General features: G+C 45.2%; 3 protein-coding genes and 1 long non-coding RNA gene across 7 annotated transcripts; 3 read left to right on the top strand and 1 right to left on the bottom strand.

The window, feature by feature from the left end:
* Nucleotides 1-11,843: 11,843 nt before the first annotated feature.
* Nucleotides 11,844-71,506, bottom strand: RELL1 (RELT like 1). The gene is made up of 7 exons (XM_024573898.3): nucleotides 71,310-71,506; nucleotides 40,594-40,818; nucleotides 38,196-38,267; nucleotides 31,762-31,819; nucleotides 28,984-29,220; nucleotides 26,093-26,231; nucleotides 11,844-13,782 (listed from the first exon to the last, which is right to left on the bottom strand). The coding sequence occupies exons 1-7, from the start codon at nucleotides 71,395-71,397 to the stop codon at nucleotides 13,777-13,779; spliced, it is 825 nt and encodes a 274-aa protein (XP_024429666.1). The 5' UTR covers nucleotides 71,398-71,506; the 3' UTR covers nucleotides 11,844-13,776.
* Nucleotides 71,507-149,565: 78,059 nt separating this feature from the next.
* PGM2 (phosphoglucomutase 2) lies at nucleotides 149,566-179,490 on the top strand. Its single transcript, XM_053922899.1, has 14 exons — nucleotides 149,566-149,712; nucleotides 153,590-153,757; nucleotides 157,744-157,850; nucleotides 161,010-161,094; nucleotides 163,034-163,117; nucleotides 163,248-163,441; nucleotides 164,837-165,026; nucleotides 165,734-165,831; nucleotides 166,958-167,138; nucleotides 167,228-167,321; nucleotides 168,833-168,962; nucleotides 169,672-169,861; nucleotides 174,276-174,409; nucleotides 178,322-179,490. Exons 1-14 carry the CDS (start codon nucleotides 149,629-149,631, stop codon nucleotides 178,422-178,424), a joined length of 1,842 nt encoding a protein of 613 aa, XP_053778874.1. The 5' UTR covers nucleotides 149,566-149,628; the 3' UTR covers nucleotides 178,425-179,490.
* Nucleotides 179,491-193,135: 13,645 nt separating this feature from the next.
* TBC1D1 (TBC1 domain family member 1) lies at nucleotides 193,136-401,903 on the top strand. Of its 4 annotated transcripts, XM_053922307.2 has the most exons (22): nucleotides 193,136-193,551; nucleotides 203,652-204,157; nucleotides 294,243-294,761; nucleotides 296,817-296,906; nucleotides 298,665-298,769; nucleotides 299,262-299,391; nucleotides 305,070-305,161; nucleotides 312,066-312,176; nucleotides 316,534-316,662; nucleotides 317,968-318,054; nucleotides 320,965-321,245; nucleotides 323,061-323,219; nucleotides 323,995-324,114; nucleotides 325,219-325,358; nucleotides 358,867-359,052; nucleotides 368,227-368,388; nucleotides 374,112-374,270; nucleotides 381,651-381,895; nucleotides 384,325-384,484; nucleotides 390,672-390,841; nucleotides 397,434-397,607; nucleotides 401,442-401,903. In XM_053922307.2, the coding sequence occupies exons 2-22, from the start codon at nucleotides 203,741-203,743 to the stop codon at nucleotides 401,640-401,642; spliced, it is 3,837 nt and encodes a 1,278-aa protein (XP_053778282.1). In that variant the 5' UTR covers nucleotides 193,136-193,551; nucleotides 203,652-203,740; the 3' UTR covers nucleotides 401,643-401,903. The 4 variants fall into 4 exon arrangements, with proteins under 4 accessions (XP_053778282.1, XP_053778283.1, XP_053778284.1 ...); XM_053922308.2 differs by lacking the exon at nucleotides 323,995-324,114 and having other exon boundaries at nucleotides 193,139-193,551; XM_053922310.1 differs by lacking the exons at nucleotides 193,136-193,551; nucleotides 203,652-204,157 and adding an exon at nucleotides 263,948-264,166.
* A 37,602-nt stretch (nucleotides 401,904-439,505) lies between these two features.
* LOC123478035 (uncharacterized) lies at nucleotides 439,506-442,488 on the top strand. The gene is made up of 3 exons (XR_006653136.2): nucleotides 439,506-439,815; nucleotides 439,914-439,972; nucleotides 441,818-442,488. It is a non-coding gene; the product is annotated as an uncharacterized lncRNA (long non-coding RNA).
* Nucleotides 442,489-459,582: the final 17,094 nt, after the last annotated feature.

The following is a 459,582-nucleotide window of genomic DNA, read 5'->3' as shown; positions in this document are numbered from 1 at the left end:
ACAGCCATTCTGTCATGAATCAATGGAGAATTTATGGGACTGTCAAGACTACCTAGAGAAATATAAACGTGGAAGATGCATTAGTGTGGTGTTTCGTAACCGGTTCTGAAACCTGGTTGACCTTGGTTTGATTTCCAGGTTTGCCATGTGACCTTGGGCAAGTAATGGATCCCTTCTATCTGCCCACCTGTTAATTAAGAATAATAACAGCGTGTACTTGTAAAGATTAAATGAGAATGTGCAAGTGTAGAGCACAATGCCTGTCACATAGTAGGCACTCAGTAAAATAAGTCTTCTTAGTTAAAAACACCCTTTAAGTAAATTTTTACATCCTCACAACTGAAGATGCTAATACTGTGAAATATATATAATGTCACCAGGCATTTTAGTAATTATTCAACATAAAACATGATTTCTGAGCCTTCCAGCAGGATGATACCCTAAGAAATGCTTAGCTGACATACATTACCCTGGGTTTGTCTGGTGACAAGTCACCTCTACATACAAGGTTACTCAGAATCATTAAAAGGTAAACTGTTGGCGTTATTAATTGCAATGGAGATGTGTTTGCTATTGTATTTGGTACACCACGTGCTTAGTATTTCAGAGCAGTTCCTTCAACAATTTCCCAAGTGTATCTGCTGGGATTAGGTCCCAGCTGCATGTGATAAATGGCTCATAAAAATAGAGATTTGCTTGTCTCTTATGTAGAAAAGTCTAAAGGATGCATTTGGGGCTGGTAGAGCATTCCATGGCACGAGTGACACATGCTCCTTCTATAATTTTGGCATCCTTCTCAAGTTCACCATGTAGTCCATAGCACCTGCCGGGGCTCCAGTTGTTACATTTGCTTTCCATGTAGGAAAAAGAATAAAAGGTCAGAAGATGTCACTCCCTCTCTATGAAGGACCTCCCAGAAGTATAATTCAGCTCTTCTGCATATACCTCATTTCTCATTTGGTCAGTATTTGGTCACTTGGTCACATCTAACTGCAAGAAAGACTAAGAAAACTTATCTTTCTAGCTGTGTGCATAGCTTTCCAAATAAATTCAGGATTCAATTACTGAGAAGGGGAAATGGACATCACACGTTAAGGTGGGCAGCTTATAGTCTTTGCACATCAGGTCTTCAACACACAAGAGCCTGGGAAAGAACCAGTTTGCAAGGGGTTGAAATTGTATCTGTATTTAGTGTAACACAGAAGGGGTTTAAACCTTTGGTCCGGGGGAAGGAGAACTGGACAGCTGCAGCCTTCTCAAGTCCCCACTGACATCTCCAAAACAGAAGGATTAAAGAAGGAAGTGCAGACAAGAGAGGGGTAAGGTGAGTTCTTAGAACAGACAAATCTCTTTCCCTCACCCAGAACCACTTCTGCATTTACACACACACATAGTTTCACATTCGAGGACTGCTGCAAACATTTCACCCTGACTAACAACTCTCCCAAGTTTTAAAGATTCTTTTTTGTGCAAATAACTGCTTCTAAAGGTCAACAGATGACCAAGAATTTCAAGTTTGGTTTTTTTTTTTAAATAATCCTGGCCCCTTCTGTCTTTATCCCAATGTCCAGACTCCACCAAAGAATGTCAGAGGAAAGTCAAAATCTTGAGGCTGAAAAGAAACTCCAGCCCTAGCTGCATCCACGAGGTTGTCTGGCAGCTGCCCTGCTCTGCACAGACCCTGCTCTTGAGCACCCTGCTCTGCACAGTGCCTTCTTTCCGGAGCCTGCTGCCACCTCTTACCAGAAGAGTGTGCTGACAGTAGTGAGCCTTCCCGAAACATTCTGGAGACTTGGAAAGCTCAGATGCACTCTCGGTGTAAGGCACTGGCCGTGATTAGGGGTGGACGTCACACGCAGTTCACCATCTTAGCAACTTGCACCAAGTGGGAGTTTACCAAGTCAAATCTTGATCTTAAGGCTTTTTTCTATATTATATATAGGTTTCTTGACCTAAGAAGTTAGATTTCATTTTTTACTAGAGGAAGTTGAATTATTACAATAATATGAAAGTAAATCTTTTTCCCTGGTTTTCAAGGTAGATAGTAACAAATTGTTGTAGCTGTCAGACCAGATCCCCAGAAGAATGAAGGGAACTTGAGGTTTCCTAGTGTGCGCCTGTTTGTGTATGCTGACAGTTGTTGGCCATTCGCTTTCCCTCTTTCCGCCTCTCACTGCCTTTGGTCTGAAGGGTAAGAGTCTCTGCCCTGGCCAGGGGGCTCAGTCTGTTGGAGTGACCTCCCATACACAAAAGGTTGTGGGTTCGATTCCTGATCGGGGTGTGTATGGGAGCAACTGATGGATGTTTCTCTCTCTCCCTCTCTCTCTCCTCTCCTCTCCTTTCCTCTCTTTCTCTCCTCTCTCTCTCTCTCAAACCAATTTTAAAAAACACATCCTCAGGTATGGATTTTAAAAAAAAACAACAAAGGGTAAGATTCTCTCTTCTCTTCCTAACTCTTCTATCAGTATCTCCAAGCAGGAGGGGCCCGGGAAGAATGAGCGAGGCACCAGCTGCAAGTGAGTGAGCAGAGATCTCCCGACGGCCCTCGTTCTGTCCTCGGCGTGCAGACATAGGCACGTGGCCTCCAGTCGTCCACTCGGACTTTATTTTTCACCCAGGGACTCCTATTTGCATAAATCTTTGTGATAAAAATGTAGAAGTTCTTCCTTTCTGTTTATTTTTGTCCCTTAAGAGTAAACCTCATTCATTGTATCTTCTGTTACTTTTAAAACAGAGTAAAATCCTCTGTTTTAGAAGTAGAGACAATTAAACAGACAAGCTGAACGTTGTTCTTCATGGTAAATGCTCTGCCTGCTAATTTATGAGGAAAGTTCCTCCTTTATTTACTAACTTTGTAAGCTTCCCCAATGCATCAGGTCTTAGTAGACAAACCGAAACAGTCCGACTGTTGCAGCATCTTCAGCTACTTTAAGAAACAACAGTTTAGACAAACCGACTAACCGTGCTGGTAACACATGATTCTTAGCCACACACTGAAGTCGGTCGCTTGGAGTTGACTGTTAGCAATTTTTGTTTTGTGTTTTTTTTATTGAATGTATTAGGGTTACATTGATTAATAAAGTTATACAGGTAGCAGGGGTACAATTCTGTACACTGTATTGTGTGTTCACCACCCCAAGTCACGTCTCCTTCCATCACCATCTGTCACTGTTTTCCTGGCAACTTTTTTTTTCACTGAAGTGACTATAATAAGCAGGTGCCTTTGCCTAGATCCAGGGTGGTGTATGGCACAAGGGGGAACTCGATGTCACTTGCTGAGTGAAAGAACAAAAGCTGTTCACAGTATAATTGGAGAAACATCGTGTAACTAAGATTCTGAATACTAATTATGGGATTGTGATATGTTGTCATAAAGGCATGATGCAAGCCTGCTAGAGCACAAGTCTGTATAACTTCGAGAGAAATTACATGTATTATTCATGGCCCACATTCTCAAACGTCCTTGCTCCATTTGAACAATGAGGCTTGGGGGCTTGGGGGGGGGGAGGGCAGCGGTCTGTAGACAGAGAATAGGATTTGAGCATCCTGAAGGTTTGGTCTCTACCATTAGACCATATTACCTTGAGGACCCTAACCCCAAACTGAGACAGAAGCCTTAAGAAAATCAGGTTTGAGGCCAAGCGGTGGGAAGCTTTGCTGACCATATTTTCCAGTCATCTTGAAATCAATCTTTAAAATCCTGGGAGAGAAAGAACAAAAGGATGAGTATTGAGTAATGAGACACAGAAGTTGCTTTTCTCTTGGTTCCTAATGGTAGATTGCCTCTATAGTAACACCTGCATGCATCATAAATATGCCATATACTTTATAGAGCAATATTAAGATGAGAGAATTAAATATTAGAGTTTTAACATTTTCCTTCCACATCCTGGGTGTGGAACCTTTGAAAACCACTAATTTAGAAGCTCACATACACTATCTGCAGAAGTGCCTCGTAAACAGGCAAAACTAGACTCATATTTTTGACACACAGCATCCGTTTGCGTGTGAGCCCAGCACTCAGAACACAAGCAAACGTGGAAATGCCCCCTCCCCCGCCCCGTGCGGCTCATCTGTTGACCCCACGTCACCCTCTGAGCCTGATTTTTCGGAGACTCTTGCATTTTCTGTTTTTAAGCATTTTTGCAATAGTTAATATAAAACTAGGGTAAAATATGACCAAGAGTCAGGAAAGTAGCCGAAGAATTTTACCTACCTCCCTTATCAAAACGGCACATTCCCAACTCACCTAAGTGAGGCAGTTGGTGGACAAGCTCATTAGAATATTTGTTTAGATCTTGCTATTTTAAAAGCAAAACTATAAAACTTTCTTTTGACATCAGTTAACCAACCTTTAAAAAAGCCCACAAAAATAATTGCATTCCCAAGATGAAAAAACATTACATCCTTTTCCATTTTCCAAAATAGTGCTAAGGCTATTTGTGAGAATGACACGTGTAAAGCTCCGTACTTGTATAAACAAGGGACATCTAGCAGGTCAAAGGGGGTGGAGGTCTCGTTTACTAACAAGCTCTCTATGTCTTAAATGTTGCTGCTTAGAACGAAATTAAAAGTTTTGAGTTACCCATTCACGAGTCCCTAATAGTGTAGGCTCTAAGATTTCTGTGACATCAGCCACTATCCAGGGGACAAACTAAGGGCTGTTAGAGAATTTAAAATACAAGTTTACGGGGAAGAAAATGATAACAAGAAAAATATCTGCAAAGCCACTATATCAAAATAATTTGCCAAATAATACACTTGCTGCTATAGAAATCTTATTCAGTAATAATTTCTGGGAGCTACTAAGTTATCGTTTTTGGCTTTTTTGCAAATGTAGCTTCACCTTTTTTAAACTTAAAGTCGTTTAAACTTTTAAAAACTTTTTTGTTAAGCATTGAGTACAGTGCATCATCTCACGTAGGTCCACCACCATGCCCCTGTGGGCTAGGGTATGATCGTCCCATTTCACAGATGGGGAAATGGAGGCTCAAAGACTGTATACCTCATTTACAGTAATGCAACCAGCCAGCAGCAGAATCTCGGCTGAGCCCAGGTTGAACAACAAAGGGGTCCTTTTATGGAATACGTAATCCAGCCTCTCTGTGGAGAGCCACGCTGCCCTCAGACAAAAAGAGGGGCTGAATCAAATGTGAAATGTCTGAGAAGCCTCTGGTCTTCGTTACCTCGGGGGAAGCAACCATCACAATAGAGTGAATTCTGAGATCCGAAAGGTGAGGGGACTTAAAACAGGAGATCGGGCGATTCAGTTTTGGAAAAGCGAAGTTACTTCTCAGTTGGGGAAGAAAGATTTTGTTGGTTTGTTTTCCTTTTTCTGGCTCTGAGGGAGATTTTAATGAAGATTTGAAAAGTTACAGTCAAGAACTCACCTGTAAAATCCCTGAAACGGTTCCTATCGGTAACGATGGCTAAGTTTCTACGATGATCATGGGACCATGAATTTCTTATCCTGCAAAGCACGAGGCAGGCCCATGGGCCATACCTGTTTGCCACGTGAACAGCTGGTACGATGCCCCTTGATATTTTTCCCCTCGGTTTTGTCACCTGTAAAGCACAAGTGATGGCTTTGCCTCCGTCCAGGCTCTCATGAGACTTATCTGAGATACGGAGTGTAATGTGGTTAGCACATACCCAGCAGGAGGTAAATAATTATCCTTAGGTGTCCTTTTGTTACCCAGTGAAAATCATCTCACATTGGACCACTTTTTATGAGTAGCACTCAACAGTTTTTTGGATAACTAAATTTTGATTGCTGTGACCACCAAAGCTCTCAGAACCACTTCTAATAATATTAAACAATTTCTAAACTGGATGAGTCCTTTTCTACCTACATCATTAATAATCACCTCAAGGCAAAAATCTTGGGGGAGCTTTACATTTATTTAAAAATTCTCACTGTTATTTATTTTATTATTTTAGTCATGTAACCACTGTTGGACACACAGTCATTTATGTTTAGTCATACTGCATTTGAAATGAATATTTACGTGGTCTACTTCTTTTATCCTCCTGGCCCCAAATAAAGTTTTATAAAATAAAATGCGTTTCTAATGCCAGACAGAAAGAACCCTTGGATTTGGCAGGCTCGGTGTATTTCAGAGGGGTGGTTTTGTTTGGTGTCTGTTTGTGTTGGTCAACATGAAGATATTCATCCATAATAAGTAAGCCCATCATGTTACAATTCCAAGAGCATTTTAACCAAGTTTCTGAGCTAGATTAATTTGCAGATAAAAAGTAATCAAGTTCTTTTTAAACTCACTGAGATGACTACACTAAATTCATGTCTTATCATAAGATGATAAGAAAATGACAGCCCGAACAAAGGACTTGCCCCTGCCTTGTGATCTGGGTCCACTCAACATCAGGACAATGAGGTCCTTCTCTCAAGTTATGTGACCTGGCACCAGGAGAACCTCAGGCTCAGTAGGTATCACAGTTCCCTTTCTACTGGTTTCCTCCTCCACTCCTATTCCCCACCCCCACCCCCCACCCCAGGTCCATCTTCAAACATGCAGCAATGTGAACGTGGCAGAACCATCAAGACTCCCCTCATTCTATCACTTGTTTTGCCAAAGAGGCTCTGAACTTGGCAGTGCTGAGGCAGGTCACTGAATGAACGCTGAGCGTACCCGGCCGTAGCTGGCCCTGTGCTCAGTGCGCACTGTGCCCGAGCTCATGTGCCCGAGCTCATGTAATTGTTACAACCACCCTAAAAGGCACGTCATCTTCATGCTATAGTTAGAAGATTGAGATCCAAAGAATTTAGGGTCACAGGTGGCCAAAAAACATCTGAATGTCAAAGCTGTGCTCTTATGGGAGATACAAGCATGAGCCCCATCAAGGGAAGACGGAGGGCAGTGAAGGAGAGAGGGTTTGTACGCGTGATGCAGGAGATAGTCAAGAGGAGGAAACTCCGGAGGTACCCCAGGGCTAAGATAAAGGACAGGGATACAGGACAGAGACCCTGTTCTAAGACCGGTTGTTTCCGCTTTCTGGAAAAGCACTGAATCATGGCGAGTCATGAATGCACCTGCGGAGAAGATGCTACATGACCCCTGATTCATTATAATAGCGTTAAAATAAATTAACATTGTGTGATCACCTTCCCCGGTGGCTGACCAAGGAAAATCATGGGAGATCACATGCGCAGTAGCTTTAAAGTAATATAACTACTTGTACACATGTAATTAAAGCCCGCCAAAACTAGGCAGGATATAACCGCCCTGTAACAATAGAATCCCTCCGGCCCCTGAGGTCAATCTCGCTGCTTGGAGTTGGCCTGCTCCCATGTTCTGTGGAGTGTACTATTGCTTAATATACCTGCTCTCTCTGTGTGTTTGGTTCAATTCTTTGTCCTCAGTCACCAAGAACCTGGTTACCTGTGCCCACCCGTGACAGGAGCACTTCCGAGCAGAAACCACACCATGGCCAGGCCCCCTGGCTGCAGGTCCAAGGCAGCTCCAGGCGATGCCAGGGCTTCACTACCCAGGTGGCCCTGTACTGCCTCATGTATCTCCTTTTCTCTGAGTCATCGCATTCATCATGGGTGGTGGTGTTGTTGTTGTTGTTGCAAGTGATAGAAACCCAACCCAAACTAGGTAAGACAGAGAGAAATGTCCTTGGAACATTTATAAAACTCAGAAGGGCGGCTGGGCCTGAGGGACAACTGAGCCCAGGGCTTGAAAGCAACCTGGACTGCCTCTCTTCCCTCTGTGGGTCCCCTTCCTTTCTCCAGACCAGCCTCCAGCCACTTAACGGGAAATGTGGCCTCCACCAGCCACTGAGTCTGCAGCTCTAGCCTCCAGAGAAATAAAACCCTTTCTCCAGCTCCAGCTGGCAGACTTCCTAAGGAGGGGCTGCACCAGGCAGGCCACGGGAGGGTCACGTGCCCACCTCAGCTGTGAGCTGCTGCAGTCAGGGGAGAAAGGCACCTGCTGGGCTCTAAGAGGGAGGAAGAGTTCTCCAAAGGAAGTAGGCGTCATTTCCGGAAGGGACAGATGCTGGGCTGACGGGCTGTCAGATGCCCCCTGCATGCACTCGGTCTTCATCCTCAGATATTTTTTTCTCTCTTTTCCTACTTTTTAAATTTTTTTCAATTACACTTTACACTCAGTATTATTTTGTATTGGTTTCAGGTGTGGAGCAGAGTGGTGAGTCAATCATGTTTCCAGTATCACCTGACACCACACACCTTTACCAGTATTATTCACTGTGTACCTATGCTGTACTTTACAAGTTCTTTTTTTCTTACCCTTGTACTTCTTCCTCCTCAAAACTTGAACCCTCCTCTACTCTGTGGCGCTTCTGTGAAGCTTATGAACCCGAGGTTCATCTTCAGAACAAAAGGCTTTCTGGCTCATCTCCACCCTTGGATAAAGCCCTGTGTGCTGGCCCACGTCGCAGGCCACCTTGATCCGCCACGGTGGGACAGATGCACGACCTTCACCACGGAGACACCAAGCCCAGCTGCTGACGACAGCAGTGCCCTCGGGTGGGGGTGAAGGAGGCGCAGGTCACCGCAAGCTCGTAACCTTGCGTGCAGTTTTCTCATCCTTAAAACCCCTGCGAGGTAGGTCATCTTACAGGTGAGCAACCTGCGGCTCAGGAAGGTGACATAATGTTCCCAGCACCGCACAGCGGTGAGTGGCAGAGCCAGTTCAAACTCAACAGCAAAGGGCGGCTCCTTCTCAAAGATCATACTGCGTCCCTTAGTCACACCACTTCTGCGACAGGCTCCAGGGCATGAGGTTTCCTCCAAAACGGGGCTCAGTCCTTCCTACCCGCATCCCAGGTAACACCGGCAGGGACGCAAGCTCCCAGGTAAGAAACTGGGGTTTCTGATGAGAAAGGCTATAGAGACAAACTGCTAGGGTCAGAAAATGGGTTAGGAGAAACCCAAACTTGAATTTTTACTTCCATAAAATAGCTAATTATACTCCTTCGTTTTTAAAGGTAGATTTTGTTTATTTATTCCGAAAATAATCACGAGCACTTTCGGAGCGCCAGGTCCCTAGAAAGCACACAACGGACAAGAAGCCATGCAGTTCTCACATTCTGCCAGCAGAGGGAGGCAGCGCCAGCTCTGCAAAGCACAGGACCTCCAGCTCGGTCGCCAGCGGAATGCAGAATCCAGCGGAGTGCAGGACACAAAGAAGTCCCAGGTGTCCTTACAGGTGTTTGAAGCCACACTGAGGGACCCCCCAGGAGAATCCAAGAACAGTCCTGAAGAACAATCCCGGAAAGATGAGGAATGAACAAAGGAAGCCCTGGGTAGAACCAATCTGCCCCACAGACAAAAAGTCCAAGACCAGGCGAAGACCTCAGGTGCAGAACACACTTCACTTCGACCACAGCCAAGCCCTTGGCAACCAGAACTGAATCTTGGGACCCCACTTCCTAGCCCCAACATTCCACTGTGCTCAGTGGGAAGGAACAAAGGGTTCCTCCAAGTCACGGCTATATAGGGGTGGAGGAAGCTTACATATCGAGATAGATTTGGGAAGAAGGTCCAGGAGCATACAAGGCCATGGACAGTCCCCCTGGCAAGTTCACCCAAGACCTGCTGGTGACCTGCTGGTGTCGAGAGCGGAATAATCGCTCAAGCGGGCATTGCGAGGCTGGCGTTCTGTCTCCACATGGGACGGAACGGCCGCAGGTGCTGCGTGACCAACTGCTCGCTACCCACCTCACAAGCTGAGAAAGGCATGAAAGCACAGCAGTGACCCAGCCCCACCCACCCTGCATCACCCCTGTGCTGGAGATGTCAAAAGACTGATGAAGAATGAAAGCTGTCAACCCACTTGACTATAAACTGGGGGGTTGGGGGAAATTTCTAACATCCGCTCTGGTACGTGCATTCTGGGTATCTTCATTTTCATAAGCTGAAAATTATAAAAATTAGTTTTTCCACTTCCTTAGCATAAGCTGGTATTAATAATCTTGTTTTCAAGGCAAAAATAGTAAAACAATAAAATGAAAACTCAAAGTCAAAAATCCAATGAGGCAATACAAGGAGTGAAGTTTGCTGTACATACATTTTAAAATTTTTAACCAGGATATGAATGAAAGACGGAATGCAGTTGGTGACAAACGAGCGTGTTAAAACGGGATCATATAACCACGCCAAAGGAGCCGACCTCAGTACCACTGGCGAACAGCCTTTCGACTGGATATACTAAGGCTAAAAACTAAAAGAACAGAGCACGTTGTGCTCTGGTTGGCAAATTTGTTTCTCCGAAGGGCGTATTTATATTTCAGCTGTTTTGTATCTATGCTGGGGGTGAACGAATATATAAAAAATTATAGAGAAGAGCCAGGTTTCTTCACAGTAGGATAGAAGTTACAAAGAAGTGGGAAGTTAGAATGAGCCCTCTGCAGCTGAACTGGAGTCAGAGGTATCAGTCTGGACCCATGCTTCCATTTTAAAGATAGATACAGAAATAAATAAAAATACATGTATGCACAGGGGTTAGTGGTGTGTGTGTATTTACACATTATCAATGAGTACACCTAGTGCCCTGACCTTTATTTCTAAATATCATTCATTCTTCAAAAAGAACAACCAGGGCTCCTTGATTAGTAGGAAAACCCCTTGCCCTAAAACGAAACGCTGACATCCTAACTCCAGGTTCCTATGAATGTGACCTTATTTGGGAGTAGTGTCCTTGCAAACGTAATCACGTTGAAATGAGGTCATGCGAGATTGCAGTGGGCCCTGCACCCACCGACAGGCGCCCTTATGAGAAGAGGAGCAGACAGAGGCACACACACGGGGGTGGGGGGAGTCCGTGTGAAGGCAGAGGCAGCCACTGGAGTGAAGCAGCCACAAAGCAAGGACCACCAAGGGTGGCCAGCGACCACCAGCAGCTGGCAGAGGCATGGACAGATTCTCTCATGGGGACTCCGGAAGGAACCAACTCTGCAGACACCTCCATTCCAGACTCTGACTTCCGAAACAGTGAAAGAATAAGTTTTGGGGTAATTTGTTACAGGAGCCCTAAGAAACCATACAGATAGTAAAATTAATGGGTGAAAGTTTAAGCAGAAATAGAATATTTGCCTAATCTCAAAGTATCTCACCTTACAAAAGGAAAATGATGACATCACCCAAATGAAACTTGGTGGCCACCACCTCAGCCAACCATCAAGGCTGACATGGCCAGTCTATGCATTTACATCACACTCCCCAGATGCGATGCAACAAGGAAGGCCCATCGCCTCGACAGATCCCTTCCATAACGCAAAACCTTGATATAAGCAGATGGCCTGGCAAACTTCAGTTGAAGGGCATTTTACGAAATAACTGTCCAGTCCACTCTCAAGTGCCAAGATCATGAAACAGAAGAAAAGAGAGAAGGGGAACCACACGCCAGAGACTAAGGAGACCAACCACCAAATGCAGTGGGGGGTCCTGGAACAGGGAAAGGATCTTAGTGGGACAACTGGCGAGATGAGAATAAAATCGTGGCTTCACGAGTAACGATATAGCTATGGTAAATGTCTCAGTTTTGATCATCGTTCTGTGGTCATATGTTAACACAAGGGGGAACGGGGTAAAGGGCATACAAGAACACTTTGTGCTGCTTTTGCGATTCTTCTATGTATATCCACAATTACCTTCAAATTTAAAAAATCATTATGGCGGGGCTGAGCAATGGTGTTCCTACAGGGGGAAACTCCAACGAGGAGAGCCAGCCAAGTGACTACTTGCCAAATCGGACATAAGAAACTGGGCTCTGTGAGACTAAGCCCATAAATTACACGAGCACAGAGTACTCCCAGCACACAAGGCCCCCACAACTGCATCATTCAACACCAGCACGCTGCATTGGACATTTTTATTGTAACTCTGCTTTGGTAGTACAAAAGTCGTAAAAGTACAAACCAGACAGTTAAAAACACACTTGACACTCAAATGGGTGAAAAATTTCCTTTACAAATTTTTACATGGAGGTGGCAGCCAACTCATTCATTACACCTGGAGTCAGCCCATCATTAGTGTTCGGGAGAGCACATCTGTTGTGGGTCCCCGACCCTTCGGAAGGAGGAGGGAGAACACAAGGCGTGTAAACATCAGTTGCTTTGGGAACGCTTAGGAGTATTTATTAGATAATAGAAACCAGTAGAAAGCTTATGTGTTGAAAATATTGAATGCTTAACATTTGGCATATTTGGAAGACAGACAAAAACTGCTCAAGTATTAGAAAATATTTTAAACGTACTATTGGTATAAATACAACTTTAAATATTTTCGAGTATTCTCTCGCCTGTTGTATTGCTATTTAAAAAGTGCTCTGACCTGAATAAAGTTAAAAAATACTTAAAGCTGAAGAATATCTTACATATTATCCCTCACCATTTTGAGGGCATATTCTTTAAACAACAAAATAGGTGTTCTTTTTTTAAAACTGAAAATATTGGTCTAGACTGCACATATATTATTTACATTAATTCACATCCCCCAAGTTCCTATACTGCTACTTTTTGGACCTCAGAGATATTTGCGTCCGTACTGACTTCCTCTAGTCCACCGTGCAGACACGAACTAAACCTACCATTCATTTAAAAGGTTAGAAACGTTTAGTTTGACGCCAGAAACAGAATGGGATGAGCACATTTACAGTAAATTCCACTTCCAAATACATTTTAACGGACATCGTCTTCCTGGAGTCAAATGAGAAATGTGCCTTTTCTCTCTGAAGCAAAAGGAGCATTCAGCAGGCAGGTCTTGGAGATTTCCCTGCAAGTGGACCCCCCAGCCTTCGGCCCGACCTGCCACAGTGTCCTCTGAGCTCTGCCAGGAGTTTCATAAACTCTAAGGCTAAAAAAGAGTAGGGTTTCCAAGCCCAAAGGGGAAGTAACCACCAAGGTTCTTGTAAATAACGAGCATTAGTTACAAGATGCAAAACGGCAAGTGCACCGGGGAAAACAAGCCAGAGTAAGGTGCGGGCCCACCTGGCAGAAGCAGTGGAGAATTTTTGTTTTGTTTTGACCTTGGGTTGTCAAAACAAGAGTTTTTTGTTTTTGTGACTTTAACCTATTTTCCCCTTTCTTGAGTGGACTAAATAAGAATTGCTTAGCTCAAGTTAAAAAACAAAAAGAACTCTCAATATTTTATAAGTGACCTAAGAGAACGGCAGGGTGGATCCTTGGTCCACGAGCTCGTTCCATCCGACTCCGTGACCTGTCGAGAGCTCAGTTTCTCAGGGCTAGACTGGGTTATCTTCAAGGGCCTTTCACCACCAAAGAGTCAGCTTTATCTTTTGTAACAGTTAAACTGTAAGATCTTCTTACAACCAGTAGTAACATTGGAAGTAAGGGTTGGGGGAACAGAAGCACTTGCACACATACACACACACATATGTGTACTCTCTCTCACACACACACACAGAGCAACAGCTCAGACTGTACATGAATAATTCCACTGTACACAGTGATCATTCTGGAAAAAGGGTATACACACTAAGGCCATGGATGGAGGATTGGAAGGGGCAGTGGCTGAAGGTAGTTGGGAAGATGAAAAATCAGTTCTTCTCTTCCCTGCAAATGTAATAAATTTTCATCAGATTTTTTTAAACCAAAACTTGTTTCAAAGCCAGCTGAATTCTGTATCCAGAACAGCAAAAATATGTCCTTTTAGCTTTTTCCATGGGCCTGCAGACTCCATGATAGCAGTCACGAAAAAGATAAAAAATATTTCTTGGGCAACTTCATATCTTGTTACATTTTCAGTCTCTTAGAACTCTTCAAATAAAGTCATTCCTGAAAGAGAAATCAAGAAACGTAAAATTTTATAAAAGGTAAGTATAGTATCACACACTAATCTGCCTGAATATTTAAAAACACAGAAATTGAAATCCATCCTTACCCTGTCCCACCCCCTCCTTCTCCCATTGCACAGTTCTTCTAGAAGGCAGGCTAAAGAAATGTAAGCACCACAGTTTCAAAAAGGCCTCATTATCAAGGTTGTAGAAATGAAGAAAGACGAGAATTTGAGAACCACAGTGGATGCAGGGTATAGTCTGCTTTAACACAAGTTTCTCAGGCCAGCCTTCCCCCTGTGCGTCCTGTGTCACTCCTTGGCCCTGTTCTTTAACTCCTCAGCCACACCGTCACGTGGGCAGGCTCAGTCCCGAGGAGCCTTAGATATCCGGTGTCTAAGCCCCACCAAATAGAGGTAACTCAGAGTACACACGGCAGCTGGGCTGGGATTTCCCTAGCAAATAAGAGCACAGGATGAAAGCTCCGTCCTGCACCTCCAGGGCTCCGTGTTGTGTTAGTAAGCTCCGCTATCAACTCTTCCAAGGTGTGACTGCATTTACATTGCAAACGAAGTCCCCTGTAAACTTTGTAACACAGTGTTCTATTTCCCAAAGGGTATCTTTTTTTCCCCAAGGTCTCTTCTAAGTGACAGATAGTTATGCACCCCTTGCTTTCCCTGTTTTCGAGACTGGGCTAACCTAGGATGGGGCTGTGAATGCTGGAACACGCACATCAGGCAGGCTAAGGAGAAAAAGGTTCACTCGTCTGCCGAAAGTGTGTTTGCCTGTAGCGCTAAACAAAGCCAGAGACGACCCCGACCTGCAAACACACAGAGAAATAGCAAAAAGTCGATACAGATGTCTCAATTTAAGCATTACTTCATACTTATTTCTAATTCACCCTAAAAATATAGTCTATTATCATCCGAAGGTTCCTTTTCGGTCCCTCTCTAATTTACAATTGGCATAGTGGTTATCAGAGAGAGAGAGAGAAGCAGACAGACGGGGAGACAGAAAGCGACAAAGGTAAACATCGATTTACTAAACTACATAGGTTGATGAAGGGCCCTTATCCCCTTAGCTGAAAAGGAAATAAAACATCGTCCCTAAAACTGCACACACTGAATTATTAATCATAAACAAAATAATTCCCTGCACTTTGTTGCTGCAACCTAGCACAGCGAAACCATGGCTTCGAACCCTAAAACTGAACAAAGCCAAGTCTGGGAAGATTTTCAGCTGAGAATTGATTAATACGGTAAAGGCGAGCAAGAAAAAAATGTAGAAAGGCCAGAGGTGGAGACATAGAAAAATGGTCCTAAAAGGACAAAAAGAGAGTGAGAGAATTTTCCCAGTAAAACTTCAAACTAAGCCATTATCTAGAAAATTGGTATTCGACTATTTTTATTACTCCTTTTACCATCTGCTCCCTTTGAACTAGACTTTTCTGCATCAAGGAAAACAGGGTGAAGGGTGAAGGATATAAGGCATAGAATGTAACGTTTCATCACAGCAAGAGCTTTCGTTCCAACGTAGAAGCAATTCCCATTTCGAGGTCTTTGCGCAGATGGGACCCACGCTAGGGAGTGGGCGTGCGTGGCGGAGGGCGGGGCTGGAAACGAGGGGTCTACGGCCTGACACCTGTGACCTGCTCCGGCGCTGGCGCACTCCCTCGAGGTCTGGCAGTGGGGTTTCACACAGGATGAAGTTCGTGCAATGCTGAAGACAGAGCTGAGCGGTCAGCGTACTCGCCGGAAGGGGCGCTCTTAGGGTCAGTACCATCATGCCTTCTCCGCCCTCAATGACGGCATTGGCTACCAGCGGCCCTCTGTGGGCCTGCAATTATCCATTCGATACCAAAGGACCATGGTTGGTGAGGGCTTCATTGAAACCGTGGAAAGTAAAACTTCAAATAATGGGAGGGGGGAGGGGAACCACTGTATCTTTTTAGATGTGATTAAGACATGTAGGTCCCTGGTTAAAAAGGGTTCACTAGAAAAAAGGATCTGGTCCCTTTAAAAATTACACACATGATTTCAAATGTTAAGTATAAAGGCCTCAAAGGACAGGTGTCAAGGAAGGAAAGGGCTACCTGATCAATAACAGGAGCTGGCATTTACAGAGTGCCTCCTCTGTGCCAGGAGCTGCCCTGCTGAGCACTCGAGGTTCAGTGACTCACTCTTCCCAATGGTCCCACGAGTCAGCGACAATGGCCATCTTCATAGGAGGAAGCCAAGGCTCACAGGTTCGATAACACACCCAAGGTCACACAATATTAGTGTTAAAGTCACCCCACATGGCACTGTCACACCAGTGACCCCAGACACACTGTGGCACACTGTAAGATCTGCCAGTTCCCTCACTTCTCTGTTCCCCACCTGTGTGGGGCAACAGAGAGGAAGTGCAGGGCCTAGAACCGCAGGCAGGGCCACCCCCGGGGAAAGTCGCTGTGGCTGTACAGCAGTAGCTAAACTAAAGGGTACTGAAGACCTACCCCCGAAGAGGGACCCAGACCGAAAGTGCACCTGTGTGACAGTGAGTAGGCACACAAGCCTACAGAATCACACAGCTGGCTTCAGAATTATCTAGAGCACTTTTAAATAAAACAAATGGGAAAAGTTATTTATAGAAACAGTTAAAATTGCAAGAGTAATATTTGCACTCTAGTCCTACAGCTACAGGTATGTGATCTTTCACCAATAACCTCTAGCCCTTCAAGACCAAACTTCCTAGTTAGTCAACACTCCGTTTACGTGCTGGCCACTTCTAGTGGAAAACACGTAACCACGTGACAATACGATCTTGCAACAGTACTGCCTGCATAGATTGGCACCTTGCCGGGTGTAGATTAACGGGAAGATACCAGAAGGCGCTTGGTGTCTCTAGTCCTTTACCTCTTGTTCTGGTCTAAATTCTGTGGTAAAGTTTATAAATTAACATGAATACCTCTGTACTTTAACGAAGGCTCTATGTTTACTTAGAAAGCACAGCAGATGCATGCTGGTCTGGGCCAATCCATGCAGAATCTTTAAGTCAGCATTCTCGGATTAATCAGTAGCACATGCTTGAGAACTGGCTCAGGTATCATTGAAAACGGCAGGTTCTCTGGGCCAGACCCACGACCTAATAAATCAGAATCTATGGAGCTGGAGCCCAGGACTTTGCTTAGGAGGTGCCCAGGGGGTTGTGCACGAATAAGGTTTGAGTCAGAAGGGAAAAGCTGCGCTGTTTGTCACCGGGTCACAACCGGAAGAACTAAATTTAGCCCCGAAAGGCAAACCCTGCAAACGCAACACTGCGAAGTCAGCCGAGGTCAAAAAATAGATCAAAGAAATGCAAGAGGAACAGGTAGGACAGAAGCATTTAAGGATTGAAATATAAATTAAAAATTTAGCAATTCAATCTGAACTACAAAATTTTTGAATTCTAGAATGTTTTTAAATTTATTTCAGAAGAGTTTGGAACTAAAATTCAGCTAATCTGCAGAGGGCTGTTTTAACGAGCAGATGCATGAGCCATCATCACACCTGTTGTAAGGCATCACTGGGGGACAACTATATACAAAGCACCACCTGAAGGCACAGTCTTATCTTCAAAGAGCCTGGAGCTTGTAGAGAGAGAACTTAAATAACCAGCTTCGAGCTAAGACAAAATGCAACCCAAAACAAAACTGGGTATTTCAAAACTTGCTTTTTCATCCCGTAATACGTAGTAGACGCTCTGTGTCTCTACGTATAGCTCTCCTCACTAGCGTGGCCACCCTGCTCAGACGTGTGACGATGCCCATCTCCCTTCACCCTCTTCAACATGGCATAACCCAGGAGACATGGAACCTGGCTGCCTGTGGGGTCTCGCTTTACCTAAGTTTATTCTACGATTAAATAAGGATAATATTTATAGTGTTCCCTTTGACTCGCAGAAGAGTCTCCCTTTGGATGTAAGTTACATCGTCACGCTAGTGTTAACATTCATCTTCGCCAGCAGAAAGGCAAACGGTGATCTCATTTCACCCTGCATTTATTTGCCCATCGGTACGGCTGGGCACTTTCCGTGTTTACTGAACATCGAGTCTCCCATGCAGTGATTGTACAGGTTCTGCACCCGATCCGGCATGTGTGTGTGACTGGGGGGGGGGGGGGGGGGAGGGACACACAGGACAGCAAGTTCCAGCGCTCCGATCACGTGGTTGGCTGGCTGGCTCCCCTGGCAACCAGCTCCCAACCTTCGGTTACTAGGGGCTTTACAAGTGACCTCGGCAGCACAACAAAAGACATCACATCGTTGGCTCTCACCACTTGGGAAATGTCAAGCGTTCTATTAGCTCTGTGCCAGAACTGGGTATGAAGACCAAGTATATATTTCTTATTATAAAACACAATATCACAGATTGCCACATGATAGCCCCTACTTTGGGAAGGGGTTTCATAATTAAAAGTTTAGTTTTTTTTTTTTTAATTAAAATGTTTCTGGGTATTTTTTTCCATCCCACATGGAAACAGCTTTTTAAAGTCGCATTGGGATAAATGGATATTCCTGCAAATTATATTGCCTTCTTCATGGAATGATGCCACGGTCAGATTTTGCGCTCTCAGAGTTTGACCCTTCCGACATTAGGTTTGGGCCCTACTGGGGCGTCTAAAGGTTGCCCTTTACTGAGTTACAGCCTCACAGCAACTTAAACGTGCCCATATATTTAGCAAAAATGGGTTTCCTGAGTGACAGTGAGTGGACACTTGTGACTTACTAGCCCTTCGACAGTGGGAGTCAGGGCACTGTATTCCAAGTAAAATGTAATTGGCACAGGAAAGACTGATCGTTCTGTATCCAGAGAAACAGGGTTCGCCTAGGAAATATTTAAATGCAGTTCATCAGTATCCATCTCAGCAAAGCTGGGACTCAATGTCTACATTAAGCTACAGGTAGAATAACTAGTCTCTCTGAGTAGCACCATGTCTTTCTGATGAGGAAAAGCAAACAAGTTAGAAATTGCCTCTCAGTGACTTGTGAGCCGGAGCGCCCCGACCAGCCCCAGTAAGCCTCTCCCGCTCGCCCGAGCATCAAACGAGTGACACTGCACCACCCTATAGCTTGTGCAAACTTGACCTCTCCGAGGGGCAGAAAAATTAAGAAATACAGACACGACATTAATTGTTCACAGCTTACTTGCTAAATGTACACATAGGGCTTGATATAACATCTAGAATTTGCCTACTTAGCACTAAGTGCCAAGGAACAACATCCCTAAGAGGTCGTTGATATTACTATTATCCCCACTTTTCAGATGGACATGGAGTTAGAAATTAAAAAAATTAAAATCCTAGTTATAACTATTGATTCCTTCTTCTTTCTAGTCCTGGGCAGAAATGTCACCACAAACACTCCACTGGCTGCCTCCCTCGAGCCCCTGCAGGCCTGTTTTAGGTCCTGCCAAGTCTCCACGAGCATCTAGACTGCAGCCTCTCTGGTGAAGAGGGCAGATGTCACGGCCTCTCTTTCTGACGTTCTGATCAAATGACAGGGCTCTCGAGGGAGCAGAGAAAAGCTCTGCAAGGGGTCAGTGGGTCGATCTCTGGTCAACACTAGGGCGGGGCCCTGCAGCACACCCTGCCTAGGGAGACGTGCGTAGAGAGGAGATGGCTTGCTTTGGTGGTGATTCAAAACAAAACAAAACAAAAACCTCTGGTTCTCATGCTGTCTAAATTCTGGGAATACTGACAATACGTTTTAGTCTCTTCTGTTCACAGAACGAGGAAAAATAACTTAGAACATCGTAGTGATGACAGCAAAGTATGTTTTGAGGTCCACTCAAAACTCTCAGATTTTGTCCATAAATGTTCTGGAGCTGTTCCCAACAACGAAGAACAAACAGGGCACAGGACTTTGAAACTCACCCAGCGTTTTCACTATTCACGGCTCAAGCAATCCGGGAGAGTGAAAACTGAACGGTCCAAGGAACCTGTTGTTACCAGCTTCAACAAAGACAGGGAAATTTATATATACACACGTATGATGTATAAGCACGCATTGACACAGAGAATAACCCTGAAAGGATACAGAGGACACCAGGATCTGCAGTCACCTCTTGGAAAGGGGACTGGGAGATGATATGTGTGGGCTGGGGAAGGAAGGGCAGACAGGGTGAAGACTTGCATTTTTAAAGACTTACTCAATTATTGTGTGGACTTTCAACATCCAAGACCTTGGAGGCAGTGAAGGGACTGAACACCGGGAAGGCCCAGTCCAGGCTCTGGAACTATCAGCATGACCTTCAACAACAGACACACCTTCCTGGGGCCTCCCTACTCTACTACGAGGGAGCTGGGGGCCTGGGGAGAAAGCCTGCTATAAACACTAGAACAGAAACTCCATGGGAGTGTGGCCCTCGTCTGTCCATCTTCCACAATGCCACATCCCTGAGGCCAGGCACAGTGCCTGACGCATAGCAGGGGTGCAATAAATACTTTTAATAGGCATACTTATACCTGACTTGGCCTGAACTAGCAATCACCGCCCCCCTGAGATCTCATAGTCTACGATCTTAGTCTACCTGTGAGAAAAGAGGATGGCTCACAAACCCGGACCTGACCCAGGCCCGGTGCAAACAGACAAGCGGCATCAGGAGGCCCTGCCTGGTGAAGGCTGGTAACGTTGACGTGATCGTTACTGTGAGCTCCTCGGCGAAGCTGAGTAAGGGTTTTTTCCCTCTTGTCAGAGAAAGCAAAGCTCCCTGGCACTTCAAAGCCACTGAGCACCTGAGCTCCAAAGTGTGGGTTTCTCCCCATCCAAGCCCTCTCACCGCCTTGCCCAGGACACTGGGAAAAACTAATCCCTCCCTCTGAGCCTGGGTCCTCATCTGTAATGTAGAAAGATTATCACCCACAACTCACACGAGTACAGTTTCTCTTTATAAATTTATATACCACGGCCCCTTTTAACACCAGCGAATGGAATAAAGGAGCTTCCATCAAACCTGAGATCCTTTTGTTTTTTTTAAAAAATGTTACTCTGAAAAAATTATATGCTATGGAGAAAAATGTGCACTGATTAGTGGCACCTGAAGTTTCCCATCCTCGCCTTCCCTGGGGAATGAACAAAGGAAGCGCGACTGCAAATAAAGCAACAGGACTTCAGGAAGCCTCCGCAGGGACCCTGCACCACAAGTCGCGGCACAGAGTTCAAAGGAAAGGAGACATGCTAGTCTTTCCCCGCTGTTAGAGGAGAGAGGAAGGCACCAAAGGTCAAAAAAGCTGACCTTGTGATTGGCCACCATGCTCTGGAGGGAGGGAGCGTGCCCATGACACTGTCTTGGCAAAAAGGAGTGGAGTAGAGCCCAGCAGAGCCGCACTGTTAGGTGCAGAGAACTTCCCAGCTCTCACTATCATCCTCTGATGTTTATCATAAAAGGAACTTAAGTTAGCAAAGCCTTTCCACTGCCAGCCCTGGCGAGGTAGCTCAGTTGGTTAGAGCAATGGCCCGATACACCAAGTTGCTGATTTGATCCCCAGTCAGGGCACATACAAGAATCAACCACTGAATGCATAAATAGGTGGAACAACAAATGCGTAAATAAGTGGAACGCATGCTTTCTCCCCCTCTCCCATCCTCTCTCTCAAATCCATCAATTTTAAAAAATCTTCAAAACACTTTTCTATCACCTTGTAACTAAATCTGATTCTACCTCCAGAAAGAGAGGAATGGTTATTTCTAAGGTCCTCTTAACACAAACAAGACAATAGCCCAAATTCCTAAGAGACTTGCCAAATTTCCATGTTGGGATGTCATAAAAGTCCAAAAATCTAATGTTCCTAAGAAGGGAAAAGGGATGCCCTGGCCGGTGTAGCTCAGTGGTTGAGTGCTGGCCTGCAAATCAAAGGGTTGTCGGCTCAATTCCCAGTCAGGGCAAATGCCTGGGTCGTGGGCCAGGTCCCCAGTAGAGTATGCGTGAGAGGCAACCACACACTGATGTTTCTCTCATTCTCTTCCTCCCTCCATTCCCCTCTCTAAAAATAAATTTTAAAAATCTTTTTAAAAAAAGAAAAAGGGATTCACAGAACCTGAAGATGATGAAGAATCGGTTAATAAATAACTAAGGCCACCAAGAACGGGATGGAAAGTATTAATAAGAGTGAATATTTAATACACACTAATTCCAAGATCTGATTGCAGAACTCTCCATACACATTACGACATTTAAGTCCAGCAACAAGCCCATTTTAAAGATGGAGAACCTGAGTTTTGGAGAGGTTAAATGATCTGTTTAAAATCATTGGTAGTTAGTGGCGGAATTAAAATTAAACCTAACCCATTTAAACCTTGGCTTTTACTCACTGAAATAAACTACTGAAGCCACAATGAATAGAAGAGTTTCAATAATAAAACAATTAAAATAAAGAGATGTCTACTATTACAAATTTGTGAATCGATGTTTTCAACAAAACCCTACACCAACGGGAAAGAGCACATACTTCAGAAACGTGCAACACAGAATGCCCGCGACAGCGTCATCCTGAAAAGGGAAGGACCAGTGACAATGCACACAGGCAGTGGCATCTGTAGGCTGAAAGCAATTTGATTTAACTTTGAAGAACAAAAGCTTATTCATCTAGGAAGAAATCAAAACACATTTTCTGTGGAAAAAAGAAACCATTTTAACTGCATTGCCAAAATAAATCAGGCAGAGGGCACGTTACTCTAGCTGCCCGGGGCCAAGGAGACAGGGTGGAAAGAACACGGTGAGGAGGGGGTGCCAGTGAATTGATTTTGTTTGTTAAAAAGAGAAGGAAAGAGGGAGAAGCCTGCCCCAGCCTCGTAGCGTTGTGTTTAGAATGCTAAGTCTAGTTTCTCGTATCAACCACCTCAGGGAAAAGCCTAACCAATGAGTAGATATATTCTGAGTATCTGCATCAATTCTACAGTAAAACAAGGTACTACAGTAAAAAAAATTTGGCCAAAAATCCAAATGTAAACCAAGATATTTTTCAGCAAAAAAGACAACTCTAAACACTGTATTAGACGGTACAAGAAACACATAATTCTCCTGTCCTGCTGCATTAGTCATATGTTAGGGCAAATTTTCGGTTCAGTCCAGAACCAGAGGTTTGGGCCTAGGCGGGAAAGTTTCAGGATCTCTCTACTTGGAAAATCAAGTCATGTTAAATATCCTAAATATACTCTTTCTGGGGATGAGAAATAAATATATTTTTTTAAAAAAGCAAAAAAAATGTTGATGAATACATACACTTTTTTAAAGATCAATCATTGTCCCTTCCCCCCCTTTTTCAGAGTCTGTTCTCCATGGGGGTCACCAGACATGGTACCTCGGCAGGTCCCCCACCCCAGCAGACTAACCACGGGACCTGCTTTCCCTGGACCAGGCTGAGTGGCGAAGTCTGTGGCTCCAGAAGCCAGGCTGCCTGGGTTGGAGTCTAAACCCCACCACAGCCTTGCTGGTAACTCTAAACAAGTTCTTTTACCGCTCTTCATCTGCAAAATGGGCACCAATAGTACCTACCTGTTGGCTTTGTGAGGATGAAATCCTTTAATGTGTGGAAAGTGCCTTTCAAAGCACGCCAGGTATATGGTAAATACTTAGTAAGTGGTAAGTATTATAATTAAATCACTCCATGACTCACGAGTATTCATAGTATTCTCTCTACTTTTGCCTTTGTTTGAAGATTTCCATAATAAAAATTTTTCATTTTAATTCCAAAGTTAATTCCAAGTTGAAGGCTAGGAAAACACATCCCCTTCCTGAGTCATCCGTGGGCCGACCGGGACTGCACAGCACAGTACGACTACACTGTACTGAGAGCCAGCTGCATACCAGACACTCTCCGGGTACGTGCCTTAATCAATAAATTTCACATTCAAGGAAACAGGGAAGAGGGCAGCTAAGCACAATTGCCACACAGGGAAGCTAGGATGTGAGCATATGTCTTCTGATCAAATTCAATGCCCTCCTACAAAATCCTGGTGGTTTGCAGGAAATATCAAATTTAAAACAGTTAAATGTGGTCAGAACTTCAGAGGATTAGATCAAATTCCTGCAGTCAGATACAGGCAGAATTTGGACCAAGAAAACCAGCTGAGCTATCCTAATTCTGTTAATCTCCCCAAATCTCAAGCCCCTACTCCAGGCAGCAGTGCACTGCAGCGAGGCTCTGATCAGGCTGAAGCGCATTTTCGCACGGTCTGCTCCACCTTTCAGCACACCGCCAGGCTGAAGACTCCCGTGCAGACTCTCACTGCAACCCATGCTTACTTTGCGGCCAAACTGGCTGGACCTTAGACTTGAATGGCCAGACGCCTCTCTTCCCAGCCAGGTAAGTCCTCGTGACTTCAATCAGAATGCTTCTCTGATTCACCGGAGTCACTCGGGATTTCCAGTCTGACATCTAAGCTGCCATCCCCTCTGTCCGATAAAACTTTCTGCAATGACGGAACTATTCCACGTCTGCACTGCCCTATATGGCACACCCTGAATTGTTAATTTTAATTAACTTGAATGTAAGTAGCCACAGCCCAGGAGGTGTCTAGATCACTAGTGGAAACACTCCGCATTCAGGGGTCTAGGGCCACGTCTTCGTGGGTACCCTAGGGTGGCAGGGCAGTTGGGCTTGTAACCAGAGACCCAGGTTCACATCAGCTCCTCTTTCCAGCTACGTGACCCTGAACACGTAGCTTATCACTTCTGTTCATTGGTTTCTTGTCTAGAGAACTGAGATGCTAGTATCCACCCCATTAGGAGATGTTTATAATGGAAACATGTGAGATACATAGCACATGTCTAGAAGACAAGAATACTGAACTGACATTAGTTCCTCCCATTACTATCTTCATCATCCTCTTCTCCTTCCTAAATTCCTCCTGGTTGCTTTCCCAAGGTACCAGTAACTGGCTGAGAAGCCAAAGACAGATTTCTGCACTGATTCTCGTCTTTAAAGGAGGTCCCCATTCAGCTCCTAAACGCAGGAGAAGGTGCAGATCTCCCCCAAGGCAAGACTGTAAGAACCCGCACTGGGAAGGTCTCAGGGGCCCTACGTGTACAGAACTCAGGAGCACACCCTTCCAGGTTACTTCCGGGCCATCCCCAACCCCTCGGAGCCTGGGCAGATTATCAGAGGAGCTTCACTCAAAAGCCACGTCCTTCCCCTCCTCAGCCACACAAACCAAAAGTGAATGAACAAATAATAATCATAGCCCTGCCTGAGCATTTCCTATGCGCCGGGCCCTGGGCCTCACGTGTTATTTCACAGAAATCTCACTGCCACCCTGAGGCAGGTAACATCATTTCCACTCTCCAGTGCGGTAAGTGAGGCATAAAGAGCCAAAGTACCTTGCCCAGGTGCCAGTGCTAGTGAGTGGAAAACTTGGAAAACTGGAATTTGAACCTGCCTGCCTGACTCCATTGGTCCACTTCCCCATGTCCCACCTGCCCTCCCTTTGCCTTAATTTTCAGGCTTAAGTCACAGCTTCTGGACCATGATCTCACCTGAGTCCTCACAGTCACCCTTTCATGTAGAATAAGGAACACAAAAATAATGAATGCTACTCAATCCAGAACAGAAAGGAAAGAGTAAGTGAAAGCTAAGCCAATATCAAATTATCACAGGCATTTTTTTTAAAGCAATAGCTTCCAAATTAAAATTGCCAAACCAAGAAGCCTTTACTTTTGCTTTTAAATTGCTTCAAAATATTTGGTGGAAGGAGTGGTATTCCTACTTGGAGCATTTTAGAACAATGACACATTAAAAAAAACTGGTTTCCAACTCAATTAATGGAAGAAGCTTCCCCTAGCCTTTTACAAATCATGGTTTACCTAGAAATGATGAAAAGATTATACTTCATTTGGTCTGCTTCATTTTTTTTAAAGGAAATTGAATATGCTGTTAATGTTTAAAAACCTGCAGTGATTTCACATTTAATAAGTCCAGTTCCCACCTTCCCTTTTTTGCATAAGATCTAGCAACATTAAGTGCTTTCTGCCTTGTGGCAATGCAAACTCATAGATGGGTTTGTGATTTCTGGTTTGCTGCAAGCCCCACCACTCCAGATTGCCTCATAAGTAATCCTCTCTCCTCTGCATCATGCAGGCCAATCCCCTGGAGGCAACCAAGTTGGCAGCCTCTTTATAAGAAACTCTGGACAGACAAGAAATCACGTTCAGTCCTCTCCAGTCCAACCAGCTGCCAGGAAGCATCCTCACCTCCCTGCCCAGTCATTCCTTTCTCCCCCATGCCCCGGAGAGGCTCTCAGTACCCTCTCCCCACCATGCACCACCCCTCCCCCAATGTCACCAAATGACAACTCACCTGCTCCTCGGTGCCACTCCGATCTCTCTTCACAGGTGTCACAGGCACCTCCCCATTCAGGCTTTCAGTCCCACTCACCAACATCAAACTCCTCCGCTCCTTTTGGTTTGACTTGTGCTCCACTTTTGTAACTCTAAACCTGAGGGGGTAAGGAGGAGATTTGAAGAGTTTTGCTTTTCCAGTGAACAAGAATGAGGAGTGAATCAAAAGTCACCCATGTAGAGGATCCCAAATGAATTCAGCCAAAAGTTAGGATGTCAACAGAAAACCCCAAGGCAACAGGAGGGGCTCCTGCCAGCAAATGCCCTGGCCCTGCCAAACTTCCCAGCTGATTTTCACTCAACATGTCACAGGCTATGCCAGGTACTTCGCAGAGCGTGGGAAAGGTATTAAACCCGTGGTACTCAACTGCTACCCAGCCGCAGAGTTGCGGTTTCTAACAATGGCGTGGGCTTTAACATCGGACTGGGCAAAAGCATAACCAGACTAATGGAATGACGTGACCAAAACGCTCACTCAGACTCCGCTTCATCAAAGATACAGCTGTCAGAGGGTCCGCACACACAGCCGGGGGGCCTGACTATGTATTTCATCAGTATCAGTTGGTAGTAGGGTTTTTTTGTGTCTAGTTTTTGTCTGTTATTTTGGAAAGCAAATTTGGGTTAATTTTCATTAAGAATTAAGGAAAAATAAGGAAATTTAGGAAGAGATTTTCATTAAGGTGAAGAGAGAAGTTAAAGAAATTTACTCAATGTGACTGTTTTTCTAGTCCATCCTCACCAAACCCTGAAGTCTTTCATAACAGTGTCTCTCTAGTTCTCGCCTGAAAGTCCTTTAAAAGTATCTCAAATAAATTCTTCTTTGTCCAAAATGAGATCACCCACCACCATGAAGGCGGAGACTGAGGAAGTGAAAGGAGGATCCGGGAAAAGTTGTCACCAGAAAGCTGTTCTGTCGGACTATAACCCTCTTTAAGTAACACGTGCTGGAAAGCAGCCCGCAGTGATGACATACTCCTTGTCCCCTACATCCGAGAAAGAGGGTGGCATCTGGGGCATTCGAAAGAGCCATGTTGAATGTGAGCTGAAAATTTCAGCCCATTTTCCTTTAAAGCAAACAAAACACGCTTTGTTTAAAGAAGCTACAGGTTCTCATTACATTCCACATTCATAAATTCCCATGACTCTGCTTCTTAATAAAGCAGTGCGGTCATGAGATGTGCCGTTTCGCTGGAAGTGGCACACAGCCCAGCGGTCTTCTCTTCCCGGCTTGTGTAACACATGGAGAAGTTCAACCGAATTAAAATAACAACAGCCAATTTTTCCTGAGTGCATTATAAATGCCAAAAACGGGCCTGTGTCTGTTACGGGAATCATCTTATATAGTCTTCACAGCAACTCAGTGAGGTGTTATTGTCATCCCCCTTTTATGAAGGGGGAGACTGAGGCACAGAGTTTGGAAGTAGCGGCACCAAGACTCAAGCAAAGGAGGCACAGTGAGTCCAGGCTGCCCTTCCCAGAGTTTGTCGGCACAGAAAGGAGGGTCGTGGACGCACTGCTGCCCGGTGCTCGGTGCTTGCCCAGTCTGGTCCAGCACGCGTGCTCGTAACAAATGCAGCGTTAGCGATGCAGTTCCTGCCTGAGACTCAACCGCCCAAACAGCAGACACTGTAAAAATGCTCTACATGGAGCCAAACTGATTCCTGACTTGAACTGCAAGATCTCCACATCACATGTGGGTCACAGGTAAATGGTACTTTGGACGGGGATACCCAGGATGCGGGTGAGGTGAGCTAAAAGAAGGCAGCCACAGGAACCCATGGGGAGCTGACATGCTAAGACTGGACGGCAGTGGACCAGCTCCACCGCTTTTCTCCCTGGCACGTGGCTGGACATTTCCCAGGGGCCTGGCAGTTAGGTGTGGCCCAGGGATTGAGCCCCAGACAGCGGACCGTGAGTGAAATGAACTGTGCCACTTCCGGACCCACCGCATGGCAACCTCCCGTGAACAGCCCTCCGGGTGCTCCACTCTCCCCTTCAGCGAGCTCGCCTGGCAGAGCTGCCAGCGGAAAGAGCCTGGGCCACTGAGGACCACTTGAAGAGCCACCCACTGACCTTTCCATCTCCACACACGAAATGTAAACTTCTACTGCCTAAACAACTGAGATTTGGGCTTCAGCTGTTACAGCAAGTGTGGTGGTCAGGGTTACACGCCAGCTTGACTGGTAAAACATTGTTTCTGGGCATGTCTGTGAGGGTGTTTCCGGAAGAGATTAGCATTTGAACCTGTAGTCTGAGTGAGAGACAGCCCCCCCACCAACGCAGGTGGGCAGCATCCTGCCCCTTGAGGGCCTGAGTACAACAGAAAGGCAGAGGAAGGGTGAATTTGCCCTTTTTGCTGGAACTGGGACATATGTCTTCTCCTGCCCTCAGGCCTCAGACTGGACTTACACCATCAGCTCCCCTGGTTCTCAGGCCTTTGGACTCGGACTGAACTACACACACACCACCAGCTTTCCTGGGCCCCCGGCTCACAGCCGGCTGATCACGGGAGCGCTTGGCCTCCACAATCGCAGGAGCAATTCTTACAATAAATCTCCTCTTACGTGTTTCTATATCTACCTACCTTGTCGGCTCTGCTTCTCTGGAGAACCCTAATACAGCAAGTAATTAATATTTTACCTCAGTTCATACATTTGACATCTGATCTGGCAATAGCCACCTCTGGGGATTCCTCTGCTGTTGGAAAAAGGTACCACTCAGACCAGAAAGTCCAGAGACATGACCTGAACCAAGCTACCGAGAACAAACTTGACATTTAACGGGTCAGTACCAACGCCCCCAGCACAGTAACCACATGACACAAACCCAAAGCATCCCCAGGACTCTTACCTGCCCACAGAGAGGACGGTGACCTCCCCTTGACGCCTTGGGCGGCCTTCTTTGGACTTGTTGGCGGGTTTTATGAAGTGCCACCGCTTGTGCCTACACCGATTACACACATCCCTCTCGACAGGACCGCCCACTGTGTGCAGATGGTGGCCACAGATGTGCTTCCCTGGGGTGCCACCTGGTGACAAGGGCCCAGGGCTCACAGGTGGGCTCCCAGGAGTGCTGGGGGTCACGGGGCTAAGGTGGGAAGGAAAAAAGGTAGAACTGGTTACTTAAAAGAAACACAAGCTAGGGCAATCTCTCCCCCTGCCACAAAAGAGGCAGGTTTAAATAAAAAAAAAAAAAAAGCCTCTTCCAATTAAACCAATGGGCTTTGTGAACCGGCCTTAGGCAGCAATTACTCAGCTCTTAGGACTATGCAAGGAGAGCTCATTTTAAACAGCAATAATGTGATTAATCACTTCTACAGTGGAACTAACTGGATGGATATAAACCGCTGCTTCTAATGATGATGCACTGTTTGTCTTTGAAGTATCAGGTTTCTTTTGAAACAACAGCTCTTCATTCTCATGCGATCATACGAATTTCTCACACATAGCAAAGTGCCTACCTAGATTTCTAAGCAAGGAGATGCCCTGGAGGATTGATAAACTTAAATACCAATCAAATCATCCAATGACTTAGGCACAATATTTGATCCAATTGACTATTGCATCAAAAAAAGAAAGCTTTTAGGTTGAGATATGCAAAGGGATGCTCAGTGCTGATAGAGTTGATAATAGTAATAATAGAAATAGTTAACATAGTATTTTAAGCATTTGACATGTGTTAATTTAACTCAGTTTACAGAACCTTATGAGGTAGGCATCAATTTCCTCATTTAAAAAATTTGAGACTCAGAGAATTTTAATAAATTACCCAAGGTCACACAGCTAATAAGTCATGGTTCTGTGGTACAAATCTAAGAAGTCTAATTCTAGAAACCCTGATCTTAATCATCACATAATACATCAAAAACAGGGGCACCACTTTGATAATCTGGAATAAATCCAGTTAAGACCATCCAAAAATATTAAAAAGTGAAGTATACAGGCCAGGAACTAGCTACTTTCAAAAGGCACATGTCAAGGCACTGGTCCACTAGAAAAGGAGGAATTAAAACCGGACAAGGACAGCCTGACAGGGAATCAGCCCCCTGACCTGGGATAAGTGGGTGCAGGTGGGTACAGGTGAGGCAACACGTCACAGCAGAGCCTGACACCCGGGGCTGTGCCAAGAGCCCCAAAGGTGCATGGGTAGCCTCACGACTGCATAAACCATGCCCTACGCTGTGGAACCAGCCCGCTGCATGTTAAACAGAAGTGTAGCCCATGGCTGAAAAGATATTCTCAGATATCACAGACAACCAATAGCTTCCTGGTACTCTTTAGGGATGCTCTTTACATCATTCAAATAAAAACTCACAGCCGCAGCTTTCTGGGGCAAAACCATTTCAAATTAACACTACATAGTACAAGGCTGAATTCAAAAGTTCAACAACATTCATTCAACAAACATCTATCGAGTATCCACTGGGTGTAAAACCTGGTGAAGATGCTACGTGTTGCCTAAAGATGACAGCGGCAAACACACCACAAGCTAACCCATCCCCGACCCCAGATGTCTGTGCTCAGGGCTGCAACGTGGCAGCAATCACAGCTCATGTGTCTCTATGAACTACACCCCCTGAGCTTCCTAAGCTGACCTTCATGCACTGAGTTCCCTCGTTAAAGTGCAAAGCTAACGTGGCCAGTTTGACAAGCACTTACTACATATTTACACTATGCTGGGTGCACCACCCACAGAGTAAGCAGAAGAAGGTCCATACCCCTTGCCACGTCACTCAGTCCCAGCTTGTCTTGCTGGCCCTTCTCACTGCTGTTCACAACGCATTCCCTGGCCTCCCCAGACTCAACGTTCTCTGCCTACAAGCAACCCCTGCCTCTTGCCTCTGCTTGTCATACACCCGACTCAGATGGCACTGCTCAGATGGAAACTGTCGGCCTCCTGCTGGCCCCAGGGAGCCCCTAGGGCACCTGGTCTTTACTTCTCCTACGGCACTCACATGCTGTCCCCGTGAGGGCTCACACTAGACCAAGCATGTGAACACCCCCTGCCAGCACAGAGCTCAGCACACGGCAGGCACTCAGTCAATGCTCCTTGCTGGAGAAATGAGAATGTATATAGAAATAAAGTTCTGTAATTAATTAGGAAGGACCAGGATGCTCGACAACCATAACTAAAAACTGTTAATACAAAAATAGAACCAGCAGGTGCCCACAAACTAGTCCATTTTTCACTCATCATCCTCGTGAACAGAGGTCTTTCAATGCCCAAGGCATTTTGTATTCTTTGTAATAACCCAGTGAAGTTGGTACAGTGGTTACCTCCTTCTTGTTAAGAGATGGAACTTGAGCTCAGAGTGTAAGTTAACGTCCCCAAGAAGAGACACTCAATAAATATTGGAACTAAGACTCAACCCAGGTCCCCCTATGCAAAGCTGTTACTTTCTGCCATCACCGTTCCCTAACACAGCAGTTCTGGGACAGGGGTGACTGTGCCTCCAGGGCACACTGACACCCAACGGGGCCAGGGAGCTTGTTAAACACTCCAATGCATGGGACAGTTCCCCACAGCAAATAATTATCTGGCCCAAATGTCAACAGTGACAAAGCTGGGAAACCTGCTCTAGCAGACCATTAAAAAAAAGTCCCATTAAATGGGGAGAAGAGCACTCACCTTTCAGGATCAGACACGGTGTTATCTGCTACCATTGCCTTTAAAACATCAGCATTTGCTAAGGGGAAAAAAAAAGTAAAGGATTAAAATAGCATGAGAAAGATGAGTATTCATAGAATTATCACATCAGAGAAGCTGTTGGAAAAAACACCTGATTGCATTCCTTCAGTTCATAGGTGAGGCCCTGGGGTCCCGGAGAAAGGAGGGTCTTTCCCAAGGTAGCCTCATGGTATGGCGCCAGCTGCCAATAACTTGCACCACGCAGGAGTTGAGTATGGAGTGGCAGAGAATCTGCACAGAGGAAAGCAGATCCAACACGGAGATCTGCTTCCTACACTTGATTACAACGTAACAGAGGAGACATTTCTCCCTCTTCTCACATGCTCCAAGGCATTCAGCTCACTTGACTAAGAATGTAATAAAAGATAGGTCTTCAGAGACTTGGACGCCAATGATTTCTGTGTGCCCAAATAATAACTTCTAAACTCTGGATACCCATGTAGTATCAAGTTCACCCCACATGTAATATTCCATTTGGCTATTTGGCTTCCCTCTGCTTCCTGACCACACGGGACCTTAACTCAGGCCAGATGATTTAAAACTCCAAGGGTCGGTCACACATACAAGTTACCTAATATGGACCAAGTTAAATTATACTCCTAATGTTATTTTTTTTAATGTATTTTGTATATGGCTGTCAACAAAAGCAAACTGAATCTAAACTTCTGGGGTCCCCACCTCAGCCACACTCACAGGCATACTGCTCTCTTGCCTCTTCGAGAGTGAGTGGCCAAGCTCCCACGGATAAAAGACTGAAGGGGACATTCAGGTTTCTCTTGGATACTCAACGGGCAAGGCCATGAGGCATTGCTGAGTCCTAACCTTTCTGCTGATTTTAAAGCACTGTTCTCATGACGAGCCACAACAAATGCTCCAGGGGTAAAAGAATAAGAAGTCACCATTCACCACGTGAGCTAACGATGCCAACACTTAACATCTCAAATGACCCCCCATTGAAGGAAAAGTTACTCTGGTTCTACTGCTGCTTTTACACATGAACAGTGAAGGGTTTACACGGTGTTTCTCAACTTTTTTTTTTCACTATTGCTCCACCTGGGAATGTTTTTTGACATTTTTTTCCTGGTCATCTTCCCATGAAATTATAGCACTGCAGATATACCTTTTAATGTACTATATGTATATCTTTGTTTTATATACAAATATTAAGCTTCTTGCCCATACATCTCTTTTTCACCCCATCAGAACCCTTGCAAATGCATGGGTTTAAATATACATACATATATATATATGTATGTATTAATACAACACACCATTCTTTACTAAAAGAAACATTTTTTTTGCCCTTCCTGACTACCTGTGAGGACGTCCTAATGCATTCCCAAATGCGGTTTTGCTCTAAATAAGCCTCTTGTCCTGACAAAAAAGTCCTAAACTAGATCATCAGTATCTTCTCCCACATGACAAAGATGACACGTCACCCTCTGAAGAGACAAATTTAAGGATATTTTAGTGATGTCACTCATTTTACCCCTTGACTAGTATTAAAGATTCAGAAAAATAATTTGCTTTCAAATACGGAGTTTAGTGAATACGCTATAATTTGCCAGGTGACACGTCTACTCCGCCATGATTTACCAAACTTAAAACTACAAACAGAAAAGAGGAAAAACCACCACAAAAAAAGGTATGAAGACAAAAATAGCACTAATAGCACTCACTTACAAGAATGAGGTCTTCAAAACAAAAGTTCAAACAGTTGCCTGAGAAAATGAATCACCTGCATAATGACAACCTTCTTTAAAAACATGAAATTACAAAATGCTCCCAGCAAGGTTATTGAAATATATTAAAATCACCACTAAGACTTATTTTTTTATAGACTTGTGTTGTTTCTCATGTGCTCATGTGCTCATGTACTCCAGTACTTCACCCTTAACTCCTAGAAATAATTCGTAAACAGCCTCTTTGTTTACTATGAGTGATACCTTTCAGAGTACACACAGCTTCTGTGCAAAATCATCCACACCCAGCCTGTCTGAGGAGGTTTGGTGTGTGAGATGAATACACACACACTCTCTCCCTCTCCCTCTCTCTCTCTCTCTCTCTCTCTCTCTCTCTCTCTCTCTCTCTGTCTCGTATCTAGTCTAACTTCTAGTCTATACCAGGCAGTAAACTTCAGCAATCTGCACCTTGGGAACATTTTTGGTTTCCTGTGATGAGGAAACTTTCTAATTCCACCATTAGGACTTGCACACATGATTTAATTAGGTTGTAAAATTACTGTGAAAGAGCAATAATCTCATTAAATTCCATTGAATAGACCTTTCCTCCTTGCGCAGTACTCCAAACTCCAAGCTGTAAAGGATGGTTTCTCCTAGACTTGTCAACATTCTGTCTGTCAACGCAGCCCCCCTTCACGGGCTTCCAGAGAGCAGGGGGAGTGAGTTACCGGGAAGAGAAAGCCAGTCAAGAACACAGGAAATTTTCTCACGGACAGTAATTTCCAGGAACATCTCCCTCTCTCCTTTCCTGACTTTCTGCCTGATCATATGCATAAAGCAATCAAAATCAGGCAAAAGAAACAAAAGCCCTGTTTTCTCTCCTACCACTATTCTCTACAAAGTTTTCCCTTACAATCAAGGCAGATTTCCCAAACAAGAACTACTATCGCCATCAGCAAAGTCAGAGTGCCTGGATGTGCCAGGCACTGGCTAAAAGCTTTCCTTACCACATTGGACAATGCTAGCAGTATGTAGGATTATGACCCCCGTTTTATAAATACAGACACTGAAGCCTAAAGATTATAATTGGCTGGCCAGAGTCACACAGGTAGTGACAGATGGAGTCCCAGGTAGTGGACTAAAGGAGTCCCTTTTGCCATAACATACATTGCAGTAAGAACTCCGCACAGAGATCCCTCTGCCTGGTGTGAATCATCAGGGACACCTGGAGAACACCGCGATGCTCCTATCACTACAGCAGACAGTTGAAGGGTCTGGAAGGGAAGCTCAGCTATGGAGGTGCAGGTATTTTCCAAACTCCATACAATGCAAAAAAACCAAAACAAACAAACAAACAAAAAAGCAATGACCTTGCAAACACTCATCAATTCAACTTCACTTAGAAAGAAAAATTAAAGGTGGCACTGTAGTTAATCCAAGACTTGAGATTAGGAGGAGAATAATCAGTGCTCGGGTCAGCTGAGAAATTCATCCTCCAGAGATACTTATCGAAACTAACCTGATTTGCAACACTCAAGACAGGTTATGTTTAAACCATAAACATAGACGGTTGCCATGAGTACAGGTGAAATATGACCCCGTTAGCCAAATTAAAAATGCAAAGCAGAAGACTAGTCATACATCACAATTGCAAATGTTCTAAAATATGTAAATATAGACAAAGAAAACCTAAATAAACATGGGAAAATGGTAATGCATGAGTTGTCCTTAATTTTATTCCTTTTTTTCCCATACCATTATACTATGGTATGCTTATAATTAAAAAGAATTATAACATTAAATTAACCAACAGGGAGGTCTAAATTGATAGTAAGTTCAGCGTCTCTTAATGACAGAGAAAGACACAATTATTAGATTTGTTCTGTAGAATATTTAGATCTCAAGCTAGGTTATAAAGCTAGGGGAAAAAGCTAGGTTATAACTGGTAAGAGACCCAGATATGTAACTAATCTACCCAGCTGTGGTTTGGGCACAGGCTGGGTGCTAGAGAGGGCCACAGCTGGAAAAGGTATGTGCGGGGATCAGATGTCTCCTGGTGGCCAAGGAGGACCAAGGGCTACACAAAGGATCAGAATCCCCACCCTTGCTCACAGGTCCCCGGGCAAATCCCAGGCAGACAGACGAAGGCATGGACAGGAGAAGAGGGTAAAGAATCAGACAGAAAGGAGCAGAGGAGAAAGAGTGGACACAGCACTTCGGGTATCGCCCTAACAGGCCTACTGGGAGTCAACACAGCTGAAACACAAAGGCTACTCTCCAACAGGCAAAGGACATGATTAAAAAAAGAAAAGAACAGGCCTCTTTGCCCGTGAGTGTGGGAGGTGCAGAAATTATATAGGATGCTTGCTTCAGGGACCCAAGTGCTCCCTGGCTGTGCTGGCACCATCCTGCCACACACTGGCCATGAGACCTTGGGCAAGTTTCTTACCCTCTGGGCCTCGGCTGCCCCATCTGCAAAATGGGGTGGCAATAGGGCCTGCCTCATAAGGCAGTTCTGAGAATTTAATGCGTTAATGTTTCTAGAGTTTTATAAACTACCCCAGCAGTATACTTGAACCCTCTGAAAGGAGGAAGTTTACCATCCCTCTCTCCTGCTCCACAAAAGAGGCGGTAACTGCAGGTAGTGAAGTGCAGGCTCTGGAGTCAGACGCTAGAGCCCCTGTCTCAGCTCCGCCTCTTCCCGGCAAGTTAGTTAAACAGTGTGGGCCTCAGTCTCTCAACTGTAAAATGGGAAGAAGGTATCTGAATCATAGGGTTGTAAGTCCCTGCAAAGTCCTTAGAACAGGCCCGACACCCAGCAAACACTCAGTGTGCACCAGGAACTCATACCTAAGCATTCAGCCCCTGGCAAAGCTCCCACAGGTGACCCCCTTTGGCCAATTCAGCCCCTCATCCAGCTCTCTCTAACTTAGTTGCTGCTCAGCTCTCAGAAGCCCAGGTCCCAAAGGCCACCAAGCTCCCCAGAGCCATGGGAGGCAGCTGGGAATGCACAGGCAGGGGAGCAATGAATGGCCGTCCCCACCTCACTCTGTGCACTTCTGTGCCGAGCATATATTTGTGAACTGCTTCGGCAAATTAAAAACCACTTTTCTCCGTGAAAGAGTAAGCTCAAGAAGAGCATTGCCAAATATGTTCCCTGAAGGAGGATCCCTGGAAGACAGATCAAAATCCAAGTTTTCTGGTCTTTTTTGTTCTTATTTTAAAACCCGCTCAATTAAATTTGGTTATCTGGTTTCACATCCTGTAGAAACTGAAAGTTACAAGAAGAAAGCTGAGGCAACGTTGTACGTTTGACAGCGGCCCAGATGGCCCAGATAGAACGAGGCTGCTCACCAACCATGTGACCTCAGCACTGGAGCCTTCATTTCTTCCTCTCCCAAATGGAGATAATACCAGCTTTAGAGATATTTTGAGGATTAAATGAAATTACACACACAACGCATCTAGGTCTCTGCCAAATACAGAAAGCACACTCCGTAAAGAACAATAAAAATCATCCCGAACCCTATGAAGTGGCTTTCTCCGAGTCAGAAAAATGGACCAACAGCCTGGGCCAGGCAGGCACTCTTGTTGACAGTGAGGGTAAGGGGGTGGCAGACGCCCAGGGAAGGGCTGGGGCAGAAGAGCAGGTATTTACCGAGCAGTACCGAGGTATTTCAGCTTCTGGACAGATGGCTCCGTCGCCTCGGTGCACACCACGTGATTAAGCACTGACAAGCCAAGACAGTGCCCAGGGAAAACATTCTCTTTTCAATTCTCGTGAGAACTCGAAGTATCTGCAGCTATTGGGTATGTGGGCCAGGAGCTGCACAAACCTCAAAAGTCACTGCGGGCATGAAATCACCCTATGGTGACAATAACCGGGGTCAGAGCAATCACCCTGATGCATCTAATTGAGACTAAATGAACCCTCCATTAAGAAGATGGGGGTTTAGAATACATTTTAGAGGGGGGAAATGCTTAAATCGACAAAGGTTAAACTTTTTAAAAGTTTCTACACGTAACAACGGATCATGGAACAGACAACTCCATGGAGACAGAAAGCAGAGTAGTGGAGGCCAGCGGATGGACAGGGGAGGGGGTGGAGAACGGGGAGCGACTGCTTACTGGGTACAGAGTCAGTCTAGGATGACGAAAAAGCTCTAGAGCCTTTTGTCTAGGTGACAGTCGCGCAGCACCGGGAGAGTACCGCGGGCAGTGAGTTAGGCACGTTACAATGGGTACGACAGGAAATCCCGCGGTTTGCGCATGTTACAACTCTTTTAAAGCACAGAAAAGGAGCAGATGATAGTTGAGAGCTATCATACTAAGCACTTTATGTTCGGTATGCCACAACAATGCGATGGGGTAGATGTGACTATCCCCTTAGTCTCACAGACGAGGAACTGAAGTAATGTGACTTTCCCCAAATCGAGGCGAGGCCAGGATTCGAAGGCAAGCCGTCAGCTCCAGGGCCGACTCCACACCCCTCACACTGACAGCTCCTTAGAAAACTCACTGATTGGAAACACTCACGGGTGGGACAACGCTGGAGGCGGAGTTAGGTAAAAGGTGCTGCCAACGACTTCAGAAAATCAACAGCAGAGTCCATACACATCCCAGCTCTTCCAAGCAGGTTGCTAATAAAACCTATGAATAGCGAATTGTTCTGGAACACTAAAACAGCCGTACCTTCATTTTTCATGATGTAGTGGACAATTTGCCCAACGGTGTCACTGTTTTCATTTATACTGTCATTCAACTCTGAAAGAGAAAGGGCAGGGGACGAGGGGTTACATCTGGTCGCCTGCATCGAGTCAATGAGACATTAGTTTCAGAGCCCAAGACCTCACTGAACAGTGTCCAGACACCTCACCAATCACCCCTCATTCTAAGAAACCCGGCTTCCTTCCTTCAGCCCCAAACTGCCTGGTGCACAGCCCGCGTGACTTCCTCGCCCCAGCAGACATAAAAAGTGCCCGACCTGTCCATCAGTCTCTTCTCAAGTCCCAACACCGCCCACTCTCCAGGACTCAGTCCATACCACTATCTCTCCCAGCACTTCCTGAGTCCTTTGGGGGTAATGGAAGAAAGCTAATTGAAAGAAAAAATTCTTCTTGGACTATTTTAATTGCAGATGAACTATATAAACGTAGGGTATTACTTTCTTTTTTAAATTGGGTAACATAGTACTCATCCACTTTTTAAAAGACTCTCTTTTAAATACCTCTCCAAATGATCTAATTTTGGCCATGGTTATTTGCTCACAAAGTCAGTTTACTTTGGGAGACTGTATATGTGGTAGTCTTTGAAAAAAAAAATTATACCTGTCCTCTGAAACCTGTCTGTATAATTTATTTCAGTCAAACAAGAAGAGCCCTGACTGGTATGGCTAAAGTGGGTTGGGAGTCATCTTGCAACCCCAAAGGTCACAGGTTCAACTCCTGGTCAGGACACATGCCTGGGTTGTGGGCCAGGTCCCTGGCTGGGGGTGTGCAAGAGGCAGCCAATCAATGTTTCTCTCAAACATCAATGTTTCTCTTCCTCTCTTTCTTCCTCCCTTCCCCTCTCTCATAAATAAGTAAATTAAAAAATTGTTTTTATTAAGAAAAAAAGAATAAGAAAGAGGGAGGGTTGAAACACTCTGTCCTACTTCACAGAGAAGGAATTAAGGTGTGTGATGTTCTACCTGTGTACCTGGAAAAGTGTCTTCTCCGTCACAGATGTTTCCTCCTCCGTGAACATGCATGTTTGCTCGGACTGTGCAAATGCTGACTGCTAAGCCAACCTACAGAGTCTAGAAAGGAGAGGGGGAGGCCCCGCTTTCTGTTGACAAACACTCAGCCTTGGTTTGCTCATAAGCTGCACGTGACTCATCATGACTCACCCTGCACCCGTGTTCTCTCTCTGCCTCAAAGGTCAGTGGGGGTAGGAAAAGCCAACAGGCCAAAAACCTGGCGAGAAATGAGGAAGCTCCCCCCACTCCACCCCTGGAGTTGGCTTGAAGGGTGACCTACTTATGCCAAATGTCACCTTCTGCAAAAACTGCCCTTTGAGAAGCTGAAAGGGATATGGAGAGGTACCTACAACTCCCCCAAACCCAAGTCAGGAAGGTTATAAAGAACATGTGTGGAGGAAACAGAGTGTCATCTCTCAGGTTTTTCTAAACACTATCCAGCAACCTCATGTTACGAGTAAAAGTGAGTCATCCTGAAGTTATTGCTACGGCAGTTCCTTGCCATTCTTAGACTGCACTGCTCACAAATCATTAATTTAAACAACACAAACTCCAGTCTCACAGATCTAAGGAGAACTCCCTTAGCAAAAGCTATAGCCTCAAAATGGTGAGATCTATTGACTTTTCCCATCATTTTAATTAGAATCTAATTCAGTAACAGTAGTAAAAATTGATATTTACTGAGTGACCATCTACACCAAACATTACATGTATCCTCTCTCTAAATTTCACAGTAATCTGATGAGGCAGAGATTACTAAACTCATATAAATGAAATAAACATTTAATTAAATCAGCATTAAATTAATTAAAATTAAATTTCAGTTAAATTATACATAGCAGAGATTCAAAGTGCATGTAACGTGCCTGGGGCCCCAAGGCAAGTAAGAGTAATTACCTGGTAGGTGTTTAATAAATGACCGACAGGTTTCAAACACCAGGTGTGTTACTGTGCAATCCATACTGACACTATTCCACACCACCTGCTGTTAACATGGATCACTTTGCTTCACAGAGGTGGAAAATATATATACACAACTGGTTTCTTATTAAAAAATCGTCCCCACTCACACTCTCATAAAAAGAATCCAGCCCTGGCTGGTATGGCTCAGTGGTCTGAGTGCTGGCCTGTGCACCAAAAGGTTGACAATTCAATTCTCAGGCAGGGCACAGGCCTGGGTTGCAGGCCAGGTCCCCAGTAGGGGGCATGTGAGAGGCAACGACACAATGATGTTTCCCTCCCTCTCTTTCTCCCTCCCTTCCCCTCTCTCTAAAAATAAATAAATAAAATCTTAAATAATAATAAAAAAGTGGACATAAGACCCTTTAAAAAAAAAGAATCCAGATTATTCACCTATCTTCTCAACCTTTTCCTCCTCCACATCTTGCTCGGCTTCTGTTGTACAACGATAGCCTTTCTTCTTAAGCAGGTGGCAGATGAGGACACCAAAGAGACCCATGATGAAGAACACAGGGACAAGCGCATAGGCAATATATTCGGGGTGTCCGCTCTTAGCATTGTCAGTGGGCGACGCTGTTGTCTCTGTTCTGGAGTGCAGTGTGCGGCTGCCAGCATTGTCTGGAAAAACACACACGGCTGCATTAGATGTCTGCAGGGAGCACGGAAAACCCAAGGACCTGGGGGAATGTTCACATTAAATCCCAGTCTGCTCCCCAAACCACGGGCCACGCAGACGCTGGTGGGTCCGGAGTTCAGGCCCACAGGGTGAAGGCCCAGGTTTGTTCGGGCTAACACAGTGCCATCCTGTCCCTGCTACTCATTAACTGTGTCCCAATCTGGATAATTTTTTTTAAACCTCTCCAAAGCCATCTTCTGCTCCTTCGGCATGGAATAAAAGTAGTAAAGCGTCCAGTGCAGAGTAAACACATAATCCTTGAGTAGCATTATTAGCACAGACTCAGAAGGCATGGATTCAAGTTCTGACCCCACCTCTTAGCAGCTGTGTGACACTGAACAATGACAAAGACGAGGCCTCGGTTTCAGTGTGAAATGGGCATACTAAGAGCACCTACCCACCCTGCCAGGGTTGTTACGAAGATTAAATAAATTGATACACGTAAAACATTTAGAACCATTTCTGTAACAAAGTAAATGCAAAGCACCATTGGAGGCATTTGTGATACGTCACTGGGCAAGAAGAACAAAGAACCTTGTCTCAGGGAGCTTCCTAGAAGGATTTAGTCAACTGGTAGATGAAGAGTAAGAAAAAGGGGAAAGTCCAGGATGGCATTAAGATTTTGGTCCAGGGTTGCAAAGGCATAACTATGAAAGCATATGCATTTGTTTATTCATTCAGTGATCCAAATTAACATTTATGGCATGCCCTTTATGTGAAAAGCTCCATGCTGGGAGCTGTAGAAAGACAGTGATAAATAACATAACCTGGGCAGTGCCATCTTGGAACTTGTCGGGTAGCATTGGAAATAGCCACTAAACAAGTCCCCATGTGGGCAGATCATAACAGAGTGGGAGAAATGCTGTGGAAGATATGCATGGGACACCACAAGGAAAAATGACAGTGGGGACCTATATAGTGACTTCAGAAAAGGGCAGCTGAGAAGGGGGCATCCTTTGGAGAAAAGAATACATTTGCTTTTAGACATGTCAAAGTATGACATGGCCATACACCGAGGCAGTTGGATATCTGGGCAGGTCAATGGGATGCAAGTTAGGCTCCTACCTAGGAAACTAAGTAACCTAATTAAGATATGGCCAATTAAGATAACAAAGAAAGAGTCCTGGCTGGTGTGGCTCAGTGGATTGAGTGCTGGCCTGAGAACCAAAGGGTGGCCAGTTTGATTCCCAGTCAGGGCACATGTCTGAGTTGTGGGCCAGGTCCCCTGTAGGGGGTGTGTAAGAGGCAACCACACATTGATGTTTCTTTCCCTCTCTTCCTCTCACTCTAAAAATAAATAAATAAATCCTGTGGAATGACCACATTTCATCACTGCAGCAAACAGTATCGAACAGCAGCCTAATTTGCAAACCAGGGGGCACAGATCAAAGGGCTATCCCTCTCTCACATAGAAATATCCATTATCTTTGAACTTTAACATGAAAGGAAATGGCTGGTTTCCTAGGTTTGTATATAGCTGCATTCATTATCAGGCAACCTGTAGAATTTTAGATAACCAATATATTTTTAACTTGTATTTTCAACCTACATTTTTTTTCTGATTTCTCTTCTAAGAATCAAAAGCATTATAATTCTAAAGAAGTTTTATGTGTGGATTCCTTTTCACTAACACTCATTCCATACACTAGGAGTGGGTGAAGCAGGCAGCATGCTAAAACTGGGAGGATTTTATTCCAGATCATACTCTGTTTCAATCTGGAAGTGATAGCAAACTCTCTTTGGGAGCAGGAGGAAGCAGGGATGAAAGCAGGGGCGCTGAGGAGTGGAGCCAAACAGCTCCTCCTGAACCAGGGGGTTGAGAATGGGTCTTCATCATTCATTCGTCACCTAGCGAACCCTTGCAGATACCACATATCTACAGTGCTTGTGACAAACATGTATCAGTCATAATACCAAAATTATTCCACCATAAAAATAAATCTAAATGAGTGAAACATGAATTACAGAGAGATGCAATAGAGTCACCGAGGTTAAAAGATCAAGACTGCTTGGCATAAATAACAGCTTGGCCACTGACTGGGCTTGTCATCTCGGTCAAGTTATTTAAATGCTCTGTGTTCTATTTCCTTGTATGTAAAATGGAATCAAAATGACTGTACCTTTCTATGATTTTATTTATTTTTTTAAAGATTTTATTCATTTATTTTTAGAGAGGGGGAAGGGAGGAAGAAAGAGGAGAGAAACATTGATGTGCGAGAGAAGCAAAGATCAGTTGCCTCTCACACTCCCCCAGTTGGGGACCTGGCCTGCAACCTAGGCATGTGCCCTGACCAGGAATTGAACCAGCGACCTTTTGGTTCACAGGTCCGCGCTCAGTCCAGAGCCAAACCAGTCAGGGCCTTTCTATGATGATTTTAAAACATGGCTCCAATTGTTAGCTACAGCTCCCATGGAGATGTAGGGTCTGTATCTCTTCCCCTTGAATATATACTCTGTGTGGTGCCTGACCAATAGAGTATGTTGGAAGTGATCCTTGTCAGTTTCAGTCTTCAATTTGCCAACCATGTACCTAAGCCATTTTAGAAGGAGATCCTATAGCCCCAGCTGATGCTCCATGGAACAAAGATAAGCTGTTTCTGATGAAACCTGCCCAAATTATTGATTCCTAAGCAAAATAAGTGATTGCCATTGTTTTAAGCCACTAAGCTGAAGGGTAATTTGTTGTATAACACTAGTAACTGGAAGACTACCTCGTGGAGTCATGTGAGGATTAAATATATTAATAAGGTAAGCACTTAGAATGCTGTCTAGGAAAAGGTAAAGCACTATAAAAGTGTTTAGTCATCATCTTTATAGGAAGGCACTACCCAATATGGTAACCACCGGCCACAAATAGCTACTTAAACTTAATTAAACTTAAATGAAATTAAAAATGCAGTTTCCTTGGTCGCACTAACCACATTTCAAGTGTTTGATAGTCATATGTGGCTAATTGGCTACCATGGGGACAGATCAGATAAAGAATATTTCCATCCACCCAAAGTTCTACCAGACAGCCCATTACAGATGGTATATAAAGAATCACTAAAAAGCAAAGCATTCACGAGAGAGCTACTGTGATCTACCACAGCAATGCAATGAAGAATAAATTTTAAATTTCAAAGTATCCATATTTTGCCACGTATAATGTACACTTTTTGCCCAAATTTTTGAGGGAAAAATAACTACCCATGCACATTATACATGGGTAGTTATGATATATAATAGGTACTATATATGGGCCAAAAGTGTGGGTACACATTATACATAGCAAAACACAGTAACTAGTCACAGATAATGCCTAAGTCATTTGTTAACTTAGGTAAGTTTAGTTTCCCTTCAATTTATACTAATAATTTGCTTAAAGATACTGTGTCTACCTTTCTCCTTCACCCCCAGCTGAATCGTATCTGAACCATGAACAGATTCATTGAGTACAAATTAGTATCAAAGGTTGTTACAGCATTATTTATAAAAGTCAAAAATGGCAGTACCTGCATGTTTGACAATGGAGTAATAACACCATGAAAGGCAATCACAGTCTACCTTTTGATGAAATAAAATGCACCATTTAAACCTATTTACGAAGGTGGTGTGAAGATATGGGAAAACACGTGAGATCGAATGTTGAATTCTATGAGTTAGATTCAAAATCTTACATAGAGTATGACCCAACTAGGAAAAAAATGCATAAAGGCATAAAATATACAATAAAATAATCAAAATATTAAGTGATTCTGGGTAACTAGATAATAGGATAATTTTAAATTTTAATTGTATACTTTTCTGTAATTTTCTATAATTTGTACAAATGTATTTATTACTTTTGTACCAAGGTGGTTGACACTTAAAAAAAAAGATAAAGAGAAGCAGTTGTCAGACATTTAGGAGTCATAGAAGTTTTTGTAAACCTGTTGGAGGCTCTGGTTCCTATTCCAAAATTCTGCTTCCAATTTTTGTGAGCTCTGAGCCCCGGTTAATGTGAGGGCACAGCGATAAAGATGACGCCCACATTTCTGCCTGAGCAGCACGGTGGACATCGGACACGGTGGACATCCCATTCATGAGATGAGAAACATCTGAAAAAAAGTTTGCTTGGTGTCATGGGCTGAATTTTGCCTCCCTCCCAATTCATACGTTTAAGTCCTAACCCCAAGTATCTTGGCATGTGACCTCATTAGGAGATAGGATCTTTATCATGGTAATCAAGTTAAAATGAGGTCACTACAGTGGACCCTAATTCCATATGATTGGTGTCATTATAAAAAGGAGAAATTTGAGACAGACAAACACACAGGGGAAAACACCACACGAACATAAAGGCAGAAATCAGGGCTATACTTCTACAAGCCAAGAAATGCCAAAGGTTGCCCGCAAAGCACGAGAGGCTCGGAGAGAGGCATGAAAGAGATCCCTCCTCACGGCCCTCACAGGGAAACAACTCTGCCAGCCCTGGTCTTGGACTTCTAGCCTCCAGAACTGAGACAATGCATCCCTCTATTTGAAGCCACCCACTCTCCAGTACTTTGTTACAGCAGCTCCGGCAAACTAATATGCTTGGCATGGAGAAGACAGTATCACGAGTTCAGTTTGGGGCATGTGGAGACAGAGGTGAACAGGCGGACATTCAGATGGAAATATCTATTGAGCAACTGGATCTACTGCGCGAGGAAGCAGAAGAAGCGAAGCCAGGGTGCTACCCTAGGACACAAAGGAAGGACTTTCCAGAAGGAATGAGCAGTCAGCTAGGTCAAATGCTGCAAGAGAGAACAACTAAATTAGGAAGGAAATGTCAAATGGTGCAGCCACGATGGAAAAAAAGCATGAAGGTTCCTCAAAAATTAAAAAAAGAACGCCCACATGATCTAACAGCCCCATGTCTGGGTAGTTATCCAAAAGAACTGAAATCGGGACACCTCCAAAGACATCCGCACTCCCACGTCCCGTGGAGCATTATTCAAGGCAGTCAAGTTACGGAAAGAGCCTAAATGCTCATCGGTGAATAAATGGATTCAAACAACGTGGTGTACGCATACAATCAAGTCCTACTATGCCAAGGAAAGAAAGAAATACTGTCACAGGCGACAGCAGGCTGAACCTGGAGGACACTGTGCTGAGTGAAATACGCCAGTCACAGGAGGACACGCCCCGCCTGACTCCACTTCCATGAGGAAGTAAAATGGGCAGGCTTTTAGAAGCAGAGGGTATCATACTGGCTGCCAGGTGCAGGGGAGAAGGAAACGGGAAGCTGTCGTTCCTATGGGCATAAAGTTCCTGTTATGCCAGACGAGGAAGGTCTAGGGACCCGCTGTACAACACTGTCTGCAGCTAACCGTACCGTGCTTTGAGCTTCAAAATTTGGGAAGAGGGTAAATCCCACGTCAGGTGTTCTTACCACAATGAAAAGGAAAAAGAAAGAACCTAAGAAGTACCTTTCTAGAAAAAGAATGGAGAGCTCAGACAAAGGAGGCCACCGAGATGATTCTCAGAACACATGAGAAACCTGTGGTTTCTCACTTAAAATGCAGCTTGTAAATTTTTTAACTTTCCCCTTGCTGTGTTTTACTCCCTATCTGTTTCTCTGTCATTTTTTGAAGTAAACTTGAAATCCTAAAATAAATACGTACATACATATGTAAAATGAATAAACAAATTTTACAAATAAAATAGGAAGGAAAAACAATTCACGGGAGATCCTTGCGGCCTCGGAGGGAGCAGTTTTCAGTACAAGGGAAGGCAAGACTGGAGTCCCTGGGTTCGGGAAGGGACACTGGGCTCAGTCCACTCTTTTCTGGAAGTCACGTAGGAGCACAGAGGGTAGAGGGGCTCACCCTCGGATTGGGGGAAAGAATCTCGTTTGGAGCTTTGTTGTTGTTGTCGTTGTTGAAGTGACTGAAACCGAAGTATTTCTATGAAGAAAGAGCAAAGGGGAGTATCTGAGAGGAAATAGGGAGTGATAATAGCCCTGAGAAAGCCAGAGGAGATGATTATGGATGAAACACTTACTAGAAAAAAAAAAAAAAAAGACACTTGTTCCCAAAGCAGGGGCGATGATTTAGAGTTCTTTGTAGTGGACAGAAGGAGGGTGAGGGAAGAGGGACCCATATGTTCTATTTTCTCTTAACCTATAAGAAGGGATGGACTCTGCTGAGAACTAGGGCAGCCAGGGCAGAAGAGGGCTTGTGGACCCAGTGAGGCTACACAGAGACTGAAGGAATGGGAGAGGCCAGTGAAAGGACTGTGCAAAGGCACTGGGGCACAGCGGAGCTGTGCGCCCCAAGTCTCCAATTGAGCTAACCCATACAGGGAGGGCCATGGAAGCTGGAAAGCCCAGGACAATAAGGGATCAATTATAAGAATCAGATGAAAGCAGGCCAAGCCAGTGTTAAGAAAGGGAACAGTTTGGGGTGAGGTGGTTCCAGAAGCGAGTCAAGTATGGTGTGAGAGTTTATTACTCTTGTTGCTATTCACGATAACTATCGTGTTTATGGAGCATTCATGGACCAGCACTATATCAAGCACTGAATCTTCACAATAAACCTATGACATGGTGGTATTATCCCCATGTTACAGACAGGGAATAGGAGACACAGAGAGGTAAAGCAAGCGTCCCAAGGCAGCCATGCGTGGGTTCACACCAGGCAGTCTGGGTTCTGCCTGCTCGTACACCACTTCCTCCTACCTTCTCAAAGCCTAGGTGTCTGCATATTGCCAAGAACAATTCTGCAACGTCCTCAATTAAATTATAGCAGGAGGGCTGGAGGAAGAGTTAAGGCAAGTTAATGAATTAATAGAGCCATAGGCTTAACCCAAGGAAAAGCTAGCCACATTCCTGAATGTATGTTGAACCTCTGAATCAACTTCCAGGCAACTATTTCGGTTCTCATCTAAAATGCACAGTTGCCACCAGATGCCACCACATCTTGCTTAGGCATGAACTTTCCAGACTGTTGCCAACAGCAAGTCCATAAGCATTAAACACTTCTTTTGAAACCAGAAACATCAGCATTCGTGCTGCCCGTCACTACCAGAGCCAACAAGTAGAGACAGGGACTGAATCTTTATGGACGCTTTATCCAGACGCCAGCAATCTGAGAAGATGGTGGGTTATGCACCCTCAAAAACGTCTTAACACTTCATCTCAAGCCGACTTTTTTTTAAGAAGAAAGGGTAGATGAGAGGTTTGGAGAAAAGGTTAATTGGGTAAGAGTTGCAGTCCACTGTGATTTCCCCAGTACTTCTTCATCTGTTGCTCAGTGATTCTCTATTGCAGGAGGTTCCCTCCCTGGAACACAATGGCTCAGACACCATCTCCATCCCGTGCAGACCTCCTGGGGCACAAGGCTGAATTGCTTGTCAACCTCCTGGAATCTAGTGGTCAAACATTCCTGTACCTGGAATAACAGCTTTCCACATGCATTACTCACTTAAACCTATCAACTATGACTGACGCTAAAATCTTTAACTCTTGCATTCCCCTACCACTTCCTTGTGTTCCCCTACCACTTCATCTGTCCCAGAAACTTCTCTGCTTCACCTTCTCCCACCTACCCACCCCTCAATCTATAGCCAATGGAAATTCTTTTAAAACAACCTACATATTTCTTCCCCAAACTCATTGATAAATGAGTCAACCTCAGAACGCTGGACACATTTGTCTTCTCCACTTAGCCCTGCTGCTGAGGGTTTAGATTGCATGCCCCTGGACCTGGTCCTTTTTCTGGCTCATTAAACCCTTTTTTTAAGAAAAACTTTCAGCTATGAAGGTTTTTGTTTCACAATATGTAAAACAATGCTTGCAACACAACACTACCCAACTACAAATGCCTGTTTAAGGTATATTTCAATTATTTTTTTCCAACAATACCTCAACATTTAGCTACTTTTCTATTAAAATGTAATGTTTGTTTATTCTCTATTTCACAGCTTCAATGATCTCAAACTTCAAAACAATGGGTTCCAATTAGAAGAGTAAGAAGTAGAATATGTTTTGAAAATGCCCGATACCAGAATCCAAAGCCGTATATGGGATGAACTAAAAACTCTACCATTTGTCCACCATCTCTGACCTCCCTCCCAACTCCCGAACCACAGCTCACCTACGCAGACCAGCCTGGGCCACCTCGGCCTCTTCGAACATAAGCCCATCGCCTCATCTCCAGTACCCTGTGCATGCAGCAAGAGCCTTGGCAACAGCAGTTCTCAGCTCTCACCGACGAGGATTCCCTTCCACAACCTTACTAGGGAAAAAACATGTCCAACAAAAGCCAGCGTTTATCAAAAGCCATTGGGTTTTTCCTTGCCCCAGCCAGGCTTCTTTATTTAATCACCTGCACTAGGTTTAGTTAATTAATTCACTGTATTTTGAGGACTCACTACATATGTGAGGTTTGCCAAGGTGCCGTTGAGATGGTCACAAAAGGAGACGTGAGATTAAAAATATTGAAGACAGCAAAGAGCTGAGGAAGAAGTATAAGGAATGGCTAAAAGTCATCCCCCCAAAATCAAAAGCCGTTTTCTAGCTTGATTCCAAGTATTACTTGTATTTCCAACCGACTCCAATGGTGAGAGTGTAACAGAGCGAAAGGTTCAGTCTCCCTGACTCCATCTTATTCAAGCCTGCATTTTTCCCATGACCTTCAGGCAAATAACTCTTGCTATAGATATGCTAATTACTGGAGGAATTCTGCTTGACGCTTGAGTTTTTTGAAAAACAGCCAGGCCCTTGCCAGACAGAAGGTGCCTCTCCTGAAGAGTTGGGGTTATAGGTACGAAATAATGATTGTTTATCAAAAATTTTCAGGACCCTCAGGACCAGATGCACATCAGCAGGGGTCAATGGACCACGAACAAAGAGATGTAAAGATTGCTCCCTCTTCCTTGGATACTGCTGGCACCCGGATGACTGAGTTCATCTGTCACCTCTTGCCCCTCCCATTCCCCTTGCCCTTGACATAAAAGAAACCTGAATTCTGTACTCTCTGACGATGGAATTGAGGAACCTCTAAGGCCCCCATCTTCTCAACTGGGTATCTTCTCAATCAATAAACTTTTCCTTACTCCAAACTCGGACATTTTGAATATTGGCCTTTTGAAGCAGTGGGCACATGGGCTTTGGACTGGTAACAAGAGGAGCTGAGACGAAATGCTGCAGAAATGGCATTCCTCAAACCCAGTGTGCATCGCTTGAGGGTTACTAAAATAACGGGGAAAACGATGGCAATAACCAGAGACTCCAGATAAGGAGACCTTGTGACTTCTCCCAAGCAGCTCTGTTCCAACCAAGGCCAAGAGCACTTTGATGATTCTGATAGCCTTTCTTCCCTTTTTATCTGCAAAGGGTTTGCATTCAGAAGCTAGGGTTTCCCAGCAGAGCGACCCAACAACTCTATGATGGGAAAGGAGCTTGCTTAGTAAGTTGATAACACCCATCAAGTTCGGTTGGAAAAGAACTTTTAGACACAAACATATACACACCCTTTTTTTCTTTTCTTTTCTTTTTTTTTTTTTCTTAGTAAACATTCAAATCACAGTACCCAAGGGCAGTCTATTTTTGGTCTAGATGACTAAGATCACTCAACATGCATTCTCTAAAAGGCTTTTTTCTTTATCCAGCTTTGCTACCTACTACCTCCACATTACTAAACAAGTCACTTTACCTGTCTGGGTTACAATTTGCTCAGCTGAAAATTATGAGCTAGTACTGATGTCCTTTGTGGTTCTCAAAATGCCACAACTTTCCCAACTGTCTACGGCCCCATCCACAGTTCCCTCTGGGTTGATGGGACTGGAGACAAAAACAGAAGCCCACCCTCCGGTGTCCACAAGGCAAGATCCAAAGCTACCTAAAAACAAACTCATTTTCATAGCAAAACTGTAACAAAGTGAAATGCACAGGCTCTCTGACTCCACCTTGTCCAGGACTGCATTGTTCCCATGGCCTTTGGGCTAATACCTCCTGCTTTAAACATGCTAATCTCTCCAGGAATTCCTCTTGGGGCTGGAGATTTTTTGTAAACAGCCCCTCCCATTTTCCCTTCCCTTGGCATAAAAGAAGCCTGAACTCGTGCTTTCTTAAGGTGGATTTGAGGAAGCTCTAAGGCATACACCCTCTCTATGCATAAACCTTTCCTTACTCCAGACTCTGACATTTCCAGTTTCGGCATTTTCGAAGCATTGGGCACATGGTCTTTGGACCGGTAACAAAACCAAATCTGACAGACTCATTGGCAGCAGCGCCAGTCCTGACCCAATGTGAGACTGTTTACAACCTCTGTCCCGCTGAGTTTACTGCATAAACATTGAATATATTTGCCTAGACCCCCTCAGGATTTAGAACACAACCATAAGGGTTTCAGACGGTTACAGCTATGGGTGGCTACTATCGTTGTAGACAACAGGAAATGGAAGTTCAGGAGGGTGTCCATCTGCCCAGGGTCACGCAGTTACAAGCTGTAGAGCCAGGATGAAAATTCAGGCAGACCTTGTTTCAGGACATTACTCACAACCAGACCCACCAGTTCCTGCAGAACGACCTCCTTCATGAGGTTAGCATTTAAATCAATCACCTACACTAACAAAAGAAGAGAAACCAAAGCAAATTCTACAAAAAAACCTTACCCAAATTATTCCTATTTTTCACCGCAGAGATTACCCAAGTCATGGAGCTTTTAGGATCATCCCCCACAGGGCCAGTTACTGAGACACAGTATTTGCCCAGATAAATTTAAAAAGCTTAAAATATATGAAGAGAACAAATGAACTCCTATAAAAATTGGAAAATAATGTAATTCAGCATATAAGTAAGTACTAAATTTTATAGTGAAACTTCAGGCAGCTGCCAACTTCCAAACCCCTCTCAGATAAACAACTGCTAGAGCCCCGCCCTCCCCCACTCCACCACTGTACCCAGGCAGGGAGGGGGCACCCGGGCAGGGCCTGCCTGCTCTACCCACCCCTGACACAGAAGCCCTCCCAATGCATATGGCCATTTACCTTTACGTTGTCACAGTCCTTGAAATGCAACCACAATCCAGGAGCACAGAACTCAGATTCTGGGCAGCCAAGATCACTTTGGGAAGAGATGGAGGCCTAAATAGCTGTCCCAGCAAAACATACGTAAATCAGCAATGCCTGGCCCTGAACCCTGGACTGACAGAGGCATCTGGCTCAGAGGCCCCGTGAAAAAATGCAGCTGTCTGAGGTTTCTGCCAACACCTGGATAAGTTCAGCTGCACCTTGAGTGGTGCCAAAATGGAGAGCTCAGCGCACAAGGAGCACCCCTGGATCTGGAGACGGGCCTTAAGAGTGAGACAGGAAAACTGGGACGTAGCAAGTAGCTAAAGATATCAAAATACTGCCTGTGCCCAGGACAGTTCCTTCCCTTCCCCCATAAATGTGCATTCAACCAGCTTTTGTTAGAACTAATATAACCAAATGCAGTAAGTAAACTTTGATCAGAGCCTGGTTCAAAATTTTAAACAATAATAAAAATCCTAAGCAGCTACAAAGGATATTGAGGACAATCAAGGAAACGAGGTTAGGCAGAATCAAAGACTTGTTTATTTTCTTAGGTATAATAATGGCATTGTGGTGATGCAGAGGAAGGCAATCCCACGAGATGCACAGTAAATGTACTTACGGGTGAAATGCCTGCAACTTGATTTGAACTAGTTCAGCAAAGAAAGTAGGTAGACAGACAAACGGGTAGGGTGAGAAAGCAAATATGGCAAAATGCTGAACTCTAAGTGGTTAACATACAGGTGTCTATTTACTATTCCTTCAACTTTTCTGTCATGAAAGTTCACAAAGTCTTACCTTATCATTCTTTTTCAATACCCTTTGTGGGAGCCTTATAATCATTTTTAATGGGAAAATGCATTTTAATTTCCAAACCAATTACTCAATAAGGAATGTTTGAAGCACAACCCATACTTAAGCTGCGGTTTCTTTGTGTTCCTTTGGAGTTCAGAAGGGAAGTAACTAATGTGATCACGGGAAAAAAAGGAACTTCACATTAGGTCTCAAAAGAAAAGTTGAAATTTTTTTTGTTGTTGTAGTTCTCAAGAGAACAAGCATTCTTTACAGACAGGAAATTGGAGAACAACTGGAACCACTCCTGATAACTACCAGAACAAAGGAATGAAATTAGGGTGATGTCAAAGATACTTAAAAATAATGATGGAAACTTTAAATATTTACCATCATAGGTGGGTCAAACCAACGTTGCAGAGTCAGAGAAAGTTCCCAGCATTCTCCACAACTGTCCCAGATTCAGCATTTGAAGTGATGCCTTACGACCACAGCTCCCTGACCAAACACCATCCCCTGTGGACACCGAAGGACTACACACAGACAGAAGCTACTGCCCCACAGCTGCTCCTTGGGAGGGGATGATTAACTTTCGGATCCCTGTGTTCTGAGAAGCCAAGGATCTCAACTTCTGGACCCGTCCTGAACCTTCCAGAGGATCTCAAACGATGGTTTCCTTTCAGAAGACAAGAGAAGGTTCATCTGACTGGCCTCACCCCAGACCAGAGAAAGGTCAGCTCACCAGTATCTGCACTGGGACACAGCCAGGGAGCCACCAACCACACCTCTAAGGCAAAAAAGGCTGAGGAGCCCCCCAGTAGAGCCCAAGCAGGAAGATACATCATGGGGTCCGCAGAGAGGGGTGTGAGCCAGGGGCTGCAGGGACCAGGAGAGCTGAGAACCCACCTGAATCTCCCCCTTTCTCTTTTCCCGTTCTCCTTCCCCTTCCTCCCCACCTCTCCCTTCTCTCGTCATTTTTAGTGTGGACCATTTGAGGAATTTTTTTTTTTTTAATCTTTACTTACTGACCACACTAAGTCTCTAGGGAAGGGGCTGGGTAGCTGGAGAACAGACGTGGAGTGAGACTTTAACTGTGGATCTTTCTGTACCGTGCAAATTGTTAAGTTATGGCTATTCAAGAAAGAAATGGGAGTTTCAAAAAGTCATTTGTTTGAAATGACCTTAAAGCAACAAAACTTCAGAAATCTAATATTCACTTTAGATTCTTTTCAAAAGGTGGTATGTTGTGAAGAATGAGTTGCTACATTAAAATAATTGTACAGCAGAATTTACCCAGTGTTTGCAGTGTGGCAGGCACTGTTCTGGCTCCTTCATGTATAATCTCATTTCACTTCCACAACATCCGCAGCCTAGGTCCTCTCGTTACCCCCACCTGCAGACGAGGAAAACGAAGCACCCGGGATGCAGTGACAAGCCCTAACGTGAGGCAAAGTAACCCCAAGCCTCGCGCTCTTAGCCACGTTATCTAAACAGTGACTGTAGGAGCAGAGGTGGCCTGCTCCCCTTCGATCTAGTGAGTGGCACATGCCTCACGGTAAACAGGGGGGTTAAACCAGCACCAACTGGCCACAGGGCTGGGCTGGAGCCCAGGTCCACATCTACCCACTCTAGTGCCTTTAAACCCTAAAAAGCTGCCTCTCTTCATATGGCCCTAATGTGTATGATAAACACTGGAATCTGCATGCATTCTTAACGTAAAAATCATCATGAAAAATGATTCAAGTCAGGTAGAGCAAGATGAACTTTGTATTGACTTTATTTTAAAAAATAAAAAACCTCAGCAGGATAAATTTTCCCATTATTAATTTAACTACTAAAGCAAAAGGTCACTCTAAAGTATAACTTTATTTAACCCCTCCAGAATTATTATGAAGATAAAAGGAAGACACTTTTCTGTCTATGGAAAAAGCATCTCACCCACAAGTATATGTTTTCACATTATTACTCACAAGTGCGGTACTTGGGAGCAATTCAATAGAAGCCACAAACATAATTTGTACTAATCATGTTAACTACATAATATCTGAATATCTTTCAGAAGGAAGGAAAGACAAGGAAAGGGAGGAAAAACAGGAGGAAAATGTTCAATCACACCATTAGCTAGAGACACCATGCAAGATATGAAAGTTCCCACCTAGATGCCACTCAATACTTTCACATTCATTATTTTGTCTGAAACCTCTCAATCCCAAGGAAGTAGCCAAGAGGGTGGATGAGATCTCACTTTTTGCAAATAAATCAGTGGCCAGGCAGAAGAACCAAAACTCAGAGCTGCCGACCTCTTCCCCACCAATGTCTCTACAACACACGTCACTCGGGCATTCTGCGGGCAACTAAATGCAGCCCGGAATTCACAGGAAAGTCCCCGCTCATGCCAAACTTGCCCGTTTCCCCAAGCACAGGGGAGGATGTCCTGTGTTTGTGCCTCTAATCTCTATCACAGTTCCGGGAACACACCGGGAGCACCTCAGACGTTTGCTACTTTGACCCTGTGAAAGCGGATGCCAACCTGCAGGAAGGGCCTCCAGTTATTGACCAGGCGTCCACTCTCACTGTGACTTGATGAGCAGTTTTAAGATACTGTTTGGTAGGACAGAACGTCCAATGTACTTACATGCCCATATGCCAAATGCCAACAGTTTTTAAAAACACAAATTATTTTTCAAAGCTGATAAACCCCACACGCTTGTCGGGTAAGCCCTTCCCAAAAGATGTAAGTGTACCGACAAGCCCCTGTGCTCATCCAAATCAACAGCAGATTTCAGTTAGCAAAGGTGCGTGTGAAGACCACAAATAGCAGCACATTCTTAAAACCAGCTTTGGGAACGGCCCTCCGCTGGATTTCCACAGGACACCATCACATTCCAAAAATCTGCCAAGTCCTACAGGAACGAAGTTGACCTACCCTCACCAAAGGCACTGCCCTCTTTCCACGGGGTTGATTCCTAACATCTGTTCATGCACATTCCTCGCAAGAAGAGGTCATGTAGGGAGTAGGTTAGAAATTATTTAAACTATGGGAAGAAGCTAAACAGCAGGTGCCAGAATAAAACCACCAAGTGGGAAGGGGTCAGGCCCAGATGGCCTGTTTCAGGTAGAAACAGCAAAACCGGGTGCCAAAGTTGCAGGGTTCCCTTAGAAACCAGTGACTCTCTGGAGCGTCACAGAGAGAGAGCTGGCGCAGAGGACCTGACCTCAGGGAGCTAGGTCCCTAGTTTCTGGGTACAACTCACCCCCGCTGGAGTTGGAGTCCAGCCAAGTAATTTCCACAGGACATTAGACAACACAAATCAACCACATGGGACCAAGATGGGGTGTTACTGAGCCCGCTAGAGCTCAGCAAGGCCTTCGGCATTGGCCCCAAAGGGTTAACCCTTCCTACATCCAAGGCCTCTGCGAAGTTCAGCTCACTACTGTACCACCAACTGCTAATAGCAGCGAAACTGCACTGAGTGCTTATTTACGTGCCTGGCATTTTTACTGGAGTTATCTTTTTTAAAATCACCACAACTCTTAGATAGGTGCTATTACTAAACCCATTTTAAAAATGGGGACATCAAAGAACAAAGTACTGAAGCCAAGGTCGCTCATCTGGGAAACAGCCAGCAATTGAACCGAGGTCTGTTGCAATCAGGGCTCAAGCTCTGAACCCAAGCTGCACCCTAGAAAGGAGAGGAGGCCAAAGCGAAAGCCATCTTTCTTTTGGCGGCGCTGTTCATTTAACTCAGTTCCCAGCTGTGAGACTTCCGGCAGGTCAGTGAACTGCCCTGTACCTCAGTTTCCTCACCTCGAAAATGAAGATAACAGTGGAATTCTTTCTGAGTCTGAAGTCAGAGGACCTGGGGTCAGTCTACCCGAGTGTCTAGCACAGAGTGGGTGCTCAGTAAATGTTGGCTGTGATTGTCACCATGGTCCATGACCGCTGTCAGCAGTACAAGTGCCAACACTGATCTCACAGAGCAAACAGCTCAGCTGAGGATGCCACACCAACAAGCAAAGGACGGTGAGCCCCGTGAGCCACACTGGAGGGGGCAGTGTGAACTATAGAGGACAGAATAATTCCATCAGCCTGGAGGTGGGGGGCAGCTGCCACAACCATGCTCCCACACAGGGACTCAAGCCCAGCAGTTTCTCTTTCTTCCAGGAACAGGAAGGGGATGCGGATTAAACAAAACCTGCGAAAGTCCTAAACACAGGGCTTCCCCGTTAGTCACAGGTGAAGTCAGGCAGGACTCCTGCAAGACAGGCACGAGGTGCGCCTTCTGGGAATATGGGAACTGGAAAACAATGATGACTAAGTGTGGAGTTCCCTGGTTCTCCCACCCCCGTGAGGTCCGCTATCGCCAAGCTTCCACTAGCACTGTTAGAGAAAGCGCAAAGTAAAGGAGCGGCTGGGACAGAAAATAAGGAACCCTTCAGAAACGGCAAGCAAAGGAACGATTAAACAGAATAGGAAAACCCTAGACGTAGAGAGGTTGATTTTAAGGGGAAGAAATGAACGTGGAAGTCACTGGCATAAAATTCAGCTAACAGTTTTGACATTCAGTCAAGTTCCACGAAGTGGGATTAGCTACAGCTCATCTCTAGTTGAGTTACAGTCTTGAGTAGAAAATCTATGGGTATCACTGCTCATCTAATTCACTACTAAATCTAGAATGACAGAATGGTTTTTCCCAGTGAGTCAATTATTGGGAAGAGAAGGTGCATTTAAGTTATCTTCTCTCCAAGTCTATTTATCTTTTTTTTTTTGGCAATTTTAAAAAAGAAAATCTCACTAGCATTTAATAAGGAGCAAAATCAAAAGGCCATCCTGATTTGCATTTAACACTGTTGAAACTGTTCATTACTTCTTGGAAATCTCGAACTTCCCTTTGGCTTAAAAAAAATAGAAACAATATGTATGAAGGAATCAGATTTGCCATATCCCTTTGTCCAAAATGATCTCACTTGTTAATGAAAAATGTTAAGTGAATAGATAAATATAAAACAGGAATTTGAGCTACCATGATCTCAGTTTTATTGGAGAAAAAGATACCAAAATGATTACACTAGCTATCTCTGAGTGGTAAGGTTATAAATTGCAGTTCAACCTAATAGTAATATTAACGCTGTTGGCACAAACCAGAATACTGGAAATCCCTTAGTAAGGAGACTGCCTATGACTGCAATCCACAGTATTTGCATACCAGATACGTGCACTGACGGGAGGCAGAGTCGATGCTATGAAATCTTGGGTGCACACCACAGAAGACAAGAGTCAAAGAAAACCACAGAGTGATAAACTTCTACTTTATTACACTGCACAACACAATGTAAACACATAGACAATAGGCCACTAACCTGACAATTTCTTTTCTTTCCCACTACATTTTTTAAATGCCTTTGAGTCTTTATCTAAATAGTAAAACACTACAATTTCAAAGAGATTATTCCAGGCACAAGTTTCAATGTTGTGAGTTGCTTTTTTTCCCCAATAGGAAACACTTGACTGTTTCATTTTTCCAAGAACCAATTCTCTATCACCAACTGGGTGTCCTCCAGTTCAATTCAATTCTGACACTAACTACCAGGACGGACCCCACAGGTTGAAGGAATCAGCCCCAGAAGACTGCCCCCCTCCAGATGCCAGCTGCAAAGAGAGCCCCAGATCTCCCTCAGGTTGGACCCTCTGCTATAATGACTCACAGAACCCAGGGAAGTGCTATACTTAGGAGAACTTACAAGTCAAGAGAGGCCAAATAGAAGAGATGCATACGGCGAAGTAAGGGGGAGGCACAGAGCCTCCATGCTCTCTCTAGACACACTGCCCTCCCAGCACACCCACGTGTTCACCAATCCAGCTCCCTCCACATCCTTGTTCCAGAGTTTGCATGGAAGTTTCATTAGGCAGGCAAGCTTGACTAAGTCATTGGTCATTATGAGCAATTAGTCCAGTCTCCAGCCCCTCTCCCCTTCCCAAGTATCAGGGCTGAGCTGAAAGTTCCAACCCTCTAATCCAGCAACAGGCCCCATCCTGAAGCTATCTGGAGGCCCACCCAGGGTCATCCATTAGCATGAACTCAGCCATGGTCTAAACAGGCTCCCTATGAATAACATATAACCCTACCACTCAGGAAACACTAAGGGCTTCTGCAGTTCTGTTCCAGGAACCACGGACAAAGACAAAATACGTATACTTTTTATTATACCACATGGACTCAAAGTCAAGAGTCTTTACTAATTTACATGTCAAGATGCAATGCTGAACAGTGTGGGGAAGATCAGCTGTTATCACAGGGTTCAAGCAAAAGAGTTCTCTTTCCCTCCTTTAAATCTCCCCCTCCAGGCCTGCCCCCTGCCCCCTCACACAGACACAAAAACACGCCGAATCTACTTTCTGTGTAATTATTTCCATAATATGTAGGAACCTAACGTATACCAAATTATTTTCAAGGGGGTTATTTCTCCTCCGTCAAATAGGGTCACATTATAAGAAATGGAGGGACTAAGAAAACAAACCTGCCCGAAATGACAGAGATGGAGCCCTTACCCAAGCAGGGTTTTGTAAGTTGCCCCAGTGCTGATTTGCATGTTTTATTTAAAAACACTGCACTGGACATTGATAGTGTCAGGGTTCACAGCCAGTCACCCCAAGATGTACTTCCACTGTATGTGGATTGTTCTGAGCCAAGCGCAACTTTAGCAAAGGGCTCAGGAGAAACTTCTGCCTCTCCTTTGACTACCTGGAAAAACTTGAATTAGGGGCCTTGTCCATAATAAGAGATTATCAGAAATAACTTCTTCTGACCTGTCTGTAGGGCAAAGCAAACTTCTGTTTACTAAACATCTGCCCTTCTCAACATTCTGCAGGAACCCTTTGAAGCCTCCGAGGTGCATCCACACTCCCCTCATTCAGGATGTCTAATATACCGCCACCCCCCTTTCTAATTCTGAACCCCTCGTGCATGTGGGATCTCTGGCTCTCTCATGTATGGGAGTTCCCATACATGTGTATGTATTAAATTTGGTTATTTTTCTGTAGTTAATCTGTCTCATGTCTATTTGATTATGAGACCAGCCAAAAGAACCTTGAGGGCAGGGGAAAATTTTCTTCCTCTCCCACAATGGCCAACACTGCCCTTGTGGACGAAAGAGAAAGGGATTCTATGAAGAATAGCCTCTCAAGCTGGTCTGATCATAAACTCCTAACTGGGCGGGGCATGGTGGGTAGTCAGGCTCCAGGTCTACAACTTCTCTAATGGAAGGTTCTAAGCCAGCCCTGTCTACTGTTGTGCATCCAGGTTGACACACTTTGGAAATGATAGCAGTAATACCCCTCCAAAGGAGTATTAATCCTCGAGAGAGCACATAATCTTGTTAACCATCCTGTGATTCAATCCTCACTTTGCTTTCTCCAATCATCCTTACATCCATCCCCGCTTTGATTTCAAATGCATAAAATAAACTGAAAAACTGTTATTCTCCCAAGCATTTGAGATCTTGCTCCCCAGCACATGTCCTCAGTTTAGCTCAAGTAAGCTCATAAAAATTCTCTGCAGATTTGAACCCTTCTTACATCAACACCCTGCTCACCAGCAGAGGGTAGAACTTGAACAATAAGGCTAAAAAATGGAAATATATAAGTTTGCTAAAAATAAATGTTTACCGATGAATTCAGGAATAAAGTTGATTTGAACAATTCCAAAGAATTTACTCTAACATAAGAAAAATAAGGAGTTAGCCAGCTTTTCCCATTAATGAACACTTCTTGGCCTTCACACCATCAAGATTATACACTACACTTACTTCATGATTCCAATTTCCCAGCATTTCTTAAACTTTGAAAAATTATTTCTAGCTACATACTACAGGTGTTATATTAAGCCTATACACTTACACAGTTCAGATTTGTATTACTTACAAAGGGTTATATTATTTGTTTGATCCTCCAAACAACTGAAGTGTTATAAAGAACAGCTCTTATCTTCCTTCTTGCTCTCTCCAGAGGAGAAAATAGGAAGAGTATAGTATCTCAACTGCCTTGATGAAATTATGAGGCCAGGTCTCAAACTCAGGTCTTTCCAAGCTCACATCAGAGGCTTCCATTACATCACAAAGCCTGAGTACCCCTTCTGCCCCCCCATTTACTCCACCCCATCCTTGGTCCCCACACCCACACAGTAAAGTGCATAGTTCCAGGAGCTCCCCAGCGGAGCCTCAGCCTCTGCTCTGCAGTCTACACTTGGTCTGCAATGACTTTGCCTTTTTTACCTCCCTTAACACCTTTGCGTAGGCTGTTCCCTTTCCCTACACTGCCTTTAAGGTCCATTTAAAATGCCGAGTCTCCCCAGTCAGGGGTGTCCAACCCGCGGCCCATGGGCCGTATGCAGCTCAGGATGGCTATGGAGGCAGCCCAGCACAAAATCGTAAGTTTATTTAAAACATTATGAGATTGTTTTTGGTTTTCGTTAGTATTTGTGTATTTAATGTGAGGCCCAAGACAACCCTTCTTCCAGTGAGGCCCAGAGACGCCAAAAGGTTGAACAACCGTGGGGGTTATTAAGGCTTTAGTGTCTCCTCTGGGATCCCATGCAGCACTTTGCCTGTACGTCCCTGATAATACCAAACACACTCTCCATTATTCCATAATGGTCTGTATTCCTAGTTTACCTTCCCTTCGCAATCACAAGTTTGTGAGGACAGAAACCACGTCTGTTGTTCATTTTACATACCCTCTGCAACACCCAGCAGTGTTGGCTCAGTGAGGGCTCAAGTAAGGCCCTCAGTTTTAAATACACTACACACTGTGTGTGAGAAATACCAATACGTTTTATCTGCGAAGACTCCTATGACACCGACTCGGCGTTTATGCACGGGAAATGAGCTTCCCCTTCCAAACCCGGCTTCTTGGCTCTATCGCCTAGCTATAAGCAATGCCCAAGGCCTCTTTTTTCCTGCCAGTGGTTGTTTTGTGTCTTGCCTTTAATAGAGGGGGGAGGAGGATGGAAAGAATTAAGGAAGCAGCAAAAACATTCAGGCCGTACAAGCATATAGCACAAACATGCAAAGAAAAGTGAAGGAACGCCTGTTCATTAACCATCTGCCACTTCACCAATGCCAGGAAATTCCGGGCTGCTGTTTTTTATAATGTGAATAATTCACATGATTGTGTTGGAGACTTCCAGCTACGAAGAGCTGTTGGGACATTTGAAAATTATTGTTGCTGAGTTCTACTGTGAGACAGAAAGCCCAGTGAATTCTTCAAATCTCCACCCCCGGCAGGAATCTCAGAAAATCACTTTCTGTTTGAATACATGCATGGGGAAGAAGCCCTGGTATGTTACGGGTACTGGAAAGAATCTCTTTGTTTTTAACCTTACCTATCTGACACTTAACCTTTCCTATGTGACACTTTATGTACAGGTCCTTTACAAATCTTCTAGAGATTTACACTCGGCTAAACTCACCTGGCCAGTCAAGAAGAGTACTATCATACGCTGTCTTATTTGTGTCTGTTCAAGAAACTGGAATCTGTTTTCCCCTAATATCTACCTTATGCCACACTTTTACAGAACTCATTTATAAAGCTAATGCCATGTAAATTGAATTACTCCCTTCAAATATTTACTCTAAAAGCAAATAAACAGCCCATGAAGAATTCCTTGGACAACCGACCATTTTCTACTTAAAACAAAATCTACATTCCATTTATAAGATGCCTTGCTTTTCTCCGTAGGTAGGTGGACCTATAATTGTTTTTAAATTTTTTAAAAAAGTAAGATAATAATACAAAACTTCCCTTTTGCTGGCGGCACCGAGCACGGATTACATGCAATTTCACATAACATAAAGAATACTTGAGAGCCGTGACCATATGCCTGGCTTTGGCTCCTCCTCGTCTGCAACTTGAGTGAGACAAACTTCTCTTCATCTTGGCTATTTTCCTATAAGTCTCAGTTTCCTCATCTCTACAGAGAATATGGCAACCTGCTCCTCACAGTGGCTGCAAGAAGTAAATCTGATCAAGCAATCAAATATCTGAGCATGTCTTCTGTGTGTGGGGTGTGGCCTCAGGAGCTCTAGTTGGACCCAACACAGTGGAAACAATTGCCTACAATTATGTTAAATGACATGGAATGGATGCAACATGCATCCATGGACTCCAAGGGGGATAAAATCAGTGAAAATACCTAGGAAAGGTTTACTGGAAGTGTTACCCTCAATTTCAGCTTGAAGGATGGTGGAGAACAGAATGTGGATAGCCCACAAGGAGGGCAGGGATTTCCAGATTAAAATAACCCTCCTACTTTCTCCATCTCTTATCTCCCCTACTCACCTCATCCTTAGGCAGCATCACCTGGGCCTGTACCAGACCAAAGTAAATATTCCAGTCCCTTCTCAGACCTAATGACTCAAACACACTTGGGTGGGGCCCAGTGACCTGAGTTTTAACTGCCCTCTAGTTAATTCTGAAGCACGCTCAAGGCTGGGAACCACTGCTAGAGTTTTGCTTGCTCTCATGTCCTCTCTTCTGTGACCTCTGGTTCGCTTCAGCTGACTAACAACAACATTTTTACAAGTTTAAACTTCATTTCCTCCAGAAAGTCTTGCTCAACTGGACTCTCATCCCGCCCCCAGCTGCAGGTGAGGTACTCTGGCCCTGGGCCACACTTTCCTAATTGAGGTGCCAGTGACACTTTATCACGATTGTTTGTCTAATCATCTTCCCCAATAACCTGTTAACTCCTTAAAGGCAGGACTGAGTCTGTTTGGTTCACATCCCTTTTCCACAAGGTCTTGCCCACAGTTAGGCAGTTTACTAATATTTGCTGAATTAATAAATAAATCAGAAACTTAGCCCATGAAACAAAGGTATAAAAGAAAGGTATAAAATATGAAATATGATATATACACAATTAATAGGTACCGGTTGTAGAAACACAACTGAATTTAGTTTGTCTATGGAAAGAGCTTCACGAATGAATACAGGTTTTGAACACCTTTGCACTGAAAATTTTTACTAACACTTCCAAACGTATCAATGTCCCACCACACTCACCCGATAAAGGCAGTACTCGCTTGTTTTTTATCGTCATTCTTTTATCTCTGTGACCAGATTTTCCACCTCGAGTTTGGAGCAATATGGCCCCCAGGCTGGCAGACAAGGCAGCCTCTCATCAAGTTGGGAAGTGGGGCGGAGAGGAGACCGCAGCTAAGATTCATGGGTGAACGTTGGAAAGCCTAACTCTTTGCTTCATTATAAAGAAAAAGCCTCGGGCCGAGTCAGAACACCTGGATTCCAGCTTTTGCTTCCTTCCTTCCTTCCAGCATTTAAATATCTGGTCTGTTCTGGGTCCTGTGCTTGGATCTGAGCCTTGGACAGTGACCAAAACGCATTATGTGGCCCTCCCCCACCCCAAACATAACGGTCTGCTTCACTGCTTCTGCTGCTGCAGACGATGGCTTCGCCCACCTTCCCAGGCCACTGATCCTCTCAGGTTCAGTTTCCCCATCTGGAAAGACAGGGATTAACTACAAATTGACCCCCAACTCCCCTCTAACTCTAAAAGTATACAATTAAAAACAACTAGTCTCAGAAATTAGTCAGCCAAAGTCATTCTTCTCAGGGCCTGCACGCCCCAGATCCAGAGTTGAGAAAGCGGACCCTGGAGCACAGGGACCAAGGGCAAACCTAGACATAAGAGCTTTGCCAGAAAGCTGGGTTCACTTCAAAGAAGGGTCAGCTCGGACACAAAGGGAAGAGTCCTAGGCAGAGTAAGGAAACCCGCTGGAATCTAGGATTTGCTAACTCAGCTTTCTCCCCAAGGGAATAAGAAGCTTTGGAGAGATTATGTAGGTCCCTTCCAGCCCTAAGGCTACAGGATTCTATTTCGCATTCTAATTTCTGTTTTTTTCGAGCACCACCAACAATGAACTCTGCCACTATCTATAGGGAGACAGCATCAGACACCCAGGTTAAGGGCTTCGATCCACAAGGCTGCCTCCCATCCCACACACTTCAGATGCCACCTGTGCTTCTGACCAATGGGCTATAGATCGCAAGCTCCAAAGACCCCCTCTTCGGGTTTGATTAATTTGCTAGAGGGCCTCACAGAACCCAGAGAAACATCTCACATATTAAACTGCTGGTTCATTATAAAACTCCATAACTCAGGAACAGCCAGATGGAAGAGATGCATAGGTATGAGAAAAGGGCAAGGAGCTTCTACACTCTCCTGGGCACAGGCACCGCTCTCCCTCAGCTCCACGTGTTCACCGTCCTGGGAGCACATCATATCTTGTCCAAGAGTTCTTCCAGAGCTTGCTCTGCAGCCTCAGGCCCCTCCCTCTCCCGCCCCCCCCCCCCCCGCCCGCCATGCAGAAGTGGGCGGGGCGGGACGGGGGCGTGGCTGAAAGGGCCCACTTTCACTTTCAGGTACCACCCTTAAGTCACTCCTTAGCATAATCAAAAATCATGCCAATAAGGTAATTACATCAAACCTTATGGGAAAACTGTCAAAATTGTGTGGCTAAACCTATAGATGAACTGGCTAGAGATACACGAATCGGTGAAGATTCCAAAATTCTTCCCCCAAAAAGTGTCCCATGAAGGTAATGGTTCCTTTCTTTTTTTCTTTCTCTCCTTCCTTGCCCAATTTCAGTATCTAAATGGCTCAGTCCTACATATCCCCTGCATCCCAAGAGAGTTCCCTGCCGAGCCCACTGGTCCCTATTCCTCCCCTTCCCCTGGGGCCTGGGGCAACTACCCAACAAAGCCTTCTGAAAGCCCTGTGCCCAGTACACACCACCTTTAGCATCCAGGGCTCAAGAGGAAAATCCCATCCGACAGCTGTGGCAGGTTCGTAAATGGTTAGTTAGTATTTGGCTAAGGACAGAATGCTAATAATATACTTTTTTTAACACTTACTACATGCCAAACATTGTGCTTTGCATGTTTTATCTCCATCCAAGTACTAACCAGGCCCAACCCCGCTTAACTTCTGAGATCGGGCAAGATCAGGCACATCCAGGGCAGTATGGCAGTAGACCTTGCATATGGTTATCTCAAAACAACAATCCATGAGGCAACTCTGCCATATTTCTCCATAATATAGATAAAGAAAGTGATTTAAAGATTCTTTTTTCCCTCTGTATCATAGGCGGTTCTGCACAGAGGTGTGTGAACAAAATAGGAGAGTCAGGGAGAGCTGGCAGCTGCTTGGGATCCTGGGATGAGCGAAGACAAGAGAGCGGGCCTTGGGACATCTCAAAGGGGTTATAGAGAACCAGTTCCCCAAGTTCAAACAGTTTGGCAAAAGGATCCTCACGGTGAGATGACTGGGCACAGAAACTCAGTTTGCCTGGGGTATCTGCCACCCTCTACCCATTCCTCCCTCCCCAAAAAGTCCCTTGGGTGGATTCCACTTCTTTTCTCCCTCACAAAGAGAACTGTGTCAATAACCGGCAGAAGAGAAATCTGGCCAAATTCCTCCATCGAGTGTCTATGACAATGGCCACCCATCCCTAAAGCCACCAAGAATAAACAGAACTTCAGCTTTTCCCACATAGCTTATCTTATTAGATTCCACACTATGATACCAAAACAGTGCTTCTTTTTGTGAAGCGCCACTCATTTACGGAGTCCTTTTGTCCATAGGGTACTTCACTATTTTGGGCAGTTTTACATTTGGCTGCCCACAGAGAAGAAAATATGAGTCATGAAAGAGGAAACTCGGGACCATGATCCCTTATCTGAAAACCTGGGGTTCAGACGTGCCTCGAAATTCCGACTGTGATTCTAGAAAAGTAACGCAATGTATTTAGCACACATTATGTAACACTCGGAAATCAAACTCATTAATATAACTGCAACAAACATTAGCAATATTCATACAGAGATAAATATATACTATGGAATCTCACATTGGTTCAGATTAGGGTTTACCACCAACAGAACATGCAAAAAGCCTCAAAACAATTTTTGAATTTTCAGATTTCAGAATTGTCCATGAAGGATTATAGACATAGGCAAATGCTCAGGTATTTTTTTTTTTAAATAGTCATCACACTACTAATCAAAACCATACAAGTTAAAACAATCAGGGTACCGATTTTTACACTAGAAGTTAGCAAGTACATTTTTCAGAGAAAATGCCAACGTGTTAACAGTGAGTCATTTAACTGTTGCTTTGAGAGCGTAAACTGGGACACCCTGCAGGTCACTAACACCGATGTCCTCAGTGCCTCAATACCATGAAGACCTTTGACCCCCAAAATGCCGTTTCAGGAACTCCTTTCCTGGGAAGTCATTGATATCTAGACAAAGCTTTGTGCATAGATGGCCACTGAAATAATGAGTTTTAAAATTCATTTGGAAATAATTAGCAACAACTGAAATATCCTAAAATGGGGGCACAATGAGGTAAAATGCAGTGAATCCATAAGATAGAATATGATGAAGCTCAAAAAATATCAAATTTTTTGAGCATAGGAAAATGGAGAAACCTTCATGTAGAACATTAAGTGAAAAATGCAAGACACAAAATTATATTTGCATGGTCCTATCCCAATAAAATAGAGAGAGAGAGACACTAGACCAGAATGAAACAGACTAACAGTGGCGAGTACCTTGGAGTAACGAGATCCGCTTTTCCCCAAACTTTAAATCTTGTGGGGAATTTTCCAAAAATGCCAAGAGCACTGTATTTTAGCTGAGGGAAAATGGGAAAAGAAGATTTGGTGGCTTACCTCCCAGGCGATGGCAGCAAACTTCTGAATCTGAGGTGTCACTCTGGGCTTTTAAATATTCACAATGAACCGACCATTCAAGACCATCACGACCTCCAGAATGAAAACCTTATAGTATTAGTGGTATGCATTTACTAGAGAGTTTGGTTCACATTATAATGTCATCCCAGCCTGATGGCCACTTTGGGGAGGAAATACAAAAGAAAAAAATACACAGGATAAAAGATACATGCCACTTTGCCATTTGCGAAGACCTTTCAGTGACAATAGCTCGTTTGATCCCGACTAGCAGCCAGTAAGGCAGGCGAAGACGGGAGTTGGCACATGCCCGTTTCACAGGGAAGAGAGTGGAGGCAGACAGCCGCACTCCCGAAAGTGGCAGGGGCTCTTCTTGACCTTTGACTTCAAGTCCAGGACTCTGAATGTGATGCTCTTTCTGCTATATCTTGCCATTACCCTTTGTGATTCTTTATAAATATCTTAGAATAAAAAGAAATTTCTCACTCAAAAGAAAAAAGAGTGATTCAGTAATATAATAAAAACAGGCTTTAGAATTGAATAGATCTGACCAAGGTCAAAATCCAAATTTGAGTGACCTTTTCTTTTTTCTTTTTTTTTAATTTTATTTTTAAAGTAAAGTTTACCTTCAATATTATTTTGTATTAGTTTGATGTGTACAGCAAAGGAAATAGACAACTATATATTTTATTGAGTGACTTTTTCAAGCTAACTTCTCAGAAACTCAATTTTTTCATCTATTAGGAAAAAAGAATATTGAAATTATTCCAGTATGTATTACAGGACAGATTGGGATAAGAATTAAATGACCTGAGTACATGACCAGAGCCAGCCACAAAGCAGGTATAATACACATTGCATTCCTTTCTTCAAAAAGAGTAGAGTATCTATTATGAACTCACTCCAAATCCCAGCTATAGTCCTTGGTGGCCACACCACACTCCTTATTCCACCTGCTTCCCGCAGGCCATCCAATCTTTACCAGTTACTGAAGTAAGTGCCCTAAAATAATTAGAAACCACTCAACGTAACAGTTTTAAACAATGACAATTTAAACTATTTTGTCAGTTTTAAATAATTTCTCAATATATAATTAAACTTCAACTTCAGAGCCAAACAATTCTTTAAAAAGTAACAATAAATTTTTTTGCTCCTATCACCCCGGGCCTTTTGAGCCTCTCATTCAAATTCAACTACTGAAACTCCCAAATAGACTGTTTGATTAATGTCTTTGGGGTGGGGTGGGGGTGGGGGGAAAGAGAGGGAATGACAAACACTTCTCAAATTTTTCATTTCCTCTTTAAATTAAACTTGGACTTGGAAGTCCAAGCTTCAAGGGGTGCCTTCTCAAAATTCTGTCTACTGATTACGTTTGATGTGGATGTACATCTGGGTAGCTATCTGGCCAAAGGAGAACCAGAATTTAATAAAGCTTATCTTTGGCATCTAAATGAGGAGTCAGGAGGTTGGATGGCAGCCCACAGAGCCCAGGGAGAGAGCACTTCTTATTCACCAGCCCCTGGACCTTTGCCGCCCATCCCTTACTAGAAGGCTGTGCCCACTGTCACATAGAGAAACAAATAAGCCCAGGGGTTGAGTAACCAGAGAACTTAAGGACACACATAAGCCAAGAGGTGAAAAATCATCCCTTCTGCTGCTTGTGGGATAGAGTTTCAAATGCTGTACTGAGAGACAGAAATTTAATGAGATTCTCCTATTAGGCAGGAAGTGAGAGACATGGCCACTACCCACTATGAAGTTATCTGTTCTACTTTCTCCTGCTTCCCATCTTCTCATAACCTCATGCTTACAATTTTTTGTCTTAAACTCTCTGTCTTAGAATCTCAACAGGACTGCCCAGGCTGATTTCTGCTCTGTTTTCTCACTCGGGAGCAGTGGGTACAGTGGAAAGAGAATGAATGAACTTTGGAATTAAGCGGGCTAGGTTATCAAAGATAAAGATACTTGTAAAGATACACATACACACAAGTACACACACACACACACACCCCTCCTAGTGGTTCTGCTTCTCTGATTAAATGCAGGCTGATAGACCAGCTACGTGATGTTAGACCCATTGTTTAACCACTCCGGGCCTCAGCTGCCTCACTGGAAGTCAGAACTTCCTAGGATTATGAGAAATAAGTGTAAAGATGCATATGAAGTACCCAACTCGAAACTCGGCACATAGCAGGTACTCAACATTACTTCCCACTTCTTTCTCCCTACCTCCCTAACACTCTCTACAAACATTAACACTGTCTTAGATTCCATTGGGTAACCGGTGTTGACAGGTCTCAAGTCACCCTGACATGTTTATACTCTGGATTCTTTCCTTTTGAGACACCTTATTCTTCTAAAGTGTTCCATTTCATTAAAAGAGAGAGAGAGAGATTACCATGCAGTTAGATGAGAGTTTTCTTCATTCTAGTCCCGAGAGCTGGTGCGGCTCAGAGACCCAAGGGAACACAAACTTACTCTAGGGACAGTTTTCTCTGGTTGATGGAGGATTACATGCAGCATGTGCTGAATTTTACTCCCAGGTTAAGCTCTTCAAATTCTGGAGCAACTGACTTTGTATCTCTAACTACTGTCTACAGCCTCGGGTCCAGTTTGAACCTGGTAACGCACTGACATGTCTCAGCAATGAAGCACAGGCTGAAACCCAAAATCTCCCACCCAATAATCATGTCACTAGCTGCCATCTCCCCGGGGAGGATGGCTGGAGGAAATACGTGTCTGCTAATAAAGGCTCAGGAGATATATGTGTCATTCTGTTTCCTTCCTAACATGTTCTGTTTTCTATGAAAAAGTGAAAGCCAAAGTGAAGAATGGTGTATGTTTTTATGGGGGAGATAGCCACAGTTGGAAGACTTGCAGACGCTTATTATTTGGACCTGAAGAGGAGCTGCTCAGGCTTAGGATGGCTTGCTGACCTAAAATTCCAGGTTGTGGTGACCCCAACTGGCCAAGAAGGTATATATTTACTATTTTTTTTTAACTACTCGGTAAGGTGGCAGTTAAGAGGGGGAATGGTGGTAAGGAATCCCTGGTGCCTACAGTTATAAAAACAAGAGTTTGAGACAGGACTTCCATAAAATTTACACACCCTCTTTGATTTCAATGAAAAATTCCTGCTCTAAATTCATCATTGGAGATGACACTTTATCAACTCAGCTGGTGGCTTCCTGCTCAGACCACATTAGGTTCCTTTTGTGGTGACAGGACTCGACTAAGAAAAAAAATGCAAGTTTACAAACAAGCCTTCCCTTTTTCCAAGCCTGATTCACACAGGATATGCGAGAAGAAATCTGAAATTCCCAACCTGTTACAAGACTCCATTCACCACTAAAATAAATTAAAACTTGGAAAGTAAAGAAATTGAAATTCCCCAAGGTTTTAAACTATAAAGCCGGGGGGGGGGGGGGGGGCGGTTGCGGCGACAGCGCCAGTGCACCCGGTCCCCTGTGTCACGATCTTCCGCTCGCCGGGCCTTTGAGGACAAGGGCCGCACAAAAGGGGTTGGCAGGGCTCCGAGGTGCCGAGCGGAAGCGCACCTGAGGCTGCAAGACCTGGCTGGATCCCCACACCCCGGACAGCTCAGAGGTGGGGGCGGGGGTAACAGGTCCTCCGAGAAGCCAGCGAGCACAGTGAAGGCGGGAGCCCCGCAGGCGGGAAGGGAGGGATCAGAGCCGTCGCGAAGCTCCGCGAACTCCCGGGCCACCCCTGGACAGCTCGCAGTTCAGAGCCCGCATCCCGCCACTGGCCTGGGACCACAGCTGTGCGGGGCGCAGTGGGGCTGCAGTCTCTATACCTAGCCTTCTCCTACGAGCCCCGGCGCTAACGGGGAACTCACCCGGGGCCACGAGCGGCAAACTCACGGCGCCTCCCACAAAGACAGCAGCGGTGAGGACGGCGGATCCCGGGAGTCCCCGCGAAGCCATCGCCAGGTCCCTTCGCCCTCCTCCCCGCCCCGGGCCGCCGCGTCCAGAGCTCTGGCAGACGACACAGCTCTGGAGGTGGCGGGAGGACAGAGTGGTTAAGCTCTGCCCCAGCGCGCGGCAACCCCGCCCCGCTGCGAACCCCACCCCACCCCGGACCCTCCCCTACAGTCCCACCCACCTCGGCTCCGCCCCGCCTCTCGGCGCCAAGCCCCGGGCTCCTCCTGACTTCGCGAAAGGCCCACTTGGCCCTGCCCCTGGGCCGCCCACCCCCGCCTGGCCCCGCCCCCCCTCCCCGCCGGCTTTCTTTCCCAGTCCGGGCACAGCTTCAACCGCCGGGATTGGGCCAGGGCCCCGCCCCTCATTCCCCGCCCACACAGGCCCGGCCCCGCCTCTTCTCGACGAGCGGCTTCCCTTCCGAGTCCGGCTTCACCGGCTGCTGGGAGTGTTGCCCCGGGGCGGGAGCACAGTGGGCTTGTCTACCCTGGCCTTAGTACCGAACGGACGTGGAAACAGGAAAGCAACGGGGCAGGAAGCTCTGTGTGCAGACCTGCCAGCATCGGCGTGGGCACTGTCTTTTTTCTCCAGTGCTATCGCTTTTCGGCTGGCACTCCCCCCTGTGACTGGTCCGCGAGGGGCGCTGCGCTCGCTGGATGTCAAGTTCCACTGTTTGAAAATTGAGAGAAGGCAAATCATTTAAATTTCGTCCTATCTCTGCTTCCATTTAAGCTACTCCTATTAGGGGAAAGAAACCTCTACATACCTCCAGGAATACATCGCTTTTTCAAAAAAAACATGTGCCTACATGACACCTTGCCAATACTTTCACCCCGAAGTAGCTCTTCAAGTGCCTAGTCACTGGTTATCTCCTTATATCCTTACATCAGCTCTGCGACCTGAAGAGTATCCACATTTCATAGGCTGGGGAGTAAACTCAGAATGGCCGCAATAAATTGGAATTAGCTCATCTTCAGTGTTTGCTTCTGGCTGTGCCCTCGGCGCCTGGCTAATGAAATGACAGCTCACACTAAGGAATCAGAAGCGATTTTTGAAGTTAAATCGTCATTCCAAGCACTGATTGAACTCAGAGCCTTTCTCTGAGTAGTTACCTCTTTACTTCACTTTAGAGACCCCGAAAGCAGGGTGGGTGGTCAGGCTTTGAGAAAATACTAACACCAATAAGACTAGGGGGTGGTGTTCAGAGAATGGAGCTCTTCCTTGGCCTGGCTGACAGCCTCCAATTTTCAAAGGAGGATTACTTTTTGCTGAGTCCTCCATACAATCTAGATTCTTGCAAACATTTGCACTAATGTGGGCATTGCCACTGACAGAAGCTCCACCCCTACAGATGGCTGGGCTGAGTGATGGAGCCTCTGCCCTTTGAAGTCCAGGCAGGCACTGCATGTCCTGTGCACAGTTGTCCACCCATCCTGCAGTCTGGGTGGTGAAGCAGTTTTATACCAACATAAAAAACCAGAACGGCTGCAGAGGAAAGAGGTCAGTGTAGGTTTCTAACTAAAAAAAGGAAAGAGTCCTGAGCCTAGAAATTACAATGTAAACTGTAAGCTGCAGCCAGATCTAGCTGTGTAATTTGCAGAGCCCAGTGTAAACCCAAAATGCTGCCCCTTTTGTTCAGACATTAAGAATTTCAAGGCGGCAATAGCAGAGCATTAAGTTAATTGTGGAGTCCTTCTAAGTGTGCAGTCCTGCGCAACTGCGGCCAAAAATGTAGTTTGGGAACATAAACTGGCAAAATGCTTGGACGAAAAGATCCATTCAAAATTTAAAATATCATTTTAAAATCCGATGATGTTTCTCTCTTTTCTCGCAGATTGTATTTTCTATTAAAAAGATGAGATCTGCCATGATCAGTGTGACTCAGCTGGTTGGGCGTCGTCATCCTGCAAAGAAGAAGTTCACCAGTTAGGCACACCTGGGTTTCAAGTTTGGTCCCTGGCTGGGGGATGTACAAGAGGAGGCAGATAGATGTTTCTCTCTCACATCAATGCTTCTCTCCCTCTCTTTCTCCCTCCCTTCGCCAATCTCTAAGATAAATAAAATCTTTAAAACATAATGACAAGACCATTTTACACAACATACTTGAATTGGATGTCTGTTGTGACTCTCCAAAAATAAAAATACAATCTAGTAACTAAAGCTGGAGGAAACCATAGTAATCATCTACCTAGCCCCTTACTTTACAGATGAGAGATAGTTCAGAAACTTGCCTGATATCTCATACCTAGTAGGAGGCAGGGTTGGAACCAAAGTTTCTGAAATTTTCCTTCTCAGACTTTTCCATAAAACATAAATGCTTGACACTCTCTCTATAGATATCTTATACGGTCACACAACCCCATATATGTGCATTTGCACATCTCGTTAAAGGGAGGAATAAAGGAAAGAATGGAGGAAGAAAGGAAAGAAGGAAGGAAGGAAGGAAGGAAGGAAGGAAGGAAGGAAGGAAGGAAGGAAGGTAGGTCAAGATTAAATCATTTTCCAGATACTTACAACTACAGACTTGTTCACACAATTTAAAAGCCCCACATGTGCATATGTAAAACAAATTGCTTATTGTTTTATTTTAAATTGGATAAGGAGAGCTGGTTGGCTAATCATTAAATGTGAAGATTCCAATGCGATGGAAGTTGTCTTCTGTATTACAAAGGGGATGTCATATTTCTTCTGAGGAAATAAAAATTGACGCCACAAAACTAAGTGATCTTCCCATTTTGTCAGAAGTGAAATTAAAGTACAGTGGGTAGAAAGCATTGCAACAACTGATCTAATTTATTGATGGCTTGGATTTAGCCTGAATCCGTGGTGAGCACTTTTCCTGTGTCCCTTCATCGAGCCCTCCCAATTTCATATTTTGGGAAGTAGTGTTACAGATCCTCACACTGAAGCTGTGGAGACTAGGATCTGAGGGATTAAGGCACTTACCCAAGTCACACAGCTGCTCTGCAGCGCTGCCAGGACTCAAATCCAGGATCATCTTGCTCCAGCACTGCACTTGAACTTCTCCTTATACTGTTCTGCCTCTAAAGTGCAGAATGCCAGCCAGTCAGCTCTCCTTTTTGAAGTCTGTCAACAAATGCTTACATATCTTTTTCTCCAAGGAGAATAATTATTTATTTATGGAAATGGGTTATAAATAAGGTTCTGTATTTTGTTGATTTTTTGTTTGTTTGTTTTGGGGGTATTGTCCAGTTTCTCTCTAAGAATTCAGTTAATTATTCCCCTTAGTAAAAACCTTTCCTGTTTTCCTCTGTGCTGCTAAGGTGGTAATTTTCACCACCATCATTTGAATGTATAAGACTCAGTTGGCTGGTACTTACTCTAATTAATGTGGAAGATACTTCTGCAGAAGATCTCCAGAGAATTTCTTCTTTCTGTGATTTAGATGTAGTCATCTTTCTTTTTGAGAGGTTATATCCAGGAGAAAAGCTCACAGTTCTTTAAGGAAATACATTTGCATGGAAATAAAATGATATTTTATACAACTTAGAGTTATTTTGACCTGACAAGTATGTACTGTGTTCTTAGTGACTGACTAAGGGTTGGAGGGGAGCGTCACTGCACATTTAATAAAAGATCCCACCCTTGCTTAGAGAAATTTTTTAAACCTTCCCAGGAGAAAGGAAACAGCAGCATAACGAAACGGAACTAGTCAGAGGCTCAGGGGCCAGGGGATAAAGCCCAGCCAAAGGTGCTCTCAGTGACTTTTGGCAGCTTCTCTTTGGTCAGTCTTCATACCCACAAAACGTAGGGGGCAACGACTGATTCCTTAGGTTCCCCATCCAGCCCTTAGAGTTCACACCGTAAGGAGTAATCTCATGATCAGGTTCATGGTGCCAAAGTCAAGCTAGACTGTAGGCTTTCTCAACACTATTGACATTGTTGGGTGACTATTCGTTGCATTGCAGGATGTTTAGCAACATCCTTCGCCTCCACCAACTAAATGACAGTAGCACGCTCCCCGCAGTTGTGACAACCCAAAACGTCTCCAGACATCACCGAATGTTCCCCGAGGGACAAAACTGACTCTAGGTGAGTATTTCTGGGCTAACGGAATTCCAAGAAGGTTGTAAGGTTTGCAACTGAAGGCTCTGAGCAAGGCTTGGTGGAAAAGGTGCAATTTGAGCTGAGTCTAAAGGAAGTACAGGGATTAACGGAGAGGTGAGGGAAGTGTACGAGCTTAAAATGAAAGAATCTGCACGGGGTGGGCTGCACAATGATGAGTGTGCGTGAAGGAAAGAAGAGAAATTGGGTCAGCAGTAACTGTGGTCCGTAGCTGGGCATAATAGTTTCAGAGAGCTGAGAATTTCAAGTGCTCGTGAACTATCATAAATGATAATAAAGGATTCTATCACCAAAACAGATTTTTTTAAGGATGATGAGAAAAATGGTCATTAGTCAATTAGATATTTTTCTTCATAAATCAGGAAGCCACCCATAGAGCGGTCTGATTCTGCTGGCTTGTTCAATAGACTCCAGAGGAATTTGATCCTTAGGTTCGCTGCAGCATCCAAAATCTCTCCCTCAGGTCCTGAGCCACCACGTTGGGTTTTGTTTCACGGGCATATGTTCTCCTGAAAATTTCACTAATGGAACTGAGACCGTTTGCTGGCAGGGCCTCAAAATCAGGTGTCTATATGCACATTGATATAGTTGTCCTCAGTAAAGAGCAAAAGAGGATTACAGTGAAGAACCTTGTGGTTCTGGCCCAATGCAACCACGAATGCACGTTTAGGAGGACAGACTACAAAGTTCAAGGTGTCTGTCTTAGACAATCTTCCTTTGCATTATAATGAACAGAAACCTAATAGCTCGATATGCAGTAAATTTATTGTAGGGATAAAACACTCTCATAGATACAAAAGGGGCCAGGCCTCAAGCCCTCAAGCAGAACGGGAAGCAGTAAATAGTGCATATGGGAAGTGAGGCTTCTCTACCCATTTCTTAGGCTGACACATTGTTCCCACTTCTACCTCTTAGCAAGCATGTGCTTTCTCTCTGTTTCTTGGCATGTTTCCTTCTATCTCTCTGCCTCTGTTTCTCTATCTCTATTTGCTCTCTCTCTCTCTCTCATTTCTCTCTCTCTGTGCCATCTTCTGTTTATTTGTTGCTTATTTGTCTCAGCCAGGGCTTCCCATGACTGCTTTCTTCCCAGGCCTTGCTCAGCATGATGTCCACAGACTGGCTGTAGGTAGGTTTTCCTGTGTCTCAGAACATGGGGCTGCCCAGACAGGGACTCTGCGGGTCGCTACTCCTCCCAGACAGGAGCATGGGACACGGTCCTCACATGACTGACAGGTTCTGTATAGCGAGGTGGCATGGAAGCGAACAAAGGCAAGAGTTTCCTGCAGAAAGAAGTGATCATCAGTGTAAAACGTGCAGAGTAGTCCAGTAAATTAAGGACTGAAAAGTTACTCAGCCACTCAGGCAACATGGAGGTTCCTGAGGACCCTCGTGGAGGGACATTAAGGAGAGTCCCCGGGGGAAGGCCAGAGTGGAGTAGTGAAGAAGTGAAAATGTTTGCAGAGAGCTCTCTTTCCGGAAGCTTGGCTGAGAGAGAAGAAGACTAGTAGAGGGGAACTACGGAGTCAAGAGAAGGCTTATATGGAATGGACCTGACGTTATAGGACGACTGGAAGGAAGCTCGAAGGGGGGTAACTAATGCAGACATGTGCAGAGGAGACCCTGGCAGGATCCAGAGCATAGTAGGTGTTGGCTTTGCACAAAAGGCAGACATCTCATGCTCTGAAATTGAAGAGCAAAGGCAGAAGAAAACCACACATAATTACACATGGGAAACAGAAAAGTGAGGAAGTTACACGGACAGAGGCAAAGCCATCACCTGACAGTGGAAGGGATGGAATGATGCAGGGTTTCGAGGAGACCATGGTCAGAGCCATCAGTACAGGTGTCCGTGCCGTGTACTACACAAGGGCATCATGTATTCATTTATCTCAGGATGTGAAGGCAAGAGACTCTGGCCCCCTGATTAAATCTTGGAAAAGCAGAGGAGAGCTTCCTCCTGCATAGAAGCCCAGGAACACACCTGGAAGAGTATACGTGTACACTCTCAATGGTGCTCTCTCTCTCTCTCTCTCCCTCTCTCTCTCTCTCTCTCTCTCTCTCTCTCTCTCTCTATCTCTCTCTCTCACACACACACACACACACACACACACACTTGTGTCCAATGTCCATCATGCTCTGAGCATCCCTTGAAATTTCTTCTCTCACCCACAGAAGCCCGATTTGTGCCAACCAGACTCCAACCCAGCTTCTTTTTCCCTGGGAATGGGGGCAGAGAAAGCATAAAATGCGCAGGGACACCCAAAGTTAGGGGGGTTGCACAGGTGGTAAGAATTTGGGCACAAATATATGTGCAGCCAGGGATGCTTCCCCTTGGGACGCTGGCAATACTTTTTTCCCCGCCCCTGGGCGGAGCTCTCCAGATGGTGCAATAACATCAGGATGAGCTAACTGGAGGAAGGGGCACTCGGGCTGATTTGCAGAGGTTCTGAGAGTGGGAGAGGCGTGCGTGGTCACCAGAGGGGACTGGAGAGCTGCCCAGTGTGCATCGCTGTGCGTCACGAGGCTGGAGCTGGGGTTGGAGCCCATGAATTTTTCATGGGCCAGTCTGCATGATTGAGCGATGCTCTTTAACTGTGCCGAGCAGCACAGGGATAGAAATGAAGAAGGTAGCTTAGGGGATGGATCCGGCTTTAAGGTCTTTACATCTTTATTTTCAGTAACCTTGAAGTAAAATTTAGCACTTTCTTCAACTGTGAATGTAGGTGACAAACCACAGTGCCCGCAACACTGCCACCAATAGAAATCAAAGATATTTTCATGTTAATTATAGATGTGCAGGTATTTGAAATGTTACTTATGACATTATTACTTTGAACTTACTTTGAAAATTAAAATTACACATTAAATGACAAGATTTTTATTTTTACTTATTTTTTTAAGATTTTATTTATTAATTTTAGAGGGAGGGGAAGGTAAGGAGAAAGACAGGGAGAGAAACATCGATGTGTGAAAGAAACATCAATCAGTCACCTCTTGCATGTGCCCCAACTGGGGACCAGGCCTGAAACCCAGGCACATGCTCTGATCAGGAATCAAACCAGCACCCTTTCACTTTGCAGGACGATGACCAACCAATTGACCTATGGTGGCCAGGGCAAGATTTTTATTTTAAATTTTGTCATTTAATGTGTAAAGCAGTACACATATCACAATTCTAAAAATGTTTCTGTAACAAACAGTATTTCAATATCATTGGTTTTTCTTGTAAGAGTATTTGACATATTTGAAAACAGGACTCAGACAAGAGTCACGGCCAGGCCAGGCTGCCAGGCGCTTCCGAGGCCCTACACCCACACAAACCTGGAGCCGCCGCTCCAGGGCCTGCCTTTGCGGGAGAACACCCTTGGAGGAATTTCCTGCTGCAAAGGTTATCTTTCCCAAGGCTGCTTTTCTAAAAACAGCTGCAGTTATAACCAAGGCTTGGCGGATGTAAGGAAGTTTAGCTGGATACACATTTCTATAAGTTTATTCTTTGGGGATATTTCTTTCCTTGCCCATGGAAGAAAAATAGAGCAAGCCCCATGATTTCCCTACTACCTTTAAGATAATAAAAGCTACTCTAGACTCTAATTACAGTCGCCTCAAACGATTAAAAACTCCTCCCTCTCCCCGGCTCACGCTCCTGCAGACAGGAGCTGCTCTGGAAAGGTGGTGTCATCTGTGTAGTGACACTGGGAGGAGCCATCCGAGGGCAGGCCTCGTTGTCCCCTGGCTGCTGGAGGACTGGCCCTCGAGCTGCTCAACCTAGTGGCTTTCTGGAAAGTGTCCTCAGCAAAAGGGAGCTGCCTCAAGGCCATGCCACCCCCCCAGGGAGAGTGTAGAGCGCACTCTTCCAAGAAAGAACATCTGCTCAGCTGTCACTTCTCTTCTTCCTTAGGCATCAATGGTACCTCGAACTTCTTTGGCCTGAGGACTGCTTGCCTCCCTAGAACATCCTTGTAGGCAGGACCTAAGCCCCCCTCACAGGCTCATGCTATAGGAACACACTCTTTGCTCAGAAAAACTAGGGGAATCACAGCCCCTCCTTTCCCCACTGAAGCCACTTCTCCTTTGCTCTTCTGTCAAATCAGCTGACCGAGCTAGTCCTCACCATTTAGACTTTTCAGGACATACATTAAGCTGAGTGATGTTGCCAAACGCCCCCACCCGCCCCCCCGCCCCGGTCTCAAAGTAAATGAGGAAGCCTTCCCTTCCCTCTCCTCCTTGGTGGTGGGGGTGTTGGGCTTCCCCAACACGGCTGCTTGCTTTATGAAAGTGAGAAAACTAAGTAGGCAACAGAGAGACTCTATATCAAGATGACAATGACACAAATGGGCCACCCTGGTGGGGAATGTTGATAATGGGAAGGCTATGCCTGTGTAGGGGTAGGAGGTATATGGGAGATCTCTGTACCTTCTGTTCAACTCAGCTGTGAACTTAAAACTGCTCTAAAAAATAGAGGCTATTAAAAAAATGGAAGTTACATTCTTATGGATGTAATCAGGAAATGATCAGGAAAGTGACATCCAATTACCATTGTCATTGCATTGGTTAGAAGTAAGTCACCGGTCCCACCCACACTCAAAGGGAGGGAATTACGCCAGTGGATAAATGCCAGGAGGCGGAAGTCACTGGCAGCCCTCTCAGAGCCCACCCACCAGATTGAGAAAGATTGGGATAGGCTGCAAAGAGAAGAGAGAATTTGGGCTGGCGTAACAGGCATAACAATAGCCTCGCAACGGTGTCCATGTCCTGATCTCTGGAACCTGTGAATGTGTTGGGTACATGGCAAAGAGGAATTAAAGTTGCAGATGGAATTAAGTTTGCTAATCAACTGACTTTAAAACAGGGAAATTATCCTGGATTATCTGGGTAGACTCGATGTGGTCAGAAGGGGACTTAAAAGTGAAAGAGGACGCCCAAACAATGACGTTAATCCGAGAGATATGTGACTATGGAAGGAAGTCACGCAAGAGAGCCCACATTGCTGGCTTTGAACATAGAGGAAGGAGGCCATGAGCCAAGGAATCTGGGAGGCCTCTACCAGCTAGAAAGGGCCACGAGTCACAGTCTCTCCTGGAGCCTCCAGAAAGACATGCAGCCTTGTTCAGGCTTTCCTTTAGCCCCACTGACACCCATTTCCTATTTCTACCAGGCAAAACTGTAAGGTAATAAATTAGTGTTGTTTAAGTTGCTAAATTTGAGGCGACTTGTCATCCCAGCAGCAACGAGAAAGTAACACAGCTGGGTAACTCAACCTCTACGATGATGGTTCTTGGAGGGTTAGTGGAGAGAGGAGAGACTGAAAACCTCTTGAACCCAGCCCTATGGGTCCTGCTCTGTAAATAATGTCTGGGTGTGTAAGCGTGACTTGAGAGCTATTACCTGTGAACAACACTGATGTGTGCTGGCATCCAGACCTTCAAGGGCTCATAAGAGTGCTGGAAAAGCATCCACAACTTTCAAAGAGTCCAGTCATCGTGAGTAGTGATGCAGAGACCAAAGCAAAGATATAGGGGCACTGACCAGACCCTCTGTCCCCCATTCTCTCTCTCTCTCAAGGAATTAGAAGATGGTCCCCATGTTGTGTCATCCAATTTATTGGAAAAATAGCGTACGGTTACCAATGCTGAAGCTGGCTTTATCTGTCACTGCAGTCCTGGACAGTGCCGTGGACTCGTTATGCACCCAAAGAATGTGTTGACACGTGTCTCAGACATCCTTTGTGATGTGAATCAATTCAACAGAATCTGTGATATGCCACGTGATTTTAAACAACAGTCTAAGCCCCGATCATTATGCCAGGTTCCAGGGAATCAAAGAAGAGATGAATGATGGGGTTTTTTCTACTGAATCTTCTATTGTCTGAGTTGGAAGCATAATGAAAAATTAGTTCTAATATTCCTAACACCTTCACTCTGCTGATTAGAGCTTTATATTCAAAATTGACATTTGAAAATGTAGTGCAGTTCAGTTTTTATTCTCTCTCTTGGAGTTGAAGACTGTCCGAAGAGATAAACAATCTGGCCGTGGCCATGAAGGAGCCAAAGAGGAGATTGAAATGCCGCTTGGAGAACTCTGATCCTGGACTTCTCTTAATCAGTTGGCAGCTAAATTGGAGATGGTGGGGGACAAGGGGGGCACTGGAACGCTGTTTAGCTGGAACAAACTGTGAAATGCAACAAATATCTCCACAGGGAGATTAAAATAACATCAATTATTTAATCATCAAATGGGCTGAAGGTGACTTGGCGGGCTCTCCAGTGTCTGGCATACTCCATGCAGCCGAGCACGGAGCTCCAGCGCAAGACGGCTTTGAGGGTCATGGCAGGGAATTGCACTCCCCGTGGTCGGGGGACCCTGCAGAATGGATGAGATTGGCTTGTAGGGCCTTCACAAATTATTTACTTCACTCTCTCCCAGCCATTCCTCAGCTATCCTCCGGTAGTGTCTCAAATCATGCCTTCCCCACATTTAACTCAAAAGCCAAGGCTACTGGTCCCAGTCAGATAAAAGGCGACTCATTGATTGACTGTCAGTTCTCCCAATAAGTGTTCTTGTTCCCACTGGGAGTTTAGCCTTTAAACCAGGCTCTTCATTAATCATGTTTGCAACTGCCTACTTTTTTACATTCTCTAGGTAACTACAAAATGTCCATATGTGTGATATAGGCATTGGAAAGAAAAGGTTGGACAAAACTATACAAAGCTTGATTTATGATAATAGTAGCATTAAAGTACCTATACAGGTACATGTCTCATTTGTCTTTATAGAAATCATATACATGGGAATGTATATTATAAATAAATCTAAAATGTGGAGTGTGTGAGATCATTTATACAACTGCTAACATTTCAACAAGGCCGAATCACCTGCGAAATGATAGGTAAGAACTGCCCGAGCATTGAGAAAGGGCTTGAAAAAGCTGATGGGGCCAAAATCACTTGTAAAAAAGTTGAGATCTAAATCTTAAAATCATCAAAATTAAATAAAGAAAATGGTTTCCTAAATGACTTGATTGTTTTTAATTCAATAAAGGCGAGGTTTGGAACTAACTTCCTTTTTATGCTGTGACACTTTGATTTCCCTGTGACTGGCACTGTTCTCTTATTCTGCCCGCAGATGGCCTGGTGTGTGGCTATTTGCTTTAGTATCACCTTCCCCAGGGCCGCCAGCCCACACAATTGTTATCTGAACCACACGTATTAGATCCCTGATGGGTAACAAGAATGAACGCTGCCTGAAGTCAGATCCTAGACCTGGACATTCCTGTCAAAATGCTTTTAATGTCACCGACCTTTCCCTTCCCTGCTGACACAGGAAAGGAGTTCGCCCTTGAGGGCTTTGTGCTTCAGACTGTATTCATCTACCTGCTCCAAGCCTCAAATATTTGTACTTTAAAAAAAAATTTTCTAGCAACTAAATAGTTCATGCTTATTAAAACAAATATGGAAAAGTCTTAAAAAGCACAATAAACCAATTGCTGAGAAATTACCATGTTGAGTACAATTTGGTATCATAATGTATTAATAGGATTTTTAAAAATTAATATTATTAGCATTTTCTCATGTCATTAAATAGCCTCTAAAAACACGATGTTAGTACCTATAATCCATTAACTCTTACTGCAGACATCTATATTAATTCCTATAATAATGGCATGACAAATGGCTCACTAACCATTAGCTGTTTACCTACATTTTTTTTAATCCTCTCCCAAAGGCCTGCTTATTAGAGAGAGAGAAAGAGAGGAAGAAAGAGAGGGAGAGAAACTTCAGTGTGGGAGAGAAGCATCTACCGGTTGTCTCTCACATGCGCCCTGACCAGGGACCAAATCTGCAACCCAGGTGTGTGCCCTGACCAGAATCAAACCCTTGACCTTTCGGTTTATGGGACAACACTCCAACCAACTGAGCCGTTTTCAAGGATGTATTTCTCAAAGTAACTTTAAGTGTTCCTCATGTCCCTCTAGAAACAAAAACAAAGGAAACCCCAATTCATCCAGGCTTATGCAAGGAAGCTTTTCCGTTCTTTGTGCTGACTAGCTCGCCCAAAGGAACTTCTGGCTGCAAGAGTATTCCATATCCGTACTGAGTAATATGGAGCCACTCGGCACATGTGGCCATTGAACCCTTGAACTGTGGCTGGGAGAATGAGGAACTGAACGTTAAATTTTATTTGGTTTAAATTAATTTAAATTAAATTTAAATGGTTAGTGAGAACCACTTGGGACAGCACAATGGGGAAAAGCAGATTATATTGATTGTACCTGGAGTTTACAAGTGATATCTTTTACATTTTGCTTCGCATGCAAAATCCCCATTCTCTGTGATTACTATCCTTTGAAACCCTAATTTTTAAGCTGCTGCACCTCTCCTTTTCCTCTTCTTGAGTTAATAACAGGCTTCGATGGATGGTAATACACAAACGACATGTAACAGCCTAGACAGTTTGTGCCTCTACAGAAGCTGTGCTGATGTTAATTGCCACAAAAGATCTAAAGACGCTTACAAAATTATGTTTGGCAAAGACCAATTATGTCATTCAGATTTTCAGAAGTAGCTTGAGATGTCATAAAACATGTCATGATTCAGAACACTTTGAGATTTGAAAGACAACTTGCCCCAGAGTTTTGCCAAGTGTTCCATGTTCTGGAAAAGGAAACACACAAATAAGCCCAATTGGTGGTTGTTCGTTCACACCTAAAAATAAATTAAATACGATTTTTGGCTCTTGTTTATGTTTGGGAGAAAATTTACCTAGTTATTTATTTGCCGAGTGATACATTGTCAGGAAAACACTGTCTCTAAGAAATGATCTTACTTCACGCCCACTTACTTCAGTCCTATCACAGGCTCCTTCACTGCTGAGTCGGCCAACACCAGTGAAGCCTCAGCATCATCTTATATTTTCCTACTCTGAACATTCTCCCTGCCTCCTACCGCCTCTGTTTTAAAGACAACTGCTACTCATCATTCGATCCCATGGAATTACTATGCACTATCTGTCTTCACCTCTACACTAGAAACTCCTTGAGCCTGGGGACCATGGATCATACTGTCATCTTCACTGCTATATCTGCAGGGTCTTTTACATACAATCTAGGTGCTCCATAAATATCTGATGAATGCATGAATGAATTGAATATTCACAACCACCGTGTGAGGAGTGGTTTTCATCCCCACGATGGGTGAGGAAAGTGAAGTTCAGGAACAGCTAAGAGATGGGAGAAGCGGGATTTGAAGTCAGGTCCCTGACTCCAAGTCCATGGTTCTTTTGATTACACAAGAGCTGCCGTCTCGTTTTCCTTCTCTAGGACGGCATTGAACATCATCTCTCTGTTTAGCCTAAGAGATATATGAGCAGTGAGAGCAATTCCAGTAAGGACAAGACTGCAATGAAAACAACCGTGGCCGCAGGAGAGATAAATGCAAAAATGAAGCGATCTCGAGAGCCAAATGCTCTTCTCATTCAGTGTGAATTACCACTCTCTCCAATATGAAAAACTAAGACCACAGGCTGCAGCTCCCTTCCTTTGTAATAGTTTGTAATGTAACAGCTCAATTTAATCACCATAAAAAAATCCATGTAGGGTGCTGTGAAACTTCAGTAATCACCATCAACTTACTATAGATACTATCCCATGGATTCTGCTTCAGCTAACCAAATTATGTAGCTCTTTATATAACAACGTATTTTGTTGAATTACAGTGAGAATGGATTTTAGATACACTCCCTTCTCCTGCCATATCTTTTTTAAAGAAGGAGCACTTTATCTGCCCTTCCATTGTACATGATAGCTTTGCTGGATAGAGTAGTTTTGGAGGTAGGTCCTTGCCTTTCATGACTTTAACTACTTCTTGCCAGCTCGTTCTTGCCTGTAAGGTGTCTTTTGAGAAATCAGCTGATAATCTTATGCAAACTCCTTTGTAGGTAACTGTCTTCTTTTCTCGTGATACTTTTAAGATTATCTCCTTATCTTTAATCTTGGCTAATGTAATTGTGATGTGCCTTGGTGTGTGCTTCCTTGTGTCCAACTTTTTTGGGCCTCTCTGTGCTTCCTGGACTTACTGGAAGTCTATTTCCTTTGCCAGATTAGGGAAGTTCTCCTTCATATTTTTTCAAATAAGTTTTCAATTTTTTGTTCTTCCTCTTCTCCTTCTGGCACCCCTATGATTCAAGTGTTGGAATGTTTAAAGATGTCCTGGAGGTTCCTGAGCCTCTCCTCATTTTTTTGAGTTCTTGTTTCTTCATTCTGTTCTGGGTGAATGTGTATTTCTTCCTTCTGGTCCAAACCGTTGATTTCAGTCCAAGTTTCCTTCCTGTCACTGTTGGTTCCCTGTATATTTTTCTTTATTTCACTTTGCATAGCCTTCACTTTTTCCTCTATTTTGCGATCATATTCAACCAATTCTGTGAGCATCCTGGTTACCAGTGTTTTGAACTCTGCATCTGGCAGGTTGGCTATCTCTTCATCACTTAGTTGTATTTTTTCTGGAGCTTTGATCTGTTCTGTCATTTCGGACATTTTTTTTTTTTTGTCTTGGCGCACCTGTTACGTAGTAAGGGGCGGAGCCTTAGGTGTTCACCGGGGCAGGGCAACCCACGTGGCCGCGTTGTGACGCTATATGTCGGGGAGGGGCCCGGGAGGGAACAGTGCCGCTTGCTCCGCTCTCTGCTGGCTTTCAGTCACTTTGCTGCTACCCATAAGCAAAGTGGGCCCTTCTGGTGCTGACTCCCAGGTAGGTGGGTTTGTGTACATTCTAGAACCCTCTGGATCTCTCCAACAAACTCTCCTGTGAGGCTGGGAGTTTCTCCTGCAGCCTCAACCCCCACAGGTGTTTTCAGTCAGAGGTTTGAGGATTTATTTCCCTGCGCTGGAGCCCTGGGTTACTTGGTCTGTCCTACTACCCAGTTATCCCTCCGGGTTTATCTGCACGCAAATGTGGAACCGCCCACTCCACAATCTGCCACCTCACCCAGTCCGCCAGCCACCACTTTGCCGTGAGTCCTCTCCACCCCGGCTGCCCATCTCTGCTCCTCCTACAGGTCTGGATGAATGTTTCTTCTTCAACTCCCTGGTTGTCGGACTTCCATACAGTTCAATTTTCTGGCAGTTCTGGTTGTTTTTCGTTTTTAAATTTGTTGTTGTCCTTCTTCTGGTTGTGTGAGGAGGCACAGTGTGTCCACTTACACCTCCATCTTGTCCAGAAGTCAAATTTATCTTTTAAAGTACAAAATTCAGTTGTTTCTACTACATCCAAAAATTGTGCAACCATCATCATAATCTAATCCCAGAACATCTTCATCACCTCCAAAAGAAATCCAAATGCCCATCAGCAGGCATTTCCATCACCCCCCTGGTTACGCCAGCTCCCAAAACCACTAATCTACTGTCTGTCTCTATTGATTTGTCTCTTCTGAACCTTCATTTCATATCAATGGCATCATGTGTGTCTGACTTCTTTTATATTGTTTAATGTTTTCAAGTTCATCCATGTTACACCATGTAGCCGTGCTTCACTTGTCTTTATGACTGAATAATATTTGACCATATGGATATACCACTCATTATTCATCTGTTCTTCAGTGGCTGTACATTTGGGTTGTTTCCACTTTTTAGCAATTATGAATAACGCTGCTATGCACATTTCTCTATGTGTTTGTGTAGGCGTATGTTTTCAGTTCTCTTGGGTATGTACTTATATGTTTTTTCACCCTAATCATCCAGCACAGTTCAAGGCTTATGGTAGATATCAATTGATTGATTGCATGTTAAAAGTAACCCTGGCCGCTAAAACGGCTAGCCTCTCTGACATCAGAGAATCACTGGGACACTTAGAGAACTGTAGCTCTCCTGCATCTGAATCACATTGTTTCTTTACATTCGTCCTTCCTAGTAGTCCTTCATCATCATCAGCTTTTCCACGTCAGTGTTAGGGCAGGAAGCAGCACTCTGCTCGTGGGCTCAGAAAACCTCTCTGGAATCACAATGAAAGCCCATGTGCTTTAAGTAACAAAGTGAAATATTTTGGAAAGTGCTTTATGAGATCATGGTAAATCACTTTCCAAAATGGCTATACTATTTTTTGCCACTAGTATGTTAGGAGTTCCCTCTGTTTATATTCTTCCAGTGTCTACCCTTCTTTTTACTATTTTTCTTTATTTTAATCAATTCATTATTGTTTCCTTGTGGTTTTGGTGTATGTGTATGCTTTTTTATATTTCATGTATCACATCTTTTCCCATTTCAAATTATTAGAATACTTTCTGATATTCTCTTTAATATTTTTAAAATTTTACTTGTGACATTTGGTTTATTAACTATTGGGAATTAATTTTTGCATCTGATCTGAAATAGAGATTCAACTTCCATTTTTTCCCCCATGGAAAAACACCGTATCCTGGCACATTTGTGGAAGGCACTCCCTGTTTCCCACTCATCTGACTTGCTAGTGGTCACACATCCCACTTCACCTTTGTTTTATCTGTGCCCGGGCTTTCCATTCTGTTCCTTTGATCTCTTGTCAACCCCTGTGCCAGCAACATACCCTCAAAATTGTAGCTTTATATAAGTTTTAGTATCTATTATAGCAACTTTCTATACTTTATTCTTCTTTGGAATATCTTGACTATTCCTGGTAATTTGGTGGGGTGTTTTGGGGGGGCAATATTTTTTTTCATTTAACTTTTAGGGTCAGGTTGACAAGGTCCATGAAAAGCCTATTGTAATTTGGAGTTTATTATAGATCAAACTTGGGGAAATATCTTCCTCGCCACTAATATGATGCATCTCTACCTTTATTTAGGCCTTACTTTATGGTTTTCGATAAATTTTTATAATTTTATTTCTAAAAGGTTTTGTTCAACTGTGTTAGATTTATTCACAGTCATCTTAATTTTTTCTTCTTTTGGTTACCTCTGGACACAGACTCTGAGACAACTGGTTCGATTGGGAGCTCATCCCAGGAAACTCTGATGGGAGAATAGGGAAGTGAGACAGGAAGTCAATCAAAGATATGTGTCCAAGCAATTTTCTCCTGTGTGCTGTTGGACTTCAGTCCCACTGGAGACTCTGGGGGACAGTGAAAAGCATATCTGCTAAGGGAGTTGGGCTCGGTATCCACCATCTCCCATCGGCCACTGCTTGGGGACAATGAGCGTGTGGGAGTGGTGATGGGGTGATGCTGATGGTGGTGGTTAGTTCTCCAGCCCCTCTGGATCCTCAAGGAAGCCCTTAGCTACAGGGGTGTCCAACCTGTGGCCCACAGGCCACATGCAGCCCAGGATGGCTGTGAATGTGGCCCATCACAAAATTGTAAATTTACTTAAAACATTATGAGATTTTTTTGTGATTATGTGTCGCAATGTATTTAATGCATGGCCCAAGACAACTCTCCTTCCAGTGTGGTGCAGAGATGCCAAAAGGTGGACACCCCTGCTAGGGCTTGGACAAAGAGTTGCGAGTTCTGGCAGTTGAAAGTGTGGTAAGAAATCAATGCTGCAAGGGAATAGGAGTGGAGCTACATATACATCGACCATAACCAAGATACTGTCTAGTTCTGAGGTTCAATCCAAGTTTTCTAAGTTAAAAAATAGAAGGACCTTCTCACCAGATGTGGTTGAAGTCTTGCCTTCCTTCCCCTTTTCAGCACCGTATGATACATTATTTGCCAACTTCTTTTGGAGTCTCATTGCCATTCGGGTGCCACTTGCCTTGGGGTGGTAACACATTGTGTCACCTTGTAATGGCAATGTGTAGAATGTCTCTCCGTCTGCAGTGCTGCAGCGTCTCCACTGGCCAGGTCTAAGGAGGATTATTTTCCTCTGATGAACGCTCTATCTGGAAGGCCTGCACATACCATTTTGCCCACTGTCATTTGACTTGAGTTGCTCTTGGAGTGGCCTCAAGAACAAAGTTATTACCCCCATCCTGATTTAGGGGAGGGAGAGAGCAGCTTTGGGAGTGGGTAAGATTTGGAACTGGCTCCTCCCTGTCTCAAGAAGTGGTTGGTTCTCAGACCTTTCTGCTCTGGCACTAAAAACCATCCATCTTCCCCTGCTTTAGAACCAGAAGGTTTTCCTGTTTAACTGTTTCAGGGTTTCAGCCATAGGTAAGCTGTCTCTAGGTTGATATTTTTAATTATCTGTTTTAACATTTAATCCTATACTGTATAGAAATGTGGTATGAGATTCTGAGAGCAGACTCTGCCATCCAACCCCACGGGTTAAAATTCTGGATTTCCACACCTCCCTGTGCTTCATTTTCCATATCTGTAGACAACAGGAGGTGATCATACCTCACTCACAGAGCCCTCCTGGGAATTGAACCAGTTAACACTGTAAGGCACTGAGAAAACTGCCTGGCACAGAGCACTGAATAAATATTAGCCATGTTTCCATTTGGTTCTGATCAGAGCTTTTATTTTCTTTTGATGTCAGGATTTTTTTTTTAGTGTGCCATTAAGCAACCAGAGAGTAAATAAAATTATTCTATTATATAATGTTGTCACTTTAAGTAAAGCCAGAAGTTAGAAGAAGTGACGTTGGGTTTGTCACGGGCCATTCCTAATCCAGGACTAAAATGGTTCTGAATCAGCAAAGAATGGTTATCTTATAAATCATCATCCTACCTCTCACCTCTTACCTATATTGACAGGAAACCTGAAAAATGAGCCAGCACAGTGCTGAGTTGCCTCTTCCCTCTGCCAATGAGTCACGTACATTACCCAGCAGCTCACCTGAGGAGAGGAGCGACTGCGAAATGCTGGCAGGCTTCCAATGCCTGGTGACATACCCGAGACAAAAATAGAGGTGTTCGTGTGTGATGGCATTACTAATATCACAAAGTTTTCCTAAAATATGCTCTGGCTTGTGAGTGGCTTTGTTCTCCACTCGGCCCATGGGCCTGCCTCCAGGCAGAGGTTTTCTGCTCCTCATGTGTGTGAAGAAGTGTCACAGTCACGCTCTTAGAACTGACTTCTGTCCATTCGCTCATCTGATACTCACCACAGTTTGGTCAAGCACATGTAACAGGTAGTTGTGTACTCATACCTTACACACCTGTTCGTTGTTAGGGTTAAGCTCATACAGCCATTTATATTCAATCCTAAAAATAGGACCCACTTATAGGGCCATTTGGGCTAGAACCACACATGCAGTTCACCTAAACCAAACCAAACAACAATAACAGCAAAAATACAAGAGAAGACAAAAGCCCTTTGAGTGGTACCTAATTTCAGTCTGATTCATCCAAGAAGCTGCCTTCTCCTTTATGGCTTCTTACAAAATCATCTAGGAACTTGAGTTTGCTTTCCAAGGACTGTTTGTTCCAGAAGCGTGGAAGGAAAATATAGATAAGCAAACAGGCTTCCGGAAGAAGAGTTGGCTCTGAGATGGTCTTAGGATGCCAGGCCTGATCAGAATGGGTTAAGCAAGAATAGAGGTTCACTCTACGTGTTAGGGCAAGAGACAAAAACATGAACTTTGACACTGGGCCTTGAGCAAGGTTTTAACTGTCTGTGCTTCAGTTTTTTCCTTCTGTAAAAACTGAGGCCCGTAATATATTGTACCATGAGTACCTACCTTATATGATAGTGAAGAAGACTAAGCACAATCATGTAACTTTAATATAGGCAAAGCTTCCTTAGCTACTGCACACAAGGAATTAGCCATAAAAGAAAGATTGACACATTGTACTTCATTGGAATGAAGAACTTTTATTAATTGTAAGATACCACTAGCACAGAAAAAACAAAAAAAAGCATGCCACCTTGCATTTTCCAGAAATGTCTGTGATATTTCCGACCTCATGTGCTCATGCAGAGCCTTGCCACTGTCCCATCAAGGTTTGTGCCCCAGGTTTATGTCCCTCCCTCCCTTGAACCTAGGTGGACCTTTGTGACTTTATAGCAGAAGCAATGCCAAGGGGCTTCCTAGGCTAGATCATAAAAACCCACAGTTCCCACCTCTCTTGGACCATTCACCACTGGAACCCACCCACCATATTTTGAGGGAATATAAGCCATACAGAGAAGCCCATATAGAGAGAAACCAGGACATATAGTCCGCGTCAACTTGCCAGCCCTGCGAGTGAGCAACTTGGGAGCAAATGTTCCTGCCCATTTGAGCTGCCCCAGCTGATGCTGATGGAGCAGAGAAAAGCCTCGCCTGTGGAGCCTTGCCCAAACTGTGATGGCATGTAATTAGGAGCATCATCCAGCGCCATGAGACTTCCATCAGGCCTGAGCAGGAGTTGTGCTGCCGGCTGTGGGTCTGTGGAGTTACTGTGGAGTTAGTCTGGGCTCAGTAGGTCACAATGCCTGCCTGCCACGTGCCAGTGCTCTTTCCCTAATTCTCCATTCTAAGGAGGCATGCTCTTTCAAAATTCAGGACTCAAAATGTTACCCAGGGGACCTCTGGTGCCCCTGGTGGTATAGTAGTTCCTGGCTCCAAGGCCTGTAACTCTATCATGAAATGGGTAGAAGAGGATCATCCACGCATCCCAGTCAATCTCTCCCCTTTCTAGTGTCAATTATTGATGAGAGGCTCTTGGGAACAAGGTCACACTGATAGAACAACCAGCAATGATGGGGACATGCTGAGCTACTGAATTTACTGTACTTGAGTCAGAAAAATACACGATTCAAAAGTGCACTTGGCGTGTCTCCAAAGTGCCTGATCAAGGGCACTTTTCAGTGTTATTAACAAGACTCTTCTTACGCGCTCTAAAAACACGCATTATTTGAGGGCAGACACGAAATCATGTTCCCACAGAATCTGTGCACACTGTGATCTCACCATACACTTCATTTCCTAGCATTGCCGTGAGCCACTCTAAGGTTTACAAGATAAGAAAAACAACTTCAGATAATTTTAGTATATACTGGAGATTTGTTCAGAATCAGATGAATCTATGTTTGACTATTATCTTCTCAAATTAAACAATATGTGGAAATTATTTTTACCTACTTATATTCTGGTTTTCCATGGTAAATTTGAATATAAACTGTTCAACTCAGCAAAAACAAAGGTTTCCCAGGGACTTGAAACATAAAAATTATAATTACCATCAAGTTAAAGATACTTAAACAAAAGATACTCAAACAAATGAGTCCTTAGTTTCCTTGCTATATCATACATAGAAATCAAATTTGGATCTAATATGTTTTAAATGTTAAGATCATAGGACACTTGAAATTTTAACACAGGACATCTCTGTTAGAGATACTGATTTAGTAATACATTGCAACCTGGATATTGGGTTGGCCAAAATGTCCATCACATTTTTCCATAAAATAAAAGACACATTTTTCATTTTCACCAGTAATTTTGATTTGGACCTTTTGAGTATGTCAGCCATCTCCTACTATTGGCTTCTAGTGGGTAGAGGCCAGGGTGCTGCTAAACATCTTCCAGTGCATAAGACAGCCCCACAGCAAAGAATTATTTGGCCAAAATGTCAATAGTACCAAGAAACATTTCAAATCACTTTTGACATGTTCGATCGGTCACCATACCTTCTCCATACACTGCACAAATCTTTTTTTTTTTTGCATTTCAGTTGTGTTACCTTTCTTGAAATAATACAGCATAATATGCCGAAAATGTGTGTCTTTTCTTCCATCTTCATTATTAAAATGGCTGCACAAAAATTCAATTTTAATAAGTTTTTTAAAACTAACGCTGATATGACAGCTGTCACCATACAATCTAACCAAATTGTTTCAAATGAAGTTGAAGACAATTAAGCCCTGCTAGAGTCACCCCATGGAAAAAACGTAATGGTTCTTTGGCCAGCCCAAGCAATGGGACTTGGCACTGTACGAACCACAAATAAATTGGTGGGTTTTCCAATAAATAAATGTAATTATATGTTAAAAGTGAGAAAAATATTTTTGAACAACTCTTTTCACTTGCATTTGAGTTTCAACCATTTCCCTGTAAAAGTCACACATTTTATTGCAAATGTCAGTATTTGTTGACTGGTTGTCTCTGAGTCACCACTGTACACTGACGCTGCCATTCTGGACACCAGGTCCAGACATCTGCTTATTCTACTAAAACTTGGGGCTTCTTGGGACTTGTCCCAGCTTCAGTATTCTCTGCTGAGCCCTGGATGAATCACTGCTGATCCCCAGAGCCACATTTTTCAGTCTATCAAGTAGAATAAAATCTGCCAGCCTTTCCATCTTCTGTTCTGTATAGCACTCAGTGCTGGAAAAAATATCATCTAGGATTCTTATAAGGTCTAAATAGATGACATTGAAGTTCCTCAGAAGAAAGATGCTGTGTCGATAGATGTAAGGCACTTATTATGATGTAATTGAAAATCCCTGTAAGAGTAATGTAAACAAGACAGAATATGTAACTGCCCACCTAAAGGCTGAATGTTCACCATAGCATCACTTTTTCTGATTGCAAAATTAATACATGTTGGGTTTGGAAAAGACAAAAAACATAAAGAAGGTAACAAAATAACATGCCTATAAATAGATAAAAATATAGCAAAAGTTTAAGATTACCCTCTTTTCCCTGTGAGAATGATACTCTAAATAACTTACTGGTTGTCAAAAGAGCATCTTTGTTAAATTAAATGCATCAATATAAATATTTATAGTGTTTTTCCTCCCTGTATCTTATAAGAAATGCATTTTTAAAAAATTACATCAGCCTTCCAGTTAAGCTTAATCATACTCTCTGTTAACTCTTTGCTCACTCCAGACTCTTCCTTCCATGTCCTCCCAACCAGGACTCCAGTCTCTCTTTTCACTGACCCTCTGAGCTCTATGCCCACTCCAACGTAAGCAGCTTCTAAAAATCCACCAGCAATTCAGTTTTTGTCCTCTGCCTGCACAGTCCACTCAACAGAACAAATCCCCGTATTTAATCAACAGTGATCAAACCTTGTTCCTCAGCATGACGTTTGGATGGATGAGCTCTCCCACCATGTTCTGTTCAGGGAGACGTTCTAACATGGATTCATTCTGACTCAGTGTGTGGTTTCCAGAGAAATTCCAAAACAACTTCTAACATAAGAAATGGCTGCGGGAGAAGCTCCTAAACCTGACCTCAGACAGAGAGACAATGTCCAAAAGCCTACAGGATTGGAAGAGATTTTATGAAGCTCTGTTATAATGACCATCAAAATTACAGACTCAGAAAAGAAGACTCTAAGGGCAGGTGCTTAACAAGCTGAGGGGCAACATTGGTGCCAAGAGAACACACAAAAGCAAAGCCAAGGGAAAGGTTCCCGTTGAATTCTGGGCTCGCCACTGCCGATTCTCTCCTGATGACAGATGCTGGTTTCCCAGGGGCTGAGTCTGTCCTCAGATGTGGCCATGGTTTGTGCAGACTTGCCCCATCAATTTCCTGATTCTTCTGGCTAAACAATAGTCCCCTGAAAAGCAGCCAAGCCTGGCCAGGAGTGCCCAAGGTGACCAGGAGGCAGCAGTGTCAAATGCCTGTGACCTTCTCCACATTCCCAGTGTCCTCTCCCCACAGTGAGCTCAGTGGGCAGAGAGGGAAATACCTTAACTCTTTGAAACTACTCAGTCTTTTAATAAACCACAACAGAAATGTCCTTTCACGGTTAACTAGCTAGCAGTCTAAGTCAGGAAGATGAAAAATAACAGAGTGACTGGCGTTCTTATGGAAAGAACTATTATACAATATTTGAAGGTATATGAGTGTGCACATGCAAAATGATAACACTCTACACTTAAAGTCTTCAGTGTCTTCAAGCTACCTTTGTTTAAAGAAACAAACACATCACTTTACTTGGTGCTAACCTTATCGTAAATGCTATCTATAGCAGTCTCTACTTACATCATCATTCTTTGCATTTACATGCAAATCTCTACAGCTTACCTGTGCTTTCTGGCCTCCTGTTATTGTGGCCAGAAGAAAATGGACAGCCTGGACTGAAGGTGGAGAAGGAGTCAGAGCAGTAGCCAAGAAGGCTTTCGGATCAGGAAATATATAATGGGGGGAGGCAAGGAGAGGCTGGAACAGACATACCCAAGAATCACTATGAGCCAAGGATCTTAGGGACCAGACCTAAATCTTTAAGTCCCAAATTTTTACGTTGCCCATCTCAGAAATTCAAATAATTTATTCTATTACTCCTCCTCCTCCTCCATCATTACTCAAGTAGTAAATGGCAGACTTCTGGAGGCTTTATGGTATTGATGCATTCCTCTCTTCAAAGGCTCATCAGAGATTTTTTTGATGGAAGAAGTGTCTCAAATTTGAGACCATGTTTTAAAACTGTCACAGTGGCTTTTGATAACAGCTCTGAGCTGCCAGCAAGAAGTTTGACTACACTGAGGTTGACGTGCCCTAAGGAAGCCCAACGCACGTGGGGAGACGTTGTGTAAACAGTCCAGGAACAATCCTAGCTGGCCCGGTGCTTTAGGCAGCCCCGCCCAGGCATCAGATGTGTGAGGGTGCTGTCTTGGAAGTGGATCCTTCAGTCCCAGCTATTCCAACCTCCACCCATTTGATTTACCCCCAGACATTCCAGTCACTCCAAATGAGACTCCAGACACTGTGGAGAATGGAAGAGTTGTTCCCGCTGTGCTTTTTTGAATTCCTGGCCCACAGAATCCATGAGCTTAATGAAAAGGCTGTTGTACACCACAAAGTCTGGTGTGGTTTGTTGCTGAGCAATAGACAACTGGAGCAAGTACTCTCCATTAAGCACTTACTTTGTACTAACATTCTACATGTGGGCCGTTTTATAGCAATGAGAAATCTGATGTTGAGAGAAGCGAAGAATCTATTACAGATCACAGCTCTGGGAGAGATGGTAGCACATTAAAGGCCTTGTTCATTCAAATCCAAAGCCAAAGCTCTTAACCCTTCCCGGGGGCCACAGGAAATCCCTGTGACCCGAAGGAAGAGAGAGGTGGAGAAGAGGTGGAGGTGTCTCACCCGCTCTCCCATCTGTGTTGATTCCTCCACATTAACATACGAACATTTAGTGCTTCATTCTTTTGAACATTTACCTTCTTAATTCTAAATTTTCCCAAGCATGAGAGATATCTCTGTTGTTCCTCACAATTTGCAAGGGAAGAATGGTTATCTTTTAAAATTTTTTTGTTTTCCCATTAGAGTTCACATTCAATATTATATTAGTTTCGGGTGTACAGCATAGTGGTTAGATGATCTTACACTTTACAAAGTGCCCTCTCCTCTGTAAGTCTAGCACCATACATAGTAACTACAACACTATTGACCATATTCCCTGTGCTGTACTTTGCATCCCTGGGACTATTTTGTAACTACCAATTTGTACTTTATCCCTTCTACCTTTTTCACCCTGCTGCCCACCTCTTCCCTCTGGCAGCCAACAGTATGCTCTCTGTATCTATGAGCCCGTTGAGAGTGATTATACCTAATTTTTGAAGTTGCTTTCTCGTTTGCTTGATGTTAGGAAATGGCACAACTTGTCTGTTGAATGGGTTTTTGTTGGTGACTTAGGTGGAACATTCATTTTCTCTCTCTTTCTGTCTCTTTTCTTTTCCAGAACCTGTTTGAAGTTTCTCGGCCTATGACTCCTCAAACTTCAAGGTAGGAAAAGTGTTACATGGTTCACTTGGCTGGAATCCGTTTATACATCACCTAATCCTGCTTTCTACTCCCAAAAGTCTGCAACCACCCCCCATAACCCCCCCACACACCTGCTCACAGCAATCAGAGCCAAAAAGAGTTACAAAGGAAAGAATAATTCCTCCTGTTAAATACCTTGTGCAAGGGACAAACATTTTGAACAAACACGCATATGCATGTATTTAAAGTTTTCAATGGGAAAGATAAGCTACTTTTTTCTTGTTAATTTAGCTAATATATAGGTTAGATCAGTGGAAGCACTGCTTACTAAGGATAAGCCTAAAGCACTTCTGTATTGTGTCTTACCAACACTCATAACAGACACAGCAGTGGCACCGCATGTTGACAGAAATGGACTAGAGATGTCAAAGCAGTTTGAACACACTCAGGTATTTACTAACTCTTATCCAAAATAATTCATCTTCAGTCCTTCATTAGCAGCCAGTTTTAATAACCTCTATATCTAAGAATTTCCTATATATAAATACTAAAATTTAAAATTTTCTATTAAACTTCAAAATTATCTGAGGACAAGTTTCACAGATGTGAAGTATCTATGTATCACCTACTTCACTGATAACTAGTGTTAAGGGAAATGTCATCACTTATAAAAACTCTGTTATCCCACATTTCTAACCTGGATCTACACTACACCTTCATCTGAAGATCTAAAAAGCTGTATTCTGAGCATCGCATTCATTGTTGTAATACAGATATGCATTTTATACACAGTCATCATCAGCCACCAAGGCAACATACCAAACAATTACTTTTCTACACAACCGATCGCCAGCGTCACATTGAGCAGAAATCCGGTCATTGCTGCTGTGTGGGAGATGGGACCTACAAACCCACAGGCTTAACTTGCCATTTCAGTTCAGGTCCACACAAAGCCATTGAACTCTTGCTAAGTGCTAGGTGTTGCATTAGATACTGGGGACCCCAAAACAAAAGGAACAAATACAATTCCTACCGTTAAGATGGAAAACGCTGGGTGTGTTTGAGAACAGAGCCTAGTGTAGGCAGAATGCCAAGGTTCTCACTAACACGTGAGAGTTCTCAAAATGAGAGATTTTGGAGATTTACTGGTGGAGGGTTTGCAGGGTTGGCAGTGTTTCCGTCTGGGTGTTACCCTGGTGACGGACTACAATACACTCTTCTAACTTTCAACTGTGGCTTCACAATAGAGATCGTTATTAATGTGCTTCCAACGTTTAAGCCCTGAACATATACATCTAACTTCAGAGGCAGATGTTAGAAATGGGTTTTTGGAACTTACTTTGTAGAACCCTTGCTGACAGATGAGCCCCTCAGTGGCAGAGGAACTACATAGGAAGTCACCGACAGATGGCAAGAACAGAAGCTCTAGGGAGCACATAATGATATTCCATATGGCATATGGCATGGGGCTGATAAAAGCGGTTCTAATACCCAGAAATGAATTAACCAGCAGTCACAGAGGAATTAGATCTTCTCTTTCAAAACAGCACACAATGCAGCAAGAGTAAGTGTGACAGCGGACCAGCCAACAAACACAAAGTTAAAGCGAAACGCGATGCAAATGAAGCCATCGGCAACAGAACCACAAAGCTTCGGTCGGCCAGTAGAACTAGCCCACAGTGCCAGCTACTGTTCAGAGGGGTGTTGTGATTTTACATGAATGGAGTTGGAATTTTAACATGGGAGCACTATTCTAACTTTGGGGTGAGCATATCACAGCCTGCAGGCGAAATGGGGCTTGCTGCCTATTTCTGTCTAGAATGCAAGTTAGAAGTTTAGAAAAAAATTAAAAGAAAAATAATATTTCATGACACATATCAATTATATGACATACAAAGTTCCATTGGAACCTACAGTAGACTTGGAAAGCTCCCAGTGGTTTTATGGGCCCACAGTCATGCTCATTTGCTTAGGGATTGGCTATGGCTGCTTCGTGCTGCAACAGAGTAGAGTAGTTTTGACAGAGACCGGCTGGCCTGCAAGGCCAAGAATGTTTACTGTTTGCCCTTTACAGAAAAAGTGTGTGCACCCCTGTCGTAGCTCAACACCAACAATTTAAAAATGAGGCACTGAGGCCTGCTATGTAAGGGTTTTGCCATAAAAAAGAACTTCTTTACACTAGGATTATGCACTCAGAGCAAGGATTTGCTGTCTTCACTTGGTTAGGGCTCCAGAGCCCACAGAGCCACTGCCACATTTGTCTAATTGCCCTCTCGTTTTGATTATAAACTGTCTGGGTAGCGGGAGGGTCTGCCACATTTATTTCAGTATCTATCCTACTATCTTGATGCTCATATATATTTGTTGAATTAAATGATCTTCATGACCTGACTGGTGTGGCTCAGCAGATTGAGCACAGGCCTGTGAACCAAAAGGTTACTGGTTCGATTCCCAGTCAGGGCACATACCTGGGTTGTGGGCCAGCTCCCTGGTTGGGGATGTACAAGAGGCAGCCAATTGATATATCTCTCCTTCTCTTTCTCCCTCCCTTCCCCTCTCTCTAAAGATAAATAAATAAAATCTTTTTAAAAATGATCTTCAAAGTCCTCTTTTCTACTGCCCGTGTTATCCTTCTAATATTAATAATGGTTTTCATAGGATAATGTGCATTTTTACATTGATAAATAATAGTTTGACATGGTACAAACTTAGAAATGCTCAAAAAGGTATACGGTAAACAGTGACTTTCCCTCTTATTCATTCCCCAACCACTCAATTGGTCTCCCCAAAGACGAACAATGCGATTGGTTTCTAGTGTCCCCTTCCACAGGAATTCTTATGGAAATAAGCATACAAATATTCCTCATTTTACCCAGTGCCAGTGCGCTGTACACTCATTGGTACCTTTTTTTTTTTTTTCATTTAGAGCCCCATTTTCGAGCTTGCCTTATTATACCAAAGTATAGGTGGCCATCAAGCCTAGAAACATAATGAAAATGTTTTTTAAGATAGAGCTTGCACTGTGTGGCTCAGTGGGTTGGGCATCATCCTGCAAAGCAAAAGGTCACCAGCTCGATTCCCAATCAGGACACATGCCTGGGTTGTGGGTTCAGTCCCTGGTTGGGGCAACTGATCGATGTTTCTTTCTCATATCACTGTTTCTTTCCCTCTTTTTCTCCCTCCCTTTCCTTCTTTCTGAAAATAAATAATAAATTAAATCTTTAAAAATACATATAGCTTATTAATATAAAATACAGGATAAAATAATGTGTCCAGATTTTATAGACTGGCAGCATATACATATCAGGATAAAAATCTTTATAAGCTTCTTGAAATTCCCTCAGCAGGCTCCTCCTTTCTCTCCTGGCCAGTCCTCCTCACAAGCCTGGCTGCCCCATTGCTCTGGGACCTGGATGAAACACCACACTGCAAGCATCAGTCACAGCTTTGTGTGTGTTATTAAGGGCCAAGGGATACAACCAAGAAGAGTGAAGCTCCACCACTTGAAAAGCAGAGCCAGGAGGAGCCCAGCAGTTGACTTCTTCCTCATTTTTCTCCTCTGTGGACTGCTCTGAGATGATGGTTCCTACTTAGAACCCATCTGAAACTGTGTTCACAATTCATTGATCTAATCAGTGTGGTAACACATGGCATCGTATCACACTTCTCTCAATTCACTTCTGCCTCACCCTCACCATGATGGGCTTGTACCTCCCCAGTAAATTACTAGTTTTGCTTTCTAGAGAACCTGATCAAGGACACTATAAATCTGCCTCATTCTTTTGTAATGGCTGCATCATTTCTCTCTTATGTACATACAAAATTTATTTAACTGATCCTCTATTGGTGGGCATTAGGTCATCTCCAATAATTTGCAGGAATGAATATTTAAAATATGAATTGCTTTTGGTTTTCTATGCTTCCATATCATCTCTTCTTGGGTGATATAACATTGGTACATAATTAGTATTTTTATCCTTAAAAAATAATGGAAGCTATTCCCCCTAACATCAGGCACAAGACAAGGATGTCCACTTTCACCACTTCTATTCAAAATAGTATTGGTAGTTCTAGCCACAGCGATCAGACAAGAAAAGAAACAAAATGCATCCAAATTGGAAAGGAGGAAGTAAATCTGTCACTGTTTGCAGGTGACAGTATAGTGTACATAGAAAACTCCACAGACTCCACCAAAAGACTACTTGACCTAATAAATGAATTCAGCAAAATGGTGGGATATGAAGTTAACATTCATACATCAAGGACATTTTTGTATACCAACAGTGAAATATCAGAAACAGAAATTAGGAAAAATATCCCATTTACTATAGCAACAAGAAAAAGAAAATGCTAAAGAATAAACTTAACCAAGGAGGTAAAAAATCTGTACTCAGAAAACTACATGACATTGAAGAAAGAAATTAAGGAAGACACAAATAAATGGAAGCCTATACTGTGTTCATTGATTGGAAGAATTAACATTATTAAAATGTCCATACTACCCAAAGCAATCTATAGGTTCAATGCAATACCCATCAAAATACCAAAGACATATTTCACAGATATAGAACAAATATTTCAAAAATGTATATGGAACCATAATGACCCCAAATAGCCCCAGCAATTTAGAGAAAGCAGAACAAAGTAGGAGGGATGACAATCCCTGACATCAAACAATATTACAAGGGCATTGCAATCAAAACAGTCTGGTACTGGCATAAGAACAGACACATAGACCAATAGAAAAGAATAGAGAGCCCAGCAATAAACCCATGTCAATACGGTCAGTTAATATTTGACAAAAGGGGCAGGAACATAAAATGGAGTAAAAATAACCTCTTCAATAAATGGTGTTGGGAGATCTGGACAAGTACATGCAAAAAAAATGAAACTAGACCACCAACTTACACCATACACCAAAATAAACTCAAGATGGATAAAAAACTTGGATATAAGTCATGACACCATAAAAGTCCTAGAGGAGAACATAGGCAGGAAATTTTCAGATAACCCAAGTGGCAATATTTTCACTGATACATCCCCTAGGGCAAGGGAAATAAAGGAAAGAATAAACAAATGAGACCTCATCAAACTAAAAAGCTTCTGCATGGCTAAAGAAAACATCACCAAAATTAAAAAGGAACCAACCGTATGGGAAAACATATTTGCCAGTGATACCTTGGACAAGGGTTTGATCTTCAAAATATAAAGAACTCACATGAATCCACTCCAGGAAGACAAACAATCCAATTCAAAAATGGGCAAAGGACCTGAATAGACACTTCTCTAAGGAGGACATACAGAGGGCCTATAGACACATGAAAAGATACTCAGGATCACTAGCCATTAGAGAGATGCAAATTAAAACCACAATGAGATACCACTTCACACCAGTCAGAATGGCCATCATTAATAAATCAACAAACAACAAGTGCGGGAGAGGATGTGGAGAAAAGGGAACCCTAGTCCACTGTTGGTGGTAATGCAAACTGGTGCAGCCACTGTGGAAAACAGTGTGGAATTTCCTCAAAAAACTAAAAATGCAACTGCCTTTGGACCCAGCAATCCCACTGCTAGGACTGTCCACTAAGAATCCTGAATCGCCAATTCAGAAGGACCTGTGCTCCCCAATGTTCATGGCAGCATTATTTATAATAGCCAAGTGTTGGAAACAGCCTAAGTGCCCATCAGGAAATGAGTGGATCAAAAACCTGTGGTATATTTACACAATGGAATACTACTCAGCAGAAAGAAAGAAGGAGATCCTACCTTCTGCAAGAGCATGGATGGAACTAGAGAGCATTATGCCAAGTGAAATAAGCCAGGCAGTGAAAAACAAATACGATATGATCTCACCTATAAGTGGAACCTAATCAACAAAAGAAACAAGTGAGCAAAATAGAACCAGAAACATGGAAATAAAGAACAAACTGACAGTGACCAGAGGGGAAGGGGCAGGGGGATAACAAGGAAAGAAGGGGAAGGGGCAAGCAAAGGAAGAGGAATAGAGGACTCATGGGCACGGACAATTGAGAGGGATTGACTGTGGGAGTGGAGAGGGGACAGGGTTGTGGTGAGCAAGGAGGATAAAGGCAGGACAACTGTAACTGAACAACAATAAATTTTTTAAAAACATAAAATAAAAAAGAAAGAAAGCTAAATACTTAGAGAGATTGGGCATTTACTTTCCCCTGGGGACTCATTTCCTGCCACTCTTGTCTTTAAATTCTATAAACCATCAATATTGAAAGACTACTTGTAATCCCCAGAGCTCTCTTCTACTCCCTGCCTTTCCACAGGCTGCCCTCTCTGGAGTGCCCTCCCACAGACTAGCTGCCTGGCAGACTCCTGTTTGTCCTTAAGCTGGTGTCTTGTGCCAAAATTATCTCCAATCCTCTTTCTCTAATCCCCTTCCAGGTAGGAACATCTTTTTCCATGATCTACCTTTATTTTGAATATGTGACCATTGAAGTTCTCATCATGCTGAACACTAATCACTTCTTTGCATTTCTGTTTCTCAACTCATCTCTAATTCTCTGAGGACAGTAATTCCATTTTTTACCTTTGGAACTCCAAGGCTGTAAATGATCAACAACATTTATCAAAAAAAGCTATACCATATTTGTCTCTAAGGACATCAACAGCAATCCAGCTTAAGTGGACTGGTGTTCTTTTTTTATAAACACCTAACACTTTTATCTATGTACCAACTATTTTGTCCTATGAATCTATCAAAAAAAAAAAAAAAGCAAGCATGTATTCTTAAGAAAAGCGTGACTCTTGAGACAAGTTTGAGTTAGATTTGCTGCTCACTAACTTGTTATCCTGCACAAGTCACTCCAACTTTCTGAGCTCCGGTTTCCTCATTGGTCAAGTGACTATAGTAACACTTATTTGTGGGGCTGATTGTAAGGATTAAATGTAATGACACGTGTGTATAGTATCTTTCCTACACCTGGAATAGATAGGGAGGATGATCTAAAAGTGTTAGTTCTCTTACCCTTCCCTTCTTTCCACTGCTCTCTCTTTAGCAGGCTGTCCTTGGGTAAATTGTGTGATCTCTCTTAATTTCAACAGTTTTGAAATCTATAATAACAAAAACTTTATATGGAGTTCACTATGAGTCAAGCAGTATTTTGTATGCTTTATATATGTTGACTTAGCTACCGAAGTTGATTAGCATCTTGCCTTGACAATGTGACCCTTTGATGGTTTGAATTAACTCTGCGATGGTAAACTACTTTTTTAATATTATCTTGGGTTCCAAGCATGACATACAAGGCTAGAGAATTCCCATGAATAATGCTGTTTTATCTAAAATACAGAGCAAGCATGTCCTTTAGGGTACCAGAAAAGTTATAGTTGCCAAAAACATGCGTGTGTGTGTGTTTGTTTTTGAAAAAGTTGATACTGTTTAAAAACAAACAAACAAAACCATTGAAGCGAGTGGTAGTCATGGGGGAAACTTTGGTAGATATGGGTTGGACTTTGTGTTTAATTTGAATTATTTAGGGTGGGGTGAAAGAAGAAAGAAGAGCCACAAAATCTGGGTTAACTGTCATTCACCCTTGACGGGAATTTCTCAAAAAGCATTTGAAGAGCTGAGAGTGAATCCCAGGCAAGGCCTTCAACCCAGAACCTAGAAGATGCCTTCAGAGTACAGGAAAAATGCATTTCTAATGAGGTTCCAGCAGCCTCAGCCAGAGCTGCATTAATAGGCATCGCTTGAGCTCCTTTATTGCAAAACCCAGACATTTGTAGTTTCCTGAGTCCTATCGCTCATCTTCTTCCTCTTTTCAGCCATATCATTTCTTGCTTGTTGCAGACAGTTTGCTGTCTACCAACAACCAGTCACCCCACTTCTTCCCTGCTAACAACATAGCACCCAGTGGAAATCTATTCATCTCAAAAAGGGAGGCACCTATTCCATTCACAGGCAATTAATCATGTTTGGTCTAAACCATCATGCTGCCCCTTTGAAAGGGCTGGGTTAGAGGTGGACATCTGAGCCATTCTGGACAAAGAGAAGTAGGGGGAATTGGCTGGGAAGTTCCCATCTCAGTTAAAATGATCTAACCTCAGAGGGATAAAGTCTTTATGTACTACCCCCCACTTTCACTCTATCTTGGAAAGGTGATGTGAAGCCAAACTACCTAATGCTGCAGCAGCCATCTTATGACCATGAGGTAAGGAAAATAAGAATGAGAAGCCAATAGCTGAGAATGTCCTTTGGGCAGGGTTTTTGATGACATCAAAAAGAAGGCTCAGAACACAACCTGGATTTACATCCAGATTTCCTGTTAAGTAAAATTAAATGCTCTTTGAGTTTAGCTGCCATAAACTGGTTTTGCTGCTATTTTCTGCCAAAAACATTTCTAACTGATATACTTGGCCTCCCTATAGAAGTTTCTATGTTGTTATTTGTAAAAAATAGAACAGGAACATTAGTATGATGAGATTTTGAGATTATTTTTTATTTTCTTTTCTCTGTTTTCCCTGTTACATGGATAAGAGAAAATTGTGATGCCTTCATAAAAATCTTCAGAACTAATTTAATTCTCTTTGTTGTCACGAGTTCTACTTCTAAATATTTGTTCAAAACATTATTCCCAAAAATATAGCCAAAGCTATAGGAACAGGAATTTTCTAAAAATGGAAGCCTATCCCTTTTGGGGGCTAAAAAATCGCACATCTCAGCTTCTCTCCAGACACGGGCTCAGCCGTCCTGCAGACCTCTTCCCCTGCATGTGCTCTGGCTCTTCCTCCCCTCAAACTCCAACTGGCACGTGACACTGAATTACTATAATGCCAATTCCAGCTCTAATTCTACAATCCTTTTTGGCTCCAGAGTGCAGCAACGACTAATCAGACTCATCTGTGCCCCTTCCCTTGCTCTCTTAAGAAAAATTGTAATGAGGTGTGAGGTGTTGACAAGCCAATTCACTGACTCCCCATGGGTCACAGGGCCACACCTGGTCACATCTGCTGTGGGCTGTGCACAAGGATCATGTGACACAAACATGTGTGCCTAAGCCTGGCCCTTCAACACAGCAGCAGGGAAGGGACCATTTTGTAGGACAAATAATGAAGCAAGACCTGTAAGAGGTTTCAGTTAGTTGACATCATGTTAATAGAACATTAAGAGTCTCATGTATTCATAGGATATCGATTGACATAAATCTACAATTACATTTTGTATCTTGCCCAGAGAGACATGCTATTGAGGGGGTGGTAGACAAAATAATAGCCTCCAAAAGATGTCCACATTTTAAGGCCCAGAACCTGCAAACCTGTCACGTTATACTGCAAAGGGAAATGAAAATTCTAAGCAGCTATTTTACAGTAAGAAGATTATCTCGGGTTATCTGGATGGGCCCAGTGCAATCAGCAGCGTCTTTAAACGTGGACGAGAGAGGCAGAAGAGTCCGAGTCATGCAAAGTGAGAAGATCCCTGGCCATTGCTGGCCTTGAAGAAGAAAGGGGACACAAGCCACGGAGTGCAGATGGCTTCCAGAAGCCAGAAAGTGCAAGAAAGCATGCTCCCCGAGAGCCTCCAGAAAGGAATGTAGCCCTGCCAACATCTTGGATTTTAGCCCAGTGAAGCCCTTGCGGATTCCTGGCCACCAGAACTGTAACATAATAAACTTGTGAGGCTTTAAGCCACTAAATTTGTGGTAACTTGGTACAGTAGCCATAGGAGACTAGGACAGGGATAAGGTGGGTACTAACTTTTATGTGCTAGCTCATATATTCTCATTCAATGCAGACAATAAAACTGTGAGTTGGCACTACTAGTCCTGTTTTCCCAATAAGGAAATTCAGGAGAGGAGACTACCCAGGTAGCTAGTGGCAAAACTGTTCCATTCCCTCGTCCATGTTCTTTCAAGCAAACCACAGCTGCCTCTTTGGAAGGCAGGCGCTGGTTCCAGAACTTCTCTGTAAAACGGAATCACCTGGCATCTTTAAAAATCCTGACACCTGGTTCCCATGCCCAGACATTCCCATTTAATTGGCATGGGGTGTAACCTGGCCTTTAGTTTCAAAGTGCAGCAAAGTTTGGCAATCACCCTTCTGGAGGAAGGTCTTCAGAGCATGTCCTCAAATACCTTCATTTCGTTCAATGTCATTTCATTACAGTGTTGATGAGATACCATGGGAACTTAACTTGTGTTTATATCCATTGGACTATGGTAAAATTGGTTTTTCAAAGAACCTGTTGACATTTAGTGAGCACTTAATGTAGTATCTTATGTTAAATGGTGACATTGCAATTATTTTTCCTTTTCAAAGTGACTTCTTTTTCAGTGATCCCCACCAAGATTGCCCAACACACTCCTCTGGAAAGCTTTTAGAATATACTTCGGCTTGGTCTCACCCTCAGCAATTCTGATCCAAATGGTCTGGAGGAGGGCCAGGCAAGCTGAAAGCTCCCCAGATGACTCGAATGGATAGTTAGGGTTGAAACCCTCGTATCAGGAGAACACATTGGTGTGTGTGCTGGCTGGAAGCCTATCTCCATTGTGAATAATTGTGAAAACTCTGCGTGCTGGAGGAAGGGAAAGGAGGCTTTCGTAGCAGAGTGGATTCCTCCGCTACCCCATGGGATGTTTAAGGGCACATGTTCCCAGCTCTCCCTGACAGGAAGTGGGTATACATATTTGCGGAACTGCTCTACCAGCATTGAGCAAGAACTCACTGTTTTTGACGAGCCAAATGAACACTTGCAACCTAGAATTTATAAGTACAAATTTTTTAAAAGTCTGTTGAAGGTATCTTAGAGATGGCTCTGTGAAGCCGTCCTGAGTCGCTCTCAAGCACGCAGGGTAGATAAAGCTGTTGTCTTTGTGGACCAAACAATTCAGCGAAAGACTGCTGCTGCCAGGCTGTGTGCAGGGGCTAGTTTAGCTCCTCATGATATCTAACCGTGAAGGAGAAAAATAGCATTTCAATGGAAAGTTCCAGCAGTTAACACCCTAGCCTAGCGTTCACATTTAGTGTCAGTCATAGAAGGACGCCCTGACACGATGTGCCTCCTGATGAGATGCAATGTGAAGTTCACAGGGCCGTCTATGCAGCAGTCATGCTAAGTGTCACGTGAGTCGTGTCAAACCTCTGGACCTACCTTCCGGCTGTCAGGGAGTATCTGGACAAAAAGAACAAGGTGAATGGCATCATGGGAAAACAAGCAGGTGAATCCAGACTCTGAAACATTCTACAAGACAGCTGGCCTGTTCTCTTCAAAAGAGCAATGTTTAAAAAAAAAAAAAAACAGGACAAAAGTACACAATTTTTTAAAGCAATATATATATATTTAAAATATAAAGATATATATTTCTTAAAAATATATATATAAACACACCCATACAAATTGAAATGTCAAAATGTTAGTAGTTGTTGAATAAAGGTAAAGGTAGTGGGTATATGCTGGCTGTACTCTTCTTTCAACTCTTTTGAATGTTTTCAATGGTTTCCATAACATTTGGCGAAATATCTCCATTCTTAATCTCTCCGTGCTAGAAAATGCCTCTTCAAGAGTTGGTCTCCAGGAGTAGGAGAGGTGGAAGTCATTCCTGCCACTTGTTCTCCGACTTTCTTCTGGAAGTGTTCAGCCAAGTGCAGGCCACATCAATGGGCCATTTCTTTCTCAATCTTGACCTTGTGTTTCTGGAGTTAAATAGTCTCTCTCAGGCTCATCTGTAGAGGCGACTCATTTTCCAGACACCGGCTAGAGTGACCAGACTCCCTAATGCAAATGCCGTGATGTCTTGCCTCTGTTAGATACAGACTTAAAAGAAAGAATAATAAGGTGTGAGCAAACTGTGCTGTGACTGGCCTTTCTGGAAATCAGTACACTGTAGCTGATGTCCTCTTCGAAAGCATACCTGGCACAAACAGGTTTGGAAGTTCGCCTTTGAGAATCACCTTCAGAGCCCACTTTACATTCTCATTGGCCACATATCTTTGTCCCTTAAGGGTGGATTTCATTTGTGTGAACAGCTAAATATCCTTGAGAGGCACAGGAAGTAAATGAAGTAATTAAGCAAACACAGGAATGCCTTTCTGGCCAAACACAATGCGTGATTATATGCAGTAATATTTCTTTTCTGAAATAAACTGGCTTTAGGAATACTTCTTTTTAAATGCAGTTCAAAAATGTTTAGGTATGTTAGCATTATTTGCAAAACATTACAAGCTGAGCTTTTTGGATGGTCCATCACCCCCTTGAATGTGTAAGTTTTGAATCCTGACCCTGAAATCACTAGCCAAGAAACCTTCCTGTAACTCAGTTTTCCCATCTGTAAAACAGAAGTAACAATGCCTGCCTCAAACAGCTGTAAGGCCTAAGTGAGGTGACACATGCAAAGCACTTGACACAGTGCCTGGCATCTAGTAAATCTCAATAAATGGTGTCTCTACTCTAAGTAGAGTTACTACTCTCTACCGAACATTCAGTCATATCATTTTCCAGTTACTTTTATGTATAGAACCTTGAGTAAGGTGGTTCTTTCTGTTCCAAGTAAGAGAAACTCAGGTCAAACTAGCTCCAGTAAAATAATACAGAATAGGATCATCTAGCTGGAAAGTTCAAGTGCTATGGAAGCTTCGGGTATGGCTCAATCCAGGATTAAAACAATGATGTTAAGGCTCTGTGACTCCTCTCCATCTCTCAGCTCTGCTTCTTTTTCACCAATGGGCTGTGGCAGCCTCTCTCCATGAGGTGGGCAAGTACTATATTTTGCCATGTATAATGCATATCCACATTTTTATATGCATTATATATGGGATTATTATTCCCATTATTATACCCACGGTATGTAATCATTATACCCATGTATAATGCTCATCCTTATTTTTCACTCAAAAATTTGGGTGAAAAAGTGCACATTATACATGGCAAAATATGGTACACGTCATCATTCAAAGGTGACTCCAAGTGGCCCTTGTTGGTCCTAGCCCACCTCTGTGCAGATCGCTGTAGTCAGACATGAAGCACCAAGATTGGCTAGTGTGGGTGCCAAGGCCACCCCTGGGGCAGGAGCTTGAGAGGAAATCTAGGCCCCCAGGGAGTTGGGGAGGGGAGGGCTACCAAATGAAGTAGGGAAAAGCCACGGCTGCTCTCTCAGAAGTGAAGAGCCTGCTTCAACTCATTCCACATTTATTTATCGTTTTTTGTCTGACAGGTTTTTTATTTTGATCCCTTACTGTATGTTAGGAACTTTACATAAACGTGAAATGTAATAATAGCTACAATTGACTGAGTGGTTTACATGTGCCACACTCTGGTTTATGTGTTCCAGATGTATTATCTTATTTAATCTTTCTAGTGAACTAAGCACTATTATTCTTCCCAGCTGAGGAAGGTGAGACTCAGAGAATTTAGAAACCCACCCGAAGCCACACCCCTTAATAAAACAGTTAGGGTTTGGACCCAATGCAATCTGACAACCAAGACGTTCCTTTACATGTCCTGTCACTTGGTCCCCATAAAAATACTGAGCTGATGCCTTGTTAAAACCACTGTATTACACAGGAAGAAACAAGACTCAAAGAGGTGAAGTAAATTTCTCAAGGGCTGCTGTGTGTGGTTGCCCAGCCTGAGCACCTGGCCCATTCAGGGAAGAGGAGGACAGGGGATGAAATTCAGCCAGAGTCCTGCTCACAATTTATGGCCTTGACCCTGCTATACCCCCAATGCCTTCTTCTACTGACTAAGCTGTGTCTACGAGGCTGCAGCTAACCAGAGGGGGAAGCATTTTACTAGCTGAGCAAACACTGCAGATGGTTCAACAGGAAACTGGACCCCAAACCTCAAAGGCAGCCTGAGAAACAGACAGTTACAATGGAGCATGGTAGTACTGAGGAAGAGGCTTCGGCAGAGAGCTGAGTGACACAGAGAAGGGGCAATTTGGCTGCTCACTCTGCCCCATTCAGACTTGCATCAGCCCAGTAGCCCATCTGTTCTGGCCTGAGGACTCGCAGGGCTGCCAAGCAAATGAGTTCTATCCGAGTGGCAGTGCAGGGCCCATTCAACCCTTGCTCTCTGATTCACTCTCCAACCAGCAGACCTGTGACCACTCCAGCAGTCTCAGCCTGACACAGTATCATCAGTGTCTCAAAACAATTGCAAAATGTAAGAAAGATGTCTTCAAGAGTGTGGGAACAGCTAGCTACTCATTAATTGGAACGTAGAAAACCAGACTTGGCTAAAGACACGAGGGGTGGTCACAGTTACTTGCCCACTCAACAATGTCTCCCATTTCCCTAGCTATCAGAGCCCTGATGTTCTGTGATGTTGGGCGCTCATATGTTACACAGGTCTCTCCCCAGACCAGGTAAACAATAATTAATCTAAGGTGACAATTATACTTTGGGTTCCTTCCAGAGTAAGGAACAAGGATTTGGGAGGTGATCCCAGAATCTGCTTAGAAACACAGTTTAAGAGATCAAAGAGAATGTATGTAGGGCACCAATCCCAAAGCCCTCATCATGGTTGGCACTGATACAGGATAGTCATCAGTATTACCTTGATGTAACTCCTTTCTGGCTTAGCGTACAGGTCTGGAAGTCCAGGTAGGACCTGAGTGATCTGTGTGCTGGAATCGATGGTTTCCTGATGCCTAAGCATTCAGTGGTGGGCTTGTGTTCAACACATGCTAGAGTATGCTGTGCCTGGCGCCAACCAGCATGTTTGAAACCCATAGCAATGATGTTCGAATCCTAGCAACAGTGAATCAGTGTGCCAAGGAAGAAAGCAGTTAATGACAGGACTGGACTTGCTCTGTAAGCGGGGAGCAACGGCCTCTTTGGGGGTGAGGAAGAAGCATGGAGACTCTGCTCTGTGTAAGCAGCCTCCTGCACTTAAAGGAAACTTTAAATCCTAACTGTACCTCTAAAGGGTGGGAAAATGAGAAAGGAGTTTGGTGGAGCACTAAAATTCCACACCATAAGGAGGAATTACTCCACCAAAATCTTTTCTCACTTTCTTGAATCCTGTAATAAAGTTTTGGCTCTGACAGCTAGACTACATTTCCCAGCATCCCTTGCAGCTTGGCATGGCCATGTGACCATGTTCTCAACAGTGCAGGGTGGAATACACATAATCCACCTATTTTGTTTAGGGGACATTACTATCTTGGACCATTTCTTTTCCCCTTCTGGAAGCTGAAACTTCTCTTGACTCAGCTTTGACCATGCAACAACTATTAATTTGGAAAACCGCACCCCTCTGAAGGTAAAACCCAGAGGTTCAGGGTGTCGAAGGGCAGTCAACACCAAAGAAAAGCTACTGATCACTCACACACACAATTAATGCCGTATTTACATTTGTTTACTCCAACAAGACAAGCCGGGAGAGAGTTGGTGGGAATGGGTGATAGGCACGCACAAGCTTATTGTCAGTCTGATGAGCCTTTCCTTGCCTCCTCCACTGCTGACCTCCAGGTGGTGTGTCAGTGACCTTGGCTAGCAAGATTTCTTCCTCTTACCTACAGGATGAGGTCAGAATCTCTTCCAGACCCAGTTCAGCATTCTCCAGAGAGACACGTGACATTGATGCTCAACGTCCAGCGCAGGCAGGCTGGGCATCCACGCAGAAGCCTTCCACTAGGGGACTAGAGGTTGGAGCCTGAGGAGTATTAGCTTGAATACTCACCAGTTCCTCCATGGGCTTTCTGTCCAACGCGAACAACTAGTTTACACTGCTTGCTTTGGGGGCAGAAACATGTTTTCCTTTGTTAAACTTTTCTCAAAAACAACACATGCAGTAACAAATTTTATATAAACATTATTATGACCTCTCTTAATTTCAACATGTTTGTAGTTTGTCCCAGTGGGGTATAAGCACTGTCAAAAGAGGTTCCCTTTTGTAGAAAGGATGAGTGAGGCAGCCTTTATGTATTTATATATGCAAACCACACACATCACAGGGCCAGAGTCTGGGGCATGGAGGGGCAGCAAGATTGCCGAGTGACCATCTATACCCCAGCTGTCCCGCCAACCTGGCCCACCCGGACTGTGACCATGAGTAGCATAGGCTCCTTTCTTTCTCAAGCCATTGCATTTGTAATGTCTTTGTTGTGGCTGCTTACCTTTGTCCTGGCAAGCACACCGAGTAAGACAGAGTAAGGAGACAATCAACGCTCACTGAATAGGTGAATGAGCGCGTGAGTGAGGTACAAGAGAGGACACGTTTCCTCATACATCTAGAATAATGCAGTGTTCCGTATTGTGCTGTTTTGTCTGTTTCTGGGGCAGTGTGGCTCCAAAGACAGTTCAAACCTGAAGAGGGCCACCCGGAGTCACGTGGTGTCTGGAAGGGGGTGCCCGTTGCAGAGAGGGGGGAAAGGTCCACCGCAGCATCATGCAGCTGCTGGTGAGCCAGTGAGAAACAGGGGCAGGAGCTCTGATCTCCAGGTGCTCTGGGGAATGAGCAGAACAGCATCTAACCAGAGGCAGAAATGCTCATTGTCAGAGATTTTTGAGTGAAAAATTAGGGAACAGATGGCAAAATAAGGACTCTCTACAAAGGTGAAGAGAGTCTGTGCTTTCTCTATATGCACATTACATTTTTTGTGTGCACAATCAACGTTGATGCCACTTTTTCTGGATGATGAGTTCATTTTGCCAGCTCTACTTACAGCTAATAACAACCAACAGTCACAACTATCGACGTTCTCTTCGCTGCCACCTCCCACCACATGCACATTTATTGTCGACTCTAATGCACAGGAAAGAAAATTGTTGCAGAGAGATACCAAACCAGGCCTCTGCATAAAAAGAGTCTCTTTTTGACTATAATAACTTTGATAGAACCACTGCAATTTCTAGAAAGAATCCATTGCTAAGATGAAGGGGGAAGGGAGCCAGCAGCCTGTGGGATATACCAGTGAGAAATGTTTACAGGTTCTAGATTCCTGAGAGCCCAGACGATGTTTAAATAGTGTCTTAGGTCCAGAGCTCATGTAAATGAGCCCCATCTTCTGTGCATGATAAAGCGGCTGGCTCCTGACTACCTTAACAAGAGAAGGCACAGGCAAGATACTCTGAGAGCAGAGGTCCTCTTCATCTGCTCCAAAACAGTGACTGCTGGTAGCTCTAAATTGTAAACTTGTATCTTCTTTAAACCACTACAGTTTTTGTTTCTTTGTGTCAACAGCTTAGCTTTTATCTTAACAAATACACTCGGCAAGACAGATGAAGATTTCAACTATGTGTGAAGCACACGTGTGGGCAAGCCCAGTGCCTTGATGAATTCTCTGGTGTCATGTGGCGTCCATGAGGGAGAAGTATCAGAGAGGATATTTCTAGAATGGCAAAGGGAACGGAGGGTAAAAATAGGCCTGGGGCCTGGGATTGGAAGGAGAGAGAACTGGGGACCCTGTTTCTTCCCGGTAGCTGGGTTTGCAGCTCCGCGACAGTCATGCTGACTCACACTCACATGGTTGTTACTACAACTGGGAACCATTCCAGCTTGTACGTGTGCTAAATTGTTGCATCCTCATGAGAACCTTTGAAACAGGCATAGCTATTCTCCCCAAGTTGCAGGTAATGAGCCCATGTCGCAAAGAGGGTAAGTCAGTTGCCTGAGGTCACATGATCTGAACCCAGAGGCTGCAATCTCACCCACCCTGCCACAGTGCCAAGGCCCAGGAGGCAGGCAGGGAGGGGAATGCAACCAGCATTTGGCCTTGACATGGAACTATACCTATGCCAGGGAAGGGGTGCCTTTTTTAATTGGCTCAAAGAGACTTCTGATGGCCAAGGTTGCATCTCTCCAGAGGGGACACTTTTTTCTATTGTCATGAAGGTGAGGTATAGCCTTGTAGCCACCTGTGACCCGCCTGTCATTAGTATAGCAGGAACGAGCTACCACAAGCAGGCGCGCAGAGCTGTGATCTGGCCACCCACCAGCACCTGTGAGTGGAAAGAGGAGAACTTTCTGTTGCCTGCCACATGGCATGTGGCAGGAACTGAGCAGCTCTTTGAGAACGGTTGTGGGCACTCAGAACAAAATCAAGGACCACACCCAAAGTTGAAAGCTCCACCACAGAAGACTCTTGTATTATAAGAAGAAAAAAAAAACCAAGCAAATGCTCTGTTTTATTTTTGAAAATAAATAGCAAGAAATTCACGTTGTAATCTACCAACAATGAAACGCACACTGCGGCTCTATGCCGTGGCAGGTGTGGGGCCAGAAGACACGGGCCAGAGTCACAACTCAGTCACCGCCTCGTACATGGACGTGGTAAATTGCCTCCACTCTCTGCATCTCACTTTGCCTATCTGTGACATAGTAACAAATACATATTTGTCTCTGCCACAGAGTTCCTATCACCTGAGTGACAGGGTACTAGGAGCACCTTTTGTTCTGATATTAGGTCTTCCCTGGTTCTTGACACTGAGCTCCTAAATCCTTTGTAATTTCCTGAGTGATGGGTGTGAGAGGGGTATCTCACACAGAGCTGCAAAATCCCTTAAAGTTTCCTCCTTTGTTGTAATGAGGTGACTCTTGGTGGCTGCTAGGTAGCTTCAGGATGGTCACAAGAAAGGCCAAGCCATGATTTGAAGCTTAGAATTTTCATCCCCACCCACTAACCTCCAGGGAGTAGAGAGAGGCTAGAGCTTGAGTTAATGAATCAGTCATGCCTGTGTGATGAGGCTTCATAAAAATCCCTAAACTATGGGATTCAGAGAGCTTCTGTGTTGGTAAACACATGTGTGCTGGGAGGGTGGGGCACCCCAACTCCACAGGGGCGGGAGCTCTGTGCTCAGACGTCAGCCTGTGTACCTCTTCATCTGTTTGTTCATTTGTGTCCTTTATTTTATCCTTTTTAATAAACCAGTAAATGTGTTTCCCTGAGTTCTGTGAGCCATTGTAGCAAATCATTTAGCCTGATGTGGGGTTGTGGGAGCCCCCGATTTATAGCCAAGTAAGACAGAAATGTGGGTAACTTGGAGACTCATGAGTTGCGACTGGTATCTGAAGTGGGAGTCAGTTTTGTGGGATTGAACCCTCAACTTGTGGGGTCTGCTCTAACTCTGGGTAGTTAGTGTCAGAATTGATTTGGTGTCCAGAGAGTTGAAGAATTGGTGTGGGAAAAATTCCCACCTGTTTGGTGGCAGGAGTGTTGTAAATAGAGGAAGAAACAAATTTTTCTCTGCCATCAAAATGGAGAACTAAATCTGTCCCACAAGGTTGTTGTGATAAATAAATGTGACAGTATGTGTGGGGATGCATGGAAAAGTGATTGATCCAGAGGAGGCACTCAAGCAAGGCTTGCTGAGCGCAAAAAGCTGGGAAAGCTGGGAGATTAGGAAAGAGAGAGGAAAACTAGCATCGGTATGAGTCAGGTGTTTTCTTAAAAGATCGGCTCATATGTTTTGCAAGCTCCCCTTAGATCATTGACACTATACCTGTTCTAATAAATAAGGTATTTCAAATTCAGAGGGGCCAAGTGATGGGACCAATGGCGCAAAATTTGGAAGCGACTGAGCCAAAGTTTAAAAATCAGGTCTGTAGCGCAGCGAGTCTCATTCTATTTCTTAACACAAAGAGGAAGGAAAGGAATGGGGGAGAGTGTAGGGGTGGTGCAGGCGCACAACAGGTGAGAATGGGAATGAGAGACTCCAAGAAAGGTGATGAGGTCAAGTTAACCAACCTGATGCTTTACCCGTTAGGGGTCACTGGGATGGAACTCAGGCAAATGTCCTATCAACTCATCACTCGCCTTCGCTACGTTTCTAACTCTTCAGTAGTTACTACCTGCAACTATACAGCTTTCCCAATGTTCAAGTTTCTCCTTCTTGGAAATTCCTCTTTCCTTCCCTAGGTGCCTGTGATAGCCTGAATAATGTCTGCCCAAAGATGGCCACGTTCTAATTCCTGAAACTTTTGAGCACATTACCTTATCTGGGAAAAGCAAATAAACAAACAATCAACTATTTGCAAAGGTGATTACGTTAAGGATCTTGAGATGGAGAGTTTATCCCGAATTATCCAGGTGGGCCCAATGTAATCTCAGGCATCTTGAAAAGAGGGAGGTAGTAGAGTCAGAGCCAGAGAGAGAGAGAAGTCACAAGGATAGGAGCAGAGGCCAGAGAGGAAAAAGATGCTCTGATTCTGGCTTTGAAGATGGATGAGAAGGCTATGGCAGGAAAAGGCCAGGAAAAGCCTCCTTCTCTAGAGCTTCCAGAAGGAACTAACCCAACTGACACCTTGACTTTGGCCCAGTGAAACCGATTTCTGACTTCTGACCTCCAGAACTGTGAGAGTGTAACTTTTTGTTGTCCATGGTAATTTCTTTTTTTATTTTATTTTTCTTTTTTTAATTTTTATTGTTATTCAATTACAGTTGTATGCCTTTTCTCCCCATCCCTCCACCCCACCCCAGCCGAATCCTCCTCCCTCCCCGACCTCCACCCTCCCCCTTCATTTTGTCCATGTGTCCTTTATAGTAGTTCCTGTAATCCCCTCTCCCCACTGTCCCCTCCCCACTCCCCCCTGGCTATTGTTAGATTGTTCTTAACTTCAATATCTCTGTTTATATTTTGTTTGCTTTTTTCTTCTGTTGATTATGTTCCAGTTAAAGGTGAGATCATATGGTATTTGTCCCTCACCGTCTGGCTTATTTCACTTAGCATAATGCTCTCCAGTTCCATCCATGCTGTCGCAAAGGGTATAAGCTCCTTCTTTCTCTCTGCTGCGTAGAATTCCATTGTGTAAATATACCATAGTTTTTGGATCCACTCATTTGCTGATGGGCACTTAGGTTGCTTCCAGTACTTGGCTATTGTAAATTATGCTGCTAGTTCATGGTAATTTCTTATAGCAGCAACAAGAAACTAACATAATGCCTCACCCCTATGCTTTGTGTATTTTTACCTTTATAACTCCATACTGTTAGGCCTTAGTCAGAATTATTGCAAAATTAATAAGGGCCACTTGCACAGCGCTTCAAGCTGTGCAAAGAGAATCTAATAACACCTGAGCATTCAGCCTGTGCCAGGTGGGTGTAAGTGCTCTACCTGCACTGGCCATCGGTTCGCACAAACATCCCATTGCATGTCTGTGGGCATACTGAGCCACGCTGCAAACCCGCGTGTGTCTAACCTCACAACCCACACTGTCGACAGACTCTCAACTGCTTCTTTATAGTATGCATTCAATATCTTGTTTGATCCTTATGTGAAGCCTTTAAGGGAGTTGTTCTTTAAATTAGCCTTCATTTGTAGGTGAGGAAGTTGAGGCTCAAAGCCTTTAAGTGGTTTTGCCATGATCGTTCATTCAGTAGGAGTCAAAGCCAGCCCTCAAATAGATCAGCAGCTTCCTTCTCTCTGACGCATTCATGAGAAAGAATTGCCCCTCCCTTGAGCCCCATAGGACTTTGTGAATACCTCTGTCACAGCAGTGCACTCCAACTATGCTTGTGTGTAACGTGAGCCTCAGGAATGCCCAAGCCTTGAGGTCCAGTCTTGCTGTGATGTCATGATTACAGAGGCACAGGCGGCCAAAACCATTCAGAAAGGAAATCTTTACTCCTTAACTTATCTCTCAAAAATACAGTGGGGCAGAATGTCCAATTCAAAATGTCCAGGTACATTTTTATACCCCCTCCTCCCTTTTCCCCAGTTCTCTTACCCACCCAGCCCCCCAGCTCCAGAGCCTAACATTCATCAGCCCTCCTTCTATTCCTCCTGCTCCCTGGCCTCCAGAGGCACTTTTCTTTCGGTTCTCATCAACGCTCTCTCTGAATTCCCCGTCATTAGATCTGCTTAGCCTCTCCTCTAAGTCTTTCACCTCCTCCTATCAGCTACTTTTATTCCTGCATCACAATCTGCTTCACCTCAAAGAAGGTTCCTCTGTTCCTTTGTTCCACACCCACTGGCAAGGAGCCCAAGACAGCAGTCTCTTCGTGCAGGACAGGACAAGGGGGCAATCAAGAGACAGCCGGCAAACATTTTCACTCAGTAATCTTATACCAGTCACACTAGGAATGACAGCAAGCCATTGTGTGAGTACCACTTTCATTCAAGAAGCTCTTCTGGTCAACTTATTGATGCTGTTTCTAATTTCCCAACAACCCTGAGAAGCAGGAATTTCATCTGAAGAAACCAATTCAGAGATTATGTGGTTTACCCAGGGTTCCACAGGACTCCCCCCAAAAGCCTTCTTTCTTGCCCATCCCACACTACTTCTTACCAAGTCTTCTAACAAAACTATGAATTCCTCAAGTTTTGGATACTATATCTTACTCATCATTTTATTTCCAAAGCCTTATATGGAGCTGGACACATAAAAAGGGTCTGAACAAAATGCAATGCTCTCATCACACCTTTAGTAGAACTCTGCAAGGAGTCACCCCTGGCACCTTCCCACCCTCGCCCGCAAAATAGTCATTTCTTTGCCTTCTGTTACTGAAGCCTCGGTGTTCACACTTATTTGGATCCTTGGAATCCTCACACATGGCGTTGGGTGGACTTTTGCATACATCTCATCCAAATTTTTTATTTTATCCCCAAGGAAACTGCCCAGGGAGGTCGCGCATCTGGTAGATGGCCATATCCGGCGTGGTTTGTCCTTGCTGAAGGGTAATTGCAAATACAAAGCTGGCATTTGGCACTGGCATTCTTTGGGTGGTTTTCTAGGTGCCAGTCCAGACCTGTTCCCAGCAAGCTACATGGCAAACAGGTTATCTTTTTACATGATTTTCCAGGAAGTTTTATGTTCTATTACTGGACTCAGAATAGGTTGAACAAAAATTCTCCTCCATTTCTGGGAAAGCCATTTGACCACCTCATGGTTTTATTTGCTCATTTTTAAAAAGATGGGGTTGGCAGGAAGAGTACTGACCTGAGAATAAAGAAGGAGATTTGGGTTCTAGTTCTGATTCTGATATTCAGTCTTGGTCAATTTCCAAAACATCTGACAGCTGACTTTGCCCGAAGGGTTCCCTGGTGGCCCCTCACAGATGGCGTGAAACCCCAGGATACTTCTACCCACCCCCCTTTTCTCTCTCCTTTATTCATGGTCTGATGACTCTCCTACCTTGCCTCGACCCCTCTCCATTTTATCTCAGGTGTTTCCCTTGATAAATTCCTTGCACGTTGCATCTCATCTAGGCATCTGCTTCTTGGCGGGTGCCAGCCTACCTTTTCAAACACATTCCTTCATTATTCAAGTTGGCCTTCTTAGAATCCCTCAGTCATGCGACTATCCCCATTTCCAGACCCAGAATTCATTTTCATTCAACCAATATTGACAGAAATAATAAGCTTTTTTTTTTAGATTCTACATATAAGTGATACCATACAGTATTTGCCTTTCTCTGTCTGGCTTATTTCACTTAACATAATGTTCTCCTGATTCATCCATATTGTCATAAATGACAGAACTTTTTTCTTTTTTTTGATTTTTAATACACCTTACATACCTTTTGTTCTTACTAATATTCTCCAGTTAATAATATTTCTTTCTTTTAGTTTGAATGGAATTTTTATTTTATTTTCCCTTTTCTTTCTTAAGCCTATAATTTATAAAATATGTCTATCTGTATTGATTTTTCTTAGCTCATATGTCCCTTATTTGATTTCCCTCAGATTTATTTCTTACATGTGGTCACCCTTCTTTCATATCTAAATTATCATAATTCAAACATTGTTTTTCTGTTCTATTTGCTGTTTACATTATGGGTTTTTTCTAACCTCACCTTTTTTGCAATAACTCTTTCCTGCAGAAGTAGAAACATTCTTGGACAGAGTTAGCCTATCTTACTTTCAATCAATTGATAAAGCCCATGAAATAATAATAATGTTACTTTAAGTTTCCAAAGTATGTTTGTGTACTGAATATCAAGTCATTTCATTTAAATAAACTTGAGCTATAGGACAGACTCTTTTTGAGTTCCGTGTACAAAACACAATGTCATACAGTAAGGTCACTGAAATAACACAGTGGTTTCCTGGAAATAGATTCTAAGCAATGACATCATTGGTCACAAGAAAGAAAGGTCAGAAAGGTAAACTTGAAAGTAATTGATAAGCAGCACCTTCATCTCCTGCTTTTTACTCTGTAACCTCTCAATGTATTTGGGCTTTATTCTAAGGCAATGTTTACATAAATTAATTAGATTAATAAAGGGGAAATCAATTAGATTTTGAGCTTACTATTTTCAAGAGAATATTTTAACTAATACGAGAAAATTTAAATTACTTTTCTGTTACAGGTAGATCTATGTATGCACTGTCCTAAAGCTTCAATAGTGGATGTAGTCAAAATATTGAATACTATTTAATCCCCCAATATAATAAATACTTTCGTATACCTTTAATGTTTTAGTAGTCACAGGATATGGATTGTGCTTTTTTGTTTCAAACAGTAACAAAAGTAACAATAACAGATTAATGATACTCATCTAAGCATCAATTTAACAGCACACATGGACAACCTGTGTGGCCATGGACAGTGTAGGGGGAGGCTAACTGCTATAACAAGCAGCCCCGGCATGTTAGTGCTTGACACCAAAAGTTCATTTTCACTCATGAAAGAGTTCGAAGTGGACGTCCTGGTCAGGCAGCTGTCTTCCAGACAAGGACTCAAGACCCAGGCCTTTCAACCTTGTGTCTCCACCATCCCCTAAGGTGTTTGAGTCCTCTGACTTTCAACTTCCCAGAAAAGGAGAAGCCTAAGAATGGATCGTGTGTGAGGGTAGTTACTAGACCATCTACCCAAGGGGGAGACTGGGAAGTGTAGGTTGGCTCTGTACCCCGGAGGAAAAGGAAAAAGAGTCAGGTCCCCTCTGTACTGCTTACCAGCCTAACTCTCCTCCTCGCTTTCCATAGCTGTACCATGGGGATAACAACAGCACTAGTCTCATCAAGTTGTGAGGACTTAATGGGTTTTGTTTGCTCCGAATAGGATGTAAGAACTAAGGTGGTGTGTGTGTGTGTGTGTATTTTACTCTTCAATTCATTTGCATGCTCCAGGGGGCAGCAGCCCCGCCCTGGATCTCTCTGTGCATTTCTATAATGGCTAGCACTGTGCCAAGAACATGGCGGGCACTTATTAACATGAATTCCTCCCCCTCTTTCTCCGGAGAATACACACTCAGCATGCCAGGACCTCTTTACTCCTACAGTGATAAGCACCAGGCTGGGCTCGATGGTAAATGTGTGTTGATGGGTTGGCTGGACTGTAATTCATTGCTTCCAGCAGCCATGCTTTTCCAATGTGCCCCAACCCCGGATGGAGCTTCACTGACCCATTCAAAGAGTTGTGACAATCCTGGTCACCATCCTGCCTGTAGATTGTGTGAGCAGTGATGATGAGCTCTTCCGAAATGGGAAATAACAGGCTCATACTAGCAATTTTAAATAACTCTCTATTCTCAGTAGCAAAAAGCTAGAATTAGAGTGAACTACAATGCTTATAAAGAAAATCATAGCTGAACTCTATTTAAAATGTGCCTTACATTTGAGGGTCCGCAAGTCTAAACGACTACAATGAACACAATAAACAAAAGAGTAAAGCGAACAATTGCCACTGCCAGAAAAGAGAAGGCTGCCCTGTTCTATACTTTCTTGAAATACATTTCGTGGACGTTTAGTGATGAATTAAAGCCTCACAGAAACCTGGTTAGGGGAGTCAGGTAGGAGGGAAGGATTGTTTGAACCATGGCAGAATGTGTGTGGTCCTTCGTGGCCTTCATTTGTAATTTCCTAAAGCAAGTTTTCTATGCCATGCACTGGCGCCACAGAACTGCTTTGTCCTCTCTGGACTCCTATATGGCCCGACCAATGGGGAAGCAAGCTCTCACTCAGAGAACAATTCTGCACAATGCAAATGCGGTGATTTTACCTGCAAAGGGAAGATATTTTGTTAGGCTGAATGAAAACAAAACACAACAAAAGCCTGCACCAAAGCTCATACATTCAGACATTAAAGTAAACTCTAGACCTTTATGGTCTCTTCAATGGGCCGACCATCCCTTACGTACTTGAAAATTATCCTCTGAAAGAGAAGAGTAGAATTCCAACCCTCCACCATTTGGATGGATCTTAAGGTGATCTTGAGCTTTTGCTCCTCCCCACAATTTTGTGGTGGCTCCTGAGGAGACGAAGCCAGGGAAGAAAGATAAAGGCAAAGAAGGATATAAAAATTAATGACCTGCTTTTCACTGTGTCCCCTTTCTCGGTAGAATGTGCACACTTCCTGCAAAGGTCCTTTTGTGACTGTGTCTAGACTTTCAAAGCTGTCTAAGCTGAGCCACGGGGTAAAGAGCAGGAAGGGGCTGGGCTGAGACCACAGCAAGCTCCTGGGGAGAGAGCGGCCCTGGGTGGCCCATTGATCTTCATTGTTTCCTGCTGGACAAATAGACTGCTCAGCCTCGAATAAAACTGAGCACAACAAAGGCCTGTTTGGGAGGATGCTTTGAATATATTTCTTTAGCCTTTAAAAAATATTACCTGCGGTTTCTGAGCATATGTGCCAAGATGAAAGGGCTTTGCAAGCACAGAGATGGGGCATCTTGGTTCCACACCCTAAAGAGCCATGAAAAAGGCTCTGAAAAAATCTGGGAACACAAACCCATTTGCATTCTAGCTGAACAGCACAGAGTAGCTAAACTGATTGAGTTTCCACATACTTTTTAAAAGAGAGCATTACTGATTGGTCCTGCCAAATTCTTAGCACGATAAATCTAAGCCAAATTCTCTTATTACACAAAGTACTTTCTCTTATGAATCAATTAAGCATGGGAAAATTTGGAATTCTTAGCTCTGTGACAGCAACCAAACCACACAGTTAGCAAATACCAGGATTGTGCATAGTAAAGGAATCACAAAACTGGTAATCCGTGGAACAAAGGTGGTGTGGGAGTTTATAACCTAGCACTGTTGTAACCCATTTTGCGTAGTGTGTTGACAGGTTTGTCCCTAAATATGGCTGAATTGATGTAACCCCAACACTGTCACCCTATCGGAAATAACCATGGAAGACCCTTGCTGGTACCTGCCTTGAAGTGAAAGAGAGCAGATCTGTGGGCCCTGGAGCTGACTCAGGGTGGTGTCAGCTTCTAGAATCGCCCTGGTAGCTGTTCTAACAGCCTCTACCTTCAAACTGCTGGGACGCTCTTGGGGGAAATGTGAAAAGAGTGTTGATGAACATTCACCCTTTGATTATTTTTAAATAACTTTGTCTGAACCATAGAGATGGAGATCACATGGAAGGTTGTCAATAGGGGAGTGGGAGGGGGAGAGGGGGGGAAAGGTACAGAGAATAAGTAGCATAGATGATAGGTGGAAAATAGACAGGGGGAGGGTAAAAATAGTGTAGGAAATGTAGACGCCAAAGAACCTATAAGTATGACCCATGGACATGAACTATAGGGGGGGAATGTGGGAGGGAGGGGGTGGGCAGGATGGAGTGGAGTGAGGGGGGGAAATGGGACAACTGTAATAGCATAATGAATAAATATATTAAAAAATAACTTTGTCTGATTAGAAGAGTACTATGGCTTCATTGTAGAAAAATTAGAAACTATTTTCTAGATGAAAATAAAGTAAAATGTTTTCACAATCCTATTATCAAAAATAAATAACTATCAACTTTCTCATACACATTATATCCATTTGAACCTTTTTTTATTTTTACTTTCTATTTATTTTTTAGAGAGAAGAGAAGGGAGGGGATGAGAGAGGGAAAGAAATACTGACTGGATGCCTCTTGCACGCCCCCAACTGGGCACTGGCCCGCAACCCAGACATGTGCCCTGACTGGGAATCAAACGGGTGTCCTACTGATTCACAGGCTGGCACTCAACCCACTGAACCACACCGGCCAGGGCTGAACTTTTTTTTAATGTAAATACAGTGAAGTAGCAAGTGATTCAAGGTTTAATTCTCTGGTCAGTGAATACAGTGAAGTAACTTGCAAACTATGCCTCAACTGTCCTCAAGTCACCTGTAAGGCGCAGTCTACATGGTTTTGTGTTCGCAACCCTGCAAAGTGCTTCTTAAGCTTCTGAGCAGTTCAGCTAGACTAAAAGAGAAACAAAAGCAATGGATTAAAATAACCCAGAGAGGGGGGTGGAGAATTCTACAGTTGTCCTGCCTGCTGGGCAGTATCTACTCTGTTATATTTTAGTCTTAAACAGCTGTGACCTTGATACATACTAATAGATTGGTTTATTGTGTAGATTAAACATGATAATGAAGCAACATCTTCCTGGAGATTAAATTTTAGACCTGATGCCTAAGGTACACAAATGATGCAGTGTGTGTGTGTGTGTGTGTGCGTATGTATAAAAACTCAGATCACACATGCTGTTTTGGAGCCCATTTCTTCCATTTAGCCAGATATGTTAAGCATTTTCCCAAGATAATCAAATATTCTAAAACATTTTCTAATAATGGCTATCATTCAACACTTGCTTTAATGTAATTGTATTTCTGTTGCTTGCTACAGAGAAAGGTAACATACCTGTTTAAGCTATACAAATAATTTTCACCTCAAATTATTGGTGTGGGCCTTCTGTGTACCCAGGAATCCAGAGGCTCTTGGGGCTGCTCTGCCAGGACTGTGAAACAGAGGGAGCTCTCAGGGGCAGAAAAGGGGACCACGACCCCGCCTCAGGGTGGACCCTTCTGCTGTTAATTTCTTACCAGCATCTGAGACATTCTGTTTTCTAGCTGTTCACTCTTTATGCTATTTCTCCCTAAAAACAATTTTGCAGCTGTCTCAGTACAGGAAACAGCTAGCCACCAACAAGCTGTATGAGGCTGGACTAGGAGAAAAACACTGAAGGCAGTGAAAGAAAGCGATGAAGGAAATTTCAGGAATGGCACAGGAAGTGTTAGCAATGATGTTAAAGAAAAAGGGACTATGTGAAAGTGGCAAATGGGAAGGCCACAAAGAAGAATAATTACTAGAAACTGGTGGTCAGCAAGAGATGACTATAACCCAGACAGGAGATCTGATTGTCGAGATTACCCGACCCCTCAAATCCATAGCCTGGGGAGGCCCAAAGTCTCCCCTCGATTTCTGCTCCTTCTGAAGGGCTGCATGCTCCAGGCCTCCCTGCTCTATGACCCCTGACCGTCCTGTGAACTGCTTGCAGTCACACCAGATCAATGTGCAACACGAAACCCATCACCCTCTTTCACGCCCCACACCAGCTCACACACAGCCAACGTGGACAAGTTCAGTAGATGCAGCAGCCCCAGCACCGTGCCTTCTCCCTTACTTGACTCTATGAAAGAAGGTATAAAGGCTAATTACTTCCCTCCACCCCTGGAGTTCAAGGAAACCATGTGATATAATTAGAAACTTGCTGGGAGTGTTTCTGAGAAAGATTTTACTTTGTTAAAAGAACACTGTTATCGGTAGCTTTTTCCTCCACTTCCTTGTTCCTGCCGTGAATTTGGATGTCACGTGTGAGACCACAGCAGCTACCTAAGACTGTAAGGTGGCAGACGTGAGCACAAAAGCCAACAGAATGAGGCTGAGAAAGTGGGAACGCAGAGAGCGCCTGGGTTCCCGGTGGCATCATTGAGTAGCTAAATTCATGCCGACAACTACATAACTCTGATTCTAAATATAGCCCCATTTGTCTAAGCCACCAGGAGGCTCGTATTCTATTACTTGCTGCCTGCAATGTCCCTAACAGAGAAAGCAGATTTTGCTGAGATATTTTGGGGGCCCCAGGGAGGGTGAAAATTATATGAACTTTACCATCTTGCTTGTCCCTGACTCTCTCCATTTTTCTTCCCCCTTCCCTCCTTCACTTCACCATCTCCCCCGAAAGGCACAGCAGAATTACCCCCTTATTTTATGTAGACCGTTTGTCATCAGAATGACCGTTTTCACATAAAGGTAACTTAGACATCTCTTCCCCCATTCCATGTATTCACCAATTTTTTCCCCAATAGAGTCAGTGCTCTTCTCAAAAGGAATTCTGGTGCCAGATGGTCAGATAAAAATATCCTCTTAATAAGATAGTAATGCTTACCGCCCCAGAGCTGGAGAAGAGGACAGCATTGCCCGCGCTGATGAGGTAATTCTGCACAGCGGCAGGAATCGATCACAGTTGGGCTCCATCTGAAGGGAGAGCACTGCTGGGCGAACACTGAGCCACTTGGCTTGCTCTCTCCAGACAGGGACAGTCATTCCACAGGATTCAGGCAACAGAGCAGGCTCCCCACATCTTGCTCATCTACTTTGAGATGGCCTTGTAAACCCGGGGGGAAAAGCCATCTGCCTCAACCAGCTTCGCCTACCACCCCTCCCAGCTGGTTGCTCAGTCACGGGATGCTCGCCAGATGACAACCTGGAGCCTGCACCAGACTGGCCTCAGAAAGCTCCTGTACCCAGCCAGCACAGGTCAGCTGCCCAGAACACCCAAGCCTCCAGGAGCTCAAGGCAGCTGGTGGCTTTTTCAGATATATTATTTTGTGTGTTTTCTATCAGAAGTAATTGAGACTGCTAGAAATAAATGAGAGTGCACTTTCTTGCACAAATGTTTTTCAAATGTCTTTTTTTTTTCTTTTCTTTCTGTGCTAAGCCCGCACTCTACCCTTATACATGTAATCTTGTTAAACCTATTCAGGACTACTTTAAAAAAATGCACTCATTGTCTAAACCAGTGGTTCTCAACGGGAGTGACTTTTCCCCACCCTCCATGGGACATTTGGCAATGTCTGTAGACATCTTTGGTTATCACAGCTGGGGGGTTGTCACAGCTGGGGATGGAAAAGGATGCTCTTGTAGGTAGAAGACAGGCATGCTGCTAGGCATCCTTCAATGCACCAGAAAGCCCCAAACAGCCAGCACTATCCTGCCCAAAACATCAATAGTGCCGTGGTTGAGCAACCCCAATCAGACTCAAGGGCCACTAAAAATGAGGGAGAACGCGCACACTTTAAGTCTTCTTAGTCATGTTGAATTTGTTAAAAGAACATGGTTGTCATTGAATTTTTAATTTATTTGCTTTGTCATTTGTTGTCATTGCCTCGGGATACATCCATTGCATCCTAACATACTAAATATATTTTTACTATTTAGAAACAGTACCTGGATATTTAGAATCATTTGCCAATACTGGTTTTCTTTACTACTTTTTTTTGTATTACATTTTTCTTTTTTTAGTCTTGAAGCCAAACAATCTCTTACCATCCTTTCTAAAGTAAAATCATTTACCCAATTTTGTTTTGTTTTTTCCTACATCACAATCTGAGCGTTTTGCCTAGCAAAGATTTCACACAATTAATTAGGGCACAGAATTGTTTGGCCACGACAGTTAGAGGGCCCACTAAGGTGCCGCCACAACTAAACTATTTCCTTGGGGCTTACGTATTTGCCAACCCCGTGTCTCCCAGAGAAATCAAGTTCAAAGGGATACGGAACAAATCCCTGGAAGCTTTGCTCATATCAGTTCCTCCACTGATGCTTGTTATTTCAAATTCCATCCAATCTCATTTCCTTTTCCCTTTTAAAAGCTTCTCTAATTGTCTTCAATCAGCTTTCTCCACTCAAATAATGTTTAATCAAATACATTTTTGAGATGGCTCTCACATTTTGGTCTGAGAGTTATTAAACATGAATTTCTCTCCAACAAGACAAGCTCTTGGGGGCAAGAACCATGTCTCACTTTTCATCCAATCCCTGGATACCAGCTATGGCCCAAACAAAAAGCCATCCGATAAACAGTAAATTCACGGATAAAGCATAGGTCATGAATGTATATGTTTAAGACAATGTAGACATACTGTGTTAAATCCTCAGACCCTTCATTTGGCTGAGCTGACAAAAGAGCATCTCATCCTCTGAGGAAATCTCTCCTACAGTAAGTGGTAGTTAAGCTTGGCCCGAGTTCACATGACTAAGTCATGACCAAGAAGAAACTGGACCGGTCACCTTCAGTGACATGTCCAACACAGAAAATGTGAACAGGCTTAATGATTAGTGCTGGTTGTTAAAAATTAAATCATTAGAAAATCTACTTATGTGAATACTAAGTCTGCACATACCTGGAGGAAATAAGTGATATCCTTCTGTCCAAATTTCTGTTTCTAATATTTTTTTTCTAATGGCCTTCAAACCAAATAGAGCAACTAAGCCCACCAGAGAAATGACCAGAAACACATTTTCCATATAACTATCGTGTACTTTCCTTTCAGATATGATCCTCAGACAAAAGACTTGTCCAAAATGAATTGACTTCAAATATATGGAAACCTCATTTGTATGAAGTTTCATAATAAAACTATATCTACTATTTATACAGTATGAGTATTTCTCCTTTGCCAATAAATGCATATTCTATGTACTGCAGCCCTGAAGTAGAGCTGAGTAATCATGCACTATTCATCTCTAAATTATTTCTCTGAACACCAAATGAAAAAACTTTCATGTGGAACAGGACACCATTAAAGACAGAAGTCCAGTGGACTGTCCAGTACGTCCCTCCTGCAACAGATGAGAGCTGCTGTCCTGCCCTGAGGTGAGATGTCCTGAAATAAGCATTGCTTCACTGTTGTACCCTCTCTTTTAGCCGGTACCTCGAACAGTCTCTTTATCCACTGGCTGGCAAAACTTGAGTGAGGGATAGTGCTGGACCTGCAGCAAAAGGAAGAAGATCAGCCTGGATGTTCCAATGCAGATTTTGGTGCAAACGCGAGCAAGGGAGAAGGTCAAGGAAATCTAGGGTGAGGAGAGACGGGCAGCTGGGCATTGAAGGATGCCTCTGCCTTCATGAAGGGCTTCAGAAGCGGCTCTACGGCCTGGGAAGGCCGGAGGACACCGTGGCCACAGACAAGGAGTGGTCTCAGGGGAGAAGAGCGCCTGCTAGTGTCTGATGAAGGGGGGTCTCAAGGACCGGGATGCCATGGGCTCATGAAGCACTGAGCGCCCTGATCCACTTAGAGCCCTCATTTCCAGGAGGGATTTCATCGTTTCCGGGGCAAATTCGGGATATGGGAACATTATATATTTTTCTTCAAATTAAGCACAAGTGTCTTTATTTTCCACATTCAGTTGTTCAGCCCAAATCCATTAAGTGTCCTTTGCTGAGCACTGAGAATGCAAAGACAGTAAGACAAAGACTATAAGAAGCTCATAGTCCCCTAGGGCCAGAGTACTGGACATTCTCCTTTGCTTCTCTGGATCTACACCCCACCTTTCTCCAGCCTGCCCCGTGCCCCTTGTCCTCTGGCTTCGTTTGGATTGGGCTCAGTCAGTGGAGGCACAGCAGGAGACGAAGGGAGAGAGAAGAGATGGGTGAAGCCTTCCATTGCCCTGCCCTGCTGAGGTTTGACACAGGCTGCACCCCCATCCCCCCACCAACAGATAGCAAGGATCAGCCTTCTGCCAGAGCCTCAAGGGCTCCCTGATTCCATACACCATCCCTTCCCATTGCTCCTTCAAGCCCAGGCCTCACAGTGGCTTCCCGCTGCTGTATCCTGGGAGTGCTTCATTACCCCTTCTCGGTCCTCCGTGACCTGTAAACGTCAGCTGTCATTAAATTTTCTTTCATTCATTTCCAGTATGCTGATTCGGGGGGCAAGTAAATGTCATACAGTGTCAAACGTCAATGGGGACTTGAAGGAAGGAGTCATTAGTCCTAACGGAGGGGAGGGGGGTGTCAGGTGAGGCTGTGGTTTCTAAAGTCCTGCTTCAATTTACCTTTTTTAATTGCACATTAAAGTTTCCCTAGGAACATGGAATCAGCCACGTTGTTTTCCCACAACCTTGGTGGAAAAATCTAATGACAACACCAGGAAGAAAGTTCAATGGCCATGTAATTAACTATATAATGAAGTTCCATTTATCTGTGAAAATGGTACTTACACTGTACTTACACTGATGCGTCTTGGGGTTATGTGAAATACACATAGAATAAGAAGCTATTTTTAAGATCTAATCCCCTTTCTAGATAACTAGTAACAAAATGGCTAGCAGTTATTGAATTCTTGCTAATTATGCACAATACAGTATAATACAGTCATTACTTAAGGAATTACACATATAGATATATAGCAGTTCTTCACCACATCACTATGGGACTGTGCTATTATTATTCCCATTTTACAGCAGAGGAACCTGAGGCTTGGCGAGAGTTAGTAGCCCACTCAAAGTCAGACAGCTAGTAAGTGGCAGAGTGGGGATTCCAAGCTCACCCACCTCCATTCTTAATGCCTACGGGCCCTAATAAAAAACTTCTCAAGTTACGTATTAGGTAAGGCTGCATAAATGTCATAACAAGCAAGCTCCCAAACCTCAGTGACTATCTTTCGTAGAACTTGACCTCTCACTCATCTCCCGTTCATCCCACAGCCACCTGGCAGTTGTCTGTGAGAAAGGGGTCTGCACCCGGCCGACAGTCAGCGCGGAGCCAGTGGAGGCCCTGACCTCTTTGCTCTCCACTCCCAGAGTCGCCCTGAATGTTGACATCCAGTCTGCAGAAATGGGAAGAGAGAGACGGGAGGTTTTTATGCATCAGGCCCAGAAATGCCAGACATGTCTTCTGTCCGTGTTCCATTTGCCAGCACCCCCTTGTGTGGCTGGGAAGCAGAGTCCAGCTGAGAGTCTGAGAGGGCAGAGAAAGGATTCAAGGGACAGCTAGGCACACTCTGCCGCAGATGATAGCTCCCCACTTGAGTAGCGAGTTCTCAGGTCACAGGAAGCTCTGTCTGAATCTGATGACCTCTTGTCAGGAGAACAGAAAACACATTAGGTCTTTCTGGCAATGAGAGTTTAATACAATGAATTTATAAAAGAACTTGAGTAACCAAATAGGGGACTGTGAGCCTACCCAGAGATTGATAGTATTGGAAGCCACTACTACCCCCAAGAGGAGAAGGTCAATAGCACGAGATAGCATTATCAGAGCTCCAAAGCTGGGTAGGGCTTTCCAGGGAGAGATGCCTGGGAAGAGAGAGGTGCTGAAGGACGGAGGTGGAGACACAGCTGCCATGGGAGACTCCACCAGAGACAGAGATTGAGAAACAGAGGGAGGAAGGGGGGAAGAGTCAGAGAGAGTCTGAGGTGGGGAGGAATGCACAGGCACAGAGAGAGAAATCTCTGGTTTCTCTCCTGTTCCTTACCCTGAATTTCCCTTTAGTGCCTCATTTTAGCTGAACTTATCAAGAAGCCAGTTGACAAGGGAGCCCGAGAAGCGTAGGTCCCTGCACTACAGAGCAGAGTAGGGAGAGAATGGAGAAAGCATCTAAGAGCAAGCAGGCAAGAGGTCAGCAACAATATCTGACCCCCTCCAAAGTTACCCTTTAAACTAACTTCAAACAGATGCTCGAAAATTGTTTAGCTTATATCCATGCAAATAAAGCAACACAAATACCTAGTAATGGGAGGAGAAAGCTAAAAAGGCTGGGTTTTATTATCATATCATATCATATCATATCATATCATATCATATCTTGAAGACATGCAGAAAATCAGTTTAAGTCATTATCAACACAAATATTAAGTACAACTTTCTGCCTTCTTTAGTAAATCAGAAATATAGAAACTTCTACAGAAGGAAAGGACTTACACAGTATTCATTCACTTATCCATTCAGTGCCAGGCTTTCTGCTATGAGCTGGGATAAGGCTAAGACATGGAGCATGACCTCTTCTCCATTCCTGTCATTCCACATTTTCCTCTGGTTGTCTTTGATACATAATTGCAATTGTTTCCATGCCTAGAAATCTTGTGAGTCCCAACTTTGAAATCTTAAACTCCAAGATCTTGCTTTCTGACAGTCTCCTAGCTTTCCATCATTCTCATTCTTGACATTAAAAAAAATGCATCAAACTCTGGCTGGTGTGGCTCAGTGGATTGAGTGCTGGCCTGGGAACCAAAGGGTCTCTGGTTTGATTCCCAGTCTAGGGCACATGTCTGGGTTGCAGGCCAGGTCCCCAGTAAGGGGCACATAAGAGGCAACCACACATTGATGTTTCTCTCTTTCTCCCTTCCCTCCCCTCTCTAAAAATAAATAAATAAAATCTTTTTTAAAAAGCGTCAAAACTTCCGGTCAGTATCCCTCCCTTTTCTACCAGCTTTTTAACTACCATTTTCCCACTTTTCCTATAATCCCAGAACCAGTGGTTTAACACTCAACCACTTTCTGAGTACAGTGAATAAGAGGGTTTTACTGTTGCCCGTTTATTTGCCTCTTCAGTGTCTGAACCCTTTTCCTAGTTGGAAGAATCCCTATGTTGAGTCTGCTGGGAGGTAGAGATTCATGCCCAGTATGGAAGCTGAAGGGGCCAAATATTTCTCTCTTCCTCCCGAAAGTTAAGGTTGGACATATGACCAAGGGTTAGTCAATCAGATGCTCCCACCTGAGGCTCCAATACTTAACACCTGGGGTCAAATGGACAGTTCAGTAAGTAGCATTCATGGTCACAGAATCCAGAAAAGAAGGGACTAGAAATGGCAAGAGGGAGGCCCGGTTGTCGTGGGGACCCCTTGGCAACAGTGGCAGCCACTATAGCAGCTGTCCTGGTCATTCATTTCTCTGTTGGTTCCCATCTGTTTTTTTAAGCCTGATTCTGTAACCTTTTCTTTGATCGATGAGCTATTCATTCTTTACTTAGGGTAATGGTTCCTTTCTATAACTTTCAACAAATGACATATGAGGTCTGTCCAGAAAAAGTCCAGCCATTGTTAATATAATGAGGATGGTTTGTGCAACATCAATGTAACTTGGCAGCCAAGGAGAGTGGACTGGAATGTGCACGTATGAACAAGGACAACTTCACTGTACTAGTCAGAGGGGGCAGTAGACACCATTGAGTGAGCATGTGTACTGTGTGGCCCTCACATTCAAAATGACTGAGCAAGTAGAGCAATTAATCTGCATCAATTTTGTGTCAAGCTTGAACATTCTTCTGCAGAAACTATTTGGGTGATTCAGAAGGCCGCAGCTATGGGCAACTGGTGATTGGCAGCTTCCTCATGACAACATGCCTGCTCATGCATCACGTCTCGTGCAGAGATTTTTGGTAAAACATCAAATCAGCCAGGTAACTCAGCCCCACTACAGCCCAGATTTGGTGCCCTGTAGCTTCTGGCTTTTCCCAAAACTAAAATCACCTTTGAAAGGGGAGAGATTTCAGACCATCAATGAGATTCAGGAAAATACAATGGGGCAGCTGATGGGGATTGGGAGAACTGTGTGAGGTCCCAAGGTGCCTACTTTGAAGGGGACTGAGGCATCATTGTCCTATGTCCAGTGTTTCTTGTATCTTCTTCAGTAAATGTCTCTATTTTTCATAGTACACAGCTGGATACTTTCTGGACAGACCTATACTTACCAATACTTCAATTCCCTTGTTCCTTTGCCATCCTTTTCACCTCTCTGCAAGCACTAACTTCTGTTTATTGACTCTATCCCAAATTTTGCTTCTATGTTCTGACTTTGGATCAGTGCCAGGAAAAAAAAATTACTCTTTAAACTGCAACAAGTTTACTCTCTGTAACCTCAGCCATAGGCCTTCTAAGAATGTTTGGCTCCTTAACCCATTCCCCAAAGCAGCTACTTCAATTCTTAGCTTCAAGTTCCCACCCCATCATCTCTTACCTTCCTCCTTCCTCAGTGCTACTTTCAACAAACAACTTAGTCATCTGCTTCACAGAGGAAGTAGAGAGCAGGAGACATAAACTCTACTAAATAAACAATCATTACATGAATGGGTACAGGTACAATCAACAGGAACTACTACCTTGTGCTTCTCTTTTTCACCTTAAGATTATTTTTGTAAAAGCAACTCAAGTCTTTACACAGACCATGTAAACTTCTCCTGCCTCGAGAAGGAGAAGTCACCGGGTCACCGGGTGTGGGGGGTATGTGCATGGGTGTCCCATAGTGTTTCTTTTGGTTGAAATAAACTCTTTCCTTTTCTGTTTATTTACTTTGTATTATAAATAGAACAGCTATATCTGTGCTTCTACAACAGATGTTTCCTTTAGGTTTATTTCCTTAGGGTATATTTCCATAATAGAATTAGTGGGCTAAAGGGCTACAAATAGCTTTTAAAGAGCCTGCTACATCGTGGAAACTTATTCTCCAGAGACACGTGCCCCTTCTGCAGTGAGAAGGCACGTTTTGTTTTCCCATGGTGACCGCGTAGCCCTGGCTCCACTGAACAGTATACTTGTTACTAGTTTGTGTTGCTTCATTTTGAGTTCCTTCTTTCTGTTGGTTCATAGACTCTTTCCATGAGACAATGCACCATCTCCTTTCCTGGATCACCTTTCATGCCTACTGACTGAATTCTACCTGTTGGCATTTATGTTGCTGTGCTTGCCATATTCGAATAGTAATGCTCTTAGCAGGTGCTACTGTCACATTTGTCTCCTCTGTCCTGTTAGTGTCCTTCAATATTTATTTCATTGCATTGTGTGTGCGCAAGTTTTAGTTTGACTTCGCATGTTGGACCATATGTACTGCATCTCTGCTTGCAGCCTACACTTTTCAAGCATCAAATATTTATCTCTGTTCCACAGCTGGATTAGATTTGACATTTCATTTTTCTAAAGATTTTTCTCCTTTAGTAGATCAGCATTAAATATTTAACTCTTTGACCCGTCTGAAGTTTATTTCAATAAATAATATGAGGTCCAGATCCAAGTTAATCCAAATCAATTTTTATCCATATTCTTCTGCCTGCCTGTCAACATTTATTAAACAGACCTATCCCCCACTCCCACCACTGCTGTCTTTAACTCCTGACGATGATTTTCAATCCAGTATTTTTCACTGGGCACTCAGGGGAATTAATTATTTTGGATGCTGATATAGATTGTTTGAACCTGAAAACCCTCTGAGAATCAGCAGTTTGGGACTTCAAAAAACCAGCTGGTGAGCACATGGAAAGTTAGAGCTAAAAGGGATTTTAAAACTGTTTGGTTTAACCCCTCTTCCTAATACAAATGAGGAAACTGAGGCACCAATGAATTAGATATAGTACAGGTTACCTGCTAGGGGCTGTGGGAAAATAGAAAAAAATTAAGGCACATAACTAGACACTAGTAAGATGGATTTCAGGTGAAAAATGAATGCAGGCACTAAAAATATGGCTAATAAAAACACAGCTAAATAATGCATAAGAATATATAGCTAATAATGTAAATATACATCAAATGAAAATACACAGTTTGTAATAACAGTGACTACTATTCATTAAAGATCCATTGTGTTCCAAGCTCTGTTCATCTTTTTTCAGAGATGAGCAACCCTGTAACCTGTGACAACCCTGTAAGGTACATGTAATTTTTCCCATTTAGATCCCTAGTAATTCGCTCAAGGTCTGCCACCAAGTGGCAGGAGCTCCCAGCTCCTTCTGTGCTGCCAAAGTTTTTCCCACTTCCCAGCACTGCCTCCCACCTACCCAATGGTAAAAGCCTGGGCAAGCCACGTGCTCACGAAAGAACCTATCCCACTAAAATGAAAACCACCCTGTGGCTTCTGTTCATTTGAAACTGGCTTAAAGAGTTATTGGGTGATTTGGGACCAATCAAGGGACTGCTTTAGCACCCAGTTTATTCAGCTGAGGGCAGCTGCCTCAGTAGGACGTGACAGAAAAGGCCATCTCTACAACAGCTCCCAGTTTTAAAATTCTAGGATTCTAGTTCCTGTTCTCCACTCTTTTATCTTCCACACATAATTAAAGTAGTATGAATTTTTAAAAGCAATACAATTCATTTTTTACTCAATTAATATGTTTTTCTATAAAATAGCTTCAGGGCCAATAAAACCTTTCATGCAAATTAAGTTTATGCTAGCCATGAAAAAAACCAAAAATAATAAATTAACAAATAATTTGAAACATTGTCAAACTGGTATGCAATTTTAAAAAAGGGTTTTTTATAAAAGATCATTTTTAATACAATGGTACTCTATGATCTGAAAGAATATATACTATGTTTAAGGTTATAATAATAATAATCATAAATGTCAGTTGAGTGAGTTAACAATGGAATGAATTTTACTTAACTAAATTGTAATGGCTGGTCAAAAATAGACTTATTAATTCCAAGCTACTAATGCTACAACTTCAACTATATTTTTAGTAATTACTAAGTGCCAGTTTTTGTCTAGATTCTTTCCATAGATGATAGTATAAATATACATATTAAATGGAGCCATGTGTTAAATATTCTGACAATCCAGAGTAGTTCCCACAGATCGAGGATCTGGATAGATTTTCCTCTCTGAGTAAAAATAGAATTCTGAAATACTTGCAAGAATGTACAAGCAATTGCCAATGACAAGAGGGTCTGCCATTCCTGCCTCCTGTTGTTAACACAGGCTGAAGGGGGCATCTCCCGATAAGCATTGCTGCAGTTGTGCCTTAAATCTTCCAGGAAAAGATTCTAAGGGATTTCATACAGTGTAAGAAGTAGAAATTTGGGCCAGGGGAAGGGAATGAGGCTTTTAAAAACTAACTAAACTAAGTCATTACTATTAAGTGAAAATAGAAAAAAAGTGCTTTCCCAGAGATTCCTAAAGATCAAACACTTTGGGCTGGTTAAGAATACACACAGAAACCTCATGAAGTGCCATTAAATCATGGGATTCTATGAGTTTCTGGTAGCTTTCAGTCCACATTTCCTATTCAAAATCTTCACCAACTTCAGACATATGGCCTGAAGAGGGCACCCTTTCCTAGAAAACCAAGCTCCGTGGGCAAAACCCGTAATTTGTAAACCTGTGAAAAAAAGCACCCTACTGACTTCAAGTAAAGCAGTACACCTACACCATCAGTGATGACTTTCTCTTTTTTTAATGTTTTTTTAAATTCAGTTACAATTGTCTGCATTTTCTCCCCATCCCTCCACCCCACCCCAGCCAATCCCACCTCCCTCCCCCGCCTCTACCCTCCCCCTTGATTTTGTCCTTGTGTCCTTTATAGTAGCTCCTGTAGACCCCTCTCCCCACTGTCCCCTCCCCATTCCCCCCTGGCTATTGTTAGATTGTTTTTAACTTCAATATCTCTGTTTATATTTTGTTTGCTTTTTTCTTCTCTTGATTATGTTCCAGTTAAAGGTGAGATCATATGGTATTTGTCCCTCACCGCCTGGCTCATTTCACTTAGCATAATGCTCTCCAGTTCCATCCATGCCTTTGCAAAGGGTATAAGTTCCTTCTTTCTCTCTGCTGCGTAGAATTCCATTCTGTCCTCAGAAAACTAAAAATGGAACTGCCCTTTGGCCCAGCAATTCTGCTGCTGGGATTATACCCTAATAACCCTGAAACACCAATCCAAAAGAACCTATGCAACCTATGCTAATTGTTCATAGCAGCACAATTTACAATAGCCAAGTACTGGAATCAACCTAAGTGCCCATCAGCAAATGAATGGATCAAAAAACTATGGTACATTTACACAATGATGGCTCCTTCTTAAAGATTAGGTCATACATTCATATATACACTTTGTAGCTTAAGGTATGAGAAGGGAAGGAACTCCTACATGAGTTCCTGTATCCTTTTCCCAACAAACCTTCATCTCTCCTCGTCCCTATGGGAACCACTTTCTTGAGTTATGAATTTATCATTCCCTTGCCTTTTTTCATAGTTTTATCAGCTATGAATTGTTTAATTTTGTCCTCCCCCCTTCTTTTGGACCCTTAATGTTAATGGTTTGGGATCCATCCTTGCTGGTACAAGTAGCTGCAGCTCATCCGTCTTCAGTGCTATGCTGTGTTCCATCCAATGAGTTTGTTGCAACCTCCTGCTCACTCTCATGCCTTTGGGGTAGACTTTTCATTTTGTCGCTGTTACAAGCAACACCGCAGGAAACTCCTTGCATGAGTCTCTCCCTACACATACAACGGTTTCTCTAGGGCAGTCTGCTGACTGTTTTTCTGTGATCCACAAGCTAAGAATAACTTTTACATTTTAAATAGTTGAAAAAACAAAGAAAGAGAAGATTATTTTTGTGACATGTGAAAATCATATGAAATTTGAATTTTGGTGTCTCCAAATAAAGGCTTATTGGAACATAAACATGTCCATTTGGTTCCCTGTAGTCTATGGCTGCTTTCCAAGTAGAGCAGCAGAATTGAGTAGCCGTGACAGGGATCTTCTGGCCCTCAAAACCCCAATACGTGTTATCAGGCTCTTTACAGCGAAATTGGTAGGCCCTTGCTCTAGGTTATGTACCAAGGATGGAAGTGCTGAAGCAAAGAATATGAACCAGTTTCACTTGTTTTTCAAGGCAGCTCGACCAATACACAACGTCATTACCAGTGTACAAGCATTAGCGTCTCATGGTGAGGACAAGAAAAATAAATAGGCTACAGAAATACAAAAGCTATGTTTCTGTGGACGTACGAGTTGTGCTAGTAATTTGCAACACTTTTGCTATAACTGCAATAATCTATTAGTAATAATTTCGATTGCATCTTTGCTCACCTTGGATAGCCTTTCTTAGTTTACGCTGGTCTGGAGACAAGATTCTGGGAGGTTGATAACTTCTAGACCACATCTTCCCATCGTATCTTGACCAAGACCTTGCACTGGGGTTCCCAGCTCCTCCATCTGCAGGGATTACATCTGGCTGAGACCACTCACGGACCCCCTCCAAAACCTGATGGAATTCAACGCTATGGGTTGAGTGTAATGGGCATAACTGCCACGTGCGTGTGCGATCATCCTGCAATTGTTTCTTGTGAGATCTTGAGTAAGCTCTAAAGGACCCTGGTCCCAGAAGGCCTTATCGTCACGGCGCGCCTTCCTTCATGCAGCAAGTCAGCTAATGTGGGGCTGCAGGGTACCTGAGATGAGGCCGGTCCAAACTGAGATGCCAAGTCTGTGTAATACACCCATCAGGTTCCAATGGCTTAATATAATAAAAAGAATGTAAAACATTGGTTGTTTTTAGCTGCTAACCTCCGATAACTTGTTATCCAGCAACAGAAAACTAATACAGTAGAAAAAAGAGGAAAATGAAATATTTTAACATATCTCTTTTGTTATTTTATTAATATGCTTCTAATATTTGTGTTAGTTTTAGTCAGCTTACTCAATACTTAATTTTTTAATTGATAGTAAGCATGTAAAACAACTATCTTTAGACATTTTAAAAAGAGTTGTTTCAGTCCTGGAGATGAATGGTGGTGATAGCAAAATAACATGAATGTATTTAAAGCCACAGAACTGTGCACTTAAAGATGGTTAAAATGGCAAATAGCATGATATATTTTACCACAATAAGACCTTTTTAAATAGTTACTTCCACTTTCAGAGAATAATATTTCTAGGTCGCATAATAAAAATAAGTAACCATTAATGCAAGAAACAGTATTATTTATTTTAACTGCTATAGAAAGCCAGTATGGCTTAAAAATGGCTGCAGGATTAATAACTGAATCATAAACTGTATTTTTTGTTTGTTGTTTACAAAAGCCACGGAAAAAACAGTTTTGCCTCTCTATGTCAATGCCTGACACTTTCATTAAAAGGAAACGGCCTTGTCTGGATATATTTGGATCACAAGTGTGCTTATGTGTGAGAATAGGCATCACCTGTGATGTGAAACTCTAGAAGAAAAATCCCTTACAATGAAAGCAAAATGAATATTTTAAAAGAGGACGCTCAGACCCACACTAGATAAGAAGCTGATACCAATGCAAGCTTCAGGCAATAAGTTGTTGGGGACGATGTATCTGAAGTTTGAGAAGGGACTTGTAGGTGAGGCCAATGCCCAGCTACCAGCTATTGTTTTGGATAAAATCTAGCCAGGTCAAGCCTGCTGACCACCAGAACCAGAACCGCGACTTCATGAAAGTGTGATGGGTTTGATTTTTATATCAAATCATCGGGCATGGAGAAATACCTTTTGGGAGTGTTAAAATACATGTTCCTACTGTATTTAAAAAAAAAGAAATGCAAATTCCTAACTCCCACCCATAATACACAGGTCTGATTATAGTTCAGGTTTTGAGTGTGTGTGTGTGTGTGTGTGAGTGAGAATGGGAGAGCTTTCTGTTTAAGGTCCCCAGGTAATTTTGGTTTGGGAGTCACTGAACTCAGAGGCTAATGGCTTCTTTCTGTAGGTTGGGAATCTCAAGCAAACCCCTGAAATCTGGGTTTTCTGTATTCCAGTGGTAATTTCTGAAATTCCCTTTCTCCTCAGCCGCAGTTCGTGAAAGCTGAGCAGTCCTCCTTGAGACACTGGCCTCACATGGCTTCCAGGACTCTACACCCCTGGTTTTCCTCTCACTCTCCTGGCTTTACCTTCTTGGGTGACTCTGAAGATCGGGGACCCCCAGGGCCCAGTCCTTGAAAGGAAAGTTTACAGGTTCATATTTTTTCTCTTGAGTTAAACACAGTGGTACTTTAAGGAATTTAAAGCTGGTTTAATCCACCTTAAATTATGATTTATGGGTTATTTTTGCAATATAATTTTATTGGGGCTAGTATTTGTTTTAGCAGTACATTATTCCTCTCTTTTCCAATATTGTTCACTCCAAGTACACACTAAATTCCCTACAGTGCAGAGAGAACCAGAAGTGACTGAGGCGAGAAGCAGTAGGCCAGCATCATCCTGAGAAACTCAGTCGCCAGGCAGCTTCCTCTGTAGCTCAGGAACTTACCCAGCAGCCACCCAAACAGAAACTGGATTTTCTGGGCTCTGACTTAAAATGCAAGACTGAATATTCAGTTGCCAAAACAGCGGTGTTTCACAAACATCAGGAATTTGGGGGTGCTTAGAAAAAAATAATCTTCTGCTTCCTGTTAAGTCTCTTAACTCTTTGTAGTGCACTTTTTAAAATACAGGGTTGGTCCTAAGCTGGGATGAATATGTACTCACACTTAGAGGGCTTTGAAGTTCTCATACATGTATCTCTTGAGAGTTTTGTCCTCACACATTCTGACGATGTGATCAGGAAATCTCTTGTGACTCGGACAGAAACCAAGGCACATAGCTCTTCAATGACAGCACACCCTTAAGTGCACCCGCTCATTAGCGCCTGGTCAAATGCCCAGATACCTCAGGCAAAAGTTCACAGTCATGCCTAACTGGTCACCAACCACGCCATGAGAGCGGATGACTCACTCCCTGAGATCTGGTTGTGACAGGTGAGAAGGGGAGGTGAGGGGTGGAGGAAGGTGTGCTAGACACCTGGGCACCATGAACAAAGAACAGAGAAGTGGAAGGAGGAAGCTGGAAAAAAGGAACCCAATCAGCCCTGGTGTTCAATTTTTAATGATCAGAAGGCTTTGTGGGAGTTCAAGTGCAAAGAACTATTAAAATGAATGATGAGAGAAAACTAGCCAATTATATGAACTTATGCAATGAAAATAGACATAAATAATAGATATCTAAGTTTTTTCACTGAGAAAGAACATTAAACTCCAGCTGATCTACAGAAATGTTTGCTGTTGGTGTACTTTGTGTTTATGGCCATTAGTGAGCAAATTGATAAAGTTCGTTGACACATTATTTACTCTTTCTCTCAGCCTGGAAATTGCCGCTAGAGAATAGTGATGAACAGTTCATTTTTCTTGTTCGAATTCAGAAATGCTGGCTTGTTTGGGAGAAAATGTTTGCGTGTTGTACCTGTATTTAGTACAGGCATACCTTGTTTTACTGCACTTTATTCAGCTTTGCAAATGTTTCATATTTTACAAATTGAAGGCAAAACTCACTTTATTGTAGTGGTCTGGAACCAGACCCACAATATCTCCGAGGTAGGCCTGTATAATTATTATAATTATTATTATTATTATTATTATTATTATTATTATTACTATTAGGTTGGCCAAAAAGTCCATTTAGTTTTTTTAAAATAAAAGACACTTTTTCATTTTCATCAATAAGTTTATTGATGTGGATATTTTGAGTATGTCAGCTCTCTCCCATGTAGTATAATGTTGATTGTTCTCAATTAATGTCTCAATTCGATTGCTATCAACTTCAACTGTCCACCCAACTGTGGAGCATCGTCAGAGAGAAATCGCCAGCACAAAACTTCACAAACCACTTTTTCCACATTAGATCAGTCACAGCACCTTCTCCATACATGGCACACATCTTTTTTTGCGTTTCAGTTGCATTTTTACCTTCCTTGAAATAATAAAGTATTATATGCTGAAAATGTTGCATATTTTCTTCCATCTTTACTATTAAAATGGCTGCACAAAAATTCACCAATTTTGATAAGTTTTTTTAAGTGCGTGCTCACATGACAGCTGTCACAATGCAATCTCATGAACTTGTTTTGAATGAAGTTGAAGACAATTAAGTGCTACTAAAACCATTGTACAGAAAAAACCAAACACATTGTTGGTCAACCCAATACGTTCCATCTTCCTTTTTCCATCCTTCTTCATGGGAGCCATTGACTCTTTCCTTGACAAATTCTTGTTGAACTTATGAAGCAAGCATGGTTCTAGATGCTGGGGACTCAGTCAGAATAAAGAGTTTACACTATAGCAGTGTAGTAGTTGAAAATCAAAGTTGTGGTATCACAGAAGGTACTGATAAACACTTTGAAGAAAATTAACATGAGGTTAGAAGGTGGTGCAGACCCCACCTCAGGAGAGGCAATAGTGTGTTGGAGACAGTTCCTCAGAGCTGCCGGTTAAATTTTTGCTTTGCAAGTAAATGCCTTATAGTAAAAGCAAAGGTAACCGCTCGTCATTTTCTGATTATGTTACTACACGCCACTATTACCTGGGCCCTTTGAGTCATTCACATCCAGTGTATCTGTGCATTGAACTATTGCATAACGGCGTGTGCCTGCGCATCTCCGTCCAACTCCGTGTTCAGTGACGTCACATTGGTAGCTTAAAGTCAGCCATGGGCAATGTCTTTACTCCGAGGAAACTGACAGATACTAAAAATCAGGGCTTTTTATCCCAGAGAGCTAGTTGTTAAGCATTTACCACCATGTACAGAAGAGAGTCTCCTGAAGAGGTGATACTTGAGCAGAAGCCTGCATTAAATGTGGACGGTTTTCATTGGGATATCAGGGGGACAGCGATGGCCGTGGGCCTCATGCCAGCCCTTGTTTGACACCTTCAAGAAGCTGCACAGCAGGGCTGATCACTGTGAGTGAAGAAAGTGGCAGGAAGTCAGGGCCGGGGACATATAAGTTGGACTTTGAAGCCCATAGTAAAAGACAGAGTTTTTATTCCAATACATTGAGAAGTCAGTCAGAGGACTGGGAACACGAGGCACATGATCTGATTTCTATTACAAAGGGCCACTCCAGTATCCGAAGAACAGAGTGTTGTATCAGGTGGTGGCTCTGTGTTTCAACTGAGCGGTTTCTAAGAATTACTCCTTGCTTGTTAGAAACATACCAGAACCACTGATATTTGCAATCATTATTCTAAAGTTTAATCACAGGCAACACAGAACACGTGGCCGTGATTAAGGGCTCATGCCTATCATATTCTCTTCCTCCTGGGCACACGGGTGGTCTACATGTCCCAGGACTCTTGCAGTTACGTCGGTTCCTGTGATCGGAGTTCTAGCTAATGAAGTATGAGCAGAGGTGGTGTGTGCCACTCCCAGGCAGAGACGGTTAAGAGCTATCGTGTGACCTCTGTACTTTCCTCGTGCCCTTCCCTGGTAAGCCATCTGACCCCGAGGGACTGCATGGCACATAGCATTCACTGGCTTACCCTGGACAGGTCACATGAGCAGAAAAAAAAAATCTTTGTTTCACTAAATCCTGAGATTTAGGATTCATTTACTTCAGCTGAGTCTAGCCCATGTGGACTAGTACAAAATGTCAATCTAGTGGAATTTGCATAAAAATAGCTAACATTTATTGAGTGCTTACTCCATGCTAGGAAGTAACGCTGTGTTTTACACTTATTTCCTCATTTAAGCCCTACATCATACCTAGGAGGTGAACAATATTTCTGGTTCCATTCTAGAAATATGGGGACTGAGCCCGAGAGGTTGAGTGACTTGGGCAACATCCAATCCCGACTCTAGAACCTTCAATTTTCCCACATGAGTAAAGAACACACAGCCTCCCAACTTCACGTACTGCTTTACCCGTTTATTTTGCACTTGCAGGGCTAGGCTCTGGGTTAGCACAGGTAAGTGAAACACCACCGCTGCCTTCAAGGAGCTCATGGTCTGGTGGGGGGAGACCATGAAGAGAGGGTTATGGTAAAATGAATGCATGGGCAATACCAGAGACAAAGACACATGCGAACAGGCGCCATGGCGATGCAGTTAGTGAAAGCCAGGCTGCGGGGACCCACAGGGCAAATGACTTAGTGTCTTCAACAGAGAATTTGTGGGAAAATGGAAGCAGAACCTACAGATTAAAAGAAATTTATCAACCAGTGGCAGAACTCTTTGGCTTCTGATTCAAGAAAATTATAGGAAAAAAAGATACTTCCTAGATATTTGAAAATTTGAACACTAAATGAACATTTAATTATATTTAGGAATTATTAACCTCAACTTAAAAAATTCTAGGTGATATAATGCTTTGTGGATATTTTTAAAGCATCTTTACCTTTCAGATATACATGCTAGAATGTTTATCGATGAAATGCTATAATGTCTGGAATCTTCTTCCAAGTATACAAGAGTGGGAAGCGGGTTGATAAAACAACAATGACCATGGACAATCACAGTTGACCCGGGTGGTAATTACATGGGGATCAATTTTAGTAAATATTTAAAATGTTCCAAATAAATGTTTTAGAAAAACTGTTCTGGGCTAGATACAAAGGAATGGGTAGGGTCGCCAACAAGGTGTCTGGCGCAGCTGGGAGAGCTCCCAGGAAAATGAAAGAGTTCTTGGGGAGCAGGGGAGCACGCACAAACAAATCAGATAAATGTGAGCATCATCTGTCGTTATTCATGCCAGAGGTGGTCCATATTTGTTTCTCATCAAGAGTCGGCTGCTATCACATGGAAACAGGTCACCAGAGTCCATGGAAATCTCTTCCATGGACGTGTGTAGAAATGTGCTGAGTGGAACAGGAGATTGCATGCTGGATTTGAAAGTCAGGAGGCAGGGAGTGAGAATGCTGCCTCTGTCACCGACCAGCGGTGTATCTTGGAGAAGGGCTCCGAAATTCTGTGTCTCGGTTCCTTCATCTACAAAACAAGGAGGTCTGAATTGTTCCCAGAGAACCCTTCCAACGTTCTGTTCTTCTACACGGGCTTCTGCAGACATGAAATGTTAATTGGGGGTTATGTGTGGGAATCAGGTCCCTTCAGGTCACTGTGGCATCATTGTCAGAGCCCAAAAGACCTCCAGTGGTAGAATCTTAGCTACAGGAGACCCTAGAGAGGTCTCCTGCATATAAGACCCCCTGATGAACCTTAGAGAGGCCAGTTTCTACCTCACAGGAGAAGCAGAAGGGAGTGACAGAAAGCACCAGGCCTTGTTTTCAGCACAGTACCTGAGATCTGGTGCCCTTTGCAGGTCAAGGGAGGAGAATTTATTCACAACATGGCAGTTCCTTATGAAAAGTTTCTCCCAGCTTGAAAAATCCTACTTGCTTTATTCCCTTGAATATTGAATATCAAGAAACCTGCCCCTTGGTGTCCCAAATGGAGCTTAAAATAGTTCTGATGGGATGTCACCAGGGGCCTGTAGTTTCTGTGCAGAGGAAAGCAATGCAAGTGTCAAAATGCCACCCCACTCCCCACACCTCGAACTAGAACAAATACTCAGCTACACACACCCATCCATCATGGAGGGAGAGAGAGGAACTCTGAGCCCCTACCTCCCCACCCACACCCCACCCTCACCCCACCCTCACCCTGGCAGAAGGCTGGCAGCCACACAGGCCCATCTGGGAGAGCGCTGGCATGGAAACAAAAGCAAGCAAGACCAGCCTGACCTCTGGCTCTCTGGGTCCTGCAATTTCTGGCCTAGTGAGCCTGAAAAGAAAGTTGGTGTGGTGCAGAGAAAGGAGACAACTCTGAGTGTGGCAGACCTAAGACAGCCTGACAGATGAGGAAACCAAGGCTGCCCATCCTTCTCTTCTTAGAAGGACCCACTTGTGGTGCTTTATATCTGGAAAGCAGTTTTCAGACCTCGCCCAGTCTTAACAGCAGCTGGCATCCTTCCCTGGCGTCCATCTCCACACAAGCTTCAAGTGGTCAGGGACGCTCGCCACACCAGGACAGCCCCTAACGGGCACCCTGGTGGAACCTCCTGGCTTCCCTTCCAACATTTTCATCAGTTTGTAATTCTGTATGAACTGGTTTGGTGATTATGTGATTAATATGCCTGCTTAATACGTAAGCAGATATCACAGATCCTGGATATATATTGTTTTCTTTTTTTAAATTGAAATAGAATACACAGAAAACACACAATTAGAAGTGCAGCCCAGTAAATTATTACAAAGTGGACACATCTGAGCAACTACTACCCAGGTCAAGAAATAGAACGGTCCCGGCCTCCCAGAAGGAGAACTGGGGCTTCTCCTTACCCAAAGTACTACTCTCCTGATGTCCATATATTAGTTTCACCTCCTTTTAAAGTTTTAAATCTTAAGACTTAAAAAAATTGAAATATGCTTTACATGCGAGGTCTGTCAGGAAAAAGTCCAGCCATTGTTACTATAACGAGGACGGTTTGCGCAGCATAGATGTAACCTGGCAGCCAAGGAGAGTGGGCTGGAATGTGCCGTCAGCGGGGTCAGTACGCACAGTTGAGTGAGCACAGGTACTATGTGGCCATCCCATTCAAAATGACTGAGCGAGGAGAGCAATGAATCTGTTACAAATTTTGCGTTAAGCTGGAACATTTCTCCATGGAAAGTATTTGGACGATTCAGAAGGCTTTCAGGGGTGATGCAGTGAGTGCAGTGCAAATAAAAGTGTGGCACCAATGTTTCAAAGATGGTCAAGAATCTGTTGAAAGCGACCCAGGTTCGGGAAGGCCTGCAACAAGCAGAACACCTGAGAATGTAGAACGCGTACGGGCTGCCATCATCCAAGATCAGCGACTGACAGTGCGAGAACTAGAAGCTGATCCGGGGATTCCCAAGACCACTTTGTCTGAGATTTTGACACAGGATCTCAGCACCAATCATGTCATGGCAAAATCTGTTCTTCGGTTTCTACTACCAGAGCAGAAGGAACATCGTGCTGCAGTTGCTAATGACTTGATTCAAAAGTATGCTTACTTTGAAGGCTCATACTATCGAGGTGCATAGTTTGAAGGGGATTGAGGCATCATTGTCCTATGTACAGTGTTTCTTGTAGCGTCTTCAATAAATGTCTCTGTTTTTCATATTGCACGGCTGGATACTTTGTGGACAGTGAAATTCAGGTCCATGCGTTTTGATAAACACGGCTGTGTTTGCCACAGTGGCAATGGAAATACAAAACAGTTCCGTCACCCACAAAATTCCCTTACGCCCTTTGTAGTCAACCCATCTCCCCGACCCCCAGTTCTTAAAACTGATGTTTTCCCCCCTATGTTTCCATGTATTCTAGACTTTTGTGTACATGGGATGATCCAGTACTTGAATGGGTGTGGGTGGGACGGAAGGAAGGGCCAGCTGCTTTCACTCAACATAATGTTTGTGCGGTTGATCTATTGTGACAACAGTTTGTTGTATCGCTGTATGAATAGTCCGTAATTTGTTTATATCACCGTATGAATATACCACAATGTATTTGTCCATTGTATTGTTAATGGGCATTTGGGTTGTTTCTAATTTGGGGCTGGTACAAATGACCTTGCTAGAAACATTTTCACACATGACTTTTCATGCCCCCTGCATGCATCCCCTTGAAGGCTTAGTGATGCCAAAGTCATGAAGATGGACTCCTGTCCTAGTTTCTAGAAGTTTCATTTTAGCTTTCACACTTAGATCTACAACTAACTGGGAATGCATCTGTGATATGATCTAGGGGCTCGTTTATTTTTTTCTTTTTCCTATATGGGTATACAGTCGACCCTGTACCATTCATGGGGGGGGGGTAGGCCTGTCCCCTTGCTCTGAAATAAGTAAGCTGTCCACATAAGTGCAGTCTTTGGACCATCCTCTCTCTTCATCCTCCCTCTTTTGTTCTTTTTTAAAAGATTTTATTTATTTACTTTTAGAGAGAGGGGAGGGAGGGAGAAAAGGAGAGAGAATCATCTATGAGTGAGAGATACATCAATCAGTTGCCTCTCGCATGCCCCAGACTGGGGACCTGGCCTGCAGCCCAGGCATGTGCCCTGACTGGGAATCGAACCACAGCCAGAGCCTCTTCCTTTTTTTATAAGCATTTTCTCGGTTATTGTTGACCCTCAGAATTTCTACTTAACTTTTAGGGTCCTGAGTTTACCCATCCTTGGATTCCAGCACCTGACCCGGTGCCTGGCGCACAGCAGGAACTCAGTGAATAGCTGTTGTATGAATGGGGGTGACCTAGGAACCTTCTCACTGATGATAGGCAGGACCCAGCAACCCACCTCCCTTTCACCCTTCTACCTGGGCCGCCGCCCCCAGAGGCGCGCGGGTGAACTGCAAGGGGCGTGCTCAGCGGCAGGGCGTCAGTTTCCTGCGGGCCGGGTTGGTTCTGCAGCGCAGCTCCCGGTCCCCGCCCCGCGGGACCGCCCGAGCGACACCCGCACCTCTTGAGCCTGGTGGTGGCAGCGTGGGGATGGCGGCGGCTCAGGGAGGCTGTGGCTCGGGCGCGGACACCCGGCTGGACCAGGAGACAGCCAGGTGGCTTCGGTGGGACAAGGTGAGGGGCGACCGGAGGCTCGGGGCGCCGGGAGGAGGCGCGAGGTCCTCTGCTTGCTCCCCCCGGCGCCGCGCCGCCTTTCCTGCGGCGAGCGGCGCGGCCCGCGCTTCCTTCCTTGCCTCCCCTCCCACGGGAAGACGGGCGCGGCGGCCAGGCCTCTCCGGCCCCGCCGGCGTGGGGCACATTCCGAGTTTGTCCGGGAAAGGTTGCCCCGGGACACAACCAGCCCGCAGACCGGCCGGGGCTGCAAGTTCCGGAATCGGGGAGACAGCCGGCTGGCCCTAACCTGGCCGGGCGCAGGGGTTTTGCTCGTTGGGGACCAGGTGCGTTCGTCTGGTCCTCAGCAGTCTCAAGTACAACCCCCACCCCTACCCCCGCCGCAAATCGCGCCGTCTGCCTCTTCCTTCGGCTCCTTAGGGCAGCATTCCCACCCACAGCTCCCAGGGGCAGGGTTGCAAACACGGGTCCTCCCGGTTGCGCTCCCCTGACTTCAAGCTTCTTTCTCAATTCTCTGACTTTGCTGAGATGGGAGGAAACCCCTTGGACCCTGCACCCCTAGCTCTGTTCACCCGCTTAGATGCTGCAGCAAAGAGAGAATCGGGAAGCCAGCTGCAGACTTGCCTCCCTCTCTCCTCTGTAACTTGGAGTCTCCGGCTTCCTCCTTGTTCTTTTCTGCTTGCTGTTTGTTTTCTTGGAATGTTCTCTGCTCTCCTCTGCTGAACTTGTTTCTCATGGTGGGGGGGGGGGGGGCGTGTTTGTTGGCTTATTTGTTTAATATCTGTCTCCAGCGCTGACTTGAAAGGCATGCGATCCCTTGGGGGTTGCACAGGACCCCTTCTAGAAGGGCCCAGCACTTGGTTAAGTACTCCGCTCCTGTCTTGAAATTCTTAACAATTGTTGAGTGAGGGGTCCCGTTTTTTGCTTTGTACTGGGCTCCAGCAAGTCAGGTAGCAGGGCCTGACCACGCCTTCGCAAACTCTCACGGTTTATGCAGTGGGGACACACAGTAGACACAGGGTCCCTCCGTGATCTGAAGGTAGAACGTTCCCATGTAGAACGTTCCCATGATGAACCTTGGTAAGCTCAAAGGGCGGAAAGCAAGGAAGCAATTACCATTAATTTATATGGAAAATATTTTCAGCACTCCCTGACCCAAAAAATAACCTACCAAGTGATACCATATAACACATAAAGCATAAAATAATCCTAAAATATAGTAAAAGCAGGAGTGATGTGATAAATACACACCATGCTTTGTATACCATCAGGCCACTCTAGCAACAGACTTTCCATCTTCTTCATTATTGGAGAGACCACTTGATAGACTGGCAGAACCAATAGTAACCTGGGCAGCTTTCAAGGTTCTTTCTCTGAGTGTAGCTAGCATGGTGGTGGATGCAGGCAAGTTCAGCACACACACAACGTCGTTATTTCATTCATCATGATCAAAACAATTACGTCCAGTTTTATACTAACACCCTATGAGCTCATAGGCTTCTCAATCCCTTAGGACACATCTTGCTAAAAGATGCACGGAATGAGCCGAGATAAAGCACAGGTCCCAGCTCACAGACACAGTTCCCGGCTCTGGTGGCCTGATGCTGAGATGCTGCGTGTGGATCCCGGGCGGGAGCTTGCAGGGCCATTGCTGCTGGGGGTGCCGCTGCTTCTATCATGGCTGCTGCCAAACACAGGCTGACTGCGGTTTTCACGTCTCACTTTTTTTGGTAAAGGCAAAAATCCTCTTTCGATTTCTTTCTTTCAGTTAGCACAGACTGGCACTAGCAGGTCTTTTGTAATACAAAGTTTTGAAAAGGTGGGGGGAGCTCCCTGTGCCTGAAGTAGTTGTTGAGTAAATGAAGAAGATTGCAGATCCTGCCACCAGGGCGGGGCCTCCTGTCTCCTCCCTCTTTACCTTCTGGCCCCTGTAGAGGAAAAGCACCTCCTGTTTCTGGATGCTGTTGGCAACATTTCTGCTTTCTTGAAAAGACAGCCTTGTAATTCTCTAGGGAAGGAAAGTGCTTCCATCTCTGATAACTTAGTAACTCGCAGTGTGTAGAAAACTTTTAGGTGGTAATGAATTGTTCCTAAAACTTTCTCTTTGGAGAAATAAACACCTAATTTCCACAGTGTTGTATCTGTCCACTCCCTGGGCAGAGATGAGGGGTTGTTGTCCTTCTTACTTTTTAATATCTACCACTTCTCTTCTTTCCTCTCCCAATTTCCTCTTTGGTTTGAGACAGGCAGCAAGAGGAAACTTCCTGCTAGCTGAAAGCTTTACAGCCCCTGGGTCTGAGCCCCCCGGGCGACAAAGCACCCTGCATTTCCACTGAGACTTCACTTTTGTCTTTAGCTGCTGTCAGCTTTGGTCACTCCCTTGCGTTGATTCTCACTCCTACTGCCCACTGGACTTTCCTTTCTTATCACTTCTCCTTTGGTTTCTCTCAAGCTATTGGCCTTTTATAGACACGAAGGCCAATTATTTTGTTTTTTTGGTAGAGACCAAAGGCCAATTAGAATTTTTCACATCAATACTGAGAATCACCAGATGTTGGGTGTGGTGTCAAAGTTTTGGTTTTCTCATTCTCTCAGCAAATATTATTTGGAATTCTTTTTTGTTCCAGACCTGAGCCCTTCATTGGGGGCACCTGCCAATCTGATTGGTCAGCTTGTGCTCTGTGATCGGGGTCTTTTGCTTTTAACCAAAGGGGCAGGCTTTCACTTAATTCCTCTTGATTCTGGAGCAATCAGGAAATGTGGGCTTAATTCCAGGAGGCCAAGGTTTTATTGTAAGAGCATTTCAAAGTTTAATTATGTAGCCATATCACGCCTGCGTGTTCATCTAGTGAGATGATGACTGTAAAGTAGAAATAAAGTAATTCCTCTATTCTAGTTCTTAATTTAAAATGTCCAATAGGGAATTGGCATGATTGCCATTTTTCTCCTTCTGAACATTTTCTGCAGCTGTTGCACAAAGAAAAAAGGGCAGCGTAAAGTGAACTTAAATGATTCATGTGAACGTCTGTTTGAAGCCGTGAGTATGAGAGAAAAGGCACAGAGTTCACACCTACCATGTAGTTTAGACAAGTCTCTTACTCTCTGAGGAGCCTCCATCTGTAAAACGGGGTTCTTGTTACTTGTCTGCCCCTTGAAGTCATTACAAGATTCAAGTTTGACCAGGTATGTGAAATCGTTGTACAAGTTATAAAACACTACAGAAAAAAAGTTTTGATTTAAATTGTATAATCTTTTGCTCTCTGGGAAAATTTGAAAACATTAAGGAGGAAAATTTGATTACAACTAAGTACCAGGCAGACAAAGATGTTTTACGTTAATCTAATGTAAACCACCTCAAAACCATCTTGTAAGGAACATTCTAGACTTGTTTGCACAAGTGAATAGCGTTGGTGAGTGGTGATGTGGCCGAGATTTCATTCTGGTATTAAACCCCACAACCTCTAAGTTCATTCCATTTTTCCAAATTGCTTGCCTTGGTAGGAAAGAAAATAATAATACATTATAAAGGGAAAGACTAAATACAGATGCAGGCAAAAGTAGGTTTACACTTCACGTGGAAAAAGACATGCAGGTTTGGGTTATTCCAGTAGCTTTAGTAACTCTGTTCCACATACTCACGACCCTAAACCTACTTTTGCCCACCCCTGTATATACCTATTCTAAACTATTCTAAAACTAAATATATTTCTTATTTATCACAATATCATTCATTATAATTCAAAAATCACTTTATATTTGAAATATAAAAAGCATCAAAATATTGAAATATTGAAAAGCTTAGATGGAGTCTCCCTGCCCCAGGTGGAATCATTCTGTTATCTACCTAGCTGTATCTGGTACACACCTTTGTGTTTTGCAGAATCCCTTAACTTTGGAGTCCGTGAAACAACTGATTGCAGAAGGCGATAAAGCAGAACTCCAGAAATGTTTCGGGGCTCGCATGGAGTTTGGGACAGCTGGCCTCCGAGCTGCCATGGGAGTGGGAGTGTCTCGTATGAATGACTTGACCATCATCCAGACTACACAGGTACCACGTGTGTTTGTGACTCAGTTATTCTTAACACGTACCCGCTGTTACAAGATAAACTGAGGCATATTAAAAACTTGAAGGGTTTATCTGAGCAAAAAATCTATTTGAATCAGGCAGCACCAAACTGGAAATGGTTCGAAGCCCTACTCTGACCAGAGCTGGGCGAAAGACTTTTCTTGAGAAGAGGCAGAAGCAAAGCAAGGAGACTAATAGATGGGCTATAGCTCAAGCGGTTACTTACCTGGGAAAGCTCAGGTGTATTTGTAGTTGGTGTCCTTAGGTTTGATCTCTTAACCTTGAGGCATTTACAAGCGTTGATTTTGATTTGTCTCACAGGTTTTGGTTTGCTCACTTAGGCTGCTCAGGCATTAACGCCACCTCAGTCTCATGGCCTCTTTGTGTGATTAGTTGAACCCCAGGCTCCCTTTGTGGTCGACAGGCCTCACTTGTTTTCATTACGGCCCGGTCTCGTGGGTTGTCCCGGCACAGGGAGTCTACTCCATAAAGTAAGGCTTGGGCAGTTGGCTGAAGCAGCGCTTGTTTCAAACTCACGCAACCATTCATTCATTCATGTAACAGAGATTTATTGAATGCGTACCATGCGCCAGACATTGGGAATATAATAATGACGGACACAGACGCATGGATCTTTCATTCCAGAGCAAGTTCATTTTTGTTGCAGTTGCACAGATGCAAGCATTGCAAAGCTTTTCTAACCGCCCGAGTAACCACGAGCCAGTTCTCTTTGGGGTGAAGGTAGAGCCCGGGTGGAGATTGTTGCTGAGTGCCCTGGCCTTCATTTGTGAGTTTTACTCACAAATGTCAGGGTCTAGGCCCAACTTTAGGAAACAGAGATGAAGCCTTTGACAAGACAGAAGGGCTGCCACTGAGTATGGAGAGGTCTGTTTATGAGGGAAATGAAGGCAAACAGATTCTCCAGGCTCTTTAACAACTTAGACCTGTGACAAATGAAGGCCACCTTAATTCTGGGAAAGAAAAGGCTGGTCAAACTGACTGGTGAGCACATGTACCTTACACGCATCTCCCAGCATAAAAGGCAGTTGGGCATGTTGTAGCAAAACCCTAATAAGATGCATTACTAGGGCTATAGAATAAATCACCCAAAACAGTGATTTTAAACAGTCTATTTTCCTCACAAATCTGTAAAGTGAGTAGAGCTTAGTGGAGACAGCTAATCTCTGTTACACGTGGCATCACCTGGGCCAGCGAGGAGCCTGGAGCCCCCTGGAAGCTCCCTCACTCACAGGTCTGCAGTTGGTGCTGGCTGCTGGCTGAGATCCGAGCCGGGGCTGGACCACTGCTTGAGGCCTGGCTTCCTCACAACGTGGGGCTGGGGAACCATCCAGAGAGAGTGTGGGTGCCAGGTGGGGGCTCTATTGACTTTTCTAACCTGGCCTTGAAAGTCACCCCAAGTCAGTTACTCCCACCATATTATGCTTGTTAAAAGCAAGTCAGTAAGGCTGTTCATATTTAAGAAGAGGGTATGTTGACACCCACCTGTCATTGAAGGAACCTCATGTCACAGGAGAGGATCCTGTGGGATGGGATGTATTGGCATGACCATCTTTGGAAAATTAGTTGGCCCAACTGTAGGGGATTCAGTGGCTTCTCAGTGAATGCCGGGTCTTTCTCCTGCATTCATCCACATCTAGTTCCTAGGAACGATGCAGCCTATCCCCAGGAAGGTCTTAGTACCTACCTCAAACCTCCTCCTCCCTAGAGGAGTCGGTCTCTTCTGGGACTGCACACTGCAATGCTGAGACGCCTACAAAACTAAGATGAGCCCTTGAAGGTCATCTCGTACAGTCGGCTACCTCTTGGGATAATTTCCCCACAATCCCAGCACTCCGAAGTGGTCACCCAGCCTGCACTGGCGCGCTTCCAGCAGGAGGAGGCATGTTCAGAGTTAGGAGAGTTGTGAGAGCAGCAGGGCGTTTTGAAGCCTTAGGAGCGGTTTCCACATCAGAGGAAAAGGGTTCCCAGGAGAAACGCCCCAGGCTTCCCCTCCCAGCCTCGGGGAGGGGTGACCTGAAGGAATGTGCTGGCTTCCACCGTGACCTCGGCCCCCTGCCCGCTGGTCTCTGCGGTGGACGCTCCTAAAGGTGTCCCCAAGTTCATCTGGTTGGATTTAAGAAGCAGATGTATGTGAGTCAAGAACACCCAGAAGGGAAACAGGACGGAGACTAGAGGGACATTTTTTTGTATTGTTTGCCTCATTCGTAGAGGTCACGATTTCCTCTTGGGTTACTTAGCCGTGTCACGAGACGTCAGGGATGGAGAACTTGCCATCTTCCGAAATAGCCATCCCGCCCTTGCACTGCTGTCGTTAAAGAATGGTTTCACTGTTTGGGGTCGACATCTCTCTTTCTGTAGCTTTTACACATGGATCATAGTTTGACCCTTTGAAGCCATCCAAAGTTTATTTCTTGTGTCCTAGGATAACATTTCAGTTCAGAGAACCTCCCGTAGCATCCTGCCCTGGGTCTTTTCTGGGCCCTTCTCTTGGGTCCTTAGACTCAGGCAGCCCCACGGTCTTTTCAGACAGTGTGGAGATGGGAGGATTTGGGACCAAGGCTAAATGCTTTTTGTCCCCTTGAACTTAGGGGCCACAACAGGAATCAGCCAGGGATGGGAAGAGGGTACCATCACTCTTGTAAGCCCTAGCAGGTGAGCACGTCATCTCCTTCAGGGGAACCCACAAAACCAATACACATGTGTCCTTATTTCTTTGTATCACTCAGCCTCAGGAGATAGGCCTGAAGCTGTGTGTGTGTGTGTGTGTGTGTCTGTGTGTCTAGGAAAAACAAACGGCATTCTAAACAGGCCCTGCCCTGGCAACAAAGCCGTGAGGTACCCTCCCTGCCAAAATGATTTCCTTCAGCCAGAATGAAATGAGTAATATGAACCATCATCATTACCCAATCAACCTTTGTTCTCTTTGTTCTGTGGTATATCCGGTTTTATCCAGTACCCTAAACTGATTGAATTCAAAGTTCCCTGTTTTCCAGTCTTTCGCACTTCAGGTGGAGGTGATGTTATCGCTCCCACTGCAGTACAGGAGTGGTGCGTTCTTCGTTTCTAGCGGGCGCGCTGGCCCAGATTGTGTGGACTCTTACTGCGTAGAATTGGCTGTATCGTGTTGTCAGACTGGCATCACCTCCTGAAGCCCTCCACCTGCTGAAAACCAGTATCACAAACAGAGAAACACAGAACGTGTCCGATCAGTCAGTTGTCAAAACCTTATCAAACGTATTGAGTTTCGTTGACCTCTGACGGTACGGAGCAGGCAGAAATATGTGAAACAAGCCCCTGTCCTCAGGCCCCTGGAACTCGTGTTAAAGAAGGAGTGCAGGCTTTGAAGGAAAGTAACAAGAACAACAGTGCTCCTAACAGCAACATGTAGTGCTTCTCTGGTGTTAGATTCTCGGCACTTGGCATATTTCACTCATTTAATCCTTACAAAGCCTGCTGAGGTAGGTACTGTGTCATTCCTGTTTCACAGAAGAGGAAACTGAGGCGCCAGGAAATTAAGGAACTCGTTATTTGCTCAGAGGTGGCAGAGCGGAGCCCAAACCCACTGACACTGTGCTTTAACCCCCCCACTGAACCACCTCTAACCAGACCTGGGGGACAAATCCAGGCTCTGCCACTCATGTGTCTGGACAGGTCACTGAGCCTCTCTGGGTCTTAGTTTCCTCATTGATAAAATGGGGCTTCTTGGCAAAGTGGACCAGGGGTTAGTGATTTTAGATATTAAGTGTCTGATATAGTACCTGATACATATAGATCAACAATAAAGTTTTTGTTTTCCTGTTCGTTCACCTTGTTTAATTGCTGAAGGATTTCTCCCCTTTCTGCAACAATGTCTCCTGTGGAAGTAGAGAAAAATTTACCAACTTACCATATACATTTGAAGTGTTAAAACATACATACTCTTTTAATCCATGGGGTATTCTTTTTAGGGATTTTGCAGATACCTTGGAAAACAATTCAGTGACCTTAAGCAAAGAGGTGTCGTGATCAGCTTTGATGCTCGAGCTCACCCAGCGAGTGGAGGCAGCAGCAGAAGGTATTTGAAGACACTCTTTTTCTTTGTAGTGTGTTTTGTAGTGTGTTTTGTCGCTATTTCAATGGCTAGCCTTTGAAAACCATTTGTCAGCCTCATTGCTTAACTACAACAAATGAAAGGTAAATTCTGTTTGCAACTTTTAAAAATTCTGGTTTTACATTAGGGCTAAGACAGTGGAATTATTTTGACAATTTAGAATTTAATACATACCTAAATGAAAGAAAGTTTGTTAAGAATTTCTTCTCACATGTGTCTTCTCACTTTCTTCCTTTAATGTACTTTTTTTTCTCCCAGTACTCATAAGCCTCATGAGCTCCTTCCCGTTCTTGAAGGCCCATTCCAAGCTGCATTCTCGTCACATTCACAGACCAGTGGGGCTCTCTCTCATGAAGCTGTAGGGAGACGATGATAGTCACGATGACGGCGATGTTAGAATAGCAGTCATTTGAGTGCTTAGTGTGAGCTAGGCCCTTACGTATTTAGTCATTGAACCCTATAAGGCATGTACTTTTTTCTCTGCTCTAAGATCATAAAGGGAAAGAAGGAGCCACAATTTAAGCCTAAAGAGGCTAGTGCCACAAGTTGGCCAGCTTTTTCTCTAAAAGGCAAGTAATAAACACCTTACATGTTGTAGATCAAACACTCTGTCACAACTGCTGGTTCTGCCACATGGCGCACAACCAGCCGAGGGCAGTCTGTAACGGAGCAGGCGGGGCCGTGCTCCAATAAAACCCTATTTACAAAATGAGTGCAGTTTGCCAATCCCTGCTCTTAATCGTGGAGTGGGGCCTTTTTTTTTTTTTACATGAATACTTACCTATTATGAATTTTTTTATTGCTTCAGAGTGTAAGCATTAGTAGTCTCTTAGATTAGAACATACAAATGTTTAACATTAATGAAGTTCTCATTACCTTGAGAGTGGTGGACGAGTTCACTGAGGCCTAATCTTTGCCTTTCAGGAGCTTGCGGTCTAAGAGAAAAGCATTAATGGGAACAGATGTGCAGCTGTGAGGAAGGGACCATGGTCCAGGCCAAGGACTGGGTGATGTCACTCCCCACATTGAACTCAGGGTGACCTAAGATTTCTGGTCTTCAGCTGCAGGCTCAAAAATGTGATTTTTTTTCAACAAAGCAAGAGAGAAGCTGTAGCTCTCAGGGATGGACACACATGAACACCTTTACAAGAGAGTGATGCTATAGGAACCCGAGTATCGGTTTGTCAGTTTTCAGTTCATGAACTTACAGTTAGAATTAGGTTACGGGCGTGCTTTACTGCCCCGGGGCGGGGTGGGGTGGGGCAGGACAGGACAGGCCAGGCTCTCTAGCGGTAGCACAGACCGTGTGTCTGTGTGGCGAACTCTCTTCAGCTTCTCAGATTTTTTCTCTTTAGGCTGACTTCCCTGTTCCTGGTTGCCACTCAGTGTTTACCTATGTTAACGTTGTCAGTTGAGGTACAGATACTTCTTGCTCTAGCCTTGGAGCCACATTGTTTCCCAAAAGTAGCTGATGTTATTAATTCTACTGAAGTTATGGTTCAGGTGTCAGAGTTGGGTGGGAGGGGCTGGGGTGGGGTGGCGCTCAGGACTGCTGTCACCACCACGCGCAAGCTGTTGGAGACTGTAACCTAAGTACTAAGCATGGCAAAGCAAGTGTGATCAGTGAAGAAGATCAATGGAATCTTCTTCAAGAGCCGGATACTCTTGTAGTCTCAGAGTTTTACCTAAGGAAATGGCTATTTGTTCTTTAATCTTCCAACTTCATATACCGAGTGGGGAGCATGAGAGGCAACCATGAAGCATACACAGAGGGCACATTGAATTGTTTTGTGCACACTTGTAGCTCAGAACGTTCATATGTATATCATCGAACACACAAGCTGGAGCAAAAGTAGGTTTACAGTCGTTCCCATGGGAAATGACACAGTAACTAATGAGTAATTCCACAGGAACAAGCCCCTGTTCTGTGTGCTCACAGCAGGAACCTGCTTTCGCCCCACCCTGCGTGTTGAGTGGCTCCTTTGCCAACGTTAAGGTCAGCCTGGCATGTGATCAGTGTTCACGAGGGTGGAAGTGACTCCATGCCGTTCATTCTAGCAAATATAGTTTCATTCAGATTTTTATTAAGCTTGTTTTTGATGAATTTTGCTATTTTTGTGACTTTGCCCTATGGAGACTCCTTTTTTCTTTTCTGTCAAAATTTTTTCTTGTATTAATGACTCTGGGTTGTAGGGATTTTGAATTGTTAAAGTGCAGAGCTCTCTTGTGGCACAGCCAGCTCCCAGATTTGGGGAGAGAATGAATGACCGGGTTAATTCTGTAATGGCCTAATGTTGTTCTTTGGAAGGAAAGCGCTCACTTGCTGTGGGCAAGCGTTGCACTCCAAGCATGAAGAAAGGCTTGGTGCCATGTGCCCTGCCCGAAGCCGGCTGCTGTCGAACTTAACAGAAATGCCAGGGACGAAGATTTAAGCCTTTTTTAAGAGCTGAATGGAGCCAAGATATAAATATGTCAAATGTGTGTGTGTTGCTTATGCATACATGACACACACACACACGGACATGCCAACATGATACCATGTAATGAAATGCTAGTCTGCGTGGTCTCCACTGGGTTGCGACAGCTTTGGGCTCGAGTTCCTCACCCTCTGCACTACGGACATGGGGCTTCACACGGGCCAGCAAACTCTTTGCTGCAAAGGACGGCCCTGGGCATCGTAGGCTGTTCAGTGGCATCCCTGACTCACACCCACTAACTCCCAGCGGGACCTTACCCCACTTCCAAAGACAACCAGAAGGGTCTCCAGACACTTCAATGTCCCATGGGGCAGAATCCCTCTTGGTCGGGTACCACTGAGAGAGACAGGGAGTTGAAAGACTTGGGACTGGGCCTGGTCTGCTGCGAAGTGACTGCTGGACATGGGACCCATTATCTGGCCTCTCTCGGCTGTAGTCCTATTTCTGTAAAACAAAGGGGTAGAATAAGGTGCCTACTAAGGTTTATCCAGCTTCATGGTTCTATACCAATGGCCACAAAATGAACGTTCCCCTGCTCTACTGAACCTAAAGAAGTGGCTGGGCAGGGCAGTCATTTCCTTCTTTACTGTCACCCGTGGTCCTGACACCTCTGCTCTCCTTTCTCCCTGTCACACGGCATTTCCAGGTTTGCCCGGCTTGCTGCCACCACGTTTATCACTCAGGGGGTTCCTGTGTACCTGTTTTCTGACATAACCCCCACCCCTTTTGTGGTAAGTAACAGGTTCATTTTATAATTTCCTGTCATGGGGTTGGGGAGGGGACAGGGCTGAATGTTACAAGCTTGAGGGCTGTCGGGAGTCAGGTGTTGAAGGGCAGAAGAGCTCCTGGGCATTTATTGGGCATCCTGTCTTCTCTCCAGGAATCTTTCTCCTACATCCTCAGAGTATTTCTCTGGTGTTCAGCTTTTGATTCATCAGAATTGACTTTTTTTAAGTGCAATTTTCCTTTTGCTTGCATTCGAAGGATATTTTAGCTGGTTAGCAAAATGTCTTTTGTTTGTGTATTTTTCTTTGTTTGGTTTGTAGTTCTGTTTCCCAGTTATCACAGTAGGAAACTTCTTGTGTCTGAATCTGAATTCACCTGCAGTCATGTCTTGCCATGAATGTTTTTGACAGGTTGGTGCACCAGCTTTTTATACAAATGTACGTTCTAAGCAGTATTCATGGCCAGTACAGAAAGCATGCTTGGCATGTTTTAGTGAGATTTTAATCAAATAATTCATGTAGCAGAATCTAAAGAAAAGGACTGTAGGGACCATGGCAGCTGTTGTTTTTAAGAAGATAGAACTTTTCAGAGTGGGGCCAGATGCTACGGATATATTTTTTAGAAATTAAGCCAACAGTGTGATTTGAGTGCCGTTGGTTACATCAAGTAGAAATGATGGTGCACTGATAAAGGAGCAGCGATGCCCACTGGTATTGCGTTTACTGTCTCTGGGGCACGACAGACAGATACGCCTCCTTCGAGGCTGTAAAATAAATAAGCCAGTGCACACTCAATATCCCATTCAAAGGTGGTTCACGTTTCATTGTTTGATGGAAAAATGCAGTGTTTTCGAGCGTCCTTGGTCTCCTGTACTGTGTTAATAGCTATTATTTTTATATCAGACATGAATTAAGAGTGTCTCGTGATCATTTCCCTCTCCACGGCGTGGCTGTCCCTTTTCTTTGCTCTGGGACACATGGGGGTGTGAAATAACTCCTAAGGGGACAAAGAGCCACTCGATTCTTAATGGGGTGGTGGAGGGGACCGGTGGCTGGAGTTTCGGGTTGCCCGTGTGTGGGAAATCTCACGTGCACCCAGAGGGGGACAAGCCTCCCCCCTCCCCATTGTGAGAAATAGTCTCGTAAAGATGGGAGCCGAGCAGAAATACAAGAGAGGGAGATTTTATTCTGGAGTGGAAGACAAATGAGCCAGACATAAGAGCCCTCGTTATTCAACCTTTTTCTTAAAAACAAGGCGGGGCAGTGGGGGTGGGGGTGGGGAGAAGAGAAAGCACTTGGAGGAAATAAATGAATCCATAAGTTCTGTCCCAAGAAGACTTAAAAGAATGTGAAATGGAAGCTTAGACCATCTTACAGTTTGGAGAGTTTTCTAGCTCTACCTAGTAGAAGACAGTAAGAAGAAGGCACCTAGGAAAATATTCTCCTTTGTTAACAGGGTACATATCCCAGAATTTTGAGCAGTGAGCCAGTTCTAAGGGTAATGAGAGTACACTGCTTGGGCCCTGGCCGGGTGGCTCAGTGGGCTGGAGCATTGTCCTGTACACCAAAAGGTCGTGTGTTTGATTCCCAGTCAGGGCACGCACCTAGGTTTCAGGTTCTATCCTGGGCAAGGCTCATAAGGGAGGCAACTCATCAATATTTCTCTCTTACAATCAGTGTTTCTCTCTCTTTCTCCCTCGCTCCCCCCACCCTCCTTTCTTCTCTCTCTAAAATCAATAAACATAACCTCAGGTGGGGATTAAATGTCACCTTTAAAAAAAGAAAGAATATACTCCTTGGGTACGGCATGAAATGACACAGTATGATATTTACATATTATGTTTATTAAGCGGGAACAAGTTGGTACAGACAGACAATAAACGATAGACATGTTAAGTATACCTAGTGTCTGTGTTTAAAACTCGCTTGTGTCCTGCTACGACAGCCCTACACAGTGTCGCGTTTGAAACTTTGTGCTGGACTCATGATCACCGCCTCGCACAATCCGAAGCAGGATAATGGTTATAAGGTACTTTTATTTTTGTTTCCACGTGTGTGTCCTTCCGTGTGGAGCGTAAGCCTTTACAGTTTGGGTGCACAGGGTATGGATGCTTTCCCATTATCCCTAAACTGTCTGGGTGTGTCCCTGCATTCTCCAGGTCTATTGGGATAACGGAGCTCAGATCATCTCTCCTCATGATAAAGGGATTTCACAAGCTATTGAAGAGAATCTAGAGCCGTGGCCTCAAGCTTGGGATGACTCTGTAATCGATAGCAGTCCACTTCTTCACGACCCAAGTGCTTCCATCAATAAGGACTACTATGAAGACCTTAACAAATACTGTTTTCACAGGTAAATGGATTGTACACACACCTCACGACAAAACACATCTGCATGCCTTCCCTCCGTCCTCTGATTGGACTTCACAAAGACTCAGGGTTTCCATGTTGGGGCTACTCCAAGGAGCTCTTGAGCAGTTACGGGAATACTTGTGTGTGTGTGTGTGTGTGTGTGTATGCCTGAGGATACACATTTTCATGGAACGTGTATCCTTAGGTACATTTCTGGCATCAGAATTGTATGTGCATTTACAAAGTTGATAAGGGTTTACAAATTGCTCTCCAAAAATGTTGTACTATTTGACTCTCCCAACAATAGTGTATGATCCACACACTCTTACCTACACTGAGTGTTATCACATTTTTCATGTTTCCCAATTTGCTAGATGAAGTAATATCTCACTTTATTTGCATGCTTATAAATAAGCTATTTTTCATGTTTATTTAACCTATACTTTTCTGTGTATTTGTTCATTTTTCATTTGTGAAACCACTTTGTTTATATAGAAAAATAGACTTCATTATTTTCAAATATTATTTTCCTTTCCATTGTTATCTTGGGAATTTTTTCCTGAACTTTTAAGAAAATTTGATAATGTTTATCAGGTTTTTTTTTAAAGACTTTATTTATTTATTTCTAGAGAAGGGGAAGGGAGGGAGAGAAACATCAATGTGTAGTTGCTTCTTAAGCCTGCAACTGGGGACCTGGCCCGCAACCCAGGCATGTACCATAGACTAGGAATTGAACCGGCGACCCTTTGGTTCGCAGGCCAGCACTCAATCCACTGAGCTACACCAGCCAGGGCTGTTTATCAGTTTTTGGATGTTTATATTTTGTAATGTTAAATCTTTTATGTATTGGTGGTTTTTACTTTTGTATGAGTTGTGAAGTAGGAAAACAAATTAGATTTCTTTAAAAAGATTGGCCGTTGTACCAACATATTAAGTTGAAGAGTACATCCTTCTTTGACCAATTGTAAATACTACTTTTATCAAGTTCTAATACCAGTCGAGTGTTTACTGTGCATCAGGTAGTGGCTGCGGGCTGGAACCTGAGCCCGGGGCTGGAACCTGAGCCCGGGGCTCGCTCTTTTACCCTGCCTAGGTGGGAGTGCCGCGTCATAAAACAGACTCTGAAAGCAATCAGAGTTGCTGAAAGTAACTACAGCATACAGTTTAAAACCTGAATATGTTGGGAGAGAGCTCTTGTACTTGGGAGACAGTAGGTACATTCTATTTCATTTTTTTAAACAATGGAATTAGAATGATCCTTTGGGGTCTCGTACATCTGTATTACCTTCATGTCCTACGTTCTGAGGGATCCGGGTCCTTGACATGTTGCGAACCTTCCAGTGTTGAGAGTCATGTTTGTGCATTTCATCATTTTCCATGGCGTGTCTGATCCTAGGAGCGTGAACAGGGAGACCAAGTTGAAGTTTGTGCACACCGCTGTCCACGGCGTGGGCCACCGCTTTGTGCAGTCGGCTTTCAGGGCTTTCGACTTCGTGCCCCCTGAGGCTGTTCCCGAACAGAAAGACCCCGATCCGGAGTTCCCAACCGTGAGATACCCGAATCCCGAAGAGGGTAAAGGTGTCTTGGTAACCTAATATTTTTAATTATAAAATTTACCTCTTATATTCAAAACTAGGACTGTCAAGTAAAATATGTTTTTATGTGCTTTTGTCATACTGAACAAAAATAATTTCATCATTGGAAATATTGACATTTATTAATCTCTCATCCATTTCTTAAAGGAACTTTCCAATTAGATTATCTTAGCATCAGGATATGAGGGCTGAAATTTAAATGCTTTAAATTTAATTTAATTAATTAAATGTAAGTTATGCTGCATCCTTAATGCCAAAAAAGAAGCAGTAATAGAATGGGAGTTCATCCCATGATTTTTATTCCTTAATGGTCATTTTTGCTGCTATGAAGCAGTGCTATTTAAATTATGGTACCTTCAACCTTTTTAAAGGGTAGAGTAACAGTGATATTCAGTGAGTCAGTTTATTTCGGTTTGTTTGTGAGGCTGGTCACAGGCGAGGCCTGGAAATACCAATCCGACCACACCCACCCTGTCAGATGTGCAGTGGACCCCAAGGGCAGGCTTGGGTCACAGGCTGATGCTCCCAGGACCTCACCTGACTGAGGAAGGAACATGTGACTAGCCAAGACCAGCTCCAGAAATACCAGCCTTAGTTTGGAGGAAGTTCCCTTTTAGTTCTGAAATAACTGAACGTTTTCAAAGACTGCAGTCTGCCTGATTCTTGATCGAAGTCCTCCTTTTTCTGCTCTCTTTCAGACTTTATCTTTTGCTTTGGCTGACAAAATCAAGGCCAAAATCATTTTAGCAAATGACCCAGATGCTGATAGACTTGCTGTGGCAGAAAAGCAAGACAGGTACAAATTAATTATGATTACCTACACAATAGAAAATATAAAGGGTGACCTCCTCGGCAGTCGCATGCTTCTGGGGAGTCTGGACCTATTTGGAAATACTTCCCGTTTACTTTGCAAATGGTCACCTTACTGAATTTCTGTCAAGTTCCCCAACACAGAGCAAGGTGCTGCCCCAGGGCCACACGACTGCCGTGCAAGCATAATGCCGATTAAACCCACCCCGTATGAGTAATTGTAGTATGAGTAATGACTCTGTGCCTAATGAGCACAGAATACTTGGCTTACTTCCAGCTTTATAGTTCTGTACTTGCTGGTGCATTTGGTAAGAAGGTGGGCCTTCAAGGAAATGTTGAATTTATGTTGCGCAGACCAGAGAGGAATAGCTGCGGAGTACTTGCACAGCGTCTAAGGCGGGTTTGGCTGTAGAGTGTCTGGAGAGGAGTGGTAGGTAGGAAGGTGGGGGGTGGCATTGAAAGGTCAGCAGGGTTCAAGGAGTTTCCGGTATCAAAGGGCATATGTAATGTTTGGGGGATAGTGGCGTGTTACCAAAGGGTCAGTTAGGGCTTTAGATTATGATCAAACGGGTTCACTTCTGTATCAGTTTTTAGAAAATTAAGCTAAGGGGATGCATGCTGAAATGGGAGCTGTACTTCTAGCCACGGGACCCACAGAGAGGAAGACGAGTCGCACCAATGTCTCTGGCACTCTCCCTGCTGTAGCACAGAGCCCGGTCTTAAGGGGGGGAAGCTGCTGCCCTCTCAGAACCAGCGATGTGACCCCAAGTTAAGATACACACACTATTGTTATCATAGGGGGATCAGCGTAGTTCTGTTATGTTTAAAAACAGCCGCTGCTGAAGACTAAGAGAAAACGAATTATATATCATCACTGACATACTTGTTTTATATGCCCTTCAAAGACTGGGCATTTGTCTAGGTAAACCGGCTGAGACGTGGTAGCTGCTCAGATGTTTGTGAAGTGACAGGTTTCTGGCCAGTTGTTTAAATACGAGTAACGAGAACAGTTCCCCCAGAAACTACTTGGAGCCGTGTTTGGCTAATCGTGTCAGAGGCTCCTAGTGCCCCTCCAAAGATCTCAGCGGGGTATGGCTTGCTTTGTCTTGCAGTGGTGAATGGAGAGTGTTCTCAGGCAACGAATTGGGGGCCCTGTTGGGCTGGTGGCTCTTTACTTCTTGGAAAGAAAAGAATCAAGATCACAGTGCCCTCAAAGATACATACATGTTGTCCAGCACCGTCTCCTCCAAAATCTTGCGGGCCATCGCCTTAAAGGAGGGTTTTCACTTTGAGGTAAGGCGTCTGAAGACGTGGGCTTTCCCCTTTCTTTCGCTCTGTAGGAGGTCTAAGGCACGTCTCTCTCTTTTGGATTATCCCTTCAGGAAACACTAACTGGCTTTAAGTGGATGGGAAACCGAGCCAAACAGCTAATAGACCAGGGGAAAAACGTCTTATTTGCATTTGAAGAAGCTATCGGTAAGGAGCAGTACGATGAGTGATGAGCTTAGACTTCGTTATAACATATAGAATGCAAATACATGGGGAAAGGGTGGATTTGGGTTCAAAAAGTCAGCGTGGAACAGGAGCGCACAGTTTGCTTTGCTTCTGTGGCATTCAGAGAGCCTTGAACTGTCCTACCTTTAAATTGGCATCTCAGGGTTTTTTTTTTTTTCCCAGCTAAAAAGAGTATCTTGCAAGTAACCAATCCACTAATGTAAGCAAGTGCATCCTTTCCCCAGGTGACTTAAAACAGTGGTGTTCTGCACATGGCTGCTGGTTGATCAAGAATCCGTATATTTGGGGAGTTGTGGTGTTTCCTCAACTGTGGTATTGACATCCAGGCCTAACGTACTTTGTTCCGCCTCTGAAAGTGCTCTGCAGATCTGTCCAGAGGAAAGGAGAATGTTCCTTCATCCAAGTGATTGTCTCCTGAAAGGATGACCCCAAGCCCAGGCAGAATGACTGAAAAAACACATCTTAAACTGTCAGTAGGAAAAAGCAGAAATGAGAATGAGCTATAGAAACCCGAAATTCAGGTGGTTGTGCTGAGGATGTTTTAGCTATTCATTTAGTAAAAGCTATGACATGTTATACTTACTCTATAGTATGTATTCTTGTGATGCACCCGTCTTATTTCCTGCAGTACACATAATATTCAACTAATGTATCAAATGAAATGCAGGGGCTCAGCTTTGCTCTCTTGTTGTTACAATTGGCAGTCTTGTCTTCCTACAGATTTTTAGTTTTAAAACACGTTTACGTTGGTTTATTGAAAATGTATTGCATATCAACTACACAGTGATCCTGAAAGATATGGACACTGACCTTAGCCTACAGCACCTTCGAAGGATCTAGTTAAATAACCACACAAAAGAGGATAGGCCAGGTATCGAGATGAATAATAGAACTCCCAAGAACTCCGGGGATTCAGAGAAGACAGAATAAGCCCTGACCAGAACAATGGGGAAGGATTTTGTGGGAGCTGGAGGAATTTGGGCTGCACCTAGGAGAGAGCACATTTGTCTAGGAGGAGGACTCTCCTTACAGGCCAATCAACAAACACGTCTTGAAGGCCTGGTATGCGCTAGGCACTGGGCTGGATTCTTAAATATAGTAATGGCGAATGAGAAGAACCCACATACTCATACTGTACAACATCTTAGGCAATAGGATGCATATAGATACCTGCACGCACAGTGTTATGAAGCAGTGGTTCCCAACCTTTTTGGCACCTGAGATCAGTTTCGTGGAAGATGATTTTTCCACGGGTTGGGGGTTGGGAGGGTGGGGATAAAATGGAGCTCAGGCGGTAATGTGAGCGAGTGATGGGGAACAGGATGAACCTTCTCTCGCTCGCCCGCCGCTCACCTCCTGCTGTAGAGCCTGTTTCCTCATGGGCCACAGACCGGTATGGGGGGGGTCGGGGACCCCTGCTATAATAAAGGAACCCACTCCTAAGCATATGCATCTGACACGTGTTTCTGCAGGATATATGTGCTGCCCTTTTGTTTTGGACAAAGATGGAGTGAGTGCGGCTGTCATAAGCGCAGAGCTGGCCAGCTTTCTAGCTACCAAAAATTTGTCTTTGTCTCAGCAGCTGAAGGCCATCTATGTTGAGTAAGTGTCTACTGACTCTGTTTAATTGAAATAATGTGTTTTGATTAGTTGCAGGTGTACAACCTAATAATTTGATACATGTATGTATTGTGACCTGACCACCACAGTAAGTCTAGATAACATGCATCACCACACGTGGTCATATCTTAAATGTATCATGTTCTTGCGTATGAGATACTAATAGTCTTTCTAATGCTCTTCCTTTGGTTATCAATGCTGTTGCTTATGAAAGTGAAATAAGAGATTATCTTTTCCTTTTGATACTTAACCACGTAATAGTAATTACCATTTGTGATGGCATTAATCTTTACTAAATGAGAACATTAGTTGCAGAATGTGATTGTAAGTGATGCCCCAAAAGATTAAATGTGTTCATGAAGCATCTACTCAGTCTTTATGGAAGTCACTCAGCTCTGCCTTTCTGGCACAAAAGCAGCCAGACCCAGAGCATAGTGAAATGGGCCTGGCCTGGCCGTGTTCCGGCCAAGTTGTTCCCTACACACAGAGGCTGAGAGCAGGGCAGCCGTTTGGTGGTCCCTGCGGTGAACTGCTGTACCTCTTGTTTAATGCTAAATTTAGTGCTTTGGAGCCAGTCGTGGTCATTCATTGCAGTAAATATTTCGGAATATACTGGTTGCTGCCTGTTCTGGATCCACTGTGTGGAATCGCGTGTTCCTCATTTTGCCTGTGTTTGCATTTGTTTTGATAGGTACGGTTACCATATTACCAAAGCTTCATATTTCATCTGCCATGATCAAAACACCATTAAAAAATTATTTGAAAACCTTAGAAACTATGATGGGAAGAATAATTATCCAAAAACTTGTGGCAAATTTGAAATTTCTGGCATTAGGGACCTTACCACTGGCTATGATGATAGCCAGCCTGATAAAAAAGCTGTAAGTAATGTCCACTTTCATCAAACTCTTCTATTTACCTTCTGTTACACTGTAAAAAGCTTACCATATATCATTGCGATACTGTGACTTACTTATTTTTTTTTAATACTTTATTTACTTTGAGAGAGAGGGGAAGGGAGGGAGAAAGATAGGGAGAGAAACATCAATGTGTGAGAGATACATTGATCAGTTGCCTGTCACACACCCCCAACTGGGGACCTGTCCCACAACCCAGGCATGTGCCCTGACTGGGAATTGAACCAGTGACCGTTTGGTTCGCAGGCTGGCAGTCAATCCACTGAGCCACACGAGCCAGGGCAGAGAAAAATGATAACTGTTTTATAGTAAGAAGTACATATTTGGTCTTCATCTATTTTTCTGGCACAGAGCTCCTAAAACCCTTAGAATTTCGTTAAGTCATGAGAGCATAAAGGTGTCTTAACGTTGATAAGGTGACTTGCGGAAAGCACCTAAGGATGGGAGCTGGTTGCCAGGAAAACCAACCAGGTGATTAGAGAGTCAGAACTTTCAGCCCCACCCAGACTTCCGGGGAGCGGAAAGGGGATGGAGATTGATTTTAATTGCCAATGGCCAGTGATTTAATCCACCATGCATACGTAACAAAGCCTCCATAAAAATCCAAAAGGACGGGGTTTGGAGAGCTGCTACCCTGGTGAGCAGGTGCAGATTTGGGAGGACTTGGAAGCTCATAGAGGGCAGAGGGCATGGTAGCTCCCCGCTCTTTTCCCATACGTTGCCCTGGGTATCTCTTTATCTGGCTGTTCCTGAGTTATACCATTTTATAGTAAATTAGTGAACTGGTACATAATATGTTTGTTTGAGTTTAGTGGGCTGCTGTAGCAAATTAATCAAACCCAAGGAGGAGGTCTTTGGAACCTCTGATGCAAAGCCAGTTAGAAGCACAGGTGACAACCTGGACTTGTGACTGGTATCTGAAGCGGGAGGGGAGCTTTTGCAGGACTGAGCCATTGACCCGTGGAACCTGGTTCTGTCTCAGGTAGATAGTGTCAAAATTGAGTTTACCTGTAGGACACTGGGTGGTATGGTTGTGTGGACAACCAAGCAGTCCTCCCATCCTATCCATAGTTGGAATTGGGTGCAGAACCACTTTAACTATGTAATTATTGAAGCTGAATTTAGGACATTTAGGCATTATTATAAACAAGCTATCTCAAGTTAAAAATCATAGCCTAGACCTAAAAGGGTTCTCACTAGTCATCTCAGCCAACTTTGTCATTGAACTCATAAGGAAATCAATATTCAGAGGTGCAGGGTCTGCCTGAGGTCACACAGCTCCTTGGTGATGGTTGGGGTACCATCTGGGTCTTCTGATTCCAGTTGTCCCGCTTTTCCTCTGTCTCAGTCGTTCTGTCCTGAAACAAGGAACAGAGTCACCTGGCCCCCTGGTTAAAACACCAAGCACTGCAGCCCAACCTCGGTGTCTGAAGTGGGGACCAAAAATGTGTCTTTCGTACAAGTTCCTGGCTGATGCTGGTGCTACTGGTCCACCCTTGAGAACCACTGTTTGCTTCCTGCTTAGTTTCCCCTGTTCTCTGAATGTCTGGTAGCTGTTGGCTGTGAAGCGTGAGACCACACCCTTCACACCATGCGCATCCCCAGTAGAGGCAGAGGAAGGCCAAAAGGTCTAGCCGAGGCAGGAGGTAGGGGAGAATGTCCTTCTCAGATGGTAGACATTTTCTCTGATGTTTACCCTCTGATATATTTTTCGTTCTCATCACCACAGTATATTTGTAAAAGATACATAGTATTAAGCATTGCAGTGAAACGTGGCAGCTCCGGCCACTGCCATCTCTTTGTCACACTGCTGACAGCCGCCTTCCCTCTCGGTTTTCCTTCTGGCCTTTACCACCTGGTTTCTAAATAACGTGCTGATAGGGTGATGTTCTGACTTACCCGCTATCAGACTTTATTAATTTTCTGTCATGGAGATCAGGGTTTGGGTCTTGCCCTTGCAGCATTCACCATCCCCCTTTCTCCCCTGTCCTTGAAAGACACTTGTACCGTAACTTCGGGTGACATCGGCTTCTGCGCGTGAATCATTGTGACTAGTCACTGCTGTTTCCTGCTTAGCTAGGTGTTGTACTTTGATTAGGTTCCCCCCATTTGTGTGAAGAATTGTCTTTCCTGTCATTAATTGTTCCTCCGCTCTTTCCACTGCTTGGATTTCCATGTAACTATCACCAGTCCTTCCCTCGTCTTTCACGTGCCCCTCAGCAGGGTGTCCGCAGGGTCCAGTCATTCGGCCTGTCTGTTGGTTCTGTTTTGTTTCCAGCGGCCTCCCTCCTGGTCCCGTCCCCACTCACCAGGGTTGGGTCCCTGGCTGTGGGACCCCATGACCTCCTCCTTCTGCATTCATTTTCCTAAATCACGTCCTCTAGGAGCTTCCTAAGAGAAAGGGCATGGGAGGTAAACTTGAGACATGTAGACCTGAAAATGTCTTATTCTGCCCTCGGACTTCATTGCCTCAGTTTTGAAAGCCTTGGTCCCTGATTGGCTGGCGTCCCGTGTTGCTGCTGAGCATACATTCATTCGCTCGTTCGCTCATTCAGGAACAAGCTGAGGCCTACTGCGTGCTGCACACGGGGGTGCCGATGCCATCTGTGTTCAGTCCTTCACATGCCTTGTTTATTTCTCTGTGGGAAGGCTTAGGAACTTGGGATTCTAAAATTTCAGGGACGTACTTTACTGTGGGTCTCTTCTTATTCCTTCTTCTAAATACTTAGTGGGTCTTTGTTGGTCTGTAGAGTCATTTCTCTTAGTTTTGAGAAATTTTCTTGATTTTTGCATCAGAGAAGGAAGCTGGATGGCTGGATGGTTGTTTTTCAAATAGCCTCTTCCCCTGCGTTTTCTGTTCTCCCTTTATCAACAAGTTTTTCGTTAGATGCTAGCTCTCCAGGGCCAATCTCTACTTCTTGTGTTTCTTTCCTGCCTATTGCCCATCTGTATTTTCTTGTCCTACTTTTTGGGAGATTTTTTCAACATTAACTTTCCATGCTTCTGTTGACTATGGATTTCAGCTCTTATGATCTAATTTGTTAATAATGACATCTTATTCTCCTTTCATGTATATAATATCTTAATACTTTTAAGGATAGTAATTATGGCTTTTTTTTAAATGTAGATCTTTTTTTGCTCTGTATTGTCTTTATTCTTTATTTCCTCCAAGTTCTTTTTTTAAATTTGTTTGTTTTGGACTTTGTCTTTTATTTGTTGTCTTCTCCAAAGCCTAGTAAACTTTAATTGTCCTTTGGGCACTAAAAAGCTGATTGGAATCTCTGAGTGTAGGCACAAGCCTTGTCATGTGGCAGACTTCACTCTGAGGAGGTAGGATAGCAAATTAACATTTGTATGGGGGCCCCATCTGGGGAAGCCTAGCTTTCATCCTGGTCTCTTGCTTGAGGACTATCCATTGGATGCTGAGGCCCTTTAAGTGGTGGAGAGGTCCTGGGGGCATGGGGAGAGGGGGGCTAGCATTCATTGTGGACTCTATAACCTAATTTCTGTTTGCACCACACCCTGCCCTCCAGGGTGCCTGGTGTCCCCAGCTCCTGAGACTCTCTGGTTCTGTTATACCAGACAATTAAACCATCTTCTATGAGCTGGATGCCTGACTGTGTGGGCAGAGGGTGAGGATCTGAGAGGGCCTGATAACTACTGTTAAATACTGCCTTCGCCTCTCCCCTTCCCTTGGCATTACCCAGTGCCTCCAGGCAGTGAGCTTGGCCAGGGTTCTGCGGGACACCTTGACTCAGTTCTTGTCTGTCGCCTGTAGGTGTTCAGCTGCCATCCTGTGCTCCGTGGGGTCAGGTCTGCTCCTTCATCTGTCTTCTGACTTCCTGGATGGGCTGGCAGCCCCGTGCACTGCCGCTTCCTGTTTTCCTCTCCCCTCGCGTTGGTTTTGTTTTTATGCCTCTGTCATTTTGGTAGGGCTCTGAGAGCAGTGAGCAGGAATGCATCTGCCAGAAGCTTTATCTTTTGTTTGTTTGTGGACCTATTTTGCAAAGTTAAAGAAGATCTAGTGTTGTTGTTTTTCTATTTTTGGAATGCAGTATTAATCTATTTGAATCAATTTCTTGAGGAATGATGTATTTCAATTTTAGTAAAGCTTTAGTAGTTTCAATGAACAGAACAAAGGAGGTTAAAAAGCCTAGTAAACAAAATTACTTAATTTTCACAAATTTCCTTATTGTCATTATCTAGTATGTCATTTCCATGGAGTATCTTTTCAGATTTTTCTCAAAGATGTTCTTCTTTCTGAGCCAGTGAATTTGTTTGGCATTTATTTTCGTGCTCACCCAGGGGAAACTATGACTTAACGCCAGAAGAGTTCCTGTTACTATTTAAATTTAGAACATGTGTAATTCATTCCTAGGTTCTTCCGACTAGTAAAAGCAGCCAAATGATCACCTTTACCTTTGTGAACGGCTGTGTGGCCACCATGCGGACCAGTGGGACGGAGCCCAAAATCAAGTACTATACGGAACTGTGTGCCCCGCCTGGAAACAGGTAAGAGGGGGATGGCAGCTGCTGCGGTTTTCAGTCCCTCGACTTCCTAATTGGTTCTTTTCAAATGCTAAGTGAAACATTTCATCTTTCCAGTGTGTTGTATAATCAGGAAGGTTGTTTCAGGACCTGCAGCAATATTGTGACTTCAATAGCTGCTTGAAGCCTCCAGGGACAAGAGTGTTCTTGGGGCTCACATCTTTGTAACGTGGGAAAGGGCTGAGTTGGTCACTGTCCAGCAACTGTGACATTTTCAACTTTAACAGCTGTGGTGTGTGTATCAGTTAGCATGTGTAAATGCGCTGCTTCATACCTACTTAACCCGCAGCTAACTAGCATTTCTCTCTTTGGATTACAGTTAAGAATTGGGGAGGGGGAGTTTTAAGGTGAAGTTGACTCTGTCCAATAGACATAAAATGTGAGCCACATATGCAATTGAAATTTTCTATTAGTGAATAGAAACAGGTAAAAGTAATTGTAATAATATATGTTATTTAACTTAGTATATTTAAATGTTGTCATTACAATATGTAATCCATAACAAAAATTATTAATGATATATTTTACATTTTTGTCACATGAAGTCTTCAAAATCCATTCAGTGACTTACAACTTACCACGTATCTCAGTTCAAATGCCAATTTTTTAAAAACACTTGATCTATATTTAGATTTCATAAAATCTCCAGTTGAAAAAGTAGATTTTGGAAAAAGAAAAAGTAGATTTTGATACCCCAGTTGTTCCAATCATACTTACGTTTTCCAACAACTGAATCAAGTTTTTAAATTTGAATTTCGATCAGTCAGATTTAAGTGAAATTAAAAAGTCAGTGTCTTGGCTGTGCCAGGCACATTTCAAGTGCTCTCCAGCCCCATGTGGCTAATGGCTTCTGTAGCAGACAGCCTAAGCCCAGGTAGTCGTTACGACATATGTATGCCGAAGTTTTGCTTGTACAAGGGTTTTTCTGGCTTTGAATCAAATTTGCACTATGTGGAAATAGAGGCAGAGGAAATTTACTGAGCAACTTAAATTGCAAGGCAGTAGCAACTAAAAGGTAGCAAATTAGGGGGGTAGGGAAACAATTGTTAGGGTTAGACTCTCCTTAGACTGGAGGAAGTGAGTGCTGATAGCAAAGCAAAAAATACTAAAGCAAAACAAAACTAGAAACCTGGAAACAAGAACTCAGAATGTTACCGCTCTGGGAGTCTATTGTAAGTGAAGAGCATTGGGCACCCGGTGGTCCTGAGTCGTCAGAGTAGGAACTCCGGAGCAAAGTCCTGATATGGGCCTCAAACATCAGGATGCTCAAATATATTTACTAAGTCGTGGGACTGTGTAATATATTTTGTTCCAGATTCCATTCAAAGCCTTTTTGTGCTTAAAGGGCAAAAACTCAACTATTTAGCAACTTAAACAGATAAAACAGCTAGTTGGCTAAGCGCTTTGCATTACCAGTGTCTTATTGAATACTATGCAAAAATCAGTGTTTCCAGATGTGTTAAATAACAAGCTGTTTGCTAGTATATCGAGTGTGATTTTCTATTGACTTCTTTGTAATTCTTATTCTCACTTAGTGGTTTCATGTCTGTGTCCTACTCTTTTGAAAACAAATCGACATTAGTCCAATGTATAGAGGTTTTCTATATGTATTTGTCTTTTCCTTTTCATTGGCCTGTGAAAATGCGCCTAACATTTCAGAAAACTTTCCTTTCTAATAACAATACTATTTAATGTTTAAGGATCTATGGTATTTAAGACCCTGGCTTGCTTTTATTAATGTTAAATGCACCATTAAGCACAAAGTCATCGGTGGATGCGCTGTCGGGGCCGAAGCCAGGCGCCAGCGTACCTGACGTGCAGCAGCCGTAAGGCCATGGCTGAGGTTTCTGTTTCCGATAACCTGAGACAGCATATAGTCGTATCATGAATTTCATTTATTCATAGAATTTCACGACCCGAATCCTTTAGAATGCAAACCCTATTTATTTATTTATTTATTTAATATTTTAAAGCCTGCTTTTTAAAAACTATTTTTGTTGGTGTTGATGTCTCTAGTTTTTATTTTGGAAAATTTCAAACCTACAGAAATGTTGAAACAATGTAGTGAATATCACACACCCGTACTTCTACCCGGGGTTGGCAAGCTCCACCTATAAGGAGCTAGACAGTAAATATTTTAGGGTTTACAGGCCATATGGTCTCTGCAACGACTCAGCTCTGCTGCTGTAGAGAGACAGCAGCCATATCCATGAAGGAGTGGGTGTGGCTGTGTGCCAATAAAACTGTATTTACCCTAGCAGGCTGTAAGCCCTAATTTGCCTACCCCAACCCCTAGAATTAGCATTTTATGATATTTGCTCTTTCTCACCATATATATGTATATATATTTGTCCTGAGCCATTTGAAAGTAAGTCACGGACTTCAATATGCATTCCTAAGAACAAGGACATTCTCTTACTATGTAAGGTCTAGATAATAATTGTATCAGGCAGGGTTCAAACAAACAAAACCAGTAGGAGCTATATATAGATACATATCTCTATAGACATACAGATATATGTCTGTAGAGATAGTAAATTCACTGTCAGGTTTTAGTTTTAGGTATATGGTTAAAAAACCCACAGTGATTATAAGTTATGTGCTTTTGAGAATTGCTTTTTTTCTTCAACACATATTTGTGGGGGGGGGGGGGAAGACCTGTGTGATTCCTATGTACTTATGAAGCATAATTACTTCATATGTTACCAGTAGGGGTGCAGATAATTATAATGAGAGCTCCATTTATTGAGGTTTTTGGGCCAGGTTCTGTCCTAATTGTTTTACGTAATTTATCTCAGTCTATACAACAACCTGGGAAGGTCGAATCTTGATCCCAGTTTTACAAAGCAGGAATCTGGGCCTTCCAGAGGCTAAGCCACTTGCCCAAGGGCACTCCCTAGTAACCAGTAGAACCAGAATTAATAAAGTGGATTAATTAAGTGTAATAAACAGATCATTTTTGTTGTATGGCTTAACTTTCACAGTGTAAAAATGGCCTTAACCAATTACAAGAATTGCCATGTCCATTAAAATAAAGTTTGCGTGTATTAAATATGGTCAAATAGGAAGTAATGAAATTTTGAATTGAAGGGTTTAGTTTTTTACATCAGCTTTTTGGTTTAAAGTTCTTACAGTAACTCACACTGCTGGTGGCCTGACACAGGAGCTGCTGGAAACTTGTCTAATTACAAGTCCTTTTTATCTGTCCTATGTCTTCCAGTCACTTACATATGAATGAGTGTTTTGAAAACTTGATTTCCTTGGAGGGATCTAGCTCCCTAGATTCTCAGTTGAATTTCAGCTGTGCCCCCTTTGTTCTGCAGGTAGGATAATACAGAAAAATCTGGGGGTCTTGAGTTCCTGGTATGTGCTGAGCGGGCCTGCTAGCAGGCTCTCCATTTCTGTCCGTGCTGGGAAGGCCTTACAGCAGCCTCTGCCGCTTACCTTCCAGCAGTATGAGGGGGAGCAGGGTCAGGAACATTCTTATCCTGGGAGCCCGAGGACAGGACGGATGTCGTCTGGGAGGTCCAGCAGGAGTTAAGGACAACCAGAACCATGAAAGTTTTCTCTGCACTGTTGGGTGCAGACATTGCAGAGGGAATGCTAGGCCAAAAACTGTGTTTCTTAAAAATTCTTCTGAGGACTGCGAAGGGGTGATTTCGTTTATGGTTGAGACTTTGGGAAAGCCTTTAGGGAAAATAATGGATATTGTCTCATGGGAATTTTTTTTTTTTTGGTCTATGTCAACAGAGGCTGAAGTCACCGGAGTTCCGTTTTGTCTGAGTTAGCCCTCTTAAGGTTGTGTTTCCCTGTTACTTGGTTAAAATATGCTTTGGAGTAATCTACTAATCTGGGATTTCCCCCCTTATTTTGCAGTGATCCTGAGCAGCTGAAGAAAGAGCTAAATGAACTAGTCGCTGCTCTTGAAGAATATTTTTTCCAGCCACAAAAATATAACCTCCAAGCAAAGGCAGAGTAAAATATTCCAGCATTGGGCTCGATTACATTTACCTACAATTAAGAGGAACTTGATTTGTTAAGCATTATTTGTGAGGGCCAAATAATTTGAACTGTCACTACAAGTATTTACGCTTTTTTAATAGATCTACATTCCTCATTGTTTTATGTTTGAGCTTTAACGTAAAAGCAGAAAAGATGGGCAAGCCTAACAAACCAACATTCCTATGAAAAAGGTTGACACTTGGCATTATCAGAGTTTTAAAAAAATGAAGATATAAAAAATATATTATGAATATACTTTAATTAGAATAAAAAACAAATATATTTTTCTCTATAATTCTTTTTATGAATAACTGAAATAGCCAGGATGTCTGCACAGTTAGTTGATATGTGGGTGCTCTTGGGTTGAACACCTGCCTTCTGACTTGTGCAGGTGTACCTCGTTTTACTGTGCTTCGCTTCATTGAGTTCACAAGTGTTGTGTGTTTTACAAACCGAAGGCAAGACCCTCCACCAGCGAAAAGATCACAACTCACTTTATTGGGGTGGTCTGGAACTGAACTTGTGCTATCTCTGGGGTATTCGTCTATATAACTGGGGTGGGCAAAAGTAGGTTGACAGTTAGCAGTTGTTTGTAGGGAACATAACACAATGAGTAATAACTAATAATCCAAGAATAGACTTAGTGTTTCGTGTACTCACCACTGTAAACCTACTTTGGACCATTTCTATCACATTGCTTATAAAGTAAAATAAATGAACAGGTCGAATGTTGTGTTTATGTTTAGGGAAAATATAATTTATAGAAACCTGTAAAAAGGAGCAAAGATACTTTAAAAAGATAAGGGTTTTTTTATCCAAATCCTTTTAGTTATAATACATTGTTATACATTGTACATGTACTAGGAAAAATCAGCTTAAGCATCTTTGTTCAAATGCATTAACATTCATTTTCTCTCTTTAAGTCTTGAATCAAATAGTTGGTTATTTGAAACTTGCAGAGTACTTCATTGTACGATTTTTAGCTCTCTCATAGTTTGTTTCTTGTTCCTGAGGCAGCAAGGATAATAAATAACTATACCTGACTTTGATATTTTCTGCCTTGTTTGTACATAATCAAAATCTAAAGCCAGACTTTTCTATAATAGATTTTCTTTTTCAGGTTTATTATTTTAGCCTGTGCCTTCTACCCTACTCATAACTGTTGGCCTCACAACCTTCCAAAATGACTCCCATTGAATGAGCACTCGTGAGGCAGGGCCACACTGTTCTTTCTGTACTTTATGTATTTCATGTGATTTTCTATTTTTAAAGCAAATGATTGCCCATTATTATTCTTATTGTTAACTGAAATGGTTATGAAGTGTTTCAGAAAAATAAAAAATTATAATATTGTTGACAATCATTTTTCTAAAGGAAAGGAAAAAATGGCTTTATATGTTAGTCATACATAGCTTGTGCCCTACCAGAACTCTTAAATCTACAATATTCAATGTATTCTGTCAGCTGCTTCATTGCAGAAGCTCTATGTACTTCAGGTTATAATGTCTTCAACTAGCAAGCTGTATTCTGGAAAAAAAGAAACAGTAGATTGTGTCCTCTCTGGTTTGTTGAGCATGTAAACTGTATCCCATCACAGAGTTCGTTCAGAAAATACAGAAGCGATTGAGATCCAGTTCTGCTGTTGTGGAGCTGCCGGTCTAATTGGAGGGCTAGTAATAATGGTCACACTTACAAATTCTATAGGAGGATTTTGCAAAGTACTCAGAGGTCAGACGTGTGAGAGTCATTCTGCGCAGCGAAAGCCTCCCAGAAGAGGTGATGAGAGAGCTGCTTCACCTTTGGAGGTGAGTAACCTCTGAAGATGGAGTAGAAGGTCTTCCAGGCACAGAAGCACAGCATTAGCAAAGGTGTACAGGTGCTGGGATGTGTATGTGTATTTGGGGGAGGGGCGGGGGAATGGGACCCAGATGTAAACCTCAGGACAAACCCCACTCCTCTGCTGCTCAGGTGAGCCGTCGAACCTAGAGGAGATTCCCCCGACTTATTTCTCACTTGTATTTCCAAGAAATAGCACACCATGGATGCTCACGCAGTATTTCGTGACTTTTTGTTACGGGATTCAGGGTGGCATAATTCGTGGTGCATACAGCTTGCAGCGTAAGGCCCCTGGGTTCTAACCTTGGTCTGCTGTAAATCAGCTCTGTGACCTTGGTCAAGTCACTTTATCTCAAATTATATTATTTTTTTAAACTTGTTTTTAGAGCATTTGCAGGTTCACAGAAACTTTGAGAGGAAGGCACAGAGATCTCCCCTATGCATGCACAGCCTCCCCTGTTACCACCCTCCCCCACAAGAGTGGTCGTTCATCACTAGCGATGCCCCTGCCGACACTGACACATCGCCCCTGAACTGCACGGACAGTGCAGAGATCACTGGTGGCCAGGGATTAGTGAGGGGAGAGGAATGCATAAGCAGAGCACGGAGAATTCTTAAGGCAGTAAAAAGAAAGTTCTCTGTATGATTTTATAATAGTGAATGCATGTCTTTATACCTTGGTCCAACTCCACAGAATGTACGACACCAAGAGCGAACCCTAATGTAAACTGTGGACTCTGGGTGACCATTTTTTTAAGATGTAACGCTGTTACTAAATGTCCTCTGAGGTCAATTCATGCTGCAGGTCCTTACATTCAGTGGGAATCCAGTAAGAGCACTATCAGCAACAATAAATCACTGGCAATTCTCTTTGACAGAATGCCTAACCAGCCCTCTGAGGTGGGGACAGACACTTTGTACCAAAGAGCGACCTTGTGTTCGTACCCTGCCTTACCTTGCAGCCTGAAGGGGTGGGCGCTGCAACTGGGGACCAGCAGGGTGGACCACGGGACCTGCGGGTGCCTGGAAACGAGTTTTTGCAGGGGAGTGAGGCATGACCAGGAGGGAGTGCTGTGTAGCGGCCCCCTGTGCATTCTGGTAGCTGAACCTGCTCCAGGAGGAACTCCCAGTTGGAGTGGTGAGCTGGCGGCCCATTTCCTCTTGATGCCGGGAAAGACCAAATCCCAAGTTAGGACTATGGGACTGACTTGCAAGAGGAAATGCAGGCCAACGTTTTTCTCTCTGTGGTCTATGAAATAACAACTGTTCCTCTTTAAGAAACACTGGAAGTACCTCTCATTTATTTACCTCATTGATTTTCCTCAGACAGGCAATTATGGGAAAGTATTGTCATTTCATGACATTGGTGACTCAGGGCATTATGGGATCAAATGCATGTGTCTGTGCTCACTCATATGTCCACTGACTGAATCTTGTTTGGAAATGGCTGTGAGCCAGGCACTTGTCTGGACACCGGTAAGTCCCGACCTCAGACTCAGGGGAAGGACCCCTGAGAACAGCCCCTCGCTATAGAGGGCACTGCACTGCACGAGGAAGGTGTGAGCAAGCAGTTCTGGAACACCCCGTTTAGACTCTTTCCTCCGAGACTCCAGTTCAAATTCCTAACGTTTTTGTTTAAAACAATTTGGGAGGCTGTTTGCAAGTCATTTCCCTGCATCATCCCTTTGTTCCACTCTTGTGTAGGGGTTCAGAACAGGCCTCCCCCAAATGTCTCACTTTGGTATGTGAATTATTTTGAGCTGAGTGTAATCAAGACCTTGCAGGCTCACAAGAAACTTCTGGCTCCTTCCTTCACTGCCTAGAAGAATATGAATGAGGGCCTTGCCCATGATAAGCAATTATCAGATATAACCTTTATTTGACCTCTCTATATGGCAGGGCTAACTGCTAAATACTGAGCACCTGCTCTTCTTAGTGTCCTGCAATGACCCTCTAAAGCCCCAAGGCTCAGAACGTCACATATCTTGTTTTCCTTGTCTCTGAACCTCTCATGTATGTGGATTTCCATATGTATGTATGAAATTAAATTTGATTATTTTCTCTTGTTAATTTGTCTTATGTAAATTTAATCATTAGACCAGTCAAAAGAATGTTGAGTAGAGGAAAGTTGCTTTCTCTCCCACACTTGCTGCAAGCATAAGGAGGAGGACCCAAAAACCCTGGAATTATGTTCTGGAGAGCTTCCTCCCCTAGGTGAGTGTTCTAGGAACCCATCTGTATTAGTGTACCAGCTGGCATTGTTGTAAGGGGCTGTGTTCGGCTTCGGTGATTTTTTTTTTTTTTGAAGACTCAACACATTTGCCCATTTCATGATGGGTGACTTACAAGCACACCTGCCCATACTGTACTGAGTGTTCAGCAGTTTTTGGAAGGCAGCTCACCACTATGCCACCAATGCAAGTGTTCAGCAGTTTTTGACCCAAAACAGCATGACCCCCCGTGTCCCACCTTCCCTAGTCACCTGATCTTGCTCCAAGTGACTTTTTGTTGTTGTTCTTTCCCTTGATAAAAAAAAAAAAATTCCTTAAGGGGAAATATTTTGCTGATACGGAAGAGGGGAAACGGGAAAGGGCAGAAGCACTACACGGCAATCGGTGAGTTCAGAAACTTTTGAGCAGTAGAAAACATGTCGATTGGTGTATTGCATCAAATGGACAGTACCTTGAAGATGACTGAAGATTAAACGTAAGAATACACAATTTTTTATAAATAAACCAGGTTTGGGGGGGGCCACCTTGTATTTGTGTAGAATAAGTATGCCATCAAGATATCACAGTCCTATGCAGATGAGAATCAAAATCTACAATAATAGGCCTTCTTCTGTAGACTTCCCCATGCGAGCAGAGTGTAGAGGCTGCTCAGATTCACGGACGAGAACCACCGTGAAGAGGTGAGTGCCTCCAACAGGAATGCATGGCCACCAGGACGGAGAGTGGTGCTGGGCATGGCTTCTGGATCTGGCTCCCTTGTGCAGACCCTTGAAAAGAAAATGTGGGCAACAGCTGTCAGCCACCTCCCACTTGGGTCCAGTGAAAGCCACTTTGGTGTTTGGCCCAAACCTGGGGCAGAATGGAGTCCAGCACTCAGGATAAAGAGCCGGCTCCAGGTCTAAAGAGCTTCTGAAATCATTTCAAAATAACACTGCAACTTCCAAGGGGAAGTCAGGGTGCCATTTACAGGGATGACGAGCCTGATCGTATCCTTAAAATGCATAGTTCTGAATTAGTTCACCTTATCTGGAAGAAAAACCTTTAAAAATCTCTAGGTGGCTAGAATGAAAAGTAGCTCCACAGTTGGTGTGTTCCTGTCATTTAACAAAGCAAAAGTGGACGTTAGATGGAGACATGGACTAATTATTTCCTTTGCTGGTTCTGCAGACTTTGTTTTACTTACATGTTTCTTTCTGAGCCCTACCTCGGTTCGTTCCCTGAGGTGCAGTCGCTGACTCTGCCCTCTGGGAGCTGCTCTGTGCTCCCGGCTGTGATTGTCCTGAGAGGACCACGGACTTCTCTCCCACGTTCCGATCCTGTATGGCCACTTGCCTGTTGCCACTCAGACATCCTCAGCTTGCTGTCAGGGCAGCCGACCCCAGACAGTTTTCCCGCTCCACTCCAGCTGCCCTGATTCCAACCTCACTCTGGGCACCACCATCTCAAAACGCTGGCCGGCCCAGTACCTTTGGTGATTTCAATGGCTGACATTCACCTGCCTTTTTCTCTTTAAACTTATTATGGAGAATTTCAAAGGGATGCAAATAATAAAGTGGACCTCCCAGTACCCATCACTCAGCTGTGACTAACCCTCAATTCATGCCCAATCTCGCTACTACAGGACAATTGTGAAGTAAGTCCAGACCTGTCATTGCATCTGTACATATTTCAGTTTACCCTGTATACTCATCACTACTCAGAATCATGGTAGTGATTAGACCCATCTTGTTACTAATGTGTTGATGAAAAGTACATATTAACCCCTTACCAGATCGATGCTTTGCAGATGTTCTCTCCCGTTCCCACCGGCTACCTTTCACTTTGTTGATGGTGTCCTCTTTTGTGCAGAAGATTTTCAGTTAGATGTAGTAGTTTTGACATTTTTAAATGATTGAATAAATAAATAATATTTTATACCATGTATAAAATTATGCAACTCAAATTTGTGTCCACATTCACTATTGACAGACGTACTTATTTGTCTACATACTGCTTATTGCTATTGTGCACTACAGTGGTGGAGTTAAAAGTTGGGACGGACACTGAATGTCTGCAAAGGCTAAAATATTTACTAAATGGGCCTTTGTTAAAAGTTTGTTGAACCCGAATTAGAAGAGTATAAGTAAGGGTCCTGAGGACAGGGGCGATGTCTCCCATTTCTTTGCATCACTTCAGTGTCTAGTTCAAGTCCATAGAAGAGTCAACAAATCTCTCTCGGTTGAAAGACTACTGAGCCCTTTGTGGTACACTCCTGCCACTCTGGGGACCTTAGTAAATTCTACTTCCCTCTTAATTTTTCTCCCGAAGCTTCACTCAAGGACTCACATTCCTTTCCCTTGAATAATGGAACTTCATCTTCCATTTTATATTTAGCAACAGGAAAATGAGAAGAGGGGAGAATGTCTCCAGCTCAGCTTTACTGTTAAAGGAAATTACTAAGTAATGAGGCAAGCTCCCGCTACAATGCTGTTGCACAATATGAATCATTATGTAATAGAAAACGTGATCAAAAGGAGACTAGCCTAAAGCACATTTTTCCAATATGTGCTGATTGAGGGAACCTTGACCAGTTCAAAGGATGCTCCCTGAGCTGAAGGGTCACAAAGCCCCAGCCAAGGCTCAGCCTTGCCACAGAACACCTTGCAAAAAGGAAGTTTATCTTGAAGGTGAAGGAAATGACCAGACTCCTTGTGTCTAAGAAAACGACAACACAACTCTATATGGTGGCATGCTCAAAAACAGTAGCTTTAAAAGGCAGTAATATGGTAGAGAGGAAAAGAATCACGCTTGGGAGTAGAACATACATCTAAGTTGAAATCCCAATTTGTCCTTTATAGGTTTCTGCCTTACGAAAACTCAGCCTCAATTTCTCCATGTATGTAGCAAGGAAAAGGGGGGAAGTAACATCTCTCAGGGCTGCGGAGAGGATGAAGACGAGACACGTAAGTTATAAAGCACTGCACACTTGCAGGCAATGTTCGAGGTGATGAGTAAGAGCGTTTCGTGCACTGTGCAGCTAGTGGCCCCGCCCCGCAAACGTTCACACATTCACGTATTCAACCACTCATCCATTCAGTCCGTCACATTCCAGAAATGATGCTCAAATGCACAGAGCAACAACATTTTAAAAATAAGCGAATAAGCCAATGGGACTAACGGAAGAGAAGTCAGTGAGGTTGAATAAAGTGAGGAGTAAAGCAATAGCCAGCGCTTCCTAGAAGCGGCGCATGTATATGTGGAATCTTGTCAGCCATGAAAAAGAATGAAGTCTCGGCATTCGGGACAGCAAGGACGCACCTAGAGGGTGTTACACTGATGGAAATGAGCCACAGAACGACAAATACTGTACGATGTTACTTCCATGCAGAATCCAAAGACCGAAATAACCAATCAAACAACACAGAAACAGACTCAGAGATACAGAGAACACACTGCTGGCTGCCAGACGGGAGGAGCCTTGGGAAGGCTGGGGGGAAACGGTGAAGGGGTTAGAAGTACCAATTGGTAGTGACAGGGGACAATGAGGACATCTGTAATAGTATCAATAATAAAAATAAAAGAAAAAAAGGACAAGTGGGTAGTTACAAAGTGGTCCTGGGGATGTAAAGTACAGCATAAGAATATAGTCAATAATGTTGTAATAACTACGTATGGTACCACGGGAAATACCAAGAGGAAACTTTGTAAAGTATATGGTTGTAACCAAATGCTGTACACCTAAAGCTAATACAAAATAATATTTAATATACAATTTAATTGAAAAAAAAAGTAACCAGTGCTTCCTAGACTTCGGATTTTCTGAGCCAGTGAAATTGCCCAAACACTGAGAACAGACAGAAGCATGTTCTCATGTTCTTTGCCAGGTAAGGACATTAAAAAATGAAAATAAAACATGCCAACCAAGGCCCCTACTATTAACTTTTACCATCATCTCATTAGAAAAAACTTTTGATAACACCTACAAAGTGGAAAAAACATAATCTCAGAACCCAGGATAGTCCAGTTTAGCTTTAAGAAATTACACATTGTTATTCGTATTCATTTTGATCAGATCGATGAGAACTGGCACAAGCTGGCAGTGGCTTAGAAAGGGCATCATTTGTGAATCAATGACTTAATACACATGACTTTGGTACTTGCCCAGCAACGGGTCCCAAATCTGGCCCTTGAGCCCATTAGTCAGAGCAAGGATGGAAATACCACCAGTTCCACACGGAAGAAAAAGTTATTCCTGGCAGAGCCCTGAGAGAACTTTTTCCTGATTCTCCTTAAAAGGACATTGTGTAAGGTATTAAACAATATCCCCAGACTGAATAGGGCATTTTTACAAAATGTGTTCTCCCAATAGAGGCAAATGGGACAAGGTCAAAGTGCAATTCGATAAAAGAAGCTTTTCCTGATCTAGTCCAGGCAACTGCTCCTCACTTGGGTTGAGGTGATACAGGAGCTGATTGTAGAGGGTCCAGCGTCTGGAGGACCAGGTGGACTGTACATCTTTCAGGCAGTTCTCCAAAAGGATATTTTTCTCAACCGAGCTTTTGACAGACATTGAGTGTGGGTGAATCTCAGTGTTCCATGATCTTACAACCCTTTTCCAGGTTATCTGGAAATCCAGTCCTGTGTTGATGGCTAAACAAGTAGTCACATGCATGACCACCCAGCTCACCGGTGGGGAAGGACTGACACATCTCTTAGGACATTTGAGAAACCTGATGAGGGCACAAGGGGTGAGCAGAGGGAAACCTAGAAAGTTTTTAATCTAAGGGGCCTACCATATACACATTCCATGAACTCACAAATACATCATCTTACAAATTATACTCATTCATTCATTCCATATTTACTGAGTGCCCACCGTATGCTAGGCTCTATTCTTATGCATGAGATACAGCAATGAACAAAACAGAAAAAAAATATTTCCTCATGGAACAGGGGCAAAGAAACAGATGACAAATGACAGGCAAGTAACTAATATGGCATATTAGACTGTGGTAAGTGCTATGGATAAATACAACTTTTCAAAGGTTGATCAGAATCCTCAGAGGAAGGTGATCTTTAGAAAAAGACCTAAAGAAATTGAAGTAGGGGCAATGTGGGGTCTGAGGGAAGAGTGAGCTTGGCAGAGGGAACAGTGAGTGCAGTGGCCCAGGCAGGAGTCTGCCTGGCAGGTCTGCGTCACAGCGAGCAAGGCCAGGGTGGTTGGAGCAGTGAGAGCCCCATGGCTGTTGCCTGAGGTCCAGGGGTGGGGTGGGGTGCGGGTGATGAAGGGGGAGATCCCACGGGGCTCCATAAACCGTTATAAGGACTCTGGCTTTCAATCTGGGAAATCAGAAGCCATGGCAGGGTTCTAAGCAGAATAGTGGCATATCCCAACCAGTGTTTTAACACATTCACTTGGCCTCTGCATTAAATGTAGACAGCAGGGTGGTGAGGGTAAAGGCAGGGAGACCAGGTAGTCAGCTACTGCATTTTTCTAGGTGAGATTACACATTATGTACCAGCAATGTAGCAAAGGCATCTGGGATAAAACGAACTGGGGGTCTTGCAGTGGTGGAAGCTTAGTCATCTTACCAGTCTGGACAAAATCCCTGAGATCCCTAACTCTGACAATTACAAAGAAATTCTCACAGACCTTAGACAACTTTCAGTATCACATCTCAGGGTGGTGTGCTAGTTAGCACTTGCTCAGCTTTGCTCTTGATGTCTAAACCCACAAAACCCGCTCGGGTGGGAAGTGGGGCCCCCAAGTGGAGGCTGCATACTATCAGAGAGCTGCTGGTAACAGTGGCTAGTGCAGAGCGGCGATTTACCAAACAGAACAGGGAACTGAAAAGGGAAGTGGAACCAGAGCCCAGAGTTTTATCTGCTTTGTCCATAAAAGGAGGTCAGACACTTCACAGAAACTGGCCCTGGGGCCAAAGATACAGTCCACTTGTCCCCACACAGCCCAGGTTTATGTGGTCTCACCCCTGTAAGCACGAGTTCTCTCGCAGTAATAATTTTGTTTACTTAAACTGCCGAAGTTCCGAAATCTGCACTGGGTTATCTGCTCATTTTATTTATTTCTTATGACTCCACTGTGTTTTCTCATTCTTATGCCTTTCAGAAAGCAATTCCAGGGGCCTAGCATTGCAGGCAAGGCAATGAAATGGACTCTGATCTTGACTTCCACCCATTTACTTGTCATGCAGAATATTTCTTATAGCTAATTAAGACACTTGGGCATGACTTCATGTACTTTTTAGATGCGAATGGTTATGCCTCGGGTTGGCATGGCTGGCAAGTCACCCAGCACTGGTGCTATGATACGGCCTCCTCCTGTGCTGGAGGCCGGTGCTGCTTCTCAGTCTCGAACCCCTTCCCACTGAGCTTCCACTCGCTTCTGAAACCTTCTCCTGACATCCCAGGTGTCACCGGCAGTCCCGGGGTCCAGAAAGTCACTGCCACCTAATGGGAACCAGCACCCCCACCGAACCGCCCTAGGATTCTATCCAGGATTATTTTAACTTCTTGCCTTTATTTACACCAATTTTGGAAGACCCACTAGTCAAGAACTCTGACCTTATTATGTATATTTGGAAGTTAGGTGAAAACATATCATAGCAATAAAGTTTGGATTTCTAACTGTTATAAACATTCAGTAACTAACCGATAGAGCTAACGATAATGAGTAATTTTATTAAAAGTCTCTTTTCTACTTAAACGAAGACTTTTCATTCTAGATTATCCATGCTTCTCTTCACTTTTTAAAAGTCAAGTGGCCTCTGGTTTTTTGTTTTGGTTTTTCAGCGTCTGGGCTTCTCACTTGCTTTAATGCATCAACGGATCACAGTTTTCTAGAACTCTGCAGCCATTTTCAAGTTGATATTGGGTTGGCCACGAAGTTTGGGTTTTGTTTTTTTTTTGTAAGGAGGCTCTAGTAGTGTTTAGTTGTCCTTAATTTCATTTGAAACAGTTTTGTTAGATTGTATTCTGACAATTGTCATATCAGCATGCATTTAAAAAGAAAACACCAAAATTGGTGGATTTTCGTGCAGCTACTTTAATATTGAAAATGGAAGAAAACATGCAACATTTTTGGCATATTATGCTTAATTATTTCAAGAAAGGTAAAAATGCAACTGAAATGCAAAAAATGATTTTTGCAGTGTATGGAGAAGGTGTTGTAACTGGTGGAATGTGTCAAAAGTGGTTTGCGAAGTTTTATGCTGGAGGTTTCTTGCTGGACGATGCTCCACAGTCGGGTAGATCAGTTGAAGTTGATAGTGAACAAATAGAGACATTAATTGAGAACTATCAATGTTATACCACACAGAAGATAGTCGACATACTCAAAATATCCAAATCAATAAAGTTAGTGGTGAAAATGAAAAATGTGTCTTTTATTTTATGGAAAAAAACTGCACAGACTTTTTAGCCAACCCAATATTAATGTCCATAGCCTTTGGCAATGAACAATTAATTATGCTGCAAATGACAACTCTGGCACAGAATCTATAGGGAAAGCCCCAGAAGAATGACGCTTGGCAGGGTTTCAGGAGGAGCGGGAGGTGCAGAAGTTGTCCACGCAAGGCCATGGCAGCAGCCAAGACTGTGGAAGCCTTCCTGTCTGGGGTTTTCACTCACTGAGCCAAAGGGTCAGGAACTGGTGTTGGCTCAATGCCTTGTGCCTTGTGTGGTCCTGGGTAACACCAGTCATAAGAATCAGGGGCTAAGGCCGAGTCACAGAAGAGTTTGGCCCCATTCCCTACTTACTTTTGTTACTGGTGACTTAACTATCATCAGAACACCTTCGCGGCCCCCTGGGGCTCTGTATGGCTCCAGCCTTGGGTATGGCCATACACCAGCCCTGCTCTGAGTCACATATCAGCAGGACAAGGGGAAGGAGCTACTTCTTTCCTGGAGCAAAGGCACCTGCAGGTGAGACCTGGGTGGTTAGCTCTTACCTTTCCACTCTGCACTGGGACAACTTGATGTCCCCTCTTGGTTTGATACCCTTCATCCTGCCATCAGTCCCCAAGTCCTCTTTATTCTTTCTTCCAGAACTGCTAGAAATGAGTGCAAATGAGGCTGAGGGGGCTGTATCCTACTCTCTGAGATGTGTATTCTGTATTATAAATCCCTCGTTATCATTCCTAGGCCATTACCTCACCCTGGAAACTGGAAAAATGATGCAGAAATCGCTGCTGTGTACAAGGCCATGACCCATCCCTAACCTAGGTTAGGGATCTGGGCAAATGGTCATTTGCCACTAAGTTATAAATCACTGAGCTGCAACTTGCTAGTTTTTAGCAGTGGAGTGTGGGGCAGGCATGTTTTCCCCCTCCACTGCCTAGGCCTGCCTCTGCCCACCCCCGACTCCTCCCACTTCCTACCTCTGTGACCTGATTAGGCACCCATCTGACAGCCTACCTGCACCCTGGAATTGGGGGTGAGGGTGGAGTGGGAGTGAGGGGGTAAGGGAGGGAAAGAAAAGGGAACAGAGTGGCAGAATGATAGGCAGTTGTGGCCAAAATGTTCTGTTAGCAGAGCCCAGCCTTGGACTAACCCTTCTCCCAGGGGCAGGGGCTAGCAGGCGGGGCTGTTAGGTTATAGTTTCAACCATCACCTGCCAGGTCACGCATGTAAGGCAGTGTAGGGGTGGCAATGGAATTGATGACAGTGTACTTGTCTTGACATCTGAGTACTCAACGTCAGTCTGCTCAGCAGGCCGCTCCAGGGAGGGAGTGTGAACTGTCAAACTGAGGCGAAAATACAGATGTGGAATGATGATGGTGTGACCCAGGTGACAATAAGGCTTAACTGGTTTACCTGGTCTTGGAACCAATGAACATTCCAGTCCTCAGAGTATTCATGTCTGTGTTTATTCCTCACCGCTTTTTAAAAAAAGATCTGAGGCTAAGTATACAAGCAATTGTGTTATAACAAAGAATGAGCTAAGTGCTATAAAAGAGTTACACAGAGGCCAGAAAGAATGTTATAAGGGGCTTCGGATTTTGGGGGTTCCAGCACCTGCTAGCTTTCCCAGAGGCCCTAACTTAGTTTCCTCGTTAGTCCAGTGGATTTAATTCACCTCTGCCCCGCAGAGCTCTGTGAGAACTAGTGACAATACATGTAAAGTCCCTATCACAATGTCCCAAATAGACTAGCCCCTCAATGGACAGTAGCTACCACTACTACTAGAGTTTTAAATCAAGCTGTGAATAAAACTTTTGTGTCCACTCAAACATACCTCCCCTGGATCTAAGGAAGCATCCAGGGGAATGGGCTCAGGGAATCTCATAAAGGAATCCTAATCAAACAGGATCCTGCTCTACGGGAGGCAGGGGTGAGGAGACAGTCACCTCGAACCCCTATTTGCCTCCTGGGGAACAATAGCTGCTGCCATTAGTTGAGGCCCTTGTACTTACCACGAAGCACTTTACATTCCCTTCCCCATTGTGTCCTCACCATGGGCCTATAAAGTATGAATTGGTTCCATTCTACAGGTAAGAGAATGGAGGTCCAGCAGCTGGCCTAGACCACACCAGTGGTAGAGTTGGGATTTGGGTTCAAGTTCAGCCCTGAAGCCCAAACTCTCTGCCACTTTCCTAACGTGGGTCTCCAGCTACACTAAGCAAAATAACTCCAAAGATGCCTCTCCAAGGCTGCCCCTTCTACCCCTCACCTCCACGTCCCTCTTCTCTCTCTCCCCTCTCCTGCTCACTCGTCTCTGGAGTTGTGCTCTGGACCCTACTTTCTTCAGATCCCACATCCTTCGCACGAAAGTGAAATGGGTGGGACAGGGATTTGGGAGGGTTCCTGTTTTCTGCTCATCGCCATCCCCTAACCCTAGAAGACCACGTTCCCGGGCATCTTACAAATCCCTAGAGTGCCTCCTCCCACTCTACAAGGCCGCTTGGGAACTTCCCCAAACCTAAGCACGCCGTGGGGGGGGGGGGGGGGTACGCGTGCACGCGCGAGTAAGCTCCCGATCCAGGCCCTGTGCCCCCACTGCAGTTGTTCAGAAACCAGCTCCCTGATGTTTCCTAGGGGAGGGCACTTCAGCCTTCGCCCCTTCCCTGAGTTCTCGATCTTCTTGCCTTGCTGCCAGCGCCCCATAGGCTGTCGTGGCCTCACTTCACTCCCTGCCATTATCTAACGTAGGCCTGGGAGAGGGGTGAGGTGGGGGGAGCCAGGTGGCTCGGTCGCCTTCCCGTGTTCGGTGCAGCGTTCACCAGATCCGTGACGGAGGAAGAAGTGCAGATGAGGCCACGCCACCGCGGGGGCGAGAAGAGCAGGCTGGCAGTGCCACCTGCTGAGAGCCCCGCAGGCACGGCCACCTGCTATAAATAGGCTGCTGAGGACCGCGTGTGCGACCGCGCACCTCCCCACGAGGGCCTTAATCACGCGCGGCCCCGCCGCCCCTGCGCACCAGGAGTCCGGCGGGCCAGGACCCTACGCTGGGACGGTACCCCAGAAACCCTCCCCACGCCCTCCTCCAGGCAGGGCTGGAGCCTCGGGCTGGCCCAGGATGGACCGGCAGGAAGGGGTGAAGCGGGGCGGGGAGGGAGGCGGCTGCGGACCCGCAGTGCAGCAGCTGTTGGCCGCGTGTGACTCGCCTGTCCCGGCCACACTGCTCGCGCAGTCACACGGCGCAGTGGCGAGGGGGGGCGCCGCTTGCCTCCCCGAGGCCCCGGGGGACCGAATCGGGAGATCCCTACTCCTGCCCTCCCCTAGCCTCGCCCGCGCTAGCCCTGCCCGGGAGGAGGAAACGCGAGCTGCGCGCAGACACCTCCTCCTCCTCTGCCTCCGCCTCCGCCACCACCACCGCCTCCGCTGTGCCTGTTGCTGCCGCCACCGCCTTGGGGTCTCTGGTATCCTCAGCTTGGAGGAGAAGAGGCAAGAGCCGAGGGTCCCCCTCCCGGCTTCCTGCGGCTGGAAGCCCGCAGCCTCGGGCGAGATGGACGTCCCGCGCGCCCACGCCGGCCCTGAGCTGCCCCCTAGCACCTGCGCGCCCCCGCCCGACCCCGCGCAGTGAGCGCGCCACCCGCACAGGTAGGCGCCTTCTCCCCCGCTGGGTCCCAGCCCCACGGCGGGTTCCTCCCGGGCATCCCAGTCGCTCCCCGCCACAGCGCCCCGGGTCCCGCAGAGAAGCCGGATTCGGGCAGCTCCGGGGCGTTTCTGCTGTCTTCGCGGCCCGGGTGTGAGTGTAGAAGGGAGGCTCTGGGGGAGGAAGTTCATCGCCACCTCTTTGATCCCCTGCTTGGATGAAAGCGAAACCTTCTAGCTGTTAAAGACCCAGGAGCTCCAGCAAGCCCGTTGCCCTCCCCACCCCTGCACTCGGGTCCTCGTATCTCCCTCCGCCCCCTCCTGCCAAATATCTCCAGGGCTAGAGTGTGTGTAAGGCGACCAGACTGAGGCGAGGGAGGTCAGAGAAATCCATGCGCCCTTTGGAAGTTCAGGGTACTTTGCAGTAGTAACTTTAGCAGCGGCACTAGCGCATGAAACATTTCTTTCTACGGGCACATCCTGTACCAGTCATTTCGAAACCCTGCTTAATTGTTTCTAGCAGCTTCGAGGTTATGGGACCTCTCAAACTTCGACACATGCTGTTGTTTTCATTTTTAAAAAAGAGGTGTCGTTTTGTTTGACATCCACCTCGAGGCGGCTTTACTCGTGATTTCTTTAAAATAGCTTCTTCTCTGGAAGTTGCTTAAAAAGGAAAAGAAATTGAAAGTGATGACTGTGACCTCCACCAAACAGTCTTCTGAGTGCCCTACATTCACGGACAAGTATTCACTTCATATAGGTCTCAATCCTCCTTTTCGATGATTGAATGATTTCATTTATTAATATAGTAAGACTTTGAAAGAGCATTTAAAAATGACCTGGTTTAAATGGGTCACACCCAAGAAACTCAGCTATTTCTGCAAGTCCAAACTTCTAAACTTTTTGCACTGTACTTACGCTGAACTGCAGAGGCCTCGCTAAAAAGCTCCCTTTTTCAGGAAAGCAGAAATGCATTCTCTTCCCCAGATTCCAAACGGGATTGGTTGGAGTTGGAGAATGGTCACCGTGGGTTTTGTTGTGTTTTGTGAGCCTGCTCTGTGTGGGAGCCGTTGTGCTGAAGAATGAATGGGGAGGGGTCCGGGAGGCGGGGAATCCCACCTTGCAGAAGTACCCTTCCTGTTTGTGAACACTTCTGATCCGTCACTCCCTTGGGTTAGGGATCCGGGAAGCAGGTGAGTCCTAGAGTTGAGACGGCTTCTCTGGGTTGGGGAGGAGTTCCTTCCTGGGAACCCTGAAGACTTTCAGGAATAAGGACATTGCATGCAAACGCTGGTATAGAAATGAGTTGACTGCTTTTGTAAACAGGTGTTTTACGTCTGTTGGAAATGGAATGCTATCACAGTATCAAATACATGTATTTTTCTAACCAAGTGATAGGGAAATGACTCTGAAAAGTGCTTTCTCTCCAGCCGTATCTATAAGTAATCATTGACAGTAATCATCCACAAGCTACTGGAGAGTGAGCAGAGCTGTGATTAAAGGGTGAAATGTTGAGGGGGCGTTTTCCGAAGTAACCACAGTGGAGTATCCTAAGACTGTTAACTGAGCACAGGAGATATAAAAGGGACTAAAAGTGGCTCAAAGCAGTACACTCAATCATCAAGTGGTAATTAAAATAGATGCCTTTATGTGGATCTTTCCAGCTGTTGGCAAGCCTGTGAAATAGGAGGGGAGCTCAATGAGGTTATAAATTATTATCAGATAGGACTGGGCCACAGTCTTCCGTTATCCTTCCCCAGAGCGCTCTGGGGATTTCCCCTGCACTGTGAACACATTCCTGCTTGGGTGCAGACAAGTCCGCGTCGACCTTTTCTCCCAATAGGGCACTGTTTGTCACAGTACCAGGGGGTGGGAGAAAGAAATGGATAACTCTGAAGAAACCCAGCTGGCCCCCTCGCCCTCATCACCCAGCTGTTGACAATCTCTGTCTCCTTCTTCCCTAGAGGCAGCCTTCACCAGAAGGGCTGCAGTGGCAATCCGCTGCACCCCTGTGGGGAGCCAGTTGTGGGTGGTCCACTCCTTTCCTAGCCAGATCTTCTAGCATTTTCTAGGATGTGCCTCTGGGAAGCAGCGAGGAGTGCTGCACTCAGCACCTGCTCCTCATTCACACCAACACCTCTGATCATTAAAGTGCCCAGAGACTGGCTGCCTGCTTGAGAGGATTGGGTCTGTGAATACGCTTTTAATTTTATGTCATGATATGACAGCTCCCTCAAACGCCTTTGTCTTCCTTCACACCTTTCTCTGAAGGTCCCCAGTTTCTGCTCTTCAGGTTCCCCGGGTGACCTAAAATGTGTATCAGCTCATTTGGGGACTTATGTCTGTGGGGGGGGGGGTGCTTTTTCCTGCCTTTTCCTTGCCCTTTTCCCTGCCTCCTCAAGTTTAATGGCTACATTACTGCCAATATGTGGTATGTTTCTCAGCCCTTTTCTTGATCATTAAACGCTGGAGAAGCAGACTCTGTTCATTTAAAAAGGACTGCGAGTCCGCTGAGCAGACAAGGAATGTTGGCGGTGGCCAGGGATTGTCTTACAATACCCTTTAGTGACCTTTATCTTCACTTCTTTCTTTCCAACCCCTCATTCTGATAGAAATATTTTTAAACTAAATCATTCGTTAAAGACAGGAATGTTTCCATGTTTCAAGGTTTTGACATTTTCAAGTCATTGGATGTATTCTTAGATTTAAGGACAGTGTGTCCCTTTTCGGGTTTCAAATATTTAGAAAAAGATTCATCATGTGTGGGCCACGTGAAACACTCTCGCCTCTTAGGTTCAGTGAAGCTGTGCAGAATGCAGGAGTATGTTTGAGCACCTACACGGAGGCATTTAATTTTGAGTGTGCCTGTTTCTTTTCTGACAAGCAGCAGCTATTTTTCTCTTAAAATGGAATGTATGTATTTAACAATACATTATTTATGACCAGTGACTCTGCACCTCCAAAGTAGGTAGTAAGCACTTACGGGTTTATTGTCAAACTTAATTTATCTCGGTGGAGTTCTTAGAACAGTGCCTGATACATAGTGAGCTCTCAAATATTACTTTATTATTTGTTTGTTTGTACTTTTAAAGTATGACTTTGACATTTGATTCGGATTACTGAGACCCAGAAAGCTTTAGGCGGACAGACAACCTGACTAGTCCACTAGAAAGACATTTTAGAGTTACCCCCTCTAAAGATAGTCTTATATCCCAAAGAATAGACATTTGGGCATAAGGCAGGTCTAGATTCAAGTCCAGGCTTTACTATTTACTAGCCAGGGGACCCTTAGGTAAAATAAGGGTGCTAAAACATACTTCTCAAAGTTGTAAGAATACAGAAGCTCTTATATGTAATGTCCAAGAAGAGGCAGTTAATCGATAGGAATTTCTCTAGCAAAGTGGTTAAGAGCAAGAATAAACTCTGTGGAAGGACCTGGTTTAAAAACCTAGTTGTGCTGCTTGTTACTAGGATGGCCTTGAGCAAGTAACTTCAGTTCTCTGTGCAGCAACTTCCTTCTTACTTCCCATCTTGAAATGGGAGTGATAATGATAATAGTTCATAAGAGTCCCTATTCCAATATGATAATAGTCCTTATTGTCCAGGCTGGTTGTGAGAGTTAAGTCAGTTAACAGACACAAAAGTACTATTATGTGTTAACAATTATTACTAATAGACAAATGGATACAGATGAGGTACAATGGAATATTACTCAGCCATAAAAAATGAAATCTTGCCATTTGTGACAACATGGGTAGACCTAGAAGGTATTATGCTAAGTGAAATAGAGAGAAAGACCAATACCATATGATTTCACGTACATGTGGAGTCTAAAAGAATGAACAAACAAACAAAATAGAAATGAATGCATTGATACAGAGAACATTTTGATGGTGGCCAGATGAGAGGGGGTGGGGGATGATGGGTGAAGAAGGTGAAGGGATTGAAACTACAAATTGGTAGTTGTAAAATAGTCATGGGGATGTAAAGTACAGCATAGGGAATATAGTCAATGATATTGTAATAACTTACTGGGATGCTTACTAAGTAAGTTATATAAAATGCCTAATCACTATGTTGTATACCTGAAGCTAGTATAATATTGTATGTCAACTATAATTGAAAGATAAAAAGTTATTAAATAATATATATCTAGCTATTACTCTTAGGAGAATAACTTAAAGCAGCTATGCTAGGAGGGAGGGTTAAACATAACCCCTGAAAGCCACTGGGCCCCCCCCCACCACCCCTTTATCCTGTGCAATACAGTAGAAGAGTTTACAAGAAGTGACAGTGTAAGGACTAGCCTTAAACCGGCTCTGATTTACACAGGGAGGAAATCATTCAGAACATCATTACTTTACATGTCAAATTAGGTGCACGCTGGTGCACGAGCATCTTTGGTGATGAAGGTTAGAAGCTCTGGCCCCAGGAGCTCTGTGTGTTGGTGACGACTGCTCCAAAGGGAGCTGTGGGTGATCCCTGGGTGAGCAGCACACTGGATGGCGTTCTATACAAAAACAGACAAATAATTTAGCCAATCCGGTGGTCTTACTACATGATGAGACTAGAGTATTCAGGTGGCAGAATAATTCTCTTCAGCTGCATGCCCACTCTTGGTTAAAGAATAGAAAAATTAACCATTGATATGGCATTAGGGGTGGAGGGAAGTGGCCACCTGGGGACTCCCTGCCCTTCTTGGAGGTCCCCAGTAGCTGATAGATATGGGCTGCTTCCTAACCTGGCCTGGAGCTAGAAGCTTCCAACACGCCTCCTTTTATCCTTCTTTCTTTTCTTCCTCCCACCAGTTCTGAGAAGGTGAAGGTGGAACCTGCAGAGGCTGCAGTGTCATTAGCCTCTGGAAAGCCCCCCTCCTACTCCCTGTGGTTTGCTGGCAGGGTGTGAGGGGGCTGGGAAGAGGGGGTTCCCAATGGCAGCCTCCTCCTACGGCCCACGGCCCACTGTCAGTGCTCTGCTCACTTCCTGATCAGTCAACGCCCTCCTTTCTTCGGTCCCTCCTCCACATCTATATTCTTGACAGGAAGATGAGAGCAGCTTCCTGTCCCCACACAATGTCAGGGACATTTGGTTTCATACATTATGAAAATTAGATTCACCAGATTTTAAAGCTAGAAGAAAACTTGGGGATGATCCTGTTCCATTCTCATCGAGTAAACTTGAAATTTGGAGAAGTTAAATAACTTGCTTTCATAACTTCCCACTTGAACATGTTTTCAGGAGGAAACTGAGGTTCTCTGCAGCCCTTGGATGGGAGTCAGGGGCTTGGATTGTCCTAATTCTGTCACCAAAGTTGGACAAACCACTTAACTTCTCCAGAACCTAGTTTCCTCACTTCAAATGTGAGGGAAATTTCTACATGGCTTTAAAGGACCTTTTCTAGCTTTAAAATGTCACGATCCTAAGTGCAGCCTTCTAGGAATATGTTTAGCAGGACTCACTGAAAAGATGATTGCAGCTGTTTTGGGTACCGCTGTGGCTATGGACTGTGGGAGGCAGGAGTTGTGCAGAATGCGGACGGGCTCTGTAAGTGACCGGGCTGCACGCACAAGAACATAACCGAAGCTCACTGGAATAGCAGGTCACACTGCATCTTACCGAGGGGATGAGGCACAGGGGCCTCTCGGAATAGGTCGTTCAGCCTGGGCTTGAAGGTAAAGTTGTGTGCAAATAATGTGGATTGAGATGGCTTAAAAAATAATCTAATTCTTTGTTAGTATTATTTGAATAGTTCATCTGTTTAATGGACCGTTTTACTGAAAAGTAATGCAAACAGTTACCTAGTCTGTTATTATGAATCTTATATCAGCAGAATCTGAATTGCTTACAAATAATCGTGGCTATGTCTGAGATAGAACTTATTTTTTGATAGTTCATAAATAGTATTATGGTCCAATCTACTTTTTACAGAGGTACTAAAAGTGAAAACTTTAGTTTTGTCAATGAAATGGCAGAACTTATTTGATGACTAATTTTTACCAAATTATTGAAATGACTAAATTGTATTTTTTTGGCATTATGTATATAATCCCTTACAAGAAAACTAAAAGTAATTCTGTGATGCTGTTTTGCCATCATATTAATAATGGTTTCATCTATAATGTGAGGCCCAGGATGGCTATGAATGTGGCCCAACATAAAATCGTAAATTTACTTAAAACCTTTTTTTCTCATCATTTTTCACTGCTGTTTATTTATTTAATGTGTGGCCCAAGACAACTATTCTTCTTCCAGTGTGGCCCAAAGATGCCAAAAGGTTGGACACCCCTGAATTCTACACTGATTGAGAGATATCGGGTCTACCCTTTGTCATAATTCTAGTACTTCTTTAAACATGTCTTAGGATTAGCAGCTGTCAACGGTTACATCTGAAACAGATTCAGTTACAGGAGTGGGGGTTAGCTCAGACATTTAATGCCACTTTCACCTGTAGGTGAGAGAGAGGGAAAAAATGAGACCATTATTTATGGGGTTATATGAACTTCAAGTCTGTTCCCATCATCAAGGAAAGCTGTACTTCAAAGGCAAAGAGGCAGGCAATACACTTGCATGAAATGTGCTGGTGCTCTAAATAAAGTAGAGGTTTATCTGAACTTTTGAACATTTAAAAGAAAAAATTAGCTCTAAGCTATGTTCAAATTACATTATAAAATTCACTCAACATATATGCATATATATCATATAGAAAAACAAGAGTCAAAAGAAGAGACTTCTGTTTCAGAAAAAGTTTAGAATTTCAACACTGGTTTTAGAAGTCCCAAACTCCCGGGTAAGAAGCTTACAGTCTTGTTGACGGACACCTCTTCAAACCCTAACGTAATCGTGAGGATCAGGTGCAAAGTGCAGAGGCGTGGTGGTGGATGCCCTGACCCCCCTTGCGAGAAGGAGGTGGGAGTGGCTTGGCCTGCACGTTAAACGTGCGCTGGAATTATTTAGAGGACGAGAGTGGGAATCAGTGGGAGATGATTCTGCCTGGGTCTCCCATGTTTCCACACATCTTGTGAGTAGCAGCACGGACTGCCTTTGTTTTGAACCTCCTTTTCTTCAAACTAGCAAACAGCCACGGAAGCCAGAAATAGTGTCTCCCTCTGGAGAAAGGGCAGATCAGCTTACTCCCCATTATAAAATAGTTGGGCTCCCGAAGCTCAGGTGTCTGTCCTGTAACTCAGTGTGGATTCGGGTTTCACCTGGCCTAGGGGAATCGGGGGTCTGGGAACTGATGCAAATGCTGCCTCTCTGGCTGCTGTTGTTGCTCTGAGTCATACGCCGTCCTTTGTTCACACCCAGGTACCTCGTGTCTCCCACTAGCAGGCTAACTGTGGCAGGCTGACCTGGTAAAATCTCAGAGCCTTTACAGTCTGTGACCGGTGTTGCTGGGAGAGAGGAACAGGATGCTCCATGGCACAGAAACCTGAGAAATCACATCTCACGTGGGAAACCCGCACTAGGTGCATGAAGGCGGGCATCTGAGGGGAGCATAGAGTGGGACCAGATTCCGAAGAGACCTTATGTACCATGTAGAAGACTTTAGATTTTATGCGGGCAGTTTTTAAGGAATTTTTAGCAGAGGAGTAAGGATCAATTTTGTGTGTCTGTTAAATTACTCTAGGACATATGTGAAGGGCGGATTGAAGGTTGGGACATTTTTTTCTCCAGTTGAGAAAAGATATGTTAAGATGTAGAGTCAGTTTAGAAGTGATGGTAAGATGAAGAAGGAATCTGAATGAATTATTAGTTTATTCAGGCCGCATTATGGCATATAATACACTGAGCAGTTTATAAACAACAGACGATGGCTGAGAAGTTCAAGATCAAGGTGCTTGCAGATTCCATATCCGGTGATGGCCCACTTCCTCATTCACAGACTGTCGTCTTTTTTCTGTGTCCTCACTTGGTGGAAGGGGTAAGGGAGCTGGCTGGGCTTCTTTGATCAGGGCACTAATTCCATCCATGAGGATTCTACCCTCATGACCTAATCACCCTGAAAGGCCCAACCTCCTAATATCATCACATTGAAAATTAGGATTTTAGCATACGAATTTGAGGAGGGGAACACAGACCTCCAGTCTATAGCAATGCCTCCTTGGCTCGTGGCTTAGCCAATAAAATAAGTATTGTTGCTGGTCATGGAGATATAGCTTATAGGTAGGAAGAGAAGTTTGGGGAAGGGGAAAGGGGAGAAGTGAGACTGAGTTAGTTTTAAAATCAGTAAATGAAGACTGAGGTGCCTGTAGGCTATCCAGATAGACATATTTCATGGCTTGTGCTGATCTGGAATTCTCTGAGGTTCAACGGGAGACGAACACCTGAGAATCATCAGGGTGTACGTGGTAGACACATTCTTGGGCAGCGCTCAAGAGTACAGGTTGAAAATGAGGTGTAGACTCTTAAGTCACCTGTGGCAACTGACTCAAGCTCTCTAGGCCTCAGTTTCCTAGGTCATAAAAGTGGCAGTAATCATAGTTTCTAACTGGCACTACGGTTAGAGATGAAGGTTGTTATGAAGATGAAATGAGATAACACGTGCAGAGTACCTGGTACTTAATTAAACTCTTAGCAGCAGCAGCAGCAGCAGCGGCAGAATTGGAATGTGGTGGTTGACACCCAGAGATTAGGTGAGATTTTCCAAAGAAAGCAAGTGGAATGAGGGGAGCAGGGAAAGAAAGCCATGGAAGAGCCTGGAAAGAAGTAACCCAGAGAGGTAAGATGAGAACCAGAAGTTTTAAGCAGGAAGGGGAATGGTCAACATTGAGAAATTCACCAGAAAGGGCTAGACAGTTAAGAACGCAAAAGCCCCCTTTGGGTTTCAGAAGCCCTGTGGTGCTTCTAGTCTGAGTCCAGATTGTGGATGGACAGTTGGCAGTGGAGACAGTGGAGACTTTATCCTGAAGGAATCTGTGTAGAAAAGGAAGAGTTGTGGCTGGAGGAGGTTTGGAATCTATTGGAAATACCTTTAGTTTTAGGCTAGGAGAGTCTTCATTCACTCCTTTGAAATATTTATGGGAGCCTATTCTGAGGCAGGCACTGTGCCAGGCACCAGGGATGAGTGGTGAATCAGGCAGGTGTGGCCCTGGTCCGTGTCCTCAGCATGTGCGTACGTGCTCAGGAAATACATAAGAGAATGCATATGAAGGGAGCAAATGAGCAGAGAATAGGGCTTGAGGTGCTGTCAGCAACTCAGCCCTGAACAGGAGGGTTTCGTCATCCAGTGGAACAAGAAGGTGTTAGGATACATTGAATATGGTTGTCGAAAGTGAGACATACAGAGGGGAAGGCAGATGAGAGAGTTTGGGTCTAGTAGAAGCAACATCCTCTAGCAAGGTGTTGGGAAGATGGCATAGGTGAATGAAACAAACCAATGTTTATGACAGTGTTTGGAACATAATAGGCACGGAGGACCTGTTAATGGAATTTGAATGTGTGATTCAGAACCTCTGAACTATGTCAGGGACAGGCTTTTAAAAGCTAAGTGGTGTCACAAGCAGTAGATAAGGTGTTAAAACTGGTGTAGTTCAGTAGACTATGATGGTGGGTAGCTGATATTTTTTCTGTGAGATTACTGTTTTTTTTGGGGGGGGGGGAGAATTACCAGTACTGAATTTGATTATCTTAAAGTCCTTGAAACATAGGTGAAATAATCTAACAGTGTTTCAAGCTGTCGGAGTAGTGTTACATTGTTTTCTATAGAGCTTGCCTTTGTGGGCCCTATGAAGCTTAAGTTTAACAAGAATTTGCCCAGGAGATCTTTGTAACCCGTTTGTAAGTGTGACATTTATGGCATATTTGGGTTTTATATGAAATTCAATTTCAGGAAAGCTCTTTCTTGGCTTATTTGAACAAATCTCCATTTCTCCCTATGTTTGGGTTTCAGACTTTTTTTAATTGAATGTATTGGGGTGATATTGGTTAATAAAATTTTATAGGTTTCAGGTATACAACCCTATAATACATCAACTGTATATTGTATTGCATGCTTACTACCCCAAGTTGGATTTCAGACTTGTAAGTTCTCCTGAACTATTAACCCTTTGAAAGTAGCTCTTGCTGTGACTGCATCAAATTCTGATGCCTCTGTGTTTCTCCCCAAGGATTCTGCACCAGAAGCACGTAAAATAGATTGCTTGGTCTAAAAGAGAAGAGTGGCAACATTTCACTGAGTTTCCAGACCTCGCGCAGGATGGAACCCATAACATTCACAGCGAAGAAACATCCGCTCCCGGCGGAGGTCTGGGTGGACTTCGGGCTCCAGCTGGTGGGCTCCTTGCCGGTGCACTCTCTGACCACCATGCCCATGCTGCCGTGGGTGGTGGCCGAAGTGCGACGGCGCAGCGCACAGGCCTCCAACAAGGAGCCTGCTACCAAGCAAGTCCGGCTTTGCGTCTCGCCCTCCGGACTGAGATGTGAACCCGAGCCAGGGAGAACTCAGCAGTGGGATCCCCTGATCTGTTCCAGCGTCTTCGAGTGTAAGCCCCAGCACGTGCACAAACTGATCCACAACAGTCACGACCCGAGTTACTTCGCTTGTCTGATCAAGGACGATGCGGCCAACAGGCGGAGTATCTGCTACGTGTTCAAAGCTGATGATCAAACAAGAGTAAGTGGAGGCTGGGATAAAACAATTAGGGTGCGGCTGCATGGTTTGTACTGCAGGGGGCCCAGACATTTATTTTACGTACGCCGGGATGAATAAGAGGTAATTCTGCAGTCACATGCAGATTATTTCCCTGGACTTTGGGCTTATGGGGATGGTTTCTCTACAGCCTTAAAGAACACTTGATATCAGATATTAGAAATTGTAAGTTTATGAAGTCAAAATTCAAAAGAGAAATCTGTCCAAATGTATAAATAAGAGCTGAGCTTTTGGGATTTAGGTCATTTGCGGAGTGTGTTCTGAAGCGGTGCATCCCGAACAGAAATGTGCACAGGAATCGCCTGGCGACCCTGTTGAAACGCACGTCCCGCTCCAGTGGGGCTGGGGCGGAGCTCGGGACTCCGCGTGTCTAATGCGCTGCCGGTGACGCTGATGCGGCCTCTCTGCAGAGCGGCCTCTCTTCGAGTAGCCTGGTTCTAGGTCAGTGAACTCCCCATTTTTGATACTGTTAATAAAAAATACACTTATTTACAAACTGTGTAAGAATGCAATTAGCCAGTTTTCCAAGGCAGGACGTTCACTTAGGCAAGGACTATATTCACAAGAGCAGTGGATAGAATTCTGAGTTGATACTTGCAGAGTGCTTTGTTGTTGTCGTTATTGCTCTGTGTGTGTGTGTGTGTGTTGCCAGCTTCATGCCAGATCTGATTAGCTTGTTACTGTTACATCTCATGATGTGGCTGAGAAAAATAGTATATGAGAAATACATGTCATATATTTCTCATATAAAAATGCCATCAGCTATGCTATTTTCCTGTTCACTTGTGCTCACATCGCCCTTGGCTTTTCTTTTTTTTCAATTCTGTGTGAGACTCATTTCAAGCCCATTCTGGGATGGTTAGTTCAGATAAAATCGACCATATAAGCCCTACAGCCACTTTCTCAGGTGGGCCCGTGTAAACTACAGTTTGGTACAGACTATGGAAAGCAAACAGGTGAGGGCGCCACTGCTCACCTGGTGCCCTGAGGAATGCCCAGGCTAGGCCCCCTGTGCGGCCTCTGTCTGCCCGCCCGTGCAACCGTGAGGATGCCAGAGTTCGTCCACGTGGTGAATGTCAGCAGAGACTCGCTGATGTTTTCTTCCTGCATCCCACTGGGTGTTTTACATCCTTTCCAGGGTGCAGCAAGCTCATTTGTAAATTAATCTTCTCGGAGACTAAGTAGGTTTGTGGAAGTGCACTTCCGTTTGTTCACTCCTTGGTTCTTTTACTCATTCATTCAGTGACTCCTGCTCCAGGTGCTGTGCAGGAAGATACCAGCACAGGCTAGGAGGAAGGCAGAAGCGTCAGCAGGCAAACACTGTGTGGTTGTGGTTTGATGGGGAGGATGGAGAACAGAACCTAACACCCCGGAGTGTAAGGAAGTCTCTTTAAAATAAAGGCTAATCTGGGGCTTAAAACCACTATTTTCCCCACAGAAGTTGGTATCTTCTTAATGTAAATCATTTAAGGTTAGCGTCCACCCATCTCAAATAGATCGGGTGGCATCCTGGTTTAGGAGTTCAGGGGAACTAACTTCCTGGGTTCTAGTTTTCCACCGAGAGTAAATGAATCAGGAGGCTTTGGCTAGAAATAAATGATAAAGATTTTTTCAAAGGTCTTAGAGCTTGTTAACCAGAAACACCACCAAGCAATACCTACCTACAGTGTTCTGAAGAAGAAAAGCTAGGGTTTCTTACAACAGAAAGTATATTCTGGAGCAGAGTCAGTCCTGCATTCCTAGCCTCTGCCTTGATCTGAGAAGGTAATCCTCTAGATCAGGGTCCCCAACATCCGGGCCACGGACCAGTACCCGTCCGGTACTGATAGGAACTGGGCCACACTGCAGGAGGTGAGCTTGAATGTATTGTGCTTGAATCATCCTGAAGCCAGCCCCCCACCCCGGTCTGTAGAAAAATCGTCTTCCACAAAACCAGTCCCTGGTGCCCAAACTGTTGGGGACCACTGCTCTAGGTGATTGGCGGTGTAAATAACGGATGCCAGGTGGTGTGGACACATGATCATTCTTTCCTTGGGCCTTCAGGGGGTAATCAGGCATATTGGGAGGTTCGTATATCCAGGCATTGACAGACACAGGACTGAAGAGTTCAAGTGTTAGTTCCTAGGCTAGTTAAAACAAGGATAGTAACTTAGCAGCTCTACTCTAGTGACTCCATTTTGTCACTCTGTTCTTCAGTCTTATCTGCCACGTGTAAACTGCGTGGCCGCAGGCCACACTGAGCCTGCCCCTTCCTCTGTGAAATGGGGGTAATTATTGTCTCTCTCTCATCGAGTTGCTGGGAGGACTAAGTGAGTAGACTAGCACCTGAAACTTACTAAGCATTTATGGCGATAAAAAAATTTCATCCAGGAAAGTTTTACTGGAAGCCAATTTTATGTTAATTTAATTGAACATAATTTATGTTAATTTCATCTTCAGTTAAAAAAAAGAGAGTTCAAGGTGAGTGTCTTCAGCCTTCAAGATGAGACCCTGGTCCTCTTTTAAAAATTAAGCAACATTTTATAAACTAGGCACTTACAAAACTGCATAAATAAACTTAATGTTTTCTATTATTTGGGCAAATTCCAGAATGGAAATTAGTGGATTGGACAGCCTGTACTCCAGGCCAGCTCTGTATAAGCACTGAGTTTCCTTGGGGAGAGTCTTTGCACAGAATACTTGTTCAGCACTTTGCACTTTTGACTGTTTCCCCAAATCTTTTACAGCCATCTGAGAGTAGGCTTCTGGCCAGTCATTCAGATACCAGACAGGAAGAAGAGATTTATAACTAAATTTTGTAATTGGGGCTTCCAGTCTTGCCAAAAGTAGAGAATTGGCCTTACTCTATATTCTCAAAAGCATGGTAGAAATATGAATTAGTTCTTAAATTATTTTTGGCTTGCATACAAATTTTGCAAATACGAATTGTCAGTACTCAGCGTAATAAATTGCTGTCGTCCTGCTCATTTTATAAAAGAGCAATTTGTAACATAGGAGCTTCAGTCAGTGAATCAGCTGTTGTTGGAGATGGAATGATACACCGCACTGGCCATGATTCTAACTGGCGGGCTGTCTTTTATGTTCTGGGACATCCCTGGCACTGTATCCCATAACAGAGGATCATCTGCTGTCGGGGCATGTTAACCTGTGTCATCATTTGTCCTGACTGTTTGTAACATTTGCTCCGCGCAATAATTCTCGAGATTCTGAAGACCTCTTCCAAATAGAAGAGACCAGCATCCGCTGTGTTTGCCAGAGGAGATATCTGCATTCACTGCCAGGGGCATCAGTACAAAACTACTGTTTGAGAGGAAACCCACTGATCACGATATAAGTGAATTTACTGAGGAAAGTCTAGGGACAAGAGGCACATGAAAGAATAATTTCATAAGCACGGCATGAGACTGTGTTTCCAGTTGTACGTTCCACAGGATGTACCCGAGGCGTCCCACAACAAAGTGTATTAGCGCGGCATCTCGGCCTTTTGGATTTGAGCACCTTTCCACTCTGAAAAATCACTGAGGGTCCCAAAGAGCATCAGTTTTTGTGGGTTCCATCTACTATACCATATTAGACATTACAACTGAGAAATTAGACAGGTCTTAATTTATTTAAAATTTACTTCATTATTTAAATTTTATTTTAACTATTATGTATAATTAAGAAAGTCTTTAATCATTTAATTATTAAAATAACTTATTTTAAAATAAGGTCTTAATATGTTAGCATAAGTAATATTTTTGGGAAAAGATAGCCATATTTTTGAAAAACAATTTAGTGATGAGAGGTCCAGGGTTGCTGGTGGTGATCACGGCTCCAAGGTGTCAGACTGTTGGAGGGACCGGACTTCAGTCCAGCAACCTCCTCACTTGAGTTCCAGCTAAGAAAGAACTCAGAGCCAAGACTCGGACTGTAAGAGAAAGTTTCTTTAGAAAGTCACAGAGGTAGGAGAACTGAGCTGTAGAAGAAATGGGCTCAGGAAACAAGTTACAGAGGCAAAAAAAAAAAAAAAAAAGCGGGGGGCCTTGGAGCCTAGGAGACAGAGGGTAAAGGCAGTGTGCTTGGGGGAGGAAGAGGCACTGGAGTGCTCCTGAGAGGGGAGTGTGCTGAGTCCTCCATCCTTAGGGCCTTTAAGGGCGGGGATTTTAGGAGGGGGCTTCAGGGGAGGATCTCAATAGAATATTCATCAGCTTTTCAGCTATGTTCTTTCAGGGTCATGGTCTCCACTGATTGGTCAGGGCCAGGGCAGGGATCATTAGTCAATGTAGCTGGTCCTGAGGTCAGCCATGGCATTGCTTGTTTGGTTGTGCTGCTTTTCCAGGCCTGGAGCTGACACACAACTGAGGCCTAGATGTTATCCCTAAGGACTGATGCTTAAGGAAGTGGTTGTACAAGGGCCTGCGTGGGGGTCACACGAGGCCACTCTTTGGCCCCCTTGTTCCTTCTCCAAGGGGGTCTACCCATGACTAGCGACATGCCAGGGGAGGAAAGGTCAGGGGAGGGTCCAAACCGTATGACCAGTGACATGAAGTCAGGGAGTCCAAACTACAGGCAGGGAAGGACAGGTCACCCTGGGGGCGAGGCCCTTATTTTTCCAGTTTTGCCCATTGCTAGGGCAAATGGAAAAACCCTGGGCTTTCCACCCCGATGACCTTCTGTACCTGGCCCACTGTCCTTGTGTTGCTCGTGAAAATAGGATTCTTCCATAGAGCCACAAGGAAAACATTTCAGGGACCCACACATAAGAGGATGTGAGCAATTCCCGTAAGGTTTTTTGGAGCAAAAACAAAGTACTGCCCCCAGGTGCCCAATGTCTCATCCACAACCAGGCAGCTCAGCTCCATCTCGCTGCAGGAGAAGTCCAGCCTCTGGGGCTGCCGGGCCACACTTGTCCCCACCAAGCCCAGGGGGACCAGGGCCCACAGATGCTGTGCCATTACCCAGGCATCCGAAGTGCTAGTAGTATAGCTCAGTCTCTCCCCCATCCAGCTAGCTTAGAGCCTGTTCCTTCCTGCTCTGTGATTGGTCCTGTACTTGGGCCCATGTGGCTGCCATACCCAGGCCTGCACAGCTGCCACAGAAAGAGAATGCGCGAACGAACAAACGGACCTTGGGCCTTTGTTAAGCTTTGATTACATCTTTTTGGGTGTGGGAAAGGATAAGCACTCTTTCAAACTAACCAATCTCTCTTCTGGTTCTTCGCAGGCTGGGCCTTCTCCCTGTGCCATCTTGGCTTCTATTGTGCCTGTGCCCAGCAAAGGAATTTCCCCTGCTCTTTTATCCCTCCTAATGTACTCCCTCCCCACGGTCACTGTGGAGGATGCGGCTGTCCCCTGGGGAGTCCATCAATGCTACAGCTTCCTAGTAAATCAAGCTTAATGTCTGACTCAGCTCCCCAGTTCATTATGCTTAATGTCTGATTCTACTTCCTTCCTTTATTAATAAGTGACTACCGACCTGCACTAACACTTGCTCTGCTCGTGTCTGTTTAACTGCCTACCAAAGTTTTGCTTTTGGGGACACATTTCTTTAATGTACAGATTAATAGACAGCTACTGGATTCTTAGCTGTTCTACGGTCTTTGCAATGTGTTGTTTTGGTTGAGTGTATGAAAAAAGTTTGGTATTACACAGATAAGTAATAGGAAAATGGGGGAATATTTTATAGTCTTTCTGAAAATTTTTCTTTAACACTGGACCAAAACTCAACAAGTGGTAGTTTCTTAAAGGTTTGTTACAATGGGAAATCATATCAAAGTGTTACCGGAGGAAATAGGTTTTTAGCAGAAGCACTCTTTATAGTTTGTTATAATAAAACTCGTCAGTCTGTCTTGAACTTCAATGAATCTTTTAAGCATATGAAGGAAACAAAAGTTTTGTCAACCTGAAGCTACCTTTTTGGGATATCTGTTTTAAGCTATATATTAAGAAACACTCGGAAAGAACCTTGGATCCTCCCCCCACTTTCCTGCCCAAGAGATTCAGACAGAAAACCCTGCTCCAGGAAGGAGAGCTTAGGATGTCCCCTTAGCCTCATTTGAATTAAGTGTGGTAACTAGGAGGGCTTCAGGCGGGAGCCTGTTAGCAGGATAGCCCTGTGTACCACTGTTTCCGAGTAGCCTGGCAAGGATTTTCATATATATATTTTACTCTTCCTCAACACCTGTAAATCATCCCTTGTCACTTCTGGTACACCACACCCCTCTTCCTCCTTTGTCCAAAAATGTCTTATATCCCAGTGATGCCTCACTGTCTTTGGAATTCTCATGCTTATGTGAATTCCCCATGTGCACGTATTAAACACTTAATTTTTTTCCTGTTAACCTGTCTTTGTTAATTTGATTAGTAGCCCAGCTGGAAGAATTCAGAAGGTAGAGAGAAAAATATTATTTTTTTTAGCCCCCACTGTCATGAATTGATTATTGGAAAATATTGGTTCACTAAATTATGCAGACCACACTCTGAGAACTGCTGTGTTAGGAAAACACTATCTTTTCTATTCCACTCTTGAGTTATACATTAATCCATTAAATCCTCAGATTTATTGGGCCATAGATTATAATTTCTCATAAAACCCAAGAACATCCCTCAGAACACATGGGAACACAGGGCGTAAAATTCTGCATTGAGGCATAGTTTTGAGCTTAGGTTCATGCAGGAAGTGATGGCATCTGCTCTGGAAAACCCATGGCTGCATGGATGACCCAGACTAGGTCTTCACCCCGTTACATCACAAAGCAACCAAGAGTGCTGTCTGGGCCCAGCCCTGGAAAAAACAAAAAGTCTAAGAAAATTATCTCAAGGTTCTTCCCTTATCCAGTTTTTCAGCTTTGCCTAGTCAATGAGAATCTGAACTCAGAGGAACATCGGATGTGCCACCACTTTAGATCACTCCTGGAATTTACATTTTAATTCTTCGTCTAAGGAGTAAAACGTTCTGCTTCCTTTAAAGAGATCTAGCCACACGAAGTTGCAGGGAGCAGAAGCATTGGGGCTGGGGCTTCTGACATTGCTATGTGTTGCTGTTTAATGTCATTAAAAAGAGTGGTTTTCCAATGGGGAACGGCTGGGATTATTGAGATGGTAATACATGGAGGGGAAGTGTGGGCTGGTGTGCAGGTGAGGGGAGGGCACAGTGTGTGGTGTGGGTCAGAGATGGGGTCCACGGGAGTAGTTTTGCTATAAGTGCACACAGCTTTTTAAATGACTTTCCTTTTCACACCTGAAATAGGTCCTGGCTTTTCACACATTGTTCTGACTTTATTCAGATTCGCATTTTCTGGATTTGGCATCCAGCCTGGGCACAGCGTGGGTGTCTCATAACTGTGATGGGACAGACATCATTAATGCAGGAGTGCTCAGGGGCTTCCCCTTCTCCATCCTGCCTCAGAGGTTCTGGTATCTGCTAGAATCTTGCTAGCTTATCCCCCTCTCCTCTAGAGAGGACGTGTTCTTTCTTGCTGGGGGAGAAGCTCAACTGATCTCCACAGTAGAGCTAAAACCTTAGGGATGAGGAGGGGTGAGGGAAAGTGTGGGAAGGGAGGCTGGGGTGGGCTAGAGGAGCTGCAGTAACTGCGCGGGAAGTAGAAATCTACTTGAAGAAAGGGATTTTAGTAAATTTGCAGAGGAAGATGTATTTGAGAAAACATCAACATCCCTTGAGTGAATGGGTTTCCTTTTGCACGATTTTTGGCAATTAAACTGTGTTTCTTGAAGGTGCCGTATATCTGAGACTAAACCTGGTGGGTTTCCTGCTAGTTTTGAAACTACTTAACTATTTGCAGACCTAAGAGCAAGAGACGCTTCCTTTTACAATTTCCAGTATAGAGCCAGTGTATTCTTGCTCTTGTAAGGGCCTGCAAGTGTGTCATCTTTCTCAGCAATTGCATGGCCTCTCTGGATTCGATTACGTTGTATATGAAACCAAAAGGTGGCCTAAAGTTATTTTCCTGTGGTTAGCAAAATACTTCAGTCTCCTATATATTAAAAGCCAGAGTTGCCTTGGTTGAGTTTTATTATTTAATTTAAATATTTTTGGAATTTAGATTGTAGCTTTGTTTCAGTTGCATCTTACCCATTACTAATTTGTCTTAATAATTCTCCATCTGCTTGGAATTTTAAGTTAGTGACTTAAAATATGCTCCACTTATTTTAGGGTTTTCAATATAGTCTGCCTTCAGTTGGGTCTCTTGCTCGGCTGTTATATTTGCCAGCTCATTACTTTCCTTTGCTTTCCTCACTCCATCCTTCCCTCCCTCCCTCCCTCCCTTTCAGAGATTTTATTTATCCCCTTTTAGAGAGAGGGAAAGGGAGGGAGAAAGAGAGGGCGAGAAACATCCATCAGTTGCCTCTCACAAGTCCCCAACTTGGGACCTGGATCACAACCCAGGCATGTGCCCTGACCGGGAACTGAACCAGCGACCTTTCGTTTGTGGAACTACGCTCAACCCAGCAAGCCACACCAGCCAGGGCTCATTACTTTCTTTGCTGAAATACAGATCAAAATTATAACACTGAGCAGGGTAATTTGTTCCTGAGGATGACGATTCTGAAGAACGTAGTATTATTTTAGATATTTTTATCTATTGCCCTTTCGGCATTTGGTCATAATTTCTAAATATCAGACATTATTATTATTATCATTTGGTACTCGGACAATGGTTGGAGAAGGTTTGCTGTGCTGGTTTTGGAGGACTTTTAAATCCGTGTTAAATTCCCACTGGACACCTTCAATCCCACTCTGGTTTATTATGTTTTATTTGGGGTCCCACCAGCAGTTGTGACTCGGTGCCCGGTTGCACAGAGCAGTGTATTCGCACCAGCTAATCATCACTTGACCGTGTATCATGCTACACAGAAGCCAGTCGCCGGCTGCAGGAGTTGGCAGGCGCTCCTTTTCATCTATAAAAAGAATGTCCTGGACTGCATGAACTCTGCAGTATTTGCTGGAAGGTTTGGGTTCATGGCACTGGGTGGCTTACATAATTTACGGTTGACTTTGAAAAATGAGTCTGAGGGCTTCAGAAGCATCCACCTTCCAACAGCTGCTTAGGAAACATGTTTAAAGTCTATTTCTTTATTGCCTATCACGTTAAATAGCTTTGCACTTTTTACCAAATGCTTTGAGTTTGATAATTATTTTTTAATATGAGTCTGATCCTAAGAATAGATTTTACGAGTATCTGGAAACTAGAGTTGACTTGTACCTTAAAAGGATTTATTTGTGGCCTAGACCTTGCCATGGTGGCTGGTCTGAATTGAGATGGGCTGTAAATGCCAAAACAGTGGGTGGAGAGGTCTTAGTTTGGAAAAACAAAACAAAACTGTAAAATATCTCCATAGTTTGTATTGATTGCATGTTGCAATGATAGGCTTTTGGATAGACTGGATTAAGTAAAATTTAACACTAAAATTAACTCCTCCTCTTTCACGTTTCTGTCTCTGATGTGCTGAGTGGAAAGTTTCAAACTGCGTAGGTTGTGTGCGTCTTCTTTTTGCTGGTCGGCACTGGACGAGACTAGTTACCGAGGAAGTGTTTCTGGGGATATTCCGAACATTCATCTGAGTGACTCCAGGTTGCCTCCTTTTCTTTGCTAGCTTCTATTTGTTAATGATAGGATTTTGCTCTCAGTTCTCCTGAAAAGGTCACGTACAATACTACAAGCTGTTTTAATTCGAGATGTGTAATGCAGTGGACGAGAGCCTCGAGGGCTACTGGTTTAGGATATACTAAAGCAGATAAATTCCTTGTTTCTACTTTTTCTCCTTATAAAATACTTTTCCTCCCTTTAGATGCTTAGGCATCCAACCCCACTAATTATGCCTGAGCCTGAACCAAGCTGGGGTGTCTAACCTGCAGCCCACGGGCCATGTGTGGCTCAGGTTGGCTATGAATGAGGCCCAACACAAAATCGTAAATTTATTTAAATCCCTGAGATTTTTTTGTGATTATGTGTCGCAATGTATTTAATGCATGGCCCAAGACAACACTTCTTCTTCCAGTGTGGTGTAGAGGCGCCAAAGTGGTGGACACCCCGATACAGCAGGCCAAGCCTCAGAAGAGGCTGGACTGGGGTAGGGCGTCGAGGAAGAGCCCGATGCCGGACACCCAAAGAAAGAGGTGGACTTGAGTGTGATAGCTGCTGTGCTACTGAGTCTGAGTTAGCACCTTAAACGTGACTTCAGGGCAGCCGGTCCTGCAGCAGCACTCTGCTGTCTGCTTTAGTTCCGGTGGTGCATCGGGAGTCATCGTTTCTGCTGGTCGAGTGATGTAGGTATTTGTAACGTTGCTGTTTTTACGTGAATTCATTTGTTGGAATGCTACCAATGTGTCATGTACAGGGCTGGGCACTAGGGTACAACATCAAATAAGGCATCCTTGCCCCTCAAGAAGAGTTACGATGTTTTACGTGCCAAATATAGGTTCTGAGTACTGCAGTGCAGGACTTAGCAAACATCTGTAAGCTATGGAAGAGGAAATTTGGAGGAGTGGGAGGAGGACTCGAGTAATAATGCTGCAGTTTTCTGAAAAGCTACCATGTACAAAAAGTAATGGACAAGCTCTGATCAGTATGGCCCAGTTGCTTGGGCATCGTCCCACAAAGCGAAAAAGATTGCTCGTTCGATTCCTGGCTGGGGCACATGCCTAGGTTGCAGGTGCGGTCGGTGGTTGGGGGGGGGGGGCAACCAAACCATGTTTCTCTCGTTCTCTTTCTCCCTCCTTTCCCTCTCTCTAAAAACAAATAAATACAACCTTTAAAAAAAGTAATGGAAAAACTATGAAATACTCCAGAGAGCAGAACTGGGAACAATATGAACAGGTAGAAAGACAGATTTTTGGCTTTTTCCTAGCAATGATAGCCATTTGATAATGCTATGGATTATATTGAACAATGGGCATGGACAGGTGTAGTCTCAATGTGGGTTTACCTGGAAAGTCATTCTTCTTCCTTGTTTCCACATCTCCCACCATGAAGAACGTGCTTCCTGTCAATGCTCCACCTTTGTCTCAGATGTCTCAGTTGCTCTTAAATCTAATTTACATCAGAGTGAAGTTGTTCCCTGGAATGTCTAGCCTTTTGTCATAAATCTCTCCTCTGTAGGGACTGACCCAGAGTAAATGTAATGTATTTTCCGTGGGACATCTGAGTGGGTTTCAAAGCCGGGCGATGAGTTTTCCAGGCCAATGAGTTGGGTGCAGATCGAATGGACATTTTAAGTAGAGGAGATAGCATGTGCGAAGCCATAGCAGGACAAGGGGATGTCCACTGTGGCTTCGGATGCTGTGATTAGTGTTTGCAAATGCATGGTCAGAGAGAAGACAGGAAAAAAAGGCTGGGGCCAGAGTTTACAGGGCCTTGCCTATCTAAGGGGGTAGGATATTCTCCTTAAGAAGCTTGCATTTAGAAGCATTGATTAGGGAAGTGAAATAATTGGATTTGTTTTTAGATTTTGGAGTGGAGGATGGAGTAGGAGAATGAGAGACAGATGAGGCAGACCAGGTAGGAGGCTGTAGAAGTCGTCAGGGTGAAAACTCAAGAAGCGTCTTGATTCCAAGTGTAATATGAAGTCACTTGTTCTCACTGACCCCACGTGATGTCTTCCGATCACTTCCAGATAGTCGGTTGGTCTCTAAGGGAAGGGAAGGTCAGTCAGATTTCAATTTCCTGTCCTATTGATACTGATCTGCTTGGTTCCTAAGGAATGATGAGAAAAATAACATAGAAACAAAATTCTTAATCTGATTCTGCTTGGTGTCCTAAAAAATATATCCTGGTATCTCCCATCTTAAAAACAAACCCTTCCCTGACCCCATTTCCCACTCCAGCTTCCTTCTGTTACTGGACCAACTTTCTGCTCTATTTTTCAAGCGTTGCCATGGTGGTGACCTTCACTTCCACTCATCCATTTTCTCCTTGGTTTACCAATTGAGCTTTTCTGTCCTGATTGTTCCTTTAAAATGGCTCCCATATCAGCAGCCACCTCCAGCTTGTGAGATCCGGTGATCCCTTCACTGCATTTCTCCTATGCAATTTCTTAGTAGCTTTCAGCATCTGTGGAGAAAAGTAGGTCATTTATCTTGAAACTCTCCCTTCTCTTAGCTTTTGGGAAACCACGCCCTCCTGTTTTTTCCACTCGACTTCAACAGTGGTTTCTACCCAGTCTCCTTTGCTCTTCTTCTTCTCAATTCTGAGTTGTAAGTCCCTCAAAACTTGGTCTTCCACATTTCTCTTTGAGGCACCCTTTCCAGAGGGACTCATATTGTTAAATATCACCTATTTGAAGGTGCCTCTGGAGAGTTAATCTGTTGCTGCGAACTCACTGAGGATTTCCAGACTTATGTATCCAAGTGCCAGCCTGACTTTCGAAGTGTTTGTTAAATGGGCATCTCAAACTCAGTGTGGTTAAAACAGAACCCTTGGGTTCACTCCCCACCCCCCTGTTAGCCTTCTCAGTCTTTTGTAGCTCTTATATGGCAATAAGAGCTACAGTTGCTGCAGCCAAAATCCAGGAGTCATCTTTGATTTTCCACTTTCCTTCACACTTTCATCCAAATTATTAAGACCCATCGCAAATCTGCCACTTCTCTCATTCTACTGTTAATCCTGAGCCCAAGGCCCCACCTCTCCTGGACAGTTTAAGTACCTCCTGTTCTCCCTGTTTTCGTTCTCGTTTTTTTCTCTCTACCAAGAAAGCATCCAGACCCAGCTTTAGAAAACCTATCAATCATGCCATTCCCCTGCTTGAAACCTTTCCAGTGACTTCTCCCGTTCTTAGATTAAATTTATGTGTCTTTGCTGGGGCTTACCACGTGGGCCTCGTTTCCCCACACTCTCTCCAGTGCCCTGTGGACCCTGGCTGCCCCCGTGTTTATGTTACTGCAACACGACAACCTCATTCTTCACACAGGGACTTTGCATTTATTGCTGCCTCTGCCTAGAAGGCTCTGCTCCCAGCTCTCCATGTGGCTCTTTCCTTGGATCATCATCTTCTGGCCACCCAGTTAAAAGTATCCTCACACCAATCACTGTCGCTTCATCTGGTTTTTAATGTCTTCAGAATACGCACCGCTATCTGAAGTTATCTTGTTTGTTGAAGGTAACTTTGTGTGAAGTTATCTTGTTTACCATCTCCCCACCTGCCTAAGTAACAGGAGAACAGCCATTGCCTGCCAGACCTTGGTACCCAGAACAGTGCCTGGTACCTAGCGGGTGCTTCATGAATGAATGGATGAATGAACAAATGTTACTTTTTTGTATTCATTCTTAGGTATGTGTTCCTCCCCCCTCCCCAGCCTCCAATCTCATCAGGAAACTCCCTGTGCAGCCCTATTAGTTTATTTCCTTGCTTGTCCTTTCCTTCCTCATCAGGACAGATTTCTCTTGCTCAGTCAGGATTTTATTTTTAGATAACACCCCTCCTCTTCCATTCTTCTTGAGCTTCTTTTCCTTTAGAGTCTTTGTTCATATGATAATACGCATTGGCTCTCATCCCTTTGAAATCTACACACTTCTCCTTGGTTTTTATGAACAAAAGGTTCTCCTGGCATTTGGTGGTGGGGTGGGGAAAGGCTTCCTGAATGCCCGAGCAGCCTTCACTGGTGAGAATCTCACACGTGTATGAGTTAAATTCTTTCAGCTGCTACTTGAGCCCATTTTCTTGCATCATTTTTTTTCCAAAATAAATATTTTCTCTGATTATAGAAACATTTATGCCAAACGTAAAAAAAATTTAGTACAAAATTGTTAAAATTAGAAGTTTTGCCTTAATTCTACCTCCTAGAGAGAAACTAACATTAACAGAATGGTATATATTCCTTACAGATTGTATTCTTTTGTTATATAAACAAATGGTTCCATAAGTAGTCAATTCACATATTTATTTCTACCATTTCTGTTTTAACTCAGCCCTCTCAAAATTAAAATATATTAATTAGAATTAATATTGACATAGAGCATGTTAAATATATTAATGTAATAAATATATCTCTACATATTTATAAAATAGAAATATACACATACATAGCTATAGCTATGGTTGCAGATATATTTTATTTATTTATTTATTTATTTTTAATATATTTATTGATTATGCTATTATAGTTGTCCCATTCCCCCCCCCACTCCACTCCATCCTGCCCACCCCCTCCCTCCCACATTCCCCCCTATAGTTCATGTCCATGGGTCATATATTTTAGATGTGCTCTGTGTCGTTGAGGCGCATCCTTTTGAGTGATTGCAGTTACGCGCAGCGGGGAGAAGGGAAGGGCCGATGTCACAACTGCAGGGGAGGGGCTCCCGGCGGCAGCACCATCTCTGTTGAGCTTCCATGAGCCATTTTGGTTAGGAAAAGAGAACAGGGCCAGGGTGGGCTGAAAGTGACTCCGGGGTGTCTAATCTGCCTAGCATAAGAAACAAATGGGATTTTTGAGAAACAAAACCAAAAATAAACATGTGGGACTACGTCAAACTAAAAAGCTTCTGCACATCCTAGAAAACCATCAATAAAATAAAAAGGCAACCTATGCAATGGGAGAAAATACTTGTAAATCATGGATCTGTTAAGGGGTTCACATATAAAATTTATAAAGAGCTTATGCAACTCAATAGCCAAAAAACATTTTGACTTAAAAAATGGGCAGAGGAACTAAACATTTTTCCAAAGACATGAGACAGATGGCCAACAGGTACATGCAAAGGTGCTTAACATCATTGATCATCAGGGAAATGCAAGTCAAAACACAAGATATCACTTCATACCTGTTAGAATAGCTATTCTCAAAAAGATTAGGTGTAACAAGTGTTGGAGAGGATGTGGAGAAAAGGGAACCCTTGTGCACTGTCGGTAGCAATGTAAATTAGTACAACCACTATGGAAAACAGTATGGCGGTTTCTCAAAAAAAATTATGAACAGAACTACCTTATGACCCAACCATCCCATTTCTGGGTATATATCCAAAGCAAGTGAAAACAAGATCTTATTTTTATTCTCACCAGAGGACATGCCATAGATTTTTAGAGTGAGGGGAAGGCAGGTAGAGAGAGAGGGAGAGAAACAAAGATAGGTTGCCTCTTACATGCGCCCTGACCGGGATCTGAACCTACAACCCAGGCATGTGCTCTGCCCAGAAATTGAACCCATGACCTTTCAGTTTACGGGGTGATGCTCAACCAACTGAGTCACAAGATAATGGAAACAACCCAAGTATCCATTACCAGATGAATGGACAAAGAAGAAGTGGTGTGTGTATACAATGGAATATTACTCAACCATAAGAAAGAAGGAAGTTCTGCAGGTTGTGACAGCATGGATGGACCTTGAAGCCATGATGCTAAGTGAGCTAAGTCAGACCCAGAAAGACAAATACCATATGGTGTCACTTTTATATGGATGTAAAAAGCGAAAACCACAGAAACAGAGAGTTGCATGGCAGTTACCAGGGGCTGGGTGTGGGAGAAATGAGGAGAGGTTGGTCGAAGAGCATACATTTCCAATTATAAGACGAATAAGTCCTGGGGACCTAGTATGCAGCATGGGGATTAGAGTTAATAATACTGTGTTAAATACTTGGAAGTTGCTGAAGAGTGGGTTGTAAATGTTCTTACCACAATGAGAGCAATGGTAATTATAGATGAGATGGGCGTATGAACTACCAGTAAGGTGGTAATCATTTTGCAATGTATAATTATATCAAGTCAACACCTCGTGCACCTTAAACTTACACAATGTTATATGTTAATTACATCTCAGTAAAGCTGGAAAAAAGATTCACAAGAACAATAAAAAAATAAACAAATAAAATAACAACAACAAAAAATATTTTGGAGAAAGCCAGGCTTCAACAGTATGGGATGTGGAGGACAAAGTGAAATTCCTATTCTTGACGGAAAATGAGGGAAGGACTAAGGTCTCAGAATGGGAGGCCTAACATTTGTTTTTAGCTAGCTGCAGTGTTGTATTATGTTGCGGTAAAATAGCTCACTCTGCCTCCCACCAGGGCCTCCCCTTGCTAATATTCCCAAATAGCTGTTGCAGTCTCCTACACCTAAGAGGTTGTGTGAATACTGCTTGTAGACAACAAAGAAGTGGGTCTGTGTGGTGTGTCTGCACACAGTGGACAGAGAAGGGACAAGTAAGAAGAGTGATGGGAGGCAGGACAGGGAAGAGAGCCAGTACTCACTAGGGGCCAGACACTGGAGGCAGAGGGGACAGGAGGAGCCATGACTCCCAAGAACCCCTGGAGAATTTGGGATGGATGCTGAACTTCTCTTTTCCCATGAGAAGAGAGAAATGATTTTCTCATAATTTTGATCCATTTTTTTTCATCTCTCAAATTACAGAAGGACCCCAGCTGCTATCTGGACTATATATGGATGTACCAGAATTTACCCAGCCCTATTAATGGTCACTGAGATTTTCCCCTCTTTATTATACTTGTCTCTGCAATGAGGGTCTTGCATTGCTTTGTATCTACTATGATGCTGGCCCCTCAAAAGCAGACGAAGAATATTTTGAAGCTGATTCCCTTAGCAGCAGGTGTGGCTTGGAGCCCGTGCTGGCCCTATGCTAATTCCATGATGCTAATTTCAAACCAGAGATTACAATTTAATTATGAGGGCATGCCTTAATGGAATTCACAGCTTAAAAAAACAACTGGACTCAAGTTGTACATGCAAGGGAATAAATATCATTTCCGTGTGATTTCCATTCTCAAAGCTTGATTTATAACACGTGGGCTTCTAAAATCTGTTCCTACCATTCTCCTTCCATGAGATTGTGGATTCTCCCAGGAGTGCTCATAATAAATGAGGTGACTTCCACCGCTTTTACAATGGAGAAAACAAAAAGAAAGATGGTTTTATCTGGAAAGCTGTGATAGCATTTGTGCTTTATGAAGAAAACAAAATGACACTAAATTAAGATTTTGGGTTTTTCTGTTTTGGCTTTCCTGTTTTAAATAGTGGCATTTTTGATCAGTATCCAAAACTGGATGTACAAATGTACACTTCATCTGTCAACTAAAAACAAATTATGATATTTTAAAATACATATATAACATAATATTTGAAAATTTTCTTATTGCATTTCTGGTATATGTAACATTTTATAAATGTCAATTAGCATCATTCAATGTAATTGTTGAATAACTTTGACTTTAAGGTTTTGGATGATATTTTACTTCTTACAAGAGAATGTCGATCACAGGGAAAGGAAGATGACTCCTGTCTGGAGGCTTGGAGACTTATTCCCTCCCCTTTTTAAAAAATTGGAAACCTGCATCTTGGAACTGGAAGGTTCAAAAGAAGAAATAACCTGAAGAATTTTAAGGTTACAGATTTTTAATTGATCATACAGTTTCTATGCAGCTAACTACTGGGAAAAGAGCAATTACTTGTATTTAAGACTCATACTACGATCACTGATTAAAAAATGCAAGTGCATATTTCTCCAGATAGATTACGCTAACATAAATTCAGAATCTGCTGTGTCATCTGTTTCATAGTTGTTTTTTTAAAAGGTTTTTAAAATGGATTTTTCAATTATAACCGACATATAATGTTACATCAGCTTCAGGTGTACGACATAGTGATCAGATATTTGTATACCTTATGAACTGATCACCCCAACAAAGTTTTGTGGTTTAGATGTTTGAAGTTCCCCTTCTTTCGGCTTGGTCAGTGGTGAGTGATTACATTAAATTATCTATGTTGGCTCTTCAAAGTTAAACTATTTTTTGTGGTCACAAGCAGAATGTTCTCAGTTAGGTTCCTATCACTGGTGGAAATTGGTTTAGCTCAGTAAGCACTGACTGAACGTCTGCTCTGTACTGTGCACTGTGCTAGGCGTGAGGGAGATGAACCCCAACAAACAGCCTGAGGAGCTCAGGCGTCCAGGGGCCACGAGAGTTGGGGGGAGGTTGGAGCACAGTGGCACACAGATGCTTATAATCTGGCGAGAGAGAAGGAGGTGCAGTTATGTCAGGGCACGAGGTGAGCTCTGCTGCATCTGCGGGTTCCAGGAAGCCGTCTTTGAGGAGCATGTGTGAGCTGAATCTTTAAGGAGGAATGAAAATCAGGTGAAGAGAAAAGGCACAGAGCTATGAAAGCTGTGAGGTGGGGAGGTGGAGAGGGGCAGGGAAGAGGAGGGGTGATGAGTGAGCCCTTACTGGGCTGCCTGAGTTGGGGAGTGGAAGAAATAAGGAGTGGACTTGAGGGAGAGAGCTGATGACTTCCATTTGGGGCTTGTGGGGTACTGGAGTCATTTGGGGGACGTCCCATGAGCTGAATCTCAGGATGGTTGAGGCTGGAGGTATGCAGATGGAGCATATACATGGTGGTCAGAACCATGAGGGTGGTTGACAATATCCAAGGAGAAAGGAACGTGAGTATTTTAGGAGGGGGGTAGGGGGCGGGGCGTCCGAAGGAATATTAAGATGGAAGGAGACCCACAAGATGCAGTGTCACGGGATCCAAGAATCAGGACAAGGACAGCACTGCCAAGAGCAGCAGTGGAGTCTGTAAAATCTAGCTGACAAATGTTCCGCCACATTTGGCCCTGTGGGTGGTCCTCGCAAGGGGACCTTTGTTCCAGGGCAGCGGTGGGGGGGTGGATGCCAGATGTCAGTGCAGAGGGAATGATCCGCAAAGACGCCATTGTGCCGTCTACCCGCCCCCACGTATTTATACACATACATATATAGATAGATAACGTTTCATTACGCTTGACCTAGTTATTTTCTTCCTTTTCCTATTTTTATCTCTACTCAAGCCCATCCACATTTTGTTTTTGCCGCCTCTGCTTTTTGACCTTAAGAACAATAACAGCAACTAATTTGCATGGCCCTTTGTGATTTACAGAATGCTCTCACATGTGGCACTGCATGTAGTATGCTCGCCCACCCACCCTTTGGTATTGTAACTAATGGACAGTTGTTTAGGATCGAGGCTCCGACACATAGGGTCCCAGATGCCTTGTAATGTAATCTTCCTTTGATACTGAGAAAGCCGAGGCTCAGGGCGACTTAGTGTCTTAATGTCGAATCTCGCTGCTATTCGGTGGCCTGTGTGGGGCCTGGTCACCCTTCACACGTGGTGTCCTGTCTTCCCCATTTGCACCGCAGGGCTTTGTTCTGGCCCCATCGGTGACCAGTTCTGTCAGCCTTTCAGAGCATGTACAGCTGCTTTCTTGCGTGAATCCAATCCTGTCTGTAGATGGAGCGAACAAAGAAACAAGCTAAAAGAGATTATATGTGTCTTCTGATTATAAAAATGACATACAACCATTGCAGGCAGTTTGGAAAAGTATAGAAACATACACCTAAAGAAATGGAAACCACCCCATAATTATGCCATTGGAAGAGAGTTGTTTTTAATGAAAGCTTATAATAAGTTAATACAATGCTATATTATCCTCTATTAGAAAAGATCAAAGTAGTTTGGTGTCAATTTAGTCTGTAAAACAAAAGGGAGAAATTGGCCTTAAAAGTCTCTCCATCTACCTCTGATATGTTTAAATTACTCGATTCAATTACTGCATATTTATGTCTTTCTGTTTGGAGGACATTTATCCTACAGAATTTGCCAGCTGGTGCCCTGCGATGGCTCTGTGATTATCCATCATCATTAGAAGGAAATGCTCTATCATCTGTCTGCATTAACTTTAAATTACTTGGAAGGAATGTCTGTGCTTTGGAAGAAAGGTACCATGTGAGGAAAACGTGCAGGGAGACCTCTCTAGGGAAGATGGTGAATTCTAGCAGGAAACGTTGTTATCTAAATTCTACCGCCTGAGGCAGAGATGATGTAAGTAACAGGAGGATCTCAGGATACCGATTCTCTCCCTTTGTGCCTCCAAAGAGCACTCTCTTCTTCCCATCTCTGTAGGTCAGGCTGGCTTCTTTGTGAGTTAGCATTGCTTTCCAGGACTGCTGAAGCCGTTCAACACTTTCGTCTAAATTAGAAGGTACCCCCTTCTTCCTCTGGGTGGAGGCCCTGCTCTACAACTTGGCCAGCAGAGTGGTGGGGGGGAAGGTGGGGGAGGGAGGTGAGTTAGTTCATTCTGCACTTGCTTCCTTGGCCAAGCACCCTTGTTCAGGGAACAACACATAAAACTCTACGTAATGGTATGGCTCTGGCTTTTCGAGGCTCACCTTTCTCTGGGGATGTGGAGGCCATAGATATTGTAGATCTAGGTGATGCCACCCCAATTCTAGGTTGACATGAGCCCTGATAGACACAGTCCTCAATTCAATACGTGTTTATTGGGCTCTTACTGTCCAAACCTAGTCCCCATGGCAAGCTACCTGGACTAGGCCCCAGTCCCAGCTTCTCCTTGGCCACAGCCACCACCACCTTTGCTTTTCAGAGGCTAGGGCTTTCAACCAAGTCCTGTAAGTCTCAGGTGAATTTATTAGAAGTAGTGTTGTCTATGGGTCCTCGAAATATCACTATGTCATCATTAGCAGTTATTCAAATTAATCCTCTCGTAACACAGTCAGGGACACACATAGTGAGGGATGTATCTGTTAGATCTTGCAAAGCTCTGTGGCCCCATCAGAAACTCTCCTCATTTCTAATTTCTCTTTTCATTGGAAGCTAGAGGCTCCTCTTCTGCTAAAACAAATTCTATTTCTTCTGTGAGTCTTGGTTTTTAAACTTACCAGGGTTACTTGGTCTCAAGCATTTCCCTCTCTCAAGCTACTCCTGAAGAGTCTCCCTCTTGTTACTATGGATACTTAACTCATATTTTCTTTGGTCTGGTTCCAGCTGTACTAGGCATCCTTAGTCTTTGCTTTACTATGATGATGTTTTATAAGCAAAACCAGCAATTACATTGTCTTAGACGTGGTAGATGGATTTTTCATGTAGAAGCAATCGTGCAAATGGAATGTAATTTTGTGGAAAATGGGGGATGCAGCCTGAAGCTGAGCTGCTTCAATACAAACTCTTATGTTTTTATTTTGTTAAGGTATTCTCAAAAATATTGTGGGTTGAGATTCAGGTCATTATTTTGTCTTCACTGAAACAAAAATGGTGGATAGGTGGCAAATGGGATTAGAGGCTGTACTCTGGAGCGAGTGATTTACTGGTTGAAGGACCTTGGGAAGAGTTCTGACTTTCTCCAGGCCTTTGTTTCCTCATCCGGAAAATGGGGGTATTACTAGTACCATTATCCTGGGTTGTTGCAAGGATTAAGTAAGTCAAATGTGCAAAGTCCTTAGCATAGGGCCTGGCACATAGTAGAAGCTACTAGTATATGAATGTTAGTTAGCTAGTACATGAAAAATACCGTATGATTATCTTTGGGAAGTCAGACACACTTTAGGTGTGCGTTTTTATAAAGTAGTACCGCTTTTTAGTGCTTTGGCCAAGCTCATTGTGAGTCAGTCCAACAGTGACAAATACCAAATATTTGAATGTTTTAAGACGCAGTGGTGTTTTTGTTTTGTTTTGCAAACTTTTGATAATGAATCACCCTAGGAGTTTTCTCTCTTACATGGGATAGATCTGTTGTCAGTGCGGGTAAGCTCGATACGCAGAACCTTAGTTTTTCTTCTTGCAGACCTGGTTGTTGAGTCTCTGAGTCTGTTACCCTCTCCTAACCCGAGAGTCAGGATCCTCTGCTCTGGTTTGCTTTTTGCCATTTGGTGGGAGTCTGTTCTCTCCCTTTCTTACTCAGTGCAGGAAGGCAGCCAGCCCTCCCAGTGGGTCTGCTTTTGAAAAAGTAGCTTGTCTGTGCACAATGAACAGCCAACCTGTGCCAGGGTTTCTTCTAGGCTCTTTTTGGCTGAGGAATGACAGCTGGCAGCTCTGGCCAGGGATGCCGTGTGCTCGCTCCTCCGCGGGTGGCCAGAATCGGAGCTAAAATACAAGAAATCTAACCTTAAGCTCTCCCATCTTTTCTGTTGCAGAAATAGATGTCCTTCTAACTAAGAAGTTTAGGATGGCAAGTTAATTTCCCTTTTTATACCACAGTAGTTACTTTCACGGGTAACTATTTGAAATTCAAGGTTATAAGAACTGTAGGCAGAATTATCTGAAGCAAGCCCTTCCTGAAAAGCTTCTAGGGGTGGTTTAGGAACTGGGGGGGAGGAAACAAAGAGTCTACTTCTGGATCGCTAATGGAGCCCATCATCACCTCTCCTTATTGGTGCTATAAATTTGTCACAATGAAACTATAAGATGGCTCAATGTAAGCAGCATTCAGTTATTGTATCTATTTAATCTCTTACAAATTCTATTAAAGCACAATTGGCATACAATAGTGTGTTAGTTTCTGATGGACAACATAGTGATTCCATATTTACATACTTTACAATGTGATCACCACGCAAAGTCTACTACCCACCTGTCACAGTGCAGTTTTTACGATATTGTTGACTATATTCCCTGTGCTGTACACTACACCCCTGAGGCTTATCTTTTATAGCTGGAAGTTTGTAGCTCTTATGTCTGTTTTTGATAGTATCATGACTGAGTAGTAGTGTCTGTGGTTAAGGGATGCTAGAGCAACCTTTTCTTTCTATAGGTCGAGTCTATTATTTATCTGTTTATTTGTCTACCAGTCCAGATCTTGGACCAGAAACAATCATGGGGCATTTACAAGTATACACAAAATGCAATGACCATCTGTGGGTTAAAAATTGGGTGACAGAGGGAAGAAGCATAATGATAAGGACATTATATTGAGTTAGAAAGTTAAAATGCAATTACATGCAATGCAGTTACATGCAATATCATGTAGCATGACACCAGCATTTTTGAAATTCAGCACGCATTGGCCTCGCAGGGGTATTTGTTGAAATTTCAGGATCCTCGGCCTCACCAGGAGCCCGGGGAACCTGCACCGTTAACACGTGCCCCCAGGGGCTCGGATGCCCTGGTATGGGACTGTGCTCCAGATGCACTGACCTGTTTCCTTGTTGCGCGTGGGTAAAGCCAGCTCTCTGGCAGTCGACATGAAAAGGGAAGGCTGTCTGTTCTTGGTGTGCAGAGATAACATCTTTGACACGAGGTTTAAATGAAGATTTAACTATACTTATATCAACTTTAATAGCTGAATAAGACTTTGACTTGCATAGGAATTCAGAAAGGGAATGTATTCTATTTTCCTCCCTAACAGGAAGTCTGTCATTGAGACTGTTTTACTCAATTAAATGGCATTAACTGATCCTTTTTGTGTGTGTGCCAAAGTCTCTTAGGGAGAAAGGAAAAGAAGAAAAACAGCAGAGCGGGTGGGGGCGGTGGTGGGAAAATACAAAAAAGGAGGAGGAATGAGAGAATAAAAATAATATCGGCTACTGTTTTTGGACAACAGTTTGCTGTCATCTGCAAAAGGTGACTGCATTGCATAACCCATGACTCATCAGCTCCATTCCTCAGCGTGTCCCCTATGGAATGTGTGCCGCTAATGCCAGGAAACATGAACAGAAAGTTTATAGCAGCTGGTTTGTAACAGAATATTGGAAAAAACTCAAATGTCTATTAACAGTAGAAGGGATAAATTGTGGAATACTAAACAGCCACAGAAATGAATGAACTACAGTTGTGTGCAATAATATGGTTGCATTTTTAAAACATACTGCTGATCAGAGGAAGCCAGATGGAAGAAAATATATACAGCATGATCCCATTCACATAAACTTCAAAGTGGGTGAAAAGAGAACTGATACATTTTTAGGGTTGCATGTTTAGAAGTTGGGAGTCACAGGGGAGGAAAGGGCTGAGATCATGAAGCGGCAGGTAGAGACTCCGGGATGACGACCATCATTCATTTCATTACTTGGCTGGTAGTTAGCTATGTGTCTGTTTTAATATAATTTTATAGGTTGTTGCACTTTTCTGTATGTATGTTATTTTTCACAATAAAGATGTTTTTTTAAGTGTAGAGCGACTGTTACCAACAGGTTCATGGATAAACTAATGGTGCTTTATCCACACAATGGAAAATTACTTTGCAACAAAAAGGAATAGACTATGGATACATGCAACAGAGGAATGACGCCCCGAATCATTATGCTGAGTAAGCCACTCCAAAAAGGATCTACTGTATGATTCCATTTATGTTGTGGAGTGACAGAAAGTGGCTCAGTGATGCCCTGACTGGTTGGCTCAGTTGGTTGACGGCCGTGCTGTAAAGCGAGAGGTCACTGGTTTGGTTTCCAGTCAGGGCGCACGCCTGGGCGGAGGGTTTCATCCCTGGATGTGGAGCTCATGAGAGGCAACTGATCGGTGTTTCTCTCTCACATCGGTGCTTCACTTCCTCTCTTTCTCCCTTCTTTCCCCTCTTTCTAAAAATAAATAAATAAAATTTGTTAAAAAACAGGAAGAAAAGTAGCTCGGTGGCTGCCTGGGAATTGGGCAGGGTAGACGAGGGAGGGAGGAAGATTGACAAAGGCCACGAGGAAACCTTTGTGAGTAATGGAGATCTTCGTTACCTTAGTTCTGGTGATAATGTTGCAGGTGTATCAAATGTCAACATTTACCAAACTGTGTTCCTTAAATATGTGCTGATTATTGTATGTTAGTTATATTTCAATAAAGCTGTTTAAAAAAGTGTTGGGGGCAGGGGGAAGAAAGTGTTAGAAATGTCAAAGAAATGGCACTATCCTAGCCTTTGCAAGATTAAGGGTAGAAACCGTGCCGAGAGTGAGCGAGAGGTGCTATGGACTTGGATGTGCCGAGTGGGCCGGTCCCTCCTTTACGTGATGAGGGACAGCTGTTCATTGAGTCGCGGTACCTTCATGTCTCCATTTGTAAATTGGACACAGATGCCTCTCTTCTCACCATCTTTTGTTGCATAAGGGGGACACAGAAGAAACCTCACATTGGCCAGTTCAGTTGCTCACTCACAGCTGGTTCAGACCTGTAGGCCCTGAAGGGGAATTGAATAAAGTCTCAGCATTTACCCGTCTTCCACGTTCTTCTTCTCTTAGTGTAAATCACTCTGAGATGGCAACAGGGTTTGGCTGTAGCTGTTAGACAAAAGACATGTTCTCCTGATGTGTACATTTTTTCAAAATAAAAATTTCCAGGCGGCATATTACATTTCTGAGTTAAATTTTAGAAATGCACTAATAAAATCTGTTTGGAAGGCAGATTTATCTGCGATGTAGCATGAATATGTTCATGAGCTCAACACACTTGGTTGCAAGGTGTGCTGGCTCCCCACCTGTGCTTAGCTATGATTGTTACTCAGATAAATGTAAGTTATATCATTTCTTGGAGTCATCTAACTAAAAAATAAAGTGAAATGCAAGGCTAAATGCCAACTAAATAGCAAGGCTAAATTTAAACAGTGAACTAGATAGAGATTTGGAATAATTAAAAGTTTTAAAGGTGGGATAAACTTAAGTTATTCAACTTTTCCTTAAAACGCCGAGTTCTGTGGTTACAGGTTTCTAGAAAGACAAGTTATACTTTTAAGCAAATCTACTTCAGTCGTCTGAAGATTTTGTATTGAATGAAATAAGTACTGCCCATATTTTTGTTTTTCTAGAGGAGTATTTGCGAGATATTAAAATAATAAATAATAAAACTGTGAATTAATGAAAAGGTGAAGAATTAGGCACGTTCCCAAGATGCAGATTTTAGGGAAAGCAGAGAAAATCATGCTGGATTATACTTTGCATGCTCTTTCTTTTGTATGGAGAAAAATGGATTAGGAAGACTTTTTGATAGCAGACTTTTATAAGAATAAAGATGACTATTATCATTTCTTACATGCCTACATAGCATGAACCATTTGTCACTTATATATTTTAATTGCAATCTTCACAATTCCTGAGAATGAAGTAGTTGTCCCTAACATCCCCTACCCTTTCCCCTGGTCCCTCATTCCCATCTATTCAAACCCATCCACTGCAGATGTTTTGCAAATTTGTCCTGCAGCGGAGAAAACATTTTACGCTTCCTCATGCCTCACGTCTAGTTTACTTGGCTCCTCATGCTGGTGACTGAACAGGATCGAGACGCATGGTACATTTTGGAATCATGAGTCAGATCTCAAATCCCTGCCTCTGTCCCCGTTTTTTTGCATCAGCTTCAGTCAGTAGGATCTGGACTAACAAATTTGGAATCATCTGAGAAAATCTTAAAATCATCTGTCATTGTTTTTCCCCCCAGTGGCAGCTAAACACTGCATTCGAGGGCTTTCGCCAGAGTAAACAGTCTGAGCGCTAGGGAGATCTCTGAAACCTAACTCCCGGTCCTTTCTGAAGCATGTGTCGAGTCCCGGCTCGGAGGCTGCCCTTTACTCAAATAGCTCGGTCAGTTCTCTGTCACTGATTCCTTCCCCAGTGCATTGTCCAGCCCACGGAATGTACAGGGAATGTACGATCTTTTTCATTTCTGAGCTTTTAAAGGAGGCGTGAAACTAGAAATTATGCACTAATGTCCTATAATTGTTCTGTTTTAATGCGTTCACTAGACTGGAGGTCATATAAAATCAGCTTTTATTTTTCTCACTGATATTTGGGAAAATCATTTTCCAAGGCCTTACAGGATGGAAACAGGTACTAGAAAATCGAAAGTGTCAATACCAGTGACCCTTACGAGCAAGCATTAATCTGCTTTAAATATGAGCTGTTATTTCAAGAGGGATTTGACTTTGACATTTTAGGGCTTCTGAGTTGTGGTATTTCAGAGCAGGAGTGGCCCCAATGAGACATCAGGTCAAACTCCTTCACTTTACAGAGACGAAAGGCGGTTTTGAGCGGGTACATGTGGGTGGGCGGGCCACAGCGGGGCTGGGGCTGGGGCCGGGCTCCTGGCCTCCTGCTCTCACTGAGCGTTTTCTAAGTGACTTCCACATAAAATCTAACTTTAAAAGTTTACTTAATAAACTTAAAAATTATTAATAAGCATTTTAAAACTTCTATTGGGATATTGTATTGTATTTGGGGTGATACCAGGTGGTTCAAACATGATATATTACCTACTTTCTAACCTAAGATCAGAACATTTTTACACTTAATAGTTGTACACACATGTCCATATATCCACATATGCTAACAAACATATATACACACACATCTATATATACATATATATGTGCACAGATATTTATCTGTCTACCTGTCTATATATACACACACACCATATGTAACACAAATATATATATGGCAGAATAGTAGAAAGTAAGGGCTCTGGAATCAGGGAAACCTATAACCCTACTGGTACTGGCTGTATTTCCTCGGGTAATTATGTGAACGTTTAAAACCTAAGTTTCAGCACTTATAAAATGAGGAAAATACTACTAGTCTTAGTCTGACTATGAAAAACAAAATAGATAATATGTGTGTTTAACATATTATCTGCCACCTAATATGCTTTTGATAAGTGTTAATAGAGTAGCTAACTTTGTGAACAATACATACAAGGTGTGAATGAGTAGACTGAAGAAGGGACAGGTGTGCTTCCCTGTCTTGCCCTTCGTGCTGAGCGTAATCATTAGCATGTCTGGTTTGAGGACTGGGCCCAAACCTAGGGGAGTGTCACCTCTGGTTTGGAGACTGGGCCTAAATCAAGGGAAGTGGCATGTTTGGAGAAAAAGACTTTGAAACAGGGGGTGACAGTGTCAGGATGGATCCATGGTGGAAGGGGAAAAGCACTCAGGGACCTGTGAAGTTGGGGAGCCAGGCAGCCTGTTGAAGAGCCTTGCCCTGGTTGATGGTGACCAGAAGCCACCCTGGCTGCATGTGTTCTGTGTAAGTAACGACACTGACATATGTCAGTTTCTACAGGATGAACCAGAGATTCATCTCTGGACCAACTGGGAGGAAGCTGGTGGGTGAGAAGTTTTGGCCTCAGGCATCCAGGGTGTTGCAGTCTGAATTCTGAGGCTGGGGGTGGGGGTGGGGAGTGAGTGTGAAGGAGGCGGCGCCAGATGGATGGGAATCTGGAAAGGTCAAATGGGCCTGCAGCTGTTGTCTGGGGCGTAGCTAGGAGCTACGGCCAGAAGCTCAGATGAGTCAGAACGGGCATGGGTACCACAGGTGCAGGGTGTCCCAGAGGCTGTGCCAGGGCCAAATGTACTCAGGCTGTCCAGACAGCCCAGGCACCTGGGGGTTCCAAGACCTAGACCAAGGTTAGCCAGCAATGAATCCAAGGAATTGGTTGAGACCTGAAGGGAGTGAAGAGAGGAAGTCACAGGTTGGACCAAGGCAAGGAAAGATTGGAGGGAGGGGATGAAGGTGTGTGGCTTCAACTGTCATCTGTCCCTATTTGTTCCCAGTGGAGACTTTGTGCCCCAAGACCTGAAAGTTGATGCAGTGGCTTCTGACCAAAGGGAAGGGAGCAGAGTGAAAGAGTTTGCTTTTGTTAGGAGAGGAACCTGAGGCAGCCTGCAGACAGGAGTCCCACAAAGGCTAACTTATAGAGATTTCGTGAATTGGGCTGGGGCTGCAGCGGGCTTTCTTTGTGGGTGCCCCTTTATCTGCTGACCTGTACTTAATCTTGCTTTTCCTCAGGGTTCTGTCACAGACTGGCTTCTCTTCCCACCTGAGTCAGAGTAGGCTTGGTTTTGCTGCAGTAACAAATGACTCCCAAATCTCAGTGGCTTATAACAATAAACAGTTATTTCTTGCTCTAGCTATGTGTTCATTATGAATTGGCTTCCACTCAGTTGCTTATAATCTTTAATCTGAGGCCCAGGCTGACTGAGGAATCTCTGGAATGCTGCTGCTTGTCACAGCAGATGGTGAGGAGACCATGGAGAAACTTGACCTGAGCTCAAAGCTTCTGCACAGAAGGGAGGTGGCATATGTCATTTCTATTCACATTTCATTAGTCAAAACATGTCTTGTAGCCAAGCCTGTCATCAATAGTGTGGCAAATGGAATCCTTCCTTTCCCCGGGATGGGGCAATGAATCTTTGTAACAATAACACAGTTCACCCCATGAGTGTTCCGACCCCAGGGGCATCTCAGTAGTCCTGTGCCTCGGTAGCTGTCCTTATGATGCAGGGTCTGGTCCTCTAGCTCAGATATCTGCACTGAAATCCTGGGCCACCTATGCAGATGCCAATCAGGCCATTTTCCTTGGTTGCTTTGAATTGTGCAGGACCAAACTAAACTCTTTTCCTCTTCAGCAATTTTTTTTTTTTATTGATGGCCCACCTGGTTACCCAAATCAGACACCTCAGTGTTATCTTTCACTTCTCCTCCTTATTCACCCCATAGCCAACCATCAATCAGAAAGTTCTCTTGACTGTACTCAGTATATGTCTCGTGAAAATTTCTGCTTCTTTTTGTCTCTCCTACCGCTGCAAATTCAGGACATTGTCTTTCTATTCTGGATGACTTGGGTGAGCTTTCAAACAACCTTGATGCCTCCACATTTCCCCTTGTCAACTCACTCCACCTGGCGTCCAGAGTGATCATTCCGATTGCAGATCTGAGGATACACCCTCCTGTTGCCACCTCTGCTTCTGCTCTTGCATGGCTTCTGATGGTTCTGAGAATAAAGCTGAGGAATGCTAGTGAGATTCTTCATCTGTCTGTCCAGTCTCACCTTAGCCTTTACCCTACCCCTCACAATGGTTGACGGTTCATGCCCCCACCATACCGAACCCCTTCCATTTGCTCTAACATGCTATGCTCTCTGTTACTCCTAGAACACTGTGTGTGTTGTTCCTTCTAACTGTTACGCTCTATGTCCTCTTCAGCTGGCTCACATTTCTTTTAAAAAACTACACTTATTGGGGTGACATTAGTTAATAAGATTATATGTTTCAAGTGTACAGTTCTATACTGTAGCATCTGTATGTTGCATCGTGTGCTCACTGCCCGCAGTCTAGTCTTCCTTTGTCTCCATATATTTGACCCCCTTTACCCTCTTCAACTTCCCCTCAACCCCCTTCCTCTCTGGAAACCACCCTTCTGTTGTCTGTGTCTGTAAGTTTGTCTCGGTTGTTCATCTCTTGTTTTCTGTTTGATATCCCACATATGAGTGAAATCACATGGTTCTTGTTCTTGTCCTTGTCCATTTGACTTATCTCACTTAGCGTGATACCCTCCAGATCCATCCGTGTTATTGCAAGTGGTAGTAATTCATCCTTTCTGATGGCTGAGTTACTAAAGCTGTGGTGCATATATACCCATTGTATATATGCACCACAGCTTTATCCAGTCGTCCATCGAAGGGCCCTTGGGTTGTTTCCATGGCTAGGCCACCATGGATAATTCAGTGACTAACTTTAACCCACCTCTCAGATGTCAGCTTAAACCTCACTTCTCCCAAGAAGCTCTCTCTGGCTCCTTCCCGAACCACGTGTTCTTATTGTGTGGCTTGGGGCACCGTGCTTCCTCTTCTGTGGCACAGGCTGCCCTTTAGAGCTTACTTAAATGTCTCTTCTCTGTTTTGCTGCTACACTGAAATCTCTTTGAGGGCAGTGACTACTTTAATATTATGTTTCCAGCTCCTAGCAGAGTTCCTCACATAGTCTAGGTGCTAAGTCGGTATTTATGGAATGATGACGCATGACTATATCTGGTGTCAAACAGTAGGGTTTGGCCTGAACTCAAGAGTAAGGCCAATGACATGAAAAGGTCCTTGCTTCCCTAATGTCAAGGGAAGCCGAGAAAGACTAGCTTCACTTTCAACTAGAAAGATAGTATCAAAATAAAACAGATTTCTTGACAAAGTAATATATATATTATTAATATATTATATGTATATATATATGACAAAGGAAAGACAGGGTTGAGTAAAAACTGAGATCCATTATAATACAAGCTTCTGGAGAGAATGGATTTTTTTGTTCATTGTACGATCCTCTTGCCTGGAACAGCCCAGTGCCTGTCAGGCCCTTTATGAACACTTTACTGAGTGAATGAACATGCAGGCTGTGGGTCACAGTTCTTGGCTCCTAGAACCAACCCTGGCTGTCACAAGCAGAAAAAAGGATAATAAACCCTTTTAATTAATCCTTAATAAATCCAATAAGGAAGGATATAGGGTAGTTCAGAGAATCAATGGAAAGACCAGAGAATCAAGCCTTGCAAATGAACAGTGACCAAGGGCAGCTGGGCAGGTGGAACCATGGCCAAGGTTGCATCACAGGGACACCTTGCTAAGGACACTGCTGTTGGCACCGCTGCTGCCAGACGCTGAGGCCCCTGGCACCGCCACCACTGTCATTAGCTGTGGCACCACTGGACTCGAGCACCATTGCCCTCGTTGTGGGGTAGGGCTCACTGACCCTGTGACCTGACTCACTCCTCCAAGATTCAAAGTCCCAGACAGGAATCCCTGACTGGCTGAACCAAGGTCGCTTGCCTGCCCACTAGTTGCCAGAAGGTGGAAGAGAGAGAATGTCTGTCCCTATCGGCAGAGGGGACCATGCTGCCACCTGTTTTATCTCTTTAAATAAAATGGTCATTCAGGCCGGGCAGCCTGAAAACTCTAAATGTCACTATGGGAGGACCAGACAAAACAATTCAGAGCCGAGGAAAGTATTTTCTCATTTAAAATATTTTATCATAAATGCTCACTATTGAAACACAGTCAATTCAGAAATTTGTCAGATATAAAACGTAAACCCACCCCTTACTTCCCAATCCCTATTCCACCCCAAGCAACAACCACAGTTTTCAGCTGCGAATGTGTTTTTACACACTCTTTTGGAACGCTTTTTGGGTATGAATTGTTTCTTAAACTGCACAGGGCTGGGCTTGCTGGGGGCTTATAATATAATGTACACATAAAGTGTGTTGCTTATACCTTTTACTTGGCAATTAAGTGGCTGCTTGGAGTCCCAAGATGATGTCATGGCATGTCATTTTGATGGGTGGGCACAACTGGGTTCTGTGGGAGGGAAGTTACCCACTCCACCTTTGCCCTAAAGTGATTTGAGTTGCTGAGGTGCCAGCCTCCTGTTTGAGAGTTCTGTTCATTAAAAGAAAAAACACCAAAATTATCTGAAATAATATTTTGCTGAGATTTTAAAGAAATAAAGCTCTGGTAGGAACTCATTCTTAACTGACCACGGAAGTTATTCTGGGTGTGTAGCTATTAATTTTCCTTGTCTTGGCCCTATGCTGGTCTGTAGTGCCCCAGGAAGCAGCGCTCAAGCGCCCCACAGTGGTTGGGCAGTGTAAGTGCAGTACTTTTTTATTTGAGTTGGTTTTGCTTGAACAGCTGAGTTCTTGCTCCTATAAGCGATTTGAATGTTAACAAAGTAGAACTAGTTGTTAAAAGTCTTATTTGTAAGAAATATATGAAAAACCTTATGTTAAAGTAGTAAACTGAACAATATACTTAAGTGAGATTGGATAAATGCATCTGAGGTTGCTATGTGGCTGACCCAAACCCATCACTGAGATTGGCCCCAAAATAAGGCCTTGGACTGGAATCCAGTGTGGCTTCTCAAGAGCCAAAAGCAAAAGCCGGCGCTTCATTTCAGTCTGCTCTGCTCTGCATTGTCCTGTGCCCACGTGTATGTCAATGAAAGATGTTACATTTGTAGTTTTTGAACAATGTGCTCCTTCTTTACCATATACTCAGTCCCCAGTATTTCTGCACAGAAGGGGACAGATTGAATAAGATACTCTGTGACACCCAGGATTCCCACACAAAACCTTTATGTCTGAAATCAAAGCCATATTTGTACCTAAACTGGTAGCAATTCTGTTTTATGCTTGTGAATGGGATTCATTTTAGGCCTTTCTGATAGAATCTTACCAACAGGTATGGGTTGAACATTTAAAATGTGGATTAATTGAGATGATTCCATTTTGGAATCACAGCCAAAATAAAAGTCAGAGCCGTGATTCATTTGAAACTATGTGGGCATTTTTGAGTGTTGATAACAGAGAAGGGTCTTCACTAAAAATATTATTTTACAACATGTATTTATAGCAAACGTGTAATGAATGTGACAGAAGGTACCAGTTAAAGTGGCAACATTTAAAAAGATGAAAGCAATATACTCCGATGTCTTAATTTGCATTTAATTTGCTCCTGCCTTGGTGTCTTGACCGTTACACAAACCGTCCTCAGTAGGGTGAGGATGTTGGAAGACCCAGTGTCATCCGGGTCTGTTAGAACAACACCCTCACTTTGTCTGAGCAGGAAGTGAGCGATTCTATGTTGTCCGAAGGACAGGCTAGACCATGACTGGGGCATTGAAAGGTCAGCAGTGGCCCAAGGAAAGGTCTTGGAGGTGTCGGCTGCAGAAAGAGGAAGCTGAGTTGCGATGGCCACTGGGAGCAGAGGTGGGAGCCATGGCAAGAGTGGGAGGGACCAGCCTTGTCTGGAAGGGGCGTGGTGGCAGTGCTGAGGCTGGTTGTCTTTTCAGCCCAAGGGCCACGAGCCAGGCGCTCTCCTAGGTTCTACAGCCGTAGGATTCTACATGGAAATGAAAATACATGTCTAGCCCTGGCTGGTGTGTCTCTGTGGACTGAGTGTCGGCCTGCAAATCAAAGGGTCTCCTGTTGAATTCCCTGACATGCCTGGGTTGAGGCTGGGTCCCCAGTTGGGGACATGCGAGAGGCAACCACACACTGATGTTTTTCTCCCTCTCTCTCTCCCTCCCTTCCTCTCTCTTTAAAAGTAAATAAATAAAATTTAAAAAGAAAAAAGAAAATACATGTCTACACGAGTCTTGTACACCAATGCTCCTAGCAACTTTATACGTAATAGCCAAAAATGGAAAGCAGCCCAGAAACTGAAACCAACCCGGGTGTCCATCTCTAGGTGGCAAGTTAGAATGCCAGTCCCCAGTAAAAAGAATGCAGTGCACACAGCAGTGTGGACAATCTCAACATCATTAGGCTGAATGAAATGGGCCCTCTCCCCAAGAAAAAGAGGACATGTTGTATGACTCCAGGACATGTTATATAATTCCACTTACATAAAACTCCAGAAAGTGCAAACTGATCTATAATGAAGAAAACAGGTTGGTGGTTGCTTGGGGATGGGTAGAGGGAGGGGAGGTTTGCAAGGTGGTACATGAACTTTCCCAAAATAAGAATTTGGGGTAAGTTGTATTGATTTTGCAGCTACGTTCATATGTCAAAGCACATCAAACTGTACACTTTAAATATGTACTGTTTACTATAAAAAATGCTAAACAACAACAAAAAACCTCCAAAAAAGAGAACAGGGCTGCACAGTAAATGCACAATAAATGTTAGTTAATAATGATAGTAACAACAATACGAGGAGGCACTATTATCATCTGTTTCCCAGATGAGGAAACAGGCCCGAGAGCTCATGTAACTTGCTCAAGGTCACCCAGTGGCATGATGAGAATGCAGCCTGACTCTAGGATCTGAACCCCACAGTAGGAAAATGAGTGTGGAGACAGAGCTCGAAGAATGAGCCCACCCTGAAAGAGGGGTATAAGGGTCCCCATGCCAGGGAGGCAGCCAGTATGGACCAGAAAACAGTGGGCAAGGGGAGAGCATCCACTGAGAACGTTTTGTGGCCATTCTTTAAGCATAGGAACTTGCCTTTTCTCTTTCTGTTTTTAATTCACATGTTATAAAATCTACCCATTTAAAGCCCACAATTCAGTGTCTTTGAGTATGTTCATAGGGCTGTGCAGCCATCACCACAATCTAATTCCGTAACCTCTGGCGCACCCTGCAGAGAAACATGGCATCTATCAGCTGTCACTCTCTATCCTTCCGTCTTCCTCCCCTTCTTCCTACTTAACCCCAGAGCCCTAGAAAACCAGGAATCTGTTTTTTTTTGTCTCTATAGATGTAACTCTTTTGGACATTTCATATAAATGGAATAATATAATATGTGGCCTTTTGTGTCTGGCTTGCTACAAAGTTTTCAGGGTTTATCCATGTTGTCACATATATTAGTCCTTCTTTCCATTTTACGGCTGAATGATATTCATTGCACGGATACACCTCATTTTGTCTATCCAGTCATCGGGTGACGGAGACTTGAGTGGTTTCTCCATCTTGTCTGTTGTGAATAGTGCTGCTCTTCTCAATCAGTTTTGTTTAAACCGATGGTTATTGTAATTGGTAGGGAGAGAGGCAGGTATCGATCACAGGCACAAACACCACGCAAGCAGAAGGCTCTGCATTTATTTGCAGGCCTTCTGGTTTATTTTGAATTTAACAAGATATGTGGGGACTCCTGAAATATTTTCCTCCGAGGTAAAGAAATTAGACTTAGGCTATGGGTAGCAGTAATTCTCTTTCCTAAAACTAGTGTTTAGGAAAGTCATTTGCCAAATAACTGGCAACATTTATCGAGCACTCCCTATCTGCTTGGCAGCTCCTACGAGGTTGGGAGGTATTTTCCAATGTAATTTTTACACTAATCTCTGTGCTAAATGTGGTTATTGTTCCTCTTATGGAAGAGGCTTCTCAGACCTAGAGAGGTCGTTTGCAGTGCGTGCTGTGGTGCCTGGCTGGCTCTCTGACCCGCCTCTGGGTTCCCTGCAGCTGTGGGCAGACAGCTCCTCATTTTAACCATCACGCCTCTGTGCCCCTCAGCCTGAGGCTTGCTCAGGAGTCACAGGGCTCTTGCTCAGACTGCTGGGAGGACCGTGTGGCAGTGCCAAGAATCCAATGACCCCGGGGCAACCCTAAGCTAACGAGGTAAATAAATACTCAGCTTCCCTCTTTCCTTCCAGATGTTCTACATCAGGAGTCGGCAACTTTTCTCTTAAGATCCAGATAGTGACTATTTTCAGCTTCGCAGGCCATACGGTCTCTGTCGCAACTGTTCAGCTGAGTGAGTGAGCCTGGCTGTGTCCCAATAAATCTTTATTTACAAAAAGAGGTGGTGGGTTGGATTTGACCTGCCAGCTGTGGTTTGCTGACCCCTATTCTTCAATTCCTCAGAAGATTGCCTAGGGCAGTGGAACCCCAGTTGCCGCCACAGGTGGCGCTTTTATTGCTTTTCTTACTTTCCTGGATCGGTGTTGGCACACCCTCCTCACTTGAGCTTCTTGGGATCTCTAACAAGACAAACTACCTGTCCCCAATTCCTTTGCACAGGACCTGTTTCAGGGGGAACCAAGATGCGAAAGCAGGACAATGCTATTTAATACATATTATGGCAGGCCGATGACATCGAGAGGTCCAGGCTTGGTGTGAGTCTCAAATGCTGTTCTGCTCCTCCGTGGTAAATGACTTTGCCCCTTTGTGCCTCGTTTCCTTCACCAGTAACATAGGCGTTAATTATCACAGAACCTACTGCAAAGTGTTGTCATGAACATCTTATGCTAATCTTTGTAAAAGTGTGGAGTGCCTGGTACCGTGCATGTCGATATTATAAAACACGGAGACGTCTGCATCGTTGATGATGTTTTTCCTCCAATGGTGGAAAAGTGTCTTCACGCCCTCACTGCAGGAAAACTTCATACTGGATTGATGGATTTTTGTTACTTACTGTAAGTGAGAGATATAAATGGCTGACCAATACTCTATATTTTCCCCCAGTTTGGGCCTTGATTTGCAAATCTATTGCCTTTCGTAGTTAAACAGCACAAAGTGCAAAGAGTTCAGGACTTTTAGAGCTATATACTAAAGTATTTATAAATGAAGTAATATGTTGAGGATCGTCTTTCAAATTATTTGTGGCAAAGAGGTGAGAGTGGATGTAAATGAAACAAGATTGGTCTTGAGTTAACAACTGTTGAAGTTGGGTGGTAGAACCTGGGAGTTCATTATAATATTTTCTCTACTTTTCTATTTGAAAATTTCCATAATTAAAAGTAAAAAAAAACCCCACAGCTTCAAAATTTGTAGACAAAAGCCTGCTGTTATAAGGACTGCATTATAGGAAGGAAGGGAAAAGTGATCTCAAGTGATCTCCAGCTAGAGGACGGGGACCACTGCCACTTCATTCCTTCATTTATCGAGAGGACAGGCTCTTTTTTATTCCTGAATGTACCTAAGACCCCCTGCAAGATTTATCTTATGTCCTCAGCATTGGGGGAATGACATTCAGCTAAGGAAGCCAAGATAAGGTGGCACCTGGCAAAATGGGAAAGTGGACATTATGGCCATAAATTGGCAAACTTCAAAAAGAACAAACACTTGAAAGCAATCAGAGTATCTGTTCAGTAAAACATTTGGGATCTATAACGTGGCTGTAGTGTTTGTCCAAGAGGATAAAACTCTGAAGATCTAGAAGGAGGTCACAGTGTTTGCCCAGAGGAGTAGGCCATTAAGCTGAGAGCTGTAGCTTGTGGAGTATTCCCGTGAAGTTCATTGATAATGGACGTGCTCTTTGCCATGCTCCCCCCCCCCCCCCCGTGAGTATACAAATCGATACTTTAGTACCTAAGAGTCCTCAGGCTATGAGTAAGTGTTTCCCTGGCTTTGCCCGTCATTTCCCCGCATTGCTCTTCATTACTATAAGGGACCTTAGAAAGGAATGAGGGAGAAGCTGGAGAAGGTCTACCTGGAAGGCAACAGCGAGCTGCCAGGGTTGGCAAGGCCGAGACTGTCACCAAGCCTCTGGTGAGCTCACACCAGTCCATACTAGTGGCCCTGAGTTTCTTTACACTGTGACTTCATACTGTTCTCTGAGTTTTCTGTTGTGTTCGTCACTCAATCAGTTGTGAATGTTACAGGGTAGTTTTAGGTTTTGCTCTTATAGTACGTAACTTAAAAGTTCTGTCGAGTTTGTGGGAAACTGGTATTCTTGTGCAAAGTCATTGGAAGGATCTTAATTACAGCCTCCATCTCCGGAGCCCTGGATATTCAGTCCCTTCAGTCCTTGTTGTTTGCACAAATGTGATGGTTTTCGGTTGAGTGGGGCTGCAGATAAATTGGGCTAATTTTCAGTGGAAGTCAAGGCAAATCAGCGTGTGTGGGTGAGGAGCTACAGTCATCATCAGCTGCTGATTGACACTCAAGGTCTGCGAGGCTCCAGCTCACCCACACTCCTCGCCTCCTTTCCTTCCCCACTCCGGCACTCGGGCGCATCTGGCATTCGGATCGAGTATCTGATGCCCCTTCTGGCAGATTGGAACTGAAAAGTGTAAATGTTAAATTTTGTCATAGTATTAGAAAATTACAGGGGAATACAGTCTGGTTTGAAAAGCATGTTGTTAATTAATGAGATAGAATCAGGTAGGAATTTTTGGATAGATAAGAGAGGGAAGGTGTTTTTAATATGGGAGTGATCATGAATAATTCTTCTGAACTCAGTTTTAAGTTGATACATATTAATAACAGACTGAATTTAAAAAGGTGTCAAAGTGTCATTTGCAGTTGAGGCTTAATCCAGGAGAGGCACATGCATGTCACTACTGCCAATAGAACACTATTTAGGTAGCTTTTAATTCCCCCATTGCTGAAATGGAATTCAATAATTTTGCAATTAAGATCGAGGTCTTTCAAAATCATTTTGCCTATTAAAAATATCACCATAATTGTTTAATAATGACTTGAATAAAAGACTGTAGAGAAACATATTTGGAAGGAAGTGCAAATAAGGTTAATGAGGGAGAGAAGTGACCAGCGCTGGTGTGCAGAGTAGTGGTAAGGTCTACTGCAGAAGCTCCTTCCAGGGAGTGGTGGGCACGAGCCAAACCCAGGAGGCTGTTTGTATACTGTGAACTCTGTGTTTGTATATTGTATACTCTATGTTGTGAAGTTTGGAAGGTTAGTGTGGTTCACGTGGTATGTGGGGAGGGACAGTGGCCAGTAAGGACGGGTTCAGCTCCAAGTAATAGAATGCCCAATTTATAGCGGCTTCTATCCTCATTCCTCAGCATGTGGTCCTTGGACAGCAATGTCACCTGGGAGCCTGTGATTAATGTAGAGCCTTGGGCTCCCCCTCAGACTTTCCGAGTCAGAATCTTCTCTTTGGTGGAATTTCCAAGGGACTCTTAGGCATATTAAAGTCCTGTTGAGGCGGTAACGATGTTCGGCATCTCGTTTAATGAGGACTTGAAAGTAAGCGGTTTCAGAATGGCTGTATCTACATGATTAATGTCACAGACTTTTATGTCAGGATTTAGAGGGGAGCAGTTCAGGTGGCTGAATCCACATCATCAGTTACACAAGCTGTCATCTCATCACACTCTGGCATCTTTAGCATGCTGATTGGGCCTTGCGGTTTGTGGACTCGTGGTCCCTAGAGGATGCTGCAGCTCCTTGCGCAAGTGAGGTCCAAGCAGGAGGGATGGGCACACTCTTCTAATATCTCATTGGCCACGACTGGGTCACATGCTGACGTGTAGACTAATCACTTGGGAAGAGGAATGGTGTAAACGTGACTAATTTATACCACTCACTAATTTCATTTTTAAAAATGGATTGCCTACTATGTGCCAACTCTTGAGCATCCATGGGATAAAGCCTGGGATCATGTGTCTTTGCTCATTAATTGAACAAGATTAGGGTTCTGGTGGCAAAGAGGAAAGGGGGCAATGGTTATGAGGCAGGAACCATTGTCCACCACAGGCGGGTGAGTCCAGGTTTGAAGGAGTCTGGGGAGCCATGCCAAGCCTGGACTTGGTCCAGCTGTCGTCGCAGAATTGAGAGAGGGACATACTCAGATGTGTGTTTTGAGAAGTAAGTCTAGCCTGTGGAGTAGAGACTGAGACCAGTAAGGGGAGACTTACGCAATGGTCCCAGTGGGAGGTGGTGAGGGCGCCCCAGGATGGTGGGATGGAAAGAAGGGGATACGTTTGGAAGGCTGCTCTGAGACAGAAGTGTTACTTCGTGATGCCGTATGTGGGTGGTGAGGAGGGGCGAGGACTCCGAGGTGGTTCCCTGGGACTTTGGTGGGATAGCCCTCTCAGCTGCCTAACACTAGCTGACATGTTAAAAAGTCTATATATCTTATACACATAGGATCACGGGGTACAAAGCCCTGTAACCTAGAGTTTGCTCTTCATTTATCACAAACTGATTTCTATGTCAGTACATATAGACTATCTCATCCTTCTTTAGCTCCATTTTTATTCTTCATTTGGCAATTATAAAACATAAGCCAGTTAAAAACCATTTGTAATCTGATAAATGTAAGAAATTATAAAAAAGCAGAAAAGGAATTGCCCTGTCCATCCTGCTTGTGGAACGTGTGCCTCACCCAATTTGTCTCCTAAGTATTGTAGACACATCGCGAGGTTCTGGTCCCTGAACACACCTCTCTCCTTGGTCTCCCTCACAGGCACGCTGTTCATATTAGTCTGCAGCGTGCAGCTTCCACTGTTGCTCTTTCCCCCCCAAATCTTTGCCCTTTGTTTGTCACGAGCTGCCCGTGCTCCAGGAATAACTGTGTTCACTGTAACAGGACTTTACCTAAAAGTTTACACCTTCTTTTTTCCTATTTATGTATGTATGTAATTTTTTAAAGATTTTATTTATTTGCTTTTAGAAAGAGGGGAAGGAGAGAAAGGGAAGGAGAGAAACATCGATCAGTTGCCTCTTGCACACCGCAAACCAGGGACCTGGCCCGCAACCCAGGCATGTGCCCTGACTGGGAATTGAACTGGAGACCTTTCAGTTTGCAGGACGATGCCCAACCCAGTGAACCACAGCAGTCAGGGCTATTTATGTATTTAGATTACAATCTATGCAGTCTGCCTCTAACAAACTTCTAGCACACTGTGGCATTAAAACTGTGTTTATTGGCTGTCTGTCTCTCTTCACTAGTAAGTATGTTTCGTGAGGGCAGAGATTTTTGTTTGTTTTGTTAACAGATGTATCCTTACAGCCTACACAGTATCTGGGCCCAAATGGGTGTTCAATAAATATTTGTGGACAAATGAACAAATCTGCAGCTGATTATCCTCATACTTTTCTTTAGGACATTTAAATCTCCAAATGGTTTTTCCCTGTACAGCCATTCTGTGTCTTTCCCCCTTGACCTCATATGGTGTCAACTAATTGTAATATTAATCTAAAGAAAAGGGGGGACAGGAATGCATTCCCCCAGAGAAGTCACTCGACGCATGCCACAGTGAAACGTAAGGATTATTGTTACCTGGCCTTTGGGGTTATCTGCGCCCCCTGCTTCCCTCCCCGTGTGTGAAGCCCCAGGCTGACTGCATCCACGTTCAGACTCCCTTCATGGCTGAAGCAGCCGAGGAGTTGGTATAATGCCCATAGCCACACTAGAGCAATGTGGCAGGGATGCCCCTCCTTTCCAAAGGAAGGAAAGAACTCAGTAAAGGTGAGGCGTGGTTTTATGCAGTGCTTTTATTCTTCGCAACCATTAAAGTAATAAGTATTATCACCCTATGTGAGATAAGCAAAATGATCTCATCACAAGAATATCTAGTAAAGGGAGACAGCTGATATTCTAACGTAGACTTTGACTCCAAATTCTACTTGTTTTTTAGCTTCCATCGCTTTCTCATGAAAGTTCAAAGAGATTAATGTTTTTCTTTTCCTTCATTATTACTTTTAAAAGGTCAACATTTGATTTACGTTTCCTGACAAGCTGCATAGCCGTGTCCTCCCTCCCGCCTTCCTCCTTTCTCCTTCTTTCCATTTACAATCCAGCAGATGATAGCGTTTTGTGATGGCCTGGAGATGGTGTGTTTTCTTGAAAATTCCAGACAAATAAAATTATAAGCAGTCACTGGTGGAAGCTTTCAGTGGAAAATATGATTTTCAGCCTTTTTTTTTTTCTTCTGCTCATCTCTTCTCAGAGCCCCACAAACAGATGGCCACATTTGCTGGATTCGCTGCTAGTTTTTATGCCCCTTTTCTCATGTACGTTCATGGTAACTAAGTTTACCTTTAAACACATATGCTAAGAATAATGACATGATTTTTTAAAGGCGAAAGATTTATACAGTCTGAAGAGAAACCAGAGTATAATGACATGATTTTTTAGATGGAAGTTCTCTAGGAAAAAATGATGCTTCAGAAAGAATCTGTGAGATCAACGTGTGAGATCTGTCTCTTAGAAAACCCATTCTCTAATTCGGCCATTTAAAGTGCACCTTCCGACTCCAACCAGTAAATGCCAAACTCCTTAGCTTGGCCGTCAAGGGCCTTGACCATTTGGCCACAGATGATTTTTTATACTCTTTCCTCTAAGTCCAGAATTTTGTATCCTGTTCTCCAACGCAATGGGACTGTTTATTTTTCCAAAATAGCCAAGCTTTCTCCTTTTTTGCCCATTCTGTTTCTGTTATCTGGAGAGGTTTTTCTCTTCTTTTACTTAACGAGAGCATTTCATCTCTCCCAGGTCACAGGCCGCCTCCTCCAGAAAGCTTCCCCAGACTGGATTTGCTTTCACACCGCTAGCCCTCACCAGTCTTTGTTTATTCCTTCTTTAGGATGCTTATACTATATCTTTCACTTTATTTCTGCCCCAATTCAGAGAACCATTTTAAGGCTATTCATTTAGAAAAGGAATGCATCAAAATGCTTTGAAAGATGCTAATGGTATATTGGGGCAAAGTTGCAGAAAAGCAGTTCACTTTGAATGCCTGCAGCTTGGCATGCGCAGTTTGTTTTACCCGTCTGCCCACCCCCCCACCCTCATTGTCTTCCAGTTGCCATTCACATACTTACGTGTGCTGCCTGAGTCCTCGTGGCCCTTGAGTTCACGAACTCCATGGAGCAGTTCAGTTAATCACTTGATACACCAGGTTCAAGTTAAGGCTCTGTCACAGACCAGCCGGCTGTCTCAGCTTAGGAGTCAGCGTTCTAAGGATACCTCTGAATGGCCTTTTGTATTTGAGATGGGCCTTATGCAAATAAACAGATTTGCTTTTGGGTTTGTTGGGTTTTGCCTATGAACTCAAATACAGACAAACAGATGGCCATGTGTCAGAGATTCCTGGAATGAATTGGAGAACAAGCATATTTTTCTTCGAACTGAAAGGACTCCCTGCAAAACTGCCTCCAGCTTATCTTGAGGCCTTAGAAACAGAAGTGTCACTTTGCTGTTGTCCATCAAGAGACTAGGCTGGAGTACAGTTGGCAACTGTGCACAGTCCTTGCAGCACTCCCGTGCCCTGTGCCCACGGCAGACACCAGGGCAATCACAGAACCCGGGATGTGCGCCCTGAGCCCAGATGGGGCCTCCTGACTCGACCCATCACTGTGGCTAGACTTCTACTTCTAATAGATCCGAGGTGGCAAAAGAGAGATGTCATGGGAGGACATGGTTGGCATCTTGTAACTAGGGGAACTTTGGGGCGCTGCTTTAGTCAAAAATGGCAGCCTTGCATTTACTGAAGGTTAGTAGGATGTGAAATCCTACATGCAAAAGGACATTATAAACTAGGAAATGCTATAAAGGCAGCTGCTCTTTCTTAATGGTGCCCTTTACCTAAATGGTTTTTGATCATTTCAAAGTGCCTGAGAGATGGGTGTCACCTCCATTTTATGGGTGTGGAAATAGAGCTTGGAAATATTGTAAGTTTGCCCGAGTCTCCCAGCTCACAGTAAGTGGTGCGCTGGGACGTCCACCAGCTCCGCCTGACCTCGGGTCTCTGCTCTTTGCACGAGGTCACGCTGGCTCCCAGATCACAGCCTAGGCATGTAAGTTACTCCTTACAACAACAATGTCTACTATAATTAACATTCTGTTTCAGTATAGAGTGGGTTGTGTCCCTTCTTATTCTCCCTGGTTCCACATTCCTTCCAACCCAAGGCTCCCACTTCTGGGGATGTGTGAACAAGATTTGCTCCTGCAGAGAAAACAGGAGACAGGAAATAGCAAAGGATAAAGGAGGAAAGGCCAGGGTCAGGTCAAGAGCTTCCCACATCTTCTCATACCAGCCTGGCATCAACCAAACAGAAGCCTTAGGGAGGTCCTAGAAACCAGAGGCCATCATCAAAAGATGGGAAGATAAGTGGAATACTGAAAACACAAGACACATACTTGCAGCTCGGACTAACATTGATTAGCCTAAAATGTCTGCACAATCAAATGATATGCATGAATTTTAATTTTGCTTCTAACATCTTATGACTTAAAGCAGCTTTATGTTCATGTCTTGGATTCTGTACAAAGCTTTGACAGAGTCACAGATTTCTGATGTCAGTCTGCACCATTTGTGAGTCTCGAGGAGTTCCTCTGTGGTTTCTGGATTCCAGGATTTAGTGAGTATTTACCACACGTTAGCAGTTTTGCTGCTGCTACTGAAAGTAGGTGGTAGTTATATCTCTGAATATCTTCTTCCATAAGAAGCCAACTGGATATGGTGGTTAGAGAACCATGTGAGGCAGCTAGATGCCAAGGGTTCCAGATTCCTTCCCAATCAAAGGATGCTGAGAACTGACCTCCAGAAAAGATACAAAGTCTCGGTCCTATGATGCCATCCTATGCCTTATAGAAGAGTCACTATTTCGTGACCTTCTGTTCCCCTCACACTTCTCCCTGGAGATGGTTCATGTTAGCAAATTCAAGGCAAATCATAAAATGTTTCAGAAGTTATTGTAGATGGTTTCTTATTCATATTTTTGAACTTAAAGAGCATTCTTGATTCTTCTCTCTCACTTACATCCTAGTTTTCCTCCAATGGCAAGTCCTGTTGGTTCTATTTCCAAACTATATCTTGAACCCATCAGCTTCTATCTAATTCTCACTGCCAACCACCATCCTCATCCAAGCCACCATCACAGTAGAAACCAATTCTAACAGGAGAACTGGTTTCTTGCTTCCATCCTGCCCCTCAATATTCCATTCTCCATGGTCAGAGTGACTGAGTAAAGAATTAAAGCATGGAATTCCTTTCCTCCAACCCACCAAGAGTCCCTATTACTTTTCGGGTACAGTCCACCTCCTTAGCACAGCCTTCAAGGCCTTGGGTTCTCTGTCTTTTGCTTTTATCCTCAGCATTATCTCCAGCCACTTGGTACCTCAGTCTTCGGTACCCACAGAAACAGTTTCCTCCTTCTACTCACAGAGCCTTTGCGCACGATGTTCTCCTAACTTACGACAGGCCTAGCTCATCAGGTCTCAGTTTTAGGACTAACAGAGACCTATTGACTAGACATTCTAACGTGGGTCCCTGGCCCACAAGCCGTCCTCCCTCACTACCTTGTTCTCTTCCTTCATAGCATTTGCCTCACTGTGTGATTGTATATTTCACTCGTATTCCAACTTGCTTATCACCTGTTCCTCCAGCAGACTGTGAGCCCCGCGAGGGCAGGGACCACGCCTGCCCTGTTCACCACGATGTCCAAGTGCAGGCACGCCTCGGAGGTTCTGCGGGTTTGGTTCCAGGCCGCCCACAGCAAAGTGAATATCACAGTAAAGCGAGTCACATGAATTTTTTGATTTCCCAGTTCATATAAAAGTTCTGTTTACACTATAATGTAGTCTACTAAGTGTGCAATAGCATTATGTCTAAAAAAGCCATGTTCATACCTCAATTATAAAATGCTCTGTTGCTTAAAAAATGTTAAGCATCATTTGAGCCTTCAGCCAGTTTAAATGTTTTTGGCTGGTGGAGGGTCCTACCTTCAGTTTGTAAGGGAATTTGTAAGGTTTCCACAATAACAGAGGGGGAAAGATACACCTAGTGCAATGTGGTTACCCCTGGGCATGCGGGGAGACCGCTATAGGTAATATTTTACTTTAAAAATACATATATGTACATATGTGCAAAATATTTATTTTTTAAAATTTTTACTTATTTATTTTCAGAGAGAGGGGAAGGGAGGGAGAAAGTGAGGGAGAGAGACATCAATTGATTGCCTCTTGCACGCCCCCGAAGGGGGATCTGGCCTGCATACCAGGCATGTGCTCTGACTGGGAATAGAACCAGTGACCTTTCTATTTGCAGGCCAATGCTCAGTCCACTGAGCCACACCAGCCAGGCTGTGCAAAATATTTAAAACTGTTACAACTGGGTAGTAGCTACATAGATATTGGTCCTATTATTCCATTTACTTTTTTTGAAATATTTTATTAAAAATATCTTTAGAAAACAAGAATGCTGAATGTAATAAAAGTCCAGTAACAGAGTCTACTGCTTTGTAGATGAGGAATAATCTGGCCTTTCTTTTAACCTCTAGCGGCTAATTTCTACTTGGCCTTTGTGTGAGTCACCTCATTAAGCCTCACTTCCTCCAGGCATCTTATTGGCCCCCAGGGTTGAGTTCAAGGCCTCTGTACCCTTTCATAGCATTCTCCCTTTTCCTTCTCGAAGCACTTCTCCCCTGGTCACGTAGCTTCCTGTTTACTGGCTGTATGTGCCCACTGGACCCTGAGATGTTACTCTAGGGGCAGGTGGCTTCTTTGCTGTAGCATCCCCAGAGACTGGTGTGCAGCCATGCACAATAGATACTTATTAAGTGGCCAAATGTGTTAACGGATACTTCAATGGCTTAAGTTCACTGCTATGCACACAGTGGACCACAGTTGGGTACTTGAAATCACCAGTTATATTTGCTACGTATCAAGTATGAATTGAAACAATAAAGCAACACTTCTTGGCCCAAAGGGGCTGTATGCCCCTTTCTGGGACCTGGCCAGCCTGTGGCTCTTGCACCACAGTGTTACAGTGGGAGAAGAGGAGCAGGGTGATGTGCTTCTTGTAAGGAGATGTTATCCTAGACCCACTGACTCATCTAACCCAGGAACAGGTTCCATGAAGCTTTGGCAGGGCCATACCCCGCTCAACCAAACTTCCTGGGCACTGGGCGGTCAGGGACCTGCAGTCCCTCAGCCAGGCCAGTTTTTCACACAGGGAGGAACACTGGGCCTGCCTCCCCGACCCCCAGCAGCCCAGCCCCTGCTTTGTGTCAGGTTCAGGGTGTGGCTGGCTAGCTGGCCCCCAGTGGCTCATTAGCCTCAAGAAGGGCCCTGCTGCCTCAGACTCAGAGACCTTGCTTCCTTTCCCTTTCCTTCCTCACCCGTTGATTATTTTTTAGAACCTGCTGGCCCTGGCCCCACAAGAGAGGCAGAACTTTTCCCCTGACAAAGCCAGCTGTTGGCTGGAAGCTGGTGTTTGTCTCTCTGGACCTCTCTTGACCAGACCCACTCCCTGAAATCTTAGAGCAGGCAGGCCAGTGTTGAGAGCAGTTAGGACCGTTTGCTTCCCTGACGTTGTACCTCAGCTTTCCCAGGTGCAACCTTGGGCAAATTATATTACCTTCCTGAACCTCGGCTTCTCTGTCTGTAAAACAGAATAAAAAATGCCTTGCAGTAGAGTGTTGAGATAATACCTAGGCGCTGTGTAGTAAAGTGGGTAGGTTGACAGTGCTTATGCCCAAATCCTGGTTCTGGCCCTTCAGGTTCCCCATCAGAAACAGGGCGATCCTGGTCCCTACCTCACACATTGTCAATGCCGTATGTCTGGCCCATAAAGAGCATCATCCAAAGGTGCACTGGTTTCAGTAGTGTCGGCAAGGTAGTAAGCACTCAGTACACATTATGTTCTGTTACAATGATTATTGCTTGTTTTGGTCCATTCAGGTTGCTATAACAAAAACACCATAGATTGAGTGGCTTATAAAGTACAGAAGTTTGTTCCTCACATTTCTGGAGGCTAGGAAGTCCAAGATCAATGTGCTGGCAGACTAGGTTTCTGGTGAAAGCCCATTGCCTGCTTCACAGATGGCCATCCGCTTGCTTCACCTGGTGGGAGGGGCAAAAGATCTCCCCAGTGCCTTTTTTAAATAAGGGCACTAATCTCCCCCCAAAGGCCCCACTTCCAAATGCCATCTCATTAGGGAGTAGGTTTCACATAGGAATTTGAGGAGGATACAAACATTCAGTCTGTAACATTCTGCTGTTCCTGGTCCCCCAGAAGCCATGTCTTTCTCACATGCAAAATACATTTAAGTCCCAGTAGCCCCTAAAGTCTTCACTTGTTCCAGCATCAACTCAAAAGTCTAGAGCCCAAAGTCTCATCTAAGTATCATCTAAATCAGATGTGGGTGAGACTCCAGACGTGATTCATCCTGAAGCAGATTCCTCTCCAGCTGTGAACCTGAGGAACCAGACGAGATGTGTGCTTCCCAAATACTACAGTGGGACAAGCATGGGATAGACATTCCCATTCTAAAAAAAAGTCCAAAGTACAGGGCAAACCCAATGGGATCTTCGAACTTGAGAATAATCCTCTTTGGCTTGATTCTCTGTCCTCCAGGCTCACTGGGGCAGGGGCTCCACCTTCTGGACACACTGGGACAGAGGTCCTGCCCCTGCAGCTTTGTAGGGCAGGGGTGGAGCCTCCAAGATTTTGTGGTTGTTGCGAGGATCAATGAGATAACACAAGGTCTGTCCGGAAAAAGTCTAGTCATTGTTAACATAAGGAGAACTGTTTGCATGACATCGATGTAACCTGGCAGCCAAGGAAAGTGGACTGGAATGCTCATGCATGAACAATGACGACTTCACTGTACTAGTCAGTGGGGGCAGTAGACACCATTGAGTGTGCATGTGTACTGTGTGGTCATCACATTAAAAATGGCTGAGTGAGTAGAGCAACGAATCTGCATCAGATTTTGCATTAAGCTTGAACATTCCTCCTCAGAAACTATTTGGACAATTCAGAAGGCTGCAGCTATGGGCAACTGGTGATTGGCAGCTTCATCATGACAATGCATTCACTCATACATCACATCTTAATGCAGAGTTTTTTGGCAAAACATCAAATCACACAGGTGACTCAGCCCCCCTACAGCCCAGATTTGGTGCCCTGAGACTTCTAGCTTTCCCCCAAACTAAAATCACCTTTGAAAGGGAAAAGATTTCAGACTATTGATGAGATTCTGGAAAATACGACAGCAGATGGCACTGGGGAGAACTGTGTGAGGTTCCAAGGTGCCTACTTTGAAGAAGACTGAGGTCTCATTGTCCTATGTACAGTGTTTCTTGTATCCTGTATTTTCTTCAATAAATGTCTCTTTTTCATATTATGTGGCTGGATATGTTCTGGACAGACCTTGTATACAAAAATATTTGGCATGCATAAGTGCTCAATGGATATGGTCCTGAGCCTTCCTTCCAGACCCTTGACCTTGGCAAAGGGGTACCTCAGACAAGAGGCAGGTGACTGTTGCCACTGAGTTGCAGGCATTCATTCTTGCCATCGCCCCAATGGTAAGGAATCTATTCTAGATTCCTGGAAAAGTTCCAACAGCTTTGGTGCCCTTGTGACATTATGATTTTGAGACTGATGAGCAGGTATGATTAGTTTTACCCTGACCCTGAGCCAAGGCTTGCCAAACATAAACCCGTCATTGGCATTTAATTGAGCACATATTCCTGAGAGAAGCTGGGAAGGGACCTTGGAGATCATGAGTCTAAACTCCAAAATTTACAAGGTGTAACACAAGCTGCCTGAGATCACATAGCCAGTTGTGAGCAGGTAGAAGCCGGGGCACACACCTGCATGCCCAGCCCCATGTTCCTCCGGGGCTGCCTTTGAAGACATCCCCCTCCGCAGAGAGAAAGACTCCAAAGGGCTGTGTGCCAATCAGTCAGACCACTCCTGGATGAATTCTGACCCTCCTCTGAAAGCCAATTTATCTTCACCTTGGGCGAGCACAACCTGTGTCTGCTTGAAAAATTCCAAGTGAGAAAAGTAATGTCTCAGACACTTCCCCCCACCACTTGTGAGCATTAGAGAAATTGAAGGAGAGTGCAACACAAAGGGAAAAGAAAAGCTATTTCCTCCTTACATCTTCTCGGCCCTCACATTTCCATCAAAGCCAACCGAAGTAGTTCCCATTTCTGTATCTTGTTTGACTGTCTATGGAGACCAGGATGCTGATGATGGCTTATTTTATTTTCTTTAAAGATTTTATTAATTTATTTTTAGAGGGAGAGGAAGGGAGGGAGAACAAGAGGGAGAGAAACATCGATCTGTTGCTTCTCCTACATGCCCCAGCTGGGGACTGAACCTGCAACCCAGGCATGGGTTCTCACTGGGAACAGGAACAGCGACCTTTTGCTTTGCAGGACAGCGCCCAACCAGCTGAGCCACACCGGTCAGGCTGATGGTTTATTTTATGGTCCATGCGTTCCTTTGCTAAGCAGTGACTCCAGAGACACCTTTTATTTTAAAGTTTTTAGAGAGGCTTTACCATGGAACATGGCACTCGGATCTTAGCTTCTGGAAAGTGTGCTTGTTCTGTGCACCTGAAAGTTGTGCTGAGCTAACCAGGTACACTCCTCTTGGTGGAATGCAAGTGTGCACGGTGTGGTGGACTTTTGTAGGAACCTCAAGCCGCAGCAAGGAAAGAGATAGGAATTGCTTTGTGCGACTGCAGAGGTGTGTGGCTCCCTGACAGGGGCAAGCAACCCGCGGAGAGGACTCACCGTTCTGCTCGTGTGGTCACGCGCGGTGCGGTTCTGACTCAGAACACGGACACACACACACGTAGGCTTTGAAAAGTGTGAGGACATTGACAGAGAGTTTCAATTGTGTTTAAAGCCTGCGCACTTTTTAAGACAATTTGTTAAAGAGGAGTTTTAGGTTCACGGCAGAATTGAGCAGTAGACACAGATTGCCCTTAGCCCCGCCCTCGAATGAAAGTAGCCTCTCCCTTCATCAAAATGCCCCACCAAGAGTGACCACCTGTTAGAGCTGATGAACCTGCGCCGACACGTCACTATCACCCAAAGTCCGTTGTTCACATCACAGTTCCCTTTGGTGCCGTGCGTCGTGTAGGTTTGGACAAATGTCCGATGACACGTAGCCGTCATTACAGTGTCATACAGAGTATTTTCTCCCCCCTAGAGGTCCTCTGTGCTCTGCCTACTCACCCCTTCCCCAGCCCCACCCTCCGCAACAATTGATCTTTTACTGTCTCCATAGTTTTGCCTTTTTCAGAATGTCATATAGTTGGAATCAAATAGCATGTGGCCTTTTCAGATTGGCTTCTTTCACTTGGTGATATGTAATTAAGTTTCCTATGTGCCTTTCTATGGTTTGATCATCCGTTTCTTTTCAGCAACGAATACTATTCCATTGTCTGGATATGCCCCTGTTTATTTATCCATTCATCTACTAAATGGCATCTTGGATGCTTCCAAGTTGTCGTAATTATGAACAAAGCTGCTATAAACATTTTACTTACTTTGGGTAAATATCAAGGAGTGAGATTGCTGGATTGAAAGTTACCATTTTAAGGAGCTAAATGAAGGTGAACAGATAGAGCTTGTTTTAGAAGTGGGAAATAATTCTTATTAAAAGTAAACTAAACTATCTTTTAATAAAAAAGGAAATTATGATTTATTATAGGAAGAAAAGGAAGTGTGGTCTGATTTTTATTCACTGATAGGTTTGTTCAGGAGGTAGGAATTGATATTTGTCAGTCTAATTTTTAAGGAGAAACACACCTTCCAGTTTAGAAAAAAGGTTATTTTTTGGTGAAATTTGCTATACAAGTGGTGCTTTTTCTGTTCCCATTATAAATTATAATTAAAATGTCTGAGTTTAAAGTTGAGCATCTATATTTAGTTATAACACAGGGAGAGGATGTCAAAATCTTTGACTCTAAATTTTCAGTGTGTTTTCTTTTATGAGCTCATCGCCGCTGGGTTTTTCCATGAATTTGAAACATGTGTGTGCAGTACTTTGGAAAGAAGATTATTTGCTTAAACTTTATAGGATGAGCTAAAAATAGAAAACCACTGTTTCTATTTTTGGAATGTCTTTCCAGCTAAAAAGTGAACATGATCACTGTATATATAAAGCAAAAATATTGAAAAGGGACCAGATATTTAAATGGCAAAATATGTTAACTTAGCTGGTTTAGAAATGTCACAAGCATTTTAATGAAGAGACAAATTTGTGTCAAAAAGTAAATTTCTGTTTCCACAAGACTGTTGAGTGCAGAGAGAAAAAAGGCATCCTGGAAGTGCTGTGAACTTTCATCTTTAGGAGGTTTGTTCCTGTCTGGTTCCCTCCGGAGTTACAAGTTCAACGGCTCTCTTTCTTACCCTGCAGAGTCTTAGTAGTTCCAGTTGGGTTGCAGCCAGCTTTAGCTTTGCAAGGCTTTTGGATAAATGTAAAAAGTGAAGGTGGCTGGAGCCCCTAAAAATGTTCTTATTAAACCTGCTTGCTATTATTTTGACTTATAAGAAACTACAACTGACACACCATTGTGGGGGCTAAAAACGTTAACACTTTCCCTTCCACCTTTTAAGTTCTTGGAGGCTGGGCTCATAATCAGAACAGAGAGATTAACAGGAGAGAATCAAAGTTTTGATACATGTGTAGGGAATTCACATAGGCCTGAAAATTCCAGAGACAGTGAGGCAACATAGGGTATATATGACACTTTGGACAAAGGAGAAAAGGGGGGGAAGAATGGGGTATTCGATTTCAGAAGTGAGAATGGACGATTCACAGGTAGTGGGGGAAGAGCAGAACGTACATGGCAGGGAAATCCTTGCTAGGGAAGTCCGAAACAATGAGACACAGGCTGTCCTGCTAACAGACACCTGCCTGGTGCCCTCTTAGTTACCACGCTTAATTCAAATCCGGCTAAGGTGACCATCCTAAGATCTCCTTCCTGGAGCAGGTGTCCCTGTCTGAATCTCTTGGACAGGAAAGTAGGGGGAAGGTCAAATGTTCTTTCCGAGTCTTTTGTTTCTTAATAAACAGCTTAAAAATCAATATCCCACAAAGGCAACTTCGGGGTGGCAGCATTTTGGTTCACTTTCCAATCAAAATATAAAATTAGAGACTTTAATTTAAACGTTGACACGGCTGTATTAAAGTACAGTGCTCTGTAGCTCTCCCCTGAACTTATTGTCTACCTCCAGGTAAGCCTTCACCTAATTTATTCGTTCACTTCCCCTGTGTTTTCTTTCACTCATTCACCAGTTTACTGAGCACATTTGCTTGGAGGCCAATCTCCAAAGCACTCAGTCTTGTCACTCAGAGACTCTGCTTTTGAAGTTTGCGTGATTTAAAATGTGAGCACGTGTGTGCTTGAGAGAAAGAGCGATGTGGGCAGGTAGGGAGGCACAGGATTGTGGGAAAGTGAGGAAGGGGAGTAATGAGTAAGTGGGGGGCGTGAGTGGACAGAATCAGTGGCTTGGGGAGGAATTTCTGAACTGTCTCAAAGTGTGCGTGGCTGGTACGCTCATGAACCCCAAGTCTCTGCCCAGCTAGAACGATAGGGATTTACCAGAGAACCGTGGGGAACTCACCGTGTGGCTTATAAAGTAACAAATGGAGCACAGTCGTGCTGCTAGATGCAGTGACTCATGGAAAGGGAGAGGAAATATTGAGAGACATCCGGGGGTCCAACCAAGCCTGGCATTAGTTTTCGCTAACACGCAGTCCCCTCTTTGACCTCAACTGTTTGTCCTGTCTATAAACCCAGGCAAGATCTTGATACCGCCAGCCCACCACTTCTGTGTTATTTCTACATTGATAATATATTGTATTGCTCAGGGTTCTCCAGAGGAACAGAACAAATTATTTATATATATTCAAAGCCCATCTATGTCTTAGCACGTATTACTTTTTATGACCAACTAATACTCCATTGTACAGGTACACTACATTTTGTTCATTCACATGAGGGAGAGAGGGAGGGAGTGTAGAGATTTACTACAGGAATTGGCTCGTGTGGTACGGAGGCCAAGAAGTCCCAGGGTCTGCCATCTGAAGGATGGAGAACTCGGGAAGCTGAAGGTGTAACTCCGCACAAGTCCGAGGGCCTGAGGATTGGGGAGCCGATGGTGCAAGTCCTGCTCTGAGTCCTAAGGCACGCTGATGTTCAAGGGCAGGAGAAGATGGACGTCTCAGCTCGAGCAGAGGGCAAATCTGTCCTTCCGCCTTTTTGTTCTATTCAGGCCAAAGACTGGGTGATGTCCACCAACATTGGTGAGGGCAATCTTTACCGATTCAAACGCTAACTTCTATCCAGAGGCAACCTCACAGGTACACCCTGAAATAATGTTCACCAGTTTTCTGAGCATGCCTTGTCCAGTCCAGTCGACACATAAAATTAACCATCACACGTACCCATTATTAACCAGCAGCAATCACTGCTACTACTACTATTACCACAACAGCACACAGCTGAGCCCCGCTGTGTGCAGGGACTTAGGCTGAGTGTTTTATGTGCATCTCATTGAATCCTGAAACTAACCCTTTGAAGTGTGGGCTCCATTATTATAAAGCCTCAGGAAATTAATTAATCTAAGGTCATTCAACTGTCATCGCATAGAGGAATTTTAAAAATTAAGATGTAATCCACATAGCATGAAATTTGGATTTTCAGTGTATTCACTTCACCACTATCTAATTCCAAAATAATTTCATCTCCCCCAAAGAAACTCATTAGCCATCAGTCCTAATCTATCCCTCCCTGACAGTGTCTGGAAACTATGAATCTACTTCCTGTCTCTCTGTTGCTTATTCTGGATATTTCTTATAAGTGAAATCACACTATATATAGTCGTTTGGGTCTGGCTTCTTTCACTTAGCATAATGTTTTCAAAGCCCATTTATGTCTTAGCATGTATTACTTTTCATGACCAACTAATATTCCATCATGTGGGTACACTACATTTTGTTCACTCATTCTTCAGCTGCTGAACATTTAGGTTGTATCCACTTTTTAGCCATTATGAATAATACTACCGTGAACAGTCACGTACAAGTTTTCTCATGGACATATGTTTCCTGTGCACACAGAGGGATTTTTTTCATGATTTTTCTGGACTTGATAGTATTCTCAGCAAGAATTTTTTCTGGAAGCAAAGTTCTATGCCGCTGGGAGATGACTGCGTAGCATCCTCTGTGCCTTTCTTTGTCCAGCCGGGGTCCTCCGCCCCGGGAAGCCCACTCTCCCATCACCATCTGCAGAAGTCCTGAAGTCTTCCAGCCAGGGGGCTGGTTCTTCCTCTGCAGCCTGATCTTACCTTGTTTCTCTGGGAAGTCCACGGAGTTCCTGCTAGATTCTCCTGCTAGATCTTCTCTGGTAGATCCTCCAGCTACCCTCTCTGCTCCTTGAGGTCAAGCTTCATGTCTGACCACTTTTGCCATTTCTTATAAGGACAGATGTTGCTTTATACAGTGGGTGCTAATGGATGTTCATGAATTGAATAAACTTCTGATCAGCTGCTGTGATATTATGATTTATAATAAGAAAAATATATTTGGTCTTTTCCCCCCTTCCTGGCAGAGAGCTCCTAAAATCCTTGGGTTTTCCCATGAAGAGAATGAGAAAGGTGTCTTTTGTTATGTTAATGAGGTGGGTTTTCGGTTAAACCCCTAAGTCAGCAAAGGTTGGAGGTTGGTTGCCAGGGGAACCAACCACGTGATTAAAGGGTGAAGTTTCCAGTCAGGCTCCCGAACGTCTGGGGAGGGGAGAGAGGCTGGAGATCGAGTTCAGTCACCTATTGCCAATGATCTAATTAATTATGTTTATATAATGGAACCTCCATAAAGACTCAAATGATGGGGTTCAGGGAGCTTCCTGGCCACGTGTACATGCAGAAAGAGCGTTGCTCCGGGAGGGCGTGGAAGCTCTGTGCCCTCTCCCCATACGCTGCCCTGTTCATCTCTTCCATCTGGCTCTTTGTGAGCTATAACCATTAAACTCGGAAGTAAAATGTTTCCCTGACTTCTGTTAGCCGTTCTATAAATTAATTGAACCCAAGAAGGGGGTTGTGAAAGCCTGTGATCTATAGCCAGTTAGCCAGATGCGCAACCTGGACTTCGATTGACATCTGAAATGGGGGAAGAGGACAGTGTTGTAGGATTGAGCCCTTAACCTGTGGGATCCGACAATATCTCCAGGTGGATAGTGTCAGAATTGAGTTGAATTGTAGGAATTCTAGGCTGCTGTCAGAGTAGTGCTTGGTGGTGTGGAAAGAAAACACACACTGTAATTGGTGTCGATTGTAGTTGCCAAGTGGTTCTGATTCATTTGAAGTTGAGTTTCCTTTTGTTAGTACTGCAGTGGCTTTTTAAAACCAGGTCTTGCAGGGAAGTGGGGGGAACGGGTTGGTAGGGTGAGGTCATTCTTTTGCATCTTCCCCCCATTTGAGTGGGAGAGCAGCCTGTCTGAAAATCCCTCCCAACCGCAGAAGCTTTTGCTGTCCTTGCTTGTTGCTCCTCCTCCTCGAAGGAGGAAATTGGCAGAAGAGTAGGGCAGGGGTGTCAGGGTTTGTTTTGGGTGGGGGGTGTTAGGGTCAGGCTTAGTAGGGGGGCAGTTCTTCCAGTTCTTGCCTGTCTCCCCTTTCTCAGGTCCTTCCTTAATATCTCAGAAAAGCTGAGAGGGTGAGAGATTAGATCATACTTTTGAAGTTACTTAGAAAGGCAGCAGTCCTGGATTTTCGGTAGGTCCTGTTTGTTTAGATCTCTGCAGTCCTATCTGGATAGCCTATTGCTCTGCACAGAGCAGACATCTCTCTCTCTCTCTCTCTCTCTTTTTAATAAGGGATCTAGAACTATGGAAGTGGTTGTCATTCCCAGCCAACAAACAAAATCACCTTAGGGTAAAAATACACACACACACTTCTGGGAGCTTAAATAAACCTCGACGTCAACACCAATATTAACCTCTCTGACTGAATTCATGTGGCCGACACAGTTTGCTTGGCTGGGTGGAGTTTTAATAATTGAGCATGCCTTCTCCAAGATGCCACAGTTAATTCATTCCTTATTGTCTCACACATGGCCCGCTTCACACATTTATATGGCCTGCCTGCCCTCTGAGGTCTCTGAGAATTCCACCCTGCCCAAGCAGCCAAATCAGCAGCCTTCCTTCCCCGTGTGCTCCCCTTGACACTACAAGTCTGACAGACAATCAGGTCTCAGAACCACCAGCATCTCTGAGTAGTGACCATTCATTCTGTCTGTAGAGGTTCTCAGTTCTGGCTGAAAGAGAATCACAGGGAGGTGTTAAAAATCACTGATGCCTGGCCTACATTACAGTTCCTCCCTGGGGTCTCAGGGAAGGGTACATTTTTCAGATGGGAGGGAGTGTGGTGTTTTAAGGAAACTTCGTTTTGAGTGTGGGATCAGTTAGATTGGCGTTAACAGTTTCCCTTTAATGAAATTTAAGATTATGAACTTCTTTGTACAATGTGACTGACAAGCTACGTGTTGGCAGTGAATTAAAATAAGGTTTTTCATGTATATTTCTTAAACTATTTGGTGTCAGAGCCCCACACCTTACTGTCTGTCAAGTCTACCCGGCGGAAAGGTCCTTGGGTTCCTGTGAAGTGAGTGATTCTGTCCAGTGCTGGGCCAGGGAGACCTGGAGCAGAGAGACACCTGTGTGAGTCTAAAAGAGATGTAACCTTTAGGCAAGTTCAGGCCAAGATCTGCAAGAGCCTCCACCGTGATGTGTATATATGGAGGCTTGGATTCCGGTTTAAACAAATGAAGTTTTGATGTCCCTATTTCTCCTGCACCCTATCCCATTGTAACTGTGCTACATTTTGTCTGACTTCATTTTTTTTTCATAAGAAGTACAATTTTTATTCTCTTAAATTTAGTGTAATTTTTTTTCTTTGCCATTCCACCTCCTGCCCCAGTGGCAGAAAATTTCTCTCAGTCAGTTGGAGCTAATGCAGGTTTCTTTAGTCAATTTCGGGCTCCCCTTATTCTCTCCTCAGTGTTGCTTCTAAGTTGTGGGCATTCTCATAGAGCTCAGTGTGGGGGTGGAGGGACGGAGTAGGAGGATGCTTGTCATCGGTCTCACTTGCCCCGCCTGGTGCTCAGCTGCCCATCCACTCCCATCAAAATTATGTTGTTGCCTAGGCACTTTCGAGATTTCCCTGCAGTTCACACCATTCCAGGGATCCAGGACAATTTTAACTGCTTTCTTAGGGGGCTGTTTGTCAGTGCCGCACGACTACTGTTAGACCGAGGTCAACGTATATGGTCCGTATACGAGGTCAACGGACCTCATATACTAGTGCATTCTCAAACTTCTCATGTGCATACAGCTACCTGGAGACGTGGTGAAACAAGGCCCTGACTCGTTAGGTGTGGATTAGGGCAGGGCCTTCGTTCTAACAAGTCGTCAAGTGACACCGAGGCTGATCTGTGGACCACACTTTGAGGAGGGAGGCTGGAAGTCAGAAGGGCTCTGACTTCAATGGAGCTCTCAGCCTGCATCTCTTCCACTTGCTTGGGGAAGTGCTGTGGTCACAGGGAAAGATTCGGTTACAAATGGCTACAAATGCACTTCCGTTTTCTACCTCTTAATTTCTTCAGGGAACATCTCTGCTTAAGAGAATAAAAGAAAAGCACTTCTCTAAACTGCTTCTAGGGCAGGTTTCAATTACCCAGGTATGCTCTTTTTGCCTTTATCACTTATCTTCCCATGCTCCCTAAGGGGAGGAGAACAAAAGAGATGCCACCCCCACATCTCCTGTGATCCTCCTCTTGGTGCTCAGGCCTTAAGTGTGGCCTAGACTTACTTCCCTACTTTTAGCAAATAGAGCACCGCCGAAGTCTTGGGATGTAACTCCTGAGATTAGTTTAGACCAGCGATTTTCAACCAGTGTCCTGCAAGAATTTTTAAAACATGCAATACCTGATTATTTAGTCAGGGGCACTGACATTTTCCCCTTAGATTGTCAAATAAGAAAATGACAACAGCTAACCCAATAGCCGTCCTGTGTGAATGAATCAAAATTATACCTATTTTTTTGTCAGATCGGCAAAAAATATATTTGTTGGTGGGCTGCAGAACTTTAGCCGTAAGTTTGTGTGTGCCATGGGATGAGAAGGGCTGCAAATCGCTGGTTTAGACAACAGCTGACTTCCTTCTTGGAATCGCGCTCCCACTGAGGTCCCTGGTGCTGGGCTGCAAGCTGCCATTCTGTGAGCAGCCCTGGGGAGGGGCCCACCATGGTGTAGCAAGAAACGGACTCCCGGAGACCAACAGCCTGCGAGGAAGGAATCCTGAAAATAGCTGGATGAGTGATCTGGAAAGGGGATCCTTCAGCCCAAGTCTAGTTTGGGGATGGACTGCAGTCCTAGCTCACAGCAATCTCAAGAGAGACCTCGAGCCAGAGGCGTTCAGCTAAGATGCTTCTGGATTTCTCACCTTCAGAAACTGTTCATTTAAGCTTCTCAGATTTGGGGTAATCTGTTACTCAGCAATGCCAGGCATTTGGGGAACATTATTAGAATGTCTGACTAACCTATTATGAAGATAATGCACAATTATTATGACAAAAGGAAAGAGAAGCAACATTCTTGGGCTCGGGTGGCTATTTGGAGCTCCGCACGACACGCCTTCACATGTCGGTTATTAGACCTTTGGCCTTTTTTATTTTTATTTTGTTCAACGTGGAACTCTCGGGTGTCTGAGTTTGAAACTCAATTTTAACCTTTGTAGCTATAAACCGACTACACTTGTACTTATCATCTGGCTTTGGAAGAGAACCGGTGAAATCAACATTTCTCACCTTGCTAAACCCTCCAGGGCTGGCAGGAGCAGGAGGTGCCTTTCCTCCGCCCCTTTTCCAGTCTCAATAGCCGAGTTGTCTGACTCGGAGAAAACCACCTTCGATTACATAAAGGTTATTAGGGGCCAGGGAAACACTAGTCCTTTTGTTACCAGCAATCTCCAGCTTAGGGATGGGGGTAACCCCTAGAAAGTTGGGCGGGCTTTTGTGTTCTCTCCAACTCTGGGGCTTTGATCAAACCTCAGAGACAGGAATTTCTAGTTTTCCGAAAGTTGGGCGAAACGGACCCCGCAGGCCTAGAAAGCCGCGTCCCCAGCCTAGTCGTCAGGGTTTGGACTCCTCCCCTCCGCGCTGCGCCGCTCGGGGCAGCCGGAGCAGGGAGATGCCGGCGCCTCCCAACACCCCGCGTGGGGGTGGGCGGGGCGGCCCGCGCTCCCTCCCCGCCCCTCCCCTCCCCTCTCCCGCGCCGTCCCCACCCATTTCCCTTTCAAAGTCGGGCTGTCGGGCGGACGCGACCTCTCCGGGCAGTGACGCGCGGGGAGGAGCTCGCCGCCGCCTCCGCCGGGCGAGTAGCCATGCCCGCGCCCGGCCGCTCCAGGAGCCCGCTCCGGGCTGTCTGCGGTTCCGCGGGCCGGCGACGGGAGTGAGCGGGAGCAGCGGGCGAGGAGCCGCCGCTCGGCCCGCGATGTCACCATTGTTCAGCTGGGTGGCCAAGGTAGGCGGCGTCGGGCGGGCGCCCGTTACCACCGCGGACCGCCCTGGGAGCCGGCGTCCCGGCGGGCGCGGTTCTGGGAGCTTTTGTAACTGTCGGGGGTCCGGGGCACGGGGAGCGCGGGCGGCGGGGGTGGTTCGACTGAGCCCTGGCCGCCCGCGGCAGGGGGCGCCCCGCAGCCCCGGGACCGCGGCGAGAGAGCGGCCACTGCGCCCCGGGTCGTTGTCCTAGTGGTTCTCATTCATTCGTAGCCATGCCTTTGGGGCAAACGGGCAAGTAGTGTCACTCCCATTTCACAGGTGGGCAGAGTGAGGCTGACGCGGGGACCCAGGGGTTCGCGCCTGGCGATCAGCTTCTCTCGCCCCGCAGTCCCCCACGCGGGGTGGATTCAGGGCTTGGTGTTTTCTCGGCTGGGACCTGTGTGTCGTCCTCCTTGATGTACGTTTGTAATTGGTTGTCTGGGATAGGACACTGAGGACGTCCAAAATGCTGATGAACTTAGTGCACCTAGGAAGTGTCTGTCTTGTTTTTAACTCCCTGGCTTCAAAGGCAGGTTTTGAAATCTGAGTTTGAAATGTAAGTTATTTGCTATTTCCTTAAAGTTTTATTTTCAGAACATTGGTGCCTTCGGAATAACTGAGCGTGACAAATCCAGGCCAGTGTCAACTGTTGCAAAAAGGAAGGGATCGGAGTAGATTTCCAGAGTTCCCACTAGCGTGAAAACACAGTAATAGGATAATACCCCACCCCCTGCGTGTTTGTGCGTTTTGAATGATGCATCCCTCACAGCCTCTAGGGTCAGCGGGGCAATAGGGCATTTTTCTCGCTCCCTACGGATCCCCTCCCTTTGCTAGCTCCTTGGCAGTGCTCGATCCTGGGGTCTGGCATGGTGAGCAATAAGCTCACATTGAGAGAACCCGTTAGCCATTCCGTGACTTTTTACGTATACTAATTAGGTGGTGGTTAGAGCTCTAGTTATGATGCAACGCTTTTAGAGTGTTGTTTTAGAGTACGTTTTTATGAATACCTGTTTATGAGACATCTAAGCCTTTGCCTATCATTAAAGAGATAATAAAATGGAGACACAGAGACCAAATAAAATCAGTTGTTAGGTGCCGTGTCCTATTCCATCACCGACTCCTCCCTAGAACCGTCACTTCCTAAAACGGAGCTGGTGGGCAAATGAAATGACAAAAAAGTTTCAAATTGTAATTTTTTGCTGAAAAAAATGGATAATACCCAGATTTTCTGGCTTGAAGTGATAGCTAATTGGCTTTTATAAATAATGCTACATTTTTAAAATGGTGTTATGTAGTTTGAAAAGTAACTCAGGGTATGTGGTCTGGTTATATTTTACTTACCCCATTCTAGATTGAGGATTTGACTGTAGTAAGGCCAAAATGAGGGAAAAAAACCCAAAACCCAAAAACAAATAGAAACTTATGGTTTTTAATTACAAAATCAATAAGAAGTTAATCTAAACCCCCCAATTTATTACCAGTACTGTTTTATAGTTTTATTTACTTTTTCAAAATGTATTTAATAGAGTGCTTTCCACACGGATGTGAGATGGACTTTTGGCCCACACTGCTGACAGTAAAAACACCAGACCAAAGCCTTATTATTTTTTTTTAAATGACTTTCACAAGGATAGTCAGCCAACTAGCAATACTTTTGAAAAGTTTATGTAAATGAACTGTATGTTAATAATTTGATCTAAATTCTGAACCATGTTATTCCAAAGTTATTTAAACTGCAGAACAACAATGAACTACAATATTTGTGGAGCAAATTTGTCAGTTGTCAGCATAATTTTAAAAAGTATTGTTACTTTATTTCTTCTAGGTGGTGTGCTATTATGAATTGCATCCTGAAATTGATTTTCATACACAATATGTTATTCTCTGAGAGCTTTTAGAATATGAAAGTTCATTTCTTGGGGTAATAGATTATAAGAGTGACTTTCTATGGAACCTATTTGTTTTTCAGTTGAGACAAGTCATTAACACACTTTGCATTATAGACTAGGGAGTGTTTTAAAGGAAGACGCCAGAGGCACAAATAATGCACCCAATGTGCAGAGTCCCAAAGTGCATTTGTATTTGATTTTAGAATGACCCTTCAAGAACACACAAATGCACCACACACCAACATGCAATTTCCTTTTCAATTGTGACCCTTGCAAGCTGCAGCTCAACAGCTGGTAGGGAAGGAGAAAGGGGAGTGGGCGTGGCTTGAAGCAGATGGGTACCTGAACATGAATTTGTTTTTCTTGGGTGATGCATTAATCTTGTATGACTGTTTACAGTGAGCAATTTTATGCTGTAAAAGTAAAGTCAAAACGGAAGAATTTTATTTCAAAGAGATTATCTGTTAAAAAAATATAATATGGACTTTTTGTTTGTTTGTTTTATATTGGGCAGGACCTGGAACATTAAAGCAGGTGTGCATTGTACCACAAGTGGGGCCAGGTTATATAGAGGTGTGATTTTTTGATTAGTCTCTCATTGAGAACACTTGAGTTTTACGTAGACTATAAGTAACAACAAACTCTCAAGCTTTGCGACTTTCATACCAAACCCAGAGACATCCCCAATAACCTGGCAGTTCTGAGTATTTCTCCGCCTCCATGTATCAGTTGGTGAAGACTAAACTGCGGCGGAAGCGCCAGGTAAGTTTCTGAATTTGCTGGAATTTGCACCTGGTTATAAAGATAATGGGTAAGATTATTGCTAGCATCTCAGATTAGTGGATTATAAATATATGTGTTCATTTATCAGGTAACATGGAAACTGGGACCTAAATATAGTCAAATTTCCTGTGTTCTCAAATCCAAGTGCCCTTTCATATAGTTTAGGCCTTGTATTAAGTTATTTTCCAGTGCTCATGTATTTATTCAGTAGGTGTTTATTGGGTGTCTTCTCTGTATCAGGCACTGTTCATGCCCTGGAGGAGTTTGTTTACTTTGCCAAATAGGTTTAACCTTTGAAAAGTGCACACTGAAGCTTTATAAGCCAAATAAAGTCTATTAAAAATGTATTGGGGAAGGAATGAATCTTCTATAAAGCAAGTAATTGATTACTAATTGATATTTTATGTAATACCAGGTTTCTCACGTTTTGGCTTTGCGTAAAACATAGGTTTATAGCCGTTATTCATTTACTGAGTTATTCAATAAAATGTTTTTGATGCAGATATTTTTTGAGCAGGTACTGTTTGAGGAACTGGAGATTAAGCAGTGAAAAAGGCAGCCCAGGTTCATGTTTTTATGGAGCTCGAATTGTAAACAGGTGAGACAGCTAGTAGATGGGAGAAGTAGGCAAATAGATGAGGCAGGTAGTTTCAGGTGGTGGTGAGTGCTGGGAAGAAGAGTAAACAGGGTGGTTTGGTAGAGTGACTGGAGCCTGGGCTGGTAAGGAGGTGACATTTCATCAGAGTGGTAAGAGGGCACCAAACATGGTCTGGGCAGAGGGAACCGCAGGGACCAAGGCCTGGAGGTGGCCCCAGGAGGGCCTGGTGAAGCAGCAGGACGAAGGCAGGTGTGATGGGTGGGGGGGTGGGGGGATCGACCCTGAGTCTGGAGGGGTTATCTGGGCCAGGATGTTGAAGGCTCTGTAGGCACAGTATGGGTTTAGGTTTGCTTTAGAGAGCAGTGGAGGCCTTTAGAAGGTGTGAAAGAGTGGCGTGCCGTCAGCTCAGCTTGTGTACACCGTGGGTGGAAGCCGAGGGGCCACTCGGGCCGCTGTGGTTTGGGCAGGAGGTGAGAGTGGTAGCTTGGACTTGGGTAGGAAGCGGGGAGCACCAATGGATACATGGTGGTTCTTTGTCTTGTGAAATGATGTGGCCCAGTGGCTTTGCTGTCTCGTTTGTCTGAGGTTGGTGCAAATGACCAGGTAAGTAATTGCTGCTTCTACGTTGAGTACAAGTGCAGCGTTTCCTTTGTTCGGCTGCGTCTAACCTTGGCTTTCGGGCGCAGCTGTGCCCGGACTCTGGGTGTGTTTATTTACCTTTGAAATTTTCTGCAGACTGGATCAGTCCACCTTGGGTGCTGTAGATCAGTTGAACGTGCCTTTCTGTTTATGCAGAACACAGCAGCCTTCATGTAAGGTGTCAGTCTGACTAGCTGGTGTTCAGGCAGCAGACCTTCTGCCGCTGTCTTGCTTAAAGTCAGTCCAGTGTTGGTGTGTCCTAGCTTAATGTGAGGGCTTATTTAAAAATATATCTTACAAGTTTTTTTCTCTCCCCTAGACTTACATGACTTTTTATTAGTGGGTATTTGAGTTTAATAAAGAGGAAAAACTTATTGTCATCGTCAAACCATCCCTTGAATTTGAAAAATCTGCTGACTCTGCTGAGCAGAGCTAGGGTATCCCTGAACAAGATTTCGGCAGAGAGCCCGCGGGGCATTTTTGTCTGGCGGTGGCAGTGGCTTCTCTGGGCCTTGGGAACTCCAGTTGCTCAGAGTGACAGTAATTTGGGCCAGGTAGGTTTTACTAAGAGAGAATGAAGAAAAGCAGGGCTAGAAACCCCACCTAATCCATGAGCCCAGAGCAGATCTTCTAAAGAGAAAAAAACAAATGACAGTTTTCCACCACATTCCCTAAACTGATCTTAGCCTATATGAGCCTCTGCCCTGATCTCCCATTTATATTAAACCCTCCTCATTTTCCACCCCTTCCCTGAACCATTTCTGATATTCATGCATTCGTTCGATGCATTGTGCTAAACAGGGTAGAAAACAACCCCGAGAGCATTTTCTTTGTCCTGTGGGAGTTTCCCTGCCAGGGGACGTTAGACCACTAGCCAGCTGGGCGGTGGCAGGGGACTAAAGGGGGTGGCTGTACCCCTGTCTGAAGGTGACCTAAGAGGGGTCGTCGGCAGAGGGCGGCAGGCTGGTGGAATAATGTGTGCAGAAAGGCCTGGAAGCACGCTGGAGAATCTGCTCTAGGGAGTAGCAGAGGGTGAGACTAGCCACGTGAGCCGGGGCCAGGAGGCACATGGCACAGATCCCTTCAGAGGAGCTGACATTTTATCCTGGGGCAATGGGGACCCCTGTAGGGACTAAAGCCTATTTTTGTCTACATTCTTGTCACATAGTCCATTCTGTGTGAGGCCTTGAGTTAGTTAGTGATCTCCTCCCCTACCTGTAAAGTCCGTGAAAATAGGAGTGGTGTTGTGTTATATGCCAGTGCATAGAAATCACTTGGGGACCTTGTTCAAATGTAATTCTGCTTTAGAAGGTCTGGGATGGAATGCAAGATCCTGCATTTGCAACGAGTACCCTGGTGGTGCTGCTGCTGCTGGTCTGGGGACCACATTTTGAGTAGCAGAGGTCTCAATGTAGTATGTTTTGGTTACATCTACCTTTAGACATACGAGTTGCTCATATGTTTTTGGAACAGATGCCGTGATTTCCGGTTAGCTCCTTGTATCTGCTGGAAAGATAACAGTAGAAATTAATGAAATAAAACTTTAAAAACTTAATATCACAACAACATTGAAATTGGATGTCTGGGGTACAGGAGTAGAAGAAAGATTTACTCTTGCACCTCCCCCACCTTTTATTTTTAGAGAGAGAGCAGAAGGTTCCGAGATTTCCCACAGATCCTCTGTTCCCATACATGCCTAGCCTCCCCCATCATCAATATCCCCAACCAGTGTGGTCCATTTGCTCCAGGTGACAAAACTACGTTGGCATACTGTTATCACTACCCGAAGTCTTCAGTTTGTACAAACTGTGGCTCGTTCTTGGTGGTGTATGTTCTGTGTGTTTGGACGAATGTATAACGGCATGAATCTGTAGTATCATGCCAAATAGTTTCAGTGTCCTCAGAATCCTCCATGCTCGGCCCCTTCTTCGTTCCCCCCTCACCCGCGGCAACCACTAGTCTCTATAGTGTTGCCTTTTCCAGAATGTCATATGGCTGGAACCATAAAGTATATGCCCTTTTCCGATTGGCTGCTTTCACTTAGTAATGTACATTCAAGTTTCTTCTGTGTCTTTCCATGGCTCGATTTTTCACCTTTTAGTACTGAGCAATATTCCATGGTCGGATTGACCAAGTTTATCTCTTCATCTCTAGGAGCACATCTGAGTTGCTTCCAAGTTTTGACAATTATGAATAAAGCTGCTATAAACATCCGAGTGCAGATTTTTGTGCGGACATGAGTTTTTACTGCCTTTGGGTAAATATCCAGGGGCACAGTTTCTGGATCATACGGAAGGCTAGTTTAATTTTGCAAGAAGCTGCCAAACCGTCTTCCAAAGCGGCTGTGACATTTTGCTTCCCACCAGCAGTGAGCGAGAGTTCCTGTTGCTCCACGTCCTCACCAGCATTCGGTCTTGTCGGGGCTCCAGATTGTGGCCATTCTAATAGGTGTGCAGTGCCAACTCATTATCGCTTTAATTGGCGGCTCCCCAGTGACACATGCTGTGGGGTACCCCCTCTTTTGATTGCTAACTTCTAGTGAGTAAAAATAGTAAATCAGTCCTTAATACATTATATTTGTGACTCTAAACTTAAGCATCCCTCATTTTTCCATTATTTCTATTATTTCTGATTTTACTATTGGAAATGTGATGAACCAGCAGGCTATTGCACTATTAGATTTATAAGAAAGACAAAATGGAAGAGTGTTTTTAGTGTTTATGTACTTTGTTACTTTTTCTGCAAATTGTTTTTGTATCTGGCATGTGTTATAATGGAATTAAAGTCACAGGCTTTGTTCACTTGCTTTAGTTGAGCTTTGCTAAGTTAACTTTGCTGAGCCTGCTTTCTCATCCACAAGTCAATTTAATATATTCTATATTTATCTTTTTTAAAATATAGATCCTATCTTAAAATTGAATAATGTCAAAATGTGCTTAGGAAATTGCAAAGAACATGGTTGAGCTTGTGGTCTGAGTCGGTGGCTCTTGTGCATGTGTGGAGCTGGGCCCTGTGGCTCCAGAGGAGAGTAGGCCAAGGGTCCAGCCTCCAACAGCTCGTACGCAGTCTGGCAGGCCGAGGAGCGCCCGCGAAAACAATTGAATGTGATAATGCAGATACGCACACAGGGAATCACTCAGCTGGGGCTTTGACCTTTGAAGGAGATGAGGTCCAAGCTAAGTCTTCAAAGGAAAGATGATTGAGTTGATGCGGTAGGCTGTGTGGATTGTGGAAAAGAACAGGAAATATTAGTGTTAGTTTCTAGCATGTTTTGGAATTATTCAGGGTTGCTTTCCAACTGTGTTTGCCTTGTTTTTGAGGCCACTGATTTTTAACCTTGGGGAAGGCACATCAGGTTAAATAAACCACCCAGAAATAGGGACATTCAGAGTTAAGAAGGGCCCTTGCTTTCACTCCAGCACACCCATCAGTAACTGTGGCCAGCCTGGTCGTGGTCTCTTTGGTGTAACCACAATGTAATCATTAGTGTAATTCTACTGGCTCTTTTCTACATAAGGAAACTGATACCCAGAGCACTGAAGTAATTTAATTTGAACAGCGTCACATAGCTGGTTTGTGGCAGACAGAGCTTCAACCCAAGTTCTTGGACCCCTGCGTTTTGCATCTTTTTCCTGTTGCTCCACGTCCTCACCAGCATCCGGTCTTGTCAGGGCTCCAGATTGTGACCATTCTAATAGGCATGCAATGCCAGCTATTGTCGCTTTAATTGGCAATTCCCTAGTGACACATGTTTGTTAATGTTGCCCTGCTCCTTTGTTTGAGTTTTGTCTTTAAAGTATTTTACTAAAATCAAAAGTATGTGCGTGTATTGAACTGTAGCTTGCATTTCAGAATACGTGATTTAGTCACCTGAGTGTATACATGTGCACTTCAGAGTGGGCCACGGTGCCTGCAAGGAAGAGGGCAAAGAAAGGAAGCCTGATGTTGAGCATCCGTTGGGGAAATGGATGGAGGTCCTCTGAAACGTGAAGGTGTCATAAAGGTCCAAGAGCCTGGGAGGCCTAACTAGCTGTGTAAACTGTGTGCAGGAAGAAACCAGGACCCAAGTATTTGAAGAGGGTGGAAGTTGCCAGCGTCCAGTGTGGCTCCCTAGTACTGGGCTGCAGTGACCTGCTGATTTCACTTAGCGCTCCCATTTCCAGGGGGTGTGCTGTGGGAAATGGGGCAGGGGTGAATAATGTGTCTCTCTCTTCTAACTTGGGAGATTGAGTTTGCTCAGAAAAACATCACCTGCAAAGAGGATTTAACAGGAAAAATTGTATTAGCAGTAATACAACCACGGAGAGGAAGATATAACTGCGTTTTTGAGCACGTAATACGTCCCAGCCATTATGTTGGAAGTAGTCAACTCCCAACTAACTGTGGAAGCAATGGTACTATTCCTGCCTCCTGTACTTTTTGGAGGAGGAGTATGAGGAAACTGAAATTTAGAGGTTAGGAGCAGTTGTGACAGAAGGAGGTCAGTTTTGAGATGATGATAAGCCTGCATTTTCTGTTTTCTTGTTGACCTGAACTGTGGGCTTTAGAGAGTGTTCACTTACTCTTTTCAAAGCACCACGAGACCATGCTTCATAGTTACTCAGCTTCTGTGGAAAATTTTCCTAATGTTAAGAGTCTACCCTGAATAGGCTCTCCAGAGAATCCTGCCCCAGTGGGTGTTTTCTCCATTCTGTGGCAGAGCACCAGCCAGGGAGTTACAGGCATGGGCTGGAGGCCCAGCCTGCCCTGAATTTGCCGTTTGACCTTGGCCAGAAGCCATGGGAACGATGACCATGGCCCTGCTGTCCATCAGGAGGCCCTGTTTGGGTGTCACGTGAGGTGACATGAGTGTGAACTGTCAGGTACTCTTTAGGAAGAGCTTGTCTAGTCATCATGGGAGGTGTAGCCATTCATTTCCAGGAAATTTCTTGACTTCCACTCAAGTTATACTTCCTTGAGCCTCAGGACTTGATATGTAAGATGAGGGCATTGTGTCGAATGATTGCTTATTCTTTTCAATTTGGAATCTAAGCCTATATTACTGCAAGTCAGGCCAATCATCTTAGAGTGTCCACCTCTGATAAGGAAGACCAGGCTCCTGGAGCCATTGGTCTGGGATACACCTTCTCTCCACCTGTTACCAGTGGAGATAGGACCTCCAACAAGTCACTTCTCTCTAAGCATGAACGTGCTCGTCCACAAGGTGGGGATCATAGCATCACCCAGGCGGGGGAGGATTTATCCACGTGGCATACTTCGAACAATGCCTGGCTCAGAGTAAGCACTCAGTGAGGGGGAGCCATCACTATAATTGCCACCACCACTATCACCATCATCATCATCATAGAATTTGGGTGGAGAGAAGACCTTTACAGTTGCTTAGTTCTATACTCTTTCTTAAAAGATTTAAAAAAAAAATGGAACCCTCCAGAGGTGAGGTCACTTTCCCAAAGTCATAGATAAGATTAAGGTGTTCTGACTCTTAGTCCTGAGCTCTTTGTATCACTTGATACTCGCTATGATGGTTAGAGTTTTTCTGTTTTTTTTTTTTTTATCACATTCTGCATGCATTAAACATAAGCCCTGCTTCAGTAGTACAGAACAAGAGCAAACTGCTTTGGTCAGGCCCCAAGTAATTTAGATCAGATAAGGAGAAAATGGGGCAGAGAGAGCTCCAAGGGCCTCTGCCACAGCAGCCTGTGTGACCGTGCCCAAGGTTACACTCTGCCTCGATTTCCCCTTCCCTAAAAGAGAGCAGCTGCTCAACCAGCTCTGACGTCCTCTTATCTCTCAGAATACTATGAAAAATTTCTTCACTTCTACGGCTGTTGCAGTCCAGGAAGTAGTGTGCCAACGAAAGATGTAGGTACTCTAATTTTGGAAAACTTTAAAAATAGGAAGGAAGTTTATTTGTTTAGCAGAAAGCACAATTGTATTGTAGGCTGCTGAAGACAGAGAATGGCATTTTGCAGAAGTTCTTTTCACAGGGTGGACCCAAAGGAAATCAGTCATTAGGTGAAAATACACTGCAAGGTCTTTGAGGTGATACTTGCTTAGATACATTTGCGCATGTCTATTGTGATGGTTTCCATTGTGTCAGGCTTTTTGTTTTTTTCGTACATGTAAATTGCCAAAGTTAGAAAGCTAATTGTAAAATTTCACTTCAGAAACACAAACCAAAAGCCCACTGTGCACTGATTTTTAATAAATTAACTGTATAATGGGCATAAAATAGTGCTAATACATTTACTGTGGTCACGACCTTGTAGTTCCAGAAACTTCCATGTTACTGAGTTTCTAGGTGAGTGGAAGCTGTGGATTCTCTTCCCATGTTTGAAAATACTGGGCTGGCCAAAAAGTCCGTTACATTTTTTCCATACGATGGCTCTAGCAGTGCTTAGTTGTCTTTAACTTCATTCGAAACAATTTTGTTAGATTGTATTGTGATAGCTGTCATATCAGCGTGCATTTAAAAAAACTTACCAAAGTTGGTGAATTTTTGTGCAGCCATTTTAATATTGAAGATGAAAGAAAAGAGGCAACATTTTCAGCATATTATGTGTTATCTCAAGAAAGGTAAAAACACAACTGAAATGCAAAAGAGAGATTTGTGCGGTGTATGAAGAAAGGTGCTGTGACTGCTCTAACGTGTCAAAAGTGGTTGGTGAAGGTTCTTGGTACTGTTGGCATTTTGACCAAATAATTCTTTGCTCTGGGCTGTCTTATGCACTGGAAGATGTTTGGCAGCACCCCTGGCCTCTATGCACTAGAAGCCAACAGCAGGAGATAGCCGACATACTCAAAATACCCAAAGCAATAGTTATCGGTGAAAATGAAAAATGTCTTTTAAGGAAAAAACTAAATGGACTTTTTGGCCAACCCAATGCATGGGCAAAGACATGGAAGTGGATATTCAAATGAGCAGAAGCCCAGATTTTTTTTGAGTGGAGTTGAGTGAGTGGCCCAGCCACACGCCCCAGTTGGTGAATAGGAAACTCACAGGGAGGAGAAGATTGGGGGCGAGGGTTCTGAAGGTCGGGCTAGGTCAGTGTTTTGGTAGAGCTGAGAGAGAAGCCTCAGGGTTGGGAATGGTAGGCTGCCACCCTCAGAGCCGTGTTTCCGGGAGACGAGACTGTCAGTGGAGAGAGGGGTGGGAGGTGGACGCACTGGGAGAGGCCAGAGGCAGGGCCGCCGGTCAGGGGACTTGCTGCGACTTGGCTGAATTAGTGCAGGCCTAGACCACACTTCAGGGTTGGGACTCATTGCGAGAGAGCTGATGGAAAGATGGAGTAAGGAGAGAAGAGTAGAAGCCCCCTTCCAGGTTTCAAAATGAGTTACCTAGAAGGCATTTGGGAGACAAGCAGGAAGGAGAAAGGCCTGTTTTAGGGCAAAGACAATGAGCTTGATTTGGATGTTTTAAGGTCAGGGTGCCTGAAGTGTGGGTGATGCTTAAAGAGGTGACTGAGAATCTGAGTCGAGTTTAGGAGAGAATTCAGAGCTAAAGATGTATTATAAATTAAGAAATTATCGGAAGGAGACTGGACTTCGGATGGTGAGCATGCAAGGCAGTGTGCAGATGATGTATTGTAGAATTGTATACTTGAAGCCCACATAATTAGTGACCACTGTAACCCCAATAAATTCAATTAACAAAGAAAAGAGTAGAAAAGAAAGAAGAAAAAGGATCTTTTTTTGGCCTTGGGGTAGTGGCTGAGATCCCTGGAGAGAGACAGAAGAAGCAGAACACCAAAGAATCTTCTCCACGATGTCGGAACAGAGTGCATTTACTAGATACATCCTGAATGCGGTAGTTACAGTATTCAGATTGCCTTGCCCCATTCCTCCCTTTAGGGCTTCTCTTTGTTTTATTTTTTCCTCTTATCCTTGTAAATCAAGATGAACTTTCACTTTTGAAAACAGCAGGAGTCAGAGACCACAGGTCCCACCTGGTCGGTGGACTTCTTGTTCCTTGACTGCAGGACTGATGGAGGGTAGACCAGGGGTGAGTGTCAGGGAGTCACTGAAGCTTCTGGACACACAGGAGCCATTCCCTTTGCCTGGGAAACAACAAAGGTTTGCACTCCCAGTGGCAGGTCTGGGCTGGCACAGCCCGCCTTTAAACCATGTCAGCCTTGGTTTCAGTGTTGGTTCTCTAGGAATGTTCCTGATTTAAAATATCTGGTCTTGTGAAGATGAAGCCCCCGCCCCCGGAAGAGCAGCCGGCAGGGCAGGGCGAGGCGGAGCTGTGCAGGCCAAGTGCTGCACTTCTCAGTGTCTGTCTTCACGGGAGCCCTAGACGTGGGCAACTGAAAGTCCGGCTTTGAGCCGTGTGGACGCGCTCCGTGCATCCCGTTCCCCTGCCTCCTCAAGGAGGTGCCCCGTGTTCCGCAAGAAGTCCACACCCCTTTACAGAGCTCTAATGGAAAGGAGGGTTTTTATCCTGTAAGCAGAAGTCTTTCTCACTTTGTCTCACCTTCTTTCTTTCACATTTATGAGAGAGCTGTGCTCCTGCCCCTTCCCTGTGACAGATTTGCGGAGGCAGTGACGTTTGTCCTGTCTTCCCTTCCCAAGCTGGAAGCCCAGAGCGCCCTCCCCCAGTCTCCCCCGTTCGTGGAATTGCAGGCACCTTGGGACTCGCACCGCTGCCGCCTTTAAAGTCTCCCTTGACCAAACGTGAAACTCCCACCGTGGCCGGATTTGCAGGAGGGACTGGTCAGGCCGTGACCCCTCTCTTAACTTAAGGGTGGCGCTTCTCCTAATGCAGCAGGCTTTTCATTCTTTTAGCACCCAGGTCGTTTTGCTAGCTTACCCGAGACTTACAGTCAACGAAATCCTCCAGTCGTTTTCACGCGAACTTGTGGCAGACTGTGTCTATCCCGTGGGTACTTGCCCAGCTGAGGCTTTTTGTTGTTGTTGTTCTTTTGCAACTTCTATATAATACTTTACATCTATCGCCATGTTCCTGATGTGGGGGTTTTTAGGTTTGTTTTTCACTCTATTAGCTAATTTTTATAAATGGTAGTGATATGAAGAGTGCTGTAGTTCAGTCCGTAATATTGTAATCACCGTGTATGGTACCAGGTGGGTACTTGAAATATCTGGGGGTGGAGGATCACTTTATAAAGTATACGATTGTCTAACCACTATGCTGTGTACCTGAAACTAATACAAAATAACACACAATGGGCCCTGGCCGGGTAGCAAAGTTGGTTAGAGCGTTGTCCTGATGGGCCAAGGTTGTGGATTTGATCCCAGGTCAGGGCACGTACAAGACGCAACCAATGAATGCGTGAATGGGTGAAACAACAAATCCATGTTTCTCTCTCTCTCTGTCCCCAATCAATCAGTAAAAAATAAAAATATTCAATGTAAACTAACTGAAAAATAAAATTAAAAAAAGAATGCTATAGTTCATGCCCTTCAGTGTGACAATGGCCTTGGAGCAGGTGGCCAGGGAGGGGAGCTTGGGTAAGATCAAATACTGTTTCCTACGCACTGGGGGCATAGGCAGGGCCGGGAGGAGGAGTGTTAACTGAGGGCTGGCCCTGGCTATGCATTTGGACTTGGACAACTTCGTTCTCTGTGCAGTTTTGTACTGTTCCGTTTCTGTCTTGTGTATGACTTTGATTGGTTCCTTTCTCTAAAATCAGAGAGCAAACACTTGCCACTTAATTCTGGTTTTGAGGTGTCATATGCTAGGATACAATGAGTTCTGTAAACATTTATCAAAGTTATCTAACATTTATCACTTCTGAGGGGCAGCAAATAATATTGTTATTGCTATACTTGGTATTACATAAAGTATAAAATGTTAAGTAGAAAATAGATTAGACCAGTTCTAACTAATATTCTGTACTGGCCAAAGTTCTGATTTGCTTGTTGATCAAGATTAAAGAAAAAGGAATGGCTACTTGGTAAGAATAGTTTATTTCAAGAAAAGCACTAAAATGATAAGAGATAAAGGCCTGTTTCTACCAATCTGAATGAAGTTCAGGATTGTTGACACATGTGACAGGTTTTATTCAGGAATGCAGCCAATGCTGTAAAAGCTAGGGCGGCATACTTAAAAGCTGTAAGTGATTGGTATACAGTTGACTCTTAAACAATGTGGTTTTAGCGGCCCCGACCCCCTGTGTAGTCGAAAATCGGAATAGGATATTTGACTCCCCCCACACTCAAGTTGTCCCTCGGGCCCCACTGGGGATTGGCTCTAGGACCCCGTGCACGTAACAAAAGCCCTGGACGTTCAGGTTCCCGTATAAAACGGTGTAGACCGATGCACACAGTGTGCTCTCAGCGCCGTGGACGCCCAGCTGCTGGTGGGAAACAGTACCCGGGGCAGCTGGGTTTGTAAGACATACCAGAGCTCACTCTGACAGGCATGCACAGTAACTTCGAATCTTTGGCATTGGCTTGGAAACGGTCACCGACCTCACAGATGTTGGTGCCAGGGCTGTGACTGGGCTGCTCTGCGTGTTTGCGCAGGTTGCATAGGGCACCCGGCCAACGGCAAAAGTAGGGGCTGAGATGCAGCCCGTGCTCGGCTTACTGAAGTCTGCCACCCAGGGTTTTTGTCTGTGAGGTGCAGGCAGACAGAGCTTTGGCTTTTAATAATCTGAACAAAAGCACCACGTATGTGGGGGGTAGCTCTGTGCTAGAAATGACTTTGTGCTTAAAAAATTAACATTGCTGTTGTCAACATGATTCCCTACTGTGCCCACAAATGTAATATTTTGAATCACATTTGCTTTACTGCATTTTCTAGGAAGGGATAGGAATATTTATCTGATTAACGGGGCTAATGGTTTCTCTAAACTCATGTTTGAATTGTTCATAAAAGAGATCAGTTCTCACTACTACCACAATTTTGATTTAAGCTACAGATTTTTGTCTTAAGTATGTATGCATATACAAGGACACTTTTAAATACTGCTTTTAGAGTGTCATCTAAATTTTTTGGTTTCTGTAGATGTTGAAGTTTATTTTTCGGATTGTTTTTCATGATCTAAAGACTTTTGTATGTTTTGTAGTGAAGCATTTGGGGCATGTGGAAATGTATGCTATTTCATGTACACATTGAAATAATTTATCATCATATATTTCAAATGATTTCCTCTCTCCAAATAATTTTGCCCCTGGAAGAAGTCCTCACCTAATTAACAGTACACAGTAACCTCTAAAATGTCTTGAAATTTAAGAACAATGTACCTTTTTAAAAATTAAAAATAACCTTTTTTAAGATTGCAGAAGCAATATGTGATAATTGTAGAAAACAACATACCGATTAGCAAAAATAACAAACCCTATCACATTCCTGCTATCCTGAGATGAACCCAGGTAGCCTCTCCCAGATCTTTCTTATTGATAAGCACTGATTTAAGTTATATCTCTTTTGCTGAAAATAAGCAGAAGAAATAACAGCTCTCTTCAAAGATGCTCACTTTTTTCCCCATCTGTCATGATTTTTGGCTAGAATGCCCAAGTGGACTGGGAAGAGCTGGTGAGAGGAATGATTCCCTGAGCACACCCTGATTTCACTGTCTGCACAGTTTCCATTTTCTGTTCAGGAATAAAATGTTGAATTCATGGATAACTATTGAATTGTAATTTGTGTTCAGATTTCTGGATTTTTTTGGGGGGGGGTCTCAGCTTTTCCATCCATCCAGCTTACCAGTTCTCGCCAGGTGCACCTTCCAGATTGTTCTTTATTTTTAACTCTCCTCTCTGTCTGGCTTACCACTGCCCTTGTGAGGTGGTTGTTTCTTCCCTCCCAGTTGCTCGTATGTTCCTTCATCATTCATTTCCTCGGTCTGAGTGTGAGAAACTGGCACTGGGAGACAAGGCCCCTGCCTCCAGGGACTGATCATGAAGGCAGGTAACTAAGGTGTTTCCACTCAGCATCCTTCTGCCTGTCATCCTTCCTTGGCTCTTTTGTCTGGCACACCCGGCCTCTCCACAGCAGCCACGTGACCTGTTGGACATGTGAAGTGGCCCTGCCGCACCTGTCTCAGTCCCTGGGTTTGCTGGCAGCCTGGGGTAGGGGTGCTGGGCCTGGCACCTCCCTCCTCACCTCCCTGACAGACGTCTCCTGGAAGGCAGCCCGGGGCTCCCTCCTTTGGGCAGGGCTCTGTGACGCCTCTCCTCCTGTCCTGCCCCCGCTCGGCGCAGGGGCCCGGCCTCTGTTCTCTGGCTGAGCTGAGGCTCACCTTGCGTCCTCCTCCATCTGCACGCGGTGCCACATTCACCTGCAGCCCCAGTGCCCAGCGCTGGTCTGGAAGGGTCTGCGTTTCTGTAAAACGGGAATATTGCCGTCTTCCTCAGAGGGCTGGTGTGAGGATTCAGTGAGATAACCCACGGAAAGCACAGTGTCTGGCATTGATAAGTGATGATCAGGGCCTGAGATACAGGTTAACTAGATTCAAGTGGGGGTGTCAGAAGCTGAGCTTTTCCCTCCACCAATGTATATATGAAATATTGGGGTCACACTTCCTCTACCTAATATTAGGTAAGGTTAGAAAACGAAATCATTTTGTTTCCTTCATTGTAATCTCTAGAGTTTACTTACAGTACTTTGGTGTATTTTCAAGTAAATATATTTAAGTTGAGGTGAATTAGCATTACATTATTCACTTGGCACTTTAAGGTGGAGAAACAGAAAATTGCCATTTATTTGCCTCGTACATTAAAGTGTCTGTGTTCAGTGAACACTCGGACACAGGCCTGCAGGTCCACAGGACCGGACCCAGCGGCACCCCACCCCCAGCCGAAGTGTGGTGTGGGTGACAGACTCTGGGCTGTGACCTGTGTGGCCGGAGGGCCAGGGCCTGGGAACCCGGGGAAGGGGGCAGAGGAGGTGTTTGGACTGGATCTGGAGAACCAGATGATAGTGGAGAGTCAGGAGGAACATTCTAGAGTCAAGGCTGCCCTGCTCGCCTACAGTTGTCAAGTGCGAGCTGCGACCCGAATGACAGTTTCTCCAAACGAAGATTCAAAGATTGTTATGTTGTCATGTTTTTTCTGTTCCCCACTGGCGGGCATAATAGCAAGTTGATTGAAAATAATTTTCATCTGTATATTAGACTAAATTATCATATGCAAGGACTAGCTAGGCCCCAAAAACCATATCAGAATTGAGTACTTGTAACATTGGAAAAGAGTTGTAATGTCTTTATATTAATGAAGCTCTTATATTATGTAGAAATTAATTCCATAACTCTAACTAATGGACACTTGAGTTTTACCCAATAGAATTTTCTTTCCTTATTGACTGCGTCATGCCATTTTAATTTCTCTTTGTAGATTTTGATGGCTGTAGCTTCTGGTGCAGCTTTCTCATTTTCGGTTGGCTTTACATTTGCCTTGGAATGGGGGGATGACATCGTTTCATTAATCATCTATGCAATATATGCCCACTGTGGTCCCCCCCAGAGAGATGACTGCTGGTGGTGTCGATCTGTCTTACCCTTGAATTAGTTATAATTTGTTCTCCCAGCTCCCTGGGCTTCCTTTAGTCCTGGGATCTGAGGATGGAAGTCAGGGGTTGGGGCCCATGAACTTGGATAGGGGGAAAAAATGCATCTTCATTTTTAGTATCTTCTTACTAAAATTTAACATTGTCTTCAATTATGAACGTAGTCATCCAACCCAGAAGGATAAGCAGCTCCGGTGATAGCAACATCAATCAAATCAGTTATTTTTATGTTGCTTTGTAGATGTTACACGTTTCTAAAAAATGCCATCTGTGCCCATCATCACTTTGGATCACAGCAGTTATTTGACTTGTGTCTAGGTCTTGTTAAATGTGGTGATAAACACATAATACTATGTCATACTTATTTGGGTGATTCCCTTTTAGTATAATTCAGTTCTGTTGTATTCCCTTGTGTTCTGGTTTTTGCATTAAAAAACCTTATTTTGAGATGAGGCCATAGGGTCAGTCAGAGGGGTGGGTGACGCAATGTTTAGGAGCCTCTGCTTTGGTCCCCAGGGTGCACTGGAGAGAGGACGTGTCAACATTTGCTTGGGGAGGATGGTGGGAATGTGGGATATGTAATTAAAAGCTAAAATACTGTCTCTCCACCTAAGAGGCCTGCTGCCCCATACAGTCTTGCCTGTTGCCCCAGACCCACAGCAGCACAGTTTAACACAACTTCAGCAGCTCTGCAGTCATGGTGTAATGTGTGCCCACCGCACACAAAAGGGTTAAACTACAATCTCTGTAGCAAGTGTCCCCAACCTCAGGCCATTACCCGTCCAGGCCTGTTAGGAACTGGGCCACACAGAAGGAGGCGCGCTTGAATGTAATGCGCTGGAATCATCCCCAAACCACCCCCCCACCCCCGGCCTCTGCCCTGCTCTGTGGAAAAATTGTCTTCCAGGAAACTGGTCCCTGGTGCCAAAAGGTTGGGGACTGCTGCGCTATATAGCCTTTGAAAAAATACATGATCTGGTTCCCACCCAAACTTGGTTAAAATAAAAATAGGTTAGGCGCTTAGACGGGTCAGACTTCAGCTGTCTGGAAAAATCTTCTCATCCAAAATGCCTTGGTCCCCGTGTTTCTGGTCTCTTGCTTTCACCGCACTCATTCCTTCTGCACGTGTGTGTTGCATGCATACTGTGTGCAGGCGTCGTCTTGGGGTATCACAGATTCATCATGATTCTCTTCTAGAGCCTACTCGAGGTATTTCTTTCTCATCACCGACAAACCTGGAATTCACTGAAGTTTTATTTTCAGTTGCAACCGTTCACACATTGAACAAACTTACTGAGTTCTTGCTGTGTGCCAGGCACTGTCCTAGACACCTTGGGCTACGTTAGTGAGCAAAGCAGACAATGATTCTCTCTCTTGGAGCTGACAGTCAAACACTGACGTGTTTCATGCGCCGGCGTTGGTAGGGCTGTCCCAAATACGCCACCAAAGCTGCTCGCCACGCCTAGACCTGTGAGTGCTTCCCTCTCCGTCCCGCGGGCCTTGTGTTCTGCTTCTTCCGCTCTGGTTTAATCAGAGCCCCTACTCTTAAATATTTGGGGTTGCTGGAAAGTGGGGGTGGGAGAGGTAGGGGAGAGCCCTGTTGCCTACAGGATGCTTGGAAATGTGGGAAAATCTTCCAGTGATTGGCATTATCTGCTGCTGGCTAATATAGACTAAACCTTTGTCATTTATTAGCAATTCTGTCTGAAAGGTATTTGGACTAATAACAAGCTCACTGCCTTTAGGTACTGTTACTTTATTATTTTATTTTATTTTTTTTAGCAGTTCAGTAGAACCATTTATTTTGCCTGTGGTTTTGTGGGTAAGGGATTTGGGGAGGGCTCTACCCAGCAGTTTGTCCGTCTGGCTTCATGTGGGGCAGCAAGGTCTAGATGACTCACTTCCAAGGTGGCATCTTTGCTCACGTGTCTGACGTCTCAGTGCTCCTGGGCTTTTCTTGCTGTCCGCCTGGGGCCTCAGACCGCAGGGCTTCTTCCATGACTTGGGCTTCTCAGGTACTGTTACTTGTACGGAATTTTGGCCTTTTCTTACTTTGCAAAAATGAAGGTAACAGCTAGCATTTATTGGGAGTTAATATACGCTAGGCTGTCTTCCAACAACTTCCACATTCATTGTTGAATATTACCCTGTAAACAACCTGCAGGGTGGCCAGTAATACCCCATTTTGACGGGTGAGGATGCTGAGGATGCTGAGGTTCTAAGCGGCTGCGTCCCTAGCCCAGGCTTGCACGTGAAGCCCGCTGCAGAGTCTGGACCTCATTTCAGCATGCCAGTTGTAGAATTCCCCCATAGGATCTGTCAGCGGGCGGGGAGATTCATGGCCTCAGCTGGGGCAGGATTTGGGCCTGACTTTCTCCTAACAGTTGTGACTAGCAGCAGCGAGAGTTCATCTCCGTCTTTTTAAAGGTTTTTCTGTTTCAGTTTCTGCTCCCAGATGTCCCTGCTAATGGAATATTTTTCTCCAGTCTAGTAAGCAATTCTGAGTTCACTCTCACAATTTCTCCTGCTTCCCACAACACGCACACAAACATCTTACGTACTCTGAAATGTAACTGGGGATCCAGACTATTTGTGCAAAGGTTGGGATGCTTATCACACATTTTCCAAGATGGCTTATTATTCAGCAGAGTCTATGACATGTAGTGTGAAGTAAATTGGAATTGGATCCTGAGTAGGTTTAAACATTTTTTTAAGGTATCCCCATTGTGTACGGTGCTTGCAGTGAATGAAATTGATACTGTGGTTCTCAGAAAGGAATGGGATGGTTCTGTATGGGACCACACGTCAGTGCTTTGTGCCCACGATGATAAGAGTAAGTTTCAGGGCACTGGCCCCCCCTTTTTTGGTAAAGGAAATGGCTGTTAGTATACACAAAGAACCACATGCAAGAAAAACCAAACTGTTAACTGGGTAATTTCTGGGCTGGGATTATGGGTGACTTTATATGTTTTTGTTTTTCTTAATGATTTTATTTATTTATTTTTAGAGGGGAAGAGGAGAAAGAGAGGGAGAAAAACATTAATTTGTGGTGCCTCTTATGCGCCCCCAACTAGGGGACCCGGCCTGCAACCCAGGCATGTGCCCTGACCAGGAATCGAACTGATGACACTTTGGTTCGTAGGCCAGTGCTCAATCCACTGAGCCACACCAGCCAGCGCCTATATGTTTTCCTTTCTTAGACGACACATGATTGTATATCAAGCTTATCATTGGAAGTAAAAGATGACTAACGAATGCATTCTGCTGCGGTATTGTAAAAGGCAGCTGGAGTATTGAGAAGTGGTCATATAATCAGTACTTGTTTTTTCTTGGTTCTTGAGGTTGGCCCTGTCACGCCAAGGCAAGATGCCACAGCCCAGCCTGCCTGACCACCCCGGGGCTCCTGGAAAGCAGTCAGAGGCAGGGCTCAAGGCGTTCCTCTTTTCCATCCCTTCGGCCCAGGAGCAGCCTGCTGGCAAAAGGTCTTGGTCATAAAACAACTGACCTTTCATTTTAGCCCAGAGATCTCAGCCCCTTTGGCCTAGAGGCATGTTTGCTGGAGGTGACTTGGGAGCCCAAGCCCCAGGGAGTGGGGGAGCAGAGTGAACATACCAGGAGGGGAAAATTGTAGCTACATTTTCCTCTTAAAACAAAGGGATAGAAAGAAAGAATTCGAGAGCAAAGCGTACATTTTCCAGTAGCTGCCTCAGTGCTGGTAAACTGAGTCCCTTCAGTATGTTCTAAGTACACAGAGTGAAACTAGGGAGCTCTCTGAGGCCAGTTGCACGTGAGTCTCGGGTCTTTGCACATTATACTGGGAAGTAAAGTCTGACCTGTGGGACTGGCAGTGAGTATGCCCCCTCCCAAGTCTGTGTCTGGCCCGCGTGGTGCTGATCCCAGCCTCAGGCTGAGTTCCCTGGATTCTGAGGCTCAGCACAGCCTCCGCAGGGACAACTCTGTTTCTCGCGCTGAGGCTCAGAATCCTGCACTTGGCCCAGGGAGCTCTCTCCCACTCAATTCCTTCCCGGGGAAGCAAAGCCTTACCTTTTACCAAAGAAACAAGGCCTGCCCTAGGAGGTCTGGCTGAAACCCAGAGAATCCCTTTGCTGTGTTTTCCATTGAGGTGGATTCTGCTGACAGGTAAGCAAAGGAGGGATGTGAACCCGGAAAGAGGGCACGGCCACACGCCACTCCAGAGGCCCGTCGCTGAGGACTGGCACTAGTCCCACTTCAGACATGGGCCCTGGTGCAGGGGGAGGAGAATCGCCTCTAAGGGGCACATTTAGTTAGACCTGTGAGTGGGGTACCACGTAGACACTTTGCAAATAACCCGAGATTTGGGTCCTGTCGTTCAGTCCTTTTGTGTCACATGAGATTACAAACTTTCCTCATTCTACACAGCAGGGAGCACAGGGGGCCTGGGAATCCTGTGTAACAAGTCATTCAAACGTGAATTCCACTTCGGCCCCTTCTGAGCATTTTTTGATAATCTAAAATTTCATACATTTCCTTTTATAGAGGGAAAAAGTTGAGTGCATTCAGACTCCCTGGGGTCTTCGGTGGCTGGTTTTATTCTAAGAAAGACAGAGTTTGTTACATATATAAATCACCCTGTTTGCTCATAATAATTTATTCGAGATGTACTCCGTATTTCTGTCTTAACCTGCTGAACACCCCTACTCCTGCAGCACTTAGCTTTCACTTTGGTTAGTCATTTGGGTATTTGTTTATTCCCTCTGTGGGGTCCCTGAAGGAGATCTATGTGTCATTTCTCTTTGTATTCCCAGTAGAATTTGGTATGAAGTTTTATGTGTAGTAGGAGTGTTAACAGGACTCTTACTTTCAAGTGACAGGCACCTAGTGTAAAATGACATTATCAAAAAGATTTATTGACATAAGAGTCGCAGTTTACTGGCTTCAGGTGTAGCTGGATCCAGGTCCTGAACTGTATCAGAACCACCATTTTCACCCTCGCTTCCATTCTTTCCCTCCCTGTCTTTGCTTCACCTCCTCCGGAAGACTCTGGCATGCATTTACGTGCAATGATACCTGCCATTCCAGGCTCATATCCTCGAACTCTAAGTCCAAAAGCCAGATTTCTCAGCCTGGACACTACTGACATTCTGGGCCAGAAAATTCTGCCGTCCAGACTCTCCTGTGCATTGTGGGACGTGCGGCAGCATTTCTCACCCTTCAGTTGCAACAACCCAGAAAGTCCCCAGACATTGCCAAATATCCGCCTGGGGAGCAGACTTGCCCCTGCTTGAGAATGACCTTGAAGCACAGGGGCTGGGAAGCCTTCTGAATTGAGAGCGAAGTCTTGGTGCGCTAGAAAGAGGATGTGGTAGGAAGCCAGGCTCTCCCTCGCTCTTCTGCTTATTAGCTGGGTAACTTGAGGTTAGTTTTCCCCACACTTCTCACTCAAATTAGACCATGCCTTTGAAAATATTTATTTCTTTCTGTGAAGTTTTTATTGCAGTGTAACCCACGAACAATTATACCTGTCGTGTACTAAGTGACTTCACAGCGTGAATAATCGTGCATAGCCAGCACCCAGAGGCCCCTCCCAGTCTGTCATCCTCCAGCAATAAACACTGTCCCGCCTCCTGCCATCATAGTTTAGTTTTGCCTTTTTCGAGCTTTTGCAAAAATGGAACTAAACCTTGTGAATCTTACTTACACCTGTTTTTATTCATCATGTTTGAGCATTTACACATGTTCTTGCGCATCCTCTCGCCCCTGTTTGCAGTTGTGTGACTGTGCCACGTACTTTTCAGTTCTGCTGATGGGCAGTGGGTCGTCTCTGGTTCTCGACTGTTGGTGGTGCTGTGCTGTCCTTGTACGCAGCTGTCGGTGGGCCCGGGCGCATCTCTGCTGTGAGCCCCGGGCTGGAATCGCTGGCACCCGCACCAGGGTTTTGTTGGGTTGACCAAAAAGTCTGTTTAGTTTTTTCCATAAAACAAAAGACACATTTTTCGTTTTGACCAGTAACTTCATCGATTTGGATATTTTGAGGATGTCGGCTATCTCCTGCTATTGGCTTCTAGTGGGTAGAGGCCAGGCTGCTAAACATCTTCCAATGCATAAGACAGCCCACAGCAAAGAATTATTTGGCCAAAATGTCAACAGTACCACGAAACTTCGCAAACCACTTTTGAAATGTTTGATCAGTCACAGCACCTTCTCCATACACGGCACAAATCTTTTCTGTGATTGAGTTGCATTTTTACTTTGCTTGAAATAATAAAGCATAATATGCCAAAAATGTTGTGTATTTTCTTCCATCTTCAGTGTTAAAATGACTGCACAAAAATTCATCAATTTTGATCATTTTTTTTTTTAAAAGTACACTAATATGACAGTTCTCACAATACAATCTAACCAAATTGTTTCGAATGAAGTTAAAGACAAATAAGCACTACTAGAGCCATTGTATGGAAAAACATAATGGACTTTTTGGCCACCCCGATAGAAAAGGGACCCCAGTTTCCCTTTTCAGACATTTTGTAACATATGTAACTAATACGGGGTGATTGCTATTATTAAGTACTAGTTCGTTATATATGTGTTTCTTAATCTTTGAGAGATTATTTTGAAGTAAATTTTGATCAAAATCATAAAATAGTTTTTTTTTTTTTTAATAAGACATTCACTCTTATGTGTATTATTGGCTGAGACCTCCGAAATGCAGTGAATCTATTTGCCAGATTTGCCCGGAAGTGGTGTAAATAGCTCATCAGTATCTGGGTAGTGACTCTTTCCATCTTCACTAGTTCATCTCGCTGAAAGCATGGTCTGTGCAGTCGGGCTGCGTCTGTGCTGGTGACGCCTACTAACCAATCGTTTGGGGTACGTGGTGTAGAGGACAGGGTGAGGAGGTGGCCTTCCTTACGTCGGGGCATGACAAAGGGCAGAGGATAAGTCTGGGGTTCTGCCCATTGGAACTATGGGGGCTTCTGGAAACTGCAGGTGCCAGAGCCTCACCAACAAAGCAGACCGACTGCGTCCTCTGCACTGGGGCAGGGCTAGACGCTGCTTTTTTAAATACTGGCGATTCTAGTGTGCAGCCACACTTGAGTTGTGCGTGAGTGCACTGAATGAAGAGGGCTGGACGGTGAGGACCCATGTTCCCAGGTTGAACATGCAATGATTCATTCCAGGATTTCTGTCAATATTTATACTAACCAATCAAAATATTTTGACTTTTAAAACTTGTTTTAGAAAACTTACAAAATAATTTCATAATCTTTCAGTGATATCTTCTACTCTTTCATTTCCTTTCTTCCCTTCTGCCTCTCCCTTTTGTTCACTCTTGCAGCTATTAAATCACTTCTTAGGTTGGATTTTAGCCTCACTGTTTTAGAGGTTTGTAGAAATGTGTTGGTTTAATCAAAAGGTTGTGGTGAACCTTTCAAAGGATTATTTTGGAGTATGATGCTGAGTTTGTGTTTGCCTAGATTCTTTCCATGTGGTTTGAAAGCCATGTGTATCCAGTTTGCCATTTCAGAGCTAGGGAAGCTGAATACTACTACTGTTTAACATGACGAAAGATGAATGGGTGCGGGCGTGTGGCCCCGTTTTAGGGACTAGCAGTCCTTAGCATTTCACATATGCCAGACGCCTCCTCAGCCAGCTAATGAGCCCATCTGATCTCTCTAGTGGGAAGACGTAACTCATTAGTCTGACCGTGTGGCTAATTGTAAGCACAAAGCCGGAGTTGAGACCTCTCTGCGCAGGACAAGCCGTCCCGGGCACACATTCTGTGCCTCGCTCGCATTTGTGTTCTCGCATCTGGCACAGCACATTGAAAACCCCATGTTAAGACGTGTCTCTTCCCTCCTGCGTGGCAAGCCTCATAGGTGAGGAGGAGTCACGCCTTACTCACTCACTGTACGAGGTGCTCTCACATCTGTGTCGAATCTGATCTCAGCAGGCCGAACTGCTGGATAAAAATGCTCACATGTGTCCTGCCCAGTTACTGTCAGGTGCTTTATTCTCTTTAAATCATTTAGGATAGAGTGAGGAAATAGGAAAGACTTGATTTCATTTGGTTTTCTCCCCCTGTTTACCTTGTTTATCACCCCCAAATAAAAGAAAACCCACAAATACTTAATTGCCACCGAAAACAAAGCTGTGCCTTCTGGAGATACTTAGGCTGAATTATCATTTTCTGTTCCAAGTGCTTGCTTTTGCCCCCTTGCAGTGAGCAGTCATTCCATCCAAGGGACAGAGGACAGTGCGGCCTGTCCTGTTTTTGCAATTTTGGAATGTTTTCATGTAAATAACAGGAAAAATGCCAGAATTTTAAATACACATACAGGTTTCTTTAGATTCATTTAATATTTATTTGTTACTAGTTGGCAGAAAAGCAAATGTGTAAGTGTGAAGTAAAATGACTTTCCATTCTAAATTTTGTTTCAGGAGCTCTTCCCTAAGTTCTTGTGAATAAAATTATACTTTGCAGTGTGTTTATAATCCTTTAAAATCCCTAAACCCTTTAAAAGAAAGTTGACCCAAATGTTTAATAAGAGCTTTATTTACAGAATGAACATTTCTGACTCTCTTAGAGTATCATTTTCCGGCTACTTAATGAGAACAACGTTCACGTAAGCTTGCTGCAGAGATGTCATACCGTACTGTGCACTGGCTACTACATGAATGCGAAAGACACTTGTTTTGGTTGTGAAATAAGTGCAGATTTACTTTAAAACTGAGCTTTAGTACAAACTCAGACAGGTCAACAGAAGCGCAGTCCAGTAGCATTGCGTGCCTGGGCCTCTTTATTATTGAAAATTCCTGTTCGTTGTGATTCCTAACGTAAAAGGAAATCAAACCAAACCTTAAACCCTGTGGAATTTATTCCAGTAAAATGTTTTTCAGATTCTTGTTTTTGCTTTGGTTAATTTTGATTTACTTTATCTGCTTATCTGCAGTCAGCAGTGACGTAGATATTATTGCTGAGACTAAACTAAAAAAAGATTTTTGTTAAAAGTACCCAGATCATATCAGTGGGAATGAATTCCACTGGCCTCAGCGTATCTGCCCTAAAAGGGTCTGTGTATTTGTAAATATTGTAACTGGAAGTGTATGTTCTCCTAGAGACTAAAGTTGACCTTGAGACATTTTCCAGTTAAGTTTGCTTGTTTTGGGGGTTAGTATTGGCATCCCCCTTTATTTTTATGTACCTCAATAATCTGCCAGCTCCCGCAGACCAGTCTCGGCCCTTGGTTTACTCCAGTCATCTCCTCTCCCTTTCTGGAAGCGGGAGTGCTGGCTTCCCCTGCACCTCTGACATTGTCCTTGCCTGCCTGTCTTCCTGCTTCTCTGCCCGAAATGTTGGTCTCATCTTCGCTCCCTTCCTGTACTTTCCCTTTTTCTCTTTCCAAGGTGTTTACATCCAAATCTAGATCTCCTGTCATAGGGATCAGGCCCCTTTGTCCGTCTGCCCACTAGATGCCTTTATTTTCAGGTCGTCCCGGTCTTACTCCACATGTACTAAAGCAGAACTCATTGTAGTATCTCCCCCGACTTGCTTCTTTTCTTTATTTCTGACTGGGGCTAATAGCACAAGCATCTGCCAGGAAGCCTAAGCCAGAGCTCTGCAAGTCCTGTGCAGTCTTCAATACCCTCCCCTCCTCCTTCCAGGTAGTTGCCAAGTCCTTTGGATTCTGTCTTCCAGGTTCTTTTTTTTTCTTAGATTTTATTGATTGATTGATTTTAGAGAGAGGGGACGAAAGGGAGAAAGAGAGAGAGAGAAACATCAATGTGTGGTTGCCTCTCGCACACCCTTTGCTGGGGCCCTGACCTGCAACCCAGGCATGTGCCCTGACTGGGAATTGACCCGTGACCCTTTGGTTCGCAGGCCTGTGCTCAATCCACTGAGCCATACCAGCCAGGTGTCTTCCAGATTCTTTTATTCATCCTTTCTCTCCATCTTCGGTGCTGGCTCTCTTAGCTCAGCTCCCAGCAGGCCCCATGCCAATTTTTCAGTACTCCATTCCCTTCCCAAGCAGGGCTGGCTCGCATTCATCTCTCATTTCTGAGTCCCTGCTTCCTGGCATTGAGTCATGCCTGGAAAAATGTTTGGAAATAAATGAAGTGAAGGATCCAGCTCTCTCATGTAACAAGTAACAGTGTAGGTGAGTCCAGGACAGAGTTATAAAGAATGGGGATTCAGGATTTCCTCCCAAGGGGCCATTATGCCCTCGTCTTTCAGAAAGCAGTGCCCAGGTCCGTTCTGGTAATGGAACTAAACAATCAGTAGAGGTTTACACAGTTACACACATTTGGAGCCCATTCTTTATTTAAATAGTCTGCTAGTATACTTGAATGATTTATAGTAATCTTTAAACATTAGGTTCTTAACTGTCTATGATTTATTGTTGAAACTACACTTGGCAGTATGCCTTCAAATATTCTGAAATTGTTATATTCTGGTCAGGATCCCAGTGATTTTTTTTAACCCCAATTATCTCCTTTATACCCACATCGCACATAACTCACCAGAGCAGGGAGAGGCAGGCACTGATCTTTGATGACAATAAGTCACTTTACGACTCTGATTAAAGTATGGAAGACATTGGTGGTTGGAAAAGTGACCACAGCTCGCGCTGACCAAGGTACAGTGTACTCTTTATACCTCTTCTGACCCTGCGATGCAAGGACACAGATACGTCCTCTGCTTTGTGTCTTACCTGAGTCTGTGCCATTTATTACTGAGCCACCTGTAAGTGCCTGCAACTTCACACACTTTCTCCTGCCTTTGATATACAGCGAAAGACACCATTACTCACTTCAGATGTAGTGGGTGGCCCGGTGTACAGAAATGCCCGTGATTTTACCAAACCTCAAAAGACCAAGCAACCTTTGAGTTTTCCGTTCAGAGAGTGGTTAATCATTGGGAAGACTCATGTGACTCGTGATCAAATAATTTCGCATGCTTGCTCAGAAAAGCGACAAGGTTCCTTACTTGCATAAATTGGCTGTTTTTCTTTGCAAAACAACATTATTCTTTACCTCACGGAAACAGCTTTTAACTGAAAAATCTTAATCATTTTTTTTTCTGTCAAAGAGAGGAACAGAGGCTGCTGTTGCCCACGTCCTGGGGTGACTTGTTGGCAAAGGTGTGAATGAACCCTAGACTTCCTGCCTCTTTCTTCTCCTTTTCCTGTCTTTCTTCATGCCGATGAACAATGTTTAGGCCCCCACGCGACGCACGACTGTTTGGCGGTAGAGGAACGAGCGGTGCCGCAGCATTAGCAAGGGGTTCAGATGGGCGCTTGATGTCTGCCGACAGCTCTCCTTATTTAGTATCGCTTAGGTTTTACGCTTCAGTGATCAATTTTAAAATACAAAACATCCCTAAAGGTATTTTGACTCTTTCTGTGATGAAATACCTTGAAAGGATGTAGCATAACCTCCTATGGCAGAGAGGCACTTGATAGAAAATCTCAGAGAGGAAAATCGTTCGAGTCATTGGGTTTTGGGGATGTCATGAACCCAGAACATTAGTATACTTTTAACATCTATTAAAACCACCTCCCTTCACTGTATACATTGATCTGTGACCTGAGTTGAAAAGGTTTCTTTTTTTTCTTCCCTATAATGTTGTTAAAAAGGCATTGGGCCTAGGGATATGGGGCTTTAAATCAAATTTTCTTACGTAGGACAAAGACAAAAATAGCTCTGCGTGTCAGGTCATGGCGATCACTAAGCACTGCCTTGTGAAGACTGAACCCGTGTGGTCTCGTCCTAGTGCTGCGGCTGTACGTACCGCGTCCAGATGATGGTGCAGACGCTGCTCCTGGGTGACAGATTCACCTTCTTGTCTGCTGCTGCTCCGGGGGGTCCTGTCCCAAGCTGATGATGAGAGGGTGGAGCAGTCGAGACGACCATAGCACAGGAGAGCGTTTTGTTCATTTTCTCAATTGTGACTTTACTTTGAACCCAAAGGCTTTGGAGTCTCTCTGGGTAGAAGCCCAGTGTGTTGCTATAATAACAACACTGTGTGGTTGCTTACTCTTTGACTGAAACCTCCAAGCTTTGCAATTAATACTATTCAACTATTAGGAAATATAGGACTCCGCATTGAAGAAAATAATGACGTTGTGATTTGAAAACATGTTTTATAAGATTTTTTCAGTCATCTTCCTCCCAACCATTTATTGTGGAAGACTTTCCAAGGTACACTGCCATGAAATCTAGAGTAACTGCATAGTATTGGTGAGCACCTTGGAGACAGAACTCTGGGAGGTGATGCCTTCCACAAAGAGGACCTTTGGCTTTGGAGTGGGACCAGCCTGCATTTGAATGCAAGGCTTGCACGCTGGTTGGGTGTCTGTGGGACAGTTGACGGCCTTGTGGGGTGTAGCGGGCATGCGAGTCCTCTAGTGTAGCCCCTTGTCTGTAAGAGGTGCTTAGTAAATACGGTTCTTCCTCTCTCCTCTGTGCAATTTGTGTGTTTTCTGCCCATGGGAGGGCAGACTTCTTTTTCTAGAAGTCCGGTAAACTGACAAATGCTGGAGAAGGAACGCACAGAGTCCCTGTCGAGCCCTCCTCTGCCTGGTACCCTGTGATGGAGTGTGCGGTGGAACCAGGAGGGAGCGTGGTTTTGGCTCACTGTGCGCGTGAGTACAGGCTACTGCGTGGTCCAAAGTAACACTCCGTCCTCTCTCCGCAGGTGCCTGAGATCATCAGCTCCATCCGCCAGGCCGGGAAGATTGCCCGCCAGGAGGAGCTCCATTGCCCGTCGGAGTTCGACGACACTTTCGCCAAGAAGTTCGAGGTGCTCTTCTGTGGCCGGGTGACCGTTGCGCACAAGAGGGCCCCGCCAGCCCTGATCGACGAGTGCATCGAGAAGTTCAATCACATCAGCGGCAGCAGGAGGGCCGAATGTGACCCTGGCTCCCGGAACTCCGAGACCGCCAGTCTGGCCGGGGGCTTTTCCTTCACCGACAAGTTTCGATCTGTGCTGCAGCCCGCGGGGAGCGCGGAGCAGGGCCGCTGGCCCATGCGCAAGTCCTTCTCGCAGCCTGGCCTGCGCTCTTTGGCCTATAAGCGGGAATTTCAAGATGGAAGCCTTCGAAGCCACAGTTTCTTCAGCTCTTTTGAGGAAGGCGACATCGAGAACCACCTCATCAGTGGACACAATATTGTGCAGCCAACAGATATCGAGGAAAATCGAACTATGCTCTTTACGGTAAAATAGTCACCAAGCCTCGTGCTCATTCCCAGTCTGAGAGAACATACTCAAAAGAAAATGTGCTTTGTTGAGCGAAGATGCTTAGTAAATTGCTTTGGGGTTTATGAGTGAATCCATGTATTTTTATACCTAATAATTCTCTTCCCAGGATAAAATCCCTGCTTTAGTCCTAAGCTTTTGAAGTCATCAAGGGGAATGATAAAGAGAATCCCTTTCCTTGTGTAATTTTTGTCTCCCTGCACCAGGGTTGTGAAGATGCCTCTTCAGTGTGGAAAGAACTTAGTTAGTGTAAAAGAGGCCCAAAAGGGATATTAAAACATGTATGTTAATTTCAAGTAATCTATTTCAACAAACTCTTTTTCGAAAACACTCCTTCCTTACTGTTTTTATTAATTTTTAAAGATTTACCCTTTGTTAATAAGGATAATTGGAATTGGAGATGATGAGATTTTTGAAATTTATACCCAAATGAAATATTAGTTTAGCCAACTGCCTATTCACTTTTTTCCCTGCAAGTTTGATAAACTGAAAATGGATCAAATGTCAGAAAAGGCATGGACAGGGAGGCTGTCCCTGGCAGTTGGGGTTCGTGGGTCCCATGCTGCCCTGGACCTTGCTGGCTGGGCTTGGCCCCCCTGGGAGTCCCCTGGGTGTGAGCTGATGGGTTTGGAGCTCTCCCAGCAGTGAACCAGCCTCTGAAGGTGCACGGAACTGACTGTGCTCGACTGACCCCCCTTCTCTGTTTTCCCTTTGGCTTAAGGCCGAGCAACATCCTAGAGAAGGCAAAGTAACTTAAATGTCCTATCTTGCTTTTGCGCCTCCCTCAGGGCAGCGAGCGAGATGGCTGAGGGGTAAGGAAGCTGGCTACTTAGGTTAACGCTTGTGGCTGCAGCAGCTTTAAGATGGAGAGAGTGAGTCAGGGTAAAGCGGGCTGATTTCCTCCTCTTTTCATCTAGACCTAGTCAGCCTTCTGCTTTAATCTGTATTTTTTAAAAATCCCTCTTGGTGTCACTGGGAAAGCTGCTTGGTGCATTTATTTTCAAGTACTTACTGTGTGACTGCTGCGTGCAGGGTTCCTTGCAATAGATACACACTAGAAATACAGCAGTGAGCGAGACACATGGTTTGTGCCCACGTGGAATTTAGATTCCGGTAGGAGAGATCCACAGCTGATTGCAAGTAATGATCTCATTGCCATAGAAATAAATGCTGCAAAGGATAAGTAGAGGTTCCTGCAAGAGCATGTTCTAGAACCAGAGAAGACTTCTTTGAGGACACGATTCTCACTGAGCAGAGGGTTCAGAGTAGACAGCAAGAAGAGCACGCAGAGCTCTCAGGAGATGCTGACACATTGGCATTTGGGACAATGCCTTATCTGTATGAAGGTGCCTCTTCGCTGGTACTTTCAAAACAAGTGGAGCTGTTAATATTTACTAAAAAGAACTCTTAAGAAACTTTGAAGCAGCAGGAGAGAAGGCCCTGGGGAAGGGTGGAGCACAGGTGACGGTGGCCGTCGCAGCTCGGTGCTATAAGGAAGTCTGTTACGCTGACCCACGCCAGTAAGACAACGTTGATTTATGCTAACACGCCAACTTTCAAAAGCCAAGGAAGTCGTACAGGAATGCCTGACACACAGTATGTGCTCCACAAATGGCAGGGTTATTTTAGCAATAATGTAAAAAGACTTTTCAGTAAAAAATCATTAGGAAAGTGTCTGGGAAGTTTTAAAAAAGAGCCTCTGTTTTCTGGAACATTCCTCCTGGGAGGGGGCATGGTGGGAGCTGAGGCTTTGTTGCTGACTTTTGGTCCCTCCGTCTCAAAGAAGGGCTCTGTCTCACGTAGGTGAATGCACTAAGTTGTCCTGGGCTACGCAAATCCGTAGGATGAGCTACAGCCTTTGAAGTGATTTTCTGCAGTGAGGTAGTCAGAATTTTATAGGACTTGCCCCTTTTATTCTTTATTTTCATAGGTCATGAAATGAGAAAGTGTGTGTGATAAATTTGTATTCAACTTTGATAAGAAGCTGGTTGCTTTTTTTGTTTGTCTTTTAAGATTGGTCAATCTGAAGTTTACCTCATCAGCCCTGACACCAAAAAAATAGCACTGGAGAGAAATTTTAAGGAGATTTCCTTTTGTTCTCAGGTAAATGGAGACGGGTTATTGGCTCAATGGCAGTTGAATTTTTAATGAATTATTTTAATATGTGTCCTTCAGCAGAAGGGCTAGTGGTCACAAGATGTATGCGCTCTACGTGCTTGATTCGTGTGCTTGCATTTCTTTCTTCTTGGCTTTGGGGTTTAAGGCAAAATATAAATAGAATTAAGAATTTTGTTTTTAGAAGCAGTAACCTGGAGAAAACGGGTCTGCTCTTTATTTTTTTACATTATTGGTGGTAATGTTTCCCAGTGATGATTTCCAGGTGTGTGTGTGCACATCTCTGTGGGTGTTTTACAGACATATTTATATATACACATGTATTCATACTTTTAAGTAGATACTTATTTCTCCTTTACAAAAATTCATAACTTTTTTGGGTACCAGTCATGTTGTTTCTTTTTCCTTAAAATATACTAGATAGTGATTATTTTTGAGGATGTTTTATTCAGAATACTGTCTACTTGAGTTCCTTCTTGATAATCTCCTGGTGTGTTTCTTAGATTTTGGAGAATCTTATCAGTTATAAATGAGCAATGCCAGTTTTATTCAGGATCTTCCTAACAAATATGAGGTCACTTAACACTATTGTTTCACTATTTTTTAAACTCTGACTTCTCATTAATTAATAAGATGTTGAAATTCTCATTGTTTGTTGATTTATAACATGATCTACCTAAGAATTCAAATGGGAATTTTTCCCCCCAAAATGTGAAAGTAAGGAATATTCCTGAATAGATCAAATAGGGAACCATTTACAAAGGAGAAGTTTCTCCAGATCCTGTTCCCCGAGATGTAAGCTCTCGCGGACGCCTAACTTGGCCGTGGGAGAACGCAGGTTGAGATGCCAACTCACGTCAGTGGTTGTCGTTTACTGGAAAATGTTTGACCTGAGAGTGAGATTTTCCACAGAATGTTTATGTTGGTTTGCTGCTCTTCCTATTGAAATGTTAATGTTAAGTGTTTGCCTTTTCATGGGATGGCTTTATGATTTCCTAAAGAGTGCACTTCTCAAGTTTACCTTACACTGAACTTCAGCTAGCGGCCTCTGCACGCCGGGTCTCAGCAGCGGTGCTCTCAGGAGATGCTGACACATTGGCTTTTGGGGATGATGCCTTATCTGTATGAAGGTGCCTCTTCGCTGGTGCTTTCAAAACAAGTGGAGCTATTAACATTTATTAAAAAGAACTCTTAAGAAACTATGACAGAGGCCTGGCCTTGATATCTTATTTTTAAAAGCATCTCTGTTCTTTGTGATTATAGTTTTTGACTCAATCTTCGTACCAGTTTACTTCAGTGTTTACCCATGTATTTTAGAAGTACACATTTTATATCCTTTAACCTTTGTGTCTGTGTGTGTTTGCACACACATGTGTGTGTATGTGTGTAAAATTGAGTTTTTTCATTAACCTCTGGTCTGCTTTTGATTTTCCAAGTAGCTTTTTATTCTTTAGTACCTAAGAGAAGTTCTTGTTTTTCTGTGTCAGCTTTTCTACACTTCTTTTAGTACTAAAATTAACATTAAAACTCCAGTTTTCAAATCTTATTTCTCTTACTGTGGGAATAACCAGAGTAACATTTTAGAAGAGCAGTGTTAATTATCCTATTTGAGAGATGTTTTTACTTAAAATATCAGAAAAAAAAATCTTCTGGTGCTCTGTCTCCACGTTTTCACTTGCTGTTCTGGCAGTGATGCCGCTTTCAGATTCAGCTCAACGTTCCTTCCTCTCCCCCTGCCTCCAACAGGGCATCAGACACGTGGACCACTTCGGGTTCATCTGCCGAGAGTGCTCCGGGGGCGGAGGCTTCCATTTCGTCTGCTACGTGTTCCAGTGCACAAACGAAGCTCTGGTAAGCCGGACGAGCACGTCCCACCTGGGAGCCTGAGCTGCGAGGAATCTCAGCCTCACTCATTGTTCTTAGCAAAACCAGTCTCACTGACATATGGTTATTTGGATTTAATTATTCTTTCATGCCTATCACATATCTAATTGGCACACGTCTGAGACTTATTTGGTGGTGCATTTTCCATTTTCACTATTTTCAAAGAACCGGATCACTTGCACCCTCTGGTTTAGCAGTTTTAAAAATGTCATTTTGAACTTTTGATCACAGGAGTTGGCCTTTTCACTTGATATTTAATTTGTTTTTCACTTTTTTCTGCATCTCCTTTAAGAGCCTTGAGCATCTAGGTGGTATTTCTCAAATGGTAATCCAAGCAGCTATGACTGTTACCCACCACCCTCTGACTAAGAGTCCAGAAAACTCTTGAAGTACTAAGTCCTTGCACAGAGTTCCGAGTGCTCAGCCCAGCTCACTTTACACGGCCTTCTCTCTGGTCAGGTGGATGAAATCATGATGACCCTGAAGCAGGCGTTCACGGTGGCTGCCGTGCAGCAGACGAAGGCGCCGGCCCAGCTGTGCGAGGGCTGCCCGCTGCAGGGCCTGCACAAGCTCTGTGAGCGCGTGGAGGGTGAGTAGGGGCCCGTGCACGCTTCAATGTAGTGGGAGTGAGGTGCCCGGAAAACCAGACGATCCGCATTCATCGAAAGGTTCTGCCCAACAGAGCCTTGTATCGGTTACTGGGATTGTTGGTGAACTCTCAGTGTATGGTGAATGTGTTCTGTCCGCCAGGCGGCGTGCTAGGTGCTCATGCTATGAAGACAGAAATCCATGCCCCCTCTGCCATTTCCCCGGCAGGGGCTCTGAGGGTAGTGGTGGCGCTACCACTGGTGGCATTAGGGGGAAAGGTTACAGAACCAGCCCAGTTGTTCATCAAGGTTGTGTGAGTGGTCAGTCCTATTGGCTGCTATGGAGAGATCTAGTAAGATAAGATCCAAAGAAATTCCACCGGGTGTCTCAATTAGAAGGCCATGGGTAACCTCTGCCGGAGCAGTCTTAATGGAGTGAGTGCAGGGGACAGAATACAGGGCGCACTGGAGGAGCAAATGGGAAAGAGTAAAGGCAGTAGTAACGGAGTACGGACTACTATTTCTAGAAATTTGACTTAAGGAGAAGCCATAATGTTACAATTTGCAGCTATTATTTATTGAGAATGCAAGCCGTGCCAGGCACTGCGCACAGTGCTTTCCTCCACATGTTCGGGTCCATTTCGTGCTCACCACATCGCGGGAGAAGAAGGGCCTACGTGTTTGCACATTGTAGGGATCAGCTGGGGATGAAAGAAGTCCAAGAGTAAACCAGTGTAAGTAGGAATAAACCAGTCCAGCAGTCGGACCCAGGTGGGTAAGCGCCAGCCGTCACCTGCCACCAAAGCTGTCCTCCTCTTGCAGTGAAGAACCGGCTGACATTTTACAATTGGAAGGGTTTGAGCAAATTCAGAGCCTGATGGACCACATGAGTCAGAATGGAATGGGGACATCCCTCCCCAACAAGGGTGGAAGTCGGCCTCAGGCAGGGAGCAGCTCTGCCTCTCAGACTGCAGGGGCCCAGGGCCAAAGGTGAGGATGAAGTGGGCACCCTGATGCTTGTGGGGGGAACCCCAAAGTTGAGGGGTCCATTCCTCTCTGTCCTTAATTTTGCATTTTGTTCCATTTATGGGAGGATTTCTAAAACTTTTGTGTGTGTGGTTTTGAGGGGAATCACAGATTTAAGCAACCCATGTTATTGTAAAAATTAAACAAAGATTTGACTGTTTCTCTCTAATACTTATACGCTCTACTGGCGTAAAGAAAAATGACCTTATTATTTAAATCTGACTTCCCGTTTTTATAATTGTAGTAAAAACATACATAACATAAAATTTATCATTTTAACCTCTTTGAAGTGCACAGTTCGGTGTCCTTAGGTGCATTCACGCTGTGGCTGCGTCACCACCATCCATCTCCAGAACTTCGTCATCTTTTCTCACTGACACTTAGGAAACGTCAACTCTCATTTTCCCTCTTCCCAGCCCCTGACAGCCACCATTCATTCTGTCTCGATGAGCGCGACTGCCTTAGGTGATTCACACAGGGTGGACTCACAGGCTTTGTCCTTCCGTGCCTGCCTTAGTTATCTAGCATAACGTCTTCTAGGTTCATTCATGTCGTAGTGTGTGTCAGAATTTCACTTCTTTGTGAGGCTGAATAACATTCCATTGTGCGTACACGGCATTTTGTGTATCCATTCACCTCTTGGTGAACATGTGGACAGTTGCCACCTTTTGGCTACAGTGAGTGATGCTGCTGTAGATGGTAGTATGCAAACACCTGTTCAAGTACCTGCTTTCCAGTCTTTTGGGAACACACCCAGAACTGGAATTGTCTAAGTTTTTGAGAAACCGCCGTTATATTTTTTACAGTGGCTGCACCATTTTGCATCCCCCTCAGCAGTCCCTCTACACCTCGCCAGCGCTCGTTGCATTCTGGGCTTTTCTGGTGGAAACCACCCTCAAGGGTGTAAGATGGTATTGATTTCCCTTTTTGAGTGAGATAAACTGACAATTTTCTTCTTAAGGTTTTTGAAAGTTCATTTTCTGGCATTATAACGTCCTTTAAAATGAATAAAAGTGGTTAGTATTTTTAACTGTGTTTCCCTAGTTGTTACTGTTTGCTGACATTCTACAAAATAGGTCTGGGAACAAAAACAGTTGGGCTTTAGCTAGAGATCCCATCTGAGAGGATCACTAACCCTTTCCTTTTGGTGTTCAAGATGCGGTACACGATGACAGAAATGTCCCGTAAGAGCTTGTTATGAAGCTAGCAGTGACTTTGGCCTTGAAGATAAAGCAGATTGTGATCTCTGGGGACTGGAAGGGTTCCAGAGTTCCACTTCATAAAGCTTCCCTGGTCTGGCTTAGCTTTCGGAAAGTCATAACTGAAAAGTTTAACTGGGGTAGGAATTTTGCAGCTGTAGTTGTGGAATTATCATTTAATCTGCCTTTTACCTAATAACATCTAAGCAAAGCAGAAAGCTTGTATGCTAATGTATTGTAACAGCATCCGTTATGGAGGCTGCTGAAGGTACGCTTTGACTGCATCATGGGAAGCATTTCCAAAGTATAGATGGCACATTATTAGAGGCATCCCAGCAGGGGAAATGCTAATTATTTATGAACAGTTTGAGGGCCTTGCCTTTTGCTCTGTTCCATTCTAATCAGTAAAATGAAGTGGTTTATTGAAGCTCATTGCATGTTCCTTTAAGAGTGGTTCTAATAGGAACTTATGGTCTGGCCGAGAGCTCCATAAACCGTGGAGAGGACCAGTGACATGGCCACAGAAAGAAAGACTTCAAGACTGTGTTTGGTTAATTGATACAGCCACGCTGTGCCCCGGAATGTATGAAACAGACTGAATATGCGGTACAGACTGAGGACATCGGACACTCCGCTGTAACCGCACTTCCCACACATAGAGGTGCAGCGTGCGTGGTCTGTATTTGAATTGCGTTCCACTGCTAGTAGTATTTGTAGAGTGTTTTGCTTACTTTAAAGTTTACAGGAGCATTTTCAGAGTTACTAGAATGATTTGTTCTTTCACGAAAAAGAAAACAGACTGTTGAACTGGGGTTTCCTTTTGAACTCTGAGTAAATTTGCCTCTGGCAAATGCAAGCCATTCATCAGAGCTCCCCCTAGGAAGCGCCTTTTCAGCAGTGACAGTGTGGAAGCGGGCTCACCCACAGCGGGCTGTGGGGGTTGTAGGCGGGGGTGCCCTCCACTCTGGTTGCCTTTTTCTTGCCTCCTTTTCCCTCTATAAAGCCTTTTGACATCACGTGGGGAGTGCTGCCACCTTGCTGCAGAAAGCACCCAGGAGGCCCTGACGGACTAGACCTGGGCGGGGACCGCCTCTGTTTTAAGTTGGGGCAGGAAGGACTGAATGATCCCAGGCATCCTGAAGACAGTGATAAAATCTGTCAAAGCATCTCTTCACACCTGCCGAATATGAAGTCTGTACTGCATGATTTCACCTAAGATTGTTGGAAGTATATAATTAGTCTAACTCTTCTTAGAGCTTGGGGTTTCTCTCTACCTGTGAATGCCTCATTAAACGACACAGCATGTCCTGGCTAGGATGCTTACACTATATCAGAGACATCCTCTATATGTGGGGAGGATTTTTAGTTAATGATTACTGAGGGCTTATGTTACTATAAATTTAAACACTATTTTGATTCAACATTTAAGTAGTTAGAACAGTAAAACCAGCTGCCTGCTTCCTTGGCTTCTGCAGCCTGACATCTGGCCAGAAGAGCACCTGAATTTGCTCTGCCAGAATCCGTCTGTCCTTTCTGCACTTGTACCCCCTGTGAATTAACTCACTTTGGTGTTGAAGCCCTCACGTGTCAGGTGACCTAACTCTCTGTGTGAAAGGGAGGCAGTGAGTGTTTCAGAGTGGTCTCTGGAGGCAAACAGACGTGGCTCCAATGCTAAACTCTGTTCCTTACTTAGTGATGACCTTGGACAAAATACTTGACTTTACCTTGCCTCAGTTTCTTCGTTTATACATTGGGTTAATGAAAATAGTGCCCACTTCAAGGATTATTTTGAGGATTAATTGAGACTTTGCATGTATTGTTGAGCAAGGTGGCACAGCAATCACTGAAAAAATACTGGCTTTTATTTTTATGGTTGCCCCTTAAGGCTTTCTTGGCAACAAAAAAGGAGGGAAGGAAGGACTTGCTGGCAGCTGAGACTGGGTTGGGGGCTAGCATCCTCGCCACCGCCTTTTGGGAGGGAGGAGGTTGGGGGTAGGCCTGGCTGCTGTTCAGCTCCTGACCTTGGACAAGTCACCTGGCTTCTGGATCCCAGCAAACCCATCCGTAATGCAGAGGCATGATTTTTCCAAGTGCTTGGTCCAGATTTGAGAGCTGCCCCTCCTGGCCATCCTGAGTTGTGTAGGTGTGTCCACACCGATCTGCAGCTTCTGGAGGAAAAGGCCAGGCCCCTGCCCAGGGGCTCACTTGGGAGAAGAGAGTGGCAGGTGGATAAGCATTTGGAATTAAAGTACAGGCGTACCTTGGAGCTATTACAGGTTCAATCCAGACCACCACAGTAAAGCATATCCACAATAAAATTGAGTCCCATGAAGTTTTTGGTTTCCTGTGCATACAGAAGTTACGTTTACACTGTATCGTGTAACAGCATTATGTCTAAGAGAACAATGTGCATGCCTAACTTAAAAATACTTTATTGCTTAAAATGCTGACCATTATCTGAGCCTTCGGTGGGCTGTAATCTTTTTGCTGGGAGTTGTCACAGACCTTCAGTTTGTAGAAAATGCAGAATCTTCAAAGCGCAGTGAAGAGAAGAGCAGTGGAACGAGGTGTGTCTATAGCGCACAGCGTTCTGCGCATGGTGGGTAGCTCAGTAAGTCCCTTCCTTCTAAATCTCATCACGCGGAACACCTCTGGCACCAAGAAAAGGCAAAAGTAGTTTTACTCTTGCATTACTATTTATTAGCCATTGGACTACTTATTTGTCTTATAACTATAAACCTCCTTTTTCCCACCCCTGTATGTGTGGAGAAATAACTTTCTAAAATATCAGACATTAATGGGCACTAAAACTGTGACTTTATAACTTTTTCTCAGAATCCTCTGTACTAGCGACTAAATTGTCATAAGATTGTTAATAAGCAAGTGGTGGAAAGAGGAAAGGTGTTAGTTAGCCACACGATTCAATTTTGTGTGACGGAGTCTAACATGCAAGGGATAAATGTTCATCAGTTTTCAAAGGGAGTAGTAGTAGTTTCTCCTTAAGAAAAGTTATCGAGTTCATATGTAAATACTCATGAGAATTTATCATTTTTTGAGGACAATGTTCAGATCAGATGAGGTGTTTTAACATAGAGCAGTGGCCAAAAGTACTTTGGAACTGCGCAGACCTGAGGTAGTGTCCAAGGTAGTGGTTTTTTGGAAATTCTGTAAGCGCTCTGGGTCTCAGTTTCCTTAACTGTAAAATGGGTGTAATCAAACCCTCTTCATCAGCTTGTTCTGAGCATTAAATGACAGAACTCAGGCTTCATGTTTAAGACACGGAGGGCTTAACCAACAAATGTGACTTGCTGGCATTGTCGTCGTCATTATTAATTAGGATTTCCACAAAATCCCAGACACCTGAAGTGGGTGGGTAAGCATGTAAAGAGAGTGAGTATAGAAGTGTTCGTTTACATATATTTTCACCTCTCTCTCTGTTTTCTTTCTCCTAACAGGAATGAATTCTTCCAAAACCAAACTAGAACTCCAGAAGCACCTGACAACATTGACTAATCAGGAGCAAGCGATGATTTTTGAGGAGGTGCAGGTACAGTACTGGTTTTTACTTTCCACGTGGGAAGAAAAAGCAGCTTACCCGTGGCATGTTATTTGTAAAACATAGGAAACCAGTTTTACCGTGTAAAACATGGCCCCAAGGAAGTGGCCCTGAATTCCTCCTGGGTTACGCTCTAACAGCCCCGTGGAAGGGCCAGGTCAGAATTGCAGGTTCACATCAGGTCTTGGTTTTCTCGTGAAAACAACAAAACCGGGAAGCACTCCCTTAAAAATAGTCTTTGGAATGAGAGAAAGGAAGTTATGAAGTGGAGGAGCCTTAGCCTGGGGACAGCAGACCTGGCCTTGGGCCCTGAGCACCCGTCTGCTCCAAGGGAAACCTTGGCCAGCACAGTCGTGGTCCGGATGGGGGCCCTGAGTATGGGGGTTGATGGAGACGACATTCGTGTCTGAAATTAAACATGGATTGTTCGTCCTCTCTTTTATTTTTATTTTTTATTTTTTTAAATAAATTTAGATGATATTGTCTACTTAGAACTATATGTCAAACCTAAACAAAACACAAAACAAACCAAGCTCAGGGGCTTTCTGCCTTAAATCTGGAAATGTGTTCTCATCCTTGCATTCAGACGCACGGTATCTCAGGGAAACCACGCCATGCGCGCTGGCATGCCTGTTGTCTGCTCGTTATGAATCTTTAATGAGCTCATCAAAAATTTCATGTCTTCCATAGCCCAGGGGCATTCTGTATGGCTTTCTGGCACTTTTGGGGGCGGGGGGTGGGGGGGGGTAAAGCACATCAGAACAAAGAATTAACAGTGGGGAGGGGAGTGGCAGGGCCCAGCTGGTTCAAGACTCACTGAACCACACAGGAAGGCTTGCCGCTCTCCCTCCATGTTGGGGCAAGTCTGCACACTTAGGACCCAGGGTCTGTTCTCTGTTAGTGTGAAAAACTGAAGGATCATCTCTCTCTTAATCCCATGTTAAAGTTCGCTTAATCCCCTGTTCTCCTTCCACAGGAGGACTGGCATATGTTAGTAGGAGGAAAGCACAGGAAGACTTTTTTTTTTTTTAATTTCACATATAGCTAGGGGTGTAATTTTCATGATTTTTAACTGGCTTGAAATTTTCTTGTTTTCTTCTGAATTGACTTGAGACATACCACTTTGTTTTTTCCTTTAAGGATCTTTAGAGTTCTAAGTACACGGTACACTTAGGCAGATTTAATGTGATTTGTACTTGGAATTCATGAATGGGTAAATAGGTGGTAATTTGCTTCTATTACGAAGGCACTTAGAGTGGAAGCCGGGCGTCTCATCTGATGCCGGCCTGCTTGCTGTCTGGTGCTGTCAAGTCACTTCGGGAGCAGCTTTCCAGCGAGCACATCTGAGGCGTGTTCCTCCCCTGACGGGAGCTTGCTTTTTGGTGGAGACAGCACCGTACAGCTTTCCCAAAACAGTGCAATGAGTCAGGCTCGGAAATGCACCAAGTATTTTTCTGTGGCAATGAGAAGTTTCTAATGGATGCATTTCTGAGATGCTCTTCGACCCGTACACATTTTGAGAGGAGTACATTATGGCAAAGAGACTTTAGAGAAAAGCGGTGACAAAGTTTTACTTTTAAACAAATATACTCAGTTAATATCCTGGGGTCCCGATGGGTTGTCTGTGAAGACTCTGCAGATTTCTGATTGGTTTAAAGACCAGGGGGACGTACTGGGTCAGAACAGCGAGCTCAGGCCTCGTCCTCTGTCATCGTCAGTGTGGGTTGTCCTCAAATGGCACGGATTTGTGATGGATCTCTCCTTTTAATGGCTTATTGATCGTCTTGTTGAATTATTTCCTCAATTACTATTTGTGGTTTTCATAAAACATTTTGTAAACAAAGTCCTTGGTTTCCTTCTAGATAGCGGTGCCTGCTAATGCGTTTGAAAATCATACATTTCAGAGAGATCATCAAGGATAAGATGGCTTTGCAGTGTCAGGGGTCCTCATGCGTAGAACAGCTAATATTTTCCTCATACTGTCATTCCTGGAGGGTGATTTGTTTCAGGAGAACTCTCCAACAGCACATTTTCATAAGACAAATGTAATTCCTGTTGAAATGAACGGTACATGATTATCCAAGCATACACAACCGTGTTTTTGTAAATAAATGTATAACGAAAAGTAAAATGCACCCCAAACAGAATTGTAAAGAGGAAGAGCCCTGGCCTGTGGCTCAGTCAGGAGCATCACCCTGTATACCAAAAGGTCATGTGTTTGATTCCCGTTCGGGGAGGCAACCGGCTGATGTTTCTCTCTCTCACTCTCTCTTCCCCTCTCCTGCTCTCCCCCTTTCTCTCTCGCTCAAATCAATAAGCATATCCCTGGTAAGGATTGAAGAAAAGAGAAAGAAATGAGGAGTGGTCATGCAGATGACGCTGGAGTTGGCACGCTGCAAACGCGCGGGCTGAGCTCTGAGAGCACAGTTCTGTGCCAGGCGGGCGTCTGGGCCCATTAGCCCCTCTCTTTGCAGGAGGACCCCTGATGGCGAGCCCGCTGCAAAGCCGCACTTTTGTTTATGATCTGCTTGGAATGTGTCAGTTTTGTACATTCAAAGTGGGCAGATGTGGAGATGACTCCCGAGACCTTGCTGTCTTCTCAGGCTGCCGAGCAGCTGGCCGAGGACGCCACGTGCAGGCTGGTCCTCTTCAGTATGAAAAACCGCGGTTAAGCCGAAGCAGGGCTAGTGAAGAAAGTGTCCAGTTCCTGTCATCTGAATGAGTGTATTTAGGGAATGACTTAACTGATACTGAGTAGATAAATCAAGTAGATTTATATTCAATAAATGTTAACAATGGGTTAAATAACAAGGCTTGTGCCAGTTAAAGATTAATGGTTAGAAGAGCTATTTTTCCCTTTGTAAAGAAAATATATCAACCTCATTCTATTTTCCATGGTTTTAAAATTATTTCTCATAGGATTTGATGATGATTTTTTAAAAAGCTGTCAGAATGTAGTGTCCAGGTGAGCACTGGCATTTTAAGTAGTTTCTTCAAAAGCCCACAGGCTTTCTCAGCATTCTGTATTCATCAGGAAGTGCTGGCAGTTTATTTTTAATTACCCGGACACCCAATTTACAAGCATAGAGATAAGGTTAAGACATGTGTAACAAAATTGACTTTGTTACTTAACAGGCAATTAATTATTTTGTTATTGTTCTTTTAAAAAATTGAAGTATAACGTAACCACAGAAAACACTCAGATCTGGTGTGTGTAGTTCAATGAATTTTTTTCACAAGGCGAATGCACCTGTGTGCCCAGCGCCTGATTAAGAAACAGCACTTCCAGTCCCTCGGAATCCCCCGTGGCACCGCCCAAGCCAGCACCATCCTGACTCCTGATGCCGTCGATTAATTTTGAGCAAGCAAGTTAATTTTTGACTACAGAGTGGTGTTCCAACTTGACTCCCGTTGTTCTCCTCAGACTCGCCTCTGACTAATGAATGTTTATAAAATGAAATCACCCTTAGGAAATCTGATTTGCCACTAAGGAGGGTGGTGGAGTTACATAGGAGGTAGGGGGGATGACGCCTTGCTAATCCTTTTAACTCTATAGAATGGTAGCCCCTCATTGTATTATTTTAAGGAAGGATTTAGGTTTTGACCTTGTATGACACCATGAAAATGGTATTGTTTCTCTGCTTTGCTGACTTGCCTCTGTGCTGTTTTGTTTTGTTTTTTTAAAGATTTTATTTATATATTTTAGACAGAGGGGAAGGGAGAAATGGAGAAGGGAAGGGAGAAATGGAGAGACACCTGAATGTGTGGTTGCCTGTCACGCACCCCCTACTGGGGACCTGACCTGGCCCACAACCCAGGCATGTGCCGCAACCAGGAATCAAACCAGCGCCAGCCTTTGGCTCACAGGCTGGCGCTCAATCCACTTAGCCATACCAGCCAGGGCACCTCTGCTGGTTAACAAACCCCGTGAAGTGGTCTCTGGTTCTTGGTTTCAGGTTTTTGGGGGTTTTTTAGATTTGATTTATTTACTAGTAGAGAGAGGGGAAAGAGAGGGAGAGAAACATCAGTGTGTGAGAGATACATCAATTGGCTGCCTCTCACATACCCCTAACTGGAGACCAGGCCTGCAGCCTAGACACCTGCAGCCCAGACATGTGCCTGACGGGGAGCTGAACCAGCAACCTTTCAGGTCACAGGCCAGCACTCCATCCACTGCGCCACACCAGCCAGGGCTTGGTTTCAGGTTTTACCGCGCAGCAAGTGTGCTCAGCTGTAGTCTCATTTTCTGCCCATTTGATTAGTTTTTTTTCCATGTATATTTTGAGGAAAAGAAAATTATTAACACTATTCCTTATTACTGTATTCTTAGCCTTTTTTGATACTTTTGAAATAAGTGATCATGAAGAATTTCTACAGGAAAAATACACATTTCCTTGCGAGAGTAGTGGGAAGTTTGAAATAGAAGATACAGAAGAAGAAAGAGTAGGTCAAGTCTTGGGTGCCTGCTCCTGCTGAGGTCTTCTTGTAATTCCTTCCGCTCCTCTTTTCTGGACTTTAAAAAAAGGTAGACTTTATTCTTTTTTAAAAAAAGATATTATTTGTTTATTTTTAGAGAGAGGGGAAGGAAAGGAGAAAGAAAGGGAGAGAAACATCAATGTGTGGGTGCCTCTCAAGCGCCCCCTACCGGGGACCTGGCCTGTAACCCAGGCATGTGCACTGACTGGGAATTGAACTGGCGACCCTTTGGTTCACAGGCCAGCGTTCAATCCACAGAGCTACGCCAGCTAGGGCTAGACTTTATTCTTTAAAGTGGTTTTAGTTTTACAGTAAAATTGGATGCAAAGTATAGAGTGTTGCCATATAAATTCCCACTTTTGTACCTCTCACCCCAGCCAGGTTCCCCTATTAATAACATGTTGCCTAAGCGTGGTGCATTTGTTACCATTGATGATATGTTATTAACTAAAGTCCATACTTCCCCTTTCGGTTCACTCTTAGTGTCGTACACCATATAGGTTCGACAGATGTATAATGACATGTATCCACTGTTAGGGATCACCCAGCATTGTTTCACTTCCCTGAAAATCCTCTGTGCTCTGCCTGTTCATCCTTCTCTCTCCCCCGACTCCTCCAGACCCAGGCAGCCACTGGTCTCTTCACCGTTTCTGGTTTTCCTTTTCCACTTTGTCATAGAGTTGGAGTCATATCGTCTTTTCACATTGGCTTCTTTCACTTAACAATATGCATTTAAGGTTCCGCTCTCTTGATCCATTCGCCTGCTGATGGACATTTGGGTTGCTTATAACTTTGGGCTATTTTAAATAAAAAGCTGCCGTAAACATTTATGTGCAGGTTTTTGTGTGGACATGAATTTTCATCTCTTTTGGGTAAATACTAAGCAGTGCGGTTGCTGGATTGTATGGGAAGAGTATGTTTAGTTTTGCAAAAAACTGCCAACTGTCTCCGAAAGTGGCATTTATTCCCACTGACAAGGAATGAGAGTTTCTGTAGTTTCCTAGGCATTTGAACTCACAGATATCCGTATCTTCCTGGGGTCAGCAGTATTAAGTTGGGGTTGGTACTTGACCCCCACTTTCCTTTACTGAAGATCTGATGGGACCTTTCTCTGGAAAAATCTACTTGTTGAATAAAATGTACAGTTTTATAACATTATGGTTCATGACTTAGAATCCAGGTTGAGAGCATCTGTTCTAGCCTCTAAAATATTTAATCCTTAAATTTGAAACAACAGAAACTCCTTCATAAAAACCTCCATAATATTCACTATCTTTTCCTTGAGTAACAGGAACAATTTATCTGTTAAAATGATCTTTTTCTTTAAGAGAGAGAACGTCAGGTCTGGGTTAGTGCTGCCTTTGCTTCTAAAGCCTGCGACCCGAAGAGTAAACCCGTTACTCCTTAGTTAGCTGAGGGAGGAGGTCGCTAAAGCATTGACCCCAACTCAGATGCTTGTATGGGTCATTCACTTGCTACACCCCGCCTTTGTTTTAAAGGGCAGCCTAGGAGTTTGGAGTAGGGAGAGAGGTCCAGCAGCAGGAGAATGGATAGTTGTCCATGTAAAAAGGATGTATTTCCAAAGTTTATAGACTAGAAGTTTTTTTATGTATCTCCAGAGTAATTCAGTTTTGTTTTCTTCTTATTCAGAGAAAATAACCATTAAGTTAGATGGTCTTCTAAAAATTAGTTCTGACTGATAATTTCAAATCCAAAGAATTTGGAAGCTGGAGGAGACCTGGGAGTTCATTTTGTGCACGATCTTCATTGAACACACGAGGAAGCTAAGGTTAAATGACGCCTTTGGTCACGCTTCTCGGCAGCACCAAGAACCTACATGTCTCGTATCTACTCCCGTGCACTTTGCCACCCCCCTGCCTGAAAAATAAAAGACGTGGGGAAGATTTTTAAAATAGAAAAAAAAATGAAGTTGAAATTTTGTGTGGAAGTGCATGCCTTGTGGGGCTTCCAGAAGGTGCTTCATGATGAACACATTTGAATGTGGAACTGTGACCCCGGGTCCAGTTGCTCTTTTCTTTTCCGTTTCACTAACCATAAGAGTGTGTAAATGTAGCCACAATGGCTCTTGACCTCTGGATGTTTACACAGATTTTGTTCTTCTGTTTTCAAGAGTGTTTATTTATTAAATATTTTGACCACGCTTCTATCTGCTGTTTTATATTTATTCTGGGTATAAGGACATCAGAAGTCAGAAGTTAAATCTGGCCCACCTGCTAGCTGCAATGTCTCTTTTTAAAAATTATCTCCACTTTGGGGATCATTGGTGCCCCCTTGTGAGATGATTTGGTAAAAGCATTAGTTAATGCACGATGGACGCTGTTAGCATTTCCAAAGGGATCGTTTAGCAGTTTTGTTGACAATGAGAAATAAATGTAATGTATTCTTTTGTTTTTTTAAGAAATTGAGACCAAGAAATGAGCAGCGAGAGAATGAATTAATTATTTCTTTCCTGAGATGTTTATATGAAGAGAAGCAAAAAGGTCACACCCATATTGGGGAGATAAAGCAGGTATGACTTTCTTTTTTGTTGTCTTACAAGTTTACGAGGCCACTGTGTAAAACAGAGTCCCGAGAATTTTATGAAGCCCTGAAACCTGTTTCTGTCCCTGTATTATAATTTCATGTGTTACACACGTGGGGAAAATTTGGGAGTATCCAGCTGTGCTGGAGAAGGCCAGCCGTTTCTGCATAGCGAGGCGGTGGAGCCCTGGCTCTGACGGGAGACCTGGTGTAGAGCTTTTCTGTAACCTGACCAAGATGCAGTTTCACTGGGATGCACGCGTGGCATCTCTCCGCACTGGGTTTCTGCCTCCCGGTTGGTTTTGGCAGTCACGTGCCTTTCCTGAACTCGCAGAGCTCGGTACAGTGTCTGCCAGTGTTTTTAATCTCGCTGGCCACTGTAGGGTCCCTCAGCAGGGATGCTAATGCCAGCACACTGTCTGTGCTTTTGGCCTTTGTGTGTGGACATTCCCCCTTCCAGCCTGTACCCTTCAGCTGGCACGGGAGTTCTGCGCTCCTCCTGCCCGCTTTTGGTGGGCCACCCGGTCTCTGTTTTCAGTTAATTCTCTAGTTCACCTTTCCGCTATTTTTTCTTATTTCCATTGCTTTACCCCTCGTTTTTTGCCACTAATAGTTTTTCCTTGTTCTGTTTTTTCCCTAACTTGTTCCAACAGGAAATTGATAGTTTTGAAATGACATGTAACTGCTAGAGGGGAATAAAGCCCTCGGGGTGGATGGGAAGTTCTGACCTAGGTGCTAACTTGTTTTTATGGAAGAGGGTGGTACCTTTATGATGTGGGCATAGGTTAGTCCAGTGGAGAAATGTATTTACTCAGTGGGTTTTTTCGCGTGAAAACACCAGAGAATGGAATGTAAAAGGGAACAAGCCTCACCACACAGAACTGGCACTTGGGCAGGACTTGCTCTCGAGGTTTCTAAACATTCGGTCGCCGAGGGGGCTCATGACTGTGTCTGTAAAGAAGTGGCCCTGATCCCCAGATGTGTTTGGGCGTTCCCCCACATCGTCTTCAAAGGAGACACTTCTAGATGTTTATTTTAAAACAAAGACTGTGTTATTTTCTAAACATGCATTATTTTCCAAATGAATTATTTTCAAATAATATATTTTTTTAAAGATTTATTCATTTATTTTTAGAGAAAGGGGAAGGAAGAGAGAAAGAGGGAGAGAAACATCAATGTATGGTTGCCTCTCACATGCCCCCTACTGGGGACCTGGCCTGCAACCCAGGCATGTGCCCTGACTGGGAAATGAACTGATGACCCTTTGGTTTGCAGGCCCGCTCTCAGTCCACTGAGCCACACCAGCCAGTGCTCAAATTATATTTATTTGTGATGATACACATACAAAAAAATCTTTTCTTAAAAGGTTTTATTTTATTTATTTTTAGAGAGAGGGGAAGGGAGGGAGAAAGAGGGAAATATCAATGTGTGGTTGCCTCTCACACACCCCCTACTGGAACCTGGCCCGCAACCTAGGCATGTGGCCTCACTAGGAATTGACCCAGTGACCCTTTGTTTCCCAGGCCTGTACTCAATCCACTGAGCTATACCAGCCAGGGCCAAAAAATCTTGTTAGATAGGAGGGGAGAATAGAGGAAGCATTGGATTAGGTGTATGGAGATTCTGATGGCTGGTTTAAAAGGAGAAAAATACAAGTGCAGTTTTTCTGTCTATGTAGGATCTACTACTCACTAGTCTTTCAGCCAATATATTCTTCATATATCAAAACATTGTAAATGCTTCTATTTTATGAAAACTTTTGTTACAAGTTTGAAAGAAAATCCACAGCTTCTTAACTTTGTGAGTAAACGAGTATTGGGTCGAAGGCAGTCCAGTGAGGGCTTTCTGTGGCTGATTCCCTTCGCTCTGGAGGCTGCCAGGAGTCAGGACAGGCCCTTGTTCTTGGTAAATGATTGAACAGAACCAGGTGCTACTAGTAGGGCACCTGGCCGTGGTGCATGGTGTTTAGCAGGCACTTGGAACTTGTTGCATGCGTCTCTTACTTCAGGGGCTGTATGTTTCCCACGGCCAGTCTGGTGATCATTGCTCACGCGTTCATTCCTCAGCGAGCAGGTATGAACTGTCCCGAGTATGCTCAGTGACTCAGGTGAAACACAGAGAGAGGTGCTAGTTCCCCTTCTTGAAGTTCTAATCTAAGTCATTCTTTTAATGCATGTGCTAACTCTAATAGAGATAAAACTCCAGATGACTGGACAAAGCTGAATGTAGCTCTTATCAGAACTGTTTCTCTTTTAAGCTTTAAAAAATGTATAACATTCAATGGTGAATTAGGATTTCATCATGACAAAGAAGATGCAAGGTCTTTGACCAGCAAAATAGCTGAATAAAATTTAAAAATGTTTAATTGCAGTAGGAATCAAGGGGAGACAAATTAAGAGATCATCTATACCAGAGGTGTCAAACTCATTTTCACCGGGGGCCACATCAGCCTCATGGTTGCCTTCAAAGGGCTGAATGTAATATTGGGACCATATAAATGTAATTATTCTTTAACAGTTAAGTGAGAGTTCGGCGCTGCCGCCAGGAAAAACAAGGTGGAGGGCTGGGTTCAGCCCGCGGGCCTTTTGTGTGCCACCTGTGATCTATCCCCAGGAGATTGGCAGGAATTTGAAAATCTGACAACAGCACATGAAGGTGAACTCTCATGCCCCTGCTGGGAATATGAATTGATACCATTTAGGGGAGAGAGATTTGACAGGATCTGGTGCAGCCAAAGTCACGTAGATGGACCCAGTGACCCAGCAAGGACGCTCCTAACTGCCTTGTAAAAACTCTCGTGTGTGTGTAAGAAGGAGCTTTGTGTGTGTGTGTGAGAAGGAGCTGTGTACAAGCGAGGTCACTGCAGTCTCCTTCGTAAAAGTAAAAAATGGAGTCGGTGTTTCACCACAGGAGTATGAGTAAACTTTTATGATTATACAGTGAAGCACTACATTCTGATTGAAGTGAGTGAATCAAAGAATCCTTGTCAACATGGGTAAATCTCAAGAACACCACTGAAGGAAAATGCTAATTACAGAAGGGTAGGTACAAGGTGATACATTCACTTAAAGTTTTAACTACATGTAAACCAACATACATGTTTCATGGATACATATATATAAAAGAACAAAATGTGAGTTGGTATGATGAACACCACATTCAGAAGAGGGGTTATTTCTGCAGATGGAGGAAGGAGAGTGATTCAAATATGTCTATTTTTTTCTATTAAAAGCAGGAAGTAAATAGAATAGCTAATAACAACATTTATTGAGAGTCAGGTATGTTTTTAGTGCTTTGATGTGTATTAATTTATTTAAAATCTCATACCGGCTCTGGGAGGGAAGTTCATTGTGCATCTCCCGTCTGCAGGCCGAGGAACTGCTGGAGGCAGCAGGTCCGACCTGCCCAAGGCCACAGCTGGGGAGGGGAAGAAGCATCCACTGGGCATGGAGCTCCAGGGCCCCTGCTCCTCGCTGTTCTCCATGCCCACACAGTGTGACCTTGGCCAAAGGGGCTCTGTTGTTAGTAAAACCATCAGGTAACAACTCATAGAGGTCGGAAGCAATTTATGTATGGGTTTGGTAGGTATTTTTTAAAACATACCTCTCTGTTAATAAGTGACATTAAACTTCATTTAACAGTTGGCAAACAAACTCCATTATGTTGCCAGTTTTATATTATGGTCAATTGAGGGAGAGAAGCTCGGTGGCAGAGGAGAATGAAAGGGAGGATGGACATAGTAGGTGGGAGAGAAGACAGAGCTCTAAAGAAAGCAATGAAGAGATTAGCTTAGGTAGAGAGAATGGATTCTTCAGTTGGTAAATCTATTTTATCTTACCCTCCAAAGTGTCCCAAATGGTAAGTTGTTACTTTATTTTAAAAAGTTAATTATAGCTACCACCTTTGTACCAGAAGCTGCACTCAGTGCTCTGCTGGCTTTACCTGTTTTAATCTCACACCAGAGCCTCACGATCAGATCGTGAGTTTTGGCTCAATTTACAGAAGAGGAAATTGCAGCCCAGAGAAAATAAGTCACTTGCCCAAGGCCAGTCAGTGCATAATGGGTCTCTGTTCCCACTGCAGAGCGCAAGTTCTAAATGGCTTTGCAAACTGATTGGCTTCCCAGCACGTTTCTTTATTTTCCTCGGAGCAGGCAAAGCAGCTCTTTGAGGCACAGCCATGTGCTGGACTTGCAGCCATGTCACTGAGGAGCAGGAGGACAAGGTCACATGTAGAATAATGGCCTGGGATCAGAAAGATGCATCCAAGAGATTTTTCATTCCTTTAAAAAGGAAAAGGAAAGGAAGTTGTAAGTAACTTAACTTGTCATTGTTTCACTTTTTTAGACAACACAGATTGCTGCAGAGAATATTGGAAGTGAATTACCATCTAGTGCCACTCGATTTAAGCTTGATATGCTGAAAAACAAAGCGAAGAGATCTTTAACGGAGTCTTTGGAAAGTATTTTGTCTCGGGTAAGTAGCATACTTCCTCCAAATATAAGTTAAATCACTTTTTAAAAGAATACGGGATTTGATTCATTGCTTTTATTCTGTCAGTGCCCATCACAACGTGTAGAAGGTGAAATCTTTTTAAACGTCCTTTCAATGTTAGAACAGTGCTATCTACACTTGAAATTCAGTTTTGCCTTGGTCTGGATTAAACAGATTTTTTGTGTTGTATTGTATATAGTCAACCCTATGGAATTTTTGTCTCCCCGAAAGCTGTTATTCATGGGCTGGTTCCTATAAAGGGCACAGATTAGATACCCCTGGGTGTGGGTTCAGTTCTCCCTACTGTCACTGGGAACAACTTAAAAATCCAGTCCCAGTCAGCTGCTTGTGTTCTGTGCCTGGAACTTTCTATAGCAGTGTCCGCAAACTACGGCCCTCAGGACAAGTACCATCCACCTCCTGTTTTTAAATAAAGGTTTATGGAAGCACAGCCACATTCATTTATTCCCTGGTTGTCTGAGGCGGCTTTTGTGCGGAGTTGAGTAGTTGCCGCAGACACCAGAGGCCCAAAAAGCATAAGAGATTTGTTTCCCGGCCCTTTTCAGAAAAGTTTGTGGACTGCAGCTCTATAAGAATAGAAAACATATACAGACACATCAATCTGGGAGTTTTTAAAGGAATTCCCCCCCCACCCCCACCTTGCCAAATGAGTATAAGCTGTACCCTTGATGACACTTTTCAGAAATCAAAGTTTGATAACCTTTCTGGAGCTTACAACATTTTCCTGCATTTCTTTTGGATGTTGTGACACACTCCATTTAAAAAGCATACTATATTTTTTTAGGTAAAGTTTAGTTTAGTTTTGTTTGACGATACTTCTGGGAATTCTGCAGCATCCTTAGAGATCATTAAAAAGCAGTCCCTTTACAAAGCCAGGGTAGGGGTGGCTGTTCCGAGAGCTCCCACGTGGACAGAATATTGTTTGAGTGTCATACAGGTGAGGTTACAACGACTTGTGACTTGGGAGAGAGCTGTGGGGTACACTTTCATTACCAGGTGATTTCTTCATAGATGAACTGTCTCTTTTTCCTGCCTGTTAAACCTGCCAGTTGATTAATCCCCAAGGTGTTTGGAGCATTTAGGTTGGTATGTTATTATAAAAACGAAAGGACAGAAATGTTGATTGTCGTAATGTACCCATGTGCTCAGCAGTGTTTCTCGGAAGATGCATTTTCCTGAGTTTATTTAAACAAACCCAGATGCTTCTAGCTGATGCCTTTGCAGGAGCCTCAGGGGCCATTACTCGACTGCCTTTTCTCTCTGTAGGGTAACAAAGCCAGGGGCCTTCAGGAGCATTCTGCCAGTCTGGACCTGGACAGCTCCGTGTCCAGCACAGTAAGCAACGCCAACAAAGTAAGCATGTTTTTCTTTATGTGACATCCTTAAGAAGCCGGCAAATAGGTCTTCCTCATCTTCTATCTACAAGGCCCATCAAAAGGGACAAAGAGGCCTCATATCTGCACCCAGGAAAGGTGCGGTGCTTCCAGACTTCGTGGTGCCGGTAGAAGGCTGGCCATGCAGTTTGCATAACAAAGCCGATGGCCATTCCGTGAACAGAAAAGCAGGATCATGGGTTTGGACCCCTAAGAGCTGACTTATCACAAAGCCGCCAAGGGATTTCTTCTCTAGTAGATATTCCGCTATTAAAAATAATTGAAATTGGGCAAACCTCGAAGGGGGTTTCTGAATGGTGAGGAGTATGCAGCTTCAATTCCTGAAACTAACTTTATACTCTAGCTGGCTCTATGGTTATGACTAAACATTACTGTTTTAGTCAAGTAAGCAGCGAAGCCTCAGCCCTCGAATCTGCTGCCAAACACAGCTTTGCGATAATGACCCAGCCAGTGGTTCTCTTTGGTAACAAACCCATGTCCTTGTTTTAATTTCTTGCTTTCTAGACATTGACACATATGCGTATTTAAACTTGGTCAGTTCAACTTTGGACCACCAAAATGTGGATCTCGGGTTTTGTGCCCAGGAGGTCAGCTTTCCTTCCGCTCCCAGAGGGCTGCAGGTTTGAGAGAGAGGGAATTTCTGTGGCTTCCAGCTCCTTACTGCAGCGACTCCAAGTTCTGCTGGGATCCCTACTGGGTTTGTGGCTTTAGGGTGTTTTGATCATAACCAACACATTTAACATTGCAAAACAGTCACAAACACATACATATACACACAAAATCAAAATTTCACGGAACAACCAGTGAGTGCAAAATCCAGTGGAATGTTGCATCATCTGCCCTCCATCCACTACTTGTGATTCTATGTCGTGATTCACTTCCAGGTTGGAAGCATTATAGTTTACCTGATGTTTCGAGATGAACAGACACGGCCCCTGTCCTACAGGAACTTGTCTGGTAGGACAGAGGGGACGGATCCACAAGTAACACCAGTGTCCAGTGGAGTCTGCTAGGAGCCCTGAGAGTTTGAACAAGAGACGGGGTAACTTAGCAGTCATGAGAGGCAGGATAAAGGGAGTTATTTTTGCTCAGTGGAACCCGAGAAAGCTTGGGGAGGGGGTCATCATGCTTTTGAGTTAAATCCTGAAGATACTGTAGCAGTCGCACCTGTGGAAGTGGACAGGGAAGGAGGTGCTTCAGATAGATCAGAGCGAGTCAAGTCACTATGAAGAAACTCGTGTCGACCAAGTGACTTTCCCAGCAAGTCTCGCTTGTCTTTTATTCTTCTCTGAAACACAGATCTGGGAATATACACATACTTTGAATTTCTAGGGTAACTCTAAGAGAAATGCAACTTTGCAGAAGCCACCTGTGTGTATTGTATGTGTGAGCATCTTTATGTGCAGTTCCGTGCATCTTCTTTTCATCCTGAGGTTGAGAAACTGTTGTACAGGTACGCATTTAATGCAATTGGACCTCTTCCAGTGAATTGTTCATCCAGGAGTTTCAGAGAAGCTGAACATCCATATGGTCCTTTCAGGGGTCAAATTAAGCTAAGAGTTAGTTAGCTCTTTCACATAATTTGGAGGGATGTTACTGAGATTGGGGATGAACAGGTGTGCATGATGGAGATTGTTTGCTGTGATGTGTGTTGTCTTTGACAAATTTTTAAATCCTCACGTGAACCGGATCTTTGGAACTGTAGAGCCCTGAAGAATAAAAAATTTTAGTTATGTTTGAAAACCATTTTGTGGTATGTTGAGAATTAAGCTTTTCTTATCTAATTCCTACAGAATTAAGTGTATATAATCTCTCCCCTCAATACATTTAATTTTTTTAAAGTTAAAGTCCTTAGCACCTATCATCTAAAAGGCACGCAGTTATATAGCAAATGAACAGAGAGAATTTAGATTCTCCAGCCCATTAGATGCATTCATTTCTTTTTACTCTTTATGTTGATTTGTTTGTCCCTTGTAGCAGTTTCAGTAGAGACAAGCTGGTTCACTTCCCCTTATTTCATACTTTTTGATTCGAGAAAAATACCCTGGCCACCAACTTGCTGGGAGTGCAGTGCTGAGCATCTGTGTGTGTGGTCATCCGTGCCTCCGATGGAGTGTGTAATCTAAAAGCCTGCAGTGTTGAGATACTGTCGTGATTCTCAAGGAATATGTGAGCGCCCACTCGACAGGGTCACTGAACACCAGCAGAGCAGTAACTTACATTCACGTAACGTTTCGCAGTGAACAGGTTACATTCAGTTGTACTACCCCGCGCAATTCTGAGACCCAGCGCAGTGAGGTGAATTTCTACTGTGCATGTGAGGAAGTCGAGGTACAGAAAGAAGTTTAGGACTTGGCCTTGAATCGTAGCAATAAGTGCCAAGGGAAAGATTTTCCATATTCTAAGAATAATCTAGGATATAATTTTGAACCCTAAAGATGATCATATTAAATCTTAGTGTTAGATCAAATTCAGAGAGAGCCTTAAAAGGTACGAACACACTTGGCAGAAAAAACTTCATTTGTTTAAACAGTGCAGACAGTTATAGAACCTCAGTACACTGCTTATAAGCAACAGTACAGTTGTGTTTTCTAGAGAGGAAACTGTTTTGGTTTTGCTTAGAACAGTTACATGTTACGGTTTCTGTCCTTCATTTGGGCTGTTTCCCCTTTGTCACGCACACTAGCATTTTGTCTCTGACAAGCAGTCATTTAACAGGTCTTTATTTCCTTATGTATTTTAGTGGCCTCTAGGAGGCATTATAAGCAGATTGCTTATGTATTGAAATATGTTCCTGCCACGGGTTGGAGATTTGTACATCCCACAAGTTTCCTGGGTTGCGCCTGATCCACTGTGTGTTTGTCTCCAGGAGCTGCCTGTGTGTGAGAAGGAGGCCTTGCCCGAGTCTGAGAGCAGCTTCAGGCTCCTGGGCTCCTGGGACGACCTGTCCAGTGACTCGGAGAGCCATCCCGCAGAAGAGCTCGCCCTGCTCTCACCCCAGCAGGGCTTCCGAAGGCGTGCGAACACCCTGAGTCATTTCCCTGTGGATGGCCAGCAGCCTCCGGAGCCCGCCCAGGGGTCTCCAGGGGTCTCGCAGAGGAAACTTACGAGGTATCACTCAGTGAGCACAGAGACGCCTCATGAACGAAAGTAAGATTTGTTTAAAATATACATTTGTTGTGTAAAATAGCTGGGGCATACCTGTTACTGACCAGGTATGTGCATTCCAGGTATATTTACTGGTCAAAGAGGACTCTTGAGTCAGGTTTTACTCTTGGCTTAAAAAGCTGAAACAGGAAGCAGTGACTCGCTCCTCCCACCCTGCCCCCTTGGGAAACGTAGATATGGGAGGTACTTGTTACTTATTCAAGTAACTGGTCCAAGTGTTGTGGAGCAGCAGGGAAAACTGAGCAGACATTTGTAAGAATCACTCCTCAAGCAGTGTGAGAGGCAGCATTGACTTTGGAACTTGGCTTCTGGCTTTGAGGAAGAGCAGGGAGGAGGCCAGCAGGTGAGCGGGCTCATTTGGAGCCCTGGTGCGTGTCTCCCACGGGACTGAGAGGTGGCGGTCCTCACCGAGCAGAGCGTGAGGTGACGTGAGGCCTGCACTGGCCGTGGCGGCCTTGCGTCCTGGTCCCAGCTCTGTCCTAAACTGGCTGTGACCTGGGCAAGCGTGCTGAAGTCTCTCTGTGACAAAATTGGAAAAGATGTTTTCTAAAATCTCCATTGGAGTCAGAGTTCTAGATTCTTCTAAGAGGATTTAGTAATTTTAATAATTGGGCTCTAATTGGAATTTCCTGGTTTCAGAGATGGGGAAGCAATACAGAACCAGAAGTTCTGTCTGTTAGGGGTCCCTTCCGGGGTCCCTTGGCAATGCATTTGACCCTAAGTGTCAGAGACCATTAATGCCCAGAGTTATCTTTAAAAATAGCTTTAAAAAACCATTTTCAGTCCCTCACCTCGTAAACATGAAGTAGGGCCACACCTAGCGACAGTCCTCCCTCTGGTGACAACAGAACCCATAGGACACGTGTCAGTGCAGGTCATACACAGATAATGGACAGTCCCCATAGGGGGGGTGAGAAGTGACAGAGCTAACCACCCTCCAACCACACAGCAGGGCCTCTCAGCTAGTCTTCAGTCGGCTGTTGAAGGCAGTGTGGTGGTCCTTTGGAATTCAGGACATCCTTCAGAAGCTAACATTTGACTACCTGACGTTCTAGAGACAAGAATGGTTGGAGGCCCTATGAGGGTCTTACGGAGTTTCTTAGAGCCCTGTGCACACACTAGGCACTTTCATGCTGCCTCTCCTCTGGGTTCCCACCCTCTATGTCTGGCATTTTCAGTGGTAATGCAAACACCCCTGTCCAGAGAGTCCTCGTCCGCTTGCTGAGCGTGATGTTTCACACAGGGCAGAGGTGCTGGAGTCAGTGTCCCTGAGGGTGCACTTCCCTCCTGCCCCACCAGTGCAGCCTCCTAGTGCTTCCTGCCGGACAGGGTGCCGAGGGGTGGGGGAATGGCCTCTCCCTCCCCCTCCTCCCCCTACCCACTCTCTCCTATACCTATTTTGCTTTCTTCACCCCTTGTGAACTCTTCTCACTTACGTACAGGAAATGAGACATTGACATTCAAGGCAGGTTATTGTTCATTTTGAAGAGAAATGTATTTTAAAAACTGCATTTTGTTTTGCTTTCCTTCACTTTTGTTTAAATTAATAAAATTTTTCCTGTCAGTTCCTAAAAAGGGAATGGAAGAAACAGTACATTTGGGTGTGGAGACATGTGGGAAATGACAAAGAATGGCCTTTCACAATACTCTTTTTTCCCCCCTTAACTAAAAACTACCTCTGCCAGGGATTGTCGGATGCACCAGCTTTTTGCCTGCTCTTTTTGTCCTCCGCGTTTGCCTCCGAGTTTCCACCCTTGGGCTCTAAATCCTGGTGCTTTCTCTCTAATTGCTGTTTAGTGCGAATCATCCACCCGTTGGCGAGTCTAATAGTTGCTCAGGTCCTTCAGTTCCTGCTCCTCCACCTCGTCTTAACCCTTCCGCCTCCTCACCAAATTTTTTTAAGCACCTAAAACATAATTCGAGTGGAGAACAAAGTGGGAATGCTGTGCCAAAGAGGTGAGCACACTCGCGTGGCAAGTTCAGTGTCGTTTGTCTCCCGGGAGGGTCACACAGGGAGGGTGTGCTGAGCGGGGAGCCTGGGCCACGCCCATGCACGTGTGTGAGCGCACGCTTGGTTTTACCATTTTCAGTCTATCGTTCGAACTGACTTAATTTTCCTGTCGATTGATTTTCACAACATTGGACTTTTTCAAGATTAATTTTCTCAAAAGGTCTTGATGGCCTGTGGTTTTTGTGTGCTTATTTCCACATCCCCGCCCCCCCCCCCCAACCCAGGACACACACGCACACACAGGGTACAACACCGCATCTGACGGCACACACCGAGGGGTGTGCCACATCGGAAATCAATTTAGGAAAATTATTTTCCCCGTTTGAAAGAAAGAGTCATTTTGAAAGATGGACTGATTTTGGTGTTTTGATTTTCTTTTATGGCGGTAAGAGTGCTTATCGACAATATTTAAAGTGTGCAATACAACACAGTATTGTTAACTCTAGGCTCAAGGTTGTACGGCAGGTTTCTAGCATTTATTCATTTTGCATAACTGAAGGGACGGATGTTTTTAAATTAACTCATTGATTCCGTTCATTTAAAATGGAATTTTATTAACTGAAAAATGAAAGTTAAATCTCATTTTAAACTTTTTAATTTCTTACCTGGGTTAATTTTCTTAGCATTAAACCTAAGATGTTCCTTTTATTTTGAAGCTGTTTTATACTTTGTATGTTTGAATTTCTTTATCCTAAACTCTTTTTTCAACCAAACTCTCAGCATCTCCTACCGTAATGCCCTGCGGAAAAAACTTCATTCTTCCTCCTCTGTGCCAAATTTTCTAAAATTTCTGGCTCCTGTAGATGAAAATAACACCTCTGAGTTTCTGAACACAAAAAGGTAGGGTCTAATTTAGATACCTGAAGCCTGGGTAGAAGTGTTGAATTTTTAGATATACAGGGATTTTCAGCTATTCTTTCGCCATTTAAAAAATCATTTTAGCTAAATCTATTGTATCTTCTTTCTTACCCATTTTTCTTACTGAACGTTATTTTTAAAAATGTATAGTCAACCCGTTCTAGTTTTGACAAGGATTGGTTTATTAGTATGTTGTTATTTTCAGAAGATTAAGGAAAGTTTAACCAGTTCTCTAAGTGAGAGCTGTGCTTAGGGGAGTGTGAGCACGTGGCTGATGTCGGATCTGTAAGTTCAGGTGATTGCTTAGTGGGGTGTGTGTATGTGTGTGTATGTGCGTGTATGGTGGGCAAAAGTAGTTCACAGTTGTGAGTACACGAAACAGTTTATTCTTGTATTTTTGTTCATTATTGTATTATTTTCCATAAGCCTACTTTTGCCCACCTCTGTGTGTGTACGCTCGGTTGTAAATTATAAGGGCTTCCCCAGATTTTCCTGCCAACAGGGAGAACATTACCATGATTAGATGTTATTTATGTATATTGATAAATACACTTTGTTTTGTAGTTCTAAAAATACAAATGTTAAAACAGTAGTCATCAGTGAGTGTCCGCGTAATTATTGCCGTGATGGTTTTGTGTAATTTAACTGTTTTATTTCTCATGGTGATCTGTGAAGACAAGACACAGGCCTCTGCTGAGGGAACATTCCCCCAGGCAGACCAGGGAAGATTGGGGCCCTGGTGACAGCGCCCGCTTTAGGCAGTTTCTCTTTTTAATGAAGTGGTACCAAGAGAGGCCCAACTGGAAGCTAGGGATTTGTTAGGCATATTTCTTAATACCTTTTACAATGGAAATAAGTTAGGGGCATGTAATCTTACCCTTTTTATGAAAAGCATCCTGTAAGAAAGCAGTGCTTTAGGGATGTTGATCTACTTTGTGTGTGATTTAACTTCTGCAATTATCTAATTATATTTTCTTTTACAAAGATAATTTATAATATAGTGCTGCTTTTAAAAAACAACAAAGTCACACTAGGACACCTTTATATTTCCTCACCAGTTATAGATCCATTGTCTTGTAATTTTAGGGACTTTGAATCCAAAGCCAACCATCTCGGCGACACCAATGGGACCCCTGTAAAGACTCGGAGACACTCATGGAGGCAGCAGATATTCCTGCGAGTGGCCACGCCACAGAAAGCGAGTGATTCTCCCAGCAGATACGAAGGTAAGGCCCACTCCTCTCCCGGGTGCTGGAAAATAAACCGCTAGATTCTGCCATGAGTGTTACCTGTAACAAAGGTACGTTGGTGGAAGAAGAGGTGAAATGGGATTTCAAGTCCTAATCCCCTGATCTTAAAGCTCCCTTGGCTAAGAAGCTCAAATGACAGTGCTGATAGCTGTTTTCGGAGGACCCGCAAACCCCACGGAAACCTGTAACAGGACCCAGCAGCTTGCAGCGCCTTGTGTTGAAAATGGCATCTCTGCCAAGCTCCTGTGACCGCTCTCCCCCCTGCCCCAGGACTGTTGAGAGGCTCGGCCCGACACCCCCACTTTCCTCCGTCCCGTCTCACTGTGTCCCAAGCTTGTCTGTGTTCCCCGTCCGAGCCTCGGTCGAAACCGAGGCCGAGGTGCAGGTTTTCCTATCAGTCCCGCTACTCCAGTCACACTCACAGCGCTGTGTGTGGGCAGTGACTGTCCCTCAGTCTGGTGTCACGGGAGGACTGTCCTGTGCCCTCTCGTCCTTCTCATGCCCCTAAGAAAATGGAGAATATGCTGAAATCTGTCTTACGTTGAGCTGTATTGTAGAAAATGAATTTAAATTCAGTTCTTTTGACTAAATTAATATTTTTTCTGAATAGTGATATCATAAACTTTCAACAGTGTTTACTTTCTTTAATGTTCTTTAATCAAAAAACATTTTTTCCTTAAAAAAGTGAAGCAGAAAAGTAGACCTCCGAAGATCCCTTGAGTTCCTCAGGTTTTTGGCAGAGTGCATTGTCCCTTGACACACTTCGGCGTGTCTCTTGGGACGCAGCACAGGCTAATCTGGGAGTTTTCAGGCTAGGCTCCACATGCCTGCCTTGGGGGAGAATCCCTTCCCTAACTCCCCCTCTTTCTTGTTTCTTCTCTCTTCCCCTTTCTTCCCCTACCTCCCCCAGAGTTCTCATTAATATTTAATTTTTTTAAATGAATCCTTTTCCAAATTGAACGAGAGCCTGGTTTGGGCTCAGCTAGTTTTGTGACATAAATCATAACTTCACTTACATTTAGTTCTTTTAGCTGTCTCCTATCCAAGTACTAACCAGGCCCCACCCGGCTCAGCTTCCGAGATCAGATGACATCGGGCGCATTCAGGGTGGTGTGGCCGTAGACTAGTTCTTTTCATTGTAAAGCAGTTATTGTAATGTTGGCTCTTCCTAGCTCACGGAATTACATTAAATTATACAGGTGAAAGCACTTTGGAAACCTGAAGGCACGTCAGAGGTACAGTGATGACGTTATTTTGGTCACCTTCATTGAGACTGGAGCCTGGTGTTAGGCTTCCTGTTCAGTTGTTCCCCAGCAGGACCTATGGAGAGGAGCACTGGAAAGACTGGGCTTATAAAGTCAGGGAGATTAAAAAGTTTTTTTTTTTAATTTTTGATTTTTCAGAAAATTGAGTTATCTCAATTTGTATCAACTTAGAAAATTTAGTTGTAAAGGTTTCATTATTATGTTGGAGAAAAAAGTGACCTGGATTGTGTGGCCCAGCTCCCTCCTTTGTGGATTTGTAAGCCAAGTCTGCTAGGGTGGCGACCATAGAAAATCCCAGGCTTGTAAGCTGTGCGGCATGGGGATGTCTCCTTGCAGGCAGCTCTGGCCTTTAAGAAGACAGCTGGTAGCTTCTGCAGGCCCCACCCCAGTGCCTTTTTCTGAGTTTTAGGAAGGGTGGCGAGTTTCTGGTCCGACATGGGCATCTCCCAGTGGGCGTCCGCGGGCCTGAGTCAGCAGGCTAGTTCTGGCAAATGCTTGCTTTTCGGGAGAACCCGAGATAAAATGGGTGAGTAGCGTGAGCTGTGGGCTGCATGGGAGAGTGTGCCCTTCTGTTACCTCAGCGGGTAGGAGCGCCGGAAAAGAGGAGGAGGAAGAGAGCCATGATTTGTGTCTGCATTTCCTTTCGGAAGCTTTTCTTTTTAATTGGTGTAGCTTGGGAATAGTGTAAGAGATGGATGTTAACTCCAGATTGCATTCTTATTTATGGTGTTTGCAGTTAGTTGATAGGGACGTTTGGTGTATGTATTCTGGGCTGACTGACGCAGTTGGGCAAAAGCTGGGAGTGAGTCAGACGGGATGATGGATTGGCGTCCCAGAGGTCAGAGCACTGAGCAGATCCTTCCGGAACCCTGGTCTCCTGGGGGCTGAGAACTGCGCACTTGGTATTGTCCGTCCCTTGATGGAATTGGTACTCAGAGGAGTACTCAAAAAGAGGACCCAGCTTCCGCCTGACGGGGCCCCTAGGTCACTCATGAAAGTGACGTGGAGCTCACTTTGGGTCCTCTTCTGAAGTCCAGAGCAGAGTGACTGCGTTCCAGTCCCAGCTTTTCACCCAGGAGCCCATCACTGGAGCGAGCTGTCTACATTTCTTACCTATGACCCAGGACTGATTATATCTCTTGCCATACTGATTGAGATAAGAGAACATGACATTTTTACTGACTTTTTTTAAAAGAAAAGCTTTCAGAATTGATTAGATTAGAAAGAGTTAGTGAAGAGAAAGTTTTCAGTATAAAGTTGCTTCCCACTGTATGGAAGTCCAGCTGGTGCTCCCTGCCCTGTGCTGCACTTACCCCTGCCTCTCCACAAGGGGGCGCCATGGAGCCACCATGCTGCCTGCACCTTCCTGCTTTGTGGAGCACCTCAGTGGAGCTACTGTGCTGAGGGGCTAGAGTTTTGACTTCTCTCACCGCCAGCGTGGACAGGATGGCCGTGCCTCACTCTTCCCCTGCCACAGTGGAGAGGCTCACCTGCTGCAGAGGGCTCTTCCTCCCAGGTCTTTGGTAAAGCCCTGCTGGGGGAGTTGGGGGAGGGTGTGGAGGGGAGGGGCCTGAGGGAAGCCCAGGAGGGGGAACTGAACTGTGATTTGTGGCTGAAACAACAGAACAGCAGTAACAGCCGAAGAGGAGTTTCGATGCTCACAAATAGTGCCCCAGCATCGCTGTAGCTGCACCGCACAGGGAGTCATTGTGGAGATGGAAGTGCGATCGTATATTTAACGTAATTAAATGCGTAATGGTAATGATAATGCATTGAAAACGCTTGGTGCAGGGGCTGGGAATGTATGAAGGCCATGGATGACAGTGTAAAACAGTCCTTCCCATTTTAGAACAGTCGTAAGTTTTCAAACAAACTTTCTCAGATGGAGCCAAATCCTGCTCCCTGTCTCCCCTGCCTGTGGTTCCATCCTGCTCTCTGAAGCCACACAGAAGACACTTGCTCCCACCTCCTGTTCCTCTAATGGCAGAGGGTCCTAGGAGCCGCTGCTTGCTTTAATGCTCCTCTTCAGGCTAACTGCCATTGTCTCAGCCCGCACACAGTTTTCCTGTCGAAGTCCGTCATGTGAGCACACTCCGTCCCCGTGTGGGGAACCTGCGCCCGGCACTGCGTTCCCACGGTCTCCAGTCCTTGGGGGGGCGGGGGGCCCTCCTCCCACCGAGCGGCTGCTGTTCTCTTAGTGCGGGGCACCTTCAGAATCTGTCTCTGCTCTGGGTAATTATCTCCCATTCTTGACTCTTATGGTATGTTGCCCCTTGGCCATGAACTCTTATTTAGAAATTAGACTGATTTCTAGCTGCACTCGGGAAAAGGTTTTAAAAAGCTTTTTTCCGGACAGTCTGTGCTTGTGAAATGTTACAGCCTCGGTCTCAGCCAGTCCGTCTGGGATGGTTGTGAAGCTTGACTCTCATGATCAGTGTGTTGTGGAGAGCTGGGTAGAGCAGCCTAGCTGTGTTCTCCGTGTCTTTAGGTGATTGATAGAAGGGCCGAGCTGATGGAGCCATGCATAGGTACTACCGCCGCTGTTCCTAGTCCAAAGTCACCACTGAGGCCTCAGGCCCCAGGCTGCGCAGCTGCTGTCAGGGAGGTGTCCTGAGAGAGCCCAGGCAGTGCGGGGAGACTGCCACGGTACATCGGCCACCTTTCCTCTCTGACAAAGACTCCCACTAGGGCCCCTCACCCTCACCACACGTGCTGCTGCCTGAGGCCTTTGCACAAGCTGTTCCCTCTGCCTGCAAGGCTCTTCTTCCCGTATTCCCATGACTGACTGCCTCACTTGCTTCAGGTCATTACTTAAAATCCCCGTTTCAAAAAGCCTGTCTGACCACTCTGTCTCAAATCGCACCTCCCCTCCCAGCACCAGACATTCCTAACCTCCTTACCCTGAGCTCTCCCCCCAGCACTTGCTCCTTAGCATTTACTTACTCATTATCTTTACCATCGGTTCCTCCTGTCCACACAGGCTTTATGACTTTTCAAAGAGGGCGAGTAAATTGCTCAGATTCTTCTTAACTCCTTCCTCTTTCTTCTGTTTTCTCTCTACAGTTGTCCTCTCTGCTCTTGTTGAAATTAAGAAATGCTGTCTAAATTTTTTTATTATATTGTAGGTACTCTGTGTGTGAGAGAGAGGAGAGAGAATGAAATCATTTAAGACCAAATTGGTATAATAATAATTATTAGGAGCTTATTTATGGCAAGTGCTTTACATGAATTATTTCCTTTCATTCCCAGTCAACTTTATGATGGTCGGCATTTTTATTACACCCGTTTTACAGATGAGGGACTGAGTTGTGGAGTGGCTTAAGTCACTTTCCCCAAACCACAGAGCTAGTAGGTGACAGGGGCAGGAGTAGAGCTCGTGGGCCCTTGTCCCAAAGCTCATGCTCAGGCCACGGGAGCAGCCAGAGGTGACAGCGTGACCGCCTAGGGTGGCCCTGCCAGTGTATGTCCCACTGTGGAGCTCCGTCCCATTGGAGGTTCCCTGTGGGCATCTGTGTTGGGCGTGTAGTCTCAGTCTGCCCAGTCTCCCTGGTGGCCTGGCACCAACACGTTTCTGAGCATTTTAACGTATGGACTTGCCTTCAGTCAGTTCCTTGCACTCCCCCCCTGTTAGCATTGGGATTGAAGTATGCTGGGGAGGGAGGCTGATTTCCTGTGAATTTTCTTCTCCCAAATCGGGCATCTCCATTCTCTGTCACTTTCTGCTCCCCATATTTAACGTGCGGAGATGGCAGCATCTTCCACGGTGGTCCGGGGCCACTTGGGCCCACACTAGGTCTGCTTCCTTAGTGGCTGGACCAGCAGGCAGCCCAGGTGTCTGCTGCCGGTCACCTTGGTCAGCCTGAGCTCTGACTTGGACATGAAGGATGTAAGAATTTGCTTGTAAGAAACAGTTAACAGTACTTCTAAAGTGTTTCAGATCCTCAGAGTGACTTTTTGGGACTGTTTTACGTTTATATTCCGGCAGTGCAAACTTCAGTTAGGCAGACAGGAAACCTTTAACCTTTATTCAACCTACAGAGTGAGGCAGAGATATTTGCACTGTCCCATCCATTTCGTCCCACTGGGAAAATTCTAACAAAAGAAACCACCAGTAATTTAAAAACCATGGAGCTGACAGAGTGATAAGGGTACAAGTGAAGGAGAAATAGATGGGCTAACACCTGGATAGAAGGGTGTTAGTGAGTAAGGAATGGGGCTCCAAGTAAATACAGTGGAGAAAGAGGAAAATACAAAGTCGGACATTGTGGATAGAGCAGAGAGATTAGACTGGCAAATACTGTCTGAAAATCAGCCTGTCGTTTAAATACTCAGAGGTAGGTAACTTTCCACATACAGAATCCCTGTGCAATAATTAAATTGAAGAGTCTGACTTTTACATCTTATTTATTTATTTATTTTTTGGACTTTCACATTTTAAAGATGTTTCTCACGTAGGTGGGCAGTTTAGAAATTTACTTATATATGGACCGTACTTAACAGACGGTCCTGCTGGACCAGTTTGTAGAACCAGCGCAAACATTCCCAAATGCCAACTGTTTCCTTTTTCTTAATTCAGTAGAGTCCAGTTGGTCTTTTGTAGGAATTTCCACTTGAAGTTAGCAGATTCTGGGAGGGATGGCTTTCATTCTGACCCTCAGAGGAGTAGGTCTGTGCTGTTCAGCTGGCGGGGCAGGTACACGGCGTCACTGCATCTAGGGGAGAAAACGTAGGGGAGACACGCGGGGGAGTCACCAGTGTGTACTTGAGGGTTTGGTGAGACAGACGTTTTTGTCATAAAACGAACAGAGGCGGGCCATAACGTAGAATGCTGAAAGGTGCCTGGTCGTTTACATTGAAAGCAAAGGCTTACATGATGCTTTAAGTTTGCAGTGGCCACTTCCGGCTGTTGCCCCGAAACCCCAGGGAAGTGTGTTCTTTCTTCTTTGCATACTGGGTTCCTTGGGTGAACGTTTTGTGAGTTGCTGAGCATGTGAAAGATTTGTACTTTGGGAACTATAAAATCAATAGAGGGTGGTATTGTGGGGGTTCCATTAAATCTCTTACAGGACAAAGCTGCCAAAGGCGGGGTGTGTTCCAGCCTGCTTTTGTGGAGCATGGCCAAGGGCAGACGGAATTGTTCCTCTGAGTTGAGGACAGTGATGTCGGTGGCTTCTTGTTTTCAGAACCGCCCTGCTATTGCAGAGCCACCACAGGCCTGCACCGAACGTGAAGGTGGCTGACACACCCCCTCAGATGCAGACGTGAACACAGCTGTAGATAAAGTGCTTTCTCCAGAGCACAGGCTGGAGCAGCACTGCACAGACTCTCCTGTGCGTGGAGCCCTCCGGCGACCTTGAGAAAAGGCAGATGCTGCAGCAGTGGGTCTGGGTGGGTCAGAGGGTCTCCACCCCTCATGGGCTCACCCGTGATGCTGGTCCCCCAGGCGCAGCCAGGGCGCAGGGCAAGTGGCTGCGGCACACCCAGCCCAGCCCTTCCGGTGCGGGAACAGGGCTCCTTCTGTGTGCCTCTCCTCACTCTAGGTGACCCAAGGAGTCTCCCAGGTGTCACAAACCTCAAATTGGGTCTTCAGTGACATATCTTGAGAAGATTCGTGTGCTGCCTGGAGAAGCAGAGTTAGTCTGGTTGGGAAAACTCAGTGAAAAAAAAATATGGTGACACGGATACAGAAAAATTTGATAAGGAGCCAGATGAAACCAGGCACGTTATCAGTCTGCCTCTCTCCTGCCACTTTATTTTCCGGGTATGCTTTGTCCCTTGGGGGGTAACAAGGGCTCAGAGTGTGCGGTATTTGTTTCTTAGCTGCGGGCTCTGACTTGATTGTCAGGCCTGCAAAAAAATGCTGAAAGTGAACTTCTGACTAGATCTTTGGTAGTAGAAATACTCCACGGTTTTTCTCCTAGTGTTATCATATAAAAGATCATTCTTTTTTAAGAAATAACTTTTTAGGTAACTTGATTATGGGATAGGGGAAGACCCCTCTGTGTGCCAAGGAGCAGTATTAGTCCCAGCCTAATGCATTTCATTTAAGCATTTTAGGTTACATCATGCATTTAAGGATTTCAACAACAATGGAAGGGTTCAGGCATTATTTGTCTTGTTAAATAAAAACAGGAAAACCCATCTAAGGTAGATAAGACTTATTGATTTGAAACCCACTGTATAGGCAAATAGCCCATTGAAACTAAACTTCTGAGGGTTGTTGTGTTGTGAGTATGGCCGTGGCAGCCTGCCTGCTTTATGGTAAGGTCAAGTCTATTGGGTGAGATGGTCGATGTACACAGCAATGGCAAAACTAAGGGATACAGCCCGAATCTTTGTAATGACTCATTTATCCATGAAAATGCAGATGCTGTTGTTCGACTACGATTTATTTGTGCGGTGCGTAGCCAGATTTTCAAGAGTTTATACACCACTGGGAAATCCTAATGGATGATATAAGCAGAATAACCACAAGTAAAACTACTGGGAAATTGAGAATCGTGGTGACACCTTTTGTTTTGATCCCTGGTCCTCGACCGGCACTGTGCACCAGAGTCGGCTGGGGAGATCTTTGAAGTGTGGCTGCACCTGCCTTTCTGGTTCTCTGCTTCGCCATGAGGCCTGAGCATGAGGGGTTTTTTTCTTTTTAAACTCCCCCAAATGATTCCGATTGCCCTCCTGTTGGAAACCACTAGACATCAGAGGGTGACTTAGGACAATGTCACCACTTGGTGGCAGTGTTGCTCCCTGTGTCTTGATGGCCCTGCTTTCTTTAAAATCCCAGAAAAGTGTGCTTGCTTCTTTTTTTTTCTCCTGTGTTTTTGTTTGTGGTCTTGATTTTGTTAGAGTATGTCTCTTCCTTGCTCATTTGCAACTTAATTGAATGGAGAGCTACCTACTAAATCAAGATGTTTCCCTTTATTTTTCTACAATGTTTTAGGGGGTGGGCAAAATAAGGGAGGGAAAAAAATGGTCTCCTGTTGCCAGAAACACATGGCATTTTAAGATTGGTCTTAATTTATTTTCCATATAACTGTGCTTTTCTGTGCTGAATAAAGACCAGGGTCAAGATAGAAGATCGCAAGCCAGGAATCTGATTCTTCATGGATTTCTGTAGTTTGAAGCTACTAGATTTTTTCCTTTTATTGTGCTTCTTGACACATCATTGCAGACTTTGGGGAAACCGCAGTAAATGGCAAGACTTCACTTAAGTTTGCTATTTTTGTGCCTGATAGCAATTGTAAGTTAGCATCAAATGAGCTTTTCCTAGTTAACCTTTGGTGTTTATAGTCAGTCCTTACACTTGGTGCAAAGGCTGGAGATAAGGGCTGTCCGTGATCCAAAGATGTCATCTCACCTCTGGTGCCTGGCTGGAGGCGCTGAGGGCTGAGGGCTTGGGCCCTGGGGCCCAGGGGGCCCAGGAATCAGAAGGGGTGTAAATCCCGTCTCCCAGCAAGCTAGCTGGCGGGGAATTCCTCTTAGGACTAAGCTAACTCCAGAGCCTGTGCCTGTGCATGGCAGGGTGAAAGTCCAGAGTCAGAATCTTGATTTTGTCACCTTTGATCTTTCATCTGTAGGCACCAGGTGGTTTGAAAATATTCTCAGTGAGTAAAATCTGTAGACAAATCTGAACTTGAAGCAATCTCAAAATCAGGGCAGGACTAAGGTGAGGCAAGCAGGCGCCCTGGGTGCAAAATTTAAGTAGGTGCTCACCTTCAGGGCCCAGCAAGTCCTGACCCTGCATTTACACAGCCCTGAGAATGGTGCCTCCTTAAATATTGCATCCTGGGTACCTGCTTGCCTCCCCCTCCTCCTGGCTGGCTTGGGCTGTTCTCTGCTACCCTCCCAGCACTTAAGTGACCTGGACAGTGCTGCCAGGGAGGATAGATTCGCTTTGAAGAGGGAGTCCTAGGAAGGCACAATTTGTTTTGTTTAAAAAACAGCTTTATCAAGATATAATTCATATATTATACAACTTGCCCATTTAAGTGTACATTTTCTTTTCTGTATTCACAGGGTTGTACAACCATCACCACCATCTAGTTTTAAGATGATTTTGTCCCCCCAGAAAGAAACCCATAGCTGTCACTTCCCATTACCCTCCCTGCTCAAACCTAGGTGACCACTGAGCTTGCTGTTTCTATAGATTTGCCTATTCTGGACATTTCATGTAAATGGCATCATGCTGTATGTGGTCCTATGTACGTGGCTTCTTTCACTGAGCATAACGTTCCCAAGACTGACCCTGTAGCGTGTGCCAGTGCTCCCCGTTCCTTTTTATGGTCGTGTAACAGTACATTGTATATGTAGACCTCAAACACGTTTGTTCGTTTACCAGCTGATGGACACTCCGGTTGTTTCTACCGATTGGCTGTTATGAATAGTGCTGCTGTGAACTTTCAGGTACATGCATTAAGAGAAGGTTTTAAGGGTGAGTTGGCGTGGAACCTTCTTCTCTGGGGACTTTGAGTTGTTACCTGTGACTCTGACCATGAGGAGGACGATTAGACCCATGTGGGCGGGTGAGGTTCGGTCCCCTACACCGGGCTCCCCTGCTGGCTGTCTTGGAGAGACAGGGTGCAGGGGACTCTGTGTTGCCCTCAGAAGCGCCTGGGAAGGCGAGGGGTGAGGGAGAACCTTCATCAGGGCTCCCACAGCTGTACCCATCCCCTGGGGGCAGCCACAGGGCCACAGGCTAGTGGCACTGGCTCAGGGCTACATTTCTTTCAACTGTTTTCAAACTGAGTGTGCCCACAGTCACTCGGAGAACTTGGGAAACACAGATTGCGGGGCCTCACCCCTAACGTTTCTGAATGTAGAGGTGGGATTGTCTTGCGGAAGCCTAAGGGTTTGCATGTGTGCAAGCTCCCAGGTGATGCCGATGTTGCAGTTTTGAAGACCACACTTTGGGGTCCTTCAGTTTCTCAAACTGCAGCTATTGAGAGCCAAGGGCACACGCAGCCTATTCTAATTTAAACTCTGACCAAAACCCCCTGAGTGGTTGTTCATAAAATAAGTAGATTGGAAATTTGAAGTGTGTTTTATGGCAGATGATAAAGGAGCCAACAAGTTCTGTTTTACTGCAATAAAACTAATCGGGTATTAAAAATAACCATTGTAATTAACCCCATGCATTAAGCATTCGGTGCTTGCACTGTCACAGTCAGATGACATCCTCACATCGACTCCATGCAGTAGGTACTACGGCCCAGTAGTTAAGAGATGAGCTCAGCTGCTCCCACAGCGTGTAGTTCACAGAGCTGCGACTTGGCTCAGCTCTAAATCCAGTCTCTCAGGCACAGCAATGTACTGTCGACAGCCTTAGGAATGAATTATCCAGAGTTTTGACTGGTTTACTCGCTTAAATTAGTGGTGGTGGGGTGATAGGCTGTGTCAGAGTGAAAGAACAATTCTTATACTGGAAATATTCCAGAATTAAACATTAACCTGTGGATTAAGCATGGATTTTGAGCATTATTTATTGCAATCCTGATTTTTTAAACAGAATTAGAGTTTTTCTAGTTGAATGGTTTCCGTTAATTTTATTTGTTTAACTGAAAGCGGGAGTGTCTCCCAGAGGTGGCAGAGCCACGCACCCTTACCAGACCCGAGCTAGCAGCCCCAGAATTACAGCTGCTAGTACAGTCAGTGAACTCTTGACTTTCAAAACCCTGAGATAAAGCCGAGGGATGCATTAAACTGCACAGATTCTTTGTAAATGGATTTTTCCCAAGTAAATTTTTTTATCACTTTCATATAAATAGAAACATTTGCAGAATGTGTACTAAGATTTTAAATATCATTTACTAAAGTAGGAACACTGTAATTATGGTCAGATATAATTCCGAAAATAGTTTGTAGTACCGAACTATACATTTTATACTTGAGAGAACTATGAAATAGGTTTTCCACAGAAAGCTGAAGTACTGTGGTCCCTTTCCTATCCAGGGGGGTGAGCACGAGGACCTTCAGAGCAGCGCAGTTCTGGTGGTGGCACGGTTGCAGCCCGGCCCCTGTGGGTTTGGTGTTCGGATGGTGTTTTTCAGCACTGTCTTCCCCATACAGTTACTAAGGGGGAGTTTTTCTCTTTCCTATTGGCACCAGGCTGCCTCCTGCCCAGGCTGGTGCTGATGGGGGAGGGCAGCTGGGAGAAAAGGCTGGGAGCCCTGCGGGGCTTCAAATTGTCGGCCTTAGCCTGGTGGTCACAGCTGTGGGTACCTGACCTAACAAAGAGTCCTTTCTTTCTGTTGCCGCCTAAAAAGTGGCTGGTGTAGTTCGAGTCATCATTCTCCCTTGGAGAAACCAGGGCGCCCCACATTCTAGACCTTTTCTTCCATCATCCCTAACGCTTCTGTCTCAGTCATACCTGTATGTCCCAGTGTACAGTGGGCTCCAAAGGTAGATCAGATGTTCTACCAGCACATAACAAAGTCACCAGATGCTCCTTCATCTGTTGGAGGGTCCCCTCATTTTTCATTGCCTCGTTTTGTCTGCCCTGCCAATTCCGTGTTTTTCAGTGGCTCACCTCCAGGTACCAAATTCGACGTTATCTAGAGCTCGCGTGTGACCGACGGTATCAGAAACCTCGCTGCGTGGGTGCAGCAAAGAGGGGCTGATTTTCCTCGCACTGACAAGCAGCCCGGACCGTGGCAGAGCCAGGCTGGTGCAGTGGCCCCAGATGTCACCACACCCTTCTGTTTTTCTGTGTCATCACCTGGGCTGCCTCACGGTCCTGAGATGGCTGCCCCGCCTTCGGCCTCCCCTCTGGTTCCAGTCAGAAGGAAGGAGAAAGCAACAGAGGACAGGATGACCCCTCTTCACCAAGAGAGCAACAAACACGGTTGCAGAAATTTCTAGTGGGGTACCACTTGGCCTTATTATCTGGAACTCTGTCACCTGGCCACACGTAACTGTAAGGGAGGCTGGAGACGCTGATTTCGGGCTGAGCACATTGCCCCCTTGTCTGCATCCGTAGCTGTAAGAATGAAGGACAGGGTGGATATGGGGTGGCGAGCCAAGGGGCCACGCTAGCCTCATTTCACGTGTTCAAGAATCGCCTGTGGCTAGCAGCTGCCATGTGGGAAAGCCCAGCTCTGGGACATTTCCCTCATCCCAGAAAGTCCTCTGGGACACGCTGCTCTGGATGAAGAGTTCTCTGAGATCTTCCTTCGCCCTGCTCTGTCACTCAACCACAAGTGCCTGCAGGGGGATGCTTGTGTTGTGCTGTCTCCTAACTGAAGTGGTAAACTTTGGGCACAGGCAAGATTTTCTACAACCCACGTGACTCCTAAAATACTGTTGCTGGGTGTGCAGGAGCGTTTAGTCCACTGCTCTCAAGGACTCCTAAAAGGAAGTGGGGACTTTGAAAGTCGTCTGTTCCAAATCCCCTATTTTACAGATGAGGAAGCTGACACTCGGAGAGGGCAGGGGTCCCACTTAAGGTCACACAGGCAGCCAGCGGTAGAATGGACTGGAATCTTGGTTGTCGTATTTGTGTTTCACTTCTCTTCCCATTGAACCAGACCTTGCTGAGTATCACCGACCCTTTTGTTTTTCCCTAGTTGTGGTCTGTTCTTGCCTATTCAACCGGTTTCCAGTGTGTTGAGAGAGGAAGTTGTTTTCAGCTCCTGAGTTATCTGCAAATGCCCACTGCACATGGGCGGTGCTCAGGGAATGCTCAAGAAACAGTTGAGTGTAAGGCCGTCTCCATCAGGGATTGTTTAGTTGCAAGAAAAAGTGACTCAAACAGCTTAATCGGAAGGAGGCTTGTAGACATCAAGATAAGAGCTAGAAACGACGAGGTTGTAGGGAACCAAGGAAATCTCCCTCTTTTGGGCCCATGGAATCCTTCTCTGTTCTCTTTTGGTGTCCTTATTCTCCATACCAGCTTTTCCAACTTGCTCGTCACTGTATGGAGTCATGACAGTCCCCAAGACTGTATGACCTCCTAGCTCCAGAGGCATCCAGCTACCCGACTGGCAGCCTGGTTTTATTCCAGAGTTTGAGTGCTGATTGGCCCAGCTCATGGTCGCCCTTCCAGGGAGGGAGGGGAGAAGCATGGTACCAACCTGGCAGCGGGGACCCACCCAGGACATCGTCTCAGCCTGGGCAGGAGGGGGGCAGGGCCAGTGAAAGTACCTGGGGTTCACTAGCTCTTTCAGTTAGTGGTTATCCAAAAGTAAGTAACACTGGTAGGCAAGCGCGTAAATTTCTTATTACCAGAAGAGCTTGCATAGAAGTTACTGTCCTTCTGACAAAGATTATCTGCTAGGAAAGAAGTTAGACTAATATGTTCACCCAGTAGTAAAGAATTTGGGATTCTTACAACAAAGTAGTTGTCATGCAGCTCAGCAGCCAGAGGTGGTCAAGGCAGCCTATTGGAGGAAAGACTGGTGAGCCCCCACCGGGCCCAGTGTGGACCTCAGACGTGGTGTGTGGCTGGTCTTGGGGAGCCCCCCACACTCCTGCATCCACTTTCTTGCCCAGCCCCTGCAGGCTCTGGGGGCTCATTTCTGAGACCCAGCTTAAGCTCCATGAAGGCGGGACACTGTCTTGTTAGAGTTCTAGAACTTGGCACAGGGTTTAGTTCACAGTTGGTGCTTGATTTCTGTTGGATATGGGGGCAAATTTTGGAATAGTAATGACATATGGATATTTATTGTGACTACTCAGATTATTCTATGAAAAAAGTACATGGAAACATATACATGAAGGGAAAAATACAAAGGAAGCATTTTGATTTTCTATAGAAGTTGGGAGAAGGTGTGGTGTTAGCTGATATTTTTCCCTTTTCTCTTTTCCACTTTTATAAGGTAGTGACTTGTTGATAGTAGGAAAAATTAATTTTTAATTAAAGAAAGAAACATTTAAAATAGATTAGTCTTTTAGAAGGTTAGAATGGAAACACATTTCTGTCCCAAATCTTGATGGTAGCAAGAATTCAGATTTATTGGAAATGGACTCCATTATAAAATAACTCCTCTCTAGTGGGCCTGAACTAGAGATGATCATTTGGTGATTTTTTTCCTCCTTTTTTTAATGGAATTATTAAACTCGGCATGGCCAGTCATTTGAGTTGAGAAAGTGATGGCTTTAATTTACAGAAATCAAGGTGAAAAGTTAGAGATCTGCCCTCTTCCTTTGAAGGGTGCTCCTAGTTCTGAGCCCCCCGCCCTTGCATCGTCCTCTTCAGGCCCCTTGCTTCCAGGCACGCTTAGCTCCCACTCACCGCCCTGGGAGGAGTCTCCCAGAGCGCTTCCTTGTCCAGCACCTTTGAGAGTCCACCCTCTCTGCTTCCAGCACAGGTAAAATCTCAGTGTGTTTACAGTTTCATAGAACAGTTTGGGAACCTCTTTTTTCAGTGTAAAAGTTATATTAATAAATCTGACAGCCCGTGGAACCTCCTTCTCTGTCTGGAACTTGTAAGACACCCATTCCATCTCCTCTGATTGCTCCTCTCCTACCACAAGAAACCTTCTCTGAAATTGTGGTCAGTAGGCTACTCCAAATCAGTATGTTCTATTTCTAAATGAACATAGTCTGTTCAAGTCTGAGTCATTTTTAAGGTTCCCGGTGTTACACTGTTTTATGGTTTCTGAAGACGTAACATCACCGATGAGAAAAAGCAAGCACGTGGTGTCCATTTTCTTGTGTAATGACCTGGGCTGTCGCCCCCTGGTGCCTCTCAGTGCGGGGCTTTTGTCCTTTGTGTTCTCTGGTCACCTGTGTTAGTGGAAACTCCAGCCCACGGCCGCGGCCCCTGGCCGGCCCGCCTTCAGTCTGCCACAGCTCCTTCAGTTGCAGTCGATAGTCATCTTCCCTGGTGTGGGTCTGAAAAGTTTCCTCATCGTCGTCCTGCTGCCCCGTTCTTTCTGGAGTGGTACAGTTCTGTCTCCGTAGTCTGGCCCGTGTGTCTGTGTTGGTTTTTGTCTGAGTCAAAGGGCCTTTTGTTTGCTTAAATACTTCTGTTGAACATTCCTGGTACTATATACCCTGAGTCTGTGGAGCTCACTAAGTTCTTGGTATTGTTGATAACTTAGATTATTTGGAGCGGTTCGTGTTAGAAGGGAAGGAGATTCCTCATCCGATGCCTTACTTCACAGATGAGAAAGCGGAGGCTCAAAGAACATGACACCCCCGTGAGGCTCCATTGGCGTTGCCCTGAGGTGTAGTGCCCCAGTAAGCCGGGGCAGCCTGGTTGGGATCCCTGCGGTGGGCGGCCTGGGCCGTGGGGTGTCAGTGTGGCTGCCCACCCTCAGGACCCGGGTCCGACCTCAGTTCCTTCCTTTGTAAAATGGGGCTGCAGTAACCGTCTCCCTCCATGAGAGGCAGCATCGCACAACGAATGAGAGTAAGGCCAAGTGCGTGCCCTGGGAAACCCTCCCAGCGTGGGAGGGACACGTATCTGGACGGCAGGGAGACCGTGCTTGGGGATGTTTCAATTGGTGCGAACTTTGGGAGGATATCCTGGGATCGCAGGTCTTTATTTACATCAAGACTCCTTCCTTGCATACCTTTGGAGTTGCCAGAGTTTTAAAAATGGGCCCTGTGAGTTTTTCCTTTGTTGCATTCCAGCCTGCGGTCCTTCGTTTCCTTGGTGTGTTATGAGGCAAAATAAAGTGAAACTCTGTGCTAGTTGATAACTCCCATTGCAACAACCACTGCTGCAAACGGCTCCTGGACACTTGCGGGGAAGAGGGTCATATATAGTTTATATGCTTTCAGAAATACATGATGGACTGGAGAGTCAGTGTAGCATCCTGGTTAAGAGTGTGGATTTTTAGATTATGGTAAAAACACATAACATAAAGTTTACCGCCCTAACCATTTTTAAGTGTGTAGTTCAGTAGTGGTAAGTGTACTCACACTGATGTGCAGCTGGTCTACAGAGCTTCTTCATCTTGCAGAACTGAAACTCTGTCTCCATTGCCTCGTCCCCCTCCCCCTGGCCCCCACCATTCTACTTTGTTTCTGTGAAGTTGACTTCTTTAGATTCCTCGTATGAGTCGGATCATACAGGATTGGTCTTTGTGTGACTGGTTTATTCACTTAGCGCACTGGCCTCAGAGTTCCTCCTTGCTGTAGCGTGTGACGGGCTCTCCTTCCTTTTCAATGGGAGCAGTCTCCCACTGAAGGTATCAGCCACCTGCTGTTCATCCGTTCGACTGTCAATAAATACTTAGGTCGCTGCCACCTTTTGGCTATTGTGCACACGGATGCAGGGAGCGTGGGTGTGCAAGCAGCTGTCTGAGGTCCTTTTTCCAGTTCTGTCAGCTGCGTTCCTAGAAGTGGACTTGCTGGGTCACGTGGTGGTTCTAGTTTTAGTTTTTTGAAGACTGCCGTCTGTTTTCTGTAGCAGCCGCGCTGCGTCACGCTCCCGCCAGCAGGGCCCCGGAGTGTCAGCCTCTCCACGTCCTCACTAACACTGTTGCTCTCTGTCCTTCAGGAGTGGCCATCCTAACGGGTGTGAAGTTGTGTCTCATTATGGTTTTGATTAACAGTTCCCTAATGACGGCTGATGTTGAACATCTTTTCATATGCTTGGTCATTTGTATATCATCTTTGGAGAAATGTGTGTTCAGGTCCTTTGCCCATTTTTAAATGAGTTATTTGGGTCTTTTTATTATTGGCTGGAAGAGTATGGATTTTTGAATCAGACTGGTCCCGGCCTCAGTCCTGGTTCCTCCATTTAGGAGCCGTTTGACCAGGGACAACTGCCGCAGAATCCCCAGCTCTTGCACAGGCGTAGTCACAGCACCCACCTTATAGGGTCAGGGAAGTCATGTGAGCGGGAATGTCGGGGCAACAGAGAGGGAGCACCCAAGAAATGGGAGCCAGTGCTTCCTAAGAGGGTGTAGGCGGCCTGCTCCTAATAGGGTTGGAAGGAAGTTAGAGAATAGCTGGCTTCTCGGTTCCCTCCACAAATGGCAGCCACTCTTAATTCCACCTTGCCCTACCTCCTCTTTTAACATCAGTGGACTTTTAGAACAAGCCAAAGGAGGCTCTTGGACAATCAGAGACTGTGGCATATGGAGGATACTCACGTTGCCACAAAGAACCCCTCCGGGCCTCCTGGGCAGCGTGCTGGTGGTTTGCACAGTGGCTTCACCTTTTTGGCAAAGTGCGTATCATTGCTGAAGTCACAGCCACAGGAATCCTGGGTCCTTAGCAGCTGGATGCTCCTGCTCTACCCCCAGTGCACACCTGGGGCGATAGGCCCTCCTCCTCCCCGAGCAGCCCGGGCTCTGAGTTCCACGGCACAGAGTCTGTGGCCCAAACGGGCTGACTGACGCAGACACAGGGGTCGGTCCTTCTTCAAACTCTCCTCATGGGCAGAGACAAAAGGCCAAGGATCATTGTAAAGAAATTAGTCATAGATGTTTCACTCTTTAAAATCATCCCAGCAAAAGCTTAGACAGTGTACCACTTTCAAGATGACCCAGAAGTTGGCAAGGGCAGTGAGGTGAGACCTGGCGGCTGATCACACAACAGCCGGGCTCCGGAGGGTCGGCTTCCTTGGGCACCGACCGTCCCCACATCTAAGGCACCCCTCTGCGCTGGGCATGCAGTACTTGGTTTCCCCTGTCGCGCCACCTCCTTTGGAGTGGCAGATAGCACGTCCTTTGGTGCCTCTTTGCCGAATTACACAACTCTGTTTTTCAAACAAAGCAGTCGGTCTCTCCCCTCTGTTTCTCCTTTGCACGCAGGGCATCTCACACTTCTTACTGGTTCCTGAGTGGGAGCTTGGTGTGCCGGACACACCGTCTTCAGTCGTGGTCAGCGGAGGCTTCCGAAGGAAACGTCACCTCTTTAATGAGCTTTTGGGGTGCAGTAAACTGTGGTGATGTTTAAGAAATTCACTCGTCACAAAAACAGTTTTTGAACTGGACGTGTTCCCTGCACAAAGCAGATTACATTTAAGCGTTTGAAGTCTGCTGAGGTTCTAAAGGAAGGTCCGAGTGCTGATTTTGAGGGAAGGAAGCCGCCTCAGGGATTGTGTGGTTGGTTTCCCTTTTCGAGTTGAGCATGTCAAAGCCCAGACCTAACGCAGCTCGCACCCGAGTTTCCCACTGTCGAGAACACTCTCGGGTCCCTAAGAAGAATGCTCCTCTCCCCGCTGATTTCCTTCAGGATATGGGTGCTTCTGAGGAAGGTAGTGAGGCCGGGGTTTTCCAGGTTGAAAGGTCTCGTTTCCATGTATAACCCAGCCAGCGTGGTGTCAGCCTGGGGGAGGAACTGGGTTCACTATTTTAAACTTCTTGCTTCATACCGTGGACTTCCCCATCCCCGGTCCCCAGCAAAGCACAAAAGTACGCATTTCCTAACTTGTAAGCTATGGGCTTCCTTGCGTGGATTTGGACCTTAGATCTTATCCAGATAAGCATTGTGTGATGGGGGGGGTGGGGGGGGCTTCAATTTTCAGTCACAGAAGCGTGAGCAGCTGGAGGGAGGGCTGCAAGGTTTATAACCAGCCAGGGCTTTAGCAGTTCATCCCTTGTCAGCGCGAAGTCGGAGTCCTCACTGCAGGACCTCATGCCAGCAAATCGCCCCTTCCCTCGCCCCCACCCCCTCTGCTAAGGTTTGCTTGGTGCCCCCGCGGGTCACCTGTGCGTGCCTGTGGGACCTTCCCTCCCTCTCTTTCTCTAATTTTTACCTTGGTCACTCATTTCTTTATTACAGTCCCCACAGTCCCCCCGTCCTGAGCCCCTTGACAACATCTGCTTCCCATTTCTGCTGTTCCCCCTTTTCTAAGAGTTCCCACTAAAGGGCTCCCCAGATCTCCCCTGGGAGTTACAGGACTGTGATGTGATCCTCTGGTTTGGGTTTGTTTCTAGTTGAATAGCTTCAAGCGCTCCTCTCTGGAGGTGAGTCCTAAGTGCGTCCTCCCCGCCTGACCGCTTTCTGTGGGACCACGGGGTGGTGCTGGTCTCGCTCCTCCTCGAGTGTGCTTCAGGTGCTCAGACCCTGCACCCCACAGTGATGTCTAAAAGGGTGGTTATGGACCGAGGAGATGACATAATGCAATGCTAACAAAAGCCCAGCACGGGGGATGGAAGGTTCATTTGTGTATGTTCACGGAAAATCCAAGAGCAGGCCGGAGGGAAATATTTTTCCTCCCGCAGCACCTCTCACCCCTTCCTGCATAGTCCTGATGCCACTCGGCTTCACCTTGCAGACCTCCAACGGCCGTAGCAGCTGGCCCTCTGTCCTTCCCGACGGTTCTTCCCCTAAATCAGTCTTTGTCATCACATGATGAAGGTGCACTAGAACAGTCTTTAGTGGAAGTCCAAAATTTGCATACAAGGTCCAGCCCCTGCCCGGGACACACGAGGGGGACGTATCGTGTGTTATTTACCACACAGATACTCTGAGGGCACCATCGTGCACAAAGCACTGGACTAGGAGTTGGGGTGAAAGCAGATTTAACGCTAGATAAAGGAGCATGCAGGTGTAACGAGGGAGACAGGTAAACACCGATGGAGAAAAAAGGATGGGAAATGCAGGGTTTGAGTGTAGCGAAGCTCAAGGTTCTGAATTGGACAGCTGGGGCTGCAGACAGAGGGGAAGGGCCTTTCAGATCCCCCAGAGGGCTTCTGTTATTGTCTTATATCAACACGTTGCTATTTTGTGGCATAAACCTTACTGACTTTGGGGGTGCAACTTTATGGGAATACAATGATCCTTTCCCACCTCAAGCTTTGTAAGTCTTATTTAGTTACAAATTAAATACACTTATCTACCCTTCTATATTATAAATACCTGGCAGAAACTATACCTTGACTCTTGGTTCTTTCACAAAACCTTAATGCTTTCTTGCCTTCGGTGTATTTTACCTGATTTTATGTTGAAAGCCTGTGTTTGTCTCACGTCCTGAGGCTGCAGAGTTGTGGTCCTTTTTCTTTTCCTTCCATCATCTAACGGGAGTGCAAGCTATTTCAGCTAGAGGTTGGGCTTATAAAGTCAGGTACTAGCATTGCACTGCACGACAGTCTGGGGACCTGGAAGTGTCTGTGTGTGGCGTGCCTGCCCCACTGGGGTGCAGGAATGGGTTGGGTTGGAGTAGCACTCCGGACCCACTGCCTGCGGCAGGGTGGGCCACCGTCCTACTCTGACCAGGAAGGGGAGAGAGAGGGATGGGAGGCTAGACCAGGTGACCATCCACTGCTGAGTCTTACCCCAGGCCCTGGTACACCAAAGATGCCACCTGGCAGCACAGGTTAGTTGCCACGTTAATGACACAGGTGCTGTGAATGCAGAAGGAAAGGCGGCTCGGAGCTAGAGTACCTCAGGACCTTTGCTCAAGCACATCCCTCTTTCTGGCCTCCAGGTCTCCCCTGCCCCTGCAAAAAAATCCTAATTTTGTCAGCCCCTCAACACACCATCCTATCCCTCTCAGTTATAGTAAAACCTTGTTACCTGTGCTTTCAAAACTTTCCTTTTTCCTTGGCTGCCCACTGAATTCTTTCTAAAGGAAAGTTTACAGCAGCCTGTAAAACATGAACCCTGCTGTGCAGTGATGGCAGGGGGTGGTTAGAACCACACCTGCTCCTGCTGTGGACTGAATGCCCCCCACCAAGTGCAGATGTGGAAGCCCTAGTACCAGGTGTGTTGGTATTTGGAGGTGGGGCCTTTGGGAGTGATTAGGTTTAGGTGAAATCCTGTGGGTGGAGCCCCCAAGATGGGATTAGTGCCTTACTGAAGTTGGAGAAGGAGACCAGAGGTGAGGATACAGCTGAGCCGGCAAACCAGGAAGAGGACCTTCACCAAGAACCTGGCCATAGCAGGCTCCCAGATTTTGTCCTTCCAGCCTCCAGACCTGTGAGAAATAAGTGTTTGTAATGTAAGCTGCTTGGCCTGTGCTGTGTTGCTCTGGCAGCCCGAGTGGACCCAGACAGCTTGTTCCCTACCACTCCCTGGCCCCCTGCACAGACTTTGCCAACAGAGCTCCTGGGGGTCAAGTTTGAAAGCTCTTGTTTAATAATGCGGCCCCTTTGCTCTTACCAGCTCTCTCCTGACCCTCATAACACCCTGGGCTGTGGGCAGGGGAGACGTGAGAGTGAGGACACGGATTTCCTCTCCAGGTGTCTTTTCACCTGCCTCAGTAGAGGGTGAGGCGCCGAAGGCCCCTTGAGAGCAAGCACACCTTGCCCCCGGGCACTGTGGCGGGGCCCTCCTGCTTGGAGGAGGGACTGGGAGCTGTGCTGCATAAATATACTGCTTTTATGCAGATGGTTAAATAACACGAGTTAAGAAATCACGATCTTAGCTTTTAGCAGTATATTTCTCTGTGTTGAGTGACTTATCAGTCTATGTTTCTGACTCTATGTTCACATTGGGAAGTTTTCTGGAAGGAAAACTGATCATCAATATATTATTGGGGGCAGTTGATGTGGGTCAGCAGGGAGGGGCCACTTTCTGAATGCATTTCTTAAGAAAACAGTACTAATTTTTGTTCAAACAGCTGCCTTTGACAAAGATAGCAACTAGGTTTGGCTGGTGTTTTAAAGGCAAGATATGTTACATTTAAATTTTATTTTTAATGGTAAGGTTACCCATAATGGATGCAGTCATTGTTTAATTAATTTGAAATCATTGATTTAGAAGGTACCCCTGTTTCCTAGTGTCCTGTAGTGTGATACCCCCAGTTAAGATAAACTTGTAGCCTAGAAAGAACGCCAAAGACCAGGGACTCGCAGACCTCAGTGTGCGTTGGAATTCTAGTTGTTACAACCCAGGTCGCTGGTTCCACCCCAGAGTCTGTGGTCCAAGAGCCGGTCTGAGCTGGGCCCAGAATTTGCAGTCCTAACAAGCAGGCAGGGACCCAGGTGCTGCTGCACTGGAGGCTGCACTCTCAGCCTGGGGCCTGTTGATGGTGACCCGGTGTGCTGTCGTGGGAAGGGGTGTCAGGGACGCAGCTTGTCCTCACACCCACGGCGGGTCCAAGCAGGGTGGGCTTGACCAGCAGCTGTGGCCCTGGAGCATCAGCAGTGTAAATGACGAGCGTTGGCTGGTCTGACGCTTTGTAAAAAACTCCACGTGGGTGAGATCAAAGGGCTAAGTGGGCAAGTCCCCGCGCTGTTCACGCGCACTGGCTCTCAGAAACAGAACCTAATGGCTAGTCACGTTTTCACCTCTTCTCTGGAGCTCGTGACAGGGTGGTGGCCTCGCTTGGCGCAGGAAGCCCTTCACTGTGTGGCCAGACTCATTTCTTACTGCCTGTGAGTGTTCCTCCCCTCCCACCCCAACACACATGCTTTCCCAGGGCCACGTGGGCCTACTTGAAAGGTCTGAATCCATCGTGGTGTTGCGTTTTCATTCCCGCACTTCGCAAGGAGTGACCTCCTCTCTCTCTTTGGCAGTCGTCAGTCCTGCTCATGCTTCAGGACGTAGCACTTCACCGTTCCCTCTGTCTCTGGCCCTGCCCCCACTCAATGGAAGGGGCAGGTTAGGCTCATCACTTACGTGGTGGACCCCTATGGGCTGTGCTGCCTCTTCTCATGCTGACCTGTCATGGTGGCTCACTCAGCTGTCTCCTTGGGGACAAAAGTTGGTTTCATTTCATCACTATTCTTGGGATGAATTAAATGATTGACTGCTTGGAGGGGTGCTTAACCCCTTATTTGTAATGTGCTTTTTGTAAAGCTTTATGTATGTAAAGTGATGCAGGTATATACATAAATGTCAGGTTTAAGTTTTGCACAATACAAGACTAGAACTGTTGACAAGAGCTGAGCTGCAGTCACTTGGGCCTGGAATCGTGTGCCACATGAGGGCCTTCCTTGTTTCTTTCTACTTTTTTTTTTTAAGATTTTATTTATTTATTTTTAGAGAGAAGGGAAGGGTGGGAGAAAGAGAGGGAAAGAAACATCAATGTGTGGTTGCCTTTCTCGTGGCCCCCATGGGGACCTGGCCTGCAACCCAGGCATCTACCCTGACTGGGAATTGAACCTGCGACCCTTTGGTTTGCAGCCCGTGCTCAGTCCACTGAGCTACACCAGTTAGGTTGTTTCTTTCTACCTCTGTGCATGTATTTCCTTGTCCCCTCTGTCTAGACTGAGCGTCTTTCTTCTCTCCCTTCTGCTTGTCTTTTCCAAGAGGCTCCAGGCTGCCTTGATCACCTGCTTCTCTGAGCTCCTCTTGCACGTGTTATCTGTGCTCCAGGCAGTGATTGGCAGCCTCTCAGTGCCTTTCTCGGAACCGTGGAGGCTTGGCTGAGGTTTGCCACGGGGCTGGAGGAGTGCAAAGGAGATGCTGCAGGATCTGGCAGGGAGGGAGGTAGGAGGGACCTTTCCAGAGGGCATGACCTTGGAGCTGAGCTTTGAAGGGGGAGGAAGGGAGTCAGCCAGACAAAGAAAGGCCAAAAGGACATTCCAACCATTGTGAGAGTGGCTGGCCCTCTCCAGTGTTTTTATGCCTCTCACGACCATGGGTCCTGGACACCGTGACCAGGGGCCTCCTATTGTTGGAGGGAGCCCCTGGAACAACACTGTCACTTTCTTTATAGAATAAATGTCCATCTTCCCCAGTTTTCTTTTTAATCCCTGCCCTAGTCTGCTTGTGGAGATGTCTACCCAGTGGATACTGTTGCAGGTTTAGAATAAAATAACAATGATGGTATTTAGAAACTCAGCATTTATCACCAGCCAAGTTGTTTTAAGTGTTCTAAAGAAGTTTTTTTTTTCTCTTAAACATTTATTATATTTTTTAGAGAGAAGGGAAGGGAAGGAGAAAGAAAGGGAGAGAAACATCAGTGTGTGGTTGCCTGTCACATGCCCCCTACTGGAGACCTGGCCCACAACCCAGCATGTGCCCTGACTGGGAATTGAACCGGTGACCCTTTGGTTTGCAGGCCTATGCTCAATCCACTGAGCCACACGAGCCAGGGCTCCATGATTTTTCATTTAATCCATGCGACAAAGCTGTGGGAGGTGATGCTGTCACAGATGAGGAAACTGAAGCACAGAGAGGTCAGGGGCTTGCTTATTTCCTTGTTCGTAAGTGGCAGTACTGGTATAATTAGGTGTCTCCTCCTCCCCCTCTTTGCATTCATTCCCATTACCCGGAGGTGCTGGCAGGAGCCAGCCTGGGGTCTTTTGCTCCTGGCTCCCCTAGCTAGTTCGCCCTGTGTCTCAAGTCTAGCCACGGAGGGATCAAAACAGCCCGCACATACCGGGTGGTTGTGAGGACAAAATGTGTGGGTGTTTGTGCAGCACACTGCCTGGCGCACAGTAAGTACTCAAAAAACGGGACTTTGTACCTGCTTGAACCTCTGTTTTTTCATCTGAGAAGGGAGGCGGGGTTGAGCTGAGACCTCTTGTAGTGCCCCGTTCAGCCCCCGGTTTCTGTGTTCCTGTGAGTGCTGACCATTTCCCCCACCGTCCAGAAGAAGGAAGGAGAGTGAGCAAGGGGGGGCTGAGGTCAGGCAGTGGGGCGGGGTGGGGGGGGGGCTGAGGTCAGGCAGCGGGAGCTGGAGGGAAGTCCCCAGGCACACCCCGCATGCACACGTGCTGCTGGCTCGGACCAAGGGCCTTGGTGGAGGTGGTGCTTTTCCACCCCATGGTGCGCCATGGAACGGCGAGGCCCGCCATTCCAACTTCAGCATTATACAGGTGGTGTAACAGGAGAGCCCACACCGTGGCAAAGATCAGCATTTTATGTTCCAACTGAGGCTGAATATTTGTTCCTCTTTATAGTTTTATTGTTTTTAAACAGGAAACAAGAGCCCTGACCTTCAGCCTTCTCAAAAAGTTCAATATCATTCTCCTTGCAGATGCAAAAACAAGTGCCAATTATTTCAAAGGTTAATTTTATCCAGTGTGTTAAATAAAAATGCATTTGTCTGTAGCATTTTCTTGGTTCTTTTCAAGCTTATGTAACCCCTGTGTCCCCTCCACTGGGGAAACAAAAAGCTCTTGGTGCTTTGTGATTGTGCCTCCCAGCTCAGCCCGGAGGGATGAGTCAGCAACCAGAGCCCCTAGGAGCACCTGCTGTCCGCCTTTTCTCCAGTCCCTCCTCTTCCCCAGGCTGCCACTGCCACGCTCCCTCACTGCTGCTCCTTTGAGCTGTCATCACTACCCCAAGTCCGAGCTTCCTGGGCTCCCAGTCGTCTTTATAGAGCCTCGGAAACTCACCCCACATGACTAATCTGGGAGGGTGTGGGAATAGGATCTGCAGGGCTCTTGCTTTTGTTTCTAGTTTCTGCATGCCCTGGTCACTTCCGTTTTTTAAATGTGTGCTCCCCCCAATCCCATGACCTTGCCTCCCATTCATCCTGTCCCAGGCAAGGCGAGGCTCCCTGTTCTGTAACCTAGGCTCAGCCACTCTCGTCATCTCTTGCCACAGGCACGGCATCTGGTCATTAGCCACGGTGCGTTACTGAGTGAGTGAGTGGTAGTCACCTGCACACCTTGTTTATGCCGCTGCACGTACCTGAAATGTCTCCCCATCATGTCCACCTGCCTGAATTTTACTTGTTCTTTCTGAACCACCGCCACTTCCCAAAACCTGAGGCTGATAATGAGAAGAGTAACAGACGTTTTATGGAATGCTTCTAGGTGCCAGGCTTCGTTTTTTGCACTCATTTACCTGTTTCATGCTCACGGTAACCCTATGAGATAGGCACCATTATCTAAATTTTGCAGATGTGGAAACAGGTGGAAAGTGGTCAGACCACCTGTTTGAGGTTAAGTAGCCAGATTGGTGGTGGAGCTAGTATTTGGCCCCAGACATCTGGCTCCAGGGCCCATGCTCTTGACCTAATAAACAGGAGAAATTCATTTTCTATGCTGAACTTTTAGAATAATAGCAGTCATGTGCTTCCTTGAACCACCCTATTGAAAGTTTTAAATTATTACTAAATTTATTGCGGTAACATTGCTTAACGGTATATAAATTTCAGCTGTACAAGATTATAATTTGTGATCTGCGTACTCTTGCATGCCCAACACCCGACATCTAGTCTCCTCCCGACGCCGTATGTCTGACCCCCTTGTGCCCATTTCACCATCCCTCGACCCCCTTCCCACTTGGGCAGCCGCCATACTGTTGTCTGTGTCTGTAAGTTTGTTTGTGCTGTCTGTTCACTTGTTGCTTTCTGTTTTATATCCCACATATGAGTGAAATTACATGGTTTTGGTCCTGTTCTGTCTCACTTATTTCACTTAAATAATACTCTCGAGATCATGCATGTTGCCCCAGACGGCGGTATTTCACCTCTTTATGGCATTGCGTTGTATAAGTGTATGGCATCTTCCTCACCCATTCATCCACCAGTGCTCGCTTAGGTTGCTTCCCTAGCTTAGTTGTTGTACGTGACGCCGCAGGGAATGTCACCCCGTTGAAATTTGAAGGGACTGTCATATTCATGTCTGCACTTCCAGCAGCAGGTGCCAAACACTTGAAAATACTCCTTTTTACCAAATGAATGTTACTTTTTTAAAAAAATTCTGTTTCCTTATAGCTAGACCATCAAACAGTACAAGTGTAGAGAAATTAGAAAGTTCGTTTATCGTTTTTCACAAACCGTCCAAACAATTCCTGGTAGGGTTGTACTGAGTTCAGAGCAATCTTGGGTAAATGAATTCTCTGTTCGTGACTCTCCCACGTGCACCTGATTTTCCGGGCACAGATTCGGCAGGGAACAGCCGTCTCTGTGCTGCTGGCGTCTCTGGTCTTCTGTGGTAGGGGCAACGCTGTTCATGCTTTGTAAACGGGGCGATGGCGCCCACAGAGGACTGCCGGTTCCTTCCTTAAATCTGCACGTTCATTTTCCTTGGGTTTTGAAGAACTTTTCCTCCCCTGTAGTTCACAGCGGGTGCTGCAGATGTTAGCCCCTGTGACTGTTAACTTTCCTCCAGGGAATCCATGCTCAGGTTCCATTCTCGTCTCTGAAGTCTATTCGTGTTGTTAAAACAGAGGTTTAGGAATAACTGGAATTTAAACATTTCTTTTTCTTTTGGCACGGGAGATGAGAATTTTCAAGGGGGACCGAGAGAGAGTTATAAAATGCTCTGTTGTGGGATAACAGAAAAAGCCAGAATATTGGAGATTGAGGGTCTGTCTCTTCCTTTTCTTCCTGGAGCGCCTGTTTCTTCCAGGGCACTCAGCGTGTGATTTACTGTCCTGTCCGTAACTGCAGTTCAGAACTTGACATCGGCGTCCTGTGAAAATACAAGAAAGGAGCCCCGTACCCAGCGCTTTCCAGAGCCAGGGGCTGGCCATATGTGAGGCTGGCTGCACGCTCCTAATGGCGCAGCGCTCTCACGGCCTGGGTTGTGTTCCTGCCAACGGCGCAGGGTCGTACCCTGCCCCACGCATCTGCAGGCGCGGGGAGAGAGAGCACAGCGGCACGGAGCTGTTGGGGAGCAGCGTTGCCTCTAAAATACTGACGCGCCGGCATAGATCACGTTTATGGCTCTATCGAGAACGTCACCGCGGTGATTTAAATGGAGGCAGGTGTCTCGTAGGGCCCCTGAGTTATGGCTGGTTTTAAAATTCTTAGAAGCCATCGAAGACTGTTGTTTCTGAAAGCCTACATAATTCAAGCATTCCACATCCTGTCATTATGGGAGATGGCAGAATAGTAAAATCCAGCCCCAGACTAGCGTGTTACTGCAGCCCTTCGGTTCTGTGGCTTTGCAGACTTTATAAATATGTCTCGGTGCCTCTATAGTTGGTGGAGTCGGAGGCGAATATTGTCTCTCACAATATGAACGGAGGGACTGAAACCCAAGTACGTCGTGTTTCCAGACAGGGACCGACCCCGCTGGCCTGGGGGTACAGCAGCCCCTTCCCTGGCTCAGCCTCTGCTCTACTGAGTGTGCTCTTCCTCAGCAGCCTCTCCCCACACAGCAGTCTCTCGGCAAGGATGTAAGTCAAGGAAAGAAGCCAGACCCCCAGTGTTGTTCTGGGAAGTAGCAGAAACAGCAAAGCAGCCTCTCTTGGACCACCTAGTACATCCCATCCCGGGTACATAAAAGGGACTCAGTAAATGCCGGTGTCAGTGGCTTAGGAATTATCCAAGTTGCAATAGTGCACATATTTATTATCAGAACAAGGTTCGCAGCTGACAGTTGTCCCACATTTCCGTCATCCTCATCCTGCCAGTCCACCCAGCTCCTTAAGTGCGTGAGTTCACATCCGTGCACACAGGTGTGCACGCTCACGCACAAAAGAGGGCCGAGCACAGAGCTGTCGCCTTAGGCCCGATCTGGACCTCTCCGAATTGATAAGCAAACGGCCTCTTGGATTGAATTAGCCAGGCCGAATGTAGAACACACAGATATTTTACCCTCCCCCTTTTATAAATTACTAAACTACTTCGTAACTAGGCTACTCTTAATATGAACAAAAGATAATATGTCTTTAAAATTTTTGTTCATTTAAAACTATAACTTCAGTAATTGTTGCCACATAAAATGAATTTAGATGAAAGAGATACATTTTTTCCCCTTCCCAGGGTTTAGGGAACAATAAGTGATGGACTTTTTAAATTCTGAATCAGGTTCTCGTCGGGGGTGATCTTGTCCCCACTTCTTCCCAGGGGACATTTAGCAATGACCAGGCATTTTTGATTGTCATTCCTGGGGTGGGCAGATACTACAGTCCCCTATGGGCAGTGCCCAGGGATGCTGCTAAACGTTCTCCAAGTGCTCGGAACGGCCCCCACCCCACCCATGACAAAGGGCTGTGAAGCCCTAAACGGCGGTAGTGAGGGGGCTGAGAAACTCTGCTGAACCTGTAGGTTTATTTGCTGATCTCTTCCGTGCATTCACTTTTATTTTGTTAATTCAGAAGTGAAATGACCACTAGTACTCGTAATCCTTCTTTGTGTTCTGTACTTGGCCTTGGTACCCTGACCAAGGCCGGGACAAGCTCTGGCCCTGGGAAGGCCTAAATCCAGGCAGCTGACAACAGCTTTGAACTGTGTCCTAGTGGTAACAGTGAAAGGAAATGAAGAGCTGACGTGGCAGTAAGCACATAGGGTCACATGAGAGAATGGAAAGTGAAAATGTAGAGTGAGCCCCACGATTCAGAGTGTGTTTGGAGAGTCAGCAGCGGTAGCATCACCGGGGCACTTGAGAGAAATGCAGACTCTGAGATTCCCCCCAGACCGACTGAGTCCAACGCTGTCTGTTTCAGCAGGATCCCCACGCGATGCTCGTGCACCTAGGGGTTGGAAAAGCACTGGATACGCAGTTTTTACTCTGGAGAAAAATACACCTTGACTGCAGCTCTGACTCTTACTAACTGTGTGACCTTGGCCAAGTTAAAAAAAAACAAACCTCACTGCACCTTACTTGTTTTGGCTGTAAAATGAGAATAATATCACCTTTCTCATGAGGCGGTAGTGAGATCAGACAAGCTTATTTGTGTTAAGGACTTGTCACATGGTAAAAGCTCAACAAACTGAGCTGTGATTGATAATAAGAAAAAAGAACACAAAAAGCAGAGGGCGTTAGTGAGGCAGTTTATGCCTTAAACCTCACCGTCATCAGCACCAAACAATGCTTGTACTCTGGGCAGGTCTGAGTTCTCTGGAGAAGAAACCGGCAAAAGCTGGAGCTTCATAAGCTTGTATAGACTGCAGCCCTTGCCAGCAGCCCAGCTGGAGAGAAGAAATGGGCAGAACAGCCTGAACTCCTAGACATGTTCCATCAGCCCTGCCTGAGTCACGCCTGTTCTGTTCACTACGCGCCATTTGCAAGTAACGTAGTGGGGATTTTCAGGACACCCAGGAGGAGAAATGCTGCGGGAAACAGAAACTACAGGGTTAGAGGAAGGAGACGGTGTGATGAGCCTTTGTCTCATTAATGGGGCTTAAGAATGGGAAAGTGTGCCATATGATTTCACTTACATGGTTAATCTAAAGAAAAAAATTAACAGAATTGAAACAGACTCACAGATACAGAGAACAGATGGATGGTTGCCAGAAGGGAGGGGTGTTGGGGGCTGGGTGAAAAAGGTGAAGGGATTAAAAAGTACAAGTTAGTAATCACAAAATAGTCCCAGGAATGTAAAGTACAGCACAGGGAATACAGTCAGTGGTATTGTAATAACCATGGATGGTGCCAGGTGGGTACTGGAAATACCAGGGGCACACTTTGTAAAGTATGTGTGATTATATAACTACTATGCTGTACACTCGAAACTAATACAAAATAATACTGCATGTAAACTAATTTAAAAAATTAGAAAAACTCGTCGAACTCGATAAAAAAGAATGGGGATGAATTCCCAGTTTCACTTCGCCTGGTGTTCTGTTGACCGACGGGTCCCTGAGTTCTTGTGTACACGTGAAGGTTCGCTGACACGCTGCTGTAACACACCCATGGATGTATGTTAACACGCCACTTCGACTGCTGCTCCGGCGCCTGCCTCACCAGCCGGGAGTCACTTTTTGGAAACGAGACTCTTGTGAACCAGTGGGAGTGTAAATACTTCCAGCACGAGACAAAGCAGAACTCGAATCATAACAGAGTGTCCAGCAGAGTTTCAACAGCCAGTATGGTAAAAGAAAAAAAAACGAAAGAGTTCAAATGAAAGATTTCAAGCTGCAGAAAAAGATTAAATGATACTGACTCAAATTCTTTTTCAAAAAGGGATTGAAGTTTATTGTATTCAGTAATGATTAGTCCTATGATTACAAGTGTTTGAGAGATTAATTTGTCTTCTAGGTATTTTGCAGAGGAACTTTTTTTTTAAAAGATTTTATTATTATTTACTTTTTTAGAGAGAGGACAGGGAGAGAGAAAAAGAGGGAGAGAAACATTGATTGGCTGCCTACCACGTGCCCCCAACTGGGGACCTGGCCAGTAACCCAGGCTTGTGCCCTGTCCAGGGATCGAACTGGTCACCTTTCAGTTCGCAGGCCGGTGCTCAACCCATTGAGCCACACCAGCCCGGGCAGGAGAACATTTTTTAATCTTTGATTTAAATCAGAGCAGTTCTGCATTATTTTTCTTTAACTTTCTGATTATAAAAGTGTTTATTGTCATGAATTCAGAAAGGATAGGAAATTCAAAGAGCAGCAAGCATGCCCAAACCCAGCACCCATTTCTGTCTTCTTTCACTCAACAGTTATTCAAAAAGTACCTGCTGGGAGCCAGGGGCTGTGCTTGGTGCTGGACAAACCCTCATTGTCAAGGTGGCTTTGTTGAGTCTTCTTGGAACTTCAGTTGATTGACTAAATTCTGATGCTTCAGCATTTTTTTTCTGTTTCCTCAATGAATACGTGATAGCAGACAATAAGAGCTAATAGGTTTACTGTATTCTTACTGTGTGTTGGATCCTGTTTTAGGTGGTTTGTCAAGTGTATTAACTCAGTCCCTCTCGCACCACTATTAGGGAGGTGCTGTTATTCCCACTTGACCGACTGGGAAACAGGCACAAAGAAATTAATTTGCTAACGGTCACAGAATGGACAAAGGCATACTCTTGACTAAATAAAACCCAGGGAGCCTGACTCCAGAGCCTGACCGACCTCCGAATCACTGACCTGTACCGCCTCTCAGAATATTTTGATATTGAGAGCATACTACACAGTTTTATTTCCTGCATTTATATGGACCGTTAACATGTGAGCATCCTCCTGGAATGTGCATAAACTGCTATTTCTTAACTCAAAAAGAAGTAGAATTTTAATTTATTCACTTGTTTAATGGGATCATAATGAAATAAGCATATATTGAAATGTGGGGATGAGCATTTAAATGCTGTAGCAGTCATTAAGGTTTCTTAATGGTTATAATTTTTTTTATTTTTAAATTTTATTTTTCAATTACAGTTTCCACTCAGTATTATTTTATGTTAGTTTCAGATGTACAACATAGTGCTTTCACAGACACATACTTTACACAGTACTCCCCCTGAGCATAATTTTTTTTATTCCAGTAATTTTAAGAGGTGTTAACACAGACAAGTTATTTTAGGAAATTAAGCATATGGTTGCTTGTGTTTGATTTCCTAGCAGGAAAACAAACCCAACTTTAGATGAAGACAATGAACAGTCAGTGCTGATGACTGTTCCAGAAATTAATCATTAACATGGAATTATGTTGGAGCTATCGACTAGCAGAGATTGTATCGGCATTATGGGGATTGTGAGACTCCAGTGGCTGCGAAGGGCTTTTCACGGCGTGTAAGACCGTGGCTGTATTTAGGTTCAGTTTAGACAGAAGCTCCCAAGGATGACTTGAATCAGACGGGGTCCATTTGTACAGGAGCTTCTGCAGTTCTTCAGAACTGGTCTCACAGCTTGCACATGGGACGCTCTCAGTGCGTGCCGTCGGTATTTGTGAGCGGTAACGCTGTGTGCCAGCAACATGGGGTCTGCAGCCAAGAAAGGTACAGGTTCATGCACTGTAAAGAGATTTCGACTAGAAATAGAAATTTAAAAACTGAAGACCCGGGAAACATTTGAAGGGTGGGGGTATCAGCGGAAAGCACAGGCTCCCGAGTTGGGCAGATGTAGGTTGGGATCCCAAAGTGCTCGCTTCTTCACTACATGACCCTGGGCAAGCTGCTCGGCTTCTCTGAGCCTTAGTTTCCTGTTCAGGCCAATCCCTGCCTCCTGGAGCTGTCCTCCTCAGGATGGAATGAGGCACTGTACACGAAACACCTGGTATGGTGCCCAGGACTCGGCAGAGGATCCGTTAATGGTCACTGTTAATCTTATTTCAGAATACTTAGCCATGTCACAGGTGGTTAAGAAGGCATATACAAGTGAGACCAGGTTCCAGTCTTGGCTGTACTACTTCCCACCTGTGTGACATTGGCAAGTTACTTAAATTCCCCATGCTTCACTTTGCTTTCTTTAAAACTGAATAGTTGTAGTACCTATGTCATAGGTGTGGAGTGTTAAATAAATTATTATACCTAAAGGCCCTCAGAATAGTCTCACACATAGCACTGGGCGAGTGTTTGCTATTATTATTTTATTAATGAGTCATTAACTCAGAAGAAGATATATGGCACCTGAAAAAGTAGGTATCTTTGAACATTTCCTCAGCTGCTACAACTCTTGCATACTATTTGACATGTTGTTACATGTTCATTGCTCAAATGTAGTTTGTTACAGTGCACTTTAAAACACCAATCATCAGCTAGGGTGATATCATTACATAGTATCTGAATGAGTAGAATTTTCCGATTTGGCACCATGCTTAAATATAAATTTTTGTTGAAAAATGACCATTCAGAAATGTCCTTTTCCTTCTCAGATTATTCCGAGCTGGGAGAGCTTCCCCCACGATCTCCTTTGGAACCAGTTTGTGAAGACGGGCCCTTTGGCCCTGTGCCAGCGGAAAAGAAAAGGACGCCTCGGGAGCTTCGAGAACTGTGGCAAAAGGCGATCCTACAGCAGATACTACTGCTCCGAATGGAGAAGGAGAATCAGAAGCTCCAAGGTTGGATTGCTGTCTTTTATACTGGAACAGGCCTGATGGCTATAATGTATCTTAGCTTTGAAGTGAATCACATCAGATGTAAGCGCCCTACCTTGCAGAGAAAGCAAGATACTCCAACATACATATATCTCTGCAAATGTGTGCGTGTGTATGTAAACATCTGTTTCCTTTTTCAAAGTTAACACTCCTTCTGGAGACCTACTGATCTCACCAACTGTATTAACTATATTCGTATGGTCACTTTTAGCATGATGTCCAGAACTTCCGAGAGACAACCTGCAAATATAAGCTTTAACCTTCTAAAAGTGGGTTTGGTTTTATTTTCCAGTCTCCCCATACTTCGTCCACAGCCAGAGTCTCTGCCTGGGTGTTATATATGAACTAATCCCGTGTAATCATTAAGTTCATAACCTCACTCTGTGCATTTTCAGTGAGTGGCAAGTAACCTGAAAACCTGAACGTTAGCTGAGCTCTGTCTGCACTGATACCAAGGTGTTCTGTGGACGCAGACTCATTCACTCCTGAGGACAGCTCCAGGAGGCGGGGTTGGCCTGAAGAGGAAGCTAAGGCTCAGAGAAGCCGGGCAGCTTGCCCAGGGTCATGTCAGTATCAAAATAAGACATGAACTTTGAGAGTTTAGATTTTGTTCATTTCCTGTTTCCATGCTGTCACTTGAAGCAATAAATACTATTTTCAAAGTAGCTAAGTTTATGTACCCTGCGTGGTATAATGGAAAGAACATGGGTCTTAGGGTGTGGAGAGTGCCTGGCTATAAAATAATGAGAATTTTGGTCAGGAAGTCTGGACATTCTCTCAAAGGGAGGCCACACAGGTAGTCCGGCCATGCCGTCACTCCTTAGGAAGTTTTGGAATTAAGAGTATAGTGATTCCCACTTTAGCTGTGGTTTAGCTCTCTGGACTTTCAGTGACCCCACAGTCTGAAAATAAGAAATGGAAAATTCCAGAAAGAACAATTCATAAGTTTTAAATCGTGTGCTGTTCTGAGTAGTGTGATGAGCTCTCAGGTTGTCCCACTCCATCCTGCGCGGGACGTGAATCATCCCTTTGTCCAGAGTGCCCTTGCTGTGTATGCTGTTCTCCCGTCAGTCACTCAGCAGCTGTCTTGGTTATCAGATCCACTGTCACCGTGTCACAGTGCTTGTGTTGGAGGAGCCCTTATCTTACTTAATTATGGCCCCAAAGCACAAAATTTGGATGTGCCAAAGAGCAGACATAAAGTGCTTCCTTTAAGTGAAAAGGTATCTATGTATAGGAAACACACACAGCATATACAGGTTTTGGTACTATCTGTGGTCTCAGGCTTCTGTACCTGAAGGTCCTGGCCCACATCCCCTGTGGATAAGGGGGGCTACTGTACATTTCACTGAACTTCCTCCTTTTAATAATGATCTTGCTTCTTCTTAAGAGATGAAAGTCATTAAGATACTAGACTTGATGAATATGGTTCATAGTCCAGATAAGTAGATTATCTTTGACCAAAACCAAGAAGTAAAATACAAAGTGATAAGACCTTTTGATATGAAAGTGGTCCCACAGTTGTAAGAGGCTGCTTGTGGATGTGGACACGGTACTGAAGCTGAGAGAGCTGGGTCATCCCTTGCCGGTGTATGAGCGGTGGGGGGCTGGGTGCTGCACCAGGGCCTTTTAGAGCAGTGAGCGCCGAGGGTTCTCCCAGCTGTTTTCCTACCGTTTGCTTGTGTGTTCTAAAGGTGAGTGATTCTGAAAGCAGATGTCTGAAACAGGTTCGATAGTGATGGCACTGCTGAGTGTCGTCAGCTAAGCGACAGCTTTGGAGCACGGCACTTACCTTCACGTGTATGTTGGCTGGGGTTTTGTTGAAAGCGAGAAGGCGGTCATGTTTATCCCGTAGGTCATAAGCCTTAGTGCTTATCCTGGCCAGTCATGCACATGGCAGCCGTGGAAAATCGGGGCTCCCCTGTGAAATGGGGATGCCGCTGGCTGGCGCCTTGGGGACGTCGGGAGGAGTTGTGACTATAGTTGATGAGATCAGGATACCACAGAAGCGAGGCTGTTGTAAAGCCGTTAAATGGCCACTTGCCAGACTCAAATGACCTGGGACATTTCCTAAGGTGACCTGGGACACCTTGCCAGGTGTTGTATATGTTCACTGGTCCCTCCCAGTATCTTTCTGCTGCTTCCCCCCTAATCTGGCAGTGTTCAGTCCTGTGTGGGCATTCATTTTCACTGCTGGGACTCATTTCTCTTATTAGCTCTGTGAAGTTCAACACATGTTTACCTTTGTGATAGAACCACGATAAACTTGCTGAATATAATTTAGCAAGCACTGTGTTGCTGTGCACAGGACCTATGTTGCCGAGAAATAATCCTCAATCAGAGCCTGTTCATGAACTGCCTAAAAATGTTTAGTAAGCGGTGTTGGGGTGGGATGGGGGGCCAGAATTTTGTCATTAAATAAAGAAGCAAAATTTGACAAGAACTAATAAGGGAATGTACTAAATGCTAGAGAGACAGTCATTTTATTGCCTTTTTTTTTTCAATTGCTTTTAAAAAGGAAAGTTAAATTGCAACTGGGAGTGACTCTTGAAATTGATCATGCGTTTTGGCCAACTGGCATGCTCTTTGGAAAAGAAATTTAAAAATCATGTATGAGGAGGTTCTTTCTACAGTTAAGTCTAGTCCCTGGCTCTTGCATACGTGGATCAATTATTGTTACAGGTCTAGAAGCACTGCATCCGAGAAAAAAACACACCATGTCATTGAAAGCTGCCTCACTCACTGTAGACACTTGGAAGCCGAATTGTAATTTCCCTAGTGAAACAGCTTATTTGTTTCAGTGAAGTTGGAACTAAAATGCATCCCCTCCCTGCTGCCGAGCCAGCAGTCCTCCCTTGTACCCCTCTGCAAGGCCCTTTTTCCTCTATTGTAAATGAAGACACAAGCCACCTAATGCAAGACAGCAGGGCATGATTCAATACAAGCACAGTTTTTGGTCAGCACATTATTGCTTTTTGGACTGACTCTCATAGTTCAGCATTTCTTGTTTAAGATTAAAATGTTACAGGTATTACATCTGCATAATGACACATCGAATTTGGAATTTTAATTGAATTGTAATTGAAGGTATTTTTAAAAAGGTTTTTCCCCAGTTAAAAAAATACTACATTGTAAAAAAATAATCATAATGGTTGTAGTTTTTCTAAACTCTCTATAAGCATGGAGTCATTGATTACTGAGGCTTCCACCCCTTAGCCCTCCCTTTCCAAGCTTTGGAGAGGTGCTGGCAGTTGGAAGACTGTTTTATCTGTGGGCGCAGTTGCTAACAGCACAGGATTGGGGTGGGCAGCCACCGCCCACCCTACACAAAGGACATAAGTCAGATCTGAATATTAATCCAAAGTCCAAGTTAGCTCATACGTCCATGTTAAATGGTAAGTTTTTAGATGACTCTTTTGCAAAGTTACAACATCTGATCTCACACAGGCCTGGTTTCCTCCAGCCCTAGAAGCTCACAGACATGGGATTCAGACCCTTATTTACTATAGTAAACAGTTTGGTCTTCTATCTAATGTTCTCGCCTTGGCTCCTTGACGTTTGTCGCAAGCCTGCACCATCTGCCTTAGTTGACAGCATTTCGGAGGCCACCGATTTGAGGCCTCATCAGGTTACTGAACAGCAGGATGTTGCTTGGGCCAGCAGCAAAATACATGGATTAAGCCTTTGCAGCTGAGTCTTCTGGCCAGATATTTCTGTTCTGTTGACTTCAGAGCAGGTTTCTCGCCTTGCTTGCTGGGCCCTCCAGTGCAGTCCGATATGCTCACAGCAGAGTTCACTGCCAGAAAAATGTGTGCTGGCCCCGAGAGCCCTGTGCTGCTGGCGTCAGCAAGGCTCACCCTGAGCCCGACTTGCTACAAGGGCCGCATCAACTCTGATGGCATCTATTGTGTTTCTTCCAGCCCAAATGAATGTAGGGTGGCCATTTTTTGAAAATTTGCACTCCACAGATGTAGGGAGTTGTTTAACAGGACCTTGAAAATGTATTCTTCAAAGTTAGAAGGAGAAGAATAAAGATAGTAGATGAAAAATCACAAAAAATAAGGGAGAGCACCAGGCCTGGAGTCACTGCTAAATACCAGCTGGTCGATAACCTTGTCAAATCCCTTAATTGCTCTGAACTTTAGTTATTATGCCCACAAAATGAGAGGTTGGACCAGGAATCTCTGCAGGCCTTTTAGTGCCTTCTTTTTATGTATTTGTACTTGAAGGCGGTAGTTGGGTCAGTTAAGTACAGAATCCATGCATCAGATGATTAAGGTCTTAACCATCAGGGTACTATTAGCCAGATTAACTGAGTTAGCATTTGCTCAATTTCTAAATTGGAAAAAGAAAATATTTTCTATTATCAGCACTTTGCAAAACAATGTTTTGTACCTTTCATTGTCTGACTATATTTTTGATATAATTTGTAGAGGACTTGCGAATCAGCAGACATTTTGTGGCTGCTTAGTATATTTCATCTTATTTAATCATCACAAGAGCAACTCAATGAAGTAGCTGTAATTCTCATTTTTTTCTTTTAATTTTATTGATTATGCTATTACCGTTATCCCAATTTTTCCTCCTTTGCCCCCCTCCACCCAGCACTCCCTACTCTCTTAGGCAATTCCCACACCATTGTTCATGTCCATGGGTCATGCGTGTAAGTTCTTTGGCTTTTCCATTTCCTATACTGTACTTTACATCCCTGTGGCTATTCTGTAACCGCTTACTTGTACTTCTTTTTTAGAAAAATATTTTATTTACTTATTTTTAGACAGAGGGGAAGGGAGGGAGAAAGCGAGGGAGAGAAACAATGTGTAGTTGCCTCTCATGTGGTTGTCTCCCACCTGGGGACCTGGCCCGCGACATAGATATGTGTCCTGACTGGAAATTGAACCGGCAACCCTTTGGTTTGCAGGCGGACACTCAGTCCACTGAGCCACACCAGCCAGGACCTATTTGTACTTCTTAATACCCTCACCTCTTTGCCCATTCTCCCCCACGCCCTTCTCCCATCTGGCAACCATCAAAACATTCTCCATATCCATAATTCTGTCTCTGTTCTTGTTTATCAGTGTGTTTTTTAGATTCAGTTGTTGATAGATATGTTTATTGCCATTTTATCGTTTATAGTTTGATCTTTTCCTTAAATAAGTCCCTTTAACATTTCAGATAATAATGGTTCCGTGATGATGAACTCCTTTAGTTTTTTCTTGTCTGGGAAGCTCTTTATCTGCCGTTCCATTCTAAATGATAGCTTTGCTGGGTAGAGCAATCTTGGTTGTGGGTCCCTGCTTTTTGTGACTCTGAATATCTCTTGGCAATCTCATCTGGCCTGCAGAATGTCTTTTGAGAAATCAGCTGACAATTTTATGGGAACTTCCCTGTAGGTAACTAACTACTTTTCTCTTGCTGCTTTTGAGTTTCTCTCTTTATCTTTAACCTCTGGCACATTAATTGTGATGTGCCTTGTAGTGGGCCTCTTTGCATCCATCTTGTTGGACTTGCATGTTTAGTTCCTTTACAAAATTAGGGAAGTTTTCTTCCATTATTCTTTCAAATAGATCTCCAATTTCTTGCTCTTTCTATTCTCCTTCTGGCACCCTTATGATGCGAATGTTGGACCTCTTGAAGTTGTCCCAGAGGCTGCTTACACTATCCTCATTTTTTTGTGTTCTTTTTCCTTCTTGTTGTTCTGATTGGTTGTTTTTGCTTCCTTATGTTTTAAATCATTGATTTAATTCTCAGCTTCATCCACTCTACTGTTGTTTCCCTGTAAATTATTCTTTATTTCAATTAGTGTATCCTTTGTTTCTGACTGGATCTTTTTTATGCTGCTGAAGTCCTCACTAAGTTCCTTGAGCATCCTTATCACCAGTGTTTTGAACTCTGCATCTGAGAGATTGCTTATCTCCACTTTGTTTAGTACTTTTTCTGGAGTTTTGATCTGTTCTTTCATTTGGGCCATGTTTCTTTGTGTCCTCATTTTGGCAGCCTCCCTGTGTTTGTTTCTAAGTATTAAGTAGAGCTGCTATGATTACCTGTCTTGGTAGCTTGGCCTAATGTAGGAAGTGTCCTATAGGACCCAGCGGCACAGCCTCCCCTATCACGCAAGCTGGATACTCGAGGTGTGCCCTTCATGTGGGCTGGGTACACTCTCCTATTGTAGTTGAGCCTTGGTTGCTGTTGGCAGATCAATGGGAGGGAATTACCCTGGCCAGTCAGTTGCCAGGATTGGCTGCGACCACTTCCACCAACCTCTGCCATCTGTGGAGGATCAGCTATGCAGAGGCAGGGTGGTCATGCTCCAACATGGTCTGCAGCTGGGTGCGTTGGCCCTGGGGTTTCCTGGATGGTGCAGGCCAAGGTCAGCTCCCTCCTGTGTTCTGCCTGAGGCCACTCTGCATAAGCTATAAAGCAGTCTGAGACGCCTGCTACTTGTGCTGGGCTAGGAGATTCCCAGCTGAAGCCAAACTCTGAATCTAGACTGGTTGCTGTTAGTGCCATACCTGGGACCACTTAGCAGGAGGTACTGGAGCTGGGGGCTCACTGAGACCAGCTGGTGCTTGTTTGATAGGATTTAGGAAGTTGCGAAGCATGAGCCAAGACCAGCCATCCATATGGAAAAGTCACAGTTAACAGTTTGGGTGGGCCAGTAAGTTGGGTGAGATGGAGTCTCAGGGGATCTCAAGGGCAGAGCGAACAGTGTTAGCCAGGTTGATGGAGTCTCAGATGTAGCACCTGCCTGTCAGCTCTATGGTTTGTAGGCCTCAGAAAAAGGACAGTAGCCTTTGCTCACCTTTCTGTCTGAGAAAAAGCTGTTCCCCAGCTCTCACATTGATGCCAGACACTTCAGTTCCTCCCTGTATGTCACTGGTGCCTTTCAGGCTGCTACCCTGGTGTTGGAGCTCAGAGGGAATAAGTCTGAGTAAGTCCATGTGTGGGTTCTTTAAGAGGAACTGCTTGGGACCCCAGAAGTTTCATTCACCTACTCCATCCCCACAGGTTTTTGCAGACAGAAGTTATAGGGACTTATGTTCCTGGCACTGGAACCCTGGGCTGGGGGGCCTAGTGTCGGGCTGGGACTTCTTGCTCCCGATATATCCCTCCAGAATTTTTATCTACCACATATGGACGTGGGACCAGCCCATTCTGCATCTCCATCCCTCCTACCAGTCTGGATGGATGTGGTTTCTTTAATTCCGTAGCTGTCAGACTTCCATTCAACTCAATTTCTGTCTGTTCTGAGTGATGGTTGTTCTATATTTTAGCTGTAATTTGGATGTGGTTGTGCGAGGAGGCAAGCCTTGTTTACTATGCTGCCATCTTGACTGGAAGTCCTAATTCTTACATTAATAGCGATAGGAACTGGGGTTCAGAAGCATTTTGGTAAAAAAGAAAAAAAAAAGCATAGTGGTTTAAAGCCTGAGGGCTTCACATTCTATCACCAGCACTTCTTACTTCTGTGGCTCTGGGCAAAGGAAGGCCACTGCTCAGCCTTGGTTTCCTCCAGAAAACAATGGGGTTGGTGTGGGAGAGTGTGTGTATTTGCAGGGGATAGGGCAGAACAGACATCTGACATGTGTACACTGACTTACCAGTGTCTGTAGGACTCAGAACAACTTTATGCCAATAAACCTAACTATTGAGTTGAACAAAAAGTCAGTTATGTTTTTCCTGTAAAATAAAAGACACATTTTTCATTTTCACCAACACCTTTATTGGGATATTTTGAGTATGTCAGCCATCTCCTGCTATTGGCTTCTAGTGGGTAGAGGCCAGGGTGCTGCTAAACATCTTCCAATGCATAAGACAGCCCACAGCAAAGCATTATTTGGCCAACATGTCAATAGTACCAAGAAACTTTGCAAACCACTTTTGACACCTTCAGTCCTTCACAGCACCTTCTCCATACACTGCATGAGCCTTTGTTTTTTCATTTCAGTTGCATTTTTACCTTTCTTGAAATAATAAAACATAATATGCCAAACATGTTGCATATTTTCTGTTATATTCAATATTAAAATGGCTACACAAAAATGTACCCTTTTGATAAGATTTTTTAAAAAATGCACGCTGATATGACAGCTGTCACAATACAATCTAACAATTGTTTCCAATGAAGTTAAAGACAACTAAGCATGACTAGAGCCATCGTATGGAAAAAAAGTAAATAAAGTCTTTGGCCAAGCCAATATTTAGATAAAATAGACAAACTTCTTGAAAGATGCACTTTACCAAGAACAGAAATGAAAACAAAAAGATCTGAAGGGCACTCTACCTGTTAAAGAGATCAAATTTGTATTGAAAATCTTTCACACAAAGAAAACTCTGGCTCGCATAGCTCCCCTGGATTGGAGAAAACACGTAAGATCCTTAATTGATCTGTGCCTAATCCCAGGGGAAAAGAAATGTATAAATTATAACAGCAAGCTCTGTAGCACAGTGAGGCCGAGGGCCGTAGGTCTGCTCTGCCTCCTGCTCTGGTGAAGCTCCTGAGCCTCTGCTGCCTCCGAGTGACATTCAGATTAAATGTTACTAAACATGAAGTACTTAAGACACAGTATTTATTATTACCATAAAGAAGTCAAGTCTAGCAGCTCTGCAAAAGTCTGTGTATTGGCTTGTACTTAGCTGTATATCCTCCCGGCTCTCCTAATAAACTCACAGTCTAGCTCTCATGTGATGCGAAGTGGATTTGGGGGCTGACAGTGTTACCACTGTATCTAAATAGGATTTAGTGGTTTTAGGTGGAAATGAGGTTGTCAGTTTTAATTTACTAGAATTGTCAATTTAAAATCCTGTATTGCACTCCCGCCCCTGTCCCCCCTACTCCCCCCCACTGCCCCCCAACTCCAGTTTGGTAATTCAGGTATAATTCTTCTTAATGAAGCTTCAGACTGAATAGGGTTGTTGGGAAATAGTAGCTACCTCCATATACATGAGGACATGTATTATGAAAAGTATAGATTTATTCCATTCAGCTCCAGGAAGCAGAAACACAACCATTGGCAGAAACTACATGGAGGAGGTTTGGCCCTAAGTAAGAAAAACCGTCCTTGGAGAGCCACGTGGTGAAACAGAACATAGGTGGCCGCAGTGTTCCCTGACGTGCTCTCGCATGGTCTGTTCCAGCTTCTGAAAATGACTTGCTGAACAAGCGCCTGAAGCTTGCTTATGAAGAAATCACTCCTTGTCTTAAAGAAGTAACAGCAGTGTGGGAAAAGATGCTCAGCACTCCAGGAAGATGTAAAATTAAGTTTGACATGGAAAAAATGCATTCAGCTGTTGGGCAAGGTAAGCCTTACTGGGAATCAGTCTGCAAACCTCACCCCTCACTGATGGTTGGGGAGATGTACGAAATAAAAAAACATTCTAAATGCAATTTTAGTGGGTATCTCTCTCCTATTTCTCATTAGTTAATCTGTTTCCAGATAGTTAATTGATGTGACTTTCATCACCTTTCATGATTCCTCTTAAGTAAATCAATTACAAGGCCCAGAAAACCAGGAAACAGGAAGAAGATCAGGAAAACCCAAGGACTTAATTGCCTACAAACTGGGTAACAATGTGTTGATACTCTCAGAGTTCAACAGTGACCTGAGAACCAATTGTGTGGCTTCTCTCTGAGTACCCGTGGGAGACAGCAGAGAGTGTTGGGCACAGACTAAAGACAGGCCCCCAGCTTCATATCCCAGCCCTCCCAACCTGCAGTGTGATGCTAGGCAAGTGACTTAACCTCTCTGAGCCCCACTTCCCACCTGTGTAAGACGTGAGTGATGACAGTGGGCTGCGAGGAAGAAATGAGCTGATACCCCGGAGCACCCTGCCTGTGTCTGCTCCACCAAAAGGCCCTGGAGGGAGGGCAGTTTTGCTACTGTTCTTAGTGTCATCTGCTGACTGCGTACCAATCCAAACCGTTACTGTCTCAAGATAAGTACAGAATTTGAGACTAAGCATTTAGAAACTTTTACAGCCATTTGACAGATCCTAATAAAAAAAAATGTGGTTTTTTATTTTTTCAGGTTTTTTCTCATTTTATTTTCCTACTAATTCATTTTTTACTATATGGTATAAACGTATCAGTTTGCTGTGGACTGGAAACTTTTTAAAGAAAAAACTGGTCCTCTATCACAGATAGTTGGAGAAGCTCCATTTTAGAGCTTAACTGCAATGATCATTAGTGTTCAAGTGCAACAGCCTTTGCCTGTAAAATGTGTATGTGAGTGTGCTGGCGAGAGTGGAAGCTCTGAGTCTAATCTAATTCCAGGGCTCCTGAGTTCTGGCCAGTCTGGTCATGAATAACCAAGGGTTTAGAAGAAGGCTGGCAAATAAATATAAATCCTACGGTTTTCTTCTGACTTTATTAGCCGTTCAATGGAAGAAGTTACACATGCGTCGTCAGTCCCTAAGAGAGTAAGTGGAGCAGAGTGGTCTTGTCCTTCCCGAGTCAGTTAGGCCTTATTATACCTCCCTGGGTTTTGACAGCGTCAACTTCGGTAACACGTGGTCGTTGCTAGTTGACTTTCCCCTTTCTATGGACTGGGAAATGTGGACTTAGAGCAGTTGAGTAGCGACCACAGAGCCGGTCTCACACCCTGGTTCTAGGCACCATCTGGTACCGCCTGTGGTTGAACCGCGCCTCGGCAATGCTGTTCTCTAAGACCAGAAATGTGGTAGGTGGTGAGGACTCAGGTTTCACATTGGCCAGGGCTCCCTGTGTGATCTTTGGCAGGTGTCCCCACCTTTCTGGCCTCCCGGCTGCTAGAATGAGAGGCATGATCAGGCAGAGGATCTCAGAGCTCCCTTGCAGTTCTCACATTCTTTGCAGCCAGAGTAGTTGCTGGAGGCTCATCATTGCACCACATGACCCTCGATAGATTTGGAAAAGGAGGAAGCAGAGAAAAGAAAGAGTTTATTCTTTCCCTTTTTACTGTTGACTACATAAGACAGCTTTGCTTCTACAAAACGTAAGTCCCCTGGATGTAAGACAGCTGTTCCAGATGTTTGACTTTCTTAGAAACCTGACTCCAGGAAATAGTGGTTCTCATCATACGTGTTACAAGGGGGACCAACAGAAAGACTCTTGGTATCCGGACCCCATGTAGTGAAGTTAGGAGAGATGGTTGAACAGTTTGTACACTGAGGGGAACTAAGGCTGACCTGGGATTTCCTCATGTGTTCCCGACAGTGCCACCTCACTTTCTATGGCAGGAACTCTGTGTCCCCAGCTGTAATAGGGCTTTGTCAGTTACTCAGCTGGTTTCAACACATAGAATTTAACGACTCCAAACAAATGGCCACAGTCTGTCCTGTGGCTCAGAATACAAAACGAGATCAAATCAGAGCCACACCTTTGACCTTCAGGTCTAGGCCAAGTCACTTCCAAGCCCTTGAAAGAAAAGACAGTTCCTTTATGGGTAAGAGGCCCCTAAGTGGTGGAAATAAAGGGATTTGTGAACTTTCCAAGTCAAAACTGAATCACAGTAGCAGGATTAGGGTGTCAGCTTGGGGGAAGGAAGAATAGTTCTATGGAGTTTTAAGTATTCCAAAGCTTAGTTTGGGTTTAAATGATTTCTTTTATTTAATGATTTTTTTTAATGATCTCATTTACTTAATGATTAAAAGAGGTCAAGTAGAACTTATAAACCGGGTGTGCTTTTCTAGGAATGGGGTTGCACAGAGGAGACCTGAGCAGTTGGTAGGATGGGCCAGATGCAAACTCCCCTTACCTTCGACCCAGCAATGCCACATACAGAAACCTAGCCTGGATATTAATCAGCCAAAAGTGGTCTGCAGTGGGAAAGAATGCCTATTGTAGCATTAATAAGCCAAGAAATAAAACAGAACCAAAATCCCCAACCATGTGACCACACCCACGTCGTATTCCTTGAAAATGACACAATGGGTTTGTGTTGGTGCAGAAGATGAGTTGCTAAGTGCAAGAGAAAAGGCCAGCATGGGCTCACGTACAGTTGTGTGCCTGTGTATGTGTGTCCTGGGGTGTTTGTGGACATCTGGGTGGTGAGCAGGATTAGCGAACATCTGGTTTGCCTGGCCTAGCCCTGGTTTACCACTTGTTCCAGTAAAATAATTAATATCCTTCCTCTCCTTTGCTTTCAAAAGCTTCCTGTTTTGGATAGTGAAGTCTATATTTACTCTAGTTACGGGTAGTTTTTCATTTTCTTCTTTATACCTTTTGCCCTTTCTGAAGTTTTTTATTTAAATAGCAAGCATGTAGTACTTTTAAAGTCATAAAACTTAAAAGGTATTTACACTTGGGTGGTGGGTGGCCGCCTGTCCACCCAGAACCCTGCCTACAGGTCCTGGGTAGACTGCCAGGACTCTGCCTTGGGTTGGGAGTGCAGGCGAAACTGAGTGTGGGGAAGGGGATTCCAGGTCATTCTTAGCAAAAGCGTTGGCTCCAACTGGCATGACCCTTTGTGTTTAAATCGCACATCTGAACTTTCTCTGAAATAGCAGAGTATGTCGTGCTGTCCGGTGACACAGCCAGTGTTTTTTTCCTCCAGAAAGATAAGGGTATGATAAGCTTAATGGGAATGATTTAGTAAGAGGAGGAAATTGTTCATCTCATAACTTGGGAAAGTTTCCCAGTTTGAAAAAAATATTTTGTGAAAAGCCCCACTGTAAATCACTTAGCATGCTGACTGGTTTTCAGGCCGCATTTATTTCTAATATGGTTGGAAGTATTATTAAAGGCTAGCCTATGTGTATTTGTACACACAGACACCTAAGATATATCTCTGAGCAGGAATAGTAGAGAACAAGAGAAGCCATAAAATAATATCAGAAGGCCCAGGGCATATTAGTTTTCTGTTGCTGCCATAACAAATTACCACGAAATTGGTGGCTAAAACAACAGAAATTATGTTATTGACTCACATCCTGGAGGCCTGAAGTCTGAAGTCAAGGGGTCGGCAGAGCTGCACTTGGCCTCTTCCAGCTTCTGGTGGCTGCTGGCACCTTGACTTAGAGGTGCGTTCCTCCAGTCTCTGCCTCCACGGTCCCATGACCGCCTCCTCTGGTCTTCTCTCTGTGCCTCTAATAAAGACATTTGTCGTTGGATAGAAGTCCCACCTGGATAATCCGTGGTGATAATCTCATTTCAAAATCTTAATTGTATCTGTGAAGACCCTTTTCCCCCCCGAAAGAGTTAACGCTCACATGCTCTGGGGAGGTGGATGTAGACATGTCTCTCTGGAAGCCACCATTCAACCCGCCGCAGGGGTCATCAGAGTAACACTGAGCTGTGTATCCAGGGAAGGTGCAGGATGTGGGCACAGTTAAGTGTGGCCTTAAGTTTCTCCCACAGGCTAACTTTTCTTTTTCTTTTTTTTTTACAGTTGGTTTGTGTGAGGGAAAAACCAAATTAGTTAGCACACCTTAAGTATTCCCAAGAGATGGCTGTGAGTGATTATTTCAAGATAGTTCCTGTGGGCCTAGTAATAGATTGACTGCTATCTGGTTCAAATCTACAAATGGTTGTTTTAGTATCAGTTGCCAGGCAGAAACATAAAATATTTTTCTCCAGCCCCCATGTGAGCAGAAGCATGTCTGACAGTTGTGACAGGGAGGACAACAGAAAATGTCACTCCCACAATGGAGCTGCCACTAACCAGCTGGGTGCTCTCAGGCAAGGGACCTATTCTCATTGGCTTCTGTCTCCTCATCTTTACCAGGAGGGTAATAGTTCCCTTAGCAGGTTGCGAGGGTCATGGAAGGTGCTCAGAACGGGGACAACACAGTGACTGCTCAGGAAACAGCAGCAGCTGCTGCTGCCACCCTCTTGCCAGAGTAGAAACTTCTCCCCTTGGTGGCGGGTGGGAAACGTAGAAAGGCCATCTTCCTGGGAGGCCCTGGCCAGCCAGGGAAGTCACCTTGTCTTCTGGGTGGGGGAAAGATTAGTCTTTACCCAGGGGTTCCTTTCCTCTCAAGAGAACTCCCTTCAGAGATGAGAAAGATTTAGGACCTTATTCTCTGTAGTCTTCTTTCTCTCCCCATTTTTATGGTGGGCCTCTGTAGTGGGCACACAACTGTACGTGACAGCTGAATAATGAATCAAAGAATTTTGAAGTTTGCAAACCATCCCTTTTTCTAATGCGGTTTGCCCTAAGTAACATCATTGACTTTAAGAGAACTTTTGTTAGCTGCAGACATTTTTTATCACTTTGCGTGTTCAAATCAATCACATTTGAATCATTGGGCAAAGCCTCTTGGAGGATTTCTCTTGTATCCAGGTGTCCACTGAATGCTCACCCCAGACAACGCCCTGTGCAGCCTCTGGCCCCTCCTCCAGCCCCTCCTCCATCCCACCCTTGCAGAAAGTCATCTAATCAATAGCCTAGAACCTCAGCTCTGATTAGGCTACTCACTCCCAGCTCAGAAACCTCCTGTGGTTCCCCAAAGTCACCAAATGAAGTGCAGGTTTCTTGCCCCCAGTTTTGCCTCCGATAAAATCCTTCCAGTCTGACTGTCCCTTGCTCCTTCCTCATGTGTGCCCGGTGCCCGCGGTGACAGGACACTCACAGTTCCCTTCCTCTGACTTGTCTCTCTTCCTTTCCCCTACTCGTAAGTCCTCGCACAAGTGAAAGATTCTGTGAAATCTTTATTTCCTTCATCTTAACTCCCTTTGATTATATCCCTTTTATGAGATGACATTCCACATTGTAGAGTTACAAGCTTGGTCCTCTCTCCCTAGGACACTATGAATTGGCACTGCATAGGGGCTCATGTCATTCACAGTTCATGCCTGGCAGATTCTACTGCAGTCTGAACAGAGTATATATTTGAAAGGTGAAAGGAAAGTGAGGGGAAAAAGGGGGATGTGGAGGGAGGAAGGAAATAGGACACAATTTGGGTTGCTTCCTATGCTGCTAATTCATAATGGAACAAGAATTCAGATCAATGGAATAAGATACAACTCATTTTTATTATTAAATTGTATCCTGTGCATTAAGTCTTTCTCTGTATTTTTTCCTCCCCACACCTCCGCCCCGAAGGTGTGCCACGTCATCACCGGGGTGAGGTCTGGAAGTTCCTAGCAGAGCAACACCAGCTTAAACACCAGTTTCCCAGTAAACAGCAGCCCAAGGACACGCCATACAAAGAACTCTTGAAGCAGCTCACCTCCCAGCAGCATGCGATTCTTATCGACCTTGGTAAGTCTGCAGATCGATTTGGTGTGGAAATGGGAGTTTCAGTCACTTGAAAAATCTGGAGAGCCTGTCCGAGTTATTTAGTGGTCTGCCTTTAGGTTTAGCAATCACAATTTGTTACGGAGCCTTTCAATTAAAAAAGCCCTGGAGTAATCACAAATGCCTGGGTCAAGTATACATCAAAGTCTCTGTCTCCTCCCCGGGCAGTATGTGGGCTCTGCTCAGCGCGGGCATGGCCGTCACCAAGGCTCCAGTCAGGACCGTGGTTCAGGCCAGTAATTCAAAAGTTGACAGGAGGTTTCCTGGAAAACGTAAGTGTCAGAACCGAGGTTTGTTTTAATTACAGGAGTCACTCCCTGGCCTTCACTGCTTTCAAACAGGATTGATTAGAAAAACCGTAGAAAGCAGATTGTGTGCACGCGAGTCCACTTTGTTTTGGAAAAGGGTAGGTACCTTGTCTCTTGGATAGTTTTGAAAAACTCTGAGATGGGAGCCCTGTGTTGGACACATGTGCCACCACTGCAGTGAAGAACACATGTAATTAGGGTGTAATTAGGATGCAGTTTTGTACAAAAGAGCCTCTGACTTGTCAGCAGCCACGCACGGGGCGGAGGCGGGGTGCATTCTCTTCTGCTTGCCGCCTCCCACAGGGGTCCCCATCTCCACCGTGGCAGGGCTCCTGGGCTTCCGCAGACCCCCCATTAAGGCCGCAGAAACCTGGCCCTGCCACTTGCGAAGCGTGTGGCCCTGCTTCTGGAACAGTCATCCTGCCTGTTGCTGCTGCCACCTGGGACTCACTGGAGCCTCTGTCTGCTTCAGGCCTGGCAGTGGCCTGGCTGTTTAGCTCCCTGCAGCGGCGAGGAGGGAGGGAAGAGATTCCCAATAATATGAAGTGGGAGCTGGATTAGCAGTATCGCATCTTTTCTTTCCAGCCACAAGCGAACCTAACCTTAAGGATTAATTTCACAGATGTTGCTCTTTTGGTCTCCTCTGAGAAAGCACCCCCACTGTAGCCTCTTCTCCCAGCTTCTGGCCAGATTAGCTGCTTCTGTTAAGCCCTCTTTTCTACCCATGTCTCACCCCGTGGTACTTATCACACTTATTAAGTGTTACAATTATCACTATTATTTAAAGCTATTACCTAACTTTACCTTACGCCCAACGTTGTATGACGTTTACCTAAACTTTCTGTAATGATCACCATGCGATCAGGTAGACATTATTCTCTCCCTGTTTAGAGATGAGAAACTTGAAGCACAGAGAGGTGGCGTGACTGGCTCCCAGTGGCACAGCCGACGTGCAGCTGAGCAGCGCGTGTGCCTCCTGGGCCCCTGTCTGGCACCCCGCCCTTCCCATGGCTGTCCTTGGTGTTATGGCAGCAGCGGCTGCTTTTTTATTGCTTTTCACCCCATGGGATACGCCCCTTTGTGGGCTGGGCCGGGGATCCCCCAGCTCTGAGGATAGAGCCTGCCACATATTAGGTGCTCAGTGAGTCTTTTGAGATGTTGAAGATGAGGCTGTGCACTAGCCCCTTAATTTCATGTGACCCTCACAACAGCTCTGGGATAAGAAACAAGGAAACTGAGGCACAGATGGCAAGCGGTGACCACGGTCCTACAGTTTAGCAGGACCTAAACCCACTGTGGCTCCATGCTGCATCCCTGAGGCCCACCAAACCCCTGTGTTGGGTGAAGGAGGATGCTGACAGGCTGTGATGATACCCTGGGGACAAAGTGGGGCTGGAGCCCATTTGGCCCACTGACCCCAAGCAAAGCAGCTTTGTGAGTTGGCAATAGCTCTGTTTGCTCATGTGATGAGTAACAGAAAAAATGACATCATGTTCCTGTCATGTGAAATGAAGTAAAAAATAAATTCAGGAGATCCAAAGGGAGGGAGTATAGACAGTTCCTCTGCTGCCCACCACTCCTTCCCAGGGTTGGAGGAGGAGAAGGGAACATGCTCTCCCCTCCTGGGTTCAATTTCTCTTCCCTGGCTTCCTTCTCACTCTTCCATGGTCCAGCCCAGCCCTGTGCCTGCCGTTGCTCAGATGTAATCACTTTTCCACAGAGCAGAAGAAAGATGCCAAGTTCTCACAGGGCCCGGGGCCTCTCCCCGGGGAGGCCCTGCCCAGAGGCCTAAGGCAGCCTTTCTTCCACTTGGCACGTAATCTGGGTGTGCCAGAATTCTTTTCTAATTCACGGGCAGGGCCAGGCTGCACGCACATCCTCTCTGTCCCTGCCCGTCTCCCACCCTGCAGGCCAGCTGCAGCCACCGGCCCTGAGGGCTCTGGCCTCCTCTCTCCACTGCTCTCCCAGACTGGGCCTGGCCTCCATTGTGGATCCCCTCCAGACGCCTTCCCAAGGCCAAAAGGAAGCTCTGTTTCTTCAGTAACCTCTGTGCATCTCTCCAGGCTTTATCCATCAACCTACAAGCACCTGCCTTCTCTCTGAACTTGAACTTGCAAAACCTGTGTTTTGGCTCAGATCCAGAGGTTCCAGGGAGCCCTACCTGCTAGACTATGCTCTGTAGGGTTCAGGGAGGTCTTGCTTAGAAGTTCCTCCAAGCTTTCCACTGCCTCCTCCTCACCTCTCACCAAGAAGTGGCATTTGCCAAGTCAGTTGTTTAGTCTACATTTTCTATTTAGTCTGCATGACGGCCAACTCAAGGCCCAATAAAGGTGTGTAGGACAGAGTGAAACATCAGATTTCAGGTTTTCTTAAAAAGTGGTATCTGTGTTCTGGCCAGAACAGAATGCTTGTTGGGTGGACATACTTTGAGCTTTCATGGATTTTTGTTTTCCTGCCTCTTGCTTTACTTTCTGAAATCAGATGTAAATCTAATCAACATTTTTGCAAGATTTTTTTCTTCCAAAGAGTAAGAATAATAAACTGTAGTTGGGCAGTGGGAAGCATTCTCTAGGTTTATTAGATATCAACTCTATGCAACCCGATATGAACTTGGGCACATGTTATCCCGTCTTGAAGGTGATGAATGAGTCCCAGAGAAGTTGAGTCCTTTGCCCAAGTTACTAGGTCTTCTTAGTCTTCCTATCATGTCCCTTCTAGGGCACAGTATCACTTCTGTTTTTCTTGGCTCTGCCCACCCCATACCCACGCAGCTTTTCCCCACATAGTTAGGAAAACTACGCTCCTTCAGAGTGGACCACCCTGGCCGGGAGAAAACAGCTTCTCCCAGGACTTCGCAGATGATGCTTAGCAGATGATTCTTGAGGCCTCAGTTCAGGGACCCGCCCCACCCGTTAAGCCTGGTTTCCGTTACATCCATTTGTGCAGCCCTCTCTTTGCTGGCTCTCCATCCTGGGTGGGCAGCATGGACAGACAAGCATCCTGCCTTCCAGCTAGGCCTCCTGCTCCAGTTGTGGCCACACTGAAGGCTGCCAGTGACTCTGAGCAACTAGCTGGACACCCTCTTCAGGCTGCACTTCATCCCCCATCTTCTGCCACTTCAGCTGCTCCTCGAGCTGGCATCCCAACCTGGACACCTTCCAGGAGTCATTGCTTCCGCCCCATGACACTGTTCAGCCTCTCCCAGGATAGGAAGGTCTTAGCTGGAACAGCCCTTGAACAGGTCCAGAAATATAGAAACACCATTCAATCGGAGAGCAGAGCTCCTGGTCTCCCCCCACATCGATTACTTATCATTTTATAAATCTGTGCTTCGTAAGTCAGTGAAGTGGTGGCAGAGCGTCTGTACCCGGCAGAGGTCTGGTGAGCCTTTCAGTGACTAGGGCAGCATTTTTGGATGGATTTCTAGAGACCCTCTCCCAGTGACCCCTAAACAGGGTGAGCCCCGCCCACGCCACAGTGAGAGGTAAAGCATATATCCAAAGACACGTTTAGGTCACGAATCCAGCATGGGAGATGTCGTATTGATTTCTGCTTCCAGTTAACATATTTTAACTGAAGGTTTCAGAGCTTCCTGGTATCTGGAAGAACAGGCTCTAATCCAAGTGTTATAAAAGAGAATTTTCCCCAGGCTTCTTTAGAATCTGTAAAAGATGAGAAGAGCGGCCAAGAGGAAGGCTCCGCCAAGGGTGTTTAGGATGACTAAATATAGTCGGGCAGGGAGAGTCGTCCTTTTCCCGCCCAACCTGGTGGTGCGCCTCACCAGGCTGGGCCGCGGCGGGGGGGGGGGGGGGGGGGGGGGACTGAGTGCCGCGTGCTCTCAGTGGGGGAGGGCTGCTCACAAACAACAGATGGGCGCCCGTGGTGAGCACCACTCTCCGTGTCATCTCTGGGGTGAAGTCCTGTGTGGGAAACTAAAAAGTGTTAATGGTGAAAGACAGAAAAGTCCCTATAACTTGTCGTGTCGCAGTCTTGTTATGTAGCACACCTGTCTGTCCTGCTAGGGACTTTGCTTTATCGAGGTCCCTTGAACAATCGCAGCTTAGGAGTGTGATAAGTGCGTATACCAACAGTTATGCATGAGAGTCTGCCATTGTCACACAGTATCAAGACCACATCATGCCATATTTATTCGATCCTTCTAAATATGCTCTTTATCCTCAAAGTGATATAACTACATGTGGGTGACAAAAGAAAAGAGTAAGGTGGGGTGTGACTTCCTTCCTTCCATGGAGGTCTGGAATCTTCCCACGTCCTTCGAGCCAGTCAGTGGTGAGCTGGCAAAGGTTTAACAGCCGGCTCCCCCCAGCCCCTCAGATGAAGCCCTGGTGTTAGCGTTTGTAGATTTCCATGGTGTAAACACTCCCACCCTGCTCCCAACTTGATGTCACTGATGGCGGAATTGAGCAGAGATGCCCACAGAGCCGGCCGGAGCCAGTCCCAGTGGCCTCTGGACTCAGCCAGATGTTTCCTAAGAATAATGTGCGTAGAGAAGGGCTCTGCCTTTTTAATCTTCCCCCCATGTCATTCAGTGGCGTTTCGCCAGATGCTTCTCGAGCGCCCGTGCACTCTGTGCCCTGTGGGAAGCACATGGTATGGAGCACCCATGTGGCCTGGCCATTGGTGGCCTGGCTATACCATCAGACTACCCTCCTCCAACTGAACCTTTCCCAGGAGGTCCCTGTTGGAGGCCTTAGCACAGAGCATGAGGAGCACGTGCGTGGTTCCTGTTTCACGTTGGCTTGCTGATTAAGGTTGTATGTTTGGCAGAATTTCGCCTAAGATTCGCTCTCAAATAACATACTGCTCGGGAGCAGTCTGTGGGGAAGACTGATGTCACCACCGCTGGAGGCTGCCTAGGGAGCTCTCTTCCCCAAACAGGGCACTGCATTTGCAGGGTCCGTTGTTGAATTAAGAGTTTCAAGGTGGTGACAGCGCTAAACCAGCACAAGGCCCCTCTGAGCATAGAGCCTGTGTGTCTGCACAGGACACTCTGTGAAGGTCCTGCCCCACATCTGGCACCTGTTGAGTGGCCAGATTGGCAACAGTCACTTTCCAGGCTGCCAGTGCACCCACTTAGGAACCTTGCTGAATGAGAGCTGTCCGCTCTGCAAGCAGGGCTAGGTTGTGTGAGCCCTGTTTCTGTGTGGTGTGGTATCAGAATGGGGGGATCATCAGATGATATCGAAGCATTCAACATAAAATCAGTTAAGCCTTTCGTGGTGTTCCTGCATGCCACAAGACCCCTGTGTGTTCTGCCACCTGCACCTATCTGAGACCCACAAAGAGTGGGGAGGTGCATGCCCAGCAGGGCAGGGGCGGGAGCACAGGCAGGGGCACGGGTGGGGCGGGGGCAAACACGCAGAGGTGGGAAGGGCTCCATCCGCTTGGAAGCCGGTGGGGGCAATGGAGTGAAGCACTTCCTGTGTGTTTTTGCCCTGGTCCCTTTGAGAATCTGCAGAGCCGTGGACTTGTGCTGTCAGTATGGCGGCCACGTGTGGCTGTTGAGCACTTGAGATGTGACTGGTCTGAAGGAAGAGGTGCTGTCAGTAAAGAATACACTGAATTTCAAAGGCTTAGTATGAAAACAAGAATGCAAAATGTCTCAGAAATTTGTGTATTGATCCCATGTTGAAAATGGCAGCATTTTGTCTATGTTGGGTTAAACTGGATGTCTTATTTAAATTAATTTCACCTGTTACTTTTTCACGTGGCCACTAGCAATTTTAAATTATGTCTGTGGCTCACAGTACAGGCTGGTTGCACCTGCAGCTCTAGACTCGGGAGATGTGCAGGCATAATCACACCTCTCCTACTTGCGCACGCACATGCTCGGTTCTGCCCGCGGCCTGGAGGGGTTCAGAGACCTGGAGGGCCCCCTCACAGTTCCTAGGTTAACCCTGGAGTAGAGGATGAAGCTGGGAGGGTAGGTGAGGAGGTGCGTGTGCCGAGCTCCATTGGGGAGCTCTTGATGGCTTTTCAGCAGTGGGATGACATGTGTGAGGTGTGATTTGGGAACATTTGTGGGGAGAAAAGGTAAAGCAGGCAAGAAGTGAATGCAGGACAAGGAATCAGGAAGGTAGTGAGGGGACTGCTGCCATTCTCATACTTCGAGTTCAGATAAACTGCTCTGGATTGAGAAATGCCTTCTCACGAGGCTGAAGAACTGGAGTATGCTGTCTTCCTTTTTGCTGGGCTGCATAATTAAGCCAAACAATTAACTTGCAGCCTCCATGCGCCTTCTGCCTCTACCGGTCAGACAAGGCCAGGGTTCTCACCTGGGTCCACGCTTGGGCCTGGCCGAGCACTTTTCCTCTTTTTCAGGCACTTCTCTGCTCCCTGGAAACACACTTCCCCATCAGCCACATTCCAGAAGGAGAGGGCGAGGCGGGATTGGATAGGTATCGGCCACAAAAGCCTCCCAGACAAAAGAAGTTTTTAAACCTCCTCTGAAAACCAGCTTTTTGTGTAAATAATCAGGATGTTGACAGCTTATTTTTTAACCTCTTTCTGGAAGGAAGGTACCTGTTTTGTGTAAAAGAAAACACCTGCTCCTTGGTCCATTTCAAAGGACTGTGGAGCCTGTGGTTTAAAAGTACAGAAATAATGCGTGTGGTCAGAAGCATTGGCAGGCACAACACGGGCAGTAGGGGAAAGCTGATCCAAGATCGTGTCGCCAGGCCAGGCCTTTGGCTGCCTTCAGAGGCTGCGGGGACAGGTGCTGCTACAGAACCAGCTGCCCGCGCCTCTGTATAGAGGACCGACCGCTCTCTTTTTGCTTTAGATTCAGATCTGGAGGACTCAGGTAGTTCTGATTTCTTTCACCACACAACAGCACGAGCACTTGCTGAAGTGTTAATCGCAAACATTATTCCAAGAACAACCAGATGACCTTATTTGCACAGCTGACTTACAATATCCAGCTTCTAGAGAGCTGTTGCTTTAACCTGAAGCCCATCAGATTTCTGGTTCGACAGGTGTTCCTTTCTAAACTTACGACTGTGTTTTGTTTTCCCAGGGCGGACCTTTCCAACGCACCCGTACTTCTCTGCCCAGCTAGGAGCGGGGCAGCTGTCGCTTTACAACATTTTGAAGGCCTACTCGCTTCTAGACCAGGAGGTGGGGTATTGCCAAGGCCTCAGCTTTGTAGCAGGCATTTTGCTGCTTCACATGGGAGAGGAAGAGGCGTTTCACATGCTCAAGTTTCTGATGTTTGACAGGGGACTGCGGAAACAGTATCGGCCAGACATGATTATTTTACAGGTAGACGCTCCTTATGTCTTTGATGGAGACACATGCCAAAACGTTTGTGATTCCTTTCCGGGTGTAGCAGGGATCTTTTTCTTCTTTTTTAACTTTTATTTTTAAATTACGGTTTACACTCAGTATTATTTTGTAGTAGTTTCCGGTGTACAGCATAGTGGTTAGACAGTTACGTACATTACAGGGTGTTTGCCCCGGTATTTCCAGCACCTCCCCGGTACCATGTGTAGCTGCCACAGTGTGATTGGCTGTATTCCCAGTGCTGTACTAAGGAGCTTGTCCACCAGCATTTATCATTGCAACAGTGATCTTTGCTGAGGACTTACTCTCTACTAGGCACGACAGCAAGTGTTTCATAGACGCTCATCCCCTCACTAACCCTCAGGAACACACTGTTAATCAGCTCAGTTTATAGGTAGGAAAACTAGGGCTCAGAAAGGTTACCAAATTTGACCAGGTCACGTAGCTAGCAAGTGGCTGAGTCAGGATTTAAATCCAGGCCTGGCTGAGTCTAGGGCCCTCCCTTTTATTCCTCATCAAAGCATCTTCAGATGACCTAATTCCTGCCTCCCACTGTGTTTGCTACTTCCTGTGCCAGGGACCCAGGGGCCAGCTCAAATATGACATCCTAGGAGATGTACGTCCCCCCACTTCCACCCCAGGCCCACTAGATCACGATGGCCTTATTTCTTTTGCATCACACTCTCACTGCCTGAAATTACCTTATTTGCTTATGTGTTTATTTTCTGACTCTCTCCTTAGCATATGTTATGAAAGGGGAGGGATCGTACCTGTTTGGGGCTGCGTCTGCAGTTCCTAGAACAGCAGCACCTGGGGTTATGTGGACACCCAGTCAATATTTGTTTTCGTTTTTGTTTTTTAAATTTGTTTTAAGATTTTATTTATTTTTATAGAGGGGAAGGGAAGGAGAAGAGAGGGAGAGAAACATCAATGTGTGGTTGCCTCTCAAGCACCCCCTACTGGGGACATGACCCCCAACCCAGGCATGTGCCCTGACTGGGGATTGAACCAGCGACCCTTTGTTTCGCAGGCGGCACTCAATCCACAGAGCCACACCAGCCAGGACAGTATTTGTCAAATGAATGAGTGACAGGAGGGAGGTCATATCCAAAGAAAAGCAAACAGAGCGGTGTGTTTTAAGTGCCGACTCTGCCACCTTCAGAACTGGGATAACTCTGGATCCCGCTTAAGTAACATTCCTAAATGTTGGGCACATTCGTATGTGTTCATTCGCCAGTGAGGTACTGTGATTTCAGAGCCCCAGTAAAGTATCATTGGAAAGGATACACTGAGGGCTCTTTCAGAGCACCACACTGAACAGTCAAACAGGTGAACCGGACAGTTCACCTCCACCCGTGAATAGGAGCCCCCTGGGGATGAACCTCACAAAAGGAAGCTGTTCCACTCACTGAAAGATTCTGACCCACATAACACTTTCCATACCAACTGTCAGGTTCTTCCCGCCTTCTTTCCCGGCTTTAATATAGTTGTACCTGCCATGTAAGAGAGCAGAATTTTTTAGTTTTACGAGTATATAATTTAATATTGTAAGCACACAACTTTTGGGGGGCTTGTGACCTTGGTGATTAGAGTCTTTTAAATACAAAAGAAAACAAAAGCCACAGCTGGTACTTCAGAGGACAGTGTTGTCTGGCCCTGGAACCGGTTTTTCCCAGTTTGGACCATGCACATCCAACTTGCAGCGTCTCTGGAGGGACCAGCCCCTAGGTGAGCATTACCTTGGGCTCAGGCCATGGGACTCCTGGCACTGGGCTGAGCCCTGGGACTCGTCCTGGGGACTCCTGCCAGGAAAGGGAACCCTTTATGGTGAATTTCAACTTTAGTTGGAAAAGTTGTTTTTTCCATCTTGAGATAAACACTTCTTTTTTTACTTTGCCCAGGACCTGGGATCCGTCTATTACATGTTGTAAACCCACAGAAATCCCACTTGTCCTGCCTCATGAGAAATGGCAAGGGGACCCAGGGGGAGTTCACTAACTGAGCAGATACAAGAAAATCCGTCTACAGAGTCATCTCGAGTGTTCCCTTCACTCCTAGCAGGGAGGCTGGCATTGTATTGCTAATCCCCCTGGGTTTGAGTTTTGCTAGGAATGTGTATTTGTAAGAGAATTTATGAAGTGTTTCCACAAGACGGAAGTTTAGATTCTCTCAGCCAAGGACACAAGGGGACAGTAAGAAGAAAGGAAGTGGCCAAAGACCCAACATTACTGTTCTGGGCCTGCAGCCAGCCAGGCCTCGCATCCAGTAGGCACCCAGGAGGCTCTTGTTGGATAAATGAGAAGCAGAGATCGAAAGACATCATGAGCCAAACAGAAAGTTTCACGTTCTAATAGTTCTTCGCTTCTATCAGACTTCGAATGCTGACACCTGTGTGTGCGTCCCCGCAGATCCAGATGTACCAGCTCTCGAGGCTTCTTCACGATTACCACAGGGACCTCTACAATCACCTGGAGGAGCACGAGATCGGCCCCAGCCTCTACGCCGCCCCCTGGTTTCTCACCGTGTTTGCCTCCCAGTTCCCGCTGGGCTTTGTGGCCAGAGTCTTCGGTAAGTGTGTGTAAATCTGTCAGAACCCGCGTTCTCGTGTGCGATGAGAACCATAGTGAGTCTTCATACTTCCCTACCTGTGTCCTCCTTAGGACAGGGTGCTGTTTGACACTCTACGTTTAGTTAGGTTGGGTTTTACAGCCACTGGACTTCCTACGTGCCTTCACCTTGTGGGATTAGACTCGAGTCCCTCACCGCCGGGCCCTCCCTACAGCAGACACTTACAGACACTTGGCCCGGGAGCCCCGCATACATTCCAGGGGGTGTTTCTCGTGAGTCGTCTTCCTCAGCCTCCCTGGCCTGTGACGCTGTTCATCCCAATTTCAAGTGATTTTAAATGTATTTTATATTCGGTCACTTGATAGCTTTGAAGACCTATAACCCTATCCCCCTTTTTTATATTCATTGTCAGAAGTAGGGAGCGTCTTGAAAGGGGTGCTCACAGGTACTGAGAGAATACTACGCCAGGCAGCTTTGGGTAGACAGCTCGAATACCCAAGTTGTGGAGACCGTAAAATTTGCTTTTGAACATTACATCAAGTTGTCCTCTCGTGCCCACCTCCCTGCCCCCAAAGTACCAGATTTTTATTATTATCCACTTCTGTCCAGAAGAACTGTTAAAGAAGTTCCCATGTGCATTTACTAGCAGAATCTATTTTCTTAAAATCTTCACCAGCCCCCCTCTTGTATAACTAGTTCCCCAAGTGGATTTTTATTTTCTGTCCCTAAAAAGGGGATGTTGGAAAGAAGAAAATGGATACTCTCTTCCTGGTTAAGTAGCGAGATTTCTTGAAGGATTTATACTATAGTTTAAAAAACAGATAACTAAAAGCCTCAAAATTGTCTGCTTAGCTTGCAAACAAAAGGGTCACAGAAACTCTAAGATCTCTAGCTGGAGGCTTCAGTCGTTCTTGCCCAAAATTTCAGTGTATTTTCCTTTCCTTACTCCAGAAATTCAAAGCAAATCATTAGTCCACTTACTCACCGTTTCTCCCCTCCTTCTCCGTTACGGGTCTTTCCCACAGCGTGATGGAGAGGAGTGCAGATTGCAGGGCTAGGAGGGAGGGTTGTGGATGGTTTGAAACGGCTCACGCATCAAATTACAGAGTGCAGGGGACTGGACAGAAGGGTCACCGAGGAGCCGTCGCTGCACCTGGCGGGAGGCACCACAGCTGCAGCTGCGGATAGTTCTGGGGCTCTAGGTCCTCAAATCTCAGGAAAAAAATCTTTCCTTAGCCTGCGTGAGTGGGCAAGAGGCACTGACAACAATCAAACAAACAACCTGCTTTGGAAATGAATGCTCAGAACTCTATGAAACTCATTCTACTGACTTCATAAATAAAAGCGGAAACCAGTAAAAGCGGATATTTTTCCACTGTATTCTGTAGTCCACGCTGGGTGCTGGAGTTCCCTATACATTTACATGAAAATTATATATGGAAACTATACATAGGAATGCTAGTGTCTTTATCATTCCCGGTCTCATTCAGTCCTGCTGGCAAGGGCTCAGGGCTCCTTGAACTGTAGGCAGGAAGTAGGAACTCAAGGCAGCGCTGGATTGTGATATCATTTTGCAAAAAACTGCTGTTTTTGTGCACAGTCCATCCCGTCTATGCATCCTTAAAAACAAACTGTTTTATGAGTAGTTTCCATAAGAAAAGTATTTTTTTAGAAAAACCATTTGTGTAGTTAGCATTGGTGACACTGTTTATTTAGCTCCGTGATGATGGACAGCTTGGCTGTAAATCCCAAAGCCTGCCATTCAGGCACTGTAGTCTTTTTGGGTCTGAAAGCCCCTTTCCTTATTAAGTCTTTAGGCCTAGATACACCCTAAAAGCAAATGGACCTTTGCTGACTATTCGCTATTTTATATGTAAGTAAAGGATTCTCAGCTTGCAGTCAGTGTAGCTCGTGTATTAATTAATAGGTTACCTCTAATTAAGTATATGCTGCTTGGAGGGACAGCTGCCAATGGGGCGTGTGCCTTAACCTTCATCACTAAGGCACGTGATAATCACACTTTCCTGAATGTCAGCCCTTCTGTCCGGGTGTCACATCATGTGAAATAGCCTCCCCTGTATATTTCTAGTTTGGGTGTAGAGGGCTCCCTGGAAGATGCTGGCTCTGTTCACTTTCTAATCATATCTGCCCTTGAGGAAAAAGGACCAGGCTTGCTCCTAATGGGAGAGGAGACTCCTGAAGCTTTCTGTAGGAGGTGCTTCCAAGTAGGTGAGAGAGGAGATAGAATATAAAAACCAAGGGTTAGGCAAAAAGCACAGAAGCCACCTGTAACATAGGGCAGGATTCAGAGAAGCCCAGGACTGAAATACACCGGGTAAACAAGATTTTGGCACAGCCAGGAAAAAGGGCTCTCCGGGTAACAAGATACAGTGGTGATAAAGCAAGTTTTCGCCAAATCTGTTCAGGCTCTCACCGTCTTTCACCTTCCTCCTCCCTGCTCCTGGTAGGAATGTGGGGGTGTCGCAGCTGGAGAGCTGCAGCCTCCCAGAGGAAGTTAAGGAGACCAAGTGCCCTTGACAAAGACAAAGGTGGCTGGAAAAGGGCTGCAGTACAAGTTCGCTTACTGTACTGACCTGTGCTGGGCATTTTTGGGTCCCCTCCCTGTACCCCCCCCACCCCAGGAAGATTGCCCTTGTGTGTTTCAAATAGAGTTCCCATACCCATTAGCACAATAATAGGGCTGGCCAAGTGTCTTCAAAAGAAAGTGATTTGCATTGTTCTCAGCAAATAATATGCAAAGTGGTGGAGTCAGCTGAATTTAAGGTTCCCTTTACTTCCTGCCTGTTAAAACCCTTCACGTGTTTCTAGGTGGCTTGAGGAAGGGGAGGAAAAGGAAGCCAGTCAGTGTTGTGAGCAGGGCGGTGAGGCCCTGCTGGGCAGTCCAGCAGGTTCTTGCACGGTGACTTGCAACTCTGGGAAATTATGTCACTTTTCCAAGGAGATTATTGTTTTCTTTTTTAAAAAAAATCCAGAATGTAAATATGTAATTTGGGGGGAAATGGGCAAAAATGACAATAATTGGGTTGGGGCAGTGGGTTTAAAACTTTGAGGGGCTTTCCTTCAACACTGCAGGCATAGGCCTTCCTCTCACACCCGAATGAACTCCTTCCTTGAGGCCTCCTGGGTCTGACAGCAGCTCCTAGGGCTGAGCTCTTCCAGGCTCACGAGGGCAGGTAACCAGCCGGCTTGTGTTCAGAAGGATGGGCACCAGCAGTGGCTGCCCAGAGTGCTGGTGGGCCAGGCAGCTGGCAGTGTGTGCTTGTGAGCATGCTGTGGGGGTCAGCGTGGTCTCAGCACTGGCACTTTAGAAGGTGGCTTTCTCTCTCTAAAGCTAACTAACCCCTTTAAGGATCAGACCCATAACCTCAATCTTGTTAATATCATCTTGCCAGTGCTCCGGCTCACTCAGAAAAAATGAACAGAGGCCTTTCATGACCCTTCTGCACTCTGGGTAAAGTTAGAGTGGCAGGGCCTGGCCCCAAGCCTTGTGGACCAGGCCCCCTTCTGCCTGCAGCTGGAGCTCTTGTCTCACCCCACTCTCCCCAGGCTTCCTTATCTGGTGTGGTGGTATTAACGCCTCTCTGTATTCACACCCTCTTTTCTTTTGCTCAGAGCATTGATTATTCCCTGATTTCTTACCTGGCCAGTTTCTGTTGGTTCTTCAAGACTGACTTTGGCCCCCACCTTTCCTTGGACTTTTGTCTTCCCTTTTGGTCTCCAAACTACCCGGGCATAGTGCTTCTGCAGTCTGTTCTTTGTTCGTGACTGACTCCCCAGGACCCAGTACAATACCTGGCAAGCATTAGATGCCCACTGAATGCTTGTTAACTGAAACTAGAGAAACATCTCAGCAGATAAGAGTGCACTTAAGGTGTTGAGAATAGCATTAGGAAAGAATATTCCTTTTGTGCTACATTAAATACAGACTGTTAGACCCAATGAAATAAACACATCCAGAGTTACATTTATTTTGTTTTTTTAACATACCAATGAAGAAAGCTTAAGAAAAAAGAAAAAAAACCTTTCCAAACTTTCTTTTGTTTTTTCTTACATTCCAGAAAAGTCTGCGTTTAGAATCATAGGAAGCGCTATATTAATTATATTTGTTATGGAAACCAAGGTTTGTTATAAAAACTTGGACGACTCATTCTTAACCTTAAGAGACTGCTGATATGGATAACATATTTAACTATGCTCAAAAAGTTCCCCAATAATTATTTAACTCACTTAGGTGTGGCACTGTATCTAATTTTTAAGTTTAATTTATTGGGGTGACATTGGTTAATAAAACTATATTGTTCCAGGAGTACAATTCTATAATCTATGAATTGGGTATTGAGCATCACCACCACAGGTGGCGCTCTGTCTAGTTTTAAGGTGCCTGCCGCTCAGAGACTGAAGAAGCTGAGCTATAGCAGCAAGTCATTGGTCTGGAAGTGCAGTCCATTCCCCGGGACCCCTGCCTAAGATGCCTTAGGTATTTATTCTGATAAATGCCATCAGTTTTTCTTCAGCTATAAATGTTGGAAGGCTTAGTGTCTAAACCACAGACTCTTCAAATGTACTTTATTTTTTGGAAATGTCTTTTCTGTTTAAAAATACATCTCGGTTATAGTGGCATTTTAGATCTTTTTTTACTTTGTGTAGTGGTGAATTACATGGGAAGACTGTGTATTTTATAAGCAGACATTTCACAGGACGGTTCTTCTGTAGCACCACTCAACATTCAGAGATCAGTTCTCTATTGGATCTCTCCAGCCTCTACTGCCAAACCAAAGAGGGAGGTGGCCGTCAAAACTTTCTGGTTCCCTGGGCCGCCCTGAGCCACCAGCAGTTAGTTGTGAAGTTTGTGGAAACTGTGGCCCTGAGCTCGGAGAGACGCAAGCCGATCTCAGCAGCAGGGTCGCTTAGGGCTGTACTCAACCCGGCACCAAGGGTGCTCACGTGGTTAAGGCCTTCGTGAAGGTCTCACGCATCTGCAGGGCAAACCTGGCCAGTGGGCACCGAGCTCTAGCCTGTGTGCTGCCCACACGCACAGAGGCACAGTGCTGGGGATTCCTCCCCTCACTTTCTTTTATCTTCCTTGGCTTGATGAAATGTCCACCTTCTTTGTCTCTTCCATTATCCTGCAGCCAAAAAAGAGAAAAACATTGACAGTTGCCTCAAATTAGATTTATGCTCTCATCTTTAAAATTACATCTTTGCATACATATATATATATATATATATATGTGCATACATATATATATATATATATATATGTGCATACATATATATACATACATATATATTATTCCAGTTCTTAGGTAACTTGCCTGAATTTAGTCACCCAACAATTAGTTACTAGGGCTCTGCTTTAGCCCCGGGACAATTGGACTCTCTTTCGCCAGTGGCTTCAACTCTGTTGAGGTACAGGGAGCCAGGGCTGGGCTGGCTGCTCCCCCACTGCCTCAGCAGTTGCCCTCCCCCTCACTGTGTACAATCAGTGTAGGGATTGCTAACATAGGGGGAACAATATGGCAAGAACTAGAAAATTACTCTGGCAATGGTCTTGGAAGTCCTTTGAGGAAGATGATTTTTATTCCATTATTCAGCTGAAATTCAGTATACTTGTATTTAATAATGTACTTTTGGAATTCAACAGACATTTTGCAGTCTTTAGAGATCTTTTAATTCAACCTCTTATTTCAAAATAGAGAAAGCAGGCTTTTTTTTTTACTTTATCTTATGCTGTATATTTAAATGTTTATATCTAAATGCTATATGTCTGATGCTGTATATCTAAAAACCTGTGTTTTAATCATAAAAACATATGTTTTAGTAACTCCTTCAAAATCTAGAGCAGCATTCCTGCAAAAATAGAATGATAAAAAGTTTTTTTTTCAATTTAACTTTCAAAACATATTCAAATTTAATACATTTTTGGAGCAAATAAAAAAATTATCTAGACCTGTGACAAAACCTTAGTAGTATATTTGCCTGTATTTCTTTTATTTTTTGCAATATTGTCTTGAATATTGTCCAGGTTCTTACAAAGGAAGTAGCGCTTGCTGTTTGGGACCAGGTGTCCCTCTGCCCTGCCCTCAGCGGTGTGGGAAGGGAAATGGAATGGGCTTTCATCACAAACTGGTCTCGTTTAACTTTCTGCATTTCTGTGTTTTCCCAGATATGATCTTTCTTCAGGGAACAGAGGTCATATTTAAAGTGGCTCTAAGTCTGTTGGGAAGCCATAAGCCCTTGATTCTGCAGCATGAAAACCTAGAAACCATAGTTGACTTTATAAAAAACACACTGCCCAACCTGGGCTTGGTGCAGATGGAAAAGACCATCAATCAGGTATGATCCAGTCCTAACCTTTCAAAAGGCTTAAGCGATCCTGGGTATGTACAAGCTTATTATTATTATTATTATTTTTGAGCAGGACCTATTTCCTACCGCTTTATGTTCTGGGCAGCATCTGGCATGATGCCTGGTGTGTAGGAGTCACATCGAAAATACGTGTTCAGTGGCTAAATACGTGTGTGTGTGTGTGTTGTGAGTATGATTGTGTCACGGAAACACCTCGGCAGTGTTTAGGTGTGATAACCAGCACAGGTGATCAGTAATCTCTTACAATTAAGAGGTTTCACCCCTAGTCATTTTTTCTTCTAAAATACATACATTTATTTAATGCAGGCTTTTGTAGAATAAGGTTTTTGATTTTTCTGCTGAGAGTATTATTTCCTAAAAATAACTCCTTCCTAGCAAAGTTATAATAGAGCATGTATATTTTATATGTTTATTCCACAGTGTGTGTGTTTTAATAGAAGTCACTTCCAACTCTGTGGTTGCAGCACCTCTGGTTTCCCGGTACAGCGGGACCATTACTCTCTGAACTGTTAGGGGTGAGGAGTGAATTGAGCCAGGAATGACAACTAGACCAGTTGTAAAATGGTCAAGATTAGGGGTGGGAGGAGATTCTTCCTTAAACAGAGTCTTTAAATAATGATTCTTCTGCAGTTCAGTCCTCCTGAGCTGTGTAGCAGAGGGTGGGTCGCCTGGCAGGCATCCAGAGGCTGGGTGGCTACAAATGCTCTGAAGACAGCGCCACAGTGGGGCACTGCAGGCCGCGGCCAGGCCACTCAGAGCCTAGAACTTACCTCACCTGCTGCAAATAGGATGCAAACACACAGCAATTCGGCAGAAACAAATATCGAAATAAAGCTTTTAAAAAAACCCTCTATTCTGAGCATTTCTGTGAGTCTAGGAGGAGTCCGGTGGTTCTGACGCCATGCGCCCAGGCGCAGAGCTTGTCGTTTCCTTTGCACCCCCCCCCCAGGAGTTGAGCACAGAGAAGGAAGGAGCAGGATGTCCCGGAGAGGGGCGGGCGTGGTGCCAGTCGCACTGTGGCTCCTGCGCGTTTCTGTGCACTGTCTGAGAGAGCGGCGCTCCACTCTGCACGCTCATCTTCAGTTCACTGATAGGCTCTGCCTCAGGCTGTGTTTTATGGCCCTGGCACGTATCTTTGTATGTGAATAACTCTGGCTTGCTGAGGCCCTACTTTTGCCAGGTTCTGTGTGAGTCTATAAATACACATGGTCTCATTCGATCACGACCTCACTCCTGAGAGGGGAGGCGGTTTTAACCCACGAGGAGTCTAGAGCTCAAAGTGGATGATGAACTGGCCCACAGTCACCCTGCTGCAAAATGGGAAGGGAGGGTCTCAGACTTGGGTGCCATGGCCTTAAAGGGCCCTGGCTTCTACTCGGCATCCCCAAGTGCCTCCGGGTGTCGTTTCATTACGGAGTTTTTCTCTAGTTAACCTGGATGTTAGTACCAAATTCTCTGCCCTTTTGATACTTTAATTTCTGGCACTTGGGTGCTTTTACTCCTTTGCGGAGCTTCCCTTGCAACTACTTGTGTTTTGTGGCTGCTAGGCAAACAGAGCCTCGGTCACCTAAACCAGAGGCCATGTCCGGGGGTGCCTCGACATTTCTCCTGACTCCAGGGCAGGCAGCCTCAGCTGACGTTCAGTTTACCTCCTGGATACTGCGCTCTAGAAAAAAAAAAATTCCCATCTTCCTCCCCTTTTCGGCAAAGGTACTTACTGAGGGAATCGGGTGCCCTTTAATCGTTGGAAGAATGGACGTGGATACGGCATGGGGAGAGAACAGCTTCGGGTGTACCTGATTTGTTTCTGGCAGCTGTTTTGAACTTGGCATCTGTTAGACCACTGAGTCCTAGACGACTCTGGAGCATGTGTTATAATCCCCTCTGTAAAGCTGGGTGTGGAGAGAGTAACATGCCCACACCCTGCGTTACGTGGCAGAGCCAAGGATGTAACGTGTCTCTCCGACACCAGAGCCCACCCTGTGCAGAAAATAAGCATGCAGTCCAGTCACCACAAGTGTGGTAAGAGCTACGGCGGTGCTGGTGCTGCTGGTGCGAGGCTCAGGGAGCTGGTCTGGAGGAGCGAGGGAGGGTTCATGCCTGGGGTTGAAGGTGCGCAGGTCAGCTGGGCTAAGTGAGTGAGCCAAGACAGGAGCCCACACACGTTTTCTGTGAGGGCCGGAGAGTAAGGCTGTGTAGGCTTTGGGGCCGTGAGGTCCCCGCTGCAACCTCTCAGCTCTGCCTGTGCAGTGCAAAAGCAGCCATAGACAATATGTATAGGAATGAAGTGGCTGCGTTGCAATAAAACTTTATTTACAAAAGCGTGCAGTGGGACAGAGTGGGTCCATGGGCTGTAGTGCGCTGGCCCCTGATGACGGCATGTGCAAAGGCATGGGAAGATAGAAATTCTGGATGCCTGCTGTGTTTGGCTTGTGTGTGTGTGTGGTGGTTGAGGACTTAGGAGTTGTTGTGTAGGGAACACAAAAATCTACACTTTGGGGCCTAGGTTTTTATTCTGCGAAATGGCTTGATGGGAAACTGTTAGAATGCCAGATGGCTCTTTCCTCTCTTCTCCCATGGTTTCCGTCTGGAACTTGCCATCTCTGTCAGGCTTACTGCCCTCTGCCCTCCAGAGGGAGCTCTAATCTCACGTCCTACTCTGAAATGAGGCCTGAGGTGCCACATGCTTCCTCTGCAGTCTGAGAGAACCCAAGGCACGAATCTCGGAGGGCCGCAGGGTAGATGTGACAGAAGCAACGCCTTCATTGCAAACAACTGTCCTGTGCATGGATGGGCGGAGTCCGGGGTGTCCTCGGTGATAGCCTTGGCTCTCTGTTTCATTAAATGTCCTCTCTGTGGACAGGTCTCAGCTTGAGCAGCTGGGACACAGCCTGCATCTGGGATGGGTGGGACAGTAGCTAAGGACAGGGCTCTGGAGCACTGGCTCAGTGCAGACAGGCTCCTCGGAGCAGCCACAAAGGGGCAGGTCCAGAGCTAAGAGCTCAGGACAGGAGGACAAGGGTCTCTGAAGGCTCTGTGGAGTTTCTCCGTGTGACTTAACTGTCAGTTGAATATAAGCCATAAAAATCCCTGACGCTAGAAGAAGGGAAACCCTGGGAATACATAGAAACTAAAAGAACACCAGGTGTGTATTCTTGTCCTAGTGAGTGTTGTCTGCCTATGCAGCCCAAAGTCAGTGTAAGGAAGGAGAACAGTGTTGCGGGGGGGCTTTGGGAGGCAGGGCAGATGGCCTATTCTCAGCATCCTTTGGGCTCCATTCAAAGTGTGGCCCCAGGCTGTCAGTGTATCATGTAGGAACTTGTTAGAAATGCAGAATCTGGGGCCCCACCTAAGACCTGCTGAGTCAAAATCTGCATTTTAACAAGATCCCCAGGGGATTCACACACTGGGGACCATTCGAAAAGCTCTGCTATGGGTAACTTCAGTGTAAACACACTAGACAAAGTTGAGCTTGTAGGGTGGAAACCAGAATCTTAACAAGGTCCCTTTGTTCAGAAGGCACTCCTCAAAATCAGTGGCCAGGCTGCCCCTTCTGCCTTCGGGAGGAGCCCTTGCTGCTTGAGCGGTTGACACTGTTGAAAATGAGTGCTTTTGTAAAAGGCCACTGGGTGCCTGACCCAGAGGGTGTGGTAGGGTGGGAGGGATACTTTATTTTACTAAACAATACCACTGGCATTGTTGCTCGCATGTGGTGGTAATAAAAAGCAGACCAACTGTTAGTTGGGTTTATTACTGTTTTTCAACTCAGTGCAGACACCTCACCCCCTTACCTGGGCTGACCGCTCCACTCTCTGGCCTTTGGGGTGCCACTGAGACCAACAGATGGGGGGAGGGTCTGGGGCGGGGAAAGGGACAAGGATGTGGCTGGTTGTGCAGACACCAGGGTTCACGGCTTCACTACACGGGGCGTCCACAGACTGCAAAGAGAAACACTGAGTCTCCAACAGTGCGTGAGCCAAGAACCGAGGCAGTGCACTGAAGAGGAGACCCAGCTAATAAACAATATCTGAGAAAATATTTAGCTTCGTGCATAACTTAAATGTAAATAACACATAATGCTTTACTGGCTAGATTAACCAAACGGGGCGTTCAGTGCCGGTGCGCAGTGCCGAGGGTGTGCGCTATCTGGCTCGCCCGCGTGCTGCTGACGGCATCGCGTGCACTGATTGTTCCCGCTTGGGAAGCCACTTGGCAAGACGTCTCACAAACCAGTAAAATATTCACACCCTTTGACTTAGTAATCCCGTGTCTTGGAATGTATCCTTGGAAAACAATCCAAAATATGGGAAAAGCCACATGTACAAGGATGTTTAGAGTTGTCATTTGTAACAACAAAAATTTGCAAGTAACTGGAGGGCCAACACTCGCTGATGGATTAGTGTGGTTATGATATGTCGAGTTGGTGGAGTAGCGTGAAGCCATTTATAATTATGGTTGTGAAGAATATAGAGCAGCTCGAAAAGGCATTGTCTGAGGACCAGGTCTCTTTGTGCCACCAACCACATGCTGCCATGGTTTGGGATAAATTCCAGGGCTTAACTGCAAAATCTGACGGCTCTAGTGTTTTGGCAGCCAGGAGATAATGGTGCGATTAAGCAGAGATGATTATGACTGGGGAAGGTTCCTAGGTATTAATGGGCCCCCTCCCCGAAAGAGTTTATAGCTTTGGGCACAGTTGAGAGCCATTAACCTTAGCAGATCATCAATCTGTAAAAGGCCAGAGGTTTTGTTCCCAAGTTTTCCAGGTTAGGACCACCCTTAAAAATGAATCTTAGTGAAAGAAAAGGAAAAAAAAACCTGTGTGTGTGACATTTATTGTGCACCGTATTTCTAATCACACGTAATGCCAGGGCGATCTCAGGTTTAATGTTGGTGGTTTTTACTCTCTTTGAGCTGCTCAGAAGCTCCATGATGTGGCATCCCTTGTAATTTGGCCGAAGCACAAGGTCAAATGTGAGGGTTTCACAGTAAGTGTGTGGAATCAGCTCCCTCAACTGAGAGAGCGCCTGCCTTCTCAACTTGCTAGGCGCGCGCTGGGAACTTCCATAGGTTGTCTCGTGTAACTCCCACAACAGTGCGGGGAGGTGGGTGATGTCACCCCCTGCTGGAGGCCACGCACTGATCCTGGGAGAGGTCAAGTGACTTGCTCAAGGTCATTCAGGGAGTTGCCAATGGAGCCCCGATTTGAGACTGAGTCAAAGCCTCAGTCAGTTTCCTTGACCGAAAATAGAGATGCGAATCTCTGTTGACCTCCCGGTCACTCTGAGGGACAGCAGAGCATCAGGTCATTACAGTAAACTGCTCACACACATGCCCCAAATACAATGTGTGTTAGTTCTTCAGCACAGAACAACTTTTGTGCCTAATTACTGTTAGCCATTGAATTAAGTTGAAAACCAGGAAGCTGAGAAATTAACCTCAAGGAAGGCAAAATAAGATTTGTATGAATGGTGAGAAAGTAAACATGGTTTTTGAAAATTGATTTCGGGGAAGATAGGACTCGCTGGTGTTTGAATGCTAATGAGTGCCATCAGGGGAAATGAGTTTTTCATTGATTTTAACTCTGTTGGCCTTTCTTTCTTAAGGAAATTCAGTGAAGAGTTGGTTTCTGCTCTTGGAAAGCCTAATTTCATTATCTAAATGTTTATTCTGATCGTGCTGGCTTTTTTATATGGTGACTGAATTCTCAAATTGCCCCGGGTCAATGGTGGGTGCTGAGAGGCGTACCCCATGGGGCGATCCCATACAAACACCAGGAAGGAGAGGAGATGCCTGGGGCAGCAGCCTCTGCCCTCTGACCCCCTGTTCAGCCCCTCGTCCACCAAGCTCAGCTCCCCAAGACAAAGCCCAGACGTGAACAGCTCACTCACTCGTGCACTTGGGGTTGTTTTTCACACGGGTGGTTTTGTCGTCACTGTTACTATTATGGGAAGGAAGGCTGCTCAGGCATTGTTTCGTGTTCACTCATCTGTGTGGGTGACATTTGGGTGCTGGCTCATTTCTGCAAGGCCTGTGTGCAGAGGAGGTTTTTAGTAAACAGTTCCATTACTTGGCTCTTCTTGTAACTCTGAAAACCCAGCTGAACTATAATTAAGCTTTGACTCGGTGACTGGGCAAACAGGGCCAGGAGCCTTTGTTTTGTCTCCCCCTCTGCCCCTCAGTTGATGTGTCTAACCCAGCAGAGTTCGGAGAAGAAGAAAATGAGCAATGGAATAAGACTCAAAATAAATTACTGCGAGGCTTTTTAAAAATACTGTTCTGGCTTTTGGAAAATGAGTATCAGAGACCCACACTTACTGTTATCTTAGGTTGATTTCTCAGTGCTTCTTATATCTTTTCTTCCCAAGTCAAATTACTGCTTTCTCAGTGCCGAGTTTTCCTTAATCATCACTAGAGCACCAGGCCTAGGGTAGGTGGTCAGTGGATGCTCATTGATGTGGTCACTCGTGAATGTGTGTGTATATCTGTGTGTGTGTGTGTGTGTGTGAGAGAGAGAGATTTTTCTGTCAGTGCCTGATGACTTCTCTGCATTTCACAGGTGTTTGAGATGGACATTTCTAAACAGCTACAAGCGTATGAAGTTGAATACCATGTGCTTCAAGAAGAACTTATCGATTCCTCTCCTCTCAGTGACAACCAAAGAATGGACAAATTGGAAAAAGCCAACAGCAGCTTACGTAAACAGAACCTTGACCTCCTGGAACAGCTGCAGGTAGAGCATGTTCCTGAGTCAGCTTCCTGAGCCCCGAGTGTATGTGTGGTAGTTCATTAACCCACCCAAGGCACCAGCAGGTCGGGCTTTCCCACGACCGCAGGACCTCTCCGTCCCGGGCCTGCTTATAGCTGGGATCAAAGGTATCCCAGGAGAACTGGGCCTTTTTCTCCCGCGGCAGACAGCTTACCCTTTGCTGGGGTCAGGCAGCCCTGGAGCTTGCTGGGGGGGCTGTTTGTGCGGTTAGCCCCAGGCAGTCCCAGAGACGAACTTGCGTTCAGGGCGACGCGGTGCCCTTAGCTGGGTGCCAGCACTCGTGCTTTGAGTAAGGGCTGGGGGAGGTTCAAAGCAGCTAGGTCCACCGAGAGAGGAAAGCGACCCCCAAACTCCCTCGCAGGATAAACCAGAGCACATGGCCATGGTAGCAGAGTCCTTGGTGCGTACACCGAGGTGTGGTAAATGAAAGACACAATTCTGCACTCTGGAAGCTTCCATTTTAACGTGGATGCGTGTGGGCGAACGCACTGTAGAAAGGCAGACGCAGGTTGCGCACACAGAAAGGTGAGGTGAAGCAGGCCCAACGGTGCAGTCGGGAGACCTGCCCTTCCCTGGTCTCCCACCCACGCCGTCACCCTGGGCAGACCACTGACCTGCTCTGTCCTGCTCCCCTCACTGGTGTGACAAGGACAAGAACATTCCTAACTGCCTAGCACACAGCCCCTTTACCAGTCGGATGGAATAAAGGAACCATGCAGTCTACTTTTCTGACATCGTAAATGGACAGTGATGCTGTCAGAATTGTTTGTGGTGTGTTTAGAATTTTTTTTTTTGAGTTTCTACAGAGAAAAACACATATTCCTCCCCCACAAGTATGTATTTTATGGTGTTCTTGGGCTGACCTTAGAATAAGCTTTCCATCCTGATCTGAGCCTCTTATTTTTCTCCATAGGAAGCTGCCGCTTTGCAGACAGAGCTTGGCAGCGATAGGAGAAAGGCCAGCATTTGAGAGCCTAATAAATCAGCCTTGTCTGAAATGCATTTCTCTCAGCAGGGATTTGTCCCCGCAGACTGAGTAGATATTTACTGTAGAGGAACAAAGAAAAATGCTTTCCCCAGCCAGTCCTAACTACCTGCCACATTCGGGAATTTAGCTGCTTTTTCTCTCCCAAGATTGAGATGTCCCCACCGAATGTGTGTCTGCGCGCAGTCTCCCCAGGACTCTGAGCCGCAGCATATGGGGAGGGCTCCAGGGGAGAAAGAGCCTGATCCGGCCTCTAGGGGTCTGCAGGGCAGGTGTTTCAAATGCCTTCCAAACAAACAGTGGGTCCCTGATACCCAGGGTCCAGCAGAAATAAGGCCTGCTTGAGTGCGGGCGGTAGGGTACAGGGATGTCTTGCACGAGATGGACAGAAATTTGAACATTTCACCTAAAATGTCATACAGTATGCTTGAATGTGATGTTGTTGTTACAGAACTACACCTGATGATTTTACAATAAGAGAGTTTGTAGTAAAAAAATGGGGAGTGGGGCATTATTTGTGCCAGACCCTGTATCACAGGATGAAGGCTTTTCTGACAAAGCCGAGACTTGCATTTGAAGCCCTTGGCTTGGTGAGATAGGCAGTACTCACATCGAAGGTTCACCTTATGGGGCTAATGAATGTTGGGGTGTGCGTGTGTGTGCTGATGGTGGAGGGTAATTTCGTGTTGCTTCTGTGATACTGTCCCTTTTTGTGGAGAGAGGGAGTTGTGAAAAGCTACTCTGAAATCTGTATTCCTCAAGAAAGGCATCAGGCGGCGATAGTAGTAAGAAATGTTCTCCTTGGAGTGTTCTTTCTCTTGACCACGTGGCTCCGTATTTTCGGAGGTGCCATGCCGGACCGCAGCTTATGCCCACCCCCCAAGATTTACTGAGTCCTTGCCAGGCTGGCCGTCAGGGGCCACCGAGATCCGTAAGATACTGCTGCTCTCAGAGAGTTGGGGTGCGGATTGTGTGTGTGAATTGTGGGTGCATGTGCACAGTCCTCCCAGTGCCCTCTGTGAGTCACATGGGTTACTGTCTTCCAGCCGGGCTCTGAGTTCTGGGAGACTCTCAGCTGCTCTGGTTGTTTCTAGCAATTTTCAGAGTCCAAGGACAGGTGTTCAACACCATGCTTAATTTTCCAATGTAAATCCTTTTTAATTTTTTTCCCAAGTATCAAAATTGATTTGGTGTCTAGCTTTGTACTGGCCATTTATTCCCCCCAAATCTCATTTATTTTCTTGTTAAACACTTGAAAGTGTTATCTAGCCGCTGGAGAGCAAACTGTTAACCTGTTTTGTCTGGTAGCATACGTAGGATAATTGCATACACATGCCAGGTGGTGCCGAATAATAATGGACATACAGTTTCTGTAACAATCAGCTGCACCTCACTGAGCACCCAGAGGCATGGTGCCGTGGGCCAGACCCATGTGCAGGTGGAGACGTGCTTTTCCTCTGTGCAGGAGCTCCAGCCTCAGCGAGGGGCCCTGGCGTCTGTGCAGAACAGCATGCAGAAAGCTCACTGCTAAGCTATGTGGTGCCCCTCAGAATCCATGGGCCTTTGGAATGAGTGATCGTTCCTGGCATGAGGTGGGGCCTGGCCCAGGCCTTGACCATGGGTAGGACTGTGAGGATTAGCGAGTCCTGCGTGGAGAGTCACACAAGCATGACCACCTGCTGCCTGCTAGGCTGACAAACTTCGGATGTCAGTCCTTTGCCCTTCTATTTAGAGAGTGGCAGGGGCACAGCCAGGGCTAGACTTTGAGTCATGCATTGTCTGTCTGGTGCTGGTGTTATCTTGTTCAAAAAACTTTCTCCTGTTTTGAAAATGAGGGGAAAAAATGTGCCATGTTTCCCACATGAAATAAATGGCGTGTTGAGGGTTGGGCTGGATTGCAGAGACAGAGCAGAACCTTGGTGACCCAGTGACCCAAGCACTGAGGAATGCACCTGTGAGCCGAGGCCCAGGCCAGGGAGGCCTCGGGACCGCAGGGCGTCTGCACTTTTCTCAGGAAAGCGATCAGCTTCACTGGAGCTGACTCACTTGTTACCTGGGAAGCCTGCCCGAGTGCACTCAAGAGAGAAGCACCTGGAAGTTCTACCTGCCTGACGTTAATTTTGTGCTAGCTACTGAGGATGTAGGCCAGGTGGAGGGAGGACACTGCTTGGCTCCCTGGTGGTGGCGACCAGTCTGAGAGACCATGTACGCGAGGCTCTCAGCCGAACACTCAGCTCTTCTAGGCACTCCACACATGGAGTTCCTCGATATAGTGATGTCTTGTTACTGTAAGGAAAATAGAAAGAATCTCAGATTAGAGAGCTATTACTGCTGGGGCCTTTACATGAAGTCCGTTTTGACTGTCAGTTTGAAATCACTTTGCACTTGTTAAATATGTGCAGGCTGTGCTGCAGTAACAAAGCTCCAAGTCTCAGTGGCTCAGCACAGAAGTCTTTTGGTCTCCGAAGCTCCACTTCTTCCCCATGAAGCATCCTTTGGCCATATCAGAGCTGTCATCCCTGTAGTGGGTGACTTGGAGATCAGGCTCCCTCTGCACTGCGAAGCCACCATCTCAACAAGCAGCTTTCAAAACAGCCACAGCAGGGGAAGATCTCTGACGGCCCCAGCTACTGGCAGGGGAGCCTGGGAAATGTAGTCTTCCTTTGTAGCCAGAGAAACAGAGTAAACAGTAGACTCCTCTCTGCCAAAGTATGGCTCCACAGTTCCCCAAAGGCTGCTCAGGGGGATGTACTATGGATCCCCTTGTGTTATCACTGGGCACTTATGTTCTCATGTTTTCTTTCATTCTCCAGGTGGCAAATGGCAGGATCCAAAGCCTTGAAGCCACCGTCGAGAAGCTTCTGACCAATGAGAGCAAGCTGAAACAGGCTGCCCTTGCCTTAGAGCTGGAGAGGGCAGCCCTGCTGCAGACGGTAGAGGAGCTGCGGAGGCGGGCTGCAGAGCGGAGCCGGCCACCGCCTGACCTCACACAGCCTGAGCCGGCGGGTGACTGACAGCACCTCGCAGGGCAGGGCTCCATCCTGACATTGTCCAGGCCTTAAGTGAGAGAGACAGCAGATGCTGGAGGGAGGGAATGAAGCGTGAAGCTGCTTCTCAGGGAGGAAACTGGCTTGCCAGCATGCAGACTTCTGAACTAAGACTTGCGTTTCGGGGGCTGAATGTCCCCGTGTTGTTGTTTAGGTTCCCGTTGGCCCTGATCACTGTAATCAGTAGATTTAGATGGCGTGGTTGTGAATAAATGCACCTTTATGTTTCCTTTTTTAGCATCACTGTGTTTGTGAAGAGCATCTATAACACTGGGGAATTTCAAAAGCCGGCTCGAGATGATTCCTCCGGCAAAGATGTGGGTCCATCCCTCTTCCAAGGAGGGTCGGTGTGACTCCACCCTCAGCGTCTTCCGTGGGCTGAGCAGTTGGTGTTTGTCGATTTTTGTTAGGGAAGGCAAAGATGACCTTGGGAAAGATCAAAGTGATTTATTTAAATTTAACACCTTAAATTTGATCACTATCCTTGGTATTTAATGAAGTTTTTTTAAAAAAATAGCATTTCCATACATTATTTTGCTTAGTCCTTAAGCATTAATCAAAGTCATTAGGGATAGTTGGATGGGAAAACCACCATTTTTAAGACTCTGGGGGGTGTTGCTAGCATGCGACCTGCAGTCGTGGAGTCAGGTATTTTTTTTCTCTGTGGTGGTTCGTATTCACGTTACAGCTGTGTACTTATTTTTGCCTGTTGTGTGACATGCTGCAGCTGTGTGTCCCTTTGAACCTCCCTGCCCTTGGGAATCTGATTCCTTGCAGAGGTAACAGGCCACATCAGGAGTTTTAGGGATGCCAGAGACTTGGGGGATTTCAAAAAGAGACCATCCTAAGACTGCAGCCAAGTGTATGGCAGCTGAGAGCAGTTTTCGAAGGTAGGACTGTGTGTGTGGAACGTGACTCCCAGTACAGTGGCTCTTCCCCCCCCTCAGGATGATGGGGACCTGTGCCTTCAACAGGTTGCCCTTGTTCCATCTGGTCCCCAGGTGCGGCCTCTCCCAGGCTCTCTCAGAATCAGTGGCGTTCTTACAAGGGATGGGTCAGGACCTCCGTGGGCACATGCCACGTCCTTGACAGCAGAATCTTTTCTGGTTTTTATCATCCTAACCCAGCGATTTTCAACCATTTTCATGTCATGGCACACATAAACATTATAAAATTCTGTGGCACACCAAAAATACATGCATTTTTTTTCCTGACCTGACCAAAAAAAAAATAGGTATAGTTTGGATTCATTCACACCGGATGGTTATTGTTGTGTTGGCTGTTGCTATTTTTTTATTTGACAGCCTAAGGGAAAAGAGGTCAGTGTCCCTGACTAATTAGTCAGGTATTGCATGTTTTAACAATCCTTGTGGCACACTGGTTGAAAATCGCTGCTCTAACCCCTTCTGCTATTCCACAGGAGCTTCTTTTGACTCTTTTAACTAAGCCCGAGGTTGAAAGGAAGGATTCTCCTATCTGGAGACGTTATGAACCCTCAGACATTTCAAAGGAAGACAAACGTGCTGCCCCTAGGCCCCAATCACTTGGGACTCTTTCCCGTGTCCCGGGTCAGAGGATAGCAGTTCTCTTCCTAAACGAAGATGACAAGCCTGGTCACCTTTGTCCCAAGTTGTTCCATCAGGTATAACTTAGAGGAGTTAACATTTGAGGGCTTTTTCCCACGTATTTTACTATTTGAATGTTTAATAATGTTGAAATCTGGACATCTGACCATTACTCAAGAACACTGATTCCACATTAAATAAGAAACAAAGAAAGCAATAAAACAGTTTATGTGCACACTTTATGGTATTTGTTTTTTAAGTTTTTTTAAACTTTGGGTTTTTGCTTTCAGCCCAGGAGTGAAGGAATGCCTCATGGACGCCTGTGGGTCCAAGTGTGAGGATGACCTAACCATCGGAGAAATCGCCCAAAGGACTGGCGTCTTACGTTTTCAGCATTGCTAGCGAAGAGCTTGTCGGGCTCTACCACCCGACGCTGGTGTGGTGCGACCAGCCCCCTCCGTCAGTGGTGTGTGCCAGCCTGTGCGGTCGTGAGCCGGCGCTGGGCAGAGAGGACTGTTGACACGAGCCTGTGCAAACAGGTTGGACAGAGGCTCGCCTGTGACTTGGCCACAGAAAGCAAAGTATTGTACATGAGCCACCTCACATCAATGCGTGAGGAAGTGCAAAGGCAAATTTTTAAACCAGGCACACTTGTGTGTGCACTTCAAAGTTGTCTTTCTTTTAATGCCATTTGTGCCTTCTTAGACTTAGGACATTATGAGCCCTTGGGAAGCCCCTTATTAGTGCACACTTACAAAAATTTCTCCTATGCAGGATGCTCAGTGTCCCCGCGGGGATTGGTATGTTTGGTTTGGTTGGTGGATCAGGGAGCAGAGCTGCTGTGAGCACTGTGGGAGTCAGGGCTTGTTACGGGACTGAGACCCAGTGGAACCGTGTGAGAAACTGAGTGAATTTGCAGAAGGAGGAGGTGTATGAACTGAGGCGTGGAAAGCAGCTCATCATCTGAGGAGCAAAGCCCACACTCTGTGCTGAAGTGGGCCTGGGCAGGGTGGTGGTCGGGAAGCTGTTGCTGCCACGTAGTGACCACCGCTGTGCACTTACAGCCAGAGAAGCCTACCGGTGAGCTTGGGGCCACCCTTGGCCAACGATCAGGGGCAACACTCGAGAAGAAGAGACGGAGGTGGACCGTAAGAGAATAAGGACAGGTGCTTCAGTGACTGTTCACCGCCATATTTGACTGTGATGACCTTCAGAGAAAAATGGCCTTTGCTTTGCTTTCGTCTTCCAAATCTCACACAAACACATCTTTGAGCCAGTTCCAACCTACAACCACCCAGGGGAGGACTCTGGAAAGGTAGTTCTGCCGTAGGTGGCAATACCGACCACAACAGTTGACTTGAAACCTGCCTAATTTGAATGAGAGCATGCATGTGTGAATCGGTGCACGGGGCGCTCCATCTGAATACTTGTGGTTAGTGATCCATGGAGTTCAGAGTCACAGATTGATTTTGACTTTGAGAGTCACTGATGAGGCGACATTAGAGACTAAAAACTGCAAGGGGCCACAGCTGGCACCCAGGACTTCCCCCACGCCTCACCTGCTCCAGTCTGTCAGGTGTTCTGCAAAGTAAACTCCAGATTCTTTCTGCGTGGTAGAATAATTTATAGGCCACATTGTCTTAAGTTGAAAATGTGCTTTAAGATTTCAGAATGGCTAAAAATAACCTTGGACTGGGAAAGCTGCAAGGAACCTTCTACTTCATAGTAGAAATCCACATCCCACCTCATTTTATAGAGGAAAAAGCTAAGCGAGGTGAAAAGAGGTTCAGAATCACCTAATGGCTGGCTACAGGGTCAGAGTAGATCCCTAGTCTCCTGGCTGCTTAGTAGTCGACTCCACCCAGCTTTAATTACAGTGAGTTTTTAGAACCAATGCTGATGACATCAAGAGTCAAAGCAAGGCCCTGGCTGGTGTGACTCTGTGGGTTGGGCATTGTCCCCCAAACCAAAAGGTCACCGGTTTGATTCCAGGTCAGGACGCATGCCTGGGTTACAGCCAGCTGCCCGACCGGGGGCGTGTGAGAGGCAACCGGTTGATGTTCCTCTCGCCCATCAATGTTTCCCTCTCCTCCTCTCTTCCCCTCTCTCTAAAAATAAATAAAATATATTTTTAAAGATGAAAGCAATGAATGGTCTGTGTCATTTTCACAAGGGTGACCTGTATAGTAGGGTGACCTGTGTAGTAAGGAGCCAAAGCCAGATTTAGTTTGTCATCGGTTAAGCCAGGGGGTTCCCAGCCCACCCCATGCGTGGACGCATAGGCAGAGGAATGGTCGTGCAGCAGGCCCGGGACACGTTCTAGAGAGCCATTTCTATTCTCACTTTAGACTTCTGAAAACCCTGGAATTGTAATATTTTTAGGGAAAAAAAGAAATCATCTCAGAATTGTCTTTGGTTTTATTAAAGGGAAAGCTCCCATTATGTGAAGTTTGTTTTTTGTTTTGTTTTGTTTTTGCTGCTGTCTTTACAAATGATCCAAATGATTAGGGAAATGTAAGAGTCACAACATGGAGCAGCCACACACAGCCGTTACCGGGACCGATTGAAGTTGATAACAAAAAATAAAAAGACTGTTCTAGGCTTCATAATGTCTGCCTTTATATCTCTAAACTGAATGATCAACCACTTTGATTGTAAACCCTTACAAGCAAAGTGTCTGAATGTACCACTGTATGAATGTTTTAAATATTAAATATTTTTAAATTTCATACATGGCCAGAATTTATTATAAAGTAGGAGTTCTAACATGAGGTAAAATAGTTTAAAGATATTAATGACAAAAGAAGTGGACAGTCCCACATTTTTAAGAACAGTGAACATTTCATTTTAATACCAGTTTAAGATAGTGTAATTCATGTCCACGTTCAGCCTGGGTTGGCGGTGGGTTTTAATGCGCTCAGGACGGCAAAAGGCGGCTCCCCAAATCTAGTAACTGAGTAGGGGAAGGGCCCTGCTCTTCTCATTAAGTCATGAAGCTCCTCCATTCACTTTGATTCACCAATTATGCAAAGGCTTTTGTTGAAATCTGGCTAGAAAATTTCCATCTTCTCCGATGGCTGACAATTTATTGCTGTAAACTAATCAGAGTGTGTTAGACTCTTTTAGATTTTGAAGCCAAGGACTTTAAAGCACTCGACCTCTTCATTTGGAAAGTTCTGAACAAGTTATAAAAGCATTTCCAAGAATGAGTAACACTCTCACATGGTTTTTTGGCCAAAAGGTGACCTAAACGATGGAAACAGTTCCAAACATCCTCTTCTGAAAAGCTCTTTACTTAGCATTTTCTCAGTGGTCCTGTCTTGAGGCCCCTCATCTGGAGCCCTCTGCTCTCAGCGGTCAGGGCAGGAGTGGCATGGGAGGTCCTGGTCCGTGGGTCCTCTTTTGCCATGTGGCTGCCAGCTCACCTGTCTGTGTGCCTGCTGTGAACACGTCCTTGCCACCAGCCCCTTCCCACAGTCCTCAGGAGCCTGGAGGTCCTGGGCTGGGCAAAGTGGTGGGCTGAGTGGAGCGGAGCGGAGAGGAGCTGAACGATTGTGTGTGTGCGCGCGTGTGTTAAAAATAGCGGCCGTGACTCACTGCCCTTTATTCCTGTGGTGCCCTTTGCTCAGAACCGTGGTTGATAGCCTGGACTCTGACGGGGCCGGGGAAGCAGCTTTATCACGTTCTTTCTTCCGGATTCGTCTGCTTTTCCTCACTCTCTGGCTCCATCTTCCTGTCCTTGTTTTTGTTTTATTCCATATTTGGATCTGTGTTGACCAATTCTGGGTGTCTCCTTCCTGCTCTTCTAGACATTTCTTTCTAAATCTCTGTGTTTCTCATTTCATCCAGCCGTAGGAAAAGCTGACTCCTTGATTACTGTCAAACTCTGGCTTTACTTCTCAGCACCCTGCAGGGTGATACCCTGAGTCTGTCCTGAGGAAGCCCATTAGGGAAGTAGAGGCAGGTTTGCTTGGAGGGCTATAGAATGATATTGAAGTGCTACCCACCTCTGTGCTTCTTGTCCTTTCTACCAAGGGTGGCACGATCCATTTTCCTCTCTGAGGCACGTGACAACTTCTAAATCCCATGAGCTCAAATCATCTCAATGGCTTGTGATAACACAGTCACCTGTGCTGACTCCCTGTTATTTCTCTGCCTGTGTCACCGGTAGGGCTGGTGGTTGGTCATACAGCCAGCTCAGTGCTTTCAGTTCTTAAGGCCCAGAGCGGATGACCCAAACAGGACAAGTCTGGCGTACAGGAAAAAGTATGTCGTGAACATACGCTCGCCACAGGATTCGTCTCTCTTCCCCCATGTGCTTCTGTGATCACTCCTAATATTGGTACAGCCCCACTGTCCACCTTGTGTCCACCTTTTGTCTGCCCTGCTGGCCCGCTTTCACTTCTCTCAGCAAATGGTATGGTGCCCCCTGCTATGCAGCAGGTCCTGGTCAAGGTCCTGGGACCACAAGAAAAGCAGCTGCCCTCTTCCAGCTCTTATGTAGCAGGGGAGACAACTGAAGCAAACGTCCTGAGTGGGAGCCGCCTGCATGGACTAGTCAGAGGAGGCTCCACTGAGGAGCCCGTATTCGAGATGAGATCCCAAACACAGGGAAAGAAACTGGCCCAGCGGGAGTTGGGTGGGAGTGGACTGGGCAGCTCAGGGTCAGAAGATGGGAGCACACTTTCCAAATGATGCGTAATTCTGTCTTAACCTTCAGTTCTGGCCTAGAGATATATTTTTCAAACACCTCAACCCACTTAATGTCATGTCTTTTTCAGGTGGTAACAAAATACCAATATATGTCCAGAAAAAACTCCCATTTCTGTATAATCCTGAGGCAGGATAGTGAGAAGGTAGGAGAATTCCTTGGCACTTGGAATAGGGAAAACTGAGACAGACAGCTGAGCAGTGGTCGGGCAATTTACAGCCAGGTGCAGATGGTCCAGTGGAAGATCTGAACCAAGGGCCTAATGGGGGCAAAACTGGGAACACAGGACCTCACCCCCAGGTCAACCTCCTCCCCTGGCCTTTCCTCCCTGAAGATAGCATCTAGGCCGCAGTTGGGTTCCAGCTCCAGGTCCAGAAAAACAGCTAAACCAGGCAGACGAGGCCAGAACTGACTGCAATGACTAAAGACCCCCTTGCTGTGTCACTGACCAATCAGAGGAGACCATGGCCCTGAAAGGGCCCACCTGGAGAACTGATGAATACTCTACTGAAACCCTCCCCTGAGACCTCCTCTAAGGTTCCCACCTGCAAGAGAGAGAAAAGCTTTATGGCAAAGGACCCAGAGTACGCTCCCTCTGGGGAGCAGCCCTCGCCATTCTTTCCCTTCTTCCCCCACAGGCACACGCCTCCATCTCCTAAACGCGAAGGCAGTGAGCAGCCGGCAGCGTGTCGCAGGCTGACCCCCTGAACCTGTCCCCAAAACCCCCTTGTCTCTGACTTCCCAGTGAGCTAAGGCAGCCCAGCCTAGGCTCTCCTGTTGCTTCTTCTATGCTGAGCCCTTCCTTGTTTCACTCACAGTCACCTGGACTCGTGTTGTGAAATCTTTCCTACATGAAGTCAAGAACCCACACACTACAGCTGGCCCTTGGCGGACCCCCCAGGGCCAGGCCCCTGTCCGGTGATAGTCCCACAAATAGAAGTGATGTTATTGGCCTCATCCACTTGCTGTTTCAAGTGACACTGTTCTCAACCTAGCATGAAGCTCCAAAGAGGAATGAGTGGGTGACATGGGCATTGTGACAGGGAGGGCCCTTGTTTCGGTTTATGCTGGCCTCACCTGCAGCCAGCCTGCCAACACAGTCATGCTGTGTGCGGGGACACCGGGTGTTGGGAAGACATTCCTTAAAGTGAGGTGGCAAGTGAATCCTGAGTGCTCGAATTACATTCCAGGGTCCTGGGAACATCTGAGTAAAAAATAACTCGACTGCTGTTCATACTCTTTTGTAATGAATTGACAATTTTGTAAGAGGTACTAGAAATGGGAGTGCAAAAATCTTTGAAGAATTATAAAGCTAGCCAGAATTCCCAGTTTTTTTAAATAAGGAAGTGATGGTACAAATTACAGTTATTGAGCCTTGTGAACTCTTTTTTAAAAATTTTATTACATTTTCCATTACTGTTTATCCCCCTTATAACCCCCGCCCCCATCACCACACTGTTGTCCATGTTCACGAGTCTTTTTTCCTTTTTCCTGGATCCCTCCACTCCATACTCTCCTCCACAAGAGCTGTTAACCTACACTCTATCTGAGTCTCTCTGTTTTGCTTACTAGTTCAGTTTGTTCATTAGATTTCACATGAGTGAAATCGTATGGTATTTGTGTTTCTCTGACTGGCTTATTTCACTCAGCATGATGTTCTTCAGGCCCATCCATGCTGTTGCAAACATGTTTTGTGTTTTTTCCCCCAACACTTTCTCCTTTTTAAGGCCCAGTAGTGTTCCATTGTGTGAATGTCCCATAGTTGTTTTACCCACGCATCTACTGATGGGCACTTGGGGTGCTCGTATATCATGGCAATTGTAAATGACTCTGCAATGAGCATAGTGGTGCTTACCTTCTTTTAATTTGCGTCTCAGGTTTCTTCGGATACTTTCCCAGGAGTGGAATCACTGGAGCCCTGTGAACTCTTATCTGCATCGACCTTGAAGACGTCCTTGCAGACATTCCTTTACTCCATGGTGCCTTCCTTAAGAAACCCCGGGGCGTCTAAGGTACTTCCCCTGAGTAATGTTTGTGTTTAATCCAGGGGCCCCTGGGTATTGATCCTATGTGGACTTGACGTTTCCAGAACATTCCGAGCCAGATTCGTAACCCTTCGGTTAGCAAGTGTGTAAGCGTTTTGTTCTGACCCATGACTCTTTCTGACCCTCTCTGGTCTTACTTAACTCCAGTTATTTCATGCTTTCTCCTATCTTAACATTCTTGTAAATCCCTGTAAATCCTTTGAAGAACAAAAGAGAGCCTGGAACCAGAAGCCACAGCTAGTGGGTAAAGCCCAAGCCCTGGGGTAGGCTGGAATTCAATCCTGAGTTCTTGTCCGTTAAAGAGAAATAACAGCTATTTCACAGGATGGTTGTGCGAATATTGATGAAGAGCACTCTGGCTAAGACAATATTAGCAAGCAAGCAATGTTGGCTATCACTTCATTAGGATTATAAAAAGTAAATAAATCTAATTCTGTGAGCTTGAACTCAACCCCAGGCAAAATTTCTCAGTAGATTATAAACATGTTTAAAAGGTGATCTTTAAAATTAGCATGATTCTCTTAAGACCATGTCCTACCAGGCCAATGTGATTTTGTGGTTTAGAAAGTACCATGACCAAATATAAGATGGAAAGCTGTAGGAAAACATATTTTGATGACAGAAAATCTTTTGACATCTTTTACAATAGCTTAAATAAGTTAAAGTCACAGGGACAGAAGGGCAGTTCAACTGTGTTGAAGTAACAGGTTAAACCCTCCATTTGTAGGGCACCCTGCCGCTGCCTGAGGATTGCTTGGGGGTATGGAAAAAATCACACACTGGAGTTGGAGTCAGAATTACAGTAAAGAAACCTAGTTTCCATCTTTCAATAGATGGTCGTTCTGAAGCATTTTCCCCATGATTACTACGTTACATACACGTGGTAAAAACTCAAACACACAACAGAAACACAGAAAAGCAAGGCCCTCCAAGTACTACCCCAATGTAATCACTTTTATTCATTTCTTATCTCTTCTTCCAAAACTTGATCTGTGTATTACAGGAAACACGCACGTCTGTGTTTGTAGAAACATTTCAGGTTGTAGAAACTAGCATGGGAGGCAGGGACCTGTGCTATTGCCTTCTACACGGAACAGCCCCCCGACAATGAGGAATCGTCCACCCAAAAGGAGTCAGTATCTCTGGTGCTGACAAACCCTGCTCTCGGAGGCTGGGTTTGAAACCGGGGTGCATCAGAACCCCCAGGAGGGGAAACTCACTCAGATCTCTGGCCCCACAGTTTCTAATTTGGTAGGTCTGGAGTGAGGCCCCCAAGTTTGCATTTTTACAAGTTTCCAGGCAGGTCAGGACCACACTTGTTGAGCATCTGCCTGAAGTCTTTCCCCTCATCAGCACGGACAAGGTGGGCTCACCAGTGCCAAGTGTGGGTTCCGCCAGTAGAAAGAGAGAGCGGAACACCACCTCACTGTGAGAATGCCAAACCAAGAAGCAGCAGAAGTAGCAGAAATCATTTCCTTTCAGGGCCCATGGGCAAGAACTTAATGGCGTAGGCACACACAGTTACGCGAGAGGCTGGAAGATGTGGTCCTGAGCATCCACGAGCCCTTCAAGGGTGGCAGGGATTTAGTTACTATGAGGAAGACGAGAGAGAGAAGAGATATTGGGGACAATTTTCGGTCTCTGCTGAAAGGTGTTACCCGATCTGCACCACACCCTTCGTGCTCTCTGACCTTGATTCCTACCTCTCCTTCTTGCTTGCTGTTCTCCGACCCCCTGACGCCTCTCTGTTCTACGTCAGCCGCACACTCCCATCTCAGGTTGCTGCTGCTCCTGCTTTGGAAGCTCCTCTCCCAGACAGCCACTTGGTTGGTTTTCTCACTTTATTTACGTCTCAACTCAAAGGTTACTCCTTTGACTACCGCTCTACCAGGTAACCCCGCCCCACCTGCCCCTTTCCTCTGTCTCCCCTGATGCTGCTTTCTCTGCCCATGTCACTTAGTGCTCCTGACGGGGTACTGCATATTTATTTGCTTCTCTATTTGTCCCTGCCACAGGAAAGCCAGAGTGGTGAGGGTATGAACTGCCTTCTTCTCTGTTAAAGCCTGGAACAGCACCTGGCACAGAGGAGGTGCTCAAATATTTCTGAAGAGGGAAAAGTGGGTGTTGCATTTTTGGTAGACACTGCCAGATTGCCCTTCAGATAGATTTGTCCTTTGGTTTGAAATCCACGAGCATGTTCAACCCTCATTAATTTGGAATGTTTTCTTTGAGCTTCTTCTGCTTGGTATGGTTGCAAATAGGCCCTATTCTTCTGCCTTGTAGGGGCAGCTTCATCTCTCCAGGCCCTTGGGGCCACACTTCCCAGCTGGCGTGTGAGCCAGAGGAAACCAAGGGGGCTGGCAGCGACTCTTCCGAACTAGGCAACACCATTTCTCAAAGGACTGTGTGACAGCCACGCCCATTTAATGTAATAGCCCAATCAAGGGAGAGGTGCTGACTCATCTGATTGAGCCCTAGAAAAGTCATCCTCTATCTAATTATCTTGACTTACAAGATTCTTAATGGCTCAAAACTGCCTTATCAGCTCCAGCTGATCTAAGAAAATAAACATTTCATAACTGTGAAAATATAAGCAACTGCAGACACAGAACAGCTCAGCCCCGATGCATGGTTCTCATCAATAAACCAGGCCATGGCACACTGCAGAAATAACTAGAATTTCTGTGACTTCGCAGGGAGCCAAACGGAAGTGCCTTTGCTGAGTGAATGCTAAAGTCACGGCAGAGTCAAAATGTGGTCAGGGGCCAGTTGAGCCAAAACGCCTTGCTCCAACCCAAGCTCCTTCTCAAGGAGAGCCCAGTTAACACGCACCCTTGAACTGAATTTCTCTGCTTAGATTTTAGGGAAATGGGATACTCCACAACCAAATGAGCTCATCTGAAGGGTCTCGTTAAAACCTAGCAGACAAAATACCAACAGCCGGCAGCCTGCCTGGAGTCAGGTCTGACTCTGCGGCTTCCGTGTTCTGCACCGAAAACCCATGTCATCTGGGCGCACAGCGCCCTGCAGCCCAGCCCAGCCCAGCCCATGTGATTAAAAACAGGCCAGGCGCTGGGCCACGAGACAGAGATTTTCAGCATCACTGGTTAAAATAAAAACAGTTTCCTGGTAACTAGAAAAGGCCAGTTACCAGAAGAACCTCATTTCCTCAGCATTTTAATTTTTGAGATTCGTATAGTGATAAGAGGGAAGCAAATTATTTTTCGAGGGAGTGTGCTATCATAATTTGTCTGGGAAATGTATCTTCTGAGACAAGGCATCCATGTGGTCTTTTCTGGATGGACATAAGAGCAGGCCAGACAAAATCAGGCGAGGCTCATCTTTGCCCACTGGCTGAATTCAAGGGCAACGGGGCCGTCTGCCAGGGAAGGGGCTACCCTTAAGCCAGCTTGGCCAAAAGAGGTCATTTGGTTCAGTCTGTGCCTATGAATTCCCCTAGAGCATAGGTGGAGATTTTGCTTACTCCCCAGTCCAAAGCCTCTCAGTAACTAGCTTGGCAATCTGCATCGTAGGCAGTCCACAGAGAGGACTGGATTCCTCGGGAAGCTAAGCCAGCTCGAGGCTCAGGAAGGTTCCAGGGCTGTGTCAGAAACTTTGGCCCCAGCAGGGTGGAGACCTGTGGGAAACCATGGGTTGTGGCTTCCCGGCCAATAGGCCCCAGCTACACAGTCCCATTGTCGCCCCTTCCTGGGTTTTCCAGAAGGTTCTAGCATTTTCTGCACAAGGTGGGTATAATAATGCTGTGGTTTCCTGGGATGAGCGCCCTCCTCTGTGCTCACAGGTAGGATCAGACCTCGCTAAGCCCAGGTCCTCAGGGCACCCAAAGAAAATCTTTTTCATGGGGTGTGTTTGGAAATGATTTCTCATGCACAGAGACCCACTGAGCCTTGCAAGGCCACAGACCTAAAAATGTTTCAGACCCTGTGGAAGCCAAAGAAACTTTTGCAGTGTGCCGAGGCTGTGTGAAAAGGCTGCAAGTGTTCCTGCAGCTTGTGGTCCAAAGATTCTCCTCTTTCATTCTTCCCCCTTTCTGTTCCTGCCCCCATCAGATCCCTCCCATCCCAGCAGCCTGGTTGTGACTGGAAGCTTTGGTCCAGCTGGGACAGTTTAGAGGGAGGTGAGGAAACCACCTCCACCAACATGGGATTTCAAGCAGAGCAGCCCTGTCCCAGAGTCCTGCAGATCTTTCAGGGCAAAATGGCTTTTTATGCTTTGTTTCTGTATGCATTATTTATGCAGTGCCCATGACCCATCCCCACCCTAAGACTAATACCTGCACTGTCGGGGGACCTGCTAGGAGAGGACCGAAGAGGAACACGGGGTGACGCTTGGAGTCTGGCCGTCCTGTCTCTGGCTCTGTCTGTCCTGCAAGGCCCCTCACACTGGCCTGCCACAGCCCTCCCTGTGTCAGAACCCCGGAGCAGGTGGCATAAGTGGTAGACTGCCCCCCCCCCAACAATTCAATGGCAAATGTAGCGAAGGCTGTAGGACTGTGCTGACCAATTCAGTCGCCAGTGGCCCCATGTGGAAATGAGCACTTACAATGTTGGTAATGCAGATTGAGATGTACCGTACATAGAAAATACGCACCAGATTTTGCCTACTTGGTATAAAAAGAGGATGTCAGTCTCATGAATAATGTTTTTCTTGCTTACACTTTGAAGTGATACTACCTTTGATATATTGGGTTAAATAAAATATATTAAAATTTAGCTCACCGGTTTCTTTTTTACTTTTATTCATGTGGCTTTAGAAAACTTGAAATGACCTACGTGGTGTGCAGGACATCTCCCTAGGACAGCCCTACTCTGGAAACTCAGAATCTCCAGTGTGGTCGGAGGGTCCAGAAAGTTGCTGAGGGGGAGTGGAGCGGAGATGAGGGCAGGGGAGGACTTCATCGGAGAGGGACAGGAGGGCTTTTTGCTTCGGGAGAAACTGTTGAACTCACCGCAGCCCGGTTGGGCCGGGGCAGCAAGGCCAACTGGCTTTTCTCAGGTGCCTGTTTCAGATGAGGTTCGCTCCAGCCAACCTTCCTTTCTGTCTGCCAAGGCACATCAGGGCCAGGAACTGGGAAGCTGTGATGTGATCTGTCTCCAAGCCCTTCAGCCCTCCAGGAGAGGGACCTGCGTTTGTTCTGCAAGTCACTGGCGCAGACAGCGGCCAACACAGAGGCATTTTTGTATCTGAGCAAAAAGCCCACTAGTAACAGCTGCCACTTCAGTGCTGTGGAGCTATCCAAAGCGCTTACTGTCTATTCAGTGTTCTCAAAAATCCCATTCAGTTGGTTTAATTACAGCTTGCGTTTCACAAATAAGGAAGCAGAGTTCCCCAGGGATTATAACTGGCAGAAAGTCGCCCTAGTGAGACAGGAAATCAGGATTTGCCCCACATCCCTGTGTCTGCCCCCCGACCTGCCATGCTCCACCTTGTTCCAACCTCCGCTTGGCACTGTGGCCCCACACCAGCTGCTGGCTGGGCCCACTGCACAGCTGGCTGCTGGCTGGGGCAGGCTTTCCTGGAGTCTGCTGGCTGTTCTTAACCTAACAGGCACAGCCCTGTGCCTTGGGCGGTGGAGTGAAGGAGACGTACGGAGCAGCGGCTCTCCAAAGCTCTTTGCGGCTGTGGTGCCCAGTCCCCTGCTCTCTGTCCCTTCTGTCCGTCTCAGGCGGTCCCTCAGGGTCTTAGCCTGGGGTCAGCTGGGCTAGTGGGGCCTTTGCCTTTAGTCCAGTCCTCTTGTTCTCTGTTTCATCCTGGCAGGTCCCATCTGTTATTTAAATCTTATAAATAGCCACAGTTAGGGTGTGACTTGGGTGGAGACCTGGAGCCTGTACTCCACCCTGCAGGGGAAAAAAGGCTTCTTTAATTCATTTCTTCACTTGGAAGCCTCTAGCTGTTTAGAATGCCAATTAGGCAGCAGCTGCCGGGGTGTTTCCTTGCCCGATCCCAAGATGGCCTGTCTGATTTTCTGCGCCTGTTGACTTAAGCTCTTGCAGGAGGTTGGGTGGGGCGGGTGTGGCAGGACCACAGCCGCCCTGAACTGGGCTGGCCGAGGCTCAGCTGGAGCTTGTGGGTGGGGGGTGGGCGAGGTTCCACCAAAGGGCCCAACCCTGCCCTGTTTCTTCCCAGACATAGGAGTTTAAGGTAAGAGGAAAGCTGGTTCCCTGCCAGAGGGGTGTCTGGCTGGCCAGTGCCAGAGGAAGCCCCCACACTAGTGCCCGAACAGATTCCCCCACAGCGGTCCTAGGCCTCTTGGCTCCTGCAGAGCTTGGGTCTCTGCACCATGCACCTGGCACCTTTCACGTGCTGCCTTAGAGATCACATCTGCTCTAAGGTGCTGTGTCCTCATCAGTGCAGCGGGGGTTACAATGCCTGCCCAGGGCTCTGGAGAGGGTGGCGCTGGGCATAGCACCTGGCACCCCAGGATGGCTCACCGATGCCAGCCTTCACCAGTTTCCCTTTCAGGTTGAGGCACAGTCAGAAGACACTCAAAGAACAGTTCCTGCAGGCTTGAAAGCAACTTGTAGGAAGACCCAAATAAATTAGAGAGAGAGCTTCCAGTTTTATCAGCCAAAGGGTAGTATCTAAAGTGAGTTTTAAAAATGGAAAGCATTATAGAATAAAATGTAAAATGCATATTCATACATAATTTTTAAAGGCATTACAAGATAAAATGACCATAATAAAGCCAAATGGGTCAGCAGACAAAGATGAGAAACACCCAAACACTCTCCCTCCAGGGGTCATCGTTGGTATTAAAGCTCCTTCATGTATGACCTTTAGCTCCTTTTCTTGTGTATATCAGTGTGTGGGGTGTGTGTGCTGTGTGGAGTGTTCGTGTCTGGGCCAGTAGGGGCCGAGGCTCTACCGCAGTCAGTGAGAGGAGCAAAGGCTCTTTGGGTTTCTGCAGCTGTGCCTGGGGTTCCTGCACCTGACGGGGAGAGATGGAAGTGGGGTGGGAGGGGCCCTGCAGAGAGAACAGGGACGACAGGGAAGGGATGTCATGGCCTCTGGCCTCCACCTGCTTTGGAACAAGGCTTGAGTTTCTCCACGGAGAGGGGTAAGAACCACAGTTGAGAGGAGCCGCTTGTGTGACAGACTTTCTGAGCCTGGACACAGGCAATTCTGCCTTAGCACCTCAGTGACAGGCTGTGGCACAGAGTTTGGGGACAGTCTAAGCACTGTCAGCCGTGGTGACAGAGACGTTTCTTTACCGGTATGTTTTTGGTGCACTCCACCCGTGATGGCTTACTGCAGAAAAAGCCAGTGGAGAACGCTGTGCAGTTCCTGTGGCCAGGACGCGGACACCCCTTTGGGTTTGCTCAGAAATGGCGGGAAGACTTTAAAAGGGGGGCTCAAGCCCTGCTGTTTGGTAAGGGAAGCTCAGCATCATTGGAATTTGGGCATAAAAGGGAACATGATGTCATTATTAAACAAATATTGAGTCATCTGTTTGTGTCACTTCAGAAGTGGGATGAACCATATTGATTTTAAATTAAATCCACAGAGTGCATTCCAGCATTTTAGAACCGTAGCAAGAAGGCAGGATGCGAAGCAGCCCCCCAGGGGTCTTCAGGTTCTCTCAGCTGTGAGACACTCAGGGTGTTTGAGGATGGCCGGCTGCCTTTCACTCCTCAGAACGCCATCCCCACCTGGAAGGACGGAGAAGAAAAGTAAACAGAAGGCCCACCCACAGCAGCGTCTTACATCTAATTTGATACCCAACTGAGCCGACAGTTTGAACTCAACAAATCCCAAGTTGCCAAAGTGGGCCAAGTCTCTCGGCAGGCAGAGCCACAGCTTTACCGCCTTCGGAAGCTGGGATCTGATGGTCCGAGGACTTCAGGTGTGTGCCAGGCCCCGGGGACAAGCGACCTTCTCATGGAAAGTGAAGGCCACAGCCTGGACTCCATCCTTATCCACATGTCCAGAGTTTCAGTGCCAGAGGAGGAAGACCAAACTACAGCAGCTTCCACAGTCTCCAGGGCATGCGCCGTCTTGCAGGGTGCCTTCGTAGAGTTCAGTTGCACATCATGTCCCTCCTGAACACGGTGCCTGTGAGTGATGCTCCCAAGAGAATCTCAGGTGAGAGGAGGTTATTGGCTGGCCCCCTTTCTTTAGGTAGGTCTATGCCTTGGAAAGGCAAAGTGGGGACCCCTTTCTTTAGGTAGGTCTATGCCCTGGAAAGGCAAAGTGGGGACCCCTTTCTTTAGATAGGTCTATGCCTTGGAAAGGCAAAGTGGGGACCCCTTTCTTTAGATAGGTCTTTGCCTTGGAAACTCCTTGGCCTTGAAATTCTTCAAGGGTCCAACCTCTTGTTCTCTCTGGATGGGCCTTCCTCCCCCAACTAGAGAAAGCCTCACCATTTCCCTAGAACCTTTGATTTCCTCTCCTTCATACCCGGAATCTTCATGATCACATGTCAAGATGTTCGGTCCTCAGGCATCAAAGCCGAATCCAGAGAGACAGTATTTAAAAACCGGAGACAGAGCAGAGCACGGAATAGCTGCAGATATAGACAGTTGATGTCATTCATTCACTTTTTTTTTCCTTCACCAAGCACCTAGAGAAATACTTCCGGAAACTACCATCTCCACTGCTACCGCCTTGTTCGAGCCACTGTTCTCTCTGGATTGAACCAGTGCGATAGTTTCTTAATGGTTCTATTTGTTTCCATTCTTCCTTTCTCCATTCTCATCAAGGTGATCTTTAAAAACACACACACACAAATAAAATGTGATCTTTCTTCTCCCCGCTCCGGCTGAAAGTCGTCAACGGGCTTTCCCCTCCATTTGTTTGCTTGTGGGGTGAACATGGAACCCTTCAAAGTCCTGCCTGCCCTGGCTGCGGCCCCTCCCACCTCAGCCCCTCCTCATTCTGTGCCGCAGTGACACGGGCTGCCTTTCAGGTCACCCAGCGCACACATGTCCTCTTCTCCCTCCGTCAGATCATTGTCTGACTGTCTCTGTCCCTCCCCTCATTCCCTAAAAGTAACATCTTTACGCCTGATCTCAGCTCAAACATCACTTCTTCACCTTTCTCAGCCTCCAGGCTTTACAGGTGTCCTTGCAGCGTGTTCTCTCGCCCTGGCGATTCCCTCTCACACCGTCAGAGTGAGTGCTTACATGTCTCGCTGAGTGACTGCTTGATCAGTGCCACTCTGCCCAGTGGATTATAAATTGCATGAGAATAGGGACTCTTACCATTATATTCTCCGTGCCTGGCCCAGAGCCCAAGACAAAAGTGCTCAATAAATATTTGTCAGATATTTGAATAGATATGTAGATGTGGCTCCCAGGAGTTTACCAGCACCTGGGAGAGAAAACGATCTCTACTTAGTCCCCAAAGCCCTCTTCAAATGTCATCCTCATTGTGAGGTTTCCCTGTCTAGTTCCCCCTTCTCCTCCCTACCCTGGGATGAGTAGATCCCTTCCAGCACGTGCCCCCAGCATGCTCTGTGTTCCCTAGCAACCCCTTTCTGGGCTTTCAGAAGAAGACCGGTCTGACCTCATCCATACCTTGGAATGGGGCAGCTCCATCTGGATGCCTGTGTCCGTTTCCTAGGGCTGCCACAACAGAGCACTACAAACTGACTTAAAACAGCAAAATGTATTCTCTCACAGTTCTGTAGGCTAGGAGTGTAAAATAAAGTTGTCGGCAGGGCTGTACTCCCTCCGAAACACATAGAGGAGAGTCCTTCCTCGCCTCTTCTGGCTTCTGGTGTTTTCTGGCAATGCTCGGTATTTCCTGGCCTGTAGATGCGTGACTCCAGGCTCTGCCTCCATTGCCGCACAGTCATCTTTTTTTTAAGGCCACCAGTCATATTGAATTAAGGGTTCACACCACTCCAGGTGACCTCATCTTAACTAATTATATCTATAACTACCCAAGTAAGGTCACCTTCTGAGCTAATGAGGGTTATGACTTGAACAAATCATTTTAGGGGACACCATTCAACCTATCCCAAGCATAATCAGTAACTCAAGCTCAGGTCCCCAATTGCCCTCAGTGTCTTTTCCCCAAACCCACTCACCCTCCTGTATTCTTCTTCTTCATCAGTGGCCCCTTGGCCCATGTAAAGCAGAATAGAGAGTCATCCTATTGTCCCTCCTTTTCCCTTTCTAATTAGTCATGAAGTTCTATTGGCTGTCTCTTCAGCACTTCTCATAGTCACCCCAATGGCCCTGCTCTAGTTCCTTCATCACCTTTAACCTGGACAACTGTGGGAAGTGAACTGGTCTTTCTATCTGTCTGAGTGCCTTCCGATCCATCCTCTGTGTCGCGTCATGACAGTTGTATGTGGAGCACAAACATGCCTGTCACACCATGTCTAAAACTCTTCAAAAGCTCTGCTCTGCGCATGCAGTGGCCCAAATGCCAATGCATGGCTCACGAGATTTTATCATCTTTCCCTTACTTTCCTAATGCAACTTCTGAAACTGCCTCTCTGCACTCTCTTCTCCAATTGTTTTGGAGATTTCATATCCTAAACCTAGGAAATGATTTTATGCCTTTGAGCTTATAGTAGAGACATTTACTGCTCATGGAAGACCATGTGTTCCTGTACGTGTCACAACCCAGTGAGGCTCGTGAGCAGTTCTAGCCAATGTGCTGCGAATGGATGTTGTATCTCTCACCTCTGTGCTGAGGCATTTAAGAGCCAGTGTGTTTGTTGCCTTTCAGCGTTTTGTTTCCTGCCATGCCAACTTGGAAGCCACACATTCTGGATGGTACAGAGATACGTGTGTACAGCCTCCACTAGCCTGGGTCCCCAAGTGACTGTGCAGAGCGGAGCCCTGCCGCCAATCCTTCCACCCACCCTGCAGCCAGCTGACCTGCATGTGACATGTAGTTTGAGTGGAAAAAAAATCCTTAGTTATATTAAGCTACTAAGACTTAAGGTCCTTTTGTTACCTCAGCGTGACTTGGTCTATCCTGACTCACACAGTGCTTCTGCATAGGCTGTTCCCTCTGCCTGTCCCAACACCCCCTTATGCTGCCTGGGAGAGTCCTACTGACCCTTCCAGCCCTATGGCCTTCACTCTGTGAAACTGATCTGATCCATTACCAAACAGAGTTCATTACTCCCTCCCGTCCCCCCCCTGCACCTGTGTGGAGTGCCGACATCGTCCTTATCACCTGCCATCACAGTAATGTAATGCCCAGTGAATATGGAAGAGTAGACAGTAGGTGCCCTGAGGCAGGGGCCGTGTGTCATTCAGCCATGAAGTTTGTATACCCGGCACCCCACAGGGTGATTGGCACGAAGAGGGCACCCAATCCAGTAAGTGATGGATGAGGGAACTGACTGAGTATAATCTGCACAGGCTGCCAGGGGAGGGTGAGAGCAAAGGCCTCAAGGAACACGAAAACCCTGTGCTCTGTGGCTCAGACACTCGGACTCAATGACAGAAAGTTTGGGCTTATGTAGAGCGCGGAGTAACATTGGCCTACGTAGGGTGTATTACTGGGGTCGAGCAAGTGAGAGGATTCTGGAAAATACAACTGCCATGTGTGTAATCAGGAAGGGGAGTTTAAATCCAGAACTACTTCTGACTCACGAGTGAGTGCCCGAATGTGGAGCTACAAGGTGCCCAGTTAGCAGAAGGAGACACTTTAGGGAATACCATCGGACGGACGGACAGACGCAGACTGAGTGATGGTCACACTGAGATCATGTGTGAGGGCCCCACTGGAAAAGTGTCAGGGATTCTGAACAAAACGCAACTTTTCTGTCCATCCGTCTGTCTGTCTCTCTCCCTATCTGTAATCTATCTTCCCTGAGAGCAGTGGAGGCAGATCCAAGTTTTGTGGGGTCCCTCGCTGTCTCTTTAAATTTTATTTTATAGCAGCAGAATCCTCTACCCCCAGTGATGACTTGGGCAAGCCAATGGACTTCCGGTCATGTTCAGGCAATAAAAACAATCCTTAGAGTTTCCAAAAGTAGCCTCACTTCAGATCTTAGCATTTCCAAGTCCCAGGTAATAGTTAAAACTCTGAAACTGATTTAGCCTCAGACCTCCTCTCCTCCCTTGGCTCAGACCTGCCTCGTGCTGGAAGCCTGCCCTGGGAAAGGGGCACACGGTCCTTTTCCTCTCCTCTCCTCTGTTCACCTCCTCCCCTTGCTAGCTGCTGTTTTCCCCTGCACCTGGAATGAAGCCCAGAAAGAGAGGTAAGGGAATAATATAGTTCTCACATGGCTGGGTGGCCTAAGCCCTTTGGGCCGGCAGCTGGCCTCTGTGGGGTGGCCTGGCAGATGATGAAAGCTGGCCCTGTTATGGGCTCTGCCGAGACCTCCAGCTGGGCCCGGTCTCCTGTGGTTCCCTTAACCCGGGGCTGAAGGTCTCTGTCCCTCTGGGTGGTCTCACGTGACTCCTTCCCCAGCTCCTGGGATTCTAGAGGTGGAATGGCCAGTCTTTCCTGCTAAGGTCTTCTGTCCATGCCTACAGGCCCCAAGACCACCCCACGCTACCCCACACCTGCTCCCTCTCCCTTGGGCCCACATCTGGTCTTGGAACACTCCCCTTGCTCTGCCACCAAAGTAGTATGCATCACTAACATTTAAATGTCATTTAACAAGCCCCAGACAGATAGCTCAGTTGGTTGGAGTTTCATCTCAATACACTAAGGATGCAGGTTTGATTCCTGGTCAGGGCACCTACAAGAAACGACTAACGAATGCATGAATAAGTGGAACAGCAAATCGATGCCGATGCTTTTCCCTCTCCCTCTCTCTCTCTCTCCCCCTCCCCATCTCTCCCTCTAAAATCAGTAAATGAAAACAATGGCATAAAATAAATGTCTCTTACAGTGTTCCAGTACTGTCCTATGTACTTTATGTTTGCTATCTCAGTTAATGCCCACACCACCTACAAGGTAGGTAAATCTGCTGGGCCATATCCATGGATGTTTATTTTAAAGCTTCTGTCTTAATTTCTGTTGTTACAAAACACTGTAAGCACATTTCACTCATCACTGATTTTTATTGCAGACACAGGCACTGAGAGATTGAGGCTTTATTATAGTTTGTCCCTATGAGGCTTAGGGCAAGTCAACAGTATCTCCGCAGTGAACTCATCAACACCAAGATTCTTTCTTGCACTAAAATTCTGTAGGTGTTTAGGGTGGGAGGTGAAAGAGACTAGTTAGGACCTAGGGCATGGACAAGCCCAGGCGGTCCAGATATAAGCACCCCTTAAAATTCTTGAGCGTATTTAACCTTTGAAAAAATGATATTTAACATGCTTCAAAATCTAGATCGTTATCATTGCTTCTTTTATAACCCTCATGAACAGTCTCAATAAAAAGAGTGGTTTCAGCACGTGGTTTTCAGGAACCTTAAAAACATTGGCCCCTCTGACTCATTAACTCCACTGCCAGAAATAATTTCTGAAAAATAATCAGAAGCATACACAAAGATCTGTGCATAAGACAATAAATCACAGTAGTTTTTACAGTAGTAAAAAGTTGGAGCAACTCACTTTGTTCAATTTCTGTTCACATGACAACGTCTCAAACTGAGCTAATAAAAAGTAGTGCTCTCTCTCTCTCTCCTTTCCCTGTCTTTATTTCCTACCTCCGTGAGCAAATCCTAAGGCAATGGGGCAGAAAAAGGAGAGACTTTATTCAGGTAAACAGTTTGCAAACCAGGGAGACATAGCCTCAGGAGAGAAACAGAGTGTGCTTCACCGAGACAAAGGGGTACTGTTGTTTTTTTAATCAGACAGTTCCTGCTCCGGTTCCTTAATTAGGTCCATCTTATGTATATGAGGTATCTAAATTAGTACAGTCCTGATTGGTCTGAATTTTGCAATTCTGACTGGTCTGTATTTCACCCCCTGATTTGTTGTTATGGTGCAGTTCTGACTGGATGGGGCAGGTCTCCGGTCCTTGGTTGAAAGGTGAAAGGAGGAACTCCTTTGTACAGGTGGAAAGGAGCTGGACACAGGGCTGGGGAGCCAAGAGTTCAGTCAGAGATTCTTCCTGGTTTTCAGAGTGCACCGGAAGCCCCTGCCTGCAGGTGGCTGCTACAATCTTATCAGTTATTTATTTTTTTTTAAAGATTTTATTTATTTATTTTTAGACAGAGGGAAGGGAGGGAGAAAGGGGGAGAGAAACATCAGTGTGTGGTTGCCTCTCACATGCCCCCAGCCTGGGACCTGGCCTGCAACCCAGGCATGTGCCCTGACTAGGAATCAAACCAGCGACCCTTTGGTTTGCAGGCTGGTGCTCAATCCACTGAGGCACACCAGCCAGGGTCGGAATCTTATTATTTATAAAACTTGATCCCTTGGTTGATTATGGGGAGTCCATCTCAGCAGGTAAATAAATTCTTTCTCAGGGTTCACATGAAACAAATCTTTCTTCTCAGGGTCTACGCATCGTAACACTTACCACCATCTGACGTGATGTTTGTTGGTTACTTGTTCACCTTCTGTCTCCCAACCTGCATGTTAGCTCCACAAGAGAAGTAGGGGCAGGTCCACATTTTGTGGGGACTAAAGTGCATCTAAATCTGAGGTAATTTTTTAAGAAAAACAATAACAAATGAGAATACAACATGAGACATGAAAATGAATGATTTAGAATGAAAAGAAGAAGTTTTTGGAAGACTTCTCATCAGCCTCACAGTGAATCTGCTCAGAGAGGAAGGGGTTTGTTCTGTTTTGTTCAAAGATGTATCTCTAGGATGTAGAACAGTGCCCTGCACACTGTAGGTGTCCAGGAAACACTTGTGCAATAAAAGAGTGACCAAGAATAGAGAACTGGTTTAATGAATGAACAGAAAGAGGTGGAAACAGTTACATAACGTGCCTCCAAACACAGTGAGTAATGGGAAGAACTGGGCTGAACATCGCTCTGTTCTTCCTTCCTGTCTGGGTTCGTGCCTGCCCAGCTAGACTCCATTCCCAGCCTCCCTTGCGGCCCGGTGTGAGCACAGGATGCAATTCATGCCAGTAGCTGTGAGCAGAAATCCTGGTGCCCCTTCTGAGCCTGAGCTGGGGGATTGTGGGAGTGCCTCCTCCATGCTCTCTTTCTCCCACCTGCTTCCTAAAATCCAGTTGTGCTGGTGACTCAGTTTGACGGGATCCTGAAGAGGACAGAGGAGCACAACTTAGAAAGAACCAGGGTTCCTGGATGATTGTAAAGAGCAGAGCTGCTTTACAGAGTGGCACAGCCCCTATCTGGATTACTATGTGACGGGGAAATCATCATCTTTGTCTTCTCAGTCGTGGTATTTTGGGGCCTCCTTGTTACAGCAGCTCAGACTTGCACTGACTGATACAGCCTTTAACACCAGGCTCTTTTAATAGTGTTATCCTGCCTCCTAGCAACACTAGAAATAGGGACTTACTTGCAGTCAGGCCTGAGAGATGTCTTGTGGCTTTCCCCTGGCTGTTCCTCACGTCTCCCTTTCCTGGTAATAATAACAACAGCTAAGTGTCAGGTATTGTCCTAAGTGCTTTCCATGCAATGGCTGCTTTAAGTCTCACCTTGTATGTAGCTAATATTAGTGTTTCCCTTTAAAAGATTAATAAACTGAGGCACAGAAAGTTTGAGGAACACAGCTAGTAAGTGGAGACCTAGGATTTAGATCCATGCCGCTGGTCCCGTAGCCTGGTTTCCCAGACACCACACTGTGTTCTGACCCTCTCATTTTTTCCTCTGCCCGCTCCCTGTCCTTCGGGCCCTCTCGACACTCCCAGTTGTGAACAGGACAATGGGAGCACCAGGTGGTAATGAAAAAATTTCCTGCCTCTTCTTCTCTGTCCGTTGTCCTACATTTATGTCTCTTTGGTATCTTCACACATTGTGAACTCTAGCGTTTGGGGACTGTCATTCGGTGGGTACCAGACCAGCATTTCATCAGGCACACTGGGCACCTCTGAGAGAGCCCTGAACTCTGAGCCAGAGGCTGGTCTCGACTCTGGCTCTGGCACAGGGTTTTGTGTGACCTTGACCATGGCATTCCCCTCTGTAAACGGACAAGCATGGATGGTCTCTAAAGTTCTTCATAACTCAGAACCCTGCAATCTGTGATTCTTTCCTTCATCAGCCCACTATCTGCCTGCTGGTCTGCCTTTTTGCAGGATGCCAAAGAGCAAAGGTAAGCTCCATATTTGGGGTCTGGGAGGGGCAACACGTGGCTCGCCTGGATTCAGACATGCAAATGGAGAGGAAGAGGTTGAGTCAGACTCTGTCGGTCTCCTGGCTGGTCTTGCTGTCCACAGGCTCAAATGTCTCCCAGACATGCACATGTAAATGAAATAGGGTTCAAGGGTAATAGTAGGCGCCAGGAAGTTTCCAGGCTTGAAGGAGAACCTTGAACCCAGCTGACTGACTGGTGATGTTGAAGCAGGGTGCAGCCAAGAGGAGGGCCCCAGGAAGGGATTTATAATGGGGTCCAGAGCTCGGGGTGTCCAGGAAATATTAGAAAAATGTATGTAGGATGTCCTCACCCCCACAAGCCTGAGCCAGGGGGGATGGGACACATGGAACAGGGCCATTCAGAGCTGTTTTGGGTAGCAAGAGCTTTGCAGCTAACCCCTGGCACAGTCATTTAACATATCTATAACCTTTAACTGGTTTCATGGATGTGTTAAGTAGCTGTGGCCATGCTTTGAGCCAGGGGGATGGGACCAAATTCCACCCAGGATGGGACTGGGAAGTAACTCCCCCTGGTTACAGGGCCTGCGTGAGAGCGTGGAGATGATTGGCTCCATGCCATGGGGCCACACCTGCCCAGACTTACTATGGCAGCCCAGTAAAGCTGGAAGAATACAGGGATGCTGGCAGGTGTAACTGGCTGTAGGAGGAGTCAGAAATGGGGCTGCAAAGGAAGATGGGCACTGGGATTTAAACCTAGGCCCAGAAGCCATAGAGTAGAGGAGACCACGCGGCTCCATAGTAGTAGGGAGGACCAAAAGGTTTTGGGGAAGGAAAGAGGGGACCACGCGTCTCCAAAGTAAATAAAGAGGGGACCACGTGGCTCCAAAGTAAATAAAGAAGAGACCATGCGGCTCCAAAGTAAATGGGGAGGAGACCATGTGGCTCTGAAGGAAGGAGTAGACCACGCAGCTCTGAAGTGGGGAAAAGGGCCACGCGGTTCTGAAGGAGTAAAGACAGGACCACGAGGTTTTGGAGTGCTTCTTCTTGCCACGCGGCTTAGGCAGCAGGAGAGACTTTGCAGCCATAGAGAAAGGGGAGAGAGGACTCTTGCTGGTGGGCCATGAGAAGGTGCCACATGGCTTTGGATTAACTGGAGATTGCAGCAGCCACACAGCTGATGGTGCCGGGAGCCTGAATCACGGACTTCTACTTCTTTCCCTGAGACACGGTACCCCGGACTGGGCACAGGGAGAGGGAAGGACTGTGCATCTGTGGGTGTTCTAGAGGACTTTAGTATCTTATTGAAGACATTAGGTCATTATTCTAAGTTTGTGTAACTTTTAAATAAACAATTCCTTTCCTTTTCACCAGTCTCTGGCATTGAGAGACGTCTTTCCTCTGGCGGCGGGCATTGCGAACCTAGCAGGTGGGCCTGGGGAAAGGAACCTCCAGAGACAGAAAGGGGGAATCCTTTCTGTAATAATTTATCGTGAAGGAACCACCCCCTGCCTTGCTCTGTAACAATGTGATCTCCAGCCTGGAGGTAGACTGCCCTCTAAGAGGCTAACAGATGAATTTAGCGCCAGGGCCCATGAACGTCTGTCAATCATGGCAAAAGAAGTAACCCTGAAAAGAGCAAGATTGAGTAAGAAGAAAAATTTGAGGATGTGGGAATGAATAAATGAGTGATATGACAATTCTCTTCCTGCCAATGTCCTTGAGCAACCAAACAGAAAAGACACCAGGCTCTCTGGGATGGCTGAGGTGGACCCTATTGCCACTCCATGTCGAGCTGGTCACAGCTGGAACACGAGGCCAGGGTACAGGAGGCCAGGGAAAGCCCTTGATTCTGGCCGCCTGCTAAAATCAGACATTGCTTCCTTCCTGACTTGACCATAGTTCCCCTTCTGCAAATTAGTTCCACAAAGCTGATACGGTATCAGTTCTGGGTTAAGACAGTGGCAGCTGGGAAACATTTGGTCATACCTTGAGCACTGACAAAAACAAAACAAAACAAAACATGGAAGAGATAAAACCTCAAGCTGGGCCCTCGTGGAGTGTAGGATGTCGAGTGCTCATTAGCTTTCTCAACAATATTAAGAGAACATCTTGACTTGTGTAGTTGAGCGGGTGTTCTCTTTGCTGCAAACCCATGAGCTCCTTGCCTGCCCTGTGGAGTGGGTGGTGCAGAAATGAAAGCTCTAAGGAAGGGGCCAGCATGACAGGAAAGGATGTGAGGGGCCTCTGAATGATCAGGAACACAGGGACAGTGACCCAGAATTCAGGGGTCAGGGGCATCCGAGGGAGCACCTCTCTCTGCTTTGTGTTCAATTAACTTTTCTCTAACAAGGGAGGGCGTTTTTGCAGCCACAGATCATTTGCAATTCAAAGAGCAGGGTTGTAAACCCACTTTGTGTGGGAGGCATTCTCAGCATCACGTCCCAAAGACCTCCTGCCCCAGGGAAGTTGCCCCATATATTTCAGAACTGTGCAGTGAGTGGGTCCCTTGGTGCCACCGCTTTTCCTCCCTTCTTTCCCCTTTCTCTTCTCCCTTCCATGCTGTGTGTCTGTCACTTCAACTCGGACTGGCCATCTGGAACCTTCCCTACTAGATAATGTTTCCACCTCAAATGGGAAACAGTCCCTCTCCAGCTTGTCCAGAGCCCCAGGATCAGGATGGTCAAGGAAGGTTGTTAAATGGCAGTAGGATGTGGGGATTTCCTGGGGGGTTCCAGTGACCTCGCTCCGCTACCCTTCATGATCAAGGTCAATCAGGAGGGGGAAGAAAACAACACACAGCCTTATGAGAAATGACGGCTGGGTCAGACGGAAGCCGCAGAGGCTGGCTGAGATTTCAATTACCCGACTGTGATGAAAACTGCACCGCCATTAGCTGCTACAGCAGAAGTTGCTCACTGGCGGTCCCCTGTGATAGCAGCATCCAGTGGGTCACGTGGCGTGGACCGATTCTGCGAGGGGTGGTTCTGAAGCATCTGCTCATTATCACCCTCCACACAGTCCTGGGGACGCTGCAAATGAGCAAAGCCGGTGCTTTTGTGCAACGGAACAGGGAGGGGCCAATGCTAATGTCATGGTGATTTAAGACGTGTTTTTTTCTCCTACCCTTTTTCTGTGACCTTTGCTGGACTGATTTGAATTTATGATTTTCTGCACGTGTCCCGCAGAGTGCCAGATTTGGGTCAATAATAATAAATAATGAACAGGGTCATTTTCAAGTACCTGCTATGTGCCAGGCAGGCAACTAAGGGCTTCCTAGACATTATCCCTCTGTGCCAGAGATTGTCCCTCAGTGTCTGTCCTTCCCTTCTTCCTTAATAATATAATCCCGGTGTTTCAACCAAGCCCCTGACTTCGTGCGGTAAGATTACACAGCCCAGCTTCCCTTGTAGCTGTGTGTGCCCATGTGGTCAACAGGATAGAAGCTGAAGTGTTGTGTGCAATTTTCAGGAAACATCCCTAACTGAGGGGAATGTGCCTTTTTGTATGTTTTTCTTTTTATGCTGACTGGAATGTGGACATGATGGCTGGATGTGAGCAGCCACCTCAGTCCATAGGGGTAGAAACCACTTGATGATGGTAAAGCAACAAGAAGGAGCTGCAGTCCTTGATGATTGTGAGGGTAAGCTTTGAAGTTTTGGGTCACCTGCAGCTGAACCTTCCCTACCAGAAACACCCTGCAGAAAGGTAGTAGAATGAGGTGCTGGAGAGTCCGGGCTTTGTGGTCACACATACCTGGGTTAAATCCTTCCTCTTCCATACCTGCCAACTTCGTGGAATTAGGCAAATTCCTTAACTGCTCTGTGTCTGATCCTTAATTTGTAAAATGAATATAAATAAAACCTTAATGGATTAGAGGACAAATTAAATTATATATTTAAAATTTTTAGCATCATGTCTTGCACATGGTAAGTGCATGATAAATGGTAGATGTTATTATTCTAATATTATAGGTGAGGAGAATCTCATCAGACTTCGCAGAACAAACCTAAGAGAAGTTAGTGAGCTCCTCAAGGCTGTGCAGATAATTCAGAGAGTTGGCCCCAGAAGCCCCCGAGACCTGTGATTTTTCCGTGACATTGACCACCATGAATGCCCAGATGTCACCATTAAAGACATGAACAACATGGTTAACTCTTTCTCAAGCTTGCTGGTTACACAGCCGGACACACACGCACCATGAAGCCAGACCTGAACTTGAACCCGCGCTGCACACGTCTGCCCCGCGCTTGGCAGGGTCTCCTATAGCCCTCTCGGTCTCTGTCCACGTTCCCACGCTAGGCTTCCCACGCATGGACCCCGATGTGCTGGGAAGTCTCTGGTTATCCCTAGCCCCTCTGTTTCTTCAGCTAGCCTGCAAGCACAGTCACGAGAGTGAGCTTGCTGATGATTTTTGTCTTCACGGATGGGCCTGAAGAGTATTTGGGAAATTACCAAACAGTGATTTAGGAGCAGTAGGGAGAAGTTGTACAGGGAAGGCCGATGTTTTTTCAGTTTGAAATATGGAGACTGAAGTAATTGGAGAAGGTGATAGCGATTATTTCTGATGTGATTATTAGGATCAACTGTTTGGCATGGAGAGAGCGGGAGAGAAGTGGGTCGAAGACTCACTCCATGGCTAAGTGTGGTGCCAACACCTCATTTTCCGCTTGCCGAGGTGTTTTCTTCATCCACAAGGAATGCACGTTGGCAGGTTTCTCCCCCAACTTCAGAGAGTGGTTATTGCTCTGCGGCCTCTTCACGTGCTGTGATGATCCTGGGTTATTTTCTCAAGTTTGACATCGTGCATGTGACCATGGTCATGTCTGGACAGAAAAGAGGGGCATCCTGAAAAGGGCTGGGGAAACTATCAACGGTGATTCCGCACTTTGACCTAACTGAGTTACGGGGGCAAATCCTTTGGGTTTTATAACATCTGTGAAAAGAACCAGGTGCTCATATTCTACACTGTGAGTGTTGTTCTTCTCTAAAAAGATGTACTTTCATTATTTAAATTCTATCAGAGAATACCCATATTGTGTTTTATGGGTTTTTGTCTTTATACCTTGCAAAGGATGATTATGAGAATGAAGTTTTATATATCTCGATTTTAATAGCATATTTCCCATTGGAGTAATGAGCTTCCTTCTCCCTCATCTTTTTCTGAAACCACCTAAAAAAGAGGCAAAGGTGAAAAGCAGATGGAGACCGAAATATCACCTTTCTTAGTGAGAAAGCTGACCTTGAAGAAAGTGGAATATGGGCAAACGGACTTCCTGACACTGAGCCTAAGAATTGGTAGGACTGCCCATCTGTCCACAGGCAGAGTCGGACCACCAGCAGCCTCCACGCTGGTCAGCGTGAAGCTTTGCTGCTTTGCCCACTGTGGGTTCAAGAGCCACCTGGAGGTGACTCACCAATCAGGTAAGTCCCTTTGCTGCCCTGGGGAGGGGTGGGAAGGGCTGCAGGGAGACCAGTATGCTCACGGGGCTCATTCCACCGGGAAGGGAGGGCTTCAGTGGGAAGAGGCACCTTCTCTCCGACAGCCTTAAATGACAAAGTGTATTGTAGTAGCCATTTTTGGCTCATCAGCTCTGGTTTCTACCCCTCTTACTTCCTCACTGCCCCTTGAACATTCTAATTTGAGCGAGAGAAAAAAAAACGCATAGTAAAAAGAGCACTGGGCTGGGTGTCAGGAGACGTGGTGGGGGCTGCTGGGTGAGACCTGTGGGCTTTCTGGTCTGGTTTGCCTGTAGTCTTTGTGTGTGCAGGCCGAGGGTGTAGGAGAGGGCGCTCCCCCTTGCTTCAACACCAGTTCTATGGTCTGGGTCCCCTCCCGCCTTCTCTGGGAAACTTGGCCCTCTCCTGTATGCGCAATTTCCTTTTTTCTCAACTGGATTCCTTCCATAGGCTTTTAGACATCGACAGGTCTTTCCCACTTAGAAACAATACATGCACATGTCCCCCATTCTTGCCAGCAACATCCCTACCTCTGTACCTTTTTTTTTTTAATAGAAAAACTTTACAATGTTGTCAGAGTGTACTGTCTCTGCTCATCCACCCCTCGAAGCAGCCTGGCTTCTGGCTTCTCGCCTTGTGACGTCACCCAAATCACTCTCACCAGGGGGCCAATGATCTTCTGCAGCTCAATCCAGTGGATACATCTGTTCTTGTAGTTGATTTCTCAGCATTAATGGACAGTGCTCACCAGTTCCTGATCTTCAGAAATAGAATTTCCCTTTGTTTTCCCAATGCAATAATTTCTTGTTATCTGCCTTTGAAGGCTCCATTGTCTTTTAGCTAGCTATATCTTGGAATTCTGCAATACCTAGGTTCTCTCTAGTTTTTACTCTATTCTCTCTCAGTGAGCGAATGATTAGACAACTAGTTTATTCATTCGATACATTTTTATGAGCACCTGTTACAGAGTAGCAGCACTGTCTAAGCCTGGGGAATTCAACAGTAGAAAAAATCTCAGCTCTGATGGAGCTGAGATTCTAGTGGGAGATGAGAGTCAGTAAATGAATAAGTAAGTAAGTACATAATGTATTAGGTGGTGATAAGTGCTATGAAGAAAATAAGTCGGGGTGAGGGGATGTGTGTGTGTGTGTTTGTGTGTGTGATGCTAGAATTATGTAGAAGGGTCCCTGTATGCATACAGGGACGGCAAAGCCTGGAAAGAAATGAATGACAAATTTTGGTATCAGAGTAATGGTGGCTGTATACAAGTTAGGCACTGTTCATTCTCTTCTATTTTTTGTTTTTTAAAGTTTTAAAAGAATTGGTGTTAATTTCTCTCTAAATGTTTAGTAGAATTCACCTGTGAAGCCATCTGGCCCTGGACATTTCTTCCTTGGAGCCGTTTGATTCCTGATTCAATCTCTTTACTTGTCGGAGGTAGGCTGCGATTTGCTGTTTTTTCTTGAGTTAGTTTAGGCGGTGTGCGTGTTTCTAAGAATTTGCTATTTCACCTAGGTTACCTAATCTGTTAGGGTACATTTATTCAGAGCATTCTCTTCTCATCCTTTTTGTTTCTTTTGGGTTGGTTGTGACATCCCCACTTTGAATTTGTTGTTTTTCTTTATCAGTCTAGCCAAAGGTTTGCCGCTGTCTGAGGTGAGGGCTGAGCTGGGTGTTACCTGGCGGCAGAGCAATCGGGATGGGGTGACGGGTAAGACCAGCTCACCAGGCGTTTCTTCCAAGTGCTTTCCTCACACGGCAAGTGTAGCAGTTCTTCCGATCATTATTCTCACTTTCCGGATGAGGAAACCAGGGCATAGAGGGGAAAGAATTTGCCTGAGAGCCCAGGGCTAATGTGAGCAGAGCCACGGTCACCTCCAACATGCTGACCCCAGTGCCCCGTCAGCACCTCTGAACTTTCACCTTCCACAGTCTGTGAGTTCAGGAAAATGAATTATTTATCATAACTAATATCAATGAACAAAACCTCATGTCATAAACCTCAGTATAGAGAGCATTTTTCTTTGTTAGAATGATATGAGAACTCTGTCATTTCCAGCTTGGGATAACAAATGGTACAATCACTTACCACCTAATTTTACTCCCCAGCTGGTTCCAGGATATTAATAACTGGAGTTGGACCATCCCTAATACATTTGGCTTTCTTAAAAATCTCTAGCTACTTTCCAAAATATGCCATTTCAGAAAATATATTTTTCCCAAGTATTTTTTCCTTCCTGGGGAAACAAAAGCATGTTTTAACAGTACGCAATCCATATGCTTCTGATTTAGTTCTGCTCAAATCTCAAAAATGCTGCTTCATAAGAGCTATTTCATTCTTTTTCAAACTCTCTTGAATAAGAATTTCTTAACATTTCCTTCCTCTTGAGCATGGAGAGGTATTTCGCTAAGGGAAAGAATACCCTGATATCAGCATAACTGGATGGGTTCTGGAAGGGCCTTGGAAAAGCGTGCTTCCTCCTCCACAGCTAGAGCAGGGGTGACTCAGAACCTCCGGGCAGCCAAGAGCACAGGGTTAGGATGCCGATGGCTCCAGAGACACAGGAGAGATGTTAATCGTTGGCCCTTGCTACACGCCCCACAGTGGAGCATTTTTTTTTAAAAAGTGAGTAGGAGAAGAAATTTCTCCTGCCGGCTTGAGCTTTAAAAAGAAGAAGGAAGTAGGGGGTGAATGAATGTTTGCAAGCTGAGGCATATGTGAGAAGGGGAGGAAATGAGACTGGGCGAGACACAAAATGCTGACGCTGAGGATCCTCCGTGACCTCAGAATGACCCAGAAATCTCATCAGTTTCTGTAACAAATGCCATAAAATATGCCTCGTGCTAAGAGCGAGTTTTGTCAAGAAAGCGTTGGCATGAGTGAAGTCAGCAGAATTAGGAGTGGTGCCAGGCAGGGATCAGTTTCCCTTCATCCATCCATCCATGCATCCATTTGTCCATCCATCCAACCTTCCATCCATCCATCCTTCCATCCATCATTCCATCCATCCTTCCATCCATCCATCCATCCTTCCATCCATCCATCCATCCATCCTTCCATCCATCCATCCATCCTTCCATCCATCCATCCTTCCATCCATCCATCCTTCCATCCATCCATCCATCCTTCCATCCATCCATCCTTCTTTCCATCCTTCCTTCCTTCCTTCCTTCCTTCCTTCCTTCCTTCCTTCCTTCCTTCCATCCTTCCATCCATCCTTCCTTCCTTCCTTCCTTCCTTCCTTCCTTCCTTCCATCCATCCTTCCTTCCATCCTTCCATCCATCCATCCTTCCATCCATCCATCCATCCATCCTTCCATCCTTCCATCCTTCCATCCATCCATCCATCCTTCCATCCTTCCATCCATCCATCCTTCCATCCATCCATCCATCCTTCCATCCATCCATCCTTCTTTCCATCCTTCCATCCTTCCTTCCTTCCTTCCTTCCTTCCTTCCTTCCTTCCTTCCTTCCATCCATCCATCCATCCATCCTTCCATCCATCCATCCATCCTTCCATCCATCCATCCATCCATCCATCCTTCCATCCATCCATCCTTCTTTCCATCCTTCCTTCCTTCCTTCCTTCCTTCCTTCCTTCCTTCCTTCCTTCCATCCATCCTTCCTTCCATCCATCCATCCATCCACCCACCCATCCATCCATCCCACTATCCAGCCCAGAAGCACTGAGGAAGGCAGGCAGGAAGGACAGAAGGAAATGGAAATTAAATTCTATCGATCACTTGCTGTGCCAGTAATGACACATAGGCTTAAGCTCAGGGCAATGCTGATTGATTGGCAGCAGGTAGGCCGAGCGCACTGTGTTGTAAAGGATTCTGAGGTCCAGTCTGTCTTCTCTGGCAAAGAATGTTGGAATCAGTTCAGGTATGGGCATGAAAATAGTGTCAGCAGGCACACACCTCCTCTGATGTGGGTCCCATGCCCCCAGCCCTGGGCTTGCTAGATGGAGGAGGCAAAGGAAGGCTTAGCCTGATAGGTGCACAAGAGTGAGAAGGGCTGGGCATGGTTAGGAGGCAAGGGCAGGTGTGAGGAGGGAGAACTTGGCATGGGCAGTGCCCTCTCCCTGCTCTGGGCCGGGGCCTGTCATCTACACTGTCTTGACTCCTTAAGTTCCTGTTGCCGCTCTCAGAAAGTAAACACCTCCCTGGCTCAGTTGCTGAAACAATGGGAACTCCAAAGTGATGACTTGCGAGACAGTCCCAATTCCTGACTCCACCACTGAGAAGCTCTCAGTCCCGCCAGCCTCCTTCCGAGCCTCGGCCTTCCCATCTGTCAAACAGAATAAAAACACCGACCTTCCAAGATTGCACTGAGGACTAACCGTGGCCCCAAGGGCCTGGCCTGTAGTGACACCTCCTAAATGGTTTATATTTTTATAAAAGTGCCCTTGCCTTTAAATTGGCATGCTTAGTGGGTACAAAAGGGAACAGGAAGAAATCTAGGGTAACAGATAAGACATACACAGAGCTGATCACTGGGGTCAGGGACAAGTGGCCCCTCTGGAAGAGGTGAGGAATTTAAACTGAGTATTTGAGGGCAAACAGGAAAGTGACTTCCCTTCCCAGCTATAAACTTGGGACACTCCTCTCTTTTCCTGTGTGGGCTTCCATGTTCTTCAGAGAAGGGACCTGTAGTTCTGAGGAGTGGGCGGGAGAAAGTCTAATCACTGCCCACGCAACAGTGACTCAAGACCCTCTGTCTTCCCTGGATTGACCTTGAACAAACCCACAAAACCCTGTGCCCCTTGGAGGAGAGCTCCTGGCAAGCACTGTGAGGGATGCGGGGCTGGCTGGCTGGGTGGGTGGGGGATCCTGGGACTTCGGACAAAGGTGAACTGAAGATGAGGAAACATTGCAGGCACAGCCACGCCACCAGAAGGAACCAAAACACCATGAGAAACCCCATCAGTAGACCACGGAAAAGTCCTCTTTGTTGTTTGAAATTTTTATCTCGTTTGTGGCAAGTCTAATCATTTAGTAAAGACCACAGCTGTGTTCAGGCCTCCGGTTTTTCCCCGAAGCTGTACCCCCTCTTTAGAGGAGGAACAAGACCAGCTGGTCAGGCCACCTCTTCCCTGCTCTCTTTCCATTTTCTGAAGTGTGTTTGGGACAGGCAGAGTGTGGAGCGGCTGCCCGAAGATTTTATCAGGTTCTTAGGACTCTAATTCCGGTGGGAGGAAGCAGAGTCTAACTAGCTGTTTGGGTTCATGCACAAGGCATTTCTGGGCATGCGATTCAGCTCTATTTATCCTGCTGTTGAAGTGAGTTCGAAAGAGTCAGATGGTTTCTCATTTTCGTCCTCACCATGGTAATGGCAGAGAATCATGGAGAAGATTCAGGTTTCCCAGACTCTGCCAGGGGCACAGTTGGCATTTGTCAGTGACCATTTTCTCACCTCTGAATCCTCCTGGTCAGTGTCTCCCTACTGTGTGCTCCGAGGGAACCCTGAGCCAGAGAGCAGCAAAAAGAAGGGAAAGCAAGGCAAGGCGGCCGGGGTGGGGGCACTGCTTGCTCCACACAGCTGCAGAGTGCTTCCAGGCTGGCCTGGGTGTGGCTCCTGAGGAGTGGCCCACTGGGTTCTGGCACACTGATGTGCCAGAGTCTACAGAGCCTAAGGAATGAAGGCGTGGTGGGGGGTGGGGAGATTCACTCATCTATTGATGGATCTATTTGTCTATTCATCCATCTAAACTGTTTTTTACACACTGCCTCTATGCTGGGAGCTGGGGATGTGGAAACAATGCATTGGGTCCCTGCCCTCCTGGGCTCACAGTCTTGTGGGCAAGAGAGGCCAACATGCAAATAGGTCTAGAAACGTCAGCAGGATAACGGGAGTGTGTCGGGGTGCCCAACTTGGCCTGGAAACGTTGAGAGCGCTGATCTGGAAGGATGAGTGGAGGATGCCAAGAGGGTGGAGGGCCATTCCAGAGGAACGTTTACAGCTTGCAAAAGAGCATTGCCTGAGGACAATGGCAAGGCTGGAAAAGATTTTAAGGAGGGAGTGAAAGGCAAAGAAAGCAGCAGGAACTATCCAGTTCTCAACATCTGGCTGAGATTCCAGTTTCTCAAGAGAGGGCTTTTTCCCTTCCCCTGAACTCCGAGAAATGCTGGGGTCTTTGTATCAGGATCACCTCACACCCTTTATACACCACCAACGGGGCCAGTGAGACTTGTTTCACCAGGCCAGACACAGGAAGCGATTTCTTGTTGCTGTTTCTTGCACAGACCCTTGAAACAGCCTTAGGACTTCGTGGACTATTGTGATTCTTACCCTTTATGGGGTCAGGGCTCTGTCTTCCTTCCCCTGGAGAATGGAAAGAACGTCTTAAACAATCTCCCCGGAAAATACACATAATTTTGCATAAAATTTCAAGGGTTTCCAGAACCATCCCCCCTCCCATGCCCACTCATATAGTCCAGGAGGAGCACTCCCCACCTGGTCAGGCAGGGGGTCAGGGGACTGGAATGATCCCGTGTAGATTCAGAGGTGCAGGGTGACCCCGACCTGGTGTGGGCATTCAGCTCAGACTCTTGAGAAAGAATGTCACCGGACAGGCAGACCTGCAGTGTGCCCTGATCGAGGTTAGGTGAGGGTAGGTGGTGCTGACATGCGCCCTTTGCCCAGACTTCCTGTGGCCCCGTGGTCTTGGACAAGCCAAGGCAGCTGCAGTTTTTCAGCTTGGCGAGTTAGCTGCCTGCTAAAGAGCAGAAATCTGGGATGAAGTCAGTGACTGGTGAACCGTTTTAGCAGGTTACTCGCTAGTTAAACTGAAACGTGTTCCTGAACTTCCTTTTGACTTAGGTGGATGAATCAAGCAGGACAGACCGTGGTGATACCGAGACCATTCTCTGATGGGAAGGAGGGAAGGGACAGGCGCTGTGTGTGGCGTATCTACAGGCAGAGCTTTGAAAGGAGCTGAATCTGTTCCCAGAGGGTTCCTGCTGGGGCAGTAACAGGGTGAGGCCACTGAGGCATTTGTTACAGGTGTAAAATGTGAGGGGTACCCCAAACTCAGCAATCAAGATGATAATATTTTAATGCGGTTTCAAAAAGTTGAAATACATGTGCAAAATCCATGATGACTAAAATTCCAACATTTTAAATAAAGATGGAATGTAATCCTGTACATGTCCCAGTTAGCGCACCCTCATCCCAGCCCTCGGCTTTGGAGCCAAGTGTCTGCTTTAAAGTCCCAGGCTTGCATTTGAGCAAGACTTTGAATTCTGGTAAATTAGTGCCTGGACACAGTTATTTCTTGTGGCTGTGTAGGAAAGGTCCCAGGCGGTGTGAATGAACACTGCTCCTTCTCCATTTCTGTTTAGCTTCAGCCAGCCAGCCTGCCAACCTTTGCCCAAAGCTTATGTGTTGGCAGTGACCCAAATGTTCCACCAGGTGGCACTCTTGCTCCAACCAGGTACCCCTGAAAGGGAGCATCTTAGCCAAACCAAAGAGATTTAAACTAGTTGCTAAATTGTTGCCAGCTGTTTGTTCTGAAAGGCTAGAAAGAATCCTTGAGCAGGCATTGAGGTAATCAGGGATGAGATATGAAGAGGATTGGAGGACTAGTTTGGAGATCCTGGAGCAAGGTGGAGCCTGCTTCCTAACGACAGGCTGTGCTGCTCTTCAGCAGGTGAGAAAAATGAGAATTTTAAACCTCCTTTTGTCCTCAGAGGCAATGTAAACACACATGACAGGGGAGAGAAAGGAGAGATTAATGGGTTTCTGTGGAAGCATAGCCTGCTGGGAAGAAGCTTGGGCACTTACCTGCAGTGCTGGCTCTGCCCCTTACTAGCTGTGACTTTGGACGAATGACTGGACTTTGCAAGCCTGAGATTCTCGCTCTTTGAATGAGGATTTTGTAGCCGCCCGTCTGGAGGGTTGTTAGAGGATTAAATAAGCTGATGTACATAAGGCTCTGTGCACTGTGCTGGCACCAGTAATTGTTCAACAAAGGAAAGGTGTTGCGAGGGACTTCCAGGCTGAGCGGCTAGGTTTCGTAGCCTCCCTTGGCTGTTACATTAATTAAGGAGATGACCTCAGAGTGACCGGGAGAAATAACTTGATAATGAACCATGGCTTCCGTGGAGTAAACCAAAAGAATTTCCCACCTGGCTCGAGTTTCACAGGTGTGATTTCTGAACCAGGAAATTAAGCTGGGTCCTGCAGCAAAACCGTCTCACTCTTCGTGACTTGGGGAACACTTGACCACCAGGTGACTGACCCTATTTAAACTGTGCACTGCTGTGGAAAGTATCCCCTTACGTGGATGGGTATCAGAAGCTTCCCATTCATCCACTCTGTCTCTTTCAGTTCTGAATTCCTGGACTCACAAAGATGCTCCAAGTTAACTGCTCTTCAATAAGAGTGAGGTTGGTAGTGGTTTCTCTTTATTGAGGCTAAATACCAGTCACTTTACGTACACTGTTTCACTTATGCCTTGAAACCATCTGGAGAGGTAATCCAATCCATTTTACAGACAAGTAAGTTTAGGGTTAGGGAAAATTAATACCTTGTAAAGGCTTTTTCAGCCAGTAATGGAATTGGTATAAACTTAGGTCTGCCCAACTTCTAAATCAATCACTCTACCTATCTATTCATCTAACTATCTATCTTATGTATATTATGTATTTGATATGTTAAATACAAACTATTCTGACTACTAATTAAAGCGAGTTCCTTAGAGACCTCTAGGGTAGAGGGAAATCTTCAGCTTTCATTGAGGCTTCTTTCTTGAAAATACAGAGATATATTCATGGCTGGGTCTCTGCAGATACATACATAACACATGGATGTGATTTTTTTTAAGTAGCATGCTCTTACTCCAAGGCTCCACAACCCTGACTATGATCGCCTCTGTGTCAGCCACACTTCTGGGAGTCTCTGGAGAGAGGGTTTTGCTCTACACCCACTCACCTGGGAGGACAATCAGACAACGTTATTCTCCCTCAGCAGCCAGCTCCCTTCGCTGGCACAGGAAAAGCCAATTGACCAGAACGGCCTCACGTTTCAAGGGGAAGTGACTGGGCAAGACAGAAAGTGTAAGAGCAAGATCAGTCTGGCCTGGCTGCAAGAAGGAGCAGGTGAACAAGTGCTGTCTTCCCAAAGGAAAGACGTCACCAGCCGTCAGTGCAGGGGATTTGGGTTTCCAGTTCCTAACTGAGGAAGACAGCTACCTGTCAAATGGTGGGAAGTCACCTGGGGAGGCAGAGTGGATCAGTGAGGGTTCCCACTTATAACACACTTGTCCCCCCAGTTCAGTGTATTTCCTAAATTCATGTTGTAGCTCAACTCAGATTAACATTTCTCTCTATTATAGGAGGTTCAGGGAGAATCTACTTTATCAGAATATGTAGGTTTTAATTACTTAACTAGAGAATAAGTTCTTCTCCAGGACTTAAAAACTTTTGTCAACTTATTTCAATGAAAATATGTTGGGTTATATTTATTTCATCACTTAAAAAAGTTATTTCCTGTTTATATTATTGGACATTGAATTGATTTTAAATGTCAATGAAGTTTGTGGATTAAGATAGAAAAAACAATGTTTTTCTTTGCACATAAATCTTTTCATTAAAATACAAATAAGCCAAAGTAGTGCAATAAAATATGAAATCACTACAATGTCTTAGGGAACCAGGTACATTGAAAGATATTTTGCATCCCTAAAGAGCTGCATGTGGGGATCAAGGGAGGCCTCCCGGAAGGGACCAAGTCTTCCTTACTTCTTCTCCCCAGCCCCTGGCACAGGGCTGGCATAAGGCCTGTGCGCGACCCGTGTTTACCCATTGGAATTCAAGTCCAGCACACGCATTCTCCTTTATTTGGTTCCTGGAGATGAAAAGGGCCAGGCTTCTGCCCTTTCAGCCTCCGTCGGCGCAAGTTCCCTCCGCAGAGGGCCCAGCACAGGAGCCTCCACACACATCTACCTCCAATGGGGTCTGGGTGGGGGAACCGGGAGCACTGGGCCCCTCTGCCCGCCTGGTTCCTGAGGATGGGGCGGACGGATGGGCGCCCCGGCTGGGCTGCGGGTCAGACAGAGTGCGGTGGGAGCCCTCTGGTTGCACACCGATGACTCCGCCTCCGGAGCTTTGTATATTACCTAGTAGGAGCACGTGGAGTCTTGTTTATTTATTTCTCTCCAGATATAGCATATATAATGTAATGACATTTATCGTAGTATATTTGTATACTTATTTATTATTCTTCTGATACAGCGTATCAAGAGCTTTATTTATTTCGTATTCATCCATTGGATGCTCTCGAGGAGGTGAAGCCACGCCCATCACTCACTTCACTTCCATTCTTAGAGGGGGAAACCGAGTCCCACTGCATCAATGACCTGCCCAGGAGAAGGACCTCGTGTTCAAACCTGGGACTTTAGAATGGAAGCTCCTGACCCGGGGCCAGATTTCCTTCTCAGCAGCGGGGACCCAAGCAGACAGTGGAGGAACCGGGGCTCTGCTTGTGTGGCACCAGGGGTGGTGACTTCGTGACCACGGGCCCTTCCGGGGGACTGGTCGATTTGGCAGGCAGCCCGCCAAGGACAAGAAAATGAAATGGACTTGTCATTGAACAATTAATTTCATGTTTGAATATTTTTTTCCGTCCAAATCTACCCTCTGAAAAGTCCCAGAGATGAGGGAGACTGGAGAAGAACTGTTGGGACGGAAGATATTAATTTCTTTCTTTTGCATTTCTTTTAAAAGGCCTTATCTCAACCTCCCTAGATCTGCTTACACCTCACAGAAGACTTAGTGAGTCTCGGGCTCTTCCACTAGAAAACCATTTCCATTGGTCAAAAGAGCTGGAGGGTACTACTGAGGTTCTATTTACATCTTCACGAAGAAAATCTCATTTCTAAGTTCATCATGTATTCTCCTTTCACCGACCCTGATTAAATGTCCATTTTTTGTCTCTTTCTCTGGCTGGGTGACCCTGGGAATTGCCATGGACGCCTTGTTGAGACACTCATTTCCTGCCCTTCCTTCCGCGCGGCATCAGGAGGGGTGTGTGCACTTTCTGCGCATCCCAGTTCCTGAACGCGAATCGGGTGCCCAAGAAGGAAGGGGTCAGGCAGGAGGATTCAATGGAAAGGCATGAAAATAGGGCCTGTGGTGAGGTGTGAGAGACAGAGTTCTCTCTCTCCAGGAACCTAGTGTGTGTCCAGAGATGTACAGGCCACTGTTGTCTGGGGTGCCTCGGTGGGGCAGAAGCTTCCTTTTATACGGGAGGCTCTCCTATTGAACCCAGCTCCTGGACAACTAACTCTAAGGCTTTCCTACTTGCCAGGGAGACCCCAGGAGACCCCAGGTTTTTAACTGGTCAAAGAAAAGGGCTCCTTTGAGGACTCATGGAGAGGAACAACAGAGTGGTGATTGCAGGGGTGGTGGGAGGTGGGAGAGGGTAAAAGGGGATTAAATGATAATGGACAAAATACAATACATTTTTTTTTAAAAGAAGAAAAGGCTCCTTTGATGCTAAAAGGGCAAGCATTTAAGTTTCCAGGTGACTTCATGCAATTATCGCTGCTTGGTCTGACAGGGTGAAGGAGCAAGGGCGTGAACAGAGCTTATGCAACACAAGCTGGTTATTCCCTTGCCAGCTCTCAGCCGGTTGGGCATGTGTGTCAAGGAGGTTTATGGTGCTTCCTGTGCAGTGTGAGGGCCTTACAAAAATGGCTTTTCTGAGTGTCCAACCCTTTCACTATCTGGAGAGATTCTGTTTTGGCTTTTTGTTTTTAATCCACTTTGAATCTTTGTGTATTGAACTTGCATTTGGTGTGAGTTTCCCAGGGCCCTAACACGGCACCGCAGACTGGGTGCGGGAAGGAACTACAGAACTGCGCTGTCTCAGTCTGGACGCTAGAGCTCAAGATCAAAGTGGTGGCAGGGGGGGTTCCTTCCACGGATGGCGAGGGATCTGCTCCAGGTGCTCTCCTGGCGTCTGGTGGCTTGCTGGCAATCTTTGGCATCCCAGGCTTGTAGGTACAGCGCCCTGATCTCTGCCTCTATGTTCACCCGGGGCCCTCCCTGTGTGTGGGGCTGTGTCTACACCCCCCTTTTCTGTAAGGACACCTGTCATGCTGTGTAGGGGCTCACGCAACTCCAATATGACCTTATTTTAACTAATTGCATCTGCAATGACCCTATTTCCCAACGAGACCCTATACATATTCTCCAGTAATGGGGTTAGGACTTCAACCAACAAACCTTGAGAGGGGACACAATCCAACCTCTAACTCCACCTGAGGCACTTCTGCATTGCTGGCTGACACCAGAGACATGGACACCCTCCTGCTTCCTTCCGGTGCACAAAACGGAGATCACCCGGAGAGCTTTTGGGGAAAAACCCAACAAAGCTGGATGCCCACCAGGATTGCCCCTAGCAGAGCCCAGGCGAAGGATGTCGGCTGGAGCTACCATCCATGAAATTAGTTGGTTACCAAATGGATTAAAACATCCATGCCCCCCCTAATAAATTATAGTGGTTTATTTAAGAAAAATTAGAGGAGCAGGTAGGGAAGAGCTACTTATATATTTATTATTCAGTATAAAACAAGTTTATTACAAAATGTATTATAAAAATTTATGGGCCACGTGGGGTCTAGTGATTTGCTGAAGAAAGATTAGAATAATGGATAGAGGAGAACTACTTTGTGTATTAACTCATAGTCCAGTCGGTACACACGAAGGTTCTTTGTAAGGTCCAGACACCTCTCTTCCTGTTCCTTATTGTCCAATGCACGACTCTGGGTTAATTTCCTGTTTCCTGCTGTAGGAAGGGGGCAACATCACTATTATTACAAGGCCAGTTTTTATTGAAACGAAATACAGTAGTCCCCCCTTATTCAGTGATATGTTCCAAGACGCCCCAGCGGACACCTGAAACCTCAGAGAGTGCCAAGCCCTACATATATTATGTTTTTCCTGTACATATACGATAAGTATATCATATATCTATGACGCAGTTTAATTTATAAGTGAGACATAGTAAGAGATCAGCCATATAGCGAATAATAAAAGAGGACAATTAGGACAATACACGGTAATGAAAGTTAGGCGAATGTGCTCGCTCCTGCACAGCAAGCTAACGTGCATTTCTTTTACCTTCTTCACAGTGTTGCAACTGCGTAGAAACTCCATTCCTTCAACTTTTCTCTTGTCTCTCCATCCACTCCCTTCCTTAGGACATCAGATTCCAGTCGGCAGCAAACTGTCTGCAGAACCAAGCCTCAGGTGTGCTGCCCGCAGAATCAGGGTTCTGGCCAAGCTGAAGACAGTGTCTTCACTTCGGTTGTTGCAGTCCCAGCCCCTGAAAGGGGAAGACCTGACACAACACACCCTCGGAAAACCAGACAGAGCAACGCAGGGGCTGACATCGGGACCTGACAAAACGGTCAGCTACCCCTGCGCTGGCCCCGACCACTCAGCACAGCCCACGCCCCCAGCTCCTTTAACCACTGTGATTACTGATTTCTCCCCTACAGAACCCATCCCCCCCGTAAGCCATCAGGGAACCAGTCTCTGTGCATCATTAGCTCACCTGTGACTCCAGGCATGGCACTATTTCCTCCACTAATAAGCCTCTACTTTCTTAGCTGCAAACTCCTGTTTGCTTTTGGGCTTTTGATGTGCACAGGTGAACAGACCCCTTTATTTTGGTAACAACATCATGGATAGAAAGTTTGTTCTTACCATAGATCTTAGCAACCTCAGCATACAGTTTTTTCTTAAGTCAAGAATTTTTACCTTTTCACTTAAAGGATGCATGTTATGGCATGTTATGGCACACCCAAATTGCCAGCATCACTACCCTCAGTTACATACACGGTGTGGATATGCTGGACAAAGGGATGTCCCCTGTCCCCAGAAGGACAGAGAAGCGCAGTGCACAATTTAAAACTTATACATTGTTCATTTCTGGAATTTTCCATTTAATATTTTCATGGGTAACTGAAACTGTGGAAAGCCAAACTGCAGATAAGGGGCCTCTGTAAGTGTTCTCCTGCCAGTTTCCCCAACACCGTGAATTTAAGGTCTGCTGATGTGTTACCTGTGCGCCGGGCGTGGTGAAGGTTGTGCAGTGCCTCCCCGTTGATGTTGAGCCCTGAGCACCAGTGTTCCCTGGTTTGCAAGAAACTGTGAGGAATGACTCTTTTTCGGTGACCTCAAATGTGCCGTTTGAAATTCTCCACCACAGATGTGGGCTTCTCTTCCGCCGAGTGCTGAACTCTGAGGGCGGTAATCATCGCCTTCCCGGCGTGGGGTCTCTTCCCATGGAAACCAAACCCCTGTCTCACAGGGCCACCGCCCCACAGGGTAGTGGCCTGTGGCAAGAGCGGGAAGAGCAGTCTCATTCCTGAAAAAGTGTCCACCCTCATCAGGCACAGCTGAAGATGACAGGGAAAGCATGAGGTCACTACCAGTGGGAGACAAGAGAGGACATTGGCCGGCAAAATCCTTTGGCATTGAGAAGGAACAGCCTGGGAAGTCACCTGGAGAGGCTTTGGAGCTTGCTGCAGGGGTGGATGGCTGTCCTGAGTGTCTGCCAGGGCCAAGGTCTCCCTCAGGTCTAGGGACCTGGATGGTCTGAAAGCCAAGGGGTAAGAACCCCGCAGGGCCAGCACGTGTGACTCAAACAGGGGAACGGTGGGTAGACCAGAGAGCTTCAAATGTTCCTTGTGTTCGATATGAGTGGTTACCCCAGATCAGGAGTCGGCACCACTGGCAGGCTGATTTCTCCTGCAAGAAACCGTGGGCCAAGCAGCAGGAGCAACCCAGGCCACCCACCTGGAACCAATCCAGCCACTTCCCAGGTGGCTTCCCAGGTGGGAGTCACTGAGGTCTGAGGGCACCGGCCTCCCTTCCCCACTCAGGACGCCTCAGGGGGTGACTCTGACAGCTCCTTGGGGTCCAGGTACCCATGCAGGACTTGGAAAATTTTGAGGAAGGCACCTCAAAGTGCAGAGCTGGGGAGTGCTGGCTCCCTTCCCAGGTCCAAGGCCACAGTGATGCCCACACCCCTGCTGCGGAGATTCTGGCCTACTGGGCTGGAGGCCGGATTCCACTCCCCGCCCATGCCCCCCCCCCCCACCTCCGCTGGATAAAAGCTGCCTCAGGTGATTCTAATGTGCAGCCGCAGTTGACAACTGGCGATCCAGCCCACTGATTCCCAAACTGGCCACACACTGGAATCACCTGAGACATTTAATGAATTCCAGTTAAGGCCTGGACGCCACACCCAGAGTTCACTAATTGGTCTGGAGTATAACCTGGCGTGCGGAAATAGGGAATCATCACCTTTCACCTGAGGTGGCTTTTGAAAACATCAAATGGTGCCCTGCACTAGACTGGCTATCAACTGCACACTTAACTTGTAATTCCTCTAAATACGGGTTTTTGCGGGAGAGTTCACTTTGTCCATTGCTTCTTTGGGCTCCCAGTGGCCCCCAGGGGTGCCTTCCTCCCACAGGACTGAGAGGGAGGACTGAAGGGAACTAGGACGAACCTACTTCCAGGAGAGTGTCTGAAGAATACTGCAGCTGTGGTCAGACCAGGTCAACTCGCCGGAATGGGAACCTGAAAGATCACTTGTACGTTCAGAGACAGAGCTCCTGAGCGTCTGCAGGGTCTCCAACCCTCTTTTAAAGGCTTTCTAGTCCTCGAGCTGGGTCCAGACCACCTCTCTCTTACCCAGGGGGTCAACCTAGAGCATCTTCCTCCACAGAGGATCAAGTTCACATGACAGAGTATGTTTGGAAGTCACATGATCTTACTGGCTAGAATTAATATCAAAACATATGAGACTGTTATAAACCACAATGCATAATTTGTACTTCAAAATCAAAAATAAATATCTAAGACATTTCATGCAACCTAAACTAATGTTATATGTCAGTTACAGCTCAACTAGAAAATAACATCATTCTTGTACTGGATACTTCCGACTAGCCCTTCATTCATTCCAATCTCCTGCTGTGAGTTATTTTGTTAGGGAAGTTTGAGACCTATAGAAACGAATGGGTTTGATTGGTTTCTCCGTGATAAGTGACTTTGAATATGCTTTCCCCCTGGTAGTGGTGTTCTTTGCTTATTAGGGTACCTGATATCCTCCTATTTGGGCCTCAAAACCCACTTAAAATCCCCCATCCTCTGGCCTGCCTTTGTTTCCCTTCCACTTAGGGGTTATCACTGCCTTCTCTGTACTGTGCAGAGCATATAACCCGACCTTCACACTTGCTTCATGTTAGTGTGTTTATCTGTTTATGCATCTCTTTCATCTAGGAGACTGGATACTCTTCAAGGGCAGGAATTATTTTTATTCACGTCTCTTCCCAATGCTTCGCTGGGCGTCTGACATAGAACAGGTCTCAGTAAGACTATGTTGATTAAAAGCAATGGCTTTTTTACTTCTTAAAAAGTAACTGAAAAATTCCAAATGCTCCAAGTTGCTGCTACTTGAAATCTAAAAGGAGATTGTTCATGTTTTTTTGTTTTTTTTTTTCCCTGAATCAGCTGTGTGACTCTGAATGTGTCCCGAAAATACAGGAGCTGCCTGGCAGGGGGGCTCGGGGAGGGGCTGTCACTAGATCCTGGCCCCTTGGGGAGAGGGAAAGAGGAGGGCATTGAAGGAGGGACAATCCAGCAGCTGGCTCAGCTGTGGGGCCTGCTGCCTCCGCCCTCCTCTGCCCCTCCCAGCCTCTTTGAACAGCTCTGTACTTACAGCCACTTGGACAAGCCCTGGCATTGTTTGCCTGTAGTGTAGGGTCAGAGGCCTTATAGGAATGGCATGATTCTACTTCCTTAAATAGCGACTAGGGAATGAAATGAGTAACCATGTCTTTAATTAGCCGTACCCCGGAGGCCGGGAGGGGGCTGGTAAATGGTGGGCTCCCAGCCAAGATCAGCATTGCACGGCTAGTCCTCAGTCCAGAGAGACTTGGTGGGATGTTTTATTTGCCTCTTCCCCCCACCACCCAACCACGCTGTCCTGTCACTCCTGCCACCTTCTGCCATCATCTCAGCCTGATGGGTTGCTCACAGTTGACGGAAGGAACGGAGGGAGGAAAAAGGCTAATGGCCATCTCTGAGCATCTCTCATGCACCAGGCTCTGGGCCAGACACTGGGAACGGAGCAGCAAAGGATCAGAGAAGTTCAGGATATGACCCAATGGAGAATAACCCCTGTTGTCCCAGCCCAGAGCAGCGGCAAAGGAAGAGGCTCCCGGGGACCCAAAGATCTTTCAGAATAATTTAAGTCCCTTACTTAAATTAATGATAGAATGAAAGAATAAATAGCACCCTCATGGAAGGCCCAGACCTACCTTCCCTTCATATAACCTCTCCCCTTTTCCAGCTACTTCCTCACAGCCAGCCGGAGCTGCCCTGGCTCTCTGTCTTCAAATCCTTAGAAAACTGCCCCGATCTAGGGGCAGGAATAGAAATCCTAGAGAAAATGTTTTTCTGGCCCTGGTCCTCATGACTCTCATCTCTTCTAAACATCCTCTTTCCTTCTGTTTCTTCAGTTTCCTGTTCCTTTGCTTCTGTGTCAGAGAAGAGAAAAGGAGAATTCTGGCAGGGAGACCTCTATCCTCAGAGATAATGGAGTGGGGGGAACCAAATGGGAAGAGACTTCCTTGCTGGTCAGAAGAAAGAAGACAGGTGGGGGATAGGTAGGGTTAATCATTTCTCTCCTGTCCTTCATCCCACAGAACATGGAAACAGGCCTACTGGGTGGCGGTGGTAAAAGCACAGAACAGGAAAGGAGGACTCCACCTGGGGTGCGGAGGGATCACCCCCAGGAGGACCAAACGCTTGAGATGAGTTTTTAAGGAAGAATGGGAACTCACCCAGAGGCCACGGAGAAAGGGATTTCCGTGAGAGGGAACAACACGGGGGAAGTTGCCTTGGATAAGACTGGAGAAGGTTGGAGCCTCGCTCTGTTTTCTAGCTCCTGACCTCTAGGCTTTCTAGAAGTGGAAAGGACAGATGAGGGTCAGAATCCTTCATTTCAGCTGTTTATATCGAAATTCTAGGATGGGCCCAGACGTAGTTGAAGAATATGTTAATGAGCTGGCGGGGCTAGACCTGCGAGGTCCTTGTCTGTCCCAGAGGTGAGGCTGAAAATGCCCTCGCTGTGCTGTGGCTGGGGGGGGGGGGGGCGGTGAACATGCTGTCTCCCCAGAAGGAGAGAGGGCCACGGGCAGGTGTGCGCGGGGCAGGGCAGGGCAGGGCCGCTTCGCCCGGACCAGCGCTGGCACTTTTCAGAACCAGGTGAGAAGCCCGACTCTGAAGAAGGCTTTCTCCGCGAGCCCTTCAGCTTCCTCTTTAGCAGGTCCCCCTTCCCATCCTTTGGGGTTTTTTCTTAAATTTCCCCTTAGCCTGTGCTCCCCTGTCGTAATTGCTTCACTCCCCCTATCTCTGACCTCACACACACACACATTTGTGCTTCAGAGACTAAATGCCATGCTGTGCGGGAACCGTGTTGTGAGCCGTGGTTTCTCGTAGTGGCGTTGCTGGAGCTATACCATCACCTGGGATTCTACAAAAGAACCTCTGAAGGCAGAAAGTGTGGCCCCCAGACCAGCAGCGTCAGCATCACCTGAGGACTCGTCAGAGATGCAAGTTCTTGCGCCCCAGGATAGGACACAGCCTTGGGTGTTTGACCAAGCCCTGTGGGTTCACTCCAGTCTCGGGCATGCCGCGCTGTGCTGGACCGCAAGGTGTTAACCTGCCAGCGAGAGGAACGGGCCCCCAGGCTTGGGGGGAGGCTCCGGGGCAAGGTCAACACTGGTTACCTCAGGGCCTCTTCTCGGAAGGGACACCAAAGCACTCTCTGCCCTGTTCCACAAGCACCAGCAGCTTGACAAAATGCCAGGTGTTGCATCACAGGCAGAATTCGGACTTCTCCGCAGGGCAGAACTTTGCTCTCCAAGGGTGGGGGTGGGTGGGGGCACCGGGGCTTCGGCCAGGATATAACTAGGCTCCTAGTGGCTGCAGGTGACATCCCCAAGAAGTGTTTCAGTTCCAGGTACAAGGAATACATCTCCCCCTCTGACCCCTGCTCCTGGAGAGTCCCCACCCCTTCCCCTTCCCCTTCTCAGAAGCTGCCACGCCTAATTATCCAGCTCCCCTGGGAGCTGAACAAGGGGAAACGGACTGCAACGGAAGTACAAGAAATTCAAATTCCCTACAAGGGACTTTCTGAGAGCAAAGTCAAGCACAGATTTTGGTTGCACAATCTTCCGTGGACATCTCCCTTAGGGGCCCTGGAGCGCAGCAGCGAAAGCTAGCCCCAGGCCTGGACTCTATCCTGGCTTTTCTGTGACTCAGCTCTGTGATCTTGGGAAAGTTACTTAACTTCTCAGTGTGTTTATTTTCTTCATCATAAGTTAGACGTCATAGTGGCAAGATGTTTGGGTGATTACATTAGACGAGGTATCCTAAGTCAGCACTGGCCTGTGAGCGCCCACTGAGCGCCAGCTGTTGGCTACTACAATGCCTGACGTGGGCCAGGCACTCCGTGCATGCTTGCCGAGTGAGTGACAGGTCCCGGTCCACTGAAAATACGCTCCACAGCTATTTCGGGTCCCCTTACGTTCTGAACAATTAAATTACCAGGGAGTGGACCCCCTCCCCAAGGCTTAGGAAGACTCTAGCAGTTATTTTTCATAGTGGTTTTCTACTTCTGGACTGTCCTCTCTTTTCTAGTCTATTGTTATCTGGTAGGCAGTTAGTGGGGAATCCGAGTGCCTTAAATTGCTCCCATGGACAGAGGGGGGAAACAATTAAAAAGAAATGGGAAGTGAGGCTTCTTGGGTAGAATTACAAGGCTTAACACCAGGTAGCATTTCCAGACAGGACTCAGCTTGGAAGACTCTTAGCAGGTTGGAAGAACAACCCCTCCCAGCAGCCTGGCTCCACCCCCTATGCGTTGCCTGCAGGAACTGCTCCTCTCTGCATCTCCTAGGGGTCTAACTTTATCAGGGCTGAATTCTGGACAGAGGCTCAATGCCTTGGCTAAGCTGCTTTGAGGAAAAGAAAATGAGGCTTTCACTCGCATGCCTACTCACAGCATGTCAGACTGGAGACCGTATATCTACTGGAGATTGGTATATGCCTTTGTACCCACTTAATGTAGGTGGTTTCTTCCCACCCGCACCCTGGGCTTTTTATAGTGAGGCTGTGAAGGAGCAGGGGCACAGGCTGGGGAGCCGGAAGGCCTGGAGCGTGCTTTGGGGTCCTCCAGCCGAACCCTGCAGCCTGCCCGGCAGCAGGGCTAGAAGCTGCGCAGCAGCGGCAGCCATCTGAAACGCATGCTTCCGACTGTGCCCCAGCGGTCTGATTTTGCCTGGGGATGAACCGCCCAGTCCCCGCAATAGCCATCCCCCCACCCTCACCTGCCCCGGCAGGGACCTCCAGGTCGCCTTGATGGCAGGACATTCCTCTGTGGCTGTCACCAGAACTTCTGCTTGTGAGGTGAGCTTTTAAGAAAACCCAATATTTAAAAACAGGAACTCGCAAAAACAGATGAGCTGGGGAAGTAGATGATTATTTGTATTTGCTATATATAGGACAAAGTCAGTTTATAACAGAATTATTTTTATATGCTACTTTTTCCAGAGCTCAGAACAGCCATCCAATCTAATTGCGCCTATAAGCATTTATTTTTATAGCAGCTCCGCTCTCCCTCCTGGGGTCAGACATAAGCTCTTCCAGACTCTCTCTCCTAGTGCGTTTGTGACGTTGCCCAGGGCCTGGTGCTGAGCTCCGCACTCAGAGATTCCAAAGCGTGGTCCTGTCTCCGGTTACAAGCAGGCCCTAGCTCTGGGGACCAGTATCCGTGTCTGGGAGCCACAGCCCACACCTGTCCTTCCAGGGACATGCCACCTGGGCAAGCAATCCTTCCTTTCAAGGTGTCCTGGCCACCAAAGAGCAAGGCAGGTGTGTTCACATCCCCCCACCCCCACCCTGGCACCGGCCTTCACTGGCCTTGCTTGAATAATCTGTGTGAAGCTGGAAATAATCTGAGTGTTCTGTAGGTGTCTGCATGTGTGAGCCCACTCCTCGGTGACTGGAAAACAGGCCAAGAGTGAAGAATAAAAACTGTATGGGCCGTGAGGGACAGAGGCCTGCGCATTCCTCCTGTCTGCCTTCCCACCCTTCCCATTAAGTCTGACTTACTGGCTTTGGCGGAGTCTTATGTCTGGGTCTAAGGGGGTTATTTGAAAATGAAGCTGGTGTCTCTGAGGATTCAGCTGTAAGTGGGGCTGCTCAGCCGGGGGTTCTGTGCTCTCCAGGCTTGGGGTCCAGGTGCCTCTTCAGCCTTATTCCCAGGAAGTTCCCATCCCACCCAGTTTGCACCCCATCTCTGGCATGGCCCCATGCACCTGCCTCTGTCCAGGCTGCCAGCCCCTGGAAGGCATGGCACATTTATTACTATCCCAGGGCCCTGGATAATGCTTGCATAGAGAAGATCCTCAGTAGATGCTTACTCGGAAAGTGGCTGGCTGGATGGATGTCTCTCACCACACCTGTCCTTCCTGCCTGGTGTTTAGGGAACTTCATTCAGTGCCTACTATGTGCCAGGCTCTATTCCAGGTGCTTGGGATATATCCAAGCAGACAAAAATCTCTGCTTTATGGAGAGACAGTACATTCTAGTGGGAGTGACAGGTAACAAACAGTACAGATTATTAATAAATGATATGATATACGACAAGGTAATACATGCCATGGGAGGGCAGGAAAAGCGAGATTGGGAGTGTGGGGTGGGGGCAAGTGGTAACGTTAAATAGGATGATTAGGGCAGGCCTCAGCTGGGGTGAAGGGGCCCCTCACCTGAACTCCGGCAGTAGTTCATGTGAGCCTTTCATCTGGCATGGTTGCCTCTTCCGTGTGTGTGTGAGCATGTGTGAGTGTGTGTGTGGTGTGTGTAGACAGACACAGGGCTGTAGACTGCACCCGTGTTGGCTCTCCTCCTAGGCTGTAAGCATCCAGAATGGCTTCTGTGCCGGATTAATATGTGTATCCTTTTCAGCATCTAACACATAATAGATATTTAATAAAAAGTGGTCTAATGAATGAATAGTTAATAATTAATTTGCTGAAGAGAATTACACAGACTCATTTTTTCTCCTCAACAGAAATAAGTGTCAGATTGACTATATTATACTTATATACAACTTACCCTCTTTACACTAGGTATCAAGTACCTTTGGGTGCTTCCTGAAGCCCAGTCTTTCTTCAATCTGCCTTAGGGTTGCTGTGCATCAGGCACCTCTGGGAAGAGACTGTCAATAGGCAGGGAACACCTTGGGGGGGGGCAGTGTGCTTTCAGTCTGTGTTTTTAAGCCACATCAATTCTTTTAACCTGGCCAGGTAAGCTCTGGCAAATGTCTTTTCTTCAGGGGACTGATTAACGCTTTGGCATCCCTAAAGCGTTAATGCGGTTTTGCAAAGGTGGTGATACACGGACCCAGAGGAGGCAATGGAATTAGAGCAGGTAAATCCCTGTTTGGGAGGGAAACCAGGTGCAGAGAGATGAGGTGGGGAGCAGAATTGTGTGGTGTGACTGGCTGCACACGGTTTTGGCCTGATTTCGGGTGAAGATTTTCCCCCAAAGCCCTGAAGGGGAAGATCAGTCTCGTCTGCTTCTGGGAAACTTAGAAGGAACTTACATGCCTCAGATTGCCTCTGTGCTATGCTAGATCTTGTTTGAAATTTCCAAAAGAGAACAATAAAAATGATGTTATTAATAAAATAGCTTCCAACATACGAAAAGCTGTGCCCCCTCACTAGCAAAGTGGGAATGCAAATTAAAACCAGTCACACCCATAAAAAACAGCTTCCACCTATCGAACCCTTGCCATGTGCCAGTCTCCATGTTTAGTTTATACTCAATAACTCCGTTCTCATAGCTGCTCTGGGAGGTAAGGGTCACCGTCCTCACGGTGACGGACAAGGAAGATGACACTTTGAGGTCAGCTGCAGCCAAGTTGCCTGGATTGGAAATGTCAAAGTGAGGGTTTAATTCCAGGCCTGATTCCAAAACTTGATCTTGTCACCATTAAGGGAGAAAAGAATCATATTCTTGAAAAATGTGGGGTACCCCTCCCAATGGTAACTGCGGAGGTCACAGAAACACGGGGCGCAGGGGGAGCCACGGGTGCCGCAGTGACGATTCAGAGGGACGCAGTTGTGCCCGTGCAATGGTCACAGCACGTGAGGCCCCTGCGCCTGTGGACAAGTCTTGGGAAGATGTGGCAGAAATGAAATGTTAGGTGAGCTTGGTGAGGTTAGGGAGGGTTGCTTCTTTGAAATTTTCTTTAATACCATTCGTATGTATTTTTAATGAAAATGTGTTAGATACACAGACTGCTTCTTAAACGGCATGGAGACTGTCTCTTTTTAGCTTAAAGTTTGTTGAAATCAAGTCAGTAAGCGGTTAGTCAATTCCATGTGCTCTGTGCTGAGCCAGGAGACTGATGTGGACCCATTAAGCTGACATGTGACCAAATCTCCAGCCTCCCCCAGCCTGTCAGGAGTCTCTACAAGCCCTGCCAAGGGAGGGTGGAGTGTCTTCTCTCTCCCCTCCTGGCAAGCTACAAAGAGGAGAGAACCAGCCCCAGGGCAGGTAGTGCCAGGAGCTGCCTTAGCTGGACCATCTGCTCCTGGGGAGCTCGGGGAGCTCAGGGATCTCTGTGCGGACTTCGGGCTTCAAGGAGACTTTTGCAGTGTACAGCCTAGTCCCGGCCGCATTGCACCAGGGCCCTTCCGTCTGGTGGACGATTTAGCAGCTGTTGCGTTTGGTGTGTGAGTTCCCAGGGATGACTTCTGCTCAGTGAGCTCCACAACCTTCCCTGCACCATACATTTTGATACCTTCCTGTGACACCTGTCCTTGTACCTGTGCCTTCACTTACCTGAATTACCAAGGGTCACGTGATGGGTTGCACGTAGGTGTGAGAATGTTTTTCTTTTCCTTTCTCCATTGAACTTGCTGCTTCTTTGGGGGTTTTGTTTTATTTTGCACTGTTCTTGCTCTTTTCCCTACCCTGGCCCACCCCGCCCTCACACATACACACACATGCATGTACAACATGTTTATCCTCTCCTTGTTTCCAGGATCCCCAGCCAGGCCACCGCGGGTCCGCATTGATGCCTTCCACTCCCCACCCAAACACTCTCCACCAAATTCCTTTCTTGGATTCACATCTATCCAAGCAAATAAACAGCTTTCTGAAGAGTGATGATATTCTTCCCCATTCCACCATCCTTTTCTCTTGTTTCCTGAACGGTTGATTTTCACTCGCCATTGCTGGAACAAGTAGGCACTCTGGATGTCTTTGTTTAAACAGGTCCCGACTCACCAAATTATAGATTTACCCTTTTGTGTTAGGATTTCACGCTCATAGTCATGGTTAGTCCATCGATGTACAAACGTCCCAGACAAGAGCCACCTTTCCAACTTCCTCTCCTGCCACTCTCCCCACCCACTGCACTTGGCTCCAGCCAGCCAGTCTCATTTCAGTCCCTCAAACCCAGTGCATTCTTTTCCACCTCAAGGCCTCTGCAGATTCTGTTCCTTCTCCTTGTGGTGACCTTTCTTCCCTCCGCCCCCATTCTGACCCTTCACAGGCCTTGCTGTTCCTTATCTTGGACCCTCTGCCTGAACACCCTCCCCTCAGAGGGCCTCTCACCGCTCACCGCTGTGTAAACAGCAGGTCCTTGCTCCTTTTCTTTGTCACTGCACCTTATTTCCTTCCTAGCTGATCAGTTTTGCCATTAAGTGTCATTTGTCTGCTCCTTGTTTGGTGTGTCTGTCTTGCTCCCCAGGACATGAGCTCCATGAGGAAAGAGATAGATTCTGTTCTCAACATCCTACCTAGCACCTGGAAGAGCCCAACACAGAACAGGCAGTTCAAAGAGTTATTAGTTGAATCGAATGGATGAATAATTGAATGAGCATTTTCCATAACCTTTTCTCCCTCTTTTTAAAATTTCTGAAACTCATCGAGTACTTTCTCACTGTTATTCTTCTGCTTTTATAAATAGGTGACTTTCCCTCGAGTGTGGGTTTTGGGTTTTACCTGTGCATTTTCCTCCTGTAAGGAGCAGGTGTCATTTTAGGGTCTCTGAATCCTGATGGCAGAAGCTTCTGTCCTGTTCTTTTCTGCTCTCATGAGATGCAGCCCTTTCCTTGTCAACTGTCATTGTGGCGTTCAGAACAAGATCTGGTGTTATGTCCCTTGGATTAATACACTGGAATAAAATATCCAGCTAAAACAGGGAAAATAGACCTGATTACAGTTTAAAATATGTATAGAAGGGAGGATACTGGGGAGGGAGGCCCTAAAATTGAGGCAGAACATTAAAGAGGAGAAATATGGCTGTGGCACATGCCCGGGACTAGAGGTAGAGAGGGGATTTCTTCACACTAATTACAAATGCAGCCTCAGGGTGCGTATTGGTGATGGAGCGCTGGAACCTTCCACTGTCACTGTGCCCTGCTGGCCAACAGCACAGGCAGCACCTGGGAGCTTGTTTGAAATGCAGAGACCTGGGCCTGGCATTGGACCTACTGAACCAGAAGCGATATATATTTTTTTTAATTATGTATTTGTTTTTAGAGAAAGGGGAAGAGAGGGAGAGAAACACTGATGTATGAGAAAAAGATCCATCGGATGCCTCTTGCATGGCCCCACCGGGGACCTGGCCTGCAACCCAGGCCTGTGCCCTGACTGGGAATCAAACTGGCAACCTTTTGGTTCGTAGGCTGGTGCTCAGCCCACTGAGTCACACCAGTCAGGGCAGAATCAGTATATTTGACAAGCCACTTAGGTCATTTATGTAAGAGTTTTAAAACTTCTTTTTTAATTCTGAGATTAGCCAGTCTACTCTAGATAACTGCTGAAATTCATATTGCTGAAGGCAGACCAAGCAGCTAGGAGATTGTTGGCACGTGTTCCCAAAGACTTGTCTGCCAGGACTGAGGGACACTGCTTGTGTGAGCTCTCCTCTGGCCACAGGGATGGCTGAAGCTGACGCGGGCTAGGGCAGTGTTCATGGGATCTTCTCATTTAGCCGGGAGTTCTTACAAGCCAAGATGCAGGCTTGGGGAATGGCCCCATATTGTAGGAACAGATTTTTCAATGTGCAAAGGTGAGAGCGACACAAGGTTCTCAAAGGGTAGGCAGCATAGCAGGGTGAGATCCTTCAAACATGGAACCTCTACTGTGTATGAAACTAAAAATGGGGCCAGCGAGGAAGAAGAGGAGATGACGTCTGAAAAGGCAGGCGTGCCCCCCCCCACCCCAGGTAGCTCTCGGGACCCAGACGCACACAGAAGGAGGAAGGAAGAATGCAAGGGTTTAGCAGAGTGGCTTGGGTCGCTACCAGGAGTAGCAGGTGGTTAAGAAAAGAAAAAAGTGTAACTTGTTAAAGTGCTGAAGACAAGAAGGGCTTCTGTGGATCAGGAAGGGCCAGAGAGAGATATTTCTGCTATTTGGAAAACTGAGCGTGCTGCAGCCTCCGCAAGGCCTGCCGCGGGCCCCCCGTCACTTTCTGTAGCACCCCCCTTGCGTGTGTATTTCATTGCACTTGGCAAAATGCTTGGAATTATCTAGCTTACTTACGGTTCTATTCACTATTTCCTTCAGCCTCTTCAAGAACGTCTGCTCCACGAGGGCAGTAACTTTGTTTGCCTTATCAGCCACTAGATTCTCAGGGCCTAGAAGAGTGCCTGGCATAGGACAGGTGCCACGTGAATATGAATGAAGGAACTGAAGTCTGAGACAGAGCCAAATGCCTCAGTCCCTGTGTTCTTGGGAGGTATCTAAACTGTGTTCATTTCTGTCTACTCATCCAGATCTGGAGGTGAGGCTGTCTGCAGGGTAAGGAGCTTACCGAGGAAAGGGGAGAGCAGCCCTCTCTTGAGAACCTGTGCTATGTCTGCACGTGTGGTCTCACACATGCCATTTAACCCTCCTGCTAATAGTGGCTGGAATTCTCCCTCTCATTCTACAGGTGAAGCAAGGCTCAGAGAAGTTACCGTATTTTTCAGACTATAAGATGCACCCTCCCAAATCTGGGAGGAAAATGGGGGTGCATCTTATAGTCCAAATGTAGCTTACATTTACATTGGTGAAATATGTTACTTATGTTATTAAATATTTTACCACATTTTTTTGCTTCAAAAATTTTTTTCCTATTTTCCTCCTCTAAAACCTAGGTGTATCTTATGGTCCAAAAATACAGTAAGTGGCTTGGCCTAAGCTACTCAGCCAGTAAGATGAGGAAGCCAGATATGAATGACATCTCTCTAGTTTCAAAACCCACGTGCTTTCGATTACATCGAGGCTTGGTGGGAACTGGAGTAAAAGAGGAATGAGCCCATGTAACTACTTTCAGCATCTCTAAATCTCCCTGCCCTGGTCATGATAAGCATAATGTATTGTCACAGTGATGCTGTTTGACAAAACCATTCCAAAACCCTTTGGTGGACAGCAATGAGTACTGATCTCTCAATTACGTGTTTGAGGGCTGGCTACAGCTGGCTGATCTGGGCTGAGTTCTGCTGGGCATGGTTCCAAGCCGTGGGGTGAGTCCAGGTCTGCTCCAAGAGGTTTTCATTCTGCTGGTACCGGCAAGCCTCCCAAGGCATGTCCTTCCCTCCGCAAAGGCAGACGCACAAACGGGATGAGTGGAAATACATAACACACAAGGCCCAGGCCAAGAAGGGACACATTGTTCCTTCTGCCCACATTCCAGTGGCCAAAGCAAGTCACATGCCGGCCGAGCTCAACACCCATGAAACGGGGGCACATGCTGTCTCGAGTGGGGAGGACTGCAGAGTCACGTGGCAGAGGAAACTGATCCAGGAGGGTGAACAGTGGGGGATAGTGATGCGGTTGACCACAGGGACGTGTGGGCACGTGTGGGCACACGGTGGTGTGCAGGCACAGTGCCGTGTGCTCTCTGG

Source organism: Desmodus rotundus, chromosome 4, assembly GCF_022682495.2.
Source record: "Desmodus rotundus isolate HL8 chromosome 4, HLdesRot8A.1, whole genome shotgun sequence".
NCBI lineage: Eukaryota > Metazoa > Chordata > Mammalia > Chiroptera > Phyllostomidae > Desmodus > Desmodus rotundus.
This window is presented reverse-complemented; position numbering and strand designations above follow the sequence as displayed.

Excerpts from the sequence above, each read along its gene's own strand:
- RELL1 (XM_024573898.3), bottom strand. The coding sequence starts at position 71,397 with ATGGCTTCGCGGGGACTCCCGGGATCCGCCGTCCTCACCGCTGCTGTC. Across the intron at positions 40,819-71,309 it reads TTTGCCGCTCGTGGCCCCGG|ACAATGCTGGCAGCCGCACA; the intron begins GTGAGTTCCCCG and ends GTGTTTTTCCAG. Across the intron at positions 26,232-28,983 it reads ACCGTCCTCTCTGTGGGCAG|GTTTAGAGTTACAAAAGTGG; the intron begins GTAAGAGTCCTG and ends TTACCCCCTCAG.
- PGM2 (XM_053922899.1), top strand. The coding sequence starts at position 149,629 with ATGGCGGCGGCTCAGGGAGGCTGTGGCTCGGGCGCGGACACCCGGCTG. Across the intron at positions 163,118-163,247 it reads AGCAGGATAATGGTTATAAG|GTCTATTGGGATAACGGAGC; the intron begins GTACTTTTATTT and ends TGCATTCTCCAG. Across the intron at positions 167,139-167,227 it reads AGGAGGGTTTTCACTTTGAG|GAAACACTAACTGGCTTTAA; the intron begins GTAAGGCGTCTG and ends TTATCCCTTCAG.
- TBC1D1 (XM_053922307.2), top strand. The coding sequence starts at position 203,741 with ATGGAACCCATAACATTCACAGCGAAGAAACATCCGCTCCCGGCGGAG. Across the intron at positions 294,762-296,816 it reads ATCGAACTATGCTCTTTACG|ATTGGTCAATCTGAAGTTTA; the intron begins GTAAAATAGTCA and ends TTGTCTTTTAAG. Across the intron at positions 316,663-317,967 it reads TGGAAAGTATTTTGTCTCGG|GGTAACAAAGCCAGGGGCCT; the intron begins GTAAGTAGCATA and ends TTCTCTCTGTAG.